The sequence below is a fragment of the Periplaneta americana genome, chromosome 15 (genome assembly GCF_040183065.1).
Source record: "Periplaneta americana isolate PAMFEO1 chromosome 15, P.americana_PAMFEO1_priV1, whole genome shotgun sequence".
Classification (NCBI taxonomy): domain Eukaryota; kingdom Metazoa; phylum Arthropoda; class Insecta; order Blattodea; family Blattidae; genus Periplaneta; species Periplaneta americana.
In genome coordinates this window covers 54,982,431-55,400,755 of record NC_091131.1, presented here as the reverse complement: position 1 = coordinate 55,400,755, position 418,325 = coordinate 54,982,431, and the positions used below count along the sequence as shown (strand labels likewise).

The 418,325-nt window shown below is 36.3% G+C and overlaps 6 protein-coding genes and 1 non-coding gene across 13 annotated transcripts; 2 read left to right on the top strand and 5 right to left on the bottom strand.

The window, feature by feature from the left end:
* Positions 1-20,819: 20,819 nt before the first annotated feature.
* LOC138714972 (cuticle protein 1-like) lies at positions 20,820-83,556 on the bottom strand. 5 transcript variants are annotated; one of them, XM_069847299.1, is made up of 3 exons: positions 83,367-83,556; positions 31,516-31,869; positions 20,820-21,209 (listed from the first exon to the last, which is right to left on the bottom strand). In XM_069847299.1, exons 1-2 carry the CDS (start codon positions 83,385-83,387, stop codon positions 31,519-31,521), a joined length of 372 nt encoding a protein of 123 aa, XP_069703400.1. In that variant the 5' UTR covers positions 83,388-83,556; the 3' UTR covers positions 20,820-21,209; positions 31,516-31,518. The 5 variants fall into 5 exon arrangements, with proteins under 5 accessions (XP_069703400.1, XP_069703399.1, XP_069703397.1 ...); XM_069847298.1 differs by lacking the exon at positions 83,367-83,556 and adding an exon at positions 83,217-83,343; XM_069847296.1 differs by lacking the exon at positions 83,367-83,556 and adding an exon at positions 47,833-48,809.
* LOC138714971 (leukocyte elastase inhibitor-like) lies at positions 44,451-77,335 on the top strand. Its single transcript, XM_069847294.1, has 6 exons — positions 44,451-44,634; positions 67,810-68,265; positions 70,741-70,955; positions 73,184-73,369; positions 76,108-76,249; positions 76,876-77,335. Exons 1-6 carry the CDS (start codon positions 44,466-44,468, stop codon positions 77,007-77,009), a joined length of 1,302 nt encoding a protein of 433 aa, XP_069703395.1. The 5' UTR covers positions 44,451-44,465; the 3' UTR covers positions 77,010-77,335.
* Positions 50,383-50,456, bottom strand: TRNAS-GCU (transfer RNA serine (anticodon GCU)). Its single transcript has one exon. It is a non-coding gene; the product is annotated as a tRNA-Ser (tRNA).
* A 2,148-nt stretch (positions 83,557-85,704) lies between the features above and the next one.
* LOC138714977 (uncharacterized) lies at positions 85,705-149,488 on the bottom strand. Its single transcript, XM_069847315.1, has 9 exons — positions 149,347-149,488; positions 134,408-134,507; positions 117,807-118,045; positions 112,411-112,474; positions 109,756-109,886; positions 106,680-106,798; positions 102,670-102,799; positions 99,728-99,827; positions 85,705-98,352 (listed from the first exon to the last, which is right to left on the bottom strand). Exons 1-9 carry the CDS (start codon positions 149,404-149,406, stop codon positions 98,246-98,248), a joined length of 1,050 nt encoding a protein of 349 aa, XP_069703416.1. The 5' UTR covers positions 149,407-149,488; the 3' UTR covers positions 85,705-98,245.
* LOC138714978 (mpv17-like protein 2) lies at positions 134,531-145,768 on the top strand. Of its 2 annotated transcripts, XM_069847317.1 has the most exons (4): positions 134,536-135,157; positions 135,309-135,547; positions 135,877-136,012; positions 140,014-145,768. In XM_069847317.1, coding segments are annotated over exons 1-4 (600 nt in total). In that variant the 5' UTR covers positions 134,536-134,934; the 3' UTR covers positions 140,016-145,768. The 2 variants fall into 2 exon arrangements, with proteins under 2 accessions (XP_069703417.1, XP_069703418.1); XM_069847316.1 differs by lacking the exon at positions 140,014-145,768 and having other exon boundaries at positions 134,531-135,157; positions 135,877-136,225.
* A 23,469-nt stretch (positions 149,489-172,957) lies between the features above and the next one.
* On the bottom strand, positions 172,958-199,008 carry Ctl1 (choline transporter-like protein 1). 2 transcript variants are annotated; one of them, XM_069847293.1, is made up of 15 exons: positions 198,969-199,008; positions 198,561-198,697; positions 198,238-198,383; positions 196,352-196,486; positions 193,331-193,432; positions 193,035-193,201; positions 192,245-192,334; positions 191,236-191,375; positions 189,913-190,099; positions 189,208-189,342; positions 187,697-187,844; positions 186,657-186,794; positions 184,750-184,912; positions 182,750-182,971; positions 172,958-175,781 (listed from the first exon to the last, which is right to left on the bottom strand). In XM_069847293.1, the coding sequence occupies exons 2-15, from the start codon at positions 198,681-198,683 to the stop codon at positions 175,641-175,643; spliced, it is 2,037 nt and encodes a 678-aa protein (XP_069703394.1). In that variant the 5' UTR covers positions 198,684-198,697; positions 198,969-199,008; the 3' UTR covers positions 172,958-175,640. The 2 variants fall into 2 exon arrangements, with proteins under 2 accessions (XP_069703394.1, XP_069703393.1); XM_069847292.1 differs by lacking the exon at positions 198,969-199,008 and adding an exon at positions 198,794-198,925.
* A 3,894-nt stretch (positions 199,009-202,902) lies between these two features.
* LOC138714968 (midnolin-A-like) lies at positions 202,903-402,420 on the bottom strand. Its single transcript, XM_069847291.1, has 7 exons — positions 401,892-402,420; positions 401,524-401,611; positions 280,665-280,721; positions 239,290-240,015; positions 212,973-213,057; positions 211,036-211,278; positions 202,903-206,799 (listed from the first exon to the last, which is right to left on the bottom strand). The coding sequence occupies exons 1-7, from the start codon at positions 402,140-402,142 to the stop codon at positions 206,504-206,506; spliced, it is 1,746 nt and encodes a 581-aa protein (XP_069703392.1). The 5' UTR covers positions 402,143-402,420; the 3' UTR covers positions 202,903-206,503.
* Positions 402,421-418,325: the final 15,905 nt, after the last annotated feature.

Genomic DNA, 418,325 nt, shown 5'->3' with positions numbered 1-418,325 from the left:
AGATAACAGCGGTGAGTAACTCGCTCTGGAGTTCAGATTAACAAAATTCACCTGCCAAAATCTCTGGCACCCACTTTTTTGTACTTCTGCGTTCCATATCATTCAACGCCATCAGAGTTTAATGTCATCATATCATGTAGGCTTGTATCGTCCTTAGCTCCTACTCCGCGGGCAATGTAAAGCACATTGCATTTATCTAAAAGGTATAGCTTATCGATATAGAGCAGTAAATTCTGGTATAAATTCAGTAGTACAGATAGTAACGCATAAACAGTTTCCTTCACAGTAACTTAAAGTGAGCGAAAGGTACTTACATTACGTATGCTAAATTATTATTAGAACGAAATACTGTATTCACAAATAAAAAAGTGTCTACATAAAAATTCAGTTTCAAGTTGTGTTAATTATAATTAATGTTAATGTTCTGTATTTCCCTTTCAAGCAATTTAAAATATACAATTCTAGGTTAAAAAGCAACATTACTATTGCATATAAAATGTATCTTTACTGAGCGTTTGTAAGGGAATAGAAGCCAGAGCTGGGGTGATACTGATGTGGAGGACAAAAGATGACAACGATGAGGAGAAATAGTTACTACCATAAGTAACAACTTAACCACAACTTTTCGTTCACAGATACAACGTCCACTCTACATTAGGACCTACGTCCATTTTATCAGCTGTCTAATGTCTGTAAATAACTAAATATCTCCTCAATTTTTACAGTTAAACATAGTCAATGGAATTGTGCTTAAGAAAATCTTTGCGGTTACACAATAGACCTATATGCACTTTCCTTAGAAAAGACGAAAGTATATAAAGAAGTATATTCCAGAATTTGAAAATTACAGCACAAGGAATAAACTCGGATTTAAAGCTACAATTAATTTTCGTGGAATTCAAAATTAGTGCAATAAAAGCCGCTCAAGGATCGTTCCCAAATAGTATGGTAAAGGGATGTCTTTTTCGTTAAAACATTTGGCGTCATTCAGTAAATCTTAGACTTCAAAAATATTTCATAAATAATATAATTCGCATTGGCTTTTGTCGCCTTCTGATCTTTCCTCTTGTTTCATTGAAAGATGTAGAAGATAATTTAGACCAAATAGCAGACAGTTGTGAAGATGATGTCCAAGATCTTTTTGCATACATTGACAAAACATATGCAAGAGACTGAAGAGGGCTAGCTCCAAGATTTTCGCCCGCACTTTGGAATATCTATGGACAAGACAAATGTTAAAATCTTATGTTTTATTTAACGACTCTCGCAACTGTAGAGGTTATATCAGCCTCGCCGGATGTGCCGGAATTTTGTCCCGCAGGAGTTCTTTTACATGCCAGTAAATCTACTGAAATGAGCCTGTCGCATTTAAGCACACTTGACATCGAGCTGGCCCAGGATCGAACCCGCAACCTTGGGCATAGAAGGCCAGCGCTATACCAACTCGCCAACCGGGTCGACTGGCCAAGAGACAAATAGAGTGAAGAGTACTAATAAATTATGCGGAAGTGTGGCACTTCCGTTTTCAAAAAAATTATTAGAACAAATCATTCAAACTTTCGGACGTTTTAGAACACATTGAAAAAATCATCCGGAAATACGAGTACAAACGGCGATTCTACAGTTATCCGCGCGACACGTGAACATCAGATACCTTGTTAAAAAGATAGTCTACATCCTGAAGCAACGGTAACTAGAACAAATTGTGGGTAGATATCAAACATACTGTAAACATAACAACATTAACCTGTATTTGAAAATCATAAGCTACAAAATTAAATTGTATTCGGTAGAACCACAAGAAGAAAGAGAACTTTAATAGCTAATGTTGAGAAGTCATCATGTTCATAGCTGAGAACATCAATATTGCTTCCACTTTCATCTTGGAACACGTGAACTTTGATTCACAGAAGTTCTTCGCTAGGCCAAGAGTTGAGCACGGGTAAACCGTTGTCCTCCAGCCGACTACCTGTACAGCAGTAAGCCCACTAAGCCTAACCGCGGTCCTCGTGAACTCTTGCTTCTGAGTTCGAGCTCGAGAAAATGAACTCTAGCCCGACAGAGACCGAGACCGCTAGCCCGCGGAGCCCAAGCAGACCTGCCTGCGAACCGCAGCGATTCCTTCACAGTTCGCTTCTTTACTTTATGCATAATATTTCTGTAGCATAAATAATCTTATTCATTTGGGAATAGCACCTCAAGTTTCAAACAATAGTCCCATACCTGGGTTGGGTGAAAAGAATTTTAGTACATCACCTTACTGTTTTACATCGAAGCTCCGTAGTATAATAATTACTTCATACTTCATATAATTTTCCTTTATTAATTGTAAAATATTTTTCATCTGTTTTAGTAAGACAACATTAATTCTGTCATTAACCAAGGGATTGCAATACCGCATATTTTATTTCAAGATACAAAGTTACACAACATGAATTATGGTACAAATTGCACAATTAAATTATTAAATCGTATCCACATATCAGACTTAAATAAGAAAATTTCATATTTCAAGCTTATGATATATTCATATAGGTACGTACGTTTGTATAATTTGTATTCGATACATTCCATTCGGTGAAATCGCACAGAAAGAAATTCGCCTTGTTTAAATTGTTAGCCTACTTACTTATAAATGGCTTTCACAGAAACCGGCCCTCACATAAGCCACCATCGGTCCCTATCCTGAGGCAAATTAATCCAGTCCGTAGCATCATATCCCACCTCCATTTTAATATTACCCTCCCATCTATGTCTCGGCTTATCCAAAGTGTAGAGCGCTGAAATACACAACACAGTATGACGAAATGATATTGTTACGTTTTCATGGTTACCAATTACCTTTACGGTTATGGACATCTATTTCAATCGATGGATTTAATATCGTGCTAATTGTGACTTGATTAGTGGTTAACAACGCGCGTGAAATGTGAGCAGAATCAATCTACATCTGTAACAAATATCTCAAAGTAACGCTGTGACGTAAGTATAGCCTATAATGTGATCCGTAATCAAGTCTTCAGATAATTCAAGCAAGACATGGCATGGATCCTCAGTCTGCAGCCTAACGTTTAGTGATCAATGAAACTTTTCATCAGAAAGATCAGTTGCATCCTTTTTATTAAATAATCTAAGGTTAGAAGTTTAATTGGCATTAAATTAACAAAGGCTATGTGCTATGTATGTATATTACTTCCAGCACAATATGATTAATAACGTGGCAATAATTATATAACTTGTGAGATACTAAAATTCGGAAGGGGTATTTAGTAAAACTTTCCTTTCAGTGTACTTAAAAAATACAGCAAGGGACAATAAAATATAAATTCTTCCTACAATGTGATTTGTAATCAAGCCTTCGCTTACTTCAAGCAAGACATGGCATGAATCCTCAGTCTACAGCCTAATATGCAGTAGGCCTATATAGTGATCATCGAAACATTTATATACCGGTATCTAATATTAGAAGTTAATTCACATTAAATTAAAAGGTTTTATTATATGCACATTATTTCCATGTAGACCTACTTATGTTTTCAGCAAAATATGGTTAATAACGTGGCAATTCTTATCAAACATATGCGATATTTAAATTATTTTCTGTGTAACTATTTCAAAATGCTTTGATTTTCAGAACAGTAGGGAACAATAGGCCTAACGTACAATCTCTTACTACAATGTGATTTGTAAAGAAGAAACACGTTAATTCAAGACAGATATGATATGAATCCTCAATCTACAGTATAATGTGTAGTGATCATAAAAACGTTTCATCAGGATCGCTTTTAATTTATATTGTAAGTAGTCCTATATCTAAGATTAGAAGTTTAATTCATATTGAATGTGAATGAATGTATATTTGTCTTCAAGCAATATACTTTTTGGTGAGGCGGCACTTCACATTATTAGTATACAGTGCCGACACACAGTTTTACACACCTCACGTACAAGTCATTTAGGAAATTACTTATTTCTAATTTATTACTGCAATTCTTTCACTAGTCTTTTCTTGTCTGTCATCAATTCTTCCACAAGTTTATTCCTAACCCATTATTATACCAAAAATACTATAACCCCCTCCTGTATGACACATTTCCCCTCACTCAACATCTCTAATTATTTGCACTTTTCACTACTCACTTTTCCACATTGCTACTTTTTAGGTCTTAGTTTTCTTTTCTCACGATTTATTTCCCCTCCACACCATTTCCTTAAGTCATACTGTTTTTTCACCTTGTTTTTCCCTTCTTCCTTCATCACTAGGCCTACTCCCTGAACTATCTCCTACTTGCGTTACTCCACTTCTCGTCAGCCTCGATGTTTCATTCATATTACATTATAAGATTTTATTTCATGTATACTATTTGCGTGTAGGCGCTACGTTTCTTTCCAGCATATGATTAATAACGTGACAATCTTGTAGAACCTATGCGATATATAATTTCGGAAGAAGCATTTAGTACATAATTTTTGGTATGATTATTTCAAAATACTTTGGTTTTCAGTACAGTAAGATACAATCTCTTCTTACAATATGATTTGTAATGAAGTCTCCAGTTACTTGAAGAAGGACATGGCATTAATCCTCAGTATGCAGCCTAATATATAAGTTAGTGATCATCGAAACGTGCTATCAGAAAGGCGAGTTCTGTTTTTTTAATATGTTTTCTATATTTAAGATTGGAATTTGATTTCGGATTAAATTGTGGTGTTTTTTTTTTTTCCTATGAATATTAGCAATTCTTCAGAACTTGTGCGATAATTTAATTCGAAACGTGTATGAAGTACAAGTTAATTTCAGTGTATGTATTTTAAAAACCTTTGATTTTCAGTACAGAAAGGAACAATAACGTAGAATCTCTTGTTACAATATGATTTGTAAAGGAATATCGCGTTAATTCAATAAAGATATGTTATGAATCCTCAGTCTATAGCCTAACATATAAGTTTAGTGGTCATCGAAACGTATCATCAAAAAGACCAGTGCTATGTTGGAATTCGAAGTATAATTCGTATTACATTATAAAGTTTTATTCCATGCATATTATTTGCGGGTACTTTTATTTCCAGCGCAGTATTTTAATAACGTGGCATTCTTGTAGAACTTATGCGAAATTTAATTTCGGAAGGAGCGTTTAGTAGATAATTTTTCAGTGTGATTATTTCAAAATACTTTGATTTTGAGTCCAGTAAGATACAATAACGTAAAAACTTCACTGCAATGTGATTTGTAATGAAGTCTGGCGTTAAATATAGACATAGCATGAATTCTCAGTCTGCAACCTAAGGTATAGTGATTATCGAAGCGTTTCTTAAGAAAAGCCAGTTCTATCCTGGGATTATAAGTTTAATTGGTATTACATTATAAGATTTTATTTTATGCATATTATTTGCGTGTACTTTTGTTTGCAGCATTATATTATTAATAACGTGGCAATTCTTATTTAAATTCCGAAGGAGTATTTAGTACATTTTTAGTTGTTCTTTGCAAAACGTGTTATGTCCACTGATAATATTTTGTTGGCTTTTTGCGATATGTTTTTCCTTATTATCTTCTCTATCGATAAAGCTACAAATAAAGCGACTAAACGTGTTCTGTTCATGGTAGAAAACGATTGACGAAGTTAGGTGCAGATGCAAGGAATTTTTTGTCCTCCTACTATACAGTTACATAATGTATTAGAATAACTCTTCTCGGGTTCTCAGCCAGGTGAGTTGGAGATTAGCTTCCAAGCTTTCGACGGCTAGCTCTGCCATCTTCTTCAGGGACGAAGTGATGTGGGACGAAAAATCGAAAAATCGAAAAAGAATTGGGAGGACAAATTTAAAAGGTACGCAAAACGCGTCCTTGCAAGGGGTTGGGGGCTGTACAAAACTAAATATGTGAGCTCCAAGCCTGTTGGCCACTAGTCTCACTCCGGGTTATGCTGCTCCACTGAAGGAACTCTAGAAAATTTTGAAGGGGAAGCCGAAATTGGACGTAACCTCTTAGGTACCACATACGCGAGGGGGACTGAGATTTGATCAAGTGATCACGGAGCGGGAAGAGGAAGAGCTGGCTGGTGTTTGCCGTTAGGATGGCAAGACGCTGTCATCTGTTGTTCGATGACAAAGCATGTGAAGGCCGTCGGAAGAAGCGCCGTGAAATCTAAATCTGCAATTTGAGAGGTCCCTGTCCTTTCAAATTGCGACTAATTGAGTGATCTCGTATATTTAATAGACAATTTATAGGTTCTGAACTAGGGCATACGTCGTTTATAATAAAGGGGAATATATATGGGGAAGGGCATATAGGTCCGTGGCCCATTTCTTATAGGGCTCATGCCGACATTTGTCTTACGCCTGAGGAAAACCACGGAATAACTTGGGCAGGATGAGTTGTCTCATATAAGAGACTAGCCAATTTGGCTATTATGTAGGAGGTGATTGTTGTCATGAGCCTTGTTGAATCGTCTCAATTTCGAGACCAGCCATTTGGCTATATGATGGCTCAATTACGAATTAATTTAGAGTTAATTAGGAGATTCATGGGGATATGAGTGCAGGTCCGTGGCCCATTTCTTTTAGGGCTCATCCCGACATTTGTCTTAGCGCCTTAGGAAAACTGATGTGGGATCACGTCTAGCCGGTATATATGCAAAAGTAGGGCTTCCCACTGCGGGCCAATCAGGAGCTAGTTCCTAGTCCCGACCGCCAGGCGCATTCTGGTTGGTGGACACGGCAGCCAATCAGGAGCTACTTGCTGGTCCCGACTGTCTGCTGTGTGCTGGTGGTCTAAGCGTATTGATGGCAGATTTCCATGCCGTACTCAGCTGTAGACCCCCGTCTCTGTTGAAATTATTGCCATCTAGCTGGATTTCGATGGCTTCCTTGATAACTAAGTCCCAGTAACCTGATGTCTTGTCCAAGATGGTGGTGGGGCTGAAATCTATCTTGTGACCAGTTTCTAGGCTGTGTTGGGCTACTGCAGACTTATCAGGATAATATAGTCTTATGCTGCGTTGATGTTCCTTGCAGCGTTCCATAATAGTTCGTCCCGTCTGCCCGATGTAGCATTTCCCACACTCACACGGTATTCTGTAGACACCAGGTGTCCTGAGACCAAGGTCGTCCTTAACTGCAAGTTCTGGATCTTTGTGGGCGGCTTATGGATGGTTTTAATCCCGTGTTTTCTTAGCATTCTGCTAATTTTGCCCGAGATGGGGCCGTAGAACGGGATGTATGCCATGCCCTTTGTCTCCTCTTGTTCCTCGGCAGGTGGTTTGTCCGAAAAGGCCCTTCTGAGGGCCAAGCCGATTTCCCTGTTGCCGAAGTTCTGTAGGAACGTCTTACGTAGGTGACAGATCTCAGAAGGGAGACTCTCTTTGTCCGAAATCCCTCTCGCCCTGTGTAGAAGAGTCGACAGGACCGTTCGTTTCTGTGCCGGATGGTGGTGGCTGTGTCCATTCAGATATAGATCGGTATGAGTCGGTTTCCTGTATACTCTGTGACCCAGTGTGCCATCTGACTTCCTGGAGATGAGAATGTTTAAGAAGGGGAGACATCCGTCTTTTTCCACCTCTTTCGTGAACTGGATGTTCGGGTGGATATTGTTCAGGTATTCTTGGAACTCCTGAAGTTTTTCTTCTCCATGAGGCCAGACGACCAAAGTGTTATCTACATAGCGGTAGAAGTGAGCTGGTTTCAGGGGCGCGTTCTCCAGGGCTCTGTGCTCGAAGTCTTCCATGTACAAATTGGCTATGGCAGGTGACAGAGGTGAGCCCATGGCTACACTGTCGGATTGCTCATAGTACTGCCCCTTGTACATGAAGTAGGTGGAGCTGAGCGTATGGTTAAAGAGTCCAATTACCTCAGGCGGGAAGTGAGGTCTCAATAACTCAAACGTTTCCTTGAGTGGGACTCTAGTGAAGAGGGATACACCATCAAAACTCACCAGAATATCAGATGGATTTGTTCTGATGCTCTGTAGAGTCTTGATGAACTCTGCTGAATTCTTCACATGGTGGCTGCATTTACCCACAAGAGGATTCAGAAGACTGGTGAGGTATTTGGTGGTCGGGACTAGGAACTAGCTCCTGATTGGCCCACAGCGGGAAGCCCTACTTTTGCATATATACTGGATAGAAGTGGTCCCACATCACTTCGCCCCTGAAGAAGATGGCAGAGCTAGCCGTCGAAAGCTTGGAAGCTAATCTCCAACTCACCTGGCTGAGAACCCGAGAAGAGTTATTCTACATCAAACGCCGGGAAAGCCTCAAGTCATACATAATGTATTAATTTTCCTCAAGTATGTAAAATGTGTGGCGGCCGGGTAGCTCAGTTGGTAGAGCAGCTGGCTACGGACTGGAAGGTCCGGGGTTCGATCCCAGGTGGTGACAGGATTTTTTCTCGTTGCCAAACTTTCAGAACGGCCCCGAGGTTCACTCAGCCTCCTATAAAATTGAGTACCGGGTCTTTCCCGGGGATAAAAGGCGGTCAGAGCGTGGTGCCGACCACACCACCTCATTCTAGTGCCGAGGTCATGGAAAGCATGGGGCTCTACCTCCATGCCCCCCAAGTGCCTTCATGGCATGTTACGGGGATACCTTTACCTTTTATGTAAAATGTGTTTTGTTCAATCATAAATCCTCTGCTACCACTATTACATCTGCAACCAAAGTAAGTACTGTCCAATAAATGATTCCTTTGTGTATAATTCATGCTATTTCTTCTTTGTTGTGTCACCATGTTATTTTAATGATTTGAAGAGAATTTTAAAAAGAATGTTATGTTTTCAGCATTGAAGAACAGCTATGTACTGATTATTGTTAAAGGAAGAGTTCTTTTGTAGATACGATTGGAGTTTTAATAGTTGCCATTTAATACAGTGAAATGACAGTAATTATGAATGAGGAAAATAGAGTGGCAACCTCAAACAACAAAGTAACATCTGCTGCTCCCGGCAGAGCTCGAAAGAAGACGAGAAATGAACAATCCTTGAAAGGAAACAAGGCGAAACGAATGAGGTTAGCTATGTTCAGTTACTGCCTACTGTATTCAAATATTAGTATAAATAATTTATTTTATGCTCTATGATAACATGTTTAGTTTATTATCGTTTCTATAATGCATGTAATTTTACAATATTACTTTGTATTGTTTCAGATACACTGCAAACGTTTCCCAAGACCCCCAAATTGTCAGCATCCACAAATTCAAAATTCAGATGCTTTGAATTTACATTACAGGATGTGAGATTAATCAACCAGAAGTTCTTCCAGGAGCCAGATCTACATGCAAAATGAAATGGTTCTGAAGTATGTGACGGTGCTATCACCAAAACGCAAACGATCTCACAAGAATTCTTCCAGCAAGTCTGTATCAGTAAAATGTTACCGAGTAAATATGAGGAGAGGATAATGCTCACTCAGGTATGTACAGAGCGGTCTATGACATTATCTACAACACTGCAGCAAGTGAGCCCGGCACGGTGTCAGTGCTTGTCATTCCCGGTGAATGGGGTCCGCCACAGTCGCACGCTACAGTCCTTCTTTCTCTGTCTCTGCTTTCTCTCTCTTTGCCTGCCTTCAAGGACATAGCACATGGCCACATTGCAACAGATAGCTGCTCTTCAGTAGTTTATGAGTTCTGTTGACGTTTGAATTGATGTACGTACGTCTTAGATGAAGAATGAAGATTGTGGCTTAATAACTGTGGCTTGTAAACTTTTGTGATGCCATACTAAGCCACAATCTTCATTCTTCATCTAAGACGTACGTACATCAATTCAAATGTCAACAGAGCTCATAGGCAACAGAAGAGCAGCTCTCTGTTGCAATGTGTCCTTGAAGGCAGGGAAAGAGAGAGAAAGCAGGGACAGAGAGAGAAAGACTGTAGCGTGCGACTGTGGCGGACCCCGTTCACTGGGAATGACAAGCGCTGACGCTGGGCCCGCTTGTCGCCGAGTGCCGTAGAGACTGTCATAGACCGCTCTGTAGAAATAGTTCTGTTCCTAGAAGCACTTCAAATAGGAAGGTCTCGTCTTCAAAATTTATGTAACAAATTTCTCAAACAAGGTGTTTGGTCAGAAAAACAAGAGGTGGCATTTTTCGAAATAACAAATTTGCCAATAAGAGACAATCAATTAAAATATTAATTGAGAAATAACCATCTCAGAGTCACTACTGCAGATCAAAAAATGTAAACCAGCCATTTAAGGATTTCAGCTATGTGGGATGAGTACAAGAAAGCTCATGACTAGGAGCTTCTTGTCAATTATGAATACTTTCGAAGTATATTTGTTAATGAGTACAACATAAGCTTTGCAAGTCCTGCAACTGATTGTTGTTCAACATGTTTACGAATGAAGGAGAAAATTAAAAACTGTGCAAATCCTGCAACAAAAGATAATTTTCGATTACACCTTAAACTATATGAAAAGTGAACTGATGTATTTTTCTTCTACTTAAGTCTAACGAAGAAGAGCATCTTACTTTGAGCTATGATTGCCAAAGAAATTAGAATTAGCAGAATCTATGGGTATTCCCATGATATCAGCCTCAACACTAAGTGCAAATTATATAAAACATTAATAAGACCAGTCTTGCTGTATGGATCTGAAACCTGGGCAGTTGGCAGTGCCCACAATTGTAAGCTGAGTATATTTGAGAGAAAGGTTCTGAGGATGATATACGGACCAGTAAATGATGAAGGCAGTTGGAGGAAAAGATATAACTATAAATTATACCAACTTTTTAAAGCACCAGATGTTTGCAGAGAAATTAAAGCTAGGAGAGTCAGGTGGCTGGGCCATATCTGTAGGAAGGATGAAAATGATCCTTGCAAGAAATTGACTCTCACTATACCTTTTGGCACCAGAAAAGTAGGGAGACCTCAGCTAAGATGGCTGGATGAAGTGGAGAAGGATATAATAGCAGCAAGTGTTAGAGGATGGAAAACAAAGGTGTTAGATCGAAGGACATGGAAAAGCATCGTTGGGGTGGTCAAGGCTGGAACCCGGGTGTAGAACCAAAGAAGAAGAAGAAGAATCTATTCCCCGTAGAATTGATGTTGTAATTAAAAGTAAAAGTTGCCCTATAAAATACTGAAATTCCCTCTCTAAAGAGTGAATGCAAAAATAACGTGAATATTTAAAATAAGTGTTATTTTTTTCACAATAAGTTTTTATTATATTTATTTACTTTTCCTTCTCAGCATAAATTAGTTTAAAATTTTCTTGATATATTTTTAGCATAGAATGAATACTTCTCTATGTAGATGGGTTCTGTTAAATTGTTGTGCGTTTATCAATATGTTTCATCATATGAAGCCAGTTGTGTAGACCAATTTACAGACAGTCATCCACGGTGTGCCATAGAAGACTGATCTTCACTACACCCACTCTGAGAAGAGGTTGTGGGAGATTTGTTAGGATACCTCAGAGGAACAGGAGCTTCCGGAGAATACCTGTGTTAATGGATGCGTGCTTATGCCGGAGATCGAACCTGGGTTCACAGGATTGAGTCCAGCGCTCTAGCCACTGGACCATTGTGATGGTTTTGTATAATATGTATAAATGTTGTGTGTATATATATATATATATATATATATATATATATATATAAATAAGTGCTCTGCCCACGGGCAGGTCTTTCATTGCAAACCCAGTATTTTCCAATATTTCCTCTTTTCTGCCTTCCTCTTAGTTTCCTCATACAATCCATACATCTTAATGTCGTCTATCATCTGCAGGGGCGGACGCAAGGTGGGGGATTAAGGGGATATATCCCCTCCCGAAATTTTGAGAAAAATACGAAACAAGAAACAAAAATAATATTATTATAATGTACCGAAGTACATATGATATTTCCATGCAGATATTCTGCGACATCATACGATGAAAGAGTAATGGAACGGAGAAAAATTCTCTCCGGCGCCGGGATTAGAACCCGGGTTTTCAGCTCTACGTGCTGACGCTTTATCCACTAAGCCACACCGGATTCTACCCCGGCGTCGGAAGAATCGTCTCAGTTTTAAGTTCCAACTCTTGGGTTCCCTCTGGTGGCCGCCCTCTGCACTACGTCATAGATATCTATGAACCTAGGACCGAAGTCCACACATGTGCTGAGGTGCATCGTAATGAGTGACTAGTTGGCCGGGATCCGACGGAATAAGCACCATCTTAAATCACAAAGTGATTATTTTTCGCATAACATGATATGCACCTCTGCACATGTATGGACATTGTGTCATTGTCATACATCTCTATGACGCAGTGCATGAGGGTAGACCACTAGAGGGAACCCAAGAAGTGGAACTTAAACTGAAAGGATTCGATCTGACATCGGGATGGGAATCCGGTGTGGCTTAATGGATAAAGCATCAGCACATAGAGCTGAAAACCCGGGTTCAAATCCCGTTGCCGGAGAGAATTTTTCTCTGTTCCACTCTTCCATCATCATATGATGACGCAGAATTTCTGCACTGAAATATTATCATATGTACTTCGGTACATCGTAATATAAGCCATACAGAAACCAACATTTTTAGTGTCAATGATTGTAGGTAGCCATGTTTTTAGCCTGTCACATGGTTTAGCCAGTCTACTACAGTCAGAACAGATGGACCTTAAGACATGCATTGAACTATGTGAGAATCTAGAAAGAGAACTGGAAGATTTTCGTTTAAATTTTCAGCCAGTGAACCTAGAGGCAAAAAGTGTTGCTGATCTTACTGGAATTACGCTGGAAATTCCAAGAACTGCAGGGAGACAAACACAGCATTCTAACTTCAAGACAGAGAGTCCTGAAGAGTATTTTAGGCTTTCAATTCTCCTTCCCTTCTTACTCTATTTTATTAGTCAGCTCAAGGACAGGTTTTTAAATCATAAGGGAATCCTAAAGTCCATACAAACTTTGCTGCCTAGAAACATAGTGCGAGCATCAGATGAAGATTTAGAAACTGCTGTTGAGGCTATAGTAAATCAGTGGCCCAATGGTGTTGATGCATCACCAGAGTCTTTCTTCAATGAATTGAAGATGTGGAGAAGAAATTTCCTTGATCAGAAAAATCTTCACCTAATGCCTACTGATTTTATATCATCTTTGAACAGATGCAATGAAATTATTTTTCCCTGCACTCACAAGGCGCTAAAACTTTTCTGCATGTTGCCTGTAACTACAGCAACACCAGAATGGTCGTTCTCAACATTGCAGTGTTTGAAGACTTACTTGAGGAGCAGACAGATTAAATGGACTGGTCTTGATGATGATACATAAAAATGTAGAAATAAAAGCTTATGAAGTACTGGATGAAATGTCTAAGAAGCCTCGTCACCTTCTTCTGTAAATATCACTCTGTCATTGTTTTTGTATTCAGTCATTGTAAATATTAAAATTTAAAAATTGTGGTTAATTTAACAACACTCGCAATTGCCGAGGTTATATCAGCGTCACTGGTGCGCCAGAATTTTTTTTCCCACAGGACTTCTTTTACATGCCAATAAATTTACCGATATGAGGCCTGTCACATTTAAGCACACTTAAATGCCATCGAACTGTGCTGGGATAGAACCCGCAACTTCGAGCACAGAAGGCTATACCGACTACACTACTCAGGCCAACTTGTAAATGTTTGTGACTCGGAAACAAATTGTGAGTATATAAACTTATTTCTCATTATTCCATTTTTACTATCTCCTCAAATCCCTCCCCGAAAAAAAATCCTGCGTCCGCCCCTGATCATCTGGTATCTTCTTCTGCCCCCAACTTTTCTCCCTTTCATCATTCCTTTCAGTGCATCCTTCTTTTCAGCCAGTGACCCAACCAATTCCTAAATATAATAATCAATTATTTGCAAATAAAATATAAATATTTTGTGTCTATTTATGGAATTATCCGATTTACATCTTGAACACATTGCAATATTTGGTTTTCCCCGTTTGTTATAATTCTTACAACTTTATATGCAGCATTCAGAAGCCACCAGACTGAGGATCCTGATTTGTGAAGGGAGAGTAAATGTAAGTGAAGGAAAAATGGAGGTAGTGCTCAAATGGTATTAATAGAAATCAAACTACTTTTGTATATTCACTAATACAATTTTTTTTTGTTTTATTTTGTTTCTTTTGTTTCAGGCCCCGCTCATATCCTGTGCCTCATCGTGGCGAGCGGGTGAAACAAAGAATGATGTATGATGCCAGTTTTATTAATGGCTGAAAGTATTTTTCCAATTTTCCGTGATTTGCCTTATTTAGGACACTCGATATTTTAATTAATTCATGTTTAGGCCTATAACAAATTTCTAAGATGTCACTTACATAAAATTTCTTAGTAAAACTTTACCTACCAACACAATAAATACTGTAAAATGGAAAGGTTAATACCTCCTTCTTTGGCTAAACAGGATAACTACAAGTAGTGGTACATACATAAGGGCAAGTCATGGACGCTGTTGATCGGAGACTCATTAAAGTAAGTTAGAGATTACAAATTGACTTATTTTGTTTTTAAATATAAATGCATCATTGGTTATAATTTGTATCACACATCATTGACTTGAAATTATTTTTTTCAGTAGAAATATTCAACGAAGTTCACATGAAATAGGTTTATAGTGAAGTGTTCATTGTATTTATTTTCCTTTTCTCCTTTCGTCTATTTTCCCTGTGACTCAAGGTTTCTTCATTTCCACACCTTCTCTGTATTCTATTGTTTCTCCTGCTGGTATCTTTATACAGCTTTTTAGACGATTCCAGTATTCATTGCTATTCTCAGGTGTGGATTTTAATGTAGCAGCTTTCTCTTGAAAATTTCTTCGTCACCTGTTTTCCTCTTATCTTCTTCAGACGAAAATCTACTTCGATTACCAACAGGATATGGTCTGAGCTAATATGGTAAAGCCTTTGCATTTTTAAAGCAATTTCGGAATATTTCCTGCACCAGTATGTAGTCTAATCTGATATCTGATTTCGTACCTTGGGCATGTCCAGATGTATCTTCTTCGTTTATGTTGTTGGAATAGTGTATTTTCAACATTCACTGCATTTCTCTTACAGATATTCACCAAAGATTCTCCTCTGTCATTTCTTTTTCCCCAATCCACATTTTTCAACTATTCATCCATCTCGTCCTTCTCCTACTACTGCGTTCCAGTCGCCCATTAGGATTACGCAAGCTCCCTTCTTCTCCTTCTCAACTACCTCTTCTATCTTGTCATAGCTTTCTTCCACTTCCTAATCTGCTAATCCACTACGTGGCATGTAAGTTTGCATAATAAATCCACAAAACCAGGGTCGTCTTATATGGCAGATAAAAGAAAAAGAGATTTTACAATTCTACATTAAAACCATTATAAAAAAACAACAGATCACATTCGTTGTCTGAGGCAAAGAGCTCGTAAAATATATCCTGACTTTCACTGTTGACAGCACCATCATATAGGTACCATTCTGAATGTAACGAGTCGGTTTCTACTTCGCTATAACCAGTCCATAACAAATCGTCCTTTGTGCTATCCATCGCGTTAGAAATTCCATATTTCTTTTAAGGATTTTATCACTATTTACGCTGTCACTTTTTCCCATGACAGTTGATAGTTTGAGGGTATTTTAAAGGACAGATCTAAGCAAAACCATAATATTGTGCTTCAAATTTATACCTCGTATTATCTGAAGACTATCTTATTTGCAGAAATATACGACAATAGGAATAACATTGGCTTTTTGTTACTGCTACAGAAAAAGTTTTTATAACTGTCATGAAAAAAAGTCATGCTGTCTTCTCCTGTTATTCATCTCCTTGATTAATTCCTCGTCACGTACAAAGGCACGAATTTGAGGTCCATTGATCTTACAAAGCAGAAAAGGCTGAAACTATATGTTGCAAACAATTGAGCGTTTTTGCTAAACTCGATAGATGCACAAAACTACTTTTCTCAGAAAACGAGTTTTATTGCATACACAGTTCATGTTGTGGGAAGGAGATATTTCTAGTAATCCTCTACGCACGGTATGAACCGAGTTATGCAAAATCTGACTGCATAGGGTGATACAGAAGTTAAACATCATAATATGATTGTGATATGTAACTCATTTTCGCAAAATTTTGTATCTATCGAGTTTAGCAAAAACGCTCCTCAATTACAATCAGTATTCAATGCTCTGACAAACTGTTTCATCAGGTCAAACTTGATATGAAGTGAGGGAAAAATGATTCTGTCTCGGCTAACGATTGGTTCATATCATATCATAAAGTCGACCGTGGTAAAACATGACAAAACACGCTTTCAGTTTTTTTTTTTTTGTTACAGTAGAGTATAATTATTATCGAAATGTGAGCGTGAGGCCAACAGCCAGCTAGTCTGTCTGAGCTTTTCAAGGGCTGTGGCACCACAGATTATTATTAATGTTAATTGAGCACCCACGTGCAATAATGGGGTAAATAGTTACGAAATATATTCATACTTACCCCATTATTGCATGTAGGTGTCCAATTATGTTCTTTCATGTCCTTCCAGTCAAAATACTAACAACAATATGCCCTACCACAGAGTTTTGCGTTATTTTGGATGAGAGTGTCGAAATACAATTTTAATATTTTATTGCTGTCACTGGGTTTGAAACGGAATTGTAGCGGTTTTATCCGTATTTAGTTCAACTTTACTACTAGTGAACCATTTATTTGATTAATAGTTTGTCTTTGAAATAGGCCTACTTTTTATAAGCTACAGCTCATCGTCTTCTTCTATAAGCAGTAAGGACACAAGGAGCAGAAATGAAGGATGCTGGTGTCGAAACACAATTTTAATATTTTATTGCTATTTGTTTTTCACTGGGTCTGAAACGGAATTGTAGTGGTTTCATCCGTATTTAGTTTAAGTATATTACTAGTGAACCATTTATTTGGTTTATAGTTTGTCTTCGAAATAGGTCTACTTTTTATAAGCTACAGCTCATCGTCTTCTGTATAAGCAGGACGGACACAAGGAACAGAAATAAAGGATATTCATATTACATAATTTTGTTCATTAAGAAAGTACTCAACACTTAAAGATTTTTTCTTCAGAAAATATATTAATTACATACCGGTATTAAATGTAAGAGAAAACACTTTTCAATAATTACAAATATAATAATAAAAATAATACACTGCAATTACTTACGCATTAGGCATATACAACAGAGAAACCTACACTTTTCCTTTAGAAAACAAAGATTTGTTAAATCAGTGGATAAAAAACACCACAAGGGTTAAATGGCATCCCACTAAACACAGCTTCCTATGCTCTCCACATTCAGAAGACAAATATATGTACATGACAATGAGTAGGAGGCAGTTGTTGATGAGGCAGTACAAATAATTGCTGGTTTTCTTGCACATTTACAGAACAACATGAACTTCAGATCCTCACCTGCGAAATGTAAAGCTTATGATATAATAAAGACAGTGTTAATTTCATTTTTTTTTTCAAGAAAATGCAGTTCACCTAAACTACAGTAAATAATTTAGGGATTTGAACAATAGGTTGTGTGAAACTGCATCATAAATTATAAACAAATGTTTTGATGGAGTAATGAAAGAACTTCTAGAAATTATCAGCTCGGAGAGACACCATTTGTCTCGTTTCATATTTATTATCCACTGTTTCAACAGTTCCTTTTTTTTTTTTTCAAAGGGAATCTGTAAGAAAAGAAAAATACTGTACACACCGCATGGTATGCCCGGTGTTGTTACACATTTATGCACGAAAAGAAATGCAGCTAATTAACAAAACTATGGACTTAACTTCATAAAATGTACATGAAATATGATAATTCAGTTGTCTTTTTCCTTTTGACATTGCAGTTATATGCAGCACACACAACAGGCATGTTTTTCCTTCTTTCTTTTGTAGTTCTTACCTCCGTTATACAACATTGTAAGCAGACGAATTTTTACAATGGTGGGCGCCAGTGTTGTCAGATCTTGAAAAAATATTTCCGGAGGTCGTAATGAAAAAAATCCGGAGATTTGTCAACAATTTCCGAAGGCACTTTCGAAAATCACATAAAATATTATTATAACCTTCTAACTATTACAATACATGAACCTATAATAAAAAGATTTCTACTTTAATTTTTCTACTCACCAATTTGATTAGTAGTCACCACCTTCCTCTCATAGATATTTCTCCAGATCAGATATGTACGTTTTTATTCGTTACATATTTTATATTGGTCCATACCTGTGGAGTAACGATCAGCGCGTCTGGCTGCGAAACCAGGTGGCCCGGGTTCGAATCCCGGTTGGGGCAAATTACCTGGTTGAGGTTTTTTCCGGGGTTTTCCCTCAACCCAATACGAGCAAATGCTGGGGAACTTTCGGTGCTGGACCCCGGACTCATTTCACCGGCATTATCACCTTCATTTCATTCAGACGCTAAATAACCTAGATGTTGATACAGCGTCGTAAAATAACCCAATAAAATAAATAAAAACATATTTTATATTTAGGGAAGCATTAGTAGTCAAGCTATAAAATATTAACAAAACTTTAACTATATAATGTTCATCTACCAGTTTTAATGTATGCCAGAGATTGGTTTTTCTTAAAAAAAAATAATAAATAATTTCCTACATTAAAAAATCCGGAGATTACAACTTTATTTCCTATTTTTCCGGGAAGATAAACAATTCCGAAGATTTCCGGAAATTTCCAGAGACCTGGCAACACTGGTGGGCGCTTAGTTCATATCTGCCGTGTTTCGCGGTGGCACCGCAAAGAGCGCTGTACAGGACAACATGGCCACTCTATACTCTTCTCTTTCCAACTCGTTGGTTTTGGTCTTTTGCAACGTTTATTATTGTCAAAATCATCTAGTAATAATAATTCAATGTCATTATCATGGAAGTCGAAATTATTTAACATGTTTGGTTCTTTTAGGGTTAAATGTATTACGGCAGAAATAGAAGCAAATATTAATTGTCCACCATTTTGCAGTCAGTTGACCTACTTACGTTTTTTTCGACCCTCATTTTGCTGCAGCAAAGGCATGAAGCGCTTTAAAAAAAACGCACGGGTACTTGCCGGTCAATGTAAAATATTTTAACCGCTAGATGGTGCAGCCTTCCACGCAGAGTCGCCAACACAGCTGATTCTGGCAGATTTCAATTGCTTACAGCAGGGAAATATCATTGTCAGCAGATAGTCGAAAATGACATTTTTTTTTTTTTTTTTTTGCGTAGATAGGGGAAGGCTCACAGGGCTGAATCACAGGCTGAACCCCCCATCCCCAACATTTTCCAAAAAAAAAAAAAAAAAATCGCTCGATCGATATCATCTAAATTTTGCAGCAAAGTATCAAACTTTCTGTTTATATCTTGTATAATAAAATAGAATAAAATTTTAGGAATCTCCCATAGAAATCTATACTAATAATAAATCTGTAGCCGAAATTTTTCTGGTAATTTTCGATTTTCAAAAAATAATTGGTCCTAACATATATAATTAACCACCCTGAAACCGAAAATCGCTTTTTTGAAAGTTTTGTTTGAATGACTGTCTGTCTGTCTGTATGTTTGTTACCTTTTCACGCGATAATGGCTGAACGGATTTCGATGAAAATTGGAATATAAATTAAGTTTGTTGTAACTTAGATTTTAGGCTATATGGCATTCAAAATACATTATTTAAAAGGAGGGTTATAAGGTGGCCTGAATTAAATAAATCGAAATAACTCGCTTATTATTGATTTTTTTTTTTAAATGTTACATAACAAAAGTTCCTTTAAAAATAATTTGCGATAAGTTTTATTCCTTGAAACATTTTGATAGGACTGATATTTAATGAGATAAATGAGTTTTAAAATTAAAATAACTGCCATGTAAGGCCGTATAATGAAATAAAAAACAAATAACTTCGTATATAAGGGGCCTTGGACAGCAACAATCGAAAGCTAAATTAACCGATTTGTATAATTAATTATTATTTCACCATTGGAAAGTGTAGTTTCTCTAGATGGACATAATGCTATAATGTTATTACAGTAACTTCTGATATAATATGAAGTAATGTAATATATAATATAATATAATATAATATAATATAATATAATATAATATAATATAATATAATATAATATAATATAATATAATATAATATAATAATATACCCCCTTTCTTAACTGCAAATGAGCACAAACGCTACTTAGGTATAAATTTTTCTGACATTTTGCATATCTGATTCCCTAACCGTTTCTAATGTGTATCATTTTACCTTTTAGGTATGTTTCCAAATTATATGTAATACGCTTTGTCAAATCTGGCAACCTTTTCATAAGGGAAGCTAAATTTATTATTATTATTATTATTATTATTATTATTATTATTATTATTATTATTATATAATATAATTTAAGTTATTTGAAGGGTTCAGAACCATAGTGGGCCAAACGCCATTTACTGAATACGTAGAAAAGGAGGGTTAAAATTAAGTTATTACCATAATTCAATGGAAACATATAGCAAGTAAAATGAAGTATAGACATTAAATCTAAATGATGTCAATGTTCATTAAACTATGGTTGCATGTAATAACAATTAAGAAACATGTTAAAGGAATTGTCATTGCACCAAATGATTGCTCTCTGGACCGAAATGATCACATTTTAATTATTTAAACACAATTTAAATTAAGTAACATATTAAACAATTTATCCTTCTTTCAAACACGAATGTTCCCTGGATCAAATGTCCTATTTTAATTATGTAAGTACTTTGTATTTATTTCTAACGGGTGCAGCGGAGCGCACGGGTACGGCTAGTAAGGAATAAGGTGAGATATGATCACAGACAACTTCATGTGTAACTGCAAGCGACTTTATTCACATCATAAGCTTATACATCAGTGGCAATAAGGGTAGTTTGGACAGGTGTACGGACTGACGCCAGCAGGGTACTGGCGCGACTGGTGAGTAGCCGCGGGCACGTAGTGGCTGCAGTACGGGTAGTTGGGACACGACTGGGGGCTTACCCCCGCAGGCAAGTTGTGTGCAGCTGCGGCATACGGCACATAGTGACCGGCGGCTGCGTACGGCCCGTAGTGATTGGGGGCCGCGTAGTGCACGGAGTGGCTGTGCTGGGCGAGCAGAACGTTGTCGCAGTGCGGGTAGTTGGGGCAGAGAGCAGGGTTCAGGCCCGCGGGGTACTTGTCCGCTCCGCCTACAGCCACGGCGACCACGGCAGCCAAGACAACCTGCAACAACCCAACATCAGATGCAGGAGAACAGGAGCTGATGACTTCGTTGAAAGGCCTCAGATATGTGGGTAATTTTGGAGTTTGTTTTTGAGGAAGAAAAAAATGAAACCATGTAATAAGAAGTGCAATTACGAATGCAGTTGTGCAAAAGGAAACCAACCCACAAAATCGTTATTTGTTACATAATGTTACCAGGAAGCACATTATACAAAAATGGAACAACCCATCTCTTAATACATCTGTAAAAAAAAAAAATAAAATAAATCTGCTTCAAACTTTTGGTAAGTTAATTTTATAACAAAAGGAAAACTTTGAGCTTAAATTTGACAATTCCTACTCTCTGTTAGTTCGATCCCTTTTGCATAACTACGTCCAATTACAACAGTGACCATGTAAAATCTAAAAGCTTTCAGTTTCGAACACAAGGTGTCTTCGACGTTCGTCTATCCAATGTCTTATCTTCATTTCCTTTGACTTGCTGAATAATAGTCTAATTCGAATTATTACAGTTAATAATTGTTGTTATAAATTGATTTCTTGAAATAACAAAAGTCCTAAGTGCCAAAACATAAGAGCAGAGTTATTTGAGAAAAACTGATACTACAACAGCATATGGAGAATTTTTCAGTGTCATGTACCTTTCACGGTTTGTACTACTTACAGGTATCATGACACTTCCCCGATTGATATGTAAACTGAAATAGTACTTAGGATATATCAATGTAAAAATCTCAATTTCGGGAAAAAGAAAAGGACTTAGCACCAATGATATTTCAAGGCTTTCAATTGTCCTGATATCTTTGTTGCTTCAGATTTTCCATGTGTTTAATTAACTGGTCCTGAATTGTTTTATAGCAGCTGTTTTATTTTTAAATGTGGCTAATGAACGGCAGCTTTTCTTACTCGTATTCAATTCTCTGCACCATAGAGTGGAGAGGTAAAATAATTCTTCTCAAAATCCTTAATTTTTTGTTTCTAGGTAACAATTTGGAACTTGATAACTTACTGATAATAAAATAACATATATTTTCACTTGTAATTATATTCTTTTTATTTCCTCCTATTTTAAATTTAATTCAGGAATCTTTACTAAATATTTGAAATCTAAGACCCTTTAAAATGGTAAATTTTCCACTCTAAGAGTGCTCCACTGTATTCTACAATTCACTGTGATGTGCATAATTTTTGTTTTTAGTTCGTTAACATGAAGGCCTGTGTCTAGTTTCATAAATAAATTTATCAGCTAGTTATAACTTATGATATCTTCTTCGTTCTGAGCCAGTAATTCTATATGATCAGCATGAATAATGATATTAAATTTGACAACTATGTTATAATAAGGCCGATAGGATATATATATATATATATATATATATATATATATATATATATATAATGGCTGGGCCCTTAACTTACTCTGATATTCGTCCCGACTCTACGAGCGTGGCTCATAGACGTGTCTAGTGCAGGGAATCGTAGACCCCAGTTCGTCAGAGTGCAACAGAGGGTGCAAATCTACATTTCACTCGTAATGAATGAATGATGGTGATAATAATGATGATGATGATTTATTTATTTATTTACTTGGATCTTTAACGACGCTGTATGAACTGCGAGGTTATTTAGCGTCGATGGAATTGGTGTTAGTGAGATGATATTTGGCGAGATGAGGCCGAAGATTCGCCACAGATTACCTGACATTTGCCTTACGATTGGGGAAAACCTCGGAAAAAACCCAACCAGCTAATCAGCCCAAACGGGAATCGAACCCGCGCCCGAGAGCAACTCCGGATCGGCAGACAAGCGCCTTAACCGATAGAGCTACGCCGGTGGCTATGATGATGATGATGATGATGATGATGATGATGAAGAAGAAGAAGAAGAAGAAGAAGAATCGTTGGGATGCTACAAGGAACCGGAATATCAGGAGAAAAAATACTCTTGTGTTGCATTGACCACTAGCATGCCCAACGCAAGGTATACTTACATTCAGGATGAATCGGGATTTGTACCCGGGTGCCTTGGCTTATGAGCTCAGCGCTCTAGTACTGAGCCACCGTGCCGGCAAAATAACATCATAAACGATGTTATTTTCAAATCAAAATCCAAATCTTTACATTATATTGAAGCGGAAGATAGCGTGCTAGATAAGAACTTTTTAAGTCAGGGATTTCAAACAGTGCGTCTTCGGTTTTTTTTCTATTGACTATAAGAAGAAACTAAAATTTCTTATGTGTGTATAGTGAAACGCAACATGCAAATTTTCAGTGCGTGTATTTGTTTTATTCTAATTTTGTATTTTTACATTTAGACGAATGCAAGCTATTTTCTTAAAAAAAATAACATTACATCGAATTAGGGCATTTTTTTAATTTTTGGTACAGGGGCGTCGTCGCAAGGGAAATTTGAAATGTGAAGAGTGGCGTGGTATCAAAAAGTTTCAGAAGTCCTGTCTTAAGTGATAACTTATATTGGAGGAACAAAGAGATAATGAGATATTAATATTTCAAATACAGCAAATGAAATTTTAAATTCTACGCTAGCAACTTGAAAATTCAAGCTGAAGGATTAGTATGTGACACGCAAAGAAACATACTGGATATATATATATATATATATATATATATATATATATATATATATATATATATATATATATATATGGGCTGTCCATCCAAATGCTCGAAATTAAAAATGTTGGTGCCTCTATTGATTGTAACCCAATTATATTATGAGGATGAAGACGAAGGTGATAATGATAGTTGTCCGGTAATTGACCTTATGTGGGCTGAAGAAAAATCCTCAGAAAGAAATTTCAAGCAGTAAACTTTTCAACCAGGCTTTGAACCCAGGCTCACTAGCTTTATATTCAGGTGCTTAGACGTGCTAACCCTTTTCCAATAGCACTTTGCTATGGTAATCCGAATTATGGTAAAAATGGTAACTGCTGTAGATCTATACTGACAACTCACCAGTTTGCAGATCATGTTGAATGGATGCTGTGAGTCGTGTGCATTTGTCTTTTATACACGCGAGGGGAGAACACTCCAGTGCGCACAACCGCACTCCACGTGTACGTGATTCGGTATAACCTATTATACCACATAACGCGATTACAACACGCCCTCACCGAGCGAGAGTCAATCGGTTTGATATTCGACCCTCAAATCCTAATCTGGAGTATTTAATTATTTTTCTCAGTATCTCCTGAAAGGCTGCCAAAATAACATCATAAATTAATAAGGAGCTTTAAATGAGAAACATCTACCCACAAGAAAGTAATGCATTTCTCTCTAGCTATAATTAAAGACTTCTCCGGAATAAGGATGTAACCAACAAAACCGTAATTCAAGTTTCAGGAGAAAGGAAAATAATTTCAGGGGCATATTTCATTAGGCCTGTAATATTTACTATCGCGACCATTTGGCTAAAGATACAAGTTTATTCAGTCATTGAACGCAATAATTTACTGTTGTAAATAAATGTTTGGAAATTACTTTTTCCACGTACATCAAATGTTCCAAGAATTTGATGTTAAATTCTTCTTTCGGGGAGACTTTCAATTACTAAACCTCAAATTAACAAACTACTAAAAATTACACAACAAAATAGAAAGAATGCAAGAAAATGAGTAACTTAAATTTTTCCAACAAAAGAAATAGTCTATAAAATTGTAACAAGGTATAAGACTGAACAAATAATATAATTATTTAATAAATAAAATGATTCTAGGTGATTAGTTCAGTTTTAATTTCACGTAGTGTATTACATATTGCATCAGAATCTTTCTCAATAACCAACATAACCAATCTATAGCCTATTTCACAGCGGTCAGCTTGTATGCATCTTACGAAAAATCTCATCGCTTTACAAGGAGGCACTAGACATTGCGGCTTACAGCATAATGCCTTAATCGCAACGCTACCGAGTGTCCCCTTTCATTTAACCGTAAGTGTTAATAAATTAACGAATTTATAGTTACAGATTAGCTGTAACCAGGGTTTGAAGACGGACTCGCTCGTTTCATGGTCACGGTTACTCCACAGCGGTGGACTTGTGAATATATTAAATTGAGGTAATTCATTGAAACAAGTGAATATTAAATTCAAATAATACACTCACACCTTGTATATACTATACAGGGTGTCTGACTCAAATTGTTCATAAATTGTTTTAGGCATCACGCACAACGCGACACTTCGTCGTTGGTCTGTCATAGTCTGAATCCAACGTTTCTCTTGGTCAACCCAGGTTGTGACGTTCTCATGACAGTGTCGCTAGGAGTGACATACTCAAAACATCTTTAAATAAATTAATAAATTGAGTTAAAACTCTACGCTGTCTGTTCTTTAAAATATACTTTTATTATGTACGTTAGTTATTCCGAATGAAAGAAAAATTAATCTGAGGAATTGGAAATAACTTACGTATTAAGAAATAATATTGGGACTATAAGAAGAGCAAATGACTCAATAAAACACTATTCAATGATAAACGCGACTATAAGAAACGTTGGAAAATCGAAAGAAAATAAATAATTAACAGATTACTGCACATGTTTAACATAACATTATCATACAAAGACATTCACATGGACGCTAACAGACACCCCTGATTCCGCCTGTGAAACCACTGAATACCTCCCACATGTCTGGACTGATATTAGGGCTGTCTAAACAAAAATGAACGACTTAAATCAGACACGCTGTACAGCTATATACGTATTATTAAAATCACTATGATATATATACAGGGTGATTCAGAACTTTAAGAAATAAACAGAATATATACAACCCTCCTAATCTGACAATAAACATGTTTGAAGAAACTGAGAAGTTTAAATATCTTGGAACAGTAATGACAAGTAACAATAACGAATTAATTGAAGTACAGACTCCAATCACTGCAGCCAATAAGGCCTATTTCGCATTAAGCGCAATATTGAAATCTGTGTGCACAAGGAAACAAAACTTAAAATATACAAAACAATTATTAGAAGTATCCTCTGTTATGCAAGCGAAACTTGGACATTATCTAAGGAGACAGAAGCTAAACTAGGTATATTTGAACACAAAATACTCAGAAGAATTTTTGGACCACTGCAAGAAAATATGCAGTGGAGAATACGTTATAATAACGAGCTATATAAATTATATAGAAATTTCGATATTGTTACTTTCATCAAAATAAGGAGGCTTGAATGGACCGAACATGTCTATCGGATGGAAGGGAACAGAATACCAAAGAAGATCTTAGAAGGGAAAATACATAGTAAAAGACCAATTGGAAGACCCAAAAATAGATGGATGCGGTAACGATCGATTCTCAGGACTATCTTGGAACAACAGCCTGGAGGAGATTAGCACAGGACAGGGACAGTTGGAGGAAGAAAATTGAGGAGGCTAAGGCTCGACTTTGGGCTGTGATGCCATCGTAGTAGTAGTAGTAGTAGATTCAGAACTTATGTTACAGAAGAATATGGTAGATAGATGGTACTAAAACAAATATTTTTAATTAATCAACGTGTGTCCTATCTCGCACCGATATGGCTCTGCATTTGTTTTAGTGTTGTGGCTGTTTGCCACATTGTAGTTGTTTGTTGTTGCTATGCGCATTGATTCGCCATTGTCTGTTGTTTTTAGGTACGTAAATTTATTGAAAGCTCAGCCATCAGAGAGTGAACATTAAAAAAATAAAGTATTAGGGCGTAAGAGAACTAGCCGACGTGCATTTGGGTTTTGTATCAAAGCGCAGTGATACCCCAGTTTGTAAGTTGTGTGTTGTTCACTGATGGAGCAACTTTCACACTGGATGGTATTTTAACACACACAACCAGTGCACTTGGGAGCAGATAAATCTATATTTCATTGCAGTCAGATCTCATCAGGTGCGATTTAGTGACAATGTGCGGTGTAGCATCACTGCTCGATCCACATGTCATGCCAAATCATGTAAGGTGAGGAAATTACAGGGAATTTTTGTAAAATATCCTGTCCATTTTATTAGAAGAGGTACCGCTTGCAGTACGTGCCAGGACATGGTGTTAGCATGACGGAGCTCCTGCGCACTTCAGTCTTGCGGCAAGGCAACAGCTGACGGCAACATTTGGTGACGGATTGGTTATTAAGGTCCGGTCCCATGGCCAGCAACATCACCAATCTTAATCCACTTGAGTTCTTGTGGGGATATCTGAAGGTCTTATTGCATGCCACACCTGTAGACCATGTCGATTATCTTCTTCCACGGATTGTCGACGCCTGTAGCACCATACATACTACACCTGACATATTTGAACGGGTGGGGCAGTCAATGTTTCGACGAGGTCAGTATTGTTTACAAGAAAGGAGACGTCAGTTCGAAGTTCTACTGTAATGCACAAGTTGTCAAGCGTCATTGCGTGTTGTTTTTCATTGAAAGCTTAGTCATCAAAGAGTCTTGAATGAATGATTTCTACCAGCCACAACAATGAAACAAGTGTAGCGCCGTACCGGTGCGAGTTAGGACACCCATTACTGAATGAAAAATGTTTTATTACCTTCTATCTACTGTATTCTTCTATAACATAAGTTCTGAATCACCCTGTATATTATATAGCCATTAGCAATATTTTTTGTGATATGTTAAACAAATTATACATTAAAATTGTCTACATGAACGAGAATGTTAATTTTATTATTGTTTTTAATCAACAATATTCTGATCAGAGACTATTGGGTACTACACCGTGTCCTGGAACTTGAAATTTACGTTTCGGAACTACATCCAGGTTCCGTAATCAAGCCAGATAGGTGTAACCGAGGAGTCGCCTATTCGTTACGCCTAGCTAATCCGGACTGAGTAATAGTAGAATGGTATCGAATTTTTAAACTGTTTTAAGTGATTCAAATATGAAGACTTAAGCCCATTTGAGATTGTGTCTAAAAGGCGACAATTATTTGATCCGTATGAATTGGTCAAAGCACAGCTATCAAGAAAAATTTCTGAGAGGCGTGATATATGGGCTGTATGTATGAATATATAGGGTCTATATATAAATATAAATTGACTCGTTTACTGAATATAAACAAAGTTCGTCTAATCGTTCTGGAAAAATATAGATGTTCGCAAATTTGGTTCGAAATTGATTTTTTACAGCATCAAAATATTGTCTTTGGATATTTTGTATAAAGAGAAAGGAACCATTACTGCCATGGCTTCACAGAGCGTTGACTAGAATCGCCAATTAAAAAAGAAGAAGAAAAAAAAAAACATATTGTGAGTTATACCTGCCTAGTACTGTAGTTATGATTGACGTAAATTTGTCCTCAATGAAACAATTTAAAAACGGAATCTCTGTGATAAGGATAACATACATGTCGAATAAAATAATATTTTTATTGCTAATAAGTTATAACTTTTCGCCATAAACCACAAAGAAATAAAAGAAAGCAGGAGATTCGTACAATCCTTATAATTGCGTAGAATGTCGATGTGTGATTGTAAAGGTTTGGATGTTTGTAGATTATAATGTGTATAAAATAAACTAAAGATCATTATGCATGTTGCACTATTGAGTTATTTGATTTATGTACTTTATTGTATGTTGCGGGTTGCATCGACCCTCTGCCGCCAAGTAGAAACAGCTGAAGTTGCGGGTTGCACAGCTGCGCACTCGCTAAGTAGCAAGATGCACGTATAGTATTACAGAAATGGTAACGGATATTTTTTCCGAATATGTGCAAACTTAAACGTCCCAAATGAAAATAATTATGAAAACAGATGCAAGTAAAGTACAGGCTAAAAGTGCAAGTTCAATTTGGGAGGCAACTGCGTATTGCGACAAAATGCTAGCAAGTAACGTCGATTATGAAGTAGATTTGTAAGAATAACGTCAAACTGGTCACCAGCGCGGTCTAATGGTAGCGAGCAGAACTCGTGCTCCGAGGTAGCGCCTGGGTGTTGGTTCGACTCCTGCTTGAGCTGATTATTTGATTGGGTTTTCAATAATGTTCAGAACATTAAAATAACTTTCTGAAAGAAATCATGTGTTAGAAAAGAAGAAGTCTGGTCATCTCATTATCATCAGAAACAGTTACGGGCATGCAGTCTTATGGGGCAGGACCTATACATATATATAAAAATCGCTTAATCTATACAAATATTATTAAAGAATACCGCATCATTATATCACGCCAAACGGCTGATCTGTTACTATTTTTTAAGTGGGACATATTTAACTGTAGAAACTTCTTTTCTCATATCTGCAAAAAAATAATAATAATAAATAAATCTTTCAGTCTTCAAAATGCAATACTCTGGCACTATTAAAGATATTCGCTTGAAATTTGCATTCATTTCTTCATTTTTGTATGAAATATAATTTTTAATTAAGAAAAGTTAGATATTATAGTGATTTTTTTTAATTCTCAAGTGTTTTCAAAATCTCCTCATTTAGATTTGTTACGCGGTTCATACGCTCTTATTTGAGCTCTAGAATACGCATTTGCGACAAAGAATAATGCAGTTAACTCATTCTCTAACAATAGGTCTACTTTTTTCTTACGTTTATGACCCCTGTTCTGCCCAAAAAATTGAAACTAATATTTTCATCTTAATTTCCAACTTCTCTCATCATTGCTACCCATTTAAATGTACCAAACAAATTATATTTTTTCATAGGTCCTGCCCCCTAAAATAAAACTGAACAAATCTTAAGAACAACCCAGGTCATTAGGGTGAGTGTGGTCTAGACCTTTGGTCTGTCATAAAGATGATCCGGATTCGAGTCCCGTGTACGTAGTAAGAAGCATTAAGCAAACTCATAATACAGCTGTGGCTTAGTGACGCTTAGTGATAAGGAAATAAAATAAATAGAGTTGTGGGATTTAATCGATTAATCTAACCGATTAATCGATCCAATTGCTGTTGTAAGATTAATCGATGAAAAATATTTAATCGAATAATCGAGTCGATTAAAATTAATCGGTTGTACTTAATATTAATTATTATTTTGTTAACGCAAACTCAGACTAAAAACTCCGACAACATTCGTCTCTCAGAAATTGCTTACTTCAAAGCACTATAGTACCGTTACAGCAAATCTTTGCACAAACACTTCAGAAAGAGATGTAGATGTGAGGATAGTGACCTGTCTACCCATATTTAAAGTTGAAACACAATGCGAAACCCTTATTAAGTTTCATGTTTTTTTCAAGAAAACTTTCACCTTGTTGTCAGCTCATCTTCCTAGCATATGAAATACATACTTTTCTGGGATTCGACCTCCTCATCCCTTAGCTATGGCTACACTGTGTGCAAGTGAGAGGGTAACTATCTTCTTCTCCTTCTAAAATTTTGTAACCCGATTACAATAGGGACCAGTCTACTGTTTTATTGCACTTTCTTTACCGAGTTTGTAGATGAAGCTTGTGTATTTAATTCGCTAAAGAAAAAAAAAATCATATTTCTGTGGTCTGTGAAAAAAGTTAAAACTCCATTATGACATATGAGAATTTGAGAAGTAAACTCAGTGAAACGTTTGGATTTAAATTGAATGATCGTGGAGAAGTGCTTGACAGAAAATAAAGTTCTTTACGTGTTTAGTGATGCAGGAAAAATTGTTATTAAACGTAGAGCGGCACTTAATTCGGAGCATGTGAATACACTCACATGTTTAAAATCATGGATGAAACAGTATTAACTAGGAGAGTCTTCATACTTTTTTTATTTATGTTTGTCTCAAAAATTCCCGGAGAAATTGACACAATAAATTATAAGCCTCATAATAAATATGTTAGTAAATAACTAAAATAGTTGTTTTGTAATAAAACGATACAGCATAACAGATATATAGCATTTAATATTTATGCTTATCACAGAACACAAGTTAAATTTAACAATAATTGCGTGTTATAGTATATTAATATATTTTTTCAAATCGATCAAAACTCGATTAATCTATCGATTAAATTCAAATAGTTAATCGATTAAATATTTTGATCAATCGACAGCACTAAAAATGCACACTGTTTTATTGCATAATATTACCTCTGTGGGTCCTTGTACGGGCTCTACATAGCTACATAGCTAGAGTCACATTGAACCGCAACATTCAGAAATACAAGCACCCATAACCGAGCGTTCAGGACGAGCTCCGTGTGGGCAACCGCGCTGTGCACTGCCGCTTCCACTCTACTTCCGTCAGCGCGGAAAGAAAAAATGTATGCACTGTATAAAGAGATAAACAAAAGGAGCTTAGGTGAGGAGTGGTTTGAGACAACACGAAAAGTGGCTGTAGGAGACTTTATTCACATCATTAGCTTACACATTAGTGACAGTAAGGGTAGTTTGGACAGGTGTACGGACTGACGCCAGCAGGGTACTGGCGCGACTGGTAGGTGGCCGCGGGCACGTAGTGGCTGCAGTACGGGTAGTTGGGACACGACTGGGGGCTCACCCCCGCCGGCAAGTTGTGTGCAGCTGCGGCATACGGCACATAGTGACCAGCGGCTGCGTACGGCCCGTAGTGATTGGGGGCCGCGTAATGCACGGAGTGGCTGTGCTGGGCGAGCAGAACGTTGTCGCAGTGCGGGTAGTTGGGGCAGAGAGCAGGGTTCAGGCCCGCGGGGTACTTGTCCGCTCCGCCTACAGCCACGGCGACCACGGCAGCCAAGACAACCTGCAATATCCCAACGTCTTTATCATAGTCTTCGTATTGAAGTCGCTATTATAACATTTTGAAAAATGAAAAGAAAAAAAAAGTTACGTAGGTCCAACAAAGGTAGGTTCAAGGGGAGAGAATGATGAAATTTGATATTTTTTCTAATTAAGCCACAATCTTATTATTTTTTTTTTTTTTGCATGTACAGATATCATTGCTACAACAACCTAAATGCGAGATTTAAAAATTGAAGCCCAAATTTTGAGAAAAAAAAAACAGGATAGGCCTATAGTAATTCACTAAAATGGATGTAACTCAGCCATTTTTAAAGATAAATTCAAACTATGGCATTTTACTATTAAAAGCACATTCTTTAAACTTTCTGGAGCACAATTTTGATATTGTCTTACAGAGTTTTAATATAAACAATAGAATTTAAGAATGAATTTTAGAGGTACTTTTATTGAAATATTGGGACATATTTTTCAACAAATAACATATTTCTATTCTAGAGAAAAGTTTCCTAGTAGTCTAAAGATGTGCAACTTTTTATGTAGAATAAAGCAAAACATTAAAGTTAGGGAAATTGCAATCAAAGTTATGTGGAATTTAAAAATCTTGTGTACCAGCAGAAGATGACAAGAGCATAAATGCGCGTTAAAGTTTATGTATTTTTCACATATCAAAGAGTACGAGTATTTTAAAGGGAAAAAATGAAAATTTACTGGATTTCACCATATTTAGTCATCATTTCCCCTTACAAGCTGGATAATGTCATTATCTACCGATAAGCTACAGGTACAACTTAAAAAAAAGTTTTCTTAGAAAACAAGGTTAATTTACAATATAATGATCTGACATACTGACTCCATTACAAATATATTGAAAGAACAACAATGAGGCAATTCTTCTCTTTCTTATTTTATTTGAGATTTTGGAAATATACGACATTGATTTGTTGCGTTGTAAAATTAATACAAGCATTACAAAAGCAATATTTGTAACACCTTTGAAACCACCGCATGCAAACTAACGTTATTGATGCAGCGTTTCTCGAATTACGAACCTCGGACCATTTCTGATCCTCAAAGTATGGCCTGGTGGATCACAATTTAAAATGACGAATTATCAAAAATGTTAATTTATGTGTGTAATGAATGTATTGAAATTGTTTAATATCTAATGAATGGTTTCAGTAAAATAATTAATTATATTAGAACTTTTACAAGAACATAAGAACAGCCTGAGAAACGTTTATAGCAATAACTCAGAAGATAATGTTGCGCAAAAAAAAATCTTTAAATTGATCGTTCCTTGAAACAAGTTTAAGTTTTATCAATTTTCAGGATTCTTGTAAAAAATTCGAACAATTGCAATCATATTGAATTTGAAGCAGAATTAGGTAAATTGTAGTGCACGTAACTACTACTACTACTACTACTACTACTACTACTACTACTACTACTACTACTACTACTACTACTACTACTACTACTACTACTACTACTACTACTACTACTACTACTACTACTACTACTACTACTACTACTACTACTACTACTACTACTACTATTATTATTATTATTATTATTATTATTATTATTATTATTATTATTATTCCAAGGTTTTGTAAACAATGGATGATTAGCTTTTCTGAACAAAGTATTTTATGTCAAATTGCATTTTTTTTTTGTTTCATCAGTGATTTACGTCCAATATTTTAATTTTTTTCAACGTTACCAAAGTATTTCAATCTCATATTCCTCCTAGTCTTACAAACGAAATGAATAATCACATAACGGAAAGATGTCGAAGTATAGTATTTTCGTATACAATAAAAGATCACTACGATGCAAGAATTCGAAATAATGGTAAGACTGACAACTCACCAGTTTGCAGGTCATGTTGAATGGATGTTGTTGAGTCGTATGCATTGGTCTTTTATACGCGCGCTATGCGAACGCTCCACTGCGCACAACCGCACGCCGCGTACGTGAGCCGTCGTATCACATAACACGATTACAACACGCCCTCACAGAGAGTCGTTCGAACGTAGAACGGCTTCTGTTCGGCTCCCGACGTCAGCCACCCTCAAGTATTTCACAATTTCCCTCATTCTGTCATGAAAAATTGTCGGAATAATAGCCTACTATAAAACATCACTGCGCTACGAATACGAACTATCCAGACAAAAAGCTATGGAATGTGTGGTAAATGAACTGTGAAATAGCAAATAATTCTCAACAAATAACCAAAGCAAGTTGCCTAATTCACATGCAACGGCTACCAATCGGCATGCTTTCTTACTTGTATGGTGCCATACCCAAATAAATATTTTTAGGCTTTGGAGCCTACTTGAAGGATTCTGGTGGTTACTTCCTCGTAGATTCGCCGTAATACACGTTTGAATAATGCCAACTTTATTTTGGATAAATGCATATTTCAAGGGTTTTCCCCCTTAAATGCATTTATTTTTATTTTGCTTATTTAAATGCACATTATATAGACATATCTCCTTGTTTTGCTCAATTTATTATCTATTTTCACAATTTCTCTATGATAAAAATAAGAATAATTTCCAAGAAATATAAAAAGAAATATATATACAGTATATATATATAAGAATTGAGAATAAGGTAATAAGGTGCTTAGGAAAATATTTGGGGCTAAGAGGGATGAAGTTACAGGAGAATGAAGAAAGTTACACAACACAGAACTGCACTCATTGTATTCTTCACCTGACATCATTAGGAACATTAAATCCAGAAGTTTGAGATGGGCAGAGCATGTAGCACGTATGGGCGAATCAAGAAATGCATATAGAGTGTTAGTTGGGAGGCCGGAGGGAAAAAGACCTTTAGGGAGGCCGAGACGTAGATAGGAAGATAATATTAAAATGGATTTGAGGGAAGTGGGATATGATGATAGAGAATGGATTAATCTTGCTCAGGATAGGGACAAATGGCGGGCTTATGTGAGGGCGGCAATGAACCTCCGGGTTCCTTAAAAGCCAATAAGTAAGTAAGTATAAAAATTCTGTAAAAAATATAGTCTATAGTATTTATTACATACAAACACCATATAGGCGTAGGCTTATATGCAGGTGTACGATGCTTAGCACATACATCTTCCTGTGACCATTATTAACAATATTTTTTTTCTTCGGAATATGTATTATATGATTTTCTCGTGTTAAATTCTATCGTACCTGGTTTACATGTTTCGACCTATTATTGGTCTTCTTCAGAACTGGTCGTTTCTGGTCTTGGCGCCTCTTGTTTTGTTTCCTGAGAGAATGTGTTTGTGTAGTGAAATGTGGAGTCAAATAATTTAACACGAGAAAGTCATATAATACATATTCCGAAGTGATATAGTGTTAAAAGTTGTGTATTTTTTTCTCTCAATTTGTTCCTGTCCTTCCAATCTCCTTTCTCATGCTTTTCACAGTCCTTCCATCAATGTTTTCTTTGGCCTCCCTCTTTCTCCTTTCTACAACCGCAATGAGATGAGATGATGTAGATTTGTTGGGATGTTACAGGAGAACCAGACCTCCCGGAGACAACCCCTGTGTTACCTGGACCACGGACGCGCCCAACACGGGGGTACATCGGGGATCGAACCCGGGTCCACAAGGTTATAAGTTCAGCACTCTAGCCAGTAAACCACACCGCGGTGAACCCATGAGAAATATAAAACCAATAAATTGTAGAGGTCATAGCATTTTTATGTCAATGGAGAGTTCCTGCTAGTGGTTCTTTACTGCCATAATAATTACGTAAAAGGAGAGAAAGTTACAAAAAAGTTAGAAAGTTAAAAAGGTACCTATTCAAATATGTATGTAAAATTAATAATTTTATTAGTACACGTAAAGAAAAAAGCAAATTTAATAAAAAGATGACTTGATGACAACTACTATTTTAAATTATTTTCATGCATCATATTATTGAACCAAATAAACCTTTGAGTGTGTTTTTTACTGCATATACTTCAATTTTAGCGAATATTTCCGCTGCTTGTACTGCATAGTTTGATGCAATATTTTCAGGTTTTTTAGTGCATAAAGTTTCGCAGTCTAGTAATATGGATTAATGTGAATTTTGAAAAATGGCAGAATTATAGCAGGGGAAATGGGAGTATGCCAAGATAATCTATCTAAACTGAACTTCGATAAAATTAGGCATGTATAAACGTATGATTGAAGTTTTGGCTGATAGGGTAAAGGTTGGTAATATTGTGATACTAATATTATGAAAGTTCTTTTTGAGATTTTTTTACAATTTTACTGAGCGAGAGGAAGATCGGTTTTTTGCGTCAACGTATTAAGGGAATGTTCGTGGACAAGTTTCTGCACAAAACCGGTCCTTCTCTCGCTCAGTAAAATTGTAAAAAATTCTCAAAAAGTACTATCATAATATTATCACAATATTACCAATATTTACCCTATGTATATCTATTATCAGGCAGTACATTTCACTTGACAATACGTGTCAGAAGAAGAATAATAATTGTTTGTATACATCTGAGGTCTGATTAGTGTACTATGTAGCTAGTCGGCGATGTATGCAATGGAGGGGAAAAGGAACTGGCCACCATACCAATTATCTCCTGGCTTAGTTGCCTCGTAAATGGTACCTTCTTGGTATCATTTGTGAGGTTCACACATGTCTTCGGACAGTTGACTAAACAACAACAATAATAACAAACTTATGAGGGGAGGAAAAAGAGGAAGGATGGGTAGGGCAACAATAAAATGAAAAGATTGGAGACGACATACGAGGAAAGAGGAGAAAAACGAGTATGAAAGGCGATGAGGAGGAAAATAACGAAGAGAGAGAGAGAGAGAAAGTAGAAAGAGACGAAGAAAGAAGGAAAGAAGATCACAGTACATTACGATATTGGAAATAAAAAAAAAAGTTAGGGATGCTTAAGTCTTTCGCACTTCCAACATTTCTCACTTGGAGAGAATCAAGTAAGACTAAATAATAGTTAATTATAAACTTTTACCATTAAAATCAGTTATTACTTTCGAATAGAAAACAACAAACTCTTTAAATTAAGTTCTGAACCATAGAGTAATTGCCAGACAATTAGATTTATCTCCTTCCATGTTACAGCAAATGTTGGAAGTGTCCACCATCTTCATTCAAACAGAACTGCTTCCGTCTCACCATATTCTGTGACGCTCGCAAAAGCGTATGATTGTCAATGTTGCTAACTTCTTTCCTGACAGTTTTAGGAGCTGAAGTGTCCTCTATATTTAGTATCTCCAAGGGAAAAAACTGGAGGTTAGATTCGGTAATCTCAGAGGTCACATATTCTTTGAAATTATGCGAACACCGAAGAAGCTGGTTATAAGCTTCATGGACTGATTGGATGTAGCGCCATCTTGCTGGAAGTAGACCTCGCTCAACTCGATGCTGTCAATTTGTTTCACGAATTCCGTGAAGACGCGGTAGTAAACCTCAGTGTTCACTGCCCATCGAAGGAAATGGGGCAAATGATTCTTAAGGCAGACCCTGCGCACCAGACCCTAACTTCTTCAGAACGTAATAGTGTTTGGTGAATAATATGGGGATTTCCGTCAGCCCAGTTTCCCAGATCAAATATATAACAGATTGTTCATCCCTGTGTTAAAATCGGTAGCACTTTGAAGAGAACAACCGGCAGAATAGTCAACCGTCCGCCATAAACGAACACGAGATGGCAGTACAGTCGCTAATGCAATTCAAATGGGAGTAATGACGTGACTCCTTATGTAACAACTAGATGGCAGCATAGTAAACCTGAGGAAAGTTGTAACCGTCAAAGTCTATAAGGCCGAGCAATCTGGGTATATTGATTGATCAAAGAAATAACATAAGTCTTGAAATTAAGAAAAGAATACTCTGTGCAAATAGATGTTATCATGGCCTCATAAGACACATTAAATCTAGAGTACTAACTATTAATATACAAAACTTTGATTAGACCAGTGCTTACCTACGCCTCAGAAACTTGGACCCTTAATAAACAAGATATAGACGGATTCAATATCTTTGAGATAATACTAAGAGCAATTTTTGGACCAGTACAAGTAAATGATGAATGGAGAATACGATATAATGCTGAACTGTATGAACTATATAAAGAGCCAAACATCATTACAATAATAAAAACTGATCGTTTGAGATGAGCTGGGTATTTGGCAAGAATGGAAGAATCCCGACTAGCTAAAAGAGTCTTTTTATATAAGTTAATCCAGGAGGACAGAGGACTAGAGCAAGACCGAGAGCTAGATGGGAGGACGACATAGAAAAGGATGATAGAAGTATTGGATCCGTAACTGGATTGCTAGAGCAATAAACAGAGAAGAGTGGCGAAGACTTCTTGGACAGCCAGGACTCTTGATGGGTTGTAGCGCTGATCATGATGATGATGATAATGAATCTGGGTATATACGATCTAGGCCAGTATCTGCTGTTTTGAGAATTGACGTAGCCTATCAGATGAAACCATGGCTCATTCGAAAACCATGTTATGGAGAGGATCTCTGGACTTGAAAAGCCTGGAACAATCGACAAAATCGCATTCTCATTTCCTCTTCTAGTTCCTTCTTGCACTTTATGTACTCTGTACGGCCATACGTCCGCATTCTCTTTCGCCCTCTGACACGTGCCATATGAGTAGACTGTCGTTGGGCTTAATTGGCTCAGTGATTTCAATGGTGAGTGAAGTAAACATTTTCAACATCATACACAATTTTTAAGTATTACAGGCTTATGTTTAACCCCTATATCGCTGAGAAGAGATCCGGTTGCTTCCAACATTCCTACTAACAACAGAATATTGTTAGCTTGCTTGAACATCACGCACACCAACTCTTTTCGAAATGCTCTTTGCGCTTCAACCAAGACATTTGGAAGCCAGTAAGTTTTAACCAAATAAATAGAGCCTTTACTAACAAAAGAATAGTACATGACTGTCACATTGATTTTTCCAGAGCCACTACGATAATAAAATGCAACTTCAAGATTATGCAGACTTCCGGAAGGAACTTTTAACTGATTACGAAGGTAAAGATTTATATGTATCACCCTGTATTAGCAAATTAACTGTAAATTCTTTCCTTTTATAGCCTATATTTTATTTTTAATTAGTGGTTGTAAGTCCCCTTTGAGAAGAGTGGCACGGCTGGGGCCCCTCTCGCACGTAGGCCGTTTTGGTGAATCTTTTGTACTACCTGGAATGAAACTCTCCTATAGCCTGCAGAATTCTTCAATCCCAGGTCCCACGGACTACCATGAGCCCCAGGGGAGAGCCCACGGTACATAGCACTACCATCAGCAACTAATGACCACATACCACGGAATCAAAGTTCGATGGCGGCCCGCAGCCCACTATATATCGGAGCAAGCTCGAAATATGAAAAAGAAACGGATATGATGATGAAAAAGAGGAAGTGTAATAATATTATAATGGCGAAAAGAGTCCGAGGTCCAATGCCGAAAGTTACCCAGGTAAACTCTCCTAAAAACCTCAATCAGTTAATCTGTCTCAAATAGAATTTGAACCAAAGCTCCTTTTCCTAATTCAGCATCCCTTCGGCACACACTGTATGTAGATTCTACAGCGCCATTAAACACATTAACTTCTTCCATCATCAACATGATCTCAGCATACGTACTCTAAATAACTTCAGTTTAACGTATCATTAAACGGAATAAAAAAAAACTAGAAAAATTACGGATACGTAATTTCCCAGCTTTATGACGCTGTGTGATGTGTGCAGTTTGAAGCTGTGTAAAATCCTAGTTCTCCGAGAATTTATGCTCTTGCCATTTTCCGACCTTTACAGATGATTTACACTACACGGAAACATGATGAAGCATGTTAGTAGATAAACATCTTTAACTTAGGCAGAATACGAAGCCACGTCCATGACTTAAGCAATTTCGAAGCTGCACAGTTAAATATGCGTAGATACGCCAAAATTGTTACGGGTGCTAACCATTCACTGAGAAGATTAACAATTATTGAATTAGTTTAATGATTGTACAGTACACATCGCGGAAATTTTCTTCGTGAGATACAAGAGCTTGTCCATCGTCAGTGGTAGGACATTTTGTAGTAATGTTGGACAAAGTAATTGTTCAAATGAAGCTCTGTTTCTTAATACTATAGGCTACTGTACTAATCATTATGCTGTAATGTACATAATGTTCATGTTCTGCACAGTTAGTGTTATATTGTATACAATTCATTAAATGTGAGGTCGTATACATGTCAGTGATATCACAAAATCTTGAACATTAAACATGCAACAAGCCTGTATTTTATTGTTTTCTTATACCAAAAATTGTGGTAATTATAGTAAAGTACATTAATATGGAATGAAACATTTATTCTTCTGCCTGACTGACTATTACTTTTTGTAAATATAAAGGAATTCAAACAGAATTGTCTATAGTAATGTAACAAGAGGTCTGAGATTTGCCGATAAATCCACGAGCTGGGAAATCTCAGACCTCGAGTGACATTTATTAGGACTATTTCGTGAATTAAATAAAAATGTAAATAATATATCCTTAAATTCGCTCACAAAATGTTAATAATTGTATATTTATGAATACTTAACCTATTCAGACATTGTGAAGTCGAAATAGATGAATAACGATTACAGCAATAAAGAAATTGAATGTTATTCAGTAATGCCAATTGAGAAAAGCGAAATACAGGTTTAAAAATGTTAATTACATGTATTGCACTTTTCTCTTGTTATTATAACAGAAATAAGTTTTCATTATCTGCTGAAACTATAATTAATTTAATTTAAACATTTTATAGTATAATTACAAATAGCCTTATTAATACATTAATTAAATGAACAATAGTTATGAAGGAGTGTCATTTTCTTTAGATACAATGGACATCGAATTAGAAGATGTAGATGTGGAAGTAGGATTTCGCACTTTATTTAGTACAATGGATTCATTCTCATCGATTTACGTGGGAACAGTTTGGCGACACTGACTAAACAAAAGAACGACCATGCGATAAATTGATAGTGATAAATCGAACTGCAGAAATTATCGCGATGTATGACTGTGATTGGTTGGAATTAAAAATTTCACTACACTTCAATGACCGAAAATGGAATGACGTCATATAAACGAAATCGTCTACCAAAATTGTCAGTGGTGTGACTTTGCTGTTCTTTCTATATTATGGTTACAAACTTTACAAAGAAATTTAAAATTATTGAAAATTGAATTACAGTTAAGAAGAATATACCACCACAAATATTAGTCTATATTCTTCTAGTTAAACTAAGTCCGATTAGAGAAGCATTTTTAGGTTGATTAATGTGTAAATATTTTGGACACTTTCTCATGGACAAGCCTATAGCTATTGTAAAATGTTGCAAAAAATGTAAGTAAAATAAATAAGTAAATAAATAAATAAACCCGCGGCGCAATAGCCCATTAAGAGTCAGGGCCGACCAGACGACTGCTGGCCTTACGTCCACACGCTTCCACAGAGGTGAACGATCATCCAACTAGAACGGAGGTATCGTGTGGTGAGCACGATGATCCCCCAGCCGTTGTAACATTTTGTCGTAACCGGATAACTGAACTGAACATTATTTCATACAACATGATCATCGTTAGACCATCACTGTGCGGCCTATTATAAAAAGGAATTCAAACCTCTGTCCTCTCTCTTGTCAGGACAAGAGTATTGTGTATTGTGGATCTGACGAATGAACAACCGTCTTCAATAGCTTTCTTCAAGGACGGACAGCAGGTGGTTTTGTCTGGCTTTTAAATTATATTTATGGCAAGTTGCTTAGAGCAAATTTCCGACTTAAGTCTACAGGCAAGTAAAGTTTCCATAACAGACAGGAATAAATCGATCTATAGTGAGATTCTTTAAGCCTTACGCCGTAACATTTCTGTTTGAAGAAGTTTTCAATTCTAATCACAAATTCGTAAATAATAATTATGAGTGTAGCCTACACAGCGAAAGATGTTTATTTTGCTCAACTTCGTAACGGCTGAAGATGTGTTAATTTTGAAACGATATAGATTTTTTAATGGGGTTATTTTATGACGCTGTATCAACATCTCAGATTATTTTGCGTCTGAATGAAATGAAGGTGATAATGTCGGTGAAATGAGTCCGGGGTCCAGCACAGAAACAGTTACCCAGCATTTGCTCGTATTAGGTTGAGGGAAAACCCCGGAAAAAACCTCAACCTTCATTGTCGATCGGGATTCGAACCCGGGCCACCTGGTTTGCCAGACGCGCTGACCGTTACTCCACAGGTGTGGACAAACGGTATAGATGTAAACATTCTAAACTCTACAGTTTTTTACTAAAGAAGTTTTAAGTTTGCTGAATATTTCTTTAAATCATAACAAAATATGTCTCTGACACAAACCTTTTTAGAGACATACTGCCTACACCATTTCATTTATCACACATTTATTTAACATAATCCTGACACAAAAAAAAATTGCATTTCATTTCAATGAACTGCCATTTCTTCTTATTTTTCCAAATTACAGGGGAAATTATTCCCATAATGTTGTTAAACGTTTATTCTGTTTGTGATTGCTATTCTGCGCATGGTTGGGATTGTAAGGATGTTCGGGATTTGAAATAAAATTGTGATTTTTTTACTTCTGTCTCTCTTAGTAGCTGCATTTAAATTTAAGAAAGCGAGTCTTCTCATTAAGTACCGGTACTTCATAATCGCTTCCTCATTACGAGGTCTAGTCTCGAGACAACAATGTAATTATTGATATTGATAGTCGAAACGATTCATATATTATATCAGTACGAAGTCAATGAGTTGTTTGAAATTGCAATGAATAATATATTATATATTATGATAGTACAGTTTGTTAGTTCATATTCTATCTGTTAGGATATCAGAATCACTCTAGTTGCTAGGTGTATATTATAGGCCTATTTGGAAATCTGATTCATATTATAATTTGTAAAGTTACACAGCATAACAAAAATACACACAGATACTTACTTACAAATGGCTTTTAAGAAACCCGAAGGTTCATTGCCACCCTCACATAAGCCCGCCAGCGGTCCCTATCCTGTGCAAGATTAATCCAGTCTCCATCATCACACCCCACCTCCCTCAAATCCATTTTAATATTATCCTCCCATCTACGTCTCGGCCTCCCTAAAGGTCTTTTTCCCTTCAGTCTCCCAATATGCATTTCTGGATTCGCCCATACGTGCTACATGCCCTGCCCATCTCAAACGTCTAGATTTAATGTTCCTAATTATGTCAGGTGAAGAATACAATGCGTGCAGTTCTGTGTTGTGTAACTTTCTCCATTCTCCTGTAACTTCATCCCGCTTAGCCCCAAATATTTTCCTAAGCACCTTATTCTCAAACACCCTTGACCTATGTTCCTCTCTCAGAGTGAGAGTCCAAGTTTCACAACCATACAGAAGAACCGGTAATATAACTGTTTTATAAATTCTAACTTTCAGATTTTTGGACAGCAGACTGGATGATAAGAGCTTCTCAACCGAATAATAACAGACATTTCCCATATTTATTCTGCGTTTAATTTCCTCCCGAGTGCCATTTATATTTGTTACTGTTGCTCCAAGATATTTGAATTTTGCCACCTCTTCGAAGGATAAATCTCCAATTTTTATATTTCCATTTCGTACAATATTCTGGTCACGAGACATAATCATATACTTTGTCTTTTCGGGATTTACTTCCAAACCGATCGCTTTACTTGCTTCAAGTAAAATTTCCGTGTTTTCCCTAATCGTTTGTGTAGATTATACAGATAATTATAATATAATATGAATACATGGATTCAGATGTAATGTTCTGTAATAACATAAATTTCAATAATACGTAAAATAAATTATAAAATTATGCGGTGCCTTGTAAATGTGATTCACTTGGAAAGCAATACCATAGTTAAATACTTCAGAATTATACTACGTTAAATTAACTAATTATTTCTGTCTTTACACTCCCCATATTTATTAATCACCCCCATTTGTGTACGAATAATAATTTTTTGCTAAATTAAAAGTCAATATTTCGTTAAGCTTATTATGCATATATATTCAAAGTCTGAACGGAATATGAATAAAGTGCTGTTCCCTGACAGAAGGACAGATAGACGGTGTGCCGAAAAACCGCTTGTACGATGTCAGGGATTCTGAAAACGTGTATATCCATGAAAACCTCGAAAATTACTTTTTTAAACATAACCTAACAATACTTTCTCTGTATACTGCATATATTGAGAAAATAGACATTTTTCACTAAACAATCAAATTAACAAAGACTTTTGTTTACAAGGGAAATAAGTGAAAACGTCTCAGAGAACGACTAGATCTCCAGGGTTCGAAGTGAGCATACTACGGTGGATTTAGGCACATCGATGTGCTGGTTGACACCTCTCATGTGGAAGGAAATTTTCTAGCTCTGACAGAACAACGCAAGCGAAAGCAGGTTTGAAACTAATAACATGGATTTATTTACTCTCTGTAAAGCATTCATTTGAGACACATTCATGGAAAAGTGTCGCACATATCGAATGTGTCATGCGTTGGGTCAGAGGGAGAAATTGGTGAAAATGTGGTTGCATAAGTGTGGTCACGGACCACAGCTTGCAATTGTTTCACAACGATCGGCCGGCATCGGCATGTGTCGGTCGTTCGCTGCTCACAATCAGTCAGAGTTGCGCTCCACAGCCATGCGGACGATAGCTGTCTTCGCAGCCACGCTGCTGCTGGCGTTCCCAGGTCAGTCATTGTTACAATACCTCTGGCAGTATACACTGGAATATCTCTCGTTGCTAGGGTGTCAATTTGTTACTAGGCCTACAATCTTTCTTGTTGCTAGGATACTAAAATTACTTTCTTTTTTATGTTATTATAATTTATTAGTTATTCGAGTCTCATTCATTACTATGATGCTTTATTCAGGATAGAAGCGTCTCGTTGCTTGGATACCGGTACAGCGGTAGAGTTTATGCAATACGGGTGTCAATCTCATGAGTTCCGTTGCTAGTTGCTCACTCTACGTATTGTTCCTACCAGTCTAGTTGCTATGAAACTAGTTGCTACGATAACAACTAATCTTGTTACTATGATGCTATTGTTTGTTGGTTAATAATTCGCTTTATTTTTGTTAGGTTAGATTTTGCTATGATACTACAGTTTGTTAGTTCATTTTCTATTTGTTAGGATATTAGAATCACTCTAGTTGCTATGAAACTATAATTTAAATTAATATTGCCTCTTGGCTGTCATAGTAAGTGCTGTTCTAAGGTAACGGCTAACCTAATCTCCACCAGGTCTTCGCTTTTAAAGAAGCTTTTATTATTATTATTATTATTATTATTATTATTATTATTATTATTATTATTATTATAGTATTTTATTTGTTATTCCCAGGGGCAGGTATTTATGGAGATTAATGTTATCATTTGTGTTTTTTAATATTGGTGTCGGCGGAGATTGTTGGAGATTGATTTGTACTCTTAGTGGAGATTAATGGAAATTTTAGAAAATATAATTTATTTTGGAATTGGAGTATTAACTCTGTATTAATATTACTTCCAAATAATTAACATTAAATGTTCGTTGGATTCTGGTAAAGGTGCGGCATGGCCAATAGACAATATTTGTTGGCTGATACTATATTTAACACACATTCATTAAAAGCGAAAAAAAAAAAAAAAGAAAAAAACTTGCAGCTTTCAAATTAACACTTTCAAATTATTAGTGAAATGTTGAATTCTCCGTCCTTTAATTCCACTATTATAATCAGAACACCTGGAATACCATGTAATGTAGCCTATACTTGGATATATAACAAATTCAAGTTTAAAAAATCCGAAAAAACTCAGAATATGAAATTCGCTATAAAACGACTCAATAATAATAATTCGCGAATGTATTCATATTTCGCTATTAGAATTTTATTTCGCGATTTGTCGCGATTGTTTTATCCGCATATTATTAATTCGTAAAGATTATTAAAAATCTATTGTATATCTATTATGCCTATGTCGTGATTTTCGCGATCTCCTAAATACCCGGCCCTGGTTATTCCGATTCTGTCCTTTTTTGTCTGCTTCATATTATTGTTGATCTAAAACTATTTCATAGTTCATGTTCTGTTATGGGAAGTATAATTAAGGACCTAACATTTTAAATGTGCTACGTACAAAAAACAACTTTATGAGATATTGATGGAAAAAACACTGCGAAAAACATGTTGAGATACAACACCGTCTTTTGGAGCATGAAAGAGTCACAGTTGAGCAAATACAATTCAGTATGATATTCTTATATGGATGTTCCTCCTTTAGATTGAATAAAATGAAATTGAAAAATTGGCACTTAGCACATTTAAAATGTACTTAGCACATTTTTTCTCTCTTGTACGGAGTAGGGACCCGAAGGCTTACACTGCAGCCTGAGGCTTATTGTGCTCACCACTCCTAATTTTGTGAATGATTGGGTGGCTGAACGGGCGCGATTTTGTACAAGTACAGCACCCTGCACCGTGAAATTAACCCGGGCTATTATATTAATGATGTTGATAATTAATTAATGGCGAAATGAGTCCGAGGTCCAACGCCGAAAATTACCCAGCAATTCTACCTCTATTGGTTGAGGGAAAACCTTGGAAAAACCCAACCAGAATTTGAACCCGAGCCCGCTCGCTTCATAACAAGACGTGCTGACCATTAGCCTTCTCTACAGCGGTGGACTAGCACATTTAGAATATTAGGTCTTCAATTATGAAAGAGAAAGTTCATTGTTGTGCTTTCTTCTGTAATTTATTGATTACAGTAGAACCCCGATTATCAGTCACCTTATTAACCGATTGGCGGATTATCCGACTATCTTTCGCTGTTTTTTTCTTTTTGCTACAGAAACATATGAAGTATTATTTTACGTTATATTAGTACGTATTTTTTTCTAGAGAGTGTTATTACATGCCTTTACACTTACACAATTTGGTTTATTCAACTTCTATATAAAATGTACTCCATAATGACAAAAGAAAACGTGTTGTGCTAAGTATCGACAAAAATGCAAATAAGTGAGCAGTTTGTAGAAAGCGAAATTGTGGTTCATCTCGCACCAGAATACGAGATTGATGTTAAACCATGTGCGATTTAATAAAAAAATCAAGGATAAAGTGTATAAAGTATGTAAATCTACAATATGACAGCCATTGCAAGGAGTTCCTTTGCCCCTTGACAACCAGACTTTAATGAGTGAACTTCTGACCCACTACCTTGCATGTTAAACATAAGACCACAGAGAAAATTACGACAGTACAAGTGTTATTCTCTTAATTTACGAAAATATTTTATGATACGGATATCCAATTTTTTCTATTAACCGTTAAGTCCACTGCCTTCATTACCACGGGTAATAGAGGTCCTACTGTATATCGATGTTGTTTGGCTAAAGGGAAATAAGTAACAAAAGTGAATTTTGAGTTAAATGAAAATTAAACTCGAACTCATCATATTGCAAATAATTTTCTACAAAAATAAAATGCTAGTATTGTTTTGTGTTTTTGCACACTCCTTGTAGAATTTAACTTCTGTATTCACCTGGCGAACAAAACTCCATGTGCACAAAAAATGACAACCACCTTCACCCAAACACCATCAATATTCAAACAAATAGAAAGTAATCCTTCAAATTTCGATATTAGCTCATTATTATTATTGTTATTATTATTATCATCATCATCATCATTGATAATGCTTTCGTTGCTACGTAGGCCTATTATTTACAATATTATTTACTCTCGGGCTTCAACAGGAGTTGATTTAGCCCTGCTCACATTACAGTAATGAACAATACCCGTCGCATTACATTGTACTGTAAGTACGAGTAGTTACTACATAGTTGTGGTATCTCCTCGCTGCTATGGAACATTAGAGCCGCCTCCTTTGTTGGAGTACTAACACGTAGGTATAAATTAAAGGCTCCCACACCACGAGAATGCCAAGTCAGCTCCGTGCACGGAATGGACGTGACAGTCATTGGCATCGCGCACCAGCTGATGCAGTGACGAAGGAGGGCTGGGCTACACACTTGATTGAAGCAAAGGGTGTCTCACAGGAACCACTCTAACTTCCACGGAATCGAACACGTCACATTACGACATCGCGTATGACTCGACGCGGGTTTCCCGAGGTCGCGGCTTTGAAGCCTGTGAATGGGCCTGTGTTTCCTAGAAGCAGACGCAGCTGCAACGAGAATGTGCGAAGGTCGGCGAAATTCGTCTCAATCTCACATTTCGATCTTAACTGCGCGCTCGAGACCATCCTACAAGGTCGGGCTGGTGCGCAGTTGCGAACGCACGACCTGGACACAGCGCCAAACTGGGTTCGATTACCGGGACTTGCAATATACATGTTATGGATATGACTTACAAGTGACATAAGCATTTCCCACTAACCAAATTGGATCCATTGCATTAATGGATCAGGAACTCATTCATATTAAAAATTTTGATGAATGCACCAATCATTAAAGGTAAGCTTTCACTACATCGTATCGCACTCATCGGACGAATCGAAAAAAGACAATCTTTGCTGTAATTGTTATGTAATCGCGTTCACTACATCGTATCGCACGCATCGGCTCTCGGCAAATCCGTCCACGTTTCTCGGATGAGCAACTTTTCCAATGCGTGCGATCATGGCCTTCTTTAATAAATCTATTTTAACTGTTACTATTACGTTGTGCCATGTTCAGTGTCGCGCCAAAATAGCAGACGGAGAACTTATTTCGCTTGTAGAAAATTGCGAAGAATTATATAATTTGAGGCGTTCCCATTACAGTAATTAAGTCGTGTCTTACATACTGTATATATTATGTAACCAATATCTCTTTCGTTTCTTCCTCTTCAATTAAGACGCATGAAGCAATTACAAATTCTTATTCGCTAACATTCATAATTGATAGATCTAACCTCAAACTCCTCTATTTTCAGCAATGTCAATATCGTACGACGTCATGTTTTAAATAGCTGATAGGGAATCCGATGAGGCGATGAGGTAGAGCTGTTACAGTGAACGCGTCACTTAATATATCCGTTGCGTGCGATTCGTACGAGGAGTGCGATACGATGTAGTGAACGCTTACCTTAACAGTGATCCACTCAATGCAATGTTTATAATTTGGAGGAGAGCACTCGGTGAGCAGAATTTGAGGAAGCTCGGCAATTCTTTCTTGTGTTCCACACGTTTAGAATTTGTATGGGAATGAGTTATCTACCTATAATACGAGGGAGAGTCAAAATGTAACCTTAATAATCATTTTATTAATTGAATATATACAAAAAGACTAGAAACACTTCATTACTTTTCAACATAGTATAACAGGAACACTTGCATTGAAAGTAGTGGGGATTATGTTGAAAAGTGATGAAGTGTTTGTAGTCTTATTGTACATATTCAATTAATAAAACAATTATTAAGGTTACTTTTTGACTCTCCCTCGTAATAAAACTGTAACCTAAATTTTTCTGGTAATTTTTGCTTTCACAAAATAACTGGTGTTAACATGTATATTGAACTGTTCTCAGACCGAAAATTGCATTTTTTTTAAATCTCATAACATAAATTTTTCTGGTAATTTTCGCTTTCACAATTGGTATTAACATGTACAATGAACTGTTCTCGGACCGAAAATCGCATTTCTTAAGCGTTTATAAAAGTGAAATATTTTTTTTAATATCAACAGTACAGTTGTACTAGTAGGCTACCATTCAATTGTTAATTTTTTTTAATCTTAAACTCAGCCCTCCCATAAATGACGCTTCTGTTCGCTGAGTATCCAGATTTCGCAGCAAGCAAGTCCATTCAAGTAGCATATTTTAGTACTATTAGGTAAAGTGACATGTTCTTGCAGTAGTAGACTAATTGTTTTTGACCAGTTATTTAACGACGCTATATCAACTACTAGGTTATTTAACGTATATGTAATTGGTAATAGCGATATGGTCTTTGACGAGATGAGGCCGAGGATTCATCATGTGATATTCGTCCTACTGTTGAGGAAAACCTCGAAAAAACCCAACCAGGTAATGGAATCCAGGAATCGAACGCAGCTCCGGATCAGCAGGCTAACGCGCCTACCGCCTGAGCTACGCCGTGGTTCCCGGATTCCTACTGTCGGTGACTCAGGAGAAGACTAGAGCGGACTGAGGAGGAAGGGATGTGAACAGATAACGAACGACAACACGTCCAATATTTGTACTGCAGTAAGCGGAAACATTAGGTCTCCTTCTGTTCAACTTACCTTTAATTTGCATACGCATTGTTACTCATGTTTCCTGTACGAGTAATAACCTGGCTTATCTGAGCGATGTTTATAATAATCACAGCGATAGTCAAGAAGGTCACATTCTTTCCGCTCGTCTACTCCTGAGTAACGGACAGTACTCTATATAATATAATTTAAGTTTAAGTAAACAGAGAATACATGAATAATTTCAAGGAAAAATTATTCCGGGGCCGGGTATCGATCCCGGGACCCTTCGCTTAGCGCGCGAACGCTCTACCGACTGAGCTACCCCAGGAACTATACACGACACCGTCACAATTTTTCCTTTTATATCCACAATTCACATGAGCTGACAAGACGCCAGAACTCAACTGTGAGTGCACACAAATACTGTGTGACTTTAAATTGTGGCTTTCTGTTAACGTACCTCCAGTAACGAATGTATTATACAAATCTGGCTTTCAGGTAGTAGCTCCCTGTAAAGCAGGTTTGAATAATTTCAAGGAAAAATTGTCCGGCCCAGGAACAATTTTTCCTTGAAATTATTCAAACCTGCTTTACAGGGAGCTACTACCTGAAAGCCAGATTTGTATAAAGAATACATGTTTCAGGACCTGAAATAATCCTGAATGAACTGTCGCGCCATAAAGTCGTATATGTCGTCAAGAGGGAGTCACGAATGATACACCCTCATCGGTAATATAAGTTGGTACGAAAATGTTTGTCGATATACTAAGCTTTAAACAGGCTATCATATCAATACCAGGTTTATACGAGACTCTGTGATATTTTAACGCGTGCAAATGCCAACGTTTTCATGGCGATAAGAGAACAATGATATCAAGCTCCTATGTAAAAAGGTTTTACGCGTACTACACGTTATGACGAATCGCAGGGAACAGTGAAGTGACACGGCCGTGTTTTTCCACCAGTAATACCTCACCATCATTTAAAATATAAACGGGATTGTGCAGGCAGAGAACCCTAAATTGTTTTACTTTCCTGGAATACGTGATCATTTTGACGTAGTAACTGTTGAAGCTGTGCGGGACTTGTGAATTTGCTGTCAGGCAGTTGTTGCAGTCGATTCAATTAATGTAAAATGTGGGTTTTATTAGTTACTACGCAAAATTCAAAACTATATGGCGTCATGCATTTCAGATTATAAGACAAAAGGCAATTAAACATGTACTGAAAAGAATAGGCACATATAAAAAGCAATTAAACGTCTAACAATACTTTTCTTTTGACAAGTACTGTACATACATGAAGGCTCAAAGACAATTTCAGGGATTTCCGTAGTCATCCAATACGTAGAAAGTTCCTTGTAGAATTTTTATGAAATATATGGTACGGCAGCTTATGTTGCTCTTGTGCTTTTAATTGTTGTAAATGTTACAGAAATAGTTAATTTTAGAGGAAACGGGGGTATTCTGAGTAAATCTCACCAATTTTCTTCTTCCGCTACAAATTCCACTTGAACTCGACAGAGTTTGGAGCTTGGGACTGTCGAGGCTCTAGCGTTACAGATAACGAATTATAGAACTGTGCACATGAAATATCGAAGCGTAACAATATTTTACTCTTGTGTATGCGATTACTTTTTCAATCTGTCAACTGGCCCGCGTGGAATTCGTTGCTGACAGATGGACCATCCTGTCAAAGCCCTGACGGAGCCAGTTCTCATCCCCAGACGAATAAATGATGAACCCCAGGTCTGGAGCCTCAAGTCCTTCCTATACCAGCATCGGAAACCGATAATGTCCCCAAAACTTCAACCCAGATTATTTTTAAACAGTGCAGATAGATGAAAACGAGGGGGGAGTGGTGAGTGTTAATAGAGTGAAATAGGGAAACTGTAGTACCCTGAGAAAATCCCTCTACGTCTATTTTGTCCACCAGAAATTCCATCACAATTAGGTCGGGAATCCAACCCAGGCCACCTGAATGTAAGATCAACGTGCTCATGCTCAGCCACAGTTGCGGTGAGGTATCTACATAGATTTCTCAATACGGATTAATCTTAAGTTAGCCAGAGTGATTCCGGTTTCGATAGATTATTTTTAATACTACGTCTTTGTATATCTTACGCAACTGATATGCTGCGCTCTTCCGTGAAATAAATGTTTCACAGTTAAGTAGTAAATGTATGTATATGCAAGGGAACGTGTGCGAGTTATATTAAATTGTTTATTTTGCATTTCCTGGTAACTAAATTGTTTAATCTGGAGATATGAATGATAGCCGAGTGACTCATATGCAACCGTGGGAAGTTTTGTTGCATTAATTTGTAAAATAAACCAAACATTTTAGTTTATATGTATAGTGTGTTCAGCAGTGTTAATTTGGAAGCCGAAAAGTTTAACAAAGTCTTTCAGATGTATTGCATCAATCAAAAACCACAGATTTTGTCTGCAGAAACTGAATACCTGAAGTATTGATGTGGAACTACGTATTCAAGGATATACGCATGGTTCGGAATAAACGTTTTCACTAACCCGACTGTTCTGTTATTTTCGTGGATGCGGTGGTCTTGATGACAACGACGGAATTTATGACCAGCAAGAAGACACCGAGTATTTTCATGCTGTATACTGTATGTATATATGTTGCCGTTAAAACCCGAAATCCGTCAAAACCAGTTTCAAATAGTAAAAACTAGTTTGAAAAAATGTAGGTATATAGAAAGCGAGTTTTCGTAAGGTTAGAATCAGTGATAGGTTAGGTTAGGTTTGGTTTCTTTAGGCTTTTGGTAGGTTTTGCATACGCTTTTTGTTCATGGTTTTGTTTGCTTAAACTAGTTCTTACTATATAATTGTAGACTATCAAACTTTAAAATATCAGTCTTTTATGACTTATCATAATCATGTATATATTGGCTTATATGAAAATCAACATGAGTGGTAAATTAGTTTTTACTAATTGAAACTGGTTTTGACGGTTTTCGGGTTTTCACTATATAAAACATTGAAATATTTATGTAAGCTTACACATCAATCATTAATATACACATTTGGGCACAATATATCTTCAGAAATGTTCATCCCTTTATCATATTTACAAAGATGAAGACCAAGAACGATAGTCACTTTACTCAGCCAATATATATATTCTTCCAATAAAATGTACACATCCTTAATAATTTTCTTCGATGCGCATGGTACTATTAGCGAAAGAGAATCATTTCCTGCACTACACTTATGACTCATTAATTCATAGTGTTCTACTCAAGGGCAGGTCTTTCAATGCAAACCCAGTATTTTCAAATATTTCCTATTTTCTGCTTCCTCATAGTCTCCGCATATGATCCATATATCTTAATGTCTATCGTCTGATATCTTCTTCTGTCCCGAATTTTTCTCCTGTTCACATTCCTTCTAGTGCATTCTTCGTGGTAGTTTCTTGTCAGCCAGTGACCCAATCAATTTCTTTTTCTCTTCTTGATCAGCTTCAGCATCATTCTTTCTTCACCCACTCTTTCCAACACAGCTTCAGTTCTTATTCTGGAATCTTTATTTCGCCAAGTCTTTGAAACGGACACTCAGATAGCAATTTAAACAATAAAAAATTCGACTCGTTGCCCAGCAATGGCCTGTGACATCTGACCTTTAGCTTGATATGGAGTGATAAAGTGTTGTTGAGTTCCGGTCCTTTTAATTTCATTAACGTCACGCTTAGTTGAGAACCTGAACGTTACTCAATGAAGAATCAAACTTATCAAAAGCATGCTGCGAGAGTATTGTAAATAAATTAGCGAAAACTTCTACGAACGCTGTAATACAATAAAGCAGTGCCGATAGTGTCGTTGTCAGTATTTTTAACTGTTTAATTGATATCTTATTGAAAAATGCGTTGAAATATCATATCTAGTTAATACCAAATTAAAATGAGCGGAAACAGACCACAGCCATTTCTTAATGAGACGGAACGGAAAGACTCCTGAAATTTACGAATCGGAACGCCGTTCCGGTCCGCTCTGGTTCATTTCGAGCTCTGAAGATACATACTAGACTAGACGCCAGTTCGGAAGGCGGTCGGCTGCCAGCATTTGCGTCGAGAGAGACAGATAGTGAGAGAAAGGCAATGTACAGCATTGCCACATCGTACTTCACGCGCGCGCGCAATACAAGTAGCTGAGGAGAGAATTTCAATTTTAAAAAGACAATAATGATCTTACCCGTTGATTACTGCAAGCATGACAAACCTTTCATCAGAACATTATCAAATCTTACGTTCTATTAATAATGCTTATACCAAGTTTTAAGATTTTTATGTGTGGTATTATTATTATTATTATTATTATTATTATTATTATTATAATTATATCACACAGTTTTAATACGAAATGTATACGGTGTATTACTAGAAAAAATGATACACTATTTAAGTAGAAATTGTATATAGGTCTATTTCTAGACGCAAATTATTTTAGCTAGTTAAATACCCTAAAACAATAACTACGAGTACCATGTTATATTGCCACATTTCGGTCACATTTAATATAAATTAGGATTTAATAAATATTGAGTACCTGATTTTAATCGAAGTCGCTGATTCTCTCATCAGTCCCGTCAGATTCTTCAGAGTCGGATTCTCGAATGTACATATCTAATACTGTACGTCGCAGCACACTTTTATTAAAATCATCTAATTCAAAGACTGTTTTTCACGACGAGGATGTTTTCCAGGAGAACGAAACTTGGCAGTTCCGCTCACATTAAAAGATTTCTTTCCTTCACTAACAATTCTTTGCACGGTTCGCAAACCCACACCACATGCTTCTGCAGTCATCTCCTGCGCGTTGGCAACGTTGCGGCCAGCACCATGATGCCCGGCAGAGTTCTGCTCGTTAATGTTTTTAAAATAATTATACACCTTAAACACTATTTCCCGCGCCTGCCTGTGCAGTACTTGTCTTTTTATAGTATCTCCTTCCATTTACTTATCTTACACATACACAGTATTTGTTAGTTTTACTTATTCGATGTTTTAAAACACTCACACGTGAAAAAGTAACTCGAGAGGCACTTGTTACTGACTGATTCTGATTGGTTCTCCTGTTCAAGTTTGTGACGTCACATGCCATACAGGCTACGGCGCATCTAGTACCCGTCCGCCTTCCGAATTGCCGTCTAGTCTAATCGTTGATAACGTTTTCGATAGCTAAAGTTGGTTCTATTCTCGGTGTTAATTGGTGGACAAGGTCCGAAGATGATTTTCCTCGGAGTTCTCTCGTTCTCTCAGCTCTAAAAATGTTAATCCACCAACATTCACTATCTTTGCATGGTTTCCTTCACTTCATAAAAATGTGGTGCAAGATCACATGCGGACTTGGGACCGCCGAAAAGATGGACATGACAGCTTTCCTCAGTAACGTTTACAACCATGAAACTGGTTACGTTCACCTGTCCTGGATTCCTGATTAGAGAATCTGGCAACCTTGGTGGTTAGTCAGTGTCAAAAAGACAATGGTTATTAGAGGAGAAAAATTCGCTCCGGGTCCTTTGGTTCTACATACCAAGCTCTAACCATTGAGCTACGCCGAAGTTCAATCCCCAGCACCGGATCGAATCAAAAACAGCTGAGTGTCTACCATTTTTAATACTGTGCAAAATATCGACTTTTTTTCAGAATAATTGTCAGTATATTCTCCGAATTTAATTAAAGAATAAACATTAATGTTAAAAAGCATGCAGTTCGTTTTAACTATAAAAATAATTTCATAATTTACAAGTAAAATAAATTAACGAAAAAATCGTAATGGGTAGCACTAAGCAAAAAACAAACAAACAAACAAATCTTCGCACAATCGTACAACTGAAATTACATTACATACTATTCATATAATACTGACCATGACAGAATATATTTCATTTGTAGTGATTATTCAAATGAGGGACAGTTCTCTGTAGCAGACACCTTTTCATTATCGGCAGGTGTCCACCGCAGAGAAGTTGTCATGTACCGGTAAGAAAAAAATCCAGGGTCACTCACAACAGTAGAGATTCGATTTGTTAGATGTGTCAAAGTACGCTCTAGAAATGACAAATTTCGTAAAGGGCATACAGTATAGGAAAGATAAGAACTACAGACATAATCCAGATTGTATGAATTTACAAACATGGGGTATTTTTTATCGCTGTATAAACTGCGCAGCTATCTAGTGTCGTGTCGGTGGGATTGGCGATAACGTTTCGGGATTTTGGAGAGCCGAGAATTGGAGTAGACCTTGGGAAAACACCGATTACACGTAGATAATCATTCCACGCGGGATTCGAAATCACGTCCTAGCGCAGTCTCGAGTTACATTTCCAGTCAGACCTGCGTTTTTTGATTGAAAAACCCATACTAATGACACTTGTGGTTGGTAAGGTCGCAGTTGGGTTTTTTTAAGAGGTTCTTCTGTATCTCCAATATAACCATCGACGTCACTCCATTATCATTTCATCAGTAGGCCTATTATTTTCTCCCATCAATGGTCGACGATGTGTAGGGGCATATGGAATTAACTACATGTACCCTGTAGCCTTAGCAGAGTCGACCGGTGTGAACGAGAAGGCGCGACCCACTTTTGGGTGAGACTTTTTTTGCGAGCCCCACTACCGTACCGCTACTTGATCCCATTCGGAAAACCCCTGTGTAAAATTGAAAACAACTATAATTTTACTCAAAACCGATGGATACCACCTAACTCCTAATGTACCGGTACTAGAGTTCCTTGATAATAATTATTGAATGTAGTTAAGACAATGAGCATACCCCTTCTGATTGGTTTGATCCAACCATAACTTCAATTAACATGCAATTAATAAATATATATTCAAATAAAAATAAACTGGGTCAATGAAATAATAAATCCCTCATTATCTATAATGTCTAGACTCTAGAGTTCCTTTTGTAATAAGAGTTGAGACGTTGTATGGTTTCTGATTCCAGCAACAGTTAAAATATGTGATTATCTGAGGGGCTCACAGCCAGAGTGGACCAAGTCCACTAGTGGTCAGTTTGTGGATTAATACAATCTCGGAAGCCACCGGCGCTTGCCTACCGGTCTGAAGTTGCGTTCGGGCACGGGTTCGATCCCTGCTTGGGCTGATTATCTGGTTGGGTTTTTTCCGAGGTTTTCCCCAACCGTAAGGTGAATGCCAGATAATCTATGGCGAAACCTCGGCCTCATCTCGCCAAATACCATCTCGCTGTCACCAATTTCATCGACGCTAAATAACCTAGTAGTTTATACAGCGTCGTTAAATAACCAACTAAAAAAATACAATCTCGGATGGAGAAAACTCAGATTTATTCATTGCCACAATAAACCAAGTCCATAACTCATTTGTTACTCCACAGAGTGCAGCATTTCCTTTGGAAGGTGAAAGTTGCTAAGCATGAGTCAGAAACTTTAAGACTCAGTTTCTCGAAATTATTCCAGAAGGATTTTGTCTACTCTGGTTGTGAACCCCTCATTTGATGATAGCACTGAATGACTATAAAATGGAAAAACAAATCTCCTATGAGAAGTAAAACCATATGCCTATAGACTATATTGCATACAGGTATTAAACAAATTTGATACATAATTTTATAATATATTATTTAACTTTATAATGTAATTTATTATATATAATACATAAAAATTATTATTACAGCTAGTTTATTACTAAGGAATAAGAAAAAACACGCATTAAGTTTGCATGAACTAACAACAGCTTTTTGAATGTTTTCCGGAAGAAAATAAAAGCAGCTATTGAATCTGTTTTAGACAGTTGCGTTCAACTGATGAAGAAACTCATTGAAATATGAACCTACTGATGAAATGTTGAAACTAGGCTTTTTCGCAGAGCGGAGTGCAGACCAGTTTTGGGTAAAAAAAAATGCAAGAATACCTCGAGCGCAAGAATCTCTTAAATTTTTTATGACGTCCGAAGACAGGACTGAACGTCATAAGTGATACCAAAACAGCACAACTTATGGGGCAATTAAGCCATGTTTATGACATTGTAACCTTGTAATTGTACAAAATAAGTTTCTCGTCTATGATAATGATCGAAATAAAAGCAAGAAATCTTCTTGAACTTCAAAATAATATCACTGTGTGCGTATCGAATACAGAAGCTACGTTTTGAAAACACGCACTTCTATCGCATTGACTATTTTTTACTTTATAAATACTGAAACACTGAAGGATGCACTGGAAGGAATGGTGAACAGGAGAAGAGTTCGGGGCAGAAGAAGACATCAGATGATAGACGACATTAAGATATGTGGATCATATGCGGAGACTAAGAGGAAGGCAGAAAATAGGAAAGACTGAAGAATGCTGGGTTTGCAGTGAAAGACGTGCCCATGGGGAGAACACTTATGTAGGTGTATGTATGTATGTATGTATGTACTAAATTTTTTTTTAATTTACGTTCAACGTTGTTTATATTCATATTTAAAAATTCAGAACAAATGTATGTTAATAAGCAGACAGGGGGTTTTGGGTCCCGATACTGAACGTTAGGTGTACGTCAATTATAGGGAGGTCATTGAACTTAGACTATCGCTACGCTCCCTCCGTACGCCAAGGAATGTGACGTCTTGTCGCTGTGTAGGGACGAAAAATCCGTTTCTGTTAATAAGTGTATTGGTTTTAATTTGTAAATCATCACGCGACCCCCCCTCCCAGGAGGTCGCGACTCCCACTTTGGGAACCACTGTCCTAAGCTGTAGACCAGGAGTCATAAGATCAAAAGAGCAGTACAGAGTGGATTAAAGAGATAGAAGTGAGAAAGCTTGTTAATAATAATCATAATAATAATAATAATAATAATAATAATAATAATAAGACACACATGTGAAATGAGATTCATGAGGAGGACCGCAGGATACACTAAATCTGCATTAAATTCGACCACAAGCGGAATGAGGATACCATGGATGAACTCGAGGCTGAGCCAGTGATGGAATACATTTTGGCGATATCAATAAAACTGAAAAAATCACGTCGACAGAATGAGCAGCAACATATTTCCAAAGGCAATTTTAAATTGTCGACCGAGAGAAAAAAGGTCCATTGGCAGACTTCAAAAGAGATGGACAGAAAACAAGACCGTAACAGGCTACTCGGCCTAATACTTGTCAGGATGATGATGATGATGATGATGATGATGATGATGATGATGATGATGATGATGATGATGATGATGATGGTAGGATCTAAAATCGAGGCTAGCTCTTAGAAGCTCAAATTTTATAAATCTCCCCTATTAGCATACTGAAAAACTACTACTTAAGTGGCCACCGGCATAGCTCAGTCGGTTAAGGCGCTTGCCTGCCGATCTAGGGTTGCGCTCGGGCGCGGGCTCGATTCCCGCTTGTGCTGATTACCTGATTGGGGTTTTTTCCGAGGTGTTCCTCACCGTAAGGCAAATTTCAGGTAATCTATGACGAATCCTCGGTCTCATCTCGCTATCACCAGTCCCATCGACGTTAAATAACCTCGCAGTTGACACAGCGTCATTAAATAACCAAGTAAAAAGACTACTTAAGTTCAGGTGGATATGAAGTATGAGAAAGTACTGTAGTAGAAATCGCATTTCTTCTGGCGGTAATTTGTCGTTCTATGAAAACCTTCTGAAGATGGTCATTCATTCATTCAGTGGTCTGCCCAAAGGCAGGTCTTTCACTGCAAATCCAGCTTTCTCCAATATTTCCTATTTTATGCCTTTCACTTTGCCTCCTCATATGATTCATATATCAATGTCGTCTATTATCTGATATCTTCTTCTGCCCCGAACTCTTCTCCCGTTCACCATTCCTTCCAGTAGGCAGTTTCTTCTCAGCCAGTGACCCAACCAATTCCTTTTCCTCTTCCTGATCAGTTTCAACATCATTCTTTCTTCACCCACTCTTTCCAACACAGCCTCATTTCTTATTCTGTCTGTCCACTTCACACATTCCATTCTTCTTCATATGCACATTTCAAATGCTTCTTTTCGCTTCACTTCACTTCGTCGTAATGTCCATGTTTCTGCTTCATACAATGCCACACTCCATACAAAGCACTTCACAAGTCTCTTCCTTAGTTCTTTTCCTAGAGGTCCGCAGAAGATACTCCTTTCCCTATTAAAAGCTTTCTTGGCCATTGCTATCGTTATTTTGACTTCCTGGCAGCAACTCATGTTACTGCTTATAGTACATCCCAAGTATTTGAAATTCGTCTGAAAATTGACGTTTCTTTCAACGTTGTAATAATTTCGTAATGCCGGTACTCCAAATAAAGAGAAAAAAAAATCATCTTTTATCGCGTCATCGAAGAGTTCTTTCGGTTAAATTGATCGGATTCTAGGAAACCCTGAAATTCGGAGGTCTGGAAACCCAGTTTTGTCACACTTGTCACATAGACGCCGCGGAGAACATGCGAGCCAAAGTTCACGCGATATCGCCTGCATTTTCTAAATATTTGAAGTGCAAACACTTGCCCTCTAACCCTTGACGTCACCACTTCACAGCTGCGCACACAAATGTCAGCACGATTGTTGCAACGAATCCACTCGTTCTTGGGTTCAACTCCCGGGCGATTTGTCTCACTTTTCAGGTTATCTGATACACAGTTGAATCACTATATGTATTTACAAATACCAGTTCTTGTGTGTACGGAAATGTTCAGTCTTCCTTCATTTATGGTGTATGAGAGCGAGTAAAGCCATTAGCGTCGCTGTGGGTGACCTAGTTATTTATTATGTACTTGCCTCTGAGTCAACCTCGGTCGAATGCGATGAGATTTTTGGCGACAAAAGTAGTCCCAAGTGCAGTTTAATTCTGATGAGGAAGTCAAATCGTTGATTTACTGTAGCAGAGTTACCGCTTGATAAATAATTTTCTTCGTGAAAAAAAAAAATAAATAAATAAAATAAAATAAACCTATAAAATCCCATGAGGGCAAATGTCTCCTGCTTTTGTGCAATGTAAGCTCTGAGAGTAACCACTAGGGGCCATATTCATAGATATTCTTAGCGCGGGCTTCCGGTGGATAATCAGCGAACCAACGTTTTTCGTAATCATAAACCAGTGTTAGCGATTTAATATGATATGAATCCTGTATAAGCAATCACTCGATAGCCGGGGCTAGTTTAGCACGCTCGTAGCGCGGGCTAGCGAAATGTCTATGCATAGCAGCCTAGGTGAGCTAATCCTAGCAAGTTCTTGTGTGCTAACATGTCGTCCTACTCACTACTGTACATCCGGGCTGCAAACTGGTACATGAATTAAAACGTGTTGAGAACTGAGACTAATACACAGAGAGTAGATTGCATAATTTACTTTAAAATTAAGAGTATTTTCTAATCTTAACCTGTTTCTAAACTGAAATTCATGTAACAGCTTGCATCGTTTATACAATATGACATTGTCCATACTAATCTTAGAAATTTCTCAAGTCTGCTTCATTTTCTATTCCTAGTAACACGTGTCTTCATGAATGAAAATAAAATAAGTCTACAGGCAAAATGTCATTACATCTTTCTTAATTCTTGATTAGCCTATATAAGTTATGTCATCACAATATAAAGTATTTCGTAGAAAATTGTGTGAATATGATTCAAAATGTCACTGTTTCACGTTCCTCTATACGTAACAGTAGGACCTAATCGCCAACGTACTAAACATTAAGGGCCATATTCATAGACATTTTAGCGCGGGCTTCCGGTGGATGATCAGCGAACTAACGTTTTTCGTATTCATAAACCAGTGTTAGCGATATGTTATGATATGAATCTTGTACAAGTAATCAGTCGATAGCCAGGGCTAGTTTAGCACGCTCGTAGCGCGGGCTAGCGAAATGTCTATGACCAGAGAATGAGTCTGACATTTATTTATTAATAGATTTATATATGTGGCTTCCGACCAGGAAGAAGTGTTCAAGACCATATTTTTCGCTGAGACAAGTTATAGAAAAGGCTACAGAATATGATAGGCTTGGAAAAAGCCTTCGATAGGGTTCCATGGAAAATTCTATGGAGTACCCTACAGAGATATAAAATGAATATGCATTTAATTAAAGCAATAAAAAGTTTTTATGAAATTTGCAGGTGCTATGTCAGGACATGTAATACTAAATCTGAAGAATTCAGAATTACAGCAGGAGTAAGACAAGGGGATATATTATCACCATATTGGTGTTGGGGGGGGGGGAAGTCAAGAGAAATGTAAAAACTATGGAAATGAAGTACTTAAGAAGAGTAATTGGGAAAACAAGGAAAGACAAAATTAGGAATCAAACAACACGAAGTAGAACAAGTACAGCTTAGATGCGCACATCGACTTTCATATGTATAAAAAGTGCGAATGCTCATTAGTCATTACGGTTTCAAACCGTTGAAAGCTGCTACAATAAAACAATTGAAATTCTGCCATTTTTTTGGTTCACCACGTATCCCGGTGCCTCGCATTTACCACTGAGGCCGACAAATATTGTTCGAGACTTCCAAACATTAAACTCTAGTTTCTGAGTTCAAACATTTCATTAATCAGTACACACAGGCCTATTATTACCTCTAAACTTCAGAGTTGTTATCTACTTGGCTCCAAGTTCAGGAAGCTGTGGTGACCAAGTCAGCCGCTAACAAGGGTCGGGCGGGGTTAATGGAACATTCGCCTGGGCAGTTCAGCGCTCCACAAGCTATTAGAATTGCATAAGATACAATTGCGTTCATACAGTACTTACTCAACGATGTCCCTCCCTCTGCTCATATTGACGATTACACCAACCACTTGCTTTCATGCGTAATCAACCACGTTTTAGCCTATAATATACAGTATTTTACTTCCTCGTTGTATTAAATATATAGCGAAACAATTGAATGGCAGAAATAACTTTCGAGTGTTTTTCATCATCTTTTTTTGTGAAAGTTGATTTGGCCATATGTTTTTCGTTCGCAAGGTTAGAGGGCCTATCAACGACGTTTCACTTTCATATTATATTCACTTCCTCATGTAACATTGTAAGTGACAAGAATGGCTTTCAGGATTGCTTCATCTTCCTTGTTTCAAGAAATAAAAAGTTTAGGCAAGAGCTTTGGATTATTTGTCTGTATGTTATAGCTTATCTGTCATATCAGAATTAGAAACAATAACATACATAGCAAATAATCAGAATTATTGAGATATCTGAGCCAATTCGACGCTTTAAAATTGACAGAGCTCTTACCACAAATCCATGAGCATGCTTGATAACGTCATATAGTATAACGCTTCCAGATCGAGCTGTGTTGCAAATTATGACAAAAAAACATTATAAAAATAGCAATATTTAGATCTATGATTCAATCTAACTCCGATATTAAAATAAGTAAGAGCTACGTACTTTCTCACAACTTCACTTAGTAGAGATTTATAATAGGTAATTCATTCATTCATAGTGTTCTGCCCAAGGGCAGGTCTTTCACTGCAAACCCAGCTTTCTCCAATCTTTCCTGTTTTCTGCCTTTCTCTTTGTCTCCTCATACGATCCATATATCTTAATATCGTCTATCATCTAATATCTTCTCCACCGAGCTCTTCTCCCGTTCACTATTTCTTCCAGTGCATCCTTCAGTAGGCAGTTTCTTTTCAGTCAGTGACCCAAACAATTCCTTTCCCTCTTCCTGATCAGTTTCAGCATCATTCTTTCTTCACTCACTCTTTCCAACACAGCTTCGTTTCTTATTCTGTCTATCCACACCACATGTTCCAGTCTCCATATTCACATTTCGTTTTTTCTTCATGTCGTCGTAATGTCCATGTTTCTGCCCTCATACAATGCCACACTCAATACAAAGCACTTCACTAGTCTCTTCCTTACTTCTTTTTCGAGGTCAGCAGAAGATGCTCCTTTTTCTATTAAAAGCTTTCTTTGTCATTGCTATTCTCCTTTTTTTGACTTCCTGGCAGCAGCTCATGTTACTGCTTATAGTACACCCAAAGTGTTTGAAGCTGTCCACTTGCTCTACTACCGCATTTAGAATTCGTAAGTTTACCTTCTTTATTTTCCTCCCTATGACCATAGGGTTTTATTACAATTTTTTCGCTTGTTATTCGTCCTCTGTATCTCACAACTGGAGGATATTTTTAAACCTTTGTTGTTATTCTTGATTGTTCGGATCCTATTCTTTGTATCTAGGTATTTTTTATGTTTCTCTAGTGGTAATTCTTAATTACCTGTTATTGATTTTGATCACATTGTTTCGATCCTGATCTTTGTTTATTTTACAAATGCTACGCCGGCTGATTGAGGAATAGTTATGGGACAGTGCACTAGTTTAGAAATGAACGTAGCGCTAAAGGCTAACTCTGACATACCCATTTCAATATAATCAGTTTCCACATCTTCAAGAATTGACATGTTCTCAACACTTGCAAAGAACAATGAATTTGTAAAACTTAATTTTTTCGAATGTATCCGTGCACTTGTGCCTAAATTTATCCCTAATCTTTTTCATGTCAGTTTCCTTCACAACAGGAAGCTGTCAGATAGTGATAATTTCTGACATACTTCCCAGGAGGAGAAAAATGAGAAGGAACTCGATAGAATTAATTAACTATAACATTTTATACAGTAATTATTTAATTTCCACTGGACACTATTACTATTATTATTATTATTATTATTATTATTATTATTATTATTATTATTATTATTATCATCATCATCATTATTGGCATCATATGCACATACACCTAACAAATACACCTTGCCTTGCTAGGGATAGCACATGCAGGATGAACCGTTAAGTAATGTCATTAATTTCAGAGAGTTATTCTTTGAGATATTTCAAACAAAAAAGCTTAATATAGTTTTGCTTCCTTTTCGATAAACATTGTTTTATACGAAGCATTTCACAACGTGTTTCGGGAAAGCCATTGATTTAATTCCCAATATGCCCGGTCAATTTAAGAGAGTAGTGTATTATGATAATATATTACTGAAATAATTTTAGTTTTGTCCTTTAAATGTACAGAAACTTGATCCAAACAAATGTAACTTTTCGTTCTGAAGGATCAAATTTCTGCACATTTGAAGGACAGAATTAAAATTCTTTCAATAATTTATTACCATAATACACTGCTTTCTTAAACTGACTGAACATATTGGAAATTAAATCAATAGTTTTTCCAAAACACGCTATGAAATGTTTCATATAAAATAATTTTTATCTCGAAAAAAAAAAGAGCACGCTTCTGTTAAACTTTTTTATTTGAAATATCTTAAAGAATAACCCCTTGAAACTAATGACATTACTTACGGATCACCCTGTATAGTTTATATTAATACACTTTTGTAAAATATAGATAGATTCATATTTGGAGAGAGTCGCTATTATTCAAGCTGATCTATGCACGTACTATGACTAAAAACAAGAGATTCGTTCAATTTTAAATACATTTTTTTAATTAAATTTGTTGCTTTAAGGGGAGGCAGAGGTGAAATTTTGAACAAAACTGAAGCAAAAATGAAAATTTGGTTTTTTCCATTTTTATTATCTTTATTTTCATATTCCGGTGTTAGTTTTTGATTATGTGCCCTTTAAAAGTATGAAATTAAAACCAAGATAACTGTATTATTATATTATTCCCATAACAAACTAATACTTATCATTATTTATATACCTTCTCTGAACATATAAATAAAAAGAAATATTGAAAATTTCTTACAATATGGTGCATGGCTCATTTTATATCAAACGATATAAAGTTTTATAAAATTATTAATATTTACGTAACTATTGTACTTAGAAAGTTGAAACTTGGTATGTCCATTACTAATAACACACTTAGTATCCATGATCAATTTCAAACAAATGGGATAAATTTTGTGGATTTTGAAATATTCACCTCTGCCTCCCCTTAAATTTAACTGGATTAGCTAAACGCATCTGAATCCCTGCGGTGGCTGCGTGGTCTAGACCATTAGTCTGTCACGCAGGCAATTCGATTTCGAATTCCGATTAGGAATAGGATTAATAAAAATAATCCATAAGTGACACATTGCAGACAAGTTTTGGGTTTTATTCAGGTTCTCCCGTTTCCCAACATTAGGCATCAACATCATTCCGTCCGATCTCCACTCGGAGAGGGGGCTGGTCTAGGGATAAGCGGAGTTGCCTGCTGCGAAACCTGGATAAACAGCATACCTCAGCGTAGTCAGCTGGTATGGGTGGGGCGCCTAGGTGGGGAATTAACACAAAAATATTTACAAGGTCGCAGTGCTGGGTCGTAGTGACCGCCCTCAAATAATAGTATCAGTATCAGTAAATCTCCAGGAGGAACATTTCGAGCTCGCCATGCCTTCCCCTCCCCCACCGGACTATTCTCTGAATGTAACCCTAAGACACTTTTTGTTCTAAGTTTGTAATGCAGGAACATAATATTGTTCTTTCTCTGACACATATTGTATCGTCCAGTGAGATGTACTGCCTGATAATTAATAGATGTACATATTAGCCAGAACATCAACAAAGGTATTACTACTGTAATATTAGAAATAAAACATACTAGTGGCTTGTGCAGCAAATGCTGCAAATTAAGTTCATTAGAAGTTCAAATTAAAATTTTTCAAATTTATTTCCAATTAAGAATAGCAGACATTTTGAAAGTTATTTGCTTCCATAATAGTGAAACATACTCCCTCTGAATGCGTTTTATGCCAAATACATTTCCTTGAACCTATCCATCTTCAGTTCTTGAGTTTCAATGCGAAAACGCAAGTAACAATGTTAGGACGATCAGGGAATTTTTCATGTGGGAGTAATGCAGTAGCTATTTCAGGTCATTACGGATTATAGGTGAGAGTTAAGAACATTTCAGGTTCGATTAAACCAAAGAAATATGAAATTAATTTTGATTTAGTTTTAAGACGCAGCTAAAATAGGAAGCATGACTCATTATTATCTAGGAAAATTAGTGAATCACACATATAAATATCTACATCACACTGCCATTAAATATATGAAAAAAACCCACATCACTTGACTAATAACTATAAAAATATTTTATTTTTAATAACAATATTGTTATCTTACTTAAGTTTTATAGTTTTCAGTAACAATATATATAGCTGTTACTCAGTAAATTACAATAATAAAGATCTAATTTAAAATATTCTTTCTCTGCGTCTACTTATATAAAACCTCAAAAAGTTTCACTTTCATATCATCAATATAGCATTAATGTGTGTAATTAGTGGCATTAACTATAATAATATTAAATTTTTAATGGTAATAATCTCATCAAACATTCTTAAGTTTTGTAGTTCTTAATATCCAATACACAGCTGTACTCGGAAAACTACAGACCAGAGAATCAGACCTGTAAATAATTTTTATACGCCATCTGAGCTCTAAATATGTCAGCAATCCGCAGGTCATGGCCTTCGTGTAATATTGTTTATTGTAGTGTGTGTTTTGTTTTATTCTGAAAAGCCATATTTCTCAAAACTGACGACAGATGAATTTTGGAAAATAGGAAAATGATGTAGGAAAATTGACATTTGACTGAAAACTACTATTTTTCTGAAAAACTTTGGGTTCCAAGCTTCAAAATGAGGAGTTATTTATTAAAATCCGTTCAGCTGTTTTCCCGTAATTTCCATTACCAGTTCAAATTATATGTCGTTTCCTTTATTCGGCGCAGTGTTGCAGTGCAAGAAAGGAGCCGAATTAACGGCAGCAGCCAACAATAAGTTCTCACTCGCCCTGTATCACACTCTCGACAATGCCGACAACCTTGTGGCGTCGCCCTTCAGCCTGCATGCTGCGCTGGCTCTCACGTACGTGGGAGCGCGGGGGACCACGGCACAGCAGATAGCAAAAGGTCTGCATCTGCCGCAGGACAAGGGCACCGTGAAGGCGGGGTATCGGCAGACGCTGGGTGTCCTCAGGGGCTCCACCCTGCTTGAGGTGGCGACTCGCCTCTACCTGCAGACCGGCGCCCCCGTGCTCAAGGAGTTCCGCAAGGCGGCGCGAAAGGCCTTCCTAGCTGACACCAAGGAGTTGGACTTCGCGAGGAACACAGAGAAGGCGCGCCGTATCATCAACAACTGGGTGCAGAAGCGCACGCACAGCAAGATCTCCAACATGATCGCGCCCGGTACGTACGCATTCCAGTGTCATCATTTTCCAGTCTCCATATTTCCTTTCTTTGAACGACTGAGTATGTTTATTTTCCTTCCTTTCCTTAATTCCTTTTTCTCAAATTATTTTCTTTATTTCTTCCAGTCTTCCCTTTCTTTTCAACATTCTTGCTTCTTTCTTTCCCTTTTTGTTAATTCGTTTCCTTTTTTATATTACCTTTCTCTTTTCCTACTTTCTTATATAGGCTGTAGCTTTATGTTTCATTCTATTGTTTTATTTATTTCTTCCTTTACTCTCTAACCTTCTGTTTTCTCTCCTCTGGTTTTCCGTATGTTTTTTTTCTTATCCTTTTCTTCTTTCTTATGTGCAGTTTTATGTTTCATTCAATTATTTCCATTTATTTCTTCTTTTTTTATGCATCAATTATACCGGTAGTCCCCTTTCAGGAGAGGGCACAGACTGGGACTGTCCTCGCACGCAGGCCGCTCGTGTAGGCCCATTGTACTACCCGGGATGGAATGACCTAAGGTCCTCTGCGCTACAGATCCCCCTGTGCGCTGCCTCAAAAACTCCCCTACAGCCGAAATGATCCTTTTACCTTTCCACGTAGGCCTTACTGCGGTCCCTCAACCCCAGTCCCACGACCTCTGTAGCGAGTCCACAGTGCATAGCACTACCACCAACAACGACTGACCACATATCCACAGGGTCTAATTTTGGTGGCGGACCACAGCCGACTCTACATAGGCGCAAGCCCGAAACTTAGGAAAAAAACGGAGATGATTATGAAAGAGGGGAAGTGTAATTATGACGGCGAAATGAATCCGAGGTCCAATTAGTTGAGACAAAACCTCGGAAAAAACCTCAACCAGGTAACTTGTTCCAACCAGGATTTGGACCCGGACCCAATCGTCTCACAGTCAGATGTGCTAACCGTTACTCCTTTATCCTCTAACCTTCTTTCTCGCTTCTTCTTTTCTCCTATCTCTCTACCCAGATGCGTCATTAAGGTTAGGGAGAGGATAGTGCAACTGTCCGCCCACGAGTTTAAAATTGTAATAATAATAATAATAATAATAATAATAATAATAATAATAATAATAATAATAATTGAGTAGTACTATTAAAGAAAAAATGCGAGAACTGTATCCTTAATATTATGAAGAATGGCGCCTTCTGGATGGTTAGGGATTGCGTCAGGGGTTGTGCGCGCGCATCTGACGAGAGAGCGGGGAAACAGGAACTCCAGACAAAGCGCGGTATGGAGCGAGGAGAGAAAGCTACGGTGGTTGGGGGGAGCAAGGAAACGTCTAGAAGTGAACAGTCCCCCAAAATTCTGGAACCAGAGCGGCATCGAAGACTCTAGTAAGTGTGGTGTATAAATAACGCCGAAAGTTAAGTCAGTGAGCCAGTCTTCGAAAGCAAGCGAGCGAACGAGCGAAGTGAGTCCGTAACTGTGACAGTGTACACCAGGCGAGTGCGACGCTGTTCAGGAGAATGAAACATAAAACTGCACGTCGAACCCAGGTCTCCCAGCTGCGGTTCAATGCACGTCGAACCCAGATCTCCCACCTGCGGTTCACTGCACGTCGAACCCAGGTCTTCCAGCTGCGGTTCACTGCACGTTGAACCCAGGTCTCCCAGCTGCGGTTCACTGTATGTCGAACCCAGGCTCCCGAACTGCGTCGCACTCGCCTGGTGTACACTGTCACAGTTACGGACTCACTTCGCTCGCTCTCGAAGACTGGCTCACTGACTTCACTCACGGCGTTATTTATACACCACACTTACTAGAGTCTTCGATGCTGCGCTGGTTCCAGAATTTTCGGGGACTGTTTGCTTCTAGACGTTTCCTTGCTCCCCCCAGTCACTGTATTCTCCCCTCGCTCTGTACCGCGCTACCGTCTGGAGTTTCTGTTTCCCTGCCCTCTGGCCAGATGCGCGCGCACACACCCCGACGCAATCCAGAACCATCCAGAAGGCGCCATTCTTCACAATATTAAAATATTCTACTTTTATAAATGCTTAATCAATAATAACTTATTCAAATAAAAATACACACATTAAAATACAATGGATCCCGAAAGAGTATTGCTCGTGTTTGGGAGTCATTTCATAAAAATAAAAGACAAGATTAACTGAGGCTAATTGAGAAAATTACCATCCAGCAATGTCTTGTCCTATTAGAATTCGCTAGAAAATCTGGTGTTTTAATCCACTGCATAATTAAATATTAATATTTTAAATATATAAAAGAAATTAATGATTTTTTTTTGTAATTATACACGACACATCGACCAGGCCTCCGTCTGTCATACACAAGCATTTATGTGTGTATTTCTACATATTTGTATGTCAAAAACTTGTGTATTTCTCTGACTCCTCTTCGCAATAGAGGTCCAGGTCCAGGTGGACTTCCATTTTCTTTCTTTCTTATCCACCTCTGCCACAGTCACAACAAACAGGTAACATTTACAATTCGTTTCTTCAGGGATTCTGAATCCACTGACGAGGCTGGTGCTGATAAATGCTGTGTACTTCAAGGCACAGTGGCTGCAGCCCTTCAACAGTGACGACACCAAGACAGAACCGTTCCACGTCAACAGCACAGACCAGGTCGAGGTGCCAATGATGCACATTAAGTCCTATTTCAATTTCAAAAACGCAGAGGACCTGGGCGCCAAAATCCTTGAGTTGCCCTATGAGGTAAGCAATGTGAGCATGTCATCCTCGTGTAAAGACTTTTCCATTGTTGTGGTTGTTCAAAACATCTTGACATGTTTTCTCTTTTTCATTCACATTTCTTCCTTATTCTCTATGTATTTATGGCTACTAACATGATCCTGATCTTGCTAGGAACTTTTACGCTAATGGTAGTTGTTATCTAGCATGAAATTAGCTCTTCTCTCAGCTTACATGATACCCATTTTAACTTTAGGCATCTCGGAACTATACATGTATGTCACCGGGTTTCATTACATAAATAAAACTAAAAAAAATTGGGGTAGGCTGTGTCGGTGACATACCCTTTATGTACTTCGATCCATGTTTGATGTAGAAGGTTATTGTGAAAACGAAAGACAGGTTAACTATAGTAGAATTTTATTTTTTAAAGGAAGGTGGTATAAGAACTAACAAACATATGATTTATTGCCCTGTAATTTCATTTAGTTCACTTGTGTTATATTTTCTCACATTTTTCTTGAGATCTAATCACTTATACTGGCCGGTATATGTGTTTGCTTCTACTGAATCGTATTCAGTGTCCACATCCATTGGTTTGCATGTATTTTCAATAGAGGTGCTCGGTTGGGGCTTTTCGAGTTGCGTCACTTTGGTTTTCTCCCTCTATGTTCGGGTCATTTTGAGTTTCTTCGAACTCCTCTTTCATCCGATATGCCTTTCTTGCATTTTGACTTGGACTTTAGCTACAAATATTTCGACATTTCCATTTTAGTCACTTATTTTTTTCGGGATTCTCACTTATAACTTTTCACTATCAGTTTAGATGCTTATTATTTAGCGTTTTCTGCTTAGATCTCGTTCAGACGAATTGTTTGAGATTCATATCACCATTCTACCACATTGCAATCTGGAGATACAGGCCTACTAACTTGAAGACATGTGACTCAGTGCAAAAGAACCAAAAATGGCAGATGTTTCCCCCGCTCCCTGTGCATGTATGTGGCTTTGAAGTACCTATTGTTAGGTGCTTATATCTTTTGGTTATCGAAGTTAGTTTCCACAGTTTGGCTATCGGATATACTTTTTGAGATATTAACTTCAGCGTTTTCCTGTGTGATGTTGACACCCAAGGAACATTTGCAGTATCATTTACTACTTTGTATTGCGGCATTCTCGACTTGCAGATGATAGAGACAAAGCAATTTCAAATATATTGTGTACGCACATATGTATACAGTACCTATCATTACATAAGGTTATTTTAAATTAAGTTCCCAGTTTGAAATGGCTTATCTACTGTACATATTAACAGTTTGGTTCCATTACAGATCCATTATACTTTAGAGGGATTTTTTTTTATACGCGTTTTGTTGCTATGGTAACTATGTTATGCATTTATTGTGATTAAGAATACAGACAGCAATAATTTTTACAATAGTTTTGTCTTTACGAGTTCGTATTGGCCTCATTCAGTGCCATTACGAATTCAATAGACAATATCTCAATGCATAGATAAGATTTCGAATGTTTGATGGATTGAGAAATGGGTTACTTGTTTAGCACAGAGCAGGGTCGTAATGTGCTTTTGGAGATGGCGAATTATGAGAAGACAGCTTCTGCTCTATCCCTATAAAATTGCGTTTTGAACTCGAAGGACAAAATATGCAGATTTGTGTCACTTTCGCTTTGCAAATATTAGCTCTGAATTGGGGGGTTATAGTTTATTAAGTGTATTTATAATTTTAGTTACTTTTTCTATACCGGTACTTAATTATATTTGAATTTCTACAGTGCTGCTTTCTCAACCAAACAAAGTATAATACATAAAAATTATCATGCTATTCATTTAGATGTTTTCCTCCATTGTTCCCCATGTAATGTATCTAGATCTTGTAGTTCTTTATACTTTTAATTCCATATTTCATCTCACTCCGTCCCTCCATAGTGTATAAAAATGTTAATTGAAATCAAAGAAATTTTATTAAATTAATATGATGTTTTAAGCTCTGTAAATGCTCTATTGAAATTTCTTAAAAACGGGTAACTTCGCTTCAACCTCTGTATTGTACAATTTTCTTTTTGCGTCCTTCTGATATTTTTATATACACATTGTAAAATGGTGTATATTTTTACCCGAAAGACAATAGTAAATTTAGATAGTAATTATTTCTTTGGTCTTTCAATAATACAAAGAACCTTCCCTCACTCCACACTTACAACCAATACATGATTTTATGAACTGACTACAGGGTGAGACAGCAAGCATGTTCATCCTACTGCCCAACGAACTGGACGGCCTGGCTAGCCTGGAATCCAGTCTGTCAGCCAGAGACATGACTAGCATCCTGCAAGACATGCAGGCGGAGGAGCTCAATGTTTCTTTGCCCCGATTCAAAGTGGAGAGCTCCCTGGATCTGCAAAGCACCCTTGAGAATGTAGGTACATCTCTAGCTAAAAGTAACACATACCAGCAGGAGCAGAAAAGAATATGTTAAATATTACATTACAAAAATAGGTAAATTCATCTAAACATGATACTGCTTCATATGTGAAATATACAGTGTGGTGACTTGGAACACGCATCATAGGTATTTCAATGCTAAAACTTTTATTTTGTTATATTAACTCCCATAATTATTACAGAAGAAAATGTCATTAAAGGTTTTTGTAGGGAAAAAAATTCTGCATCCAATCATACCGTTAAAACAATTTTTGGCTTGGGATGAAAAATCTAAAAAAATAATACACACCACAGAAACTGCACTAATTTTTAATGCATGCCAATCATACAGCGTATTCCGAACCTCACCGAACTGGTGGACAACAATGACGTCACGCTGCAGCGAAGTAGGAACAAAACTGCTGGAAGGTTCGATGGTTGTCATGGCGGCTGTACAAGTTGTTGTCTGTGCTATGCTAGCAAGATTTTGCGAAATTTTCGTACTGTCATCTCGTTCAAAGAAAATAGAGCATAATTTATTTCTTGAACCGGTAGTAATACAGTAACTGGTCCATTGACATGTTCGCTCATAAGTCATTAACATATTGTTTTTATGTTGTGCTCATTACAAAGAATACAGCAGAACCAAAGCAGAACACATCGCCATAACAGTGCACGATGTCAATCGTCTGCTATAATAATTCCTGCCCTATACAAGAACCAAACAGATTCACTGATTGTGGCTGATGGAGACTGCCACCACCTCTGCAAGCTGATAGAACCGGTGCGACACTGGTGGAACATCAGTGACGTCATCATTGAAATTCGGAACACCATGATGCCATCAGATTGCTCAGCGCTGAGATTTGGAATACGCTCATAGTTGACCATGGATTAGTAAAAACAATTGAATACAAAGATATTGTTGTTTATGGTCCATTTGTTAATCTTAGAAAATGTATTCATAGAAATTCTTCATGTCCATATTATGTAATAATTTAGAAGAATTAAAATATTTATCTTAATTTACCATGATATCAGTACTATTGGGAATGTATATACGTATCATATGCAGGAAATATGAAGTATAGGACGTCACTGTAGAATTCAATTTAGGCTTATCAGCTATTCTTCGCCACTCAGAGCTCTGGATGTCGATGTTCTTAAAAGAGAGCACGAATGCTCTGAGGGATGACGTCACAGAGCACCGATCCTGCCAATCATTGCTCTAAGCTAATAAGCTTCCCACCAACATTAGCTAATCACGCCCTAGGAGTCCAGACTAAATGTAAAATCAGTGATGCCTATTGAGTAGATTAGATTCAATGCTATGTCAGTCTCCAGATTATAAATTACTGGTATATCATGTTTGTCAATATTATACACATTTAACTGCTATAGGCAAAATAAAATATGTAATAATTAATGAGAGTGGATGTGTGATGATGAAAAGATTATTGTGATAGTGATTATGATGATCATAACGATAATGGTGTTATGATGGTGATATTGATGATAAATATTATTCTGTTGTTTAACGACGCTGTATCACTGCCAGGTTATCTTAAATGGTTTTTAAGGAACCCGCAGATTCATTGCTGCCCTCACATAAGCCTGCCATCGGTTCCTATCCTGTGCAAGATTAATCCAGTCTCTATCATCATATCCCACCTTCCTCAAATCCATTTTAATATTATCCTCCCATCTACGTCTCGGCCTCCCCAAAGTCTCTAGTGTCGGTGAAAATGGTGATAGCAAATGTAATTTTGGCGAGCTGAGACCCAGGATTCACCGTAACATTGCCTCACTTAGCCTTACAGTTGGGGAAAACCTCGGATAAAATCCAAAAAGGACCCTATTTCACATTAGTACAAATTACAACTGAATGTTATTGTAAAATATGGAGTTGTATCTTTCTGTTCCACAAAATTGTATATAACACCATACATTGTTGAAGGAAGGGTAGAAGGACGCCTTATATCGATGTAGATTCTGTTACTCTGATAGTGAAAAATTAGGGAAGAGAAAACGATTATGAACAAAAAAATACTCAAATCTAAATATGTCATTTTTTTAAAGTTCAAGGGAGGGGGGAGTTCAAACCCGGTAACCTCCCCCCCCCCTCGCGTACACTCCTATACTAGACCATATATTTAACATTAAATGATCTATGTTGAAATAACACTAACAAAATTCTTTGAAGATACTCTTGTATTAGTAATATTAGTTTCCTTTCACTGATAGAGATACAATTTATTGTACAGTACATATATGGACTAATACTGTACGTTTGTGGAACAGAACAATGGTAATTTCACTTGTAATTTGTTAAGGAGTACAAAATAGTATAATATTCTACACCATACTTCTGTAGAAAAAAATCCTCATAATTTGTACAAATTACAGGTGAATTTACTTGTAGGTAATGTATTACTGGCATACGACACTTTATCGGTATAGGGCTCTGGTAATCGGTCCATGCAGGATTCAAATCCGCTCCAAAAGCAGCCTCGAATCATGAGTCCAACCCGTTACCACAAGCTATGCCAGTGATGGTGATGACATCAAAATGTTACGAGTTTTGTACCAAAAATGCTAACAAATGCAATCAAAGGAATTTCTATTGTTATATAAAGCAACAGACTGCATGTGATTATCCATATACTGAACACAGAAAATTATGTTACATTGTTAACTACATGTTGGGATCAAATGTTTGTGTTGTTGTTGCAGCTCGGGATGAAGGACATGTTCAACATTGAGGCAGCTGACTTCTCAGGCATTACTGGCTCAAAAGATATCTATGTAAGCCATGTCTTACAGAAAGCCTTCATTGAGGTGACTGAACTGGGTACTGAGGCAGGAGCTTCTTCTGGTAAGTTGTACTAAGAACTTGTGTCCACACCTGTGGAGTAACGGTTAGTGCATCTGGCCGCGAAACCAGGTGGCCCAGGTTCGATTCCTGGTCAGGGCAAGTTACCTGGTTGAGGTTTTTTCCATGGTTTTCCCTCAACCCAATATGACCAAATGCTGGGTAATTTTCGGTGCTGAACCTCGGGCTCATTTCACCGGCATTATCACCTTCATCTCATTCAGACGCTAAATAACCTAAGATGTTGATAAAGCATCATAAAATAACCTACTAAAATAAAAAAACAAAAAACAAGCTTGTTTTGTTCCCTAGGTATCCAGTTATTCTGTCTGTTAATAAACATGTTTCGTTCTCTAAGAGTATCTTCACTTCATTTCATATTTAGAAATGTGTGTCCTGCGATGCTTCTAGAAAACAAAAACATCACTTCCATTTTTTTATTTTTTTTTTCTCTCCTTCGAGAATTCAGAGGGATGTAATGAAATATTGGTACTGCTATAATTTTGTAGAATTTTTGTCGTGTTTCTGTACTGATATTTATATCTTTTTATAACTAGTTTGATGTATGTTTTCGTGAATATCTCTATAAAGAGATTATTTGTTCTGTATGTTTCACTGTTCATTTTCAGCTGTGGTAGCTGAGGCTCGATCTTGGAGACCCCCACCACTGGAGTATGTGGCAGATCATCCTTTCGTGTTTCTTATTTGGGAGAAGAGACTCAACACAACTCTCTTCATGGGACGATTTTCAGGGCCCCAATAGCAGAAACAAAAAGCAAAGTACTAAGCAGAGCAGCTATATATTTGTATTGCAATATCTGGTTGGTCTTGATAGGTTAAAGTGGGACACCCACGTGTTCTATTTTTCCCAGGAGAGTCCGATTTTTACAATCAATGTTGACATAAATGTTATGACAAAGCAAGTTCATAAGATACTTGTGTTTAAAAAGTATTTATGTTTATTGGGAAATTTGCAGTTTCCTACTAGATTAGTTACCCATGTGCCATTGTGTAATACACAACATTACACTGTTAATTTGATACTTAGGAAGGCAATATTATAAAAATAAATAAATGCTACTTTCTTAATATACTGTCTTTGATTATGTACATCAATTTGCCAATGTATTACCAAGATTTCTGACATGTTGGGCTATTAAAACCAATTATGAAATTATAACGAAAACTGAATTAACTCACTGTTAGTCGATAAACTAGGATAAACTAGGAAGATAGCTAGTATAGCTAGCTGTTGTCTGGGATCCATAATGGTGGCAAGAGATTTTATAGCAGTTATTTGGTGTATTCCGATTTTCTGCAATGTAAAATTTTGCCATACTGAAAGAAGCCAGTATATATATATATATATATATATATATATATATATATACATACACGAAGCGCATCCAGAAAGTAAGTTTCCCGATTTTTTCTACTTGAAAGTAAATGTAATTAGCCGTGTCAATTGTGCATGCGTAACAGATCTATGACGTACCAATCATATGCCAGCCGGACAGGTCCCCCTGGTGCCAGTAGCGTGGCAGCAGTGGTCCGAAATGGAAGCTCTTATTCCTTCTCCCGCCGCCTGCGACGTTCGGTCGGTGATAAAAGTTCTTTAATGCACAAAGCATTGTGCCAACTGAAATTCATCGGCAGCTCTGTCAGGTCTATGGGCCGAACATCATGAGTAAGCAGATGGTGCGTCGCTGGTGTAGGCAGTTTTCCGAAGGTCGTCAAAGTGTTCATGATGAAGAGCGCAGTGGGCGACCGTCCCTCATCAATGATGATCGTGTTGAGCTGGTGTGGCAGTGCATCATAGAGAACCGTCGCTTCATAATTACGGAGCTGAGCAGCCATTTTCCGCAGATTTCGCGATCCTTGTTGCATGAGATTGTCACTAAGCACCTGTTGTTCAAAAAAGTGTGTGCCAGGTGGGTGCCGAAAAACCTGACACCCAAACACAAAATGCAACGTTTAGGAGCAGCACTGACATTTCTGCAACGGTATCACGATGACGGCGACAAGTTCCTCGACAGGATCGTCATGGGCGATAAGACTTGGATTGCGCACTTCACCCCGGAAACCAAGCAGCAGTCAATGCATTGGCGGCATAGTGGATCTCCGGTCAGGACGAAATTCAAACAGACGCTGTCGGTACGGAAAGTGATGTGCACGGTGTTCTGGGATAGGAAGGGCATTCTGCTCATTGACTTCCTTCCAAGAGGTGAAACAGTGAACACTGATCGTTACTGTGAAACACTGCGAAAATTGCGACGTGCCATTCAAAACAAGAGGCGTGGAATGCTTACTGCAGGTGTTGTGCTCCTCCATGACAATGCTCGTCCACATACGGCTCAGCGCACAGCAGCTGTTTTGACGGAATTTGGCTGGGAGTTGTTTGATCATCCACCCTACAGTCCTGATCTTGCTCCCAGCGATTTTCACGTTTTCTTACACCTCAAGAAATTCCTGTCCTCCGGTGAGCGTTTTGGCAACGACGAAGAGCTGAAGACGTCTGTCACATGCTGGTTCCATTCACAGGCGGCAGAGTTCTATGACAGAGGGATACAAAAGTTGATCCCACGATACGACAAGTGTCTCAATTCTGATGGTGGTTATGTTGAAAAATAGCTGAAACATTGCTGTACCTGTTGCCAATAAATGTTTTCCTGAAAGAGTGTGTTCTTTTTTTAAAAAATAGGGAAACTTACTTTCTGGATGCGCCTCGTATGTTTATATGAGGAGCATCATTTAAGTTTTTGCTTGAGGGAGGGCAGATTCTTTTAGGGAGGACCTTATTGTGCAGATTGCTTAATGGGCTCCATATTTCCTCTGAAATGAACTGAAGACAACGCGGGAAGAATGCTTCATGTTACAACTGTGGTAGAGAAATAATCCCATATTACGTGGACATGAAATATTCTCCCTATGGCAGCCAACTTTCAAAATGGCTTTTTATATGACTCGGATCATTTTTCCATTTTGTTCTTTATGCACATGATAGTGTTCACGCTAAGCCACTAGATGGCAGAATCAGCTCCTTTTACACTGAAAGCGAACACGAAATGTTTTCCTCACTTTGTCTTAAACTGCTTTCCGTAGCTACCGTAAACTGGTGTAATCTTGACCTTAAAGCAAGAGAATTTAAACCATATCAGATGCACTGAACATATTTTAAAGTTCATTATTTTTTCTCCAGTTCTTAAGTATTTTTATTATTTTAAATCACATGGTTTATTTTTTTTATGGTCAAGGTTATCACACTTTACAGTACATTTCCTTGTACCTCTTAAGTGACACCAATAAGAGATACTCATGAGACAACCAAGCCAAAAGATAATGGAGTAGGGTGATGAGTTCCTTTCCACTTCATTGCATATATTGCTAACTAGTAACATAATTCTTTAATCAGACTTAAGATGTTTGCAACAATTGTTCTATATTTTGAGTTGTGGAAATTTTCAAAACTATCGATAATTTGAGGATGGACTGGAGGGGAGAAAAATAACTCAACCATTTTTTCAGAACTGTTCCACAAAAGGAGTTATTTGAGAAAAGAACAGATGATCAGAAAAATCTATTTTGAAATAACAGTTATTTTCAATGGGCAGGCAAGAGATTTGTGAAATTAACTGATTCTAATGTACTTGTGGTTTCTTGCCAGAATGTTCTCTTTAGTAGTTTTGCCAGAACATACTTGACACACAACATATGAATGAATGAATGAATGAATGAATGAATGAATGAATGACAAACATCATTTTTTGTTTGTGAAGTTCATTTCAAAGGTAAGTGCGGAATATACCTTTTATGTCAATTTTACAAAACAATTTGTATAAATATTTCAAAGACCTAAATTGTTTGTCTGAAGTTTTATACCAGAGGTAAAGGGATATACAGAAGTATAGAGGTGATTAACGAATGGAATATGGAGCATCCCAATGCACTTCAGCTCGAATAGGATTTTTGTGCACCCATACTTACTTACTTACTTACAAATGGCTTTTAAGGAACCCGAAGGTTCATTGCCGCCCTCACATAAGCCCGCCATCGGTCCCTATCCTGTGCAAGATTAATCCAGTCTCTATCATCATACCCCACCTCCCTCAAATCCATTTTAATATTATCCTCCCATCTACGTCTCGGCCTCCCTAAAGGTCTTTTTCCCTCCGGTCTCCCAACTAACACTCTATATGCATTTCTGGATTCGCCCATACGTGCTACATGCCCTGCCCATCTCAAACGTCTGGATTTTAAGTTCCTAATTATGTCAGGTGAAGAATACAATGCGTGCAGTTCTGTGTTGTGTAACTTTCTCCATTCTCCTGTAACTTCATCCCGCTTAGCCCCAAATATTTTCCTAAGCACCTTATTCTCAAACACCCTTAACCTATGTTCCTCTCTCAGAGTGAGAGTCCAAGTTTCACAACCATACAGAACAACCAGTAATATAACTGTTTTATAAATTCTAACTTTCAGATTTTTGGACAGCAGACTGGATGATAAGAGCTTCTCAACCGAATAATAACACGCATTTCCCATATTTATTCTGCGTTTAATTTCCTCCCGAGTGTCATTTATATTTGTTACTGTTGCTCCAAGATATTTGAATTTTTCCACCTCTTCGAAGGATAAATCTCCAATTTTTATATTTCCATTTTGTGCACCCATAATGAAATGAATTGTCCTGTGTAGCTAAGGCACCTTCACCATCTGTCACACATGAGTTTTCTATTGTGGACAAAGCTAAGGTTGTGAGCACTTCCTCGAGATTTACTGCTTTTCCCTGTCATTCCAGCAATACAGTTTCCCTTTCCTTACCATTTCCGTCTTGAAAAATAGGGTACCACTCCTGTTTGCATGATCCTGAATAGATCATTCACCATGGTGGGTGCTCCTTGCGGTTTGTCCAAAGATTGGTAGGTGGTTATTGCATAAGAAGCACCATAGTTTTATCTGAAATTCGTCGTATAATTGGGGAGAACTTCGGAAAAAACCCAACAAGGTGATCAAACCAGGCGGAATTCGAGCCCACACTTCAGCTGATTATGGTTGTTGGTGGAATTAATGTTGGTAAAATGGTATTTTGACGAGAGAAGTTCGAAGATTCGCCATGAGATTACCTGAAATTCGCCGTAGAATTTGGAAAACTTAGGAAAAACCTAACCATATGATCAAACCAAGCTGGAATCGAATCCACAACTGAAAGCAACCACAGATCTCGAGTCCAACTAACAACTGTATAGTCTGAGCTATGCTGGTGACTTACTACATCTCTTACTCTTAACAGAATAGGTTCCTACATTCGTAGTTTTTTATTAGAGTCAAACTTGCGTAAATAAAGGAAGTTCTTATATCTCCTGGTCAGGAAACTAATGTTTTTACATGTGAAAGAGACTCACAAGAAGAAAACAGTGTTGGTTATAAAATACTTTTAAACTGAAGTTTCATTCTGAATGTAAAATGCAGACAGTGGCCGAATTAATCATACAGTACTTGAAATTCTTCCAAAAAATTCACTCTCACGAAATAAGTACATATAGCCTACTGTATTTTTACTTGATTATTTAACGACACTGTATGAACTACTCAGTTATTTAGCATCGACGGAATAAGTCATTGCGAGATGGTATTTGATGAAACTGAAGATTCGCCGTAGATTACCTGGCATTCGTCTCATAGTTGAAAAACCTCGGAAAAAACCGAAGCAGCTAATCAGCCGAAGTGGGAATTGAATTCACTCCCAAGGGCAACTCGGATCAGTAGGCAAACGCTCTACTGCCTAACCTAAGCTATGCCTTGATCGCTGGATAATATCCTTCACATTTAGAAGAAGATCCTACTAGAACAAATGCATAGTATACTTCCAAGATTGTCATAATATTAGAGAAATTAGGTGGTGCAAAGTTTTATGGGTATTTGCATCGTATCCTAGATGTAAAGACCTTCAGTCTTGGAGAATAGCTCTTGTCAATGGATCCAACAGTTGCCCTTTCCCTACAGTAGAATGGGGATACTTTCAATAGATGTGTGATTCAACAGCATGTTACACAAAACTGGAAATAGTTTTAAAAAAAGTCTACATGCCTAAAGTTTAGTCCATAGCTGTAGAATAATAAAATATATATATATATAAATTTTGTTTGTACATTTTTATTTTTTTTTAGAAATAAGGGGAAAACTTTAATGTTGCAAGTTGCCGTGCTTGTGGGGTAACTTGCAACAGTAATTAAATAATACTGCAATGTCAAATTAGCAGGTAAATAACGTCACTTGCAACACTTATTACCTTTTTTTATATTTATATATCAGTGGATAATGAAAAAACACAAAATTTCACATTATGAAGTATGGTAAGTTCATAGAATTTGCAGTGAAACTGTAACATTTTTGTTTCTTTTGCATCCTAATGCAAGACAAGAAATGGTTTTGCAAATTAAGGTAAGCCGGTAATTAATAACACTTCCATATTACAACATGCATTATTATGGTAAAATAATAGCTGTTTTTGTTACTTTTTAAATGCAAAGAAAGTGGGTGTGGCAGTGTTGCAAGTTACCCCATCAGGAGCAGTAATCCATAAAATTACAGAAAATGGTACTACATTATTCAACACAATTATAGGACAAATTTCTTTAAATTATATTTAAGACATAATTACCTGATAAATGCTCTCCAGGTGCACTCTTTTGTATACACAGCAGAAGTTTATCGTATTTTGATTTTCGCGACTTTATAAGAATAACTTTTAAGTTTACAATAATCTCATAAATATGAGAATTGCCGCCTAAAACAACATGTTTGAGATAGAGCACATACTGCTAAAGAAATGACAAATGAAAAAGTTATGGTTGAAAGCAACGAGTTAGAAGAGAGATTCTAACTTGTTGATTGAAAGTAATAAATATTGACAAACATAAGAAATTAAATATACCTTCACATTGTTGCAAGTATCCCCATTCTACTGTACCTTCCCTGATGACAGAGTCGACATGTAGCTCCGAAACATTGGATGTCTTCACATCTAGGACATGGTGCAAACACCTAAAAACGTCGCACCACTTTGATCGTCTCAAATTATACTGCATACAATTATTTTTAAATAATAAAGTTACGTTACCTGTAATATCGTCTTTCGCATCAATCCTTGATGTTAGGCGTCCCTAATGACAAAATTGGAAATTGGGTTGCATAGATATTATTTACACAGGCGTCCCAGTATCTCGCACTTACACAAAATTTGGAAGGTATCGGGATAATACAACGAGCGAGGAGGTATTAACGTATCGCCCTACATTTTGGAGATGTACATTACCATACGAAGATCGGTTTGGAGATGTAAATTCTCATAACAAACAAATGATGATCACATTCCGGGTGTACTTCTGTTATTTCAAGTAGCTTACTATAATAGTATGTCATTTCGTTATTTTATAGACTTTCCAGTATCTCACTCACACAAATAAAATTAGGAAGGTAGCAGGTCAACAGAAAATGCGAGGAGGTGTTAACATATCGTCTTAATTTTGGAGACTTATATTATCATACAAAGTGGTCAGTTTGGAGATGTAAATTCTCATAACAAACAAAAGATGAACACATGCCGTACATACTAGCTTGAAATCTTGGCGGGCCTAATGCCAAGGCTTTTTAACACTATGCCTTGGCCTAATGCAAAAAAAAAATTATTACTTCTTCAGACATTTCTAGCCGCGAAACCAGGTGGCCCGGGTTCGATTCCCAGTCGGGGCAAGTTACCTGGTTGAGGTTTTTCCGGGGTTTTCCCTCAACTCAATATGAGCAAATGTTGGGTAACTTCTGGTGTTGGACCAGACTCATTTCACCGGCATTATCACCTTCATCTCATTCAGACGCTAAATAACCTAAGATGTTGATAAAGCTTCGTAAAATAACCTACTAAAAAAAAAATTATGCATGTGTTTTGTTTCATGACGATGAAGACTTTTATTTTCATTTCGGCTAAACTAGCACCAAGAAAGTTCCCTTCGTATTCCACTAATACACTTTGTACATACGAATCCGTGACAGGTTAGGTTTGGTTAGTTTAGGCTTTTGTTGTCTTGCATATACGATCTGCTGCATCCCCCCCCCCCCAAAAAAAAACCTTATAAATTAAATGATTTTCACTCCCGAAACTACCTCAACTCTAGTTTAAAAAACCTGAGCTATCTATGTGTGTTCATCTTGGCCAAAAGTTTTTCACAGCTGATTTTTATGATCTCCCTTCTAATTATGACCTAATCCAATTTTATTTGTATAATAATTAATGTTCAATATAACATTCTCGAGAGTTACATAGTTTAAAAGTATGAGCTTATTCTAAAAATTTCTAATAGCTTGGTATCACATAAGTATATTTGTACCTTAATGTGGCAATGCAATAAATTATAAAGAAATAACCATCTTGAGCTTTTAGCTTTTCACAGGGACTATTATGGTTGAAATTAAACTTTTGGGTAATCCACAGTGTCCTGGAACTTGTGTTTTTTTTATGCTGCTAAATTGTGTGCAGCACATGGTTTTATATTTTGTTGTAATTGCAAGAGTTTTGGGATTGTGTTCAGGTCATGGTAGGTCTATCTAGAAAGAAAGGTTAGTGGACACAATTTCTCTTCTTTCAAAAGTAGCTGTTCAAATTTTATAATATTACCGGTACTGTAAGTTTCCTCCCCATACAAGCTGGTTATATGAGTTTTTAGGCTTTCATGATGACTATGATTGGAATTAGGCATTTGAGTATTCCACCATGTCCTAGAACTTGACATTTCCAATGTTTTGGAACTACATACAGGTTCCATTACCAGGGTAAGACCAGTGAGGTTGCCTACTCTGTTAGGCTTGTTACACCAGGCTAATCTAGACAACTGGGCCTGGAAATGTCAAGTTCCACGAGACATTGGATTACCCAAAAGCCTAATTCCAACAATAACCATCTTCTTTGAAATATGATATATTTTGCACTCTCATATCTTTCCTCACATTCCACGGACCACAAGTTCATATGGAAGTTTGACAGAAAATATGAGATAAACATGCACAATATGCAGAGAAGGCTGGTCCTGAGGGGCCATAGGAGTCATGTCGCATCAATATTTCATGTTTGTTAAAAATTGTTTTCTTCATTTTTTACCTGATCCTACCAACAGAAAACGTCCCAAGCCACCAATGAAAATGTGTATTAATCTTCTTAGGGCAGCTGGCAGGAACAAATGGTGACTCACATGAGAGCAGCAATGAATTTTCCATATTACTTAGTTGTGAAATGTTGTTGTAGTTAGGGAGTTCAATCCATCAGTCTTCAGGCAGTACATTAGTTATGCTACAGTCAGTTTCTAATGATTATCAAAAACAATATGGTTACAGAAAAAATGAGATTTTTTAATGATTATGTATTTCGTGAATATGAAACTCAACTATGATTCAATGAAACAACACAGTTACTGCATTTGCAAATGCAAATTTATTTCATACATTTTATCATGATTACACAGGGTCTCTAAAAAAATACGTCTGGAATGATAAATGTCTCTTAAATCTTTGGTGAGACTAATTTGTTCGCTTGTGGATTAGATAAAAGAATTAAATACTGTATATTAAAGAGAGAATGAGATCACTTAAAATGTAACTAATGCTTATATAGCACATATCCACAGTGGAGCTTAGACCAAGTCAGTACTAAATTCTTACGATCAATGTTCGTATCTGAACTGTCATAAAATAAAATATTTGCACTAATACAATATTAAAAGTCCGTCTAGATCTAAATAAAAAATAAAAATATATAATTAATCCAGCGATACCACAAAAAAATTTATAGAACTTAACTTCATTTAACTGTTTATTAAAATGTTTAAAAAATATGTGCATCAAATATGATTTTAAACATAGTATTTGGAATGTGTCATTCGTATTTTTAAAATGTTTAAGTATTATGTTTTACAACTTTATTTAATCAACGTATCTATTAACATTTTAATAAATTTAGCCATTGAAGTCTAGTCATTTGTTCTATAAAATTGTTACATGTATAATATTTTGTGATGATTTAATCAACTTTAATTTAAGCCTCCTGTTTCGCTCCTTCCTTTTTTCCTTATTCTTGCACGATACACCACACATTCACATGCAGGTCTATCCACAATGTCACTGCCTGACTCTTCTTGATAAACACTGACTTGGGTAGCAGCAATACTTATTTCGGGTGTAGTGCCCATGATTAATAGTGTATGATTATGGTGATTGTGATGGTGGGCAAATGCAGTGGTGGTAATGATGATGACGATAATGGTAGGGTAATGGTGATCAAGTTGGTGAATGGTTGCTGTAGTGTGATTATGATAGTGGTGGTGATTAAGACGACTGTTGTGAAAATGCAAAAAATCGATTAAATATCATGTCATCTAAGAGTACAGGCAAATTAATACCTAAACCCCACGTCTGAATCAACTCAACAATGCTAAATGATTTAGGCTAATTTTAAGAAGTTCAGATTATGTACCACCATACAATTAAACCAACACTCGAATATTTATTCAATTCGTTACACTTCCAATATTTCAATAAATACCTGCAGAATAAAGAAACTGCCATTTCAAAACAAGTTTGACAAAAAGAATACTGATGCAACAAGTTTAGTGTCTACAATATTGTAATGTCTGCTTGACATATGGATACATATATGTATGCATATGATTGTGTACAAGCACACACACACAAAATCAAACTATTTATTTGTATAGTTTTTCTACCTTAAATATTTACATACAAAACAAACATCGAGGAACTCATTGCTTTATTGTAGAGCTTGGGGTCAGAGGTGTACTGCAGAAAAAAATGCCCAGATTTTAAACAAATCATAAAATCATCCCGAATCTGGAGAAAAAATCCTCGTAATAGACTTCACTGTCGACAATCTTGAGAAATCATCCAAACAAATTTGTAACTGTGTGCCGTTTTTGAAAACAAAATTTTTCTTAGGGCTAGTAAATTTTTTAATATCAATTTCAAATAAGAAAATAAAACAAATTTAATCTGAGTAGCCTCGAAACAATGAACTGCGTTCAAATAAAAATGACAAAGTTGGAGGATTTCTTTACATGAGCGGTGTCGTGACATCTCCCACAAGTGGGGAGGCTCCATAATATGAGGGCCAGTAAGTCTATAGCATTTCTTAATTTAATTATTTCCTTTTCTTTCAATTTCTCACTCTTTCTTGCATTGTGCAACTGTTATTAGCCTACATGATGCAAGGAGGAGGTGACTTAAACGTGTGTACTTATTAATGAGTCACTTTGCCCCAAAAGACCATTGCAAGGGAGAGGCAGAATTTTGTAGTATGTCACTATTTACATTGCAAAATAAAATCAACAGCTGTTAATAGATTTTTCTTGTAAAGACTATATGAGTTTAAAATATGTGCATTCTTTTCTGTTAACTATAACTTTATTGTCTTAATCTACAGTTCCTACTTCAAAATATTTATCTTCGAAATGTAACCTCAATAAATATAAGCCACTGCTATGCCCCTTATAAATTCGTTCCAAGTAGAATTGTGACACTTCTTTAAATATATTTATTTACAAGCACCAAGACAGGATAAATAATAAATATTCGTATATAATAATATACAATGTGAATACCTGTTTCGAGAATGACACTGTTTACAATACTCTGAAATAAGTTATTTTTTATTATTCGTGTTATTATAGGAACTGTATTTACTGAATTTTCAACTAGTCTTTGGTGTTCTTATCACTTTAAAATCCATACATGTCAGTAACTGCATTATTTTCGTTTCTTGTAAAATATAATAACGTAACGTCAAGGCCTTAAGCACACAGCACAAAATTTCTATCACGTTTAAGAAAGAAAAATTGGCTAACATCAGAATGAAAAAATTTGTTTTCTTAGTTCTATCTACAATTACGATGATAATGGATTGTGGTCAGAAGTATGTATAAACCATTATTGTATCAAAATGTTACAATAAATTCGTACATATAAACAAATTCCTTTTTAGTGTTCTGTAATTGCTATTGTAATAAACAGAAAGCACACGATGATGATTATGATATTATAATAATAATAATAATAATAATAATAATAATAATAATAATAATAATAATCTTCTTCTTCTTCTTGAAAAGTATTAAGACCCTAAAACCTGTTCCGGTCTTACATAAAATTTTCATACCATCATTTTGGAGGTCTACCCATAGATCTTCGGACTCTTGATGTGTAGTTATAGACAACTTTGTGGATCATGTTTGAGTTCATTCTTGTCAGATGATGTTTCCAGTTTATTTGATACTGATGAATGTATCATTACTCCAGAACTGACTTGGTTTTAAGTTCTTGCAAAATAGCAATGTTCCTGTTTACATCCCCTTTAGTATATCCCGCTGCTCTGCACATGAATTCCATTTCATAAGCTGTTATTTAGTTCTCGAGTAGTAGTAGTAGCAGTTGTAATAGTAGTAGTAGTAATAGTAGTAGTAATAATAATAATAATAATAATAATAATAATGATAATAATAATAATAATGTTCTAATTAATCAATCTGAATTGCAAGAACTGACTAGGATTTAAAATAGGTTTGTTCCTGCAAGCAATTCAGAATATTATGTTACGAACTAATACCGAACATCTTTCAACACATGCCTTAGTTGAGTAGTCTATGTTCTCAGAATAGGTCAAGATTTACGTTGTTGGTATGTTTCTTGAACTGTTCTTTCATGGCCTTCGGAGTTTCTCCTCATATTAAAATTATAATTCGTGATAAAATATATCACTATCACCTTCAAAATCACTCATAATCGACTATTTTTTAATTTCAATCTGCCCAGTCTCGAAACATTTCAATCTCAATCTCAGATTAAGTCATATGCGCATGTGTCAGTAGTTCAGAATTCCAGTTCCCGCTCCTAAACGAGTACCAATTTCACTCATTCTAAACAAGTTTCAAAGCATGTTGGAACAGGAACCTGGGAGTTCGGAATCGGTTCAGAATCAGATGAAGTCTTGTTGGAATGCACATTGAGATACTGCACATGAATGGACAGTTAAGAATCGATTCTGAACCGTGCTGGAACAAACCTAATATCAGTCAAATTCTTAATATCAGTATATTGCTACTGTTAAATGACGAAACAAAGATATTATATAAAAAAAAACACGAACAATAATTATTTTATCCATTTTGAATCTTGTGTACACTACTTTTAACACTTGAATATAAGTAACTGATTAACTAGTAGAACTTACTAGTGTTTTTTTATTTTATTTTATTGGGTTATTTTACGACGCTGTATCAACATCTAGGTTATTTTGCGTCTGAATGATAATGCGGTGAAATGAGTCCGGGGTCCAGCACCGAAAGTTACCCAGCATTTGCTCGTCTTACTCGTGTTAATTATGTAAGTCTGTGTGGCTTACAGCTGTTTCAGTGTATCATCCCACCATTGAGAAACAGCTGTAAGCCGCACAGACTTACATAATTAACACGAGTAAGTTCCACTAGTTAATCAATTATTTTATATCAAATCGGAAAATCTGTGCATTATATTAATAATAGAATTTGAATATCGACAAAAATGATCAGGATCCTGGTATTATTAGTCCCTCCCACAACTGGTGTAGCAAAAACCAGATTGTAACAGATACAAAATTTGTTATGGAAGATATTCATTATTAAAAATATACACGGAATGAATACTTAAGCATATATAAAGTATATTGGGACCATGAGATCAGAACAAATAGGATTATTAAAACTACGACTAGGACATCATCTTAAGCAACAAAAGAGAGGATAAAGTGTTTATAAAATTTAAGTGATTGACTTCAAGCCACAATATCTGGTCAACACAAGGAACAAGATCCAGCAAATACGTGGAACTGAGTGATGAAACTGGAATAACTTGAAAAGTCTGAGAATGTACATAGGTAGCATAATAAATATTAACGAAAGGCACCAATCCAAATGCTGGATTTAAATAAAATACTTGATTCCAATTCTTCACATATCCACATCAACTGATATGTAACACTGTGAGAAACGGCTTAATGCAAGTATGATGATGATGATGATGATGATGATGATGATGATGATGATAATAATAATAATAATAATAAAAACCGGTACCGGTACCTACTATAATATACTGCCACTATGTTTTCAAATTTCTATAACTGCACTTTTTTAAAGATGATTTTAATTTCAATTAACAAAAAACATTATACGTCATTTACAATAAGTAATAAACGCTAATGTACTCGTAGCAAAGGGTAACACCTTTGTTTTTTTTTTATCACTTCATACCAAATTGTATATAACAGTTAAAGTTTTACATAAATATGTAATTAATCACTGTTCCATGACAGTTACACTGTAAATGCAAAATAGCTGATCACAATTTCACCATCTGCTCAGCATAATAATGTGGTAGTTGATTCCTTTCAGAAGTACGTCAGTCACTTTTTTTCGTCATCATTTCAGTCGCACACAATGCACACGCATTGTCTACCGGTCTTCATGTTCAGTCAACAGCATCAGTCTCCTCTACCAAAGTCACAAGAAATAATCAATCCCACTCTCACTTCTCCGATCTTCACTTGTCATCATACGTTTCCAGGATGTCAGCCAAGTGCTCGTTGTCTTGCGGCTTCTTGAGCTGCTTCTTGCACTGGTTCGGTTTCTTACGCTTGTGGAGTGTCGCCTTCTTGGGTCTATGATCTTCCATGGAGCGGATAAAGTAACAGATACTTATAAGAAGAGAAAATAGAGCACAACTCAGATTCAAAGTGATGAGAAATTAAATAAAACATCCCTCAACTAACAAAATAATCAACATAATTGAGTGTAACAATTCATTTCTGATGTTAGCCAGAAGATTCAGTATTTATAACTGCAATATGCCAATTTCTTGCCACTCTATGTACAAGACAGCAAAACTAGTTACATTGAAAATTAAAATTCTCAATAAAATTCTTAGACCTTGAGACTTCTTAGCATGAACTGTCTGATCCCAAGTCCTTCAATTTAATATTGATAAATTAATAAAAAAAACTTGCATATATTGTATATATCTCACATTTCATATAATTTTAGTTCAATGTATTTGTACTGAAATATATTACCTAAAATACACAAAATTATAGGAAATAAATACTTTCGTAATATCTGGAATGATCTGAAAAGTTAGAAAACAATAACTGCAACTGAATTTTTTTTTTATATTTTGTGCCTACATGTCACTGTCATGTCATCCAAGTTGCTCTTCAAGTTTATCTGGTTCATCTTAGTAAATGTTCGTTGCAATATTATCTCGGAGGTGTACAATTAAAAATCTTCACACAGCTAGGTGTACTCTAGTTTAAAACATTCAAACATCTGCTTGTTTCAGTTTAAAAAAACATGGACTATTTAAAATATTTTAATATTTCTCTTCTCGGAGAACAAACATAATGTAAAACATATAACTTCCTGATCAAATGCACTGTTTAGACCCTAAGGAAAAATGTTTAGTTATTACTCAAGTATGTCACAAGTTAGCACAAATTATCAACAGCAACACAATTTTATCGTATCCAAACATCTACATAATGTAATAAATTACACCTAAGTTCTAAACCATGAACAATATCATTCAGAAAGTGTAATAAATAACGATTTCCTGTGCATTAGTTTCCACAAGTAGAATAGATGAACGTGATTACCATAAAAAGGCATTGTGTCACGCATGTAACATATGTTGAATACATACAGCACAAAGAACAATTTCTCAGAATAAGTTCACATAAAGTCTATGTGTAAGTCAAGACCTACTCTTGTACTATTCGCCTTTTTTTTGGACCTCAGTTATTGTAAGGCAATATTTAGGTTGATAACTTTGCATACGTGTTTTATAATGAACTTCTGGTAAGTTCTTTACAAATACCATGGAGTTTAATAAAGTATTCTCCTAGCTGAGGCCTCTCTTTTTCTGTCAGCATTCATAGATATAGATATTATGCACTGATTGGAAGATCAAATGCATGCAATCAGCATGTAGTAGTATTGTGAAAATGAAGTACCGGTACAGTCTTTAATTTGTGAGGCATATATCAAACGACCTTTGTGGAGAAAGTGTCACTAACAATTCTATAGGAAGTTCCGACATTCTTCAATTCTTGGGAAGAAGAAGAGTAAAGAGAGAGAGAGAGAGTAAGAGAGTATCTGTCTCAACTCGGCAGAAATGCTGGATTAAAGGACAGCCCTCAAACGTTATTGCGCCATTTAGCATGTGTTGAAAAGTTAAGATGATTAAACCACGAAACTGTTTATAATATAATAACGGAAATTCTAAACATTTCATGTGAAGAATTCCACCAAGCTCGAGGAATATATTATGATTTTTTTAGTTGGTTATTTAATGACACTGTAACAACTACTGGGCTATTTAGCATTGATGGAATTTGTGATAGCAGGATAGCAGGCTGAGGATTTTCCATGTGATTACCTGACATTTGCCTTACACTTAGGGAATATCTCGGAAAAATCCAACTAGAAAATCAGCCCAACAGATACCGAACTTACACCCAAGAGCAGCTCCAAATCAGCATGCAATGCACATATTGCCTGAGTTACACCGATGACTAACATATTCTAAAGATGTGAGTCATGTATACAAGTACAATGTCATTTTGAGCGTCTACAGTAAATAACACCAGATATATATTTTTATTGTTCTCAATTGTGAAATCAGCTTACAATTTATTTGCAGAGGGCTCATCACTAAAGGAGAAAGCAGCCATAAGCTATATGAGAAATAATAACCATGGTGTTTGTAAAAAAACTTTCCAGTATAATCATGCAAAAACTGACACACTTTGTAATAGAAGAATTAAGGGCGCCCGCAAGATCCAATCTCAGTGGTAGCAAGATTGTTAGAAAATTAGAGGAAATGGATTGACAAGGAGAGAGAAAATTGAACATGAAAAATAGCCAGTTCTGAAATCTAAATTACCTTGCGCACATATTCATAGTTACAGCAATAGGGTTTGTTAAATTGTTTACCGAGAATTTGAGAAAACATGTATCGAGCACGTAGAAAAAAAATGAAAAAACAGCGTAAAAATAAAAATCTCAGTAGTAGCAATTGCTACCACTGGCTAACCCCCCTGTGGGCGCCCTTGAGAAGAATGGTAAGGGTATTTCTTGAGAATTTGTTAAAAACTGTATGTAACTGCTTTACAGTGCATGGATTAAACTGCTGATTCCAAAAATGACATTCGATTTTTTAAATATAGGATTGCCAGATCTCTGGGAGGCATCTACACTATGGGCTCTTAACTTTTTTTCTGGGTATCTAAATTGTTTCATCTGTAAGATTTAAGTCTATAGCAGGGCTGTCCAACTGATGACCACATAGAGATATTTATGTCGCTTATACAGACTTAACTTGATTATTAGTTGCAGAACTTAGAAGTAAGTACTATAGCGAATTATAAACTGAAAGAAAGTCTAATATAAAGAAAAAAATTTAGGTCTGTGACCTCATACCGTGCCGATCATAATAATTCATTCATATTACAATTCTTAATGTTTACTCCAAACATGTCATTATTTTCTTGACAGGAAGTGAACACTAACCCTTTTATTATTCTTTTACATATTAATATTCTAAGAAAATACATTTTTGTGGAGATTCTACTAATCTCTTTTTATTAAGAGTCTTATCACACCATTTTAACTTCCTAATAACAATAATATATGTTGTTAATTTGTTTACTGACATCTCTATTTGTATAGTTAAATTGAAATTCGCTATTCTATTAACGTCACTTCATCAATGTGCACAATTGAATTGTATTTGGAATGAGGAACAGGCTCTTGGCTGAAAAATGGTTATCCCAGTTCTGTTCGTTGTATATGTTTTCAAGATATTCAAGCCAGTCTGTGTCGGGTGTATTTGGAGAGAGACAGGTATTTAAGCATATGCTTCCCAGTCCCTTACAAAAAAAGTCGTTAAAAGATTTCCATCTACAAAAAGTTAATTGATATTAAAGATTTGTGGAGGAAACAATTGATTTTCTTTCTAGGGAAGTACAGGTCTTCCTTAAAAGAGACAAAAAGTCACCACCTCCTCCCTACACTAATATAACTTACAATATTACTTCATTTATTTGTCTTAGTACCAATGTATTTCGTGCTGTTATTCCAATTCTGTACAGAGTACAAGTTTTCAGAACCTTGTTAGGTCTTCCTTTTAAACAGGAACTTTTTCAGTAACACAGGGCCTGCAAAAGACAGAAACAACTGATATATTTTTCCCAGAGTCCTTCATGACATGGGAGTTCCAATTTCAAAGAAAATTATGCTACGGATTTTCATCTCAATTAAATATCACTACACTTGAGTAGATTTGAACCCTCGATCCTTAAGATCTAACCATCTCGACCATCACTGATGATATTTAACATTAGCTCATTATGTGTCCATATGTCTTCTATACTTCTATCAATTTTCTTTGGAATGTTAAAATGACAGTACGGCCATCAGTATATTTGTGTTTTTTTGTGCATCAATGTGTCTGTACGACTGTCCATTACCAAAGTTTTTGTTGTAATCATAACTGCAGTTTTCAGTTCGAGTTGGACAGTCCTAATTTAGAGCACCCCTTGTTAATGACTCTGTAAAGTGAATATAAATTTAATGAAAAATTGCAATATATACTCGAGCTTAATTGTGTTTACTAAGCAAGCTTGTGCACAATAGTTGCATTTCTGTGCGTAAAGCACAGCAATCTGATTTATAAAACATTCCAGTGAATACTGAGCAATAACGAATCACAGCCATATGTTTGTTTCTTTATTAGTGATTTTTAAATCACGTCATGAAGTGAAGTTACTCTATGATCAGTAGTACACGTTGGTTCATACAAATTATTACAGTTTCATTGGATACCTCCTGGTTTATAATTTTTGTATCTGGCAACCCTGCCTAAATATAATAATGTACAGCAATGAAAACAGTACTACGACATCTCATATCAAATAGTAATCAACTAAAAGTAATAACCAACATTATACATTTCTGAACAAGTTATACTGAAATGTGATTTGGTTTTTCTGGTCTGTGTTCCTCCTTAACAATACTAATCTCAAATTATACCGTGAAGTTATATCACTAGAGTCTGGACATGTATGCAAGAACATGTTGAAATACTGTATATGACCAAATATGTGCAAAAAAATTGCTAAAATATGAGGTATAAAAATGCAATTACAATTAATATAATTACCTATAATAGGATACACATAATGCCATTTACCTTATTCTCTGCTGCTGCACTCCGTAGTGAAGGTCATTTTGAGATTTTCCTTGATGAAATGGTGTCATTTCTAAGAACAAACTACCAGTAATAAACACCCTGGCCAAGTTCTGAGTATTAATTTCATAATTTTATATTGTAGCTTAAATACTTCGTTTATCAGTATCTACAAAATAATATAATTCACTTTTTTTTTAAGTCTTTTGGGTGTATAATAGATTAAATCCATATTCCATGTTGCTAATACTATGTTCTTTAACAATGTGTTAATGAACTGACAATGGCTTGAATACAAGTTAAATTTAGTGACATATTATAGAAATACACACAGGTAGTTATCAAATTTACGTAAACATTGTAACTGCTAAAATGATTACCGTACAATTTTTCTTCCAGTGGCACTTATTATAATATAACAAAGGCGTTTTCTTAATAAATCTGAGTTTTAAACAAACAAATATCAGTAAGTAGCGTGCATCTTTAATTAAAAACAGAAAAATATGCGTGTAAAATACTGTCCCATCAAAAACGCAGAATTAAATTCCCGTAAAATCGTTCATCAAAACATAATTTTCAGAGAATATTACTTGTAGAATGTTATATGCAACATGCATTTTGCATACAAATCCGGGTTCTACGTATATATAGCACTATTCCATTTTACTCATAACTTACGAACGCAGCAAGAAATCGTTCACTCTGAGACACTGTAGTGTGCTCACCTTGCAGTAGCAATGTGATCTGTTTCCTTGTTACAGAATACTTTACCATTTTCGTTCTTAGATAGACTGATGTGCTTATCTATTAAATATTAAGTATATAAAAGGTATGTGTGATATCTAGAATTAAACAAACATTTAACCTTTTCATTACAAACTGTCGTGTTGTTATCACTGGTTCAGGGACTGTGCCCAAGTAGCTAATACCTATGAAAGCTTTTATCCGTATGTCATAAGCATTTCTTACTCTTAATCAAGCATCTCTTGTCAACCACTTCCTTTGCAATATTTCTAACATATTATCGTTATTCATATAATAATTAACTTTTTGTAATACATTGTCTGTTCTTTTAAATTTTGTAATAAATTAAAATTTTAATTAGTGTTTTATGTTATTTTTACTCTATCAAAAATAAGTTGAGTATGCAGGGCTGGCTTTACCACTAGGCCCAATACACCATTGCATACAATGGCTAATTTATATGGAGAGACGAAGTTTTGGTGTGAAAGTAACTTAAGCCTGGTTTAGAACAACCAGATATTTACTCAGTGTATCACATGTAAATATAAAATGTCAAAATCTAGGAAGTAAAAACAAAATCTGAAACTTAAAAGATATGTAAGTTACTACATATACCAAGACTCTCTATACGTGGCAGATAAGAATAACTTTTTTTCTTATAATTTTCTTTGTCAATAACCATCATTCAAACAGTTTTCCGCAACCATTTACCTCCTCCTGCACTGTTGTCATAAAATCATTTTTATCCAACAGTTACATGGATAGAAACTTGCTGAAGCAGAAACTAGCCACACAGCCTACATGAACATGGCAACATTTGACCAGATGGATCATGAAACGTGATACATGAGCTGTTGACCATTGCAGTACAGCAAGCAGAACAGAGAGAATAGCTCTGACTGATGAAGAAGGTCGACATAGCAAGAGTAACCCTTCGTCCAATTGCCACTTCTGTCTAGTCATGCTTTAACTAAGACCAACTGTTTTCTAATTACAGACAAAATACAGAATTTTTCGTATCCATGAAGTTTTGTTCTAATACAAAATAATCTTCATTCATCAAGCTTAACAAGCCTCTTGCTTACTCAAGCATGAATGTTCAGTGAGAGAATGAGCTAACCAAGGAGCATCAACTTTGTTAGAATACTCGTGTCATTCTCATGATTAAAATACAAAGGTCTATCTATAACTTACATTATTTGTGAGATAAGAGAGAAGCTACAAATGTAATACAGAACCTTTTCCTTCCAAAAGGCATATTCTACGTAGGTTAGCTCACTCTTTTACTAAGTTGCTAAATTAACATAACTCACGATTGATCTGATCCAGGAAGAGCTGATATCACAATGAGATTTCATTTTAATGAAATTCTTGCTTTCATCTGAACAGCACTAATGCTAAAGACAGTCCTGCCAACATGAGCAATTTCCACTTCTGTGCTTGGCAGTGAAACTGAAATAACCAGTACTGGTTACATAAAGGTTTATTTAGAATATATATAGTTTGAACGGTTAATATTTTTTAAGTATTGAAAGGATGCTAATTGTGCCCTGTGTAAAATAATATAAAGAGAATGTTGGCAAGCATTACTTATGTAACATACGTATAGATTCTTCCAAATCTTCAACTTGCTAGCCTGTAACAGGCTGAAGTGTGAAAGAACCCATGCCTTCGATCAAGTATAACGACCAAAGATCTAGTTACCCAACTGGACAACTAGGAAGACTAGTATCAAAGAGATTTCACACTTGTTGCATTTTGTTAGGGGTGCTCATCATCTAATTTTCATACAAGTAGAGATGGCATTTCTATAAGTAGAAGGTAGGAAAGTTTGACTAGAATTCATTATCATTACAGCTCTATTTTATGGCTATCACTTTCATGAATTCAATTAAGTAACTATAGTGTATTTTAATTATCTAGCTATAGCGAATTTTGTCCATTTTCAGATGGTACTTGCTTTCGGTGATATCTGTAAAGTGTCTGCAGAGGAACGTGCAGGAGCTCCACCAGCTGGGGGAAGTTTGGTTCTGCAATTAGAAACGTGTGTTAAAATATGCCTTACTAATGAACAGACAACTTCCTGCTAGACTCTGGCATACCAATGATTCATGTATTACTGCAACATTCCGTTGTTGAATACAGTTTTTGTGAGAACTCAATCATAAAAGATTACCTTCGAATATGAAGTGTGTTCACTAAGTTTCGTGGGAATTTCGGAATAGTATGGTTCTTAAACAGATTTAGCTAGCCATCTGTGCCTTGCTGTGGTTTATGAAATTGCTCGCAAAATTTTTAATTTATGTTTGCCCCAGTTTAATGACTCGCCTCTAGATCCAATATATGCAGATTCAATCTCAGATGAGGATAGTATATTTTTAATGTAAAGAAAAATATTCTATGTGTAGACCCACTCTTACTTCATACAGATATCGGAACAATAACTGTGGAGGTTTCTGACAGAAAATAACAGGAACATGTGAATTAAAAGATGTTACTGGTCTACAACTTTATATGCATTAACAAGACCCCCAATATATTATATGTATAAGTTGCAAATGTTCTTTTTCCTTCCTAAGGAGGGCTTGCACCACAGCCTAGGCTTATTGTGCGGACTTCCTTTTGTGGGATGATTATTGAAGTCCTTAGGACCACATTCCTGTAAGTATCGAGATTCACTGGTGCCATCTATCGATTCAGCTACAACATCCTGGTGCGACAGAGCTCATGTTCTCTGACCTCCTGGGACTTTAGTAGCTTCCTCAGATTGATGTCATCTGTACGCATAATGATTCATTCGCCATATTACAGTGGTTAAGGGGCAAATTCTTGAATTTTTTAAGATTTCATCCAAATTCTTAACTTCATGATCCCCCTTAACAACAACCATATGCAATTATTATATTGTTCATTTAATTGTTTTCGTCAGCAAGCCATCCGCCACTCCTGGTGAAGTATCAGGAGAAATTTTTAAATTAATAAATAATTCGTTATACATCTTGATTACACAACTTTTAACACTATATCACTTCGGAATATGCGAAGATGGCTCCCAGGCCGAAACTATTCAACATGGTAATCTAGTTAATTAGCATTTATATACTTTATATTCCGAAATAATTCACGTAAAATATTACTTCTTTAAAAGCAGGGTCCGATAATGTGACTTGGTACTTTAAAATTGAATATCTTAACAAAAAAATTAATTACATACATATGTATAATTCATTTTCTTACATCCACTAACATTCGAGAAAAATTTAGAAGGCATTATTTTCACTTTGGTCCTTGTACACTTCACCAGAATGTTTTCAAAGTGATCCCTCATAAATGCACGCTGTGTAATTTATCTCACATTCACACAATTTCTAAATTTGATATTACCTACCCTATTTTTGTGCTCACCTGTTTCTGGTGATATGAAACCGTGCCTGATGAGAAAGTCAATAACAACAGGACAGCTTGTTGTCTTGAACTCTGTCGAGAAAACTTTCTCCAGAGCCTCCTGGAAATATTTTAATGGAGAGAGTGAGAAGATGCTTATTCATTACTCGACATAAAACACTACTCTAAGCATCAGTAAACAAAACAATTTAAAACATATAAAAAAAAACTGACAAGTTCATTCCACCATCTCATTATACAGAATATGACATGACACTAATCAAACAGCTAGGACTCGGGTTTCTACATTAGAAATCCAGGTTCCAGTCTCAAAAAAACAGGTAAAATTTATGTGGAAAATATGTTAATGAGATTTTATCTTCAGAGTATTCCCACTTGCTATAGTAATTGAAAGGTACACAGAAGGAACATGCTAAATTTTACAAGGAGCATTTCTTAACTTCAATACACTGGTAAGACATTATTAATAAATTTCTAAATTTATAGACATCAGCTCAAAGAATTTGAGTGACCACAAGGGTCCTGAATATAATAAACATGTACAATATAGTGATGTGATATATTAAAGAAAAAAGATAGTTAATTGGTGAAGGCAAATATAAGTTGATTAATTGAAATAGAGATGATGATGTAATATTTGAAGAGAATCCTTGATAATATTTATAAGAATAGACATTACATAATCAAAAGGAATGTCAAGTTCCTTAAGATAATTCCACGTGAATTTTGTAATAGAACCTCTACTGCCAAACAGCAAACCAATGACAGACCATTGTTTAAGAGGGACGTTGTACTTTTGAGAAAGATACGGCAGACAAGGTTCATATATAGACTTCTTCTCAATATCAACTTTGGTGGCCTGATTTAGGTTTCTTTCGAAACGGATGTAGGGTCAAGAACAAGAGCCCGTTTTAAGCGTCCATTGATAGCAATAATGTCTGCCCATCTAAAAGAACCATCTGATGATACACAATGTACTTCCTCATGAATCTCCCAATTTAAAATTTTTAACGATATCGCCAAAGCATGTTGTACACGATGATGTCTAGCATTGATCAGCAGTTCGCCTTTGGGGCATTGTCCAAGCACGTGTCCAAGTGTTTCAAGCTCGCTACAGTCTGGATGACGGCAGCGGGTTGTGCTTAGAGTTCTGCCCGGTATTGCGCAAACCGCTGAAATATTGCTTGACTTTTTAAAGCATTGGTCCATTCTGAGGAAGATAGGCAATTTCGATTGCTTACCCATGAGTTAGCCTTGGGGAGATCACTATAAACAATAACCCCTTTATCTCATTTAGTTTAAGTTACTATGTTACAATGCAGGCTTTTTGCCACTAGGATTTACTAGAAAGATAGTTCACTTTATGAGCTAGCAGATGGAACGAAAAACAAAAATAAACAAAAAGTGACTTTGCATGTTCTTTCTGTGGACCATTCAATAATTAACATCGACAATATTGTCACTATTATTAACCCGGTGCTGGTTGCTATACCAGCAATTTGCTCAGTACCAAATTCAAATGACAGTCACATCAAAATGGAAGGGGATGCAAGTTTGTTCCTATCTTCAGCTGACCTTATAAGTGTTGGCTATTACTTGTTAGAAGAATTTTCTTCGAACAATACACGGTACTCTGTAAAGAAAATATATGTCAGACCAGCAGCTCAGTTGTAGCTTATTAAGGGATGGTGTAAGAGATCAGCATTCCCGCAATTCAGTGTAGTTTACATATTTGAGAAATAAGATGAGTTGAATTGCAGTTCTTGAAGATGTGAAAATGACTGTAGTTATTTTTTTAGTTGGTTATTTGACGAAGCTGTATCAACTACTAGGTTATTTTGCGTCGATGAGATTGGTGATAGTGAGATGGTATTTGCCGAGATGAGGCCGAGGATTCGTCATAGATTACCTAACGTTCACCTTAAGGTTGGGGAAAACCTCGGAAAAACCCCAACCAAGTAATCAGCCCAAGCGGGGATCGAACCCGCGCCTGAGGGCAACTTCAGACTGGTAGGCAAGTGCCTTAACCGACTGAGCCACGCTGGTGGCCTCGACTATAGTTTTACAGGTGTGTAGTTTATCTAGAGTATAGAACTGGTAAGAAATTTAATATACTTAAACATCGAAATCTAGTTTTCTTAAATATATTTAAGTTCCATGGCGAATATTTAATTGAACATTTAAATTTAAGCCACTTATGCTCCTCAAAAATAACACTCCGAAGCTGTGGCTCACTTTGCCTATGGTGCACCTCACGAAGGTAGTACAGTGTGTTCAAATGTCTCCTATTTCTGGAGACAATTCCTCACTTTTAATTATTGTTCCTGGGGAATATAAGCTTATGTCTCTCTTTTTGTCCCTGGAAAAAAATTTTGTCTGCTGAAATTTACTGTTGTTGTTGTAGATGTTATGTTGGTGAAACTGTTGTTATTAATCTAGATTTCTGAACAGTGACCACTGATGGACTAAAAACATTTGATCACATGTTGGTGAAACTGTTGTTATTAATCTAGATTTCTGAACAGTGACCACTGATGGACTAAAAACATTTGATCACCTTAATATTATAGTACTGTAGTGATGTGGTGAATAGCTGGTGTTATGATAGAAAATAAAAAGAGTACTATGCGAACCTACCACAAACATTTTTTTATTTATCATGAATTCACACAAACTTGTCAGAATTTGGCGATGTGATGAATCTGATTCTCTTGCCATTCACCTCGCAACTTAAAAAGCTAAAATTAGACCTTCTTTTAAATAAAAGGTTGTATACCCTGTGTAGAAAGGAACAAATTTACAAAAAATAACAACAACTTTGCTTAATCATATCTCTTATAATATGTTTAAACTTAATTCGTTTGCTATATCAATAAATGCATTTCCTCTTCCCCATCCCATTCTATGTTCACAACACAATGTCGTAGATATAAATAACATACTTCAGCAGGCAGAAGTTCGAAAGTCTCCACTTCCCCATCACTGTTGTTGGGAATAAAGTCTGCAGGCAACTCCAGGTCAAAAACAAACTCTGTGTTGGGGAACAGGCCTCGCTCACTTTCAAAGAAAAACCTGCAAAACACATCAACTGTTGCATACACCACAATAGTAATATGCGTTACAAGAGCGGTATGTTGAAGTTTTCATGTTCGAGGAAAAGTCTGAAAAAGCGAAATGTAGTTGAGCTTTTTTAATTTCCGAGAATTGAAAGAAAACATACCGCTCGTGTATTGTACATTATTTTGTGCGAAGATCGTTTATTACATACCTGAAAGAGGAATTTCTAATTAGTTGCAATGAAATCTCCATCTTGATTTCTGTTCAATGACGGCAAATTTGCAAAACAAAAATATCTATCTTCAACACTGTTGCTTTAAAATGTTTTCTGTGTTTACTATACTCTAGCAGGCCGTGATATACGTCTGTCTTTTTTTTTCCCCCAGTCTATGATGAGTCTGGAATCTTGTTGATTTTTTCACGGCTTCCTTAATGTTACTTGCATCACGAATGCAGTAACTTTAGTGGAGTTGTAGAGTTTACTTAATTTTTGCAAATATTTAAAAACAATAATTAACAGTGCAATTTAGGTGAAATTGTAGTGGTAAGTTTCCAATTTATAATTATTACTATATTGAACGTCTCTAAAAATAATATGTTAAAAGCCTAAAGCAGTAAAATCAATATGTCACTTAAGCGGTAAGAAGAGGGAAATTGTTATGTGTGTTAGGTTGGGAATACTGAATGTGGAATTTTAGACTTTCCGCAGATTGGTTTTGTGCAGAAACCAAGCAAATACGCACGATCTCGCACAAACATATAGAATTTCATAATTCTGACAACTTACGAATATTTGCAACACTGAAATGAACTATGTTTTTAGTTAGTATCCTCTCCTCTGATCTTTGAAAATTAAGTAATCTGTTGTCTAGCATCTCAACATTTCTTTATTAGGTTCTAATCAACTTCTAGAGATTCTGAAGAAGAGAGGGAATTAGTGACCAGGGGAGGGGAGCGGTGGTAGGGGAGGAAAGGGCATGGAAGGAGAGGGGAGGGGAGATGGGCGGAAAGTAGGGTAGGGAACAGGAGAGGGGAGGGGAGGGGAGAGGAGAGGAGATATTACGACGAAATCGTACAAAAATTGTCTTATTATATTCCTATGGAAATATCCTGACGTTCAACAACCATCTAATTCAACAATTTAGAATTTAATGGAGCAAGTGACAGAAACTGACTCAAAAAACGCGCATAAATCGCGTTCTAACTGAAGGAAAACTGGACAAAAGACTATAGGCTCGAACAGTCTCCGCAAATTCGTTAAGAAGGCTAACTCAACAGGCAGATGTATCCAAGACACCAGTTTGTAAAGTGACGGAATTATTATAACTAGCCTTGTAAGACAACAGTTGTTCATAAACTGAACGAAACAGACCATGTGTCTAGGCTCTAGAGACGAAATCCAGTGTCTATCTAAAAATCTTTTCAGAAGATCCGAAGTGTGCATTAGAGGGGATGGTCAACAGTTCTAGCATGTATTACAAGGCAAGCTAATAAATTACATCTGTAATGTAATCTATAAGTCGCTAGATTTTATTGCCGAAAACTGACACAATGAATCACAGCTAAGTGGGCCTTTCGAATGGTGCTGCAACAAAACCTGTTTCTAGGTATACACCCTTATTTATGGACATTCAGCGTTTAAGTCTTTCAGAGTTAGCTAATTAAGACTTTCTTGACCTCTGTTCGCTTGATGGTGCCAAGAGTTTTGAAGTAGGAAATCGGTATAGCAATAAATTATTATACCTGATGATAGCAAGAATGATTGGTAGCAGAGTTGTTTATCTTATCAAAGTTTGAAGCTACTCTGTGATTTCAGATCTGGTTTTCCTTATACTATTTACTACAAACATTCATTTTATTACAAGGCACGCGACAAGATAATTTGATCTATGAAAACCATAGAGCCTACTGACAGATGGCAGATAAGAAGAGTAAAGCTAGGTGTCACTTGCAGAGAAGTATGACAGTGATAAGGAATATAACACACATCCAATCCTGCATCATAATTCAGTCTTTTGCCATACAATATCTGTGATACGACTGTGTATTTTAGTGTGCCACATTTGTTCAGGATATCCGCATCTGATAACATTGTCAATTTCAATATTCTTCTTTCAATAGAGTTCATTTTCAATTTCATATCTGCTGCCCTTATACTCATTACAACTTTTTTTGAAAGGAAATCATCTTCCTTATAATACGATATCTTGCTATCCATGGATCCATTATAAATTAAGTTCTTCGAAGTGAAGTTGTTTCATAGGATATCCATTGGAAAATGGAAGACATTGAAGTTTCTGGACATGAACATTCAACTGCAGTAATTATGTAGCATAAATTATGTGAAAAGATGATTATGCTTTGGCAAATATAAATAAAAGTCGTGCCCTATGTTTTAAGCTAATATCTGGTCCACTTCCATAATCAGGGGCAGACACAAGGGCGGGGGTTGGGGTTACCGGATTTAACCCCCCCCCCCCTTAACTTTTTGAAAAGATGACATTATTTAGGTTTGAGTATTTTTATCCATAATCGTTTTCCCTCCTCTAATTGTTCACTATCACAGTAACAAAATCTGCAAGCATAGTCCTCCTATCCCTCCTTGAATATAATCCCTGTGCTTGGTGCTGCGCCATGTTCGAATATAACAATGCTATCTTTATTAATAGAGAGACCTACCCCCTAGTACTGACCTTGTAATAAAATGAAGCTGACACAGCTTTAATTTGTGAAACATATTGAAAAAGTTATTTTGACATTTTTGCAGTTTATATGTTAAATATTGTGTATTGTCGATTTTAAACTCATTATAAGAACTGTATTCACCTGTTCGTTAGTTTGAGTTCTGACTTTATTGCGAAACATTCATTTAACGCTTTGTGCACTTGACAGTTCTTATTTTTAATATAAAACTTCACATTACAGTTCCGGGTTCTTTGATATGTCTAAGCAATCACAATGCTCAATTTTACCATTTTTTAGCAAAAAATCATACAATGATTCTCGAGAGATTAGTGAAACTTTCACATTTGAAAATGTTTCTTCACAACCACAGTATGAAGATGTCGCGAACGTTCTTCCCGGAATTAGTTTCACATTCCCCTGTGAAAATTCAGTTGATAAAAAAAAAAAAAAAAAAATAATAATAATAATAATAATAATAATAATAATAATAACAACAAATACACAAAATTTTAAATACCAATAATATACCTATAAATTGTAACCAGTTTTAATAATGACCCCCTCTCTTCCTTGACAAAATTCTGCATATGCCATTATCCATAAAAAAAAAAGAAAGAAAGAAAGAAACTGGAGGGAAAACCAATGTTGGGCAGTAAGTCTCAGGATTCCTTACAAAGAAATTACGTCATTCCACAGCTATCCAAGTTGGTTTATGACATTGAGAGAGGGGGAACACAATTTCAGTGGTCTACATTTATCATGCTTAAAAAATTGATCCAAAGTTCACAAGTTCAAACTCAGTCAAAGATTTTTAAAAGTGATATAATTCTTATCATGACTTCCATTGGAAGGGAAATAAACTCTGATTTCGTCGTAGATTTATGACACGTTTTTATGTGGCTTGGGCAAGACTACCAGCCAACTATTTTCCTCATTCCATTGAGTCTCTCGCTTCATGGACTCATATCTCTGCAGACCAACATCTCTATTTAGACAGAATGCAGATGTCTCTGCAAAATAACGTCTCATGAGGCTCCTAGCAGACAAGACAGCTAACTAAAAAATATCTAACTAAAAAACATCTAGCAAAAGATCTATAAAGACTATAGCATTTAAGGTACTAAACGTAAGACCATTAGTATAAATTATTTAGATTTAGATTTCAGGAGTGGAAATATGCGCAGGAAGGTGAGAACTTTCTTCTACTTACGAGACACATCCAGCAGGCCTCAATTTAGCAATAAGTTCTGCAGGTATGGAGGCTTCTTCGGCAGCTTCTTTAATGGCTGTTTCAAGGATTCCGTACCCCACAGACAATCCCCCACCTACCTGTGAAGCAACAATCATCACATCTAGTCACATTTACAATCATACGACATCAAATCAGTCACCAGCATAGCTCAGGTGTAATGAAATGAGTTCGACTCGTGATCTGGGGCTGTGCTCAAGCAAGGGCTAAAAATCCCACTTGGGCTAATTACCTAGTTGCGATTTTCCTCAGCTGTAAGGTGAGTGTTAGGTAATCTCATGGCAAATCATATCTCATCTTGGCAAAACCCCATCTCACTATCACCAATTTCACTGATGCTAAATAACCTCGCAGTTCATACACCATTGTTGAATAACAGATTTTTTAAATATAGAAAAATGCCAAAGCTATCATCATAATCATTACTTAACTTATAGGTTTGTTAATGGACAAAGCAAACATTTTGTTTGTCTCAAAGCACTGAAAGAAACTTGTAAAGACGCAGCAAATACTAGCTACTTAAGTCCCTCACTGGTTTATGGCCTGACTTCAGTACCAAAGTCTATTATACATGGTAGTCAATAACTTCATAGACTATAATTACCATTAACAATGAAGACAACAGTTGTGACCTTTATGCACATCCACTTTAAAAGTAACCTTTCCCCCCCCCCCCCAACCATACAATGCATTTCTACTAGTGTTTGTAAAATTGCTGAACACAGCTTGACATCGAAAAAAGGGTGTGTGTTGCAGCTGGGTTACTCCTTGTAATGAGGATAGGCTGGCTTATTTACCATATACAGTACAGTAAAATCTTGGATTAGGAGTAACTTGGTTTGCGAGAGTTTTGCAAAACGAGTGAACAATGAGAAAACATTTTTGTTTGATAAACGAGTGATGTCTTGCAATACGAGCAGCATGATTTGTATGTAACCACCGATGAGCAACAACAAGAGGCAATGGAAGAGATCTCGTCTGAGGAGGAAAAGGAGAAAAGAGCGGACGAATTCCTCATTTCAAATGAGATAGAAGCATGTAAAAAGTGGGAAGCAGTACAAAATTTTGTTCAAATTCACCACCCTGATAAGGTTGTTGCAGTGCGTGCAATAAATCTGTTTTACAACAACGCAATGTCACATTTCCGCAAAATCCTCAAAACAAGGCAAAAGCAGGTGTTATTGGATAGGTTCTTAGTCAGCAAAAGATTCCAGTCAGTCAAGCAGTCAGAAGTGATTCCGTAAGTGATAATGAAAATATTTTCTTTAAATGTTCAAGAAGTTTACTAAGTGGTAAAACAGGTGAAAGACATTCAAAAACAAAATACAGTAAAGTAATTTGTGTTGCACTATTGTAGTGGACTTTACCTAATTATACTGTATTTTATATGAATAAAAGTTTGTGAAACGAATTAATCTGAGTTTGCATTGTTTTTCATGGAGAAAGTCACTTTGATATGCGAGTGTTTTGGATTAAGGGCACGTTTTCGAAATGAATTATGCTCGTAATCCAAGGTTTTACTGTACTTAATTGGAATATTTACTAAGTTTTGGTTACTTATTGACAAACATCAATATTTGCATGCTGTCCATATGTTGACATGATGGACTTAGCTTTTAACACTGTAACACACTTCACATAAAATAATGTAGCACACACAACTATGAGTGTTGATTAATAAAGCTGTCAATGGATGGCATACAGATGGCAATATCAGTACGTACATTGCATTCTGCAACACAATTCACAGCAGTGTTGTACAGTTGCTAGTCCAAGATATTGACAAAATTACCAGATATACGCAAATACTCCGTGCATATTTTTCCCAGAATTTAGCAAAGAAAAACTGGGGTGTGCGCATTATTTAAAATAATGTTGGTACTGCTTCGCCTTAAAGACTGGATCCCATTATACTATAGTGTTGTCTGGCATTTGTGTAGAGTTGGACAATGCGATTCTTTTTTAGAATTCGATTCCAACATTTGAATCATACATTACAAACTGATTCTAACATTTGTTCATGATTCTTCCCAGTTTGCGATTCCAACTATTTGTTTGAATTGTCAACAAATGACTCACAGGACTCTTCCCTTTGCAAACCATGGGTAGAACAAAAACGTTCTACAGCTTTCGCATAGAGAGGTTGAGTCATTGGATGGTCTCTTTCTGGTTGGCTGAAACCATTCATTATGACCTACATTAGTCTACAAAATTATCCAAAATAGTGTTTCCTAATTTGCTATTGTAGGTAGAATCCTGGATGTTTCTACAACAGTATGTCAAGTTATGACGCATTTCTTAAAATATATTGATATTTTATTTAGTTTTGGAGTATATAATTACATAGAATTAATTTTTTGTAAATAAAACACAAATTACAGCCAATTTTCTTTTTTTTTTTCTCTCTCTCTCTCTCTTCTAAAATTAGAATGCGCAGATTATTCGATGGTGCAGAGTATTCACATATATACGGTGCATATTATCAGAACCAGACAGAAGGGGTACAAATAAGATGAAAGATACTGACAGGTATCTATTGTCTGAAGAGACACATACAAACTATGGACATTATTGACAATCCGTGTGTAAGTGATATGGAAATGAGGTAAGAACTTCACCATGTATCATCCGAAAAATATTCTAAATGAATGCAAATACTTTGGAAACTGCTCTCTGACCCATGAAGGCATTAAATCAGACAATACATGCAAATTTATACTTGCCTTTCTATTTCCTCTTTAATCCCTGAGGTAGGATGCACAATGAGCAAAATTAATAAGCCTAAGTGCTTAGATCTTTTTGATTCCCTAGAAAAAAATTAGAAGCAAAAATCTTCTCAAAACCAGAAGATTTTGAAGTGGCTGGTAAATAAAAGTGAACATTCTAATTGCTTTCAATATGTATTTTTACTGTCTGCCCTTTGTAATACGTTTTAATATAGATTGGTTAAAATAAACTTTTTCTCATAGTACATCCTCAACAGATGATACTATTTCAATAGTTAGTCACTACTGGTTTTCAAATTATAGACACTCACCATATTATCCCACTTTCCAGGCCAAGTCTGCTTTGTTGCTGAGCGTCGTTGCAGCCAGATGCACAGCCCTTTCTCTGGATCCATTACATAGCCGTTGATGTCCACACCATAGTTCCGGATACCAAACAGACCTGACGATTGTATTAATCAGTAAGTCAGCAGTTCTGGCAATGACCATGAAAACATACATAAAGTGAACACATTATTACAACAAGAATTTCAAATATCTTCGAAATCATATTTTCAATACAATGGTAATGTTTAATATTTCTCTTGAAAAGAAAGTTCTAAAATATCAATCTAAAGGTAAAAGAATCCTAGAAAGGTAGTTAAAGAAATTATTATAGATCATATGGCCTAATAAATTAAAGAAAATGAAGACGGTTATTTTCAATATTTTATATAGTAAGGTAAATTATTAGTCATAGTATACAATAAAATCGATACAAGATTGTTGTTAATAACAATTTATTTATTTAACTACATAACTGTACAGATTATATAAGTTTATACTTCATTTAATTTCCTGATTGTTGGTACTTCTCTGATGACCCAATTGTTTGAACAAGGAATGTTGTTTGTCGATCAGTAAATACACAAAACAGGTGCCTTAAGTTAAATTTTATGAACACAAGTCCTCTAAGACTCCAGCCATAAACAGTTTCTTTCTTTGGTCCACTGATAATTGACGTGAAAGAAAAGCAGGACAATTTTTGATTTTCTAAAAATGCCTCTCCAGTGAAATACGGACGTCTGGAAACCCTAGGTGGAATGAAGGGACTGGCAGAAAGATAAAAACCCAAATTGTAGTGACCTCTATTTTGAAGTTTAATTACCAAGTCTTTGTATATAAAACTTAACTGAATAATAATGATAATGATAATGATAATGATAATAATAATAATAAAGAATGAATTATTTATTAGATAATTTAATCTATGCCCTTCTATCTTTCCCAATCTATTTTCAGAAGAGCATTCCCAATCTATTTTCATCCCCATGAATGTATTAAAATAAACACTGTTATTAGCTTCTATCCATCATACGAAACTTTGTTGTAATAATAATATATTTATTATATATTTATTAGCTGTCAATTGACTTTTGTACACGTTTTTGATATTTTCATACATAGTGTTCTGTCCAAGAGCACGTCTTTCACTGCAAACCCAACATTCTCCAGTCATTCCTATTTTCTGTCTTGTCTCCGCATATGATCCATATATCTTAATGTCGTCTATCATCTGATATCTTCTTCTGCCCCGAACTCTTCTCCCGTTCACCATTCCTTCCAGTGCATCCTTCAGAAGGCAGTTTCTTCTCAGCCAGTGACCCAGCCAATTCCTTTTTCTCTTTCTAATCAGTTTTAGCATCATTCTTTCTTCACTCACTCTTTCCAACACTGCTTCGTTTCTTATTCTGTCTGTCCATTTCACATGCTCCATTCTTCTCCATATCCACATTTCAAGTGCTTGTAGTCACTTCTCTTCACTTCTACTCCATATAATGCTACATTCTACACAAAGCACTTCACTAGTCTCTTCCTTAGTTTTTTCTCCAGAGATCCACAGAAGATGCTCCTTTTTCTATTAAAAGCTTCCTTTGCCATTGCTATCCTCCTTTTAATTTCCTGCCAGCAGCTCATGTCACTACTTACAGTACATCCCAAGTATTTGAAGCTGTCCACTTACTCTACTGCCTCATTTAGAATTCGCAAGTTTACCTTCTTTACTTTTCTTCCTATGACCATGATCGTCTTTTTGCATTTATCTTCATTCCATACTGCTCACAGCTGCCATTTAGCTCCAGCAGCAAATTCCTTAGTATCATCTCCTCTTCTGCTAACAACACCATATCATCAGCAAATCTTATGCACATTATTCTTCTTCTTCCTACTATCACTTCTCCAATGTTCTGAAAAAACAGTTCTTCACTAAATCCTCCACGTAGTATTGAAGGGCATCCTTGACATATTCCTCTCCCTATTTCGCTTCCTTCTGACATTTCTGATATTATCAGTCTTAAAATTAAAGAGTTAAGAATAAAATTACAAATTAATTGAGGGGTCCACTGCAAGAGAGAGCTATACCATAAAATTCTGAAGGATGAGACTTCATATGTTTTACGTATCCCTATCATCTGTTCTCCTTTCCTTAAACAATATAGATGTAACATTGCACCAGCTGATGCTACAGTGCTGTGACTAATTCTAGGATACGACCCTTTTCCGTGAGTCTCATTTTTCTCCAATCATGATTGTTGTGGTCTGCTCTCTCTTGCAGTGGACATCTCAACTGGTAAACTAAAATTATTATATTAAAAGTGACTGAATCATATTATAACATGTCATCCAATTTATACTGTAAAATATATTGAATGCTGCTACATTCTGTGATATGAGAGCTTACCTAGTTATTTTTAATTAAAAAATGTTTTAATAAGATCACAATCAAATGCAACACTATTCAGTTGAAGTAATAAACACTGAAAACTCTATTGAAAAACAATATGTTGATTATATTCATTACACACAACATTGTATGTATTTTCTGAACTTTGTAAATTGTATCAATAGCAAGTTCGATGGAATTAACCTTCTTTTTCGCATTACAAATTAAATTAAATATAGAGTCAAAACAATTTTAGTTAACTTACAGGTTGCTGATCGATCCATCTTGAGCAGTGAATGGTTGGAAAAAACAGCCCGAACTTCGAAACACTACAACAAGAAATAAGAAGGAGGCAATGTAAATTACATATACTTTTTTTTTAACAAGATATTAGATAGAATTTTACAATTTGAACAATACAGTAATTAAAACAAAATACAAATACAAATATATACATACGGAATACTAAATAAATTTTACAAGAGAAAGAGTTCATCCAAAGGGCTGGACTCGGGAAGAGTACCCAAAACGCTCATTGCATTTCCACGTTGAATTGCGATACTTAAACGTCGACGCAAATAAGTAGTGCAACGACGATCACCAGTAATGGAGATCAAAATTTGGCCATACTCGAAATGGTACATTTTGTATAAGTGTATGAAATGCATTTAAAAAATGACCTCAAAGCTCTTAAAAAAAAAAAAAACAGATGGGGTATTCATATCATTTCCCTTTAAAAATGTAGACTTGTAGGCCTATTAAATTTAGGTGGTTTATGTATAAAAGATACCTAACATAAGCTTTATGGGACAATTCTACATAAAAGAACAGTTCATATTCACTATGTTTTACATAACAATATTAACATTTTTAAGTTAATGCCTATAGTAACATTTAGTAGTATTTAAAACAAATACAAACGAATGAAAGCTCTATTTCTTTAATTGATCCCATTTTTCTATGTTCTCTTTTACACAGATGTCTCTCTTGTTGTTGGTAAGATATGATTTTTTTTTTTTTTTTTTGCTGTTAGTTGCACCTCCCCTTGGTATAGTTAAACCCCCCTCCCCTATGAAAAAGCTCTGATTTCAGCACTGTAAACACGCAGAACAAATTAGGGAGAATCACATGCGTGCTTTGACTGGATGTCTGGCGCACAGCCTTGTCATAAGGCATTGTATCATGAGACAAAATTCCAAGCAGCTTCATCATTTTATCTCCATTTGTCGCAGACTGAGACAAATGTCGCAATCCGTGTGTGGCTAGCCTGTAAGAGCCTATGGCACTGCACTCGTTATGGTTTATAAAAAAAAGTTTTGCTGCTTCTTGTGTGTGCCTGGCCTAAGGATATTTTAGTGGAACATTTTGGACGACATATTGTTTAAATTTACATTCGGTAAGAAAATTTGTTCTCCATGCCAGAAATTAATAGCTTGTATGTCTTCAGAAAATAAACACTGGATATTATCACCAACACCACCACCACCATAATCATCAGTGGATTTGTTAATATTGTGCATTGTAGGTAATGGCACATTAATACACAATGTTGGAAGCTGCTATTTTCCTATTCAAGCATAATAAGTCTGTTCATGACAGATTTCACATCACGAGAAGTCACTAGAAGTTGCTACTTAAACAGTATGAAGTAAACTTTGACATACTCGTATGTATACACACTGCACTGTAATCAAAAGAATTCCTAAACTACTGCTTATTGGATGAGTGGAAGTACCATATACTTGTAGTAAGATAATGTTGATACATTAGTTTTAGTGTAATTTTTGTACTACAAGTCACAATTAATTACACTTCACTGTTAATGTTAATAAAACACTGAGCTAATGCCTGTAACAGTGTGTGCAGTAACACTTATCCCATGTACATTCTGCTGATTTCTCGTGATGTGATAACTTCACATTGTATTGTCAGCTGTCAATGAAAGACAGAGGAAGCTCCTTTGTTTATTGCTGACTCACAGTACACACACTACAAGGCTGACACAAAAGCAGGTAAGTCTCAAACAAACACTGATAGCAAATATTTCGAACTTGCTCTATGTTCAATTTATCTGAAACAATAATTTTGCAAATAGCTAGACTATTTATTACATAATTTGTCATTTAATCTTATGTAAGTAACAGCGACAACTATAATCATAATTATTTAATAATGATAAAAAATTGACCAATTCTGAGTTACTCACTTCATTAAGAATTCAGTAAAAATTATTACACAGAGAGAGCCATTGAAGTGCAAACCAGCGTGCGATGTTTATGCTATCGTCGAGTGTGGAGCTCGTTGCCATGTGCAGGTATCTAGAGTGGCAGTGATGCAACCATACATATACAGATTCCTTAATAATTTATGGAATGAAAGCAGTTAAAAAGTTACTTACTTACCAATTTTATGAAAGGAAGTGGTGAAACTGGCTGCCTTCATTATCCATCCATTTTTGGCACCTCTTCAAGAATCTAGCCAGCATTCTCTGTAGTTCTTGTTGAAAAACAGTACCAATCTCCTGACGGATATTAAATTTAAATTCTTCCAGAGTGTGTGGGTTTGTCTAGTATACGACATGTTTTACTTTACCCCAAAGATAAAAGTCGTAGGGGATTAGATCAGGGGATAAAGGGGCCACAAATCCCTACTAATAATTGTGTCCTGGTTGAACACCTCTTAATTTCTGTCATCGAAACAATGGCTGAATGAGCTGTGGTAGAGTCCTGTTGAAAAAAGGCAAAATCACGCTCCCTGTCGGTTAATTATCTTAAAAAAAAAAGAGGTGGGGGAAGGGGACAAAATCGTGTTCATGTCTGTATGTGGGCATCGACTGTTGTCTCATGAAAAATTGGTTCTATAATTCCTTCACTGTTTATGGCAAACCATACATCAATTTTCCCATCGTGGAGGGGCACTTCACGAAGGATATTAGGTTTTTCAGAGCACAAATAACGATTATTTTGTTCAAGTTCACATATTAATAAACATGGAACCAAGCCTTGTCCGAGAAAATATTAAATGTGGGTCTACTTCTCCGCTCAGAAAATGTAAGCCTACATACACAATCACCTTAAGTTCATGTATCACAGTTATTTTAAAAAATTTTAATTTTAACAATTATGTAGCTCTTTGCACAGAGCTATAAGAAAGTCCTATTTGTAACAAAAGGCACTGAATAGATTTTTAGGAGAATTTTTGAAGCAATGACCAATTTCATCTAATGACTCTTTGGTGAGAACCCTATTCTGCCTGTTTTATTTCTTAGCCTGGACACTTCCTGTCATTTGAGAGTTTTACAAAGACCAATGATTGTTATGACCTGGAGCTTTTAGGCAGTCCGCACATGGACCTATTCAGGAGGAATGGAATGGGTTGATTCAAATCACTAATAGTAACTTAACTCACTATTAACAGTAAAGCAGTTCCGCACAGAGAGCTACTTTGCAGTGACAGAAATGGCAGTCTCATGCATTCGATCACACAAGGCGAAGCTTTTTCGTTGTGCAGTCATGATGGCGAATACAGAGTCTAGTAGCAAGAAAGATATTAATAGGTATAGGTATAGGTATCCCCGTAACATGCCATGAAGGCACTTGGGGGGGCATGGAGGTAGAGCCCCATGCTTTCCATGACCTCGGCACTAGAATGAGGTGGTGTGGTCGGCACTATACTCTGACAGCTTTTTACTCCCGGGAAAGACCCGGTACTCAATTTTATAGGAGGCTGAGTGTACCTCAGGGCCGTTCTGAAAGTTTGGCAACGAGAAAAAATCCTGCCACCACGTGGGATCGAACCCCGGACCTTCCAGTCCGTAGCCAGCTGCTCTAGCAACTGAGCTACCCGACCGCCCAGAAAGATATTAATAATAATAATAATAATAATAATATTATTATTATTATTATTATTATTATTATTATTAAATTTCGATGAATAAAATGTTTTATACCTGTCTTTGGATTTATATTCTCACTTCTCACATGCTTTTCACGTCAAATCTTACCTTGAGCAGCCTGGCAGATAGTTGTTATAAAGAATGGATGTCTTTCCACTTCCCCTCACAAATTTAATGTTTAAAATTCGTTCGTTTATCTTCAATCAGAGTTGAAAACGGGACTGTGATGTTGGTGACTGAGAGACTGGAATAGCTAGGTGACGAGGATGTCGAGTCATCAGAAACTGGTAAGTAATGCATAGCAGACAGGTTATTGAGTAGTGCCATGTGCAGACTCCCGATGAATTACACTGAAAGGGATTCACAAGTTATCAGTTTGTAACTGTGTCCCAAATGAGTACCTTCAGAGTATCTCCGTGTGCGGACGGCTTTACACTTTCATCAAATCAACTCTGAACTTGACGAGTTGAGAGTGTTAACATATGTGAATCATAAATAAATAAACGTTGTTCAGTAGAAAACATATGCCGAGTAGTCATAATACACTACACTGCAATTACATAGATAACAAACACTCAACTACTAATAAATGAACCGTTTCACTAGGCAACCTTGCCCACAGGCAGGAACCAGATGTGTGCTCAATGATAACAAACACCGCACACTGGTTCGTACTTCAGTGGCTCACTTTCTATTTCACGTACACATTCCCAGATGAACTGATTTATAATACTGAATACAAAAAAAATTTCATTTGATAACTTGGAAGAAGCTGTCTACACAAACATACAAATATACAGGTTTGTTGAAAACTCCATTTCAGTGAAAATCTCAATCGATTTTTTGTAGCACCACAATGCTACAAAATAAAAAGTAGGCCACCCAGATTCAGCAAAAAAAATTTAAAGGTGAAATTAAAAATGACAGTGGCATTGTAATTGTAGTTATGATCTACATACACCAACATACATATTGGCACATACAAGGGACTGTATCAAGCACTCTTAATTTTAAATCATTAAATATTCGGTTAATATATCCATAATACCTTTAAATGTTAAGTCACTTATGCACTTAATAGTGCCTGGAACATGACAGATAAATTATGTGAGCAGCTGCAGTGTAATATAAGAAGTTCAAACATTTTGCCAAGATCTGGAATTGACAGAGTTCCAGAAATATTATGCTAGCACTCCTTGTGAGTCAATTTTGGATCCACCTCTTACAGTAAGGATCCCTTCACAACATCTTCTCTAAATGAAATCTTGTGACTTTCACCTTGTTCATATTCAGAATCAAGCACATATAAACCACTAACTTATAAATCAATTTTATAATATTCTTTGGCATACAACAGGGATAATATAGCTACTTGAAATAATAAAGATTAGGAGACAAACAGAAACAGAAAGAAGATATTTAGGTAAGTGATAAGTGATAACTTATGTCTCAATTCATAATTGACGAGAAATAATGTTTTAAATTCCAGCTTTTGATAGGACAATGTCACGTTATTATCTTGAGTACAAGAAAAGTGATGCTGGACGACAGTTCTTTTATACCTATACCAAAACCATCTTTTTCCACTACAAATTTCATTTGGGGACTCAACGCAATTTGAACTCAGATCTCCTGCATGGAAAATTGTTGCTTTAACAACTCCTGGACATAAATAAAATAACACTTCTTGCTTTCAACAAGCATGAAGCAGCTAACTCTACAGCGTAAATATGTTGATATGAAAACTAGAGATTGAATGAACTTGCCTCTTCCCGCCATCCCTTGAGAGCGATAAATACATTATTAGACCGGCATTCTCTCAGAACTGCTTCGACTTTTGAGCTTCGTTCGTCGTAGTCTCGAAAAGCTGGATTGAGTTCAACAGAATCTGGCTGAACATGGAACACATCTGGATAGCGTAACAACTGCATCATCACATCTGGTCTGACAAGCCCCACCTGGTAACCTTCCACAATAAATGGTCGACAGTCACCTTGCTGTCGATCTGAAATCGTAACAGAACACATAGTTTTATACATTCTTTCCATCTTGTTGTTCTCAATGGTAAAATTTGCTACTACACTTACTATGAGACCTAATGCTCACTCATAACTTCAAAACCAGGTGAAGACAAAACGTTTTCAGTGCTAAAAAACACGTAGCATTATTATTTTCTTCGAAAGAAAAATCTAGGTACAAACCCAGTGTGCTAGACTTACAGCATATACAGAGTGTTAAAAACATTCAATATTTTGCAAGATGGTAGTATTCATCAAAACAAGAAAAAAAGTCTAATAAACATTGATCCTAAAATTAATATCTTCCGAGATGAGAGTAAGGCCTACTTGTTCATCAACAACATAGATGTTCAATGTGATTTCCATTTAAAAAGAGCATTCAATGTTCTGAATATGATAGTGTTCATAGTAAATACAAAAAAATCTAATAAACAGGAACCCTAAAATTAATATCTTTCGAGATACGAGTAGCCTACTTCTTCATCAACATCAAAGGAGATTGCCATTCATTGTAATGCATCGTTCTGCCTTATGTTTTAGGGACTCACATCTCATTACCTTTTTCCCTTTAGTTTACTGCATTTCCGATAAGATACTATATAGTCAATAAGAAACAAGCAAAGAGCTTACATGAGAAGATATGCTGTTTTTACAAAACCAATTTCCAAGCTCTTGTTTCGTACAAAATTTGATTTTAGTACACATGTTCACTGGACTTCTTTCCGTGTTTTGATGACTGCTACCACCTTTCAGAATATCTAAAGTTTTTTTCTTTTAATGAAACTCACATTGAGCATCTCCTATGATAATTAACAGACATTATTGGTTCTAAGTTACTTTAAGACATTATATAAGGTACGTTAGGTCCATCTGCACTTATCAATTCATTTTCATTCATGGGTTTAAGGGAGGTGCGATATGATAGTAGAGACTGGATTAATCTTGCTCAGGATAGGGACCGATGGTGGGCTTATGTGAGGGCGGCAATGAACCTCTAAGTTCCTTAAAAGTCATAAGTAAGTATTATTCAAATGACAAGAACATAACAAAACTGTCTTACATTTATTATAGTTCTAGTTTTCCAGTATCTACAAGTTGGTGCCTTTTTTGTTAAAGCAGGAGAGCACATTAGATGATCTGTTTCCAGTATCTCCTGCTGATCAAACAGCATGCATAGTGAGCTTGTTATTATATCGACTCAAATACAATATAAGAAGAGAACTTGAAAACATTATGGAAATACATAGAACTTTTGAATGTGAATAACAATTTCATCAAAAGATGTCGGGAATGTGTGAATGTAGAAGAACAACACTTTAAACAACTCTTGTAACACAGTTAGTACTCAATTTAGGGGTGGCCGATCCTTAGGGACCATAGAAACCGTGCCCCACCAATATTTCGTTAAATTAAAAAATGCACGTTTTTTTAACGCAGTGCACTATATTTATATGTTTGAGTTAAATGAGGCATATAAAACATCTGAAAATATTTGGGACTAAGAGGGATAAAGTTACAGAAAAATGGAGAAAGTTACACAATGTAGAACTGCATGCATTGTATTCTTCACCGAACATAACTAGGAACATTAAATCCAGACGTTTGAGACTGGCAGGGCATGTAGCACGTATGGGCGAATCTAGAAATGCATATAGAGTGTTAGTTGGAAGACCTGAGGAGAAAAGACTTTTGAAGAGGCCAAGGCATAGATGGGAAGATAATATTAAAATAGATTTGAGGGCGGTGGGGTATGATGGTAGGGATTGGATTAATCTTGCTCACGATAGGGACCGATGGCGGGCTTATGTGAGAGTGGCAATGAACCTCCGGGTTCCTTAAAAGCCATTTGTAAGTAAGTATATAAAACATCTGTCAATAAAAACTTTAAAGAGCATACAAACTGAAATTACAAAGTATGACGGGCTCTTCATCTAGTGGCCCTACAATTTAAGTCACTTTGGCGCCCATTTTTCGACGTGCTACATGATACACTTAATAGAATTCCATTGTTTCCTGCTGCATGACGACGGAAGATTGTGGGACCAAACTGCCATGGCCCTAAATGGAATGCAGCGGCAGTATTGTACGGATCGACTTTAGTTGCATCTAATTTCGTGTGTGGTACGTGTTAAGTGATGAAAGTATAAATATGAACAAAGTTAAATGTTTCTTTATTTTCACCTGCAACAGAAAAGGTCACGAGCCGCCACTGAACTCATTACGAAATACAAATTTAGCTGTGTCCATGATATTAATGAAATTTATATGAATAAAACTCAGTGGCGGTTCCTCGGGGGAGGGAAGGGAGGAACGTCCTCCTCACATTTTCTTCTTTTGAAAGTAAATACCAAATGAAATATATGCCTTGAAATTCGAGGAAGATTCGATAATTTTTAAGTTCACAGCTATAAGAAAAACTCGGTTGATCGAGTTTTAAACGACGCGCGCTCGTGTGCTGTAGAAAACTGTGAGAAAGATGCGAGATTTTCTGTGTAGAGGAAATGCACTCCATTCCTACTCTACTGCAGTTAACACACATAGACAACAGCGCACTAGCGGCCAGAGAAAGAAGCAGAGTTTTAAAGCAAGTAAATGAACGGAGAGGGAGGAGATCCTCCTCTGAATCAGCGCACGGGCGGGAAATAGAAACCGACTGGTCTTGCAGCAAGCTCGCTACCGCTGCCATCTAACGATGTTGCATTCAACCGGACTATAACACATCTAGGAGGAGACACAGCAAAAACAGTTTTAACGCAACGCTATGAAAGACACCATGTAAACTTTTTTTGAAATTATAAGTCAAAAATATTATTCATTGTACTTTATATAGGCTACTATTCATGGTTTGAAACTTTCGTGGATATTTGAAAGTTAAAGTCGGGTTTATGTAAAACAAAGAGGAAGTAGTTCTACGTAGTTGGCCCCTGAAATTCACTTCTATTCATTGTTTACTAGACAGGGCAACAGCCAAGTTGTCAGTTTTGTACAAATATATTTGAAATTGAAAGTAGGTACTCCAAACTACATCATTTTTAACATAAAAAATTAATCGGCCACCGGCAGCTTTGAACAATAATGATAGTATGACTTTACAAGAACTGACATTCTTCAAAAGCATGTGATACTGAACTTGTAAAATGTACATGTGGCAACACAGACCACGTGGGTGGATGCAGTGTTCTCGCTTTCCTCAGATTATTTCCCATTCTCATTTCCATTTCCGTAAAACGGTTCCGGTTACAAGTTAGTAACTAGTCTCTTCCAACACGTGTGATGCTGTAGTGTGCTCGAAAAATGCTGCGAGGTTGTGAATTTCCTTGTAATTGTTAATTTGTGCAATTATTCAACAATGAATAGAAATGAAAACATAATATATTTTGGACAATTTAGGAAACTCAGTTTACAAGAACAGATTATTGCTATACAGAAGGGAAGGCCAACCCCAACACTACCTGGTCTTACATGTATGCATGTAGGCTAATTTGTAGCATGTTTCATTCAACGAGGTGTCATTTCGTGCTGTTAACTTCTTTCCTCCTCTTAAGAAATATGCAGGAGCCGCCACTGATAAAACTAGCCGCAGGTTACAGATCGGTAATGAAGTTATCTACACCAGCCAACGAAGCATGTCCGATGAAGTGATGCACATGTTCCGGGCGAGAGCCGTGTTGAATTTAAATGTTGACTCAGTAACACAGTTTCAGAAGCTATTGCGTCACTTTTACGTCCTGAGACGTAAAGTGAGCTGATGGGTTTAAGACAGACGAGTATTATTTTACATAGCTGAAACGCAAATACAAAAAACAAACATCTTACATAGCGCCAAGAAGCCGTTCCGTGCATTCCGCGGAACTGGCTGGTTGACCCATCTTTTATTTGGCCTGTGGCGTCTTTGCGGTGGTTCTATTTCGTGTTGAAAACACAGCCAGAGAGTCCCATCATAATATGAGAGAGTCTAGTGTTGGTCCAAAGATAAGATCAAAAAATCTAGATGTTGCTGTAACGTTTGAAGAGCGATACTATTTACCACTACTTTCCTATCGAGAATCATGTAACTTTCATTGTTTTAACCTGACAACTTGAAAATACACCAAATTGTGATGTCTGTTCTCTTTCCCTCTTCCCGCGTCCTACAGATACCAACCACGTTAAGTATCAAAGAGGGTATGAGAAGTCGGCTAGGAATGTTGAATAACACTAGTGCTGCAGGCGAACAACCATTCCCTAATGTTTCTCTTAGCAGATTTGACAATCTAAGTGGATCTGCCGACATAATAAGCCCGCAACTACAGCGTTACCGATACCGATTTCATTCCAGCTAACGATACAGTCCCACGTTGCTAACTTCTTCTGTGAAAACTTTTCTACTGCAAATGCAAAAGTTCCATGTCGTGTTCACATGTTAAGCCAAAAATAGCGCGCAACACGCTACTTTTCGTGCTGCTACACCTCTGTGTTGATTTTTCAATGCATTTTGTGTTCATGTTCGCGTGAGGTATGATTACACGTCGCTACTTCTGCTGCGCAACTTTTGTACTGCAGCTGCAAACGTTGCGCGTAATGTTTACACATAACCCAAAAGTAGCGCCTTGTACGCTCCTTTACGTGCTGCGCAACCCGAACGCTGCGAAAGCTGTGATTGGAGGTTGCGAGTCTCTTCTGTTCGCACACAAGGCGCTAGTTTTGCGGCCACAATTTAGTTGCAACTTTGCATCTCTGTGTTGATTCTTCAATGCAGTTTGTGGCTATATCTTCATCAGGTTTCAAATTATGAAATCCAAGCGACAGCTTTTTGTTGTGGCAATCGACATGTGCAAATTCCACAAACACTCTTTTGGTTCAAGTAGGTTTATTATTTACTTTTCTGTTCTAATATTCGAAACTGACATATTTTTTAATTACAAAGCTGTTATAAAAACGCCAATATATGTATTTCAATGATAACGAATAGCACTTTTCTTGTAAACAATGTTGACAACCTTCTTGTTTGAAACTATGGACTATTGACGTCCTTCGCAAGTCTTTCGTGGCTCCGACTTAAAGAACGCAGAACTTTACACACTTTGTCTTTTCTATACTCTAACCACGACGTAAATACCAGATCACTTATCTGTGGCACGCTAAGTATACCTCTTCATAGAACATCTTGTTATTTATCATCTTTTACAGTATCCACCTCGCGTCAATGGAATTCCTTGTCACAAAGTATTAGGGGCTGCAAGACAAATAAACACCTTTAAGAGCAGCTTAAAAGATAACCTTATTAGCATTTCACTGCAATCATACTGATTTAAACTATCACTGACTACATTGTTACTTCTTTCTTTTAGACATCATCCTGATTGTGCTGTATTTTCAAAATTGTCTCATAATAATCTCTTTCTATTATCTAATATTATTTGAAATATATTAACATTCTATGTATTTTAGCTTAATTCTGCTACACAGTTTATTTCAGTGTTTAATTAATAGTTCATAGTATTTTGTTGTTTAATTCGTAAATAACTCTTGTATACATGTAACTCTAATCTAAATCAAATTGTTGAATTCTTGTAAGTTCATGCATAGGGGAATGTCGGGTAGGGCCGGACGGCAGGTGTGTCCGGACACTTACAGTTTTCGTAAATGCCGTAAGATAGAAGCATGTTCTTGAGTGCGTTTAGAAGCCTCCCTCCAGAGTACTGAATACACATCAGTGTGTAGCTCTACCTCCTGGTGTTAAGTGTGTACGTCATTGTTCGTGATTTCCATTGTGTCTGCTCTCCGCCTCAGTATTATTCAAGACATCACTACTTTGAAATAAGGTAAGTGAAGGGCATCTGCCAACTACTGTTGTGTTTATAGAAGTGTTAGGGAACTAATTATAGAAGTACGCTTTAAAATTCAAGTAACTTTAGAAATGGCGGGAATTCTTTCGTTGGCGTGTGTATCGGGTAAGACCGGACAGTGCTTTGTCGGGTAGCACTGGACACAGAAATAAAATGCTTTTCTGTGTTACAGAGCTCACTGTTGGAGGAGATAATGCCGAAATCTGAAGAAAAACATAATAAAAAGGGATGTTGGACCGAAGAAAATATGAAGCATGCCATGAATGATGTACTAATGGAAAAAATTAGTATTAGAGAAGCAGTTAGGGTTTATGGCGTTCCGAAGAGTTCTCTGCATGACAGAATTAATAAAATAAAGAAAGGGAAGGAAGCTAATGTACCGCCTAAATTAGGCAGATTTGAACTTACTTTCTCCGAAGCATATGAAGAGGAACTATTAGCCCATATCAGACAGCTCGACGGCATGTTTATGCCACTAAGCAAGAAGGAATTCTTGAAATTGGCATATGATCTAGCCGTGAAGTTGAGATTGCCACACAGGTTTAACAAGACAAAGAAACTTGCCGGCAAAGACTTTTATTATGAATTTCTGAAAAGGCATCCTGAAATAGCATTAAGAGTACCTGAATCCACTAGTATGATGAGAGCAGTGGGTTTTAACAAGCCACAAGTAGACCTGTTCTTTAGCAAGCTTGTGGAATTGATGGAGAAACATTCATTTCCCCCTTCACGGATATTCAATGCGGATGAAACTGGTGTTTCTTCAGTGCATGATAACTGTAAAGTGATGTCTGTGAAAGTAAAAAGGCAAGCGAAGGTGTAGCTCAGCCAAACGGGTGGATGAATGGTGACATATTTCTTGGATGGCTGAAACTCTTTGTAAAGCACGTGCGTCCAAGTAAAGATAGCCCTGTGATGAAGAAAATGAGAAAATGGATGAAGTGGTTTTCACAAAACCACATGTCGAAGAAAGTCAATCTTCAGTCAGCACTCCGTGCAATGATTCTGCGTCAATTGCGCCTCTCTTGAAGAAACTGTCCCCAATCCCTGATGCAAGCAAACGAAGACTTGCTACGAGAAAACGAAAGGCAGAGAAGAGTCAAATTCTGACTGGAACCCCCTACAAAGAGTCGCTGGAAGAGAAACAGGTTCAAAAGAACAAAAAGGATGAGAAAAAATGCCGGAAATGCGCAAAATCTCTAAATTTGGATCAACCCTCAACATCAGTTCAGGCTTCTGCTTCCAGTGTGACTTGTTGCATATTGTGTGGTGAGAGTTTTGAAGAAGACTGCATTCAGTGTGAAAAGTGCAAGGGTTGGGCACATGAAAAGTGTGCAAATTTAGAAAATGCGACTTTTATTATGAGTGTGACAAGGTTATGCAAGTGCAATAACTCTTTCTTTTCAATTCATACCATCTGTTGTACTTTTTTTTAAAACTTTATGACTGTCCGGTACAACCCGCCAATATCCGAATCACTAGGCAAAATGTATATTTATAAATAGGCCTTTCCTCAGATTATTAATGTTTATTCATCAATAACAGTACACGTATATTGTTTTATGATTCTTGAATAGTGTTATTAAAGATTTTGTTCTTCTCGTTAACATAAAACCAAGTCAATATGAAAGAAAAACCTTAAGTGTCCGGACCTACCCGACTCTCCCCTATGTATATACTCTTTTTGCTGGTTGAGTGGAAGAGAAGGCCTTACGGCCTTAACTCTGCCAGCTAAAATAAATTATTATTATTATTATTATTATTATTATTATTATTATTATTATTATTATTCCAAAAGGACTATACAACTTTGTAAGCTTATATAAATTTATTTAGAAAACATACAGATTTGGTTTTAATACCATATAATAGCAAAACTCACCAAGCTTTCACTCAATGTGGTTCAATGTGACTTCCATTGGTCATGCGGTAGACATCCCACCTAAACTCAATTTCTTGCCAAACTCGCTGCAGCATACCGGCATCACTAACTCAACTGCGGTGGTGATTCGGTTTCTGAGTTCAGCGAGATTGGCAGGTAAGGGTGGAACGTACACTTGATATGAAGAAATCAAGCGGTGTCAAGTCGGGGGACCGAGGTGGCCATGATGTCGGTCCTCCACGATCAACTGACGTGGAATGTCGACTCGTCGCTAAAGATTACGCGGTTCAATAACGTCTCATCTTCAATCCTACCAAGCATTTCTACACGGAAATCCCGTCGATCAATCTTATCTTCATCAGTAATGTGTTGCACCAACGTAAATCGGTACGGTTTTCAGTCCAAACGTCTCCTTAAAATGCGCCAAACGGTTGGTTGTGGAATCTCAGTCTCACGAGAAGCACGCCACCCTGATTTTCTAGGACTTCGAACAAAGCTTTCCCTCACTTGTTCGACCACAGCATCAGCCACACGTGGACGTCCGGGAGATTTAGTATGGGTAATAGAACAGCCAGTCTCAACAAAAGTACGGTGCCAAGAATTGTCGCTACTTTCATGCTGCGCACAGAAAAGTAGCGAACATCAGCTGATCCGGTAGTCGCTACTTCTCGGGTTGCAGCGTTGTTCAATATTTTTGCAAGAAGAATTTTTTGCACTTTACATAACGTATGACCTAGCCGATCGTGCCATCTTCATAACATATAAGAAGAAAATTATTTAATATTTTTATTCTAGTCTTTAATGTTGTCTGTAACTGGACATATTTGCAGTAGCTTAGAAACTCCATTGTATTAGTAACAAATTATCGAAATTCTCTTTACTCATTCGAAAATAATTGAAAAATTCAGGCCTATAATTATCGTATGCCTTCAAAATACTGAATACCTTATAAAATTGTCCATTCAACAAAGTCGAGCTTATTATTGATGCACCCAAAATAACATTTCATGTTTCCTTTTTCTATTAAGAAAGATCAGAGCGCCATTGCATGCGAATTCCACAAAATCCACTGTGAAAGTGCGCGCCAGTCATAAAAATTACACAATTTTTAACTGCATGATTCCTTGACCAATGCAATTTTTAATCGATAGTGCGCGCTAGGCCTAAAGCCACATACTGTATCCACGAAGCGAGGCTGCTACGCGCGGGTCTCTCGCGGGAGTCTCGCGGTTTTGTTCTTTTGGTAGGGAGGCAAGAACGCGAAGCAGCGTGAGCCACCAATTAGTGCGCGGCAATTGAGGCAGTTAACATCGGGTTGCGTGATGGCATCACAGTCCACACGGAGCGAGTTAATCACTTTGCCTCGTATGCAAAAACCGACTGGCACTGGCTCACGGGTGAGACAGCCACATACTCTTGCGAGGCGACAGAGCGAAGCAAGCATCATGAGGCAGCTTCGCTTTGTGGATAGGCGGAATGCACACGTTATGGGAGTGACACTCGCTACGCTGCAGCACTGGAACAGCAGTACAGAGCAGTAAAAAAGTTTGCCTACTACCTACTTGTCTCTTGTGATGAATTTGTAAACGCCAAGAGTGTCAAAATGAGTGCTAATGATCCTTCTCAATCACGGAAATGATCATAAGATGTACTCAGTAGTCTCTGATTTTTTGCTGTTGTTTATGTCGGTAACATTATAAATCCCACTAAAAAGGAAGAAGAAGAAAAAAAATAACTACTTTTATTGCATACGTGAGCGCACAACTTATTGCGAGTACTGTATTGTATGTGAAATATGGAGCTGGAAAACTATCACGACACGATCTTCTCCACAGTCTACTCTTTGTTCTTCGCTTCATGGTTTAATGCTTGCAACCTGTTCCGCCTTCGTTTCAGCCATCTTTTTCTAGGACGTCCATGTCTCGTCTTTCACTTGGTTTGTATTTCAGGACTTGTTTCATAACCCTTTCGTTTTCTATTCTTTCTGTATGATAAATTAATTTATCTTTTCCATCTTGTACTTACGTTATCAACTGGACAAATGAATAAAATTTTGTTTGCTTTATGTTTTCATTTCTACAGTGACTTTTCTTTGTATGTCTCTTTTTGTTGAAGTCCATTTTTGTGGCTGTTAACTTTATTACTATTAGTCACTAGTGTAGTTACGGGGTAACGACTGGGACTCTTAATACGTGGATGCGTTCGGGCGTAGGTTCTCTTGGGTCGATTACGTGGATGGATTTTTTCGAGGTTTTCATAAATTGTGTGGCGAATGTTAGCTAATCCCATGGCGAATTCTCAGACTCATTTCGCCAAATACCATTTCGTATCACCAATCCCACGACGCTTGATAACTATAGACAATATAATATCGTTAAATAAGATTTCAAAAAAGCCTTAGAACTATGTTTTCGTATTTTTTCGTGTCTTACTTTGTATGTCGTATGTACAGTACTCGTAGACTACTTATTGTACCACATATCATTTGAAATTAATAAAGTGTTATTTATATACGAGTAACTCTTTTTCGTAACTTGCACTGCTTCTTAGGAAACTGAAGTGTGACACTTTTTTTAACAATGCTGTTATTACAGTGTTCAAAGAAATTGTTGCATATTATTTTATTGGAAACTTATGAATATGCAAATTTATGTGCTCAAAAAATATTGCATATTTCTTCATAAGTTTGCAATAAACTAATATGCAACAATTTCTGAGCAAAAAAAAAATATATATACATATATATATATATATATATATATATATATATATATATATATACACACACACATACACACACACACACACATATCGCATATTTCACAAGTTTGCAGTAAAATAATATGCTACAATTTCTTTGAGCAACCTGTAATTATGTATTTATGAATATCTTGGTCCGTGCTACAATATTCCTTTAAAAGCCGTTAACTTTCGTCTTTGTATGTGATATTTTAAAATGTTGCTTCACTCTTGTCTACTCTAATCTGCAAGTTATCCATAGTAAAAAGATCTATAATTCTTAGATTACAGTATCAGAAAACTCTTGGGTGAGAACGAGAACTACGAGTAGAATTGGGGTGAGAAAAAGAAGAGAACTTCAACAGTAAGAATATGTTAAAGAAAAACGCCCTAAATATGTAATTTTTGGATAACATGACAAACCTTTATTCAAAATTGTAGTTATTTTTGTTTTATCTTGGTCCGAAAGATGAAAATAATGACAGAGAATTGTGGAGAAGCAAACCTAACTTTTGTTGAAAGAAAATTAATTATTGTAATGTAGAAATTAATAGGCTACTCATTTTATTAGAGACAAAAAAAAATGAGCGGACTCGTAAGCTGAAATATAACAAGTCCACTTCGGTACGATGCGACGCCGACGCTTGCTTCACACGAGGAAACCTACTGCTGCTCACTTGTCAGAGGTAGAAGAAAGAGCTGGAGAATCATAACATGTTATTTGTTCGCGTTCGTGGAATCCAATCATAATGCTGATAATCGTTTTGTTTGTATCAATAAATTAACCTAATAAATCGATTTAATTCTGAGTGCTCTGCGTATGTGTAATGTCATGTCTTCACAGCTCTCATACTAGCCATACCAACACATAAGACATCATCGTATTCATCATCATAAACAATCTCGCTTTCGCGCTTGTGGAACACCCTACCCAGTGACATCAGAGTCTGTCGGAATTTAGTAGCATTCAAAAGCAAACTTATTAAGCATTTTCTTACTGCGTAGAGTAGGTTTAATTTTTACTTAGTTAATAGAAAAAAAGATTTCTCTCTTCTTAATTTTTACAATGAATTGTAGCTTTTATTAGTCTGTTAATCTTTTAGTACTTTGATTTTTATTGTATTTGTAAACTTAATATTAATTGTAATTATAAATGTAATTGTATTCTTAATATTGTAGTTGTAGGGGGAAAGAGAAGGCCTGATGGCCTTATCTCTACCAGGTTAAATAAATAAATAAATAAATATAATGTATGCATTAACTCTTTCAAATTCATGTCGTAGTAATGTTGCGTTTTGTGTATGTATACGCGTACACACTAAGTCCTATGCCCAGTGTAACGTTTTTGGTTTCTGTGAAAAATAAATTAAATGTCAAACTTATGGTTTAAAATTGATAGTAATTTCGTGATTTTTTTTCACCATGTAATGAATACCATGCATTCATACACAATCTTAATTAGCAATAATCTTATAGGCTACACTGCATTGTAGTTGCAACATTCATGACGAAATAAAGCGAAATAATATAATATAATAATAAATCAGCTTTATTGTTACTTCAGTTTTATACAAAAACCCAGTCATCAATGGTGCTGTAGGGCATTAAAGAAAATAATAGGATTCATAAATAATTTGTCTCCCGAATCTTCTGCAGCTGACATCTCCAAAACTAATATACTGTATTTCTTTAAAGTAATTTAAAAAGAAATTATCCTTTTTTCATTTTTCTCGGACTATTGTTCAGAGTCCTACCTCCTCCCTCCCAATGTTTCAAAGAAGTCTACGCTTATGGTTTCCACATAGATACCTATCCTAAAATTTATTCGTTAAATTAAAATATTGAAATAACAGCAGGTATAAGCTATTCAAAGAAAGAAAGAAAGAAAGACGGAGAATTCGAACCCTCGATGTTATGATTACTACCTACACACGCAAGACCCGCGGACACAGCAACCAGTAGAAAACCATAGCGCTCAAAAGCCTCAACATTAAGTTGAGATAATAAAAAGGTTGTGCATTCTATTTGTCTATGATTCGAATGCATGTGAAAGCAGCGTCATACCACAGTCTAGTATATACAGTCACGAAGCCTGAGTTGCGAGGGTGCTAGGAACAATAGACTGTGCTGGTACTATTTCGCATTGTCTGTAATGAGGAGATAGTAGCGATCCTAGTGGTTAGCAACTATCTATGGATGCACATTTGCTACGTATTGAGCTTCGTGACTGTATATACTAGACTGTGGTCATACGAAGTCGACCAAAGTTTTCCGGTCAGGACTTCGTCTCTGGAGACAGCTCTCTTAGGATTTACAATAACAGAATGAATTGTGGATAAGTATTTATGGGTTATAATTTATAAATTAAATAAAACGCTATTAATGCAATGACATTCTTTCGCACTAAATATATCATGTGAGTAAGCACTAAATATATGTGAGTAATGAAATGACTACAATTTAATGTGAATGCAAAAAAACTTAAGCCAGTTATGACAAATAAATGTCACATATAAAACTGTAAAGTGATGGCTTGAAATCCTAGGTGTGATATTTTGTTGGCGGATAACGCGGTAGTTTACATTGATTAAAGTTTAAATATACATAAAATAATTATCAAATTTATATTGTTCAAGATGCGGGACATAAATATGTGGGTTCCGACAGACGTTTAGGCGGCACTGAACCGCAAAAAGAATTACGTAATTCATTAGGCATAAAAGACTTTAAAGTTCATTTAAATTTAAAAACTATGGTTTGCATCAATTATGTCTAAGCAGTTAATAACATTGGTGTCATTTCCTTTCTTTCTTTTTATTTCATATATATACTTCGGTGATTTTAAATTACATTTTTAGACAACCAATCCTAAAAGTCGATCTTACAACGCTAGGCTCGCTCGAGGCTCGCGTGTTAAAAACTATTTTACGGTAGCGTGCGAAAAGTACTCATGCACTGGTGAGAAAATATTTTAAACACTGACGTTCAACTGTTTGCGCCGATTGCCAATTGTTTCCCATCAGATGTCACACGAAAGCAATCTCAATCGATCAATAAAGCAGTTCAAATAATGGCAGGCAAACTTTAAAAAATGAGCGTGTTTCGTTAAGAAATGTACAGTACACAAATAAATTGTTTTAATAGATATTTTATTGATAATTATATGAAATTAAGAATCAGATGTAATTAAAAAACAAGTACAGCGAATCTCTAGATCTGCAGTTGAACGCCATAACAAATGAGCTACATCACTACTTTTAACACGATAAACTTTTATTATTATTATTATTATTATTATTACTATTATTATTATTATTTCTACTATTGCGGATACTTGACTGGTCGTCGTCAATCACCCATATGAAGCCGTTCTGTAGACCTGTAGTATTCAATCTATGGTACGTGTACCCCTGGGGGTATGCGGAATCGTCTCAAAGGGTACGCATCACACTGACTACGTAGTATGTAAAAAATACTGACGTTTAAACGAGCGTTGAGCGACTTCCGCCGATTTTGGAATAGACACCGACGCACTTAGGTTAGGTTAGTTTAGGCTTTTATTATCCCGTCAAGATTAAGGTGAAAGTGATTGAGTGTGATTTTTTTGTTTTCTATGTTGGCAGTTCAAGTGCGTCGGTTTCGATAATATTTTACATAATTCATTAGTCATTAGGCCTACTATTATTATTGCATCAATAACTACCGTATGTATGTATGATGATGATGATGATGATGATAATAATAATAATAATAATAATAATAATAATACTATATTTTTACATATCGCATCAACATAGTCTTTTGTTACTTCATATATAATGGCGATACAATGTTTGGGTGTACGAAGGTAAAAACAATGTACTTTAGGAGTACGCTAACAAGAAAGATTGAATACCATTGCTGTAGACCAATTTACCAACAGAGTTGTTGCCCAGAGTGCGCCATAGGAGTCTGACCTACGCTACACCCGCGATGAGATGAGATGATTATAGAAATTTGTTGGGATACCACAAAGGAACCGAAGCTTCCGAAAAACCCAGTTACCTAAACCAGGGGCTTGCCCGATACAAGTTACAAATCGGAGGTACGTCGGATATCGAATCGAACCCGGGTCCACAAGATTATAAGTTCAGCGCCCTAGCCACTAGACCACCGTGGCGGCAGTTTCATTATTATAATACGGCGGATTACAACAGTTGAGAACTAGGTTGAATTTTGTATCCACACCAGCACGGACGAACTGCTGTCTAAAAAAGTGTAGGACACACATGTTAAAAATGATTTTATTTCGCTGGTGAGATTGCTTCACTCGGCCTGCGACCTCGTATCGCAAACAATCCTACTCACAAAATAAAATGTATTTCTTTTTTTTACATTTGTGTCGTAAATAAATATTATAAGTTTGTTATGATTACGGTACATTATTAATTTATTTAATTTCGTAAATTATGAACATGATCAATATCTATCCAATAATTGAGGAGACAGTAAGGCAGTACCGGTAATGAAACGGGACACCGTGAACCAACTTTTATTGGGAATAGGGCTGAGCCCACTAAGCCAGCAAAGCATGGTAAAACACTTACAAAACATTATATTATAGGAATATTATGTCAGTGATCTATACTGAAGACGGAAACTCTACCTCAGTTGCGATATTCACTTCTATCTAGGCGATACTGTTAATGTGAAAATGCTGCAAGTCCATTATTGTCTTTTAATCACGCGAAACGATATCGTGTTTTGTTAGGAATCCAGTTTATGACTTCAAAATGTAAAGGTGCATATTTCCGAGACATCGGAGAAACCTTAAGCATACAAAGCACAGATATTGGCAAGCAAAGAGGAAGAGAAGATGACGGGAAGAGAATGTCTGTAACGTAAATTATGCGATCAAGGTGAGAAAGCTTACATAATCTACTGCTGACTCGAGAATAAAATCTAAAATTCAAGTGTCACTTTGGTGACGCGATGACTGACGATTTCATTACCAGTTTGCGCTCAGGAAGAGTAATTTGAATTTCGTTCTCATACTATACGTTTAAATATAAGAAAGAAAGATGACGATGACGATGATGATACGCTACGAAAATATAATATTAATTAGGGGACAGAAAACCTTAATTACTTTCTTCCCTTAAAAACACGAATTAGTGCAATATTTGGTCTCTAGTAGCCAGAGTAAAATACTGAACATTTTCGACAAAATTCTTACATTATTGATGTTCGCCACCGTATCTAGGCCTTATGCATAAAGCGGGTCATTAACTACATTCATCCATAAAATGTGGTACCGGTACTAAAAAATTAAAAACTTACGATGATATACTATTACCAGTACCGACAGTCCCAATAGAATTTTGTATAACTGTTTATCCATAATAATATTACATGGTGTAACGTCATTTTAAAAATAAACCGAAAACTGTAACAATGTTACATGCATCTTTTGTTTTGTAAATATGATTTGTTGTTACCTATTAAATACGACGCTGTATACATGTTGCAGTGCATATACACTTTTCTCAAAATATCACACTCTTCGCTGACATAAGAAAATTCACAACACTTCAGTTCACAAGGGTTACTGTTGCGAAAAAATAATGAAATCAAGTGAGCTTTAACTACACATTATTGCAATACTTAATTATGTACCAATTTCTATAACAACTTACGCTTGTCAAAACACATTTACAGTAAAAATTTAGCAAGACATGTATTTACAAGCAATAACTCGTAAGTGAGCAATGTACGCAAAATGGTTAGTAACGAAGTAGGCGTATTGAAATCAATACTGCACACATTCGGCAAGATGTACTAAATTACATAGATTGAAATAAAATAACACTAAAATCGTGTTAATTAGGTCCTATAGTAACAAAATATAATTTTATAAATACCTGACAGGTAAAAGCAGTTAAACTTATGCGCCAACTTCAAGAGTCGTGACATTGATAACTCAGTCGCCGCCATTCCATTCCTCGTCATCATCAGCATTGCCTGCTTTCAGAAATAGTACAAGTTAGCACACAACAGCGTTGACACCTACAGCAGTGTTGCGTTGTGCCTGTGCTATAAGCGCTACCGAGCAGCTTCGGGAGGGTAAACAATCGAAATTAGGCTTCTATTGATTCCTGAATCTCGTTTTAAATGATTCTTTTACGCATAAAATATGTCCAGTAAATTCACTCTGGGAAAAAATGTTCAATATTGAAACGGTCATACAAAATAAGCCAAAGTTACTGCACACTAAAAAAATATATATATATATACAATGGCTGTAGTAATATAAAGGCAAACGTCACATCTTGTTTCAAATCGTTACAGATTGGAATTTATTGTAACTTGGCAGACTTCATGGGATAATGTATAAAAAAACAAATATACAGTATTTCTTACAGAGTTAAAAATATTAACTGAATTTATTATGTATATTTATTTTAGACTCTTCCATAATCAATCGATTAAAAATAGCTACAATGTACATACAAGTAAAGCGAAAGGTACACTGAACAGAATATTTGGAAAATATTTACTTTTAACAAACACAATATCATGTGGTGTATTGATGGCTGCTGGGGACATAATTCAGCAAGAAATTGAAAGACACGGAAGCCATAAAAATAAATCTTTCGATTGGAAGAGGACAGGTTTGTGTTATATAGTCTGTAAAATCGATGTTTATATGGATGAAGTGTGTCAAGCATTTTCAATTATTTTCAACAATTATAGATTATTGATTGTTTTGGTTGCAATAACATCTTCTTTATACTGTGATAACACAGTAATAATTTTTTATAGGTCGCATGTTTGCTGTTGGCCTAGCCCAAGGTCCACCACAACATGTATTTTATAAGTTCTTGGACCGCAGTCTGCCAAAACGAGATTTCAGGAGTATATCAAAGAAAGTTTTATTGGATCAGTTAATAGCATCACCCGTGTGCATCTGCATATTCTTCTTTGGAATGGGATATCTTGAGGGACACACATGGGATGAGATTGTCTCTGAATCAAGGAGAAAATTTCTATCTATTTATATGGTATTACCTGTGGTTCTCTACCTGCTTTATGAATGTTACCTACCCTACATTGGCATCAAAATTCCTAATGCATTTTTTTTCTGTTCTGGTGTAGAGTTACTATCGCATTATTGCTTAAAAGTAGAAATTCATTATCTCTGCATGTTCTCTAAATCCACTCTTTCAAAGTTGATCATACACCAAAATTTCAAGCTCTAGCCTACTATTAATTACGCTATAAAAACTTAATTATAGAAACAACCAAATGTGCTCATGTTTTTAGCATCGAAAAACATACAATAGTATTTTGAAGGAATATCTGATAAATGTAAATGTATATTACTTTCTAGGTTGATTGGTTAGTATGGCCACCCGTTCAGATGATAAACTTCTACTTTCTGAGCCCTAAATATCGGGTCATATATATCAACATTGTAACAATGTTGTATGATGTGTTCCTTTCCTACATAAAGCATGATGTACGATGTAAGTATAAAGGTGGAATAGAAGAACTGTCCATCCGAGTGGTTATGTCGCATCCTGGTTTCCCCCCACCTTTTTCTGCTGCCAGAGACAAAGAAACCCTATTTCACTATAAAGTATGCTAGGGTTATAGTTTGATATACAGTTAAATATATATATATACACGCTTTGTCAAATTTGGCAACCTTTTCATAAGGGAAGCTAAATTTTTATAAGTTTTATATATATATATATATATATATATATATATATATATATATATATATATATATATATACCTAGCATAAATAGTATACTACGGGAATAATTCATACAATTGCTGTTGTCACATTGGACTTAAAAATATTATACAACTGTTTAAAATAATTTGAAGAAAAGGATCTCATTAAGTACCTGTCATGTGATTTCCTCCATTTTGATGACCCAGCAACATAACACTTGGATGGACAGTAAGTATGACATTAAATTGAAGTATTAAAATGAAAACTTAATTAAGAATTCACTATATATACATCATTCATCACGTCTAACTAGATACAAAATTAGTTACCACGTACCATAATTATATGAAATAAAATATTTTTGAAATCATTGTTAAGGGGAATGAACAAGTGAAATATTCAAATTATGCATTTGTGATGCTAATGGACTGAAATTTTTACCACAGAGTGCTGATATGTATTTAAAACATCCCTATAAATTTCATCAATGTATCTTAATTAGTTTTGAAGAAATTAATTATTTACCAATTAATACTAATTAATATTTAAAAAATGCTGCATGATGAACGCTTAACATTATGAATTTAAAAAAAATATAGAACAGTTCCTCTAACAATAATAAAACATCTATCACATGATTTTTAGTTAGCACTTCTTAGTTACTGAGAAAAAAATTCAAAACTGGGTGAGTGCCAATTTAAAGAAAAAAATTAATTTCATGCATCTTAATCAATTTATATCTTGGCAAATAATAAATATTTTAAAAATCCATGTGACAGTCTTTTTCCTTTAGGTAATGTGGGCTTGTGGTAAAAATTTCATCACTATTGGTTAAGAAATGCATCATATGGAGCAATTTGAACATGTTAAAATGTAATAAAATTTAAAAGGGAGAAAATCAAGTTTTAAAGTACAACACTATGTTTGAGTACTTACACATTATGGAAATTGCTTAAAACCCTCCTGCCTGATATGTTGACCCCTCCTGCTGCTTTTTCCTACTTTCAGTGACACTTTTTGACAAACGTAGCTTCTTCCTGCTTGTTTTGAAGTTCTCACTGGTTGAAGTAGCCGCTTGCTGCAGTCGACGCTTGTCTCTCCTATTGCCAATTTTGTATGCTGCAGGAGATAATTTCACTGTTGACACTAAATCTCTCATGGAAATGTTTGCTGTACAACCCATGTTAAATTCAGTCACAGCAGAAGTAACAGCCACTTCAAGTTTTTTTTTTGATACAAAAATTTCTTTTGGGCACTTCCGCCATATCACACTATGAACACTTTCATTCACATTTTGAGTTTTTCCTGCAGTGCACTTGCTAAGAAGTTCATCACTAGCTAGTCTACAGTACACTGGCATGATTTTAGCCACAACATCAGGTCGCAACACTGTCTTCATGGTTTTCAAGTCATGCTTCGGAACAGCTTCTTGCTTCGCAATGGCCCGGTTGAAGAAGCACCATGACTTTTCACCACTAGGGCATCTTGAATGCAGGGGCTTGTCATCCGTGGACATTGCATGGTCAAGTGTTGCATAGATGGCTTTCTTCATCTTGTTTACATCGGGGATATTATCAATAATGGCCTTTCTGTAGTAATTTTGCAGTCGAGGTATCATTTCTGCAGTCAGACTTCCCTTTTTTTTGCCTCCGATTGAGGAATCTGTCCCTCTCCATTCCCTAACAATATTCTGTAGACCTTTACCTACTCTCTTAGCAACGTGGTTCACACATTCTTCTTTTCTAATGTCAATGCCTTCACCATAAACTTGAAGCTGCTGAAGGTGATGGTGTGTTTTTGCATCCCCGTCAGACAATAAGGTTGTGTACCTCATATTACACAACCTAATGGACCGGGTCCAGAGAATTTCTGCAGCTTTCATCTCCATGGCATTTGAAGATCCATCAAAATTTTTCTCACAAACACCAGCATCTTTGTGACTTTGATACCACTGTTTATATTCGTCACTTGCAACATCCATTTTTTTTTCTGTCTTTTCACAAGTACTGCAATATTTTGACATTATTTCAAAATCTAACACTAGCCCTGTTAAAATATCTATGACTAAACCTAAACCATACTTTGATGTATGTCCACGCTTCATCCATGTGCCATCGTATGACACACCAATATTTATAACATCACTATCACTAATAGAACTGTCCACTTCCATGTGAGCTCGTCTAACTGCAGAGTGAGCATTTCTCAACACATGTTGTCTAACAAGTTTGTTTTCTTCCGTCAGTTTTATCAGGTGAGAGTTGAAGGATGGTGAGCTCAAACCTGCCATACCCATAGCCATACAATGTTGTTCCATAGCAGAGTGTCCTTTTCCCATGGTAACAAAGGCGTTGACCATTCTCCTATTTACATCGAAGGGAGGTCGAGTTGACTCAGTGTTACCTACCTTAGGACTTGTATACATTTCATTCAACACTGTGTTGCAATTATAACACTTCACTATCACTTTAAATGCAAAGCCTGATGGTTCAGTAAGCTCAGCTTTTGCACTATCCATTCCACATTCACCACATTTTACTCCTTTATACAGTTCACTCCACAAACTTACATGCACTAATGTGTAGTCTTCACTACACTGGGGGGCACTTATATTTGAATTCTCCTGCAAGTTGCCATATTTTATCAACTTTATCTCACTAGCACTTTGTTTATTATTTGTTTCTTTTGACACTTGATCTTCATTATCACCAACTAGGCCTAACACATTTTCTTGTTGCACACATTCCACAATAGTTTTGGCATTCTTCCACCTTATATTTGCTAAATTTTTAGCCCTATTAGCATATTTTGATCGTTTCTTGCCCTTATTATGAATGTCACTTAGTCTATTCATGTTTAGAAAACTAAAACTATGCCTAAAATGCTAAATGTTGAGTTATACACGTGGTCTTGAATGTTATTGTGACGATTCCTAACCTAATGCACTTATACTAACTTATTCACACTAATATATACAACTAATTGAATACAAAATTAGTGTAAAACTTTAATAACATCCTAAATAACACGAAATCAGCAAAACAAGTATGAATATTCACGTACAAACGCACAAACTCGAGAAGAAACGGTCCACAAACAATATTTTGCCGTTCAGTTTCAAAACGAAGTATTTGCAGGGCTGACAGGCAAGCTGATAGTATATTCAGGAGTGACAACAAACTTAATTTCACTAGATACACACCAGAAAAAAAACTAGCCCGCTTTATTCAAATTACAAAGCTCAACATAAACTTTAGAGCTGACAGCTCGTTTAAAGGGCAACGAAGCACGTGCAAGCAGACATTTAAACGTCATGTGACACGGTTTAAAGGGCTCCCAAATAAAAAATGAGGCCATATTATGAAAGTAGAAGGTTTAAATAAAATTATGAACATAAAAACAAAAATTTGTATTTTTTTCCATTTTTCCACATTTTTCACTTGTTCGTTCCCTTAAATCTATAAAGAGCTTGCAAAATAAAAATGTACCAAGCTTCGACACAGGCTACAGTTTCATACATAATTATAATAAAAGAAAAGGAAAATTTAATAATACTTATAAATGTGACCCTTTCGAAGGCAGATAATAACAAAAGTTGTGATTACCTAATGTACAGTACGTCAGGGTGTTTTAAAGAAGGTATTAGAACATGTTTTCATCTTCACAACTAAAAAAGTGTAACAGAATCCATAGCAGCTAAACACAAAGTAAGAAAAATTATGATATATTGGTAATCAGCTTTTATGGCTAAAAATATCTTGTACCGGTATTTTTTTTTTTCAGAACATCAGTTGAACTTGCTAATAAGCAGATACTGATATATGGCATATGGGGTTATGCAGACTTGCTTATGTCTTGATCTGCATTATTCGTTTATTATACCATCAAGAAATGGTTCTGCCAACAATGATGGAAGAATTTTCATACATATGTCTGTACAAAGGCAAAACATCGATTATTACATAGGCCTATACCGGTACTATGTTTCGTGATCAATGCTGAAATGATATGACCATTTTCTCTAGAAGAGTCCTGTTATTGTGACACGTGACATGAGGTCGAATTTTCAAATGGTCCTTTTAAAGTGTATTGCTTTTAGTCAGATTTTCAATCTAGTACAAAACTACTTTGTATGAAAAGTTCCACATGTAGCGGGTCTTTTTACTGTAGTGATATGCTGAAAGCATACAAAAATTTAAAGTGGATTATAATTACCATATAGTACAACAATGGTTCATAAGCCAGTTGACAAACCTGTCGTCAGACATGTTTAATAATTCAAATGCACACAGTCTTATCAATGGAAGTGTCTTGATTTTATTGAAATTCTTACTTTGCTAATTCTTTTTAAACTGCTCCCTTTCAAAGTCTCAGACCATTTCCTGATGTATTTTGCATTTTTACATGAACGTTGCCAGTATTTATTGTAGGCCTATCTATTTTCAAACTTACTGTAACACGTTTATGAATGTCTAATGTTCCATTCAATTACAATTATATATATTCCATTATTTACATCCATTACATTTATTAATAAAGTGTCCAAACTGAATATATTAACTTTATTTATATACTTACTATTTCTGGAATATCAGGCGCTTCATATGTGACCAGAGAAATTTAAATATAATAAGCCAAGTCTGTCATGTTTCAAATAGAGTCCTTCGAATAGATCCCACAACCAGAAGTCTTGAACTGCTTGTTAGTGAAATTTCATTGATGTGTTTAATTAAAATGAACTGTAAATCAAAAGACTTTTTACGATTTTTGTGTATCTACTGTGCAATCAATATGGTTGTCACTGATATTAATATAGATAGCTTTGTACATGTTTGATGATAAGTAAGAAGACAGGACCATATGTTCAAAATGGTTTGTTAATAAGGTTTGACAGTTATGAGAGCCAACAGCTGAATTTTTTCCAAGTGATCAAAATGTCAACTTACTATCAAACACTGAAAAACGCACGATGATTCGACAGGTTTGTCAACCATTTGTTATGTATGTGACCCATTTAAGTGCTGAGAAATGAAAATAAGAATAGAATTCCCAGCCCTTAATTTTTTTTTTTTAATTTCAGTAATAAATAAACTTAAAAGTTTATCTTCTTTTTCACTTTATCAACTTTATATTACGATCTAGATCTAGAATATCACTGACAATTATTATAACACATTCGGCAATACATTGGTTACACCATGCTATTTCTGTTATACAAATTCCTTATTATTGAGTAATATTTAAGCATACAACTTCAATTCAAATTAAATATTGGCATTAATTCACATACATGTGAGGTATGTTTTTTTTTTTTGGGGGGGGGGCAGGAAATTGAAATATTTTCAATGTAAATTGTATAAATATTTTATCCTGAAGATTTTATTGATATATTCAAACACGTAGAGATGAATTCCTATGTGCATATCTCTCTTAATAAAGTTTATTATGAGAATTAATTCACATTTAAAACAGATAATATGTTAATATGAATTTCATCACCAAATATAATGTACTGTATTAAACATTACGATATCTTGTAACTGTACAAAAGGGAAAAAAATAATTCACTGTAGTCCACAAAGCACATGAACATTTTGACTCAGTGTATTGTTTTTTGTGAAAACTGTTTTCAAATCTCAGTATTAGATTTCAATTTTTAAGACACTTGTAAATTCATTAGCGCATATTTTTATGCATTTTAAGTTATTTAAATATTAAAATCAACAAATAAAAAGTGATATAGCTGAATAATAACAGCAACTTCGTCCCTAAACTGGCTTAATTAATGAATATGTATTAGAGTTCAATTTTTAAAGCATATGCACATTCTTTAACGCATATTTTTATGTAGGCCTACTTTAATTTATACAACGATGTCATCGAACATTAAGATCAACAAAGAAAAAGTGATATAGCTGATTAATAAAACTTTGTCCGTAAACTGACTTAATGAATATGCATTGTGCTATCATTTCTGTAATTTTTAACATCTATTAGGTAAAATATATTAATACAATAATTGTAATTGTATTTTATAATTATTTATACAGGGTGAGTCGTAATTGTGTACTATAGAGTAGTGCAGAGTATTCTATACTAAAAATGAAACATATTTTTTCATATAAACTTATGGTCATGCCCGCTTCATTATGGAGATAATGATTGAAACAGTTAGAAAAAAACAGCAGCTACTTTTCTGAGAGTGTTGCTTAATGACGTGGTTATTTACATTGCAAGTTCACAGAAGATGCTTGAAATGTCCATCATTCACTTCACAACACAATTTCCACCCTTCTCCGCCATGAATGTCTTGCTCTTTAAACAATGCCCCAAATTGTATTTCCTGCAGCTACAATTGCAATCAACAGATGCTATCTCATGGCGTGTCGCTGAGAGTAAACTAGTCCCTTCATGTGATCCCACAACCAGAAGTCGCAGAGACTGAGTTTAGGTGATCGTGTTGGCCATGCAACAGGCCCATTGCATCCACTCCATCTATTCATTCAAATGACGTTTCACTGCATGACATGGTAATATGCAGATGCTTCATCTTGAAGTAGCCAAGTGTTGAACCGTGTTGAGAGTGGTACAGTTTGTTGTGGTAGTTCAGTTTGCAGAAAGTGCAAATACACAGTACCTGTTGTCTGATTGTACCGTTTCTCTCTCTTCAATAACAACAATTGTACTTAATGTGTACTGTAGAGTGTCGTCTGAGCAATTGATGTATAAATAGCTTCGACATAATGCCAACTTGCGCGTCCCAAAGTGATGTCATATCTCGATAACAAAGCCGTCACGGCTATATGTTTATATGACAAAATCTGTTTATATTGGAATATAGAATACTCTACAATACTTTATAGTACACAATTACGACTCACCCTGTATATGGATTGATTAGCAAATTAATTTCTGAACAATTTTTTATATTGGACTTCGTTTTTCATTACTAATCTATATACTATATATCTCAATTTCTACATTGTTTTACATAGATATAATTCTGTGATTCAATTTAAGCAAGATAAGAGAATGAAGAAATGATGGGATGAAACTGATAGGAGTAACTGTAATACTGAAAGAAAATATGCTCCACAGTCATTTCGCTTATTACGAATATCATAGGATTTGTCAAACATTCTACCAACCAATTTGCTTAAAAACAGTAAACAGATCTATAAATTGACAAAAATAAACATAGTACATTTATGATCATTCAGACAGACTATTCTTTCGCTACATTTTAATTTAGTGTTTGATCCAATGATAGCTTGCCACTTGACTCTAGCTCTAGTTGTTCTTAAAATAAGATATTATATCTTTTATTTTAATGATGATGATGATGATGATGCAATGAGGCAGACCTCAGTAACACCAGTTCCTCTAAAATGACTGTCTTTTATGGGAATATAGTGCTTCTGTAAAGACAGTTGTTTTGCAAAAATGTTACCTTTTTGTGGCAATTCAGTGCCATTAATTTAAAAATATAAACTTGTATGTCACATTATAGGAAACATTAATTGATCAGAGTTGTGGATGTAAATATATAAAAATTAAGATATGAATAAGTAGCTGATGTACAGAATAGCCCAAAAGTCTCTATTCATTTTTATAAAAGGAATAATTTAATGGCTGCCTATAATACGTTAAATACCATGTTTCTACTTAACGGTCATTTCAAAACATTGTTCCCTGTGTTCCATAATTACTCTGATAGCATATTGCAGCATATTTTCTGTAATGCCTTCTACTGCTTAGTAGATTGACACCAGGGCGATCCTAATCATATTGGCATCCCCACCAACATTTTCATTGTTTTCAACAAGTATTTCTCTTTACTACGAGTGTAAAATTGTAATAAACTAGTGGCTTGGAACTAGAACAATTACCAATCACCTCGTTTGACGAGCTGTGATCGCGCAAGATTTACCAAATCAAAATATCTTGATAAGTAATTGATTAACTAGCGGACTTACTCGTGTTAATTGAGTAGGCTCTGAGGATGGTGTGTGAAGCACCGAAACAGCTGTAAGCCGCACAGACTTACATAATTAACACGAGTAAGTCCGCTAGTTAATCAATTACTTATATACAAGTGTTAAAAGTAGTGTACACAAGATTCAAAATGGAATATCTTGATAATACATTTTTATCAACATACTTTCGGCATAGCCTCTGGTAAATTCTGCATCAAAAATCTTGACCAGTTCTTTTTTTATCATTTTTTTTTTTGTAGCACACTGCAAATTTATCCGCAAATTGGACATTAAGTCCGAGTGCAGGGAATTTCAATAATTTAAATACGAGTCCATCGGGTTAAGAAAAGACCGATTATTTGGTCCTTACAGCTCAGTGACGCGAAAGAAGGGAAGTAATAGGAGTAGTGGGGAGAGCTCCAGAGTAGAGATAAGAGAGAGCACTCAGTGAAGAAATGCTACTGAACGTAACTGTACTGGATACACACCACACGCATCACATCCGATCGCGCTAAATGCAAGCGACTGACTAACCCAAACATCCCTTGATGTTACTTAATGGACTCGTCTGACCTAGGCGCACATTATTGGTGACTGTCAGGACTAAATAATCGGTCTGTACCGACACAGTTGATGTGAGAGAATGCTGGTAAAGGTAAAAGCAACCACAGAATGGCACAGAACAGTTTACACAATAGGACTACTGCAGAAAATAAACACATCCATAAGAAATATGCAACATTAATGGTTTGTAATTCAATTAAATGTTTAATTATTGCACCTACAAGAATGGCACTAAAATGAGATATCAAATTGAGAGAATTTATTAGTTTATTTACTTAGACCTTTGCAACACCTCCAGTAACTCGACGCCCTTTGCTCTGTTCAAATACTTTTTCGAGGTTAGTCTTGATTAACATTATCAATTTTTGTTTGAAGAAACCTAGGCCCTAGGCTTTATGAAGTTTCGAGCATTGAAATTTGGGAATGTAACTCATAGTAGTCTGTGGGGAGCTCTAATTGTCATTATTTGGAAAGGTTTGATTTATGTATTCTCTCACAACAGTCGCAAAATAAAATGGTGTGTCATCTTCTTGAAAAACCATCATCATCAAAATGTATCGAAACTTTTGGGCCACATGTTCTGCTGCTCTTTTAAAATAACGACTTTGATGTGGAATGATTTTTTTTCTACGGATGAATAAACAAACATGTATTTGTTGAACTTTTGTTAATACAATGTATCCTTACACGTGTAATGTGAGAATGAAGTGTTCAGTTTAGTTTTTTACTTATATTTGGTTGCCAATAGAATTTCTCTTAGATGATTAAAAGACAAGTTTTAGTATCTCGACTGTTTCCCAAATTGTTCAATTAATCTATTGTCAGATTTGTAAACTTATTTTTTGTTATTGTATTATGTTTAATTTGCACTGAAGAGGGAGTATATTAATATTTTTTATGAATTTGTATAAATAGTTTACCCAGAAATTATTTAATTTTTTAGAAGTCCCATTTACAAATCATGCTTATATAATGAATAAAAATTTACTATTTTAAAATTGTACATATTTACTTATTTCTCCAAAACAGTTAATCCGTACTTACAATAGAAGAGGCAATACCTGTCCTGTGACTTTATCATGTGCCGTTACTATATCACCAATGGGTATGGAAGGGGAAGATAAGTTTTAGTCTGAAGTGAACTTCCATGTCAGTAGATTCGTATAATATTAACAATCCTGAAAGAAATTCTCTTTCTGATAGCTCATTCTTTCCTGTCTCGCACAGCTCACATGCCAGGTCTCGCCTCCTCACCTATAGTCATTTATATCTCTCTATAAATTCAACTAGTAGTCCCACCTATCGTATTTCTACACGTTTTCAGGCATTTGATTTACATATAGCACATTTCCTTTCTGTATTTTCTCCGAATAGTATCTCTGTGAATCTTTTCTAAAAGCCAACAACTTCTGGCACACATTTGTTGGCTAACTTCTGTAGGCTAGGTCAACCATCATGTTTGGAATCTAAGAGTGAAGTTATGTGTACTGGTTAGTAAGTTCTAGCAAATACTTTCTAATAATAATACTGGAAAGTTCACGATAAAAGTGATGAATGACTCACCAGTGCTATCTAGTGTCAAGAATGATGATGTGAAGCATTGCGCAGACTGTGACATAAATTTTGTTCTTCAACAAATATGTGGTGTCAGTCATAAGGATTATTCTCATTGTTTTTGCACACAATGTCAGGGAAATATGGAATTACTTATTTTGTATTCTTCTGTAAAAACTACTGGATTTTTCTTTAGATTTACAAAAGATAGAGATAGGAGAGATAGTCTTAGACAAAGTGTTTAAAATTAGAGGGACATACCTAGCATCTATAAAAAAAATTACAAAATATATTCAGATCACTTTAGATTATCGGACTTCAATAACCGTAACAAATTTGAAAAGTCTGAGGTAAGTGAAAATAAGATGTAATTGGAAAAGTATACCCTAGCATCAAATCAGCTGTAGGCCTGTTATGTTTAATATTTTCCTTTAATAACACTGAAGAGAATAGCTATTCCTTCACTGAATTTAAGAGCGCCTTCTTCCTATTCTATCCCTTGATGATTTGATAACTTTATTATTTATCTATTTTCTTCCTTCAATTCATTTTCTCTTTTCATAGAACAATAAAATTGTACACAAGAGTTGTACCGAAAAATGCCAGTAGCTGCTATGTTCTCTGTTAGAGTTTTCATCAAGCCAAAACTGGTGAAAAAACTATCAAAGCAGTACATTGTTGTGTGCGTTGTTTACAACAGAGATATTTCTCAGCAACAGATGATCTACTAAACCATTAACTCCAAAATAATTGTTTTGTTTTCCTTCATATAATTCTGCATGAAAATGGTGTCTAAATTCAGCATAACACATTGCCCATTATTTTAATGAAATCGTATCATTATTCCTTCCATGAATTGATTAGTGTAATATGTTTTTTTTTTATACTGTTATCTGACTATAATTCTTTACCACAAGAACAAATGTATTGGAGTAAAGATGACTTGTGGGTTGAAACAGAAAGTGTTTCAGTAGAAACAAATATTGGGGCACGAAGAGGAATTTACGTTTCAGTGACAATACTGACTTGAATAAAGAAGCTCCAAAGAAGAGGACTTTCAAACTCTATCCAATAAATAATAGATTAAACGAATAGTCGCTAAAGTTTGGAGAATATGAGTACAGATGAACAATAATCCGTTATTATAATACAGTCATCACTATTTGACAAAATTGTTGTTTAGTCAACTGTCCGAAGACAGGTCTGAACCTCACAAGTGATACCAAGAAGGCACCACTTATGAGGTAACTAGGCCAGGAGACAATGGGGAAGGGTGATCAGTTCCTTCCCCCCTCCATCGCATACATTTTTTATTAAGAAAGCTGAAATTCCATTGCAATTCTCCAGATAAGCTACACCAAAGAAGACACAATTTTCTTTTGCTTCATTGACTTCTGTGATATGTAGACCTATACAGTGATAAATGCGTGGTTTTAGTTTGCAGCCACAATTAATATTTTCAACATGCCGGTAGTTTGGTAGTTTGTTGCTATGCAACTGCTGAACAAAACAAATTTTCACTTACTTTTCAAGGGAAGTAATTTGACTTACATCCCGTCGTCAATAGCAACCAGCAATATCACGGTAAAATCCATTTACTTCCCTAAAAGCAAGATAATAACAGCATACTTAATGGAAGTGGAAAAAACATTATTTCTTAAACATCGTTTGATACTTATATGTGTATTCTAATGCACTGTTGTAGCCCCCCCCCCCCAAGCTTGTTACAATACAATACTAATTACCATCATAAAATTACTAGGGAATAGGAGGGGGGGGGAGAAAAGCTACAACAATGAATTACAAAAAACAGGTAAAAACGATTTTTATGTTGAAAGTATTTAAAGTTCTTAGAAAAATATTTGGGGCTAAGAGGGATGAAGTTACAGAATAATGGAGAAAGTTACACAACGCAGAACTGCACGCATTGTGTTCTTCACCCGACATAATTAGGAACATTAAATCCAGACGTTTGAGATGGGCAGGGCATGTAGCATGTATGGGCAAATCCAGAAATGCATATGGAGTGTTAGTTGGGAGGCCGGAAGGAAAGAGACCTTTGGGGAGGCCGAGACGTAGATGGGAGGATAATATTAAAATGGATTTGAGGAAGATGGAATAAGATAGAGACTGGATTAATCTTGCACAGTATAGGGACCGATGGCGGGATGTGAGGGCAGCAATGAACCTGCGGGTTTCTTAAATGCCATTTGTAAGTAAGTATTTTGGCTGCAAACTATAGTTTATCGCTATATATATATCTCACAGAAGCTACTGAGGCAAAGAAAATTATGCCTTCTTTGGTATAGAGTCACAGAAGCTATTGAGGCAAAGAAAATTGTGCCTTCTTTGGTATAGAGTCAAAGTATAATAAAATACAATATGTTGTATTGATATAAATCAATTAAAGAAAGAAAATTTCATCTAAATAAGACTCAGAGAAGGATCCAAGAATACTTGTTGCATTACCGCGATGAATGGCGATACTAATGTGCTGACGTAGATATTGACTGCTTCGAGGGTCCCCAGAAAGCTGCACTAAACTTCTGGTGTAGCTTTTCTGGAGAAATCCCCAATGAGTAAAAATAATACTTATTCACGAAAATAAATATCATAATTATATACACTAGGCCTATGAAATCTACAATGATATAAATAAACAGCTCTAAAAAATAAAATTGATATATAATGTGCATACAATGATACAATGGTTCAGCTACTCTTGATATTAAAAAAAGAAAAACAGCTTCAGTGATCTTAAGAATACTTCATATCCGAATAAACTATCTCCCAAATTCTTATAAAATTCACGTGATACCGGTACTGACAAATTAATTTTTACAGCATACCGTACATCAAAGAAGTGTACCTACATAGGCCTATACATAATAATGCAATCGTCAAGGTCAGTCCCTGTTTACAATAAAGTATTTGCATAAAATTGTGAGCTGAAGGAGTGAATTACCTCGTTGAAATAGACTGTTTACTTACAAAAGTTATGCAGAAAGAAAAAATAACTTACCTTGAAGGACGCAATTCGATTTCTGGCGCGGACAATTGCTATTTTTGTCAAAATATACATTTTTATTATTAGAAGAACTACTTTATAACTCCCACTTGTTGCTTCACAGTGACACGCACTAAATAACAAAGATGCTGCCAAATAAAGAAAAAAAAACATCTCAAGGTCAATATCATATAAGCATCCTTTTGCATATATAGGTTATGAATGGCTTCGCGTATAAGAAGCCCTATGGATATCAATATATGTACATTGATAAGTAAATAATAAATAAAAATGTGAAATATAATATGTAATTTTTGTATGCAGGTAAACCCCAGTTTTATTACATAATGGATAATTAAAATCAAAATACTGCATTATGATATAATGCAATAATTTGACTTCCCAACATTACATATTGCCTATTAAATTACAAATAAAATGAAAATACTACACAATATATTTGCACGATAATTTGACTTCCTAACATCACTTGTTCCCTAAAAGTCCTTTAAATAAAATTTAGTCTAAATCAATATTCATATGGAAACGTGATTTACGTCTATTAGACTGTGATTTAACCACGTTGGCTACGTACTTTACAATACGATATCAGTTTGATACGAAATAAAAATTTTGTTAACATTCAGTATTCAATCTTAATCCCCCCCCCTTTTTTTTTCTTCTTTTAAATTTACCCGAACTGATTCTTGTGTAAACAACATGTGACAAACTACTGTACTCATGATCACCCCCTCAATCCCGGGTGGTGGTAGGGCTTTTCTCATTATAACTTTCATTAACAGTCTCGAGGTTCACTCAGCCTCTTGTAAAATTGAGTACCAGGCCTTTCTCAGGGGGTAAAAGGCACTGTGTGTGATGCTAACCACACTATCTCATTCTAATGCCAAGATCATGAAAGCATGGAGCTCTACCTCTATGCCCCTCAAGCACTTTCGTGACTTACGATGATGCTCATATGGGATTAGTCAAACTTAAGGGACCAACATTCCTGCCATTTCATGACACTACAGTCTGGCAAATAATCTTTCGCGTAACTAGTGTATTATTTATGTAAGAAAGTGCAAAAATCTTACCCAATTCAAATCTGTTGCTCCCAATGTCCTGCATTACATTTTATATACTGTACATGGAGCAGTGATGTATAAAGTTCACTAATACTGCACATTAGCTGTTATTTCATCCTTGAGAGCATCCAAAATATGCGGATTGTTTTTGTACACTTTCTTTGAGGGTACTCCAAAGATAAGTCACAGAGAGACAAATCTGGAGATCAAGAAGTTCCATTGCTTCTTATTCTGTAGTGAAAAATTTCACGTAGTGCTTCCAATGAATGAGCCTGTATATGTTCTCAATACAATTCAAACAACTGACTGAGATTGACAATGTAAAATGTCAGCAGAACTGTGTCATTTCCATCAGCATAGTTAACAAGTAATAAGGAAAACCACACATTGTGTCCTCGGCCGGGCTTAAAGCAAATACATTTTAGGCATTTTTTGAGCTGCGAGATTGCTGTATAGAATATAATGGAGGACACTTCGAGCTAACTGCTCTGAAATTCAGGCAAGATTCTCTCCATTTCTTTAAATAAATAATTCACTAGTTAAACAACAGATCACTTGCCAGACTGTAGTGCCGTGAAATGACAAGAAATGTCATCCAAGAGAGCTGGTGATCTGTTTGTCAGACTGTAATCAGGAGAGATGGCAGGAGTGCTGTTCTTTATGTTTGACTTTCCCTGTACAATTTCGAGATTATCACAGAAATATACATTTTCGACATCCTTGATAATGAAAATGTGGTTCATTTCATGCCATGTCTGTGTAAGTTATTTATCCTGAACTACTGAATAGGTTTTGTTCATATTCATTATTTACGAGTAAATCCAACTGGAGGAATACATTCACATCTACTAAAAATTAAACGAGTTTTTATTTAAAAAGACAATATAACTTGGATATCTATTAAAAATCAAGTCAAAACGTTTTTTTAACTTTTTTTCCTTTTTTTTTTTTTTGTAGGCCTATAAGATAAAGTGACATCAGTAATGAGATAACACTTATTTGCAGGGTGTCCTAAAGCCTGTTAGCATTGAATAAATTATTTTCTACTGTCAAATGGAGTGAATTGATATAGGTCTCAGGTAATTTGTTCTGCATAGAATGTCCTAAAGCCCATTAGCATTGAATAAGTTGTTATTTTTTACTATCAAATGAGGCGACTTTATATGTCTTAGGTAATTTCTTCTGCATAATGAAAATATGTTTCCTCATGTCACCCCATTATTTGCAATAAGACGCACATATACTTGTACAGATAAATGAGTTTAAATCTCAAATCATATTGTTATTAGGAGTGTAATAAGACAAACTGCTTTTAAAAATGATTCAATACCCGAGAGAATAAGTCACAATTAAAAGAAAAAAAGGCAATATATGGTAATTACATTCAAATTATTAGACAGAAAATGCTATTAAAAAAACTCATTACCGTAAAATGGGGTGAATAGGGACGAATTTGTACCATGTTTTTTATTTCTTTGTCAAAGAATAAATATAACAATAATAATGTTTCTGGTTTTATTCGTTATGAGTGAACAAATAAACTTTTTCATTATTATATTTATTGACACAAAGAAAGGAAAAAAAAAATGTAAAAATTCGTCCCTATTCACCCCATATTACGATACTTAAAATTTGAATAAGTTACTTACAATAAGATAAATCTGAAACTATGTTGTTCCAAATGATTCTGGAGAAAAAAAAAAGGCATACGTCATAGCAGAAATGAATGCAATGATAATTTAAATATGATTTGGGAAGGCCTATTTATAATCAGTGTCACAGAGCAAAGTAAAAGCTGTATCCTTATGTCAAGGATGAACAGTTTGAGAGGTACATACTGTGTCAATGAGCTATGATTGGCTGGTGGGAACGGAGTTACTAGACATGCTTGAAATAAAACTTACAGAACTTCGAACGTTATAGAAAGTCGAGCTTTTTAAAATAAGAGTAAAATTATATTGTAAAGAGCCCTTTCGCATACAGGCCTATTTAAAAATATATGTTTCAAAGATGACACCCTTTTCCCACTATAATAAATACAGACACATCAAAGTGCCAAAAAGCTTTCTTCTTCTTTGTTTCTCTCTTCCTTCCTTCCTTCCACCCTTTCTTTATTTGGAGGGGCTTCAGTCCCTTGACTCCCCTTCAGATTCCGCCTGTGGGTGCGCCACTGCCAATGACTGAGCAGATTTGAGGACTATGAAAATGTTTTCTTTTAATTTTACTTTAACTGAATTAATGTTTCATGAATACAATATATCGGTAACTCTGTATATACACAATGTATTTTCATTTTGTGTAAGTTACAGCTGTCCACACCTGTGGAGTAACAGTGAGTCTAACTGCGAAACCAGGTGGCCCGGGTTCGAATCCTGGTCGGGACAAGTTACCTGGTTGAGGTTTTTTCCAGGGGTTTCCCTCAACTCAATATGAGCAAATGCTGGGTAACTATCGGTGCTGGACCCCGGACTCATTTCACCGGCATTATCACCTTCATGTCATTCAGATGCTAAATAACCTGAGATGTTGATACAGCGTTGTAAAAAAAAAGTTACAGCTACATTTCAAAATGCCCCTTATTTTTGCATAAAATGTTACTCTACATTTTATATTCTTGCAAAATAGAGGTCAAATGACTTTACTGTCAAACGCCTGGCATTAGAAAACAACAACATATTCTTGCAAAATCAGATCAAGTTTTGATGATAAAGAATGCTTATCATGAATACTTAAGATATAATTCTTATGGCATTGTTATAGTATTTTGAGATCGAACTGTTTTAATCTATGTAATTTATGTTTTGCATTTCTGTACGCAAATGTGAAGTCGAAGTTTCCATTTCTATTAGCTTATATAATGAAGTTCACTAATCTATTTTCTATTAGTGTATCTTCATATTCATTCATCTACATTGCACGTATTATAATATACACTACACTGGGGACATTGTTATATCAATTATAGCAATAAAGTCATAACAAATATTGTTCTTCTCTCTTTTTCTAGTTATTTTATCATATTCTTTCAGTTTTGTTGTTCTGTGGACTGAAAGAGACATATGGAATTAAACTGGAATATACAGACAGCAAAAAATCATTGTGCACCCACATTATGCAGGATAAAACTTCTCATTCTTGGTGTTTATATTACGAATCATAGTCTGCACGATTCTAGACAAGTCAACAATCATCCATTCTCTTTCCTCTCCTCTCCCCTTCCCAAAAAATGCCAGATGCCTCTGTCACAATGGGTTAGGTGCACAGTAACTTTCTGCTCTATAGTATAATGAAAATGATTGAAACTCGTATAAAATTATCTAATTACAAAAGTAAAGTTTTATTTTTTTATCATAAAAAGTCCCATACATCTGGCAGCTCACTTGGTACATGAAAAGAAGCACATTTGGCCACATTTGTCTGAATCTGTTATAAGCAGCAGGTGTGGAAAGGTAATATTATGAATTTAATACGGAGTGGACATTCTGGTAGAAGTACGTGAATGCATGCATCAGTGAGTCTCTAAGGCCACTGCAACTAACAAATGTACACTGTCTCAGAGAAATAGGCACTCTCCCCAGTTAAATCGTTCTTGTAACCACAGCAAAAGAGGGGGGGGGGGAAGAAAAAAAAAAGATACTTACCTTACTGATTTCCATTCATAAGATATTGAAACTGTCCTCCATCGTGTGCTATTCACAATTGCAATCTCCAAGGCAAATTTTCACTCACATGTCAAAGATTTATTAATTTATGGGTCACTTATATGCATGTTAATGAAGTTTCTTGGCTGCTCTCAATGCTGAAGATTTAAAATCCTGGTTTCCTGAGCTAGGCATTTAAATATTTACGTTCAAACCTGGCACCTACTTCAACAAATTTCTCTTCAATGAGATCGCGAAGTCTATGAGAGTTTCTTTTATTCAAAACGGAGTCTGTTTCTTCACACTTTTCCTCTAATCAACAGATTGTGGTTCTATTAGGAATGTTTTCATCTGGAACTCACGTTGAAATGAATTGACATTTTCATACAGAAAGCTTCTTCACAAGAAACACTCCCTGCTGTAAATTATACATATTCACTCATTCACAGTACAACAGAAAGACTATGACTGGATAGCAGCTTATGTAACAAGTACCTGCTCGCCAGCGGTAACAAATCTATCATCCCAAGTTCAGAGAGGCCCATAAGTGATACATCACTTTAGAGACTCCTTGCACAATTTTTCATGTGCAATATATATCAGTCACATACTGTATACTCACCAGATTATATAATATATAAACAGATATAGTTCTCAAAATACTGTTATCATATTTTTATGTCCAATTTTCAACAAAGTGTTTTTCAAAATTCACTTCAGCAACTTACGAATTTCAATAAACATAAAAAAAAATAAGAATTTCAATAAATATCAAAATAACAAATTATTCAGTAAAAGTGAGTTTCTTTTTTGCTCTCAAATTGATTGCAATGTTATTCTATTTCGGTGGAATGATATTTCATTATAACAAATTAAATTTTTAATTAAACTATTTTCGTTATATACCTTCAATAATATCTTTAATTTGACCAGTCTCATGGTCTAGTGGTCAGAGCTTCTAGCTATAGTTCATAAGGTCCCGGGTTCGATTCCCGGTTAGAGCACAGGAATTTTTCCTTAAAGGGGATTATTCCTGTGTTCGTCCATGGTCTGGAATTTAGGTTAAGTTTAGATTTAAGACCTTTCCTGGCACCACATTATCATAATCATCCTATCACATTATCGGGGTAATGTCAGGGGCGTATTTTGCGTACTACCAGGGCTACCGGCGGTAGCCCAAGGAAATTACAAAAGAAAAAGTTTATATTATAACATAATGTAATAATTTTGTATTACCATATTAGTTTTACCACAGTAATTAAAATTAAAGTAATTGTTAGATTTATATGCGCTCTCTGCTCTCGAAAGAAACAAGTTGTCAAGGCGGCATCACTGGAGAAACCGCTGCTACGAAGGGTAGCCTGTGACCGTTCCGCTCACGTCGCACAACTCCCCGTCCCCCCCTCCCTCCTGTTTCCATCGTGCACTGTAGGTGGGTGAGTTGCCGCTCTCGTGATCGGTTTCTTGGAAGGCGCGAAGCAACAATATGCTTAGTACGCTAGCTCATTAATGTGATTGTGTTCTTGCAGTGCAGTATTTTAAATTTGTGATTTGTTCGAGTGTCTAAGAGTTATATTAATTGTGAATTATTAAGTTTTTAATTTCCCAATTAAGTGATATTGTGAAAAATATGGCAGAACAAGTTTCTGGAGAGGTTTGTGTTGAAACTGACTGTGTAATAGAAGGTTTATTAAAAGTGCCTTTTAACCGTCGTACATACGAGAAAGTTGAAATTGTGAAAATGGAAAGACCAACTCCTGAGTTAAATTTGTCCATGGACGTAAAAGAAAAACAGCGTGAGTACACACGCCATTTCACTTCAACATCATATGGTAAGTGGAATTGGTTGTGTGGTAGTTCTAAACTGTCTAAACTATTTTGCTGGCCATGTTTGTTATTTAGCCGCGAAACTAATGTGTGGTCAAAAGAGGGGTTTTCTAATATGAACTCCCTTCGAACGGCAGTCCTAAAACACGACAAATCAAAAGCTCATATTTATAGTAGCATGAACTTTGCAAACTTTGGGAAGACAAGAATTGATTTACAGCTAGATAAGCAAAAAGTTCAACACATCAACCAACACAATGCTCTTGTGAGCGTCTTATTAACGCAGTCTGCTTTCTAGGAAAACAAGAATTGGCTTTTCGGGGTCATAATGAGTGTGTGGAATCAGACAATAGAGGAAATTATATTGAATATTTAAGTTCCTTAAGTGAATTTGACAATTTACTGGCCAATCATCTTGAGAGTTCAACAGTATTCCGTGGTACTTCTCCTGCAATTCAGAATGACTTAATATTTGCTATAAGTGGGGTTATGATAAAGAACATAAAATCTGAAACAGAAGAAGCACCTTTTGTGGCCATTGTTGTTGATGAAACAAGTGACTGCTCTAATCAGAGTCAATTGTCCACTGTTTTAAGATACGTCGACAGTACTGCCAATGTTCAAGAACGGTTTATAGGATTCACAAATGTCAGTTCGGGCAAAACTGCTGCTGCTTTGTTTCAGCATGTGGAAGGTGTTATAGCAGAATACAATGTCGGCAATAAGTTAATTGCACAGACATACGATGGTGCTTTAGTTATGGCGGGAAATATTAATGGCTTAAAAACAAAACTTCAAGAAAAGTATCCTCAAGCACTATTTGTCCATTGTTACAGCCATGTTCTCAATTTAGTTTTGCAACAAACTACTTTATCCATTCCAGAATGCCGCATTTTTTTTTCAAAACACTGTCGGGTTTAGCTGCATTTTTCTCATCATCTCCTAAAAGATCAGAAAAACTCAAGGAATTTATGAACAAGAAACTCCCAAAAGTAGCACCAACTAGATGGAATTTTACATCTCGGCTTGTAAATACAGTAAAGGAATACAGAGAACAACTGACTGCTTTCTTTGAAAATATCATTTGTAATGACTCTGAAGAAAACTGGGATGATGATGTAATTGTGCAGGCTCAAGGATATTTGTATTTTTTCACACAGTTTCAGAATATATTTCTTCTTGAAGTCTATGCTAGAGTGTTCGCACATACAGATGTGCTCTACAATATTCTTCAGACAAAAAGTTTAGACATAGCATACTGCTTGCAAGAGGTATCAAAGTTAAAACATACTATATCCGAGTTCAGACGTAGTGGGTTTCCGTCCATATGGAGTAATATGGAAAATGAAAATTCTTCAGACAATACAATGGAACCACCATTAAAGCGAAGAAAAGGAGATGATGAATTGAAATACAGGCAGCTGTACTACAGCATACTAGATCGTATGCACATGGAAATTACTGACAGATTTTCTGATTATGGAAAGCTTCAGTTCACACATCTTCTAGATTCTCAAAAATTTTCTGCTTATAGAGAAAACTTCCCGAATGAGGCACTAAACAAATTATTTCAGTCCTATAACAGTCACTTTGATCAAGTACGTTTGAAAAATGAATTAAGTGTAATATATTCAGCAGAAGTCTTTGATTTTTCGAACAAACCTATCCATGAAATATTATCTGCCATATATGAAAACCAGCTGAACCAAGTTATTCCTGAAGTCCTTAAATTGGCAACATTAATTGTGACAATACCAGCTACGTCAGCATCGGTAGAAAGAACATTTTCTGCATTGAAGAGAATAAAATCCTACTGTAGATCAACTCATACACAAGAACGTTTATCCGGCTTGGCACTGATGTCAATTGAAAAGTCATTTCTACAGAAACTTCGCAAGCGGCCCAACTGTAATTTCAATGACGAAGTCATCAAAGTATTTTCGTCCCAATCAAGACATCTGGAATTCACATATAAATAGGTAAGGAATTTTATTATAGGGTTTTTAAAATATATTTTGTGTAATAATAGGGTCAGTGGTAGCCCAGACCCTTAAACCAGTATACGCCACTGGGTAATGTAACTCCGCCTTCCAGGTGCCCCAACCTCAGAAGTGGGTTACAACTAAGCCACGGCCAGGAGAGAAGACCAAAAATGTCGAAAAGACAACCTGGTGGCATTGAATTAAAAAAAAATCTTTAATTTTTAATCTTATGACTTATCATGTTACAAGTACTGACTTGTTAATATAATGTTTATAAAATGACCATATAAATGTTTTCGTGTATGGCCGCATCATTAGATAGGATTTGTATACTATGATATCTAACTAGGTTACATGATAGAATTTCATTCTCATTAAATTGTATAACAAGTAAGTGGGTCAAGAGTTTTATGTATATTACGTAATATAATTAAAATATATGTTGAACAATCTAATTGAATTGTAATGTTTGCTTTGTAATACTATATATTACTACCTGCATTCGTAACAGGTTTTGAATAAATAGTAACATACATTCAGTCCGCATCACCGTTTCTGGCATGTGAAGTAAGTAATGGGAATGTTAAGTGGGAATGTTTTACATTTGCCGTAGTCAGTCTGACAACTGTGTTTGGCAAATGACTGATGTGACGTGTATAGGAAGTGGTACCACTCTCAGCTGCACTAGCAACATGTTCACAAACTGGGCACTATATATTTAGGACACACGCCAAAAACGCTGGCACCAGCTGTAAGAGAAACTTTATATATATATATATATATATATATATATATATATATAAAACGCATTTAATGCTGGTCTATATAGAATCCTTTGTTTATAAATGATTTGTAATACATACTGTTTTTAATTGGTATTACTTGTACTGTAGCTGCTTTAACTGTGAGGCCTATTGCGCAATTGTCAACATTATTGTTAATATACTGGATTAGATTGCTGTCACCTATCGATATGTCTTCAAACCACTATGCCATCTAGTGAACATATCTGTATTATCAATAGGGATTCATGTTTTGCGAAACCTTATTGTGTAGATTGTGGAACAAGTGGAAACCAACCCAGCATTTTATTGGATTGGTGCATAAGTTGTACTTATACAGGATGATTCAGACCACCCGTAACAATCATTTATTTCGGAAACTAGTGCATTAAAATTTTCGAGAAAAAAATATTTATTACTAAACTACATTGAACTTTCACTTGAGCTTAATTTCATCAATCAGCTCTAACAGGAAGTAGGGTCAGTGGCGTATTACTTTATAATTTCAAATGGGAGTATGGGTCAAATAGGGTACCATTTGATAGAGCTGTTCAAAACAAACAACTTTCATAGGAAACGTTTTTATTAATTCCTATTCTTTCAATGAGAAAACGTACGAAAAGCAATAGGTGATTCAGACCACACATAAGTCATTTATTTCGGAATCCAGTGCATTAAAATTTTCGAGACAAAAATATTTATCACCAAACCACATGTGAACTTTCACTTGAGCTTGATTTCATTAATCAGCTCTAAGAGGAAGTAGGGTCAGTGGCGTATCACTTTAAAATTTCAAATGGGAGTCCGGGTCAAATTAGGTACCATTTTATAGAGCTCTTCAAAACAAACAACTTTCATAGGAAACGTTTTTACCAATTCCTACTCTTTCAATGAGAAAACGTACAAAAAGATAATGTCATCAATATTGAGAAATGTTAAAAGACGAAAATGTAAACAAAACAATTAATGTTGACATTTTACTGAAATACTGGACAATTCCATTAATTTTTATAAATGTTCAAACTGTCTGCCGTTCTGAGCAGCACATACCCGTACTCTTCTTCTAACACTGTCAGTGACTCGTAACACTTCAGCGTGGTCAAGTGACTGGCAGGTCTCCCGGATTCGCTGTTTTATGTCATCTCTTATTGTGGGACAGTCTTGATAAACGATGTTTTCTAACCGTCCCCAAAAATTGAGTTAATTGTCAGGTAAAATCTGTCGGTTTCATCTCTGTATTCTTTGCACAGATGAAGCGACATTCAAGAGCAATGGCGATGTCAATATCCATAATGGTCACTACTGGTCTCAAGTCAGTCCTCTCTAGCTGAGATAAGTGGACAACCAGCATAGGTGGAGTGTCAATGTTTAGTGTGGCATCTTCGGACACCAAATGATTGGACCTTATTTCTTTGAAGGTGCTCTGAATAGTGTCACGTATGCTGACTTCCTGAAAAATATCCTCAACCAACTTTTGGAGGACATACCACTGGCAACACGAGTAGTAATGTGGCTTCAGCAGGATGGTTGCCCAACTCATTTCTCTTTGGTGGCACGTGATACAGCCAATCAGCTCTTCGCTGGGCGATGGATTGGGAGATGCGGTTCTGTGGCATGGCCAGCACTATCTCTGACATGAATTCTTTGGATTTCTATTGTTGGGAACGGCTAAAAACATCGTTTATCAAGACTATCCCACATTAAGAGATGACATAAAACAGTGAATCTGGGAGACCTGCCAGTCACTTGACCACGCCAAAGTGTTACGAGTCACTGATAGTGTTAGAAGAAGAGTATGGGTGTGTGCTGCTCAGAACGGCAGACAGTTTGAACATTTATAAAAATTAATGGAATTGTCCAGTCTTTCAGTAAAATATCAACATTAATTGTTTTGTTTACATTTTCGTCTTTTAACATCTCAATGTTGATGACATTACCTTTTGTACGTTTTCTCATTGAAAGAGTTGGAATTGGTAAAAACGTTTCCTATGAAAGTTGTTTGTTTTGAAGAGCTCTATAAAATGGTACCTAATTTGACCCGGACTCCCATTTGAAATTTTAAAGTGCTACGCCACTACTACTTCCTCTTAGAGCTGATTAATGAAATCAACCTCAAGTGAAAGTTTACATGTGGTTTAGTAATAAATATTTTTGTTTCGAAAATTTTAATGCACTAGATTCCGAAATAAATGACTTACGTGTGGTCCGAATCACCTATTGCTTTTCGTATGTTTTCTCATTGAAAGAATAGGAATTAATAAAAACGTTTCCTATGAAAGTTGTTTGTTTTGAAGAGCTCTATCAAAAGGTACTCTATTTGACCCATACTCCCATTTGAAATTTTAAAGTGATACGCCAATGGCCCTACTTCCTGTTAGAGCTGATTGATGAAAATAAGCTCAAGTGAAAGTTTACATGTGGTTTAGTAATAAATATTTTTTTCTCGAAAATTTTAATGCACTAGTTTCCGAAATAAATGATTGTTACGGGTGGTCTGAATCACCCTGTATTCATTCAATAGTACTATAGTGACACAGCTACCATAGCAACGAAAAACGCTACGAACTTATGCACCAACCCAATATTTTATGAAAAAGCAAATCATTAAAAACTCCAATCAGATTGTCCGACCTGGGATTTGAACCTGAGATCTCACAAATGCAAGTCCAATGTTTAACCACTGAGCAACCTTGCTCGGTAATATATCAAAATGCTGATATGTGACAAATTATTGCACATAGCTGACAATAGTGTCCAAATAGACAATTTTTATGTGGCAGAAGATATCTTAATAAATTTTTCTACCTGAAAATGATTAAAATTCTGAATAAATACTGAGATGAACATTGTCGTCATTAGTATCCTGCCGTAGCAAAGAAAATAAAGAGAAGCGGGACAAAGAAAGAGAAGGATCCAGAGAAATTAGTTTTTGATATCTTTAAGAAATACTTGATGGATAATTCCCTTTTTAACATAAATTATCATAGTACTTATAACTAAAGTGTCTAATTTTATCTGTTAAAATAATACATGAACATTAAAAGAAAAAAATATATGCAAAACTCTGCATAAATACTATCCTAACATGTAACCTAAAATTATCCACATTCATAACATCAAGGCACTTGGAGAAGTTGACATAGTGAGCACAAAAAAAGTGCTGAAAATGGTTTTGCAAATATATATTTGCAGAAAGAAATGCTGTGTAAAGAACTCCAATTTGTAGCAGTGAATCGTAACAGCTCCAATGCTATCTTCATAGAGTATAGAGTGAAAATCAGAAGAGTCTAGGGAGATTAGAATTATATGAGTAATTACAATGTGAAAGGCGAGGAAAGGAAGACTGCGGCTGGTATTGTATGTATTGTAGGTGAAGGTTGGGACAACCCATATGCACATAGGTTACTCGAATCCATTGTACGATCTTCAAATTTTGACAAAGGTGAGATATGGCCAATACATTTTGTCTCAATCACTCTCGTTCAGGAGCAAGATTCTTTCACGTGCCGTAAATCTATGACACAGGCCTCACAGTTTTACTTCCCTTCTGAAGGATTTTTACTGTCCTCAAAACTCTGTCGGCCTTGACCAGGTTTGGACCTAGAACCTGCAAGTCTTGGATCTAATGACATACATGATAAGTAACCACTGATCACAGAGGACGATGAGGAAGATTGAGGAAAACATGGAAATCGCAATGCAAGAGAATGGAATAAGGAAGAAGTGAGAAAATGTCACAACAAGAAATAACAAACTCGTCAGAAATATATACACATGATTTCCTCATAAAGTGGGAGGACAAAGGATTACGGAAACAGAAATCAGCCAATGTAATAGCATTACAGTAATACATCCTGTTATCTTGTATACACAACAGTATATTCTTAATTGCTACGAAAATATCCTTATTCTGTGAACAAATTTATTTAAAAATTCAATTACAAAAATAAAAAGGAACAAAAGACATTCTGTTAGCAATGAAAAATTGTATGAAACAGAAATGTCTAGCACCCTACAATGCAGGTTCAGTGAATTTATAAGACTTACTATATTCAATCCTGCAATGTATACAGCATGAGAGAAATTCAATAAGAAACCTCCCAGAGCAAGCTTGCTAGTTACAGATGCCAGTTTGCACTGAACATGGACTGAAATCTCAAGCACCTACAGCAGAAGTCGGCAACCTTTCAACACAAATAGGCCACATTTGAATCAAAGTATCAACTAGGAATAATCGAGTTAAAAATATTGTTTGTTGATTGGCTTTTAGTGCCTCCAAATATGATAAACTAAGATCTTTCTAGACCCTGTTAGTCCGGTAATGTGAAGAATTACAGTTCTAAAGAAAAAGCACCTATAAAGCATTATTCATTACCTTCAATGATAAAATGTCAGGTGAGGCGAAAATGACGACTAGCAGAGTTGGAGTGAAACGGACCAGAAATGGCCATTCAATTTTAACTGTACCCTCCTACTCAGGAATAGAATTATTTCAAGTGTCGTAAATTTATGACATAAAACCCTCCATTTTGCTTCCATTTTTAAATGAAGTCCTTCTGAATATTTCTATTCCTCTTAAAAATTCATTGCCCTGGGTGGGGTATGATCTTATTAACGTAGAATCTAGAAACAAATATAGAAACAACCCTATCATCATTGTGGACAATAGTTTAAAAATACATCTGGTGTCATGCCGAGGAATTATACAGATCAGAAATTTAGGGCTTCTTTATTTAGTAGTAATTTTATTTGCAGATTTTCTTGGCATACTCTCAATTTTTCGTAATTCACAGTCATTCTTATCGTTACCACCAACACAATATAAAACTGCATGATACCATCTCCCCTAAGAGACCAACTATAGCAATCCTAAGGTGAACAAGCAACAGAGCAAGTTAAGCACTTTACCCCATCTTCTTCAAGAGACCAACAACCCCATGAGATTTTTATGACGAACATTCTACAGAAAGTATTTGTAGAAATACACAGATGTCTGGCCTTGGAGTATGACATCATAAAAGTAAACCTATCCCAAGTCACACCAATACTTATTTTCAGAGGTGCTTTGTCTGCAATATTACTTTTTTTTTAGGCATTTGTTACATAATTCTGACGGACATGTTGTAAGTGATTTTAATATTATTGATGTTGCAAACACAAACCATTGGTTCATAGCTTTCGAATTTCATTTTTTAGTGTTTGATATAGTAAAACCTCAATTATTACTAAAGGTACGGTCACACATCGCTACTTTTGCTGCGCAACTTTTGTACTGCAGCTGCTAAAGTTGCGTGTCATGTTCACACATAAGCCAAAAGTAGCGTGCTGCACACTACTTTTCGTGCTGTGCAACCTGAGTGCAGCAAAAGTTGCAACTGGAGGTTGCGAGTCTGTTCACACACAAGGCGCTACTTTTGCAGCCGCAGTCATGCTGCAGGTTTCCATCTCCGTGTTGACTTCTCAATATAAATTTTGTGGTTATGTTCGCATTATTAATAAACTCATGTGAAAGCTTACTTATGTATTATTTGCTTTTCTGTCCTAACTAGTATTCAGAAATTGGCATTATGTTTACTATAAAGCTTTTAAAAACGCCTATATACTTAAATGATAACCAACAGCATATTCACTAATCAATGTTGGCAACTCTCCTGTTTGAAACTACGCTACGGAAGATTAAAAAAAATGAATTATATCGTCAGTAAATATGCTCAGACTGTGTTGTGCATTTAATAACTGTTACAAATAATTTATTTTCATCGCATCTAACATTAAAATATATCCAAACAATAAAAGTATCATTGACACATTTGGGTGGCAACACTGGTCGCAACCGCAGCGAAAGTTTCAACAAAACCGATATCAAAAATGCTGCGGCTGCAACCCTGAGAACCCTGTTCACACATCGCTACTTTTAAGCTGCGCGCAGCATGGAAAAGTAGCGGGCAGCAGGTTCGGCAGCCGCTACTTTTCGGGTTGCACCGTTGTTCACACGTCGCAGTAGAAGAGTTGTGCAGTTTTCTGTACTGCAGCACTGCAAAAGTAGCGACGTGTGACCGTACCTTAAGACACACCTATTTATTATGCTCTCTCACATAATATGCACTTCGTGTCTGGTTCCTAGATATCTTCTGTATAAAACCTTTATAAAATGCCCTGTTTTTCTGCGCCAAGATGATCGCATAAGACACCCTTTTCTCACCGAATTTTTATTGCAATATTCTTTACTGAGCTAATTCTATAAATTTTTTGCTGCTTAGCTTCCAGTTGTTTGTGGAGTAATACTGAAGTGGTTGTATGACTGTGACCTCTATGAGTATAACATATAAAGTGTTTTCTGTATCAGATCAGTTGATAATCCTGCAAAAGCATAACAAAAACACTAGCCAATCAGAAACAAGCTGATTCATTAGGAATCCTGTCGTCTAAATTAAGTACAATAATAGAGAATACATTTGTACTATGATTCAATAACTACAGCTGCTATGCTGGGATGATGTAAATGCAGGAAAATGAAGTGCGGCGAATACGAGGACTTGGAGAACATTTTGGTTGACTGGTCTCATCAATCTCGAAGTACAGCCATATCTATGTGAGCCTATCACTGAAGGGAAGGCATGTGAAATAAAAAGCAAATTAAGCATTGAATTTTCTGCCTCCAATAGTTGGTTGGAAAAATTTCAGCAAAGACAAGGAATTGTTTATCACCACATTTCTGGGGAATCAGAATTTGTCAGTGAAAGCAACATTTGAGTCACAAAGTGGAGTGCTATCAGAAATGATTTTGATACAAAACCCATGACATGATTAATGCGCACAAATTGTGGTTTGTTCTTTAAACTTGTGTCAGACAAAGCATATGCTTTCAAAGGAGATAAGTGTCATGGGGGGGAAAAGTAAAGTAGCAATAAGGGTGGTAAGACTATTTATTAGTGCTTCTAATGAAATGACAGGTCGTGTGAATTCGTACTCAAATCATGTAGAAAATATTATTCACTGAATGGGTTCATGCATGACACAAACAATTATGAATGGATTTCTTTTTCGAAATAAATAAATAAATGAATGAATATAAGCTACTATCTTCTAAGTCATTACTTGTTCATTCCATTGCAATATTGTGTTGTTTTCGAGAAATGGAGGACTGTATAACAGGAATGTATGATCATGTCATCTCTGTCACCTTGCAAGTGATAGGAGTCTTTTCACTGTTACCAAATATTACATAGTATCTAAGCTTAGAAATTCGAAATCTTCAACACTATCGACATATCTCAATTGTGATCTTTTCCTTATAGGCTTTTCCGAAGACCAGCTAGATTTGCTTCCTTGTGGTGCTCTCTTTATATGTCCAATACGTCTCAGTCATCTTATTTAATTTTATGCTCGACCATGCCGAAATGTAGTAATTATACACCTGGTAGAAGTCCTTTAACGCATGTCATTAAAGTACACCTACTCAATAAAGTACAGGTGTTCAGCCAATGACAACTCAGCTAAGAAGTGTTCAGCCAATGACAAGTCAGCTTTGTACCGTTATAAAACCGCAAGTATCGATTATTCTCGGATATGCAATTGAAAGAGAATTAGCGAAAAGTCACGGAGGCTGGAAATCCAATACTGTCGCAGAAGGTTATGTTCTGTTACTATAATAATTAGCGTTAATTGTAAATAATATTCAAATAAATTCAATTTGTCATCTCGTTTTTCAATGTCGAATTCAATAATCAAGGTTATATCAAGTTTAACGGGATTACATCAAGGTCAATGACATTATTCTTCCTCGGAAAAAATCAATACTTTCGAGCCTGCGCACATCTCACAATTCACGACCTAGAACAAGGTCACTTCCGATCTTGTCAGATACAAATAAAATGTATACATCTGAATAATTTCAAGTTAGAAATATGGTCGAGCATAAAAAGTCGTATGAAACTTGCCTATAATGGTAATTAAGACGCTCGTATGAATATTATGAAACTTGCTTGCGCTCGTTTCATAAATATCCATACTTGCGTCTTAATTACTATCATTATAGGCTCGTTGCATAATGTACTATTAGATATCACATCTGGTTGTTCATGTATTTTTCAGATTACATTTCATTCTAATTCTCCATTCTCGACTAATGGAATATAAACACTGTTCTCAAAACTTTTCACTTATAGATAAGAGTGGGCATAAAAGTGATTGATCAACATACTATTTTTGTAACTATGCAAATTCTACATGGGCCATAACAAATATTTTAAGGAACTATTATCCACGCAGGCTGAAGGTTGCCGACTGCTGATATAGATTATAACTAATTACAGCTTCTTACTAAAGTACAAAGCATGATATATCTGTATATCACTAATAAATTACAACAGGAATATTTTACAAAGAGAAGATAACTCGAGATCAGTTAAAGCAAACTATTCACTACAAATATTACAGTACCGTGTTTGACACTTGTACCATACTCACAATCTCTATATTGCATGCCCCACAATATAAATGAAGAATTCATGAACATTTGTAATACACATAAACCTCTCTACTAGTAACAATAATAAACATATTTCACAAAAATAGTATTGAAAACAGTTACACTTATCTATTTTTAAACGTGCTATAATAAAATAAAAATACTTATCTGAAATGGACATACCAGCTGCTATAATACCGTCATATCTTGCACATAACTGAGAGATTCAATGAGAGAGAGAGAAAACTGTTTTACAGCCAAAATGAGAAACAATGACTTTTGTTAAAATGCTCAACTAACAGCTGTCGGTCGTATTTTAAGTCTCAGATATAAATGTTTTTATTTCAGAATATCTGTGAGATCACAAGTATTCAGAATGTAAAAACATACGCTCAACAGTTGAGGTGAAAATGCTGAGAATATAGGACAAAACTCAATCAGCTCAGACAGACATATATAAAAGCAATGTGGAATAGAAGAACAAGGGAGATGGCAGGAGGACAATGATCGTGAATAGTAACAGACATATGGAAGAATATAACCGCGTATATGAAATGTCTGTGTAAATATGAAGAACCCAGAAAATGAAAAATTTGTAAATATGTGGACATTCTGAAGCAACCGACATTTTGCTCAGGCTCTCATACAATGTATTTTGCTATCAAATTTATGTAATTTAATTCATATATTAGGTAGTTTTTGCACCCTGTAATATGATTATACAGCTAACTCCCACTGAGAGTAGCTCACACAGTGAGGAAAAATCAAGCACTACCTGCAAATGTAGGAGGCTTTTGTCTTTCCCTTAATTTAGAACCTTATTTATTCATAATATGCATATGCAAAGTGATTCAAAATAGTTGTCACAAATGCTTACAGATAGTATGAGATAAATTTTGAAATCTAAGGTTTGTTCCAACAAGCGGTTCATGGATCAGTTCATGTACGGTTCCTGTACCATCTTATGCGCATGCGCTAGTTGAGCATCTGCTATGGGATTGAAACTGGACTGGACGCTGTTGGAACGCTTTTGCAGATCGTTATGTACTAAATCCAGAGATGCTATAACTGTGATCATCTTTGCTAAGAATGGGATGCTTAATTATTATCGTTTCGCAGCTAATTCTAATTGCAGAAAATAGAATTTCGATCATTTTCTATGAAAAGATAACAAAAAATATGGAAGGCAAGAATTCTGCTAATTCAATGTCGTGTACTGGGGGACTCTCATCTAAAAATAGTTCTTTTTTTTAATTATTAATGTATGTACGTTATTTATTATACTTTTAATCAAAGCTGCATGTTGAAATTGTAATTAACTATTTCAATACCCAAATAATTTTCATTCCCTTTCTTTTTGGCGAAAATTTAAATTAAATCTCTAGTTTTATTATTTGTCTGTACTGTCACTTTTCATCTTTAACCTCATTGATGTGTACAGTCGATCATGTCTTTCTTCAGTATGCAGGAGACGTTGGTGAGCTTATGCGCATGCGCATCTTACGTACTTTTCCGTACATGCCTCAATCCACAGACTATTTCTGACCGTTCCGAACCCGTGTCAAAAGCTTGTTGGAACACTCGACTGCAGTACATGTGTCCGGTTCAGGACTGGTTTGGATTGTGTTGGAACGCTTTTTCTGTACTGCGCATGCTCACGATGGTTACGGATGGTTCCTGACTGTTGTTGGAACGAACCTCTAGAAAATCCACTTCAAGTATTGCTGATTTTGTATGATTTTCCTGTGCTACACTGCGCAAAGATCATATGAGTTAAACATCTTTTGTGCTATGAAAGTCTTTTTAATTTGCCCCTGTGTTCCAGGGTGCAATAATAATTAATTGCTATAACAGGACACCACGAGCTAATGTAGCAATACATTTTGTGATTATGCAAGAAAGGATGTTCATCAGCAGAAGCAACATATAATCATTAACAACAAATCAAAACATCATTTCCAGCAGTGATGACTGTGGAAGATGGGGTTTTGGGATGCTGAGAGAAAAGTTTAAAATCATTTTGTTTATATTTGCTTGACAGGTATGAATTCATTACTTGAGTTGTAATATATATTTAAGAAATGTCAATGTATGGTATACTGACACATCTTAGGGGCTTCAGGAAAAAGGCAATACTAAAAGGGGCTTTGATGAGCTCTACAGTTGCACTTATTGAATATAATGTTGCTGCTGTGACAATGAACACTATAACCACTCACAACCACTGAAATTGCAGGTGAAATGCTCAGGTGAAAACGTGGAGATTTCACAAGCAATGGTAAAAAGTGTCAATTTAAATATTTATAGTTTATTTGGAAGGGAGAATGTATGAGACTGCTTAATGGATATGAATGGAGTGTTAATTCACACAAGACATTTTAAAATTCCAACATTATATTTAACAATGATTTTTCATAACTGAGGTTCTCCATGATTGTAATGGATGAATAAATTATCATTAGGTTCTGATAATGAGTTCCCTATCTCAATACACCCTCTTTGGCATGCACATCCATTTTTATCAATTTGTGCCAAAGATTTCAAATCATTCAATGTGATTTTATAGGGGTTTCTATATGTATAATTAATTTGGAAAAAATTCCCTGAGCTGGCATTGCTGGCACCTCTTCGGGCCTGTCAATGATCATAAATGCTGGAGAATAAGAATTTAATAAAGAATTGGAATAATCATATGGGGAACTTGAAATCATCAAGTGTTTCACGGATTAATATCTGAAATATGAAGAACACGTCCTCTGCATAAGTGAGACATATCTCAAAATAATCCCGCAAAGATATTCTGATGGAAGACCAAGAAACAGTGGGAAGATTCAATTGTAAGTTACGGAAAACAGTTGATTAGAAAAAGGAAATGGAAGTTAACAACAAGATATAGATCAATATGGAAGAAGAAACTTGAAGAGCCAAGGTTCATTTTGGGCTGTATTGTCAGATGATGATGATAATGCCTACAAAATATATTACTTATTGTCCAATGAACGTGACAATCTTGATAAAAACACAGAAATCCTTGTATGAGTTAGCTCTCTCAATGAACTACTCAATGTTAATAAAAATTCACAAGACCTGCTGCTGCATAAATGATTGAATCCCTCAAAAAAGAAATATAGGAGAAAAATATCCGTACTTAATGATTGAATCCCTCACAAAAGAAATATAGGAGAAAAGTATCCGTACTTAAAAAGAGCAGTGTTAACATAAAAATAGGGATCAATATAAAATGATGGCGAATACATTAAACTAATATTAGCACTTTATGATTATTGACATTTAAATATGGCAAATGAAACTTTCAATGAATTTGCTACAGGTACTTAAGGAATGCATTTTAAGGCCACATTACTATGGCTTCCAACTTCAATAGTACAATACTAAGTAGGCCAAGTTTAAGAGAAATATACTAAAAACTTCCAACCTTGGAATGAAGCTTTTCAACTTAACACCATGCAGTACTCACACTCAAATTTACAACTGCAACATCAGAACCAGCAAACTGTTTAACTCGTACTCCGGAACTGTGCTTGGGCGTGGGTTTGAATCCCACTTGGACTGATTACCTGGCTGGATTTTTCTATATGAGGCAAATGTCAGGTAATCATAATATGGAAAATCCTCTGACTCATCTCTCCAAATACCATTTAAAAACAGCATACAACACATCACCAGATGCAATATAGGAGAAAAGAAGGACTTTGGAATCATCTTACACATTTACCAAGAACAGTTTCATGTCAGTGTAATTATATCAATATGCACTGTTTTTAGGTTGAAATTTGTAGTGTTTATCACCAATGACAGAAAATTCTTAACGAAAACATTTTGATTCTTAAAAAAAACTCAATGAATTACAAAAACAACTTAAGAGATGTAATGTAAATACTGTTTTTAATAAGTATGATTTAAGACTTTCATAGTTCATTATGGTGCGTGATTTTTTGTGCTTTTGCACCATATTACAAAAAAAGAAGCACTGAACATTTAGAAGGGAAGGTAAGGAAAAAAAAACGTAGAAGAATATCTCTGATGATGGAGCCAATATGTAGCTACGAAATTTTTTATGTTTATTCATCAATAACATACTTCAAAAGCCCAAAAATCTCGCACTAATATTTTTTGTTATTCAAGAACTTCATTTTCTACATACCACTATGAAAAGCACATATTTTCATCTGAATATGTTTTACTACTGGCAAAATTGAATAATCCCAAATGTAATCCTCCACAGGAAAGTAATTATTTATCATAATTTCATGTTGAAACACAAATCAAAAGGCATTTATTTCCTCTTGCTTGTAGTACTGGCTCCAGCCAGGGTGCCATTTTCATTACGTCCCCTTTATACTTAAGTAATAGGCCAGAGTCTTCTATTTGTTAAGACTGACAGCAATTCTACTAAAGAACACTCTCCCTGATTAATTAATGAGGTGGCTTAGGCTTGATCACTTCCACCTAATGTTTTGAATGAATAATTTATTAAACGTAATGTGGTTTAAACATGTTTAAAACGTATATAAAATAGTGAAAAAAAGTCGTCTTTGGATTATTTCTACTGTCATATGTCTAAAAGCACAAAATTTCTAAAATTGTAAATACCTCAGTCTTGATATAAAAGGAACTGTTTTGCTGGTACTGCTACAACTGGCTATTCAAACAAGGTTCCTTCAGTACATCTTTTAAGCAATTTAATGTGCCAGGAAGATGAAAAGGCACTAAAAAAATAAAATTACTTTCCAACAATAAGTTGCGATTGTTTCCCTCAAATCTATGTTGGGAGGAGGGGAAGTATTTTTACATCCCTTCCACATAAAAAGATCCTAACAGCTCTGTGAAACACCTCGAGACACATTAAATAGAGAATGGAGTGAAAGGTACTGCATGGAAAACTACGAGGCTCAAAGTTCATCTTAAACTTTTGTTTCTAAGGTAACATGAGTGACGTCAGAGTAAACTTTTCATATAAAAATATTTTATGGCACATTATAAATGTCAATATGGTATAGCCTTTCCTTCTGCTATATACTTTTGGACGGATTTCATTAACATATTTACAATTCACCCAGAAAGTATAGATAAAGGGGTGAAATTGAGACAGTCCGAAGCCACACTTTTAACAAAAATGTTTTTTTTTTTTTTTTTTGTGAGAGGGGAAGCTACTAGGAAAATATTATAAAAATTACTCAACAAATGACATAAGTATATGCTGAAGAAATTATGATGCCACACCTAATAGCATTGGACTCTAAAACATTTAACATATTCTCCTGTAAAATTTTGTCTGCGTGGCTTAGGACTATTATCATTCTCATCCCTTCATATAATATGAACATTTTACTTACGAAATAGCATGAAGTTATATGAGGGGGGGGGGGGGACAGAAAATGGCATTTTACCCGACATAAAGTCTAAGAATGTAATGTTTCTAATTGAAAAAGTTTTGAAACAAAATTTTGAGATGCGAAACATTTTAGTTTTTATAATATATCATAGAAAAAAGTTCGGGGCAGATGATATCAGATGAAAGACAATATTAAGATATAAGGGTCGCATGCAGAGACTAAGAGGAGGCAGAAAAGAGGGAAGATAAGCGAATGCTGGGTTTGCAAAGAAAGGCCTATTCTTGAACAGAAAACAATACATGAATAGAGGAGAAACATTCGAGGATTCGTAGCTACATATCACCTCCACATTAGAGAAGGCGAGAAAAAGGAAACTTATCTTTTGGATCTGTTATCCTTTAGTCATGGAGAACAGCTCTTGTTAACAGATTCTTGTATTCGCTCATGATGGAGAAATTATGTAATCCTTATATGTGGAAGTTTCTGCATGTATGACATGGTGCAAAAATCCAAAAAATTGTCGCACCACATTGAACACCTGAAAGTCCACAATTTAATGTAGCTTAATTTCTCATAACACACACTAAACATGAAAGAATGCTATTCTTTGACCAACTATCGAAACTAACTCGCCCATTGTGCGTTAAGTTTAATAGAAAGCATTCAAGAAATAAATGTGCAAGAACAAGGCAGAACTGAAAACATCAATGGAAAAATAATAAACTTTCAATTTTCCTGCAATAATAGACTGTAAATATTACACATTACACAGTTGTTTTTCTATATCGGTGCACAATTTGCTGATCCTGATGCCACACAATAAAGAAATCAATTTTAGAATTCATGAAAATTAATTCAAATGGGAAACTATGACTGCAGTCAGCTCATATATACACATAACGGAAGAGCAAATGCAGTGCTCAAGATGAAAGAGCCACCAATCCTCAATTAGTCTTCAAAATGTTAAAAGAAATAAAAGATAGTTGTAATGTTCAAGGTAAATTCTCGTTAAGTTAATCGCAAATTATTTATAATATCACAGGTACTCAATAACGTCATAATTTAAACTGTGAAGAAACAGATTTAGACTGAAATACAGCATATGCTGGGTGTCTGGTTATAATTTATTTCAATTTCAAGTAAAAGTTCAATATATACATTTTTTGTAAATACAGTGTTATTTATTGTTGTTGTTATTATTATTATTATTATTATTATTATTATTATTATTATTATTATTATTATTCATAGTTTCTACTTTGTTTTCTGCTTTGTTCGTTAGAGGGCTTTACAGTCTTACAAAACATTGCTCTGCAGACACATCTGTCCACAGGACAGTGATGGAATGACAGATCAATGGGTGGTTAATTTTGTGACAATCAGGAAAAAGATTTTTTATGAGATATGTATCCACCACATGGATTTAATTCTGTCCTAAAGGAAGCCATGCTAATAACAATTTTTGTTACCCTCATTGAGCTTGGTCTGGTTCGAATCTGCTAACTTCGGATGCAATGGCTAGCACAGTTAACCATTACATTACCATAATATTACATGGTTATTTTTCTATATCAAGCTCAATGGAAGTCCAAACTCTATATCTGTTGAAGATTTCAATTGGATTCCTCAATATTCCAGCATTCAATAAATAATCAATTCATACAGGGTATAATATGAAACTGAGTAAATGAGCATTGGCAATTGACAACAGAGCATTGTGATGAATATTTGCAAGATCAACACAACATAATAAATAACATGCTTGATTTAGCATTTAAAGAATGCACTAGCACAAATTTGGGTGATATTCTCCTTATTCATACAAGGTTTCTTTTTTTTTTCCTCTGAAAACATACAGTCTTTTGTACAGTATTTCTTTGGTATTACTCAACTTATTAAAACCTTTTGATTTCTAAATTATTATTGGCCCCTTAAAGAAAAACAGAGGAATATTCTGCTACAAGTAGAGTCAGAAACAGAGAAAGTATGAAAAAATCATAATCTAAAAATCGGAGGAACAAGAATGAGGAAATGTCTGGCATTACTTACACTATAGGAATATTTTTAATACTGCAAAAAACAAACACACATGTGAACAAGCATGTACTGCAGAAGGTAAATTTAGGTTGATGGAATGATACAGTAAAAATTCTTTAATATTGTAGTTTACCCAATGGTGGATATTTGAATGACTGGATTGATTGATTGATTGATTGATTGATCGACAATACTAACTGAAATTCCCACCTATAGGAGTAATGTGCCGCAAAACAGTAGACCACTTTACCATCTTAGATATTACCCATGGTCTACCATCTGGAGATGAATCTAGCAAGAATAGGGCTGGTAGTGATGACGATGATGATGATGATGATGATGATGTGGTGGTGGTGTGGCGGTGCCAGCAGCAATGGTGATAAGGGTTATGATTAACAGAAAAATGATTAAATAAATCTAGGTAGGTAAAATGAGAACTCATGTATTGTGAGTCCCTATCACCATGGCATGGAGCGTCCTCAATTTGCAGATAGAGGAGACAGCCTCAAGGTATGGAGGATATCTGCGAATATATTGAATAAGCAGTTGTGGACAGCCAATAAGGGGTAGTCCTCCAGCTTGGAGGTTGTGTGAAGGGCTAACAACCCATCCCTTAAAAAAAAGACCTTGTTATGAAACTCGAACATAAGAGTGGGATAGGATGTTAGGGACTGGATTAAAAAGCGTGCACGCACACACACGCGCATGCACGCACACCTCCCCCACGCATGCATGCATACTGTCATATAGTATCATCACTTTTTTATTTACTGAAGCTCTGTGTCAATGACAATTTGTTGTAGATATTCCAGTTAGACTTCATCTTTTCTTTTTAATTATTATTTTGATATTGTAATTTTCATATGAATCAAGGAAAGAAATCAACATGAAATAAACCGAACATTTCTGATTAGTACCTATTCAATGACTTTCATTTTGAGCACTGCATGAATGAGGAAGAAAGAGGAAGACTGAAGGTCCAAGTAGCAAGTAATGCATAGTGTAACAAAGGCTTGCAAGCAGCATCTATAACAGCAAATACATTACATTTGTACCATTCCAGAAGCAACGTATCTACCATCCTTATCACAGGAATCACATGATTGTCTATGTGAAAATGAGAGGCACTTATCTCTGATTGTTCATGGGCTCCAGCTCACTGCTGTTGTTACCATTGGTCTCCTTCTTACTCGCTGAGGACTCTCCCCACTCACTGCCATACAGCTTCTTGCCTTCGCACATGCACAGGAACATTGTATCTATCACAATCTGTAAATCAATCCAAATGGGAGGTTTTATTTCTCGAAAGATTTGATTATGCTGAGTTTGCAGTGAAAGACCTTCCCTTGAACAGAACAGTATGTATGTATGTATGTATGTATGTATGTATGTATGTATGTATGTATGTATGTATGTATGTATGTATGTATGTATGTATGTATGTATGTATGTATGAATGTATGAATGAATGGTGCATTCTGGCTTTCAATCTTCAAATCTAGTTTCTGGGGAACATAGCAGAACCACCAGTACCTTTCGAGAATGTTCACCAAATAAATGAATGAATGAATGATTGAGAGAGGGAATGAATGAATGAGAGAATGAATGAATGAATGAATGAATGAATGAATAATATATATATTCTTTGTTAATGCCAATATTTTCTGTGATACTTTTACGTTATGGAGCAGACAAAGAACAATTGAGGACCATTTTTGGAAAACTTGCTAACTGAAAAGACTAAATTTAAAGGAGAGACAAAACACTATAGTAAGCAAGTTTTGCTGTAACTCTCACTTATAGCAGAAAGCAAGTTTTGATAAAACGATCACACTTTGACACACTATAATGAAGAGAAATAACCCAATTTTACTAAGACGTCTTGAACATCATGTAGAGGCCTGCCTTATGTTAACAAATCCATCAAAATCTCAATTTTACAAATTTTGCAGTTAGCAAGTTTTGCAAAAACGGTCCTCAATTTATGCTATACGGTAGACAAAGGACAAAGTATCTGACTATATAGGAACAGAAGTGAATAAGTAATAGAAAGAAAATAAAAAAGAGAAATCGGAAAAGGATAAAGAGAAAAGACTTGAGAAAGAGTAGAAAAATGGAAAAACAAATTATAAAGAGAAGAACGAATAACAGCAGTAAGAAGGGGTATGGAGAAGAGAATGAGAAATGGAAAGGAGGAGAAGAAAAGAGAGAAAAGGAAGACAGAGTAATAGCACAGTCTGGTATATATAGTCACGAAGCTTGAGTTTTGAGGGTACTAGGAACAATAGACTGTGCCAGTACTATTTTGCATTGCCTGTAGTGAGGCGAGAGTAGTGATCCTAGTCGTTAGGATGCATATTCCCTATATATTGAACTTCGTGACTATATATACTAGACTATGGTAATAGTAAGTAAATTAATGGCAAAATATATCAAGAGTATACCCTACAAGATATACCATTTTTACTTTCAAATAAGACCCCACCACATATATGTACAGTAAAAGCCTTGCTCCTAATCTTTTGAAGAGCAAAAAAATAAATAAATAAATAAATAAATAAATAAATAAATAAATAAATAAATAAATGAAAATAAAATAAAATGAAATAAAATAATTGTCTTGTACATTACATGAAATATTACAGTTACTCCATAGACAGTAAATAAACTCCGTACTATATAAAAAGCTGCATTTTTATATCTGCTGATAGGCAGAATGCTGGTCAGTAAAGGTAACTCGACCTCCCCTATCCCTAAGCCTTATTTCTAGCCAGTGACTCTAACTCATCCCTAGACTGTTGACACATGTTATGGCCTATAATTGTTTTTTTTTTTTTACTATGATAATAAAGTAAATGTCTTTCAATATATTTTCAAGAATGTTGTATACTTATCAATTATTTTGGGCTTTTATTCTCTACTAATTTTATATATATATATATATATATATATATATATATATGCACAAATAGAACCCTCCTCAATTGTTTTCAGCATTGAAAATCGGAAAAGGAGTCTTATATACGAATAAATACGGTATCTCTGTTAAAATTCGAGAAGAATACTTGCAGCAGAATTGATAGCAAAATGAGGGAGGGACAGCAATTACGAGCAACCATTGTCTCCTTACTTAGGTAAAAGTATAAGTATACATATACACACAACTTGACATTTCACTGTGTAATAAAGTCTAGTCGTACATATATAAGAGGATCATTAAATTATTATCAATACAAAGTAATCCACTTCCTGTACAAATCCATAGTAATATAATCCCATGAAATCTGTGGCGAATAAAGTGGTTATGAATTGATTTTTCCACATACTTGGGTCTCTTCTGTAATTTAACTATTTCGTTGTTATAGGCCATAGTATTATCTTATCACCTCTAAATAACTTCCTGTAGTTATAAAAATGTCATAATCATTGCATAGCAAGTGGATTAATATGTAGACACCTTGATATAACAAACAGATTTCATCAAAAAGTGAAAAGCAAAGCTACTGTCATTGAAGTGTATTCTCTGTGAATTTTTCAAATGTACTGAATGAGAAGCAATGCAAAGCCATAACGTGAGTTTACTAATGTGCCAAGTTACACTAAAGTCTGAATATCTTCACATATAATTACAACTTTTTCTACTTTCCAAAGTGTTTTTGCTACTTTTCTACAGTGGTTCAGTAAATAGCAGAAATGTTAACTTTATATACTTTATATATGGTATATAAATTAATATTACACTAAAAGCATTGTCGATCAAAGCAAACGGAATTTTACTAACTAAGCACTGTTTTAAAACAAAATACAGAGCACTTGGTTACATTTGGGGCCGTCAGAACATGCCTCCTTACAGTGAAAGTTCAGGAGTACAGCACGATTATTTAGTCCTGACAGTCGCCGGCAATGTGCATTTGGGTCAGATGAGTCCATTACGTTATGCCAAGGGATGTTCAGGTTAGTCTGTCACCTGCAGTCAGAGCAATTGGATGTCACGCATGCGGTATAGCATTGTGTTTCCAGTACAGTTAAGCTGTACTGCATTCCTTTACCGACCGCTCGCCCTAACTCTACTCTGAAACTCTCCCCACTATTCCTCTTACTTCCCCTCTTTCGCCTCGCTGAGCTGTCAGGACTAAATAATCGGTCTGTAATTATGGAGTGAAATAGACACCGAAAGGTGTTGAGTTGTGTCAGTTTGGTTTATACTTTGTTAGTGGGTTGTTGTGTTAGTCAGTTCTGTGTTAAAATTCTAGAATATAAATAACTGTAAGAGCCACTTTTTTTAATTTTTAAGTGGTTGTCAAAACAAGTGTGAAGCACAATAACCTACAAAAAGTGGATGGAGAAAAACGTTTTTTTTTGTCTCTCCTGAAAAAATTTGTTCTATAGTTATGCACTTACAACCTTTGTTGCTCACATTCTTCAATTGTTATCACTGTGCATTTGGTTTAAAATATGTTAGTGAGTTGACATGTTACTCAGTTATGTGTTAAAATTTTCATAATTGTGCGTAAGTTATATTATTCATTGTTAGTTATCCCACAACATATTAAGTATAGTCTAAAACAAAGAATTTTTATGTACGATACATAATTATGTAAAAATGAACAACAATTAAGTCGAGTTAGCCAGTTAAATGACGGAAATTAATTTAATTGTAGTTTTCTGCAACTATTCTATAGGAATCAAAATCTAAATATAATATATATCGATATTATGGGAATAATAAGAATATAATGGAATTTAGCCATTGTAGCAGGTTTTCTATTCCATTTAAATAAAAAAAATGGTATTAATGGGCAGATGTTAGTTTCATTATAAGTAGCAAATATTAAATAGTAATTAATTTAATACGCAAGAATTTACATAATTTTATTCTAAATGAAGTCAGTGTCCAACAGCCCCTTACTTCACTCAGTAACAAGTTCCAATTTCCAGTAACAGAGACTTTATAAACTGAAGAATATAAAGATATCTTGTGACAGGATATGAGCAAATTGTTGTAATAAAACCTGGTACTTAGCTGATGATGTGTGGATAAATTTTGAAAACGAAAAGCCACATAAACTGAGGTAATGGTATGTAGAATTTGAAATAAGACATTAAGAGAATTAAGGACTTATCAATCACTTAGTCTTAACCATGACAGTGTGTGCAAAGATGGGGAAATATGATCATACTTACGAATATTATTGCAAATGTAGTAGACGCATGTATTATGCACACGGAGTCATTTGCTCAAATTTGCATTTGAGTTACTTACTGTAACATCGCAGTAATAGAAGTTGGTATCATGAGTGTTTCTATGTACAAGGATTAATTTTAGTTATCAGGAAGGAAGTATTTCAATTGCTTTAATGACTGAATAATCAAAAATGTTTTTTTTTTTTTTTTTTTTTTATGTGATTCACTTGTTCATTCCAGTTCAGGTGGCACTGACCACCTTGGGCTAAACTACAAGTTAATTCAAACAACAGTTGAATGTAAGGCGCATGAGGAAATGTTTTCTTTTCGGTGCCTGATCTTCAGCTGTGTTTGAGTTTATCCCGGCAGGCATTTCGTACAAGAAGATATTTTGATTTTCTATAGTTGCATTGCCAAGGTCTTCAAAAAATCTAATTATCAGTTTAATTAAAAACAGAGACCAAAAAGAAAACCTGGCATGCTAGTTATTTAAAGTTAGTACCTGATAAAATGTCATTAAAATCCGGAGCCCACTTATAGGCAGTTCTTTTTTTTTTCTAATGAAAAATCTTCACATATATGGAAAATAAACATGTGACGACTCCAATCTACTTAATACACATAATAACACTAAAAGGGTGCATACAGATGTACATATGTTGGCTAAAATACAGACAAAGAATTCTGTACACAAATTGCTACAAATTGCATGCTAGACTCCTACACAGATAGAACTTCCTAGACACACCTCCCTGCTGGTTGACTGTATAGCTTCACTTGTTGATGTGCCTACCACATGGATCTAAGCTTCATCTGAAAACAGATTTTCATGTAACTTTCACAAATGATAAAGGAAAACCGACAGGCAATGATGGAAAAATAATAAGGTAGGTAGATAATTAAGGAATAGTAAAATCCACCTTATGCAAGTTCCTGGATACTTTACAAGCATAAGTACTGGAAAGGCTGATGCTTTAGTCAAAAGGTGAACTTCATCCTCTTATAGATCAAGATTTTCCCTGTAAGCCTACTAACTTCAGTAAATGTTTCCCTGAAGAAGCTTGATTTCACAACAACAGGCACGGATTCCTTTAAAAATTGACTCCATGTCTTTGATGTCAGGAATTTTAGGATTCTTAATCTTTTATTTACATACTTCTTTTCATGTTTGCTCTATTTGTTTCAGTTGAGTTTATTATCCATTATGATTCCTAAACATCTGGTTTCTTCTCTTTTGCTTGTGTTTTTATTGAGAACTCTTAGTGTGAAATCGTGGTTTTGATGTTGCTGAGTGAAGAATTGGTAGAATATTTTATTTATATTTAGTCATATTGTTTTCTTCAGTCTAATTGTTCAATGTCAATATTTAGTTCACGTTATTTTCTAATTCAACAGCTTTCAAATTGTGTGGCACAGTTCTGTGGAATATCATGGTCTTCAGTCAGAGGCACTGTAAAAGTTTATTAATAGGATTACAACTGCATGCTATGATAAAAACCTCCAATTTTATTAAGGTTTTCATCATCTCGGTTTACTTATCCCAGACTTCAAATCTTCACAAAATACAAGCCATTTCGTAAGGACAAAGAATTTACATTAACAAAAAAACATACACATACATACGCAAACAGCAACTTATTGCGAATTCCCTCTGCCCCCCCCCCTCCTCCTCAGAATAGAAGCAACTGTTTAATTATTCTTGCTGACTATTTTTTTTCAATGTTCCATATTACCACTTCATGTATATGTTCCGATCGCAGTATTTTTTGGCTGGGGGGGGGGGGGGGGGAACTGTTAAAAAGAAAGGTCTTTAAAACTGACTGTTGTGAAAGTCCTGCATGAGTTTGTATTTCGATTTGGACGACATATTTTGTTTAAATTCACTTTTGAGATAAGAATTTATTGTACCAATTTATTTTTTACGTTAAAGTTTATAGTTTGTCAATCACTTTGGATTGCCTCACAAACACATGCATTGTTAAAAGAACTTATTTGTTATTTTCATGCATAATATTAGTATTACTGATTAATTTTTATACCAACTTACAAACTGACAATGTGTGATCAGTAATAAAAAATAAGAAAAAGCTAATAATTTAAGTGACAGTTCTACTTTGGGTTATATCATAAAGTATATGAAACTGTGCTTTCCATGCTAATGCAAGAATATCTTCTAATGTAATGCATCATATTTATTTTCTCAAATCTTACCTTATATTTCAATTTTGCCACTTCAACACTGTAATGATTCATTCTTCACGAACAAAATGTAATTTTTATACATAATCTTCGCCACCGTGGCACAAAGGCATGCATATTTGTATGGTAAAACTCGGGATATGCAATGTTTACTTTTTCACAGGTATCATGAGGGAGACACTTTCAAACTGCTCCTACAAATACAGTCTTTCAGCATACTAAACATGTAAATCTCTGGTTCAAGAACAGGAGTTCTTTAGAGTTACAGAAAATCATATTTATCTTTCTTTGCAATGATGCAAATGAGTTCTCCCCCCAACAGGAAATTTATGTAATGCCACTACATTAACTGAAGAGACTTTATTTTCTGCTACATTGTGATAACCAGATCAATGCATGTCTGTCTGCAAGCCATGGATACGACCACAAAATGCGGGTGCACAATGTTCCCAAATATCATCACAGTCTTGATATGTAAAGATTAATTCCGAGTTTCACATGAGAAAATATATCACCTTCTTCTCATGCAGATAATGCAAAAAAATTACTTTGTTTTGTAAAGAATGTACATAATACATTGTTCATATAGCAAAACTGTAGAATAAGAAAAGATTTAAAGAAAATGTACTACTTTTGGAGTGATTCTCATCAATGACTGTCATTTAAATATTGAATAGCATCACCTCTTTTCCTTTTGCAAAAGACGTCTTATTGTCATTGCAAACTATTGGACTAAGTTGTTAGAAAGACTTACACACACTCTTTGTATCAGAATGTGCACAAAAATAAAAATATTCTGTGGGAAGAAAATTCTGAAGTAAACTTCATGTTAATGCATATTGTGTTCTACTTACCTCATATAACGAGAGCACAGAGTGGGCTATGAAGTATGAAAATATGCACACGACAAGAGTTGGAATTGCATAAAAATGCAAATGAGGATTCTGCTTCATAAAAATGAGTCCAACAGAGCCTGTAGCTGCAGTAACGAAGCACTTCCCCAAGAACAAGATGAAATCACCAACACTGTTTAATGTTGCCAAGTCCAGTGCATTGCTGACCAATGTACTAAATGCCTGCAACAAACCACAATCGATTATAGGGAATATCCTAAGAATGGGCTTTCAAACATGTCAAATGTATAAAACATTGTTATCAATAAATGGCACATATAGTTCTTGCCAAGCTTAGCGACCTCACTCACACCACTCTGCTGACTCATGCCTTAACCAAAACATAATAAATCATACGGTGCATGTTTGTTAGTTATGCAGCTTTGTCATATTATGACTCTGGATTAGTCCAGCCGCTGGGCTGAGGCAAGTACGATCTTTTTTAACAGAGAAGTTAGTAATCTCTCATGACAAAGAAGCCGACCTCTCTACTTGGGCTGAGGCTGTCTATGTTTGGCAACACTGTTTTAAAGCAATTCTGTTATCGGACATGGCCAATGGCATAACATAAACATCGAGAGCATGTTGATGTGACTTCTTTCCTCTCAGCTGGGGTCGTCTACGTTTGGCGAGTACAGTACTTTGTATTACATATATTAAGCAGTTTAAGTACTATATTACATAAAGGTCTGTTACATTATTCAAGACCATGCTTTTAGTAACAACATTTTCATGCCTGGCATTCTCTACTCACTCTAACTCTTATCCCAGAATCCAATAAGTTACTCCATCATTCGGTAACAATCTTTAAAGATGGTAGGCCACTACATTATAGACTGTTGCTAAACAAACTGTTAGTTACCATTCCATTAGCCATTTAAATCTGTATTTTGAGTGAGCTAATGTCACCAGCTATAGGTCTAGCCAACTGCATGGTTGTTCAATTCCACAAGAAATGATACGACCATAAACGTCCAAATAAACGCAAAATGTCCACAAATGTATCCACCAATATCTTAAACTGAAGACAAGTGCCGATATTGTCATACATTTTTATCAGATTAGATCGGAATAATTTTGCAGGTTAGTCCTGAAAAACGACCAATTGCTTTGGAGCATGTAGTCATACATTTTGCCATACAGACATCTGCCAGCTGTAGTTGGCTGTCTGTAATAAAAAGCGAGTAAATAACTTCAATATCCTTATTCGTAAATGTATGCAATTTATATATATATATATATATATATATATATATATATATATGACAATGATATACCGTAATTCATTTTCATTATGCTCAAATGCCAATATGTTTCCTAGCCAACCTTGAAATAAAACGAATTCAAGCTTTACTTTTTATTTTCGGAAGCTTTTACCTATTTACAAGTTTACCGCCTAGTAATGCAAGAACCAAAACCAGGCCTGCAACTTAGAGCACTTCTTAGTAAACCATTAACATTAGTGGACATTCTTGCAACTCTATATTAGTACTTACTGTATACAACCATTAAGAGTCAAAGAACGAATAAAAATGTTCTTGCAACCCAGCAAAAGACTTTATCAATAGTAAGAGTATTGTTTACATACTATTCATACCAAGAAAGGTAACAGCTCTTTATTCACAATGGAAACAGGCCATGAATATTTATGGAAGATAAAGATGTAAATAGTTGCATGACATGAAAAAGCACAGCTGGACTATTTTTAGAAATCAGAAGAAAAAATTTAAATCAATTGGAAAAAAAAAAAAAAAAAAAAAAAAAAAAAGGCAAATTTATCATTCCAGTTAATAAAGTGAGGGTTAACACACGTGAAGTTTGTTGCCTCACCAAATCCAAGTTCTGAGTTCTTTTATGTGACATGAATCTTTGTCTTAAGATCTCAATTACCACCCAAACTTAAAAGTAATTTAAAATCCAACGACTTTATTTCAGTAAATATGAGATGAATGCAGTCTTACAATTTTAGCAGATGTACAGAAGCTGTAGCCCTGCATTGCTATGACTGTATAGGCGTTGTGGTTGATAAATTTGATGAAGTTCTCCAGACAGTAGAGGCAGCAGATACAAGCCTTCATTCCACATGATGCACACGTGGAACCTGCGTCTCTGTGCTTCCTTAGTCTGATAAACACAAACAGAGGAGATTATAACCATTACACAATTTCATGTTACATTATTACAGTACTATTACTTTTAATTCAGGCAGTATTGTTCATATGCACATTATATATTATAAGAATTACTTCCCACCTCATTATGTAGCATAAATCAATTTTAGACGCACTAACAGCAATAGCTTTCCATTTTGGATATTCAGGTTCAAATCTGGACATGACCAAGTGGAATTTGTGGTGAATAAAGACTGTAATGAGGCAGGTTTTCTTTGAGTACTTCTGTTTCTCATGCCACCATTCCACCATAAATATCATCAACCCTCAATGCATGGCTCCTTTTACTCATTCCACCCTCTTTCCATTTTGACCATGAATCAAAACTTATGGTATACATATATAGTGGGACTCTTCGGTTATGTTATCAACATGGCGCAGACCCCCACCCCAAAACACAAGACAAGAGAATCACACATAGGGATAGAAAAATATCCATTTGCCTGATGAGAATCAAATCTGGGTCTAATGGATTCTAAGCTGACCACCTCAAATATAGCAGTGGACATTTATTTTGTACCACATTTCCGCAATCCATAATGGTAGCACTAAGGAACTACTGCACCTTATCTTCTCTAGCAGACTATTTCCATGGTTTCATACAGGAAATATTAATATTCTATACAGCAAAATCTAATTCTAAATCTTTATAACAAATCACTAAACCAAAAGATCTAATCTGCAAAAATTTTGTTTTAGAGTTAAGAGGTACATCTAGCATGCAGGCTATTTTTGTAGATATGTTAAATTTAAGTAAACGTCTTGATTTATTATAGTTAAACCTTTCTGGTTTAGTAATATGATACAAAACGTTTCCTTCATGCATATGTAACTCTTAGCTCAGAAACACAATTTTTGTAAATACCTTTTGCTTTAACAGGGCAAAATAGTGGTTTCAACTTCGGTTTCGGTTTCTTAAAATCCAAAGGCTTACTGCGTCGTTCCCCCCCTCCCCTGCTTTCTCTACAAGGCTTCTGTGCTCTCATGAAAGTTCCTGCAAGACATCTTCAGTCTCAATTGAGATGTTGACTCACAGACTTTTGACTATATGGATGATGGATTAGGGTTGAAGGTGGAAAAGCCCACATGTATGGAGGTCACTGACATGGGTCCACTGTGCTTGCTACCTCCATATTACGACGTGAAGCAAGAAATGACCTACAGATTTTGCCTGGAATCCTCTATCAGGGACAGTGTTCTTCTACATAGTGTAAATTTATGACTTGGGTCTCACAGCTTTACTTTCCTTCTGGAAGAAGGTATGTTGCGGATTTTATCATATTTTGAAATGCATCACACTTAACCAGGTTTCTGACTTTAGAACAAAGGAACTTCATGGTATGAGGAACATATTTCTCGCAATTTTACCTGGGTGAGGGTACATTTACATGTCGTTAATCTACCAGACTTAAGTTTACTTTCCTGTTCAACAGAAGTCACACAACGAAACTTTTATCTCCCTTTAATATTCCACCGTCTTTGGTTAAATTTGAATCTATGAGCTTTAAATCCAGCACTAAACATCAAGGACAGCTTCTATGGAGCATGCAACATACAGTAATCCCTGAATATAGCACAGACACATGAATATTTGGATACTGTTATATTGCTAATACATGCAAGCAATTTAAATATGAATATTTGAAAGGATCTTCACATATTACTATTATTGAATCACTAAAATGTAGTGTACTCACTTCCTATCAATGTAAGTTAACACGAGCCTTGGAAGCTTGAAAATTGTAATGAGAAAGGAGCCCTTTGCCACAGAGCCCAGATGGTAGCATATCAGCTTTCCCATAGAGGACAGCACAGACACGCTTTGTTTGCTTCGACTGAAAGAAACAGATAAACTTCAGCTACAAACAACAGTATAATGCATGATTTCGTTAAAATATTACACAGATTCGGACAATCACAATTCGTCTAGTTATTCTTATCCAGACATAGTTCATTAGTAGAATCTGAGTCACTCAAAGCAGACATAACCTTTTATTATTTTTTTCTACGCAGAAGGGGCCTGAAGACTTCACTACAGCCTGTGGTTTATTGTGCTTACCACTCCTTTTTTGATAGGCATGATTGTTTAAGTCCATAAGACTGCATTCCTGTAAGTAATGTGATTCAATGTTTGATATCTATTGATTCAGCTACAGAACAGTCAGTTTCAATAGAGTTGCAATTAATGGCCATCCATTCTCCTGAGAATTCATCTACAGCCATCTCAGAACGATGTCATCTGTATGCAAGTCAAGGTACTACATTCTGCTACATCCTGTATTGACCTGAAGACTGCAGTCCTATAAGTATCATGATTCACTATTTGGTGCCATCTTTCGGTTCAGCTACACAATACTCAGTTCTGATCGAGTCAACAATGAACGTCTTTCCTTAACCCTGAGAGTACTGCAGCATCCTCAGAATGGTGCCATCTGTATGTAAGTCACGGTACTACATGCTGCTGTGAACTGCATTGGCATAGGGGTACAATGTTTTAAATAATTAATTTCTCTAACTATACATTTTACAGCTGAAGCTTGAGTACATCAGTGACTTAGTTTTATTCAAAGTATCTCTAATCCACAGAATTGAATTCAGCAAGCTGATAAGTCTTCTTGTTTACTGAACTTTATTACTGTAATTTTAATTACAACTTGATGAAGTCTACTCTTTCGAGATAATCAAAGCAGTTAAATACAAACATAATTTTGAAGAACAATAATATGGTGTATCTTACTTAGCAAACACCCACTGCGCCACAGCACCTGCTATCACCATTTGCTGACAGGATAAGATGAACTCTGAAGTCCACACCAAACCTATCAAATACAGCCACCACATGTACCGCACCCACATCGGTTCCACAAACTCGGGAAAAGTGAAACCTGAAACATGGAGTGAAATTATAAAGGAAGTGTATGGAGAATATGAAAAGAAATCCAATATACAATTTATGAATTTAATATACTGAAAGTATAATTTTTTTTTTTTTAATCCAATGCCACCAGGTTGTCTTTTCGACATTTCTGGTCTTCTCTCCTGGCATTGGCTTAGTTGTAACTCACTTCTGAGGTTGGGGCACCTGGAAGGCGGAGTTACATTACCCCGATGATATGATAGGATGATTATGATAATGTGGTGCCAGGAGAGGTCATAAATCTAAACTTAACCTAAATTCCAGACCATGGACGAACACAGGAATATTCCCCTTTAAGGAAAAATTCCTGTGCTCTAGCCGGGAATCTAACCCAGGACCTCATGAACTATAGCCAGAAGCTCTAACCACTAGACCATGAGACTGGTCTGAAAGTATAATTTATAACGTATTATTCCCACAGAAAACACGAAGTCTTTGTAGGTACAAAAAAAAAATAGTTTAAATACTTCAGATACAACACGAAATTATTCATGGAAGAGATTTAGAAGATAAATTAAGTAACTTCAGTTTTTCTCTGTAGAATAATACATCCAAAACTTAGGCAAAACTAATGGAAATATTATAAAGTGACTATTCTACCTTAATATGACTGAGAATATTGTACATTAATGAAGGATTAATATAGACGAATAGAACCTATAGAAATGAAATCCCTTAGAATTACAGGTTATATATTATTGTAAAGAAAACATACCAGAATATAACGAAAGAAGTAAATATCTAAAAGCATCAATGATACCATCTAAATATATAAAGTAAATTTTAAAAACCATGCTGAATGCATAACTTCATGAGCTGCAACTCTCAAGGAGAGAAAAAAGACTGGGACAACCAAAAGGTAAAGGAAAAAGTTCAGAAACCTCAGAGCACCAGATGTCCAAATCTTATGATTAGGTAACAGATTTCTAGTTCTGTACCTATTTTGTTTGCTATATCCTAGACATATGTTATTCAAATATTTTTACATTTTATGTACACAGGATTGCCCTATTAAAACTGTTTAGAACCTAATACGCCTAAATGAAGTATAAACTCCTATAAATACCTAGAAACAATGTTTATGCCTGAAAGGCGCTATTTTAAAATTTGGCGTATATTTAAAATAAAAATATCGGTACTAAAAATGCCCAAAAAAAACTACAAAAACTATATTTAAAATGTAAAAAAATTATCTTAAAGACAAACACTGGGATCAACATCTCAGACATAATTCCCAGGTTAAAATTATATAAAAAAAAAAAGGACCGAGAATAGAATGGTGTTGCTGCTTGCATAGGTGATTCTTGACACAAGGTTACAACTTCACTTACTCTTGATTCCTGCAAGGGAGACATTCTTCTGGGGAATTAAAGTCTTAAGATCTGATGACATCGATTGCCTGGGACCAGCATCAGAACTCAATGATGATCCCAGAAATGGATGGAATGATTCAGCTCCAGGGTAACCTTAAAGCATGCAGAAAAATGAACTGGCGTCATTGTAATATATAATCATATTATGTTAATCATGTAACTTTGGATTACAATAATCATTACAGAATTTTATATATTATGAAATGTAATTATATAATATTTTCCTTCAAATTAATACTAATCACCTAGCACATTATATGCATTATAATGAAAATGCAACAGAGGTACGCTCATATACTCGTATATGGACTAATTCCTTGTCCTGTTCGTAAAATTGAGCAGCAGCAGCAGCCCTGATATAATGGATACCTGTAATACCGATCAGACTGTGTAACGAAATGTAGTTCCGAATTTTCCACCCGCGGCTTGAGCATTCGCTTATACATTTCAATATTATTTCGAACATATACGCAGAGTTGGAGGTTTTCTAATGTATTTGTCTGTAGTACAGAAACATGGCAAAAACATGTTAAAAAAAAAAAAAAGAAAATTGTTTTCATACTTCGAATAATGCAAATAAGTGCTTGAAAATCCTATTGCGTGGTAACAAATATGCAGTTGAAATTTAAATTAACACCTTAAAGCCTAAACTACCTCACTTACTGGAAGTTGCTAAGCAGACAATAACAGACACCCAGAAAGAAAAGAATGCCATCAGGGCCAAGAACGTTATGAAAGGCTGCAGGAACAGGGCTGGCAATGCAGCAAGACACTCTGCAGACTCTTCAAATAGGCGCGCCATTGAGCTGATGCTCTTCCGTACAGCCACCACCAGCAACAGAATTATGATCTGCAACAACACAGTTCTACAATACACTAGGTAAATAAAATTGATACAAATAGCTCTGATGTCGTATTTACATTTAAGCTTACACCTAGAATTCTTAAGAAATTCTCGATCACATGCTTGTCACAGGACCAAAGTATCACTGGTTCAAACTTTGCTGACAATGACGACTTTTCTGACGAAAACACTCAAAATACAATTCATCCAGAAGGAAATTAAAATTAGGGATCCTATGCTACATAAAGTCTGTGGTGTAAAAAAGAATTTTACAACATTTTACTTAATAATGCTACGTGCAAATTCTGAAAACTTTCATTCTCTCATTAGTTTGCAGTTTCTCTTTTCAATTCCAGACGATATTTTATAACTAACCCAACAGTATCCTTTATACTCAATAACAGTAATATGAAAATTGCAGAAATGATCTAAGATGCCATGAGATTCACATTCTTACAGAATGCTCTGTAAACATCATGTAATCTGTTAGTAAATGGGCGCATATATCAAATATACGAATTTGTAATTTAATTATGTAGAAAATATTATCAATATAATGTAACACCACATCTTCCACCACCTCTGCCGCAGCTGCCACCACCATTATCAACGTCATCAATTAAATCAGCATAATCATCGTATCTACCATCATTACTGTCATCATTCATTCTATCAAATAAATTAGCACTTTACCATTACAGTATACTGGCAATAACTCTTGTAGGTTTGTGACACCACACAGTACTATACACTGCAGGACACATTGGCAGTGTTATCGTTAGTAAACATGATGGGAGCCGATTGCTAGTGGTTAGGTTAGGTTGAGATAGTGGAGATGCTGGAAGTGTTGTACCCATATAAATACTGTTAAAGTGTTAATTTCACACATTATATATAGATACATATATATATATATATTACGTCATTCATTGCATTATCTCTTGTAACATGACCTCACTCACAGGCGAAACAGTAGGTTGTATACTAACAACTAGAGCAATAGAGCTACTAGCACTCGTCTCTTGCATTCACAGGACGCAAACTTAACTTGGGACGTAATACCTTCTTTTAGAGAAAGGCAATGTGTTCAAACTGAGAAGATAACAGTAAAATAAATATGAGAGAAATGTAATAATACTTACCGTAATCACAGTAGCAACAATGGAGTAGATAAGAAAGGCACTCTCGTTACTGACACTTTCATCGAGCAACTGACTGCTGGGTGTATTGTCAAGCTGACGCTTGATGTCCACGTATGTCCACCATAACATACCTGTACCAACTGCATCCAAATTTAAATAAAAGAAAACGCATTTTAATTACAGGGAGAGAAAGGAAGAGAGGGACAAGGAATGGACTAGTTTTTTCACATGAGGGGATTAAAGGAATCATTAATGGCTCCAAAATGGGAAAAATGCTGGATTTTAGACTAACACTCAAATGTAAAATTGCTATTTGCTCTAGGATTTTGCATGCAAAAGTCTAAACAATTAAACCTGTGTCTTAAAAATTTTCAAATCATATAAAAATCTAAATTTCTTCTAACATCCATTCTGTTTCATGTGCCTTAACTAATTTACAGTAAATTCCAGACTGACTGAAAAGTATAGAAACATTCTAGTCTCTCACATGTAATAGAAAAGCTGATGCTTTGGCTAAAACTGGTTTCATCCTCCATTAAGAGACAGAACCTTTAATTGGCTTCCCCAAAAGGGTTGGATTCAAGCGCTGAAAAGAAAACCTCAAGAAATGGCGAAGAGTCTGAAGTAAAGCACCAACTACAAGACAGACTAACCTCACGTAGCATCCACGAACGTAAGTAGCTCTATTACTGAATAGACAGGGTTGCAATATGACAGGGATAATGAAAGATCACTCTGATTTGAAAATAAATCTGGACATCAGTGATAATCCTTTGAGTAGGCAATGTGAGAATGAAAGAAAAACTTCGTGGACGGATTCAGGTGCCAATATCTTGGAAAATTTTCTTTGACTTCTGAGAATTTAAAGGGGATTTAAATTGTTTGACATAAAAAGTTTGTACCTACTTTCCTTTGCACCACCTATCGTGAGAATTCACAACGTGAGTCAGCAGAGCCTATATACAAGGCATAACTCCTTTGGTGAGAGTACACAATGGCTGAAACTTACCAATTGCTGCAATACTAACAATCAGCATAAATATCCAAGCCACTAGAGATGCCAGAAGATGAAGGACTGCGATCATCACCAGAGAAAGAACTGTAAAATACAATACACCGTGTCAACTGCTATGGAACTCCAACTGGCAAACATCATCCCATATAAATTTTATCCTGATGCCAACAAAAAGGGGGATAATTATATTTTCTTCTGTTTCAGGAATGGAGACAAAGCATGTTACTCCAGCGGTCATTCATAACTGTTATCATTGTTATCATTATCATAATACTTCAGATAATGGTCCATTAAGAGCAATAATAATTTTTCCCTGAAGCTTGGTCCTATCCAAAATTGAAGAGAATATTAGTTATTTTCAATTGCTTCTGGTGTGTGAATATTTTTACACAGCACTTCATATTCTGTATAATCACCTGAATTAATGTGATCAGTTTGTAGGTATAATCTTTAACGTCAATGCCAAATAAAGCTGATCTTTCCGACTGAGTCACATGAGATTTAAAATCAATGAAATGATAGTGAATTTTAATAATGTATTCTTAACAACCATTACCTGTACCAAATACTTTCTAGCCAATATCTTTATAGGATGTGCAGGAAAAAAAAATGTCTCATACTCTATAAGCAATACTTTTGAAATCACTGATTGCATAACCACCGCCCAAGGCTTTGCACTGTGAAATGATAGAATTCTCAATATATTTCAAGTCATTATTAAAGCAACAAACTTAATGTGTTCATACCAGTTTTAATAAGAAAATATAGTAGATCTTAGACTTACCAAACGATAGTATTGTGAGTCCCAAAATTTCCCGCCAGGTAGCATACAAATCACTCAACACTTGCTCCACTGTGTCCCAACTGTTCAACACAGCATACAAGTTGAACAACACATGATCTGCTACTTCTTTCAGAGGTCGAGGAACACAGCGATTTAGCACTGGAACACTAAAAACAGATATCCTGACAATAAGAAACTAACTGTATGCGTGTGTGTATATACATATGCTACTTTTAGGTGATCTAAGATAAAAATTGGGAAGTCATAGGTCCATGTTGAATCATTTACGTACATACCTTTCATAAACAGGCATTGGCGGGCATGGTCCCAAGCTTGAATGAACATCTTCACTCTTCACCCTGTCTTTCCACTCTTTGCTGGTCGAACTGAAATTGTATCTACAACAAAATACAATCAAGAGTAATTCACTTCAATGTTGCATTGAACAACATATTTTTTTCAATTAATTAATTTGAAAAATTAATAAACTATCAAATAACAACTGAGAGAATTTGAGATTCGAAAACAAACTAAAAACACGAAGTTTCATAAACATTATACAAAGAATTAAAGAAAAACTACATACGCAAAAGAATATTTATTACAAAAATAGACACCCCTTCAAATATTCCAAGTAGACTACAATTTACAACAAAAAGTAAAAAACTTAAAAAAAAAAAAAAAAACAGGAACAAATATTGAGAAAATGAAACTTTTGACCTTAGAAAATATAGAAACAAGATACCCCCATAATAAATGGCTTCATATATATAAAGATGGCTCCCTCACGTGAAATAGAAATAACAGCAGGAGCAGAAGGAATTTGTTCACTTTTCTCATTTTATTCCACTTTGAGACCTAATACTAAAAATTTTGATGACGAAATAACTGCAATTCATATATCCTTAACAAACCCCTTATATAGAACAAACAAATTTCAGGATGATGTTGTACTGTCAGATTCTCAAGCAGCTAGCCAGTGCGAGTCTTTACACAACAAAATCACAACAAATACATGAATGCAGAAAAATTATATACCATTTAAGAAAATTAAAAAGAAACATTATTCTTCAGTGGATCCTATCACATTGTGGTTTAATTGGAAATGAATCTGCTAAGAAAGGCATAAAAATTCTATAAAAAACTCAACGAAGTTTATCCTACCATTTTGTAAAACCGTTAATCAAGAGAAAATTTCAAGCAGTGTACATACAAACTGCAAAAACAATGCTGAAGACAAGAAGCGGCAAATTCTTATATATAATCCAGGAATAGTTCCTCAATTACCACGAAAATCTACAGTTGCAGTGTACCGATTAATTACTGGCCATGACTGTCTGGCAGTACATCTACACAGCATTGGAATAATTAACTCTCCCTTTTGTGTGTTATGCAATTAAAATGAACCCATGAACTTGGAACAATTAGGAAGATGCAGAACCTAGAAAAAGAAGATTCCATACCTAAAAAATAATGGAGTGCAAGAGGACTGACGTGTTTGTTGCCAAATGTCTAGACATATGAACGACAAATTTTTTCAGCATTAATTCTTTTGTGACTCTGCTAAATCCAATAATGTCCTTTGGCATGTAAATTGTAGGAATGATGTGAAAATTAGTCCATTATTTGTAGTAAGTGGTCAATGTGTGACAAAACTCTTGGGCCCAGAATTGAATCCTTGTTAGATCAAGTTACCTGATTGAGGTTTTTCCTCAACCCTTGAGCAAATGCTGGATAACTTTCCACATTTAGTCCTCGAGTTCATTTCACTGGCATTAGCATCAACATCAGATACGGTAAGCAATGGGGAAACTAGCCTATCTTGTCTATCATACATTTCTCTAGTATAATCTAGTAGTTATCAGATCAACGATTATTCCAGTCAGGCACTTAAAGATGATGTGAGTATTCCCTATAAATACCTGATACTATTGATACCACTATAATCACAAATCCAAAGATGTCTATTGATATTGTGTAATTGGTTAACAAATAAGTGAGTAGTTCTTTACAGACTGGGAATTAAGCATACACACTCTCCAGGTTTACTTGATTATAGGATATCGTTAGTGTTTTTATGAGAATTTATGTTGGCTAGATTGTAGAATGGAGTGAAGTGATATTATGACGTCACTTGATGACGTCACTTTATGGATGGAAGTGGTTAGGTTGTTAGATTTGTAAATTTTGTTTGTGGTTGCCGGTTGGTATTCATGAGGTTTGAATGGCGTACCGGTTAAGGATGTGTTCAGATCTGAGAGGATAAAAAGAAGGTTTGGACGGTGAGTGTTTTATTTGTTTTTTATAAGGACGGGTTTTCGTTTGCTAGGGTAGTAATTATGTATCGAGGATAATGTTTAATTTATTTATTGTAGATATATGTTTTTATTTTTTTTGGTTTTGTATATATAGGTGTGTATGTGGATCTGTTCGTTGTTTCTTTTTAATGTTTTTATTTGGGGTTCAAAATTGCGCTCTTATCCAAAATACGATATCACCAATAGAAGCGTGGTATATGATGATCAGGTGTGTAGCACATGATGCAAAAAGCAGGGTATCGGGGCTGCAAGCCCCGATGATGATCATTGAGGTGATATTTTAGTGACATGAGATGAATATATGTTTTGAAATTGTTTTGCTGATATTCTATTCTGGATAAGAGGGGGTGCGTTATATTCGAGGATGGGATGTTTGTAATTGATTTGGTGATATCGTATTTTGGATAAGAGCGGATGGGTTATATTTCAGAATGAGATGTGATATTGGTTTGCTGATATCCTATTTTGGATAAAAGTGGATGGGCTCTGTTCCAGTATGGGATATCGTGAAATGTTTTGGTGATATCATATTTTGGATAAGAGTGGATGGGTTATATTCCGTAATGGGATATCGTGAATTGTATTGGTGATACCGTATTTTGGATAACATCGTATGGATTATATTTCAGAATGGGATATTGTGATATTGTTTTGCTGATATCCTATTTTGGATAAGAGCAGATGGGCTCTGTTCCAGAATGGGATATCGTGAATTGTTTTGCCGATATCGTATTTTGGATAAGAGCGGTTGGGTTATATTGTAGAATGAGATATCGTCAATTTGTTTTTTTTAATCTTTTTAGATAGTTTTATTTATTTATTGTTTTGGTTTACGTCGGCCATGTTGTGACGTCACTGCGTTGTAACATCATTGGCGCCATATTGTGACGTAATAGTTTGTCCAACTTGACGAAAATTAAGCGATATCCTATAGTAAATGAATCCCCACTCTCCTTGTAGCAGATGCTTAATTAATATTATATCACTATTTTCACTTACGTGCAAACCATTGAGCCAGTTCTTTTATAAAAGTCTTGAATATCATGCAAAGTTTCCAACCGACGATCTGGACACTGTTTCACACAAAGTTTCAAGGACTTCTTAATGTTTTTCACATCCATGTAAAATAAGTACCTGCAACATTACAATATCATTGAACATGTCGTACTAATACTGATATTGCTTAATTATATATTTATGAAAAAATTTTAACCAATGAACATGCATGAATTCAAATACTGTATATGCTACACTCCAGTATAATGTATGATTGGTACAAAGCAGGAATATACACAGCAATCCACATAAACCTTTACAAATTTAAGGAGTTATAATTTCTCTCTGGAAGCTAATATAAACTTGAAATTGAGATCAATGATCTCAGTGGCTTTCGGAAAATTTATATTTGTACCCCTACCATCCATAATTGACTATTAGTAATTAGTTCGCAGTCTCTAGTTTTTGCAGTCATAACACGAACATGCAGTTCTCAATTCGGCAGCGTGTTCTTATTGTGAAAACATACTGGAAGACAAATTCCATGATTCAAACACAACAGGCATTTTGAAGAGAATTTGGTGTGCGCAATGTTCCAACCAGGCCAACAATTGGTTAAACGAGCGTTGAGCGACTTCCGCCGATTTTGGAATAGACACCGACGCGGTTAGGTTAGGTTAGGTTAGGTTATGTTAGTTTATGCTTTTATTATCCCGTCAAGATGAAGGTGAAAGCGAATGAGTGTGATTTTTTGTTTTCTATGTTGGCAGTTCAAGTGTGTCGGTGTTTATTCCAAAATCGGCGGAAGTTGCTCAACGCTCGTTTCACCCAACAATTTAACAATTTTATCAATGGCAAGAAAGCTGAAGACAACTGGCTCTCTCCTCAGCAACAGTGGAAAACACAGACCTGCAATGAGTCAACATTGTGTTGATGCTCGAGGACATTTAGTGAACTCTTCGCGCTGATTGAACCAGGAGACAGGCTACTCATATGGCACATGTCAGAGACCCGTTTCTTTTACTCTACAAAATTCTCATATTTGACTGGAATTGTATAGACCCTGGTGTATAGGGTTCATTTCTCAAATTAGTCGAGTTCAACAATATTATATTCCCTGGACCGCATCATATTTATCCTTCATTTCATTGTGGTAACGTGTTATGATATCTTCTAAAACGTGTATTTTCTTTCAGTGCATCAATAAAAAATTCCCCGTTATACTCCGTAAATCTTACACTTTACTAGATCAGTGAATTCTGAAAGACTAGTCATGCATTTTACTAGCAACATTTCGACTGACATAACTCGGTATGGCCACTACAGCCCGATGACTAATGGCGAGCATAGTCGGTGCTAGTGTACTATCTGAATTACCACTTACTCCAAACAATCTTCCTCTCATCCTCACCAAACACTACCTAACCTAAAATATTAACCTGTGAGAAAGAGCAAGGTAGTTGTTAAAAAGCGGTGGTTTCGAATTTTTTCATTGCTAGCTAATGGGAAAGGAAATCACGTCTCGAAAACAGGCTTTATCTTTGCCTTCATGAAAAAAAAAAAAAAAAAAAAAAAAAAAAAAAAAAAAAAAAAAAAAAATGAGATGAGAAGGGTTTTCGTCATACTTAATGGGATCATTAGAAAGAGCGAAATCCACTAAGACTGACCAGCAATGAAAAAAGTGCAATCTAGCCTACATCTCTTCTAAATCTACTTAGTTTGGTTTAGGTTTGTGAAGAAGGGAGAATTACCTTTCCTTGGAAATTACTACTAATAGTAACTTTGTGCGCACACATGCAGCATTCTTTCTTTTTTTTGCACACATCTCTATCTAGTTTTCAGGCAATATGGAACATAGATAAAAATTGTGAAAATTTCTTTTCACTTACTGTTTGTCAGTAGTGTCAAGTCCTGACAGAGCAAAACCACCCATCTTTTCATTATTTGCTGTTCCACAAGTGTTACCGAAACTGTCATAACCATTGATAAGTCTCAAAGGATTTCCATATACATAAGCAAATGCTGCAATAAAAATCTGAAAAAAGAATGAATTGTATATTTTCAGAATGTTCATAATGGATAAACTAGCGCACAGGCACTTCTGGTGATTTTGAAAGTGAAAATCTTTTTATTTGGACAGCCCAAGAAACTGTTTGTATTCTATTACAGTAACTTCTCTTATTTTTTATGTTATCTTTCTAATTACCCTTACCATTACAAACCAGAAGACAATGAACATGCATAACCATAGGACATCTGTACATCCACGTACAGGTATTGTAGTTCGTGTATTTTCAGCTGGCGGAGCTTCATCATCGTTACCACAACAAGCCATCTCAAAAGATACTACTGAAAAATTAAAAAAACATTCCACATGTAATGAAAAATACGATCTACGAATCTGTCAATTATTTAATACAGTAGTAGTCATTCCGAAAAAGACACCTCGTTACACCCCTCACACACGTATGTAACTTCTTCGTCAATTTTTATATGGTGCATAATATACGCTATCAATTATAACAACAATAACAGCGACCAAGAGGTGTTCCTATTTCCCGATAGTCATAAATGCTGTCACAAAATACAACACAAATAACACATGATCAAATACACATACATCAAACATTCTTTTTGATGGCTAGTGATGGGTGGCTACTACCTCGACGATTCAAATCGATTTAAATCGCGCGAACGAATACTGAATACAAAATTATTAAACTTTTACGATTAATTAGAAAAACTCTTCTATTTGACCTATAAAAATCATATTAATGTACGTACACAACGTAAAAATTTAAATATTTACGCAAACATAATTTTAAGTACCACAATGATCAAATTTACATTTTGTTATAAAGTTTATGATAAATATTGAACCGTTTGCCGCGTCTTTCCATCAATCTCGAGTATTATCGACTAGAATTGTGTATTTCGATCGCCATTGAACCGACTCCTGCCATCTCGTGGAATGAATCCCATATAGCTACAATTTTGACGACTCCAGTGACTCTGTGTAGTTTGGCATTTAGGACTGCTGTATAAACATAATAAATGTCTACCTCGCTTATTAACTCTCCTTCTAGCTAGCTACGTACTTAGAAAATAGATCATTTTAAATCCTCATAGATAGCCAACTATCTTCCACTTATATAGCAGACACTGGAGTTCCATAAGGCTCTGTGCTTGGCCATACTGTCTCTACACTGCAGACATTCCAAACTACTCTCAAAACAAAAACACTTCTGTATCTGTATGCTGATGTCGATGACAGTTATATATAGTGTTAAATTCAGTCCTCAATATGTTGTCTCTGCGATTCAAAACCACGTACTTCTTTTAGAGGAATAGCTCAAAGAATGGCGTATCTCTTTATATCCATCCAAATGCCAATCAATAATTTTCTCAGTGTTTAAAAAGGCCTTGTCAGAAAATAAAAATATGTAACCAAGAAATTTAATATAGAGACCATGTAAAATATCTTGATAATACTCTTGATCACAAATTATGGCACAAGCACATAAAATCTGTAATTTAACAACTAAGAGCTCTCTTAGAACACCTCATCTTTTTCCTCTGCTCAAATCTCCTGTTCTCAGTTTAAGAAGAAAAGTCCTGCTCTACAAAATCCTGATTTTACCAATCCTAACTCATGTTGCCCCAGATTGATGTTATATTCCAAAATCAGTGTTTCAACCTCTTCAAATTGTTCAAAACAAGGTGCTCCGAATAATACATAATTCAGACTGATACACAAGTAATGTACAAATACACTTTGATCTGGGCATGACATTTCTGAAAGACTTATTACCTGAACAAGTGAAAAAGTTCTGTAACAGTGCAAATTCTAGTGAAAATCCATTCATCAAGCACCTAGGCCAATACAATGGAAATTTCTACAAGAAGCATAGAACTTCAACATCTTTTTTTAAGTGAATAACATGTAATGTTCCACAACCTCCGACTTCCTAACAACTACACTAATGTCCTCGTATCCAATTGTATTGACAGCTGGTCACAAACAATAGCCTATTTGTGAATTATTCTTTGAAATTCAACTAAATATGAAAAGGCAGAAAACATATTTGTTGTGATACTTTGTCAATAAATTGCTGAATGTTGGGGGGGGGGGGGGTGACTCTATTGGTAAAGAAAGTAATTTGGGCATTAGTGTGAAGAAATTCACGCACTAACAGAAAGAAGTTCTGTAAAATGCATATCTCTATATGCAATTAAAATGTGCCAAATATGCCTAGAAGCATGCATTAAGAAACTGTACAGTGTAGCATTGGAGTTATGTGAATTTACATTTATTATTAAGTAGTTTATGAACTTACCTCCACATCTTAAAGCAAGGAATGAATTGCAATTTTTTTTAATAATTTCACAATGCTTTATCAAACGCACCAATATATCTGAGAAATTGAGAATAAAGAGATAGGATTTGGTGTGGTAAGTCTGAGGATTTGCAATGTAACTTCAATCCAATGAATTACATCTCGAACTGACTGTATTTGTTCAATATAATACAATGCAGCTGTTTATTTAGTCATGATCTCCATTTGATTTAACGAAGTTCAGGTGGTCAGTATTGCCACAGTTTTAAAAAAACTGCATCCTAGATGTATATTTCATTAATATTTTCTTTACACTAGATACCAACGTATTTAATACGAAAATAGTCTGTTTTCGAAAAGCAATCTTTGTTCATTTGTCTTTAATGTTCACCTAACACTTAGTCCCATGCCCAAAATCCGGTTTCGCATACCAGCTATAATGGTTGGAGAGATCATCATGCTGACCACACAATACCTCCATTCTGGTTGGATGATCGTCCACCTCTGCTTCGGCATGTGGACGTGAGGCCAGCAGGCAGCTGGTCGATCTTGGCCCTTCAGGGCTGTACCGCCATGGATTTTTAACACTTATAATAAAATGTAAAACTTTCTTAAAAATCAAAACTTTTATTAAAAGTATTAAGACTATTAAAAAGGGTAACATACTACCTTATTGACAGACGGTAGCCTTACCATTTCGACACTAATATAGTGTTATCACTGATGATGACATTACACCTGTGTCATTATTGTTATTGTTGTTTTATAACTGCTGAATATTGACCTAAGCTATTAATTCTCTAGCTTCTCAATATAATCCTCCAAGATCTTGTCTTTCTTGTTTTCCCAGATCAAGTTTTCTGTATTGGAAGAGGTGGTCCTTGTTCATGACTGTATGGCTGTTACAAGTTGAAAAGCAATGTAGAGCATGAAGAAGTAATATGAAGAAAATTCTATTTAAAAAATCTTCTAGTGTTTTCTGATTTGATCTTACAGCTCTCCACAGCAATACAAATAAAAGTGCAATGTAGTATTTTATATTACTAGACCATCAGCAGCAATTTAAAAGATACGAAACACTCGATTGTTGTTGACTTGGGGCACTCTTCACGTTTGCAATGAAGAGGCCATGAGCATCGATAGTTCGACAGTCTCATGTATGGACACCCATACAAACTGATTCTTTAATTTCCTTTATATTGCTGACATTACATTATTGTAACAAAGAGTAATGGCTTTTATGCAAGATGCTTAATTCAGGCAGATATTGTTTGATGTATATATGAAAAAGTCATTCTAGAACAGGAATAGTTACTTTCCAATAAGGAATGTCAGCTGCTAGAAAGCTTTTCAGAAATCACATAGGTACCGTACTGTTGTAATTGCCAACAGTACTGTTTTTTATATTTACATATTTACTATCTCATATTTATTCTAAACATATGAACTGAAATGGGAGTTAGTCAACAGTAAACAGAATAAAACTGACCAGCTTCGCAAATATGTGTGCGCATAAGAATATGATGCTGCAATCTTCCGTTTTTTTTTTTTTTAATAGACATACTGTAACATTCACACGAAATGTACTATCTAAAATAGTTTGCACCACTACACTAGCAATCATATTTCTGCCTACACACGCAAAAAATTAAGCTCGTCTTTATGACATATCCAAATTAACATTCAGTTTACGCAGGAATTCATTCTTTGTTACGAAGTAATGAGGCAGTATTAATAGAAAAATGTCTCTAATAGAAGGAAGAATTACATTATATAGTATTTTAGCAATGCAGTGTTACCATTCTTGTCAATGTCTGGCCAAACAAAATTCAAGAATTTTAATTTAGTATATCATCTAATCATTGTGTGTTTTAAAAACATTTTGAGCAATGACAGCCTGCAATAATGAAACCTAAGGGCTAAATAAGCACTTAACTGAATGGCTAGTGTGTCGACTTTCGACTGGAGATTCAAGTTCAAGTAAAATTCATAATAGACAAACCCGTTTTTCTCTGCCATTATTCCATCTCTACTCCATAACTGATATCGACCCTATTTACCAATATGGTAGCAAGTGGAAACTACTGCATCACACTATTTTCACCAGAATTCCGAAGGCAAATCTTGTATTAAGTGGCTACGAGGATCCCTGGAGTTGGCACAGAGTTTGGACATGGAGTCATATGAGCAAGCAAGGGCAGAATATAAGTGCACGAATTAGGTGTTGATATGACTACCTTTATTTCAAGAAAACATGTTCAGCCGTCGCAGTCTATTTATTACACAGAAGTCACCATTCACACTCTGAACCTTTGTTAAACTTAACAGTCTACCAACTGCATTAACTAAACATTTCGTACTGTTTGGAAGCCTAACTGAAATCACTAAACATCAATACCAACCACAACAATTTTTTTAAATATATTTTTTAACACAAGTCTGAAAGAAAACATATGAAAGACATTTCAATTAATAGACAAATATGTACCAGACACAAAAGTATGCAAATTAATTAAAGTGTTACCGACATAGTTTGAGGTGGCGTTAACAATTTCTACCCCTCTCACATTATGTTTCAACAGTATTTTCACTATTCTTTTGATACTAGAAAAGAATCCACAACTTGAGATAAAAAAATTAAAGAAAACCTAACGACACACTGCACATAATATACATATATAACCCCTAAAGCACTCCAGTCTGCATTCATGCCTCGTGATAATGGAAACCCCTTTATACGTCATATCAAGACAAAAAATTTCACAGCACAATAAACAATTCCATGCTTTTTTGTTTTGCAGTTTCATACAATTCTTGTGTTTACCACAAATAATCCTACATTACAAATCACAAAACATTTGTGTCTATGCTTCCTCTTTCCTCTGAAGTAGCAAAATGTTTGTTACTCTAACGTGTGGACTAAAGAAGGGAAACAATTCGTCTATATACAAAAGAGTACTCGTGAGTGGCTGGGGTATAGGAACAGGAACTACAATAAAATTATATCAAGTTTTAAGAAAAATACTTTGTCATTAACAGATATCTGCAACGAGTGTGTGGCAACTCAAAATTCACCTAGTATTCTCATCTATTAAGATACTTTTTCTCCCCCTTTTTCTGCACAATGAAGACTGAAAAAAAAAAAAAAAAAAAAAAAAAACTTTTTTTTTAGCCACGTCCATCATGTGTGCGGAGTGTAGGAGGTAGGGAGATGGGGAGAAAGCTCTTCAAACCATCCGAAAAACTTGCTTCCATGTTGCATGATTAAGAGAGTTACAGAGAATCACAACGTAACATTTCAGGCATCTCAACAAGAAGAACAATATTGTCTCATCTTAATTTCGCTTACAGACACAAAGTACCTGAAGTTACGATAGATGGAATCAACTAAGACTAACATAACCCCGATCTCACATAAATACATGCCTCAGTTTGTATATGTGTCCACAACTTTTATATACTTACATGTTCGAACTACTAAAAAAAATACATACAAGAAAAGACATATTGTCTTTGATTTTTTTATCTATACATAATGAACGGGAAATGCACAGCTATCATAATATATTACATGCCATACTATACATTATAATACACAATTTCTTCTTTTGAACAGTCAAAAGTTCATTTTTCGACTACATCTTGTTCAAAAGAGTTGCATAAATTTTCCCTGACAGGAAGTAGATTCCATTTTGGGGCAGGCAGGGTACGGGGGGTGGTGCTCAACTAAGTTCGTGTGAAGGAGGTGTAATTGATTGAAGGAATCTTATGATACTTTGTCTATAAGCTATAGTTGAACAGGTATTCAAAGTAATAATTGGTGGTATAGAAGTGACTAAATACCTGACCGACACTGCTATTATGTCAAACAAATCCTTCTGAGGGCAGATCACATTTATGCAATGAATCCTAAGTTATTCATCGGTAGCAAAACTTTCATATAAGCAACAATTTCAAAACTTCTCATGCTCTTCTAACTAGACTGAAAGTATTTGCAGTCTGAGTCAAAACTTAAAACTCTATGTATTTATACAAACCTGGACGTTGATACAACTGGCCCAAGATTTAATTATTTTACAATACAAATTGGCTGAAATAATAAACAACACTGCTTCATCACGTTTCTCTATTGTGTATCTGAGATCGCAAACAATTCGTAAAGGCGATTTTTATTTATTTTTTTTTTATCTTGTATCATCTCCAGTAACCAGGATTAGTAACTGATGGAATAGTTCGAGACATAGCTTCATATTTCATTATTACTTATGTCAATATAGCTTTAGTGACATTTGTTTTAAATGCTTAAACTACTTCAAAAGTAAGAAATAATAGGGTATGTAGAACATACCTTATTGGCAAATGAATTTAACGCACAAAAATGCTCGTTCCCCAGATATGTTAAAAGATTTTTTCTTACATAAAGATACAAAAACAAGAAATAATAATAGTGTTGCAGGTGTTTCAAATGTGGTTGGAAAATATTCACACATCTCAAAATCTACTAAACTTGGGAAACATTTTTTTTGTCTAACAAAACTGATGCTGTTAATAAATCTGAACTTGGAATATCTAAAGGAAATCAATAGAAGCATCCTTAGAAAACTGTTTTATTTATGCAAGCTTTACTATGATGTGTTTAGAGCTCTGCTTATCATGATAATCTGTTAAATGCACTGACTCTAGTTGTTTTAAGCACAACCAAAGAAATTCAGACTTTAAGAAAACTGCACTGCAATGTTACAATTTTATGTCCTTCTGCTTGTTTACAATCTGTAACACGTGAAGAAATGGTATAAGCGTAAGGGCGAAACTGTTGTCAAAATTTACTTCAGTCTAGGCACTAATTAAGTCTTGTGACCAGTTGTACAAAACGCTAGGGTGTATAATGTCGAGCTACATTACTTATAGCCATTGTAATACATACACAATGTAATAAATTTAGTGAAATTGGACTCTCATTGCTTCAGCTGGTTTTGTTCTTTAAGTATTCAACATTAACTGACTTCTCGAAAGTAACAAACTCATCCATGAATAAGATTGAAGGACACAGAGAGATGAAAATAAATGTTATACCCACGATGCTTGGTATTCTGTCATTTATTCCCATTTACATGCTGCTATGTCTCACAGTCAGATCGAGTTCACATCACATCTCACAGCAATTGTGGTAATTAGAGAAAACATAACAATTGGTGCTATGAGACTGGTACAATCATCTGCTTAGTGTCAAAGTATGACAAAAAGATTCTTCTATCATAACATAAAATAAGTCATCTTGAAATTTTGTCACATCCACAGAAAATATAAATCCAATGAACTCATTCTGTAACATGGGAGAGTCCAACAGACCTGAAAAAAGCCACTGATTGCACCTGTAACCACGAGAAGCAGGGCTCAAGCAGCAGCTTTTGCTTCTATGCGCAATGGTACATAAAAGCAGAGTCTGAGAGCACGTTGACAGCACAGCAGGTGGAGTACACGACAATTTCAACATGACCACCTCTCGAAGACTTTGTTCTGCACTGGTAAGAGCTTGGTTAGGCTTCTGTAGAGAGACCTTCTGGGAAGGAAGTTGTTGTAGTTTTTGTTTTTATCAACGGTTCCTGATGGTTGTGTTCGTTTTCCGTAACAACACGAGAATATTGTAAGAGTTCAGCCACTCAATGCTATAGTTTCTCTTCACTGTAAACATCACTTAATATATTTATATATATTTATATTTATAATACACAAGTCACCGAGTTTGAATGTCACAACCAAGTCCTCACTCCACAACTCTCTAAACCTTCATCATGTTGGCTATCTGCGTTGGGTTTGGTCAAGCCACAACAGGTTCAGGTGGATTCAACTCGCAGACATGCTGCTCACCTGCCGCAGACCCAGTTGTGTCCATCGGTTCATCGCCATGGGCCCCAAGGGATGCACCACCTGTGGCAGAGTTCTGCTGAGTAGTGAGGGATTCTGACTTCGCCGACCACTGGGTGACTGTATACGGTGCCGAACGAGCCTCACGGCGAGCTCGACGACGGGCCCGTCGCTCCTCCATGATAAGGCGCAGTTGTTCCATCTTCCCACGTGTTGCCTGATTCTCCCGGGACAGTGTCACAGACTCCTCTGTTGGGCAGATAATCGCATATGAGACAATCTTAACGAGACTAACCCATTTATGTATACAGTAATATTAGAGTCTATTACAGATGTGAATTTCTAGCACAGAATTAGGGTATTTAAGATATGTTACAGAGCAGTAGGAAGTAGTGTTATGATAGTAAGGAGTAAAGGGGAATGGGGTAATATACTAAACAGTAAAGGAGAATGATATTAATGTAGGTAGTAAAGAGCAAAGGGGAATAGCGTTAATATAGTATGGGGTAATATAGTAAACAGTAAAGGGGAATGATATTAATGTAGGTAGTAAAGAGCAAAGGGGAATAGCGTTAATATAGTATGGGGTAATATAGTAAATAGTAAAGGGGAATGATATTAATGTAGGTAGTAAAGAGCAAAGGGGAATAGCGTTAATATAGTATGGGGTAATATAGTAAACAGTAAAGGGGAATGATATTAATGTAGGTAGTAAAGAGCAAAGGGGACTAGCGTTAATATAGTATGGGTAATATAGTAAACAGTAAACGGGAATGATATTAATGTAGGTAGTAAAGAGCAAAGGGGAATAGTGTTAATATAGTAAAGAATAAAGGATAATAGTGTTAATATAGTAAAGAATAAAGGATAATAGTGTTAATATAGTAGAGGGTAAAGGAAAATAGTGTCAAGATAGTAAAGAGTAAAGAAAAATAGTGTTAATATAGTAAAGAATTAAGGGAAATAGTGTGAATGTAGTAAAGAGTCATGGACAATAGTGTTAGTGTAATGTGGTTTGTTTCAGAACGTAAACAGAGGGGATAGTTGAGAAAAAAAGTGGTGTTTGATCTGTAGAATAGAAAACATTAATGATTTTAACAATAGGATCAGAAGCGAGATAAGTAGACAATGAGAAAAAGTAATGTGATGGCAAAAAATGTAACAATGACTTGTGGTGTTTTCTAAATACAGGAATGTGAAGGTACATAATGACATGATAATTATGTTTGACTAATAAATATCATATTATCATATCATATAGAGCAATATTTCTGAGCTGTATGAAATATTCTGTCAGTCCGCGAGAAATGGGCGAATTATTTTGTTTCAATAAGGTGCAACGACAATTTGTGAAGAAGAGCCATTATAAACTCTAGACTTCAAAAAAATCATTGTAGGATAAATAAACGATGAAGAGTGATAATGTTCATGCTTTCAGTGAAAAATTTATTTTTATGATATTTTCTTTATAACATTATGACGTCACGGGAACACTGACCAGATTCTTTTAAGATAAGATTAAACAACGGCACTATAAAATTGTTGGTAACTTCTACGACCATGTATTTATACGTGAAAACATTTTCATCCCTTTCAGAAACAAAAAACTACAGGAATCAACTTGCAGGTAGATTCTTTGGTACACCTTGCATAAACGACGTAACATCCACTAATTAAAAATTTTGTGAAGAGACAGCAGCAAGCTACAATGACCTATATAAGGAGAAGATATAGCACATTAAGGTTTAATGACCAATTATTATTGAATATTAACAGATTATATGCTGAGGAAAAACATCTGAACTGTCCCTCAACCCTTTCTCTCCAGTCTGCAGAATTTTTCCGCATCTTTTGTCATTTTGCAAATGTGAAAAATTTCGAAACCAATGTAGTAGGTGACGATCTGTCTTAAATCTCAATCCCCTTTCCCCATAATAGCTGGTACTTCACAAACTCAGCACTAACCCAAGTATTTTTAGGTAGAAATATCAGGAAATACAGGTAGTACAACACTTTACACTCTTAGACGTTTCTTGTGATGAACTGCATAGAAAATAATGTAAACTACACCACTATCATTGTAAATATAAGAGTAATTAATTATGTAACGAAGACTGGAAAAATATGAATATCCCAAGGAAACCTGCTCCAAAACACCATCTTTATCCACTACAAAAATTCATCTAAGTTCAAAGGTATATGAACTCAAGACTCCTGTGCGATGATGTAATGCTCTAACAATATTTCTAATGGTGCACTGCTGTCTACACGTTTCAGAAAATATTATTGGGTCTATTGTTATCGCCAAAAATTTTGCTCTATACTCTGTCCAACAAAAGAATAAAGTGATGTAAACCATAAAGCCCAATAGATTTGTCCACATGGCAACAAACAAAAGAGTCGCTGCCAATTCAGATATCTCCAAGATCACATATCTCAAGATCACATGCATATGTTTACATCACTTTATACTTTCTCTAGACAGACTTTAGTGTTGTGAGATCTTTTCTTTGCCACCTACGAGTTTAAAATGGTGAGGACATTTTTCAACTTCATGAGTTTTGAATCTGGCCTGTCTGTTTAATCCAGTGAATGGGTTCACAATATGTAAAATGAACAGGTCTCGTAACTAAGCATACTGTTAGATCTTCACAGCAGATGGACAAGTATAAAAAATTAGCAACCCATTCAAATATAATGCAATTATGCATTAAGAAAAACGGCACACGCTTGGAGAGAACAGATGAGATGCAAACCTCTGTGAAGCCCATGCTGCCAAGTGACATGCAAGATGACATAATGCACTCAACATGCTTTGTCAGCTGAACTATTCAATTTTTCGATGATCAAGCTTCAATTTCGCAATAAGTGCTTACATCTGTAATATCAGATACAATTCTTTCCACAAAGCAGTTCAGACTACCAAAACTGACCCATGTGTTACAAATGATGTATACGTACAAAATTTGTATGTTGAACACTTTTTACTATGCAATTACTTCAAAATTCATACCAATATACATAATATACATTTTAGAATATTATTTACAAAATTCAAGTATGGCTGATGTGTTCATATTTCTGAAATTATAACGAGAAGACTGCATTTTTGACTAACTCCTTCTATATCACTTATGTTAAACTGCAATGCAAAATTCAGCGACAAATATGGCAACAATAAGTTTGCTGGTTTCAAATACAATTAACTTCGGTAATCACAGCACTAGCTCATAGAAAGACTGATTCTACACCGGGCTGCCTTTTACTTCCTTCACGAAAGAAAATACAGTTTTATTTTTATCACTTAAAAGAATTCATGGATCCTGGGACCAAAACCGAACACAGTTTTCTCTAGACTCCTGAAGCAAAGTTAGAAAAAAAACTTTTATAATCGTTGGTTTCGATGTCGACATTTTATTGTGTCTTTTTAGTGCAGATAATTTCGTGAACCAGTGGCTGTGCAGAGATGCTGCGTACTGTATCCCAGAATGCAGTGTATGCAAAAGTAGTGTCAGTTACGTACTATTAGATCCATAAGTGATTTACATGCGAGGCTTATGTGAAGTATTTTACAGAGCTAGTGGCGAATCAGTGTTTAAACTGCGGGAAAATATCGCCAGAAGTTGAAGAGAACAACACAACAGTTATCATAATCTCCACAAACCCCCTTCTTCGACAAATATAAACAATTTATGATGTATCTCTTATTCTTCCATATGAAATTCTTAAGTTCGTGGGTGTTAATTTCTTCAGCAAGAGACGTTATCACTGTTCTAATGCAAACCCTTCGGTAAATTTTGCAAAAGTTGTTTTTCGGGGTCATTTCCGGCAATTCATTGAAACTGAGGGAGATTATTTTAAAAGGGGGAGTCTATCGAATTTTTAGGCCTAAAATGGTCTGGAAACAACAATTAGAATTTGGTATAAAATCATACCCCAACCTTACATCACACGCGGATATGCTTATTTTTCGCGTGCGGACATTTTTAGAGGAACTACAGTGGCATTTAAATGACATGTGCGCTGCCCTTTAGATTGTTCGTTGAAGTTAAGAGTGACTTTTTCTCAAAATAACATTTTTATGTAGTTAAATTAAATGATAATTTTTGTAGATATGAGGTATCATTTCCTACTTCTTATCCATCAATATTTCATGTGTGTATCCTAAGAAAGTTTCAGAGTAATAACTAAAAAATTTGAAGCCTGAGATTTTAAAATTAATCAAATATATATTACATTAAATTACCAATAAATCGTATCCACATCACTTCAAATTTGGTGGGTGGCTTACTTTTAACCATCCTAATTAACAATAAAAATATAGTGAAAATTGGTTAAAAAATAAAAAAACTTCAACTCTGTAGGGTCACCCTTTAAAGCACGCAAGTATCAAAACTACGTATGATATCAGTGTTAACAGTCACTGTAATCCATGAAATTAACAATATAGAATTTTAAGTCACAGGAAAGATTATGTGATCGTACCCATGAAATCTATGGCATGCCCGGTCCTGCTGTCGGTGGCTGCAACATTACTGCTATTGGTGCTGGCACTGCTCGACTTGGTGGGGCTGCCACTCGAGGCCTCCACTGTGATGGTGTGGCCCTGGCGAGCGTGCCGACGATACTGTGGGGTGGCACACAGAAGGTCATTCAGGATGTGGATAATAGTGCTGATGTCCCTCTTGGGACGTCCAAAGCGGTCCTGCAGCGCGGGGTTCAGAGTTCCTGCAAAATAGTACCAAAGACCATCAGTCGAGAACTCCAACCAGCTGGCGTCTTCAAGCACAATAAAAATTGAATTATTCTTCCCGATCATTCACTTCATGTGCTGAGTCTTGTGGGTTTATTCTCAATTTCAACAAAACTCAAACTCAAAACTAGTAGAGGGTGTCCAACATATCTTTTTTCAGTGTTTGTAATTTAACATTATTTTTGGAAAATGACTACATCTAGTTATATTTGTACGTCTGAACGTTTTCTACGATCAAAAAGCATGTACACTGCTACTAAATATGTGAATCTCTGCTGCTCAATTTTTCTTCTAGTATCTATTACATTCAAAGTATGCATAATCTAAGTCAACATACTCACTGGCACATTAAAATTTTAATTGAGTGCTTCTCACTGTTTTTTTTTTTTCTTGTGTTTAAATGTTCTTCGAACAATTCTAAACACTTTAAAATCTGCTTTATTTCGTATTTATTTCTTTATATAGGTAAGTTTTAAATTATAACTCAGACAATTAAGATTTGACACTTTTTCTATAATAGTACTGAGTATAGTAATTTTTAAACGCCACTGTATTTTATGGGAATGAAATTTTCGTATTAGAAAAGTCTTACTATTTTAGGTTTATTAAATACTCTTTGGAGATAGCAAATACATTTTAAATTACTTAATGTTGGAAGTGCTTATTTCTATACTAGTGAGCCTGAAAAGAAGTACAATTGAGTTCCGAACTTATTTCCCCTGGCACAAAAATACAACCTTTGGTCATAACATAACACAGCCATCTTGTTTGCATGCATGAACACGTATCGAATTGAATTTACAGACTACCCTTTTTATCGATATTATAATTATCAACTACTATGTTATTTAGCGTCGATTAAATTGACCATAATGAGATGGTATTTGGCGGGATGAGGCCGAGGATTCGTCATGCAATTACATGAAATTTGCCTTATGGCTGGGGGTAAAAAATTCAACCAGGGAATCACCTCAATGGGAATCGAACTCACGCCTAAGCGCAGCTCCGTATCAGTAACACACGCACACGCACACGCACAGAGTAATATTCTTGGTCAATCTAAATGATGTACTAGTAGAGTCAGAAAGTATCGGAACTTCGGGTGGCCATATGCTTGGCGCATGAGTGCCGAAGTCTCAGTAAATGTTTTACCGAGTTTAACACAAAATTTAATGTTACCTCTCTGCTCTTTCAAAATCATTTTACCACATATACCTACAGGTCTTCAATAAATGGAGCTGAGAGCTGCACTGTATTACGATTATCTTCCCCATTCTCATGTGCAGCCGCACTGAGTCCATACGCCTGGAGAGTAGGTCACTTACCACATGGCCAAGACAGAGAAGTTGCCTATAGAGCACGGCGTTGCCATCCTAAGTTCCGGTACTTTCTGACTCTACTAGTATATAATTTGTATTAGCAACTTCCGACATTATTACAATGTATAAAATCAGGCATTAATGGTCCTAAACTTGAGTTCAAAGATAGTGGTAGTGCTATTATTGTACTCAAAAAAGTTATTGTTATCAACGCTAAATTACACTGTCTGGGTATCGGAAATACACTTTTCTCGATTTCAGATACACCTCAAGTGATTTTAATATTTTTAAGAGGAACAAAAATAGTTCATGTGTAACTGGTCAAGTATGGCACTCCTACTGAATCTCACCTGAGAATGTGCCCGAGTAGACTCCTTTTCCGTGGTGGTGCATTGACTCAATTATGGCACCTTGGCGGCGAGCCCGCGCGCTGTCCTGAAACCAACAACAACACAACACATAAGCAACTCCGTCTAACAAATTCTTGTTCATATTGCTCTCATAGCAGCTGGGCACATACTGGCACTATAATATACCATCACAACCATTCGTTCAGTCTAGTTCTGGCCATGCTTGTCAGAATATAAATTTGTTATTTCAAATCCAAAGGGTAATGGATATTTAGACGTAAGGACAACAAAAATTCTTATCTTGATTTCTTCAGAAATAAGTCAATACCAATATTCCCCTGTTTATCTATTGCCAACGAAATAATGTTAATACGCCCCTCATCTCCCCGGTTAACATTTTGTCCACGTCGCATTCGCCTTCTCGAACATAACAACGGGAGCAAAGAATTATATTTTCCAGATTTCCTAATCCCAGTTACTTCTTAACTCTCCATTCTGTAGATTTTAGAGGCCAATTATTATTTTTAACTTGACAAACAATCTTTACGGAATGAATCGCAGTCAGGGTGCGAATTAAAATTTCTGATGAGGAGGGATAGAATCCTAGATAGAGAATACTACACATAAAATTATCACCATCCTCATTCGATATGGCACAACGCTTGGTCGCACTGAGGTGCTTGTCTTGCATCTTAACCATAATAATAATTATATCCATGAGCAGGCTTAAGATAAAATGTGTAATTCCTAAATTATTGATTGTTGTCAGCTTGCTGCTGATGATAATACATCAATATTATTTTCTTTGCTTACTTTATATTTTATAAAGTATATTCGTATTAAAAAAACATAAAATTATATTTTGTGAGTGGGGATAGAAGTTATCCCTGGCAGGGATATTAATATGAGTTTATAAGAAAGGATAACTTTCCAACGAGGGGGGGGGGAATTTCCCACACCCCTCCCGTTAATTCGCATTCTGATAGCAGTTTAACTCTAACTGCCAGAAACTTCCGAATATGATGCGTTTGGAGGATTTTAGCTTTGTAAATTAATAATTTATCTACTCCCGTTTTCTTTTAATCTTTCGTTACGGTAATTATAGGCTAACATATGTGATTGTGGTCTGATATTGCCTTCAATCTAAATTAGTATCATAGACATGAAGATATAATAATTATGGTACAGTTCTAGAGATTGAGTTTTCGTCATTTTCCCGATTTTTATGGCTGAAGTTTTACAATTTATATAATTATGAATTTCTGTTTTCTTTTAATCTGTCATGTTAATTACAACATGCTGTGATTTTGGCCTGCGACAGTCTCGAGTCTAATCAGTATATGAAGGTAGTTACAATCTTTATCGGTAGTTATGATTCCTTGAGACGGTAAATTGCCTCTCAAGCTCAAAAATGTACGTAAATTTCCCTCTGTTTACATGAGTTTGACGGTAAGTAAATTACCTTCCCTTTATCTGAAAGAATGAACGTGCTTCCCGTTCGTAAATACGCCACTGTAATAAACATGTTGTTTCTCATTTCCAGACTTTAGATCTGGCAGTAATGTAGGCTTACGTGCATAATTCGCACAAATTACTGATATGGTTAAAAATGTGGTTCAATATAATTAAAATATTGGTCGACTACATTTATAAAAATTTAGTCATAAAATTTAAAATGTGTTTAAAACATTAAATACGGGTTTTTTTTTTTAAGACAGGCATTTAAAACAAACAGCCCTTACAAGCAAGTCTGTTCTTGCCGAAGTGCAAGTATTTTATAACGCGACACCACTATGTGTCGCTCTGTATTTGTTTAAGAACTCCAGTAAGTGATGGCTGGCGTTTAAAAGACTTAAGTTTTCTATGAAATGACGCCACTTCGGCGGATGAACAAGTACCGTAGTAGGCTACAGTGCGAGATGCAGACAGTGGCGGATTTGAAGATTCGACGACCTAGGCAAATGGGAGGCAATTTACTTATAACATCTCTAGTAAACAGAATACAATTTAAATACTTAGAAAAAGGTAAACCGCCCCCTCGGAGGCAATTGACATCATCCCCAGGATTCCAACACTGTTTCATATTTTGGTGTCTTGGTTATGTGTAGACAAGTAGGCCTATACATCTTCAACAACAGTGGGCATAAGCTGTAAGGTATTAATTGATATTCGCCTGTACAATTACATTTTATAGCACATTATCATCATTATATTATATTATTATCAGCCTTTTTTTTCTGGCGGAACGCGCTGGAAATGCGTTCCTCTACTTTTTGTTGATTTTTTTTTATCATGGAACCGAGAAACGTATTAATAAATGTTTTTAACATCACTTTTCTTTAACCCTTAAGTACTTGCGTCAGATCAAATCACATATAAGCGGTTTACATGTGATTTGACCAGACGCGAGTATTTAAGGGTTAAACTCCGCTTAGGTTTTGAAAATCTTGAAGTTGCACGAAAAGGAGGTTAAAAACGACAAAATTCCTATGCAGTGTAAAGTAACCATCTCCCTTCCGCTATAATATATTCTACACACAGTACCACCACCTTTTTCTCCAGAAGAAAAACACATTATTATTATTATTATTATTACTATTATTATATTATTATTATTATTATTATTATTATTATTATTATTATTATTATTATTATTGTCATCTAGTCTGCTGTCAAGAAGTCTGAAAGTTTGAATTTATAAAACAGTTATATTACCGCTTGTTCTGTATGGTTGTGAAACTTGGACTCTCACTTTGAGAGAGGAACAGAGATTAAGGGTGTTTGAGAATAAGGTTCTTAGGAAAATATTTGGAGCTAAGAGGGATGAAGTTACAGGAGAATGGAAAAAGTTACACAAAGCAGAACTGCACGCATTGTTTTCTTCATCCGACATAATTAGGAACATTAAATCCAGACGTTTGAGACGGGCAGGGCATGTAGCACGTATTGGCGAATCCAGAAATGCAGTGTTAGTTGGGAGACCAGAGGGGAAAAATACCTTTGGGGAGGCCGAGACGTACAGTAGATGGGAGGATAATAATAAAATGGATTTCAGGGAGGTAGGATATGATGATACAGACTGAATTAATCTTGCACCGGATAGGGACTGATGGTGGGCTTATGCGAGGGCGGCAGTGAACCTCCGGGTTCCTTAAAAGCCAGCAAGTATTATTATTATTCCGGACAGCGCACCGTTTAAAATCGGCAATTCAGAAAATAACATTTATTGCAATTTGAATTCACAGTTCAACACAATGAAGAAAGAATTTTCAAATTCTCCACCTTGGCAACACTGTGGCGGGGGGCATTGGACTGGGGGTCGCAGTGACCACGGCATTGCATGGTGCTATGGGCCCGTGACAAAAGAACGCGGAGAGCAATTTCAAGGCCACCGTGGCTTCCAACCAATACACGCCAACTGCCTCCAGTCTAGGAATGCCCTTTGTCTCACAATGCAGGGAAATGTTTATACGAGCAAGTGTAGGCATTCATAGTATACGTTCCTTCATGACTAAGTTCGTAAGTATGAAGAGCCTGACTGAGTGACGGGTACGACATGTATTTGATTCCGGGTGGAACTTACTCTTTGCTGCAATTTCAGAACATAAGGGATCATATAATAATAATAATAATAATAATAATAATAATAATAATAATAATAATAATTATTATTATTATTATTATTATTATGTTTTTCACAAGGAAATATGCAAGAGAAACATAATGCCAAACATCAACCTATTCCTCCCCTCTCACAAGGGCCTATCTACCGCTCGACGGTTTTTCACCAAACTGTACGTTACTATGTCATAATTAGGGAAAGGAAGTTCATGCATTTGCATATTTGTTCTCTATCGTTGTGTGAATATGCTGAAAGATTATCTATATGAATCACAAATTTCTGAATGCAATATTACTTTTATTGTGCATAAAAGTGCACATTTTGCCTTTATTTATAAAAGCATCATATTTTAACATTTATGCAAGGAAACTGCATATTATGTATGTTTATTTGTCTTTCCCTCATTTTTAAAAGTGTGCAACCTCGTAAACACGACTAATTTATGTTTATGAATTTTGAACGTAACGATGACGCCCTCACAGGGAGCCTCTCAAGTTTGCAATTGGTATTCCTTTACTGCAGTCTTTAGCAGGTTTCGATAGAACAATATCCAGTGTTTAACATCAGTTCCAGGAAATGTAGGAGATAAAGTGAACGAGAAAACAGCAAATATTCTTTCCAAAAGCCCTGGCTATTATCAATTTAAAGAAATTCAAGATATTCTCGAAGGAAAAACACCCCAAAAAACAACAAAATTTTCTATAGAACAGCTCACAGCTTTTGTGCAAGCCCCTCTTACTTCTTGTGACGTAGAACGAAGTTTTTCGTGCTACAAAGCTATGCTGAGAGACAACAGGCGAAGAATGACAACAGAAAACATACGTCACTGGTTAGTTGTGAACTGTAACAGCATAAATGGAGCATTCAGCAATGAGAGGCAAGCACTTCAAAATTCATAGACTAAACTTAAGTTACCTATGCCTTATTATTCTGTTAAAATAATCTCAAACTGATAATGCATATTTTGTAGCATGTTTATCTATTTTACGGCATAAATGCATACATATTCTACACGCTTTTAGGGCATGAACTTCCTTTCCCTGGTTATAACTTTGACATTAAATCACAATCCAGGTAGGCCTAGTTGAAATGAATAGATCTGTTCTAGAAAACGGTTTTCTTCGTCATGCTTTAAGACAATTTCCATAGTACGATATTTAATAATTATAAATATATCATGGCTTTCCACTTTGTAAATAAAACTTTTGTAATAAGGAATTTCCAATCTATAAACAATAACAACAATTGAAGTCTGATTAGTGTAATACATAACTAATTGGCGATGTATGCAATGGAGGGGAAAGGAACATGCCATCCTACCCTTTATCTCCTGGCTTAGTTGCTTCATAAGTGATGTCTTGTTGATATGATCAATTGTGAGGTTCAGACCTGTCCCCGGACAGTTGGCTAAACAACAACGAACAATAATACTGATCAAAATGATGGTTGGTCAAGGTGGTTTTACATATCAGATCCCACCATTTACAGGGGACTTGAGCCTGGAACACGACATATTTCATGAAGAGAATTGAGAGGAAGCTGAGTTCGAGAGAAAGTCTGGAAACAAAGCCCGCGTTTCGAAATAATGTCTCACACTACGAGTTCTTACTTTCACAGAGCGGGCGCTGGTGGCAACTGTCGGATGTCACAGTCACCATGGCTACGCAGCGTTTCCGCGAAAACTTGTATTCCACATCACAATGCAAATTATATAGGCTTATTAGCCTTTAAGCAATGTATCATACATTTCATAAAGCACTCTGAAAAGGTTCTACATGGATAATATAGTAGTGGTAGTAATCCCAAAATTCTTAGTTAAATGTATTACATTATCTTCTATACTGTCGCACTGAAACCAAGAAATCTTACATCATCTTGTTTTAGCATTATTTACAAATTCTGTAATCAGTACTGTACTTATATTTTACATCTCTACAGAAAGTAACAGCAAGGAAAAATGTACTCGTAATCACATATAATAATAATAATAATAATAATAATAATAATAATAATAATAATAATAATAATAATAATAATATACGTGGTTTGACAGACTACGAAGGGCCAAGGCCTCAAGTCCACATGCTTTAGAAGAGGTGAACGATCATCCAATATGGGATTATAGTGTGGTTAGCACAATGATCCACCCATCTGTTATAACTAGAGAGCGGAATTTAGACAAAAACCTATTTTTTTCCTTGATACATACGGGCTAGAAATTTAATATTTACATTTTTCATGGAAATATAGGTATAAATAAAGAGGTTTTATAGTGCCTAAAATGCCTATTCTAACGTTAGTGCCTATTTTTAAGTAATTGATTAACTAGCGGACTTACTCGTGTCAATTATGTAAGTTTGTGCGGCTTACAGCTGTTTCGGTGCTTCATCACACCATCCTCAGAGCCTACTAGATCTCGGCGTCATCTCGAACTTCTCTGCCTGTTATGTGGGTGCGTTTGGTTGTTGAAAGGTGATGAAATGTTGAGTCAAATAGTGTGTGTGTACTGAAATTGATCTGTGTGTTGAGAATTTGATCGGGTGTGTTTTAGTGTTTTTGTATATTTCGTATTGTTCTAGTGTGTTGAGTTTCTGGGTCTCGGGTTGTATGTGTAGGATTTCCATGTCCGCACTTATGTTATTGTATGTATGGTTAGTATTGGTTATGTGATCGGCGTATGTAGATGTAGATAGTGTACGCAAGATTCAAAATGGACTATTTTTAAGTTTTTTTTTTTATATTTTTCGTAACTGTTTACTGTTTTTCTTAACATTCTGTACAGTTTAGGCTACATTCCAAGACGAATAACTCATTCCTAGCAGTGAACGACACGACAGAGAAGTACCTCCGGGCCACCCCTTCTCATTCTTACAATCTTTTAATCCTAAAATTCCAACTTTCAGTCAGCCTGGGTAGCGTAGTCCCAGGCAGGATTCGAACCACGAAAGTCTTAGTTACCAGTTTACCGTGCTCTGGAGTGAACAAGGCTCTGAAATCAGCTACAAGGGTCGGTCCGGTTTTTTTGCCACTACTGTACAATGCACATTATGCACAATAAATCAAGTTCTACAATATAAACCGAGAGAAAAGTCGAGATTGATGTAAACATTGGAAATAATGATCTGAAAAGAAAAAGGCCCCGGGTCTAACCAGAACAAGAAAATTAAAGGGGGAAGAAAAAGTGTGTCCGCACGGATCTGAATTTGATAACTGCTGTTTTCTCCTTTGGCAAGCTAAATGGATTACTTAAATCCAAAAGTGTCCAGATATCAAACAAAAATATGCAACTAAGTGGAGAGTGTGTGATCCAATGCTGCAGCAAGTTTTGGAAGTAGGCAAAGTAAGGTCACGAGGCCACGGTTACTGCAGCTCAACAGGTCACTCGTCAGTGCTACCAACTTGAACGGTTTTAACCGCATTTGTTATGTAACGAAGACTGCGGCATCAACAGCATTTCCTTTCATTAAAGCACCTTCGAAAATCGGCAGTGCAAAACTTTCTCCGGGTGATGGAGTAACCGTGTAGCACAGTCTACAAGTTGGTTAGCCAAAATCTAGACAGGTCTAAACAATGTTTATTCAACTTTCTAATGTTACAATCACTGCATTATCATTAGAACTATCTTGTCCGCAATCTGGATCCTTCAGCAAAGTAGTCCTAATCTGCCAATTCTTTTATTTATTAAAAATTCATCAGGTCTAGAATATTATTCAGTTCTTCAACGAAAAACAAAAAATGGTAATAGTAGTAGTAGTAGTAGTAATGCGTATCTTTAACAAATTAGACCTTCCGCTGCATTACATTGTAATAAAAGCAGACAACTTTTTCACACCCATAATTATTTATCAAGGACAATAGATATATCCACGGCAATCAACGTTATCGGTAAAAAAAATTGTCAAAGAAAATCCTACATTATGGTCGCCATCCGCACGATCTGAACCAAGATGATATAATTATGCCGAAACAATGGAACTTTTGGTGGCAATACAACACCAGAATCCCACGAAATATTTGAAGGTCATGAAACATGCCCAATAACCCATGAAGACGATGCAAAGTAATTTAAACAGTTGAACATTATTGTAAAAGGATATAAAGTAATAACTACTAATAAATATACATCCGACTAATGAACTCAAAGTAAGATCATTAACAGCCATATTACTAAAAGGCACTATCTTTTGGAAGCACACACATCCTATCACACGCACATCCCTGAGACTGCTTTAACAAATAAACACCAAATGGATTGGATCGTACAGTTATTAATGATAGTTATGCTAAAAGACTAGGTATAATTTGTACATTTATAAGCTCATACAAGAGGCTAAACATAAATATATATTCATTCCTAACAACTCTCATGATCTACGTAAAGATTAATTTTTAGTCCTACAGAATTTATCTGTTATGGTAACAATAGTTATTAGTGGAGAAAAATTCGCTCCGGCGCCGAGGATCGAACTCGGGTCCTTGGTTCTACGTACCAAACGCTCTAACCACTGGGCTACGCCAAAGTTCAATCCACAGCACCGGATCGAATCTCACTCATCTAGTGTTTTTCCCTTTGTGGCCTTACTCCATGTTCGACATATACATATACATTTCGCCCAACAGTGCATATACTGTGGAATCCCAGCCACCAAGTCACTCAATTGAATGCGCTCCTTGTATAATGGCAGTTAACTTAATATATGTCAACATATATGTCGAAGAATATAATACATTCTTATATATTATATAAGAATGTCAAGGATTGGGGCGTTCGGACTTTTAGACACGTTCTGTCCTCGTTTCCTGAGATCATGACTCAACCGACATCAGGTATTCACAAACAGCAGAACTTGTTAATCAGCATTAATCAAGACTACCGCTGAAGACGATACAGAACAAAAACAAAACAAGATGCAACATCCTTCCCTATGGGAGAGATAAATCTTTTCCCTGCCGTGAATCTGACCCGAGTTTGTTGAATTGATTTGTAGTCAGAAACTCTACCATTGAGCCAAAACGAAACAAACATTGCGCAGTGGACCCTTCCAATACAAGCAGACAGAAAATGGAAGAAAGTAAACCAAACATCATACGAGGAAGTACGGCCAAGACGTGCCACACTATTGGTATAGCTACCTCAGATATAAATATAACAATGAGGAAACTGAAAATCAACTGAAGTAAAATACAAGGCATATGGAATGCTCAGATTCTAGGAATGTTATATAGGGGTCTCAGATTTTTTGTCTGTTTTTTTTCTTACTATTTCTGGAATATGTTAAATTTACATACGCTGGGGAGAATAGACAATGTTCACATACCCAAAATATCTGGTTAACATCCTAATTTTTCTAATTAAAAACCTGTCTCGGAGTTATATGAAATCTTGTAGAGTGATAGTGTGTTCTTTTTAGTGAATTATTTATCAACATCTCAGGTTATTTAGCGTCCGAATGAAATGAAGGTGATAATGCCGGTGAAATGAGTCAGGGGTCTAGCACCGATAGTTACCCAGCATTTGCTCATATTGAGTTGAGGGAAAACCCCGGAAAAAACCTCAACCAGATAACTTGCCCCGATAGTGATTCGAACCCGGGCCACCTGTTTCGCGGTCAGACGCGCTAACTGTTACTCCACAGGTGTGGACCGATAGTGTGGTGGTGATAATACTGTTAGCGATGGTGGTAGTAGTAGTAGTAGTAGTAGTAGTAGTAGTAGTAGTAGTAGTAGTAGTAGTAGTAGTAGTAGTAGTAGAGCAAAAAACAGACAGCCGTAAATAACAAAATCAGATTGATTCTATACATTCAAAACAGAAAACTGATTTAAGAGTAGCTAGCTAATCGCTATTGACGAAGACCTGAAATGCGGAAAACACTAGCGTAACTGCGTCTTCCTCATGACATGTAAAACTCTTACCACCTGAAAATTCTTCAAATGTGATTAACTTGTGTGGATGGTTTGGTATACGCAAGAAAACTGCTGCGAAGCATCTTCAACTAGCTACTGCTAATGATAAATTATTTAAAATAATAAAAGCAATCGTTTTCGGCGTAGTATGTTATAGTTAATGCCTTCAAGCTTTGAAAACTGAAAGAAAATAATATAAAACAAGTGCTGATGATGATGACGAAGATGATTAATAATAATAATAATAATAATAATAATAATAATAATAATAATAATAATATGACGTCCGTAGAGTTAAAGTGTGATTTTGTCGGGGCTACTTGAGTTTTAGAAGCTGCGAAAACTGGGTTCACATTTGAGACCTAAATATGGAACTATTGTGTCACACTGGAGACCTCGCCCACTCTCATGCAGTTTTGGTCTACTGGCCGCTCGTGGAGAGAATTGCATTTTACACAAAGAGAAACTGGGATCGTCATGTTTACGAGTCAAGTTTTCGCATCCTTGACTTCTGTTAATTAATATATCTCTCAATAATTACATTTACCTTTTAAAACGCGCAGCTCCACATGGACGTAGCGACAATTCACATTTAGGCGATAAACACTGAATTATGTGATTGCTATATTTTCATTTCATCAAGATGTCAATGAATTACAGCCACTACAATGCAGAGCCACTACTACTTCGTCCCCAGATCACATATATACCAGATTGCTCATCCCTATGTTCAAATCGGTAGCACTTTGACTCCTTATGTAACAACTAGATGACAGCATAGTAAACCTGACAAAAGTTGTTACCGTCAAAGCCTATAAGGTCAGATCACATATACAGTAGATTGTTCATTCCTATGTTAAAATCGGTTTCACTTTGAAGAGAACAACCGCCAGGATCGCCACCCGTCCGACGTAAACGAACACGAGATGGCAGTACAGTCGCTAATGTAATTCAAATGGGAGTTATGACGTGACTCCTTATGTAACAACTAGATGGCAGCATAGTAAACCTAACAAAAGTTGTTACCGTCAAAATCTTAACGCCGAGCAATCTGGGTATATATGATCTAGGCTATAAGGCAGAGCAATCTGCATATATGTGCTTCGTCTCACGTATGCCAAACCCATGAATGTGCAAATTTGGAGATTTTGAGATAAGTGCATTATAGGATGTAGTTTTAGAATATGTGTATTATATCAAATCGAGGAATGTCTATTTTCACAATTAAGGCCAATATCGCAAGGATTTGTTTCATGAATGTGCTTGTTTTACTTGTTCAGTCATGATAAAGTAATGAATGTGGCACATTCATGTTCCTTTTGTTCGAATTATGTAATTTAAAATGTGCTAAATCGCCAATGTGACACATTCGTGATTCTGGCATGGAGTACATTTCAGACGTTCCAAAATAATTATAGCAATAGTTGGTTGAATGTTTTTTGTACTATTGTAACATTATTAATGACCTCTATGCATTTGATGTTTGTATCGTATAAAGTGTTCCTAATAATTAACTATGTATTCGTGAACCTGAATGTGACAAAAGCTGAATATAGAAGATATAAAAATAAAATCCCAACATTAAAAGAGTTGCAATAAATAATAAAACAAGTTTCCAATAAAAAGTTGTAGGTTAGAACTATTTCCTGAATTTTAAACGAGGTTTGAATCTTTAACTTCGTTTTCCTCGAAACTCTACATTTGTACATTTGTGGTTTGGCATGCATGGGACGAGAACTCCAGCTCATGAGCCATGGCGTTATACAGCATCCATGCCTCTCGACAGAGAGGATCACACTTATTATAGGCAGTTTCGATACTTCCCGGACAGATGACAGGCCTATTATTATTATTATTATTATTATTATTATTATTATTATTATTGAAGCAAGGAGATTTTTCGCTCTCAAACGAACGAAATCAAAATCCTAATTTTTAATATAGGTAATACACAATGGAAAAAATCTAAAATAGGGTGCAAAAATAAGGCAAAATTTATTAACGGATAAGGTGTATAACGAACACATCGGTTTAACGGAGACAATGTGGGTGTCGTGGCCCAGTTTGAATTCTTCACACAAAACGGCCCACTTGAGCGAGAGGAAGATCCTGTTAACTGAATCTTTACCGTGGCGGTCCGCTACCTGTAAAGTCAGTCAGTCAGTCAGGTAGCGTGGCCTACTTCACACCACATCGTCTGCACAATTAGCAAAGCAACTAGATCCACATCTCCACACCCTCAGCCTCCTAAACGACTCTTTCAACGTAATCTATTAAATGTATTTAATGTCCTTTTCCAACTAGAGAGGTAAGTGGTGCAATTAGAATTTAGCCTACAGATTAATACTGTATAACTCGGAAAAAAAAAATCCTACAACAATTGTGTCCTGGTGAAATTATGATTAGCATACAAAAACAGAACAGGAAAAAAAAAATTACACCAATAGTTTCAAATATAACATTTCTCAGAGAATTGATCGAGAAGTGAGTTGTGACAGACCATGGTTGGGTTCTGTTTGTTTTAAATTTAGAGAAAATTTCAACATTGTCCTTCCTTCAAGACTGGTGTTGTTGTTGTTTTCTAATGCCAGGCGTTTGACAATAAAGTCATTTGACCTCTTGCACTCCAATATTTTTCAAAGATATTATCATGGCCAGCCACTGAGGCACAGATTTTGAGGTGTTCCGAATCCATTTCTTGGTTTGAGTTGCACAATAGGCAGTTAGGGGACTGATATATTCCAATTCTATGCAGGTGTTTGGCCAAACAATCATGGCCTGCTGCCAATCTAAATGCAGCTACAGACGATTTTCGTGGTAAATTGGGAATTAACTGTGGATTTTGATGCAGAGAGTTCCATTTTTTCCCTTGAGATTGTGTTATCAAATTTTGTTTGTTGAAGTCTAAGTATGTAGATTTAATAAATCTTTTCACAGAGTAATACGTAGACTGATGTTAAATGTGATAAATGAGTGATTTAGGGAGGGGTAGAACTAATCCACAAGCAGAAAGAAAAATGTCGAGTTATCATGGGGAGAGGATGGTTTAAAATGGTGTAAACTTTTAATAAAAAAAAAAAGCTTTAGAATACACTTTAATACGTGAAAAATATATTACATATGCTTTAAGGTGATGCGACGATTATTTTAAAGCTATGGTGCACAAGGTTTTCAAGGGGAAAGGATGGTGTAAAACCAGTAGGCCCACATTAAAACAAAAGTTTAAATAAAATAATCTTTGATGTGTGAAAAATATATTTCATAAAATGCAATATGCATTTTACGGATTTATTAGCTATTGCTGTACTAGCTTCGGAACACAGGGTTTTTAAATAACATTAAACTTTGATTGCAGTTTCCTGTAACTTCAATTTTTTGCTTTATTTCATACAGAAAGCTATGTATCTTAGAAATTATTAATGCTATGCATGATTTTTGGTATACACATTATTTAGACTATTAGGAAACTTTTCTCTCTAATATAAATTCATTTGCATTTGAAAAATATCTCTCCACAGTAAATTTAAAGTATACCTGTAAAGATAATTCTTAAAATACAATCGTTTAAAATTTGAAAGCCACATCAAAATAATTCAGGTATTTTAAAGAATTCGCTTTTAGGGTAAAATTTCGAACAGATTTTGAATTTATCTTAAAAATGGCTGACATGCAGGCGTATCCATTTATCCTGATACTTTTTTTATTTTAATTTCCTCCCCCCCCCCCGCCCTTAAGAAACTAGTCTCGAATTTAAGCTGTTGCAGCAATGATATTTCTACATACAGAGAATGAAAAATGTGCATCAATAAGGAAGACATTTCAAATTATACCATCCTCTTCCTTTAAATATTAATAAAATTCACGTGTGCATTATGAGTACTTCTGAAATACGAAAGAAATTATGAAACAAATAAAAAAAAAATACATGTTTTATGGTAGCTACTATGTCTGCTAAGTGCAGGTCGAGAGACGAGACCTGGCATATGAACTACGCGAGAGGGGAAAGGATGGGAGTTCAGAAACAAAGTTTGTCTTGATTTAGTTAATATTATACGAACCTACAGACTGGGAAGATCATCTCAGACTACAAGCTTATTTTCCTCCTTCATATCCACTGGTGATACGGTAAGTAACAGGATGGCTACGTAGTCAGATTGACACGAATCCCAGCTCAATACAACGCAATGTCGTACACGCAGCCGGCCACAACAGCAGGGATATATTACTTACAAATGGCATTTAAGGAACCCGCAGGTTCATTGCTGCCCTCACATAAGCCCGCCATCGATCCCTATCCTGAGCAAGATTAATCCAGTCTCTATCATCATATCCCACCTCCCTCAAATCCATTTTAATATCCTCCCATCTACGTCTCGACCTCCCCAAAGGTCTTTTTTCCCTCCTGTCTACCAACTAACACACTATGCGCATTTCTGGATTCGCCCGTACGTGCTACATGCTCTGCCCATCTCAAACGTCTGGATTTAATGTGCATAATTATGTCAGATGAAAAATACAATGCGTGCAGTTCTGTGCTGTGTAACTTTCTCCATTCTCCTGTAACTTCATCCCTCTTAGCCCCAAATATTTTCCTAAAACCTTATTCTCAAACACCCTTAATCTCTGTTCCTCTGTCAAAGTGAGAGTCCAAGTTTCACAACCATACAGAACAACCGGTAATATAACTGTTTTATAAATTCTAACTTTCAGACTTTTTGACAGCAGACTAGATGACAAAATTTCATATTGTATGATTTATCCGATAAGCAGGTTGTAATAGAATGTTAAAATTGAAATATACCGTCTATACTTATCTAGTATTATATGATTAATTGTAACATAAACGTTTTCGGCACTAATGTGCCATTTTCAAATGTATGAAAATTTGCCTAATTACATGTTCAAATAGGTGCACATGAACTGTGTGAATGAAACATATAGTATGTGCCCTGGTGATTTCATGTGACATATAAAACAATCTGTTTGTAGATAATTAATGATTAAAAATTATAAATTAAAAATTAAAAACACACACTTATTACTAACATTTAAAATTTGTTTTTCTGCTGAAATTATCCATCAGTTTGTGGAACACTGGGGATGTCTCGATTATGGTAAAGTGCTCCAATACATGAAAGTGAACAAACAACAAGGAACCTTGGTGCAATAATAACAAATCAACATAATAATTCAATATTTTAATAGTGAATATCCTAGTGTAAGGTTACAACATTTTCAAGTAAATGAATAACTGCACTTGACCACACAATACGTCAAGACATCCCCAGTGTTCCACAAACTGATGGATAATTTCAGCAGAAAAACAAATTTTAAATGTTAGTAATAAGTGTGTGTTTTTAATTTTTAATTTTTAATCATTAAGTATCTACAAACAGATTGTTTTATATGTAACATGAAATCACCAGGGTACATACTATATGTTTCATTCACACAGTTCATGTGCACCTATTTGAACATGTAATTAGGCAAATTTTCATACATTTGAAAATGGCACATTAGTGCCGAAAACGTTTATGTTATAATTAATCATATAATACTAGATAAGTATAGACGGTATATTTCAATTTTAACATTGTATTAGATGACAACAGCTTCTCAACCGAATAATAACAGGCATTTCCCATGTTTATTCTGCGTTTAATTTCCTCCAGTGTCATTTATATATATATTTTTAGTAGGTTATTTTACGAAGCTATATCAACAGCTTAGGTTATTTAGCATCTGAATGAGGTAAAGGTGATAATCCCGGTGAAATGAGTCCGTGTCCAGCACCGAAAGTTACCCAGCATTTGCTCATATTGGGTTGAGGGAAAACCCCGGAAAAACCTCAACCAGGTAACTTGCTCCGACCGGGAATCGAACCCGGGCCACCTAGTTTGGCGGCCAGACGCGCTAACCGTTACTCCACAGGTGTGGACTCCTTTATATTTGTTACTGTTGCTCCAAGATATTTGAATGGGATATATTACAAATACAAACATTTCCTTGCCCGTTGGGAATTGAACCCGGAACCGCTAGATTTCTAGCTACAAATACTGTAATTTGAGTCACATAGTAGGGCTAAAATTATTCAATGACAGAGCAATGCAGCGATGATTTCCGACACGGGCGAAGAACCAGTCAAATTTCACCCGGAGTTCTCTTCATTCAGAGACGTCTACGATACGAGATCCCCGGTTTAACTTCACTTTCGAGGTAAGTCATACTAAGGGACTTTACAGTCTTTGCAATTTCCACTGTCCTCATCCGGGTTTCAATCTGCGAACCTTAAATCTGACGGAAAGTATGGTAAAATTAATGAAATCCGAGAAATTCCTTATGTGGGTCAGACAGAATTCACAGGAATCAAGGTTGAAAATAATTCGGGTTGGGCGGGAACTGCAGCTTGAATTAACGATAAAAACCCAGTTTCACCTCTATCCCACCCAAAGTTCTCGCAAACGAAATGGAAGGGAAATAATGACGTCTCTCGATTTCTCACGATACGGACCGACGACATGGGCGTCACAGCGAGTTATGCAGCCCGCGGATTAGAGATCTGGGCGTCACCTCGCCGTCACGTACACAGGGCCGGGGCGGCTGATCGCCCTTCAAATTCAGGCAGGAAATTGATGCTGGCGGAGAGCATTTCATAAATACAGGGCGCTAACCCGCCTTTGTCCCTAATACACCTCGGTGTTAGTATGTGTGCAACAAGCTGTAAGGTCAAATGAATTACACTAAACGTTCGCAATCGCCTTTCGATTTTCTTGCATCGCATTGCTTTGAAACGTATTTATTAAACCGGACTGCTAGGAAACTTAAAGACAGTAATGAAATCACGTATGGTATCAACTAACACTAACGGATGTAATATCCGCGACGGATAAGAAGCAGTTTTAATGCTTGGTTTGTCCATTGCCAATAAAATATGCTATGCGATAATGTCGTGCTGATCTTGTATCAATAATCTTACCGTATGTCCATGTAGGATGTCAAGTGAAAAAAACCAAAATACATATATGCTACTGGTGTGCTCTGACAGAGACATACGCACGCACGCATACACACAGGTATGTATGTATGTATGTATGTATGTATTTTAGTGGGTTATTTTACGACGCTGTATCAACATCAGTTTATTTAGCGTCTGAATGAAATTAAGATGATAATGCCGGTGAAATGAGTATCCGTCATTTGCTCATATTGGGTTAAGGGTAAACCCCGGAAAAAACCTCAACTAGGTAACTTGTCTCGACTGGAACTCGAACCCGGGTCACCTGGTTTCGCGGTCAGACGTGCTAACCGTTACTCTACAGGTGTGGCCTATATATGTACTGTATGTAAAGAATTGTATAGTGTAAGTCAGTACAGTACAGTATAGTGTAGTATAATGCAGTAAACTTATAGTACAGTTAACAGTGGCGTACCATACATGGAAGGCAAGGAAAGCATTGTTTCTCCTGTTCCTGAAGAGAAAAAGACTAAATTTATTGCAAAAATTATATTTTAATCGTGAGAACTATGCATTCTCTAATCTTGTACACGTTCGGCTTAACTTGCCTGAATTGTGTATTTCGGTTTTCAGTGGTGTTCATGCTAGAGTAACAGCTGTGCCGCCAACACAAATTAGAGCTCGTTTGCGATGTATGTCAACATTTTAGAGGTGCAGCGACACGCCACTGCTCATAGGAATGGGTATCTGTGTCTTGTAGCACAGCAGTGGGAGGGATACTAAGTACTGAATGTAAACACAACTTAAAAACATGACAGCATTAATAGAATAGGTTGTTTGTATGTCTGCATGTATTAGTTAGTATTCACGTATAGTATGTATTATGTGATACGTGTATATATATATATATATATATATATATATATATATATATATATAAGTATATATGCATAGTATGTACTGTACATACTGTATAGCACACATGCATAGTAATTATGTACAGTCTTAGAAAAAAGTTTTGTCTCACAGATACTTTATAAGTCCCAGAAATGAGGCAGTGCGCATGATCAAAGGACGAGCGACCTGGTTCACAAGAGGACTAGTTGAAGTAATAAAATTAGCTTTGTTTCGTTGTATGTATGATCATACGCACTACCTCATTTCTGGGACTTATAAAGTATCTGTGCGACAAAACTTTCGTATATATATACACACAGCTAGATAAAGAAAGTTGGCTGGAAGTGTTCTTAGTAGGCTATAAGAAATCAAGAAGAATCCTTTGTTTTGGAAGTTCAAATTAGAAAATGAATGTCTCACTGTAATTTGTTTTCGCAAGTAGATTACAGGACAGACTATCGTCACACACGGATATTCCAAAGGGCATTCCTAATACATCTTAAAATACAGGAAGGAGAAGCGCGTTCACAGACGTCACTTCCCACAACATGTGAGAGTACATTGGCTACACGGGACTTACCCAGACCACTTCCAGCTACACATACCGCACTCGGCCTTTCCTATTCTTGATTATTGATGAATGATTACTCACCACGATTTGGTTTAACAGTTTTACGAGTAGAAAAGCAGTAACATAATTTAAACTTTCAGTCCAAAAGGGCCTGCCTTAAGCAGCGGTTAAGGAGCATCTTTAATGCAGTATGAAGGTTTGTTAAGAGTTTGAATCTCGCTTGGATAAAGGACGTGTATTCATTGTCAATATGATTTCCTGTGTTCTGCATTTCACTGGTGATGTTCCGGTGTAGTGCTAACAGGACGTCATGAAATTGCACCTACAGTATGTTGTAATTTCAGGTCAGAGAACATCCAGACATGGAGCTGGTAAAGACCCATTCAGGGATGTAAAATAATTGAAAATAAGCAAAGAACACAGGCCTGCATATGCTTCGAAAGTTGCTTATTTCAGGAGTTTCTAATTTAGTTTTCATCAATTGAAGTATTATTATTATTACTATTTTTGTCAATGTTTCATTGTAAATTTCACTTCTGGTAGTGTGGCCTTACTCCATCAAGATTAAATAAATAAATAAATAAATAAATAAATAAATAAAATAAATAAATACGATTCTTATACGATGGCGTTCTTGTACTTCCCATATTTCCCGGGTTCGTAAAGTATTCTAGCAAAGAATTTCTATGTCCCGAAAGAAAGTTTGGGAGAATTAAAACACTGCTATTTTAAAATACATAATCTGACTTTGAAATAAATTCATAATAATGTGTCGTTCAATATTAAATACTTTCATAATTATGTTTATTATTTACAGAACAGGTGCGGTACACCAAAGAAGGCAGGTACTGATGAGACGGGAAGCCTGATCAATGACCATTGTTATGCCTATGTGTACCTACCATTTATGACCTCAAGTCACAATGTGTTCTAACGACACAAAAGTCAGCTTTAAACAGTCAGCGAAAATTTACTGAAAAGTCTGTTGGTGGCAGTGAGACAGACCGTTGGAACAAAATCACCAAAACAAGGGAACAGAGGGTCAAAATTCTTCAACGGAAAGAAAATTGGAGCGAGACTTTAATTAATTGCGCTTTCGTACCCGCTGAAACATTACATACTAAGTTACTTCCTTTCAACTGTTTTGTTAAGTTACCTATTTGCACGATAGTGTATTTTCTCATCGTTACAGGAAACTGCCGCCACGATTGAAAGTTAATTGTAATGAATTCAAAGCCGCCAACCTAGATAAGTATGTTGAAATATTACAAATAACTGCTCTAGTGTTGTAATGAAAACTCTATCTTCCATGTATACTACAATGCACGTAAAATTCATACACAAAAGTCAGTGTTAATTAATATACACTGAACTTCATTTAAAGAATTCAAACTTCACTTAACAGAAAGAAATAAAATTATTTCAATTGAACAAGAAATATTACAAGTACCTGAATCATTTTTACTCCTCCTCCTAGAATTTGAACTAAATCACTTTCAGCATTTAGCGTATTTACGTAGGCCAGACTGCTAACAACAGTCAGATGTTCATAGTGTAACGTAAGTATTGTATATTAAGATGTTAAAAAAAATGTTATTTCAAAATATACTATCGTGCAAAAAATACTGTAAAATACACGTTTGTGAAGTGCATTACAAAATCTCGGAAACTGGAAAACGAGTAGAGTGAGTTTTTCAAACTTTTCCTAGATTTTGTAAAAAGCACTTATCAACCTTGTACCATAATATACTATGTATTATGATATATTTCGCGGGTGCTCGTGTAAAGGGGGTTAAGTATGAATTGACTAAACTGGAATAAATTTCGATTTGAGCTATCCAAAATTACTTTTCTCTTGTGTTGAAGGGGTTAAGTAATTCTTCCATCTATGATGCAGTTATAGTGCTCCATATTTTGTGACAAAGGGGTCTTGTTCAGTACCAAAGGAGAGAAGTTTACACACCTTACAATTTGACTTAACCCCCTTTACACGAGCAGCCGCGATTTATTAATAATCAATTTAATTAACATTTAACACAGTTCATTTTAGATACACAATGTACTACATGTAATTATAAAGCAATTCCTAAAATTGTTTACTTCTTAGATATAACAACCCCAGTACAAACAAGTCTAACAAACGTACAGAAGATAATCCTTGGACTACTTCTATACAGACACTTCTGAACAGAACGGAACAAAGCACCTGTGAAACGAAAATGACTGAAAACCAACTCAGTCGGAGTAAACCTCTACTAAAATGACAAATTATTATCCAGCACTCTTGCAAGAATCTAATTCCAAAAGAATGGGGGTTCATTCCCCGGCGATCGTCGTGAACCTTGCGGTGGCGACAGCAGTTACGGTTTTCTCCGAGCAAATCGGTCCCTCTTTCGTCCATTGCTTAATTATCGCCACAGTCTCTGTAATTCGAATCCTTTCTTCAAATTGTCAAGCTGCGAGGGCGTAAACTGGGTGTGCAGGGCTGGCTGGTCGCGCCCAGCGCTGCTGGTGTCACGTGACAGGGTGCGATGTAATTGTAGCCCCCTTCCCTTCCCCTCCGCGACCACGCCCTGGATGCGTCGTGTAATTGGTCTCAAGGGGCAGGGGAGCGCGGGAGGCCAACGCCCGTCCGCCGCCGTGATGCTGGTGTCCGGGAATCGAATGAAGAACCTGGGCGGCGGCCTTGCAGCTACAGTCCGCGCCAAACCAAGACGTTCAGCGTGCGGACGCCACGGCTTGAACTAGCTTCTCGGGGATTCGTTAGCTAGTTCAGAAACCCTCGCCTGAATTATGATCATCTTTACTACTGTTCTTGATTTTTTTTACTTGGTTATTTAACGATGCTGTATCAACTACTAGGCTACTTAGCGTTGATAGGATTAGTGATGGCGAAACAAGTCCGAGAATTCGCCATAGATTACCCGACATTCGCCTTACAGTTGGGGAAAACCTCGCTCAAGCGACGATCGAACCCGCGCAACTCCGGATCGGCAGGCAAGGGACTTAGCCGACTGAGCTACGCCGGTGGCTTTGATATTGTTACCGTCAAAGATATGCAAGATATTCAAACTAAGTAAAATGCCAAACTCTATGTTGATTTGTGACGGTTAACTATGGAACTGCAGAAGGTGTTCCCGACATCATTTCCGTTCATCCACCACAATTTTATTAATCCTTCATTTCAATCTTATGAAACACTTCATTACTATTTCAGCTAGTACAGCAATATACTATTCTTTGGTAATTTTTGAATGTAAAAGTGTTCGTGTATAAGCCACTGCTGTGTCGCATAAGAAACAGCAAGGCAGAGATCTCAAGCATTCTAGGTCTCGTCACTACGACTAAACGGGAACGCTCCGGCTGGCTTTCCCCCCCTGAAACCCATTACTCAATTTTTTTTATAGTTAGAGTTGGCAACGGAACCATTGTGGAATTTATAAATGGACAGTAAACAGAAAATACGAAGAGCTAGTGGGAACAAATTAGATTAGATTAGATTTATTTATTTAACCTGGTAGAGATAAGGCCGTCAGGCCTTCTCTGCCCCTCTACTGGCCAAGAAAATAAACGGTATCATTGAAAATATTGCATTTTTCGTTACAACATTTATGTCGTAACTAATATTCACAGTTTAATGCAGTGTTCGGCATTTCGTGAATCGCGAGTCAACCCCTTAATAATCAAGCAAGACGGAAGGGTAAGGCATGATCTCCCTCCCTTAGCAATCACTTGTTCACTCAACGTCTAGGTATGCTCCCCTCCTACCTTCTCCTTTCCTGTGTAATTGCAGGCTGCATTTTATATGACGTAATCTTCGCCGACCACTGGTTTAATGTATAAGGTTATTGAAAAGTAAGTTCCCATTTTGAAATGGTAATAAGTTTGAAACAATTTTTAGATTCCACAAAAATAAAAACACAAATTTGTTCGTAAAGAAATGGGATTTTATTAAAACACAAACAAATTAAATATGACCACCACCATGTTGTTCAATAAGAAATAGTATTTCTTCTATGCTATAAACGGCATTAGTAAGCACATTCCTAGGGATGTTTACAATGACATCCGATATTGACTGTTTCAGTTCCTTACGTGTAGTAGGTCTACTAAGAAATTTCTTTTCTTTTAGATAACCCCATAACCAGTAGTCAGCTGGATTTATATCTGGTGACCTAGAAGGCCAACTGTTCGGAAAATGCCTACTAATTACACGATCACCAAATGTGTTGCACAATAGTGTTCTTACATTATTGTGGACCTATGTGAGGTGCAGCGTAGTCTTGCAACATTTGAAAATATCGCTGCCCGGTTACCGCCACCGTTTTTGTTTGCCCATTTTCAATTTCTTCATAGAAATACGATCCTATTATGAAATTTGACGTAAAACCATACCAGACAGGAGCCTTGATATCGTACATAGGTAAAGCCATTGTAAAAATGATTAAAATTGGTCTCCTACTGCCGTCTGTATTCTTAACAATATTATTGTTTATACAAGCGTCACATAGCAACGAAACACGCGTCGTTAAAAAAAAAAAAACTTTCTAAACAGTAATGATACCTATATGAAACCAAACTGCTGATATGTACAGAAAATACAGCGGTTTCAAAATGGGAACTTAGTTTTGAATAGAATTCCCAAGATACAGTTTTGTCAGTTTCTTGCGTGGTTCCCCTTACCACACAGTTCAAAATTGAATCCATGTTTTAGTCATTTATTGTTACTACCGGCTCAGCACCAGCCTACCGCAGTGGGGCGCGAATTAATTTCGAATTTTGGTTATTACCTTCTGACTGTTGACGCGGTCCTTATGAAACTTCTTGGTTATTTACCTATATGACTATGTTTATACTTATTAATGGAGAAAAATTCGTTCCGTATCGGGAATCGAACCCAGGACCCTCAGCTTGGCGCGTTGAGTGCTCTTACCATTTGAGCTATGCAGAGACCTGATCCACAGTGGCGGCTGAATTCTCCTTTGTATCGTCAATGACCTACTACCTGCATTTTAGACATGTCATATGTGCAGGATCGCATATTTTAACGACTTTATCGCCAGCGCGCCAAGCTGAGGATCCTCGGTTCGATTCCCGGTGTCGGAACGAATTTTTCTCTATTAACATGCATCTACGTGATGACTACACAATATTCAACAGAGGACGGCGAGGTCCTCTAATAAGAACACATGTAACTACGGTTACCATATTTTTCCGAAGTAATTTATATTAATCTGTTTAACTGTGAAAGTTGATCTGAAACAATTTTCGATTCCATTCATAATTCCGTACGTAATTTATCTGGAGCAAAATATTCAGGAGATGTAAGCCTGGCTATTTATTGTTTACATTATGTTCATCGTCTTTAATTGCATTAATTTGAGAAAGTGGAGTATACCTATAGAATGGGTCATTATGACATTCCAAATATAGCCTATGTGTTTGAATTAATCACCCTATATTATATGTTTGTATTCTATAATTTTGGAATATATATTTTTTCATAAATTGTCCTACTTCATGACGTACGATATTATTCTTCTCTATGTTAGTATTATATTATATAATTTCACTGTAGTTGTAATTTTAGTTTTAGTTTCTATTTTATTTATTTTGCATATTCTCTTATAGGCCTATTAATAACACAACTGAACTGCGACCGAACACGAGCGCTGCTCATTCGGTCCTCAAATTTTGTTAATATTACTGTAGGTACCTTATTATATTGATTGTATTATTTTATTTCTATTTCTGTATTCTGTATATTTAAATTTAAATAATAAATAAATAAATAAATAAAATAAATTAGAAAGACTGGACATGGCTCGAGAAAATCTACCCGAGAGATGAGCAAAGAAAGATTAGGGAAATCGCACGGAGAAGAAGATTGTAGGATTGTTTAAAGAAACACTTGATCAAAAACATAACCCAAAACAAAATGGATGATAGAAGGTATGCGAGGAAGAAATGGATATCCCCGATTAGAACTTTCTATATTCTGATAACGCCATTTAAGATGCAAATCAAGGACGATAAATAAATCTGTTATTTCACGCAAAGTTGTTTCAAATGAGCTGTCGACCACATCACTCTGCTCGAAAATTTAATGATCCATTCCCAAATCAAACGAACTGTGAAGAAATTATGCTTTCGACTCATGTAGTGCCTGCGAAAGTGTAATATGCGATAATAAAGGTTCGGCATTTAAAACTCTACGTGAACAGCACAGGGTTAATGAAGTTTTATTAACCAAAATGTATTTTTAAATATATACGTCCTAACATTCCACATGCACATAAGCTGCACAATCTGCTTCATTTCAATTTAATTCCTTTTCAGTCGAGGTTTCTTGTCTCCGCAGGTATACATCGGAAATGACCGAAAATCTTGTTTCATTTAAACCCGAGTTCCTTAATTCACTTCTCGTTTCGACTGATAATTAGTTAAAACTGAGAAGTGGCTCGGATATGCCAGCCTCAAACATTCAAAAGCTCCATTTTGATAGAAAATACCGTAGCGGCGGACTTCGACGTGTAAATCAAAGGTCTCGCTTGCCGGTGTTTCGTCAATGCAATGTTTTCTTGGCGACTTTATGTTTTGGACGGTGTCTATTAGTGAGGATCACGTAAGAGCAGTTCCTAAAAAGCTAATTTGGCAATCTTTTCAGTGTTGCCAACTAATACCAGATATCACCAAAGAGTGTAAAATCAGAATGCCATATAGGCCTACTATAATAATAATAATAATAATAATAATAATAATAATAATAATAATAATATTAAATAGTATTAACAATAACGATGTCTTATTTACCACATCACATCTTTATATTGGAGGTGTTTTTTTTTTAAATGGTTCAATAATTTGTGAAGGAGTAAGCCTATATTTTCCTCCTGGATCTCTCGCACACTTATTTCAGTAATTAGTAGATTAATATGATCTAATATTGAAATGTATTTTGTCCGACAACATGAAATTCATTGCTTTGATCGCGTGAAATGATTAGTACAAACTCCGAAAACCGAATGTCACTTTGAAATGTATGCTTAAGAATACTTACTCCTATTAATTTTGCTATTCTAGTTATAATTGCAATCTCCGTAAGCACAATTCCTTCTTCATTATATTCTTCCTGAAGCATAGCCTACTCTGAATTGCACACGCTTTCTTTCTTGGAGGAGTCACTGCCATGCTATTTTCTCTCTTTGACATTATTGTAATAAAAATCTAAATACGAAAGAAATTAATTAAAATGTGAGATGGCATTTGTATCGACCACTCAAGTGCATGTATCACACCATATATTATATTTATTTACACTTATCTGACTTGAATTGTAACCACAACGCAACGCATAAAATAACTATTACTATATATACATTAATATTAATACTCATATTAATTAATTAATTAATTATTAGCATGTTAAAATTTCACTAGCTTCCAGTAATCGGCTCAGAAATCTAGAACAATTTCAATTTTCAGAATCTGCACTACCGACAACTGCTGTCACAGCTGCCAACATAACAGAAAATCACTACCAGTTGTAGTATTTCTCGGTACCGAAATTAGAAACGAAGTTAGCAAAAGAAAATTCAACCTTCAAACTAGAAAATCACCATAATCCACTAGTATAAGCAGTAATGGGGGGGGGGGGAAATGGTTAGGTTTCACCCTTAGGATACCTGTAAGTATGCTGATCAGAACTACATCATCTAAACCCCATTTCAGTTTGGTTGATAGGCTTTCCCCTCTACTCACACTCTCTACCATCAGTGAAGGGGAAGCTGCTACTGTCCATCTTACTAACGTTCGACTAATTGACTTTCAACACAGTGACAAAATTTTATTATTGAAAATGTTTACCGGTAATCTATATTTCGAAAGCCTATACTAAGCGTTTATATTTTATTTTATTGTTGTTTATATCAACTGGCACATTAGAAAGCTACTGAGAGCGGAAGATAAATGTTTTCTTCACCGCTAGTTGCTACTCTACAGCATGCACAACGGGACAATCTGCACTGTATCACTCCCCACTGACATAATACAAACTAACATTTCTTAATTTAATTTTTAGTTGGAAATGTAAGAAAGATACTAAAATATACACAAACATGTAATTGTCAAACTTGTGTCACTGTATTTTTTTTTACTCACTTATGTACTTTATTTGATATTTTATTTTCTTGTGTGCACAACTTGGGGAGTGCAGGTACAAGAGGTAATAGCTACCGTTCTGTTACTTACGGACTCTGGGCAAGTAGAAGGGGAAAGAAATGCCTTCGCACCCTTTCAACTTGTATGAAATGTCGTTTAGTGTATGTCTACAGTGCGAGAAGGAAGTTTTATTGGGGATTTAACTCACCTCTGCCGGGTCTGAACGCGACGTGAGGACCTCGGAGGAGAGCTGCTTCAGGGTCTGCGTGAGGTTGCGCGACGCTTCTGCGAGGGCGCGTGTGTCGAGGGTGGGTTTGGCGGGTTCACACTTGCAGGCAGCCAGCGAGGGACATGTGTGGTGCGATGCCGCCTCGGGAGGGTTCAAAGACGTGAAAGGCCGTGACGAAGAAGACGAGAACTTGGAGCCCGACGACGAGGACTTGGAGGACGAGGGTTGGGGGTGGTGGCTGCCGCTGACAGTGTTCCTCGACGAGACTAACAGCGGACTAGGTGCCGAGGACGAGGAGGAGGAGGAGGAGGAGGAGGTGGAGGTGGTGGTAGTTGTGGTCGTGGTGGCGGCAGCGGTGGTAGTGGTTGTGGTGGTGTTGGAGGAGGGAGAGGAGGTGGAGGAGGACGAGGTGGAGGAAGAGGAGGTGGTGGTGGTTGTGGTGGAGGTGGAGGAGGAAGAGGAAGATGATGATGGTGTTGATGATGGAGATGAAGACGTTGATGAGGATGAAGGTGATGAGGAGGTTGAGGTACTGGCTTTAGAACACGTTTGCGTGGAGCTGGGCTCGCTAGGCAGGATGGTCGCTGTGGAGCGGCGGGACGAGCTCGGCGTGACTGTGGACAGCTGCAGCTGGATCAGCATCATGTGGTCCCCGAGCCGCATCGTCAGGTTCAGCGGCGCCTTCCCGGACAGGAAGTCGTTCACCTGTAACACCCACACGCAGTGAGAACACGCCTTCAGCCACTGACTGACTTCTACAATACAAATTTGTGAGGATATGCAAAACAACACGTGAAGATTTGTCGGTAAATTCGGATTCAAGTATAAAACTAACCACCACAAAAAAAAAAAATAAAATAAAATAAAATAAAAATAAAAAAATAAACGTTTTGATTCGTTCCGTCCCACACTTGGAACCATAGGCGGAGAGAGAACCGTTTCCTTGGGGGGGGGGGGGGGGGGGGCAAAGCAAAACCATAGAATCCCCATATAACGAGATTGTGGGGAACATCATTTGCCTCCTTTCCCCCGTTATAGCTTGACCGTGGTATAGTATATCGGAATATAATTATTTAATAAAGATATTTTCGAGGGCATGTTTCTTACAGTGTTACATCCAAATCCGCGATGTTTCGGACCGAGTTGTATAAGGCTTGAACTGTAGATTTACTACAAATTATAATAGGGCATAACTTAAAACAATCTCCCTCTTTTTCTCTCTCGTACAGAAAAACATGCTTACATCAATAAAACTATGTAACAGTGTTAACATAAACTTTTTGATATAAAGTTTACCTTCCTGAAGATATCATAATTATGAAATGCAAACTCGAATTATTTATTCAATCTCGTCTTTAAGTTTACACATTATATCGGGATCACTTTTCTTTTTTCTGCATTGTTGTGCAGTATGTTATTCATATTTCTCCAACTGGCGGCCTGAACACCTGCAAACTTGTACAGGCTGTTACAAAAGTAACATTACAGTGCTTCCATTCCTCAAATGAGGTATAGAAATTCTTATAATAATAATAATAATAATAATAATAATAATAATAATAATAATAATAATAATAATAATAATAATAATAATCCGTGGCGCTACAGCCCGTGAAGGCCCTAGACCGACCAGCCGGCTGCTGGCCTCACGCCCACATGCCGAAGCAGAGGTGGACGATCATCCAACCAGAATGGAGGTATCGTGTGGTTAGCACGATGATCCTCCCAGCCGTTATAGCTGGCTTTCGCAACAGGATTTCGCTACCTATCGTAGCTCCCCAAGTGCATCACGATGCTGGGTGGGCACCAGTCCCATACACTGGCCGAAATTTCATGAGAAAATTTCTTTCCCCATGAGGACTCGAACCAGCGCGCATTCCGTAAGGCAAGTCCTAGGCAGGATGCCTTAGACCACGACGCCACGGCGCGGGACTAGAAATTCTTATACATTCAGAAATTTAAAATAAATATTATAGTCCAGACACATGATCTGAAGACATTAATTCATCAATTTAAGAACAGAAACTTAATCATAAACAAAAGCAAAAAAGATCTTTTGAATTCAATATTTTCTAACGTTAGTAGAAAATAATTCAGACAAGCTTGGGCCCCTCCCCCCATAACTTCGCCTATGCTTGGAACCACGAACCAACGTTACACTCCTACATGGAAGTAGCGGACTCCCTGGTCACATGCTACCATGGTGAAACGCCACCAATTAAGACGACAGAGAGCGTAAGAAAACACACACACATCACATGGCTTGCATGGTGAAACGTCACCAATTAAAACGACATAAAACGTAAAAAAAAAAGACACACACACAAACGACTTCAGAGATAGCTAAATCTCCGCTACCTTGCCGCCACGTTTGTAACCAGCCTTATCCCTTCAACCACATCACAGAACTATGGTCAACGAATTACACAGCAGTTAATAAAATTAATGTGTAAGCCGTCTGAGTAGCACAGAAACAAAAAATACATAAAACTTGGTGCCTAATACTAATCTCTTTATGAACTGTTTAGTTAACTGTCCGAAGACAGGTCTGAACCTCACAATTGATACCAAGAAGGCATTACTTATGAGGCAACTATGCCAGGAGGCAATGGGGTAAGGTGGCCAGTTCCTTTCCCCCTCCATTGCATACATCGCCGACTAGCTACATATTACATTAGTCAGACTTCAGAAGCATACAAACAATAAAAGTGTTCTTCCTCCCACACATATCGTCAAGTGAGATGTACTGCCTGCTAATAGGTATCAGCCAGAAACTTAATCAGAGGATGTTTTTATGAGTATGAAAATAAATATTAACAACAAAATAGAATGATTAAATAATTACAGCAGACGATATATTTCTCAGGATAGCGAAATGTACCAAGAGACCATAAACACAGAGCTTTAGGTACAGCAAAAATAACAGAGAAAGTGCGTAACTAAAGAATAATGTGGGTTTAACATGACGTGTGGAAAAAGAATAGATTGCCGCTCACAATTCTGAACTAAAACTATATAGTGGAACAAATTAAGAACCATCTCTAAAATAAAACGACTATAGTAAACCTGACGTAGGCTTGAAAATTATTATCAGAACCAAGCAATTTATTTTTGATATTTTAAGGTTCTGGTATCGCACAATAACTCAGAAATGAATACATTTACATATCTTACCATAACCTCACTTTTATGTTACTAATCAGCGATGTATATAATGGAGGAGGAAAGGAGCTGGCTACCCTATCCCATTATCTCCTGGCTTTGTTGATTCATAAATGATGCTTTATGGTGTCACTTATGAGGTTCAGATCTGTTTTCGGACAATTGACTAAGCAACCACCTCACTTACTGAATTAAACACTCTATTTTCTTTCGAAACTGAACCTGAAATTGTATTACATTTATGTTAAACAACTAGAACTGAAATAAAAGTGTCAATAATAATAATAATAATAATAATAATAATAATAATAATAATAATAATAACAACAATACAAATATCAAGATACTAGCACTAAATTGAGCATAAACGAGTTACGGCTATAGAAAAAAATACAAATTATTGTTAGGTAATTTACAAAGTGCAAGACATGTATTTATACAATCTCATTATGGATTAAAATGCATTGTAATTTTATTCCAAAAAATTTGCGAGCGAAATCACTTTGTTCCATACTGTGAAATATGTAAATTCTCAGGAACACTGTTGTCGTCGCTGCGCCTCCAAAATTCGCTATGTGCATTTAAACAGATTTTTCATGAGAAAGAAAAAAAACTATCACTTTTAATTCCCTTGATTTTCAAAGCTACTTTTGATATAATTTCATCATCTTTCATGTAATGATTGAAATTGCACTGAAAATAGCTTTTTCTTTCTCCTGTAAAAATTTCTTTAAATACATACAGCGGATTTTGGACTCGCAGCGACGTCATGTGTCTGATTGTGTAGCACTGAAAATAATTACACATTTAAGAATGATTTAGTTCCACGGCATTTGCTTCGAAGGCGAGTTTTCACAGAGTGATCAAATAAAAATAATAGGGGGTGTCTAATATGAACAGTAAAAAATAGAAATCTACTCAAATTGTTATCTTCATAAATAGCTATTACTTTACAACACACAATTTTTGCCTGATGTTCTCTTGTTTTATAAATTATTTATTATTGTTGCTTAGTCAACTGCCGGGAGACAAGTTGGAACCTCACGACACCAATAAGGCGTCACTCATAAGGCAACTAAGCCAGGAGATAATAGGGTAAGTAAAGCTCGCTAATTTCTAAACGTGGACCAAGTTATTTTTTTCGTTGTTTTTATATAAAGGTTTCTTATGGCAATGTTAAATCATTATGTCCAAAAAAAAAAAAAAAACACGCGGTATATCGGCAAAAATTTCTATAAACAGATAAGAAGGAATAGCGGAACCAGAGGTGGAGATACTGCAGGAATTTCTATTAACGTTAATATTGTGTGAAATGTTCCTCGTAACCAATTTCGACAGTTACGATTGCGTATCTCTGAAATGTGAGGAACAAATGTTTTGAATATGGTATATGTTCTTCAGTCCTTCTGAAGTGCCAGATTCTGATGAAATAAATTTTTAAATATCACTGATACAGTTCCTAAGAACCCCCCCCCCTCTCTCTCTCTCTTTTCCACCCTTACTTATACGTAATACATTCTAAGAAAGCGTCATGACGTCTGCAACTAAAGGGGATGGGATGCTGAACAGGAAACAATCAGCTGCCCAAACCCTCACGCCAAAGAGAGACGGGAGAAAATACATTTCCATTCGTCACAGGGAACTTTCTTTTCTTCTTCCCTTCGCGACTTTCGCCGACACGAGCTGCGAGGAATACAAGACAGAAATGCCAACAGAACGGAACATAGCTGAAATTTAATCCCAACCAAATGGCAGGCATAAGGTGACCGAATGTATAGATTACAATTTTACAATTCTGAAATTCCATTTGCTGAGAGCCAAGCAAGAAAACAATAACAGCATGTACGCAATTTGTTTGTCTACTTCGCATACGCAAGAAAGCCTACATTTTGTATTAGAAACAGTTCTCGTACAGTGAATTTGAGAAGATAAAAAGGAAAAAAGTAACATAATATATGACAAAAACGTTTAAGCAAGTCGCTAGTTCGGACGCGGAAGAAAAGAATGAAATTATAATTAGTGAGATATCAACACGGCGAAGAACAAAAGCGGACAAAGAATAAACAAGAATGAAACGGTTTACCAAATAATGGGTATGCTGGGATTATTATATGGGGTGGGAGCTAGATTCTTCGGGAAATCAAAGGGCTACACAAAATAAGAATGAATGTAGAATTAATTGAATAGCCCTCTCTGGATGTTATTCGGACGAACAGGCCTACTAGATAAAACGTGTAAGAATAACAGAAAAAGTAGGTCTTAAACTAATAATAATAATAATAACAATAATAATAATAATAATAATAATAATAATAATAATAATAATAATAATAATAGTAATAGTATGTACATGATAATGGCACCCGATGGAGCAGTTCAGTTACAATATCCAATAGCAGTTACAATACCAAGACATAGCCTAAATAATGAAATACAAATATGAACATAAAACAAAGAGAACAAATTACAACACATACAAAATGAAGCAGATACCACACAAAAATAACAGTGAAAGTACGATTTAGAATATCGTCGTTGTTCCTGCAATAACTCCTATGTGACATATTTATCGATTTTCAGATTTTTGTTCTATTAAATAACTTAAATAGTGATACAGCAAATAATAAAATCTCCTATATGTAATTATATTTCTTTGTTTCGAAAATATAAGAATTCACAGACTCCTATGTACTGCTACCATAGGACGGAATGAATGTGTTTTTCTTCCTACTGAAAGATTTTGTATTTTGCATATGGGAGTTATTGCAGGAACAACGACGATATAATATAAACGTGAGGAAAATACAATATGATGAATGACAGACAAGCACAAATAAGAAATAAATAATTGAATATAATATAGAAATATATGCTACCTATATAGATTTAACGCATTTATAATATAGATCTACGAACTAATAGAAAGAAGTCACATGACCTTCGAAGATGATTGCGAGACGTACTTACATTACGGCGAAAGGTTCAATCTTGCAGGCATATAGTAGTAGTAGTAATAATAATAATAATAATAATAATAATAATAATAATAATAATAATGTCTTCACCGAAGTTTTTGTCGTGTTTCTAACGAGGTGTCGACCTGGTTGGCGAGTTGGTATAGCGCTGGCCCTCTATGCCCAAGGTTGCGGGTTCGATCCCGCGCCAGGTCGATGGCATTTAAGTGTGCTTAAATGCGACAGGCTCATGTCAGTAGATTTATTGGCATGTAAAAGAACACCTGCGGGACAAAATTCCGGCACATCCGGCGACGCTGATGCAACCTCTGCACTTGCGAGCGTCGTTAAATAAAACATAACATTTCTAACGAGGTTCATCTGAAGTTCAAATCGTTCGACCTACACTAGACTGGCATTGACGTTCAATGACGTTAGCATTACGCCGGGCCTCCGTGAACTTGTAAGGTAACTCAGGATATCGCTTTCACAGTGCTCAAACATTATGTCAATTGCAAGATCTGAACCCACTACCGAAGCATCCACGCAATGTTAAAAGTCGAGTGTCTTATCTGTTGCGTACACCGCTACGACGACGGTAACTACACAAAGGTGTGCGAGTGTGTAGTTCAGTTCTATTAAATATATAATACATAATACATGATAATTCCCCTACTCCTTGATTCTTGGGTAGGGTCCGAGTTGATAAGACTAATAACTACAGTTCCAACATCTGGTGAATTGTACTGGTAAGAATTCTTTATTATTTTTTTAAGATAAATAGCTGAATTTCATCAAACGTCTTCCGGTTGGCAACACTGAAGTGTATTGAGCGATATCGCGAAACATTACTACTCACGTCTCGCACAATGTTCGATTTTTAGAAATTTCGCCGCCTCAGAGGACAGTCCAGAGAGAGTTTTCCCTTCACCATTCCACAAATATGTCATTCGCTGTCAATTACAAAAGTAACATAAATCAAGGGAAAGAAACTACCTACAACTTATCGTATGTATACATAATCTCGTGGAGAACAGTCCAAGAAAAATATTAATGAAAATAGTCCAAGGTCTAAGCAATAACGTCATACATGACAGACTCTCAATCCACGAAAACGATCCATAGGCTATGGTGGAATAAAATCAAGAGACAAAGACAGACAGACAGACAGACACTATAACCACGAAAAAGGCCCTCGGGTTAGGGAGGCGAAACACTCATTCCTGAAAGTTCAACAATTTTTGTCGCAACTTTCACATCCCAAAGCTGTCATAGAATAAATCTGAGGTAGGCTATTTAACATGAGAAGTCGGCAACGGTTTTCATTATTAATCACAAATTCACCGTTCGTTGCAATAATGGAACTCGCACAGCAATCTATAGAGCTTCAAGATCACCTTAACCCCATACAGCGATATTTAGCCAGTGAGCCCGTCGTACCCTGCGTGTTATTCAGTTGGGGTTTAAAAATATTTTTAGCTCTAAGACGGGTGAGAGGAAGGGTTTCAAGGTAAACCACAACAGCTCAACGGTCGACCACATGCCGTCAGGGGTTGGATGGAAGAAAACAATAAACAATACAAGAATTCCTCTATTTTCGTCTGAAGTTCACAATTATAGAACACCATTTCCATTTTATTACCATTGAGATCAGTAACACTGACTTGCATGACTGAAAATTTGAACACTTTCTAGGGAAATCATACAGTACTTACATGTTGAAACCATTTAAAGTAAAAGTAAAAGTGAATAAAGTCATAATGTATATCTATATAATAGTCCTTTACTACTTTCCAATTATAGGCCTATATATAATATTGATTTCCAGGCAAATAAACTTCTTTCCGTTTTGCTCTTTCAGGTGTTTGGCTTCCTCATCCGAAGTACAATATACCAAACGATATATCTACAGCACTCAACGATGCAAATGTTCTTCCACAAGTAATCCAATTCTTTAAAGAAATTTCTTTGTGCAATTTGATTTTATTGCAAAATTTATACTGTTCATATACTCTGTTCATTATACTGTTGTTTATTTTTTTGCACCTCCAGATACATTGCAATATATTGTGTACTTTGTTTGTAATCTTCATTGCTTGTATTTTTCTGTACATGAATACTGTGGTCGCAAAAAGACCAGCAGTTATGCGACCTAAAATAAATATAATCATGAAACCATTTCTAGTTCAGCGACATACCCGCACTCGTCTGTATAAAACCTTAACACGACCAGTCCTGCGTTATGGAAGTGAAGAATGGACTCTTAAACTTTGGTTTTTCTGAACTGGCGTATGCGACGTGTTAGGCCCGCCTCGCACAAATTCGGACTATGTACACGAGAGATAGTGAGTGGTTTCTATAACTGCGAGATGCGAGGTCTGCGTACCTCGCAGCCAGCAGACCTCGCAGCCATAGAAACCACTCACTATCTCTCTCTCCCGTAGTCCGAATTTGTGGAAGGCGGGCCTCGCATCTCGCATGTCGCATGCGTCGGTTCAGAAAACCTAGGCTTAAGGAAATGTGACGCAAGTAGAATCACTGCTAGTGAAATGAGATTCATGCGCCAAACAGTTGCCTATACAAAGTGGGGCCATAGAAGAAATGAAGACATCTTAAAGGAACTTGAAATGAACTCCAAACAAGCAGACATATGTACTATCAAGATAACTGGCATCAGCATGTGAGGCGTATGTCTAGGACTAGAATCCCTCGTGCAATCCTGCATTATCAACCTAGAGACAGGAGATTAACTGGACGTCCAATGAAGAGATGCGCTGAAAACTTTTGTGGGCCGTTACTGTAACCTGTATGGCTGATCATGATGATGATAACGATGATGATGAATATGAGATTTTATATTACTAGTTATCATTTACAGCATAAAGATGAATTTTGAGAACGCAAAGTCTCCTCTGAAGATTCAACTAAAATGGTCAACTACTTGATCTTAGAGCAAACGTGAGCGTAGAAACGCACGGAAGCATACGCTTGAGCCATGACGCACGGAAGTGACGTCAGAAGACTAGCAGAGTCATTGCTCGGACAGGAAACTGCCCCGCCAGGTGTTACGCACCCGATTCCAGCAACACAAATTTCAACGCACCGTGTAAAGAAAAGCATTACGTCGCAGAATCCACTCCGAGCTGTGTGATATGGTGCAAGGATGCTGGTAGGAAAAACCACAGAACTCGTGAGCCTGCTCAGAGGTCCCTTTATTCACGACAAATCTTTCAGACTACAGGGGATGGAAAAGAGGTGCGTTTGGTGAGAAGTCACCAGCTGACGAAAGCAGCTAGGTTCTAGAAATTAAAGACAGATTATTTAGAATCGTTTATGTGCAAATGAAGACGAAGCCGACTTCTGAGTAACGGCCATTTAAGTTCAGAATTAGCGTTTTGGGTATTCCTCCGTGTCCTGGAACTTGATCAGGACATAGTGGAATACCCAAAAGTCTAAATTCTGATCACAGTCATAGTGAAAGCCTAAAAGCTTATACAGCATTACCTTTTAAGTTATTTTTGTTCAAGATATTCAAGGCAAATATAGTTTATGAAAATGTATAATAAGTGAACAAAGTCAGTCCAATCGTTTACGCTAAAAGTGTTAACAAATTGCAGTATTTATCATTATCCATATTCATTCATTCATAGTGTTCATACCAAGGGCAAGTCTTTCACTGCAAACCCAGCATTCTCCAATTTTTCATATTTTCTACCTTCAGAACTTCTAACATGTAACCCACTTACATATAACAAGACAATTAGAAACGTGTTAATGTCTTCAATTTCATTAAATAAAATTATAGCCTATGTTGTATTCTATAATTTTGGGGTATATATTTTTTCATAAATTGTCCTACGATATTATTCTTCTTCTCTATGTTAATACAGTATATTATATAATTTCCTTGCAGCCGTAATTTTAATTTTAGTTCCTATTTTATTTTATTTTCTATATTCCTTTTATATTAATATATTATATTATATAATTTCACTGTAGCTGTAATTTTAATTTTAGTTCCTATTTTATTTTATTTTGTATATTCTCTTATAGATCTATTAATATATCTGAACTGCGACCGAACACGAGCGCTGCTCATTCGGTCCTCAAATTTTGTTAATATTACTGTAGGCCTACATTCTTTTTATATTGATTGTATTATTTTATTTCTATTTCTACTGTTGTAATTATATTCCGTATTCTGTACATTTAAATTTAAATAATAAAAAATTTAGGATAGTTAAAATATGGTTTTCCACAGAAACTAATTATTTACAGCACAACAATACTTCCTACATGAATCAAGAAAGTAAAATACTGTACTTGTCAGAAATCACTTATTTTTTAATCAATAGCGCTGAAAATATATTTTATCATCAATATTTCAACACCACTTCCGGTAGCATCTGTATCTTGTGTAAATGAAATGATAAAATTACTGAAACTTCATTAATTTGTGGGTTTCACAGTAAGTCTACCAATTTTACAAGATAAGATTAACAACATTTAATTTTGTCTAAAGTTTACGTGGAAATGAAATGCAGAGATAAAAGTGCTGATATGTCAGTAGCAATTGCTATAAAAACATTCATATTATTGAAGTTTCGTAAACAAATTGTATTAACGTATCCAGTGTAACATATTTCTATATTTAGGCTCTCAATCGTTTCCGTTTTACAACATCAAATTTAAAGAGAGTTTACGAAATTAATACAATAGTTGAAGTTATCGCTAAACGAATATGTGTTTATTTTCTACTATATATATTTAATCACAATGACATCAGCCGTAGAATATCGGTGACCAAAGGGATCTTAAATTACAAAAAACTATTTACAAAGTGATTTAAAAAAGAATATTTTTTTTAAACAAATAACACACAATTAAATAATATGGATTTGTACTAAATAATTTTAACTGGGATTGTAAAGTCTGAAAAAAAAAAAAAAAGAGAATAATTAATAATTCAATTACTATTGGGTTGGTTGAAATATTTATAAATGACGGTGTAGAATCTTCGAAGAGTCCTTAATTATTGAAACGGAAGCTTCACACAACCAGTTGAGAGGAACTTTAAGATTTTTTAGAAATGCCCATGATAATTTAGAAATTCCTCCTCTACAAGCAAATAATAAGCCAATAATTGACCAATTGTCTTCTGAAACATTATACTTCAATGCCAGATAAGGAATGCAGGGCTCATAGATTTACTTCTTCTCTTTATCCATTTCATCAGCCTGTTGTAAATTTCTCTCAAACCTGATAGTCGGATCGATAATGATTGCTTTTTGTATACATCTGTTTATTGAATTATATCGGGTCTACGATGTGAACCGTCAGTAGAGAGACAGTGGATTTCTTCATGAACTTGCCATCCTAAGGATTTTAGGGTAGAGGCCAAAGCGGTTCTAATTCTGTGATGTCTTGCATTAATGAGAAGTTCGCCTTTCGGGCATGATCCCAGCACATGTCCATGATTTCCTTAGCTAATTCCAACTACGGTATATGTTGACTTTGACATAAATTCTGATTCTCAAACAAGTTGTGTCCATAAGGTTTTCGTAAATCTTTATCTTTTTTTAAAAATTGTAATTCGTGTTTCTCACATTTGCATGAATTCATATTTGTAGCATAAATCCTTTAATGTTGTGTTCACAAGCTGCTGAAATACAATATTTGTTACAACATTCAACATTTTAACAGAATTAAAGTAAAACCTCTTCGCAATAGTTATCAAGAGAGAGAGACAGAATAGAATATACTGCGGAGTAAACACAAATAATTCTTTCACAAGTTTGCGGGATGACGAAAGTTCACGTACGCATACAACATCGCAAAGTCACTTGCCAGTCAGCAGTTCGGTTTTTGCGACAAATTCGAGCTGAAGTCCGAAGTCTGCTTAGATTCACAAGAGAAAAGATTTTGCTAAAAACTGTGCCACGTATCAAGCGAAATTAAATTCTTCACCGGAAGATTAATAGTCCTAAAACACTGTAATTGTTTCGAAAATGATTGCAGTATCAAGAATTTTGGCGCATTATAATAATGGAAAATGAAATGGTTACGGAGGATGATTTAGAAATAAAATAAAAGCTGAAATAGACTATTAGAAAGATCAAGATCACGTTAATACTCATCGAAGAGGATTGGATGAGAGAGTGGAAAGAGAAAGTAAAGGAAGAGATTGTCAAGCACATAATAAAAAAAAAACATGGAAAAATAGAGAACTCTGAAAACTCTTTGTTTGATAAAAACCCACAGAAGGCAACGGATGACTGAAAGCAAGAAATGGTCTCTTACACCAATCTACAATACAGTAAACTAGAAATTACTTCTGATGAGAAAAATTTGGAAGATACAAATTATGTCATGGGTCTTCATTTGATATGATTGTAGCTCTATCACTACTGCCGCAAAAATAAAGTATTTTATGCCTGTCCCTGTATCATGAAGCTTGGACAAAGCTGTTCATGGCCTTGCATTATTTCTGCCATAGGGAAGTCTATAATATTATTTAATATCGGATTGAAATAAGGGAAATTCCTGTATCCTCGATCTGAGAAAACTTTAAATAAAAAATTTCTGACCTAAAAACTACTGTTATCACGATTTTCTTATGTATTATAAAGTTTCTAAACTCATTGTTGTGCACCTGTTATTCACACTGCAATTTCACAGTAAGCATAGGTGTTAGTTTTCCACTAGATAGTCTGCTGACATTCTTGCGTTTTCAAGAGTTCTAAACATAATATTTGTATACACTTTTCAATAAATTTGCAATACAAACCCATTACGCCACAGAAAATAAACATTTATTTGATATATGTTCAGAATTTATTGAAAACATGCAATAATTTTCGCTCATTTCCCACCTTTAATCACTTACCATGTCCCAAGTACAGAAATTGCCTACAAGAAGTGAAATACGTAAGTGAACACGGGGTTTTTAAAACTGTATTGAGATTTTATAGCTTTTATGATTTAAGTCTTTAAGAGTTTTGATACAATTACTTAATAAAACTGTTACATTAAATAAATCTTATGTAGTCCGCTGTGATGTTACATACAAATTAAAATTTTATGTCAGTTTTTTTAAGGAACATTAACATACATTTTTCTCCTTCCAATCAGCGATTCAGCTCATTATTAAGCTTCAGAATACGGTTGTCATTCTTTCATTATTTCCAGCTTTTCGTATTTCGTTACGGTGCCTCTTATTAAGAAGTGCTTAACTCTATACAGAGTGAACCGTAAGTAACGTCATTAATTTCAGGGGGCTATTCTTTGAGATATTTCAAACAAAAAGTTTAATAAAATTTTGCTCGGTTTTGCTTACTTTTCGGGATAAAAATTGTTTTATATGAAATATTTCATAGCATGTTTTTGGAAAATCATTGATTTAATTCCGTATAAGCTCATCCATTTTAAGAGAGCAGTGTATTATGATAATAAATGATAGACAATTTTTATCTCGAGAAGGAAGCAGAAACGAATAAAAATTGTATTAAACTTTTTTGTTTGAAATATCTCAAAGGATAATTCCCTGAAATTAATGACATTACTTACGGTTCACCTGTATAAATATCTTCATTTTCTTGACTAGAAAGTGTTTATTTTGCAAGTTCGTATAAAAACATCTATTGTTTCAATCTCTGTCTTCCCTTTATAGTCTGTTTTTTTTTTTTTAATAGAGGACTACTGAAAATATATTTTAACATAAACGTTTCCAAACTGCTTCTACGGGAATCCAGATTCAGCTATGCTCCTCTTCCCTCCCCCAATTTTAGTGGCCATTTCGCAGAGGTGCGGTATTCAGATTTAAGACTTACCGGAACGAGTTCCGAACTAGAAACAGGTTAAACCACTTCGAGACTAACTTCTTACAGCTTAAAACGAAAATTTGTTTCCAGAGAATTAATACTGTAATTGAACAGAGATTGATATGTATTACCAGCCCTTCGAAATCTGTCGAATTCCAGCCTCTTTTTGTGTGCGTACCTGTGTGTGTGTTTCAAATATTACTATTAAGAGGAAGAGAATGAGATTAAAAAAAAAAAAAAAAAGGAAACGGGAAGCTGGAATTTTGAAGTTTCCTAGATCGAAAGAACAATTCGAAAATGTTTCCCTTTAATTTCGTATCTATTGTTTTTTGGTGAACTGGTCGTTGTGCATTGATATTACACTGCATGGAATACAGTGACAGTGAACTACGCACATCCATTATTTTGTGTTTACAGGGTGGTGCAACGAGACTAGTTAATAAAAAGAATATCTGAAAAACCAGCCCCGCTTTTCTCCAATAATTCCACCAGGAATCGCAGGAACTACAGCCTTAGTTTCCACAAGGAAAGCCGACGCTTTAGCCATTGGAATATTGTAATAGGGTGAAAAGTATGCTTCACACGCAGTGAAGTCAATAATTTCGTGAATACTGGCTACTGTCAACAATGATAACATAGTTGTGGCACTTACGCACATCCACATTCGCAATAATCTTCTCCAGATGCGATGCATTTATCAACGTTTGCACAACTGATGAAGTTCTCTAAACATTTATCGAAACCGACCGAAGGGCTTATGATGAGCTATGCTGTGGGTTATCGACGCCCATAAAGTGAAAGAGCCAACTACAGACTGTACTATGGTCCAGGTCTTTCACACCAAATAGTTACTGTTGATACACTTTTCACAAAATTGTATGTTTGCATGCTATTCGAATACTAAGGATTTCGCCTTACCCTCTTTCAGGGTTCGGCGAGTAAATTACGTATTTTACGTGTAATTTACATGTAAAATACGTAATGTACAAAACTGTTTTATACACGGAGTAATAAACTAATATTTATTGATTTTGACAATCTAAACATAAATTACTTCATTTCTTTTAAGTCCTGATAAGAAAAATTTCTATTGCAGCAGAACATTTTTTTTTTTTTGTGAATTTCACATAGATTATAACATTGTTCATATTTACATTCATTCACTCTAATACTTAGAAACACAGCAATGCTTTGCTTACTTTCAGTTTGTTTGTTGAAAAAAAAAATCCATAACATCCTAACTAATTTACTTTTAATGCAACTAATAGTGAATAAACGTAACATTTAGCAACTAATATCACTTATTAAATACATTTTGACAATCAAAATAAAATTAATTAAACTAAACAGTTTTTATTCATTTCCCGAAAGTTTTGTTTTTATCACTTGTGGGATTTTAAAAATAAACGATTTTAGTGATAAAGATCTTTTTTGTAGTACTGGTACAACAGTTTAAGGTAATTATTATGATTTGAACATAATAAATAACTCATTAAATGTAATCTTTTCCAAATTTTATGTGGTAAATGATTAATCATCAAAGAGTTGGAAAGCATGACTGAATGGACATTTTGTATGTCAGAATATTAATGAAATAACTTTTCAATCTTCGCTTCCACTGGCATTACTATCTTTGTTGGTCGTAGGCTATGTGTATAGTTTCACTTCATTCGGTAAGTACTACAAAAATCTTCTTAAGGTCTCCATTTTTTAACATTAATTGGTATCCTCAAGTTATAAGCTAGGTTTGTTGGCAATTCAAACGGTAAATTTCCATCACAAACTGAACAAAGAAAGAGAAAAAAGTTCTTGTGAGATATTTTACGTATTTTACATTTATTACGTTAATTACGCATTATTTACGCGTATTTTACTGTAAAAATATGAAAGCTTGGTAAAATTCTGGGAGTAATAAGTTAATTAAGTAGTAAAATATCGCTGCAATCGAAATATATTGAAAATAAATACTTGAATAAGGAACAAAAAAAAAGTTTCCTTCCCAGGCAGGATTCGAACCACGAAAGTCTTAATTACCAGTCTATCGTGCTCTGGAGTGTACAAGGTTCTGAAATCAGCTACACGGGTCGGTCCGGTTTTTTTGCTACTACTGTACTACAAAATCATCTTAAGGTCTCCATTTTTTTTAACATTAATTGGTATCCTCGAGTTATAAGCTAGGTTTGTTGGCAATTCAAACGGTAAATTTCCATCACAAACTGAACAAAGAAAGAGAAAAAAATGTTCTTGGAGATATTTATGTATTTTACATTTATTACGTTAATTAGGCATTATTTAAGCGTATTTTACTGTAATGTAAATAATATTTTTACGCGTAAAGTCCCAACCCTGCCCTCAGTATAACACGCTTCGAGTAAGCCAACGTTATTCACACTGCCACGCACGTCAATTAATCACTTTTAGTCCAGCAGTACCAAGTGCTATTCTGGAATACAACGCACGACCGCCAGTACTCGATAATAGTCACAGGTAGATGTAATATTTAGCTTCAGACAGTAATTATTTAGCATTGCGGTACGTAATTTGTTGTAGCACTGTTCTCGAATAGTTTTCAGTCTGCTCGCAGCTGGGAAGACCATCTTGCACGAGGGCTATAATTGGCATAATTAGCGTATTGTTCCCTCCCTGGTAAGGCTGCTCCCAGTTTCGATTGTGCGCGTGGAAGGACATCCGTTGCTGCTTATACAACGTCTTGGCCTTAGTGAATAATGCACGAGAAAACTACAAGAAAATGTGCGATAAGGAAAGGCCGTTACGCAAGCGACTGGAAGGAGTTTCCGATCACGCGGATCAAAGGAGAGGATTAAAATTTCATTCTACACACTACCTATTTGAAGAACTGCAAACCAGTACACGGTTTCTGGAAACGTCATCATTCATCATCTCTTAACTTTCAATCTTTGAAAACTATGAGAAAATGTCTAGCTTACAGGGGAAAAGGATGCACGGTAGTGTCGTGGGTTCGATTCCTAATTGAGTACTGGATTCTCTCCAATGATCTGATCATTCCGGTCACACTATAATCTTAGGGCTTACTCAGTTAACAGAAATTGAGTACAAAGGGTATTTCCTTGGGGTAAAGGCGGCATGCACACACTATTTAAAGGATGTAATTTATATTTTGTTATTTGAAGTGTTGTATCAGTGAAGTAGTGTGAAGTGTGTTGTGTCGGTGAAGTGCGTTGTGTAAGTGAAGTGTGTTTGTGTCAGTGAAGTTTTATAGTTTATGGTGGCAGTGAACATTATTTGAACAGTGAAATGTTTTGAAGTGTTAGTGAAATCAGGATAGAATCAGTGAAATGTGTCGTAGTTCCAGTGCAGTGAGTTAGTTGACAGCGAAATGAATGCTGAAAGATACTTGTGCAGTATGAACATATCATACTCGATGGTTTTAGTTCGAACTTAGGGTTAAGATACAAATTAGATTTACTTTAAATGTTATTTTAAGTGATCGTGCGTCATTTAATTTAGGATGATGATTATTATTATTATTATTAATTGTCATTATTGAGTGTAATTAATTACCATTACCACCGGGTATTTACCCATCTGCAGTATAAATAAATAAATAAATACATGTAGGACTGATATCGGTACGGCTACTAATGTCGACGGTCTAATGCAGACATCGGCAAAATTTGTATTCATGATAACATCACTGGACGCAATACATATGATGTAATATCAATCGAGGCGTATAGAGCGCTCCGTTCGGATCCCAGTGGCGGACTCTCAACACAAGTATCTGACGTAGACTGCACATTAATGATTTATGGATGGAGAGATTATATTTTATTTCACCTTAATTTTTACTGTGCCACAAGAACTTGGGAAAATACGTTACTATTTGCCACTCTTAATACAACTCGTAAATTTTCGTCTGCTAGTCACGATATTTGTTTAGCTTTTACAAGTTTTCATTCAGAAAGCAATTGTTCGGAAATATAATGAATGTAAAGCCAAACGTAGCAGCTACGTAGGCGACCTAAGCTAGGCCTATAGATATTTTTCTACGGAGAACATTTTAAATAATTCTAAGATAGTCTGGTGTGTTATACAATGGAAACATGTTATATCCTCACTTATTTCCAGCTCTCTTAATAACACGTTAGTCCACCTAGTAGACTTTTTAAAGACATATTACGAGTCCCGTCTGTTACTACAGATACAAGTTGCATTATGTTCAGATTCTTTTCTTCTATATATTTTCTTCATGTTTGGAATAACTGCTCCTACTGTATCAATATCTGTGTTTCCACATAAAGCGAGAGATTAGACCACAGTTTGATGCATGTTTGATTTTATTTCTCGTTCAGCTAGTGTTTCAATAGGCCTATCCCTTTATCCACCTTTGTATTGTCCGCGTGCTTCCAGAATGGCCTCGAGGTTCTCTCAGCCTTCTATCAAATTAAGTACTGCAGCCTTCCCGGGGTTAAAAGGCGGTCAGAGCGTGGTGCCGACCACACCACCTCATCCAGTGCGGGGCTGTACCTCCAAGCCCCCAAGTGCCTCAATGGTATGTAAAGCGACTACCTTTACATTACCTTGTATTGCAACCAGATTTGCAAGAGAAAACGTTAGATTGTGCTGAAGATGATAATTTTTTAATTGGTTATTCAACGACGCTACTAGATTATTTAGCGTCGATGGGATTAGTGATAGCGAGATGGTATTTGACAAGATGAGGCCGAGGATTTGCCATAGATTATCTGACATTCGCCTTACGGTTAGAGAAAATCTCGGAAAAACCCAACCAGGTAATCAGCTCAAGCGGGAATCAGATCCGCGCCCGAGCGCAACTCCGGTTCGGCAGGCAAGCGTCTCAAAATTATAATAATAAATAATCCGTGGCGCTACAGCCCGTGAAGGGCCTAGACCGACCAGCCGGCTGCTGGTCTCACGCCCACATGCCGAAGCAGAGGTGGACGATCATCCAACAAGAATGGAGATATCGTGTGGTTAGCACGACGATCCCTCCAGCCGTTATAGCTGGCATTCGCAACCGGATTTCGCTACCTATCGTAGCTCCCCAAGTGCATCACGATGTTGGGTGGGCACCGGTCCCATAAACTGGCCGAAACTTCATGAGAAAATTTCCTCCCCCATGAGGACTCGAACCAGCGCGCATTCCGTAACGCGAGTCCTAGGCAGGATGCCTTAGACCGCGACGCCACGGCGCGGGACGCGTCTCAAAATTATAACTTTTAAATCACTTTTGACGAACTTATTATGCGTACCGGTACTGTGATGCTGCAGAAAATATATTTCCACGGAGAAATACACTTTTTCATCACTCCTAATACGAAAAAGTGAGTGTCGGTATGTTGTCTTGTATTCAACGATTTGTTCTATAGTTCGTATAACTTCCTTGTGTGCAAATAATAATAATAATAATAATAATAATAATAATAATAATAATAATAATAATAATAATAATAATTTATTTAACCTGGCAGAGTTAAGGCCATACGGCCTTCTCTAACACTCAACCAGAAGTAAAACTGCGTTACAAAAAACACTACAAATTTACAAAGTACACTACACTACAAATAGGCTACTTTTTTGAACACCCACTTCACAGACTTTCCATTTCCTACCCAAACAGTTCTCACATGCTGTACAGTTGCCACATTCCTAGCCCCTCGACCGCTCAATGACTAGCTACTTCAATTTGTTCATAGATGTCACAATTCTCACTCCACGTGGAAATAAAGAGAAGGTGTCAGTTTTTCTAAATGAGGTTTGTGATTAGTTATTAAAAGGCGAAAACAAGATTCTGTCGCAGAAAAGAAAGACATGACAACCGAATAGTAGGAGGCAGTAGAGGTTCAGTCGGCGAAGTCTTTTCTGTAAAACTGCACTCGAGGAAGTAGGGCCTACAGAAAACTTCCAAAGAAAAGATTTATGACGTAAGTACTTCTCTTCTGTTTTACCTCCCCTGCTTTACCGATTTACAAGCAGAGGTGTAGGGGTGGGAAATAATTTTCTGTGAACCGACACTAGCCACATCCAATATTGCGGGTCTCCCTCGATGTAGGATTAGCATGACTCAGAGTCATAGCAGGGCATCACAGGACAATCACAAGACAAGGGACAACCACCCAGTCGCGTAGACCGAAGATATATTTCTTCCACTGCCCAAGCCGGGAATCGAACCACGAACCGTTTGGAAGGGTAGCATGTACGCTAACTCAGAGCCACAGTGGCGCACATGACATAAACACATATAAAATTAATTTAAAAAATTAACGTATTGTCAATCATTAAAGGAAGAGCAAAGAACGTTTGCACAAAATTAATATTACCTGAAGAACTATGCCTCGAATTGAAGAAATTAGGTAGAAATTTTAGGGAGTAAAGCTATCTACATAAATAATAAGAATTGACGTAACTCTAGATGTTACAGAATTGGAGTAAATTCTTATTTTTCTGTGAAAACTTTACTTTTCTTGGGTAGAAAACTTGTTCTCACGTAACGCTTCCTTGCCACAAGTACTTTGAAAGACACGTAGTATGACAGAATAATAATAAAATTCGAAATTGCTCCTTTTTAGAAGGTTTAGTTGTCACTACTTGTAAAGGACTCGTTGATATGCGCGGGCGAATGTCCACGGAGTTGTAGGCCTACAGTTTAATAGCTTCTTCAATGGCCTGATTTTATAGTTGCTACTGATTATTTAGTAGGAAAATAATATACTTAGTACGGATCCAATTACAAACCACTAATACCTTTGAATATTTCTATCCATTTTTTACTTGGTTATTTAACGACGCTGTATCAACTACGAGGTTATTTAGCGTCGATGAAACTGGTGATCGCGAGATGGTATTTGGCGAGATGAGGTCGAAGATTCGCCATAGATTACCTGACATTTGCCTCAAGGTTGGAGAAAACCTCGGAAAAAATTCAACCAGGTAATGAGCCCAAGCGGGAATCGAACCCGCGCCTTAACGCAACTCCGGATCGGCAGGCAAGCGCCTTAGCCGACAGAGCTACGCCGGTGGCTCTCTATCCATTTTAAATGCTTATTTTCATAGATAGTAAAATTACATTAGAAGCTATTATAATATACGAATAACTACTTTTTTTAAATTTGTGCAAAGTTATTACACCTACTCTAAAGCATTAGAATTTATAAGTGAAGTCTAGTATCTTACACTTAGGGATTATAAAAAAAGGTGTTCGAGTAGAATCCAGGAAAGTGAAGTTTATCTTCTTATTTTTATGAAAGAATATTGTTTGTGTACGTATCTCATTACAGATAGCTCAAGGAAAACTACTATGAAGTAATTGGAAACTTGAAAAACTCAACTGTTGCGTATTGTAAGACGTGCAAGAAAGCATATTATATTTTTATGCAGGTATTTTTTTAATATAATATTATATATAGCTATATAGCGTCATATAAAATGTTGATGCAATGACTAGAAAACTGCAGACCACACGCTGTCTTTCGAATTGAAAATGAAAACACGGATTGTCTGTTCGTTATTTAACAACTTCAATTACAGAAGTCAATCAAAATCAAATGTCACAGTATACGCAACAGATAAGATGAAGCCCTTATGCTGCGTAGTGGGTTCGAATCCAAAAGCGAGGAAAAATGTTTATCCTTCGTGACATGGGTTCGACACATCGTACTCAATCTATGACAGCATAGAACATCACTATGGCAGAGTTCTATACGTATTCATTCATGGTCCATCCACTGGAGTCTAGATATGAGCTTAAGGGAGAACCACTCTGGGCTATAGAGGCGAGGGTGAAAAAATTCAGAGACTATGAGATTCCGTAGCAGTCAGTAATGGTGCAACCACGAAAAGACAATAACAGATAAACAGAATATATTTAAAAATCTGTCCTATTAACGCATCTACCCACCACTAACCTTAAGTTCTGCACTCTACAGCCTAAATTCATAAAGTAGGTTATTTTACGACGCTTTATCAACATCTTAGGTTATTTAGCGTCTGAATGAGATGGTGATAATGCCGGTGAACTGAGTCCGGGGTCCAGCACCAAAAGTTACCCAGCATTTGCTCATATTGGGTCGAGGGAAAACCCCAGAAAAAACCTCAACCAGGTAACTTGCCCCTACTCGGAATCGAATCCGGGCCACCTGGTTTCGCGGCCAGACGCGCTAACCGTTACTCCAGAGATGTGAACCTTCAATTCATGAATTCAACTAATTTTTGCTGTAAGTATTCTACAGTCGTTCACTCGTATATACAATTTAATTGATATCGAAACAAAAGAAACAAATATAGAGTTTTCATTTAGATTTAAATGACCTCTGAAGACAACGGAAGCGTTAGAAACATTTCTCGCCTGTAGACTGACACCTCATATCGGTAGCAACTTCCTCCCAGCATTGTCTGACGGTCTTGCACAAGATTCCGTTGCTATGCATATCTTTCCTACTAACGGACCGTCCACTTGACATTTCCTGTTAGCCTTAAAAATAAAAGCTTCAGTAGTCCTTGAAAAACTGTCTTATCAGTTTTGAAATTGAAATAGTAGGATAAGTTTCCCTCTGTAATTTAGTGTTAACTCAATAAAATACTCTCACTTGTCAGACTTACAATTAACATTTCTAGCGGTGTGTGTGTGTGTGTGTGTGTGTGTGTGTGTGTGTGTGTGTGTGTGTGTGTGTGTGTGTACGTGTGTGTGAAAAAGGGATGAGTACAAACATTTGGGAGCAAAAATGAGCAAAGATGGAAGTCATAATACCGATACAAATGAGACGATAAATAAAGGGAGAGCTGCAATATCAAAATTAAATAGCATTTTGTGGGATCGACATGTAAATTCTAAAACAAAAACTAAATTTTTATCCTTGTTTAACCTCCTTTCTGGATCTTACAAGCCAGTGTCCATAAAGGAGGGGTAAGTCTTTTGGATCACACACGAGACATAGATAATGGAGGGGTTTCCCTGGTGAGGGATTATTTCGACGTAGAAACCACCTCGTAAAGACAACGTAACACGGACTTCTAAGGCAACTTCGGCCATGAATACTAGCAAATAGGAGCCTTGTTTCGCACTACGAAACGTATTCACGAGGATAGAAATTCATGATTTTCACTACATACAGTCGAATTTTCTTTAGTCGAACTCCTATAATTCGATTTTTCGATATCTCGAAGTAATTTTAATTTCCCGGCGGAATCATATCGATGGTGTTTGGGAAACCCCTCATTTTTTAAATGTGACTTTTTTTTGCTGTAATTAGTGCACGGTAATTAGTTAAAAGTTAATTAAAAAACGTGAAGATATGTTTCTTTCACAATTGAGGGGTTTGCCGGAAAAAGGGCGTATACGTCAATATGGTGAATTGAGATGCAGGCAATCTAAGATTTTAAAACACACCTGAATAAAATGTTGTACAGATAGTGAACAAAATTATACATTAAATTAAAAATCTTAGCGAGTATAAATGTTTTGTAGCATTTAGGCAATTTATATTATTAAATTTCCTTATATCTGTACCATATAAAACTTCGGTCTATACGCGCTTTATCCATATAATGATTTGCTTAGGGGATTTAATGTAGATATCAGGTTTAAATTTCACACAGAATTGAAACAAAGATACATTTTAGGACATTTATTATCTACTTCTAAAGTAATTTACATTATTTCAGATATACTGGGTAGACATTAAGCACGCAAAGCAAAATCTCTGAATATAACAGAAAAAGAAAATCTCCATTTTGTGTGAACATAAATAAATAACATTTATTCTTTGTATAATCCTGATAGCAATAAGCCCAAAAATCTGAATATTGTAACAAATCTCTTTATAGAACATAAAATATTTCCGTCTGAATCTATGAGTTTCATAAGTTTGTTTACTCTTAAAGCAAGGGCAATAATGAACATAAAAAGCAGTCAAAGGAAACAACTGGACTGACTAAATTGAACTATATATATGTGCTTAGTCTCTACCAAGAGAAAACACACACAGTACAGTATGCGGTAACGCGCAGCACTAGCTCTACTTGTAGACTGACTGACTAAATCGCGCACGCACACACGCAGCCCTGTCCTGCAGGTATGTGCAGTACAATCAAAACGAAATTTCGCTACTATAATTAGCGAATTATTCACTACATTTTAAACCGTTTTCCCGAAAAAGGGCGTAGAGGTCTATCCGCCTTTCTTTCGGCAAACCCCTCAATTACATTCTTTCATATAAAATAACTAATAATAATAATGTGCTAAAATTTAATTATAGTTGTTTCTGAAACATTTTTCTTTTGTGGGATAAGCCCTTTCACCTGAACACCGTCGATATATAAAATGTTATCTATATCTCGAAGTTCTATTACTCAATTTTTTTAAGTATCTCGATTAATATTTCTCTTTCCAGTTGTAAATACGTATTCTTTAACTCGATTTTAAGGTAAAAATGACAGTCATGTAAACATGTGCAAATAAAATTGAATGAATGTGGTCACATCACAATGTGCACCACCGCTAGGACATTTCTTTAACATTATTCTTCTCAAACTTTGTTATCAATTTCCTGAAGTCGTTGTCCTGGAAAGCAAAGAAAGAGTCAATGGACAACCTCGACTTCTCTTTGTGGGTTTCCCTAAGTGCATGCACAATAACTAAAATATTTAGAACCTTAATTACATAATATTTTTCATCAATGTCCCAAAAGTCATGGCAGAGTTTCGTAAGATTGTATGTTTTGAATGAATAGAGACAAATGTAATATTGGTGCCAGTTTAAAAATAAAACTCTCAAAATTTTTCGTCTGTAATTTTGAGGCACTGAAGAAAATAAAAGACTGTAACAATCGAACAAAAGAAATAATTTACATTAATTTAACTTTTTTATCTGCCCCCATCAGAATGTTTGCTTGTGAGTTTATACGCCTGGAGACTAGGTCAAATACTACACGGACAAGGCAGAGAAGTTGCCTATACAGCATGGCGTTGGCACTCGAAGTTCCAGTATTTTCTGACTCTACTATACTAAAAGCCAGGTTATAAACCGACGAAACAGGAAGTAGTTGGATGGGCGAGAGGAAAGTGCGGGTCAGAGGGGTAGCCTATGCAGTGATGACACGTTGAGTGTGGGGGATGGAGGGGAGAACGAGAACGGAGCTTTTCATTGGACCTCGCGTGAAAATGTCGTCTGCTAGCGAAAATCTGGCAACGGAATCACGGAGACAGTATAGCCAGTTCATTTGCAGTACCACGTGCATTACGAGTCGCATTTCGTACCAGCGTCATTAGCTCGTGCTTTCTTAAAAACAGTAATTTTAATTACTAATATTGTAGATAGTGTTATCGAGAACTATATACAGTAGTTATTTTAAACATATCGGTGACAAACGCTGAACACGCTTTGAATCTCGCTCCACTATGTGGCAACAGAGCTCAGAAAGAGACCAACAGAACGTTGCTTCCGGTTTAGTCGGTTCATAACCTGGCTTTTAGTATAGTATAATATATTTACTGCTGATATGATATATGGATTCAATTATTTTCTCCCTCACTTCATTTGCACTTCACTATTGTTAATATGTGCTGAAAAAAAAAGTGATTCTGAAGCAGCAAAATTAGTAACGATATTCCGAGTATGATTAATTATATTCTGAAGTACAGGCACTATTTTTTTACAGGAATTGTAAAACCTGGTAGTTGAAGCTTTGTATTTGACCAACCACATGCACTGAAAACGTTAAGATTGAGATAACAAGAGGATTAAAAATATTCACATTTAGTAACAAATGTCACAATATCGTGGGGGATGTTAACGGCCATTTGATACGAAGTTGTCAGCTGACAGTGATGACATGAAAGAACGGATGTAAAGACTATTTTCTCCCACTATTGCGTTTGCTTCTTCCATTATTATTTCACAATAAAATGTTTCTATTATTATATTATCAATTCTGTGACGGCCATGAGACACCGTACATTATACCAATGTTAAACAATTAACAACACACATTCATAAAGTCACAAGATGAGAGACCGATATAGCTAGAAATGAAAGACATCCTGCATGTCATCCGGCGAACCGACATTTGCACAAGGACACCGCTTTCTCCACGCCTCCAGCACAAGTAACAATACAGTGCTGATATCAGAAGCGGCTCGTGTTGCTATTAACGCCCCAGCACGCCCCTGTGCGGAAAGAAGAGCTCAAATGTTTGACCCACAGCTGTGTATCTCTGTCTCAACACTTGAAACTAAAAATACAAGGGTTTGTTTCGAACGAGAGAAACGAAATTTATAAATTCAGTGATAAGAAAGAGAGTGTACGCGCTATTGGATTCAAAAGCTCTAGAGTTCGCAGAAGTCACGGTTCGGATCCAGACTTGCTAAGAACGAGCTAATTTCCGTCTCCGGTTCTAGTTCCGAGGTTAAGGAATATAAGTTTTGCTTCGTGGAGTAAACTTTAACGGGCCTTACACTATTCCCACTTTTTGGGTTTCACACCTCCCACTTACCTAGTCCCTTCAATTAAGATGGCGCACTCAGAATAGGATAAGTAGTCAACATAGTCTCCTTGGGGCTCGTAAGTAGCGCAAGAACGAGAGGCTGCATGTATGTTTCAAATTTTACTCTCATCTTCCTCTCTTGTCTTTGTACTTGGCCCTGTCGTTATTGTCCACTGAGGAGTACACAAAGCCAGGGAGTTGTATAATCAGCACCACACTCCGACCCCCATTACCCCTAGGGAACAAAGCGCTCTGAGGCTATACCAAGACAAAGTTCTGTCTCCATCCGGGTTTGAACCAGGATTCATCCGGAAAGAAGAAACTGACTCTCCATGTTTTACTTGTTAAACAAAACTGTGTATCATCTAGTAAGGAGTTCAGCCATTGTGCTGACACCATGTTATGGGCATCCCACCACGTGTCTAAGAATACAATGTCGAAGAGGGTAGAAGTTAAACTCTGAAAGTGACGCAAGTTCAACTGAAAATATGTAACATTCACCTCTATAGCATATGGAATGGCTATTACCACAGTCTAGTATATACAGTCACAAAGCTCAATATGTAATAAATATGCATCCATAGATAGTTGCTAACCACTAGGATCGCTACTATCGCCTCATTACAGACAATGCGAAATAGTACCTGCACAGTCTATTGTTTCTAGCAACCTCAACAACTCAAGCTTCGTGACTGTATATACTAGACTGTGCTATTACTCTTATTTATTCTGCATTGTCTTACAAGAGAATTCTGTGTAATTCTCACAACTTCTACCAGTGCTGGTACAATTACCAGACTGAAGTGGCGAGGAAACAAAATGGGCGAAAAACAGTCATGAAAAACGAGTTGTTACACACAATCTGATTATGTAGAACAGTACTGCAAAGATGTACCTAACTTCAGGAAGATACAACGAATACAAGCAAAAATTCAACTTTCCTGTCCTAAAATAAAGCAAAATAATCTCATTCGATTAAAAAAAATTAACGCAAAAAAGACGAAAAAAAAAGAAACTACAAAATAATTAAACAAAGCGACAAACAGAAGATGAGTAAAATAAAAAAATGAGACAAAACGAGAAAACAAATGAGAGAGAGAGAGAGAGAACGAGATGAAGAACACAGAGATGTTCTAGTGATATTTAACTTATTTTATATTTTTGTTTTCATATTTTCCGATAATGGTATATCTATAATGTGATAAGTTGAGCTATATATAATCATAATTTTCCTTACTGTGTGTACTTAAAAATATTGTATTCATTGTATGCTTTGTACTGCACTATTTTATTACTACTATTAGTATTATTATTTTTACTATTCTTATTATTATTATTATTGTCAATAATTGTCTTATTTTTTATACTGTGTATGTCTCATTTATTTTGGCCTGCTCTTCACATTTTATTATGCTTTCTCTTTTCTTTCTGTATGTTATATATTATGTCTGATTTCTACTTACTTCTTGTTTACATTTTATTATTATTATCTTATTCAGTTTTGTGTACAAAATTGTAGTGTACTTTGTAAATTTGTAGTGTTTTTTGTAACGCAGTTTTACTCCTGGTTGAGTGTTAGAGAAGGCCGTATGGCCTTAACTCTGCCAGGTTAAATAAATCATTATTATTATTATTATTATTATTATTATTATGGTAGCTCAGTTGGTAGAGCAGCTGGCTACGGACTGGAAGGTCCGGGGTTCGATCCCAGGTGGTGACATCTCGTTCCTAAACTTTCAGAACGGCCCCGAGGTTCACTCAGCCTCCTATAAAATTGAGTACCTGGTCTTTCCCGGGGGTAAAAGGCGGTCAGAGCGTGATGCCGACCACATCACCTCATTCTAGTGCCGAGGTCAAGGAAAGCATGGGGCTCTACCTCCATGCCCCCCAAGTGCCTTCATGGCATGTTACGGGGATACCTTTTTTATTATTATTATTATTATTATTATTATTATTATTAAAAAATAGGAAAAAATTAGAAGAGAAGAAGGGGAAAAAAGGAAATGGGCATGAAAAGAAAATGGAAGAAGGTGAAGGAAAACAAACGAAAAAGAATTATAAGAAAAAATCAGCGAGGAACTCTAATGATGAAATTGAACAACTGTTTACGTCTGTAAGAAAATACACTTCAGAACTGATTATAAACGTAAGTAAAAATAAATAATTCAATAGTCAATTAAGCACTGGCATGTATTTTCTTCCAGAGCTCTTATATTCTACCCGAACAACCAACAATAACAGGCGAGCCTCTGCACAACATCTCGCATCCATGTAAGTTTCGCTTTTGCATGTAACGTCTCAGGCTATTATCAATGAATATCCATGATATGAACCATTTTCTAAACTTCATCAGTCTTGTACAAGCGCTATTATTTGGTACGTCTCCTTCACTATCACGACGACCAGAGGGCTCAATCCCGGCCCGCCTACAGAGGAAGCGGCTGCAGTGATAGTGAATTGTGGGTCGCTACACAGGGAGATACAAATGATGAAGCTTGCATATCACCAGCACACGCGGAAAACCAAAATGAGGGTGACAATTGTACAGAGTTTCCAATTTCTCGGCGTAGACACTTGTGTATTGCTCCTCTTTCACCAGACAAGGCTGCTGGCAGGATTCGGTTCAATACGGAAGTCAATCACAGGGGACGCGATAATACGATCATTAATCAGTGGTGAAATATAATATTATGAATGAAAATACTCGAGAAAGCATGTCTCGTAGCTTTTGCCTACCAGAAATCACGATCTGACGAGGAACTACAGAGGCTCTCTAGCCGTAGACAGATCAGTGATCGATCCTATTGTGCTTGCTCTAGTTTGCTCTGAAGCAATAAATGGAGCGAATTATTTGGTGAAATGTTGGCTGAAAGAACGATGGTACCCAGTGTACAGAAACATGCTGTTTCAGTCCATAAAAATCTAGTCCGGCGTGAAATTGGCGATCGTCCAAATAAATAATAGTTTCTTTAACTTCTTGCAAGTAAATACCATGTTAAACTATCGTTCTTTAACCGTTTTACCTTCCCCGTAATACAGACACACACCACTGGAGTGTAGGGGGGGGGGGGGTATTGTCTTTGAATTGATACTAGAATCTACAAATTGCAGGCCTCCTTTATATGGAATTGGCACAACGCAGGGCCACCGCAAAGACATCACAGGACATTCAGTCCTGTAAACTGAAGATAAATTTCTTCCATTGCACACGCAGGGAATCGAGCCACGAACCGCTTGGACGTGCAGCGCGAACGCTACCTCAGAAACACCACGGCGACGACAATCTTGAACAAGTGTTAAAAATCTAAGGAGCACTATGAATCAGGGAACCTTTACAATACATTTTGCAAAGTATCCGGATTAGTTATTTACGTAGGCCTACTATCTTATAAATGCTCTTGTATCAAAATCTGTTTATAAAAGTATCGTAATTTAAAATCGATCAAAAAGTATTACTCAAAATATTTTTTTGCTACAATGAAGGATTACAGTTCGGAATCTGCTAAACTGTCGCCAACTAACAGCCATACTCCACTTGAATTAGGGATGGAAATATTTCCTACTTCAAAACTAATTTTTAATCTTCGGCGAAGTATGCAATGAGAGTCACAGAATAGAAATATTTCCTTGCATTCCCAGACCAGATAATTCGCACAGTCGGCATTAAAGGTGCAAAGCAATACGCTATTATCTACAGTCTACACATACATAGGAAATGCGCCCGGGATGGAACTCGCGTTTCCTTGGTGGGAAATGCGGCCGACACCGCGCAGCCAGTGTCTGCTGAAAGCCACCCCTGGCGGCGGCGACGGCTCCAGACGTAATCGCGTTCCCATGGTTACGCTCTTCACACGTCTCGCCTGCCACTCTACTGCTCTCTTCGAAAACATCTGCCTCGCTAATACAATTCACACCAATTGATAGCAACCAAACATCGGTTTTCGGTTTTATACTTTTGAGAATAGATGGACAATTTATATACGAATATAGCATAGCTGAAAGCTTGTCGTGTTGTACGGAACAGCTTTGACGCTGTATGGAAACCATGGCCATGGATTCAATCACGTACCTATAAGGCGTAAGTGTTCGTTGTCATTATTATATACAATGTTTTATGGAGCCTCGAACTCCGAGTCCCACCGTGTGTTCGTCGAAAAGAAGTTCAGTTAACTACTTTGGCTAAGATCCACTGCTTGCTATACAGCCAAAAAAGATGGAAGCATACTGTATAGGCTACTGCAGTGGTACTCATTATGGGACTCGAGGGACGCATGTGGCTCTCAAAGATATTTGTGACTCTTGAACTAATATTAGTGTTACTTTTCTTTTTCTGAGAATTATTTTTTAATTTCTGTAATAATGTACAACTGGAGAAAACTTTTGTTATCCTGTGTCATTAATGTCAGTAAAGATGTTAAATAACGACACGCATTTGTTTTCTTCATAAAAAAAGGTAATGTCATGTCTCATGTGCTTATTGAGTTTTGATGTAATAGGCTAAATGGGTTATAAACGTGTTTGTGTTAATATAAATTACAATAGCGTGCATTCAAATTTTGATAACAAAAATATGCAAAACATTCTCAATCAACGATAGAAAGCTGAAGATGTTAAAAATGTCCGTAATATCTGAGCAGAAAGTAATATAGCGTCGTTGTTCCTGCAATAACTCCTATGTGCAAAATATACCATTTTTCAATAGGAAGAAAAAACATATTTATTCATCCTATGGCAGCCGTACATAGGAGTCTGTGAATTTTTACATTTTCGAAACAAAGAAGTATAATTAAACTTACATATAGGAGATTTTATTATTTGCTGTATCACTATTCAAGTTATTTAATAGAGCAAAAATCTGAAAAATTGATAAATATGTCACATAGGAGTTATTGCAGGAACAACGACGATATTCCACTGCATAATAAAACAAATTGACAACAAAAGCATCGTACTACGTAGCATAAATTAAGCCTTTTAGGCTATAGATGCGGAGGTTGCTAAGGAGTGCTTCCTAGCTATATGTGACACTTCAATTTCTAAATTACTTAATTTAAAACAGAGTACAGGTGAAATAAAACAACAAATAAACCTGCTCGTATTGATATGATTTTTCAAAAGAGAAGCAACTCCAAAATTATATAACATGTTAGTTCTGTTAATAATAATAATAATAATAATAATAATAATAATAATAATAATAGTAATTAAAAATTCGTGTATTTTGTTAAGTTTCAATATTGTGAAACGCATTGTGGCGCTCGGCAAATTACTGTTTCTGACTTTTGACTGTTCTCTAATTTCTGAGTACCAGTGATAGCTTATACAACAGGCAAGAGTGCCTTTCATAACAAAATATTTAACAAAGCATTCTTTCCACCATTTTATTTACTTCTCAATTTAAAATAGTAGGCTAGCAAAGGATCAATCATTTTTTCCCCTCTCCTCATAGTTGCATAATTCATGTCCTATAAATCACAAAAGATTCATACAAGATTTATTTAAAACTATTTCTCTGAAAGAAACTTTCTGGAGTTTCTGACGCACGGCGTGAAGGGTAAAGTCAACCCCATTGCAGTCCAAATCGGTCCAGATGGTGACGAGAGGTTAAGGCGCTCACGTTTACAGTCAATCGGCATTTAATGGCAGTAGGAACGTCAGTCCCATGTCCCCGCCGACTCTGCCACCAACGAAATACCCCTGGTCCTCATTTCTGAGTAAATCCCAGGGCCATAGTGTGGCTGAAAAGGTTAGACCAATGGAGAAAATCCATGTCTCCATCGCGAATCGAACTCGCGACGTTAGGACTTTGGAGAGTTAGACCATAACCGCGACACTACCGATTATAATAAATTGGTACTGGCTGTTAAAGAAAAGGAACAAGGGTAGAAAACGATTTTCAGAAAAAAAAAATACAGGGATTGCTCAGAAAAAGTAATGCCCATTTCTTTTGAATACCACTTCAGGTAGGAAAATTGAATTTACTCGTACAAGTCAGCTTTTATTCACTTACTAACAAAATCATCCCAACCTTTTCGATGCATGTTTTGTATAACAGCAGCCATCGGTCTGAATGATACTTCATGACAGCCTTGATCAAAGCAGTATCAGATATAATCGCTGCAATCCATTTTTAATTAGATCAAACATATGGAAGACCAATGGAGCAAGGTCAAAACCATACGGTGGATGTCGCAAGAGAGATTACAAATTTTGCATTGCATTATATTGCCAAGCTGGTGCGAAGTCTTGAGTTATCATGCTGAAGAACGTGCTCTAACGTCCCTTCTCAAATTCGTGTAACCTGTAACTGTACTTTGTCGAATGTCTCCACATAGGGAAATATACTGTATTTACAGCAAGATTCTGTTCCGAAACGTGCACAGAATTACTCCATTTAGGACACAGCGATGTAAGAGCAACCGAATCTTGGTGTATTCTTTAAACCACAATCTCGTCACATACCTAACTCAACGATTCACTAATATCGATAGTGTCCCCCATAAAATTCCTTGAATTGCTAATAAATTTCACGGGGCACACAGTCTAAATTAACTACTCTACTCCGAGGAAGACCTCTTAACTTCCCGCGTGCATACTTTCTCACTGAACTGTAGCGTGGGAAGTAATGAGCAAGATCAAAACCAGCAAATTCACAGCGCAATGGTTCAATCGTAATTTAAATTCGACGGTGACTGTCTCTCTAAAGCTGCATCTACATAGTTCAATTTTCCATGCGCGTACGCATGCAATCTGGGAAGAATGTTGAAAGAATCAAGTTTAAAACGCGCGTTCAATTAAGATTCATGAAGATTTAGTGTCTACATGGTGCGCCGTTTTGAATGTCATCTTCACTACGTATATACAGGGTGGAAGTGAAGTAGCCTTGCAGATTTCCAGAGCGAACAGTTCATGTTATATGTAACAAGAAACTATATCATCATATTGGTGGAAAGCTCATAATTTTTTTTTCTGAAAAAATATATCCCCGTTCCCAAATGTTTAACAATCTCTTATTGGGTAACTATTGCGAGCAGGATAGTGATTTTTGGCCACATCGATAGGAAATCTAATAAAGAATAATTTATCCCTCTGGAGTATTTCAATAGCGTGAACGGTTTTCGTGTAAATTTAATTTTAAAAACCCCTAAATTCAAGTCATTGCACGAAGTGAGCGAGTGGCAACGATTCAGCAGAATGCAGCTTACGTACGGAGACTCACCTAGTTCGTTGACATGTTATAGGCTATCTGTATCACGAGTAAAGTGTATTAGCGACGATGTTGCCGGACTGCTCAAATTTCAAACTTGATTTTCTAATTTACCGTGCATTTAATCACAAAACGTAATATAGGTTTTCTATTCATTTACGTGTACCCTATCGTCCCTTGAATGCATAAAGTTGAACCATGTAGATGCATCTTTATTCCTGTCCCTTATTACGCGGATACGATAGAGGTTATGGGTGGTATTCATAGACATTTCGCAGCACGCACTACGAGCGTACTAAGCTAGCCCCGGCTATCCACTGGTTACTAGTACAGAATTCAAATCATATCCTATCGCTAACACTGGTTTATGAATACGAAAAACGCTGATCATCCACCGGAAGCCCGCGCTAAAAAAGTCTCTATGAATACGGCCCTAAAGCTGTAGTCTCACAGTAGCGAGCGGGTGTCGTCACCCGAGGTTCTGCTACAATGTGGGTCTGAATCCCGCTTGGCTTTTTCCACGAGGTTTTCCCAAACTATAAAGAAAATGCTTGGTAATCCAATGACAAATACTTCACTCGCTAGATAATCGCATAGTTGGTACAACGTCGTTTTAAAAAACGTCAAACACGAAACCACGAGTAGACCTATAGTCTATTTTTTACTCTCGTATAAACTTGTTGCTAGGATATGGAAATCAGGCAACTGGGTGGTTTAGTGACTTAATATCTCCATGTGAAAAGATTTAATAAAATTAACAATGAAAAAAAAGGAATTCTGAAGCAAAAGATGTTTTAAATTTCGCATATGTGTAAGTTGACATTCAGCACCTAAGTTTTTGAATAAAAAATTTCAAACACCCTATAGTCGAAAATCCTATCACCCCTCGCAGCGTCGACTCGCCCCGTGTTTACTTGAACTGTGAAGCGGACGAGGGTCGATCAGGGGGAGGGAGGTTGATGCTTTCATACGGGTAGTTAAAGCGGCGGTAGTGACGCATTTCGTTCGACACTCCCACTTCCACTTCCGGTGCATCTCGCATTCCTAGCGCACCAATTTCTGAATATTGCCGGGATGACGACGAACTTCAGTATTTTATTTTATGTAATAGACCAGACTAGGTAACTCGGCCTGGACCGCAATTCAATCGCACAGCATAGAGATGGAAGGATCATTAGCCAGAGGCGAGACGAACAAACGAAAACCAACTTCAAGACCGATTGGGAACGCAACAGGTCGGAGAACGCTTGAAGCTTTAAAAAGTAACTGGGGGGGGGGGGGGAGAAAAAAGAAAAGGAGGAGAGGAGAAGGGAGCAAAGATAGACAAGAAAGAAGCAACGAAGAGACAAAAGGGTTAAGAAGGAGAAGCAAGAGAAGCAAATAAGAAAATGAAAGCAAAGGAAAAGAGAGGAGCAGAAAGGAAGAAACAGGAGCGAAAAGAGAGAAAAGTGTACCAAAAAGGAAGAAAAAGGACCTAAGAGAGAGGAGCAAGGAGAGTGAGAAGAAAAAGGAGCTAGGAAGGAGAAGAAAGAGAAGAGCAAAGAGAAGAAGAAAGGAAAAAAGGGGAGAAGAAAGAGGGGCAAAGTGGGAGAAGAAAGAAGGGCAAAGAGAGAAGAAAGAGGAGCAAAGAGAGAAGAAAGAGGAGCAAAGAGAGAAGAAAGAGGAGCAAAGAGGGAGAAGAAAGAGGAGCAAAGAGGGAGAAGAAAGAGGAGCAAAGAGGGAGAAGAAAGAGGAGCAAAGAGGGAGAAAAATGCGGAGCAAAGAGGGAGAAGAAAGAGGAGCAAAGAGGGAGAGAAAAAAGAGAGAGAATGAAGACGAGCGATGAGGGTGAAGAGAGAGGAGCAAAGAAAGAAATGAAATGGCAACTGAGAAATAGAAGAGAAAAAAGAACAAAGTGAAGAATGGGGAAAAACGAAATCAAAAGAAGAGATATAAGGCGAGATGAGGAAGAGATTGAGGGAGAAAGGGTACAGTAGAAAAGGGAAAAGGAAGAAATGAAAATGCGAAACTAGGAAGAAAAGCATGAGTAGTTAAAGGAAAAGACTAAAAGGAGCGCAATCAGTTCATATGTGTGCTGCCATGCGGGAGAGGACAGATTTTTTTTTACCCCTTGTTCAAAGTGTATGACGTTCTAGTTCCACGCAATTCCAGTTAGCAAAGAGGCCAGAATGTGATGCTGACCTCTTATCCCCTAACACCCTTCGTCCCCCTACCTTAATGACTGCACAGCGTAAACACTGAGCTGTTCCTCCTAAAGGCCGTGGTGTGTAGCGCTAAATGAAGCAGCAATGAAGAGGACGCGATGACGCACGACCGCCGCGTGGTCCGCCAGCCGCTCGTCCGCTACGGCGACACATCCATGATCTATTCTACTGTCCACAGTACTGATCTATTGTTGACAAAGCTACTGTAGTCAAACACGCGTTGCCTGTATCACTCTCGTTCCACCAACGTTCATCATCATGATTATTAATTATTATTATTATTATTATTATTATTATTATTTTATCAATAATACCGGACGGCCCGATAGCTCAGTTGGTAGAGCAGCTGGCTACGGACTGGAAGGTTCGGGGTTCAATCCCAAGTGGTGACGGGCTCCTATAAAATTGAGTAACGGGTCTTTCCCGGGAGTAAAAGGCAGTCGGAGCGTGGTGCCGACCACACAACCTCATTCTAGTCACGGAAAGCATGGGGCTCTACCTCCATGCCCCCCAAGTGCCTTCAATAATACCACCACTACCACTACCACCAAGTTATCGACTCTGTAGTTTAAATGCCAATGTGCTCGGGGCAACACGTGTCTGGCACATCGCGTGGCGTCGTTTCCTCTGCTCAGTCCACGAAATTCGAGCCAGAACGTCCGTGGCGACGAGCGGGGTCTGCGCGGTTTCCATGGAGACGAGGCGGCACACGCGAGCATTCTTACGCTGGACGATCTAATTTGTAAGCATACTGCAAGACGGCACAGTCTGCATCAATACTGTACAGTGTGAAGGAGGGACGAAGAGAAAATATGAAACAAAGAAGGCGGAGAGAGAATAGAACAAAGAGGAATAATAGGCGAGTGAGAAAGAGGCAGTGGCAGGAAGACTGAAGAGTAGATAATAGTGAAATGAAATGAAGGGGGGTTAGAGAAAGTGGGGTAAAATGAAAATAGGGGGTGGAAATGAGATACAGAGGAAGAGATGTATAACGAGGAAAAAGAGAAAGACATGGAAAGAGGGCGAAAGAGAAAATTGAGGAAATAAAATGTGATCGAAGTTCGAAAAGGCGTAACTAAAATATTGAGTAAAATAAAAAATAAGTTCTTTGATAAATATGAACGAAAAAATATCAATTAAACAATGGCCTTGCACCACGCTGAGTGCATACGAATCATCCCAAAGAGAAAGGAACTAAATCACAAAAAAGTGTGAGAATGAGTTATCACTGGAAAAATTATTATTCTTGATCAGGTTTCCCCAGATTCTCTCATCAGGAATCCAGAACAGGTGATGACACTGCGTACCTTAACGTGGCTACACATTTGAATTAATTCAACTTGCAATACAACTGATTTTATGAATTTTACGTATTTGAACTAATTATAGGTATAGGATCTGCCTAAAATGTTAATTTTACATTTTTCCTAGATATGAAATTTCCTTTGAATTATTGATAAAGTTTCGAAAAATGTCATATTACATCCTGATTTACGTCTACACAGAAAAGTAATGATACACTCTTATCAATAATACATCAACTTACAAAGAGAGAAAAGAATAACGATACCTACTGTATAATACAGTACCTAATACTCGTACATACTACCTATAAAGTATTGTCATTTTTATTTGAATACAACCCGACAGGAGACGCCAGGCAGCAGACGATGACGTTGAACATAAGTTGTAAAGGTCTTGAAAAAATGGATAAGGAATTAAAAAAAATGTATAGAAATAAGCAAAAAAGAGTATTTTTCCGATTTTTTTAACATTCTGAGACAAATATAACTCGACACAGGACACATCATTAAAATCTAGAACAATCCAGGGAAATCCAGGACGTCTGGCAACCCTGTTCTCGATACATCTTCCACATTGAAAGGTCCTATGTCTTAGTAACATTAACGGCGGTGTGAGTTTGCCTGCGTCTTTGTTCCTAAGAGATAAGTTCCATGTTCAGTTTTTTTTTTTCCGGTTTGTAATTTGACATTCCAGGTTAAACGATATTATTACACAGAAGGCTGTAATACCTATAAACCATCCTAAAGCCTTGGTTTTTCTGAACCGACGCATGTGAGTTGCGAGGTCCGCCTAGCACAAATCCGGGCTACACGAAAGATAGTGAGTGGTTTCTATAACTGCGAGGTGCAAAGTCTGCGCACCTTGCAGTTACAGAAACCACTCACTACCTCTCGTATAGTTCGGATTTGTGCGAGACGGACCTCGCAACTCGCATGCGTCGGTTCAGAAACACCAAGGCTTAAAGCTGTTTCTATTCAGATGTTTATTGCCTTTTAACTACTTAATTTAATATTCAGTAAAAATTCTCTTTACTGGAAACAGAGGAAGCTTAGACATGGAAACATTGTCGCTTTTATTTGCTAGTCATAACAGCCTAATTGTTTCAGATAATTTCAGAAATTTACTAACCAGCAAATCAAATCCTGGTAATTTCCCTAAAATTGTGTTTCTGGGTCGCTGGCCCTTTCTCTTTTTGGGATAAGTCATAATGAGAAGTTCTGCTTATGAATACCTGACTGAATTCTTCAGGAGCTAACTAATCTTAAAATGTTGATTACAAACAGAGGAAAACTCGGAAACACGACAGAAAAAAAGATAGTAAAGAATAGTGTTAAAATTCGAATGGAAGGAGCATGATACAGCGTCCTACACTCACTAGCCAGGTCGCGTCCCCGCTGTGATAAGTGTCCGAGGAATTCGATCCAGCCAACGCCAGCCGCCTAACGATTACACAGAGCGCCCAGGGGCGGGTCGATGGGACAGCACGGCCCGGCCACAGCAAGGACGATGACGATACTACCATCATCACCAACACCATCACAGTATCACTGTTACCACCACCAAGTTTAGGTCCTTCTTGTTCTAGTTCCTATACAAGTAGTGTTGCTTCAGCTCACATGTCGCAAGACGATCAAAGACGAATCAAAATTAAACACACACATTATTCCAATAAGACAAATCTTTAATTTTTTTTTAACCGAGCTTCGTACTGACAAACATACATGCTAATTCCGAGTTACAGTTCATTATACAGGTGATTCAGTAAAAGAGTGCAAAAATTACACAGGAAATATGGGATGCTCTAGTGAACATTTTGAGATGGGAAACTTGGGGTCTCCGAAGCCCGATTAAGTAGATATAGGCTAAAACATATCTATCGCTATCGCCTACTATATCCATATTATTTACATTTAAAAATTATTTTCGTATCATTTACCAACTTGAGTTAACGTACCATTTTGTACCTCACAACAGTTGCTCAAAATGACTGTCACAAACATCTATGCATGCATAACATCGGCGTACGAGATTCTGCCGCACCCTTTCCTGGCGTGTTTTTAATCACTTCAAGGTGGCTACAACCCTAGGAACTAATTACATGTACGTGTTTACTAAGTTCCTCTAAACAAGTGATTTTTTTAAATACAGTATCACCATGGAAAATAATCGAGTGAATTCAAGTCGGGTGATCTCACAGGGTATAAAATATTGGTCCAATCCAGCGACCAGGAAATTTATTATTCATGTGGTTGCGGACTTACACACTGAAGTGAGGCGGTGCTCTGTGGTGCTGCAGCCACATCCTCTCCCGAACAGCAAAGGGTACGTTCTCCCTCAGGCAGAACTCTGCACTAACCATGAGTACATGTAGTCGTTCAGATGGCAGGAGATGGTTTTGTAGTCTACAATGCCGATCCAAATATTTACAGCGAAAATGGCTTCACCGCCTTAATCTGGCCTCGCAGATTCCACAAGTTCTCCATCTCAAAATCAACATGCTGGGTAGAGCATCCTATATTTCCTGTTGAATACTTGCACGCTTTTACTGAATCACCCAATATAACAAGATTTTTCATAGATATGTATGTAACATACATTATAATATATTATATACAGATACACAGAACCATTCATATAATTTCAGTGCGGATATAGCGTACATCATCGATACAAGAAGTTACAGACAGACACTTTTCACCACCTCCTCCCGTATAAATCGAGTCGCAATTACGGCAAACCAACGCGTAACCAGTGTTTTGTCTTCTTACGCTATGGTTAGGAACAGTATTAAGGCACATTCACAATGAAAATTAAACATAACAGTAACATAAACACAGAAGTTTGCGCCCAGACTACCAAATGGGACCATTCACAATGATTCACATAAACATTGACATAAACATTATCGTAAGACATTAACATGAAAGTGTGCAAACTCCAAACTTTCATGCTTATGCTTACGTGATTTGCAAATAGAACACAATCGTGGAGCGCTGAAGTATAAGACAGAATATGAGGAAATGGTGTCGTTATGTTTCCATGGTTACCAAGTATGTTTGCTGTTATGTTTATGTTCCCATCGTGAATGATGGTATGACTTCTTGATTTTACCATAACGTTTATATTCTTAAGTTAACGCTTAAGTTATATTTAATTTTCATTGTGAATGAGCCTTTAGATAGAAGGGTTTTTTTTTGTGGAACTTGTTTGTAGAATAAAAATCGTCAGTTTAGTCACAAATATATGAAATTTGCCACTCTCAAATTATAAATGGATCTTTAGCGTATTTGAGCACATTAGGACATGGGTGCCTGATAAGTACACATGGACTTCTTAATATAGGCCTACTGTACGTTAAAAATTATTCTTCTCGCTGTTACAACTTTTAAGAAACACATATCTGAATGTAGGTATAGGGAAGGTGCGTTGTGTATATATATATATATATATATATATATAATAATAATAACACGGAATATTGGGGGGGGAAGTAATGTTTCTTAAAATAACTGTATAACTAGTGGTCGGCAACTCGTTTCTACAGCCTTTTATTCCGAGAAAGACGTAAGGATAAGTAGATCCCGTGGCCATCTCGAAATTTTGGCAACGAGAAAAATTCTACCATCACCCGCGATTGAATCTGGGACTTAAGCCAGTTGCTCTATTAACTGAACTACATGGCCGACTGAGCATTATACAGTCTTAGAAAAAAGTTTCGCCGCACAGATACTTTACAAGTTCCAGAAAGGAGGCAGTGCGCATGATCAGACATACAACGAAACAATACTAATTTTAATACCTCAACTAGTCCTTCTCTTGTGACCCAGGTCGCTCGTCCTCTGATCATGCGCACTGCCTCCTTTCTGGGACTTCTAAAGCATCTGTGCGACAAAACTTTTTTCTAAGATTGTACATTCTAGCCTGAAAATGTATTGTTTTCTTCACATGCCGGCACCATGAAATAATCAGTTTTATTGCAAATAATTGCGTAACGTTTGTGAAGTGGCATTACTCAGAGAATTACTGTGCTACTTCACCAATCACAAATAATTAGCCTGTGGATATATAAAATAAAATGATGAATAAATTGCGACGTTTGTTAAAGGGCTACGCAAGACGCAAGAAAAATTTTCTGTATATTGGTTCAATATAAATAAGTGTTCTAGGAAGAGATTGCAACTTTCTTGCAGGTAGTCTATGTAGTATGTGCAGACACTCACCTGTGAATCGTTCAGACTTTCCAGTGCTTGCATGACGCTTTGTTCCGGCCGCTGCGCCTGTAACAAGAAGCGTGCGTAAGTGAAATTCAATTTGTTCGATTCTGTAGCAGGCACTGAACGAGAGAGAGAGGTACACTGCAGCAATTCTCCAACAGCGTGTCGCTCACAGGAGACAAATGTAATCCCCAAAAAGTAGGACTTAACTCATTATGAAAATTTACCATACATATTTTTATCCCTTTTTCTACCTTTCTAGGCCAAATTGCTCCACATAATATAGACTATTAAGGGTATATGTACGTGAACGACCGCGAATATTACCAGAAAATGCAGGCTCTAACTTTCTAAAATTTTATTAGAAAACGAACTCACAATTGGACAAATATTACAAGGTACCACAACAAGACTTATTAGAACTCAAATATCTGATAAAATTATGCAAATCTGGCTTTCAGGTAGTAGCTCTCTGTAAAGCAGATGTGAATAATTTCAAGGAAAAATTGTTCCGGGGCCGGGTACTCATCCCAGGACCCTTCGCTTAGCGCACGAATGCTCTCCCGAGCTACCCCAAGAACTATACACGGCAAGGTGTCGGGATCGATACCCGGCCCCGGAACAATTTTTCCTTGAAATTATTCATAACTGATAAAAGTATAAAAAGATTACTAATAATAGGCCTACTTTTCAAACCAGTTTTATCAAAGTATAAAAAACAAAAACAAAAACAAAAAAAATTCTGGAGTTACATCATTTGGTAACCATAACATTGTTATGGTCTCTCTGACATCTTTAATATTTTTTCCTGCATGTAATAAACACTTATTTCTGAAAAGTAGACTACTCTCAGACACGTAGAGTTGTTTATTTTAATACAATTAATTTTTTACTTGTCCTATATAAATTATATTAAAATTTACATAATGTTTTGTGACCTAATTTTTCTATTTTCAAATAAACGGGTATTATTGTAGTCTACCTTTTGCATAAATGCATATTAAATCAGTGTACAAAATTTCACAATTCTATCTGTAGCAGCAGCAGCAGCAGCAGCAGCAGCAGCAGTAGTAGTAGTAGTAAGTAGTAGTAGTAGTAGTAATAATAATAATAATAATAATAATAATAATAATAATAATTTACTTAACCTGGCAGAGTTAATGCCATACGGCCTTATCTAATACTTAACCAGTGGTTGTGGAGTTATGAAATATGTGTGAAAATTTTCAAATTTTGAAAAATTTAATTTAAAGTAAAAAGTGAATTCTAAAAAATATTATTAGTACCCTTTTCATACTTTTATCAGATATCTAATAAGTCTTGTTGTGGTACCTTGTAATTTTTGTCCAATTGTGAGTTCATTTCCTTTTACAATTTTAGAAATTTAGAGCCTGCAGTTTCTTATAACATTTCTGGTCGTTCACGTACATATATCTTAAGCTAGTATTGTGTCGTAAAATGTTACAGTGATGGCAGACAAGGCTGGTGATAATGCGGTAACGAATTCGTGAAATGATCATAGGGAAAAGAGTATTTTGAGAAAATCGAATTCAACAGTGCTTGTTCTCCATATATTAATTTCAGCTTGATTCACTGTTAACTTGAAACTCTATCTACGGCCCAAAAACAGATACAGTTTGACTCCTTCTAGTCAGAAACTTCTGATAGCAGTTTTAAAGCTAGAAATGACACACATTCTCTCATCATTAGCTTGCACTTTAACGTAAATGGAGACTTGACAACGTAACGATCTTGGTAGCGGGTTATTACGTCAGTCTCCCAAAACCTGCATTAGAGTACATAACAGAACAATAATTGCTATTACATGCTTTCTTTTATATACTACTAATGTTTCCATACCTTATTGTATGGATCTGACCTGAACTATAACAAATTCACACTCCTTTTACGCTGAAGTTTGCGGTTAGCAGTAATTGTGAATGGACCCTGACTTTTTGTACGTGTGCAAACAGATTTTCGACCTTCTCATGCCCAGTGGCAACAGTGAGCAGCTGTCAGCCGTTGACATACATTGTCACCTGTTCGCCATGTCCCTTGAACAGACGAACTAGATGCACAGGTTGACGACGACGTAACAAATATGCGAACCATTTTCCAATTTGCTAACACTCTTAATTTTTTTTACAGTGTGCAGCGTTTTCCAAAAGTAAGAGATAGCTTTTATTACTCATATTTTCTACACAATCTTAAAAGTTACAGCACTGGCATATTACACAAGAAATGGATTTTTTTTTTTGCATCAACACCCATTGTCATAACACTCATAACTTCTTCATAGTTGTTTTATGTGTTCACCATTTTGTTCTCGCACAAGTAACAGCCTCTCTTCAACGCTGTATACAGTAGCTCTGAGTTCGTCTTCTGGAATGTCTGCCATAGTGTGTGCAAAGATGTCCTTGGACTAAAATTGTCGTAGATATGCTCAGAAACACTTTTTGCTTCAGATAGCCCCACAGCCAACAATGTGCTGGGTTAATATCTGGCGATCTTGCAGGCCAAGTTACAGGAAAGTGCCTAATGATATCATGAACACCAGAACAATCAGGAACAAATTCGTTGTTGTCGACGCAAAAAATTCTATTTGATATACAATAAGCCATTGCCAGAATTTTTAAAATTGTGTGTGGAACATATGATCAATTAAAGTTACCTCTTACTTTTGAAAAACCCTGTGTTTCTGTAGATATGTAGTTCTGTAATTTAAGGGCAGGAGCCAAAAATTATTTATGGGTCGACGGCATAATATAGAGTGTAAGAGGTATAAGTGTAAAAATGTGTAAAGGCAATCAGGGATAATATAATGGACCACATTATATGAAAAAAAAATCATCTAAATTACTTTTAGGTATGAAAATATGCAATTTTTTTTTAAATCGTAATACTCCTAGGACGAATAGATCCTGTATCCCAAGGTCTTTGGTGTACAACAACGAATATTCATTCGTCTATTTCCAATCAGACAATTTTAAAGTCATTGGCGTTAAAACTCCCTGCAGATTCTCCTCCTGCTCCGTACATTAAATTAAGGAAGATCGGTTAATTCAACTTTGGTGAATCTTTCCATTACGTCAAACATTCACAAATGAGCTTTCCGAAATGTTAACCATCCTTAATTGACTGAAAGCGTTTATGCTGGAGTACATGTGATCAAAAGACGTGCATACAGTCTAAGCTGACAGGCATTTCACAGCAGGTTCATTCATAAATCGTCTGACTAAAATACGCGTCACATTTAGTGGGGGGGGGGGGAAACAGCTCAAGTAATTAGGAAGTTATTTTATAAGCATTTTCCCTTAACAAAATATTTCAAAACACATATGCCCTTCACACCCTATATAGGCCCTAATCATAACCATACTATGATTATCAAGGAGCACTGCAAGGGAAAAATTGAGCCATAATTATATATTAAGTCCACGGTTACTATTTACATTCAAGAATAACATTGGGCTCTTTGATTCGTTCAGATTATTACCAATGAACATTAGGCCTACAATATGTTTTAAATGGAGGAAGTCTAGTCATGTGATTCATAAGATTCTACGTTACAGCTCAAGACACCACAGCACAGAACATCAGAAAAGGCGCATCATATCCAGTATCAACTGAAAAGAAGAAAAAAATCTTCATTTCTCTGGCGCATCCGATGCATTTTTAGCTATAAAAAAAACTAACGCTTGAAGACACAGCGAACAATGCGATATCCTAATTTCTAGCTTTTGAACCGAATAGGACGATTTATGTGATCGAAAGGAAAGGTGGGCTGTGAGAGGGAGTGACTGAAAAATTGTCTGAAATTTGTCATGTGAAATATCGTCCACTAATGATAAATCCGCAACGCGTTCTGAGTCAGTGTAGCAAAGCTTATCTTGTCTTGTACTACACGACTTGCATATCGCTTTGCACATCAGTATTCAGCTCATGGGCTGTTAAACGTTTCTACTATTACTGTTAAATCGTATCCAAATCTTCTGTAATGCTCGTACTTTAAACATATTGGCAACACCGGCTCTGAACAAACTGAATTTCGAGACACACTATATGGCAACATAGTTCCGAGTGTACGTAAGCAAAAACAAGCTGCGAGTTCAGTCGTTTCGATGATTGAAAACGGACAAATTTTCAGTCGAATCTTGCTCTGAACATTCGACAAACAAATTTAGATCTCACGTTTAAGTATTCAATCACTATAACATCTATTACCTACATTCTTTACTCAAGTTTATTACCCGAGGAATACGCTTAGTAGTTTGTCAGTCAAATGTTGTGGCAGGTTGTATGGCACTCCATCCTCGTATCTTCACAATGGCCCATGTGAACATAACTGGAATGAAGCCCTTTCACCACAAATCATAGATGAACCGTAAATTAAATTCAACTCTTGGTACATGGCTTACGAGACACGCTGTACTTAAAAATCACTGTACAATGACAAGGAAACCCGATTCACTTTATTGACGTTATACCTTTGATTCCAGCCAAGTATGATTTAATCATGACTACAACGACTGCATCATAAGAGATGACGTGAACATCGTGTGCTTAGCCTTGGAGAGACTTTTAAAGCTTGGAGAAAGAAGTTTACATTAATCAGACACACACCATATCATTAGCATTACATTTAATAACACGTCCTATGCTGTCTCTTAGCGGCAGTGTTTCCAACTAAACTCCAGCGGACCCGGGTTCCAGTCCCGGCTGACGTAAGTAGGCCTACACATTTTTTTTTCTTCCACAGAATTGTATTGTTTACTCTGTACTATTTTAAGCCGTGGCCTTGTGTCATGCAAAATCATGAGCAAGAGGTCTAGTCATGAACGAATGTCGTAAGTGTTGGTGCAGAATCCCCTCACGAGTGAGCATGGAACGAGATGATGTTCTATCTCAAGTCTTGAAAGTATATTATGGTTTAACAATATTTTGTTTTCCCTCTATGCGGGTTATTCAGCGACAAGTACTGTACATTTCTATTCACGAAATCATCATAAGTGAAGAGTCTCTTAGCAGAACATTATTCAGTCTATAACTTACTAACTCGAATGTCCAAATTCTCCGTTTATTCTACAGTAAGGTCCGAAAGTCTTGCCCCCCCCCCCTTGTTTGTATGTTGATGAGCATCCATTTTGAACATGTCATAGCAGATGTGTGACAAATGGTTGATACTTTACGTTTAGCTTGTTTAGTGATCCAGAACATCAGTATGGGCACCATCATTATCGCGGCACAAAATGATGCGGCGCCATGTCGTGTGTGAAATTTTCCGCAGCAAAATCGGTGTGATTTCTCTTTGGGGAATAATTAAGCAGCATGTCTCGAAACATCGATACCAGACAACTGAAGATTTGGAGCAAGCTGTTAGGGAGGCATTCAGGGAAATCACACCGCTGCGGAAAATTTCAAACAGGACATCAGTGGCGACACGCGATATTTTTTGTATGTAGGTTATGAGATTGACGACTGATGACCAAGACAGAAAATAATAATAATAATAATAATAATAATAATAATAATAATAATAATAATAATAATAATAATAATAATAATAATAATAATAATAATAATATAATATTAGTAGTAATAATAATATATTAGTAGTAATAATAATAATAATGATGATAATATAACAGAGCATGCAAAATCAATACACGTAGGCCTATGTTAATCTTTGACTTACTATTCTGGAACTGGCAATTTATTAGTAGTGAAGTTCGATTCTCCTCCCCATTTTAGTTGCGAAGATAGCTTCTGAGCCATTGTACTGCCCGATATTTACCGATGTTCCGTCGTACGTTTGCGCAATTAATTTCTTGCTACAGTTAAATTCTTCTAAATGATAAAATACAACTTCAGATATCCTTTCGGCTGTCCTGTAATCAAAGTCCTGTTAATTCTTGTATTTAGTTTAGGTTATTTTATTTATTTTTATGTAATTTTGTTTTTTATTCATTTTATTTTTTATATTACATCATTTTAAATTATTTATTATTTCGTTTATTCTATTCTTTTAAAATGATCAATGAACTGCATTTAAGGAGGTTATAAGGGTACTTGAAAATTCTTATTGAGTCTCTGACAGGGTTTCCATCACCCAGAAAGAAAGATAGTAGTATTAGGATACGCGGTCATATCCTCAAACGCGGCTAAACTCAAGCCATACCCCGCCCTCCGCACCCTCCCCTGTCCACTAACTTCACTATTAAAAATACCGTTTACTGTAAGATATTTGGATGGTTCCTTGGAAATTATTTCTGAACTGTGCAGTGGTGACAACCCACGACAGAAAGTGGAAGCTTAAAGGAAATTAATACGTTGGGACGCATTGAAAATCAAAATCTGTAATTGAAATGTTTTCGCAGGAGTTAACATAATATATTTCTATCCTCTGAGGCACGAAATCACGAAGGAATCGCCAATGCAAGACATGGCGCCGCATCATTTTGTGCCGCGACAATGATGATCCCATGCTGATGTTTTGGATCACTAAATAAGCTGAAAAGTAAAGTATCAACCATTGCCACACATCTGCTATGACATGTTCAAAATGGATGCACATCAACATACAAATACGGGGGAGGTGACAAGACTTTCGGAGCTTACTGTACATAAACAAAAAATTGGGAGGGGATTCAAGCAAATCCCAACGATTGAGTGAAACGTCTGTACTTTAAAGTAATTAAATACAATATTTACTTTAACAGTAGCGTATTTTATTTGGTAGTCATATATATGTATAGGCCACATAACCCACATTATACCCAATAATTCAATTATTACTGTGTGGAAAACCTCGAGGCACATTAAAGAGAGATGAGAGGGACGGACCGCGCGGAAAACCAATTACACTTCATTTCCTTGGTAGTACCATGAGTGTCGTCAGAGTAAACCTTTCATGTCAAAAGGTTACAATTTTTTTTGTACCCCGAACAGAGACTTCTCACGTCAAAATTATGAAGAAAATAGCCTGATTCTTGAAGAGGAACCCTACTAAACTCATTTGATTTTAAATAAAGACCCAGTAAATTTCATGCGAATCATTCCCAGATAAACAGGCTTTCAAAATTATTTCTTTTAACATTAAGGTAAGCTACAAACGTGGATATGGAGCACAACATTACTATCTCTTTATATTGAGAATGTAAAATATATTTTAAAATACCAAGAACTACATAGAACTAAAACAACGATCTTTTAAGTGAGGTACTTTCACAGCTAAAATACGTGCTAAAGAAAGTAAGAATATGTAAAACATTGAATTATTTTACAAGCGGTATCATTCACCACGTAAGTGAGATATACTTAAAAATTATTACACCTTTAGGCGTATCAGTGTGTGGAACAATTCAAAGGACGATAAAGAGAAACTTTAACCCACGTATCTGAAATTCTGACATCAGTAAGGGAGTGAACCTTTTTGATGTCACACAAAGGCATTAGCCGAATTCAAGCTGCGGAAATTAAATTTCTGCGAACCGTACACAAATGGACAAAACAAACAGCGAAATTAGAAACAAGCTGAACACAAAAGATTCATGAAGTAGAGCTCGGTAAGAATGCAACTAGTATCGAAATTAGTGTAATGATCAATAGACAAAGACAAATCGATGCAGATAAAAAAGAACTTTTACGCCGACACCTAAAATAATAGTCAATTGAAAGACGAATGCGCAGCTGATATGAGTATGACAATGCAACGGGGGAATAATGGAATGAAAGGTTGGACAGTCTCATACAGTCTTGTGGGGAATTTAATTTAGAGGTTTACGGAGTGTAGCACAACATGTAATATCAATTACAGTCCACCGCTGTGGAGTAACGGTTTAGCATGCCTGACCGTGAAACGAGAGGGCCTGAGTTCAAATCCTGGTTGCGAAAAATTACCTGGTTGATGATTTTTCTGGGGTTTTCCCTCAACTCATTAAGAGCAAATGCTGGATCCGATTCATTTCGCCTGCATTATCTCCATCTCACTCAAACGCTATATAACCAATTGCAGTAGAACCTTTATTATCCGTGGTAATGAAGGGGGTGGGCTGAACGGTTAATCGAAAAAATCAGATAATCCGTACTATAAAATATTTTGGTAAACTTAGTGAATAATTCTGACACTTTCCTATTTTCCTCCATGATCTTGTATTTAACACGCTATGTAGAGGATCAGAAGTTCACTAATTTAAGTCTGGCCCTCAACGACGGGATTTTTAAGGGGCAAAGAAACTCCTTGTAATGTTTGTCTGTGGAAAGATAGGAATAGTGGAGGTCTCATGTTGTAAACTTACATACTTTATACACTATACACAGTTGTAACTCCAGTGTCATATTCTGATGCGAGGTGAACCACAGTTTCTCTTTCCCCAAACCACTCAATGATTTGCACTTCTTTTTTCTATACTTACCACAACACGATTTCTTTTCATACCCGTAGTAGACATTTTATATGTAAGTTATGGGGTGTATAAAGTAAGCTCACAACTGTTACAATAGACCATACTGTGTAAGAGTAAATGCTTGTAATAACACTCTCTAGAAAAAACGTGCTAATATAATGTCCAGTATCTACTTCATATATTTCTGTAGCAAAAAAAAAAAAAAAAAACCGAGAGAAAGACGTCGGATAATCCGCCGGATAATAGGGTGACGGATAATCGGGGTTCTACTGTAGTTGATAAAGCGTTGTAAAATAACCAAGTAAAAAATACCAATTGTAATACTACAACGTTCGGCTCAACTGTAGGTTATTTAGCGTATTTCTCACGGGGGGGGGGGGAAGGGAACAGTGTTGCACATCTCGCAGATCCTGTTCAAATGTCCGATAACTAAGAACGGAATTTACCATAATAGAGCTTATTCTTTCTCTGGAATCAACACTCCGTTGGTGAGAGAGAACATTAGTTTCAGTGATCCAAAAATCATGCTGGGGAAACTCGCCTATTCGTTTGCTGGGTGAAGTCGGCAAGTGAGATTGCGAATGGGAAATGAGATATTCTAGTGAAATCCACAACAAATTGCAAAGCTGAAAGAGTAAGCTCACAACACAACCAGATTATAGGCACAGACAGCTATTAAAAAACACGAACACAAACGAACCCAGGTTTCATCACTACCAGTGAGCTCATTTTGGCATACGTGAACCTAGTACGTAGTTTAATATTGGATAGCAACGTAGACTATTATGAAGACTCGAGTTCGAAACATTCAATTTACTATTATCTTTATTTTATGCACTATGTTCTACTGAGACATTATTTATTTTTACTAACATTTCTAATATTAACCTGACTATACCTTTGGATTAACGGTTGAGAACCGGAAACACTGTTTGCTACCCCCTTCAACGACCTGAGTTTGATTGTATTAGCGTAAAATGCAAACAAATCACTTTACTGGTTACAGGAGGGAACAAAAGTAGTGCATCCATTTACGTAAACTAGAAAATATCACGATTCTGAGTTTGATAATTTTCGTTAGGTTTTTATTTAACCAAAATGTACTACAGTATTAACAATAAGTGTTACGAACTGAGCTATCCATGCGGACGTATTCAATGTGCAGTGTATATTATACTGTCTACAGAACATTAGCATACAATATAGAGAATACATTTAAATTGAAAAATAATCAAAATATGGATATTTAAACAAATTGTTGAAAATGATGGCCGTTCATTTCGATACAGGCTTCAGTTTTTTTTTTGCATATTATCGCACCATATTGTACCTAATTCGTATTTCCAGTTTCGTCCTTCGTACCTAAAAACAGTAATTCATGTTGGAATAATTCTATACCTACTCTATAACAGTACCTTACGTACTGTAAATTCAATTCTGCCCGATCCCACAGATAAATTTACTCTGTACGTCCAAGTGGGTACGTCGTAGGGTTGTAGAAAGGGAGGAATCACGTGACAATTACTTAACGAGGCCCTTTTATTTAAATTATTTTAAACAGTTGTATAATATTACGTATACGTTCGATTTCTAACAGCAAATGTTTTCAGAAAAGAGCTAAGACAGCCCACTCACTAGTCTTTATAGAGGGGCGAGCAGAAGCGGGTGGGGGAAACCGGGATGCTAAGTAACCAAACGGACACAGTACCTGTGCGAAAATATGATTCAATATTGAATGCTTTTTCTTCGCTGGAAAATGCGACAATATTTCTGGAACATACTATATTCACTCACTCAGTACTGCCTATGCGGCCTTTGTTCTGTATGGAGAACGGGTGATGTTTACTACATAGTAGAGGGGGTGGGAGCGAAGTATTTTAAAAAAACTCAGGTATAATAAAAATTGAAGTAAAAATAAAATGATGTCCCTGTACTTTTCGATAACTTTTATGCCTACTTTTGTATTGAATTTCACGTAGGCCTATGTTTAAACACATATCACTTGTAACTTACAAAACACACACCTCTAGCCACCGGCGTAGCTCAGTCGGCTGAGACACATGACTGCCGAATCGAAGTTGCGCTCTGGTGTGGGTTTAATTCCCGCTTGGGCTGATTACCTGGTTGGGTTTTTCCCCCATCAGTAAGATGAATGTCAGGTAATCTATGGACTCATCTCGCCAAATTCCATCTCGTTATCACCAATCTCATCAACGTTAAATAACCGAATAGTTGATACAGCGTCGTTAAATAATTGATTAAAAAACCACAGCTCTGTACACGCAAGAAATGTCTAAACATTGACACTGAATCCGAATCCTCACGCACACTAGTCTACGTCACTATTCGTTCAGTTATGCTGACTCCTAGCGAAAGAGTTGCAACTGGCGGGTGCTGACCTGAATACGACAGTACGCTATTCTGCAACAGACATGTTCGGCTTCCCCTTTTGAAGAAGATTTTCAATCGCTTGAAATATTCCGAGTAAAATGGTCTCTGTACAAATTTAAACAAAACACATTACAAATACCCTGGCATCAGATAATGAAATAGATAAACGACATAAAGCATACATTTCGCCACAAGTGGTTCAACAGGCGAATTTTTGCTACAGTCGGTGAAAGGTTATTTTTGTCACGACAATCAACTGTATATAGGATAGAGAGCATCGTATTTTGCTCTCTATGCGGATACAGCTGCTCAGTTCATGGTCCAAAATGTGTTGATTTGAGAATAATTGGTGTTCCCTCATCGATTTACTGACCACAAAACAGATTATGGATTAATGCTGCTGTACGTTGCAGGTGTCTCTAGACCATAAGAGAAGAAGGAACAACCGAAATCCTCTCTCTCCAATTACACACCTTGCTGTACAGTGTAGCATGTAGCCCTAGATGGTCACTATCATAATATATAGTCAGAGGTTCACGGGTTTAAATCCAATCAAGTGCTGATAAAAATTTTGAATACTTTTCTAGAAGAAGTGTGAATTCTATAGGCAGAATTAACGGCCAGCTGTTTCTCCCTCGAAATAAAAGCTCTGTACTACAGGGCAGTATGTAGTGACTGACAGATTATGTTCTTCCAACAAGGTAACTAGAATAATTTCCTTAATTCCCTGCCCCATCTCCATCATGTTACTTCACAGACGCTAAATGCCATCTGTTGTTCTCGTTGCTTGTGTAGTGTCATACCCGAATCGTACTCGAGAAGTCTGCGCCAACTACAGGGATTCCCGTGGTTACTTACTCCATAGAATGTTTTCCGTATTATTCTTTTCCGTAGAAATGTATCAGAGGTTCAGTAGTTTCTCTTAGCATTCTGCACCGATGTTACGAGTGATTTCGAATTGGAGAAGTAGTATTACAACGCTGGAAATGCAAACAGGACTGCCCCCGAGAAAACCTGCAGCAACACCAGATTTGTCCACCAAATATTCTCCTTTCACTAATAGGATCTGCTCTCAGACTTCCAGCGTAGCAAAGTCACGCTCTAGCAGTTTCGCTAATGCTGCACTCTTCATCGATTTACAAATAACGAAACTAATTGTGGATTAAAATTGACCCACTCGCCCACCTGTAAAACAGCCTTCTTGTTTGGGAGTATTTTCTTTGTCTCAGATGCACTTTTTTAAAATTTGTACCATTATCTTTCAATCACACAAGACTTTTCTTAGTGGAGTTGAATATTACATAGCTACACATATCTAGTCAATTAGTTCTAAATAATGGCTACTAACCAAAAAAGCCTGGGTTCTATTCCCGACGTTCCTTTTTCCATTCTCAAATTCTTCACCAACGCTAAATGAATACGGCAGTTTATGACATATGTTCAGTCAGCAGTCCGAAGACTGGTTGGAACCTCCAATAAGGCATCATGCATGAGGTAACTAGCAAACATTCCGATGGGGACAGATAAATATGTTATTTTTTTCTTCCACTATGTTAATAATGTCAAAAAAGTGCTTATACAAATTCTGACCACTCGACCGCAATTATGAGACCGTCCAGAAAGTGATTTTCCCTGAGGCCGTTTACAGAAAAAAAAAGCAATTGCATGGAAAGATTTATTGAAACAGATACAGCAATTGTTGCGCTATTTGTCAACATAACCCCCACTGTAAATGAGACATTTGTTATACCACGGTATCAATTTGTATCCTTGTGCCGTAGAAGTCAGCCGCCTAGGATCGAAACCAGCGTTTGACAGCCGTCTGCACCTCTCTGTCGATCCCATGATATACAAATGTCTCAATTCCGGTGAGGAACATGTTGAAAAATAGCTCAATAATTATTGTCTGTTCCAATAAATTTTTCCAATAAAATTGTGTTTTCTTTCTGTTAACGGCCCCTGCCGAACTTATTTTTTTTATGAACCTTGTAATTGCGGTCGAGTAGCCAAAATTTGTATAAGCACTTCTTTGACATTATTAACATGGTGAAAGAAAAAAAAAATATTTTTTATCTGTCCCCCCCCCCCCATCAGAATGTTTGTTTATATAGTCCCGTCGCTCTAATTTCCGGCAGCCAATCACGTTGCAGGTTGGCTACATTTAAACGTGTGCGTCTTGTGATTCGCTGATGAAGATGTTAAGCATTTCCTAAGGCTCGATAAATACTTAATATAATCGCCCGCCATTTTAGCTCTTTCGTTGGCGTTCGCAGAAAGCACACGAGGACGTTATTTGCCGCTCAATTATTTGCTGAATTACAGTGCGTTTGATTTATTATCATAGGAGCTACGACATGATAATGTTTAACGGTGAGGCAAATAGATCCCTCGTCTGGTAGCTCGGCAACGAAGAACAAAAATGGCGAAAGATACTACCTACCTAGACTTTACAGAGCCTTCACTTCCTAAGACGTAAGCAAAGAGGAGGAGTCACGCCGGGAATAACAGCGTCGCGACTATAGGTCAGGAGATAATGAGGTAGGATGGCTAGTTCCTTTCCTTATCCATTGAATATATCGGTCTAGTAAATTCAGTAATCAGATTTGATATGTATGCAACAATTATTGTTCTTCCTCTGATATATCGTACTGCCTGATAATAGATGTACCAGCCGAAACCTCAGAGGTACACAGTCTCATCCTCTACAAATCTCACAGGACCTGTCAAGAATCGAAGTTGTAAACAGACTGATCTTCGCTACGACCTACCGACTTTAGATCAGTTAGCTGAGAGACAGTCGTTAGAATTCACGCTGGCCAGCGCCGTCAGGCATAAGTGGATAAGAACCCGCTACTATGGGGCTGTTCAACAATGATACCGAACTGTTTAGCTGGGGCGTGGAGCTACGGTGCGAAGAGGTGTTACCGTTTTCACGTCCCGTTGTCTTAGCGGATTGGTGTGGGTATCCAGGCTACCCCAAACTCTTGCGCTTAAAGCTATCACTCGCTAGAATCCATTAGGAGGACACATTCACCGTTCAGGTACACTGAAGACAAGGTTACAGACACAAGAAAAAAAATACGATGGCAACGGGATAAAAAGAAATCCGATGAGAACAGGATAGTTCGTCCCAATTTCACCTTTGACTGGTGCTGTATTTTTTCATTGCGTGCTTCTGCATGTTTTATTCTATTCGTAACAATTCAGTTCTCTCATCATGGCTCTAATGATTATTCTTCATAGTTAATTTTGTCGAACTGTCATTTTCATTTCATTCATATAGTTTTCTGCCCAAGGACAGGTCTTTCACTGCAAAAGACAGCATTCTTCAATCTTCCCTATTTTCTGTCTTCCTCTTAGTCTCCGCATATGATACATACATATTAATGTCGCCTATCATTTGATATCTTCTTCTACCACGAACTTTTCTCCCGTTCACCATTCCTTCCAGTGCATCCTGCCCTGTAGCTTCTCATTGCTTACCATATATCACTCCTTCTTTCGCATCTTAAAACATCCCAGGGGCTCAAAATGTGGAGGCGAGGTGAGTGAATTTGTCTAATTAGGCCCTCAGGACTTCACCGAAATTCACCGCAAGGGTTAAATATTAGTTCTATCAAGGATTTTGTCCAAATCATAGACAGGGAAATCCCAACCGTCATTTTATGGATTCCAACAAATTTGCAATCAGGCTAGAAATAATGCTGTATACTTAAATGTATCTCAGTGTGAGATTAAACTAATTCGCTTATCTCATTTGTCAGTTTACTAAATAATACAAAAAATTCGAAAACAAAATCGTGTCAGTCTTGAATCTCAGGACCACTTTGTTTGTTTAATAAAGACGAGAAAAATTTTATAAAAATGTTATTTCATATGTATCATTTTCTGAAAAGTTGACTCGTAATACTGAATAACAAAATCTGATCGAAGTTTAGTAGAAATCGCTGTACACAGACAAGCCCAAAACCACTTTTTAGTTATTAAAGATGCTGGAAACTTATTTCAGCGACTATTTCGCTCATGTAGGCCCTACCAATGCATGGAGTATAAGAATCGATCGAGTTTTAAACAATCAGTCAAAATATACCTACTACTCAACCGCAACCTTGTCGCACCTGAAGCACCTTTGTTTAATATCTTGTCGCACCTGATATTCAAATGTTAAATATTATCATTGTTTCCTTAACAATACAATGGACCTGATATTGCATGTTCATCCTCCTAGCACATATATAAACTTATATTCGCGAAATAGTCTTGTTCAAATATCACAAGAGTTCTCATCTTATCGATAATTCACTAAATGTTATAACCTCAAATATATAATTTTGCTGCTTCACTTTCACTAGGTAATGCTAAATATTCACCCATTAATTTCACATTGCAGAAGCCAAAGGCCATGCCTACCAGTGAAATACAATAGGCTATATCAAGTTAGCGCGCACGAATTACCGACAAGAGGAGAACTGTTATGATATATATTACTTGGTTATTTAACGACGCTGTATCAACTACGACGTTATTTAGAGTCGATGAGATCAAGGATAGCGAGATATTTGAAGAGATGCGGCCGAGGATTCGCTATAGATTACCAGACATTTGCCTTACGGTTGAGGAAAACCTCGGAAAAACACAATCAGATAATCAGCCCAAGCGGGAATCGAACCCGCGCCCGAGCGCAACCCCGGATCTGTAGACAAGCGCCTTAGCCGACAAAGCTACGCGGTGGCCTTATGATATTACTTGGCTATTATGGTTACCATGATATTGTTGTCCTTTGACTCTGAAACAATTTTTAAAGAATTTCGGTATAATACTGTTGAAATTATCGTGCTCATGACCTGCAATATCGTCATTGATCTTAATATTTCACTCACGTTCACGAAAAACTACTCAGGGCTAAAAACATTCACTCACGTATCATGCATAGTCTGCGTACCTCGCAGTTATAGAAACCACTCACTATCTCTCCTATATGTATTCCGGATTTGTGCGAGGCGGGCCCGCAACTCGCATGCGTCGGTTCAGAAAAACCAAGGCTTTAATGGAACTTCAAGTCGAGGCACTACTGGATTGCGTAACTTCCTACATTAATAATTCTGTCATGTCTGAAAATTTTACAGCAATTTCTTTTTATTTTAACTTAGTATACAAATGTTAGCGATTTTTCTGCATTTTTCTAATATACTTGAAAGCAAATACCTTCTGAACAGCTTCACCTGGATAAGCGGAATTTTGCACAACTTCACAACATACCTGTGCATTAACTGGAGCAAAGATTTTTGTGATTAATATTACGAGACATATTTTATACGAAGCAGAGTCTACACTCTACAAGTTATTTTTAATAGTGAAGGCTTTTAAAGAAGAAAACACTTATACACTATTAGACTATAGGAAGTCTTAGCTTCATTTATTAAAAAATACAGGAAATAAGCTTCGCCAGTGTAAGATGATTAAAACACAAATATTTCCTTATAAAATATTTTTTTCTGGCCTCGTTTTGCGACATATAGTTTTTTAAAAGGAGTAGGCTATACATGTATTTTAATAATAACTACGTCCTGTAAAATGTTCAGAAAGAAAGGTATATAAATGAATGCCACTCGTAGTAGCCTACACAGTTGTAAAATTCAATGTCACGTAGTCTGGAAAGCGTTATAATATACTGTTAGTAGCATAGCGTTAAGTTAAATTCAAGCATCACAACGTTCTGCAACTGACATGCCATACACACAAGCATTTTACGCAAATTTGCTAAGTGTGAAGTTGAGTGGATTTCCTGTGAATCCTCAACACCGACAAAGTGGTTTGACCCGTTTGAAATCCGCGTTTCCACTCAAGTTCATTTTTAATATATTTTCCATATTACAAGGGCAACACAACAATGTTAAACGACTACACTCTCAAACTTTCCGTCGCTTACTTAATATAAAAAAGAACTTTAAATTCAAAGTCATTTTGGAGGTAAAGAAGATTTATGCACATTACATACCGAGGTACATACCTACTATAAGAATTTTTTATAACAATACATTTTTCCAGTATATCCTGCCTTTACTTGTATGAGAAAATAAATACTTAAGCTTCTATATCAATTTAAATAAAAGATAAATTTTTTGGAAATGTTTTCATTTGGTCAGATATTACTGAATCAGTATCAATGTATGGGCAAGAGCAACTTAAGATAGTTTTGAAGACAGAATTCGAATTTGTTATTAGATGAAATATCATTTGACGAACTTAGTCGCCTGTGGTTTAGGCTAGTTATTAGAAACTTCTTGACTATCGATTCCCAATAAAACTGACTGGTCCTGGAGAACATACAGTATTGTCTGGTCTGTACGCTCCCCGTACCTGAAACAAAATTATTTTCTCTTACGATATAATCTTAAATCTATTGTTTACTTCGCGGCATTAAGGCTATTTAAAAGTTTCAACATTTTGAGTAAAGTTGTTAGGAAAATAGAGACATCTGGAATTTTTTAATCAAGGCCTTGCAGAGACTGTAGTAATGAGAACCTGAAAGTTTCTTCATGTGCAAGTTCAAACCCACTTCCATGTTTTAGGTTTTGAATCCAATCTTTCTGTGAATCCTTCGTATTGTGAAATAACACATGTACTTATGTACACACAAAATAATAAACTCTATATCGAACCTGAATTTTGTCACTCGAATCAATACATTATTTGAAATGGCTGATCTGCGGGTATTTGTAATAAAAAAAACAATGTCATAACTCCATTTATAACAAATAAGCTTAATTTGGTACTTATACTGCAGGACATAGGCCCACATTTCTTGTGAAGGAAAGTAAAATTAACGGAAATTATCCATTCTGCCTTGACAATACGCCACTGCATTATGTAAACCTAACGACGGTCTCACGTCACTATAACGCATCGTGTATCCCCCGCTACCTGCAGGTGACTGCACAGTTGTTCTCTCTCTCTCTTTCTCTCTCTGTGTGCCACTCGACTCATAGACAGGGGGAGGGGAGGGGGGCAATATTAAATACATGGACGTACATTGTACGAAGAATTAGACAAGACGGATGAGCAGCTGTCTGATTCTCCGCCGCGTTTTATACAGCAGTCGAATCGTTTGCTTTTCGCTATACAAAAAACGTGACCAGAAACAAATAGAGCGTAAAAATGTGCGACGGTACTAGAAGCCGAGCAATGAACGTCCAGCAGCGGCGCTTGGCCTTTGTGACGGGATGTCGAGATACATTTCCCTCTACAAAGCATTTTGATCCATTTTCCGAGGAAATGACACATAATTGCGTTAAAGTAACGCTACTATTTAATAGCCCTCCTAAACTACAGACTATTTGGAATCAATATTATTATTATTATTATTATTATTATTATTATTATTATTATTATTATTATTATTATTATTGAGTAAGAAGGGAAGAAAAATCACAATCTATTCTGCGTCACTGCTCGTCATACAAAATATAGTATCTTAATCTCTTCTTCTAATAATAATAATAATAATAATAATAATAATAATAATAATAATAATAATAATAATAATAATAATAATAATAATAGGATCAGATAAATTCCGGCGCCATGGCACCTAAAAATTGTTACATGGCGCCTGAGTTTTTCATTCAGTTAAACAACTTCTAAGATTTCGATTTCTTTTATATCGCTACGACTAATACATAATGTTAACAAAAGTAGTCCTAGGAAGAAGTTTCTGTGTGTAACGTGTTTTACTGATTAATTATAAATTGCTTAGTATATTCAGTAAATGTATCTTTCTTAGCTCAATTTGGCCCGGGTTCGATTCCCGGTCGGGGCAAGTTACCTGGTTGAGGTTTTTTCCGGGGTTTTCCTTCAACCCAATATGAGCAAATGCTGGGTAACTTTCGGTGTTGGACCCCGGAATCATTTCACCGGCATTATCACCTTCATCTCATTTCAGACGCTAAATAACCTTAGCTGTTGATAAAGCGTCGTAAAATAACCTACTAAAAAAAATAAAATCTTAGCTCAATTGGTTTTCTCATTGCATGCATGAGTAAACTGTGGTGGTCCCTGAAGAAAAAGGGCTGGCACCTGAAAATTTTGGAGCTTTGCCTAGCCCTGATTAGTACAATAATAATAATAATAATAATAATAATAATAATAATAATAATAATAATAATAATAATAATAACAACAATAGGAAATACTGGAGAATGCTGGGTTTTCAGTGAAAGATCTGCCCTTGGGCAGAAGACTATGAATGAATGAATGAATGAATGAATGAATGAATGAATCTGTTCTAGGGTTCTTTGTTACGAAATCGTCAGTCACAGAGTCACTGTTGGATTTCTTTTCACAAATAAACCGCCGCGTCGTAACACCGAAAGGCAAGAGCGTGACGAGAAATAAATAATAATAATAATAATAATAATAATTATTATTATTATTATTATTATTATTATTATTATTATTTTATTTTCGGCGTTACGTTAGACTGGTTTATTTGTGAAAGAAAATCCAACAGTGACTCGGTGACTGACGATTTCTTAACAAAGAATCCTAGAAAAGATTCATTCATTCATTATGTTCTGTCCAAGGGCAGATCTTTCACTGCAAACCCAGCATTCTCCAGTCTTTCCTATTTTCTGCCTTCCTTTTAGTCGCTGCATATAATCCATAATATCTTAATGTCTATCATCTGATATCTTCTTCTGGACCGAACTCTTGTCCCGTTCCGTCTTCACTCTTGAATGATAGTAGGGCCTACTCTTCGCTATTGCGAAATAATTTATACAGAATAATAATTATCCAGAATCGTGCCTCTCCTAATAATTAATAACATCGTCTACCTCTTCACGTTTCTTCATTCCAGCCAGTGTCCGGTCTCATCTTTTACTTTGAATGTATACACCACGATCTCCCCAAATATCGAACTGAAAACCTCATAAAGCTAAGTCTAAGAAACATAGAGAACTGCAATATTAAAATGAGGTCATTTGTATTGACCCAGTTGTGCGGCTCTTTTCGTTGCGAGGGTAATTTTTCAAAGTAGGGGCCGTAAAGTAACCCGTAGTGGTGCTGGTGTAAGTGTTTTTCACTTAATAATTTTTAGGTCACGACGATGCGCAGATTTCCCAACTGGAAGCATAACAACTGCCAGAGAAAATCAGGTCACAATATCCGACGTATTCGCAAACATCACCCAACGGCCCGTAAAAATCGCGACCAAGCCGAGAAGAACACAAAGGGTAGCAACTCTTCCTCCATTATGGAAATTTCAATGTACAATATGTAGAGCCTATACCGTATTTTCCAAATACTCACACATTTAAATTCTACTTATTTTTCCTACCTTACAATATAATGTTCTTCACCGAAATAATGTTAAATGCATTCACGAACTATATATTTATGAAATTAACTAATAACTGGGTTGAATATACACATAGAATACGCTAGTATGATTAAGAGATACCTATAGACTACCTACATTCTACTTTACGTTAACAAATCTAGTTTCAATCCATGCAGCTTTTCTAGGATCTAAGCAGCACATACGTGAATATAACATTCAGACATTTTTACTAAGAAAAACTAGGTAAGAATCCAGCCCATATGCCTAAGAATCTATGCAAGCGTCCATTTCGCCAACTCATACTAAAATGGAACAGAGGAGGGAAAAATAAATGGAAATATTCGGGGCTCTGGTAATGTGTCGAAATTTTGAAATCGATTTTCCCCAATAACTTTGTACCGTCAGCTCAAGAAATGAAAATCTGGATGAAGGTCGTACAAAAGAATCATCTTTTTAAAAAATACTATAAGCAGGACGAATTTCGTCCTGCTATAAGCTAGCTCTGATTGTTCATGAGATCGCTAAGTGGCAATGAATTGCAGATGTACTTACAACTTCTGCAATATGACAGTACAACTTGCTCTGTGATTGCTTGTTTGTAGAACACAAGAGTACAGAGTCGTTATCACAGCATTGCTGCTAACTGTAAAAAACGAAGAATATACTGAACATCGTCGTCTGGAAGATTACTTATACTCCGTAAGAATATATAATATGTTTTTCCGTCTCGTATAAATAACAATAATGGCGGCCTCTCCTCTCTAGACAATTTTCAAGTTCAGCCTCGTCATGCATATGCCTAGTGTTGCCAATCAAGATGTAGACAAACACCCGGGTAGTTGGTAACAAAAAGGAAGAAGGGAAAAGGTATGTAGGAGGGAGAAAATGAAGCAAATAGAAGAAATAAAAAAGAAAGGAATGAGATAAAGACATGAAAGAACATACAAAGAGAGTAACGAAGAGAAGAAAAAAAACAAAGGGAGAAAATGACAGAAAATGAGGGCGAAACAGACAGAAAAAGAGGGAAAAATAAAGGAAGAAACAAAGACAAAAAGGGGGAAGAAATAAAGGAAGAAACAAAGAGAAGGAAGAAATAAAGACAGAGAATGAAGAACAAATAAAGAAACAAAGAAAAAGAGAGATAGCAAAGGTGAAAATAAAGAAAGAAAAAGATGAAAGAAACAAAAGGCAGAAAATGAGAGAGAAAACAGAGACGGAAAGGAAGGAAGGAAATAAAGAAAAAAGGAGAATGAAAAAGGAAAAGAAGAAAAGGAGGAAGAAATAAAGATAGAAACAAAATATAGAAAATGAGAGAAATAAAAACAAGAGAGGAATGAAAAAAGGAGGATGGAATAAAGAAAAAAGAAAATGAAGAAACAAAAGATAGAAAATGAGAAACAAGACAGAAAAGGAGAAGGAAATAGAGAAAAAGAAAAGAAAGAAGAAATAAACAAAAATGAGAATGAAATAAAGGAAGAAACAAAATGAGGAAGGAAATTAACAAAATGGGGAAGAAAGAAAAGAAACAAAGAAAGAAGAAAAATAAGGTAAAATGAGGAAGAAATAATGATAGAAAGGAGGAAGAAATAATGATAGAAAGTAGGAAGAAATAATGATAGAAAGTAGGAAGAAATAAAGGAAGAAATAATGATAGAAAGGAGGAAGAAATAAGGGCAGAAAGTAGGAAGAAAAAGGAAGAAATAATGATAGAAAGGAGGAAGAAATAAGGGTAGAAACAATGATAGAAAGGAGGAAGGAATAAATGAAGAAATAAAGAAATGAAAAGGAAGGAATAAAGGAAGAAATAATGATAGAAAGGAGGAAGGAATAGAGGAAGAAATAGAGAAATGAAGAGGAAGGAATAAAGGAAGAAATAATGATAGAAAGGAGGAAGAAATAAAGGAAGAAATAAAGAAATGAAGAGGAAGGAATAAAGGAAGAAATAATGATAGAAAGGAGGAAGGAATAAAGGAAGAAATAAAGAAATGAAGAGGAAGGAATAAAGGAAGAAATAATGATAGAAAGGAGGAAGGAATAAAGGAAGAAATAAAGAAATGAAGAGGAAGGAATAAAGGAAGAAATAATGATAGAAAGGAGGAAGGAATAAAGGAAGAAATGATAGAAAGGAGGAAGAAATAAAGAAATGAAGAGGAAGGAATAAAGGAAGAAATAATGATAGAAAGGAGGAAGAAATAAAGGAAGAAATAAAGAAATGAAGAGGAAGGAATAAAGGAAGAAATGATAGAAAGGAAGAAGAAATAAAGGAAGAAATGATAGAAAGGAAGAAGAAATAATGGAAGAAATAAAGAAATGAAGAGGAAGGAATAAAGGAAGAAATAATGATAGAAAGGAGGAAGAAATAAAGAAATGAAGAGGAAGAAATAAAGGAAGAAATAATGATAGAAAGGAGGAAGGAATAAAGGAAAAAAATAAAAAAAATGAAGCGAACGGAAAAAATTACTATCAGATACAACATAATGTCCCAACATCCTCGGACAATATTAGTTATGTATTTTTCCTTTGCAATGAAATAACATACTAGATCTATTAAAAGCGGGAGTTCTCACGGTTCCTAAGCAACTATATCGTATATTGCAAAACCTACATATGGAAACATCTGTCAGGTCATATTTTATACACATTACTTAAAAGAAGTGAACGTGGTTCCTTGTTCCAATGTTGAAATAAAGAATGGGGGATTTGTTTTGGCAGCCGGTGCCAAGAGAAGGCGAATGGATAACAAAGACTTCGTCCTTCACAGCTACCTTGTCACTGCAGGAAGAACGCTCAGTGATGAGCGCGGATGACACTGGCATGCGCGGTTATGGATTCCAAATATCGTCTGTCCGCGGTCTATATGATTATTTTTGGTATTGTTCCGTAACAGATTACGTCAAGAATTCGCCACAGGTATCTGTGCGACAAAACTTTTTCTACGACTGTACATACAATAAAATTCCACATGAACTTGATTTACAACAAAGCTCAAACAATGGGTCTAAAAAGGTCCCAGAGGAACTGTAGTAGAGTATGTACAAACACAACAATATTTTAATTACATGGGGTGTCTGTTATCGTATGAAGACGAAGAGCCATATCAACGTTGTATATTTTAAACACATATTACGAATGTCAAATCAAATTTTAGAATGTAACCCATAATGAGTTAACTTAAAAAAATATTAATTTAAGCCAAAAAAAAAAAATTCGACAGTTTCAACATCACTATAAAGCACCGAAATTTGAATATTCAGAAATAAGACTATCAAGATTAAACACCGCAAACGAGATTTCTCAGAAGAACATATTATGGCTACACTTCAACAGGAAACATTCTAATTACAAAATCAAATCCTACACGAAAAATAAATTACAATCATCCACGGTAAAATTGAAAATTAAAAGGATTCTTGGATGAAACTTGGTTTTCCTCTGTAAATATAGGTATGTTTCCTCCAATGTGTTAAATAAAAATGTGTTATGTCTGGCTGAAAGATCAATGAATTTCATTTTTCTTAAAGAGCAACGGAAGAACTTCAATCTCTTGTTATTAGAGTACGGAGTGATGATTAAAAAAAAAAAAACTTTTTTCCTTCCTTTTTAATTTTTTTTTTTTTTTTTTCATTACGGTTCTATTTCATATTTACCCTCTTTAAAACTCAAATTTTCGACATTCTCTCTCTAGATCATTTTAAACATTCTGCGTCAGCCCACATTTCCGCAGAATGAATTTTTTTCTTGTTTCCTAATTTGCTAAGTTTCACTTCAGCCTATAATAATACACTCCACATAAAATTTCTGATATTTTTCTTATTTGGATATGTATATGGCGGCAAGTCAGTAATTCATATAATGCATCATGAGCCACACCAAAAAGCTTCATTACTCAGGCCCTTGCCGCCCATCACCGACAAGATGGACACCCCTCCTTGAAGTCAGGATATCGCGACCATGGCTTGCCCCTGGCCCCGGACTCCGCTATCACAGTACTGTTTGATTACAGAGGAGAAAAAACGGGACCCTGAAACCCCCGCAATATTTAAAAATCAGACAACGGGACCGCGCGACCGGCCTGTAACGGGCCGTCGAAACGAGCCCGGCTCCTACGGTAAGCAGCCACGGCACCTACTGGCTGACACGCGGGTCACACAGTGCAAGCGAGAGGAGAGGGTCTAGGCACCCAGCTACATAGTACTATACACATGTACACATAGTATTCCATGCCCAGAACTGTCGACAATATTTGTGGAAACGTTACGGCTAAAACATTGCATTCCCAACTTTTTTAAAATTATCACTCCGTAATGGCTCAAGTGGGATTTCCAACCACAAAGCCAAATTTTTTTAATTATCACTCCGTAATGACACAAGTGCGATTTCTAACCACAAATTCAGTTTTTTTTAATTATCACTTCGTTATGGCTCAAGTGGGATTTCTAAGCACAAATTCAATTTTTTTTAATTATCACTGCGTAATGGCTCAAGTGGGATTTCTAACCACAAAGCCAAATTTTTTTAATTATCACTCCGTAATGGCACAAGTGCGATTTCTAACCACAAATTCAGTTTTTTTTAATTATCATTTCGTTATGGCTCAAGTGGGATTTCTAAGCACAAATTCATTTTTTTTTAATTATCACTCCGTAATGGCTCAAGTGGGATTTCTAACCACAAAGCCAAATTTTTTTAATTATCACTCCGTAATGGCACAAGTGCGATTTCTAACCACGAATTCAGTTTTTTTTTAATTATCACTTCGTTATGGCTCAAGTGGAGTTTCTAAGCACAAATTCAATTTTTTTTTTAATTATCACTGCGTAATGGCTCAAGTGGGATTTCTAACCACAAAGCCTTTTTTTTTTTAATTATCACTCCGTAATGGCTCAAGTGGGATTTCTAACCACAAAGCCTTGTTTTTTTAATTATCACTCCGTAATTGCTCAAGTGGGATTTCTAACCATAAAGCCATTTTTTTTTTAATTATCACTCCGTAATGGCTCAAGTGGGGTTTCTAACCACAAATTTATTTTTTTTAATCACTCCGTAATGGCTCAAATGAAGTTTCTAACCACAAATCCAATTTTTTTTTTTAATTATCACTCCGTAATGGCTCAAGTGGGGTTTCTAAGCACAAATCCAATTTTTTTTTTAATTATCACTTCGTAATGGCTCAAGTGGGATTTCTAAGGACAAATTCAATTTTTTTTAATTATCACTCCGTAATGGCTCAAGTGGGGCTTCTAACCACAAATCCAATTTTTTTTAATTATCACTCCGTAATGGCTCAAGTGGGATTTCTAACCACAAATCCAAAATTGTTTAATTCTCACTCCATAAAGGCTCAAGTGGGTTTTCTAAGCACAAATCCGATTTTTTTTAATTATCACTCCGTAATGGCTCAAGTGGGATTTCTAACCACAAATCCAAAATTTTTTAATTATCACTCCATAAAGGCTCAAGTGGGTTTTCTAAGCGCAAATCCGACTTTTTTAAATTACCACTCCGTAATGGCTCAAGTGGGATTTCTAACCACAAATCCAAAATTTTTTAATTATCACTCCATAAAGGCTCAAGTGGGTTTTCTAAGCACAAATCCGATTTTTTTAAATTATCACTCCGTAATGGCTAAAGTGGGGTTTCTAAGCACAAATCCGATTTTTTTAAATTATCACTCCGTAATGGCTCAATTGAAGTTTCTAATCACAAATCCAATTTTTTTAATTATCACTCCGTAATGGCTCAAGTGGGGTTTCTAACCACAAATCAAATTTTTTTTTAATTATCGCTCCGTAATGGCTCAAGTGAAGTTTCTAACCGCAAATCCAATTTTTTTAAATTATCATTCCGTAATGGCTCAAGTGGGGTTTCTAACCACAAATCCGATTTTTTTTTAATTATCACTCCGTAATGGCTCAAGTGGGATTTCTAACCACAAATCCAAAATGTTTTAATTATCACTCCATAAAGGCTCAAGTGGCGTTTCTAAGCACAAATCCGATTTTTTTAAATTATCACTCCGTAATGGCTCAAGTGAAGTTTCTAATCACAAATACAATTTTTTTTAATTATCACTCCGTAATGGCTCAAGTGGGGTTTCTAACCACAAATCAATTTTTTTTTTAATTATCGCTCCGTAATGGCTCAAGTGAAGTTTCTAACCACAAATCCAATTTTTTTAAATTATCATTCCGTAATGGCTCAAGTGGGGTTTCTAAGCATAAATTCAATTTTTTTTAATTATCACTCCGTAATGGCTCAAGTGGGGTTTCTAACCACAAATCCAAATCTTTTTAATTATCACTTCGTAATGGCTCAAGCGGGGTTTCTAATTACAAATTCAGAGGAACAGAGTTTGGATTCCGGCTGGTAACTGGAGATTTATCTCTATTTCATACTGGTTGGGCACGTTATTTTAAGCGGTAAGCAATGGTGACTACACGTTCAGGGAGTTCCGTTATATGATAAAGCTTGGTGTCGGTAATATAACTGAACAATCAAACAACATGGACATTAAGAAAGACGTTCCATGGAAAACAGAATAACGATTAATATGCTAAGGCCATGTCATATGAGCGCAAGGCATTAATATAAAGATAGATTTCATTGGAGACAGTATTAGAAAATAGAATTTTAAAGAGTGAACACGTGAACTGATACCACTGGAGAAAATATTATTTTAAAATGTGTTGTAAAGAAGCACTTCCAACTGAAAAATTGCATATGCATAAATTTTTAAAATATATGCTCCAATGTTCGTATTGCGAAACAATAATTAGAAATACAAATGATAAGTTGCAATTCTTAAAATTGTACCATACAGAAACATTATACAGAAAGAAGTTGAAAATACCTTGAAAAAAGTGATGTAGGAGATCAAAAGAAAATCACATCTCCAATTACAGTATTAATGATTGAATTTTAATCGTAATACCATATATTCAAGATTTCAAACGTGTCTCTAAAAGACATATTTAAAAGGGGGAAGGAAACTATATACTCGTACTACATACGTAAATATGTAAATGATTTTACAGGAGTAGCTGTACTATAAAGTTTGTAAGCAAGCAGGATCATTAAGAGCAAAATATTCTCTACGTCCCTTTGTAAGAGATCAAAATAATAACTTATTATATAAAAATCCATCAACTTCCCATTTTAAAAGAATGCCTAATTCAACAAAACGAAAAGCGGTGCTCTCTTAACCGAATGGTTAACTACTTATGCTTACCACACACACAAAGAAAAGAAAATCAAGTGCTTTAGTCAGATGCTGAGCTGGTCAGAAGTGCTGAAGCTGGAACAACCGTAAGCACGTGGTGGATCCGGCCGAGCAGTTCACCTAACGTTACACTTCTTCACTCTACTTCATTTACAGCTGGCCGGAAAACCAGGATTGCCATATTTGCCTTAAACATGGGATCGCGGAAAGTACTTTCTAGTAAATGGATCCGTTCTTCAAATTTCATATTTATTCCACCCCCCCAAATCATCCTCTCGCGTTCCACACTTTGAATACCACTGTTGCAGATTTAATTCTCCACCAGTTGCGCACGCACTAATAAGCGGAAGTGGTCAACACATTCAAAACGCTCATTGAACCTCCGAACACGTGTCTGTGACAACTCACCGCACTTCCTTCAATTTCGCAACGGAGACATTCTTATTCCCCGCACTATAGTTGCGCTATTACTGAATGTAAACTTCGCTTTTAGACATGTTACTTTATTTCACACTAGCTGGGAACACCCGGCATTGCCCGGGTTTTCATTTTTGCTTCTATTTTTAATTAAACTGGTTGTTAGAAGTTTCGGAAATCTCGGAAACTGAACTACAGACAACCTCGTTCATAAAAATGAATCTTTACATAGCGTCACTTACATGAAATAATTAATGCCTACCAGGGTTAACTCAATTAAGGATACAATATATGAATTAGCAATAAGTCACTTTTTAACCTAAATAATAATATTGTGGGATACGTATATTTTAGAAATTAAGACATTGTTCTTTCCACAATGCTTAACTGATTGGCAACGTGATTATAGATAGAATCTCGCAGTAACACATTTTCGGATATATCTTGGTTGCAATGTAATTTAGAATGCTTATGTACTTAAGTAAGCCATACTCGTAAAAGTCCACAGCATTATTACATGGTTTGCCGAGACAAAATATATCCGTGCGGTGGGTGGGTGGACACCGGCCAGTCCAGAAGAATTGGGTCTCAGTTGCAGCATTTCGAGTGCAACCTCAAAACCCGCGAAAACATACGAAATGTAGAAGCCAGACCGGGCCAGAAGATTTCTGGCCTCAGAAACAAATTTTTCTGCAAGACAGGTCTATATACATCACAAAGTTTTCAAATACTTCTGCAACGCTACATGCTTCCTTCAAATACATAATATGCTACGTATGTAAAAACACAAAATTTGGGTTCCTTTAAGCCAGTGATTGAGGCCCGGCCTCACTTGCCTCAGCCAATCGACCTACACTGGTGGAGCAGCAACAAGGTACCATTGTACCGTAACTATCCCTCCCCTTTAAGAGAGATTAGTAGGATCTCTACGATGCGATGAAAGATCTACGGAGAAAGTAACCACAAAAAATTGCTCAGTATTCATTTATGGCACTAGGTAAATAAGCTTCATTAACAATACGTTGCAGGTCCACACCTGTGGAGTAACGGTCAGCGCGTCTGGCCGCGAAACCAGGTGGCCCGGGTTCGAATCCCAGTCGGGGAAAGTTACCTGGTTGAGGTTTTTTCCGGGGTTTTCCCTCAACCCAATACGAGCAAATGCTGGGTAACTTTCGGTGCTGGTCCCCGGACTCATTTCACCGGGATTATCACCTTTATTTCATTCAGACGCTAAATAACCTAGATGTTGATACAGCGTCGTAAAATAACCCAATAAAAATACGTTGCAGTGATAGTTCTATCGTTGAGCTACAGAGCGAGTCAAAAATTACTAACGAAGACAAACCTGGAACATGTAAAGGAAATGTAAAATAAAAGTCAACTTTCAAAAACTGTTAAAAATATCTGCCATCTTCAAAACACATTTTACAACCTGAGAGCACACTAAACACTAATATTAATATTAGTCTACATTATGTTTACTGACAAAACATTCTTCTAGGTGTATGGACTCTCGGGACACACTATATTTCATTATGAAACTTGTAAAACCATTTACTTCAGCCCCACGCTTTGACACAGGATTAGCTGCACTGTGGGCGTATAACAAAGACCCTTCACGGTCGGGAATCGAACCCACTCTGTACATAGCTATTTCAGGACACAAAGCGCGTTGCCTGTTGTTCCGATATCAACGACAAATGCAGATATTGAAGCTATTTCTGTCCGAATCACGCAGCTTCCGGTTTACAACAAATTATTATTTTGCAAGTCAGGCAGGCAGGCGGCCGCTCAGGTGGGCCGGTCACGTGACCATCATTCACAAACAACAGAATGAGCAGTTTATATTTAGGAGCGTCAGTTTCAGCTTATCCCTCCCCTTCCGCTTTCCCCTCCAGCGACTGTCACCGACAGTTCTTCGAGGATCGGAGACAAATTCTCCCCGAATCCATTTAATCTGTCCATGCGTTATTTAAATCCGGGGCCAAACAACTTTCAAAACACCTCGCTGTAATCTCGGACAGAGTTCTGTTACAGCTCGATATCTTTCGTGGGTTTAAGAATTCTATCGAGATGTTTGCAGGTTACGTCAGTAATTTCCCCTTAAATTCTGCTTCAAATGAGATCAGTTTCTTAGGCATAACCTTACAAATTTCTTTAGCCATTCAATTACATTCTTGCTCTTCTTGGAATATAGTTCAACCCTGAATATGCCGAGCCAAAGAGGGGGGACAGGACAAATAATAGGAGACAAAGAAAGAAATAAAGATAGAAAGGAAGAAAGAAAGAGAGGATGAAGTCGGCCTCGGTAACGTAGTCGGTATAGCGCTGCCCTTCTGTGCTCGAGATTGCGGATTCGATCCCGGCTCAGGTAGATGGCATTTAAGTGTGCTTAAATGCGACAGGCTCATGTCAGTAGATTTACTAGCATGTAAAAGAACTCCTGCGGGACAAAATTCCGGCACACCAGCGACGCTGATATAACCTCTGCAGTTGCGAGCGTCGTTAAATAAACCATAATTTTTAAAGAGAGGGTGAATTCCTAGAGCAGTTCGTGAATGTTACTGTAAAAATGTTGGAGATTTGAAATAAAATTTTGCTATTTATTTTTATTTGTCTTTATACTGCCAGCATTTAAAATTAACAAGGCACAGTTTCCTCGTTAATTACTTCGTAATTACTTCAACATTTCATTAGGCCTAGTCTCCAGACCGCAATGCAATTGATAGTCTAAACGATTCACAAATCAATATGACGCCAATGAGTTTTCTAAAATTATAATGGATAATATATCACTACAAAGAACTGGATTAATTTGGAAATTAATACTACAGTTAAATATACTAAATACGCTAGCATATGTTAAAGTAGCCTTTTTCTGTCTTTATATTTCTCTCCTTTATTACTTTATTAATCATCCCGTTTGTGAATTCTCAGTCTGTCTTCGAATAACATCACTTGCGTGACGTAGTGCGCTTGGATGACGTCACTGTATTAACAGAAAGTGTGACCAGATTTCTCTGATGTCAAGCGCATAAATATTTCACGTTAAAAGGAAAATAGGAAGAATTTAAACATAACTGAAGAAAGATACAGATTCTCGTTATGTACAGATACAGAAGTAAAATTTGGAGCGAGTCTTGATGGGAGTGCACCTGTATGTAGGCAATAATTTCGCACGACTGTCCACAAGTAGCATATACAGGGGCTCTTGTTAACTGCACATGCGCAGTGTGTTGTAAGCGAAACTTATACAATAAGAGAGCTCCAAATTTTATTTTCGTATCTGTAGCCTGCAAGTATACTGAAGCACAGAATAGATGAATAGAAGTGAAAATTTAGTCAACAGCTCTGTAACAAAATAAACTCACTACACATTTCCAACACTCGCGAACTTAATTATACAAACGTAATAAATATCTCAACTACTTTATTAATTGTGACAGTCCATTGGAAATGGGACCTTAAGTTCCACTATGACGAAATTGATTTATGGATATCATCTCATAGAGGAGAAAATACTAAACAAAATTATTTTTATTTGGTTTAAAAATTAAAAATAGTGTAGAAGTTATAACTTTTTTATTTTAAGTTCCGAAAATTTTCATAAAAATAAAACAAAACAAATTTAAAGTTTAACAACTCTTAGGGGCCATATTCATAGACATTCTTAGCGCGGGCTTCCGGTGGATGATCAGCGAATTAATGTTTTTCGTATTCATAAACCAGCATTATCGATATGATAAGATATGAATCCTGTACAAATAATCAGTCGATAGTCGTGGCTAGTTTAGCACGCTCGTAGTGCGAGCTAGCGAAATGTCTATGAATAGCACCCTTAAAGTTTAGTATCCCGATCTAGCTTACAATCCCATAGGATATTTTCTGTTGAATCCAGATCTGACAGAATTGTAATAAGCTAATTCTCATACGAAATATGTTTTTGTCTTTCCTGCAAAATGAGGTCTGGGAAGCTGAGGTCCCTTTTCCCATGGACTGTCACAATTTAAAAAAGTTAGTGAAAACTTTATTAATGGAAAAATAAATTCTTCAGTAAATTACAACTGCAAAATTAATTTCTATACGAAAATTGTTGATGGTAAATTCATAATCAGTAGGCCTATAACAACATTAGCCACTCAATATTCGTACACTTGATATTACATTATAATATTAAATTCCCCCGGTAGAACTACTCTGTTATTCGTAAGTTCAAAAAAATTTTATCAACTTTTTATTCAATTGGAAGGCGTCAAAAATGGAATTGTTTAGCAATATCAACAAACTCCTTGGTTGGTTTTTGTTCTCTCAGCCCAAGTTTACTTTCAATATAGTTCTGAACCGTTAAACTCTTAAATTAAAACACATTTTTAACTTATTAGTGTAAGATTGATCACATATTTATAAGTTGCTTGTTAGAAGAACAAAGGATTCCTAAAACAAGTTAATATATATACTGTAAAGGGAAAGGAAGAAAATACTTATAGTTTAGATACACTTGCGACATCCTTGTAGCGTAAAAGCGATAAGTACTGTACATTATGACGGAGAAGTGAAATGAAGTACTATGACTATGGCCTGCAATACAGAACTAAAACTTGGTCTTCAGTAACGTGGGCGTACCATGGAGCAATGACTCCAACTTGACCGATAGAGCGGGGCCAATCCACTCGATAAGCGACGAGCTCATTAACAAAGACCGAAATCACCATGACGACTGTTTCACTGGTGTGCTAGCTGGCTGTGAAATATTTGGATTCTACATAGATTAATAGAAATTTTCGTGACCCAATGCAAGATACTGCTGTGGAATTTTCCTAGATAGAGGACAACCAATATTATTTCAATCCTATAATTATTAAATGTACCTATTAGGTATTTTAAGTGAGGTGTAAATTATGGTCTATAGTAGCCTATAATATGACGGTGAAATAAGGTTATCTTTAATTAAATTTCTAAAAAATGTTCGCATTTTTAAACTTAACTGAATAAAAAAGCGGAAGTACACAGAGCCCTAATACTGACAATCCATTGAATAACAGCGTAATTCGGGCCTCCTGAAAAGGAGATTTGCTAATATTAAATATACTGCAATAGAAAAAAAAGTTAAAATGTTAAGTTTTATTTAACGACGCTCGCAACTGCAGAGGTTATATCAGCGTCGCCGGATATGCCGAAATTTTGTCTCGCAGGAGTTCTTTTACATGCCAGTAAATCTACTGACATGAGCCTGTCGCATTTAAGCATACTTAAATACCATCGACCTGGCCCGAGATCGAACCCGCAACCTTGGGCATAGAAGGCCAGCGGCAATAGAAAAGAAAGAGGTAAACTCGCAAGCATGAATGTGTCATATTTGTATTTATTGTTATTCCATTCAATGGTGCATTTTTCACAGAAGTATTTACTAATTAATTTTTCGTAAATATTCGTAGTCTAGTTCATACATTAATTATATTACCAAAAGAAAAAAAGCTTATGATTTTACACCGTATGTTTGCAGTTAATATCACCTACATTTTCGAACTACTTAAAAACTTCCTGTATGAAGTATTGCCTACCGTGCTGAATCCGTTATGTATAGCAATTACTCTAATACAGTAGAGTCTCGTTAATCCGAACTACGCTAATCCGAACACAATTATTTTAAGAAAAAAATTATTATAATAGTATGAAGTAGCGAAAAGAAAAAAAATGTTTAAATTCACTCAATTTCTTTTACTTAAACAAATTATGAAAATAGCACATTCAAGGGTACTTACAATTTTTCTGTACATAATTTACACATCTGTCATGCTCATAAAAACAGTAATTTTCTGTTATCGTAATGAAGTGAACCTGTTAGTTGCTCTAAAAATAGCAACAGGGTACTCCCACCACCTTCTCTCAGCGCTCGTGAATAGCATGCATTGCATTACAGGAATATATTTTGGTTAATCCGAAAATCTTGTAATCCGAATAGGTCTTGGTCCCAATTGGTTCGGATTAACGAGACTATACTGTAATGGAATGTGTAAGTACTTCCGAAACGTTGAAGGTATCAAGTTCAAACTGTGTAAAACCCCAAAACTTTCCTTCCAATCACGTGAACGTAGTATACGAAACGATTACGGTGCGCTGGGTGATTACGAATCCAGCCTTCGACACAGTTCATTTACGTTATCACCACATTCCTACCGGTATAATGCTTTTCACGGGACTTACGTTAGTTAATACGTCTCATCTTCTTCGTAGCTACAAAACCTTGTCTGGCGCATGTAATATACGAGTAATAACTTACTATAACTAACATCGACTGAGTCTAACATCTAGGCAACGTTGCGTAAGCTCGAATTGCTCGTGTAATTCTGAGCGGCTAAAAGTCGTGACCTCCATGAACGAAGTCGCATGAAAAGGGTAATAGTTGTTATATTATAGGTCCAGTGTCGTGTCAATATCACACCGCGGAAAAGCTTAATTTGTTCGTCTATCTATGGTTCAATGAAGTCCAGATAAAGTGTTTAATGACGACCCATCCCGACCACAGTGACGAGGAAGAAAAGTATCGACACCTTCGTAGTTCGTATTGTGAATTCGAAGCACTGACGAATCAGTAATCAAATTATCGTATTCTTTAAGGAACAGTTTTCGTAATATCAAGAAGTCGCAGAAAATTGGCTAGTTCGCTACATCAGCGGTTCACACCAGTTCCACAAACCACGAATCTCAAACAGATTTCACAGATACAAAAACTCGTAACGACCGGAAAAATAAAATTAGGGCTTGACCTGTCTTCCGATAGTTGATGAACAACAACAACAACAGTATAGTATTATCAGTAACATGACTAAAATATATTTAACAATTCCAATAAAACTGGAAAATAAACTAAATTAGACAAACATTTAAACATTATTCATACAAACAACAAAATATACGGAGGAAACAGCCAACCATCTACCTTGGTTCTAGTAAGCCTGGAGGGTTTTTATAGTCCTGGTCAGCTTACTTCATACCATAAGGGTGAAACCTAATCATTTTTCCCCCATTACTACATATACAAGTGGATTGTGGTGATTTTAAAGTTTGCAGGTTGAATTTTCTTTTGCCAACTTCGTTTCGAATTTCGATACTGACAAATACTACAAATGATAGCTGAGACAAATAGCGACAATATTTGTCGGTAAGACTTGAGTTCCATGAAATCAAAAGTGTACTAGATTTTTGAGCCGGTTACTGGAAGCTAATGAAATTTGAACATACTAATAATTAATTAATATCAGTATTAATATTAATACATAATAGTTATTTTGTGTGTTGCGTTGTGGTTATAATTCAAGACTGTAATCAGGTAAGTTTTCGGAGTTAGTACTAATAATTTCATGTGGTCAAACAAAATACATTTTTAGGTTAGGTCTCGTGAGTCAATTGTTCAGTCAAACCAATGAATTTCGTATTGCCAGTCAAAATACTTGACATGTTGATCCCTTTCTCGTATAGTTTGCCTATGAAAATATGTTACAAATTACTGAATTATTTAGAATAACTCTCCAACATAAAATACAGTAAGTAAATAAGTCATTTAGTACGTAGGATACCGTGATATCTGGTAACAGTTGGCAACACTGACAAGACGGCAATATTTGCTATTTAGGAACTGTTATATGACCCTCACTATACGTCAAGCTCAAATTTCGGTTTTCTTTCACTTGACATTTAACGGACACATGGGGAACTTCTGGGACGCGGGGTCAGCACAAAGCAGTCAGGTCTCCGCCCATGAAAACAGAAAGCAGTAATAATAAAAATCGAAGCCTACGGGAGGATTCGAACCCATGAGAGTGGCTTCCACACAAAATTTAATCTGCATGCCCAGTCGTCGTAGCTTATACTGCGCGCAACACAAAAACTTAAATTATTTCAATAATAATTTAAATACTTTACAGAAAACATGTCTACTTAACTCAGTGGTCAGAGAACCACTGCATGAGAAACAACGCCCCACGTATTGAAGATGGTTGCGGAGGAACGGCCGTTAAAACGTGACAAATTAGGGGAAAGCGTCGGATACAGCGTTTCACTTCTGTTCAACAAAATTAAACTGCTCCCGAGAGCGCCGCAACACACACAACGGGCAGAGTGTGGTGCTTCGTAATGCGGAGGAATGCGGCGACGGGAACCGCGCTACAGCGAAAATGTTGCTTCGTCTCACAGCGATCTGAAAGGCACGTGTGCAATGATCCGTCCTCACACCACTGACTCGGGTGAAATCTACATACATGTCAGTTTATTTGAAGTTAACATTGCACCACCACCACCACCACGTAATCTCAACGGGGGGAAAAAAACTCAGCCATAAAATTAAATAATATTTTTGTAGTCGAAAAGGAAATGTTGGTAAAAATATTATTATTATTATTATTATTATTATTATTATTATTATTATTATTATTATTATTATTAACGAATAATGTTATAAACACAAAAACAATTAATTCGACACGAAGTCTGCCAATCACTGATGCATATACAACAAATATTAAGTATTTAAATCGCAATCTCCATCAGAAGCTTAAGTTCTTGAAGTTTTCTTAAAATAATACTTTGATCTACGAAGGACTATAAAATGCGTTGTTCTAATACCTTCTCTTTTGATTAGCGCTTTTAGGTCTGTGTTTCTGATACGGTACGAATAGAAAAATAATGATTAATAAATTTTGGTTTTTCGAAATTTTTTGCTTTAACATAGCGTGTTGCTTTCACACGACAAGTTCTGGTGTTAACTATTTTTTCCATCAATACCACTTTCATTAGTGACGTTACGGATTATTCTTAAAAGGTTCCCTCCCCCATCAATATTCAGTTGAAGATGTACATCTAACGTCAATTAGTAGCTGAGATACAGTATTTATTTCTGTTAACCATATTATTATTATCATCAGTGTATTCTATGTTGTAAACACAAACATAACGTATTATTATGAGTAAAATATGCAAAAAATATAGTCAGACTTCTCACAATATTAAATGAAGATGCATATCCATTAATACTATATTAAATTTCCGATATGGCAAAGGCTAATTTTCCCTTCCATAGAGATTGGGGTGTATTTGTATTAGTCCCGTATTGTCACAAGGGTTGTCTTGCTTAATATTGACCACATAAAGAAATAGACTCACTAATGACGGAAGCTTGCCGTCCAAGAAAGAGAGCGTCCATTCCGTGGTAGTTTTTAAAATTATTATTTTAATCATCCTTAATTGAATGACATTTACATTCGAATTTATATAAATATCACTAGAGAATTAGGAATACTGTACAGGAGAGTAATATTTCTCCTCCTTCCTGCTTACACCATGATGATGTGCCACGCCGTCTACCTTATGTTGATTATGTATCCCTAACTATCATTCATACGGCGCATATATATAGCAAACTAGTTTTATAGCATAATAAAAATGTGTGGAAAATTAGAAGCATTGTTTGTTTGTTCATTATCATGGAAACTGGTATGAAGTCGGGAAATTTACAATCTTAATTACAACGTCAACAAAGAAGTCACAGGATATATTAGAACATGACAAGAGTAAGCAATAGTACACATACAGTTTGGAGAAGTGTAGAGTCATTGTATGAATACATTGTAGCAGAATTTATTGTACAGTCCCTTGGTTAAGCGGGTCCTATTATTTCAATAATTTTAAGTCTACAATTTTGTTTACTTTTTTCAAGGAACGCCGTGCACAGCAACACAACGAACTCCAAGACGAGCTTTTAGCCCGCCTTGTCTTCATTAATTACGTTCTCTAAAGTTAATCCATTAATTATATTCTCTGAAGCTAATGAGCTAACGCTTCCTACGTCTACTTGCATTTATTTTTTTCCTTGTGGTTTATAATGTAACATGAGTTTGAGAATAAGGTCACCATCTCTTATTTAAATACTGCAATCATTATCTGCATTTTTAACAACGTAAAATGAATGAAATTTTGTATAAATACGAATAAATGTATTTTAGGGTGGATCAATAATGTTTTATATTGTATAAATTTCTCAATGCAGGGAGATAGAAGTGAATCACACCTCTATAAATTAACAATTTATGTTTTGGAACAAAGCTTTCTTTGTAATGTAACATTTGCGTGGACTGTATTTCAAACGTTGGCGTTGGTTAACGACAGACTTACATAAGGATATAAACCAACCTATGTATGAGAGGCCTTTAAGCTCCTATACTTCATTATGATCGAGCTCTGTTGTCGACCAAAATAATATTTATCCGGAATAGATAGTTATATAAGTCAAACTTTAATTTCTTTAAACGTGCTTGTGACAGGTGTATAAAAACACAGTTGAACTTATAAATAAATTTGTTATTACACATTCTTATTTTAATGTTCCTATTTTAAGGATATATATTTTCAATACGCTATCAGTCGTTACATAAATGTGAACAAAAGCGGGCATGTTTGTAAGAAGGGAATGGAATGGAAAACACCACTCGAAGTAACATTTAACTCAATTGTAATACACATTGACATAGAAACATAAACACGTTAAAACCAGGTATGTTTCTGAAGATTCAGATGGTATAAAATAACAAATTTTTGGACATGTACTATAGTCCAAATCCATATAAAATATAATAACGTGTTATTTGCATTTTTATTACTTCCTTACACACTAAAACGACGTCGACAACTTCAGGAATTTCTGTGGTTAACTGAACATTCCCTGTACATAAATTCAATGGAGTTGATCCCCTGAGAAAGATGATATAGTGCATTATGTTCCGGATATTACACTCTTCACAGAATGTACGTATCTAATGCTCTAATACAATACAAATAGCCTATTAACAAAAGACACTCTTCGAGCATTCCTATATTTTAGTAGCAAGTATGTTCCATACGTCAGTCTGTGCGCTATTTTCGCATTTAACTACTGGATGACATAGATGATTTTAAATCAGATTCTAATATCGCATACTTCTTACGACGCTAAAAGAATTCGTTAGATATCGCACTAACGTCTGAAGTAAAATAATATGAAATGCTCGCCTTCCCCTTCCTACATAAACAATTATCTATGTTTCTAGTTTATATTTTCTCTATTGTTCACCGGAGAGGCATTTCAAGTAAGTACAGAGCTTTGCTTCCTGTGTGAAACATTGATCGCATGGGTCTCTTGAAGTTGGTATCATTGGGAAGAGAGCCCTTTGCAGTGTTTTCTGTTGCTACTGCACAGCTGATATCGAGGATTATATAGAAAATGTGAAATTACGACAGAGGAAACTGACGTGGTTCCGCCGAAACTTAACATGTGCTTCCAGCGTAGCCAGTAATTAATAACCTCTCCATCGATTACGTCCGTGCATCTTTAGTCTAATGGTGAATGCATCGGCATTCCACATCGAAAACATAATACAAACCTCAACAAGTCTAAAGTGGCATTTATTACAAACAGTGTTTGTACACGTTTCTCTAGTTGCTATTATGCAGAGATAGCAAACGATATTTTCGGGAAAAATCAGTTTGGAAACAGCGAACTCCACATTCCAAAACTACTTTCAGAAGCACCCTATACTTCCCAGTCCCAGAGTTGTTGCCAAGGCCTCCTGTACGCAATGCATTGATCCATCGCGGGCGGGGGACTGGCGGCGGTGTCTGTTGATGTGGCAACGCCGCCTGCTGGGAAATGGCTCCCAGCTGACTGAGACTTGAAAAAATGCGTCACGCTCCTTTACGACGTAGGGGGGAGGGAACCGCACCCAACGCGCGGATTACCGACCCCAATGCAGGTACCACATAGGGAAGGCCTTTCGTCGGAGTCCGAGGTCAGCTATTTTTGGGAGATTCGCACACGCCTCCTCCCCTCTCTGCAGCAGTACCATCGCCAGACACCATCACACCGCTTCCAAATTACCCACGCAACCCATACAATACCAGGATTTCCAAGTAACTGAACTATTCCATGCGTGATGTGGTCCTGATCATCACAACCGGTAATCGGAAATTCGCATCCCTCCTAGGAAAAATTGCGACTGTTTGAAAAATCTAGTATGAAGGATTAGGCCTACACTCAATACTACACGTGTAGTCTGGGGGAATTTCTGTTGTCTTTGAGGGAATGGGTAAGAATAATTTGTAATATTTAAACCAAAATTTTGGAGCAATTCCATTTGTTTGAAGTAAGTAATACAAATGTTTAAAAACAAATTTAACTGCGTTCAAATTACTCGCATAAGCATATGAAATGGTCATATTTTCTTTCATTTTGTCAGGAAAAGACAACACTAGAATTTTATTAACGAGGACTGAAATTAAAATGGCATGGGGAGGAGGAAAAAATAGAAAAAGAGACAAGAGGAAAACAGAACTGAGTGATAAGAGGAAGGAAGAGAAGGTGAGAGGAAGAAGAGAGGGGGAGAGGAAGAAGAGCGGGGGAGAGGAAGAAGGGAGGGAAGAGGAAGAAGAAAAGGAAAGAGACGAGAGGAAAAGAAAATGAGGAAACGGGAAGAAAAAAAGAGTAGCATAGTAACAGCTCAGTTAGCAATATGATGAAGCACTGTGAATGTTATGAATAACGTTCGGTCCACGAAGTCACCCAAGATCTATAGTATTTATACGGAAACACTACTGATGTCGAACTCCAAATCGGGACTCCAATGTCATGACCGACGAAGCGTTATCGCTACGCCAGAAGGCAGTTCTAAGTTCAACGAGTTCCTTCTACAAAATAGTCTTTGAAACAATGACATCAGTTCAAATTCAATAGGCTATGTTGTCAATTCAATGGACCTAGGACTACGGTCTCTAGAGAGCTCAATTATCTTGATTAATTTTACCTATGATGTAAAAAAAAATCTCTAAAAATGATGTCTCACTTAATTAAAATGAAATGTAGACCAGAATGTTACCGCTCTAATAGCACAACTCAATATGGTACGGTCAAGTAATTTCCTCATTGCTATTGAATTTATGAAAAAACCAAATAATAACAGAAAATGAGAAACTGTAACACCGTTTTTGGGCTAGCAAATAGGCCTATTTTAAATAGGGCCATTCGGCTGTGCGCTTCACGCAATCATAATTGCATGCAATACTAAAGCAGCTTCTTAGACAGTACACAACTATTCCATGACATGACAGAATTTTCAAACTCCTGGAAACTTTAAGATAATTTTCTTCTACTCAATCACGACGTCATAATTCTCGGAAGCTGTGAAACATCTGCAGTGTTCCGCAAACGTTGCGAATGTGTTTCTTATATAACACACGCATCGCGAAGGCCTTCCCGCGCCCCATGCTTTGCTAACTAAATGAATCCCCTCGCGGACTACGTCATGCGTAAGCTGTCTCGCCAATTTAAACATGAGGCGGCCTCGATCCCCGCCCGACAGGGCACACCCTGTTACATAAACACAGGTGCAGTGTCGCCAACTCAACACAGTCCCACGTTCGAATACCGATAACTTCAAATTGTGATATCCAAGGCAACGGTGCGTGGAAACCGCAGCCGTGGGTTCGAATCCCACCTTGTCTTGTGCGTCCACACCTGTGGAGTAACGGTTAGCGCGTCCAGTCGTGAAACCAGATGGCCCGGGTTCGATTCCCGGTCGGGACAAGTTAGCTGGTTGAGGTTTTTTCCGGGGTTTTCCCTCAACCCAATATGAGCAAATGCTGGGTAACTTTCGGTGTTGGACTCCGGACTCATTTCACCGGCATTATCACCTTCATCTCATTCAGACGCTAAATAACCTAAGCTGTTGATAAAGCGTCGTAAAATAACCTACTAAAATAAAAAATATATATGTCGTGTGAATGCGATGTCCTGTGTTATAGTTGATGTGGTCCGGTGTCACGGAATTTCTAGCACGTGTCTTGTACACTTCGCTGCGTGGACATTTCGTCTCTTCGGCTTCAGAGGATTCTTCATTAGTTTCCTCGGTCTGCTCTGATTGGGATCTCTATTAGTCTTCGGTCGTAATAAAGGCCAGTTAAAGTAATCCATTGTTTTATACATTTTCTGCAAATGTTCTGTGCATTCTCTCAATATTCTACATTTCTTCTAAGTTATATGGCACTCATATACTTAGCAACCAATTGCAAATTCATATAGAATTTTTCTTTTGCAAGAATTCAATTTCAATTGCTTGTATATTTTACAGTCAGGTCGTACAGTTTCCCAGCATTCGCACATAAAACAACGTTATATAAAACTATGAATTTACAGAATTTCACTCTATTATTTGGAATATGAAGTCTTTTTTTTTTATTCATTGCTTCACTGATGAACGTTTATAGGCCTATCAATTATTTTAAAATGATGTTGCAACCTTAATATTTCTGTGATGTTCTAAAATAATCCACAATTACTTCTAGCGAAACTGAAATCAAAGTAGGCAGCTTTGTAAGATAAAGAATATTCAGAGCAATGTTAGAGAACATAAGGACAACTTCGCATCTTACGAAACCAAATCCATACCTAAGTCCACAACGAAGTATGCTTATTTTTCTACCAGTGACTATATGACAATGGATCAATAATACAATAATGAATACAGGAGAAGCCAAAATACTCAAGAGTGCCAGTAGCAATTTCGTTATCATATACAAAACTATTAACTATAGTAGAATAAAAACAACAGAAAGTGCTGCAACAGAATTAAATTCATACGGTTATAAAGTATGAGGTCTGAACATATTAAGATACGTTCCCACCCATTTTCCCGAATCCACATTCCCCAATTGACGTTTTCCCGAAGCTACCTTCTCCCGAATGCTACTTTCCCGAAGCCACGGTCCCGAATTTCATTTATATTCAGTTTCCCTGAATATATTATGCCAGAAATTTCCGAATAGTAAGAGATATGAACTGATAATCACTACATGTTGCCAGGAAACAAAAAAACATTACAAAAGCTACATTTAGGAAAAAAAAATTAAATTTATGTTATGAAAAACATGGCGGATAAAGCTACAATTACAACTTCAGCGCGAGGAAGTAAAAAGCTTATCGTCGTTGTTCCTGCAATAACTCCTATGTGAAAAATATAAAATTTTTCAGTAGGAAGAAAAAACAAATTCATTCATCCTATGGCAGCCGTACATACGAGATTGTGAATTCTTACATTTTTAAAAAAATAAATCTAATTACATATAGGAGATATTATTTGCTGTATCACTATTTAATAGAACAAAAATCTGAAAATCGATAAATATGTCACATAGGAGTTATTGTAGAAACGACGTTATGCTGGAAGGTTACGTGTTTTTAAAGAGCAAGAGTACGGCTGCAGAAAAAATATACTGGGATTGTGCGAAAGTACGTTCCAAAGAATGATCTGCTTTCACAATCGTCTACAAGTGATGTTTGGGAATCTAAGCTTCTATACTGCTTTGACTGAGCTCCAAAAGGAAGAGAGCGACACGAGGACCATGATTGCGGAATTCACACTGGGTAGATGCGTGAGGGCACAACCGAAGAGAGAGTGGCTACAACTTCAAACATGAAATGAATTATCATGCAGTATTATCACACCTACGCAGCCGATAACAGACACCTCGATTACCTGAGGACACTTGCACATTATTTCACTTTGTAAAGAGGCAGTGTAATTAATTATACCATAATTACATCAAATACATTTGTGTGGTAATATACATTACTGTATTATCGGGAAAATGGAAATCAAAGAAATCAGGAATGTGGATTCGGGATAATGGATGTTCGGGAATGCGGATTCGGCAAATGTCCGGGAATCGTTAAGATGACGTTCATGTTGTTAAAAAGATTCAGACAAATGTGAAGTACTGAACTCTAACGAAGTACAACCGACGTTTGTGGCTAATGACCCGTTCCTATGAAGTTAAAGTTTAGTGTGATCAACTCATTTCTTCGTATAGTGAAACACTCCAAATCTGTTTTGTGACTGACTAAATGAGATTAAGTAAACTTAGGTGGCAAAAATATGATTCCTAAAAATATCACCAGGAAACTATTCGAAAAAAAAAAACTGAGAAGTAAGAGAAAAATTAAATATTAACAGTATAACTAGCAGTATCAACATCATGGAGACAATTGAAGAAGACTACATATTCTAACTGCAAGTCACTCTTACAGCGCAATACCCACAGAAATGCATTGTACTATAGATTAGAATACACTCACAGGCATTGTAATGACCAAACGGGTGTGAAACAATTTCGGTCTATTCTCTGATACTGATGTTACATTACAAAATCTTCCGGTAACATAGCCGTAGGCCTATAACCATCAGCTGAAAATACTAACAAGTGTTTTGTGGAAACAATTCATGTATAATTAAAATAATATGTTGGGTACTCCTGCTTCCACCATACGACATTACAGAACATCAAGTCGTTTACTAATAAGGAATAGTAATTTGAAGAATCACAACTTAATGCACAAAGCAATGCGACGTTACCCGTCGGTTTATCAGGAAAGGGATTGAAATCTGACATCTAATGTTCTGAAGACTCACCCTCCCTCCCTCCCTAGATAAAGAGCTATCGTCTTTCTCTGAGAACTTGTTTCATTCCTTCATTATCATAGATAATACCAGAAGAGTCCTCATCTTGTAGATAATTCGTGAGTGCATAGCGCGAGTGAATTATCTAAGGAAATGAGAACTCGTGTGATATTTAAATAAGACTATTTCGCGAATAATAAATTTATTTATTTATTATTTTGCTAATAATTGTAACATAAATTATAAAATATACAGAGAAACTTTAGCTCGCCCCTGAAAGAGTAGAACTCGTGCTCAGGGGCGGATTCCTGAATTGAAATTAATAATTATACAATACAATTATAATTAATAATTATACAATACAATTTGCAAATATAGTATATAAATTTACATTTACAATTTTTCAATTTTTATAAAATCCATACATAACTTTTTAAATTTAATACTAGAACTATTAGAATTGACAAGATTAGGATATTTAAATATAAATTTGTTATATATTCTTGGGCCTAAATTACTACTATGATTAAATACTGTAACAGTGTTGCATTTTGGTTCAAACAATCTTAAAGAATTCATACCTTTTGTTTCGTAACTATGAGAATACAATTCAAAATTATTTCGATTTTTATGTATGAATTTTATTAATACAATATAATAAATTTGTCTTACATTAAGCACATTAAAGTCTATAAACAAATTTTGAGATGGAAAATCAATAGGTTTATGAAGACATATTTTAATTATTTTCTTCTGTAATAAATAAAGGGGATTACAATTGGATTTAAATGAGCTACCCCATCCTATAATTCCATACATAATTACCGATTGAATTAAAGTTAAATATATTGTACGTAATAAACTTATTGACAAGTAATTCCTCAATAAAACAAAATAATATACTATTTTACGTAATTTATTACAAAGGTAATTAATGTGTTGATTCCATTTTAAATGATTATCGAAATAATAAAATAATTAATAATAAAAAATAATTAATAAATTAAGATAACATAAGTAGGCTACTTATTTTGAACTAGGTACATGCACTTAATCATTAGTGAATTATCGACAAGATGAGAATTTTTGTGATATTTTAATAAGATTATTTCGCGAATAATAAATAATTGATAAAACAACGACAATATAATTATCTACCTTACTGTTAAATTAACTCAATACATGTGAACATCAGGTGCGACAAGATATTAAACAAATGCGCATCAGGTGCAACAAGATTGCAGCTGACAGTTGGCTTTAACCGGATTAAACTCAATAGATTCGTACATCCATTGGTGCATTTGTATATGAGCGAAATAGTCACTATTGTAATCGCAACTAACCTGTAGTCCTGGCAGTTTATAAGGATTGTGAAATATGTACATGTTAAGTTTAGACTTCATGACCTAGACTACCTAGACTGAAATTTTAACGCTAGTCTGACAAACTTCGCTTAGGCCTTCTACTCGTTCCATTGGGCGTATGGGCTTTGTTTGTTGAACTATTACGAACATAGTGTGAAATCAGTTATCCAAACTAAGGATAAGGTTAGTTCTGTTAATAGTATGGATAATAATCAACGCACGTTCGTGTCATTAACCATAGAATTAAATTACTACGATTATATTTTTGCATGTAAAATATATCTGCAGCAACCGACGAAAAAAATCACGTTCCATTGCACATAAACCCCATCTTTTTAATTGAGTCCTGTTCAACACCGTCTTCGAGTACATAGTTTTCTTGTAATTTGATGCGCATAACTTCCTTTCTAGTTACGTACATCCGCTCGCCTAAAACTCGAAAATGGTTTAAGAAATTTCTGTTACAGGACGGTCATGAATTTAGGGCTAGGATTTTGATGACCTATAAATCATGAAAAAATGACCTAAAAACAATGCATTTATGAACTAAACATTTTTAAAAAATGCCCTTAAAAATGCTCTAAAAATTGATCTTCCGTACTGCTTAGTAGGAATATTAATATTCAGATTAGTAATTAAATTAAATTCTAGTACCAACATTCAAGTTTATTTAATGTTACCTAATTTTTCTAAGTAGTACACTTTAATTATTTTACTTGATGTAGTTCAATGTAGTCCACCACAAGGCCACTCTTATCCGGAACTAGCAGGTATAGAGGAGTCTATATTGAAGGGGTGGTTGGACTGATCCATTACATGGTGGTGTACTACGTTAAAATGACAATATTTGCGTAGAAAAACGATTAAAATAGTATACAAAATAATGGGTATTAATTGAAAAAGTGTGTAGAGAAAATATCGAAGAAAATAAATAATATGTTACATTAATAATGGAGATTTATGGCCAAAATTAAATGAAAATACCCCAAAAATGGACCGAATAAAACAAAAAATGCTCTTATAAGTTGTAAGAGGTAAAAAAATGCCCTAACAATTATGTTTTAAAACATTGAGTTTATCACATAACATATAAATACTAAAGCAGCTATGTTTCTGGCTTACTAGAAAAAAAAAAAAGATGCAATTTCATCAAAATCCTAGCCCTAGTCATGATGAATCTCGACTATCAAGGCAAGGAGGAGATGATACCGCAGTGAATTATGGAGAAACATGAGGTTCTAACAATAAATGAGTGTCAGCATTTGCTTCACTGACAATTTCGCAAGTATTTTTCGAAACCAAAATATAAAAAGTCTTGGTTGTCGTAGCGCCTATGACACCGAAACCTGCCGAATGGATTATTCATGTTGAAACGATCAGTGGCAGGGAAAGACGTGCCCTGCATATATGTCGGAACAGAACACACATCACGTATCTACTGGCGACATCCAAGCTCTTCACGGATAATTTCAGTACTTCAAGTCTGTCATGTTATTTTGCGTAAAATGCTAACACTTTTACCTGAACAGATACAGAAATTGTACTACAGCCACTACTTTTTCGATTGGCAGCACTGACACCAGATTCAGCAGAAAGAAAGTCATCAAAGGCAGAAGTCGATCTTCTAACCAATAATAGGAAATTAATTTATTTGGCTTTCAACAACCAGAAAATGTTAAATTATTTTGTAAGATGTCTTTCTCGGCTCAGTACTTTAATCTACTTATCTTTCCCAAAATATATTTTAATCATGCACAAGATGCTCGCACTTTTACCTAAACAGGGCAGAAACTTTTACTACAGCCATTACTTTTCGATTGGCAGCACTGACATCAGATTTAGCAAACGAAAAGCCATCAAAGTCGGAAGACGACCTTCTATCCAATAAAAGTCATTTGTTTGGTTTTCAGAAACCAGAAAGTATTAAATTATTTTGTACGATGTAAATTTTTCTAGTCTCAGAAATCTACTTACCTATCTTTCCCAAAGTATGTTGCACCTAATAATGACGTTATATAAATCAAATATTATAAACCAGGTGTTTTCTTCCTTACATTGCATTACAGAAGTATTAAAATGTATCACCAATTCTATTAGTAGTCAATTGAATAGTTAACTATTATGGTACATATTAGGTCCTCTAACTGCATACTAAATAAAACAAGTAATTATCTATTCACCGAGCTACTTTTAAACTCACAACAAAGAGCCCTGAGCTTACATTTTTTAACCAACAGAATTTGTAACCGGTATTTGAACGGATTCCCTGCCCCGAGGAAGCAAATAACATAACCTGAAGCAGTGATTTGACCTGCTTCCTCCTCCACATATTGCAAGATGGAATTCTGCAACTACAAACCGCTTTTTTAGACTGACACACATTATACAAAATATGATTAAAAAGGTTTCATTGTCCTGAAATTCTGTGCATCAACTATGGCGCCATGCAGTTGCATAAACAAGAAAAAGTGGACCATCAAGCAAACAATTATAATGAAGGGCAGAAGGAGCTTTTCCAAACGAAATATGAGGGTTTCATAATGCTTATTTGTCCTTCTGGCTATATTCGTGATGCAAGCCATAGCTACATCATTAGAATACCGGTACTACTTTTAAACAAATACGAATTCACTTTTTACGTGATAAATATTTCACGGCTATTCCCATATTTCTATTTGTCATATGTGTCTTTACTGTATCGCGTAGCATAAGAGCAACATATGGTAAAGGTTGTAATACTGTGATATTCTTTTTTGAGAATTTATTAGAAATTTACTGAGCGAGAGGAAGATCGGTTTTTTGCGTCGACGTATTAAGGGAATGTTCGTGGACAAGTTTCTGCACAAAACCGGTCCTTCTCTCGCTCAGTAAAGTTGTAATAAATTCTCAAAAAGAACTACCACAATATTACTCGTATCACAAAATTACCAACCTTTACCCTAACTAACAAACCTAAATTACGTTAAAGACAGGCATTAATGACTTTTTGATTATATGAAGTAGAGACAGAACAGACAAAAAAACAGATGGTCTTGTAATGCTACTATATAAGATGTTCAGATTTTCACAGACATTTTTTCAGGCTACTGAGCACTCCTGACACCGAAAAATAGTTCTAAGTGTGCTAAGTAGCTACGATGATTTCCTCTACGGGTGCATTCATTCAAGAATGATACACAGGAAATATTAAAAATAATGATCGTTTATTTGAAGAACAGAAAAATGTTGAAACACAAAAAGACTCCAAACCATTCCTATTTTTATTCTTGATATAAGTCCCTACATGATGTAATGTAATAAATGAAACAATACATATAAAAACGCTTATCACCGAAATTATTATTTATAATTGAAGACATCATTACAAAAACAATCCTTGTCAAAATTGCTATTTTTCAGGAGAACAATAAAAATAAATAGAACAACACATATCAGCTGTTTCCGTACAACTGGTGTTTATCCTTGTGGTTATTGCACCTGACATGTGTCATTTTTGGAGTATATAAAAATTTGAAATAGTAGCAAATGTGTCATTAACTCAATTTCATTAAAAATGACTAGGACTGCTTTTGTAATAATGTCTTCAATTATAGCTACTTCCAACCTAACAATAAAAGTGTTTGTACTTAAAGATATCTGCAAAAACAACTTTCAAAGACTACAATTTCACCCTAATTGTTAAAAAAACGCAAACAAATTAACTCTCCAAGATCGTTTCTTACCAGAAGCGATTTTAAAGTCATGCGAGACCTCCGAACCAATTATCTACGTTACTTGACTATACAATTTGTAAATCAAAATACAACATTCCTATTATACGAAGAATAGTGTGTACAATGCAAGAAATGAAGGCCTATTTTCTTATTCGAATACAATTTCAGTATCTCCTTTCAACATTATGAAGGCAGATGGGAAAGGGAGCACGAAGGTAAAATAGGCTACCATTTATGCATGTCTTGTGAATGATGAGTGAAGAAAATAAAGGCTGGTTCACAATAAACCGGGAACGGAAACGACAACGAGAATGAGAACGGAAATATTGTTAAAATAAATGTATTTAAATGTGAGCATTCACAATTAACTATTGTGAACGCTCACATTTAGATACATTTATTTTAACATTTCCGTTCTCGTTGTCGTTCCCGGTTTATTGTGAACCAGCCTTAAATTACACATGGAAATATCATTAGTAATACTCTGAAAGAACTGGTTTGCTTTTAAACGCTTAAAATCCATAATGAGAAATATAGCCTATATCTCTTCATGGCACCAATTGAAAAAAAACTACGTGGAAGTGACGTCGTGACATAGCTACTAAGTCCACGTATGGACTGCAGTATTAACACTACCCGGGATATGTTATTCTGTTTCAGGACGGAACCGAGACTCGCAGCTATGAAGCCGGCGAATATAGAGCCGAAAGCGTCGTCGACCTTCCTCCACTCGCCAAGCTATTATCTCGCAGGACACGCGGAATGTGCGGAATCAATAGCGGTTGGGGAGAGCAATCCTGACCAGACGGGGGACATTCCGCCACTAACTCATGCACCCCACAGCGTTGCCAACATAATTACGCTGCGTCCTACGGTTTTGTGCTTTGGTTTCTGTATTGAATTAATTCTTCCCGCAAGCGTGAGGGCTCATAATCAAGCCCCTGAAGTCTGTCTACTCCACGTTTACCAAATTCTAAATATGTTTGGTTAATATTTTTCAGTTATCTACATGTGGAATTATGGCCAATCAAATTTTAAACAAGAATGTAGTCACTAACAATATTTAATATGTAGGTACATCGACGAATTACCAAGTGAAAAGCTTGGGTACAGGAATTAAAACAGCCATTAACTACAATTTTGCGGATGAACAGAATATTCTCTAAAATACAGAAAATGAACTACAAAAACTTTCAAATTATAGTCGCGACGCTGTTATTCCCGGCATTAGTCCTCCTCTTTGCTTACGTCTTAGGAAGTGAAGGGTCTATAAAGTCTAGGTAGGTAGTATCGTTCGCCATTTTTGTTCTTTCATTGCCGAACTACCAGACGAGGGATCTATTTGCCGCACAGTTAAACATTATCATGTCGTAGCTCCTATGATAATAAATCAAACGCACTGTAATTCAGCAAATAATTGAGCGGCAAATAACGTCCTCGTGTGCTTCCTGCGAACACAACGAAAGAGCCAAAATGGGGGCGATTATATTAAGTATTTATCGAGCCTTAGGAAATGCATCAGCGAATCACAAGACGCACACGTTTAAATGTAGCCGACCGGCAACGTGATTTGCTGCCGGAAATTAGAGCGACGGGACTATAGTATAGGATTCCGTTCATGCTAAACCATAGCACCAGTATCAAGTTCTGAATACTGAAAAGAAATATTTCTTATAATATGAATGAAGACACCGAAATAAAACATTTTACAATATTAAGACGACACCAGTTCTGCTTTGTAACTCACTTCGCACTGACACGTACAGAACAGTTTAAACGAAGAAAATCATAGATACAATTTCAAATTAATAATTTATTACGTAGAGCTCGGAATTTTAGATGCTAAAAGTTAAGAATGACACTGAGTGTAGATGAATAGATGTAGTGCCTGTGAGGAGGGTTTTAAGCTTAGTTCACAGGAGTCCGATATGTAATAATAGGCAACAGAGTCACAAGGACTGTGTAATGAATCTTGTAAACCGTGCGCTAATTTGTAAGTGGTAGTTATAAGGATTAGAGACCTTTAACGGTACCAAAAGGAAAATACTGAATGACAAGAATGACGTGTCAAAAAGTGGGGGCATGGTTTCTGTTTTATAAACTACACCGAGGAACAATATTAACTTAACTAAGTTAGGTCTATATATAGGCCATATAGCAGCTTATGAACTCAGGGAAATAAAGTACAATATACAGAAAATTAAAAAAAAAAATGAATACTGGAACGTTAATGATATACAATGTGAAGAGAAAACCAAGTTAGCGATGAGCAATTCTTGAGATCGGAAAATAAAGACATGTTTCCTAATCCAAACATAAAGAAAACAGAATTTTAAGAATTCCGGGCTAATAATTATAAAAAAAAGAGACTATAATATATCTTCCTAAATTCAAACCGATCAGAATATATTATATGCAAAAATAATAATGAATGCTCATAAATATGCGTAACATTGGCCAAAATACGAGAGTCCACAATTAGAATTAATAATATTATTAGATATATAATTTTAACGAATTTATACTCTTCGCCACTCCATAGGCCTATGTCGTAAAGCCACTCAAAACTTTTCCTCGGAGTAACCTCTACGTTTTTCACTGAAGAACATTTTGTACAGTGAAAAGTCGTTACGTCAACAGTAATTTCCAAATTAATTAGTACTCAACATAACTTTATTTCTTTTAGTTGCTATTTCCGTTAAACAAAACACCGCTTTATTTGGACTGGACTCTGAAGTCTTCCAATACAGTAGATTTCGATGAACTTCCTATTTCAGTATTACATTTTATATTAATTATTGCGACGCAGGGACGCTCAAAAATAGAAAGGATTAATTTCTTTCATGTACGTTATAAGGATTTTAAGCACGAAATAGAATATTTATTAAAAATCTATTCACAAAATAATACATTTATCCGAAAAGGTTATTCACTCCTGAAAATTCGTATCAATCAGATATACGTAATTCTATTAAAATAAAACCAATACACACTATACTTGTACTTAAACGAGTTAAACCTCAATTTCTCTGAAAGAATATGATCATTATTCATCGTTACCTTTCATATCAAACACTTGGGGGAGGGGGGGGGGAGAAAATGACTCTCACAACAGAAAATTAATATAGAAGAGGGACAAAGTTAACCGGTTGACTCTGTTTCTTGTTAACTGAGAGAGTTGATTCCTTTCTCCCAAATGTTAACCAATTATGACATATCGATAGAGACCTACAGCTTGAAACTGCGGACAGTCCACCATGCCATCCCAGCACCGCGCAGCGAGAACTTTCGCAGCGTATTACTCAATTCCGGCCGTGTTTCCAGGTTTCCCAAGCTCGCTTCCGGACAAGTGACAAGTGAAAGCGGTGACGCCGCATCCCCATTCAACTGATCACAGTCTCAGAAGCGTATTAATGCTCTTTACTTCTTTTAATTCTTCAACGACGTAACTACTGACGTTCTTTGTGTTCGAGGAAAAGTCTTATTATCTAGTGTAATCTAACTCGATAAACCCAGATTATGCCTCATCCTCATAAACCAGACAACTACCACATACGCAATTCCGGGTCTGAAACACTATACATCCTGTAGGCTACATATATACATACATACGTTCTGCCCATGGGCAGGTCTTTTACTGCAAGCCCAGCATTCTTCAATCTTTTCTAATTTCTGCCTTCCTCTTAGTCTCCACATATCTTTATATATATATATATATATATATATATATATATATATATATATATACACACACACACATACACACATATATACACAGTATATACATCGCCGAAGAAAGTATATTAAAACTAAATTAATACAGTATGGAGCTATAGATACGGAATTAAAATTTGGAGCGAGTCATGATGGGAGTCCATCTGTATGTAGGCAACAATTTCGCACGACTGTCCATAAGTAGCATATATACAGGGGTCCTGTTTACTGCACATGCGAAACTTATACAATAAGGGAGCTCCAAATTTTATTTCCGTATCTATAAGTTTAGCCAATCAGCTGAACGTAATTTTGGGCATTTTCGTAATGATGAAAGCGAGGAAAAAAGAAAGATAAATACACACATAGAAACGGAGACATAAAATGACAAAAATGCACCAATAAAGGAGAGACAAAAACTATACCCATTTTCATGGGACTTAGTTCATGGAAGGCGCGCATTTTTAGCCGCCCAGAACAACAGGATCCATTCATTCGCGATTAAGCTACGTTGCCTAGTTGTATTCTTAAGACTCAGTCGCTGTTAGTGGTAGTAATAATATTATATGCGCCTGGACAAAATATTGAAGCCACGAAGGTGATGAGACGTATGAACCAAGTCCAGTGAAACGCATTATAGAAGTTATAAAAAAAAAGTAAAAGAAGCAACAGAAAGGAAGCAGAAAATAAGCGAATAAGGACGAGATAGGCGAGAAAAATAAGTAAGACACAGATATAACAGAAAAAAGACAGGTGAAAGAAATGAAATTATCAGAAGACTCGGCAAAAGATTGAATGGAAGAAAAGAAATACGCAAACAGAAGAAGAAAAAACTACAAATAAATTCGCTGCAACTCTGCAACTACAAACAAGCACGTAAGTTATACAGAATGAATGTAGAGGAAGGAAGTGTTTGAGAACCCAATTAGAATACATTTTAATTTTCAGAAGTTGTAACAAGCCGAAGCAGTACAGTCTACGATAAGTAAATGACTCGTTTATGTACTATATTAAAATACATAGGCCTATGCATTGTCTATTGAAGTACGCATTTCATAATTTCAAATACGCAAAGAATAATAATCTACGATACTGAATTGCTATATTATGAATTACTGCTCCTTTCAACAATAAAAAAGAACCGTAATGGTCTCTAAGTACTACATATCTCTGAATTTGCCAAGAATAGAATCTCTCTTCTAGTAGTCTTGGTTGGCAGACTCGCATTCTTTCTTAAAAGTCTAGCATTATTCCCCAGAAAGGCTTACTATTCCGGCGAACAAACCACAGACTTCGTCTATAACGTCGCGGTTTGCAATGACGTCGAAGCGAGACGATAAGATGGCGACTGATCTCAGTCAGGCGGAATTTAGAAAGAGCCGCCACTGTCGATTTGACGTCATCAATCGCGGTCCGACACATGGGTGTTCGCACATCGACCACGATAAGATAGCGTGTCCGCAATAAGTCTACCACCAGTTACTTCGCGCGTGGCAACTTTTCTGAATGCAAGGCTTTTGCAATGCTGATAATATTAAAGATTCTTCAACGTTCCTTATTATCACTTACAGCGCATTGGCGATAATTATTATTTGTCGAACTACTACTTGTTGAGATCAGGAGTTGCGAATTTTCATCGCCGATATTTTCAAAAAGGAAATAAGTATGATCCACACCACTTAGGCCTACAATATTGAGTAAAGCTGCTAGTACACGATCAAATTTTCTTTTTTCCAAAACTTTACAACGAAACTTGCCAAGGGTTGATCAGTATTGAAAAAAAATCTCAGACTGTTTCATATTATTAAAAATATAACAAGACTTTAAAGTATGTGCTTCAAATTCACTGTAACATAATACCCCTACCTAACAAACAGGCTATTACAATATAAATATGTAAATCTTTTGGAGAATACAAAGAGTTCTATGATGGCTGATAGCAGGCCGAAACATATTAACAAGGTAACATAAAATTTAACACGTGGAAGTCATATAATACATTTTCCAAAGTGATATAGTGTTAAAAGTTGTGTAATCAAGATGTATAAAACAATATTTGTACTAACTGAACCCTAAGACGAAGATTACGATTGCATTTTATTTTAAAACAAATTATTTACGATTAGTATTTGCCTAGGATGTATGGTAGAATCACAGTCTAGTATATTACAGCCACGAAGCTTGAGTTGTGAGAGTGCTAGGGACAATAGACTGTGCCGGTACTATTTCGCATGGTCTGTAATGAGGCGATGTTAGCGATCCTAGTGGTCAGCAACTATCTATGAATGCATATTTACTACGTATTGAGCTTCGTGACTGTATATACTAGTGGGGTATAATCTTCTTCATTCAAAAAATACATGCATTGATACTCAAAGCGGTGAGATCAATAACCATTCAAGTCCACTTCTGGCCATTCATTTTTTGCAAATTTGAAATTAAATTTTGGATATTTCCACAAGTGATACGACTTTAAAAGTTAGTATACTACTTTGTCTTGATCTCGAAAACAACCAGAAATATTATGTGCAAAAAGTAATATTTATTTAAATGCAAATCAAGATTTCAGGTATAACTCCCTGTAAAGTTGATTTGAATAATTTCGAGGGAAAAATTGTTCCGGAGCCGGGTATCGAACCCGGGACCTTTGGTTTAACGTACCAACGCTCTACCACTGAGCTACTCGGGAACTCTAACCGACACCGATCCAATTTTTCCCTCTATATCCACAGACCTCAAAGTGGGCTGACAACCGTCAAGCAACCAACTTCGAGTGCACACTAACTCCGTGTGACTTAAATTGTGGTTTTCTGTTAACGAACAGTGACGTGGATTATGCAAATCAAGATTTCAGGTATAACTCCCTGTAAAGTTTAACGTACGTTAAACCAAAGGTCCCGGGTTCGATACCCGGCTCCGGAACAATTTTTCCCTCGAAATTATTCAAATCAACTTTATAGGGAGTTATACCTGAAATCTTGATTTGCATAATACACGTCACTGTTCGTTAACAGAAAACCACAATTTAAGTCACACGGAGTTAGTGTGCACTCGAAGTTGGTTGCTTGACGGTTGTCAGCCCACTTTGAGGTCTGTGGATATAGAGGGAAAAATTGGATCGGTGTCGGTTAGAGTTCCCGAGTAGCTCAGTGGTAGAGCGTTGGTACGTTAAACCAAAGGTCCCGGGTTCGATACCCGGCTCCGGAACAATTTTTCCCTCGAAATTATTTAATATTTATTAATTTATTTAATTTATTTATTTATTCTGGTGTAGTTAAGGCCATCAGGAATACAAATACAATAGAAATAAACATAAAAAAAATACAGGAAATAAAAAAAAATGTTTGCATTTTTCTCGAAACTTTGGTAAATGGACTTTAATGGTTATTGATTTCACCGTTTCAATTCGAGATATCTCCCTTACAATTTCCTCATACACATTACGTTTCATTTCATTATTGTATTTCACAGAACTCACAGCTTACAGGCATGGGTTTAATTCGTACAATTGGATTAACTTGCTTACATGATTTTTTTCGGCGATATATTTTCGAATCCCACTGTCAAGTCATTGATCAATATTTACTTTCAAGATAATCAAACTTTTAAAGTATTGTAAGTGATTTGACAATAAAACTTGTCAAGTACTGACAAGTCTTGAAAAGTCTTGGAAAGCGTTGAATTTGATGAGAATCTGATCGTGTACGAGTAGGTTAACGGATGTAAAAGGGGACTTGAGTAGGGTGACCAGACGTCCTCTTTTGTCCGGACATGTCCTCCTTGTTAGGCTTTTGTCCGGAGTCCGAGCGGATTTTTAAAAAATCAAGAAATGTCCTCCTTTTCGTAACTTGTATGCCTGATATTTTTAAATTATCTGATTTGACACCTTTTACAAGTAATTTGGCTGTAGGTGGCAGCAGCATCGACGAAATATTCTCTTTCCCAGGGATCATAACTCTCTTTCCTCCTACTTGGTATTGGCGTTGTTTTCATATGTAGTTAACTGTAAAATAATTTTATATCATTAAGTTTTATCATAAGGATGCTGTAGTTAGATATTAACATCATTTTAAGTATAATATAGGCCTAAGCCTAAATCTAAATAGATGTTGTCTGTGTTCTTTAATATTAAGTTCCCTTGACTTTCATATTGTAACTGTAAAATCATCTCCATTATTATTATTATTATTATTATTATTATTATTATTATTAAGTTTTATCATCATTATTTTGTAATAAAACAGATATTAACATACTTTTAAGTATGATATAAGTCTAAATCTGTACTGTAAATATTTTGTAATAAAATAGAAATTGACGTAATTTAAAGTATAATATTTTCTGTCCTCTTTTTTCGAATAATGTCCTCCTTTTTGTGTCCTGTTTTTATCGATGTGAATCTGGTCACCCTAGACTTGAGCGTTGCGCTGACCTAATCCTTCAATGTCAGAGACAATATGGTGCGACTAAGACAAACCTGTCCATCGTGTCTTTCGTACTACCTTATAGTACTGTAATCCCCAACGAGCTACTGTGAATACCACAACTGCGGAGTAGGTACACAATTCCTTCATGGAAACTTGGTACGTAGAATTAACTGCATATCTCTGAATGATCACAAGATCACTACCACGTGAATCATCAGGCTATTTCTTGGACTTCAGACTTACTTTATCTACAGTTATAAAGCATTATTCCCACACCATGTGGCTCGGAGCCAATGAATCTCCCTTATCGGAAGGCCGTGGTGGCTTCATGTTTGCCAAAGTGCTAAGACAATATTTATTAAAATATTTCATACCGAGGTCAAAGACGGGTTCGGCCATTTCTTCCTAATTCTTAAGCTCGGATGAATAGATAGTGTTCCCAACATGATTAGAAAACTTCTCTCTCTTACTAGCACGCTTAAGAACCTCTTTCGCATCCCAACCGAGTTTGTGACAAAGGATCTCCGTAATCCCGTAACTTGCTTTTTTTGCCATAAACTGACGAGGAAGAATTTTTGTTGATGTCAATATGAGTAACGCTGTCATGACTACTGCATTTCATCACCGTGAAGTACATCCAATCTGAGGACGAGACACTGGCCACACCGCGTGGATTTCACGCCATTTCGCAATATATTCAACGCACCGGAATTCAGAAAATTCTGCTGCCCGAGCGTCTACTATAAATCTGCAAGTCCAGCATATTATACCACAGTGTGGCAACCTGAACGCAAGAATGTGACGAGAAGGAAATATCAAATAAGCACGTCTATGCAGTCATCTCTTCTTTAATCCGCACAACTTTTGCACATCCCACGCAATTCTCTCTTGCCTCTTAACTGAGGTAAATGACATCCTTAAAAATTACTCATCTGCCGGAGCTACAGCACCATTTTGTGGAGTGCGGTGGTAGGAAAGCCTCCGTTTGAACCAATGTTTTGCGAGCGATAGAAATTTTAAAGATTTGGTGGCGTGTGAAACGGTACTAAGATACCTACGACCAGAGGGACAGAACTTTGAACCCAAGTAGATTTAGTAGAAGGCGTAAGCAGACTTTCTCAGAATAATATGATTAATTGCCTTGTTTGTATTGTATTGTTTCCAGAAACAAAGGCTTTGAAATACCGCAAACAGACCGGACTTTACTGCTCGTCATTACATCGAGAATAACTCCAGGGTCCCAGAGCAACCAAATTTAGTATCTGAGCTTTTCACTAGGATTAAAAGGCAACTGGAGTCTAATGCTGATCATACCACACCTTCTGAATGTCTGGATTAGGCCTATGTCCTATCTTCGGTTTAAACAGAACTGATTCAGCGTTCAAATTGCAAAATATATTCCAACAAGGTATCAAATATTGAATTAAATTAAAATGTGAAAGATAACCAACAGCCAAATTTTCACATAGTCGAAGACACTATCCAGTTCTCTGAGAGATTACAATTTGTGGTGAACAAAGTGTTGGGCGAGTTTTCTCGGGGTACTCCCATGGTTCATGCGACATTATTACCACTCCATGGCGAAGTTGCTGGCCTTTGTCACTGGACCAATCACTGCGGATGAATACACCCTTAGATAGACCTATATATTTTTGTTCATTTACGTTAAATGTAACACCAGCGCTCCTAGCTACAAATTCGCGTGTTTGGATTCGATTCCCACAGTCTATCTTTCCTGTATTACGAGCTGGCTTTGCCTTGCCTCATGCTGATCACGTGACCAAACGTTCCACTGCATGTTGGTTCATTAATTATATGAGTTGCTGCCTTGTAGAATACTGGTCTGGTAGTTTTGGTACAATACAAAAAATCGGTATTCTATGATAGAAATAGTCGTACAATTGATAGCACTGATCAGAAAAGAAACTTAAATAATGTATGCATAAGCTTGGATTTTTTTTTTTCAATTAAGGGTTACAGAATCATACAGGACCAACGGAATACCGCTAGTTATAAGCTTATAATTGGTGTCAATAGTAATTTGGACGCATGTTAAGATATGAAATAGTTATTTAGGTAGAAGTTCCAGACGAGTCGAAAGAATTTGTGTTTCTTCTCTTAAACAATCACAGATCACAGACATTCTTCTGTCAATCATTATCAATTTATCGACAGAATTACATAAGCATACAAAATGAAGTCCCGCGCCGTGGCGTCGTGGTCTAAGGCATCCTGCCTGGGACTCGCGTTACGGAATGTGCGCGGGTTCGAGTCCTCATGGGGGAAGAAATTTCCTCATGAAATTTCGGCCAGTGTATGGGACCGGTGCCCACCCAGCATCGTGATGCACTTGGGGAGCTACGATAGGTAGCGAAATCCGGTTACGCAAACCAGCTATAACGGCTAGGGGGCTCATCGTGCTAACCACACAATACCTCCATTCTGGTTGGATGATCGTCCACCTCTGCTGCGGCCTGTGGCCACGGCCAGCAGCCGGCTGATCGGTCTTGGCCATTCGTGGGCTGTAGCGCCACGGATTATTATACAAAATGAAATGAAAGTAATCAGGCAGAATTACTTCAAAAGCTTAAGTAAATCGACTGGACTATAAATTCAAAATACAATAAAGTTAATTTGAACATTAAATCAAATGATGTAGCTTAGACAGAAAAAAATCAATCCACTATAACAAGGAAAGTTATATAGATTCAACACGTTTGTAAACGATTCAAAACATAATTTACTCGTATATCAATTTAAATCTTTAGTGCTGATATCTCATTTCTAATTAAATATATTTTCCTGTAACTTCTGGAACTCTACCAGAAAAAATACTTGAAGTGAAAGTATTAATATCTTTAAGAACAAACCTCAATGCTCAGAAAGAGAATCGAACCCAATGATCTCATGATTTGTAGTCAGGAATGCTGATCGCTAGAGCATAAAGTCATATGTTACAGAATCTGCTTATTATATCGTCATTTGTAATAGCATTGATAGATAACATCGCCTATTGTATATGCAAATAGCAGAACCTTGGCGTATGTGAAGTTGCATTGTATTCTATGAATGCTGCTAGGAAAACTGACATATTCTACACTGCAATTTCGTATTCTGTGGAAGTTTAACGCAGCTTTACAACTCCTATGAATAATATTCCTCTCTAGAGCGAGGACTGATCGGGTCACAGCGTCTAGTCCTTGGAGGTCCACAACGATGACGATAAGGATTTGTCTAATTGCGACCTTCCACCACTGTCGCACGCACACCCATGGGGTTTGAAATGTAAGTTCACTGAATTGTTCTCGGCGCAAATAAAAATGGTATTACATTTGGACATGCTCCACTTATTACTCCAAAATAAACCTGAAAAGAATTCCTACAGGTGCTGCATCATACAAATATATTTGTTTCCTATCCACTACCGTCGTCGATTATAGTTAATCGATAAGGAAGCCAACAGCAGGATGGGTTATAAAAGGGTGCCCCAAAAAAACCTAGTCAGCCCGTTTATACCCCTGGCCTACTGAGCGCACAGCAATTTTCTCCCGTCAGCAAAACGTATTTACAAAAGGGGAAGAATACACGCCCCTAGGGATAGACCCTTCGCTGCTCCGACTTGACATAGCACAACTGCAAGATACACAAATACAGCAATGCACTCTACGTCTGAGGAACTTTTAATGAAAGTAACCCTAGATTAAAAGAAGAACAACTAGTTGGTGGCATCGAAGTAGAGAGGGCTATAATTACTTGGACGTCGTTGACAATTGGTAATGGCTCTTTACGAGTAGACCCACGATCAAGTTTTGGTGGTTTAACCCTTTGAGACATTGTGGCTTCATTGGAATCCATCACGCTTTCTATTTTGTTTTAATGTCGTAAAGTTGTGCCACAGTGACTTCAAATAAAGCCACCTCCTAATTTGTATGTAAATTTATGAAAATAAAAATTGTTTGCAAATTTCATCTCTATTTTATGCATTTTATTTTATTTGATCAATATCCATCTCAAATTTGTTAATTAAGAGTTTTTGTCTCAAAGGATTAACAGTGGAACTAGATAGCAATGTTGAATAAAGATTTGCTTTAAGAAGTCCGATTTCCTTGCCTTTGTTCTAGAAAAATTAATCGAAAAATTATGGATGTCTCCTATTCCTAAGAATCAACACTACAATATTCTAAAATGATATACTCCCCACGGGGTGTCTAATCAATTTGCGCCAATGACGAAAGAAAGAAAGAAAGAAAGAAAGAAAGAGAGAAAGAGAGAAAGGAGACACGCAATCGAGATGACAGCAGGTTTAAAATTAAAACTACATACATTACATTTGGAAATTATAAAAGAAGTAAATCGCAGAACTCTGTGCTATTTTGTTTAAGTATGAGCAAGGGGCCCTGCACGAGACATAAAACAGAGTGCAAACATTTTATAGAATGATTTGCTAGAACACAATGGCTTAACATGGAAATAATATATAAAACCAAACCCTTATTTACATTAACTATATTCTTACGTGACGTGTTTTCGGTCCTTAAGTGGTTCTCACTATTGCTACCAATGACACTAAAGGAAGCTAGACTGACTTTTTAAGTGGTCCGCGACATAGCTGCGTTAAGAGGTTGGGCACAGCTTACAGCAGTAAAATTTTTGGAAATATTCAACATTTTTTTCCTCCATTAATGTATCTTGTACAACAATGAAAATTGGTAAGTGTAAAATACTGTCCTTCTGCTATATGAAAAAAAATCTTTAAAATTTAAAAAAAATTGTTTATATATTTTTTTAATTCAAAATGTTGGCAGTTCACTGTGCAGTGATGAAGCGTTTCCCTCATAACTCATAAACTTGCTAACTTTTTCATGTTCTCTCTCTCTCTCTCTATCTCTCTCTCGTTATCTCTCTCTCTCTTTTATTTTATTGCTGAAACTCATGTTTACAATATCATGCTCTTTCAACTACATTTCTTAATAAATAATATTTTTGTTTATTTTGTGTTAGAAGAAAATACTGATTTTTGACCATTTTGAAAATGAACTTATTTTTTACCAGATAATCTATTAAAGATAGACGAGTGATCTTGCATCATATTGTAGATATGACACGCATAAATAAACACAAAAAAATTCATCACAGAATGTTCGATAGTCTATGAGTTATGTGAGAAACGCTTCATCTCTGCACAGTGAACTGAATTTAAAAAATAAATAAATAAATAAAAATTAATATGTGTAAAACACTGTCCTGCTATATGAAAAAAAAATATTTTTACAACTGAAAAAAAAAAGTAAATAATTGTTTTAAATTGTAAATATATATATATATATATATATATATATATATATATATATATATATATATATTTTCATGTAGCAGAAGGACAGTGTTTTACACATACTAATTTTCATACCGTACAAGATACAGTAATGAAAGAAAAAAATGTTGAATATTTTCAAAATTTTACTGCTGTAAGCTGTACCTAACCCCTTAAAGCCTTGAAATAGCGATACGAATTGAGAGCTGGTTCGAGTCCTCATGGGGAAATAAAATGGAATTTCGGTCAATGTATGGAATCAGTTCCCAATCAACACCGTAGTTAATTTGGGAATCTATAGTGAGTAGCGAAACCAGCTGTAAGCCAAACGTTACGGATGGGGCGGGGGGAATAATCCAGTACTCCAGCTGGTATGCCTTGGCTCTCCATAGGCTATCACACAAAGGATAAAAAGGTACCGGCAACTCATCTTAAATCCACAGAGCGCAAGACCGAAACAGGTCCGTTCTTCAGCAGGGAACAGATCATCTACCTGCCTGTCAATTACACTCGAGTTTAGTACAATTGTTATTCTGTAGTTTCTGTCGAGTCTAATCCGTACAGGAGACAGACGCTTCCCTCCATTGTCCTGTTAAATACACAGAAATTCAATAAAACTTACGATGGTTTTGGGATGAGGTGACAAGCTGGACCATTATAACGGTCCATAGCTATGAATGCCTGATTATGTTGTTTTCAACTTAAAGCTAAGACCGGGCCACGCTGCCATATTGCCAATTTATTTTTCCTTTAAACCAGCGGTTTCCAACCATTCGAATGTCACACACCCATTATAGCTGGCCCGTGCATTCATGACATCTTATACTCATTAGGGGTGATATGCATAGACATTTCGCTAGCCCGCGCTACGAGCATGCTAAACTAGCCCCGGCTATCGAGTGATTACTTGTGCAGGATTCATATCATAGCATATCACTAACACTGGTTTATGAATAAGAAAAACGTTAGTTCGCTGATCATCCACCGTAAGCCCGCGCTAAGAATGTCTATGAATATGGCCTTAAATGTTTGGATAATGTAGTGAATTAAGAATCGAATTGATAGCGATACAATTTTAGTTCTGATTTTGATCATAATCTGAAAATACATAAATACAGTCATTTTACGTCGCTAGGTTTATGCTGTAAAAATGAAACCAATTTTCAGTATTACTACAAAGTTGTCAAAGGTTTGGTTGATGTTTCTTTTCAGCTGTTAGTTTTGCGAACTCTAGTTCAATTGTAGACACTTCTTTAGTCACAAGTCCTAATGCCACATTATGTTTACTTCTATATCTATTCTGTAAAAAAAATGAAAGCAGGAAATTTACACCGACAGCATGTTGCTGCAAATGGTATTTGTTTTATTGCAATTTGGTGAACATCGGGGTTCAAGGGTTGTGGATGCAACCCCTGCAACAGGATTGTTGTAGAAAACACGATTGTTAAGCAGGAATCAAAGTAATCCTAACAACTCTTCTTCTTAGACTGGCAAACTATTCTGTCACCAAGAAAAAACACGATTGTTAAGCAGGAATCATAGTAATCCTAACAACTCTTCTTCTTAGACTGGCAAACTATTCTGTCATCAAGAAGGGGTTTGATGTTGTTTAGTCACCTGTCCGAAGACAGGTCTGAACCTCTCAATACCATACCAAGAAGACACCACTTATGAGGCAACTAGGCCAGAAGATAATGGGGTAGGGTGGCCAGGTCCTTTAAGAACTAGTTTTTCATCCAATTATTTATTTCCATAGCAAGAAAATATTCTCTTAATTTTAATGTTAATTAATCGAGATTATCTTATATATTACTAATGACATCCGACGATAGATAATCATTTATTGCTAGGAAGTCACAGAGTGGAAAATGCAGTAATAAATTGATAACTCACAGAGACAAGTTTAATTTCTTTATCGTTGTTTCAATCTTATCCTGAATGTGAACACTGTTTAAGTTGGACTCTGAGGATTTTAATTTATACAATTTTCTTTCTTTCTTTCTCTCAGTTTAACCTCTCCCTTCTAGGTGCATTTACACGACCCACGCCACCCGGGCCTTACAGGGCCGCGACCTGTCGGGAGAGGAATTACTCTATGGATCACATACATACTTTTTTGACCACACAAGGACATGGAGGGCCTCCCCGGATGAGGGATCATCTCAATGCCAGGACCACCTCCGATACAACACAAACATTTAAGACATTACAAATCATTCACTCACACATATGAAAGGATTAAGGGAAGGATCGCCGTCCATGGCCGGCCTTTCAAGAGGTACAATCCCGGCATTTGCCTGGAAATAACTGAGGAAACCATGAAAAACCTCAGTTAGGATTGCCGGCCCCTGGGATCGAACCCCGGACCTCCCGAATGGGAGGCCAGCCCTCTACCACTCCGCTAGCCCGCTCGGTATTTATAGAATTTCAAAAACTAAAAATATCGGAAAGGTAGGCAAAACTTTCAAGTCAAGAGACATCTCCCATTCTTATTAAACATCTATGTCCAAAAAGTCTAAGATAAGCTAACCATATTCCAGCAAACTGATGAAAATCTGAGATGCTTAAAACACCGTTTGAAAATACCTTGGTTTCGCTGACCAGATTGGGAACTCCTGCTTCCTAAACTATTTGAATTTACACACGCCGTAAGAAATGGAGGACTGTAATACTCTGAGAATACTTACTCCACTATGACGATGGCCACATTTAAAGCGATGGTGGAGAATGAAGATGACGCAGTGACGGATCAGTTTTAGGGTCAGGGTCGGCGTGATGCTGTCATCTAGCTTCCTCGTAAGGTAATAACCTTCGCTGCGCGGCCGCCCCCATCCATCCTTGAGAGCAAGTTGGAACCGCGTGTGTAACATTATTCACATGTTTGCGACAAGGACGACCGTGCGGCGGACGTTTGAAACCCACGAACATTTTTCTAAAACGTTGAAAGTAAAGATAATTTCGAAAGCTTTACTTCAATCGTTAAAATGCGCACAATTAGTGTTCCCACCTCCCTGGTATCCATTGCCACGCGAAGAAGTAGGGTTTCATATGACAGCACCTGCATGATTACAATCGGTGTGTACACTTGGTCAAAATGAAACTGACCGGCCTCTTAAGCAGTTAAAATTTTAGAAGTCCCTTCGGTTGAGCGCGAAGTTCACTACCGTAAACCTCCGTGCGCCGCTTTAGTTAACTCCATAATACACGGCGCTGATTTGGACTACCTCCACAGCATGCTTAGAATCTCCGTAGAGAATTGTGTGTTCTTTCCTTTCTTTTATTTTTTTACAACCCGTTTTAGTGTAATATAGTCAATTTTGCCTATGTTAATTCATGTTACTTACAGATAATTGAATCATTTATTTATGGAAGGCCCGTTGTCCAAAAACATATTTTTGTGGGAAATTAAAAGAAAACTGTTTATTGAAAATACTGCATATTTTTCAAAATCTCAAAACATGATATGTTATACAATAAAATAAAGGGAAAATGTTAAGGAAATTTTCAGTTACTGTCATCAAAATTGTCGAGCATACAGCTTTTTGAAAAGGTTGGACAAAGGGTCTTTCTTAAATAAGCGATTCAATTACAAAATTAATGAAAATTTATGGTTATAATTCCAGGAAATCAGGATATATTTTGTCATCAGAATTATGGTTTTTCTTCTTGTTTACAATTACTACGTTTAGGCCCTGATGATTACGGATTTAGGTTAATACAGTATAATAATCATATTCCCTGTAGCAAATTAATTATTGCTAATTATTTAACCGTCAACATATTTACTGAATGTACCTTAGGCAATAGAGTGTAAAGCATCAGGGATTAATAAAATAATTAACACAGCATTTTAATATGAAAGCCCCTAATTGTCTTTAGTGTTACTTCCATCTAGCGTCAAAAGTTTCTATTAACAAGAAAAAAAAATAATAAAGCGGAAAGTATTCTAAGGATAAAAAATGACGAAATGCTGTTATATTTTCACTGATGCATTTAAAAGGCAAAAAAGAAAATCAGTAGCTCCATGAAGATCTGAACTTGCAACCTCACGAACACTTAGCTAACGCTCTACCACTACGCTAAAAGACTCATTTCTTTTCATCTCCTGTAAAATAATCAGTAGCAAATCCAACAAAATAATATAAATTCTCTCAGAATCTCATTAACGCCACAATCATAGTAATACTGATAAAACCAATTCATCTTTGTAGGAAAAAGCTGCGAAAAATAATTTCCCATACAAGATTTAATGTCAATAGCTTTCACTTGTACATTTTGAAATAATGATGTCAAAGCAGCTGGAAACAAGTACCGTCACAGCAAATCCAATTTTGTAAATGGAAATATTGTTTTATGTACAATCCATAACTGACTTGGTAGACACTCTGCCTTTCACTGTAGCGACCAGACTCCAGAGAGTCCAGTTGGAATTTGTGGTGGAAGAAGGGAATTCTGAGGCTTTTCTCGTGATTCTCCTGTTTCTCCTCACTATCATCATTAGTCCACCAACACACCACAATCACCCTTCACTTTACTAGGTCCCGAGCCAACTTCCATATCAAATAAAAAATTGCTAAAAAGATGAGCAAGGAGTACACTTGTGTTTAGTAAAGACGATTAATTAAAATTTTGGTTTTATTTGTATGGAAACGTTATTTTTAAGAAGGTTTCAGAAAGTTCAAAAGCGTCCTAATTTTTAATTATCCTATATATTTTTATTTTTAAGGTTATTAAAATGTTACAATAGTTACACAAAGCTGGTAAAACAGAAGAAGAGTGAAAAGAAAACTACGACAGGAAACGAAGTATTCCGCGAAAACGTGACTCAGCCGCAATGCCTGTTAAAATTATGCCAGACTGCAACACTATCATATATTTGTATTAAGCATGACTGTATTGTTTCCACGTGTCGATATCCTTATCTAGTAATACAGATTTATGTTTGTAGTTACAAAACACGTCGTCTTGCTTCCTTTTTGAGAGGAAACCATGCATAGCGTGATGTCTCACAATCTTAGAGTAAGAAAATATCGTGGAACAGTCTAATATATAAGAAAAATATATATACACGTGTGCGTACTAAAAATGAACCAACTAGCTCAAAAACTACAGAAGTTAAAAATTTCAACCATCTCATCCCTTAAGGGGAGAGGATGGTATTTTTTAAAACTTTTTTCCTATTTGGTGTAAAATATTAATTTTTTGTATGTAGAGCTCATAGCTGTGGCAACTCAACCAAATAAAAATAAAAAAAAAATATTTGGGGGCCCAAATTTGAAAAAACATATACCCAATGCAGGATTGTACTAAAACCGATATATCTAAACCGTTTTTAAAGATAGATTCAAACAGTTTTTTGCAATGTATTTGCAAAAGCATGTTCTACAAACAGTCAAACAGAATTTTTGATATTAGTCCCTACGTTTGTAAAATAAACAATTAGGGCCGTATTCATAGACATTTTTAGCGCGGGCTTCCGGTGGATGATCAGCGTTTTTCGTATTCATAAACCAGTGTTAGCGATAGGATATGATTTGAATTCTGTACTAGTAACCAGTGGATAGCCGGGGTTAGCTTAGTACGCTCTTAGCGCGTGCTGCGAAATGTCTATGAATAGCACCCCTAAAGTTTAATAATTTTCTGATTTCCTTTCTTGCAAAAAAAAAAAAAAAAAAAAAAAAAAAAAAAAAAAAAAAGACCTATTTTTTAAATGAAATCAATCAACAAAATTCTGTTACAGTGAAAAGTTTCCTAATAATCTAAAGAATGTGTGTTCTAAATTTCATATATGTATCTTTAATAGTTCAGAAATTATATCCATTTTTGTCTGGCAATGCAGCAAAAAAATGAAGTTACTGGAAACCGATAAAAGCGAGCGTGTGATTTAAAAATCCATAGCGCAGGAAGTTTAAAAATGACGTCTCAACATCCGATAAGGGCACAAATACCCACAAAATGTTATGCAATGCATTCCACACATATCAAAGGGTATTTTAAAGAAAATTTTTTTTTTGAAAATTTAATTTACCGGAAACAACAATAAAAGTGGGCGAGTGATTTAAAAATTCATAACGCAGGAAGTTTAAAAATGGCGACTCAGCATCCGATATGGGCACAAATACCCACAAAATGTTATGCTATGCATTCCACACATATCACAGAGTATTTTAAATATATTTTTTTAATTTACTCATTTTTCACCAAAAATTACTATCCTCTCCCCTTAAGCAGTGTGTGAACATGTCTGTTTCTAGGCAAGAGGCCACAAAGATTAAACTTGAACTCCTAATATGACCGTGGTAGGCTATTCTTGCTATGACGAGCCACATACCTCATCCCACTTAATACGTTTCTCCACGCCTGTTTGGGATGCCTCACTGCAAGCGTTAGGTGTGCATTTGTGTACATAAGTAAAAATATCGACACTGCTCGGCCCATACAGATCAAAGATCCCACCGCCCTCTGAACTTTAAGACCTAGCGGAATTCTATTAAAAGATGCGACAGAATTAACGCGGAGCCACTTCACTGCAGCATCGATCCCTGCGTCGCGACGTCGGACGATGCACCTAGCAAGCAACATTTTTTAAAGATCTGTCAGCGCAGTCGCCCCCGATGAATCAGGGCTTTCAGGAGAAAGAAGGTAGAAGTGATCATCCGGAGACCTTCAAGATCAAGGAAAAAGAGAGAATGTAATATCGTGTCCGAGCTAGAGGTATCAAGAAATAAAAGAAAAATCTGACAACCACGAGAGTAATTAAATGAAAATTTGTTTTAATGTTATATAAAGCACTCCAAGTTTTACATTCAGTTCAGTACATCTCAATGTGAGCACCTCTTGTTGCTCTGCAAATGTCCAAACGATACTCCAATTCTCTCCAAGTCAGTCAATTGCTAACCTGATGCGTTGTCTCAATTGTAATACATTTTGGATTGGACACTGTTGATACACAAAGTCCTTGATAAAACTCCAGGCGAAATAATCCACCGGAGTCTGATCAGGAGACCTTTGTAGCCATGCTTTGGGTCCGCCTCTTTCAAGCCAACGACAAATGACTCACGTTAGTCTTGTATGCGTTTTTCAATAATTAGATAGACAGAAAGAAGTGGAAACTTCGCGAGAGCAAAATCACTGCACGTGTATTCTACTCCAGGTATCAAGGAAACACTGATAAAGTTAAAATAAAGATAGAGTTGTTTATTGTAAGCAAGGTTTTTTTTTTTAACATAGCAGATACTACATCATTACAGGCAGGTAAAAAAAAAACATACGCAAGTTCAAATTTTTTCTATTACCAAAATCTAACCAGGCTATTAATTTAAACAAATTACCATTCATAGGTTTATTTTTCTTTATGAGGTGGGGAAGGAGGGAAAAGCAAGTGAAGTTTTCTGGAACAGTATAGTTATTTATTCTTATTGCATAGCAGGCAGCTGTGATTACGTCAAGGAACATATACGCAGACCTAAATAGAATTACATATCTCATTCCAAACACTCTATTTCATTCGGAGTCCGTAATTTTATTGCTTTCATCGGCAAGACGTGATAAGCCGCACCGGTCGGATACGATGAAACCGTGGCTACTGCATTTTTACGAGGGAATCGAATCGAATCGAAAGTTTGTGTACAGAATCCACCGCCTTGCGACAGACGGCCAACGCATGGTCCGACCTTGCGATTGTGAGCGCTGTGCTTCGTAGACTAATGTTTGGTGAAAGGTACTTCCCCTCTCTTTCTCGCCGTTTTATGCCTACCAATAGTTCACGCTCTCTTTTCGGTCAGTTTAGTCCCATTCGGCGAGGCAGGGCATCCCTGAGACAAGTGACCAATTACTCGGCTTAGTTATTTTACAAGCATGAGAGTCGAGATTACACGTAGCATGTAGCACTATGAACCACCGAAGGAAAAACCTGATGTAAACAAAAAGGCGAATGTGAGACAAAGCTCACATTTATATTACTAACGTTACAATTGGCAAATCAGTGAGTAGTAATAAGATAAACGTAGTCGTAGTTAATCTAGCGGATATTAAAAAATAAATAAATACATAAATAAAAGATTTAAGTTTATACACTGCACTGAGAATTAAACTTACTTTTAAGCAAGTTCCAACTTCTAGAAATCTTCAATAATGAAATCATCAAGAGTAGGCGAACTTCCTTCGAACAGAAAGTACTCGTCGCATTTAATACTTCTGAAATCGGTTTATTTTACGACGCTTTTATCAACTGTCAGAGTGAAATGAAGATAGTGAAATGAGTCCAGAGTCCAGCACTGAAACTTACCCAGCATTTACTCTGGGATTGAGGGAGAAAACTCCAGAAAAAGCTCAACCAGATAACTTGTCCCAACCAGGATTTGAAACCGGAACCGCTCGGTTCTCGGTCAGGCATGCTAACTGTTACTCCATAGCGGTGGACCGCATCAAATAAAACTGTAAAGTAGGTAACGTAACCTCCAAGCTTTGTAATCACTGCTGATTGTAAGTTATTATAGAATCGTTCCACTTAAAAGGTTAGCTTCTGAAACCCTTTGATATTTTAGTTTACACGGCTCACCACATATTATTTTGTTCTTATGTTTCTTAACTCGTCGCGCCAATAAATTGTTAATACATACAAAGTCTTTTGGATCGGTGGAGGGAGGGGTTGAGGTCAGCGTTCTGGTCTTATCTTCACGTTTGAAGCGTATTGGAGGTCTTGTAATAAACAAAACAATCAGCGAGTGTTTGTTTGCGGTACAGCTAACAAACTCGACTTGCCGACGTTAACCATTTGAGTATGTTCACAAATAATGAAATATTGACATAATATAGGCCCTACACGTACAACAAAACAAACAATGAACCATTATCACACAGATCATAACGGAGCATATCTTCCATGACAAGAAGAGCCGAACAAACCGCAGTAAGATGATTCGCACTCTTGCCAACTATGAATCACTGTTTTGTGATGAAGCTGATTGTTTAGTTCGAAACTGAGAATGACTTTCTTTTCATAAGTTGTGAACTTGTACATCCGAAATTACTTTCTGTAACTGGAAAATATTGAATATTGGCAGTAGTGTAACTTATCTATCGCTATGACGCGATAACTAGTATCGGTTCTTAATGTAATATACTGTGTCATTAACCAGACTATACAGCAGTGGTCGGCATTTCTCGGCTCGTGAGTCAACCCCTTAATACACAAGCAGGGCGGAGGGGTAAGGCATGATCTCTAATCTCCCTCCCCTTAGACATCATTTCTTCATTCAACGTTAAGCAGTTTGAGTATCCTCCCCTCCTACATTCCCCTTTGCTGTGTATTGCGAGCTGCATTTTATATACGACGTAACTTTATCGACCACAGCTATACAGCATGCACATGCTAATTCGCGCGCTGTGATAGAGCGAATCACACTCAATATTTCGGCGGAGTAATACATTTGTGCTGCCGTGTTTGTTGGCATTAGGCTTTTTCTTAGGTGATTTATAATGCAGATAGTTTTTTCTCCCTCTCTCGTCTTGTCAGTATTGCGAACGGTGGGACTTCCATGTCATGGCGTCAGTACTATGCCCGACTTCATTAAGAACATACGTTGCTATACTGATCATAGGAATTCGACCCGATAGTGGCTTCCACCCATCAAAATTCTTCCTAAACTATTGCATATGTCTGAAAAGTTTCAAAATGCGAAGGCTACTAGTAGAGTAGTCATGGTATGAGTGTAATGGTAATTGAATTTAAAAAGTGGGCCAATAACTTATTGTTAGACAAAGCCCAATTTTTATATCAAACCATATAAGCAGGTAATAGTTCACACTAAGCAAAATTGAAGATATCTTCTAACTTAGAGGAATAGTGTGCCCTTTAAGAAGATTTACATTTTTGTACGCCAAGTTATAAGCAACTTTAGCCCACGACTTTTATCGACAAACGAAAAATAAGATTGACAACCACGCCGAAATATGCGGAGATATCACATCATTTCAATGATAAAAGTCCTCTTTAAAACAACAAGCCCGTGGGTGTGTGCCTTATATTTCGAGGTGTATACCCTGCTGAATATTTTGTCGCGTGCTATACTCGAAAGGGTTAATGTTCATTTTGCGTTCCCTGGGTGTGAAATTGTGGGTCCCGGTATCGAGCAGCTAACACGGCGATAGAGAAGCCACCACTACGACACCAAGGTCGACTTCGCACAGATACGGCATATGCATCGATTTCAGGTTCACAATACATTTGCAAGGAGCTTATCAAATTACAGAACGTGAAATGTAGGCTATATTCGAAACTATCCAAGCTACAGACGAGATGGTCTGCCGTTTCTTTCTTAATTTATTCTTTTTTGTTCGATAATGGTTAAATTACTTTCACATTAACACACTTATATTAAATTTCACGTGTGTTAACACTTTTACAGCATATAATGAAGGCAACATTATACTCGTAAAAGTTCATTTTTATGGCTGACTGTCCACGTCTGTAACTTGGGTGTTTTGCTGTCTTATTCATACTCTATAATTACTTTGAATGCGTTTAATTAAAACATTGTTTCCAGATCACAACTCTCCCCCTCCCAATCAGAGCAGCAACCAAGTGCACACTGCTTCCCGACATTGAAACGCCAGTAACCGGTGGGCGCGCGTGTCAGCCCGTTTGCCTGAAGGTTGCAGCCTTTCGTCATGTCGACAACGTGACCGGGCGTTCGCTACTTTTTTTTTTACTCGGTTATTTAGCGACGCTGTATCAACTACGAAGTTATTTAGTAACGATGGGATTGGTGATAGCGAGATGAGGCCGAGGATTCGCCATAGATTACCTGACATTTGCCTTACGGTTGGGGAAAACCTCGAAAGGAAGACCCAACCAGGTAATCAGCCCAAGCGGGAATCGAACACGCGCCCGAGTGCAACTCTGGATCGGCTTTGAGCTACGCTGGTGGCTCCGTTACTTGAAGGTTCATACATTTCACAAAGAAAATTAAACCTACCCCGAATGACTCTATTCTGAATGAAGACGAACATTTTACTAAAATTAGTCACGACGACAAGACGACGATGTAATAATGTACAGGTAACAATAACGATCTGTTTTCAGTAATTTGCAGTATGATTCGTTCCTTCTTATTATAAGAACTGCAAACGAATAAGAGTCATAACAAGCAGCAGAAATAGCTACGTATCATGCCGCACGACCATTGCTTTCGGCAATAAATGACAGGCCAAAGTGCAAAGATTTAGCCTACGCCGAGTGCCTAGATCGGAAAAGGGTAAACTTCTATTTTTACGCAGTAATTCGAACCCAGATCCCTTGGAACAGTAGAGTTAAATATAGCAATGACACTTTTATTATTATTATTATTATTATTTCCTGAAGTTGACGAAAACATTGTTTCACGCAACCCTCCGACTTAGCGATCATATTATATATTTCCATGAATTTTTAAGCTTAAATTCAACTGTTTTTCTTAATTCCAATAGTCAGTAGTTTGATTTACTTTTGTAAATTATATCCAATTGTAAACAAACACCAAATCACGAACAAGAGAGCCAACTGTTCATATGGTCTTCAAGGCATATGGCCACAGTTTTAGATGACATAAAGCAAACACAAAGTACGCACAGACAATCATTAGTTTTCCATTTCCTGCAAAGGCAGGGAACCCCGGAGACCATGGGTCTCTACCCGCCTGCGCCTACTGCATTATTACGTAAGCTGTGATGCAGCACAAACGAAGGTTGCGACGCCGATGTTGGCAGCCCTGTGCGGTTGCGGTACAATGAACCAAACCAGTCAGTCGGAGTCTCGGAGATGCATGCGTCACCTGCAGACGCGCGCGCTATTGCCACATCTACAGACTCGACATCTGCTCCTCATTGTTCTCTTGACCTTAGGAGCGGCCGGGATGGCGTCGATCTCATGGCAGCGAGCACGTCCCTAGCAAGTGCCGAGGAGTCGAATATTCCTAATCCTCTGAGCCCATATTCTCGAATATATCGTCTAACAAACTGCGCGTAACGTACGAGTAACTTCGATGTTGGCATTCGTAAAGCAACCGGGCAACAAACAACAGACTTGTTTCTGCGCCGCTATTTATTACGTAAAGGAAAACATAAAAGAAAAACATCACTCGAGTAAACACCTCGACACATTTTTCGCCAGAGCTTCAGGTATAGATATTATTACACAGAAACTCCCATGACAGGCCTATTTACGTACATCAGGGGCGGACTGACAAACAGTGAGACAGCCGAATTACAAGCAAACAACAAAGACGAGGACAAACGCACAAAAAGACATGGTAATAGGAGCCAGATTAGCTTTAAGCATTTAAGTCCCACTGGTCCCATTATTCTAGCTCATCATGCGTACCTCTTACAACAATACAGCGAAATTATTGATACACTAAGATGTAATTGTGTCAATTTTGTTTAAAAAATCGTTTTTCATTTTAACTTCTCCACACATTTTCATGCAGGCAGACCTTTCAATCAGCTGTTTCCGCTGTTTTTCAGTTGGATCGCAAACAAAATATCAACAGGGTGAGTAGGTTCCCCATGTTCAAATATCAACAAGATTAGGTTCCCCATGTTCAAATATCAACAACGTGAGTAGGTTCCCCATGCTCAAATGAGTACCTCCATGGAAAAAAGGTTGGATGTAACATGTTGCCCATCAAATATCAACAACGCGAGTAGGTCCCAAGGCTGTGTGAGACGGGGATGTTAATTGATCATGTAGCACAGTAGTGGCAGTGTTCAAATATCAACAACGGGGATCAGGCAGATGTTATTGTCTATAACGCCACCTATAATAATCGTTCATGACCCGTGGCTCCATCTAGGTTAAAATATAAATACCGATCATAAGTTTCAGTGATTAGCAGAGTAGTGGCAGTGGAAGTACAGAACACGTTTGTTACAAATTTTTACCAATAAAGAAATAAAATTAAAGTTATTCAACGCAGCGTATCCGCCAAGTACAAAACATTTTTAACCTACCTACTATCACAGTCTACTATATACAGTCGCGAAGCTCAAAATGCAAGCATGGGTAGTTGCCCACCACTAGGATCGCTACTATCGCCTCATCATCGCAGATCTCTCTCCTAGCAGCCGACAAAATGTGTTACACTTTCGTTGTCGTGTTCTTTTGGAAAAATTAACACCTTCCTTCCATTATTGAAATATTAAATGCATAAAGTTAATTTATTATTTTAATGAAGTATATTAAATTCCACCATAAACTCGAAGATACCTGCAAGAAATAAGTTAATATAATTTTTGTTTGTGCAAAACGAACTGAAATTTACTATAATAGCTTCACTCATTCAAGATTACAGCGATAATTAACTATGAAACCAATAAATATTAATTTGCATTTCTCTTTACAACAATAATAATGGAAATATGAATTAATGGAGTAACTTACGTGTACCGGTACTTGTTGTTAGGCTTACGTAGTTAACAAAGTGGGATGAGGTTAAGCAATAATAATCACACCAGAATTGGAAATAAAACGTGATCAATAAATTTTATTGTAACAGACCTTTTCTACGTCTCTAGTAAAGCAACAAATAAAAATAACAACAAAATTAACAGCTATAATTAAAAACATATCCTTTGAAGAAAAAAGTAGGCCTAAGCAATAATAATCCCACCAGAATTGAAAATAAAACGTGATCAATAAATTTCATTAAAGCAAACTTAATTTTTTACGTCTTTAGTAAAATAACACATAAAAATAATAACAAAATTAATAGCTACAATTAAAAATATATCCTTTGAAAAAAAAAAGTAGACCTAACCTTTATTTCTCTGGAAATTTAGCAGCCTAAGTGACAGAACTTTAACCGGTATCTAATGTCCTTTCGGTTAGGCTGAAACATTTCATTGTGAAATTTAAGGATATAATGTATTCTAACAGTCACAAAGAACTTCAAATTAACAGTTTTGTTTCTGCACAGCATTCTTGTGGAAACCCAGGAACCTTTCTGAATCTTTCAGAAATCGGAAAAAAGGATAACTCTGGCCTCTTTCTCTTACTGTTGCTACAATTTATAGCACTTAAACGTCTCCTCCTTGTCCCATATTATTATTCCAATTATTATATTTTAGCCATTAACATTTTCATTGTAACCAATACGAACATTTCACAAGCATCAATGTGAAATACGCAACGAGCTAGCACTCGATAGAAATACGACACAGTCCAAAGTCGACCATGGACAGTCTATTGTTTCTAGTTGCTAACCGCTTGGAGCGCTTTATCACGAGATTTGCAAAAAAACACCTCAAGCTTCGCGACTGTATATAGTAGACTGTGCTACTATCGTAGACAGTAGGCTAGTTGACAGTCCTAAGTCTGTATGAAATGGGAAGAGAAATTTTTTCTGCCTTGATCTAGCGCGGGAACCAATTGCAGTACACAGATGAAATCGACCTGGAACCAACTCGGGTATAGCTCTGGAACCGATTGGGAACCGATTCACAGATTTGTGAGCCAATTCCAGTACGGCCGTTGTTTCGGCTGCTCTTTTTTAAAACGTTGCTCGCTCCAGGTGTTTAAAACTCTCAAACTTAATTTCCTACCTTTTGCATTTTTTTACACATTGCTTTACTACAGAAAGCTAGGCCTACTCCTTTTTTTTTTAATTTTGTACTATGTGCACGATTTTTTGTAGGTCTCTTAATGGTGCGCTTAACAAAATTTCCTACCAGGATTTTCCTTAAATATCTTGGGAGAATTTTTTTTCTCCTAGAATCACAATTTTTATCTGTTTTTATATTTGACTATATAAAATAATTTTTATTACCTCTTGGACAAACAACCTGAAAAAAAGTAGCTACATAGCAAGTTATATTTCAGAGAGTTTGAACGATATTGGAGCAAATTTCAGGAGATTTCTAAAATTCGTAGTACCGCTAGCCAATTTTCTCAAAATACAATTTAATTTAAAAAATAATAATTAATTTAATTTGAACTAATTGAGATGAAACTTCGTAGGCCTACAGCTTGCATGATATGTGTGCAAATGTTCCGAGATTTAGCTCAAACGGTTAAGAAAACTGAAATTTTACGTCAGTGTATCTTTAACGGTAGTTTCCTAAGTTAATTCACTCCTTGCGATGATATTCTAGCACGAATTCATGACCTCGGAAGCTTGCATTACACGACGCGATCTGCTCTTCTTGTCCACGTAGTCTACCTACACTCAGTATTTGTAATTAACTGTATATCGGCGTCTAATCTTGTGCAAGTGTTTTATAAGGGTACAAATACATACAATATGCTTCGTTTTTAATTCGACTATTTATTTATGTACATCCGGAATAGCTTAATGAATAATGATATGAAAGAAATTCTCAGAGCTGCTAAGGAGAAAATACAGTACATTAAATCGGGCTGACAGTTGGCACAACGAAATTAAAGTATTCGGGGGGAGGGGGGGGAGATATCTGAAAACTTTTACCTCCGTTAAAATCTAAAAACGTACTATTTCACGAAGTACCGCAATATACCACGCGTGAGAAAATTAAATGTAAAGCTAATGCAACATATGTACGTCCTACTTGCAGTTTGTGAAATGAGAACATCTCGACAACTGTTGTACTCTACTGAAAAAGAGACGGGCGTCAGGGATCAAGGTTCTTACTCCTGCAGCGACTTTCCGTGTGCTAATATAAAACCCACACAGCAACACGTAACCATTGCAGTGACGTCACATCACGCAAACATCACCCTCTTGCACACACTGTAGCTTAATTAAGCAAAACAACGTCAAAGGCTAAACATCCCACATGACATCACTCCAACATTGCGTCATAAGCATGACGTCAAGAGACGCCTTGCTTTCCAATTTCACCGCACGCGCACTGCGTCATAAGACAAGGACACTGCTGCATCATACACATGCGTCGCTCTAGCTTGGGAACCTCACTTCGATTCCCGGCTCCCCTCTCTTGCATTACAGCCATCTGTCGCTTTGTATTCGGTTACATAGGAAGCTGAAATACTCGTGAGATAGCAGTTCATCAATTGCCAGTTTCAACAGGGATTTCACTGCAGTCGATATTATCACATGTTTTTCGTGTTTACCTCGATCTCTCCAAGCAAATGGTAAATACTTTGAAACAAACCACAAATGTGTCTAAAGAGGCTTATCGCGCTCTATTACTCAATTCAGGATCACCCCATTTCACAGAGAATCTCACAACTATAACGATTCCATAAATAACTCTCAATCAACTTCATTATCTGCTTTGTGTAGCTAGGCTTTTTGGCTTTTCCACATTTTCAAGAGGAATACTGTGGGCTACTTCATCTACTCGGTGATCGTGCGATGTCTGGGTGTTGTAATTTAGAATTATTTAATTACAATTCTTTCTGTTCAACGTCTAATTTTAATGTATGCTTTCACGGTTTTTTTTTCTTTCAATATATCCGTTATTTTCTAGAAAGTTATTTGAATTTATTATGTACAGTAGTGGCAAAAAAAAATCGGACCGACCCTTGTAGCTGATTTCAGAGCCTTGTTCACTCCAGAGCACGATAGACTGGTAACTAAGACGTTGGTGGTTCGAGTCCTGCCTGGGAAGGAAACTTTTTTTGTTCCTTATTCGAATTTATTCCCAATACTTTTCGATTGCTGGTAAAATTTATGTTCTGGGAATAATAAGTTAATTAAGTAGTAAACTATCGCTGCATAAGTATATTATATACTACTATACTATATTATACTATTTATTCTACGAGATATCCCCCCCCCCTCATCACCGGAATGATAAGTTCGTCTAGAATGCAATTTTCGTACACAAGCAGTCAATAATATATTCGAAGCGTGACCAAATGAAACCTATTCGAGCGTATTTTTAAATGCATTGTAATATATAAAACGTGCGATATATGCTACACTATCTAATGATGCACGCATTTTTGTTTGGAAGTATCCATAGTATTCACATAGGCATTTCATTATGTGGAGACGCGTCGATAACGCAGCGGAAAAAAAAATCGAGGTGGCTGTGTCGGATTTTAAGTAAATACGTCTGGCTTAAACAGACAAATCTAGATAAGATATTTCGTTTCGTAGAACCCGATCGCAAACTCGTGGCACCAACATGCGCGAGCTTCTTTCTGAGGCTTCGGAGTGGGGGGAGGGGGTTGTGTGTGCGGGCGACTGCTTACTCATAAAGCTTACTGTTCAAACACCCCCTCCCCCCCCAGGAAGACTCTTGGGCGAGTCCATGTAAGTGGATGCCAATTCGTCTTTCGCGTAGGTGCCACGAGTTTTCGATCGGGCTCTACCAAAATCTGCGCTACAGCATATCGGAGTCGCGAGATCCTATTACCCGGAAATTTTCGCCCACGCCCAAAATGGCCACCAGTCGCCGTGAGCCCATATCTGCGCCTCGCGCATCCGCGGCGCTAACTCAAGGCCTTACTCACATCGTAGTCGTATACCCGATCGAACGAGAGCATATTTATTTTAAACGTTTATTAGTCACGAAATTATAGTGTCGGAATGGATCACGTTACATCACCATTTCCGTCCTGGCACCCCACGTGTCGGTCTGATTTTAAAAACGCTGATTCTTTCAGCACTGACGGCTTCATTATTTTGCGTAATTCGTGCCTCTTTAGAGCTTTCTTTAAAGGTCCGAAAAAGTTAAAGTCACATGGTAACAAATCGAGATTGTAAGCTGAGAGGCCCAGAGTCTGCTGTTGTTAAGAACTGAATCATCAAACGCTGCTGACCTTTGGATGAATTTGGAAAACACTAACCAAGTCAATATAGCCTAACTGCTCGTACACTAAGTTGAAAAAAATCTGTCTGTTGCAAATACACAATTGCATTTCACTTATGAAAATACTTTCCATTAAAATTACAGAATTTCGGGCAGATGCTAATTTACTTTAACAGACGAATCAACTGTAAAACATGTTTTCTGTCGTCCTTTCCACTTCCATTCCACAGCACTTCAGTGTCTTTTATGTTCAACATACAGTAAATGATGTGGCCAAGTTATCAGCTATAAATCCAATGCACAAGGATACGGTTCCACGCAGAGAACAAAGATACTGTATTATGTCCGTCTTGTTGGAACTGCATGCTTATCAGTATCACTTATTCCGTATGCACTATCTTCACCACATGACCAGAGTCCCGTTTATTATGAATGTCCAGTGTTTGTTCTTGACTCATGAATGAGCGGACGATAGCACCAAAGGTCCCAACCCTTGAAGGCAAATGATGATAGACAAATGTGTTATTGAGCTGTAGAAGGCATATGCTTCAAGACTGTCTAAAAATCCTAGAAGTTTCACTCCAGACAATTTTTTTTTTCACTTTGGACAGTGTTTTTTTCTCTCCGTGAAACTAAACGAGCACAAAATCTAAAAGGACACTTTATTCGCTCAAGTTTGTCTGTGCAGACTATATATGCCTAGAATTGAAAGGTTCAGAACCATAGTGGGCCAAGCGCCATTTACTAAAACCGTAGAAAACAAGGATTAAGTCTACACCTGTGGAGTAACGGTCAGCGCGTCTGGCCGCGAAACCAGGTGGCCCGGGTTCGAATCCCGGTCGGGGCAAGTTATCTGGTTGAGGTTTTTTCCGGGGTTTTCCCCTCAACCCAATACGAGCAAATGCTGGGTAACTTTAGGTGTTGGACCCCGGATTCTTTTCACCGACATTATCACCTTCATATCATTCAGACGCTAAATAACCTAGATGTTGATACAGCGTCGTAAAATAACCGAATAAAATAAAAAATAAACAAGGATTATTACCATAATTCAATGGAAACATATAGCAGTAATATAAAGTATACACATTAAAACTAAATGATATGTCAATCTTCATTAAACTATGGTATTTACTTAACTTTAACCCTTGTTTTCTCCGTTTTTAATAAATGGCGCTTGGCCCGCTATAGCTCTGAACCCTTCAATTAAACGTCAGAGAGTGCAATGTATTTTTAGAAAATCTGGTCATGACCAAATTAACTAAATTAGCTTACAAGACGATTCTTCTATTTAGTGCTATTCCGAAGTTAATAGGAGAAAGAAACTGATACGTACAAGATGGACTAAACACTGGATTCTAAAACGTGAAACATTTTCTCTTGTTAATCTTTTAAAGGAACTCAAATTTGAAAAAGATGACTGATTTAAGTAAGAAGGGATGAAGAGACATTCTTAGAACTCTTGCAGCAAGTCAGATCATTTATAAGAAGAGACGATACTGTAATCAGAAAATGAATAAGTCCTTATAAAAGACTAACAATAACACCATAATGTCAGGATCCACATTATGTTCAACTTCTTTCAATTTGGAAAATAATTTGTCATAGGCCGCGACTTTTATACCGGCCACTAACTTTTCAAACAATAATACAATTTGATTTCACTCATAAATTCACGGATATAAATTCGTGAATCCTGAACAGAAACACCCATTGCTTTATTTGAAATAACACCGTCACTGAAGAAGGTAGAAGACTGTGCGGTCTGCGACGTGGTCTGTGTCGTCATTACATGGATGGGTTTGCGTTAATTCAAACCTCGCTAGACTTCGTATAGGCCCAACACAGACAGCAGATTACCACAGAATTTTTCTGTCGGCGATTCATTTACACACAACTATCTTGCGGTACACAGTCTGTGCACACAAACCGGAGCGCTCAAATCCCTGCTCAGTTGTCTTCTACGCGATTAATATTTCAGAAAATGTCATTAAATATTTATCAACTGTCACAATGCGTGTTACACGGATCGCCAATTACGAGTGCCTGCGTTTGGCAACTGTGAAACTACCACGCGAGTTTCTCCTTTCTTTTCCTAACTTCTCACAGGTAAGAAAGAGTTTACTCTGTGCACCAAGCTATTCACGCTTAGAAACCTCATGCTGTCTTGTGCAGTGTAATCCACACGCTGCGCAACTCCGGAATTGAATTATTTGCTGATATAGTTTACTGTACTGCGAGATTTTAACAGGTCTAAGTAGAATGTGCACAGATGTGCCTGGTTGTTCTTCACTCTTTGCTGTACTTTTGAATCGATTTTATCCTGTTCTTACACATGTACTGCGAGATTTAAAGAAGTACAAATGTCTACGGATGTGCCTAGTTGTTCTTCACTCTTTGCTGTACTCTTGAATCGATTTTATCCTGTTCTTGCACATGTACTGCGAGATTCGTGGAGGGCAAAACAGGTACTTCGTTTTCATTTGCAAGTATAACATTCCTTAATTATATAGTCATATGCATTAAGGGAAGTAAATATTTTTTCCGAGAACGAGTTTGCGTCCAGCGATAGAGAGAGATGAAATTAAGTAGTCTGAGACTAGTAAATTCTATTTAACTCACGAATTGGATATAATATATATATATATATATTTTTTTTTTTCCACTGCCACATTTTAAGTGATAAAAATACATTTCTTCATCTTACATGATTTAATATTTAGAACTCTTGGAAGGGTCGTTCAGTTTTGAGTATTCTTTCGTTTGTTGCTATTCGACTGTTGAACGAAACTTGTTCTCACTTACACTCCTAGGGAAGTAATAACACAGTCTAGTATATAGTCACGAAGCTCAATACGTAGTAAATATGCACCCATAGATAGTTGCTAACCACTAGGATCGCTAATATCGCCTCATTACAGACAATGCGAAATAGTACCGGCACAGTCTATTGTTCCTAGCAACCTCACAACTCAAGCTTCGTGACTATATATAGGCCTACTAGACTGTGGTAATATGGACTAACGTCCCGTCGTCAATAGCAACCAACATTATCACGGTAAAATCCATTTAAGGCTGGTCCACAAACCGGGAACGGAAACGACAACGAGTACGAGAGCGGAAACAATGTTAAAATAAATGTTTTTAAATGTGAGCATTCAAAATAGTTAATTGTGTTAATACATTTATTTTAACATTATTTCCGTTCCCGGTTTATTGTGAACCAGCCTTTACTTCCCTAAAACAAGCTAATAATAGCAAAGCTTACTTAGAGCAGTGGGAGTGAAAAAAATGTAATTTATCCCATCTCTGTGAATAGAGCTAGGCCTATAGTTGAAAAGTTAGCATGTTACAGCGAAAAACGTAAGACACTGTACAAAAGGAAACTTTAAAAACAAGACATACAACTTTTCTATCTATGTTCAACAGAAATCCTTATAATATATGAGTGACAGAACAAAGATTAAAAAGACGGAAACGATTAAATGCGTACCTACCTAGTTTTAATTTTAAAACACGAGTTTCTGAGAGAAAAGGTGGAAAAGTTCAAATATCTTACAGAAACAGTAACAAATATAAATGACACTGAGGAGGAAATTAAACGCAGAATAAATATGAGAAATGCGTGTTATTATTCGGTTGAGAAGCTTTTGTCATCCAGTCTGCTCTCAAAAAACCTGAAAGTTAGAATTTATAAAACCGTTATATTATCGGTTGTTCTGTATGGTTGTGAAACTTGTGCTCTCACTTTGAAAGAGGAACAGAGATTAAGGGTATTTGAGAATATGAAAATATTTGAAGCTAAGAGGGATGAAGTTACAGGAGAATGGAGAAAGTTACACAACATAGAATTGCACGCATTGTATTCTTCGTTTGAGGTGGGCAGGGCATGTAGTACGTATGGGCGAATCCAGAAATGCATATAGAGTGTTGGTTGGGAGACGGAGGGAAAAATACCTTTGAGGAGGCCGAGACGTAGGGAGGGTGGAAGGATAATATAAAATGGATTTCAGGGAGGTGGAATATGATGGTAGAGACTAGCTTAATCTTGCTCGGGATAGGGACCCACGGTAGGCTTAGGCCTATGTGAAGGCGGCAATGAACCTGTGGGTTCCTTAAAAGCCTCCCCAAAGGTCTTTTTCCCTCCGGCCTCCCAACTAACACTCTATACACTAGTACACATAGTGAAATTAGAAAGGAAGGATAGTAGCTACGCTGAAAATCTATCAACAGGCTTTTGTTCATCATGATTTCTACTTTGACTCAGAACATGAACTCAAACTGAGAAGGCAATTTTGCTACCGAATGTACTCCCACATTTTACTGTATTCATCAGAAATTTAAAGGACTATCCCTGTAGCATACTGTTGCGCTATGCTCTGTCCACACCTAACCTGTTTCCACTAAATCGGTGATGGAGCACATGATTTCATGATTTATTACATTCATCTACATTTATAAAATACGCCAAATATAATCCTGGTACTCTTATTCTTAATAAATTGTTTCTTTTAAGGGGCAATAATTTAAGATAAAATACGCAGATACTAGTATATAAGTGAATATTTAATCAATATGAAATATGAATAGGGCCTGCTTTTCTGCAAGTTTTAAGATGAGAAATTCCCTCAACCTCCATATGAGACGTTTGCTCGTTTCATCTAGCACAGCAATAGGGTTATGGATTTGTTTTATGCTAAAGACTAAATTAGATATCGTAACAGTAGAAAATACACTGGCAAGTATACACAATTCCAAGTTCCCGTTCAGTTCTGGCTTTGAGAATTTTGGGCCACATACAACTGAGGTTTAATTGCATTGGTCCTTCCCTTGCAGAGAAAATGGAAGTCGGCATAAAAACTCTGTTGTTACCGGCGCGAGCGAATGTTTAGGAGAGAGAACAAGGGAAAGCTGCAGAAGGGAAGGGAAGCGGGCAGGCGGGCGGATGTGATGCGAGAAGAATGCCACTCTCGCAGAAGGAACCAGACTTTCAAAAATTAACACAACACCAACATCCAAACATTACCACAGTTCTTGTTCCTGAGCAAGTCGAATAACGAAGGGCTATTCCTTCAAACAAGATCTTTTCACAGCAAATGACTCAAATGGGAAAGTGTTCTGAGTAGAACAATTTAAGCTTCGAGAGACTAGAGATGAATTAGAACAATTAAATATTGTACGACTAAATCTTGTGCATGCAAGGGAGTAAATTGTTATCAAGTCACAAAATTCTTAAGAAAGAGGGACGGGGTTCACACGCAAACTGAACTCGAAGTATGAACAACAGAAATTCAGACGATAAATGAAGAGAGATCGATGAAGAAGAAATATGTTAAGACAGGGAAACCAGGATTGATTGTATTGTTAAATTTCTCACAACGATTAATAATAATAATAATAATAACAATAATAACAATGATAATGATAATGATAATGACAATGACAATCTGCTAGATGGTAGCAAAGCTAAGTTTAGATTTCTCTCCAAATATTTAAACTCCTTTTCAGTATATTTAAGCATATGCTTATCTGTGGACTATGAAACTTGATTAAGCTTTCTAATCTTTATACATGTAAGTGCAATGACATAATAAATATTTATATATAATCATACAGGAACATTACATAATATCGAAATAAAAATAAATCTATCTGTAGTAATATTAGTTACTGTTCAACCTTACGCAATGCCCAATAATACTTTTCTTCTAATCAAGTTACGCTTACTACGAATTCGCGGTGATTTGTAGTTATTTTTCTTATCTTTACATTCTACGGAGTTCAAAATTTGCCAGTCAGTGAGAATGAGAACATCAACATAGTAAAAAAAAATAGAATTTATTTTTTAACTTTCCCTAATCCGCAAGATCTGTACCTAAATCGAGAAGGACAGCGCCCTTTAAATGAACACTCCAACGAATATATGCTTACAACAATGAAAATACTAAAACATCTTTACAAATAATATCACATTTTCCTTTTGTAAAATAATAATGTGCTTCTATCCACTTAACTTCTGGATCATTTCTAATGGTAACTTACGCAAAGACAAACATCGTAAGTTATGGCACCGATGCGTTGAGAGGAAAAAAAAAAACTTTAATCGCTTGAAACAATAAAACCACAAACAAACACGGCTGTCCTTTAAATAAACACTACACGCGTCTTTCAAAGTCAACTCGCTCACCTACAATGTTGCCACGTCGCACAACACTAATTGCCCGCCTTCACCAACAAACGAACGTGGAAAAGACAAACAGCATTTGATTAGACAAAAGAAAATTCATGAGCTACATCAGATCAAAATGCTGCATGTCACAATTAAAAAAGTACTCAAGCAACAAATAATACAGGACAGAGCAATATGAAACTGTATATACTTTCTCCTAGCATCAAACAAAGCGTATGCAGATGATTTTTAATTAGTATGATCCTCGAAATATTGTTCTAATTACTTGTTAAAAATCCATATTGTGTCTAATTCTTGTTGTTGCTGCTGGTGGTGGCAACGTGAAATGAAATTACAGACCAGGGAAACAGCCACTCTCAGAGAGCTTAGGATCTACCGCTACAGTTGCTGTTCTACGTAGTACTCATGCTGACTGCTCTGTTTACAATACGAGTTTCCCATCCCTGTGACAGACGACTCGCCAAGAGAAGAACGCTCAATAATATCACAGTAAAATTTATTATAAGATCAAAATAAGATACCTAACTGAAATTTCCATCACAAGTAGCTTTAAATTCAAATTTCATAATGGAATACAAATTGTGCAAATCTTACACTAGCCCACCACACTTTCTTCGTAAGAATATTAAGATGAATTATTTGGTATTACCTACAGAACTGAGTAGAAGAGAAGGCCTTGAGGCCTTACTTCTGCCAGATAAAATAAAATTTAATAATATTAATAATATTATTATTAAGGTGGCACTGCACCTAAAATAACGCATTTTGAACGATAAACTCGTTTACAAGAGTCGCCAGATCAACACACGCATGAAATTATACAATGCTTAACAAAAAATATGATGTACCACATTTACCTATCCTTGACATGGTCTCTTTCACAGAGCGCAGGACTATCAACCAAACTGTCTTGATGTATTTTATTAGCACACATTGCTAGCTTTCACACTGCCAACTGCTCAAACATGTCGAAATATTAGTCTGGCTAACGCATTCTCTATAAGTTTTCAGGCTCGTAAAATCTGGACAAAACGCAAAGCGACAGCTAATATTATAACGTGTTAACATCTTCAATTGGTTTCTCGATTTATTCATGTAACGTTTCAAATATAATTATTTTACACAGCAGCAAAGTTAAAACCAGAGGACAAAAGTTGGCCAAGTTACACGATTTTCGGAAGGAAAAACTGGACCATATCATTTTTCCACGACTGTTCCAAAAGTTAAGGGAAGGAGGGCACGTGGTGCCAAATTACAATTCCATTTCCACACAAATATTTTTGCTTATAACTATCGACTCAGTCATTTCCGGACCATGGTTCCTTAACTCAAATTGATATTGCCCTTCGCCATCATACCTGAAAGTTTGTAACACCACCTCGGAAACGTTCTATATGTCTATGCGACCGCAAAGTTCAATTTTACAATTTTTTTTGGCAAAATGTCGAGTAGCGATTCTCTCGAGGTTAGTGAAAATTTCACATTCACACATGTTTCTTCGTATCCGCAGCGTGACGATGTTGTCGCGAATTTTCTTCCAGGAACTAGTTTCACAGCCCCCAGTGAAAACTCAGCTGATAATGATAATGATAATAATAATAATAATAATAATACACAACATTTTAAATACCGATAATGTAAATTGTAAAGAATTTCAATGACATCCCCTTGACAAAATTCTGCATACGCCACTGGTCACAAGAATCTTATTAAGCTGATCTGGAAATATGGAGCAATAATAATAATAATAATAATAATAATAATAATAATAATAATAATATATTTAACCTGGCAGAGTTAAGGCCATACGGCCTTTTCTAACACTTAACCAGGAGTAAAACTGCGTTACAAAAAACACTACAAATTTACAAAGTACACTACAATTTTACACACAAAACTGAATAAGATAATAATAATAAAATAATAATAATAATAATAATAATAATAATAATAATAATAATAATATGTAAACAAGTAAGTAGAAATCAGACATAATATATAACATATAAAAAGAAAGGAGCATAATAAAATGTGAACAGCAGGTCAAAATAAATGAGACATACAAAGTATAAAAATATAAGACAATTATTGATAATAATAATAATAATAATAATAATAATAATAATAAGAATAGTAATAATAATGATAATAATAATAGTAATAAAATAGTGCAGTACAAAGCATACAATGAATACAATATTTTTAAGTACACACAGCAAGGAAAATTATGATTATATAGCCTATACCTCAACTTATCACATTATAGATATACCATTATCGGAAAATATGAAAACAAAAATATACTTACTTACTGGCTTTTAAGGAACCCGGAGGTTCATTGCCGCCCTCACATAAGCCCGCCATTGGTCCCTATCCTGAGCAAGATTAATCCAGTCTCTACCATCATATCCCACCTCCGTCAAATCCATTTTAATATTATCTTCCCACCTACGTCTCGGCCTCCCCAAAGGTCTTTTTCCCTCCGGTCTCCCAACTAACACTCTATATGCATTTCTGGATTCGCCCATACGTACTACATGTCCTGCCCATCTCCAACGTCTGGATTTTATGTTCCTAATTATGTCAGGTGAAGAATACAATGCGTGCAGCAAACAAAAATATAAAATAAGTTAAATATCACTAGAACATAAAAAATATAAAAAAATAAAAAAATAATAATAGGAAGGGAATTAGGAAAAGAACGAGAAATCCTGGCCCATCACCATCCATGCTGACCAAGAAATTTCATTTTAAAGTCGAGGGTTGTACTGTGCCAAAGACTTCGATGTATGGATGGACGGCCGCCGCGTATTCATTCATATAATATGAAGTATGAATGGTCCTACTAGTTAGTGATCTAGTATAAATTGTATAGAGAAAGTATCGAAACTGCAGCTACTGTACAACCTGCTCGCGCCTGTTTTCACCCCTGGACCAGTTGGCAGCTGCGCTTTCGTCCCAGGCAGCCCGCTGCACGAGACAGGCGAGCAAGCAGTCAGTCAGGCTTCGAAAATACCTGAGGCCGCACGACACGGAGGAATGCGAGCGAGGGCTCCGGTCAAACTCTCGTCAAACCGCAGCCATTTCCGTCCATATCCCTTTGTCTGAATACGAACCACGGATCTGAGGTTCGATTCGCCCATGCATCACACGAGATCCATATACGCATGTATTTCAGTTTCCCTAAAAGTCCGATATCAGGAAATCCGCTAATCTAACACCACGTGACCAGATAGTAAATTTCAACTGTGATGTACCTAAGATCTTACTTACTGGCTTTTAAGGAACCCGGAGGTTCATTGCCGCCCTCACATAAGCTCGCCATTGCTCCCTATCCTGAGCAAGATTAATCCATTCTCTATAATCATATCCCACCTCCCTCAAATCCATTTTTATATTATCTTCCCATCTACATCTCGGCCTCCCTAAAGGTCTTTTTCCCTCCGGCCTCCCAACTAACACTCTATATGCATTTTTGGATTCACCCATATGTGCTACATGCCCCGCCCATCTCAAACGTCTGGATTTCATGTTCCTAATTATGTCAGGTGAAGAATACAATGCGTGCAGTTCTGTGTTGTGTAATTTTCTCCATTCTCCTGTAACTTCATCCCTCTTAGTCCCAAATATTTTCCTAAGCACTTTATTCTCAAACACCCTTAATCTCTGTTCCTCTTTCAAAGTGAGAGTCCAAGTTTCACAACCATACAGAACAACCCTGTTATATAAATTCTATCTTTCAGGTTTTTTGAGAGCAGACTGGATGCCAAATGCTTTCCTACCGAATAACAACAGGCATTAATCCCTCTAGATTTGAGGGAGGTGGGATATGATGGTAAAGTCTGGATTAATCTTGCTCAGGATAGGGACCGATGGCGGCCTTATGCGAGGGCGGCAATGAACCTCCGGCTTTCTTAAAAGCCAGTAAGTATTATTATTATTATTATTATTATTATTATTATTACTGTTGTACCATCATTACAAAATGTACACCTTACTATTTTACGAGTTTCGAGACGATCACAAGTCCTCTGCTTAATTGAAACCAAAGATTAATAAACAGCATTCTCAATACCATAGTTTTTTTTTTTTTTTGTTTACTGGCAAATCCAATAATAATATTTTCAACCTTCAATTAAGTAGACAGGGACAGTAGCACACGCCCTGGGCTCAGCCCTTGGGCACAAAAGTGGGCGACTCTACCAGTCAGGGAGGGCCAAATAATTTCAGACTAATAACAAGAGCTTCGATCGGGCCCAGACAGCAAACTAGTCACGACTGCCAAAGATCTCAGAATCATCTCCAGGTGGGTGTATTTTCAAACAGTGTTTAACGTCAAACACGCACGACCCCGGCGTAGGCAGAGCCGCGTGGGACGCCGGAATATTGGGGAAAGAAATAAATAGCTGCTGCTCGTCGAAAATCCCACCAACATATCTGCTCCCCTGGTACGGCTCGCTCTTCCACTGCAGAAACCCACTTACAGCTCTGTACAAATAAAATTCCACGTTCGTATCAAAAGTCGACAACTTTCTATATAAATGAATAGCGGGAATCATTGTACATGTTTGTAGAAAATACAAGGAGGAACGGACCGGGGATTTTAAAATCTAAATGACAGCGTGACTACGTCTCTATTTTTGCGGTTATTATTTTTATATTTAATATTAATGAGTGAATTTACTTATGGCTTTTAAGAAACCCGGAGGTTCATTGCCGTCCTCACATAAGCCCACCAACGGTCCCTATCCTGAGCAAGATTAATCCTGTCTGTACCATCATATCCTACTTCATTCAAATATATTTTAATATTATCCTCCCATCTACGTCTCTGCTCCCTATTCTTATTCCCTCCGGCGTCCCAACTAACATTCTATATGCATTTCTAGATTCGCCCATACGTGCTACATGCCCTGCCCATCTCAAACGTCTGGATTTAATGTTCCTAATTATGTCAGGTAAATAATAAAATGAATGCAGTTCTGCGTTATGCAACTTTCTCCATTCTCCTGTAACTTCATCCCTCTTGGTCCCAAATATTTTCCCAAGCATCTTATTCTCAAACATCCTTAACCTTTGTTCCTCTCTCAAACTGAGAGTTCAAGTTTCACAACTATACAGAAGAACAGGTAATATATTATTGTTTTACAAATTTTGAGAGCAAACTGAATGAATACTTTTCGATTGCTAGTAAAATTCATGTTCTGGGAATAATAAGTTAATTAATTAGTAAAATATCGCTGTAATCGAAAAGTAGTGGAAATAAATTTGAATAAGGAACAAAAAAAGTTTCCTTCCCAGGCAGGATTCGAACCACGAAAGTCTTAGTTACCAGTCTATCGTGCTCTGGAGTGAACAAGGCTCTGAAATCGGCTACAAGAGTCGATCCGGTTTTTTTTTTGCCACTACTGTTCATACCAATAAATAAGTATTAACGTGAAAATTTTTGTAAGCAATTTTCTAACAAACTCCGAAAACTCGAAAATGTCTAAACGGCAAGGCTTCCTATTTTTGCATGGGTAGCTCGAATTGTGCTCCCTTTGATAGCTGAGAGCAATCTATCACTTTCTGATCAAGTGTACAAAATTCCTTAATATTAACAGAACAATAGGAAGTCATAAACAGCGTCAATAAAAATTAACATATAGGAGCGTCGCCATATTGCTACTTCAACAATAGAACCAATAGTTATAAAATCAACGTAAAATATAACGCCTCATTCTGAGTTATCTTATCAGCATGACACACTTCTGAAATCGCAGATGTAGCCTAGTTCGTTCGTTGCAGGTACAGTCACCCGGATCACAAGGACGTCCAGCAGACCTGAAAACGTTAAGATTCTACCAGCTCCAAAAATAGTGTCATACAATGAATTCAAGATAATGACCAAAACTCTTAAAGAGGCAATCTTTTCACTCAAGTCTTTTTACATACGAGTTACTGGATGCCTTCTTTATAAAGCAGTTGTTTCATCTGAGAAACCCACTACCAGCTGACGTTGTGAAATAATGATGATGGCCAGCATTCGAGGTTTTTTTTTTTATGTGAATGAGAAATAGCCTGGTCACTTTTACCTGACGCACACTAGGACTGTGGAGTGCCAATGAACAGCACCATGACGTATGTATGTGGAATTAGACCATATTGGTTTACAAAATAGTTTCACCGTCCAATTGGTTTCGTGAAATTATTATTATTATTATTCCTTCGCTATAACGCAATATTGGAATGATATGTGTGATGTTTAGACGCCGAGTTGTTTTGCTTAATTTATTAAAGTACAGTGTGCGCGAGGAGGAGGTATTTGCGTAATGTAACGTCACTGCCGTGATTACGAGCATCTGTGTGACTCAGAAGTGGGCGATTCTGATTGCAAATTCTGCGGAGCCGTGTAATGTGCATTTCCCAGCAGGAACGTGAAAGTTTACCTCTTCCAGAGAGACTGCAGTAAAGATTCATTCACTTATCATTAATGGAGTTCTGTATTTGGTTACCTATAGCCTCTGAGCAACGCGCAACAGTGTAGGTATGTACGGAGTATAGCGCAGCGTACAATTTTCAGGTCTGATGTTTAGCGAACCATGCCAAAACAAAACAAAGCTAGACGGTTGAAAATGAGTGCTCCAATAGAAGAATTTGGCAATGAGCATTTCATTATGAAAGAAAACATATTTTATCAGAAAGGAGAAATTTTTATTTTGAAACACTTAAAATGTTTACAGTCACTCATTGTAATGTCTAGACAATCTTAAAACAAGTAGTCAATGTAAATAATTTTGTTTTTACTATGATTTATTCTATTAATGCAATTTACACCATTTATTTATGTATTTATTTATAGATGTGTGCATAATATAGCCCGTGTCCAGTTACAACGTTGTTGTGTAAAACAAGTAGGTCTATTCATAATCAATTTCTCTAATCTGTCATTAGAGACGGCAATACATGAAGACAAAAACAACCTACAAACATTTTTAAATGAACAGAAGTTGAAACATCAGAGTCGAAATATGTTATATAGGCCCTGCTAGTAGAGTCAGAAAGTACCGGAACTTCGGGTGGCAACGCCATGCTCTATAGGCAACTTCTCTGCCTCGTCCGTGTGGTATGTGACCTACTCTCCAGGCGTATAGACTCAGTGCGAAGTGATCTCCTTTCTGCAATCGATTGGTAGTTTCGTCCAACCAATGCCTTCCCACAGAGCAGTAATTGGTCATAGCCCTCCCACATACCACTTGCACACGTTTTATTTCGTCTTTTTACTCCACAGATTCCTTGGACGGACCATAAGCTCTCACGAAACCAAACGAAATGTTCCGAAGGGGACTTGGTGTATGGTGTATGGCAGCAGGTCATTTTTTTGTCTAAGATTATACATCCTGTGCAATAATCGACTTGGACTGAAAAACTTCAAACTCATTGTTTTTATTAACGATTTATGTTCTATATGTTTTGTGGTGATTAAACACTAAGTTGGTAATTAAACTATTACACAATATTATTTTTCTCAATTGTTGAAATAATCCTGATTCAGAAAATTCTCTATAATTCGGATTTCCACTAATTCGACTGAATTTTTCCCCCAATTAGTCCGAATTTGAAAGTTGTACTGTAATTATTGAATAAAGCAGTAGGTTTCGTGCCGAAAGAGTAGAATTTAGAAGAATATCTACGACAAAAATTTTCTTAGTCCAGTCGCTCTAATTTCCGGCAGCCAATCGCGTTGCAGGTCGGCTACATTTAAACGTGTGCGTCTTGTGATTCGCTTATGAAGACGTTATTCATTTCTTAAGGCTCGATAAATACTTAATATAATCGCCCGCTATTTTGGCTCTTTCGTTGGCGTTCGCAGAAAGCACACGAAGACGTTATTTGCCGCTCAAATATTTGCTGAATTACAGTGCGTTTGATTTATTATCATAGGAGCTACGACATGATAATGTTCAACGGTGTAGCAAATAGATTCCTCATATGGTAGCTAGGGAACGAAAGAACAAAAATGGCTACCTACCTAGATTTTATAGAGCCTTCACTTCCTAAGACGTAAGCAAAGAGGCGGAGTCACGCCGGAAATAACAGCGTCGCGATATAATACATAATTTCTTCAGAGAGTTTCAGATTTTCTCAATTTTGTATTATTATTATTATTATTATTATTATTATTATTATTATTATTATTTAGTAGTTTGTGAACACACTGCTTAACTTTGTGAGGCTCATTTACGAAGGCAGGTGACTTCGTGGAATTTCTCGAGGTATTTCTACATTTCAGTTTGCCAATTTAATTCTACGAAACACCTGTAAATAAAATCTTACTTCATTCCTCGGTAAGCTGGTTGTGTAGCGACGTCATCACAAATGCAGCAGTTATATAGCGTCCGGAGGCAATGCAAGACGTGAGACGCGAGTGAAAAAGAGGGAGAATGCCAGAGAGAGAGAGCGAAGATAAGAAAGAACAGGACTGTCACCTGCTTGGGGTTGGAGGAACAAAGCAGCTGTTTCATGGGAAATCTTGTAAAGGTAACTCTGGTAGCTGCTGCTTTCCCGACAAAATAACCATCAGGGTCACAATGGCACAAAGGAAACCCACGGATTCAGGGAACGACGGGGACTAATTCAATTCCCTCCTTCTCCCTCCAGCGATCCCCTCTGCGTTGAGCGGCGAGTCCTACACAAACAACCTAGCTGCTCCCACATTCGAGCGTCGTTCTGAGAACGAGGAGTCCCGAAAACACTTGCGAATTCTCGATTTCTGATAAGATTGAGCATGCGCAATCCATTCTCAACTTCCCTCAGCATTACGTTTCTTCTTCGTAAAATATATATCAACTCTTCAAAGCGAGCGATGTTGTACTACTGTCTTTAACAAGGGAATATTTTGTTGATGTTCGATCGTCCGCATGTTTGCCTTTGTTACAGGTTCGTTTTTAAGGCCGTAGGTAGACAGTAAAATATAAATTCGCTGACTATAAGCACTATACGTGAAGATGCGCTATTACCTAACTATCGCTTCCTTTTTGGTCTTTTTAAAGGCTATTTCCACGAGTCCTCTATAATTTCCATCAATTGTATATTTTTCTTATTCGAACTTTTGTTTTCCTCTAAGGAAATGGCTTTCAATTTATGACATAAAACGTGTGCTTTGCTGTCATTCCTTCTCTTTCTTGTAATCTGCATAATCACTTTCTACATATTTAGGCCTACTTGTGATGTTATACACTGAAAGTTATTGTTCAGCACTATCGTTTCCCGATTATGTCAATAATAATAATAATAATAATAATAATAATAATAATAATAATAATAGCAGCCTATAATAATGCTCCTTTAAATTTGGTTTCTTCGCTAGGACTGTATAGGTACATATAATCTGTAAAGAAATACATCTTTTCTCAATGTATTTATTTTCAAGCCCAGACTTTTTACTACGAGTATACTTCAGTAATAACATTACTCACTGGTGGAGTCTTATTATATGCAAACAATTCGGAGTACAATCCTGTTCCTTTTCTGTTATACAGCTTGGAACAATTTGTGTGCGCATGCGTGCGCGCGCATATGTGTATAGCCATTGTGTTTATGTAACTCTGGCACGTTACATACAGTATTTGTCGTTTCTTAAATAGTGTGTTAGAACTTCTGTTTAAATCTGTTTTTTTTTTTATATATGAGGTTTAGAACAAAAGACTGTCAATAATGTTCATGTTTGCAGAATTACATAATATTGACGAGGTGTGTCGCTTACTTTCTTTGGAACGTTCGAGCAAGAGGCCAAGTCTATTTATCCTGATGCAGTTTCAAACCCAAGAAGAGATGTGTAAATTCCATTTTATCGGATGCCGAGGGCAAAGATATCGCGTCATGGAGAAATGCGTACAGTTGTCAATGTGAACTCCTGTGTCGCGTTAAGTGAATCCTTGGCATCTCAGACATCGTACTGATACGTCACGGGAGTCCCGGTCTTGCCATCTAGTCCGGCAGAAAATAGTACCAATAAGATTATTGGGGATCTCCCCCAAAATAATAGGCCTACCTAGTATTTTTAATAGTTCAACCAAACGTGCAGAACTAGGAAATTCAAGAACAAGACTCCACAGTAGCGAAACAATGAACACAGCGAAAGCTTTAGGTAGCTGGCGTGCGATTTCTACGCACAATAACGCGACTTAACGAATACAATGAGTACGCAGTCTTTTCTACGTAACTGATAAGCAGAGAATTATGTATAAGATTAATGATCACCAAAATACATTGGAAAACCGAGCAAGACAAACTGACAAAATACTGCAAGTGTTACATATAAGAAAAATGGGTTGTCATTGAATGTCGTGAATTTCCTCATTGTCATGGTACTTAATGTGACAATCACTATACAGTATTAAACAAAGGTATGTCACATCCGCTGCAACATTCTTATTCTCTTCTCCCAAGTCTCAAATAACAACTATTAAAATTCTCTACCTGCTCCAACTTCTATCAAAGGAATCATCAAAACAATTAACACATCCCAATCCAACTGTCAAGAGCCAGGTTGGGGGTACGGCCAGCAACAAGAGCCTTCAAAAACGTTATTTAATAGAAAAGAAATTAGTGACAAAAAGTGGTACAAATTCAACACTTTCCGATACACGTTTTATTACTGTGATATAATCATTTTTAGAAGCAGGTCTGTACCATTTGATTTGCAACTTTATCTTACAAAAAAAATCAAGAAAAGAATACATTAGAACCAATTTTGAACATGTTGCTAATTTCTGTCATATTCAGTAAACTACTTATTCCATGTGAATAATTTCCAAATAAGGCAAGTCTCAGACAATTAGTATGAAGAAAATCTACACTTCAGGAGAAACAGCTGTATACATACGGATGGGAAGACAAGTTATCACGCCAAAAAGCACTTAATCGGTTATTATCAGGGATATTAAAATTAAGAATTCCATGAACATTTCGAAATCTATTTATTTTGAAGCTCAAAAAAATTATTTGTACTGTACTTCGTATAGAGAGAAAATAAGGTCAGTGAGCTGGACGTCGTTCTATATAAAGAACCAATCAATACACTACTGAGAATAGGAAAAACGAAGCTTATATTTTAATCGTAATAACATACATTCCTAACAGTTTTTTTGTAACATTACCAAAATCAAGTCGAATTCTGCAAAAATGTCTTCAATATGTAAGACTCTCTTCCTTCTAAATCCATGAGTTAATTTATTTGCAGAATATCATCAAATCCAATTTCAGTGATAGATGCTTTGGTATGTAATATAAATATATGTATGCAGAAAGTCTATATATGTATCCTTTGATGGACATTTAGGCTGCATACTTTCGTATATCGTAAATAAGTAAATAAATAAATAAATATATAAATAAAAGTAGGCTTATGTATAGCAATGGAGGAAAAAGAAACATCTAAATACGTACAGTTCCAGAAAAATAAAAGGACGGCCTGATTTTACCAAGTTCCAGATACAACGCATTGCGCATATGCAGTAAACAAGAGCACCTGTATATATTATGCTACTTGCGGACAATCTTGCGAAACTTGTTGCCTACATACACGAACTGCCTTCAACACTCAGTCCATTACTTTTGTCTGGTACTGTATATCAGATTTCCAAAATCCTTACCAGAAGAACTGGATTCGACCCCGTAGTGACAATGTAGGAAAAAAATGGTTCCGCGGCAGATTTTCTACGAGTACTTCGAGGTTTCTTGTCATTCCATTTTTGTTTCATTATCGTCTTACTTCCCCATAGACTTGTAACAGACTATACACTTTGAAAGGATCGTTTAACAATGACAACTACGAACATCGCCACAAAACATTTGGGAACTTTGGCGACTGGATTTCCATCGCCCACTGCTCTCCCCCAACTATACCTGTTCGCGCAATTCATTCCTCCTAGATGCAAGTGCTCCCAGATAAAGGAACTGGCAGAAACCGGCTGGGCGAAGTAACAGCGGCTCAGTAGAGTTTATAGATCGGCGGCCCGGATGCGGCCCCCTGGCCATTGATTGCCTGCCTACCGGCCGGCCGGGGCGACGTCACAACCTCGACTTGCCCTCGTACAACCTCCTCGCAGCGCTGTTGCCACATGTCTGCTGTGCCAATTATCTGCAAATCTGTGACACGCTCAAAATAGCGATTCTACGGCCACGGCGCCACAGTCAGGTTGTCCAGACGGTGGTAAGACATCGTAGGTTTCAGAGACTTCAAGCAATTGCTTCCATCGTTGGTTTTTTCTTTGGGCCCATTTAAGGAAAAACATTACAAATAAGCCTATGTCAAAATCTGTGAATATTCTGAACTGGTCTTTTTTTTTATATTAAACATTTTATACAAAAGGTTGTTCGTGTACACGCTACTGAAACCTGTAAAGAGAGCAGTTCCCTTGCTTACACCTGTACAGTGGGCGACGTGATTCCTGTAATCTAAATTTTCAGAAGGCTGCGTGGACCAGCAGACTCGCTGGAAATTATGACGAAAGAAATCTCTCACTCCCACTCTGGTTCCAACGGGGGCCGCCGCTATTTCAAACCAAAGTCTTCCAAATTCGCACTGTCGCTCTATCAGCGGAGTCAACTGGCATCACCAAGAGTTTCGAGTCAACGCGTTGTATTAATTCACATCTAGGAGACAGCTGATGATCTGTTCCTGGTACAAGTGTCTTCTATTTCTTGTAACGAACGTGTTGTAAAACTACGAATTAAAACACCTAAATAATCCTTCCCCCCCCCCCCAGTGTCGGGTGTTGGATACTTTACTTTTGTATAATTTACCCCAGAGTAACGGTTATCAACTAGACCTAGGAGCAACATGCAGTAGCTACTTATATATAACCTCTATGTCGCAGAGCATTGAATTTGATGCACCGAGGTGGTCAACACCACAGCAGTGTGATGATTATAATTAACGGAGCAATGGTGAAATGCGCGGTAGTGGAAATGAGAGTACCTCGTGAAAATCGACCACCGAACAGTCTTTGTTCACCACAAATTCCACATGGACCGCCCAAAATTCGAACCCGGGTTACCAGCCTGGAAAGCAGACGCTCTAGCCATTCAATAAATGTTGCGCCTACAATCACATTACAAATCACGAAATTGAAAGTCAAAATTACCTAACTAGAAATTGAATTTTATTCTTACTGTTAAAATTGCTCTCTCTCTCTCTCTCTCTCTCTCTCTCTGCCTTTTCTACGGGAGCCCTTTCCCCAACGGATTAATTTGTAAACTCGAAATAGGCAGTACAGCCTGTCCCTTGAAGTATGATATTATTATTATTATTATCATTATCATAATCAACAATATGAACTATTTCACACTGGGTCCACAAGGTCATTCCAAATATTTTAATTGTCCCAAGAATCTTCGATCTATTGACTGGTATCAGAAATCTCATTTAAGGATCTTTTTTGTACTCATTTGACTGGTTGATTATGGTAAAGCCTTATAAGCTATGGAAGCTCTTGGTTGCTCAGTTTATATATACTGTAACTTAATACCACTGAATCCTGTGCTGGCAATTAATTTTTCAAAGTTATCATGCATTTCTAAAAATTTTAGATCTTTCTTCGGATCGTCCAAATATCTAAGCCTAGGTATTCCCAGTAGACTATTTCCTAACGAATTTCTGAGAACACCCCTTTACCCTTCTTTCTTCTGAAGCTCTTAGCATGTGTCCAATTCATCAGTCTTCTTGCTTTAGGTCTAATTCTGGCCACAATACCAGGTTCATTGTAAAAATTATGAATGTCTTTATTGTGTGGTTTCCTCAATTCCAAAGTGTCTGCATTTCGATCTGCTCCCAACATTTTTCTCAAACTTCTTCTTTCAAACCCTTTCAATTTATTCTCGTCTGTTTTTGTGTTATACTGTGTGATAGTGTAATAGGTATAATGTAATTACCTCTATTATAATCTGAGCCTAGAGAGTTTCCCAGTTATGTGTTTTTTCCTGTCTACCCAATCTAGTAAAGTCCTGCATAGGTCTCAGGAATCTCATTTGTGCAGTTTCCAGTTTCTTTTCAATTTTTATTTATGGCCTAAGTTTCGTTTCCAAATAGTAAGGTTAGCTTCACGCTATTTCGATACAAGTTTGAGGAAGATAATACAGAAATAGTTCAAGGTTTCTCCTCTTGATATCACATAACACTACAAAATTATCGGACTAATAGAATTTAATATTTTATTACTGAAACTTATTTCTGAAGGCACTTCACACTAGTTCTTAATTATTCATCTTCCTGATAGTCCCTACGTTTAAGGTGCAATATTAACACAGTTGAGACTTCCTTGATATCACTACAATGTTTGGTCAGAATAATATAATGTATTACAGGAAATATCTAAAGCTGTCAATTTCACGAATAATGTTTCCACTTTGAAAACCGGCTTAGAAGTATGTGAATTTACGTAATTCATTTATTGCTTACAAATGACCCACACATTCATCCTCACACCGAAACAACAGGGTATGATTACATTGCTTCTCAGATACTGGTATATATGGTGAAACCTGGAATAAATTAGCCTAGTCCGAAATAACACCACTGTAGTCTGCAGATTTAATATTTGCATAATCCGGATTCTGATCACGGGTACTGTACATTCAGCTTTAAAAATAGTTTTTCTTACTATTTCGAAGTGTAAGTCCCAAATCCGTCCTTTTGCATCATACACTCCTTTTATATCAACTGTTCTCTGAATGACCAGAAGCCAAACATTCGACTAACGTCGCATCTTGACATACAAATTCCATTCAAGAATGGACCCTTTATCCCCGATTGAGGTTCTGGCCGATATATAGCCTACATCTATTATCAGGCAATACATCTCGCATGATTACATGCGTCAGAGGAAGTATACATCTGAAGCATGATTAGTTAATATGTAGCAGTCGGCGATGTATACAATGGAGAGGGAAAGGAACTGGCCACCCTACCCCATTATCTCCTGGCCTAGTTGCCTTATAAATGATGCTTTCTTTATTTCACTTGTGAGATTCAAACCTGTTTTCGGACAATTGACTAAACAACAACAATAGACCCTTCAGCCCATTCCATTACCTCACTCTCTACTCTAAGGCTCGGTTTCTTCAACCTTTATTAAATTACAACAGTGTGTTATTCCATTTTAACTGTAAACTTAACAGTTGCATTTCTTCAACTGCTGTTAGTACTAACAGGCTGTTAAAACCCATGTTAATTTAACTGCTCAATTTCATGCAGTTAAATCATTTAACTCTGTCAGCATAGACGTATTCAATATGGCTCGCACGTTAGATGCTGAACTTTTATATCTTGGTTATGTAGAAAATGATAGCCATGAATACATAAACAGAGCGGATGATTTCTGTGATTTGACAGAACAGAAGTTCATACAAAGATATAGGCTATTTTCTGCCAAGCCTCACTTTTCGCTTTCAACGTAGATCCGTTTGTTTGTTTATTCTCAATAATTTGTTTATATTGCGATATTGTTTCCAGCAGAAGGCTTCTCTCGAAAGAAGAGAAATTAGTCCCATGATTTCTTTTTGTCCCAGTGTTTTCCATTTCACAACAGCAATACCAACACGGCAATACGCCGCTCCATGCTACTGTGATACAGACGATGGAAAGAAGCATAAGTCAAACCTGAGAGAAATGAAAGACTTCTATCCTCTCTGGATCAAACAACGGAAACAAGCGACAATCGCAACTGTCAAAGTTCAGAAAACAGAATTGAGTCTATACTTGGTTATAGGTTATGATTAAATTCTAGAATCTCTGGTCCTAACAGAGTGTTAACAAAGAGAATGTTAAAATGTGAAATGTAAAGTTGAAGAGACGCAATATTTTTAACAGCAATTTATACTTTTAACTTACAGTTAATTAGGTGCATTTTAACAAAGGTTGAAGAAACCGGGCCTAAGGATATTTAATAAACATAACAAAGTAGTGAGACTCTAGGGCTGTGGTCAGCATGGCGTAAGACAGTCGCTTTGGGACAACTCAACAGAAACACAAGACAATTTCTACGACTGGCAAGAAAACAAGTCTCAACATTTTCTACAAGTAACACCAATCTCCAAAGGGACAAGTAATAATTTCTTCACATATTAACAGAAATTCGCACAGATCGTCATACAGCTATTTGCGCTCGCTTGAAACTTCGTGGAAATTGCTTCCGTCACAAGTCTGGCGTCAGAGCGGGACCTCGCCACGAGAAAGCCACCGACCTTGTGTCAGGATTGTCATCTTTATGTTCTGGAAATTGGAACATTTTCGATTAAACAGCAATAAATGCGAAACTAGGCATTGTTATGAAATAGTAGTGTCTACAAATTTTAGGCCACTGGGAATAAATTTGAATAAGGAACAAAAAAAAAAAAAGTTTCCTTCCCAGACAAGATTCGAACAACGAGAGTCTTAGTTACCAGTCTATTGTGCTCTGGAGTGAACAAGGGTCGGTCCGGTTTTTTTTTTCCTTTTTGCCACTCCTGTACATACTGGAAATCAAATCAACCAAATATGCATTTAACCGAATTCTATGCATATTAAATTAATACTATTTAGAGAATTTCTAAATTACTGAATTATCGTATCTACAAGCTAAAAATTTCTTCAGCACCTACGCCTGTGTACAGCCTTAGACACAAAAAATGACCTATCTCCAGTAGCATGAATTTGTCTAAGTCCACTTCGGGCAGCGCCTGGTTCACACGACTAGGGAAAGGATGTTATTTTGCACCTAATTTACTTCTTGAATATATTATCTTTGTTATAGATTATTTGTTAACCCTATAAACAGACAGAAAAAGCAACAAACAAAACAAAGGAAAAACAGGGCGGAGTCGTGCATAAGAAATTCCTTAACGTGTAAACCTAAGGTCTCACGGAATCAATCAAAGTCTTCCGAAGGGGACTGCATAAGGCAGCCGATTATGTACATACAGAAATAATGATGTTAATATCAATATTAGATATAAGATTCTATGCATTAAGTTCATCATAGGATCATAAAATCACACAAACGCCCACTCACAAATCAAAACGTGACTAGAAGAGTTTCAAATATTTCACAACTTTATACATATTATATATGGAAAAAACGAAAATAAGTTAAGCAATTTGTGCCAAAATAGTTTGAAAAAACAAATTATCTATTTAATACATTAGATAGAAGAGCAATACGCCTAGTGTTACGAGAAAAGGGAGGGAGGAACAGCTATACGACCTCCCCTCCTAGCTGAATTAATTTCGAATTCTGCCGTCGGCAATTTCAGAACAAAGCAACTGTTCAGTTTAACTCACGCTCACGCTCGCAACAATGTCAGGTGTGAAGATTAGCATATTGTTAGGAACCCGAAATCCGATAGCAGTGTGATTGTGCGCATAGCTGGAAAGGACGAGAGGGAGGAGGTGGGACAAGCCGACACATCCGGACGCACTACAATGCAGCGATACTGTTACGTGATCTCGTTCCCGTTTTGAGGTCATGTCGATCTAATGTTGGTAGCAATGCCGGCAGAAAACGTTTCAAGAAATCAATTCAAACAGCCAACAGCTTTAATGCAAGCGGGGGCTCGACAACTGACCACAAAGCAGATCCTGTGCAATAAGCGCGTGAGGAGGCTCTCTTCCAACACTGCTAATAATTTGAAGCCATGATCTTCTCAGAGTCGTATCCGATCTAATCAAACTGTAAATGAAAAATTGCCCTAAGCAGCAGCAGTATCTACGTAAAGATTATTTTTTTAGTCCTACAGAATACGTCCGTTACGGTAACAATTAATATTAGAGGAGAAAAATTCGCCCCGACTCCGGAGATTGAACCCGGGTCCTTGGTTCTACGTACCAAGCTCTCTAACCATTGAGCTACGCCGAAGTTCAATCCAGAGCACAGGATCGAATCCCTCTCCTCCAGTTTTTTTCCCTTTGTGGTCCGACTCCAAGTTGTTGAGGTTATATCAGCGTCGCCGGTGTGCCGGAATTTTGTCCTGCAGAAGTTCTTTTACATGCCAGTAAATCCACTGACATGAGCCTGTCGCTTTAAGCATATTTAAATTCCATCGACCTGGCGGCATCGAACCTGTAAACTCGGGCATAGAATGTCAGCGCTATACCAATTGCGCCAACCAGGGCAACTATATACTGTATATTTTAATCGGTTATGTAGCGACGTTATGTAAACTACTAGGTTATTTAGAGTCGATAAGATTGGTGATGGCGAGGATTCGCCATGTAATTACTTAACATTCACTTTATAGTTAGGGAAAACCTCGGAAGACAGACAATCAGTCCAAGCGGGAATCGAACCCAAGCCGAGTGCAGCTCCGTATTAGCAGGCAAACGCGCCTACCGTCTGAGCCACGCCGGTGGCTTTCCTGTACGTTAGGTACAGGTTCTTTGCAGCCTGGAAGAGTAGCTGATGTCAATCGAATTTGCAAAGAATTTTCTGAGAAATTTTTCTGGGTGAACGGGTTAAACATTCCTGCATATCATCGATAACTACCGCGCTTAACAATAATGACCGGCATGGACGCTTTCCATCTAGCACATTCCCAATCATTAAATTTTCCAACTAAACGCGATGTTTTATTTGTTAAGGACTGCAACTGCAGGTTGAGGAAATTAAAGCAGAAACTCGTCTTGCACAGCTTGCAAGAAATAAATCTGAACAAACACGTTGCTTCTTGGAAAATGACGACACAAAAGACATGAATAAAATGGAGAGAACTAGATCACGCTAAATTCATTTCAACTGTTTAATAAAGACACTAAGTATAGCAGTGCCAATTAACTAACAGTTTTGTCTACATTTTGTCTTTGATTTTAAGTTGCAGGTCTCGCCCTATAAAAAACCATTTCATTTAAATCAGAAGAATTACGAAGCAAAAAACCTGAAAAGAAAACCTCTATAATTATCACGGAAGGAATTAATTACGATGGTGCTGACAATATAAATGATGTGATATGTAGTGACAGAAACTAATGAAAGCCTGTGTACAATGAAGGAAACTGAGGGATAATGAACGAAGAAATACAGTAGGCCTACTTATACAACTTAAACGAGAAGTTAGAATTCACAGCAACAACCAGCAAACGTATTTCGATCAATCTGCCAACGTATAGATGACCTAGAGGATATTTACATGCTGCCTGGTCTGTTTATTCCTTCAGAGAAATTACGTTTACTTTGAAGAAGAGGCTTGCCATACTTTAAATTCGTGTTTAATTAGTTCCTCATTAATAACTTGAATAGGCTTACGCTTTAAAGAACTCGTTTACTGTAAAAACATCTTTAAGATTGGTAACTTGTTAATTTAAGTCTCATTAGTTTTGAAAATCTTTTTGAACTCTCTTGTTTGAAAAACTTTTCAAATAGAGGCAAATTTAGGGAAAGAGTATTGCTCAAAACTAGACAGTTTCGAAAATATATGGCCTATACGCTATTCATTATTTATTAATTATGGTAATAGCACAGTCTAGTATATAGTCACGAAGCTTGAGTTTTATGGTGCTAGAAACAATAGACTGTGCCGGTACTATTTCGCATTGTATGTAATGAGGCGATATTAGCAATCTTAGCAGTTAGCAACTATCTATGGATGCATATTTACTACATATTGAGCTTCGTGACTGTATATACTAGACTGTGGTAACAGTGCAGTGAGATTATCTGTTCCTGTGCCAGTTTTCACGCTAGTCGCTGACCGCAAATACAGTATATTACCACTACTTAGTACTCGGCGAAGTAAAAATTCGCAAATAAATTGTAACTGATTTGGTTGAAATAGTAGGCTAATTTGTATTGTTTGTCTTACTGGTATCATATAAAATGCTACAAAATAATAATAATAATAATAATAATAATAATAATAATAATACAGTAGAGTCTCGTTAATCCGAACCTAGACCTATTCGGATTACAAGATTTTCGGATTAACCAAAATATTTCCTGTAATGCAATGCATGCTATTCACGAACGCTGAGAGACGGTGGTGAGAGTACCCTGTTGCTATTTTTAGAACCACTACCAGCCTGCCTGCTTCCTTGATTTTATGAACATGACAGATCTGTAAATTATGTACAGAAAACACTAATAATTGTTGTAAGTATCCTTGAATGTGCTATTTTCATATTTTTGAAGTAAAAGAAATAGAGCGAATTTATACATTTTTCTTAAAATAATTTTGTTCGGATTAACCAGATTTCCGGATTAGCGTAGTTCGGATTAACGAGACTACGTAATAGTGATAATGATGATGATGATGATGATGATGATAATAATAATAATAATAATAATAATAATAATAATAATACAGTAGGCCCAATAGCAGACTGCTTAGAGTGAATCCAAACTTCGTTCCGTTCTCTTGTGAATATCATGAACACTGGATACCCACAATGAGCGTTACTTCCTGGTCATATGGTCAACATGGCACATGACCACCACTTGAGAAAACATAGAATAAGAGAAACAAATCATAGTCCGTAAGAGAGACTTCTCCATATCCCCACCGAAAAAAAAAAAGTCCGCTTGATGTGCAGCTACACAGCCCAATTATATTCGAAGAAAATCCTGTAGTAAAGCTGAGTATACATTATATTGTATAAGTCTATTCTACAACTTGAAATGAAATGTAACCAAGTCTTTGTCTGAACTTTCCTCGATCTTACAAACACAAGGCTATGCTCAAGTTCACTTTTAGACACGACCCAAGACAATGTAAAACAGAATTATACACAACAAAAATCCTTCTGTAATACAACAAAATCGGAACCCACTATACAGTGCTTTCCACGGCAATAAAACTGCGCTTTAATTTTTTTTATATACATTCCTCAAAAAGTAAGTTCAAAATTGCTTTACATCAACAAAAATTCTTAAAATTATTAGGGATAATCATATACAATACTCAGACAATTATGTAAACAGTATTTCCGTCGAAGTATGCAAATCTGCGTTCTTAAGCACTACAATACAAGAGAAGGACGGAGAATCACAATGCTTCCACTAATTTGGAAGAAAAGCCGCAATCACAGCAAACATGCACGCGCTCAGCACAGATAGACGAAGGTCAACTCTTCCGAGTTATGGGGATCGATATATCTGGCCAAGGTTCCTCAGAGATTTATTTTGTTACAGTACGGTCATGCGTTGCCACGATTACATGTCACTGCCAAATCGTTTCTCCACTATTTCTTGCCATTTACTTTATGACTGATTCTATTACGTACACACTGACAATGATCTATCAACTTTTTATCCGAGTTTTCGGAGTTTGCCAACTTAACTACTTCTTGCTATGTATGAATTACAAGCATGTGATGTGATGGTTCGAGTATGCTCATCTAACAAACGTCGAAACCAAACATCAGTATAGTTACATTAAACTGGTGATAAAATTTTATGAGCTGTACAAAGTAAAGAGTTTAGTAGAGTTGACCCAAAACTGAAATGTTTCCACTTTATTGTATTCCATCGTACACCAAATTGTTGGATTATACAGTATGCCATTTTATTTTGTAATCATTTAGCAACACTTGTCTGCACGCAGCTGCTCTACCGGCTTCAGCCATGTGGTCCGTCAAGAAAATCGCAAAAGAATCTCTTCGATATTAACTCTCATTAAAAATAGTCTAATAGTTGGGTATCTCTGAAGCCCGGATGTTTAGTAAAATGTCTTTTATTACTGGGTTGACATAAACTATCAAACTTATACAGAGCTTAGTATTTATCAACCCATGGTTTATACAATTTACTTTTCTTGCAGGAAAATAAAAATATGCCAAATGCTGAAAAGTATTACTATTGTTGTGACAAGCAAAAGTATGTCTACACTAGTTTGCTTCAAACATGCTTCAGTTACGTCAGTTGATGTAGACTATAGTAATCTTTTTCTATCATGAAAACTGTTCTATCCGATAGAAGGCATAGTTTAACATCAGAAAATTTAAATATCTACAATGTGGTAATGTGCAACCAATAGTAAGGCGCATTGCATGAATATAATAAATTAGCTGATGAAATAATATACTAGTAGTCAGAAAATACCGGAACTTCGGGTGGCACCGCCATCCTCTATAGGCAACTTCTCTGCCTTGTCCATGTGGTATGTGACCTATTCTCCAGGCGTATAGACTCAGTGTGGCTGCGCATGAGAATGGGAAGGATCCGATTAACGTAGCCAAAAATCAATCGAAATACAGTGCACCTTTCCGCTTCGTTTAGTGAAGACATGTAGGTATATGTGGTAAAAACAGCTTGAAAGAGCAGAGAGGTAACATTAAATTTTGTGTTTAACTCGGTAAAACATTTACTGAGACTTTGACACTCATGCGCCCTCAACCCAGTATGAGCAAATGCTGGGTAACTATCAGTGATGGGCTCCGGACTCATTTCACTGGCATTATCACCATCTCATTCAGACGCTAAACAACCTAACATGTTGATAAAGCGTCGTAAAATAACCTACTAAAAAAACTGCGGGTATTGTGAAGACAGAATTGGGTAACATAGAAGAGGCTACTGACACCACGAGTGGGCATGCGTCCCTCAATTATCGGCATAACAAAGTTAGGCCTACTCACAACAAACTAAAAATCTACAATTTATCCGATACCGTAACTTACAACGCCTAGTACCAGCACGTTTCTCCAAGGGATAAAAATAACATCCAATCCAAAATAACGTAACTAACTAAAAATTAAATCAAGCTGGAAACGAAGCAGCCTAGCAGCCTAAAACCGTGATGTTTATAAAAAGTGACTCACTTTGTACGTATGCGTAGCTAAGTGTGAAAGAAAAAAAGAGAAACTTGTCAGGTTCATTGGATCAAGTCTATTAATATCTCTCATGGACAGGTAAACAGTTGCGTCTGCCGTCTATCAAAAGACGCGTGGGCATATCACAGTGGCATCTCTATATGATAGTCAAAAGAAAAATTTTGAAATTGTGGTATGAGAGGCTGAAGTAGCTACACTAAATTGATCCAACATCGATACTGTCCACCACGAATTCCACTTAAGCGTCACCGGGATTTGAAACCCAATGTCTAGCGTAGAGAGCCGCTGTTCTAATAGTGCGATTAACTTTGTTACGTTCGTCACTTTCGTACCATTTATGTTGGACAGTTAACTGAACCACTCAGACACGGAAACGGCAAAATTTGAATCTAGTAAGTGGGCAGTGACCATTCTACAAAATACGAATAAAGGCTGGTTCACAATAAACCGGAAACGAGAATGAAGACGGTAAAATTGTTAAAATGTATACATTTAAATGTGACCATTCACAATTAACGAAAAGCTTGCCGGAGTCCGAGATCGGGAACGGAGAGTTGGCCAAGTTTCAACTTTGGCGTTCACGTTTCCGATCACAGCCCACTAGATTCATTCTATTGCCATTTAAAAGCTATTTTGTCGTGGTATATTTTGTAGCAAGAAGACCGTGACATAACCTATGCATTATTTTGTTCTGTGCTGTGAATCATGGAGCAAGTTTTATTTGATGAGATTCTAATATTGAAACCCTCACATTTACGATAAGCGGCGCGCCTCGTATAAAGATGAGAAAATGAAGGAGAATACGTGGCTTTCAATAGCTGCATCTTTGAACATCGATGGGAAGCGAATCATATTTTATTACTGTATTGGTTGTATTACACACTACATATTCACGCTTCAATTCAATAACTACTGTTGTGTTCATTTTTGTTCTATTACAAATGTTTCTTCTCTAATTATTTTACGTTATGGTAGACTTAAAATTGGTTGTGATAATAAAGATGCATGGGCATATTTATAGTACCGTACCTAATGAAATGTTTCAGTTGAAATTTCGAAGTTGGCTAACCTGTGTTTATGTTGGCTGCTTGTACTCATGAGAGAACTCCATTGGTCAATTATACACAAATAACATCAGAATGCGTAATATCGACTTTACATATCGTTATTGACATACATATCAATATGCATAGTCGTCTACGTTCTCGGTTTATTGTGAATCAAAAATTTTCATATTCACGTCCTCTGCTTCTCGTTTTCATTCTGGTTCTCGTTCCCGGCCTTTAGGCCTACGTTAAAGGAATAGAATATGCCAAGACATATCACCAATATGATAGTTTCAGATTTATACGCTTTTCTGCATGATTGAAGTCCATTTGCATTGCTTATCAACTTTTTAAAATCCCTTTTACATGTTCTAATGCAGAAGGCCATTCAGGATACTAAATTTTCAAGTTTTTATTGACAGTAATATTCTCACTTGGTGAAGTTAGGATGTATTAATGTATGAATTATAGCTATACCACGCTAAATCAATTACAATCAATATTAAACTTGTGAACTACTTTGTTAACTGACACCCACAAAAGAACTAAAACAGAACTGTTGCAGCAACCGTGTTGTCAATGAAATTTCTAGTTTGGCCTATCACTAAACGACATTGAGAAACGTTAACGGATAAACGTAAATAAATATCCATTGAAATCCGTCCAGAAGGCTTTCAGGCGTCATACACCGTGGAAGGCCATTCAAAGCTGTTATGTCATAACTTATGTGAACCTTCTGTTGGAATTAGCAGGTATTTTCCAAGTCAACTTGTAAATTACTGACCACTGTAATACTGAACTCCCAAAGGTCGATTTTTTGCGAGCCGCGTTTAATTAGACAAAAACTAGGGAATTATGTTAACTAGACTATATTCTGTGATTGGTAAACATGCAGTGGTGGCTATTATAACCTGCGAGATAAGAGCACACCAGCCTATTCTACCAAAGACTTCTTGGAATTCACTGCGAAAATCATCGTCTCTGGCAGGTTAGTCGGTCAGCCAAGTTACGGCACACCCTCTGATGGATGTCTTGTATAAAAAAAAATAATGATACAGGACACCACAATGTTAATTTCGTTAATGAAGACAAAACATTAATAACTGCGAGACAATGAAGAAATATTTATACAGGAGAAACGGGAGGAGAAGCGGTGAAACGATAATCACGTGGTAGTTTAATAGGAAAAGAATTACACGTAACAGTACGATTGTTACTGCAATCTGCAATAAAGAAAACTTTCACTTCATCATATTACACACTTGTGCTTAAACACAGGTCTTATAGCTGATGGCTTTTTCTTTAACAAATACTTCCCATGTCACAACCACAAAACTGTGGATAAAAGAAAATAAAATAGAAGACAGGCATGGTAGAAATAAGAGGAAATGAGAAAAACAAGCGAAAGAATGAGAAATGACGACAGTATAAAGAATAAATGAGAAGTAAAGACAAATGAGAAAGATACGATATTTAAAACGTTTTCATTAACTTAATTTTAAATGACATTGCAAATGAATAATGTATTTCAATTATTAATAGCTAGATTTTATTAAAATTTAAACCGTCCAAGTAGGCCTATAAATTCTAAATTCTTCCCGTTTGTGAAATACCTATAGATTTGTTCACTGCTCTGTGCTAAAGCAAATGTGGTAGCATTGTGATGCGGGGTGGTTAAAGACTTCACTGCACAAATTATGCGAGAACTAATTTTAGTTTCGCCAACAATTTGTTTAAATTAATGAATGACATAGGCGTATGCATGTCTGTCTATATAAAAAACTGTAATGTGTCTATTTATAACGTATTTTCTCTTATGTTTATAGCTTAAACATTAATATCAGTCTTTATTTAAACAGAATGTGTACAACTTTTTAGCTATTTTTATTTACTCTAGAGGCCTATCACGGGACCTAGCAGAGTGAGGGTGGAGGGTGATTGTGGAGTATGGCGCAATGATGACGATTATAGTGAAGAAAAATGGGAGAACCCCGAGAAAAACCCCTCGCGCCCATTTTGTCCACCACAAATTCCTTCGTGACTCATGCGGGAATCGAACCCAGGCGACCACGGTGGAAGGCAGAGAAGCTAACCACTCCGCCACGGGCGACTAGCTTAAACTTCAATACCAGTGAGTAAGAGCATCACCGGAATGTACAATTAAAAGAACTTCTAAAATTGGACTGATTGCCTGGTTGGGTTTTTTCCCCAGGTTTTTGTAGATCTGGTTGAGTGGAAGAGAAGGCCTTAACCGTGCCAGGTAAAATAAAATAAATTAGCCTATTATTATGATTAGGCTACCATCGACGCCAAATAACATCGTAGTTGATACAGCGTCGTTAAACAACAAGAAAAATAATAGTACCGGTATTCTTACAATTAATGATGGTTTGCATTTTTTTGTTCGATATTTTTATTCTCATCCTACGTATAGGCCTAAATAGTTGCAGTAGTGGCAGAGCGGCGGTAGTGGTTTTAAACGTTTCACCACCACTTGACAACAGTGCCGAGTATCATGCGAAGCGATGCGCTTCCGATGTATTCCGATCATAAGAGCAATAAAGTTCTGTATAGGCTTTCCTGTTAGCGGTTCCCAGCCTATGTGCAGTGCCCGAAAACTCTACATCCCTCACTGTTAAAATCCCTCTTAGAGAGCGCGTCGTGTTTAAAGCCGAAATAGTTGGTGTGCATTGAATTTTTAACGGTTGATAATGCATTAGAACCCCTCGTTACCCCCCTCTAAGCCGAGCAGCCCGCATTGCGTGAGGTCCCATTGTTTTCGTTTTGTCCACTCTCTAAACTGGTTTGGTTGGAACGTGGTGTACAGAGCCCGGGAATCTATTCCAGGGGCGGCTATCTCGAGTAGGATTTTATTTCCCTACTTCATCCCTTTCTGTAGCATAGTGAAGTATTGTAACGTTTCTTTGAAGTAGTAATTTTTCCCCAATATTTAGAAAAATTTGTATGTCAAGGGTATTTTTAGACGAAAGTCATGTGGGAAGAAAGGAAATCTCTAGGCGAATAGGTGTAGTAATTATTATTATATAATCTGATTCTAAAGTGACTACTGATTAGTGATTAGAATCGATTTTGATACGCACAGGCCTATTTTCATTCACATAAAATATGCAATTGATCTACATTTTCCGTATGTATTTATTTACTTTATCGATACCGTTCGTATCCACTATTTCTCCACTTCTTCCTGTGACTTCCATTCCGCTATGCTTCATTTGACTACCCCTCACTCTCCGGAAGTTGGGTTAGGTTAAGTTAGAAGCGGCCATGTTATGTTAGTTATTTATACCACTATGTGTTAAGCAACGCCATGTCACAAACTCAAGACACTATGTGAATGATGCAACAACACTTGCACGTCAAAAACTACGTTATCGATCAAGTAAATTACCATATTTTCTTTCCTTTTGCTTCTTTCTTTTATTCACTTTAATATACAGCCTTAAGACACAAAAAATAACTGATCTCCTGTAACGTGAATTTGTTTAAGTCCACTTCGGACAACGTCTGGTTTACAGACTAGGGAAAGGATGTTTATTTTGCACCAAATTTACTCCTTGAATATATCTTCGTTATAGATTATTCATAACACTTGGCCTATAAACAAGCAGAAAAAGAAACAAACAAACAAAACAAAGGAAAAACAGAATGGAGTCGTGCATAAGAAATTCCTTCACATGTAAATCTACACTCTCACGGAATCAACCGAAGTCTTCCGAAGGGGACTTAGCGTATGGCAGCCGTTTTTTGGCTGTACAACACAGGAGCAATTAATCCTAAAATCTCAACTCCCTCGCTCATACAGATAGGCTACTTCTGCTTTGTCTTCAGGCATTAATAAGTAGTAGTATTGGTGGTGGTGGTGGTAGCAGTAGTAGTAATATTAGTGCAGATCCAACGAGAAGTGGAGTCTGCTGTCAGCCGTTTGGTTTTGTCACTGCTCGTCCCAGAGAGAATATGGTATTAAATAACTGATTTAAATAACTGATATATAATGGATGATAATTAAATTGATGAATAATAAAGAAATATACGAAATAAACAAGTGAAGCATGACATAGACCTAATCACCCAATATTTTTGTAGCCCCTTGAACAGAACAAATAACTCCGCTTGGGATAAACGTCTTACAAGATCTTTGGGACTGAATTCCAAGAGCACTCGAATGCCATTAACCCTTTCGTCTGTTAAGTTTTGTGCTTACAACAGTCCTTATTTTATTACACACAGATTCCGTACATCTCGACTTGTGTGAAGAATTATTACGATGTACCGAAGTACATATGATATTTCCGTGCACAAATTCTGCGTCATCATATGATGAAGGATGAGTGGAACAGACAAAAATTCTCTCCGGCACCGGAATTTGAACCCGGATTTTCAGCTCTACGTGCTGACGCTCTATCCACTAAGTCACACCGGATTCCGATCCCGATGTCGGATTGAATCCTCTCAGTTTAAGTTCCACCTCTTGGGTTCCCTCTAGTGGCCTACCCTCATGCACTGCGTCATTGATGTATGACAGTGGCACAATGTCCATACATGTGCAGAGGTGCATTCGTGCACGTAGAGCTGAAAAACCCGGTGCCGGAGAGAATTTTTCTCTGTTCCACTCATCCTTCATCATATGATAACACAGAATTTCTGCACTGAAATATCATATGTACTTCGGTACATCCTAATAATAAATTATATGCGAAAAATAATCACTCTGTGATTATGACGGCGCTTTCTCCGTCGGATCCCGGCCAGTTAGTCACTCAAGGATCGAGAACGACGTTCAAATAAGAGTAGACGATGACTAGTATTGCCCTTTTCCAGTTTCGATTGTCGACTTTACATTCGCAGACCCAATCACGCCGCTTAGTTTTGTCCTTTTTTTTTTTTTTTTTTTTTTAATAATGTTTAGTCAACTGTCAGAAGACCTCATTAATATTATATTAGTACCGTCTCACTCAAAAGGTTAAAGTCGGCAACCATTTGATACTCAAGTTTACACAGCTCACGGGTGTTTGTTATGTTTCTGAACTCGCCGAGCTAATTGTTATTATACAGATAAGAGTCTTCTGGATCAGTGGAGAGAGAGATCGGGGTCAGCATTCAGGTCTTATCTTCACCTTAGACTTGTAATAAATAAAACAATCAGCCATGTTGCTAGAAATATAATGTGAATGTTTGTTTGAGATACAGCAAATATTAGAGTCTAATCCTTTGACTTCCGACGTTAACCATTTGAGTGGGGCGATAATACTGGTAGGCCTATTATATCTTGTCCTATTAATACCGTGTCACGGTAAAATTCCTCAAAGAACTATAATTATCTATTAGGAACGTATTTTCGAGCTCACGCAGAAAAATAGACAAAGTATGCCAAAAGTTAGTCTCCCCACGGTTTACGATATTAAAATGTTTGTCGGAATCCCGAAATATATTACATGTTAGGTCCCACAATTATTTCACTGCGCTTTAAGAAGCTATAATTATTCAAAGCGTAAGAAAGTAAAATCTACAGAGGCAATGACAGAAAGTATCCCAGTGAAAATTCAGAAGCGCCCGCGGGGGTGGGGGTCACAGTGAAAGCAACTGCCCCTAAAGGGTCTAATGAGAAGTCAGACTTTTTTTCTTACTTATTATGCGTTTTTTTTTTAACAAATTCTGTTCACTACTGTGTAGGCCTATAATTTTGCATGTGCATTGGTTTCGTTACAATATACGAGAGAAGATATAATCAGCACAGAATGTTTCGCTTACAAATTAACACTATGGGTATCGAGGAAATGTTTTACCCAGTGCTTTTCTTCTGGAGAAAGAGGTGGTGGAACTCTGTGTAGAAAATAATATAGCGAACGGGGAAATTATTGTTGTCCAGTGCACAGTAATTTTGTCGTTTTTAACCTTTTCAGACTTCAAGATTGTCAAGGCTGAAGCGGAGTTCAAGGAAAAAAACAATTACTATATTAACCATTTTTCGGTTCTATAATGAAAAATACAATAAAAAGGTGTCGGAACGCCGCACCAGCGCGTTCCGTTAGAAAAAAGCACTGGACTTCTACTCCTACTGATAATGAGATCAAAATCTGCGGGCGCTCCTATGCCGAATAACGAACTCATATCGAGGGCATTATGCCAGAAAGGCGTATTAACAAAACTGCAACTTTACATTAGAGCCATTTAATAAATACATAATAATTTTTCCTATCCTTGTCTACATAACAAGGTATTGTACTTTCTTCGATTCTTCCTCATGCCCATTGTAATTCTCAAACGCTGGTTTACAAACATACATAAAAGGTAAACGGTAAAGGTATCCCCGTAACATGCCATGAAGGCACTTGGGGGGCATGGAGGTAGAGCCCCATGCTTTCCTTGACCTCGGCACTAGAATGAGGTGATGTGGTCGGCATCACGCTCTGACCGCCTTTTACCCCCGGGAAAGACCAGGTACTCAATTTTATAGGAGGCTGAGTGAACCTCGGGGCCGTTCTGAAAGTTTAGGAACGAGATGTCACCACCTGGGATCGAACCCCGGACCTTCCAGTCCGTAGCCAGCTGCTCTACCAACTGAGCTACCCGGCCGCCCACAAACATACATAGGTTCTATTAAATTATTTCAATAACCCTGCATTTGTTGATCCGTCCTTCTGGTATGATGCCCTCAATATATATTAGGCCTATACGTACATCCTGGCCACTATTTAAGCACTCACGTCGCTATCTTGCACCGTGTGCTGCACAGCATTGTCGCGTTGACGCCAAATTCTTGTTCTTCAGATCGGGTCTTCCGTAATTTATCTAGTAGACCAAAGCAAATTTTTTACTTCGTCATCGGGACGTACGGAGAGCCACGAAGGAAAGAGGCTAACGCTAAACTCGTATGGCGACGACACCGCAAAACAGACCGCGATCAACTCGAGTATTACGTAAGTCCGTAAATAATAGACAGCAAAGCTAGGGCGGGTGGAGACAAAGAAAAACGAACGAGGTGTATGTTAATACAAAGAACGAAAAGCACGGGAACGATGGAGAAGAAAATAAAATTGTAACAGCCTATCTTTCTTTAAAATTCGAGATGTCTATTTTTACAAGTAACTTCAAACGATTCACAACTCTCTTCGACTACCTCAATAATACAAAAGGCCTATTAATAATATACAATTTTAAAAATAATGTAAAGTATTGCATTCTAACAGTGATAACGATATAAACATCGTCAAAAATTTAGATTGGCCCATTTCATAGTCACTCCTTTAAGGATAGTTTATGATGGGGCTGGCGGTTTTCGATCCAAAACTTTGCTTTTACGTTAGACATAGCCGACATTCTGAAGTCTCATTAGTGTAATATATTTAAGTTACTAATCAGCGATATATGCAACGGAGGGGAAAAGAACTGACCACCCTACCCCATTATCTCTTGACTTAGTTGCCTCCGTCAAGAACTAATTGAAATGACTCTATTCCAAGAAAAAGGAAAGCTGCGAAAAATGTAAGCAGTGTTCTACGTACCATTCTTAACAAAGGATTGTTAAAATTCAGCTGCTGCTTTGATTATTTCGACCGTCCTTCGTGAATAATAACTGAGATCGAAGATATTACAGACCATCTCTCTTATTAATTAAATCGTAAAAAAGCTGAACGTCACGGACTGGAACTCGTTCATATTTTCAAATATACGGATGGGCCAAAAATCGAGACAGGTAATAATTCCCTTGTTTGTATTGAGAATAAAGCTGAGAATACGATTCCGTCATATCGTATGGTGGAATGTGAACCCAGGACAGCAGCACGTCTCTTCGCGCTATGTTATTCGAAAAGACTGATGCTTCACTGATTACAGAAGCGACCCAGGGGCCAGTCAGACCCAGGAGGAACGATTGAAGGGCGGTGGGAAGAGGACGGGAGGGAAGGGGGAGTGTTGCTGGCTTGAGAGCAGGCTGACGGTCACGAAGGGGAGGGCGGGAGTGACAGCAGCCAGGTTGGGCGAGCTTAGCAACAGCACCGCATCAGAGCGGCAACACCGCCTCCGACACGTGTGTGCCTGCCTGCCTACTGCACCTACATTCCCATTAAAACTGTATTAATTCATCTCGTGGGCACGAACACTTGGCCTCGATCTATATATATACATATATATCACAAACAACACCCGCAACCAAATAGTTTAAATAGCTACAGTTCGCAGTTAGAAATTCTCGACCCTTTTAAATCAATTCGCTGCGCAACCCCACAGTTAAATTCTCGGCAAATCTGTAAAATCTCTGACGGACTCATTTTCTACAAATACTACTTTTTTCTAACGCTATAGCTTCTCACAACTTATCGTCAAAGTTTCACGTTTTGTGGTCCCGATATAAAGGAGGCATGTTTCTAATTGTAAGTGGAGTAAGCCTACCCTCTTGCAATTTTACCTTCAATATGCCCACTATGTGAACGAAATGAAGAAAGAAATATATTAAAGAACATTTGAACGAACGTTAATGTCTCAATCAAAGCTGGGAAATAAGAATGCATAAAAAGAATGTCACTCTTCGGAATTTACAATATGTTTCTGAGACTAATTTATTGAGGATGTAAGTACGGTCAGTGTAACGTGTAAAGGATGGGCTTATGAACAGCTTCAAGTAAACAATATAACTATAATGTTACTTTGTGCAAGTAAACCATGGAGTGGGTTCTGCAGTAACGTTGGTAGGCCCCTACAATACAAAAATACAGAGGAGACGAAGTCGATCCAGACGTAAAAATGGTATGGTAGTAACACAGATTTTGGAGTCACCGCGATGAAAACTGCAGTTCTGAAACTTCTTCGGAAAATTGTTATTTCTTGTTTCTTGCTTTAATAGTTGCATCATTCTCAATCCACCTTTTACTACTGAGAAAGACAGCGTGATTAAAATTTTATTTATCCTGCTCTTCCAGGTCATAATGCGTTGCCTTAATACAGAAAACTCGAATAATCACAACTATTCGCAGTTTGAAAAATATGCTGCGCAAAGCAGAACGCAGACTGTAGACTATTATAGGCTAATACCAGAATCCGAGTCTCTTGTCGTGCAACATCTGGCGGCCTAGCTATGATCATGTAGGGTCGTGTATGATCTAAAGGGGAATTAAATTGTACACTTCGTTATAATAATTGTCAGAATGAATGTGTGATTAGCTCAGTTTTCTGTAAAATATGTAAGAACTGAAACAAGTATGTGATGATCATTTTTTCCTTACGCAAACCTTATTAAAAAGACAATGCGATCTCTATCTTACGGCATATACTGGGGCATCATGGGCAATAAGCAGTGTCATTATTACACATTAATACAATGAAATCTGATGTCTGACTAGTGTAATATGTAGCTATTATAGTCGGCAATGTATGCAATGGAGGGGGAAAGGAACTGGCCAGCCTACCCCATTATCTCCTGGCCTAGTTGCCTCATAAGTGGTGTCTTTTGGTATCACGTATGAGGTTCAGACCTGTCTTCGGACAATAAGACTAAACAAAAAAAAAATAATAAATGATGCAATTAAATCAGAATAGGCTACACACTTCCATAACCAAATATTAAAACATTCTCTTATTGTCACCGTTGCAAGAATAGGGGGGGGGGGCATGTAGTCTAATATGGAACCGACGGCGAAATTCCTTTGTTACTATCTAGGAAATATTTTGCCACTAAAAATAACTTCCATGTCACTTTTCAAGTTTGCTGTGTTTCAGTCGTTCGAGTAGCCTTGAATAACTTCTTTAGAGGTTTTAATCTTTTTCACGACCAGGACGAACTGCTCAGAAAATTAGGCCTATTCCAACCATTGGAAATACAAGTAATACCGGAATTATTTCTACGGTTTTAAATTTCCTGTTTTTCAATTACGGCATATTAAAAAAAAAATAGGCATTTATTTTCTCAACTATCACTCGTGATACTTCTTTCCTTTAGAAAATCCCTTAATTCCTAACACTTTCCATTCAAAATTCTCGTACCTGGTACTAATATTAACGTGATGTAAGTCATACAAATTATATAAAATAACTGCTGTTACGTCACGAAACGTGAACTCAGCGTTGACTATTATGTGAAGCAGTTTGGAACTTATGACCCACTAAGAACTGGTTCAAACGGAACCAACTCGAAAAGTTCCCCCAGCGTGTGGCTGGCTGCCTTTGCTACAAGCTAGGGCACATGTGTGACCTGACCAAGCAAGTACAAACCAATGTAACCGTTACCTCCGGTTGGAAAGAGAGAGGGGGAACCAGTCATCGTAGTTATTTGAAAGAAAAATAAAGAATTCTATTAGTTTTATAATACGAGAATTACTTACCAGCAAACCAGTTTCAACACTAGGTAACAGGGTTAGTCTGCTTCCATCCATCAATTGGTTCTCTTGAAGAGTACCATCACGAAGTTGCCTACGACAACAGAATCAATTGTTGATATGACATGACAAAAAAATTCAACGGCCGTATTTACTAAGTCTACGGTTCATATACTTTATAATATTTTCAAATTCCACGACTTTCCCATTTCTTTTCAGCCATTTTACTCTGTACCAGAGCGACCAGAGCTTACGAAGACTACGTCATCACAGCTGATATAGTCTTCGGCGTTGCCACATTACACACAGTTTATACTACGATATATGGTTTCGCGTGCTTCTTTTAACCGAAATATTTAAAATATCTCACTCACCTGTCCCTATGTAGCAAACATATCCGTTCCTTGGGCACTTTAAGCTTCTTGGATATTAGTTTCTTCAAGTTTTCAACACTTTCCGTTTTTGCCACTTGAAGATCGAATTGGCCCCCTGTTGTTGGCGTGACGCGAACAGTAATGGTTGTTCCTGAAGCACAGCCACACCCCGAATGCTGAGAAGTTTCCGAAGTTGAATTTGGACTTGATTTAGCATCGGAAGATCCAGCATTTCCACCGCCAGTATCCATATTGCTGGCTTCACCCAAGAACACTGCCACTCACAACAATACTGAACGGCTACGGAAATTAAAATAGCTTTCCACAATCACTACTCCTTCGCACAACACCACCCACTCACAGTGACTTCCACCTCGCGACTGATTGCAATGAACAGCGTGAGCAGCAACGGCCTCTCCCGTCCCTGGGACCGGATTACAGAAAATGAATTAAAAAAGTGTCAGAAATCTACAGCGGTCTCTGGCGGGCAAACGATGAATCCAAGAAACAGCAATCGACTGTGCGCTCGGTCGATAAAGAAACACGATGTTACCCGGAGTTTTCAAATTTTACTGTCGTAATAATTATTAGTTTATCACCGTTCATTATTTATGGTTTAGAATAAGAGCGTTAATTGTGAATACTAAACATGTAATGAATTCCCTTACGGATACCCAACAAGTTTATAGTATATCAGTTTTAATATTTAATGGATAAAATTCAATTCTCTTTTCTCAGTATGTCTTGACTGATGAACTTAATTTAACACTATGCGAACGAATAAAAAAACTACAAGTTGGAGGGATTTTCTGTGATTTATCCAAAGCATTTGACTGTATAAATCATAAAATGCTGCTAGACAAATTAGATTATTATGGAATTAAAGGCGTTGCACATCAATGGTTTCACTCATATCTCTCAGATAGGAAGCAGAAAGTAGAAATCAATACAATATGAAACCTGCCTCGATATCAATAACTATTAATAATGGAATTCCTCGAGGATTAATATTTGGTTCCCTACTTTTTCCAGTGTTGATAAATGATCTTGCCCCAGTAATAAAAGATGTAGATCATCCCATATTATTTGCAGATAACACAAGTATAGTAATTACTGCCAATAACTACAACACATTCCAATCTTCAACAGAGACAATTCTCCTTAAAATATGTGATTGGTTCTCAGCCAATAAATTGGTATTAAATTATAACAAAACATAATTCAATTTAAATCCTGCCCAAATTCAATCTCTCAAATTTCAAACGTAATAATTAACAATAGTGTCCATAATAGAAACAACAACCAAACTTCTTGGCTTACAAATGTATGTGTTAAATTGGAAAAATCATATTAAAGAAATTACTCCCAAACTAAATTTGCTATTAGATCTATGCAAGAGATAGTAAATATCAATACCTTAAAAACAGTATACTTTGCATACTTCCACTGGATAATGAGTTTTGGAACAATATTCTGGGAAAATTCTACAGATAGTAACAGTATATTCCTACTACAAAGAAAAAAGTAATTAGAATAATAGTAGGTGCCAAATGTAAGGAATCCTGTAGTACCATGTTAAAAAACTACAAATAATGCTCTTGGCTTGTCAGTATATATTTTTTCATTAATGAACTTCCTCGTATGTAATCGTGAAAACTTTGTAACTAATTCAACAGTTCATAGCATAAATACTCGTCAAAAAATGACTTTCATTCTCCATCGGCAAGTCTATCGTACTATCAAAAAGGAGTGCGTTATATGGCAGTAAACATTTTTAATAGCCTCCCAATGGATATAAAAAATCAAACTCAAAACATATGATTATTTAGGGCCAAATTAAAGAATTAGGTACCTAATTTCTCAAGATGGTTCCTGCCGGAGAATGATATGATTATCATTCCACCTGGTTCTTCTACGGGACATATTATCAATTTCCCTGTTAGAATTGAATTCTATGAGACAAGTACCGGAAGTGCACATTGAAAAATGCTTTCTATGAGCCTAACATTCCCTGCTTCTTATGAAAATATAATCTAACCAACATAGAAGTATTTGGGCTAAAGGTTCGAATGCAAAAGGCACAATACCTCATCTATTTGTTGATTTTGCCATCAGTTTGATCTTAAAAAAATTGTGACATCGAGCTGGTCGCCATTAAAGGGTCAATAAAAATTCTTAAAAATCACCTATATGCCCCATTAAATTGATCTCTCCTCTACCATTTATCTTCACTTCCCTATTTTTGTACCTTTTATCCAATTTAATCGTTGTTGCTATTTGTCCTAATATTCTGTATCTTCATTCTACTTTAATGTTTGTGTATGCTTTGTCAATCAACCTTCTAATGGGGAAAGCTGAAAGCTTAATAAAGTTTTCTAAATAAAATATCTAGGCACGATATGCGACATGGTTTATGGTGGCATTTCAGCTCGACATCACTATTAAAAGATAAATTTTCTATTAAAGTAAAAGATAATAAATGAAGTACTGATTATCAGCATAAACACATTTAAGTAAACACAACAAAGACTTAATAACGTCCACGAAAGCAAATTACATTTCACTTCACACACAAAAAAAAAGAAAAAAAAAAAAAACAAAAAAACAAAGCTACTCATTCATATGCCATCAATTCAACAATACACAGAATCCGTACAGAAAAAAAAGACCAATTATATCGAAATTACTGTTCGAAACCAACTCAATAGATTATACTTATAAAACAAATTATATGAGAAAGAGAGAAGGAGAGGAGAGACAGAAGAGATCGAGAGAGAATTTTAACGATTGAGGTTTTTTTTTTCTTTTTAATTTTGAGAATTTGAGAAATGGCAGTGAAACTAGTGCTATATTTGTAAAATCAGGTCTTCATGGCTATTCAGTTTCCGGATGGCATATATTATAAACCCTGCACATTAATTAAATGAAATTACGACTTGAGAGAAAACCGAAACAATATTACAAAAATGATTGCTTTTGCTATTCCTCTTTGTATAGTCTTCTGCACTCCCTTTTATTCTTTCATCATAGAAACATCCTAGCATATAAAATGGTAGCAAATATTGTAAAACAGAAAATTTGCTCACACGAATGCCCAACATTTTGTAAGATTATGTATATTAAGTCTGTTATAAAAAAAAAAAGTATTGATCTGAATTTTAACAGAGCCATGTACATATGTAACCTTAGTTTTACAGAAATCATTAACAAAAATACTGCAAGGTGACTGAATTTTCTTTCATATCTGTAACACTGATATACAATATGTAGAAGCAAAGATTGAAGCAGACAGTACATGTGTCACTTACTCTCTGTATCACAATAAATAAAGTAACTAAAATTATGTTAAAGAAAGAATATTATGGTATTGTTTTAATTTCCTGAAAGAATGAACACGAGTAAAAGTCGTTTTTAAAATCCACACTTTTCAATAATAACAGAGGGTATATACTGTAGATGCTAAATAGGTAGACAGGATCATCAGGAAGTGATTAGACATATACCACTGTGTACTCTCGACTACAGCCTTAAATGAATCCAACTGAGTATCTCTACGATGTGGACAACATGTTGCTATGCCATTACACAGCAATTTTTCTATCAACAAGCCAACACAAAAACATACAATGCCACAAAGAACACTTACAAGTGTACATTTATCACTTTGGTAACTCCATCAATACAAAAAATTCCAATTAATGGTAAAGTAAGATTCTTTTCATCCAGTATCATTGTTTATCCTTTAATTGAGTGGTCCAGTGAAAAAAGGGCCCATGCCACATTCTTGTTGATTTTTAGTTTTCTGCAATAATCCAAAGATCTTGCCATCTTGGACTTCTTTTATGAACTTCCAGTTTTGAGGCATATGTCTACCGGACATGGTAGGCATTTATAAATGCCTCTTCTTCACTTGAAGAGAGAATATCAGTGGAATAAATGCTTTATCTTCAAAATTTAGTTTTTGTGGCATGGGCCCCTTTTCCACCGAGTCCCTCAATTAAATTACAGAACTGAAACTACACTGATACAGGTTGTAGATAAGAGATTACTTTATTTTCGTTCATTATTCAAGTTTCACAGACTGAGGTTAATTAATTATGACATATTGAACTATCCCTAGAAATAATAAATAAGTTTAACGCAACTGAACAGTTTCTTCAAATAACTGCAATAGTAAAATATGAAAGACAAGTACCAGTTTTACATGTTGCACTCTCAGTGCATTATTGTATAAACTCAAAATTTCTAGTTTAGAAAAAATGACTTCTAAGATACAAATTATGAAATTAAAAACATTTCAGATTACTTGCTACCTGTTATGTATAATTGAAACTTAGAAGCCATTTTCTTTAGACTAGCAATTAAGACTTGATACACTAATACACTAAGGAACTGAGGGTGTGATGTGTTCTGGTTGCCCTAAGTGGATAAAATTCTAATACTGTTGTATTTCTGAAGAAAATAAATTTCATATCATTTTACTTAAATTGTAAAAAATACTCACATCCAATTTTTTATACAGGGTTGGGCAGATAAAACCGGCCCCATCTCATGTCATATGATTTTGAAAATAAATTATGTAGGGTATTGATTTCTTTTCTTTCTTTTTTCTTGAAAATGTAATTATGTTGGCTATACTGTATCTTCCGCGTGTTTTGTGTCATTGTTGTTGCGCCATTGTTACTTATAACCTCTTCTGGTTGCTGTTTAAAATTCAGACGTTCTAAACACATGTAAAGAGTTGTTCTTTAAATAAGCATGACTTATTCAATACCAGAGCGAATATTCATTGTGGAGGCGTACGTACAGACCAGCTCTATTAAGGAAACACAACAATTATTCAGAGACAAATATCCGCTTTGCTCAGTACCAGCGAAAAGCAGCATTCAAGATTTGGTGCGAAAATGGCGTACGACTGGATCCATAAAAAATGTAACAAGGAACAGAACTCCTTCTGTCCGGACTCCTCAACTTACGGCGCGAATTAATAAATTTATGACTAGGAGTCCTCGAAAGTCTACCACGAGATTGGCTCAACAGGTTCATGTGAGTAGGAGAACTTGCGGAATTGCATCCGCAGTATCACCCATGAGGAATTGACACGTATTTTCATGAACCTGTTAAAACGTGCACAGAAGTGTCTAGATGCAGATGGAGGGCACTTCCAACATTTATTATGAGGCTGCAAAAGGGTATCTGTCGGATACAGAGGGGAGAGCCATTAATCCTTCCCATTGAAGGCTTTAAGAAACCAACCTGGACAAATACCCAATGTCCCATCCCTACCTTCCCGTGGTGCAGTTGTTAGTAAGCATAATTTTACGACCTGAACTAAAGGGAGGGCTACTCATCCATTAGCACTGATCAGCTTGATGAGTTAATGACTGAATTTGGTATAATTTTCCTCTATCCAATACCTAATTCCCTCTTTACCCTTTCCTATCCAGTCCCCTGACTGAACTCTTACTTTCTTCGACCCCGACGGCATTAGAGCATTCGAGGCCTAAGGGTTCATTTCCCTTTCTTTCCTCCTCTTTCTACTTTTCTGTTCATGGGCTGACCTGCTATGGCACTAAAATCGTCCTCCAGTGGCTTAAGGAGGGAAAGCTGGTGATCAACAAGATCTCCCAGCTAGGTCCAATGGACCCGTCGACCAACAGCAGGTGTGGTCCTCCAGACATTCTGGGGGTTGTGTGTGAGTGAAGTAGCCACCAAAACGTTAAAATATGGTGTTCACTTAAATCGGCTACAACTTGCCATTTTTCACTCCAATATGAAATGAGTACCATTAAGGTAAAATTATCCGGAGGTAAAATAGTCCCCCAATCGGATCTCCGGGCGGGGACTACTTTAATGGTACAGAATCAACTAAACATCTTACAATGGAATGCTGGCGGTATAACAAAATCTGTGCTTCAGTGGCTGGTCATGATAACATCTTTGAAAAATATTGGAGTGCAAGAGGTCAAATGACTTTATTGTCAAACGCCTGGCATTAGAAAACAACAACAACAACAACAACATTTATTATGAAGGTAAATGCATTTTATTTTCATTCCATTTGAAGTTTGTTTCAAATCATTAGTACCTATCAATGTCATAACACGGGCCGGTTTTATCTGCCCAACTCTGTATAAGGTTTGCAGGTTTCTAAATAAACAAAAGACATTGTAACCAACAAAGGCAGAAATATATTCATTATAATAAAATTGATTACAAGTGATAAAATACATTGATCATAAGGTAATACATCTGAATGTCTCTCACCAAAGTAGAAAATAAAACTGCCAACACATTCCCAAGTAAACACTTTAATTACGATAGAAGTTACCAAACTGCTACTTCATTACAGACTGAAATATTTCATACAATCATTCATAGCTCATGAGCCAATGGTCCAAAATGGTTAAAAAAAAAAAAAAAGAAGTGATTCAAAGAAAATGTTTAAAAGACTGTATATGTCTTTAATAATATCTTAGAAATGTGTAGACAATGAACCTGAGACAAGTTTCTCTTGAAGTCGATGTTGAATAAACTGTTGTTCACCTAGTAGATTCACTTTGTTTCTGTAGCTAACATGTACATTTGAACTCATTCGTATTCACATTCACACACACACACTGCTGATTTACAATGTTTCTTCTCTCTCTAGTTTGTGACCATTGTTACTGTAACTGTACGATTCACAAAACATTAGTCTTTAATTTTATTGCCGGCAAGTAATTTTAACAATATAAATCAGGGGCGGCTTTTGGGGTAGTGCCAGTGTGCTATGGCACCACCAATGAAACAAACAAAAATAATATCCTAGAAAGCAGTTGTAATAGTTTATTTCTACACATTTTATTCGTATTTCATTTGAACGAGCGCGCGCACATATCCAGACGCACTCTTGCAGCGTTTCTCCGAACGTTGGAGCCACTTCGGTGAGGCACTACCTGCGTCCATATAACACTGTACAAAAGGCTACTGCTTCTAGTTTATATGCATTTCTTATGGCAGACTTTGAGCCGAATTCAATTTGACTCAGTAGTTAACATTCCGCCCGCTAGAGCACAGTAATGCAGAAATTTCGCTAGATGGCAGGGTTGTTGGAGACGTTATTTGTCTATGAGTTAGAGCTCCACGCCAAATGTTAATGTAATGTTGCCAATTCAAAACTAGTGCACATAACTTGGATTTGAATGTGTAAATTATTATCCATTTAGCTATACTGAACGCAGAGATAGTCATGGTTCTTTTTAGAAAGATAAATATTTTTTCATATTATGTAACACTGTTTGTTAATGTTGTGTAATATTTGTTTTATTTTGCGGCAACTAAATATCGCTACACTGTTGCTATAGTATTGATGCTTTTGTTAACGATACATGAGATCTATGCAGGACATGAACATGTGTTATTCAGGCTGCTGCCTTGGATTCATCGGCCTGTTAAATAAAGTGCAAACGTGTTTGTTTATTATCTATGCCATTGTTTATCTCGTGTGTTTTTGCCAGTAATTTTACTAGTTATAAAAGTTATTTGTATTTGACTAACAATACTGTGAAAGTTTTGATTATCTGTATCTGTAAATTTCGTTATTAGTTATTGTAACTGTTACTAGATACATTATTAACTGTACACCTGGTAAAATAGCTGGTTTAATTAATGTGTTTCATTTAATATAATGCAAACGTAAACTGCGATTATTAATTTCACTAGGGTAATTTGCGTACAACTTTTTTCATTTTTGGCACCACCACCAGAATGTCTCACCAGCCGCCACTGATATAAATATAACATAAACAAAAGTACATCACAGTGATTATGCATTAAGCAGTGTAATACAATACATTAGCAAAGACTGATGATATCAAAGACAGTTGAAAACATGTCACACTCTTATTTTATGGCATCTGCATCAGCCAATTCAAATAATTTAGCTAGTAAAGTGAAATGAAGCTTCTGATATACTGGGTACCTAACTGCTTTTGAAATTACAAATAAAATCACATTGAAACATTGGCAATCCATTAAAGAAAATCTCGAACCTCTTAAACAAAACGTAGAAATGGAGTAGCTACCCTCACATATACAGACACTCTTCACAATTAGAAGTAAAATACATAAAATCAATTTCACAACTCAAATTCATTCAGTAAACATAGCATTCTTTGGGTAATCTTACAAGATTTGATATCCGAAAGTATATGCATATCAAAAACATGTCCCGTATGTTGCAACTCTCCACCACTAGGAGCACAGATCAATGAAACAGACGATTAAATATTTGAATAATATAACAGTTACTGAATACATAAAATATTATATCAGCTTTCCACAATACAATGGTGCTGCCTTACTTTAGAATTTAATTAATTTGTAGGTAATTTCTGAAAAAGCAGTTTCATTTAATCGATCAGTGTAAGAATCCACCTGCAAAAAGTCTCTCTTCCAACATGTAGTATTTTACAATAAATAATGGGCATGCATTTCGAAAACACCCGAACTGTTGCAGACGACATTGCTCACAATATTTCAGGAGGGTTTAAAAGTCATTAATTGCTCGAATGGGTATTTTATAAGAAGAAATAATCATTTTTCATGAATAACGTAAGGACTTGTATTTTCATTTTTTATATGTTACACGCATGATTCGAAAGAAATTCCTATTCTTTCCAAATATGTCATAACAGTGGACGTGGAAAGAAATCACAGGAGGGAACTTAATTACGTTTAATCACACTGACTGACTGATCAGTGTTTTTGTGTCCAAGATAAGCACTCCTATCAGTGGAAAGAGCACCTATAAGCAAAACCTTCTCAAAAATGTTTCTATCTGCATTCCAGCTACAATTAAAACATAATCAAAGATACAGGCAATGCTTAAAATCTCTCTTGTTGCTAGGCAACAGCTTTACACAAACTGTGTAATAGTAACTGTCTTCTGAAGAGATTATCACGTCACGTTACTTTTAAATCGTTCTGTATCATGGAATGTACGATTGCACTCTTCTATTACTCTCTTATTTCAGGTGAGTAAACAACATGTTTTGTTAACTTTGTCGAAAAGATGTGTAAATAAATAAACGACTACTGTGTCTGGTAAGGTACACATTTGGTTAAATTTAATTTAAATTGCCCATGTTCTTAAAGATTATGCTTCAATATAATCACCATAAATAAGCCATGTTTCTTATACATCACAGTAATCTCAGCAAAAGATTGTATGAGGAAAATGAATCCATACAACATTATATATAAATTTTGAGCTTTGGTAGCAAATAGCAATAATAATAAATTACCCTAATTTTCTGTTTCTAGTTAATAAATTAATTTTGGACAATATATATAATAAAAGCTTATTTTTATTACAGAATTTGAAGTTCATGCAATTTCATTCTTAGCATTACAATGCACTAAATTTGTAAAATGTATCTATTTATGTTTAAAGTTATATTAGTTCAGTGATATCTGGTAATAACAATGGAGTAATAATAAAATATTAGGCAAACATTTATTTTCTGGCCCCCTTTAATTTATTTAATGGCTTCATAGTTTGCCTCATAGAATTTGATTCTATCGAATTAATTACATCACTCACACAACTGAGCGATTCAATGAAAGATTAAGCTAATATAGGTAAAAATTATATGATCTTATTAAGTGCCATGTCAGTATTTTAATAAAGTAAATAGAATGTATTCTGTAGGTAAATATTTTTTTGACTAATGGCAGGTACTTGACTTTCCATCATTCACCCATATGAAGCTAGTTGTGTAGACCAATTTACTGACAGAGTTGTTGCCCAGGGTGCACCACAGGAGGCTGGTCTATGCTACATCCCAATGAGATGAGATAATTATACAGATTTGTTGGGATGCCACAGGGAAACCGGAGCTTCCAGAGAAAACCCCTGTGTTACCTCGACGATGGACTGCCAAACACAAGTTATACATCGGAAGTACGCTGAAGGCCGAACCTGGGTCCACAAGATTGTGGCTCTCTAGCTACTAGACCACCATAGCGGCTGAACATGATTTTTTATTAATATTTAAGGAGAAAAATTCGCTCCGGCGCCGGGGATCGAACCCGAGTCCCTGGTTCTACGTACCTATCGCTCTGACCACTGAGCTACCCCGAATTCAATCCACAGCACCGGACCGAATCCTCCTCCTTCACTATTTCCCTTTGTGGCCTGACTCCAAGTTAGGCATATATGTTGACGTACATGTCCAATGTCAACTGCCATTATATTAGGAGCGCATTCAGCTGAGTGACTTGTTTGGCCGGGATTCCGCAGTTAAGTGCACAGTAATCTGTACAGACATATGCACTGCAGCTATGAGAATATTATATTATAGATTTATTAATTTGCCCTAAAGAATAATATCTGTAATATTGACAATTAATATTTGAGGAGAAAAATTCGCTCCGGCGCCAGGGATCGAACCCAGGTCCTTGGTATGTAGAACCAAGGACCCGGGTTCGATCCCCGGCGCCGGAGCGAGTTTTTCTCCTCAAATATTAATTGTCAATATTACAGATATTATTCTGTAGGACAAATTAATAAATTTATAATATAATATTTTATGTTGTAAAATATTTCAATACTTTCTACAATGCTTTAAAATGGCGCACTTTTAGCGGAACAGTTAGTGTGTTGGCTCCTGGGTTCGAATTCTGCAAGTCCAAGCGAAATTTGTGGTAAGCAAAGATGGTGCTTGATGGCAGGTTTTTGTGGCATACTCCCATTTCCCCTACCAGCATTTCACAACTGTTCCATTAATCAAGAAAATGCGGTGCTATGTAGTTTTGCTTCCCATGGTGCAATGAGGGCAATGCCTATGATGGCAAAAAGAACTCCAACTGTGGCTTATTGCTCATGTATAGGGATGCTTGGGTGAATGATGTAAAGTCAAGTAAGCTTACCCGCCACTGGATTATATAAAAAAAAAATAATGCTTTAAAAATAATAGGCTATAATTAAAAATAATTTATGAGAATGTATTAATTAATGAGTAAGGAGCGGATTTCTATGTAATTATATTATTTTTGCGTGTGATAAAACACAATTGACAAAGTTAAAAATTCCGAACATGAAGCTTCAAGTTTAAAACCCGAATTTTATTTCACATAAAAACACATTTTCACAAAAAAATTATGTAAATACATATTTTCAGGAAATCTATTATAAACACATAAATCTTGGAGTTTTTTACTTAAATAATTTTTTACAAGAACTTTTAAACATCTTAAAGCTAAATCAAGGGTATGAACATTATTTAATTTAAACAAATCTCTTGCCTCTCGCTCATGTCCATCAAGTAAGGCAATACATCTTATTGTGATACCCTGTTATCGGGCTTAGTCAATCGATATCCTTCAAGATTTACTGAAAGATGGTTGTTTAAAAAAACGATTTGGCTTTTCTATTAGCAAATCTAACCGTGACACCATAAAAAAAACTCGAAATATCCAAAAACGTGTTTTCTGAAACAGGGAGGTGCGTGCCGTGAAAATTAAACTAGACTCGCTACCAGGTTCAGAAGCACAATTACTAAGGGACAAATTCCAGAATGTGTTTGGGAAAAACAGTGGATATAAAAAAAATGTGTAAAGTTGCTCAAGTATTGGAGGGTGTGACTGTAGGTGAAATTGACGGTGTTTGTGTTTGTGACATTCCTATCTTTAAATACGCACGTCTGATGTCCTGTGATGTGAAAAGTCGTTGTTCAGAGATAATCGGCATGCATTTGTGATAGAGAATTTGGAGATGACCTTTGGTCAACTACTAGCACTCAAGTGTGGTTGGTGAGTACCTAGTAACATTTTTTTTTTCCAAGCTAAGCAAGGTATTTTTTAATTTTTAGCAAATATTTTCGTACTTTTTAGCACATAAAAAATAAATATACTTAAATTTTTTAGCACATAAAAAATAAATATATTTAAATTTTTTAGCACATAAAAATCCGCTCTCTATTAATGAGCATTATATCTTAAATTTTAATTTCTCATTTCATTTTTACAGTATATTATGCCATTCCCTCAATCTTTCTAACACTTAAAAAAACCATTGCAAAATACCTAAAGACTAACTGCGAGCATTACACTGTTGGCACATAGATACAAAATAAACTAAATCTCATATTATAAAAGCTGGTGGTGCTATTCTTACATATAGTTGAATTGTTTAGAGGCAGCTCTACCAAAAGATGAACATGGTGGCTGCCAATGACTTATCAATATAGCACGGTGCAAATTGTACAGTATGTAATAATAGTAACATTTACTATGTACCTACGGATTATCTTTCCATATACAGATCTGTAATATAGTCAATTTAAAAATACATGAGACAAAAAGAATTACAGTTCACATATTGTGCTTTTTTTATACTTCTGTGATTTCTTCACATTATTAATTCATCTCTAAATGGGATGATATGATGAACTACCATTGCAAATAATAGGAGATACGAAACATGATAATAATTTCTCCAACTCTGCCACAAATAGAGCACGGTTTGCGAAACCAAGACTGTGTGGCAGAATTCTAGTTCTAAATTCAGATGTCTTACTTGTGGCTATGTAATGGACAATAAGATTGTAGTCGAAGTGTATCCTAATGTGTATGTAGCAATATGAATTGTGTTAATTTCTTTAGAATATCTTGTCAGAAAATATGAATACTGAAATGATAAGAACTTGCTTAAAATCCACCCTGTCTAGAGAAAGATCATCACTGGCGATTCTGTCATTGAACATGACTTGGTTCCAAACCTATACTTTTTGCTGGTTGAGTGGAAGAGAAGGCCTTACGGCCTTACCTCTGCTAGCTAAAATAAATTATTATTATTATTATTATTATTATTATTATTATTATTATATTATTCTCCTATTACTCGTGGATATAATACCGAAAAAAAGATAAAATGATGGAATTATATAATCTGTTTCTGTCACATTGCGTGCCAATACATTCACAAGCTTAAAATAATAATTATTGCCCCAAAGAGCTAGAGGTTTTATAAATTCTCGAACCACCTCAAGGATTTCTTTCCAAAATTTATTTTCTTTTTCTTTTAAGAACTGATATTCATACTCTTTATTTGCCTGAAAGTACAATGGTACAAGAGGCCTCATTAAGTTAGTAAATAAAATACAATGTGTCAATATTAAAAATATTAAAAAGTAAAAGCAATAACATTGAACTAAAATATTACATCATTATCAAAATTTCATATTAGCAAAATTGGAACACAAAAAGATTTACTAAACTTTTAGAGGTTAGTGAAAATTAAAACTCTCTTTCATTCTTCCTTTCTTTCTTTCTTTCTTTCTTTCTTTCTTTCCGTCAATTAATATGATTTTCCAAAAATGCACTACAGCAAGCACTGGTGCACTGTACATAGTAAGAAATCAAACTGCATGGACTTACAAGCCTTTAACATAATATAACAAAATAATAAAAAGAGAAGCTCACAACCAAGTTCTATTCTGTATCACATCTTTCTATAGCAATACTCAAATATAACTTATCACACCTTGGAACACAACTGTTTCCATAGTATGAAATACAAATAGCATATTGCATTTCATTTGAAGGAAAATTTATTATCCTGTGTGTTGTTTCCACTTGTAATACAAGAAACAAAAAATATTTAAAACATCTTACAAATATAGCAATAACTGAAATGACGCTCAGTTTAATTTCATACATAGTCTCAACATGGCACAAAAGCTTTAAATAAAAGTGCGTCTCACAGCATACACAGTTCAATGATCCTTGCAATCTTACAGATATGATGGAATAGGTGAATCTGCAATGACATTTATTAAGTTTCTAAGAATTTGTGTATCTAATAGAAACGTAAAACTAACGCCAATTGTCACACTTCAGCATTGGCGTAGCGTCAATGTAAGCTAAAAAGCTTAGCTTCCCCAGTTAATAATAATTTCATAATAATCCTGCAGTTTATGGAGAAAATTATTTATTAATTTTAATAGAATTTATATTTACAAGTTAAATATTGTGATGCGGCAGCTCAGGATGATTTGTGATGCAGCAGTAAACAAGAAGCCTGCACACACCAGCTTCCAAGCAGACTGGTTTCTTTTGTGTAATCCACCCTGCAGATTTTCCATCCCTTTCTAACTAAACTACCCTAATGAATTTAAATACTATTATAGTCATAATCATGCCATGGTATGAAAGAAAAATTACACAACTTCGAGCGGGAATCGAACCTGCGACCTGCGATTGTGACTATAATAGTATTTAAATTCATTAATATGTCACATCGACGGACCTGTATACGTCACCAAACATCGTAAGATGAAGATTACATTTGTAAACTACCCTAGTTGCAAGGCTCGCAAGAAGCTAGCTTCAACATTTAAAATAAGTAGTTTCCGAGTTATCCCTTTTCGTCAGTTGTGTTCAGTTGAAGTGTTAGTGTGCATTGTGGCTGATATAATAAATAATGAGCGAAATAACAGTTCCTGACACTAATTTACTTGACTTTTTTAGGACAATTGTATTATCAAGACTGACTTACGAATAAAAGTGTGATTTAAAAAACAAATGAACGACTCCCTTGCTGTCAATGAAGGACACAACCAAAAGACAGATGCATACTTACGTAATGATACTAATATTGTGATTTCTCTAAGTATGACAGGGAGTGAGCTAATGTTATACGTATACATGTCTATTTGTTAAGAGATATGTGTAAACCGTGAAATCATATTTTACTATGTATCATTTGAGGTCATGCCTTATTGGTGTTACTTACGATGTTCCAACCAATCTTCGACTGCTGACTTGAAATTGACTACTATTTATTTTAAGACTGTATTTTTGTAATACGTTTTCTGACATTGCACGAAAGACAACTTGAGTTAGCTTCCCCTGCTCAAAATTTCATGCTACGCCACTGCACTTCAGTAAGTCCCTAAAGCAACTTATTAATTTAATTTGTATTTCGTGCACCTTAACCACACAATTAAACAGCTATCCAAGAGACAATATCCGGTACAAACTTTATGTTGACTGTTTTAATCTCCTTTTTATTCTCAAGAACCAAAAGCAATTAAGACAACAGTGATAATTATGGCCACTTGTCTGAAGAGAGATCTAGAAGTTATGGGCATTATTCATGGTCATTATTCATGATCAATCATTCAGATAGTGCACAGCAGGAGCGATTTCTCAGGGCATGCTATGCTTGCTGCGCAAGCCCAATATTTTCGTAGAATGTGTACTTCTCAAAATGGCGTTACATACATTAAAATTTATTTTGATTTTTGGAATACTGTATAGGCGTAATACCATCCGCAGGTTGCACACTGCAAGTATCGCAACACTTGCTCGTTTCTCGGAGCTACAGGAAAGACGTAGAAATAGCGAGAATATGATGCGCGCGCAAGTGCCTTCCTCCTTAGTCCGTCCTATGCGCATTATGTGTTGTTTGAAGCTCTGGCCCGAGAGCTACACCAACGACTATTTAACGTTACACAGAGCAGTATTGACAGCGGGAATGTGTTGTGATTTGCGAGTGCAATGTAATTGTATGAGCGGAATGCATATGTTAGCTCATGCATGTATTATTCATTCTTAAACATCAATTTGAAGTATTGCAATGAGTTCGGAATTGTGTGTCATTGAAATCTTATTATTAAATCCATTTTCCCGAAGGACTATTCAAGAGAAGACAGACATTATAGACAATACAGTATGTGCGCTCGTTCAGTGCAGCTCAATACAACAATGTACATTGGTTGGCAGGGTCGAAAAAACTAAATAAACTGTTTTGTTGGCCATGTTTGTTATATCGTACTTCTACATCTGATAAGCAAATATGATCCATGACTCATCATAATGATTTCATAATTATAAAATAAATTATTTATCTGGGTCTGATTATTTTTATTAATTATGAATTATTATATCCTCCCATCTTCCCCTATGAATAAAAGAGCAAGCCTAACTTTCGTGACTAGCATTTGCCCCTGGTGCACAGTGAGTAAAAATACAAATCTAGTTTGACAAAATAATTTCGCTAATAATTAATAAAGTTGCATGAAATGTTATATATTTTTATATGCATTTATTTATACACTCTTTAACATTTGTGATTAGTTGATACAGAGTCATTAAATAACCAAGTATAAAAAATATCTACTGTCATATTGCATGTGTAGGATATTTGGGTGTATCAGTAGGCCGTTGACTATTGTTGAATTTCTGTTTCTACTGTCATGTGTTATAGATGGCTTGTGTTCATGTAACTGATTTTAGATTTTGTTTTTAATATTTATGATATTAGTGATTGAGGGAGTAATAAATGATGGTATATAAATTTTCAATCTGGCATTTGCCTTTGTGACTGAAGGAAACCATGAAAAACCTCAGTCAAATTGACCGGCCATGAGAACCCGGGATCTCCCA

Coding starts and splice junctions, on each gene's coding strand:
- Ctl1 (XM_069847293.1), bottom strand. CDS start 198,683: ATGGCTTGTTGTGGTAACGATGATGAAGCTCCGCCAGCTGAAAATACA. Junction 186,795..187,696: donor GCGCAGTGGGTGTTTGCTAA/GTAAGATACACC, acceptor TGTTTCTTTCAG/TCGAAGCAAACAAAGCGTGT. Junction 182,972..184,749: donor TCTGTACATCTGCTAAAATT/GTAAGACTGCAT, acceptor GGTTTGTTGCAG/GCATTTAGTACATTGGTCAG.
- LOC138714977 (XM_069847315.1), bottom strand. CDS start 149,406: ATGTATATTTTGACAAAAATAGCAATTGTCCGCGCCAGAAATCGAATT. Junction 106,799..109,755: donor CTGGAAAGTGGGATAATATG/GTGAGTGTCTAT, acceptor GTTGCTTCACAG/GTAGGTGGGGGATTGTCTGT. Junction 102,800..106,679: donor AGGCCTGCTGGATGTGTCTC/GTAAGTAGAAGA, acceptor TGTGTTTTGCAG/GTTTTTCTTTGAAAGTGAGC.
- LOC138714971 (XM_069847294.1), top strand. CDS start 44,466: ATGTGGTTGCATAAGTGTGGTCACGGACCACAGCTTGCAATTGTTTCA. Junction 73,370..76,107: donor TGCAAAGCACCCTTGAGAAT/GTAGGTACATCT, acceptor TTGTTGTTGCAG/CTCGGGATGAAGGACATGTT. Junction 76,250..76,875: donor TGAGGCAGGAGCTTCTTCTG/GTAAGTTGTACT, acceptor GTTCATTTTCAG/CTGTGGTAGCTGAGGCTCGA.
- LOC138714972 (XM_069847296.1), bottom strand. CDS start 47,916: ATGCCAATGACTGTCACGTCCATTCCGTGCACGGAGCTGACTTGGCAT. Junction 31,870..47,832: donor CCTTTAATTTATACCTACGT/GTTAGTACTCCA, acceptor GGGATATTGCAG/GTTGTCTTGGCTGCCGTGGT.
- LOC138714968 (XM_069847291.1), bottom strand. CDS start 402,142: ATGGATACTGGCGGTGGAAATGCTGGATCTTCCGATGCTAAATCAAGT. Junction 280,722..401,523: donor GTGTTGAAACTGGTTTGCTG/GTAAGTAATTCT, acceptor TTCTTGTTACAG/GCGCAGCGGCCGGAACAAAG. Junction 213,058..239,289: donor CGCGTTCAGACCCGGCAGAG/GTGAGTTAAATC, acceptor TGTTGGTTTCAG/GACAGCGCGCGGGCTCGCCG.
- LOC138714978 (XM_069847316.1), top strand. CDS start 134,935: ATGTATATTTATTTTAGACTCTTCCATAATCAATCGATTAAAAATAGC. Junction 135,158..135,308: donor TTTCGATTGGAAGAGGACAG/GTTTGTGTTATA, acceptor AATTTTTTATAG/GTCGCATGTTTGCTGTTGGC. Junction 135,548..135,876: donor AATTTCTATCTATTTATATG/GTATTACCTGTG, acceptor ATTACTTTCTAG/GTTGATTGGTTAGTATGGCC.